General features: G+C 43.9%; 2 protein-coding genes and 1 long non-coding RNA gene across 8 annotated transcripts; 2 read left to right on the top strand and 1 right to left on the bottom strand.

The window, feature by feature from the left end:
- Positions 1–110824: 110824 nt before the first annotated feature.
- SORBS1 (sorbin and SH3 domain containing 1) lies at positions 110825–439148 on the top strand. 2 transcript variants are annotated; one of them, XM_084845127.1, is made up of 34 exons: positions 110825–110919; positions 214999–215054; positions 221566–221637; positions 239343–239465; positions 255992–256018; positions 256143–256255; positions 272035–272418; positions 281078–281225; positions 290892–290921; positions 306370–306521; positions 313442–313505; positions 315754–315828; positions 316238–316300; positions 326473–326520; positions 326728–326857; positions 343633–343747; positions 363886–363969; positions 371525–371590; positions 372003–372104; positions 377084–377133; positions 392524–392699; positions 395645–397132; positions 397776–397864; positions 400762–400929; positions 403341–403387; positions 405713–405827; positions 405915–406040; positions 407581–407775; positions 414390–415164; positions 427228–427273; positions 432187–432277; positions 433261–433319; positions 433933–434045; positions 434839–439148. In XM_084845127.1, the coding sequence occupies exons 2-34, from the start codon at positions 215045–215047 to the stop codon at positions 434904–434906; spliced, it is 5412 nt and encodes a 1803-aa protein (XP_084701253.1). In that variant the 5' UTR covers positions 110825–110919; positions 214999–215044; the 3' UTR covers positions 434907–439148. The 2 variants fall into 2 exon arrangements, with proteins under 2 accessions (XP_084701253.1, XP_084701252.1); XM_084845126.1 differs by lacking the exons at positions 316238–316300; positions 371525–371590; positions 395645–397132; positions 414390–415164; positions 427228–427273 and having other exon boundaries at positions 397779–397864; positions 432218–432277.
- Positions 439149–445651: 6503 nt separating this feature from the next.
- On the bottom strand, positions 445652–546201 carry COG3 (component of oligomeric golgi complex 3). 5 transcript variants are annotated; one of them, XM_084845129.1, is made up of 23 exons: positions 545934–546201; positions 531524–531670; positions 526856–526917; positions 524355–524520; positions 521857–521931; positions 515550–515642; positions 513527–513652; positions 510516–510596; positions 505804–505847; positions 500378–500504; positions 499857–499948; positions 498250–498389; positions 496334–496494; positions 488412–488517; positions 473902–474026; positions 471736–471825; positions 469482–469602; positions 462832–462920; positions 462596–462730; positions 457056–457131; positions 451342–451469; positions 447270–447368; positions 445652–447173 (listed from the first exon to the last, which is right to left on the bottom strand). In XM_084845129.1, the coding sequence occupies exons 1-23, from the start codon at positions 546084–546086 to the stop codon at positions 447144–447146; spliced, it is 2466 nt and encodes an 821-aa protein (XP_084701255.1). In that variant the 5' UTR covers positions 546087–546201; the 3' UTR covers positions 445652–447143. The 5 variants fall into 5 exon arrangements, with proteins under 5 accessions (XP_084701255.1, XP_084701258.1, XP_084701256.1 ...); XM_084845132.1 differs by having other exon boundaries at positions 531559–531670; XM_084845130.1 differs by lacking the exon at positions 510516–510596.
- LOC146350499 (uncharacterized) lies at positions 545610–548912 on the top strand. Its single transcript, XR_014789302.1, has 2 exons — positions 545610–546532; positions 548022–548912. It is a non-coding gene; the product is annotated as an uncharacterized LOC146350499 (long non-coding RNA).
- The last annotated feature ends 318 nt before the right edge of the window (positions 548913–549230 follow it).

Genomic DNA, 549230 nt, shown 5'->3' with positions numbered 1-549230 from the left:
AAGAACATGAAGCTTGAGACTGCATGAGGCTACTTAGTCTGACCCCCGATATGGCTGCTACATTCCCCCCTTAAATGCATAATTTCATTACAATTATAGCATTTCTGATAACCATACAAAGCTTTTTGTGACATACATATTACATATTACTTAGCCTCTTGCTGGGCTATTAGAGCGTAGAGGGCAGCAGTTTTACTAGCTGAGACATAAACCAGATTGGTTAAACAGCGCATAAGACAAGGAACGCAGAGACATAACAGAACTTTTATGAACAACACTGGTAGAATTAGGATGAACAATGCTTCAAGCCAGCTAAGATCTGGAAGCCAAGGGGTTAACTAATTGGGCTAATTGTTTTGTCTTATTGTTTTGTTAGCTACTATATTGTGCAGCTTGTTGATCTGTTTATCTACAGCACTGCCATTATCAGTTAAGTTAAAACAACAGAGCTTTTGGTGTGTCTCACAGCTTAAATGATGAAGAAGGAAGAGGTAATCTATACCTGCTCTATTTTCTAGAACTGCACCTCTTAGATCACGCAACTCTTTATTTAACAATGACAATGCTCGTGAGGTGGCATTTATGCTTTTGGCTAAGCTGCAAGCTAACCGGTTGATCTCGAGACCATTAGCCAAGGCTAAACCTGGAACCCCAACCAGTGACAATGCTAAGGCCAATTTTTCTGAGTCAGAATATAACTGCACATGACTAATACAATTTTTAGTTAGTTGGAGTGCTCGAGGCTGCTGTCGACGGATTTTCTCGGGCTACAGGGGAAGAATTGGCACCAGTTCAATTGGCAGCTGAGGAAACATGGGTGGTTATTAGACAAGTTGGCAGGAATGAATGACCAAGTGCGGGAACTACATGTTTAAAACCATCCATGAGGCAAAAGCATGTGGACATCATTAAAAGATATGTTTTGAATTTTATTACAGTGGAAGGGGGCCAGGGATAGCTTTATATTTTCTGGAAAATTTTTGACAATTAAGCATTCGTGCACACGTAGTATTTGTTTCAGCAATGATGGGGGTACGTAAAGTAAATTCTGTAGGGGGTAGGATCTTTGCAACCACGCCCCAATTAGCATTTTGGGAATAAGTTAAACTTATACCATAAACTCTTAACATGCTATCTTTTTGAATTTTCCCAGGATGTCTACAGACAGGTATTAGGCAAGAGCTAATAAACCTGTTTGCAGGTATACCTCTTGGCAAACAAAAATGTTTTACTCTCGTGATGTTAGCCAGGTGAAGCCAGTAATTATCAGCAAATCACTGGGACAAACCTCTTCTTCCAGGGGCAGACCCCCCTTTTTGCACCTTTTTCCTTCCCGACCATCTGCTCCCATCGGTAGTACATGCCCTGGTCTCCTCTCGTTTAGACTACTGTAATGCGCTCTACATGGGGTTACCCTTGAAGACGGTTCGGAAACTGCAGCTGGTACAGAACGCGGCGGCTCTCCTGATTAAAGGCAGCCGCCGGCAAGATCACATCACTCCAGTGCTGAAGGAGTTGCACTGGTTACCAGTTGTTTTCCGGGCCAAATTCAAGGTGTTGGTTTTGACCTTTAAAACCCTATATGGTTCCAGCCCAGCCTATCTTAAGGAGCGCCTCCAGCAACACCAGACAGGCCGCTTAACAAGATCAGCCTCGGATGGCCTTCTCTCTGTCCCATCAGCCAGGACAGCTAGACTGGTGGGGACGAGGGAGAGGGCCTTCTCTGTGGTGGCCCCCACTCTGTGGAACTCCCTCCCAAGGGAACTCCGTCATGCCCCCTCTTTAATGAGCTTCCGTCGTGCATTAAAAACGTGGTTGTTCAGGCAGGCATTTGGGGTGGGTTAGGGTATTTTTTTAAAAAAAAATTATGGTAGAATTTTATTGTTTTAAATTGTTTTATGGTGGGTTGTACATCGCCCAGAGTGACTGGGTGACCAGTCAGATGGGCGATTAATAAATTTAATAAATAAATAAATAAATAAATTATTAAGGAAACACAATGCAACATTACTAACACCACAACACACATGTTTGATTGTCTTTGGGATCTGACCGTATGCTGGGCAGCTATTCACCTGGCAAGCTGCAGTAGGGTCTAGTCCCCTTCTTCAATTCTCCAGTTGCAGGTCTGACCGTACGCAGGGGGACAGTCTCCCGGTGTGTCCACAGTAAGGTCTAGCCTGAGTCTTCTTACTGCTTTTTCAGAATGATTTTTAAAGGATTTTCAGGATTTCTGTTTACAGTCTACTCTCCCCCTCTCGCTCTCTTGACTCGTGTCCAATGTATCCAGGGTTTAACTCCAGCTGCTTTCATGCGGGGGTGGAAAGTATGACCGTTCTCAGTCCTCTCCATCTGGGAGTCAAAGGGTTATTTTTTCCCTCTTTAACTCATACTTTATCACTTGGTTGGAAAGGATGAACTTCTGTGATGGGAATGGCTTATTTTCTAAGACAAAGCGACGCTGGGCTTGAAGAACTTTGCTCAGTGTTTGGACTTCTTGTTTAAGGCTAACATTTGCTTGCTCTTGATGCCGCTCCAGTGTCAATCGTGAAGTCAGTGTCACGGCCCCTCACAGTCAATGTCACGGCCCCTCTCAAGCTGTCTCCCTCTTCGCCCATTCTGGCCTCTTTGGTTTTTTCCTTTGAGTATTTGATTTATTTTATTTGGGCATTCATGCCACTAATGTCCATCTTGTCCACACTGGGCACACTGGTTCTTTTTTAAGAATCTTTTGCCTCTGCCGGGTCTTCTTCTTTTCTTCTTTCGTCCACGTCTTCTTGGGCCTCTGGGTTGAGGGAGGGGGGTATACTGGCGATAGGCATTTGAAAGACGCTCCAAGTACGCTCGGGGGCCTCGGTGGCACCTTGCAGCACTTTAGACACTTTGGTCATATTAATTGACTTCTTCATACCTGCTTTCATGGCTTCTAACAGCAGGGTTTGATACTGGGTGAGGCGCTCTAGCCCCACTTGTGTTTTGGGATTCCAGCGAGGGGGGGATTTACTTACAAGGAGACTTTATTGGGTAACTTCCAGCACACAGGCGTACTTAATGGTTGGATCAGACAGCTTCTCTGAACCACGAGCTCTTGGGCTAAATGGGTTTTATACCATACATGTTACCCATGAGGCAGCACAACACTAGCAAGCATTTTCAGCATAGGCTAGAAGTGTTTGGTTCTCAGGCACAGCTTCCTGTAAACAACTTCGCTTCCCAAAGTGCTTGATAACACTTTTATTCATTAGTATGGGAAGACAAATTTTTTCTCTTTCTTTTGCTTTCTTTTTCTTTGCTGATCTGCCTGTATTGCAGATCATGTTTCAAACTTTTTATATAAAACTTTCTGCTCCATGCACCAGCCTTGTCTCTTTATTTGTCTTTTTCAAGTTAAACTCACTTACTTAAACCTTTCTGCCTTACACTACTCCCAATGACACACATTTGGGATAGGCTCTTCTTCTCCTTCTAGTTACATTTTCTTCATCTTAAAGAACTATTACATTATTGTGGCTACTTTACCCCAGGTAATAAGCTCCAGGCACAATCAGCTGCTTTTAATTTACCCTGGGGGCAACTATGGCCACGCTTCTTTTCTACAAATGTTTTTTCTTTGCCTCTTGCCTTTTCTCCTTGTCATCCATTGTGTTAGAAAAAAAAGGAGACTCCATAACCGTTGGCGTCTCAAGTTACGTAAGAGCCCGAGTGGCGGGAAAATATAGGCGGAGCAAAAAGGGAATCATACTGACGCGCTCATGACTAACAGGTTGGTAAGCTGATAGTGACTGTTTATTGGATATTGACTTAGTGAGCCGATGTACTAACTGTTTCATTGGTTACTGGTAAGAACAATAGAAGCAATATGATATAAAGGGCTTTTGCACACGTGTCTCGGGGTCCAGACTGCTCTGCACCCGTTTTGCAAAACGTTCAATAAAATAGTGTTGGATCCACTGCTGCCTGCCTGGCATTCTTTTCTTCTAAACCGAAAGCAAGGACTTTTTATCTAACAATTTGGTGCCGTGACTCGGATCCTGCTTCGGGGCGTGTCCCCTTCGCGCTGAGCCGAGGGGCCGCGGAGGAGAAGTGGCCACAGGCGGTTGTTTTACACTGCCTTCTCCTCACGACGGTGGCGGCAGAGGCGCCTGGGGACCAACGCCAGAGGAAGAGGGAGACGTGATCACTCTTTTTAGGCACCGGCAATGGATCAATAAGCAGCTGGACGCAGCTGCAGGCGGGACAGAAGAGGCTTTTGGGGTAAGTGAAACAGCTTACATTAGGGGATAAACGTGGGACGGTGGTGTGTTTGTGATTGTGTGAGACGCCTACGGGCGAAGCGAGTGGGGAGCCCCGATCTGCATTTCCTTACCCCGGAGACGGGCTAGGTCAGAGGAGGGCGAAGCCCAAGAATTGCTGACTGAAATTCCCACTGTCATGGGCGGGTCCCAATCTAAGTCTGCGAAGAAGTCCCATACGCCCTTCAGTGTTGTTTGCGCAATTGGTCACATTTTAAGCAGGATTATGGAACTAAGATGACAAAGGATCGTCTTGTCTTTTTTTGCACCCGGGAATGGCCAATATTAGAACCCAAATGGCCACCCGAGGGGTCTTTTGACCCAACCTTAGTATCTGATGTGCAAACAATAGTAGCACAGAGGGGAAGTTGGGACCAGTTCCCTTATATTGATTCGTGGGCAACTTGTGTGCCCCTTGGCGGCAGGCCTGCTCCGTGGGTTGTTAAATGCATGTCCCTTGCCCTTCCCATGGTGGTCAAAAGGAAACCACCAAAAGAAGGACCACCCAGGGTCGTGGCCACGGCACCGGAGGACCTACTGCTTCCTCCTCCCTACGGGACAGCCGTCGCAGGGCGCTCATTGCAACCACCACCCTCTCCTGAGGGGCCCGCCCAGCGGTTAGATGCCCCCGAGAAGGACTCCTCTCATGAAATAGTACCAGAGGACCCCACCCCTCTAGTTGAACGCCAGGACACTCTCCAAGATCGTCTATATTCCCTAGAGGAAAGATTGGAGGTCCTACAGAGAGAGGCAAAAGGGGGACCTAACTACAACCTGTGAAAGGACCCCCAACCACCGGTGAAGTTCACCTTCCCCATCAGAGAAGTCCCCGACCCTACCGCCCAACATCCTCAAGGGACGATGTTTGTTTATGTCCCATTCACAACATCTGATTTGTATAATTGGAAACAATTTAACCCCTTCTTTGAAGAGGATCCCGGGCCACTCCTGTCTCTGATGGAGAATGTGAGGCTTACTCACAACCCCACATGGGACGATACACAAATGCTATTGAACACCTGTTTTCTCAGCCAAAAGCCAACCATCCATGCGGGGGCACGAGCCAAGTATAGGGAGGAAAATCCCCAGGCAACTGAGGAGGAGACGGCGGAGGTTCTGCCCACAGGGCGACCCAATTGGGGGGTGGCCACAGCGGCACATAGACGCTTGCATGCTGACTATTTTCGACTCATTTTAGCAGGCATGAAGCAAGCCGCGAGAAGGGCCCCCAATTTGCAAAAAGTCCTGACTCTAAAGCAAGACAAAAACGAACCTCCTGCCGTGTTCCTCCAAAGGCTGAGGGAAGCCTTCGCTAAATATACTGACATTGACTTGAATGATCCAAATAATTTAAGGATCCTCACGACTCAGTTCGTGGGAAATAGCTGCCAAGACATCAGAAAGAAGTTGCAAAAAGTTGAAGGAGGGTTGGCAGCTGACCTAGGAGTTTTAGCTGAAGTAGCTCAAAAGGTTTATGAGAGGCGAAAAGGAGAAGAAGGAAAAGAAAAAGACAAGAGGCAGGCCAAGCTCCTTGCTGCGGTTCTTAAACCTGACAAAGAGGGAGCTAGAAAGGGGAGGAAAGGGGGAAGGAAAGGATCTCCCCTGGGGAAAGATCAATGTGCCTTTTGTAAGAAAATGGGGCACTGGAAGCGTGACTGTGAGGCTTTGAAGCAGAAAGAGAGAGGGGAAAATACGGGAGGAGCGCAGAGAGTTCTGTATGAACAGGAAAGAGATTAGGACAGACCGGGGCCTGGCCCCCTCTTAGCCGTCTCTGAGGCAAGACGGGACCCCATGGTCAAAATAAAGGTTGGGGGCCGCTCCTACAAAGCCCTTGTGGACACAGGGGCCGCCCTGTCCGTCCTCCCCCTCAGTGAGCCCCCAACGGGAGGTGGGGGGTTCACCACCATAATGGGGGTCGAGGGAAGGGCAACCCAATTGCCCCTCTCTCGTCCCCTGTTCACCAAGGTTGGGAAAACACACCTAGAACATGCATTTGTCTGTACCCCCTCCTGTCCGGTGGCATTGCTAGGGAGGGACTTATTGACTAAACTCCAAATTGAGATTGCTTTTACTCCTGACGGAAGGATGGAGATACGGCTCCCTAAACAGCAGAGTAGTAACTACCAAATGGCCCTTTTGAAGGTTGCAGAAGAATCCACCCCAGAGGCCACCGAGGACTGGAGCTTAATAGAAAACAGAGTCAACCCTCTAGCTTGGGCCGGGATTGGAGGGGCCTCTCGTGCCAAGTCGGCAGCACCATACAAAATTCCCCTCAAGGAGGGAGCAAGGCCTGTTCATGTGAAACAGTATCCCCTTTCCCGCCAAGGAAAGGAGGGCCTACAACCAGTAATAACAAAGCTCCGAGAAGAAGGCCGGCTCATTGAGATAATGTCCCCCTATAACACGCCCATCATCGCTGTGCCAAAAAGGGGAGGGGGGGCAAGGGCTACCGCTTAGTGCAAGACTTCCGGCTCATTAATCAGCAGATCGAGGCCCCCCATCCTGTGGTCCCCAACCCACACACCCTCCTTGTAGGAATTCCGGAAGAGCACGCCTGGTTCACTGTCATAGACCTAAAAGACGCCTTTTTCAGCATCCCCCTCCACCCTGATTCAAGGCCTTTGTTCGCCTTTGAATGGGAAAGCCCAGAGGGGGGGTCAAAAGTTCAATTAGCATGGACAGTCATCCCTCAGGGGCTCAATCTCTCACCGGTCGTCTTTGGCCAGCAGCTCCAAAAGGATCTCGAACCCTGGGTCCAGCAGCACTCAGAGGTGCATCTCCTCCAGTACTGTGACGACCTCCTGATTTCAGCCAAGGCCAAGAATGCGTGCCTGAGTGGGACAGTTTCCCTCCTCAACTATCTAGTGGGGGGGGGGGGGTATAAAGTGTCAAAAGAAAAAGTACAGTTGGCCCAACCAACTGTAAAATTCCTAGGCTACCACATAACTAAAGGGACTCGGAGCCTAGGGCAAGAAAGAGTCGAAGTCATCCGTGACACTCCTGTCCCTAAGTCCCCCCGCGAATTGAGGGCCTACCTGGGGTTGACCGGATTCTGCCGACTATGGATAGCAAACTATGAGGAGACAGCGCGGCCGCTGTATGAGGCGCTGCAGAAAGATAGACTAGATAAATGGAAATGGACTAAGGAAATGAATAAGTCTTTTCTCAGTCTTAAAGCTGCTCTTGTGTCACCACCTGCTCTAGCCATACCAAATCCCAGCCAGCCATTTAGACTTTATGTGCATCAAAATAAGGGCATAGCTTCGGGAGTGCTTTGCCAGCGAAAAGGGCCCTCTTGGAGACCAGTGGGATATTATTCCAAGGTCCTAGATGTCGTAGCACAAGGATGGCCAAGTTGCCTGAGGGCAGTAGCGGCAACAGCTCTGATTTGTACCGAAGCCGAGAAAATGACAATGGGAGGACCCATTGAAGTTTGGGTGCCGCATGGAGTGCCACAAATTTTGGGATCAGGAGGAGGAAGCAAATTTCTCAACCCAGCCCGGCATTCCCGATATGAAATAGGTTTACTAACAAACGAAAACCTCACTTTTAAGGCTTGCTCTAGCTTTAATATCGCCACACTACTGCCAACATTACTGGGCACAAACGGATCAGGACTCCCAGATCATGACTGCCTTGAAGTATTAGACCTAGACACCAAAGGCCGACCGGACCTTGAGGATGAACCAATAGAGGGAGCCAGAGATCTGTTTGTAGATGGATCTAGCTATATGCTAGATGGAAGGCGCTACACAGGCGCGGCCGTCGTTACTCTAGAGGAGAGTGTGCGCGAGGAAAGGCTGCCTCCTCATTTCTCCGCCCAATCCACTGAACTGGTAGCCCTGACAAGAGCCCTGCAAGCCAGCAAGGGAAAGCGAGTAAATATTTATACCGATAGCAAAAATGCCTTCGCTGTTGTGCATGCTCATGGGCAACTGTGGAAAGAGAGGGGATTCCTTACAGCAAACGGATCTCCAGTGGCTAATGGCGGCCTAATAGTGGATCTTCTGGATGCCCTCCAGCTACCCTCACAAGTAGCAGTTGTCCACGTCCGAGCCCATGGGAAAGAAAAAGAGGAAAAATGGAGACAGGGAAACCAGAAGGCAGATGAGGCCGCAAAAAGAGCAGCCAGAGAGGGTATCCAAGGAACATTCCTCATTCTACCCAAAAGAAAAGAGTGCCCCACATACTCCCCTGCTGAGTTACGGATGGCACAAGAACACGGAATAAGTCCCTGCGATGACGAATGGATCCAGATGACAGATGGAAGACTGCTTCTTCCACAGACCCTGCAGAGGGTTGTTCTAGAGCAAGTTCACCATTCTCTTGGACACCCTGGAGCATCAGCCATGATCGACTATTGCAAGAGGCTGTTTGTCTCCCCTGGCTTAACTGTATGCGCCCACCGACTAGCCGCAACCTGTGAAGTCTGCCAGAAAACCAACCCTCCCAGGGCACCCCCTCCTCCAAAAGGAGGGCGACCATGGGCCTACTATCCTTTCCAGAGGGCGCAGATTGATTTTGCTGAGATGCCACCATGTAGGGGTTACAGGTATTTGCTTGTAATAGTATGTCAAATGACAGGGTGGGTAGAGGCGTTTCCATGTAGGAACTGCCAAGCTAAAACTGTTGTTGCTAAATTGTTACAGGAGGTGGTGCCCCGGTTCTCCCTGCCCGAAGTTATAGAGTCCGATCAGGGCTCACATTTCACCTCAGTTATTACACGGGGGCTGGCACAAGCTCTGGGAGTAGAGTGGCATTTACATTGCCCCTGGAGGCCCCAGGCAAGTGGACAGGTTGAAAGAATCAATCGGAGCCTCAAGGAGACTTTAACCAAACTCCAACGAGGGGTGAAGCTCACTTAGGTTGAGGCTCTGCCAATAGCTTTAACGAAGCTTCAAAGGATGCCAAGAAAGGACATAAAATTGTCCCCCTTCGAAGTGATGTTTGGGTTCCCGCCTCGGGTACACTGCGGAAGGAGGGAGGAAGTCAAGTGGGAGGTGGGTGATCAGATGCTAAGGGATCAGTTGACTTCTCTACAGTCTGTTCTTTCACAGCTACGAGCTTATTCCGTTCCGTTTCAGAGACTGCCATTAGATGCACCTATCCATCTCTTCCAGACGAGAGACGAGGTGTTGCTGAAAAAGTAGAAACTTTAAAGGAAGGGTGGGAGGGGCCTTATTTGGTGGGACCAACCAGCCACTCGTGTGTAAAGCTTGTGGGTTCTAGTAAATGGACACATTGCAGCCGGATAAAGCCATTTAAGCGACCCTCGCTTCCTTCTGTCACCTAGAAAGAACAGGAGGACACAGGCAACGGTCCTTTGCTCCCTGGCACCCCTCCGGAAGCTGCCAAGGACACAGGCGAAGAAGCCATCCAGGAGCCACAATCGCCTGTAATATACAAGTCACAACATCTGGGAAAAGCTCGGGTTCGAATTACAAAAAACTTGTAATATAAAGCAAGTATTGTGGGTGGTGTTGGTAATGTTAGTTAAAGAAATATTAATGTGGATGGTGATACCTCAAGGACTTGAGCTTGACAGCTTTAAGATAAAACCCCGAAATGTCACACCAACACCCCTCAGACCACTTCTGGTACAGATCCCTGAGAAAGAGAGGCATCCCTGGAGAACCAGGTTAGGGATCCCAATAACAGAGGAAACTGATAATGTGTGGTTAGAGTGGATAAAGTATACAGCCAAGTCTTTAAATAAGTCTGACTGTTTTGTTTGTGCCACAGGGAGATCTGTAGCAAAGGTGCTGCCGTTTCCACTGGGATGGGACACTCCTTCCCTCTTCACCTGCGTGATCCGTTTGTTCCAACACCCTGATGCATGGGGAGAGGAGGAATGCCAAACCCTCAATAAATTATACCCCCCACTCAAATCAAAGGATCGTGTCAGACCTTCCACAGTCTTCCTGCAAAGAAGAAACCATACCGGATGCATACACCGAAACCTTGCAGACACAGAGGGGCGTATAGGGAACCTGACGAGTAAAGTAAGATGTGTTAATTCCACCCGCTTTAGGAATAATTCCCTTTCAATCCCACGAGCTGATCTCTGGTGGTATTGTGGTGGTCTAGAGTTGTATGAGGTATTGCCCTCCAATTGGTCCGGAGCTTGTGGGTTAGTTCAGTTGGCAGTCCCCTTTTCAATTGCATACCATCCAGCAGAGAAGACTGGCCAACCCCGGCAGAAACGATCAGTAACCCCTTTTGATGATCAAATATATATTGACTCCATAGGAGTACCAAGGGGAGTGCCAGACGAGTTCAAAGGAAGAAATCAAATTTCTGCAAGATTTGAATCTACCCTGTTTTGGTGGGTGACCATTAACAAAAATGTAGATTGGATCAATTACGTTTATTATAATCAACAGAGGTTTATAAACTATACTCGAGATGCTATAAAAAGATTGGCTGAGCAGCTAGATGCCACCAGCCAAATGGCTTGGGAAAATCGGCGTGTTCTTGATATGATGTTAGCAAAAAAAGGAGGGGTTTGTGTCATGCTAGGTGGACGGTGTTGCACCTTCATCCCTAACAACACTGCCCCAGATGGCACGGTAACAAGGGCTTTGCAGGGCCCCACCGCCTTGTCTGAAGAATTAGCCGAGAATTCAGGGATTAACAACCCCGTGACTGCCTGGTTAGAGAGATGGTTTGGAAAATGGAAACACCTAGCAGCCTCAATCCTTATTTCGCTTGTAGTGATGATAGGAGTTTTAGTGTTATTTGGTTGTTGCATTATCCCCTGCCCTAGAGGCTTATCCCAGCGGTTAATTGAAACCGCTCTGTCAAAACAGATGCTCTTGCTTTATTGTGCTGATAAAGAAACTCCATTTTAAATGCTTTAAGACGTGAATAAAGACTTAAAGGAGGGAATTGTTAGAAAAAAAAGGAGACTCCATAACCGTTGGCGTCTCAAGTTATGTAAGAGCCCGAGTGGCGGGAAAATATAGGCAGAGCAAAAAGGGAATCATACTGACGCGCTCATGACTAACAGCTTGGTAAGCTGATAGTGACTGTTTATTGGATATTGACTTAGTGAGCCGATGTACTAACTGTTTCATTGGTTACTGGTAAGAACAATAGAAGCAATATGATATAAAGGGCTTTTGCACACGTGTCTCGGGGTCCAGACTGCTCTGCACCCGTTTTGCAAAACGTTCAATAAAATAGTGTTGGATCCACTGCTGCCTGCCTGGCATTCTTTTCTTCTAAACTGAAAGCAAGGACTTTTTATCTAACAATTGGGAACCACACTTAGTATCATTTGGAGTTGCAACTAACACTAATCTGCAAATATCACATATATTTTATGATATCTAAGAAATCATAAAATATACACAACAAACTTTTTCTGCAATTTAACACAATGAATGGAAAGCACTTTTAGCACGGTAAGGCATGACGGAGCAGATCCAGCAATTATACTGCTCTTCTGGCTGAAAGCTCAGGGCCCATTAAAATCAAGGGACGGCTATATCCACACACGCAAAGAGTTCTAGGTCACCATTTTTGCATCGGCAACTCTATGCTGCATGAGTTCTGGCAGAAGGAAATCTAAAAGTCATAGATCAAACTCAGCTTGTTGTACACTGAGCTGACTACAAACACAGACACACGGTCCACAGCAATGAGAGTTCAAGTTTATCAAAAGCTTCACAGCACTGTCCATGGCAAGTCTTTGACAATTTAAAATTTTAGTCCATGTGCAGAGTGTCTCTAAAAAGCCCAGATGATGATGGAGGCAAACAGAGAAGGCTCTGGGCAATGAAGATGCGATGTTTCCAGCAAAGGCTCTCCACTTTTGCATCAGTTTAAAGAGGGAAAGTGTGGCCCTACACCCCTTCTGACAGACAAGAGCCTTTAACTTTTTAGCAAGGCCTCTGTCTAAACAGAGCGGCACAGTTCAGCTCTCTAGCCGTGACGCTTCAACCTGGGCAACTCCTCTGTAAATTCTATTTTACTTCTGTCAGGTTTTTACAGACATTTTAAAAACTTACTCTTTTTTTTTCTCTTCTAACCTGGTACACGAAAGCACTGAAACACTGAGTGCCGAAACTCAGGATGCTGGGGGGTGATGGGCATCGCCTTATACTTGCATTTTTCAGGCAGCCATTAATCTTCGGTGATTTGCAGGACTTCAAAGGCAAGCTTCTCTGTTTGTTTGTATTTGTAAATCCCAAGCTCAAAACAGGACATGATGAGGTACAGGGCAGCTAAATCTTTGCTTTGGCACGGGCAACAAATAACTCGGGTCAGCTTTCTTCGCTGGGGTCTCAAACAGGAAAACAGTCTTAATTTAAAGTTGTAACATCACTGACAGCGTCAGCCAGCCAGCTACACAGATCTCCTTGTTTTTTAAGACAGTTGCTCCAATATCTTCTTTTCTTCTCAATCAGGTTGGGTCTGCCAGCTTACACAGTTTATTGCAGCTTTCAGGAGCATGGTAGTAGCGTGATTTTGGCTTGGCCAGGAACATGCTGTCTAGTTTCTCGGTCTCTTCAGCACACACACTTAGGCAGTGTAACACTGGACACTTAAATCAGTGAGATTTCTTCATTGCAGGGAATCCCACGGCAAAAGCTTAATGGTTACGCTCTTCAGAAATCATATAGCTGCTACAGGCTCTAGGCAATTCTAACACAGTTCAAAGCTAAACACGGTTACCTTGACAGAGATCTTCAACGTGGTCTCTCCGCTTCATTCTGCTTTGGGACAGTCTTATGGCACACTTTTCACTCGAAGAGGGGTCTAGCCTGTGCTCTGGGGGCTGATTCTTCACCTTTATTTTCTATTTTGCCTTCATCTTCTGGGTCTTCATTTTCAATTTCCATTTCTTAGGGATTTCATCTCAATTAGGCGAGGTGATGATGTTGCACAACTCAGAACGTTGTGGGCAATTTTCCTGCCCCCCCTCTCTCGGCGCGCTAGGCTAACAGCTACTTCTTCGGCCTTACACTGTCACGCTCCCACGCTTTGTTAAAAGCCAGACTGTCCTGCAACATTTTTCTGATTAACAGCCTCAGATCTTGTTCTTTTTTTTCCCTCTCAGCTCGACCTTGAGCTTTTTGCTGTTTTCTCTCTCTATTCTGAATCTTTTAAAAAAAAACCTTTTTCCTTCTTTGTTTGACATACATCTCAAGGGGGTGCAAGTCTTGAGCAGTAGATGAGCTCGCTTCCCTTTTTTTGTGAGAACACATCTTTTTAAGGGTCACTGCCGATTTTATTAAATCTTTTGCCCAACACTTCAATTCTTCAGTTTCTTTTATTAATGCTGATTGAGGTGTAAGAGGGGAACCTCCCAATCCCGTAGAGATGAAAGTCTCAGCAGACAATATCTGGGAGTTGAGGACCGTAGCTGAAATCGGCGAATTACTGCCGGTGGGGCTTGAAACTGATGGCGACAGTTCTAAGTCAAAGCGAGGGGCAATGCCTCTGTAGGGGGGATGGCAGGGGCTCAGGAGCCACAGGATCTGGATCTCGACGGGGCGGTCTTACAGTAACATGGGCCCGTGGTGGAAGCAGGGCATAAGCAGGTGGAAACGCCGTTAGCTCTGCCAGATCTTTACACAAGGCTTCTAACACTGGTTGTAATTTCTTGGCCAATTTTTCTTTTCTGAGCACCAAAACTTTTGCCTGGGATTCTAGGCATTTCTTTAGCCATGGAGGAGAAGCGCGGACTATGGAATCTCACGAGTTTATGTAGGGAAATTGGTCGGGGTGCCCAGGTCTCCCAACCACAATGGCATATACACGGCTGATTTTGCTGGGCTCTAAAGAGCCTTTAGTAGGCCATCCTACATCAAAAGACGGCCACTCTATTTTACACAAAGTCTGCAACTGTTGAGGATTCATGGGGGGGTCCCCATAATCTCCACTAAAACCTTTCTTAAAACTTGCTAGCATACATCCTAAGGGGGTGCAAGGTTTGCTTCCCCCACCACCCATAGCCTCCCTCCTAAATTGAAGACAGACACAATTAGGGAATGGGAATTGGTCAGTGAGTAAGGGGTCTCACTGGCCGACACAAGAGGATTTTACACACCACACACTTTGCTACTGGCCTGGGCACCCGGATGGTCAACGGTATGCGTCAGAAACCGCAGTAGCCACTCACACAATCATCAATCTCTCCACTGCATCCATATGTCCCTGCCACCCACTTTTCCCACTTTTTACCAGAGCGGAAAGCGGCTTCCCCAGCTTCCTCAGCTTCCTACTGAGTACTGGCGTGCTGGGTAATGGCGCCCACTCGGGGGTGTGATCAGGCCCCCCTTCTACCCGCAAGGAGTAGGTTCTTTTTGTATACGTATACCACCAACTCTGACCTTCTTCATAAGGCGGGGCCCTCTTTTTTTCTGCCCAGTGGCCTTTCTCCCTAAAGGCAGCGCCCTCTTTTTCCCATATACTTGCCTTTCTCCTGAAGGCTTCCAATGTGGGTTTCAACTCAATTGCAGCTGCGATACAGGCAGGGCTCAAGTTCCTTCCTCCGCTTCCCAAGGTTCTCTTGCTGCTTGCTGCCGTTTGGGCGATCCCGGTGCAGGCTTTCTCCCATTCACTCGACAAAAAGGTCGGTGGCGCCAAGAAAGGGAGGCATGCGCCGAGCTCGTCTTCCCGGTGCGGCGATCAAGAGCAGGCAACTGCCACCTGTCTGGCTCAGAGCCTGCCACATCCGAGTCACGGCACCATTTATGTTGCAGAACCCAGAGTCAGAGAGACCACGGAGTGAAGGAAAAAGAGATTCTTTATTTAACGCGCGGGCTTAAGGCTGGAATCATTTCCAAAGAGCCAGTGTAGGAGCCATATCGGGGGTCAGACTAAGTAGCCTCATTCTGTCTCATGCTTCATGTTCTTGCTGAGCTCTTTCTCCCTTGAATACATTGTTGTAAGCTGACGAGACACAGGAATTCCTTATCTTGTCAAAGGTCATACAATTGTATATCTTGTTCTCTGCTGTTCTCTTCTGCTCTCTCCTTATCATGGCTACCCTATAACCCAGTTCTTGTATTATAAACAATAGTGCTAGGCGAAGAAATGTTGAGGACTGCAACCCCACGCAGGAGGGGGAGGAGGAGCCATTTCATATGTGCACAATGTCTATAAAAACAATGTGCTAATGTAAATTGGGGCTTCTGGCTCTTTGGAAATGATTCCAGCCTTAAGCCCGCGCGTTAAATAAAGAATCTCTTTTTCCTTCACTCCGTGGTCTCTCTGACTCTGGGTTCTGCAACATAAATGGTGCCGTGACTCGGATGTGGCAGGCTCTGAGCCAGACAGGTGGCAGTTGCCGGCTCTTGATCGCCGCACCGGGAAGGTGAGCTCGGCGCATGCCTCCCTTTCTTGGCGCCACCGACCTTTTTGTCGAGTGAATGGGAGAAAGCCTGCACCGGGATCGCCCAAACGGCAGCGAGCAGCAAGAGAACCTTGGGAAGCGGAGGAAGGAACTTGAGCCCTGCCTGTATCGCAGCTGCAATTGAGTTGAAACCCACATTGGAAGCCTTCAGGAGAAAGGCAAGTATATGGGAAAAAGAGGGCGCTGCCTTTAGGGAGAAAGGCCACTGGGCAGAAAAAAAGAGGGCCCCGCCTTATGAAGAAGGTCAGTGTTGGTGGTATACGTATACAAAAAGAACCTACTCCTTGCGGGTAGAAGGAGGGCCTGATCACACCCCCGAGTGGGCGCCAGTACCCAGCACGCCAGTACTCAGTAGGAAGCTGAGGAAGCTGGGGAAGCCGCTTTCCGCTCTGGTAAAAAGTGGGAAAAGTGGGTGGCAGGGACATATGGATGTAGTGGAGAGATTGATGATTGTGTGAGTGGCTACTGCGGTTTCTGACGCATACCGTTGACCATCCGGGTGCCCAGGCCAGTAGCAAAGTGCGTGGTGTATAAAATCCTCTTGTGTCGGCCAGTGAGACCCCTTACTCGCTGACCAATCCCCTTCCCTCTTTGTGTCCGTCTTCATCTTAAGAGGGAGGCTATGGGAGGTGGGGGAAGCAAACCTTGCACCCCCTTGTGATGTATGTCAAACAAAGAAAAAAAAAGATTTTTTTTAAAAGATTCAGAATAGAGAGAGAAAACAGCAAAAAGCTCAAGGTCGAGCTGAGAGGAAAAAAACGATCGGAGGCTGTTAATTAGAAAAATGTTGCAGGACAGTCTGGCTTTTAACAAAGCGTGGGAGCGTGACAGTGTAAGGCCGAAGAAGTAGCTGTTAGCCTAGCGCGCCGAGAGAGGGGGGGCAGGAAAATTGCCCACAACGTTCTGAGTTGTGCAACATCATCACCTCGCCTAATTGAGATGAAATCCCTAAGAAATGGAAACTGAAAATGAAGACCCAGAAGATGAAGGCAAAATAGAAAATAAAGGTGAAGAATCAGCCCCCAGAGCACAAGCTAGACCCCTCTTTGAGTGAAAAGTGTGCCATAAGACTGTCCCAAAGCAGAAAGAAGCGGAGAGACCACGTTGAAGATCTCTGTCAAGGTAACCGTGTTTAGCTTTGAACTGTGTTAGAATTGCCTAGAGCCTGTAGCTACTGACCATCAGCTATATGATTTCTGAAGAGCGTAACTATTAAGCTTTTGCCGTGGGATTCCCTGCAATGAAGAAATCTCACTGATTTAAGTGTCCAGTGTTACACTGCCTAAGTGTGTGTGCTGAAGAGACCGAGAAACCAGACAGCATGTTCTTGGCCAAGCCAAAATCACGCTACTGCCATGCTCCTGAAAGCTGCAATAAACTGTGTAAGCTGGGAGACCCAACCTGATTGAGAAGAAAAGAAGATACTGGAGCAACTGTCTTAAAAAAACAATGAGATCTGTGTAGCTGGCTGGCTGACGCTGTCAGTGATGTTACAACTTTAAGACTGTTTTCCTGTTTGAGACCCCAGCGAAGAAAGCTGACCCGAGTTATTTGTTGCCCATGCCAAAGCAAGAATTTGGCTGCCCTGTACCTCATCATGTCCTGTTTTAAGCTTGGGATTTACAAATACAAACAAACTAAGAAGCTTGCCTTTGAAGTCCTGCAAGTCACCCCACCGCCTCCCCGAAGATTAATGGCTGCCTGAAAAATGCAAGTATAAGGCGATGCCCATCCCCCCCCAGCGTCCTGAGTTTCGGCACTCAGTGTTTCAGTGCTTTCGTGTACCAGGTTAGAAAAGAAAAAAGAAAAGAGCAAGTTTTTAAAATGTCTGTGAGAACCTGACAGAAGTAGAATAAAATTTACAGAAGAGTTGCCCAGGTTAAAGCATCACGGCTAAAGAGCTGAGCTCTGCCGCTCTGTTTAGACAGAGGCCTTGCTAAAAAGTTAAAGGCCCTTGTCTGTCAGAAGGGGTGTAGGGCCACACTTTCCCTTTTTAAACTGATGCAAAAGTGGAGAGCCTTTGCTGGAAACATCTCATCTTCATTGCCCAGAGCCTTCTCTGTTTGCCTCCATCATTGTCTGGGCTTTTTAGAGACACTCTGCACATGAACTAAAATTTTAAATTGTCAAAGACTTGCCATGGACAGTGCTGTGAAGCTTTTGATAAACTTGAACTCTCATCGCTGTGGACCGTGTGTCTATGTTTGTAGTCAGCTCAGTGTACAGCAGGCTGAGTTTGATCTATAACTTTTAATTTCCTTCTGCCAGAACTCATGCAGCATAGAGTTGCCGAGGCAAAAATGGTGACCTAGAACTCTTTGCGTGTGTGGGTATGCCTGTCCCTTAATTTTAATAGGCCCTGAGCTTTCAGCCAGAAGAGCAGTATGATTGCTGGATCTGCTCCATCATGCCTCACCATGCAAAAAGTGTTTTCCATTCATTGTGTTAAATTGCAGAAAAAGTTTGTTGTATATATTTTATGATTTCTTAGATATCATAAAGTATATGTGATATTTGCAGATTAGTGTTAGTTGCAACTCCAAATAATACTAAGTGTGGTTCCCGATGGATGACAAAGAAAAAAGACAAAAGCAAGTAAAAAAAAAGGAATAGAGAAAGTAGAAGACAGATAGAGAAGGGAGAAAAAAGAAAAGGCAAGAGGCAAAGAGAAAAAACATTTGTAAAAAAGAAGCGTGGCCATAGTTGCCCCCAGGGTAAATTAAAAGCAGCTGATTGTGCCTGGAGCTTATTACCTGGGGTAAAGTAGCCACAATAACGTAATAGTTCTTTAAGATGAAGAAAATGTAACTAGAAGGAGAAGAAGAGCCTATCCCAAATGTGTGTCATTGGGACTAGTGTAAGGCAGAAAAGTTTAAGTAAGTGAGTTTAACTTGAAAAAGACAAATAAAGAGACAAGGCTGGTGCATGGAGCAGAAAGTTTTATATAAAAAGTTTGAAACATGATCTGCAATACAGGCAGATCAGCAAAGAAAAAGAAAGCAAAAGAAAGAGAAAAAATTTGTCTTCCCATACTAATAAATAAAAGTGTTATCAAGCACTTTGAGAAGCGAAGTTGTTTACAGGAAGCTGTGCCTGAGAACCAAACACTTCTAGCCTATGCTGAAAATGCTTGCTAGTGTTGTGTTGCCTCATGGGTAACATGTATGGTATAAAACCCATTTAGCCCAATAGCTTGTGGTTCAGAGAAGCTGTCTGATCCAACCATTAAGTACGCCTGTGTGCTGTAAGTTACCCAATAAAGCCTCCTTGTAAGTAAACCCCCCGCTGGAATCCCAAAACACAAGTGGGGCTAGAGCGCCTCACCCAGTATCAAACCCTGCTGTTAGAAGCCATGAAAGCAGGTATGAAGAAGTCAATTAATATGACCAAAGTGTTTAAAGTGCTGCAAGGTGCCACCGAGGCCCCAGAGCGTGCTTGGAGCGTCTTTCAGATGCCTATAGCCAGTATACCCCCCTCCCTCAACCCAGAGGCCCAAGAAGACGTGGACGAAAGAAGAAAAAAAAATACCCGGCAGAGGCAGAAGATTCTTAAAAAAGAACCAGTGTGCCCAGTGTGGACAAGATAGACATTAGTGGCATGAATGCCCAAATAAAATAAATCAAATACACAAAGGAGAAAACCAAAGGGGCCAGAATGGGCGAAGAGGGAGACAGCTTGAGAGGGGCCGTGACACTGACTGTGAGGGGCCGTGACATTGACTTCATAATTGACACTGGAGCAACATCAAAAGCAAGCAAACCTTAGCCTTAAACAAGAAGTCCAAACACTGAACGAAGTTCTTCAAGCCCAGCATCGCTTTGTCTTAAAAAAATAAGCCATTCCCATCACAGAAGCTCATCCTTTCCAACCAAGAGTTAAAGTATGAGTTAAAGAGAGAAAAATAACCCTCTGACTCCCAGATGGAGAGGACTGAAAACTGTCATACTTTCCACCCCCGCAGCTATGAAAGCAGCTAGAATTAAACCCTGGATACATTAGACACGAGTCAAGAGAGCGAGAGGGGGAGAGTAGACTGTAAACAGAAATCCTAAAAATCCTTTAAAAATCATTCTGAAAAAGCAGTAAGAAGACTCAGGCTAGACCTTACTGTGGACACACCGGGAGACTGTCCCCCTGCGTACGGTCAGACCTGCAACTGGAAAATTGAAGAAGGGAACTAGACCCTGCTGCAGCTTGCCAGGTGAATAGCTGCCCAGCATACGGTCAGATCCCAAAGAAGATCAAACATGCGTGTTGTAGTGTTAGTAGTGTTGCATTGTGTTTCCTTAATAAAGTGCAAAAAGGGGGGGTCTGCCCCTGGAAGGAGAAGTTTGTCCCAGTGATTTGCTGATAATTACTGGCTTCACCTGGCTAACATCACGAGAGTAAAACATTTTTGTTTGCCAAGAGGTATACCTGCAAACAGGCTTATTAGCTCTTGCCTAATACCTGTCTGTAGACATCCTGGGAAAATTCAAAAAGATACCATGTTAAGAGTTTATGGTGTAAGTTTAACTTATTCCCAAAATGCTAATTGGGGCGTGGTTGCAAAGATCCTACCCCCTACAGAGTTCACTCTATGCACCCCCATCGTTGCTGAAACAAATGCTACGTGTGCACGAATGCTTAATTGTCAAAATTTTTTCCAGAAAATATAAAGCTATCCCTGGCCCCCTTCCACTGTAATAAAATTCAAAACATATATTTTAATGATGCCCACATACTTTTGCCTCATGAATAGTTTTAGACATATAGTTCCCACACTTGGTCATTCATTCCTGCCAACTTGTCTAATAACCACCCATGTTGCCTCAGCCGCCAATTGAACTGGTGCCAATTCTTCCCCTGTGGCCCGAGAAAATCCGTCGACGGCAGCCTCGAGCACTCCAACTAACTAAAAATTGTAATAGTCATGTGCAGTTATATTCTGACTCAGAAAAATTGGCCTTAGCAATGTCACTGGTTAGGGTTCCAGGTTTAGCCTTGGCTAATGGTCTAAAGATCAACCTCACGAGCATTGTCATTGTTAAATAAAGAGTTGCGTGATCTAAGAGGTGCAGTTCTAGAAAATAGAGCTGGTATAGATTACCTCTTCCTTCTTCATCATTTAAGTTGTGAGACACACCAAAAGCTCTGTTGTTTTAACTTAACTGATAATGGCAATACTGTAGATGAACAAATCAACAAGCTGCACAATATAGTAGCTAACAAAACAATAAGACAAAACAATTAGCTCAATTAGTTAACCCCTTGGCTTCCAGATCTTAGCTGGCTTGAAGCATTGTTCATCCTAATTCTACCAGTGTTGTTCATAAAAGTTCTGTTATGTCTCTGCGTTCCTTGTCTTATGCGCTGTTTAACCAATCTGGTTTATGTCTCAGCTAGTAAAACTGCTGCCCTCTACGCTCTAATAGCCCAACAAGAGGCTAAGTAATATGTATGTCACAAAAAGCTTTGTATAGTTATCAGAAATGCTATAATTGTAATGAAATTATGCATTTAAGGGGAGAATGTAGCAGCCATATCGGGGGTCAGACTAAGTAGCCTCATGCAGTCTCATGCTTCATGTTCTTGCTGAGCTCTTTCTCCCTTGAATACATTGTTGTAAGCTGACGAGACACAGGAATTCCTTATCTTGTCAAAGGTCATACAATTGTATATCTTGTTCTCTGCTGTTCTCTTCTGTTCTCTCCTTATCATGGCTACCCTATAACCCAGTTCTTGTATTATAAACAATGGTGCTAGGAGAAGAAATGTTGAGGACTGCAACCCCACGCAGGAGGGGGAGGAGGAGCCGTTTCATATGTGTCACAATGTCTATAAAAACAATGTGCTAATGTAAATCGGGGCTTCTGGCTCTTTGGAAATGATTCCAGCCTTAAGCCCGCGCGTTAAATAAAGAATCTCTTTTTCCTTCACTCCGTGGTCTCTCTGACTCTGTGTTCTGCAACACCAGAAGCCCCGAAATACATCAGAACATTGTTTTTATAGACACTGTGACACATATGAAACGGCTCCTCCTCCCCCTCCCGTGTAGGGTTGCAGTCCTCAACATTTCTTCTCCTAGCACCATTGTTTATAATACAAGAACTGGGTTATAGGGTAGCCATGATAAGCAGAGAACAGAAGAGAACAGCAGAGAACAAGATATACAATTGTATGACCTTTGACAAGATAAGGAATTCCTGTGTCTCGTCAGCTTACAACAATATATTCAAGGGAGAAAGAGCTCAGCAAGAACATGAAGCATGAGACTGCATGAGGCTACTTAGTCTGACCCCCGATATGGCTGCTACAAGATCTAACACGATTTTATTCTGCAGAATAAGGCAACCTTTAGGGCTAATGCACCAACAAAGATGGCAACCAAATAATGTGATCCACAGGCTTATATACACAAAATATTTGGGCGTTGTCTCACGCCTGCTGTCTACTAACTTCTTTGTCTAGCTGGCACAAACAACGCCCCTCAACACTCAAGCATGTGTAGAGAGACAGCAGAGAGATAGTCACGTACTCTTCTATACTACATTCTTGACATTCCTGAGTCTCTGATAAGACACTGTGTCTTTGCCAACATTGCAGTTTTATACAGAGGTAAAACACACACAAAAATCTAGCTACATAGAACAGCTTAAGCTAAGCTAAACATTAAAGCTGAAATTTCTATAACATTATGAGGTTAATAATTATATAATATTGCAAGGGTTCAGTCCTAAAATGTTGTTATCAATTGTCTCTAACACATGCCATTATTTTTAGCATTTTTTTTTTTTTTTTAATAAAGGGGCCGTTCCGGCTCACTCTGTTCTATTCCAGCTTTTACACCATCCCAAATTTTAGTGTAGTTGTGACTGGGCAGTAGCATATCCAGCCCCCAACTATGAGTTTCAGGAAGGACAGGAGTTCATGTTCTTTCTAGCTTATTTCATGCAAAACCCTTCACCTTTTCTTAAGGGGGTTGTAACCATTAAAAATACACACCTGCCAATGTAAATAAATTCTGCCAATATACCCTGACTGCATGTGTGTGTGTGGGGGGGGGGGGTGCACTATGGCTGACTTCGGGTTATGTCAGCACTGCAAAGTTATATTGCTGTAATGTATGACATCACTACAGTGCAGTCTGGAGTTATCTATTCTGCTGGTGGGTTGAGGTTTTTAATAGGGAAATATGGGGAGCTGTGAAGTATTGAATGAAAAGAAGGATACTTGCCTTAATTTCCTTCATTAAATATTTTCTGCATTTAATTTTCTTCTGACCTCACTGTTTATAACTCCCCCGCTCCCACCCACCACCCACATGTACTGAAAATCCCCATAGTACTCCATGCATCTGGTGAAGTGGACGATAGTCTGCATAAACTTATGTCAGAATAAATTTGTTAGTCTTTAAGGGTGCAATCCAATGGGGATAGGGGGCCGCCTCCGAACTGCCTATCCAGTGCAGGGCAGGAGAAGCACAGAAGGGATCATTCCCTCCCCGCTTCTCTTGCCCTGCATTTCCGGCTAGACAGCTGATTTTGGCTGTCTAGCCGCAGGAAGGTGGAGTGGGAGAGGAGGCTGCCAGACAACACATAGAATGTGTCGTACTGGCATTTCCGCCTTCCCCACCCCAGAACGCCCTGTTTTTGGCCACTCCGCGCTCCTCTTCCGAGCGCGGAGCATGGGGCTGTTCTGCATTGTACAGAAGGGGGAAGAAGGTCAGTTCTCTGTGAACTGACCTTGGAGCGTGGGCTCCGAGGTCGGTTCCCGGAAAACCATATATCCTATGGCTATCTAGCCGCTGACTAGCAGCCATAGGATTGCTCCCTAAGATGCTACAAGACTCTTTGCTGTTTTAACTGTTAATAAAATTTCTTTGAGTTGGTGTCCATGTAGAAGGTGGAGGCATATGGTTGGAGCATATGAGAAGCAAGATTATGTTTTTCGAATTTAAATGTTCAATATGAGTTATAAGCGTTGGTGTCAGTCTTCAGGCTCCCTCCCCAGATAAATTTCCAAGTGGGGTTCTTGATGTATCTTCTCTATTGCACATGCATTTAAATATGTGTACACAGCAATACAATGCACAGATGGCCATTTTACATTCCAGGGAGGCTTATTATGAACTTATTCATTGGTGGCGCAAGTAAAAGTGTGTTCTGGGCAGTGCCCTGCCACCCCCACAAACCACCACGGTTCCCCCATACTGTTTCCATCCATTCAATGTGCCTCTGTGCCTTTCTAGCATGGCACAATTATGCTGACTGCTGCCACGTGCTTCAAGAATGCCAGTCTTCTGAGCTCTCTGGCGTGGGGCCAGGAGGTACTTTATTTTGAAAACTGGACATGTGTGCCGAGCATGCGCACAGATCACTGCAGCCTAATATGGCTGCTTTCCTGGAGGGCAAAAGGCATCAGCAACACACTCTTCTTTTTTGGATATAAGAGGACCTTGGTAATGGGTGTCGCTGAGAGCACCCAGGATGCGTCACTAGTTCCCACATGACCGAACGCAGCCAATGTGATTGTAGCATTCCCATCTGAGGTTCTACCTTTCCCCAGCCACCTCCTCAGAAACTGAGAACCAAACCCCTCAGGAACACCTGCTTTCACTTTGGGACAGCTGTACCCACTATCCCACAAGCTTCAGCCTTTTTACCCTCTCTGGGTTCCAGAGAAACTCAGTATGCTCAATTGGTTCTCTCAACCCACTACAAGAGAAGTAACAAGGATATAGATATAATAAGAGCAGCGTAAAATCAAACAACACATGGGAATTTGGATTTTTAAAACAAACAAATTAAAATTTATTTAACACAAGAAGAGTTATATGCTATTATTATTATTATTATTATTAATAATAATAATAATAGATACTTGGTCCTAACTTCCCTACCTACTCTACCCCTTCTAAAAGAGCTTCGGCTATTGGGCGGTATAGAAATGAGATAAATAAATAAAATCCTATACACAAACCCCACTAACTAGATGTTGCTTGCAGGATCCCTAAGGCCCTATCTGACTAATTGTCAACTCATCCATTATATAACCTTAGAATCCTCACACATGCTCAGGCCAAAGGTTGTTGGGAAAAAATGTGGGAACTGGCCCAGATCACTGAGTAGCAGTAGCAGCAGCTTCCAGGAGTGGAGGAGAGACTGAGAGAAGAGTGACTAGCAAGTGAAGTGTCCATCCTAGACTCACCTTGCTTGAGGACAACAAGCTTTTTCTACATGAGGCATTTATTGTGCACTCTTCATTCCCTTCTCACAGCTGTTTACCAGTTTTTTAGACAATGTTGTGACCCTCCAGTCTCACTTCTGTTTTTAATCAGCACTTTCTTCGAGTTTTTTTAGAGCAGGGAAAATGTAGTATTATTTGTGAAATAACACGTATTTTCCACTTGTGTAATTGAGCTACTCTACTGTACTACCGCATCACCTAGAGATTATGTAGCATAAAAACAGGAAAGGAAATGCTCTTTGTGTAGTGCTCAGATCTCAATTCTGTAATGAAACCAAAAGTAGATACAGTGGATTAACAGCCTGTAAAAAAGCTAATAATGAGGAGCCGAGAAACTCAAATGCACGCTTGTTTTTCTCCCTGCCCTGAGCAGCCTGATTTTAGTTTTGAAAGGAGAGAGGGGGAGGGGACGGAGAGGGAGAGTGTAACATGCAGGCATGTCTAGTATGTCATGGGGTTTTTTTATTGTGGAGGGAGAGGGGAGATTCGGGAGAAAGGGGGTGTGAAGGTGGTTGCTTTGCTATACGCTATGCGGCTGTACAGCAAGTTTTTTGTTTGTCGTTTTAGAAACAATTCCATGTCACTGTGTGGGTGCCCTCTGTACCTAGATCACGGCTGGCTGGGGTATCATCTTGATGAGGATGCTTGGCTGATTACTTTAAAAATTAAATTGGTTTTGTGATTGGTGTGGGAGAGAAAAAATGAATTATATGGAAAGGGGGGTTGCATAGTATGCTGTTTGTTGTTTTGCTTTTTTAAAGAATTCTAACTGTGTGCAGCGGTGTAGTGGTGGCGGGTCATGCCGGGGCGTTGCTCCAGTGCTTTTTTTGAAGCCAGACTCCAGCCAGGTCGCAGTCTGCTAGGGAAGGAGGAGGGAGCAGAGGGAGTGCGAGCGGCTGCCTCTCATCAGCAGGCCAGACAAAGGGAGCGAGCAAGAGAGGGAGCCTGAGGGAGCTCTGCAGCCTCCTCTCACCCCCCCCCCCTTCTCCTCCTCAGCTCTTGGCTTCTCCACCCGTCCCTGCTCCATGCCTGTACACCCAGCGCTACCCTTGTCTCCTGCAACACTGGCCACCCGTTCAGGGCTGCTGCTGCTGGCCACAACAGTGGCAGGAAAACGGGGGGGGGGGGGTTTGCTGCCACCATTATTTATTTATGGGGCAGGGCAGGTGGCTGGTTTGTGCCAGTTTTTAGGATTTATCACACAATCCTATGCATGTTTACTCAGAAGTCAGTCCCACTATGTTCAATTGCCAGTTGGGCTTTCTCCCAGGTAAGTGTGTGTACGACTGCAGCCTTAGCTGCCTTCCTAAGATCTCTGTAAATTTAATTTGAAATAAACACCCATTGGATTGCACTGTTAGTTCTTGAACATTAATTTCTACAGTAAGCAGAACTGCCAAATGCAACCTGCTCTGTCAGCTACACTTTTTGGTACAAGGTTGGCACGTATCTGGGCAAACAAATCCTGGTGGAGGGAAAGGAAACAGAAAAAAAAATCAGGAGAGGAGAAAGAAGGTAGATGTGCGTGGTTCAATCCACTGGGTACGTGGACGTTTTGTTGCAGGATGGGAGAGATCATAGAATTGTAAGGCCTACAAGACCATCAAGTCCAACCACCTGCTCAGTGCAGGAAGCCTGATTCCCAGGCAGTGTCCCATTCAACTACTACCCAGGGCTGACCCTGCTTAGCTTCCAAGATCAGATGAGATCAGGCACATCCAGCCCTTCGCTGCCTTATCCAGCCCTAATATGAAGGAGCTTAGGAAAGGTTAATGCGTAAGGTTGGGGCACTAAGGGAATGTGCAAGGGGGCTGTTTAAATGAGAAGGGATCTGTCCATAAGGGAGGACAGATTGAGAGGGTGACGCTTCCATAGAGCATCATGTTTTGAAAACCTAAAATGTTTGTGTGTGAGTGAGTGAGTGAAAAAGGTTAACACCCCTGCATTTTTTCTCAGACATCCAATTGAAATTGCCCTGCCTTACTCTCAGCTGCACTGATTTTGGATCCCGGTTGAAGGCTGTATATCTTACAAGGTTGTACTACCTTACAAGGGGTGTGGCTGTGAGGGGGCGTGGCTGTGACTGTCACGAAGGGACCCTGCACTTCTGGATTTGCCACTACACTACTGTGTATGTGTGTGTGTGTTGGGGGAGTTGTACCTAGTTTATGGCTATGGTTAATCATCTTGAGAGCATTTGATTACTTTAAAAATTAAATTGGTTTGGTGGTTTGTGGGAGAGGAAAATGTATTGCAGTACTTTAGATGGATGGGAATTAATTTATTCCTGCAGCTGTTTTGCAGAGTGGGTAATCATTATGAACTCTATTTTTTAAATAAATGCTTTTGGTCTGCATAAGTGATCCATCCCATTTTTTAAACATGTCAGTCCTATATGACTATTCAAAAGTAAGCCCTACTGAGTTTAATAGGACTTACTTCAAGTTCTAGGGCATAAGACTTCAGCCTAAGAAACCTTTACAGCCTCTTTGCTTTTATAGTAATTCCCTGTGCAGTGGTAGTTAAACAAAGGATTTCTGGTTGCTTGCTGTATTCTGTGGTTTGGTTTGTGGGGTATAAACTTGGCTTGTCCAAAGAGACCCTGTTCAAAAACACCCCTTTATGGCCTGTTGGATTCACCTCCTTTGCATTACGTTTCTGTTTGTGTATGACCATGGAATGTAATGAGAAACTACTATTAAAGCTTTGTCAACTTTGCTCCGTGTTTTCCTCTAAAAAGGCTTGTATGCAAGTTGTTTCTAAAACTGGCTGGCTCTAAAGTGGATGAGATGCTCTGTTTTTAGCGGTGCCTTAACTGGTGCCTTTTAAAAATTCATGGGTGGATCTCAGGTCAAGGAAAAATACTCTGCTTTTAAAATTCATTGGTAGTTCTGTGTTCAAGGTAAAAAAGAGGGAGGGATTCAGTTAATATAACTCAATGCGTTTATTCTTCGCTGGCTGAAGAGTGCTGGGAGTTGTAGGCCTTTTCTCTGTGTAAACATGCCTAGAATTGCACCCTCAGATAGATTTAAATTGATTCCCCACCCACAAGCAGATAAGGCCTTTGTTTGATGCTCCACTGCCATTGTTGTTTCTGGGCTGCCTCTCAGCAAAGTCTTAAAAAAAAACCCTCTTATATGCCATGTGGTTGGGTAGCTGTTCTGCCTTTCTAAGGGCCTGTTCCTGTTTTTCTTGGTTTATTATTTTTTAATTTATTGTCTCATTTATATTCTTGGGAGGTAGCTAAACCCTGAAGATTGACACTATTTCCTATAGCCCCTATTAAAGGGGCACAGGACTGCTCCTTTTGTTAAAATAAGACCCCCCAAAAAACCTTTCTGCCATTAGAACCCTCAAAACTCTATTGCTAACAAAAATGACACTAATTGAGCTAGTGACTTGAAATTTAATATACCTAATGAGGTCTACAATTGTGCAACTTTTCAAACTAATCCGATAAAAAGTGCAACAGGTACAGAAGGTTAACAAGTGCTGAAAATTGACACATTTACCCTTTTTACTCCAATTTGCAGCATGGCACATCATCTATTTGTTTCAAATGTTGGTGAAAACTACTGATATACTTTATTCAGGCTTGTTGAGGAGGCATGCCTTTCATTGGTTTGGTGAAGTCCTAAGCAGGAGTTCAAAAGTGTTTTAAAAATAATAATTTTATTAATTTTCCAAATATAATAAAAACACGCACAAGTGAACAAACAAAACAAGCAAACAAAAAATTAAAATAAAATACATAAAGTTGAATTCTGTTGGCAGAGGGTAATATATTAACACATTTTCCTCTTTTACATTACAATCACCGATGTGAACTAAATCTGTAAATGGCTTGGAGATCATTTATATAATTCTTCGTATTACAGTGTATTTATTCTCTTTTCCATAATCTGAGGAAGGACCTTGACGGATGTTGAATACCTTGCTGGTCTGTATATGAAATAAAATCATGCCATACTTTATAAAAATCAGATACTTTAGCTTCAGCTTTAACTAATCTAAGTTGGTGTGTCAATTTTTCTGCTATGGCGTTTTGACTTCTGGCTGGGACCGATGTCACTCTGGTAGCTTCCCACGGGTCTCTGTGGGAGCGTTCTCAAACAGCTTTTTAAAAGGTTGAAAAACCTTTTCATCTCACCCTTGGAATGGAAACGGGGGGCAAGGCAACAGCTCTGGACAACATCTTGGAGAAAGGTAACTCCCACACGATAGTGGGGGGCTGGATTCCAGGATTATCTCCCCAGATCTTTGCGAACGCAAAAAGTTGTACTGAGACTCCTATTTTATAGGAGAAAACACGGCTGACGTGTTCCATAATAATATATGCTTTAAGAAATAACAACAACCTCTGAGGGATGATTTAAGAAACATTAACAATATTTGAGAACATCAGAGGACGTGTAAGATTTGTTTGCGAGAAACATGTCTGTGTCGAGGAGAAGAAAGGAGCTGGCATCTACTCCCCCGGCATCCTCTGTGTCAAAAGTGTCGAAGACAGAAGATATAGGGGAATTATTTCCGCTGATAAAGACTTTATCTTCTCAATTTATGGAGCAAGCCAAAAGGCTGCAAGGAGCTGTAGATTTAATTAACGCGTCACGGCAAAAAATGGAGACGAAAATTAATGAGCTTGAAAACCGAGTGGCAGGAAATGAAACTACGTCACATATCTGTGTTAAAAAATATATTTGATAGAATCTCTCAGCTGGAGGCCTTCACGAAAAGATCCAATGTACAGATTATTGGGATTAAAAATCTGCCTAATGATGTAAAATTGCCTATTTTTGTAGATAAACTCTTGCATGAGATACTCCCTATCCCATCTGATTATTTACTTGATATTGAGCAGGCATTTCATGTGCCAAATGCTAAAGGGACTGATTATACCATCATAGTTCAATTTGCAAAAGTCTCCACAAAGAATTATATCCTGCGCTTGGCAAGGGAGGCTGGAAGCCTTTCCTGGAAACAAGATCAAGTTATGTTATTCCCAGACTACATCAAAGAGGTGGCGAATAAGAGAAAGCAATTTATCAATGCAAAGAATATGGCAAAACAAATTAACTTACAATATTACTTAAAATATCCTGCTACACTTTGTATCGTGTCTGAAGGTCAGATGAAGAAGTTTCTAAATCATGAAATGGTGAAGGTTTGGCTTAACATAAAAATGCGTGAGAATTCTGTTACATCCCCATGAACTGGAATGTTTAAACAAGCTTTGTTAACTGTTTGTGTTTAGTCTATATGACTCAGGCTAATTCAGAAGATAAATGATTATATTTATATTGGTTTATTCTCTTTTCTCTTTTTTTTCTTGCTTTTCTTTATATTTTTATTTAAAATAGATAATATATCTAGTATAAAATTTATTGCTGATGGTTGAAGGTTTATATTAAGTTTTATTATTATATAATACTATATATATATTTCATTATTATTATTATTATTATTAATAATAATAATAATATAGGCTTTTAGGAATGAATTGTAGACCTGTTTCCTTGATATAACATTGATGATATGATATAGAAATGTAAGGTTGTTTATTAAACTGTAAGATTGTTAAGGTTATAGGTATAGTTTTTAAAATAGAATGGCATTGGAGGCCTGGGGGTGTTGGGAGTTTAAACTTAATTTTTTAAGGGGGATGGAGAGGGGGAGGGAATTTTTTTCTTTTTTTCCCTTCACTGCCTTTCCTCCTCCCTTTCCCCCTTTTTCTCGTTTTTTTCTCTCTTTTTTCTTCTCTCTTTGTTATTGTGATGTCCTCATCAGAATATTGTACTGTTAGGAAATTAAAGTATTGATTAGGTTGTTGGTAATTTTGGTATTGTTTATTTCATTTATAAAAATAAAATAAATAAAAATATATTCAAAAATAAATAAATTTTGCTATGGCCATTTGCCACAGCTCTGTATACCAAGAGTTTAATGTTAAGAATTCTGCATTGTTCCAACCTTTTGCTATTACCCTGCGAGGGTAATGCCATCAGCATAAAGACTATCAGGCCCTTAGATGTCACTTTTCCATTTTGTTCCTCTCAAATTGTTAATAAAGCTAATGCTGGTGTGGCATGGAGAACTTGATGCATAATGTTTGCCATTTCTGTAAATATCCTTTTCCAGAACTGTAACACAACATGACATGACCACCACATATGAATATATAAACCTTGCTGACTGCAGTCTCTCCAACATTTTGTAATATTTGTATTATTTATCCTTGCTAGATGCACCGGTATAATATACCATCGGTGTAATATTTTTAAAGAATTTTCCCTAAGGATTATTGATACAGTTTTCCTTGGCTGAGTTGTCCATAATTTGTTCCATATATCTTGGTCTATTTTTATCCCAACATCATCTTCCCATATAATTTTCAATCCTGCTGATGTACTTGTATCTATTTCAATTAAGTGTGAATATATTTTAGAGATTAGTCCTTTGGTATTATTCATATGTTCCAATATAATGTGTTCAAATTTATTCATATTTCTAATAATCTTTTGCCTTACTGTAGAATTCATAGTAATGTAATTGATGAAAAAGAATCCAACTTATTTGTAGTCCCTGACGTTTTTCTTTTAATTTTGCTGGGATTAATTTATTTTTCCATTTTTCCCAAATTTTTAAAGTAACATGTAAAAAGGGATTATCTATCCATTCTAAATCTATTTGTTTCCTTCTGAATATAATTTTTTTTCAATTAATTGTACATGTTTCCTTGTTGCTTCCATTCCTACCCATAATGTCTGGATACTATGATTCTTAATTGATTTGCTTCGTAATATTTGTGTATACTTGGCTCTCCCCATCCCCCTTGATCTAATCTTTTTTGCCTCAGGCTTTTGGCTAGCCTTGGTCTTTTCCCTTGATGGATAAAATTTGTAAATATTTTTTGCCATTGTGCCAAATCTTTTGAGTCAATTGTTACAGGAAGTGTTTGAAACAAATAATTTAATTTTGGCAGCGCTACCATTTTTATAGCGCTAGTTCTGCCCATAATTGTTAAATGTATCTGAGACCACCTTTTGATATCTTTTTTTATTTGTCTGATCACTGGATGGAAATTCAACTACTTTGTTTAAATTTTTTGAAACAGTTACCCCCAGATATTTAAATGATTTCTGGAATGCTGGAATACCTATATAATTTTAAATTTCATATTGTACTTTAGGTTTAATATTTATATACAGTGCCCCAGATTTTTTATAATTGATGCCACTGCTCCATACTCATAAATTTCTCTCATTAATTCTGGCAAAGCTTCTTTTGGATTTGTAGCTAATATTGCCACATCATCAGCAAACATATTGATCTTATGTATTTGACCATTTATTTGTATTTGGCCTCGGCTATTATTATTATTCTTTACGGCAGTTGCCAGAGGTTCTAAAGAAAGGATAAAAAGCAAGGGTGACAAAGGGCAACCCTGCTTAGTTCCTCTGCCCAGAAAGAAACTCCTTGAATCAAATCCATTTACTCTCACTATAGCATTTGATTTTTGATAAACTGACTGTATCACTTTCATAAAGTGTTGTCCAATATTTAATTTCCCCAGGAGTCCAAATATAAACCGCCATTCCAGATGGTCAAATGCTTCCTGTGCATCGAGGGATAAAATTGCTAATGGTGTCATCTTTCTTTTTACTAATATGTATGGCATTCAGGAAAGATCTTAATGTCCCTGATAGCCATGATAGTGTGGTCACTGAACTTGAGCCGGACATCCTAGAGAGTGAAGTCAAGTGGGGCTTAGGAAGCATTACTAACAACAAAGCTAGCGGAGAAGACAGTATTCCAGCTGAGCTATTTAAGATCCTAAAAGATGATGCTGTTAAAGTGCTGCACTCAATACGCCAACAAATTTGGAACACTCAACAATGGCCACAAGACTGGAAAAGGTCAGTTTACATTCTGGATGAATCACAGGTCGGAATTAAGATTGCCGGGAGAATTATCAACAACCTCAGATACGCAGACGATATACCACCCTAATGGCTGAAAGGGAAGAGGCTCTCAAGAGCCTCTTGTTGAGGGTGAAAGTGGAGAGTGCAAAAGCTGGTTTGAAACTCAACATTAAAAAAACTAAAATCATGGCATCTGGCCCCATCACTTCCTGGCATATAGAAGGGGAAGAAATGGAAGCAGTGACAGATTTTACTTTCTTGGGCTCCAAGATCACCGCAGACGGTGACTGTAGCCATGAAATTAAAAGACGCTTGCTCCTTAGGAGGAAAGCTATGGCAAACCTAGACAGCATAGTAAGAAGCAGAGACATCACCTTGCCAACAAAGGTTCGCATAATCAAAGCTATGGTTTTCCAGGTAGCAACATATGGCTGTGAGAGCTGGACTATAAGGAAGGCTGAGCGCCGAAGAATCGATGCTTTCGAACTGTGGTGCTGGAGAAGACTCTTACGAGTCCCCTGGACTGCAAGGAGGTCAAATCAGTCAATCCTAAAGGAAATCAACCCTGACTGCTCATTGGAAGGACAGATACTGAAGCTGAAGCTCAAATATTTTGGCCACCTAATGCGAAGAGAAAAGTAACTGGAAAAGACCCTGAGGCTGGGAAAGATTGAAGGCAAAAGGAGAAGGGGATGGCAGAGGATGAGACGGCTAGATAGCATCACTGATGCAATGAATATGGACTTGAGCACACTCCGGGAGAGAGCGCAGGACAGGAAGGCCTGGCGTGCTATGGTCCATGGGGTCACGAAGAGTCGGACACGACTGAACGACTGAACAACAACAATGGCATTCAGTATTCTGTGCATTAGGTCTGCTAATTGCCTTTGGGGTATGAATCCCAATTGATCAGGGGAGACATATTCTTTTATTATAGCGCTCAGTCAGGATGCAAGGACCGCAGTGAATAACTTTGCATCTTGATTTAATAATGCTATTGATTTGATATGAATCAAATTGATCTGCTTGCTTACCTGGCTTTAAAATCACTGCGATCTTTGCATCTTCCCATGAGAATGGTGATTGCTCCCCTTTCATTATCTGGTTGAATAATATTGTCATGTATGGTAGTAGTAAATCTTTAAATTGTTTATAAAATTCTGGACCATATCCGTCAATACCCAGAGATTTCCCATTCTTTAATTTTGTTATCTCATCTTCTATTTCTTTACTTTCAATTGATTTATTTAGAATATTTTTATGTTCGTTCTTCAGTTCTGGAATATTTAATTTTAGTAACTATCCACCAATTTTTTTATCAGATGGTTTATCTGAAAAATATAATTTTTCATAATATTTAGCAAATTGTTCTATGTTTTCTGTACGATGTATTTGGGTATTATTGCATTCTATTGTTGCAATTTTATTTCTATTTTTACATCTTCTCAGTGTATTCGCTAGTAATGTTGAACTCTTATTGCCATATTCATAGTGGTTCTGTTTTATATATAATAATTTTGTTGTAATAAAATCTAATTCACTGATGTCTAAATCTTTTCTTTCCTTTTCCAGATCATTATATATCTTTTTTGATCCTGTTTTTTATGGTTTGTTTCAAGTTCTTTTATTTCTGCCTGTAATTTTAATTTTTCATGGTTAATGTTCTTCTTTAATCTAGCCATCTCCTGAATACACTGACCCCTCAGTACAGATTTTAATGCATCCCATATTATATGCGTTGGCATTCCTACAGTTATGTTTTTTTTAAAAATAATTCTGTATACCTACCGGTAATTTAATTATTTTAAATAATTAAAATATTAATTAGATTTTCCTAGATTCTTATTTAGTTAATAAGATGGTATTAAATCTCCATGTATAAGTGGTTGGTTGCTGTCCAAGAATATTTTAATCTACCCAAACCGGTGAATGATCAGATATTTTTTAATGCCAATTTCTGCTTTTACAATATTTTGCGTTAAATTAGCTGATGTTAAAATAAAATCTATTGTAGAATAAGTGTTATGTCTATGTGAATAATAAGTGAGGTCAATCTTCTGTGGATTATCTACTCTCCAGGCATCAATAAGATTGAATTCCTGCAGCAATTTCACCAATTTATTTCCCCCTATTTTGTCCTTTATATTTTATTGCTTCTTTTATCTAGAGAATCTGTATGAATCCAATTTAGATCGCCCCTTTTATAATTTCTCCTTGCTTAAATTTATCTATTTTTAAGAGTATCTCTTAAAAATTTAATTTGTTCCTTGTTCAGTGCATAAATAGAGGCAAATGTAAATATTTTGTTCCCATAGTGCCCTTTCACAAAAATGTAACGTCTTTGTGGATCTCTAACTATTTCCTTTTTTTGAAATGAAAATGCAGTTGAAAAAGTTATTGCTACCCCTCTTGACTTAGAATTACCTGGTGCTGAATAATGCTGCCCATAATATCCATGTTTCAATAATCTGTCTTCTTTTTTACTATGATGCATCTCTTGGAGCATAATGACTTCAGGGTCAAGGTCATACTCCCCATGTCTCTCCTGGCACAGGTCATCATACAAGGCAACCATGGTTGTTTCCATGCCAAAACCAGGCCTGAATCCCGACTGAAATGGATCTAGATAATCAGTCTCATCCAAGACTGTCTGGAGCTGGTTGGCAACCACCCGCTCAAGAACCTTGCCCAGGAAAGGAACATCTGCCACTGGCCTAAAATTATTAAGGTTTTCATAGAATCATAGAATAGTAGGGTTGGAAGGGGCCTACAAGGCCATCAAGTCCAACCCCCTGCTCAATGCAGGAATCAAAGTCAGAGCATCCCCGGCAGATGGCTGTCCAGCCTTGTCTTGAATGCCTCCAGTGTGGGAGAGCCCACCACCTCCCTAGGTAATTGGTTCCATTGTCGTATTGCTCTAACAATCAGGAAGTTTTTCCTGATGTTCAGCCAGAATCTGGCTTCCTGTAACTTGAGCCCATTATTCCGTGTCCTGCACTCTGGGATGATCAAGAAGAGATCCTGGCCTTCTTCTCTGTGACAAACTTTCAAGTACTTGAAGAGTGCTATCATATGCCCTCAGTCTTCTCTTCTCAAGGCTAAACATGCCCAGTTCTTTCAGTCTCTCTTCATGGGGCTTTGTTTCCAGTCCTCTGATCATCTTTGTTGCCCTCCTCTGAACCCTCTCCAGTTTGTCTGCATCCTTCTTAAAGTGTGGTGCCCAGAACTGGACACAGTACTCCAGATGAGGCCTAACCAGTGCTGAGTAGAGGGGAACTAGTACTTCCCGGGATTTGGAAGCTATGCTTCTATTAATGTGGCCCAAAAGAGCATTTGCCTTTTTTGCAGCCACATCACATTGTTGGCTCATATTCAGCTTGTGATCGACAACAATTCCAAGATCTTTCTCGCTTGTAGTGTTGTTGAGCCACGTATCCCCCATCTTGTAACTGTGCATTTGGTTTCTTTTTCCTAGGTGCAGAACTTGGCATTTATCCCTGTTAAATGTCATTCTGTTGTTTTCTGCCCAGCGCTCCAGTCTATCCAGATCACTTTGAATTTTGTTTCTGTCTTCCAAAGTATTAGCTATCCCGCCCAATTTGGTGTCATCTGCAAATTTGATCAGCATTCCCTGCACCTCCTCCTCCAAGTCATTAATAAAAATGTTGAAGAGCACTGGGCCCAGGACTGAGTGCTGCTGTACCCCACTCGTTACCTCTCCCCAGTTTGAGAAGGTCCCATTGATAAGCACTCTTTGAGTCCGATTCTGTAGCCAACTCCACCGGATCATTGTTTCATCTAGCCCACTTTGAGCTAGTTTGCTCATCAGGATATCATGGGGCACTTTGTCGAAAGCTTTGCTGAAGTTGAGGTATATGATGTCTACAGCATTCCCACGGTCCACAAGGGAGGTTACTTGATCAAAAAATGAGATCAGATTTGTCTGGCAGGACTTGTTTTTGACAAATCCATGTTGGCTTCGAGTAATCACGGCATCGTTTTCAAGGTGCTTCCAGATGGATTGCTTTATCATCTGCTCCAGAATTTTCCCTGGGATTGATGTCAGACTGACTGGTCTGTAGTTCCCAGGTTCCTCCTTTTTACCCTTTTTGAAGATAGGGACAACATTAGCCCTCCTCCAGTCATCTGGCACTTCCCCCGTCCTCCATGATTTCTCAAAGAGTGTGATTCTCTTATATAATTCACAACTTGCCTTCGTTTGATAGGATAGGATCCCCTGTTCCTCTAACAGTAAATGTATAAATTTTAACATCCCCTTTTGTAGCCATATTCAATCACTGTCCTAATACTTCTATACCTACCCTGTATTTTCCTCTCCATATATTGTTTTAAGCCTTCCGTCCAAACATTTAAATAAAACTGAAACTGTGTGGGTGTCATATGTAAAGTCCCACTCATATCCATACGTGATTTCTTCGTAGCTCCGCTTGGTGGTATCATTTGTTCCCACATGGATGAGAAGAAAGGGATACCTGTCAGTGGGCTTTATGAGTGCAGGCAACCCTTCAGTCACATCTCTAATCCGTCCTCCCGGGAGACAGCATACCTGGCGAGTCCATGGGTCTTCCCGACATACTTGGGTCTTGATCCAATGCAGCAAGGAGTCTCCCACGACTACTACTCTTCTCTTCTTCTTGTTGTAGGCCTTGGTTTCATCGCCTCTTCTTGACTGACCTTCAGCCTCTTGCTCACTCTCATGAAGGTTCCCCTGTAATTCTTCCTCTGCAGGCTGTCCTCCAGTCTCATCTGCAAGTACCTGGAATCGGTTCCACAGCTCCACTGCTTCCACTGGTGCAGAGTGGCGTCTAGTTCTTCTTCTCCTATCACCCTTTTCCAAGGAGTATCCTCCACTCCATTTTTCCTCACCTCAGCATTTCCCACTTCTACCTCAGCTGGCTGTTGCTCTTCAAGCTTCTGTTCTTCATTTTGCTGCTGTAGTTCCACCATTCTGTCCAAGAACTCTTCGTGTTCTCTTATTCCCTGGAGGGTTGACAGTCGCCCCTCCAGTCCTCTTACTTTTTTAAAAACACATAGATCTTATTGAGAAGTTTCGTTTTGTTTTAAAACTACATGGAAAGGACCTGATCTGATCCCACAAAGATTCCGGAAACAGAAGCCCTGGTAAATTGCAGGAATTTTTTCTTGTGTGATGAAGCCCAGAGAATTGGAGTTGGGGTGGGATGAACAGGTGGGGAAAGCAGAAGGATCAGGGCTTTACACTGTCTTTCTGCCTTCAGAAAATCATCACAAGAGTCCTAAGTCCTCTTCATGGGGATTGGAGCCCCTGTGCTGACTTTCTGAAGGTAGAAAGTCAGTGTGAGAGGACCCCAATCTTTTCTGTGTGGTAGGAAAAGGATTTGCAAGGATCATGTCTCACACTAGGAGTATTCACATGTTACACTGGGCATGTAATGTCACACTCTAGGTGTGACTCATCAAGATGGTTGTGAGAATCTAGCTTTATTCACTTATTTTTCCTCACATGTAAGTTCTACAAGCAAGGAGGGGGAGCAAGAATGAGTCCACTAGCTCTGCTCCCCTCCCTCACTGTTCTTGTTGCTTTCTGCACATGGAGGGCAACTGACTGCAAAGGAGGAATTCTTCTATCCATGGAAACTCTCCCTGAGATTTTAGAATCCTGATGCTTGTCATAAGTCAAGCTTGCCCAGTGCACTTCTCCTGCCAGCATTCTGACAGTGGAGGAGGAGGAGGCAGCGAACTGTCAACTGAGACAAGAGGGAGGTAATGTGGGGGGTGAAGGAGTCATTGTTCCTGACAGACAGGTCACTAATGAAAAGGAGGAAAAAGAAAGGGTATGCCGGAATCCTGAGTAAGATTCCTACTCTATGTTCCTTTCTGAACATAGTGGGACACATCTGTTCATTTTGTACATATCTACCCGGTTAATGACTTGTTTGTGCTTTGTTTTTTAGTTTGTCCCCCGCGGGGGTTGGGGGATGGATATTGTAATGATACATTTCCTTTTTAAAACCAGAGAAACTGAATCATCAAAAAACCTTCTGGTTTAAGACCAGAGTTAAACGTATCTCATATTTTATTTATTTATTTATTTATTGCATTTATACCCCGCCTTTCTCCCTCTCGCAAGGAACTCAAGGCGGCTTACATTATCCTCCTCCTCACCGTTGTATCCTCACAACAACAACCCTGTGAGGTAGGTTGGGCTGAGAGTCTGTGACTGGCCCAAAGTCACCCAGTGAGCTTCCGTGGCCAAGTGGGGACTAGAACCCGGATCTCCCGGCTCCCAGTCCGTCACTCTCACCACTACACTACACTGGCTCTCTATTGGCTCAAGCTCCACTAAACTGGAATTTGGGAGCTTTCCAGTGCCTTAACAGATGTGCCCTGTGATCAGTAATGATGTTGTGGAATGTCACAAATTCTGCTTGCTTACAGCTTACCCTTCACCAACAAAGATAACAAACATGTTGCCCTGGTCCTGTATTGCATTATGAAACATATGAGCCCAGACAATGGTGGTGGTGAGAAGGAGGAGCAGGAGATGCCACTGCCTACTGGCTCTCAGCTTGTCAAACAAGCAAGCTGTAGCAACTATGCAAAAGAGGATGCAGAGCAATAGCAGCTGGTGGCAATGGCACTGAGGGAGCAGCCCATTGAGGGCCCTCAAAACCTGGAGTCAACACTGCTCAGATGCTTCATAAGGCAATACAGGACCAGTGGGGCATCTTTGCTGGTCCCAGAAACTCCATCCTCCCCATTTGGATATAAGCCTGAAAGACCAAGGAAGTGTGTGGAGGGTAAGTTGTAGGCAAGCGCAATTTATGACATTGCACAACATCATAACTGATCATGGGGCAGTGTAGTGTAGTGGTGAGAGTGACGGACTGGGAGCCGGGAGATCCGGGTTCTAGTCCCCACTTGGCCATGGAAGCTTACTGGGTGACTTTGGGCCAGTCACAGACTCTCAGCCCAACCTACCTCACAGGGTTATTGTTGTGAGGATACAACGGTGAGGAGGAGGATAATGTAAGCCGCCTTGAGTTCCTTGCAAGAGGGAGAAAGGCGGGGTATAAATGCAATAAATAAATAAATGGGGCACACCTGTTAAGGCATCAGCCTTAGCTTCCAATTCTCTGGCTTTATGGAGCTTGAGCAAACATTGAATTAAAAACTAAATTTGAAAAAGACATCCTCTTGCTTCTCATTTGCCCCGCCCATATGCATCCATTTTCTCCATGATCATCAATAAACATTAACAGTGCAACCCTATACATGTCTATTCAGCAGTAAGTACCATTGAGTACAATGGGGTTTATTCCCAGGTAAGTGTGTATAGGATTGCAGCCTTACAGCACAATACTGCATGTATGCTTAGAAAAAGAAAGTCTCATTGTATTCAGTAAGGCTTTCAGGTAAGTATCATAGAATTGTAGCCAAAAATTTTCTTCTTCCTCCCTCTCTCCACCCCAGATTGCTGAATAGGTTTTAGCTTCACAACACTAGACTTAACTGCAGGGGTGTCATACACTATTCTCTTTCCCTCCCAAAATAGAGACCTAACAACAATGTGCTACTCATGCTCATCCACAGTATCACCTACCCAATATGGGTATAATGGTAGACTTTATTTGCATAGGAAGGGTGATTTTAAAAATGTTTATGAAGTTGACAGCAATACTTTCCCGTCAAATGATTCAACATGTATTTAAAAGAGCAGGGGATTGCCCATTATCAACCCAAAGGACCCCCCCCCCGCAGACATTGCAACACATTAAACACACACAGATTATAAAGCAATCAATCTGTAAGCACCTCAAAAACAATGCAGTGATTACTCCAAGCCAGCATGGATTTGTCAAGAACAAATCCTGCCAGACAAATCTGATCTCATTTTTTGATCTGGTAACTGCCCTTGTGGACTGTGGGAATGCTGTGGACATAATATACCTTGACTTCAGCAAAACTTTCGACAAAGTGCCCCATGATATCCTGATGAGCAAACTAACTAAAAGTGGGGTAGATGACACAACTACCAGGTGGATCCACAGCTGGTTACAGAATTGGACTCAAAGAGTGCTTATCAATGGAATCTTCTCAAATTGGGGAGAGGTAACGAGCAGGGTACTGCAGGGCTCAGTCTTGGGCCCCGTGCTCTTCAACATTTTTATTAATGACTTGGAGGAGGAGGTGTAGCAAATGCTAATCAAATTTGCAGATGACACAAAATTGGGCGGGATAGCAAATACCTTGGAAGACAGAAACAGAATTCAAAGTGATCTTGATAGACTGGAATGCTCGGCAAAAAACAACAGAATGACATTTAATAGGGATAAATGCCAAGTTCTGCACCTCGGAAAAAGAAACCAAATGCACAGTTACAAGATGGAGGATACTTGGTTCAGCAACACTATAGGTGAGAAGGATCTTGGAATTGTTGTCCATCACAAGCTGAATAGGAGCCAACAATGTGATGTGGCTGCAAAAAAAGGCAAATGCTATTTGGGGCTGCATTAATAGAAGTATAGCTTCCAAATCCCAGGAAGTCCTAGTTCCCCCCTACTCAGCACTGGTTAGGCCTCATCTGGAGTACTGTGTCCAGTTCTGGGCACCACATTTTAAGAAAGATGGAGACAAACTGGAGAGGGTTCAGAGGAGGGTAACTGTCCTGTTCCAGCCTGAGCAGAAGCCCACGGGGTTCAATACCAGGCAGCAAGATACAAGGCAGGAGTCAAGGCACCCAGGAGAGCTTCTAGGAGCAACTTGCTCCAACAAAGTCTGAGGCCAGACTGAAGCCTTTTATGCTACAGTCCCAGGCTCCACCCTTTCCTTCAGAATGGAAGCCTTAATGGGACAGGCCCCTGGCTTATAGTCGAGCACTCCTCCATCTCTCCAAGAGTTTGTGCTGTCACACTGCTAGGACTGGTGCTTTGGCTCCCTGGAATGTGGGGCTGTTGTAGATGAGGGGTCTGGTCTGGTGCTGGGGGGTAAGTTCAGGGGTCTCTGGAGGCTCAGGCTCAGGGGGATCTGGCAGTTCTGCAGCGGTGCTCAAACCCAGAACCTCCCCGGTTGGCACCACTGGATCCTCGGCTTCAGAGTCCATGCCACTGCTGGACTCCTGGGTCATGACAGCAACAAAGATGACTGGGGGACTGGAAACAAAGCCCTATGAGGAGAGACTGAAAGAACTGGGCATGTTTAGCCTTGAGAAGAGAAGACTGATGGGAGATAGGATAGCGCTCCTCAAGTACGTGAAAGGTTGTCACAGAGAGGAGGCCAGGATCGCTTCTCGATCATCCCAGAGGGCAGGACATGGAAGAATGGGCCCAAGTTACAGGAAGCCAGATTCCGGCTGAACATCAGGAAAAACTTCCTGACTGTAAGAGCAATACGACAATGGAACCAATTACCCAGGGAGGTGGTGGGCTCTCCCACACTGGAGGCATTCAAGATGAGGTTGGACAGCCATCTGTCAGGGATGCTCTGACTTGGATTCCTGCATTGAGCAGGGGGTTGGACTCGATGGTCTTACAGGCCCCTTCCAACCCTACTATTCTATGATTCTAACGATCTCACCTGATGTGCTGTGTGTCCCATGAGCCCCAACCCATTATCAAAATTTTTAAAATCCTCATTGTCAATCTTCCCCCATTTCCCCCATCAGTTTGCCTTTTCTATGCAGTGTGTTCCTGCTGTGGATCAGACAAATGTGGGTTCCAAGGAGTGCTTTTGTTTTGCTGTATAGGTCAGAGACACACTCCAACCCTCTGCTTTGCACTCACAATCTTAACCTTAAATTGCATGACTTGGTTTGCCTTTTCTGCACAATGGGTTGCTTATGGATCAAATATGGGCTGAAAGGGCTGCTTTTGTATGTTGTGGGGATCTGACCCAAACTCTCTTAGTAACGCCCCTTTTTGCCTTTGTGTGAAATGGATTTCTGCTTGAGCCAATATTTTTAATCTTGGCTCCACCTACTGTGAACCCCTGGCTTTGCCTGCCATTAGCTGCCTTGTCCTCTGCCCCACCAGCTTCTATAGGCACCAGCTGCCAGTTTTTACAGTGGTGACCATATGTTTGCTCTGCCTGTCAATAAGAGTTATGCCAGTGTAAGGGAAAAACAATGGGCAGTGCTGGGGTTATGGTGGGATGGTCAGCTTAATCTGGATTCTATCTTCCTGAAGGCAAAAGTCCTGACTTCCCTGGCAGTATATAGCTAAGACACCAAAACAATTATTGTAACTAAATATATAGCCAAGAAGGAGATGAGAGAAGGAGATGAAAGAGGAAACAGGGCCATTTCACCAATCCTGCTGAAAAACTACTTTTTTTCCTTCCCTTTCCATCCTTTTTTCCTTGTGTGTTGTGTATTTTTAGATTGTTAGCCTGCAGACAGGGACTGTCATGTTTTACTAATTGGAGATAAGCCACTCTAAGAGACTTATTGGCTGAGGAATAGGGCAGAAATACTTTGACAAAGTAGTATACAGAAGTAGGAGCATTGGTGAAAAGGCACTTTGCACACAGGATATACTTCAAAGAAACAGCCAATGAGAGCCACAGATATAGGAAGGGTGAATCATACAATCAAAGACCCAACAGGAGCCCCAACACCATTCTTCCAACTGGGGATATAAGGCCAAAGCACCCCCATGCAGGATAAGCTGATACTAAAGATGTCTAAGCTCCTCAGTTTGCAGGTGTAATGAGGAGGAAAATCCATTAGATGGCAGGCTATGGCCAGAAATCAGAGAGTTACTGGTCTCTAAGGGTAAGGTAATACTGGGCATAAGAAGGACAAATATTCTATTGGCAGGGCAATAGAATGGGAGTCTGAGACTTCAGGGAATGGCAGTAGGATTGTTGGGCAGGTATCAACATTAAAGGCTCTAAGATGAGGTGAAGGAGAACAGAACTCAGCTCCACAGCCATAGAAGTTAGAGCGTCGTCCACAGAAGTGTTGAACCCTATCATGCCTCCCATCTGGCCTCCTACATGGTGCAGCCCCCCTCCAAATATGGGAAAGACTCTCAGATATTGGGATCAGTTTAGTGGTCTGCTGCCTGCAGTCACATACAAGGAAGGGGCAAACCTTTGCATACATAGGAACAGAAGGCTACACCCTTACTTGTCATTAGGAGGTAGGGAAAATAAGGTCTTAGTTGGTATCTCCCCCAACAAGGCCACAGCTGAGTAATATTTTATCTTTGTCCCAGTTAGTTCAACAGACTTTGATTAGGAAGAGGTAGCATAAACACACCCCCAAACCAACTTCAGGCTGGAGGTGAGGTGAGTCCAACTCATGCTTTGAGTTGGTATAGGATGGGATCCTGCTATTCAGCTATGGGGGCGCTACCTCTGAGTCACTACTTGCAGCTTAACAAGAGGTCTAGGCAGAGTCTGAAAACAGTTTTTGTTTTAAAGGTAGCCAGAAGAAAACCATCTGATAAGCCGAATTACAAAACTGACTAGGGGAGCAATCCTATGGCTGCTAGACAGCGGCTAGACGGCCATAGGATATCCTGTTTTCCGGGAACCAGCCTCGGAGCCTGCGCTCCAAGGTCGGTTCCCGGAGAACTGACCTCCCCGCACTTCTGCCCTGCTTCCGAGGCAGTGTGGAACAGCCCCGTCCTCTGCGCTCGCAAGAGGAGTGCGGAGCAGCCGAAAAGGGACGTGTCTGGGGGCGGGGAGGGCAGAAATGCCTGCATAACACATCCAATGTGTCGTACAGCAGCTGCCTCCCCCGCTCTGCCCTCCCGCAGCTAGACAGCTGCAATCGGCTGTCTAGCCAAAAATGCAGTGCAGGAGAAGCGTGGAGGGAATGATCCCCTCCGTGCTTCTCCTGCCCTGCATTGGATAGGTGGTCGCCTCCGAGTTCGGAGGCGGCCGCTTATCTGGATAGGATTGCGCCCTAGGTCAGCCAGGTATACTGGACTTCTCCAAGTAGCTTAGCCACATCCTGAGGTGTAATCAATTGAAACTAATTTAAGCAACTGCAATAGACAGGCAATAAGGCACTCCACAGACTGTCATCAAACGGGCATCCAAGTCAGAGCGGGTATGAGTGACTTTAGCCTCAAAATGCCAGTAGGCAATAAATAGTTCCAAAGCCAACCAGCTTCCTCACTATCCTAAATATCTCTGTTGGCTTCTATGCTGGCAGAAAAGCAAGATTTCTTTGCCACCAATATCACCAAGGAATAGGCCTTCAAATGGGCTGTAAGCCATATGCAGTTGGATTTCTCCTGAGTTTTCCACTCTCTGTATGCTAGTTGTCATTCTAGCAGTTCCCCAGTAAATCAAGGAGCAGATCTGTTTATTGGGCTAAGGTAGAGAGCATTTTGAAATAGGACAGGGACTGTTCTTGGGATCGTGGAGGTGACCTAAGAGGTTCCTGACAATTATGCTTATACCTGGGTTTGTGAATCTTGCTGTAGCTGTATATTGCTGTAAACCTAGCTTACATCAGTGGAGAGTTTTGGACCAAAGGGCTCAAATAATAAAATGGAAAATCCCAAATGTTTAGGATTGATTAAGCTGGCGGGGGGCAGGGGGGATGCTGAATAGATAGCTAACAAATTAGTTGAGGAATGTAAGAAAAGATGAAGGGGACTATTTAAAGGTCGGAAATATTATGTCATGAAATAGAAATATCATATCACAGAGTGCATGATCAAGGGACCCCTCTTACAACAGTGGTGCAAAAAGTGCAGTCTGCGGGCTGCAGGTGGGTCCCCAAGACCCGCATCCACTGGGGGGGAAAAACCAGGGTGGCAGGTGGTTGGTACAGCACAGTGGTGGGATCGCCGCTTTACTGTAGTAAAGCAGCAATCAGGTCACGGTCTCTGAGGCCGGCAGGAGGCTGCAGCCTCCTCCATCCCCCAGCAACCCTGTCCCTGAAGCAGCCAGCATCACTGCTTCACCACGACCAATAGCAAAAGCGAAAGAGCAATCAGGATGGGGTGGCTCCTCCAGTGAACCCCACACAGCTCCCTCAGTGATTCTGACCCTATATATGCATGTGAATGTGTATGTGTGCGAATGACTTGTACGCGCGCAAGTGTCTGTGTCTGTGTGAGTGAGAGAGAGAGACAGAAAGAGAGAGAGAGAGAACGAGTACATGTACATGTATGTGCATGCATATGCTTATCACAAAGACACTATCTCAAGAGGCAGATGGTCCACACGGTACTTCCGATGGCTAAAAACCCCTGCTTTGGGGTCCTTGAGAAGAGGAATGTGTCCACAGAGAGGTTTGCATGTTACCAGTAACCATCATCGACCTCATCATTCCTTCACTAGTCCAGAGGCTTGAATAGAATCCAAAATCCACACAGTCACAACTCGCCATTACACCTTTGCCATAGCTTCGAAAGCCAAGTCATCAGATACAGATATAGGCAGTTCAAAAGCAATCTTGGGTCATCTAAGGCAGCGATCTTCTTTTACCCCACTCAGATGCCTGGGTCCCATCCCTATCCTGGTTTGGATGCCTTCCACCCCAACAAGTCAGGGAACAGCTTGGGAGGCTGCAAGATCATGGTTCCACCTTCACTCCACTCATGACCTGGCTCCGGTGGTGTGGCTGGAGTTGCCTCTCACCCCTGCGCTACAGGCTTGCATTTGCCTAAGCCATGCTCCTTCCAAAGTTCAAACAATACAGCACTGGGTTTCCCAGCAATCTATTCCAGTGACAGTCTATCATCAATCAATGCTAAAAACATGTATTTTCATGCCGCATTTAACTTGCTGTTGTCCTCTTTCCCTTGTTTGGCAGCTCTAGCCTGAGCTTGCCGTTCTTCAATGTTACACAGCTGTCCAAGCAACAAAATCACCTGCCTCACAGGCTGTCTCTGGGTTGGTCCCAGCAGAGCAAGCAAAGCTCTCTTCAAAGGTACTGGGCCACTACACATGAGCCTAGTTCTCATGCCAGCTGTAAATTCCTCTTGATCTGGCCCCTGAAAGTTGCCAGAACAAACTGAAGTCTTGATTGCCATGTGTCTCAGCCATTGCCCAGCCTCTGCTGCCCCATGCCATAGCTGCACTGCTTATTCATCCCAGTCCCTAGTATCAGGGTACTGAGCCTGCACGGTGGTTAAAATCCAATCTATCAATGTCAGCATTCCCAACTGAGTCCTCCATAAAAGCTGATTAATCATGGGGTTGTCTGACAAAGCTCCCATCCTTTGCAGCTCGCCTGAGCTGAAGAGAACACTGTTTGCTCCTGGGGGCCTCTTTGATTTCTGACTCGGCAGACACGTTTGGGTAGTTAACTCTTCAGGCATGCCCTTGTCCTCCCTCTCGGTACACTCTCCTTCTCCCGAGGAAGACTCCCAGTCATTCTCGCCCCACTTCCCACGATTCCAGTTAGGCTGGATGATAAGTTCCCAGACTTCAGCATGATATAGATGCTGTGTCAGGTCACCATGGTTTTTCATCTTGGCAACACAGATCGCCAGGCTCTCGGCTTCTGTTTTAACTTCCTGACCAATCCTTGCAGCAATCAGAAAAATCCACTCTACCCCTGCCGCTTCAGATTTCTTCTCTTTGTCTGTGCCCAGCTCATGCATGCACTGCACCAGGGCATCAGGGCAAGTCCCTTGTCCTTCAGATCTGCATCCTGGGATGTGGGGGAAACAACCCCACTCAGCATTTGGGCCACAGACTTCCACACACCATGCACTGACCATCCAGGGATCTTGTGAGCCACTGACCCTTCAGCTTTCTTTGACCACATAGTGGCTGTTCACATTGATAATCCCATCTTCGTTCCCAAATGTATTAATCTGGAGGTCTGATCTACTCAGGGCCCAGTCAAAATAGATTCTTGGGATGACCAAGATGGAACTAGACCATTTGTTAAAGAAATGACAGTTTATTGATAGAAAATGGATGCAGAATAAAAGTACAAGAAAGCTCATACACCTCTTCAGCCGATGAAGCTGGTGCCTTCATCACAGTTGAATGTACACTGGGGTCCATATCAACAGCATACGAGACATCGTTCCCAGGACCAAAGTTCTCCAGGCTGGTTGTGCATGTTTTCCTCCATGGAGTGAGACAAAATTGGCTAGGCCTCAGCCCAATCTTTTATACCCTCTTCCAATATTTTAGAACATGCTCAAAGCATCGCAGGAAGGCAGTGACTTCCCTTCTAGAGGGAATGATGGTGTTTTATCTCACTGGGATGAAGAGAGTCTCCCCCTCCCCCCCCCATGTTGGAATGTTGAGACCTCTCTCTAGGACTCAGAAGTCCCAACATTCCAACACCATCATGCCCTGTAGGCAGCTCCATAACTGTTGACTTGAGGGTTACACCCTTATCAGTGTCAGACAGCTAGCAATTGTTAGCACAGATTGGTGCCTCCTCGATACCAACCTCCTCATGTGAGAAGACAACAGAAGTTGCCCAGTATTGGTGGGGCCTACTCTAAGAAACAATAAAACAACCCTTTATTTTATACTTGACAGGCCTTTATACATTTAATAAACAGCATATAGGACACTGTGTCAGTTCAGCACCTGACCTGACTCCACACTAGTTCTTCTGGTGTCAAACCCACTACAGCCTATAACTCCTATCTTCCTTCGCCATTGGCTATGCTGGCTAGGACTGATGGTAACTGTAGGCCAAAAAAATCAGAAGAGTCACAAGTTGTTCACCTCTGCAGTGGTCTTCAATCTGTCCAGATCTGAGACCCACCTCTGATTCCCTAGCTGAGCAGAGCAGAGCAGAGCAGAGCAGAGCAGAGCAGAGCAGAGCAGAGGAAGCTGCTCCAGCTGGTCTAAGGTTATACAAGCAAGCAAACTCCCAGAGAGCGAGCAATCAGAAAGAGTGAACAGGGAGAGCAAACAGGAGTTTGGCAGGGGAATTGCAGTGGAAGAGGAGACAAAGGCAAAGTGGGGAGTGGGTTGGAGTAAGCCCAGGTACTTTCCATTTTGACTTGCTCACCATGTGATCCTGAGAGCTCCAATTGAATTGAAGGGATGTGGCCTGAGTACTCCCAGCAGCTGTGTGAGCGAGGAGTTTCAATCTGTTTCTGTCTCCTAGCTGAGCAGAGGAAGCTGCTCCAACTGGTCTAGGGGCTATACAAGCAACCAAGCTCCCAGAGAGCAAGCAAACAGGAGTTCGACAGGGGAGGTCAAGGGGGAGGTCCTTAACAATTTTTAAAAATTCCTTTTTCTTGTAACACACACTTCCATACCAGTGGGACTCTGTTGTTAACCTCCAGTGAATAGAGGACAAAGCACAGGCTATTCCAGTACAATCAGAAAGCTAGAAACAAAAAGGGAATAGAGACTATGAAAGGAAAAGGCTCTCCAGCCATGGGGACCTGCAAGGTGTGTGCAATGTTTGTTTTCTTGCCTGAGATCAACATGGCCTACATGTGTAACAAGTGCAAGTTGATTGCACTGTTGGAAAAAAAAGTAAGAGGACTGGAACGGTGAGTGTCGACCCTCCAGGGAATAAGAGAACATGAAGAGTTCTTAGGCAGAACAGTGAAACTACAGCAGCAAAGTGAAGTACAGGAGCTAGAACAGCAACAGCAAGCTGAGGCAGAAGAGGAAAATGCTGAGGCAAGGAAAAATGAAGTAGAGGATACTCCTTGGAAAAGGGTGACAGGAGCAGAAGAACTAGAAGCCACTCCAGACCAGTGGAAGCAGTGGAACTATGGAACCATTTCCAGGTAGTTGAGGATGAGACTGGTGGACAGCCTGCAGAGGAAGAATTATAGGGGACCCCACATGGGAGACAGCAAGAGGCTGACGGTCAGTCAAGCAGAGGCAATGAAACCAAGGCCTACAACAACAAGAAGAGAAGAGTAGTAGTCGTGGGAGACTCCTTGCTGCGTGAGATCGAAACCCAAGTATGTCACGAAGACCCATGGACTCGCCAGGTATGCTGTCTCCCAGGAGAATGTATTAGAGATGTGACTGAAGGGCTGTCTGCACTCATAAAGCCCACTGACGTGTATCCCTTTCTTCTCATCCATGTGGGAACAAATGATAATGCCAAGCGGAGCTACGAAGAAATCATGTCACACTTTGCAGCTTTGGGCATTAATCTCAAGAACTTTGGGGCCCAGATAGTTTTCTAATCTATCCTTCCAGTAGTTAGAACAGGGATAGCAAGGGAAAGAAAAATACTCCGGGTGAATGACTGGCTATGAAGGTGGTGCCGACAAGAGAGATTTGGATTCTGGGTCCATGGACTATACTTCCTGGAAGATGGGCTGTTGGCAAGGGACGGGTTGCACCTCACAAAGGCTGGGAAGAATGTGTTTGGCCACAGTATGAAGAACTTCATCAGGAGGGCTTTCAACTGAATCCTATGGGGGAGGGAGACGTACAGTTGAGGGTAGCAATGGACGAAAGCTCATGCACCCAAAGTAGTCTTCAGACACATGTAGGAAGAAAGCCAGACTATGAAGCACATGGTCTTCGATGTCAATATACTAATGCCCAGAGTATGGGAAACAAACAGAACGGACTTGAACTCTTAATACAGAAGGGAAATTATGACTTGATAGGTGTAACAGAAACTTGGTGGGATGACTCCCGTCCCTGGAATACAGCAATTGAAGGACAGAACTTGTTAAAAAAAAAGGGGGGGGGGAAACAGAAAGGGAGGTGGAGTTGCACTGTATGTGAAAAATACATATCTATGCACAGAAATACAGGAGGAGGAGCTTGGTAGCCCCATTGAGAGTATCTGGGTTAAAAGAAATGGAACAAAGAATAAAAGGAACCTGGTGGTCGGAGTCTACTACCAGCCACCCAATCAAGGAGAAGACAAGGATGAAACTTTTGAAAAGCAAACTGCCAGTATTTCAAGGAAGCATGATGTAGTAGTAATGGGGGACTTCAATTTCCCCGATATCTGTTGGGAGACAATATTCTGCAAAACATGGCCCCTCCAAGAAATTCCTGACTTGTGTTGCTGATAATTTCCTCCTACAGAAAGTGGAGGAAGGAACCAGAGGATCAGCTATCCTTGACTTTATCCTATCCAACAGAGATGACTTAGTGGATAAAGTAGCAGTTACGGGAACTCTGGGGGAAAGTGACCATGTTATACTTGAGTTCTTGGTTCTAAAGTAAGCAAAAGCCGAGTGTAGCCAAACACATACCCTGAATTTTCAGAGGGCCAATTTTAATAAACTCAGAACAACGATAAGTACGGTCCCATGGCAAGTGATTCTAATAAAGAAAGGAGTCCAAGATGGGTGGGAGTTTTAAAAAAGGAAATTGTAAAGGCACAATTACAAACAATTCCAACAAGAAAAAAAGGTGATGACAACAGAAGAAGCCAATGTGGCTTCACAAAAAGCTTAGAGATGACTGAAAACAAACAAAAAAAGGACACATATAGGAAGTGGCCAAGCTACAAGGGAAGAGTACAGGCAGGTAGCACAGAATTGCAGGGATGGCATCAGGTCAGCTAAAGCTGAGAACGAGCTGAGGTTAGCAAGAGATGCTAAAAGCAACAAAAAGGCTTTCATCAGATACGTGCATAGTAAAAGACAGAGGAAAGAAATGGTGCTTCAACTATTTAATAAGGATGGCGAAATGATAACAGATGACAAAGAAAAGGCAGAAGTGCTCAATTCCTACTTTGGCTCAGTCTTCTCCCCAAAGAGGATCGATGACCCCCTGGCAAAGGCGAAGTACAGGCTGAAGGGGCAGGATTGCAGCTTGAGATCGATAGGCATATGGTCAAGGAACACCTAATTATTTTGAATGAGTTCAAATCTCCAGGGCCAGATGAACTGCATCCTAGAGTAATAAAGGACTCTCAGAACCACTGAAGAAGGACTCTCAAAAGCACTGTCTATTATCTTTGAGAAATCATGAAGGATGGTGAAGTGCCAAATGACAGGAGGAGGGCTAATGTTGTCCCTATCTTCAAAAGGGGTAAAAAGGAGGAACCTGGGAACTACAGGCCAGTCAGTCTGACATCAATTTTCCCTAGGAAAATTCTGGAGCAGATTATGAAGCAATCATTCTGTAAGCACCTTGAAAACAATGCAGTAATTACTCAAAGCCAACATGGATTTGTCAAGAACAAATCCTGCCAGACTAATCTGATATCATTTTTGATCAGGTCACCTCCCTTGTGGACTGTGGGAATGCTGTGGACATAATATATCTCGACATCAGCAAAGCTTTCAACAAAGTACCCCATGATATCCTGATAAACTAGCTAAAAGTGGCTAGATGGAACAATTATCAGGTGGATCCACAGTTGGATCCAGAATCGGACTCAAAGAGTGCTCATCAATGGAATCTTCTCAAAGTGGGAAGAGGTAATGAGTGGGATCTTCTCAAAGTGGGAAGAGGTAATGAGCAGGGTACCTCAGGGCTCAGTCCTGGGCCCAGTGCTCTTCAACCTTTTAATTAATGACTTGCATGAGGAGGTGCAGAGAATGCTTCTGAAATTTGCAGATGATACAAAATTGGGCAGGATAGGTAATACACTGGAAGACAGAAATAAAATTCAAAGTTATCTTGAGAGGCTGGAGCGGTGGGCGGAAAACATCGGAATGTAGGGATGTACGAAAGTTCCGCCACGGATCTCGGGGAGGCCGAATGCCAGTGCATTCAGCCCCCCGAAATCAGTGGTGGAACGGCCCGCCACCCCCCCGGGACGGGACTTACCTGGGGTGGATCTTCCTGGCAGCGGCGGCTCCAGTGGGGGCTCCGGCAGCGGTTCGGCGGCAGTGGCTGCGGCAGCTGGTCGGCCGCCACCATTTCCAGGTTAAAAAAACAAAACAAAACAAAAAAGTGATAGGCTACGTAAAGATTTACATAGCCTATCACGGCTGACTTAAAAAAAACACACGCGCATACGCAAATGGCCCATGGCCGCCGCCATTTGCGTTCTTTATTTTGGCACGTCTTAGTCTACGTAAACATTTACATAGACTAAGATGGCGAAAATAAGGGGAACGCAAATAGCGTAGACGCTACGCTATTTGCGTTCCCCTTATTTTCGCTGTTTTAGTCTACGTAAATGTTTACATAGACTAAGACGTGCCAAAATAAGGAACACAAATGGCGGCGGCCATGGCCGCCGCCATTTGCGTCCATGCATTTTTTTTGTTTTTTTTTACTCAGCCGTGATAGGCTATGTAAAGATTTACGTAGCCTATCATGGCTGACTGCAGGGACACAAACGGCAGCGGCTATGGCCGCCGCCATTTGCATCCCTGCTAGCCAGCGGCTGGATGTCTGGCTGCTGGCGGAGCTGGCCGGCGGCTCCGCAGAATCGCTGCGGAGCACAGCCGGCCTGCCAGGATTCCGGGGGGGGGAGGAACAGAGCGCCTCCCCCCCTGGCAAGGATTCCGGGGGGAGGGACGGAACGCCTCCCCCCGCACCATCAGCATAATCCCCGAAAGGTAAGTGATTTTCGTACATCCCTATCGGAATGACATTTAATAGGGATAAATGCCAAGTTCTGCACCTAGATAAAAGAAACCAAATGCACAGTTACAAGATGGGTAAGATGGCTCAACAACACTCCAGGCAAGAAGGATCTTGGAATTGTTGTAGATCACAAGCTGAATATGAGCTAGCAATGTGATGCAGCTGCAAAAAAGACAAATGCTATTTTGGGCTGCATTAATAGGAGTATAGCTTCCAAATCACATGAAGTACTAGTTCCCCTCTACTCAGCACTGGTTAGGCCTCATCTGGAGTACTGTGTCCAGTTCTAGGCACCACACTTTAAGAAGGATGCAGACAAACCGGGGAGGGTTCAGAGGAGGGCAATGAAGATGATAAGGGTACTGGAAACAAAGCCCTGTGAGGACAGACTGAAAGAACTGGGCATGTTTAGCCTTGAGAAGAGAAGACTGAGGGGAGATATGATAGCACTCTTCAAGAACTTGAAAGGTTGTCACAGAGAGGAAGGCCAGGATCTCTTCTTGATCATCCCAGAGTGCAGGACATGGAAGAATGGGCTCAAGTTACAGGAAGCCAGATTCCAGCTGAACATCAGGAAAAACGTCCAGACTATTAGAGCAAGATGACAATGGAACCAATTACCTAGGGAGGTGGTGGGCTCTCCCACACTTGAGGCATTGAAGATTAAGCTGGACAGCCATCTGTCAGGGATGCTTTGACTTGGATTCCAGCATTGAGCAGGGGGTTGGCCTTGATGGTCTTATAGGCGTCTTCCAACCCTACTGTTCTATGATTCTATGATTCCCTGCAACATGGTACCCACTTCCACATTTTCCTTTTTTGTCTGTCTGATGGTGGTAAAAGTCTGTTGATCTTACATGTGTCTTTTTGTTTACATATGGATAATGGACTTTTTTATGTGCCCCTTCCTATGAAGGCAGAGGCTCCTGCAACAGCTGCCATGAATGTCTAGTGCAAAAGTGCAGAGTGCAAAAGGAGGGTCATATTTTTGGTGTAGGTGTTAATGGGTGACAGAGTTCTTCCGATGTGTACCAGTGGCTTTTCCAGTGCTTCTTGCATGGTGATTTCTTCCTCAGAACTTTAGACTGCCAGTTAACAGGGGTGTGCCTGGATGACGTGATTGTATTAGAAACCTGGCAGACAGTAAGACATATGCATATTCTGGAGGTCCCAGCCCCACTAGCCAGGGGGCAGGAATCACTCCCATGCACTATGCTAATAAAAGATAGCCAGCCCAGCGTACATTGCAACTTTGCCTTATAGCTCTCTAAGCCTCTGCTTAGTAACCTTCCCAGGCTCAATGGAATTTCTATTAGTTGTTCTTGTTGTTGTTGTTAATTACATTTATATCCCGCCCCATTGCTTAAGCTCTCTGGGTGGTTTACAAAAGTTAAAACATTAAAATACAGTAAACAAAGTTTAAAAACTATTTACATAAAAGCATATGGTTCAAATATACAGACAACATATATCTAAAAACAACTTTGAATTAAAACTTTTTTTTTTAATCCAACAGCTTAAAAAAAAACACAGTTAGGGTGTTCGGTTGATACTTAAAATGTGTTGAGGTTGAACCTCTAGGTAACATGTTTCATTCTGGAAAAAAAAGTAATTTTGAAATCTGCCACTTACTATGTGGAAGGCACAGAATGAAGACAAAGCAATTGCCATGTGTAACAATTCCAGTCAGTTTTCACCAGTATTTGGTATGTATTGCCATAGAAGCAAAATAATTTGTACAAATGAAAATAAAATTAATGGATTATTTGATCCCATGGTTTACCATCATTTGTGATCATTTATTGATGTCTGAATAGATTTTTTACAGGAGTATCGCTAACTGTTACGTCTTTGGAGGTATGGAAACTTTGAAGCGAAATATCTCAGATTGTCCAAACGTTCAGAAAAAGGGGGGGGGGAGCACAGAAGGGGCAAAGTGTATTTCCTAGTCACTGAGCTGAAACTTCCATGTTAAGATTTCTGAAAGGGAAATATATTTCACATTAACACTCCAATCCTAAACATACTATTTCTGAAATAAGTTCTATTGATTTTGATTAAGTTAATGGAGGGAGCAATCCTATAGGCGGCTGCCTCTGAACTCAGAGGTGACTTCCTATCCAATGCAGGACAGAAGAAGCATGGAAGGGATCATTCCCTCCGCACTTCTCCTGCCCTGCATTTGCGGCTAGACAGCCGAGTTCTATATGGCAGGAGTGGGGAGCCATTTTTGGCCTGAGGGCTACATTGCCTCTATGGAAACCTGTCTGGCAACCGTGGCTCCAGGCACCTTGCTGCAGCAGCTCCTGCCCAAGTCAGCTTCCCTCCTCCTTTTTTGAGGCTTTGGATAGGGCAAGGCCTCTGCGGGCTAGATGGGGAGGTGCACCAGTGATTCCCCACCACAGCTATATGGGGTTTACCAAGAACTCCTGCAGGTCTTTAGTGTTAAACAATTTACTACCCAGGAGTGATGCATTATGCTTTTCTATTATGCTGCAGTCTCTTAGGCCGCCTCTCCATTTAACACAATGGGATGTACTTCTGAGCTAGGAGCGGGCAGCCCATAGCCCCCAAACACATGCAGCCCGCTGCCACTCCCCATGCAGCCAGCTGAGTCCTGGAGAGCCCAACCCACTGAGGAGAAAAGACCACTGGGGGATAGGCCTTAGCTTCCCATCCAGAGATCCCAGTGAAGCCACATCACTGTTTCCCCACTGCTAATGGTGGTGGTGGAAAACAGCAATCCTAACTGGGATCACTGGGAGGGTGGGAGAGGCTTTCACCTCCTCCCCAGCGATCCCTGCACTGCCAAGACCACTGTTTCCCCACTGCTAATGTCAGAGGGAAAACACCAGTGTCATATGGGATTGCTAGGGTGGGTGGGAGAAGCTTTAACCTCCCTACCTGCAACTGATCCTGGTGCTGAAACAGAGATCTTGGAGGGGATCACTGGAGGGATGGGAGGCTAAATAAGGATAAGCTCAGAGGCCATCACTCACAGGTGGAAGAGCCTGTAACCTCCCCACTCCCAGCAATCCCATCTCAGCAGACAGGGCGGGGAGGTTTAAGCCTCCCCATTCCTGCCTGTTAGGATGTAGGTGGGTAGGGGGAAATGTGTGTGTGCATTTGTGCAAGCCCTGAACCACCACCAGGCACCAGATGTGGCCCTTGGGGCAAAAAGGTTGCCCAACCCTGTTCTAAGGAAATATTCGTAGGCTTGCACTGTAAATATTAACATTGCAAGCCTACGCACACTTTCCTGAGAGCACAAAGTGGGGCTGCACAAAGTGGGGCTTACTTCCAAGTAAACATGCACAGAATTGCACTGCCAGGCTACAATTCTATTTATGCTTTCTTGGGAGTAAGTAGCCCCATTAAACTGGAGGAAAGTTAAATGTCAGTGGCTTGGAAGAGAGCCTACCATACAGCTCCGTAGTTCTGTCCTCCATCCCAGTTCTGTCACCAAGGGAGGGATGTGTGCCCTCTCTTTATATATGATAATATTGAAAAGTGCCTTTCCTTCCTGTAACCACAGGGGTCCAGCAACTGGGGGATGGGACTGTCCTTTTAATTAAAAGTTGTGAAAACTATTACTCTACAGTGCTCAATCTCCTTTGTAAAAAGAATGCACAGCTATTGTCTCAAAACAGAACTTTTTCCTCCCTGTTGACTCCTTACTAGGAAGGTTTGTTTTCTCTTTTTCTCTCTCCTGCCACACAAGAACAATGTTACATTTTTGGAGGTATCATCAAGAACAAAAGGCTAGCAGAACATCATTAGAAATATGAGAAGAGTAAAAGTGCCATTTTGCATGTGAGCTTTGTGAGAATGGAACCTTTCTGGGGATTACTTCTCCCTGCTTAGTAAATTTGGATGCAAAACTCTTCACAGCTGGTTGACACTCAGCCTTGTTGAGTGGTAGCAGCCACATGACCAGAGAAGGAAAATGTTTTTGCCTTTGTACTCACAACTCTAAATGCCTTTAAAGGGAAAGCATCAGTTCTATGACCTTTAATGGTGCTCTCTTGTTCTCGATGGCCAAGTACTCTGGATTTCTATGCAAAGTAGCACACTCCTAATCACAATATTCTCAGAGTTCCCAAATTTTGCAGTGACAGAAACTGCTGGGAATGTTTTTGACTTGCGTTACGTGTAGATTGGCACAAATGATACATTCCTAAAGCCCTGAAGACCTCAGTCAGGTAATTCCATAGTTTACAGAGTAAAAACAGGGTCACATTCATACTTGACATAAACTCCATTCTACTTCCTCCCAGCCCACCCCAGAACTACTCCGGTTCTGCTAAATGTAATCAAATACCAATTACACAAATCTGGATATTCTGCTGCAAGCCTTAAGGTTCTGGTGGGAGAGGCTTGTGCTGCTTGCGGTGAGTCGCTGAGGTAATTGTGGGCTGGGCAGCAGCTCTACTGCTGCTAGTCCCAGGAAGCCTGTGATCCACAGAGGGTGGACAGGAGCAGCAAACCGAGAGGTTTATGGGGGAACTTAGTTGGCAGGTTTTGAGTGGGGAGCCCAGGAGGTAGGACAGGCTTGTGAGGGAGCCCAGCTCCATGAGCATGAGGAAGAATGCAGCGAATGAAGCATCTCAGCCCCAGTAACAAAAGCTTCAAGGTAATCAGAAGTTAAGCAGACAGGGGAGTTTAGCAACAGGGTAAAGATGCCAGGATAATTGACCTGTCCCCACTAAGTAAATAACCTATCTTTCCAGGTCAACAAATGCAATAAAAAAACAAATATAAAGGTAGAAAGCCAGTAGCGGGTGTGGGGGCTCACCCATGCATTGCACAGAGTGTCACATATACAACTACCTAGCTGCTGGAGAGAAGTCATGGCCACACATTCAGTGCAATGAACTCCTGGCTCTCAGGGAAGAAGTTTGGTCCCCTAAGACCAAGGTAGCTGACCCGAGAACCTGAGAGAGGCAGACAGCAAGACCTTTGGGGACATGGTAGTGGTATCCTACTCCTAGGGTGATGGCTGTTCTGCTATTAGGAGGGTCTCACTATGAGGAAAAAAGGGCATCACTATGAGGAGGGAAATGATCCCTTAGAAGGGACCCATTGCTTGGGGGATGAACAGGTATCAAGCTTCTCTACCCTGGGCTTTTTATGCTGCAAATTTACTGGGGCTTCTGCTTCTGGATTATTTGCAGAATTAAGACTGGCTCCTTCACACGCACTTCCTCTTTTTTTCTGAGGTTGCCTTTAACTGCAAGTTCTGTATGTTTCATTATACAGCCACTAGATGTGCTGCTGTTATAGTGCAACTCCCTCTTTACATGGACAAATTCAATTCATTTTTTTAATTGCCTCATTATCTCCATTTCAAATAAAGCCGTGGAAATGGTCAGAAAGCACAGGAGAGGCACTAGTGGTTGATGATGTCATGTAAGGGACCTGCAAACTTCCATGAGTAACCAATCTCAAAAGCAGGATAAAACCCCTGGTGGAGAAGGCCATCCTCTCATGCTGAGGAAATGCCTTCGGGGTGTGGGGGACTCATGACTTTGATCAATTCAGTAATTAGAAATGTAAGCCCCATCCAGACGTTTGCCTGAATGCACGAGGGCTTAAAGTGGAACAGAGCCATGCATGCTGGCTTTCCAGGCACGTTGACCTTGCATCTCTGGGTACATTGGCCCTGCCCGCTCAGTCAGACCTTGCTGTACTGAATTGGCAAGATCTGAAAGGGAGTTCTACTCGTGAACACTCTCCATGCGATTGTGGACTTTGCCTTATCAGGGTTTCGGATCATGGAAGCTCTGTAAGCGTGTTCAGCTGAACATACTTACAGAGCCCTATATAGAGCTGAATGCGTGAAGCCCTACACAGAAGCCTGTTTACAGGAATGTTCGGGGCAGGGCTTACGTGCTCACCCACATCCCCCTACACATTTTAGGCCTACACACAAGCAGGCGGACATCTGCATAGCGCTATAAACAGCTGGGTTTCTGATAGATGTGTATACTGCTTGGTGAACTGCCTGCCTGGTGTGAAGGTTGTGGATGTCACACATCAACTGGATAGCCTGGTAGATAATGCTCAGGTGGGATCAGTGGTCAAGGTTCAAGTTGGCACCAGTGTCATTTGGAAATGTAGTCGTGAAGTCCTGGATGCCAAATTTAAGTTGCTAGGTAGGAAGTTGAAAACCAGGACTGCCAAGGCAGTCTTGTCTGCAATGCTTCATGTTCCATGTGCAGAGCCAGCTAGGTAGGTAAAGCTGAGAGGTCTCAATGGGTGGATGAGACAGTGGTATAGGAAGGAGAGATTTAGATTTGTTAGGCACTGGGGAATGTTTTGGGACAAGCTGGTGGTGGTAAGACTACTCCTAAAGACCCAGGAGTCCTTCTTGGTGGGATGACTCTCATAACTGGAATACAGCAATTGAAGGATATAACTTGTTCAAAAAGAACAGGAGGAACAGAAAGGGAGGTGGGGTTGCACTGTGTGTGAAAAATACATATCTCTGCACAGTAATACAGGAGGATGAGCTTGGTAGCCCCATTGAGAGCATCTGGATCAAAATAAATGGAGCAAAGAATAAAAGGAACCAAAAGCACAGTTACAAGATGGGAGATACTTGGCTCAACAATACTACAAGTGAGAAGGATCTTGGAATTGTTGTAGATCATAGGCTGAATATGAGCCAGCAATGTGATATGGCTGCAAAAAAGGCAAATGCTATTTTGGGCTGCATTAATAGAAGCATTGCTTCCAATCCCGGGAAGTACTATTTCCCCTCTACTCAGCACTGGTTAGGCCTCATCTGGAGTACTGTGTCCAGTTCTGGGCACCACACTTTAAGAAGGATGCAGACAAACTGGAGAGGGTTCAGAGGCGGGCAACGAAGATGATCACGGGACTGGAAACAAAGCCCTATGAAGAGAGACTGAAAGAACTGGGCATGTTTAGCCTTGAGAAGAGAAGACTAAGGGGGGATATGATAGTGCTCTTCACGTACTTGAAAGGTTGTCACAGAGAGGAAGGCCAGGATCTCTTCTTGTTCATCCCAGAGTGCAGGACACAGAATAATGGGCTCAAGTTACAGGAAGCCAGATTCCAGCTGAACATCAGGAAAAACGTCCTGACTGTTAGAGCAATACAACAATGGAACCAATTACATAGGGAGGTGGTGGGCTCTCCCACACTGGTGGCACTGAAGACAAGGCTGGACATCCATCTGTCAGGGATGCTTTGACTGGGATTCCTGCATTGAGCAGGGGGCTGGACTCGATGGTCTCATAGGCCTCTTCCAACCCTACTATTCTATGATTCTATGTTAGCTAGTCCTATTAAAGCTAGCATTATTATTTATTAGATTTATGGAACACTTCCCACCGCAAAAAGCAGAGTCCACGGTGACTTACACACACAACACAGAAATCCATAATTAATATAACAGAAAAAACCCAAAATAATAATCAGCACAATAATAAAAATAAACACCATACAAACATAATCTAAAACCAACGCAATGTGAAAACTGTTCATCCACAATACACAAAACCTCCCCTGCCCCCACCTCACAGCCTGGCATGAACACCCCCCCCCAAAAAAATCCCACACCAACTGGGCCATAATTAATGTCCAAATGCGTGGGAAAAGGTATGTCTTTTCCTGGCACTGAAAAGATGAGTGTCAGCACCAGACAAGTTTCCTTGGGAGAGCATTTCATAAACATGGGGCTATCACACAAAAGTCCCATTCCCAAACTGCCACCTCCCAAGCTTCTCTTGGAGGGGTCACAGAGGGAAGGGCCTCTAAAGTTGACCTCAGGGACAGGTGGATTTAGTTCACTTTCCATAGGCAGGGCGAACTCAAAACTCACCCTTGCATTTGTGACTGTAATCTATTCAGGGGAGACAGGCACATCAAACTCTGTGGTCCATCATCTCCATCTTAACCGAAAACCTCTAAGAAACTTAAAGGTGGTTTGAAAATAATAGAAATATTTATTACTCACTAATAAATCCAGATAGGGACATAGCTGGGCCACCAGCAAAAGTTGATAGAAGGCACTCCATGCTATTGAAGACACCTGAGCCTAGAGATGTGAAGGCCTGGACAAAAAGTGGAGAACTGGGGGGGGGGGGCTTTTTTCCAAGGACCATTTTTGTTTTTTTTCCATTGGAAAAATTCCAGCTGGAAAAATTTAACAGCTTTGGATTATGCAATATTTTCTTTTAGAATTTAAGACAACATGTTTATATATTGTCACCCAGACTTTACTCCCCCCAAATGATTTCTAAACACTATGTAATAAGAAGACTTTTATAGAAAGACTAGAGATGTAAAATGTGTTGGGACTATTGCAAGCTCATCTGGAAGGGGGCAGTGTTGCAGTTAGTAAATTCATGGGAATTTTGTAGGGATGTCAGAGAATTTCTCCACGAATCTCGGGGAGGCCAAATGCCAGCGCATTCGGCCCCCCGAAATTGGTGGAGAAATGGTCTGCCCCCCGCCCGCCTGGGACGGGACTTACCTTATGCGAATGTCCCTTGTGGCGGCGGTGGCGGCGGTGGCGGCGGCAGCAGCTCCGGCTTCGGTTCAACGGTGGTGTGGCGGCGGCTTTTCCGACTGGCTGCCGCCGCCGCCATTTCCAAGTTAAAAAAAAAAAATGTGATAGGCTACGTAAAGATTTACGTAGCCTATCACGGCTAGATTTTTAAAAAACACCGTGATAGGCTATGTAAATGTTTACGTAGCCTATCACGGCTGAGTGAAAAAAACAAACAAACCGCACATACGCAACTGGCGGTGCCCATGGGCGCCGCCATTTGCGTTCCTTATTTTGGCAGGTGTAGTCTACATAAACATTTATGTAGACTACGGCGAAAATAAGGGGAATGTAAATAGCATTCCCCTTATTTTCGTCGTAGTCTACATAAATGTTTACGTAGACTACACGTGCCAAAATAAGGAATGCAAATGGCGGCGCCCATGGGCGCCGCCATTTGCATATGCGCAGTTTCCCCCCCCCAGCCGTGATAGGCTACGTAAACATTTACGTAGCCTATCATGGCTGACTGCAGGGACGCAAACGGCGGCGGCTATGGCCGCCGCCATTTGCGTCCCGGCAGGACAGGATTCGCAGCCGGAGGGACGGGGCACCTCCCCCCTGGCCAGAATTTTGGAGGGGAGGGACGGGGCGCCTCCCCCCTGCCAGAATTTGGGGGGGGGAGGGATGGGGCACCTCCCCCCCAGCCAGAATTTCAGGGGGAGGGACGGAGCGCCTCCCCCCCACCGCGAATCAACTTTTGAGTTCAGGTAAGTGACTTTTGTACATCCCTAGAATTTTGACCACAGCCAGCCTTAGGATCTCTATAGCCTACAATGTGGTCTCCTTTCATTGTTATAAGATAGCCTGTGTGCTTGTGGGACTGGTAAATGCTCACTCTACTTTGCTTTTTGTTTTTTCTCTGCTAATTGTCTTTCTAACAGGAGGCATCATTACTAATAATCCCATCAGGTTATGTGCCCAGGCATGCAGAGCAGGTTTTACCAGGTTGTTTTGTGATCCCCCCCTTCACACAAATTTTGTTTTGTTTTGTTTTTGCTTCTAAACATTTAGCAGAATGGTCTCAAACACTAATGGAGGTTTTTTTGGAAGATTACCAAAACTGAATAGCCACAACTTTGAGCAATGGAAAATAAGGTTAATTGTACTAGAAGCAAATAAGGTCTCAGAGAGCATTACAAAAGATAAACCAGGTAGATGAAGCTCAGAAATGGCTGGAGAAATATGCAATTGTGAGGGCTTTTATTTATGATGCGTTAGATGATGATCAGGAAATTCATGTAAAAGACTCTCGAACATGCACACTGATATTAGACTGTTTCCAGGCTACATTTGGATTTACAAGTTCTAAAAGTCAGTCCATCTGGATCAGAGAGATGTGTAAACTGAGGCCTAAATCAAGAAGAAACTGTAAGAGGTATATAACAGATTTGATCACAATTGTTGATAAACTAAAACTAACTGGATTAGCATTTACTGATGATCAAAACTGGGATTTTTATTGGATCTCTAGAAGAGAATGTGGAAGTTTTATCTCTGTCCTGAATGGGAGAACTGGACTAACTTTTAAAGATGCCATTTCCTGCTTGAGGGAAGAATGCATAGAACAGAAGCTCTATATTAATCCCCAGGCATCTGGATCAAATAACCTAGTGAATGGAAAGAAGAGGGAGAAAGCCCCACGCAGGGAAAGATTCAAGAACAGATTCAAGAAAGAAAGATTCCTATCACAGCATTGTTTTAACTGGGATGGCAAAGGACATTTTGCAAAGGACTGCCCTTTGCCTAGCAACAAGAATTCCCAGCCCTCGACCAATAGCAGCTCCCAAAAGTTTAAAGAAAGGGAACAAAAGAAGCACGAGAAGCAAGTTTGTCGAAGTGCTGGAATAAGAGGGAGTAATTTCTTTTAAAGCACAGCAGCCTCATGGCCAGCAGCAATCAGCCAAAATAAAAGAACTGGATCATAGAGAGTGGATGCACTAGCCGCATCCAGTACATTTTCCAGTGAATCTTTTTGATAAAACTAGCGAAAGTGCATATGGAAAAGTCCAAACAGCAAATGGGGAAACTATGAACATTCAAGGCATAGGGAGTGGAGTATTACAATGCCAATTGCCTGATAAAAGTGTTGTAAATATAGCAAATGATGTGTTGTTCATTCCTGAGTTGAACTGCAACATGCTGAATGTGTCTGCATTAGACAAAAGAGGTTTTGCAATACAATTGAAGACAAAAAGTGTACAATAACCAAAAACAATACTTAACATGCACAAGCATTTGAAAATGGAGGTGTCTATGAGTTAAGCCTTTCAGGTCAGCTGTTTCTTAGCCTTATCTAGCTTTGGAGACACAATATATTTTGTTGTAAGTGGTAATGCAGTACATTCATAGAATATTCCCTATCATTATCATTGCTCCCACAGCAAGAGTCGTCTTTTAAGGTGGTGAGTTTGCAAAGCTATTTCTTTAGATTTTTCAGTCTTTGTTTAAAGTAATGTTTTGGAAATGTGTAACCGTAACATGGGGAACATGAATTTTGATATGTATCCAGTAATGAAATCCGTATACCAATGTTTTAAGATACGTTTGTATTGTAAATGTGTAACTTTATATGGACTATATGGTACTTTTCAGTCTTTGAGTATAAATTCTGAAGAAGCGGTCACTGCGAAACAGGATTATACTGGAATCCTGCAAAGACATCTGCATGTATATCAAGATTCTCAGAGTATTGTCTATATTTTTATACACCATATTCATATTTTTGTATGTAATATTTTCATCTATGGTTGGTATGTACTAGTCAGGTCATGTTATATGTTTTTGTTTTGAGTGTCCCCACAATTATATACTCATGTTCTTGTGATTTTGATCATTCTCCAGTTGTGTGCTTAATTAGAATAGCCTATTTGGGGTTCCATACAGCTGGTGCCCTATATTGTTGGATAATATATCTAGGTGCATATGCTGTGTAAAGGCAAAGGGGACCAGGCCCTCCTTTCTAATTCAAATGGAAAAGGGAAGCACCAAAGTGCTAGATCTTGTACACAGTGATCTCTGTGGTCCAATTAATGTGCCTTCATTAGGGAAGATATATTTTAATATTTGTGGATGATTTTTCAAGATACTGTGTAACACATCTACTGAAGGAAAAGAGTGAAACACCTATGCTTATATACCAGAGCAAAAGAGGCAGAAGTTGGATGCCAAAGCAGAAGAGACTGTGTTAATTGGTTATGCTCCAGGAACCAAAGGATATAGAGTGATGAATTTAAAAACAGGTGAAGTAAGCACAAGGCGTGTGATCTGTTTTGACAAACAAAGTAGAGCTGACAAGGGAGGAACTGTATTAGACAGCTCAGAGAAGCCTGATGACGGATGTAAGTCCCTCACTAGTGCACTGAAATACAGAAATGGGACAACAGAACCCTCACTACCAGAAACACATGCTGAACCAGATACGGAGCAGGAAGATGAGGTAGATGATGCAAGAGGCAAACCAGAGACCAAGGGCAGTACAGCTGAAGATGGGGAAGGAGATGGAGATGTCGAGACAGATGTGCAGGAAGATACTGCGACGGTGGATCAGATTCCAGAACCAGCTTGTGTGCAAACTCAAAAAAGGACTTTATTGACTTAAACAGCAATGAGAAATTAAATAAAATGCTTACAGAGCAAGGCATCAAACAAGGTAAATATGTCTGTATACCAGAAACAAAAATGGACATTTAATTTTGATTGTCATATATGTGGATGATCTCATTGTGAATACACAAACAGATGAGGATCTTGCAGGAATTGTACGCCACCGAAATAAGGAAGTGGAAATAAAAGAATTAGGAAATGCAATTTATTATTTAGACATTCAGACTGAAAGAGAAGAGGGTGGTTCCTGTCTTCTAAGTCAACGGCAAGAGATTATTGAACTTTTGGAGACATTAGGACACAAAGATGCCAACACCATGGCAACACCTATGGAGACAGACTTCCTCAAGAAGGAAGATGAAAGTGAACTTTTGGCAAACAATAGCAAGTACAGAACAGCAACAGGTCCTATACCACTGCTATCAGAGGTAAACTAACCACTACTACTATAGGTAAACTAACCACTGCTACCAGACCAGACATAGCAACTCCTGTAGGAATCCTAAGCAGAAAAACCAGCTCACCCACTGAAAGAGACTGGGTTGCTGTTAAAAGAGTGGTTGGATACTTAAAAGGGACTGTGGACATTAAACTAAAATTGCCAGCTAGTAGCAATCCAGAACTGGTAGGCTACACTGATGCAGACTAGGCTGGGGACACCTCTGACCAGAAATCCACCAATGGATACTTGTTCATGTATGGGAATGGGCCAGTCTCCTGGACCATCCAAAAACAAACAGCAGTAGCCTTTTCATCCACAGAATTTGTTTTCCGGGCCAGTTGTTTTCCGGGCCAAATTCAAGGTGTTGGTTTTAAAACCCTATATGGTTCCGGCCCAGCCTATCTTAAGGAGCGCCTCCAGAAACACCAGACAGGCCGCTTAACAAGATCAGCCTTGGATGGCCTTCTCTCTGTCCCATCAGCCAGGACAGCTAGACTGGTGGGGACGAGGGAGAGGGCCTTCTCTGTGGTGGCCCCCACTCTGTGGAACTCCCTCCCTAGGGAACTCCGCCATGCCCCCTCTTTAATGAGCTTCCGTCGTGCATTAAAAATGTGGTTGTTCAGGCATGCATTTGGGGTGGGTTAGGGTATTTTAGAAAACATTTTTATTGTAGAATTTTATTGTTTTAAACTGTTTTATTATATGCTGTACATCGCCCAGAGTAGCTGGGTGACCAGCCAGATGGGCAATTAATAAATTTAATAATAAATAAATAAAATAAAAAATCTGAGTACATAAAGCAGCAGAAGCATGCAGAGAATTAATGTAGCTGAAACAGCTGTTGATGGAATAGAAGAACAGAAACTGATTCAGATTATGGAAGACAAATACAGCTGTGTCAAACTTTCTCAAACTGAGAAAATTTAAACATGCATCAAGCATATTGAGGTAAAGTATCACTTAGTGCATGACTTAACAGAACAAGGGCTTATTGAGATGCACGACTGTCCAACTGCAGAGATGACAGCGGACATCTTAACCAAGCCATTACCAAGAGAACGCTTTGACTATTTGCGACTCAAGATGAAGCGTTAAGACTCTTGCATTCGACGTTGAGAAGGGGTGTCTTTATTCAGACAATAATTATATTATAAAGTGTATTCAGACAATAATTATAAATTTACTGAGTTTACTTATAAAAGTTTTTAAATATATTGAAAATGTTATAGGCAAACCATATTATACATATATAACTTTAGGAATATAAAGGCTGTTTTATGTTCCTAAAGCAGCCTTCCCCAACCTGGAGCCCTCCAGAAGTTTTGGACTACAATGCCCAGCATTCTTGATCATTGGCCATGTTGTGTGATGTTGATGGGAGCTGAAGTCCAAAATATCTGGAGGCCACCAGGTTGGGAAAGGCTGCTTTAGGAACATAAAACAGCCTTTATATTCCTAAAGTTATATTATTTATAACAAATAATATATAATATAGTTCTGGAAATTTTACATCTCTATCTGAGCCTCAAGTGATAATGACTACACTGGGGGCGGGGGTGGGGATCTTCATGACAGCAGAACGGGAAGCGCATTGGAGAATTACCTGGATTTTCATGGAATCGGCTTTGGTCCATCAGGAACACACAAAGCCAGATAAGCCTAGTGTACCGTACAGAGCATCCCTGACAGATGGCTTTCCAGCCTCATCTTGAATGCCTCCAGTGTGGGAGAGCCCACTACCTCCCTGGGTAATTGGGTCGATTGTCATATTGCTCTAACAGTCAGGATGTTTTTCCTGATGTTCAGCTGGAATCTGGCTTCCTGGAACTTGAGCCCATTATCCCGTGTCCTGCACTCTAAGATGATGGAGAAGAGATCCTGGCCTCCTCTCTGTGACAACCTTTCAAGTTCTTGAACAGCGCTATCATATCTCCCCTCAGTCTTCTCTTCTCAAGGCCAAGTTCATCTGGCCTGGAGATTTGAACTCATTCAAAGTAATTTGGTGTTCCTTGACCATATGCCTATCGATCTCAAGCTGCAATGCTGCCCCTTCAGCCTGTACTTTGCCTTTGCCAGGGGGCTCATAGACCCTCTTTCAGGAGAAGACTGCGCCAAAGAAGGAATTGAGCACTTCTGCCTTTTCCTTGTCATCTGTTATCATTTTGCCATCCTCATTGAATAGTTGAAGCACCATTTCTTTCCTCTGTCTTTTACTATGAATGTATCTGAATTTTTTCATGAGTGGAGCCTTTTTGGACAAAGGGATCCCCTGACCTGGAGAAGCGTGTCTTCTCTTCCCCAGCAGCAAGGCAAGCAGATGAGCAAGAAAAGGCCTGAAGGGCTGAAAGCCGCTCATTCCAGAAAACAAACCCAGCTACTGGCCAGTGGCTGCTGCATAGCTGGCACTGCAGCACACCATGGTTTCTTTCTTGGATGGGCAGCCTCCCCCAACGGCAGCGAGAGACAGACCGGTAGTTGGCAGCAGGGCATGTGAGAGCCTGGCTGGGTTCCTTTCTCTGTGCAGAGGGAGGCACAGAGTGAATGTTCCACGTCTCTCTCTCTGAAAGGAAAAAGGCCTCAGATGATGCTAGGAGGAGGGGCTTTGCGGGGAAGGGGAGCAACTTCAAGGGGAGTAGATGGGGCTTCAGGAGAGAGGAGCCTTTTCCCTGACGTCATCCACCCCTGGGAGGCTTGTCTAAGTAAACCTGCTGAAATTCCCTCTTCCGTACAGCTATTAAAGGTACAGCCCTGACCTCTTTTTCATCTGGTCACCCTAACTTTTTCCAAGGAGGGCTGCATGTCCTCTCTGCATGCCTCCTACCAAAGGATTTATGTCGGTGCACCTTCCTTCCCTTTTTGCGTTGTCATCAAAGGTGCTTGTGAACAGTGAACAGTGGTATAAGGGGAATCAAACAAGGATTTCTGTGGGTTCTCAGCAGTTGGGTTGTTGCTGCTTGTGCCACAGAAGCTCGGGGCCAGGGGAGAGGGGTGCTGCGGCATCATCTTGGTTGTGGCGGGGGATGAGGCTGTCCTGGGGGCATATTGCTGTTGATATTGCTGCACTGGATTCCTTCGTGGCTGAGTGGCATAGCCACAATGTCCCGTGACTGATGGGCAGTGGTGTTGTTGTCATGGATGCTGGGGGTATGGCTGCTGCTGTGGATCTGTTGCGTGCTTTTTCAGAGTGGTGCATTTCCCTGCTCCTATTCTTGGGTAAGTGAGTATAGGAATTGGCAGACATTGAGCATTTCTACATGAGGCTTTTATTGTGCACTTGTGATTGGTCACTCACAGTCAACTTCCAGGGCGTCTCCCATGCTTTCTGACCTTTATCCTGGGTTTTTAAAGATTGGGGATAATGCAGTAATAAATGCCATTCTGCTTTAACGGCTGTGTGAAATTGTGCAGTTCTGCTATATCGCAGTGCCATCTAGTGGCTGTATAATGAAACATGTAGAATTTGTAGACAAAGGAAGTCCCGGAAAAAAGCCCATGTCAGCCCGTCTAAGGAGCCGATCTTAAGTCAGTAATTTAGTAAGTTGTTAGTAATCTAGTAAGTTGCGAGATAAAAAGCCTGGTGTGGAGAATCCCATTGAGTGGCATCTCTCTCTCCCTGGTGTGATTTGTGCCCTGTCACTTATGCATCAAAAACACAGAATGTGTAAATTAAGGTATGAAATTTCTAATTTAAGTTGCATGACATGGAAGCAGTGAACACATTCTACAGCATCACATACTGTATTTGTTTACAACTTGGCCTCCATGCACTCACTCTTTCCTTCTGTCTTTAAGGCCAAATCCTCTTCCTCTGCAGTTTGAGAGCAACAGTGAATATGTTGTTGTTCAGTCGTGTCCGACTCTTTGTGACCCCATGGCACACCAGGCCTTCCTGTCCTGCGCTCTCTCCTGGAGTCTGCTCAAGTTCATATTCATTGCATCAGTGATGCTATCTAGCCATCTCATCCTCTGCCGTCCCCTTCTCCTTTTGCCTTCAGTCTTTCCCAGCATCAGGGTCTTTTCCAGAGAGTTTTCTCTTTGCATTAGGTGGCCAAAATATTTGAGCTTCAGCTTCAGTATCTGTCCTTCCAATGAGCAGTCAGGGTTGATTTCCTTTAGGATGGACTGATTTGACCTCCTTGCAGTCCAGGGGACTCGTAAGAGTCTTCTCCAGCACCACAGTTCAAAAGCATCAATTCTTCAGCGCTCAGCCTTCCTTATAGTCCAGCTCTCACAGCCATACATCACTACTGGGAAAACCATAGCTTTGATTAGACGGACCTTTGTCGGCAAGGTGATGTCTCTGCTTCTTACTATGCTGTCTAGGTTTGCCATAGCTTTCCTCCCAAGGAGCAAGCGTCTTTTAATTTCATGGCTACAATCACCGTCTGCGGTGATCTTGAGGTCAGTGTTATTTCATTCTTTAATCGTATTGTTGTTGTTCAGTCGCTAAGTCGTGTCCGACTCTTTGTGACCCCACGGACCATAGCACGCCAGGCCTTCCTGTCCTCCGCTCTCTCCCGGAGTGTGCTCAAGTTCATCTTTATTGTTTATATGCTTGTAAATTCTAAGCCTTTAATGCTGACAACCGACCTCTTGTAAAGCTTATTGTAAGTTGCCAAGCTCAATCTTGTGCATGTTTACACAAAAGCGAAACAACAAAGTACATCAGAACATCCGATGCTGAATTGTTCTGTTTTGCCTATAAATTGTAAACATTCAGCGAAGTCATTTTAAACCAAGCAAACCCATTGCAAAAGATGATCCCATCCAGGTTTGTTCATAACTATGGGTCTTACACCATAGATCTGTAGTTCTATTATGCTTGCTGGAGACTGTTAGAATAAGTTGCCTGCATCAGCTTTTTGGGACTCCGCGCTGGCCTGTTGCCAGGGACACACCAGCCTAACATTATGCCATTATAACCCCATTTCTAACACAACTCCAGCCTAGGACTCCCAGCCTCAATGATGGCACAATATTATGCTGGTAAAAGAGGTTATAAAGGTCACAACACTCACACTGAACCCAATGGAGAGCCAAAATACAGTGCTCCCCCCCCCCCGCTGTCCCATGCAGCATCACAAAACATAGTGTCAAAAACGATGGCCTGCTTTTCCACCATGAGGCTAGGCCCGGGTGCCACATCTGAGGCAACCAGGTGGAACGGTGTGTTACCTAGAAGCTCCTTGGCCCTGCTGCTCCAGGCCAGGCTCAGTCCTTACTAACTGGGAAAGATATAACAGCTGAGTTTGGTGGGAAGATCCTGCCTCTTTTGAGGGTGAAGGTGGTCCACCCTGGGGCTGACCTAATGATTGGCTAAGGGAAATCTGCCCAGGGGTGCCAGGGCTGGGCCTTAAAAGGGGGATGAGGCAGAGGTGTGGCATCTCCCTTCATTCTGGTTGTTTTTGGACCTGCTGACAGCTGGATGCTATCCTGAGAGCCCATGCTTAGGTATGTACAAGGATAGGCTAGCTAGTTTTGTTATTTTGCATGGGGGTGCGGTACAGAGGCTCTCTGTGTATTTTGGTTTCCTTTTTTAAGTGTTTCAGCTTTGTAACCCTCTGTACAACCTACCACCTCCAATTCTCTCTTTCCCTCCATCCCTTTCCCTAAAATCAACATTCATCCAACTCTGAGTTGGTGTGATTCCTTCTGAGCACCCTCAGTGCAAATTTCAGTGCCTCTTGGCCAGAGAGGGTGGCTACCAGGTATTTCTTGGGGACTTGTGGCCAGGTTTGGCCTGTCCTACCTCTCAGGGACAGTGGGAGTAGTTCCAGCATTCCTTCACAAATAGGATTCAAACTAATTCTGCAACCAATCACAGTGCCCTGCTAGCAGTATAAAACCCCCAGACAAGAACCCCGTATATGAGATGATAGGGTGTGTGGCTTGGGATTATACCTCTCTGGCCCCATGGCATGCACAGCTGGAGCACAGAAACAGAGACTTTGGTAAGGGGGACCATGGTGAAAGGGCATTTGGCAAAGAAGCAGCTGGTCTGTGTGAACACCTGTTCTGGCTGGTCATTGTGAGGTCTGGCTGTTTGTGTGAACAGCCAGACCCCCTTGGGATCATCAACTCTACTGCACCAACTGGGGATTCAAGGACAAAGAAACTCATACAGGTAAGCAATGCAGGGATATATGCTGTCTCATGATGTGACTATTGCAAATATCTCCCACCCCACCCCCCTGCCCTGCAATATGGGTCAACTGTGTACTGGCTAAATTACATGGGTTTACTGATCCTCCCTCCCTCAACAGCTAGTAGTTGTGTCTTCCACACAAGAGATACGGGGTAAGTATGCAGTATGGAGAAAGAGGGCTGTGGCCAATGGGGAGCACAGCTGCCTTTCTGCATGGGTGCAATGGTCACTCTACTCACTGCTACTGCAGGCCAAATACAAATGACCTCTTTTGCCTTGCACGACTGTAGCTGGGCACATGGAGTAGAACAGAAAGGCAAAGCACACAAGATGTTATGGCAACTCCCTACAGGGGAAGAGTACATATTGTTTCAGTGACTACAGTTTCTCTCTCCCCAACAAGTAGATACCTAAATGAGGACAACAGGCATAACACCAGTGAGGAACAGAGGCTGAGAGAAGGGCACTGAAAGGGTAGCTAGATGGCTTCTCACTCTCTTTCACCCTCCCACTGAACACCTGGCCAAAGGGGCCACCCCACTGCAGCTCCTGGCAAGGGCTAATTATTTTCCCTGCCTCTGTCCTGGCTCTGCGCAACCCTCCAACTGCTGCAGAGGCAATGATGTTCCTACAAGCCCAGACGGAGACTTACCATTTCAATGAGAGCTACGCCCCTGATCTTATAGGGCTTCATCACACTGAGCTTTTATCCTGCGATTGAGATTGCGCCTTCATGGAAGTTTGTGGGCTTTACAGGATGCCATGACCCTCCTGCACTAAATGCCCTCTGTTCCATTTTTAAATAGATCGCAGATAATGAGGTATCAAATTACCCCACTGTGCTCCACTTCAGTTTCCTTCGTGAAAAGAGTAAAAGTGGCAAGAAGAGGGGCAAGATCGATGAAAGATAATGGAAGACTCAGATACGGGGAGAAGGAGGGGGGAAGCGCATGTAAAGGGAGTCAGTGGTGATCCTGCATTTAAAACGAAAGCAGAAAGCCCCATTTTAAATACAGGATTTTAGGCAGGTGTAGAAATGCCCACAGTGTCAATGCAGGTATTTATTGCCAAGAAGTTTCACTAGAAAGCCGTCCTCACAACTTCTTTTCTTTTTTTTTAATACTTTTTATTCTATTATTTATCTTTATAAATGAAATAAACAGTACCAACAACCTAGTCATTATCTACAGTTTCCAACAATACAGTATTCTTAGGAGGACACAGCAATAATGAAAAAGAAAAAAAAAACAGAAGAAAGAAAAGGAAGAAGAAAGCAAGAAAGAAAAAGAAAAAATATAAAAAGTTACTTAAAAGGATTAAATTTAAACTCCATTACACACAAATTTCAAATATCATTCTACTTAACAGTTATACCTATAACATTGCCAATATTACAATTCAGTACAGCACAGATAATCAACCTTACATTTCATTATCATATCATCAGTCTTATAGCAAGGGAGCAAGCCTACAATTTTCCAATAACCATATATTGCCCTTCAGTTAACATATAATAGTAAAGCTTAACAATTTAACCAGCCAAAAATATTACTAATCAGAGTCTCATAATAATGATAGTATTAATAATAAAAAGGAAGGAAATTAAAAAGGATAAGAAATAATAACAAACCACTAATATATTTTATATGATCTATATTTTAGATAGTGTCATTTCTAAATCTATATATGAATGTATACATATCTATACACACAAAAACAGGAATTTTATTATATAGTGTATCATGTCTAATATAAAAAAGAGGAAGTAAGAAAAAGAGAGAGAGAGAAAACGGGAATATATGTAAACAGTCCTCTGGACTGGCATACTGCCCAGACCTTATAACCCAAACAAATCCAAAAAACAATAGTAGTTGAAAAGTTCCCAGCTCATGAGGGCTGGGGAAGATGTCTCCCATGCTTTACTTTGAACACCAGCTAGCCAAGCCTCTGCCATTTAATGATTTAAAAACTTTTTCATCTGACCTTCAAAAAGAATGCAAAATATAGCAGGGTATTTGATATGATATTGCAGATTCATTTGTCTTGCCTGATTTCTCACTTTGGTAAATTGCCTTCTTTTGTCAGCGATTTCGTTAGTGTAATCCAGAAATAACATAACTTGGTCTCATGTTGGCCCCCCCAAAAGTTCTCCCACTTCTCTTGCCAAGCACAAAATATGATTTTTTTGTAGAAACTCTTGCAAATTGAACTATAACAGTATAGGCAGTCCAGCCCGCTATAGTCTGCCATGAAAACGCCAGCGAAAGCAGCATCCCTCTAGGGGTCAGTAATGACCTGGTGCTTGCACAGGAGGAAACTCTCCTTTCCTTTGATGCCACAAACTGGACCTGGAACACGGTATGCATGCTCAATATCGAGTAAATCAGATGGCAGAGTGAGTAGCTCATGCAGAAATTTATCGAAGAATTTAGACAGACTTATAGCAGCAGGCAGATCTTTGATACCAAGGATATGCAGGTTCGCTCTATGACTATATGCCTCCAGTTGGGAAATTCTCGCAGACAGGATATTATGAGAGGCATGCATAGCCGTCTCTTGCGCAGACACCTGGTCTTGGAGAGCATTAACCTTCAATTCCACCTTTTGCAAAGAGCTATTAATTAGATCCACAGCCCCTTGAAGGTTAGTAATAGAATCTTGGATTGTATCTAGCCTCTTAGCCTGTTCTGCTAATTGAGAAGACAAAGTTTTTATCAGAGCTAGCAACTCCTCTACATCTCCAGCATCTCTAGAAACCTTTGCCAAGGAAGGGGTTGGGGGAGTTGGTGGTGGTCCTGCAGCTTTTTTCCTTCCCCTTCATGCTGCCGTCCTCCTCTTCTGTAAAGAAAGCAAGTAGGTATAATTACGAACAAAGAGTCACTTCAACAGATTTTGCAGGTCCTCAGATACTGTTGGCATTTTTAATTCATAAATACCTTTGGAGCTCATCAGCCCTAAAGTCTCCTACTTACATAGGAGTTTCAAAACAGCTTTGAGTAGATGACGCTACGGAAAACTGACCTTAGAGTCCAGCTCTTCTGCTGCTCTGCAAAAGGAGTTCATAGAATCATAGAATAGTAGGGTTGGAAGGGGCCTACAAGGCCATCGAGTCCAACCCCCTGCTCAATGCAGGAATCCAAGTCAGAGCATCCCTGACAAATGGCTGTCCAGCCTCGTCCTGAAGGCCTCCAGTGTGGGAGAGCCCACCACCTCCCCAGGTAATTGGTTCCATTGTCGTATTGCTCTTACAGTCAGGAAGTTTTTCCTGATGTTCAGACGGAATCTGGCTTCCTGTCACTTGAGCCCATTATTCCGTGTCCTGCACTCTGGGATGATCAAGAAGAGATCCTGGCCTTCTTCTCTGTGCAACCTTTCCAGTACTTGAAGAGTGCTATCCTATCTCCCCTCAGTCTTCTCTTCTCAAGGCTAAACATGCCCAGTTCTTTCAGTCTCTCTTCATAGGGCTTTGTTTCCAGTCCCCTGATCATCTTTGTTGCCCTCCTCTGAACCCTCTCCAGTTTGTCTGCATCCTTCTTAAAGTGTGGTGCCCAGAACTGGACACAGTACTCCAGATGAGGCCTAACCAGTGCTGAGTAGAGGGGAACTAGTACTTCCTGGGATTTGGAAGCTATGCTTCTATGAATACAGCCCCAAATAGCATTTGCCTTTTTTGCAGCCACATCACATTGTTGGCTCATATTCAGCTTGTGATTGACAACAATTCCAAGATCCTTCTCGCTTGTAGTGTGGTGAGCCACGTATCCCCCATCTTGTATCCCTATTAAATGTCATTCTGTTGTTTTCTGCCCAGCGCTCCAGTCTATCCAGATCACTTTGAATTTTGTTTCTGTCTTCCAAAGTATTAGCTATCCCGCCCAATTTGGTGTCATCTGCAAATTTGATCAGCATTCCCTGCACCTCCTCCTCCAAGTCATTAATAAAAATGTTGAAGAGTACTGGGCCCAGGACTGAGTGCTGCTGTACCCCACTCGTTACCTCTCCCCAGTTTGAGAAGGTCCCATTGATAAGCACTCTTTGAGTCCGATTCTGTAGCCAGCTGTGGATCCACCGGATCGTTGTTTCATCTAGCCCACTTTGAGCTACTTTGCTCATCAGGATATCATGGGGCACTTTGTCGAAAGCTTTGCCGAAATTGAGGTATATGAAGTCTACAGCATTCCCACGGTCTACAAGGGAGGTTACTTGATCAAAAAATGAGATCGGATTTGTCTGGCAGGACTTGTTTTTGACAAATCCATGTTGGCTTCGAGTAATCGCGGCATTGTTGTCAAGGTGCTTCCAGATGGATTGCTTTATGATCTTCTCCAGAATTTTCCCAGGGATTGATGTCAGACTGACTGGTCTGTAGTTCCCAGGTTCCTCCTTTTTACCCTTTTTGAAGATAGGGACAACGTTAGCCCTCCTCCAGTCATCTGGCACTTCCCTCGTCCTCCATGATTTCTCAAAGAGAATAGATAGCGGTTCTGAGAGTTCTTCTGCCAGTTCCTTTATGACTCTAGGATGCAGTTCATCTGGCCCTGGAGATTTGAACTCATTCAAAGTAATTAGGTGTTCCTTGACCATATGCCTGTCGATCTCAAGCTGCAATCCTGTCCCTTCAGCCTGTACTTTGCCATTGCCAGGGGAGTCATAGACCCTCTTTTGGGAGAAGACTGAGCCAAAGTAGGAATTGAGCACCTCTGCCTTTTCTTTGTCATCTGTTATTGTTTTGCCATCCTTATTTAATAGCTGAACCACCATTTCTTTCCTCTGCCTTTTACTATGCACGTAGCTGAAGAAAGCCTTTATGTTGTTTTTCGCATCCCTTGCTAACCTCAGCTCATTCTCAGCTTTAGCCTTCCTGACGCCATCCTTGCAATTCTGTGCTATCTACCTGTACTCTTCCTTTGTTACTTGGCCTTCTTTCCACTTCCCATATGTGTCCTTTTTTGTTTTCAGGTCATCCCTAAGCATTTTGTGAAGCCACATTGGCTTCTTCTGTTGTCTTCCACCTTTTCTTCTTGTTGGAATTGCTTGTGATTGTGCCTTGAGAATTTCCTTTTTTAAAAGCTCCCACCCATCTTGGACTCCTTTTCTCGCTAGCATCGCTTGCCATGGGACCTTACTGATCATTGTTCTGAGTTTATGAAAATCAGCTTTCCTAAAATCCAGGGTATGCTTTTGACTACACTCGGCTTTTGCTTCCCATAGAACCAAGAACTCAAGTACAACATGGTCGCTTTCCCCCAGAGTTCCTGTAACTGCTAATTTCCTGGAGGGGCCATGTTTTGCAGAATTTGTCTCCCAACAAATATCGGGGAAATTGAAGTCCCCCATTACTACTACATCATGCTTCCTTAAAACATTGGCTATTTGCTTTTCAAAAGTTTCATCCTTGTCTTCTCCTTGATTGGGTGGCCGGTAGTAGACTCCGACCACCAGGTTCCTTTTATTCTTTGCTCCATTTATTTCAACCCAGATGCTCTTGATGGGGCTACCAAGCTCCTCCTCCTGTATTTCTGTGCAGACATATGTATTTTTCACATACAGTGCAACCCCACCTCCCTTTCTGTTCCTCCTGTTCTTTTTGAACAAGTTATATCCTTCAATTGCTGTATTCCAGTCATGAGAGTCATCCCACCAAGTCTCAGTTATACCTATCAGGTCATAATTTCCCTCTTGTATTAAGAGTTCAAGTTCGTTCTGTTTGTTTCCCATACTCTGGGCATTAGTATATAGACATCGAAGACCATGTGCTTCATAGTCTGGCTTTCTTCCTACATGTGTCTGAAGACTATTATTGGGTGCTATCAGAGCTGTTCTCTCCATTGCAGTGCATGCGCCTATGTCCATTGTTACCCCCAACATTACATCTCCCTTCCCCGTAGGATTCAGTTTAAAGCCCTCCTGATGAAGTTCTTCATGCTGTGGCCAAACACATTCTTCCCATCCTTTGTGAGGTGCAACCCATCCCTAGCCAACAGCCCATCTTCCAGGAAGTATAGCCCATGGTCCCAGAATCCAAATCTCTCTCGTCGGCACCACCTTCGTAGCCAGTCATTCACCCGGAGTATTTTTCGTTCCCTTTCTATCCCTCTTCTAACTACTGGAAGGATGGATGAGAAAACTATCTGGGCCCCAAAATTCTTGAGTTTCCTTCCCAAAGCTTCAAAGTCTGACATGATCTCTTCGTAGCTCTGCTTGGTGGTATCATTTGTTCCCACATGGATGAGAAGAAAGGGATACCTGTCAGTGGGCTTTATGAGTGCAGGCAACCTTTCAGTCACGTCTCTAATCTGTCCTCCCGGGAGACAACATATCTGGCGAGTCCACGGGTCTTCGCGACATACTTGGGTCTCGATCCCACACAGCAAGGAGTCTCCCACTACTACCACTCTTCTCTTCTTCTTCTTGTAGGCCTGGGTTTCATCGCCTCTGTTTGACTGACCTTTAGCCTCTTGCTCACTCTCATGCAGGTTCCCCTGTGATTCTTCCTCTGCAGTTGTTCTTCCAAGGTCTTATCCCGATGGTACTCTAGCTTTCCCTTTTAATTCCAGGGGAAGATGAAAAGGTTTTTCAGCCTTTTAAAAGCTGTTCGAGGAGGCGACCTGTGGAGCCTCCACCGGACGCATGCCAGGGTGACATGGCTCCGCCTATGTTCGCTTTCCTCACAACTTCTAATGACATCCATTGCCTCTTAAACTGTGTTCTTATCAGCAGGCAGATACTGTGCTAGTTCAAGGAGAAAACGATAAACATCTAGTAGAGTGCACTCTGCATTCTCCTGTTTTCCAAGCAGTACAAATGTCCAGCTTTAGTATATTTATAAAAGTTGTTCTTCTTTAAACAGAGAAAGCAAACTGAAGGAACAGACTGGCTGGAATAGGATTAGGAAGCACTGCTTTGTGGAGACACTGATCTTTTGGGGAGGGGTGATTCCAGAAGTGAGTGCCGAAGGTCTGTTCCTTGATCCCACGGCCTGTGCTATTTAATCTTTACATGGAACTGCTGGTAGCAGTTGTTTGGGGATTTGGGACTGGGAACCTCTGGTTTGCTGATGACACCCGACTCTAGCTCTCCTAGGATACTGGGAGGCTGTGGAAGTTTTGAAATGGTGCTGGACTGCCGTGACAGATTGGATGAAGGTTACCAAGCTAAGATCGAATCCAGATAACGCAGAACTGCTGCTGTTCAGTGGGAAAGCTAATCCAGGACTACATGAATAACCCGTTCTGTGCTCCAGCTGAAGGACCAGGTCTGCAGTCTGGGAGCGCTCCTGGGCTGGGCTTGGCTTGGCTTGGCTTCAGGGTCGCCAGGTGGCTGTTGTGTCTGACAGCACCTTTGCCCAGCTTTGGTCGGTGCACCAGCTGTGCCCATTCCTGGATAAAGCAGATTTGGCCACTGCCAAAGATCCCTTGATCATATCTAGGTTGGCTTACTGTAAGGCCAGTTATATGGGGCTGCCTTTCAAAAGTGTCTGGAAGCTTAGCTGATGCAAAATGCAGTCACTAGAATTCTCTTGTGAATTTGTTTTTCAGAGCATATTACTCCTGTATTTATCTTGCACTTGCTGCCAATTTGTTTCTGGGCCCAATTCAAAGTGCTAGTTATTATCCATAAAGCCCTTACTGATTTTTTGGTACTAAGGTATTTGAAGGAATACCTTCTCCCACAGGAGCTTCTCTGTGCACACGCTTCTCTGCATGCAGCTGTTAATCAGCGGCTCATCTGCTGCATCTGCTTTTGTCACAGAATTGAGATCTGAGCGCTGCATGAGGAGCATTTCCTTTCCTGCTTTCCTGCTACATAGCGTCTAGGTGGCACTGTGGTATAGCAGAATAGTGCAAATACACACAAGAGGAAATTGCAATTTCTTTTGCTTTCCCAATTAACTGCCACATTTGCCCTGCTCTAAAAAATCTCACTGAAAATGCTGGGTCGACACAAAAGCAAAACTGGAGGGCCATGATGTCGTCTAAAGAACCCATAAACAACTGTGAGTAGGGAATTATACAATAAATGCCTCGTGTAGAAAAGACCTACATTGGACACAGGAAACCTTGCTCCACATCCCATTACCGTCAGAGGTTTGCTTGGCTGGGCTGGTTGCAGCACCCAGATTGTAAAATTCGCACTCAGGGAAGTCTGATTAGCCCCTTATTTGTTGGCCTTTCAGCAAATGGTGAAAATACCTTTATTTTACTAGATCTTTGGCTTGAGCTGAGCCTTTTCCCCCCTACAATGAGTTAGACAGCTCCAGTGCTCTAGTTTTTGTTTGCTTGACTTTGTTGTCCTTTTGCTTGTTCAACTGTGTTTAGCATTTTGTATTTATTTAATTGATATATTTAAATTATTCTAAGCCACGGGTTAAAAGTTCTCAGATAAATTAAAAAGTACATAATTCATTTCTCATGATGCTTATTTTTGGCATTCCGTGTATACACTAAGGATAAAAGATTATTGGGATTGTTTTATTATACACAAAACCCTTCAGAATGTGATTTCACTGTTGGATGCACCCCCTTCCTCAGGGGAAATGACAAGATGGCAGGAAAGACTGGTCCAAGAGGGTTTTTTAGCTGCCAAAAGCAAATTAAAATTGTACACCTAGTTAATCACAGCCTTTATGGTTTGATCAGCTCTGGAATCAGGAGTGGGAAATATGTCTGAAGACTAGCACTACAGCAGGTGAAAAGTGCACTGTGTTTTGCTTCTCAGATTTTTCATTGTTATTGTTCAGGGTGGGTGTATTTCAAGATGGAATGTATTTTCCTTCTGCCTTGGTATGCGTGAACAATTAACAGGCCTCCAAGGATTTTATTTTTGACAATTGTTGCTCTTGGCCAGCCATTTTCTCATAACCCCTCTTGCCTGCACTCAGAAGGACAGGGCTCAAACAGATGGTTTTAGCATCATATCCAGGTAGGATTTGTTCTGTTGGATGGAATGTTTTATTTTGCAGTGGGTTAGGAATAAAAGTGCCATTGCAAGATTTTTTTTATCCTATTCATAACATGTACTATGCCCCACCCTCGTTTTGAACTGACTTTTCTGTCTGTCTACTCCAGAATTGAACTGTTCGTGATGGAGCATAACATTGTATGCCCCTATTAGTTTTCTGTCCTGAAAGGAAGACATATTACTTGAGAGTAGGGTGGCCAGGTATAAAAGACGGCAGGGCTCTTGCACCTGTAACAGTTCTACAGAAGAGGAAATTTCAGCAGGTGTAGCTTGCATGACAAGCTTCATTGCTGAAATTCCCTCTTCCACATAACAACTAAAGGTGCAGGAGCACTGTCCTCTTTTCACCTGGTTACCTACTTGAGAGTGAATACTGGGTTACATTAACCATGAGCATAGATAATAATTGGGCTGAGGACATGTGTGTGCATGTGTGTGTGTATCTGCAACTGGTAATTTACTGCATATTTTTAAAACATGGGAATTACCACAGGATGGGCCCTTACCACGGAAGACTTCTTGTATTCCAGAGGTTGTTCTGTGTATATAGAATGGAATATCAGGTGAGAATTTGCTAATATCAGTGGTTTTGGTATAGGGAGTCGCTTTTGAATATATTTTTCTTAAAGTAATATACTCCCCTCACCAAACAAAAGTGACATGAGATTGGCAGGACCCCTTTGGCAGGGGAAATTAGCAGGGAAATTTGGCAGGAAAAATTAAGGAGCAGCAAATTGTCAATTATTTAGATTATTATATTTTTACCACCACAGGGAGAATACTGTCTTGGGTACCAAAATGTCTAGGAACATCTCTGGAGATCATTCAGTGCTACACTCTCAATCCACATTCAAACTCTGAAACTGCACAAACTATCTTAACAGCTAAATGTGCTGAACACACAGCCCACACACTTAAGAATCTACATATACCAAGCTTTTATTTTTAGTCTGCATACATAGTTAATTTTGGGTGGACAAGGATGAAGGAGTAGCTGTAGGTATTGCTATATTGGTACAAACTGCAAAAAAATACAATATGAATTTTATAGATGTGAAGCCCAATCTTATGCATTCATACTCAGAAACTTACTCACTGATTCTGTTCAGTGGGGCTTGCTCCCAGGGAAGCACAAATTGTAGAAAAACTCTAGACCTACTCAGGCATTCTTATACCTGTGTACAAAAACGCATGAGAAGGTGTGCTCTAGCCCCGCCCCCTATTCTGAAGAGGAGAGTCTCCCAGTGGTGGCTGGTGCTTCTTGTGGCTTGTAGGGTGGGCAGTGGGCCACTGGCAGAGGTGGAACCAAGGGGTCACTATGGGCGGAGCCAGCCACACCTAGTTACTACATAGCATCCTCCCTTGCAAGGTCTAAGTGTCTTCGTGTTGAGAAGGCCTGAGTGATGTCTCTGTGCTGTGCTGGCTCTGTGCTGAGAGAATAGGAGTGCAGTCACTCCTATCTTGCATTCACCACTCCCAGAAAAAGAATGGTGACCACAGAGCCTTCTAAAGTGTAACTGCCAGTCTTTCAGATGAAGGTTCTCAGCAAGACTCAGCCTAGAAAAAATTAAGAGAACACAGTTAGGAGAAGTTGTGTGGACTGTGGGGTATGTCAGCAAAGCTCAGGAAAGCCTCTTACCTTTGTGGAGAAGGGCTGGTGGACATCACATTTAGCTTTTAACTGGGAAAGAAGGCATGGAGCTTGAGCACAGAGCTTTCTAAAGCCTGGCTGGCTTCTGCAGCTTCTTTAGAGGACTGTGCCTGGAAAATTAGGATCTGAGAGGAAACAGGTTAGGAGAAAGGGTAAAAAGGTGTGGAGCATCTCTGTTAATTGCAGGGAAGCATCTTGCCTTTGCACTGGGTTTGTGGGGAGAAAAGTTGTGTGGCCTCCACTTCCCTTTACAGCCTCCCTTATCCTCCACTTAGGCACTTATGATTTGTACAGAAAATTAGCCCAATGATCTTTCTGTCCTGGAAAGAGCTCAATTGTCCAGTAGTTGAAGTCACGGATTCCATTAAACCCCCTTTTCCCAATGGACAGCATTGCCAAAGCATTGAGTCTGTCCTCTGTCATTGTGTTCCACAGGAAAGTCTTCATTCACATCAGAGCTAAGACTGATCGCTCTGCTTCTGCTGTTGTCACAGGAGAGGTGATGAGGATTCTGAGCAACATCATGGTCTGCTCCAAAGTCATCCCCAGATTGTCCGCCAAAGGCAGGCGTAGGAGTGCTGAGGCATCCCTACAGCTGTCAAAGTCTTCTCTGTTGTACAGAATGGAAAGCTCTGTCTTGAGTCCATCCTTCTCCAGTATTGGATAAGCCTACACAACTTTATTCAGTTCCTGCTGCGGGAATCTCTGGTTGAAAAAACTCCCCTCTACTAGTGTTGTACCCAATGGGTGACCAGTGAATGCAAAATGTTCCTTGGCATTCATGGTGATCATGTCACAGACTTCTGCTGTGATTTGGTCCATGGTGTCCTTTGTCTTGCCCTGGGTGTGTACAATAAGCTTCTGGTTCTCAGGAAACAAGGTCCCCCCCCCCCTTGAGACCAAGATAGCTAATCTGGAGAAGCTGAGAGATGCAGAGAGGTTTGTGGATGAGGCTCTTTGGGACATGGTAGAGTGGTTTCTGACAGGTATGTAGACCACATAGTGACTTGCCTGCCTGGTGCATACATTGTGAATGTCATGCTTCATCTAGATAGGCTAGTAGATTGGATAGGAGTCAGTGGTCACGGTGCACCAGTAATGTGGGGAAATGTAGTTGTGTGGGCCTAGAAGCAAAACTTAGGTTGCTAGGTAGGAGATTGAAATCCAGGACTTCCAAGGGAGCTTTCTCTGAAATGCTACCCATTCCACTTGCAGAACCAGCTAGACAGATGAAGATGAAGTGTCTCAGTGTGTGGATGAGATGGTGGAGTTAAGAGGAGTGGTTTGGATTTGTTGGACATTGGGGGACATTTTGGAATAATCCAGACCTGTACAAAAAGGGCAGGCTCTGCTTGAACCAAAATGGAACCCTTCCATTCCTTCCCTCTCCTGACCCCTCTGCTCCTGTACTCAGCAAAGTGCAATTTGAAGTTACTTCCAGGTAGACATGACTCTGCTGTCCCCGCACCCACCCCCCACCACTTTCCCTTCCACCAATCAGCACTACTCTAGCAGCCCACAATGAGAGCAGTTCAGCTCACATAGACCCCGAAAGCGCTGTGAAAGCATCACAGCGGGATAATCTTTCAGAAAAGCAGTTTCAGAAACATCAGATTATAGAGCTGGAAACAGCACGCTGGCTACAGGGATGGGCGTGTGCCATCTGACTCTGTCAATCTGGGAGCACAGTAGGACCGGCGTCAAAGCCCATGTAGATCCGGCCAAGCAGAAGTGCTTGTTTCTGGAAGGGGCACAACTTGCCCCTTCCAGAAACGTGCATTTCCACTCATTTTGGGGCTTGCCCCTGGAAGTGCTACATTGCTGCCTCCAGCAGTAGGAGCCACGCGCACACTAGGACTGGTGGAGCTGGCTGTGCACAGGAGGCCCCCGTTGCATCCTGCCCGTAATGTATACTGTGGAACAGGAAAGGTACTACCAAGTCCAAGAGGACAGCAGTGTAATTGATACCAGATTCAAGGAACTATTCGAAGCAAGAAGGGTTCCTTCAGAAATTCTTGCCAAATGAGAAGAAAAAGAAATACAAATTCTAGCAAAAGAAATGCAAGCAGACAATAAAGAATGCAAGAAGAAGTAGAACACTGGATAGGGAGGTGGCTGGACCATTAGATTACCAGTGAGTTAAAAGTACGATACAGGAGGGTAAGGTGTTGCAGAGAAGATGAATTAATTCTTTGTACTTGCCTTCACTGTGGAAGATATAAGGATGATACTTATGCCTGAAATGACTTTTATAGAAAGGGAGCCTGAAGAACTGAAGCAAATAGTGGTGCCAAGATGACATTCTAGGCTTTATTGCTCAATTAACAAATAACAAATAACCTGGTTCAGATGGTATCCACCCTAGAGTTCTTAAAGAACTCAAATGTGAAATTGCTGATCTGCTACCAGAAGTATATAATGTTCTTAAGATCAGCCTCTGTACAAGAGTGTTGTACTCTGTACAAGTACAACACTGATTTTTAGGAAGGGATCCAGGAAATTATCGGCCAGTTAGCTTAACATGTGTTCCAGGTAAACTGGTGCAAAGCCAGTTGCACTCCGCACTTCTCCTGCCCTGCATTTTTGGATAGATAGCCGATTGTGACTGTCTAGCCATGGGAGGGCTGCGTGGGGGAGGAGGCTGCTGTACGACACACAGGATGTGTCATACAGGCATTTCTGCCCACCCTGGAACGCCCCCACACACCCCCCTTTTCGGCCACTCTGTGTTCCTCTTGCAAGCGCAGAGGATGGGGCTGTTCCACACTGCCTCCAAGGCAGCGCGGAAGTGGAGGGAAGTCAGTTCTCCAGGAACCAACCTCAGAGCCAATGCTCCAAGGTTGGTTCCAGGAAAACAACATATCTTATGGCCATCTAGCCACTGTCTAGCGGCCATAGAATCGCTCCCTCCATTAGTTACATGAGGAGCCATGTCTGCAAGTAATTTACATGTTTGCTCAAGCAGGATTCTATCAGACATTCTTTTCAACAGAAGTACAAGAAAACCTTTCCTGGGATCAACATACAAATCACAAAAAAACCCAAAATAAATAATAATATCTATTTGCGGAGCCCCACATATACAAAGGCATTGAAATATTGAAAACATTGGCAAACCTCCCATCCAGATAAGACACAGTCTAGAAATGTTACTCCATGAATGCTTTCCTTAATTCAAAATAAGTCAAGGAATTAATGAGAGAGAGAGACAATGAGAGAGAGAAAGAAAGAGAGATCTCACACTCCTATAAAGTGGTACCACCTACTAAATGCTGTTTGTTGAATACTTTCCAAAACTTTATTAGCATCCTATAAATATAACCTATCTCTAATTTTAACATTTGATTCACTTAAATAAAAGGAAGCCAGTGAAAGACAAAATTGGGCCACTACTTCAGAACAAGAATGAGCCCGACTACTGTTCTGTTCTAGAAAGCAGAGTTTGGCCAAATAATGAACAGGCATATCAATATTTTCAAATAAAAGAAAGTTGCCTTGTTCATTCTAATAGAAATTAATGGTAACCCCACCTCAACATGAAGAGCAGCTGGCATAATAGAAGAGCTAAAATAAATCTTCTAAAAAATGGATAACCTCGTCTTCTCGATTGTCCTCTATTTTACCCAATCCCCAAATCTCTGCACCATAATTAATTTGCACTTAGATCTTCCCCTCAAATATTTTCAGTGCTGAAGGCACCAACTGACCTCTCCTGTTTTTTTTTAAATATGTAACAAATTTCACTGATCTAGAAGCAGCCCCCCTTCATGGATCACTGCCTTGTTGTGGCGAAGGGGCTTGCGTAACTCAGTGAAGCCATAAGCTATGCCGTGCAGGGCCACCCAAGACGGACAGGTCATGGCAGAGAGTTCTGACAAAATGTGGTCCACTGGAGAAGGAAATGGCAACCCACTCCAGTATTCTTGCCAAGAAAACTCCATGGAATGTATCACAAGGCTAATAGATATGACACCGGAAGATGAGCCCCTCAGGTCGGAAGGTGTCCAATATACTACTGGGGCAGAGCAGAGGGAATTTCCAAGTAGCTCCAGAAAGAGTGAAGCGGCGGGGCCAAAGCCGAAAGGACACTCAGCTGTGGATGTGTCTGGTGGTGAAAAGAAAGTCCGATGCTGTAAAGAACAATATTGTTTAGGAACCTTGAATGTCAGATCAATGAATCAAGGTAAGCTGGAGGTGGTCAAACATGAGATGGCAAGATTGAACATTGACATCTTGGGAATCAGTGAACTAAAATGGACAAGCATGGGCGAATTTAATTTAGGTGACCATCATATCTACTACTGTGGGCAAGAATCCCTTAGAAGAAATGGAGTAGCACTCATAGTCAACAAAAGGGTGGGAAAAGCAGTACTGGGGTACAATCTTAAAAACGATAGAATGATCTCAGTACGAATCCAAGGCAAACCATTCAACATCACAGTAATTCAAGTCTATGCCCCAAACACTGATGCCGAAGAAGCTGAGATTGATCGGTTCTATGAAGACCTACAACACCTTCTAGAACTAACACCAAAAAAAGATGTCCTCTTCATCATAGGGGATTGGAATGCTAAAGTAGGAAGTCAAGAAATCACTGGGATAACAGGCAAGCATGGCCTTGGTGTACAAAATGAGGCAGGACAAAGGCTAATAGAGTTTTGCCAAGAGAACACGCTGATCATAGCAAACACTCTTTTCCAACAGCACAAGAGACGACTCTACACATGGACATCACCAGATGGTCAATATCGAAATCAGATTGATTATGTCCTTTGTAGCCAAAGATGGAGAAGCTCTATACAGTCAGTAAAAACAGGACCTGGAGCTGACTGTGGCTCAGATCATGAGCTTCTTATTGCAAAATTTTGGCTTAAATTGAAGAACGTAGGGAAAACCACGAAACCATTCAGGTATGACCTAAATCATATCCCTTATGAATATACAGTGGAGGTGAGGAATAGATTTCAGGGATTAGACCTGATAGACAGAGTGCCTGAGGAACTATGGATGGAGGTCTGTAACATTGTTCAGGAGGCAGCAACTCAATCCATCCCAAAGAAAAAGAAATGCAAGAAAGCAAAGTGGCTGTCTGATGAGGCTTTACAAGTAGCTGAGGAAAGAAGTGAAGCGAAAAGCAGGGGAGAAAGGGGAAGATATATCCAACTGAATGCAGAGTTCCAGAGAATAGCAAGGAGTGACAAGAAGGCCTTCTTAAATGAACAATGCAAAGAAATCGAGGAAAACAATAGACTGGGAAAGACTAGAGATCTCTTCAAGAAAATTGGAGATCTCAAGGGAACGTTTTGTGCAAAGACGGGCATGATAAAGGACAAAGAAGGCAGGGACCTAACAGAAGCAGATGAGATTAAGAAGAGGTGGAAAGAATACACAGAAGAACTATACAGGAAAGATCTGAATGTCCCTGATAGCCATGATAATACGGTCACTGAACTTGAGCCGGACATCCTAGAGAGTGAAGTTACATGGGCCTTAGGAAGCATTACTAACAACAAAGCTAGCGGAGATGACAGTCTTCCAGCTGAGCTATTTAAGATCCTAAAAGATTATGCTGTTGAAGTGCTGCAGTCAATATGCCAACAAATTTGGAACACTCAACAGTGGCCACAAGACTGGAAAAGGTCAGTTTACATTCCAGTTCCAAAGAAGGGCAACGCCAAAGACGGTTCAAACTACCGTACAATTGCACTCATTTCACATGCCAGCAAGGTTATGCTCAAAATCCTACAAGCTAGGCTTCAGCAGTATGCGAACCAAGAACTACCAGAAGTACAAGCTGGGTTTCGAAGAGGCAGAGGAACTAGAGATCAAATCGCCAAGATTCGCTGCATCATGGAGAAAGCAAGAGAATTCCAGAAAAACATCTATTTCTGCTTCATTGACTACACTAAAGCCTTTGATTGTGTGGATCACAACAAACTCTGGCAAATTCTTAAAGAGATGGGGGTACCAGACCATCTTACCTGTCTCCTGAGAAACCTGTACGAGGGTCAAGAAGCAACAGTAAGAACCAGACATGGAACAACCGATTGGTTCAAAATTGGGAAAGGAGTACGACAAGGCTGCATATTGTCGCCCTGCTTATTTAACTTATATGCAGAGTACATCATGAGAAACGCCGGGTTGGATGAATCACAGGTCGGAATTAAGATTGCCAGGAGAATTATCAACAACCTCAGATACGCAGACGATACCACCCTAATGGCAGAAAGCGAAGAGGATCTAAAGAGCCTCTTGTTGCGGGTGAAAGCGGAGAGTGCAAAAAGCTGGTTTGAAACTCAACATTAAAAAAACGAAGATCATGGCATCTGGCCCCATCACTTCCTGGCATATGGAAGGGGAAGAAATGGAAGCAGTGACAGATTTTACTTTCTTGGGCTCCAAGATCACCGCAGATGGTGACTGTAGCCATAAAATTAAAAGACGCTGGCTCCTTGGGAGGAAAGCTATGGCAAACCTTGACAGCATAGTAAGAAGCAGAGACATCACCTTGCCAACAAAGGTCCGTCTAATCAAAGCTATGATTTTCCCAGTAGTAACGTATGGCTGTGAGAGCTGGACTATAAGGAAGGCTGAGCGCCGAAGAATTGATGCTTTTGAACTGTGGTGCTGGAGAAGACTCTTACGAGTCCCCTGGACTGCAAGGAGGTCAAATCAGTCCATCCTAAAGGAAATCAACCCTGAGTGCTCATTGGAAGGACAGATACTGAAGCTGAAGCTCAAATATTTTGGCCACCTAATGCGAAGAGAAAACTCTCTGGAAAAGACCCTGATGCTGGGAAAGACTGAAGGCAAAAGGAGAAGGGGACAGCAGAGGATGAGATGGCTAGATAGCATCACTGATGCAATGAATATGGACTTGAGCATGCTCCGGGAGAGAGCGCAGGACAGGAAGGCCTGGCGTGCTATGGTCCATGGGGTCACAAAGAGTCGGATACGACTGAACAACAAAGAAGCAGCCAGTTTAATGGCCTGTTTGTGAGCTTTCCAGGACAAATCCTTTGGGAAATACACACAGTTATAAAATGAGCATTGTGCAATAGTATGATGATCCTGGATCCATTATGTCTTTTGACAGTTATATGTTTGTGTTTGTACTTATCAATTATATCTTTGTGTTTGTATTTTCAAGGGTGTATTAAAAAAAACTTTAAAAAAAAGTCTACCAGGTCACTCCAATTCTGTTGACTCTCTCAAAAAACTCCAAAAGGTTCATGAATAAGGGCTTCCCTTTGCAGAAGCCATGCTGATTCTTTTTCAGCAAGCCTTGTTCTTCTATGTGCTCAATAATGCTAAGCTAGATCTCAAGGAAGTTAGCCATGCTTTAGTCCCATTGTACTAAATTTGCATTGGGACAAGTTAGTAATGACTAATGTAAGCTGAATTGTTTCAATGGAACTAAAGCATACGTAACTTCCTCTGGACCCAACCCTCTACATTTAATACTGCTTTCCACCAATGTACCAAGGATAGACATTAAACTAACTGGTCTGTAATTTCCTGCATCTCCTGTGGATCCCATTCAAAAACTTGGTGCTGGATTGGCAGCTTTTCAAACCTCTGGTACAAAGACTGATTTAGTGACAAAGTACATATTTTGTTAGAAGATCAGCAATGTCACGTTTTTCTTGAAAACTCTTGGGTGGATGCCATTCATATCTAGTGACTTGTTGATTTTTTTATGGCTGTTATTGTTATTGGTTTAAGTATGGAACAAAGATCTGGCAGTTATTCCAGATTAATGTGGAGTACAAAGTAATACTTTTGTGTGATGTTTAAATTAGCACCCCCCTCCACCACTCAGAATAATTTAATATTGACTCAACTCATCAGTCTGGTTTTCTATGGTTCAAGAAATGTGGTGCAACCCATGTAGTACAAAAGGGAGGTGTGAGTGTGTAGCATGATCACCCCAAAACGAAAGTCCTCAAATGTTATTTATTTATCATTCTGGATTCCACACGGCTGCATTATGGTAATCATGATTGTTGGATTGGATGAGGATTGAATGGATTGAATGTCACAATTCTCGTTCCTGACTTCTACTATTCTTTGGATAGGTTTGCTGTAGCTGTTTGTCAACTGCTTTACAACTGGAACTATTGCTAGATCTGTCCCTACCAATATACAACTACCTCTTGTCAATGTTCTGATCTGATAATTGTTGGTAGATGGTAGTTTGAAGCATCCCAGGTGAAACAACAGCTGTGGAGAAAGTTCTGGAATGCAGCATACCTGCTTATACATAGAAATAGTTGGGTAGCTCTTTGCCTCTTTCATAAGATAGCATTTCCCATAGTCCCTTTCTTCATGCAAGGATACATAAGACAACTCGTGCATTATGGAAGTTGTAGAAAAGGCAGTCACTGAATATTCACTGAAATGAACTCGGACAATATAGACATGAAATGCTCTTCTGTTAAAGTCAGTGAGGGAGTAGACTATTGTTTTGCAATGACAGGCACAAATGCACCTGCGCTTTAGTTTAAACGTAAAACAATTCACGTACATTTAAGGACACCAAAACTGTCAACAGTGAATAGCTGATGAATAGTTTTTGCAACAGATACAGTTTTACTAATTTAGCACAACTTGTTTGCCAGAGGTGCGAAGACACATTCTGCTACCTAAGGCTGAAGGGCAAATGGTGCCCCCTCCATTTGTATAGCATCTATAGTTTGCCAAGTGATAAAATACAAATTAAATAACAATTTGCTCTCCAAAATCAGCAGCTGGCAGCCACCGCACTCTACCTAACAGTAGGGCTGGCCCTGAGAGCATGTGGGAGAAGGTGCAGAATAAAATTAGCCATACCTACTCATGTGCTATCAATATTTTGACAAATTGATTCCCTCATATGCCTTCCTTTAGCAATCTGGCTTAGAAAATCTGTTCCTTAGGTTTGCTTTCTCTGTTTAAAGAAGAACAACTTTTATAAATATACTAAAGCTGGACATTTGTACTGCTTGGAAAACAGGAGTATGTGGAGTGTACTGTCTGTATATGTATATTTGCCTCAGTCATCATCAGTACTAGAACCGTTTAGAATACATAAATAATTGTTTATAACAAACTGAAGCAAACGTATCCCCGCAGGATTAACAAAGGTATATCTGGAGTGATATAAATAGGCTTTAAGTTGTTCCTTGCCCACTATTTTGTGATCACAGTGGGTAGAAGGATCCACCAGATAAGTTTCTGTCCTTGATTAAAGTCACCTGCAATAATAGGATAGGCATGGGGATACTTGGCCATCAGCTCCAGATAGTGGCATTCAGCTTTAAGCCAGTTTGACATAGCATCCTCCCTAAGGGCTGAAGAGGCAAAATAGACATTAAACAAGAATAGAGTTAGGTTAGAGGCCCTCAGCTTCAGGGCTAAGGCTGACACAAAGAGTCACATTTAGGCAACTCTATTATCTTGGCATTGAGTGAAGAAAAAACCAAAAAGCTGAACTCCTGACTAGCTCTGCCCTTCCCTTTGTTGAGAAGTAAAAGGATGCAAACCCATTAACTTAAATATGATCACTGCACCAAGTCTCTTGAAACAGGACAATATCAAACCCAGTCAAAAAAGCAAGAAAATCTTGGTTCCAGCATTTAGAGTTCCAGCCAGTAATATTCTAAGAAAGAAGGTTTAGGGAGATATTGCCTTTCCCTTGTCTTAGAATCATAGAATAGTAGGATTGGAAGGGGCCTATAAGACAACTGAGTCCAGCCCCCTACTCAGTACAAGAATCCAAGTCAAAGCATCCCTGACAGATGGCTGTCCAGCCTTGTCTTGAATGCCTCCAGTGTGGGCGAGCCCACCACCTCCCTAGGTAATTGGTTCCATTGTCGTATTGCTCTAACAGTCAGGACATTTTTCCTGATGTTCAGACGGAATCTGGCTTCCTGCAACTTGAGCCCATTATTCCGTGTCCTGCACTCTGGGATGATGGAGAAGAGATCCTGGCCTTCCTCTCTGTGACAGCCTTTCAAGTATTTGAAAAGCACTATCATATCTCCCCTCAGTCTTCTAAAAGCTAAACATGCCCCGTTCTTTCAGTCTCTCCTCATAGGGCTTTGTTTCCAGTCCCCTGCCCATCTTTGTTGCCCTCCTCTGAACCCTCTCCACTTTGTCTGCATCCTTCTTAAAGTGTGGTGCCCAGAACCGGACGCAGTACTCAAGATGAGGCCTAAGCAGTCCTGAGTAGAGTATTATAATTTACAGAAGAAAATTTTATTGGTTCAGAATCATATTTAATGGGGCCGATTAGATCGGAAATATGCCCCCACTCTCCAGTAATTGAAGAAACAGTATTTTGGAATAATTTAGGTGGTTGTAATACCACAATCTCAGGGCTTAAAGCCTGGCCTCCCTTTAAAGGATGCAAATTGTGTGCTGGAGGCATTCACCTATAAATATCACTTCCAACCTCAGCTGAAGTGGCTTCCTCTTCATATTGGGGATCATAGTCAGCTGGGCAGTTAGTTGGTAAAAATCCTGATGCCCTGTTGGCACTTATTCATTAAAAGCCCTTTTAGAGTAGAGAGTCTCAATGGAATCTCGTGCTGTGAGAAGGTGCCATAACTTTCAATTAAATGTTGTTCTGGTGAGAACTCCCCAGGAATAGTGTTAACACCATCTCAAGAAAATTAATATTTCTAGGCATTCTTGAGGTTGAAATAACTTTGAATGATTGAGGATTAGAAATAGAAAAAAGTCATTAATTGTACTTAGTTCAATCAGTTTCCCTACCACTGGATCCCTTCCCTCTCTTCAGGATTCCCAGAGAAAGGACTGGAGACATATCCTTGAAATACCTACTTACTGTCATACCATTCTTGTAAAATGCTTCTTTAGCACTATATATTGTAGCAGCTATGTCAGATGACACAAAATCGCTTAAGCAGAATTATAGTTATTAAAGAGTTATTCCAGCTTTCGAACAGAATCTAGGTCTAACTGTATCCCAGAAGAAGCTATTGTGAGCTGCAAAAAGTGTGCTGTATGCTCTGATTGTGTCAGCACACCTTTTGGCTTTGGATAGTTAGTGAAAAACAAATTCTGTTTCATTAACTGTAAACACAAGGGTTTGTTTACTGAGGTGTAATTCAAAATGAGTTCTTGCTCCAGTGGCAACGGGGTGGAGGGTGGGGGATGTTACCTTGTTTGAGAGCTGTAAGATTGAGCGAAGGTCCTGTATTGCACCTAAAACTTCAGTGGTACTCTGTGGTACTCTGCTGGCAGGGAGTACTTGGCTTCAGTGCTGAACATGTTCTGTTGGGTATCTTTTTTCACTTTATTACTAGCACTCGTAGGACATATCTTCTGGTTCTTATTCTTTTCTTCCAATAACTTGAATAGTTTATTAAAATTCATTTTGGGTGAGCTTTTTGAACTAATTGTGACTTTTATGTTTTTAGATGTCTTTTTAGGGCAAGTTAGGCCCTTGATCTTTTTATATTTAGACTTCTTGCTGACCATATCCATTGTGTTTTATCTCTCTTTCTACTAGCATTTTTTCCATCCTTCCCAATTGGGCTAACTTGGGCAGAGAGCTAATTTACAGGGCTTCTTCACACAGAGCTTTTATCCTGCTATTGAGATGGCTCTCTCACAGAAGTTTGCAGGCATTCATACTCTTTGGAATGGCTCTTTGGAATCATAGAATAATAGGGTTGGAAGGGGCCTACAAGGCCATCAAGTCCAACCCCCTGCTCAATGCAGGAATCCAAGTCAGAGCATCCCTGACAGATGGCTGTCCAACCTCGTCTTGAATGCCTCCAGTGTGGGAGAGCCCACTATCTCCATAGAGGTTTAGATGACTCCATGAACCTCCAGGGTGTCTCCTGCCATTTTCCCCAGCCTATCCTGTGTTTTCCCCAAACTCAAAAAATGTGGTATTTTTTCCAGCCCATGGAACAAGAGCGCCATCATCTGCGGAATCCACTGTGGAGTGACCCCCTCAGGCCGTGCAGAGCCTATGGACTTCCGGATGATTTTTTTACTTTCCTGAAATTTATGCATATAAATTCGTAGGAAAATATGTTTCTGTTGAGGAAACGTTGAATGGAATGTGGGACAATACACTAAATATTACATGCTAAGGTAAATTATGTAAATACTTATGTAAGTATTTGCATACTTTTCCACATGACGGAAAAAAAATATTCGCCTCCATCTGTGGGCGGACGACGGAACAAAAGACACCTGACAATCCATGAAACACAGACGAAGTGGAGTTTACACAGTCCATGCATCCCTACTCAGAAGTAAGTCATAGCTTTCCTGAGGGCTGCGAGGAAACAGTACAGCATAAGTTAAGAGATGAAAACAAGACTCCCCGACCACCCTGCTCCTTTGCACACATGCCAGGGAGGGAGGCACTCCTTTGATTCCCTCTGCCTTTAAAGTCACTAGAAGGGCTTCCGACTTCCCTCCTGCTGTGGAGGAGTGGAGGGAAGGGCAGAGCCATCGGTCATGTTACAGGAACCAGCGATCAGCCTCCTGTCTTGATTTTTTCATGCTGCCATTGAAAGGTCTAGAGTGGAGGGAAGCGCTATGAGAGATGCCTGTATACAAGGCCAGTTTAAATCCCAGAAAGGATCTGGAATCAAAGGGACTGGTTGGTAGTGGGATAAAATGTAAATACTTACGTAGCCTATCACGGCTAAAGTGGAATGGAAATGGCGGCCGCAGACCGGGGCAGCCATTTGCAGGGCAGCAGACAGCTGACAAAGGTAGGATCCGTCCCGGAGGGATTCCGCGGGGTGGCGGGGGGGATTGCTCCATTCCGCCACGGACTCCAGGGGGAATCCAGCCTCACTGGAGTCCGCGGTGGAATTCTCTAATACCTCTACAATAAACAAGTTCCTGATCAGCTCATGTTGGTTACTGAGCAGATTAGCTACTGAATATAAATCAGGGTCCTTATCAGCAGAAGTTGGATAAATAGTTGGTTGCAAGAGAAATGGGTCATGATTCTCACCCATAAAGCCACTTCAGGGAATCGATATAATGGGGCTTTTAGAGCTTCCCTGAGGGGTTTCCACAGCTAGATTACACCTGACATTTTCTGGGTTTTCCTACTCCATAGTCTTCATTATACATTCAGGACCTAGAGACCAGTCTAGGATCTCCTCATCAATTGGCTTTATCTCAGAAACTGAGATTGCTCATTTCTCAGACCTAGAACCAAAAAAATCAGTAATTTTTCATGGGTTGTGGGTCTTGACAAAAGCTATGATATATTCAGTCACAACGGACCAGACTCAATTGTTTGCATCCCCTTCTAGTGAGGATCATTGTGCCCCTATATAAAGGAAGAAGAAAAAGAGGGGGGAAATTGGAGCAGACCCTCACCATAAGACCTAGATGGGCGGGAACTGTACCGGGAACCCAGCAACTACAATGCTGTTAGCAAATACATATAAAACGATGAAAATAATAAGCACCCTGCATACATTAAGGAGAACATGTGTTAAGAGCAGCGTAGTGTATCATTATAACATTATTAAAACAATAATGAATAATAATTAATTCAGAGTTAAGGCAGTTAAAAAAGAGACCAATAAACAAAGGGGGAAAAGAGAGGGAAGCAAAACATACAGGGGTTACAAAATTATACAACCAGTTAAAATTAGCACCACTTAACACTTAAAATATTTTTAAAATATTTTTTAAAATATTTTAAAAACTTACTAAAAAGAGAAAACACGATTTCTGCTTTAAAATTATTTTCTGTAAGCCAAGAAAAGCTTTTAACAGCCAACAAAAAGCTATTTTAGCCTGATCTGTTGTAAAACTATAAAAACACAACACTATAATTCTAACCCCAAAAGTAAAATATGTTAAGTACATGCATTAAATAGGTTCAAGATAATAATCCCAGTGTAGTAGCTCCAAAAAACTACAACACCCATTTTACAAGAACAAAACATTGGTAAGGCTAAATCCTGTAAAGGAATCTTCAGACGTTTCAAGATGAATCCTGATGCCCTGATGTATTCCAATGTGATGTAGGGACCACTTGGTTTGCAGAAGCCATTGGACATACGTAGCCTCCTGTATGACCCCAAGTGTGGCGCTAAGTACTAGGTGCAGTGCCAAGGCACTATGTCTGGCAGCCCCGCCTTAAATACCTGGTTGGGCAGGGACAGAAACAAACAGCCTCCGAGTCCAACAGGTGCAGCTAGATGAGGTAATATATAGCCATGCAAAGCAGACTGTGGCAAATATCATCATCATAATCACCACCATCACCATCTCAGAGCAACACAGAAAGCAGTCTGTGTTAATTTATGGGATCCTGATTTATTAGGTCCTAAGTAATCCAGATTCATATATCTGCCAAAGTGAAAGAAATCACAAATGGATCAGTTTAACAGTTTATTAATTACAAAAAGATGATAGAAAGAATATACAAAGAAAGCTCACAAACCCTCCAGCTGACAAAGCAGGCACGTTTGCTACAACAGGGCCTCAACACTCCAACATGCTCCTTTGTGAGAATCAAGGCACGGCATCCTTATCTTAAGGGTGAGGTAGCTTGGCACAGGCCTTGCAGCTGTAAGGTTTGTTGACATATGGAGCTGTACTTGCTTGATTGTGGGTGGCCTGGTTGGGCCACCCATAGTTATGGTTGGGAACACCATTTTGTGCATTTTTCCCATAGGGGCAAAAAGTCAGTAAGCTTCCCCCTTGTCCGATTTGCCCCACATTTTGCACATAGATAGCTATGGTAATTTTCTAGAGGATTAGCTGGGTTTGGTGCATAACAAAGCTTATTATGGGATGTTATCAGGAAAAAGGATTCACCCCTCATGTAGGGCCTCATGGATGGAAGTTAGCGTTGCTCTTTGAGATATACAGTACTGTGCAAAAGTCTTAGGCCACCATTAGACTTGTTGTTTTAGCAATGGTATAATAATCATATATAATTATTTCTCAGTCTCTTCATTAGAATACAACCAGAAAATACAGGAAATTTGTATGCAGTATTCAACAATAGAAAAAAAATCAGAAAAAACAGCTTCCATAGGCTAAAGTGGCAAGTATTTAGTGTGACCTCCCCTTACACTAGAGTAACAGCAGGCGCCTGGCCAGGAATGGTCTTCGCAGAACGGTAGCAGCCAAGAAACTACTTTTGCAGAAGGGGAACAAGGTGAAAAGGCTAAGATATGCTAAAGCTCACCAAGACTGGAATGAGGATCAGTGGAAAAGAGTATTATAGAGTGATGAATCCAAGTTTGACATTTTGGGGCCCAATCGTCGACAATATGTGAGAAGAAGAGTTGGAGAGAGATGGACAAATGAGTGCTTGCGGCCTTCAGTGAAACATGGTGGAGGGTGTGTCCTGGTTTGGGGCTGCATTTTTGCCAGTGGGGTTGGCGATCTTGTCCGTATTGATGGGATCATGAATGCTGAAAAGTACAGACAGGTTTTAATTCATCATGCCATTCCTTCTGGAAAGCGCCTGATTGGGAATGGTTTCATTTTTCAGCATGATAACGATCCCAAGCATACTGCTAATGCAGTGAAATCATATTTAGCGAGGAAAACAGCTGATAAAACACTGACAGTCATGGACTGACCTCCAGAGTCCAGACCTGAATATTATAGAGGCACTATAGGATCACTTGGACAGAGAAATAAATAAAAGACAACCTACATCTAAAGAAGAACTCTGGGAAGTGCTGAAAGAAGCCTGGTATAATATACCAGAAGATTAGTTCAGAGAACTTCAGGATAGTCTCCCCAAAAGAGCTCAAGATGTGCTTAGATCCAAGGGAGGTCGCACTAAATACTGACTTTTGCCTGTACATATTTCCTGTATTTTCTGTTTGTATCTTAATAGAGACCGAAAAATAATTATGGATGGTCATTAAAACTTTGCTAAAACAACAAAGCTGGTGGTGGCCTAAGACTTTTGCACAGTACTGTAGGTCCTTGGGGAGTTCTTCTAGCGCATTGGCTATGGTGGAATTTTTTTAGTATGAAAATTCAAGAAAAAAGAGAAGGCATGACTAACTGCCTGTCTTGCGAAATATGTGAGTTTTTACAAAAAATGGCAGCTTGGCAGACCAGCAGGGACTCAGTGCACACAGAGTTGGACAAGCACAGCAGTCCACAGATTAGAGTCCAGAAGGCAGAGCGGGGGGGGGGGGGAGTCCACTGGAATCCACCCCTCTCTCAGACTCCCACAACTTCCCTAAGTGTGATTGCCTGAAAGGAGGGACTGAGTGCTGGTGTTCTGTGCACAGCAGATGGAACATTTTTAAAGTACACACACACACGCGCACACACACACACACACACAGATTATTGGCTATGGGCACCCTAATGGATGCCCAGATTCCCAATATAAGTGCTGGGTCTTGTGCAGGAGATCCAGCCATGCCCATATCCGGGGGGCAGGAATAGTGGTCTTCATGGACACCCTGCCCTGCCTCCTCTGCTGAACTACACTGCTTGCTACTTGTAGTAGTAGTAGTAATAGTAATAATAATAATAATGATAATGATACTGATGCTGGGAGAATGTTCTGAATATGTGCACCACACTGCACATGCTCAACAGTAGCCCAGCCAGCCATGGAGGATACAGGAGAGGAGGACTGAGGACCAGGAAGCAAGTACAGCCGTGGATGCACCACACTTTTGCGTAAGTTGATGGGGATGGGACCTGGGGATGGGACCTGGGGATCTTCTTTTTATGATCTGGAAGAGGTGGGGGAGCAAAGGAGAAGTGGAGAAGCACCTCACACATAGTATAGCACCACCTCTGTAGAGAACATAGCAACTCCTTCTGAGTCCATAGCAACACCACTGACTCCCAGAAATCATGGAGTGGCATGCCAACAACAACACCCAATAACATTTTGAGGATGCTCTCTGGACATGCAAAGGGGTGGATTTTGGATGCCCTCAGAATTTGCTGCCCATGTTTACTCCTAAATAATCCATCTTTCTTACTTCTTAGTAGACATGGATAAGCTGTATTTTTGTACTGTGCTGCTTTTCACTGTTACTTGTGAGTAAGCATGCAAAGGGGTTGTTGTGGGGATGCTCTGCAGACATGCAAAGGGGCGGATTTTGGATGCCCTCAGATGCTCTTTTCCCCCTTTCTGTGGTATGGGTGGCTAACTGCTGGGGATTCAAGAGATGGCTTTTCCGTGATGCTGTGTGGATTTATCCCCCCACCCCCCTGCACACATACACTCTGCTTTGCAAGCACGGTGCTGAATTTAATGTGCCTCTGTTTCCTCTTTTGCAATGGCTGCTGCTGTGTTCAAAAGATTGCTTTCCGATGTTACTGGCACTGGACTTCCAAAGCACAAAAGGTCTTCCAACTCCTAAAGGAGAATTTTTCCACAGAGCCACTTTTGCAACATTCTTATCCTTGCCTACCTTTTGTGATGCCTGCAACTGATATCTTCTTCAACAAGAATCAGTCTCACAGCTGTTAAGAGCATGCATGTATTGCTTCTGAAAATGTCAGAGCATAAAGCATGGCTCTGTGCCCAGTTTGAGTTGTTCCTTGCTCCTCTCCAACCACCATTACATTTTAAGTACCAGGAGAAACCCTGATGTAAGTTACCAGCTTACTCAGTACAGATCTTGATCAGGGGTGTGGGCAGCTTGTGGCCCTCCAGATGTTTTGGCCTACAAGTCCCATCAGCCCTTGCTAGCATAGCTATGGTGAAGGATCATGGGATTTGTAGGCCAAAACATCTGGAGGGCCACAAGTTGCCTACTCCTGATATAGATGGCCCAAGAATTCTGGTGTAGGGTTTATTTTCCTATGTATTGTGCACTCTTACTACTTCCTTCCTCCTACCCTACTCTTGCCCTTTACTCTAATTCAATAAACCAAAAATCTACGGTATACAGCCTTCATCCAAGAACCAAGAAGCAGGAAAATTGTGAGCTAAGGCTCACAACCTTTAACACGACATCCTCCCTAAGGAGCCAGAAAATGCAAGTGAAATTCTCACTCTCTCAAAGCAGAGAAGCCATGCGGATAGGAGGGAGAATATGAGATGCACTGTGGGGCCGTGGAAAACTGATCATGAACCTCTTAGGGCCACCTCCTTCTCTCTCTCTCTCTTACAGCAGCCTTCCTCAACCTGGGAACCTCCAGATGTGTTGGGCTGCAGCTCCCATCGCTGCCAGCCAGCATAGCCAGTGGCATCTTCTTTTCCAGAATTAGGAGGATAAAACATATGCGAACCACCCCAAGGAACTCCAAAACAGGTGCAGCACCGGGCTGTTTATATTACTTTTTCAGACACTCATCAACACACAGGATTTAGCTTGGACGTGTATACGTCCTCAAGAATAAGATGGTGATGTTGGGAGGAAGCACTGAGATTTATTGGCCAGAGGGTAACTTTTTAAGGAAATATGGGTTTCTCTTGAGTTTTAATGGAACCAGACATCTGGCACTTAACACCGTAAAAGTCTGTAGAGCAGCTTTTAAACTAACTTTGGGGGTTGAGCTGACAGTTGCTGAAGAGTATCAGGTCCAAGAGCGCTCATGTTCTAGATCCTCAAAATGGGGATAGAATAGAATTTGCCTTCCATCTACAGCTGAAGACAAAGTGTTGCTGTCTTCAAAGTGTCGTCTTATGCAGCCATTCATATTGTATGAGTGCTGGTTTGTTTTCTCTGGGCACTCTCTCTGAATAGTGAGGATATAATAACTGAAGACAGCACAGGGCCAGTAATGATTATTTATCCCAATGGCCTGCAACAAGAACCAAACTCAGCAGTTCCATCATGTACCCAAGCATAAATGGAGATCATAATTTATCCAAATGAGCCATTGTTGACAGAGCAGTTCATGTCAGAAATCTGGAGGGATTAGGGACCCCTGGCAACATACACAGACACAATAGCTAGAGTTGCATCGCCCCTGCTTTCAATGGCCTGTGGATTAGAGGAATGTTTTATATGCTTCAGGAGGTTCCAACTTCCAGCCCCACAAATATCAGTTCTGCTTAAACAAAGGTGGTATGCACTGAAATTCCCTGTTGGGAAGTATAATGGATCAATACTCTGGTTTCCATTTAAAGTAATTTGCTGTTTATTTGTCTTTGAAAAGTCTCATGGACATTTTCTTGTGCATTTTATAGAGTCAGAATATAGCCTGTGTAATGCAGCTACTATTATTTACTAGCAAAGTACTGGTTATTATGATGGGTGGAATATATGGTCAGTGAGAAGCAAGGGTGGCTCTAGATTTCAGTCCATTCTTTGTGTCACAGAATGCAATGGGAACTGAGAACCAAGCCAGCCCTTACTGCATAGCCCTGCCCTGGGCTCTGCTTGTCATACTAGAGCAGGTGTGGGGAACCTGTGACCCTCCTGACTTTAGTGGATTACAACTCCCATCACCCCCAACTAGCATGACCAATAGTTAGGGATGATGGGAATGGTAACAGACTGCACTTGAGCATGATGGAATGTTAGGAACTGGTTGGTAGGCAGGTAGATTTATCCAGCATAATCAGCTTACAAGAGCTTATAAGTAAAAATACAGGTCTCTGCTCCAAGGTAGTTACAGCATTGTGAGAGTGGGGAGACAACTGAAAGAGGGAGGAATGTGAGCAGGTACATGTGCTTAGGCTTCATTTCATTTGAAAGGTGGGAAACTGTTCAACTATGAAACTTGCTGTATGGCCTTGGCCATTTATTTATTTATTTAATTAATTTCATTTCATTTCTATACCGCCCAATAGCCGAAGCTCTCTGGGCGGTTCACAAAAATTAAAACCAAACAACACACAATAAAACAATTTAAAATATATAGAACATTAAAACCACAATATAACAATACAACCACAATAAAACCTAGCAGCAGTGCAGGAGTTTAAAATACAGATTTAAAACAGCAAAGCTAAAAATTTAGAAAGCTAAAATGCTAAAATACCTGGGAAAATAAAAAGGTCTTCACCTGGCGCCGAAAGGAATACAATGTAGGTGCCAGGCGAACCTCACTAGGGAGCTCATTCCAGAGCCGGGGTGCCACAGCAGAAAAAGCCCTCCTCCTAGTAGCCACCCGCCTCACTTCCTTTGGCAGGGGCTCACGGAGAAGGGCCGCTGACGATGATCTTAAGGTCCAGGCAGGCACATATGGGAGGAGGCGATCCTTCAGGTAACCTGGCCCCAAGCCGTTAAGGGCTTTGAATGTTAACACCAGCACTTTGAATCGGGCCTGGAAATGGACTGGCAGCCAGTGCAGCTGGAAAAGTACTGGCGTAATATGAGCTCACAGGCCAGTCCCTGTTAACAATCTTGCTGCTCTATTTTGGACCAGCTGAAGTTTCTGGACCGTTTTCAAAGGCAGCCCCACGTATAACGCATTGCAGTAATCCAGATGAGAAGTTATCAGAGCATGGATAACTGTAGCTAGGCTATCTCTGTCAGATAAGGGCGTAGTTGGTATACCAGCCTAAGCTGATAAAAAGTGCTCTGTGCCACTGAGTTCACCTGTGCCTCAAGTGACAGTTCTGGATCCAACAGCACCCCCAAACTACGAACCTCATCCTTTAGGGGGAGTGCAACCCCCTTCAGAACAGGTTGAATATTACCTAGCCGGGCAGACGAACCACCCACTAACAGTACCTCCGTCTTGTCTGGATTGAGTTTCAGTTTATTGGCCCTCATCCAGTCCATTACCGTGCCCAGGCCCTGATTCAGAACAGCCACTGCCTCACCTGGTTTTGATGAGAAAGAGAGGTAGAGCTGGGTGTCATCTGCCTATTGATGGCACCTCAGCCCACACCTCCGGATAACCTCCCCCAGCGGTTTCATGTAGATGTTAAACAGCATGGGGGATAAAATAGAGCCCTGTGGAACCCCATGGCACAATTGCCATGGCACAGAGCAATAATCCCCCAGCACTACCTTCTGGAATCAGCCATCCAAGTAGGAGCGGAACCACTGTAGTGCAGTGCCTCCAACTCCTAACCCAGACAATTAAATCTCCCAGACTACCCTATGGTGAAGTTAAAAACTAATGCTCTAAGTTTCTTAGAAGAGTGGGATATAATACATCTATGCAGTGCTGCAGGACTATTTTCATTTCAAATACTTTAACCCTCAATTTCACTTTCTCCCACATTTTAGTTGCTTAAACTCAAGTTCTTTACATCCTGAATATGAAGAAATATGTGAATTTTGATAAATTCTTATAAAAATGAACTGAACTGAAATTCTCACAGAACTTCACTGGTCAAATTCAATAGGTACAGCTATTCCCAGCATTCAGAGGACCATGCTGTGCCTTCAATCTATGTAGCTATTAAAGATGATGAGCCTGTCAAAAAAAAGAAACAGCAACTCTAATTCCTCATCACAAATATGAGTGAATACACAGGGATTCAAATGCAGACTTTTAAGAACTAAGTATTAAAAGCCCTAGGCCTGGATGGACAAATCCATCAGTTTAGCTTTCCTTTTACATTCAATGTTTTAAAATCTCAAGTTCTTTCTGTGCTGAATATTAAAAATGTGCACATTTTGGTAAATACTTATTTCAAGAGAAATTGTTTCAACAATTATTTCAATTGTTGAAATTGTTCAATTCAATTCAATTGTTCAATTCAAATTGTTCAATGGTTAAATATTGAATTATTTAATTCAATTATTTCAGCAAAATTCTCACCCATCCCTACCTTTCAATTAAATGTCCTCACAAGGTGGCTTACAATCATAATAAAAAAACAGTGCAATAAAATAAACACAATTAAAACTAAAGGTAAAAATATCAGGAAGTCTGATAAAATCATTCACAGGAAAGCTATATGAAACAAATACATCTTCAGGGCCTGTTTAAAGGGGGAAAAGAGAGGATTTGGTAAAGATCTCAGTGAAAAGAGTTCCAAAGATGTGAAGACACCACTGAAAAGGCCCTGTCCCTAGTAGCCACCAACCTAATCCCTCCCAATGGCAGATCAGAGAGCAGGGCCTCTGAGACTGATCTCAAGGCCTGGGTAGGTTCATATGGATACAGGTGATATCTCTAGTAATCTGTTCTCAAACTACTTAGGGCTTTGAAGGTAAAAACCAGCTGTTTGCATTGAGACCAGAAACGGGGCCCGTGTAAGACCTCCTCCCAAATGAGGTGGGAGGAGGTATCACTGCCCTCTCTCCACCACCACCACTCCTCTCCCCCACCGATATCCTCCTCTCTTCCTCCCCCAGCTGCCTCCTCCCTTTACCTCCCTCCACCAACCCATACACCTCAGCCTTGGAGCATGGCATTTTGGCTGGGCAGGAGAACTGTGGCAGCTGCTTTTCAAGCATTCAGTGAGCTTCCCAGAGAGCCTGCTGCCGGCTGCCCAGCTCTCTGAGGAGTTCTCATGCCACAGAAGGACCAGGTAGGTCGATGCCTCACTCGAGGGATTGGCCCACTACTCCAGAGAGCCAATGCCAACGTTATCTCTTCCTGTGGCATTTGCCAGAGCAGGAGATAGGGCTGGCATGGCCCTCCTGAGAAGTTGCCCACCCTTTGCCTTACTCTGAGAAATGCTCAGATTAAGACATAGGGTGGGTGGCAGCAGATGCTCCAGAGAGCTGTGGCAGTAGGGGAGTGGCCAGCGTGGCTCTACACAGTGGCCACCTGTGACTTACTGTGAAAGGTCACCAGAGTGAGACATAGGGCAGTGGGGCATGCAGCTCTCCCAGCAGTGGCCCTCCCTGCGACAGATGGGTGAACACAATCTGTCACCAATCTGGTTCCACTACCTGAAGGAGGAGCTGCACCCCTCCTTATGGGTGGGCCAGCCCTGCCCAGAAATGCATTGGCAACCGACGTAGATGATACAAGATGTCTAGCTTCTACATTTTGTGCAAAATGAAGTGTCAAAGCTGCCTTCAAAGGCAGCTCCACATAGAGATCGTTACAGTAGTGAGAGCTGCCCCAGAGCTGAGGCTAAGTCTGCTTTCTCCAGATAGGGGCACAGCTAGTAAAAGGAACAGTTGGCTATTGATGCCACCGGTCCCTCCATAGAGAGCAGCAGGTCTAGGACAACTTCCCAGCTGCATACTTGATTCTTTAAGGGGAGTGCAACCCCATCTAGAACAGACCTTTACTGGGAGACAGGGGGAATGCTACCCTGATTTCTCCTGGATCTCTTGGTGGTAAGCAGGACCATTCATCATGGTGTCCTACTGGAGTGACTCTGTGGACTTAGAGTTGGAGGCACTGTGTTATAGCGGTTCCACATCTACCTGCAGGGTTGCTATCAGAAAGTAGTACTGGGGGATTTCTGCTCACCTCCATGACATTTGTACTGTGAGGTCTGCAGGATCCTATTCTGTTGTTGTTCAGTCATTAAGTTGTGTCCGACTCTTCGTGACCCCATGGACCATAGCACACCAGGCCTTCCTGTCCTCCACTCTCTCCCGGAGTGTGCTCAAGTTCATATTCATTGCATTGGTGATGCTATCTAGCCATCTCATCCTCTGCCGTCCCCTTCTCCTTTTGCCTTCAGTCTTTCCCAGCATCAGGGTCTTTTCCAGTGAGTTTTCTCTTCGCATTAGGTGGCCAAAATATTTGAGCTTCAGCTTCAGTATCTGTCCTTCCAATGAGGAGTCAGGGTTGATTTCCTTTAGGATTGACTGATTTGACCTCCTTGCAGTCCAGCGGACTCGTAAGAGTCTTCTCCAGCACCACAGTTCGAACGCATCAATTCTTCGGCGCTCAGCCTTCCTTATAGTCCAGCTCTCACAGCCATACGTTGCTACTGGGAAAACCATAGCTTTGATTATACAAACCTTTGTCGGCAAGGTGATGTCTCTGCTTCTTACTATGCTGTCTAGGTTTGCCATAGCTTTCCTCCCAAGGAGCCAGCGTCTTTTAATTTCATGGCTGCAGTCACTGTCTGCAGTGATCTTGGAGCCCAAGAAAATAAAATCTGTCACTGCTTCCATTTCTTCCCCTTCCATATGCCAGGAAGTGATGGGGCCAGATGCCATAATCTTCGTTTTTTTAATGTTGAGTTTCAAACCAGCTTTTGCACTCTCCACTTTCACCCTCAACAAGAGGCTCTTTAGATCCACTTCGCTTTCTGCCATTAGGGTGGTATCGTCTGCGTACCTGAGGTTGTTGATAATTCTCCCGGCAATCTTAATTCCAACCTGTGATTCATCCAACGTGGCGTTTCTCATGATGTACTCTGCATATAAGTTAAATAAGCAGGATGACAATATACAGCCTTGTCGTACTCCTTTCCCAATTTTGAACCAATCAGTTGTTCCATGTCCGGTTCTTACTGTTGCTTCTTGACCCTCGTACAGGTTTCTCAGGAGACAGGTAAGGTGGTCTGGTACTCCCATCTCTTTAAGAATTTGCCACAGTTTGTTGTGATCCACACAATCAAAGGCTTTAGCGTAGTCAATGAAGCAGAAATAGATGTTTTTCTGGAATTCTCTTGCTTTCTCCTTGATCCAGCGAATGTTGGCGATTTGATCTCTAGTTCCTCTGCCTCTTTGAAACCCAGCTTGTACTTCCGGTAGTTCTTGGTTCACATACTGCTGAAGCCTAGCTTGTAGGATTTTGAGCATCACCTTGCTGGCATGTGAAATGAGCGCAATTGTACAGTAGTTTGAACACTCTTTGGCATTGCCCTTGTTTGGAATTGGAATGTAAACTGACCTTTTCCAGTCTTGTGGCCACTGCTGAGTGTTCCAAATTTGTTGGCATACTGAGTGCAGCACTTTAACAGCATCATCTTTTAGGATCTTAAATAGCTCAGCTGGAATACTGTCATCTCCGCTAGCTTTGTTGTTAGTAATGCTTCCTAAGGCCCACTTGACTTCACTCTCGAGGATGTCCGGCTCAAGTTCAGTGACCGTATTATCATGGCTATCAGGGACATTCAGATCTTTCCTGTATAGTTCTTCTGTGTAGTCTTTCCACCTCTTCTTAATCTCATCTGCTTCTGTTAGGTCCCTGCCTTCTTTGTCCTTTATCATGCCCGTCTTTGCACAAAACGTTCCCTTGAGCTCTCCAATTTTCTTGAAAAGATCTCTAGTCTTTCCCAGTCTATTGTTTTCCTCGATTTCTTTGCATTGTTCATTTAAGAAGGCCCTCTTGTCTCTCCTTGCTATTCTCTGGAACTCTGCATTCAGTTGGATATATCTTCCCCTTTCTCCCCTGCTTTTCGCTTCACTTCTTTCCTCAGCTACTTGTAAAGCCTCCTCAGACAGCCACTTGGCTTTCTTGCATTTCTTTTTCTTTGGGATGGATTGAGTTGCTGCCTCCTGAACAATGTCACGGACCTCCGTCCATAGTTCCTCAGGAACTCTGTCTATCAGGTCTAATCCTGAAATCTATTCCTCACCTCCACTGTATATTCATAAGGGATATGATTTAGGTCATACCTGAATGGTTTAGTGGTTTTCCCTATGTTCTTCAATTTAAGCTGAAATTTTGCAAGGAGCAGCTCATGATCTGAGCCACAGTCAGCCCCAGGCCCTGTTTTTACTGACTATATAGAGCTTCTCCATCTTTGGCTGCAAAGGACATAATCAATCTGATTTCGATATTGACCATCTGGTGATGTCCATGTGTAGAGTTGTCTCTTGTGCTGTTGGAAAAGAGTGTTTGCTATGATCAGCGTATTCTATTGGCAAAACTCTATTAGCCTTTGTCCTGCTTCATTTTGTACACCAAGGCCATGCTTGCCTGTTATCCCAGTGATTTCTTGACTTCCTACTTTAGCATTCCAATCCCCTATGATGAAGAGGACATCTTTTTTTGGTGTTAGTTCTACAAGGTGTTGTAGGTCTTCATAGAACCAATCAGCCTCAGCTTCTTCGGCCTCAGTGGTTGGGGCATAGACTTGAATTACTGTGATGTTGAATGGTTTGCCTTGGATTCGTACTGAGATCATTCTATCTGTTTCTCATCTATATAAAAGCCCAGGGAGCTGTCATCCAGGGATTTCTGGCAGTATCGTCATTATGCTGATGTTTGTCATAAGTTAGCCAATGACACTCAGCTCTATCGCTCCATTCCATCTGAATCAGAAGAGGCTGTGCAGGTTCTGGACAGGTGCCTGGAGGCAGTGATGGGCTTGATGAGGGCCAAAACATTGAAGCTGAATCCTGACAAGACAGAGGTGCTGGTTCTTGGTCATAGAGACAGCGTCTTCTGGATAGGGTTGTACTCCCCCTGAAGGAACAAGTTTGTAGTCTGGGTGGTCCTCCTCAATTCAACGTTGTCACTAGGGACACAGGTGACTGCAGTGGTGAGGAATGCTTATGCCCAACTCCAGTTGGTATGCCAGCTATGGCCATTCCTGGATCTGACTTCAGCGATCCAGCATGGCTCTTCTTATGGTCTTATGCTCTTAAAATGTCACAATTGGTTTACTGCAATGCATTCTATGTGGGGCTACCCTTGAAGATCATCCGGAAGCTGCAGATGGTGCAGAATGTGGCTGCCAGCGTGTTAAGTGGGGTAGCTAAGGGGGATTGCATGACAAGCAATCCTTAAGGCGCTACACCGGCTGCCTGTGAGCTACCAGGCACAATTCAAGGTACTATGAACAAAGCTCTAAATGACTTAGGACATAAATACTTAAAAGAGTACCTCCCCCAATACTGATCAAATCATGCTTTAAGATTGGCCAGAACCCATATAGCTAACCAGCGGAAAAGGAAAATCTGGAACATAATTATGAATGAAATCACCAGGTACAAACTGCTATGTGAAGGAAAGATACAATCAAGACTTAAAAACAACAATACTGGACACCATTTATTCAGTACTGGAATCAGTGGTGCCACTAAGTAATTTTAGACTCTGGACTTCATGGTCTTACTGGGGTCCCCTTTAGACGGCCATGTGTATTATGTCAGTTGTGAAGCACATAGGTAACATTTCTCTTCCCCCACCCAACATCTCATGCTTTACAACTGCTTCAACATTCCTGACATGTTGGAATGTATGCCAGTAATAATGATAACAACAACAACTCTGGGCATGCGCAGTTTTGCACTCTAAGCTAATTTAAATCATGCCACCATCATGGGGGGCAGGGGGCTGCAATCCCAAGGCCCAGCTCTAGCTGCACCACTGACTGGAACAGATACAGGTCAAATGAATTAGCAACTCTAGACATTCTTAATATTTTGTTTATATTTAGAGTAAAAATACAGAATATGTAGAATTTGAAATATATAATAAAAAAGAAGTGGTATGATTTATCAGAATAATGCTGTACCAAACTAAAACGAACCTAGAATGAAATAAAGGTATGTTTAGTACGTTGATGGAATATGATGTATACTGAAGGTGCTTACATATTTTGTAGCTTTGTATATTTATAATAGAAAAATATTAAAAGGTAACTGGACATTTGCACTATTCTTTCATGCCTCTTCAATTATGGCTGGTTCTCCATTCCTGTGAGGGCGAGTTTTTCCCCTTCTTTCCATGCAGCCATAAATGGGATAGAGAAATTTTGACATAGTTCTCCCTTCTGTGGAACCCATTACGGAAAGCATTTCATGAATCTTCCAGTCTAAGGACCAATCCTGGAAATTACATGCAAGGCCTCCAACTGTATGTATGGGGTGGGGGGATTGTGGAGCCTGTGTAGAAGTGAATACCCCTGCAGCCTAGTCAACTTAAGCCTATGCACACTTCCGTGAGAGCCCCATTAAACCCATTGTCCGTTGGGGATAGAAACAGATACTGATGAAATTCCTGCCTGTGGGACAGTATAGGGCATCCTTCCCCAACCTGGTGCCCTCCAGATGTGTTGGACTACAACCACGCCGGATGGGGATTGTGGGAGTTGTGGTCCAACACATCTGGAGGGCACCAGGTTGGGGAAGGCTGGTATAGAACTAATTTGTAGGGTGGGGTTCAGGCTGCACAAACCCAGATGCGGGGGCCAAGCAACGGCACGCGCAGCAGTGCAGCGCGCTCCCCCCCTCCTGTTTTATCCCATCCGCGCACGCCCGTTTCCTGCTTCTGCTCAGCACGGAAAAGCGAACGGGCCCGGCGGACCGTGGTCGGCCTCCTCGCCAGCTAGCTGAGCTCCCCCCTTCTCCGGCCGGTAACGCAGCGGCCGAGGCTTCCAGAGGCATGCTAATGAGGTGGGAGGCGGCGACGCCCATTGGCCGCCTGCTCGCGTCTCGGCGGAGTGGCGAAGGGAGGCTTTTCTCGTCGCCAGAAGCAAAACAGAGCGAGCGGCGTTGCGGCGTGGTGGAGCAACCGGGGGTGGTTTTGTCCAGCAAGTAAGCGAGCGAGGAACGAGAACACCGCCGCCCGCACAAGGTAAAAGAAAGGAACCTTTCCTTTGGGGTCTAGGGCAAGTTGTCACGGTCGATGTTTGCGTAGCCCCTGCAAGAAAAGAACCCGCTCCTCATGAGAGGCGAGCCGACGTCTTCCGGGGGCCTGTGTGCGCGCGCGCTTGTTGCGAGGGCCGGGCTCTGTAGCCTTCGCCTCTGTAGTCCAGAAGAGAGGCGAACCGTTGGATAAGGGTTGTTGAATAGATCGCAAATAATAGGAAGCCCAGCGCCTTAAGAACTCTCACGCACAGAAGTATTGCTAATCGCAAAGCATAAGCGAAGGTTTTAATAACGTAATTACGCACCGTTCGTAATCTGCACAGCCAGGATATTTGTGTGTGACGAGGCTGTTCTTAGTAAGCGTAGCCTTCACATCATTGATCTTGGCCACCCCGTCGCACATTCTCTTGCTTGGTGGTGGTGGTGGGGATCTCGATTCCAAAGAAATCTGCGGATGGAGTCCATTTTAAGTGTCCCTCGCACGGATTGCGACCTTGAAATAGGATGCAGAGCGCTGGGGTGGGAAGATTCAAAGATAATCGTGCAGTTGATGGAGGAAAGACTGTGCATTGTTTCAAGGGGTACAGACGGAATACATTGCATCTGTTGCTAGGAGTAGTAAAGTATCGTTTTCTGTGCTCCGAGAGATCCAGGAAACAGGGTTTATTGCGATCTGCTGTAGTAGCTGTTCATCCTTGCGTGCAGAGAATGAAATTTCTAAGGGCTCTGGGAAAGATCACTTGCACAAGCCCCATTAAAATGAATGGGAGCTGTGCAAAATGCTGTAAGTCTATAACGTATTGGTGCCTGCACACATACTTGCAGCTAAGTGTGCAAGAAGAATGCGCTTTGGGAAACCATAGAATGGCATATTTTGTTGAACCAACTTTGGAGAAAATAGAATCATCAGTGGCTGATAAAATGCATTTTTAAAACAGGATGTGTTTTTTCCCCCTGGGTGTTGACTAATCAAAGGTCACTTGAGGAATTGCTTCCCAGGAATTGCTGTGGTTTGGGCTTGATTTACATGCAGAAATAAAAATACCTGTTTGTTTTTAAATTAGCAGTCCACATTAGATATTTCTTTTTGCTGAAGAACAATGTTGTTGAATTCACACAAGCTTATTTACATCTCAGAGTACAGAATAAAACCTGTATTTATGGTCTGCTATTAGCATTTACATTCTGGGTCCCACTGCAGTCTTGAGGATGGGCAAAAACCTGCCAATCTGAAGCTGCTGTTAGCAAGAAGACCCCCACTTATTTATTAGTTTACTAGGATAAAAAAGAAAAGGCTCTCCAGGCTTGTTGTACATATTCCATTTCAGCCAAAGACTGTACATATATCAGTAAACCTTATGTTTGATTTTAGAAACAGTAAGGGCTTCCACAGATAATATATTTGCAGAGTCCTCTTTTTGTTGTGGGCAATATATACTCTAGGTTGCATTCCTATCACTGGCAAATTGGCTTTTCGTGGAGATTCTTAATTAAATCTGAAATTCCTCTCCCCCCCCCCCCCCCCCGTGATGTGACCTTTTGGATCACTGGCATCTATTGGAGAACTCTCCATTAGAGAACTATGTGCCATTATAGGATTCTACTGTTCATCCTTGTACCATGCCTGCACACTTTTTGACTTGTTTTAAAACGGTTTATATTAAAATATGCATACTGTGATCTGGCCAACTCTTTGGACTTTTCTGTTTCTTCCTTGTTTCTTGGCTGGCTGGAGCATGCTGGGCCTTTTCTCAGTCTAAAGATGCATAGGATTACACCCTTAGCCTGATAAAGAGTTCTGGAGAACTCAAAAGCTTGCACAGTTTTGTGGAACACTGGTTGGATCTAAAAAAAAGTTATTGCCTAACTGTAGGTTGAAAAAAACATATCTGAGCAGAAAGCTGGAATTCTAGGGGTCTTCTCAGGTGTCTAAAGCCAGCTAGCTGGCCATCCTAGCACAGAGGTGGGAACAGCAGCCCCTGCTGTGTCCCAGGGGGAACTAGGCCCTAGGGCCTAGCAGGTGGGAAAATGTGCTGTGCAAGATGCTGTGCAAGATGCACAAGTGCCAGGGCAGGAGGCACCATTCCTCTCTGGAACTCCTGTCTCATTCAGGCCATTGCTGGGTTCTTTTCTCATGCAGCACAGATGTGGTAGAGGATGTGTGTATGTCTGTGGCAGCTGCGCTCTCTCCCTCAAGCAAGTGGCTTGCATGGACAGAATGCAAGAGTGGCTAGTATGGCAACAGGAGCAAGTCAGAACATTACCTTTGAATTCAGTGATGAACCCAGATGGCTTTCTGAGGTCTCAGGGGAATTTCCTGTAACTTTAGCTGGGAGTTCTGGCAGGGCCCTGGTCTCCAACCAGAATGAGGAGGTGGCCTGGGCTATCAGTATAATTACTTTCAAACATTATTGACCAAATCACAATGGTGATGGAGGTTTCTGGAAAAATTACTTGAAAATTTAGGGTAACTCGCATCATAAAATTTTCAGTTTGCCTCATGCCCTAGAGCAGGGGTGTTGAATCTCATTCAGCCCGAGGGTCAAATTCCATTTTAGAGACGCTCTTGGGGGCCGCATTCCAGGGGCAGGTGGGGTCAAAGGCAAAAGGAGTGGTCCCAAGCCCACCCAAAATACCAGCATATTTTAATTTTAATTTAGCTAAAATCTCTTACTGTCAGTAACTAAGCCCTAGGAGAGGCATTTCAACCTTTTAGAATGAGGAAAACACTGCACAAGAGCTGGGAAACCCCCAAATAATCAGTAGTCAGGAGGACAGGGGTGGGGCGAGGGGGCTTGGCCATTTGGGGACCCTAGAGGGCTGGATTTAGTTCTTCACCCCTGCTGTTTGAATTTAACATGTTTATTTTACTTGTATTTCATGAAGAAGAAAGCTATAAAAAAAGTATCCCATGTTATTTTTTTGTCCCAATACACTACATGTATTTGACACAAAGTATTTGAGGGGGGAAATTAAGGTACACTTAATGTGATTTCAGTGTTATATTATGTAGAAATTGTACTGGAATACTTGTAAAACTTTAAAGACAATAGCATGTACATCCCTTATATTATCCATGTTTAAAGAGAAAACCCCCCCAAAGGTACTGAAAACTGTTGACACACAAATAAGTTTTAGGAACCCAAAGAACTGTGTGATATGCTGACAACCACTTATCTATTTCAGCTTGTAGAATCATTAAAAACCAGTGCAATACCTAATAATTCCTGATCAGTTCATCGTCTTTATTCCCCATCCCCACCCCCTGCTTACAAATCAATTACATATATCTATTCTCTCACATATTTGCTAGGGATAATCACCTGAAGAACATTAATTACAATTTTGAAATTGCCAAGCTTGCCTAATATTGTATTTGCGATTGGCTTCCATTCTTTGTTACTAATGAACTTAGGAAATGGAAAATTTTCCACAGAAAAATAAAGCACTGGAAAATTTTCCACAGAAAAATTTCCATCCCACATCACTGATTATCGTAGAGTTATCTCAGCTTCTTGGTATTCTGAGGAACTAAGGGTAATGAAATGATTGGGTCGACGATAGAACACAGATGGTGGAAAACTCGCGAGCACTATCAAACACAGGTAAGAATCTATTTTCAGACTTATCCTATGGTGCTGATGGTTATGAAGAAATGTTTCTTCTTTGCCACCATTGCCTCCACACATTGTCAGCCAGTTGAGCTATTTAAGGTGGTTAATGGTCTCCTTTGTAGAAGAGATCAGGGGGTGGTGTTTTCAAAGGCTCACAGTGACCAGTTTGCATCACATATTGTGGATAAAATTGCTGCTGTCTGCATCAACTTGGACGCCATTGTTTTACCAGTATCACAGATGGATGGAGTAAGATACCATCTGGTTAACAGATCTTTTTAGCTTGTGCAACCCAAGGATGTTGACAAACTGCTTTGAGTTTTCAGGCCCTGTTGCCATACATCCTTGTTCAGACAGACATGCATGTACTGTGTATAATGACCAACCCAGGTCTACGGAGCCCTTTAACCAGAAATGTGGTGTGCACACAGCAGATATATGCACCATGCTTTTACTAAAATGGGAATAGCTGCCTCTAAATTGGGGAAAGTAGCTCAAACAGTCATTTGAAGTCCAAAAGCATAGACTTTAGTTTTACATATGCTGGATTAGTAAACCCACCTCCTAGCACGTGGGCCAATATATTAGTTCTAATAGTCCTAACTAGAAAAGATAGATAGAGATTGAGGAAATAAGCATTTGCCAAATAAGGAGGGGAAGGTGATGTTAGGGAAATGGCAGAGCAGGGAATTAGAACACTGTATGACCATGGAAGCTTGGGTGGCAGTGGTTGAAACGGATGCAGAGGCAGAAATTGATAGAATTAGGAGAAAGGGGAAAGTAATAGTGTAGGAGTGGCTATGATTACTTGACTTTGGAAGAAGGGGAACTCACAGGAATTCATTTCCCAGTTGTTTGGAAAAAGTAAAAAAAATGCTCTGGGCACAGACTACTGTCAGGTTTCTTAGTGTTAGTTGGAAATTCAAAAAAGGGGTGTTGGGCTCAAGCTATGTAAGTGTCAGGTTTCCCAATCCCCCCAGTGCACACACTCAGGCAATCTGACACTGGACATCCAAATCAGTGAGATTTCTTTATTGCAGGGAATCCCACAGCAAAAGCTTGTTACACTCTTCAGAGATCATATAGCTGATAGTTAGTAGCTATAGGCTTTATGTAATTCCAGAACAGTCCAAAGCTAAATACCACTACCGTGACTGAGATCTTCATCAACGTGGTTTCTCCGTTGCCATCTCCATGGTTCTGAACACAAGAGAAGGGACTCTGAATTCCTGGGTACCTAACCCAGACAATCCTTTCATGGGGTTCCAACCCCGAACATGGAAAGGGAATGATTCCTGGAATGAACTCGTCAGGCAGTCAAGGGATAACTTCTTGAAAGGCCTTAACAACTCACACCAATAGAGAGTCCAACTTTGAATCTTTTGTTGATAACTCCAGGCTACATGGTCAAGGCTCATCAAGATCAAGGGAAGGGCATACCCACACATGCAAGGAGTTCCAGGCCACTGCTTTCACATTGGCACTCCACACAGCATAAGTTCTGGCAGAGGGAAGTCCAAAAGTCGTAGATCAAATCCAGCCTGCTGTACACTGAGCTGACTACAAACACAGACACACAATCCACAGCAACAAGAGTTCAAGTCTATGACAAGCCTCACAGTACTTTTCATGGCAAGTCCTTAACAATCCAGAGTTGCAGTCCATGTGCAGAGTGCCTCCAAAAGCCCAGACGATGATGGATCCAAACAGAAGGCTTTGGGCAATGAAGATGAGATGTTCCTAGCAAGGGCTCTTTGCCTTTTCATCAGCTTAAAGGGGAAGGTGTGACTGTAAGACACCCCCTCCAGATCCCTTTAGCCTTTCAACAAGGCCCCTGTCTGAGCAGGCTGTCACTGCTCAGCCCTCCAGCAGTGACGCTTCAACCTGGGCAACCCTTCTGCAAACCCCACCCCACCTCTGTCAGGTTCTCACGGACAGCTTCCAGCCTCCCTGACCGCCAAGGCCAGAACAGCAAGTGGACAGGGAGTTGGGTGACTCCCCCTGGCTCTGCTCTGAGAACACTGACAGAGATAAGCTCACACAGACTCTTACATTCCAGAAACTGAATAGGCCCAAGCCCTTCCAGACTACTTCTAATCAAATCCTGGCTATAACCTACAAAGCCCACTGCAGTAGTGAAGCTGAGCCATGACAGTAAGGCACACTTGAAGACTAAATTATCAAGAAACAGCTGGATGGCTTTGATATATCCGAATGTTGGACTTCTGATAATTTGGCCACTACCATCATGATGGAGAGACTGAAAGGAGGCTAAGTCATTAGGGACCTTGGAAAAATTGTTTCTGGTTAAAAATAGTTTTAGATGGAAAGCCTTTCCAGGGGGCTTCTCCTTAGAGTTCCAAATACAATTCAGAGATTGAGCATTCAGCTTGAGACATTTTGGTCACTGCTTTCCCAATACTTTAGGCTCCCTTGGACTCAAAGCTGACAACTCACATGGAGAGTGCCTGTGTGGCCTCACAGGTCAAACTGCTCCTGCCCATATGGAACCCAATCCTAAAAGGTGGCATTCAAATAATTAAATAAGTACAATTCCAGGACAGATTTGGCTTTTGTCAAAGACATAAACTGCTACTATACAGTACTCTGTGAGTCTGCTGGGGTTAATTAGAAGGCCCAGGACAGAATGGCTGGCAATGCTTTTGCGTTTCAGTATGGCCATCGAGGAAGTGCTGGTCCTAGAATTTGGGTGCTTTGCATAGGGGCCTATGTACACTCACCAGCATCCAATTCTTATATCTTCTGGACACTTCCCTCTCTCTGTCCTCTGGTACAGGCCAGCCATTGTTTTGATAAGTTTTGGAGAAATGTGTTGTGGAAGCCACTGATAAACTATACAGGACTACATAGAACAGACACTGGGGTGACTAGGGACAGGGCTCAGATTTAGGCCAAACCACACATGATAGCAGGAGATCTATGATACGTTTTCCTGTGATTTTTTTTAAGAGCTAAATGCAGGCATGGCGGAACCTGATTCAGATGGTGGCTGAAGCACTGGTCCAGCAAAGGTTTAATGCTCTGGTCTCCAACATGGTGCCCGTGGGCCCTGGTGAACCCACAGGCCCCTGTCTTGGCACCCACCAGGCTTCCTGCCCCTCCTCACTTTTATTTTATTTCTTAGGATTATTAAAAATTATTTTTGTTTTAACTGGGAGGGTGGCATGGATGCTACAAAGCAAAGTGTTGCTCTCCAGTACAATCTTTATTTGGGTTCAAAAGAGGGCTTTTGTGTTTTGAGCTCAGACCCCAGCTCTGCCTTGTGCTTATGTTCTTGGACAAGTTATTTTTCTTTTAGTCTCACCAGTTTGCTTTCTGGGAAATTAGTGTTTTGTGACCAGCTATGCCCACTGTGGCAGCCATTTTCTGAGAGTGCCCATTATACTGTTTCAAAACTCCAAATGTGCCCACCCTGGGGACCCCCGGTTTAATGGCTACACCATTTTCCCAGTCCAAATGGTCTCCTTCCCTGGAGTTGCTATTTGCCATGTGGGACAGAACATGCAGGTACAATGGTACCTGTATGTTAGCTATTGTTCATTCCTTTGGGAACAAGTAGACCAGAGATTAATTTGCTCCTAGAACTTCAGTTTATTTAGCATCAAATCTTTCTTTGGGTATATTTAATTTTCTGCTGAATACCATAGAATATTTTATATTTTCTAGTGTATGATACTTGATATTTGACAGTATTTGATAACAGACAAACCATGGCATTTAGCCTTTGGCAGTATCCAATAGAGTGATTTCATATTGGATGCCTACCAATACAATTGAGGGGGGCTAATAAACAAAATACTCAACTTTTCGACATAACATTTCATACTCAAATAGGAATTCAAACTTCCGGATTTGAAATTCCATGTTCATAATGTGAGTGGAGAAATTGGAGGTTTTCATTGAGGTCCTTGACCTGTAATGTATCCTCAAAAGAATTCATAAGCCTGTTTTGGTAGAATATTAATTCCAAAGGGAGAACTTGAGAAAAATTATAGCATTCATTGAAATACATTTTGTGATGAATAAAACGGCTACAAACTGCACTCCAGAAGTGTGTTTTTGATAAGACAGTTTTGAACTGCACTGTCTCCTGACAGAACTACAAAATCTTGGTAAGTTAAAAGTGTCACACTGATATGGCAGCCTATTTTGTCAACTGGAAGTTGTTTTGTTTGGCATTTTTTTGCTTCTAAAAGATCTGCACTCTTCCATCCTCAAAGAGAGTATCCCAGGGAAAATTAATTATTAAAAAGGTCTGTTTAATATTTAATAATTGTTTTTCAATACTGCTTTAAAAGTACTTATATGGGGATTCTCCTTTTCGAATATCGATACGACAGCTGGGGGAAGTGACATGTCTTAATGAACAACCTGACTCTCATACAGCTCTATCCCTAACCACCTAAAGCCAAGTGAATCATTTTTAAAATCCTTGCTGCATTTCTGGAAGGCACCTGAACAAGCTTGGCCAAAGGCCAAACTATCTATGATGCTAAACATATCACTTGAAATTCTGGTGGTGATGTGTTTGCTGTTAACAGCAGGTGTGTATGTGGTGGGCTGATAGTGTTAGGACTGCAGTGAAGAGAGAGGTTTTTGCAAACCTTTCCTTCCCCACTGAGGTTCCAAAAAAAATTGCTCCCCACCCCCAAAGCTGCTATTAATCCATGAAGTAGTTACTAGCCTATTGGCAACAATTGGAGCTTCCTTTCTGGCTAATAGGAGCTTAAAGGAGGGTGGGGGCATTGCATCAGGACTGTGTCAGGAGAGGAAAGAGTTAACCGTCTTACCCATCTGCTATAGTCCCAGTCCTGATCTGGCCCCTGCACATCTACTACCATAAATGGCCCCCCATTTATGGAATGATTTCCCTGACAAGGCCTGCCTGGCGTCAACATTGTCATCTTTTTGGTGCCGGGATAAAACTGCCCTCTTCTCTCAGGCATTTGGCAGCATATAATGAATGAGTCTTTTGATCAGGTCCTGGAAGGTCTCTGACTGATGGTTTTAAACTGTTTTAGATATATATTGCTGTCGTGTTTGCTATCTGTTTTATGTCTTTACACGAATGGTTTTATACTTTATATAATGTATTTTACTGGTTTTTAATTTTTGTGAACCGCTGAGAGAACTGTGGCTATGGGGCCATATAGAAATATCATCAATGAAATGAAACAGTAAAAAAATGAAACCAAACCAAACCACCACAACAGCTTCAAGTTTATTTATTTATTGTATTTCTATACCACCTCATAGCCGAAGCTCTCTGGGCAGTTCAAACAAAAGTTCAGACATTAAAAAGTTTAGCATCATGTCTAGTTTCACCCCAGGCAGCTATGAAAATTCTGTTCGACAGCTGAGGGGATGCCTCTCTTGTGTCATTGTAGTTTAAAATGGTGCATGAATAATAAACCTAAGAGGATGCTCTCTGTCAGTCTTTGAAATAGTGATAGAACACCATTCACCATATTGTGAATCAGTCTCAGAAGGCAATGGGAAGCAAGTGCAAATATTCAATAACACTTGAATATGCTTCCATGCTGCTCCAGCTGTAGCTTAATTTGTTCACTGCCTGAGCAGCCCAGGTTTGTTTTTTGTTTTTTTAAATAAGAGCTTCTTAATTCATCAAGGTAGAGTGCAGTACAGTAGTATGTCGTTACAAAAGACTTCTGTATACCCGGGGAGTATGCAGAAAGTGTTTATTTTTCTGTGGCACCCTTTCATTGCCAAACTAATAGGCACTGGGACACCGAAGTTCAGTATTAGCATCATCATAATTTCTTTTGTGTCATGCTTAAATGAAACTATATCTTTCAGGCTGCAATCCTACATACTTAACTGGGATAAGCCCCACTGAACTCAGTGGAACCAACTTTTGAGTAGACATGTATAGGATTGCACCGTCAGTATCTTTAAAGGGGTACCTATACTGATGTTTTGGTAACTAGTTAAAAGCTAGATGGCTAATGTTTTATTTGATTAGCCTACATTAGGAATTCAGGCTGTATGACTCCAAGTACTAGATTACTCAATATAGGGCTAGTTCATATTGTACAAAGTATATATGTATGTCATGTATGTATGTGGGGCTGCCCTTGAAGTTGGTTCAGAAGCTGCAGCTAATGGAAAATGCAGCGGGTAGGATGCTTAGTGGAACATTCTGCTGTGCACATACTACATCTGTGCTGAAAGAATTGCATTGGATACCTATTCACTACTGAACCATGTTCAGGGGTTTGTTGCTGACTTGTAAGACCCTGAACAGCTTGGGGTTAGGCTTCTGAGAAAATTCCTCCTTCCTTATAGACCGTTCTGAGGTTGTCAGAGGGGGCCTTTCTACTTGTGCTGCATTTAGCAGAGATACATCTTATGGTGACTCAAAGGAGGGACTTCTCCATCATGGCCCGCATATTGTGCAATGACCTCTCCTTAGAGATTCGATGGGCATCTCTATTGCAGGTATTCTACCAGTTAGTAAAAACATACCTCATACATTTCTAGACACTGATTTTTACTACTGGCTTGATGGAATCTTGGATATTTGTTGTATATTTTCCTTTGGTTTTTTGTATTGGTTTTATCTTGTAAACCACCTTATTTTTTATGATGAAAGGCAGTCTATAAATAATATTAATAAATAATGTATAATGTCATACATGCCATGGTGGGCATATACTACATTGCATGTTTAGTATTACTACATTAGGGATTGTTTGTTTATTTTTTTAATTTGATTTGTACCCCACCTTTCTACCAAGAAAAGTGACACTCATGGCGGCTCATTGTTTGAAACACTTATCACAGATGTGGCCCTTGTGTTGGGAACAAAGCAGTTGATTTGGCTATGAATAAACAATTGTTTATCATATACTTAAAGGTGGTATGTATGATATGGAATTGATCAGTTGCAGAATGTGGCATTCTTTAATATTTAAAGGACTCTTTTAATCTCCCGTCCTTAAAATATTAAGGCAAACATTTTTATAGTGGTTAAACATTTAAGGGCCTTGTTTGCATAAAAGCCTGTCAAATATATCTTTGGCTGGATTATCTGTATGAATTGCTTCTTTGCTGTGGGTTATAATTCTAACTGCTCAACCATGGAGTCACAGTAGCCTGTTCAGTCACTGACTAATGATGGCCATGTGGCAGGATTTGAAGAAGGACACAAAACAGTGAAAGATTAAGCATCAGTTACCTTTGAGCAGGCACAGCCCTAGTCTGATATTTGGACATCTTTCAAAGGGGCAAGGTCTGTACCTATTTGTAGTGCTTATGATAGGTCCATTCCTTAAACCAAGCCAGGATTTCTGAACGTCCTGGATTAAGCACAGGCAATCCACTTGAGGACTTATCCTAGGCTGGCAAGGCTAGCCTGCCAGTCTGCCTGTAGCTCTATGTAAGGAAGGAACACTCAAATAAACTACTGATCTCTTAAGTGTTCTGTGAAACCAGATTCTTACATCCAAGGGTCTCAAGCCTCTGGACACAACAGTGGCGACGAAAGTGGAAAAGAACCCCCAAATAGAGGAAGAAAAGAAAAAGACAGAAACTAAGAGCTTTTCATACAATCAGGTATTTTGTTTCCTATGCTTTAAAAAAATCAAATAGAATACAGACATATCTAAGACAATTGAGCAGGTTCCCCCAAATGATCGTAGTCTGTTTTAAAAAAGGAGGGGTGAAAAAAAGAGAAAGTCAGCTTATTCACCCCAACTGGTGACAGAACCACCACAAGAGCTGCTTAGAAAAGGGGTTGGGGGCCATTTTGCTAGCACACAACAAGCTGGATTTCCTCTCAGCTGAAATATTTGCTTTTCTCCCCATGAAACTTCCATACTAAGCTACCCAGTCTTTTCAAGAACAGAAGCCATCTTATAAATTGGATAAGCACAGTCCTGCATGAAGAAGGGTGGCAGTAGCCATTTTGTTTCTTGTCCAGAAACAGAAAAACAAAAGCTTCAGTCAGAAATAAGCCTTTAGTCTTCCTGATTCTTCACAATTTTGCCAACTTGTGACCCTGCTTTCAACATGTTCCCAGCCTTTACTGAATTTCCTATACATAAATCTCACTGTGCATTGGAGCCTAGATGGGAACTTAGCCTTGAACATATAGAAAATGTGTTTCTTGCAATGAAAAAATATGACTCTATCTCCAAACAGGTAATGTTACTACATTGGCAGGCAGTGAAATACCCTAAAACATTACCTGACACTGGAGATAGTGATGATTATGGAAAAGCAAAGGGAGCACTTTATCAAGTACTTTAAACCATACAAAAACATGGACTTCAAACAGTGTATGTTTTGGCAAGGACGCCAAAAGGAAGACGAGAATACTGATAAAAGTCATACCTGTTTACATAATCTTGCATGTTCATGTGAATTTGCCAACACAGATCACGAGATAAGGGCACAAATAACACAAGGATGTTCTTCAGCCAAACATCTGAGGCAAATTTTATGCGAACCCCAGATGACCCTCACCAAAATATTGCACATTGCTTGAGCAAATGAAATGTCAAGCACATGCTCAGCTAATAGAGCAAGGAAGGCATTCTGTACAAATAGAAACTGCACATGCACTCCAGAAGCATTTTAACAGGAATCAGTGAACACAGCTTCAAAGTGGCACTGGCAATCAGTTTCCCAAAGCCCAGCAAATATCCAGGAAGACAGCACAGGTAACCTGCTACAACTGTGGAGGATCCTATCCTCACAGAGGCAGTTGCCCTGACGGAGGTACAATTTGCCACAATTGTGAAAAAGAAACCACTATGCAAGTGTTTGCAGTTCAGCGCAGCTTACGCCAAGCATTCACAACCAAGGCCAAAACCAAAAAAATGCTCCTCAGGCTGACCCTTCAGAAGGAGACAACACATATGTTTACACAGTGTACTGTGCCCAAACAAGTGTTTCCAAACAGAATTGTCTGCCATGTTGCCACAGTTTCATACCAGGAGACACAAGGCTCAAGTTTTAATTGACACTGGTGCATCTGTGAATGTGATGGCTCAGTGTGTATATGATGCATTCCCTCAGAAACCATCACTTCAGAACACAGCAGTAAAGATGTATGCCTATGGCACTCCAGAACCATTATCATTGTGTGGCAAGTTCCGAGCCAGCTTTGCCTCCAGGGGCATATTTGTTATAAGGCCACTGTATGTGGTGGCCTATGGAAGTGATACTGAGTTACAAGACAGCTAGTGCTTTAGGACTGATTCAAGTAATTCAAGAAATACATCTTGACAGACTGACTCAAAGCTTCCAAACTCATGAAGAAATGTTTCAATGAACTGAAAAGATAAAAAGAAAGCAAGTAAAACCACATTGATGGAAGTGTTTAGCCAGTGGCATTACCACATAGACATATTCCTTTCCACATCAGAAAACTAGTTGAAGAAGAACTAACACATCTGTAACAGCTTGACATTATTGAGCGAGTAGAAGGCCCTACTCCATGGAGTGGACCATTCCAATAGTAGTGGTCCAAAAGCCTATGCAACCAGGCAAAATCTGGATTTGTATGGACATCTGCCTACCCAATCAAGCCATCAAGTGAGAAATAGAGACATTACTCCCGCTGTGGGTGATATCATTGCAGATTTGAATGGGGCAAACATTTTTTCCAGACTTGACCTTACAGCTGGTTACCACCAGTTGGAGCTTCATTCAGAATCCAGGTACATAACCTTTTCAGCTCATGTTGGCCTTTGCTGCTACAAGTGCCTCAGTTTTGACATTTCTTCAGCTGCAGAGAATATGTCAGAATACCATCCGCAAAGATCTAGCTCAACTCCCAGGAGTTCTTTTAATAAGTGATGATATCCTGGTCTTTGGTACCACATCAGAAGAGCATGATATTCAACTTGAAGCAGTCCTAAAATGACTGCATGAGGAGAACCATACATTAAACCAAAGCAAATGTGAGTTCAAAAAACCTACTTTAGAATTCTTTGGATATGTCTTCTCCAAAGATGGTATTTCAGTGGATCCAAAAAAAGTAATGGCTATACATAATGCTGCTGTACCTACTAATTTCTACTGAAGTTTGCAGCCAGCTAGGCCTTGCAAACAATTGTGGCTGATTTGTACCAAGATTAGCCACAATCTCACATAAAAAGATCAAAGATGCGAATGGTCAGAAAAACACCAAACTGCTTTTGCTGAGTTAAAGAAGACACTTGCAAGTGATGTAGTCATGTCATACTTCGATCCAGGCAAGAAGATGGAACTTGTGGTCGATGCCACCCCTGTTGGCCTGGGAGCTGTTCTCACATAAGTTAAGATGGCCACATTTCTATCATTGTGTATGCCAGAGAAGCTCTTTCACCTACATTCTCAGACAGAGAGGAAAGCTCTTGCAGTAGTCTGGGCATGCTCTTGTTTTCATTTATACTTACTTGGGTGCCTGTTCACAGTTATAACTGATCACAAGCTTCTTGAGCCCATGTTTAACAATCCATTCTTTCAGTCACCCGTTCATATTGAGCAATGGATGCTCAAACTGCACGGCTACAACTACAGAGTTATCTATTGACCAGGTAAAGACAAAAGAACTGACTATTTTTCCAGGCATTCCATATTTAAAACAGCTGCCAGTCATGCAGCTTCAGATGAAGCAGAGACACATGTCAACTTTCTTGTCTCCCAAGGTGTTCCTAAAGCTCTTTCTCTACAGGAAATGGAGACTGCTACACAAGCGGACATGTGTATACAGACAATCATCCAGACTGTTTGCAATGGCCAGTGGAAAGATCTCCTGAATAATCTAGCACATCTGATTTAGGAAGCACAAGCAGCCATCCAATCATTTGCTAACATAAAAGGTGAAGTTACCATCGCAGGGTATGACAACATCCTTCAAGATACTTTCTTGCTTATTCCACATTCTCTGTGGAACCGTGCAATTGATTTAGCTCATGAAGTTTATCAGGGAGTAGTTAAAACCAAAGCGCTGCTCAGAGAGAAAGTCTGGTTCCCTGGGATTTACAGTTTTATTGAACAACATGTAAAGTCCTGTACACTGTGCCAGGCAGCAGTCCCACGGAACCACTCTGTATCTCTACATGTGGGTGGAAGTCAGTGTTGATATCTGTGGTCTCCCCACTGGAGGGCATCTTGTGATTGTTATTGATGGTTACAGCCATTATCTAGAGGTAGAAACAGTCACTACCACTTGAGCAAATGCTGTCATCCTCTGTTTAGACAAGATTTTCTCATCTCATCGCATACCTGCTATTGTAAAAAGTAACAATGGATCACCCTTTCAAAGCCTGCAGTTTGCTCAATTTTTAGACTATGTTGGGTTCAAACATCGAAAAATTACACCTCATTGGCCACAATCAAATGGCACAGTTGAGAGTTTTATGAGGACCCTGAAGAAAACCTTACAGATTGCTACAGCAGAGAGAGCTAATCTGAAACAAGAATTTTTTTAAAATTTCCCCATAGCTATTGAACCACTTCTCATTGTTCCACTGGTGTGGCACCAGCTACCATAATGTTTGGCAGACAGGTATGGACAAAGTTCCCTCAAATTGATGTCCTGCTCAATACACCCTTGCGCCAGTATGGTAAAGCAAAGCATGCAGTGAAAACAGTATACTGACCAGTGTAGGTGAGCCAGAGTTGTAACATTCAATGTGGGGGACATGGTCCTTGTTAGGAACTTCCAGCCTTGAAACAAACTTTCAGTGCCCTTCTATCCTGTGCTATATCAGGTCACAATGATAAATGGTATGATGGTCACTGCACAGAGTAGTACCCATAAAATCACAAGGAATGTTTCACACATCAAACCACAATGCCCATTAAGACTCAAAGGCCTGATGATGATGACAACAACGACTTCATACAGAGTGATAATGTCATCCCATCCACCACTCCTGCTGCACCAAATCTAGCAACTCTGGGTGCCTCAGAGATGACTCTGAACCAGCTGTCCTGCTCCAATTTGCATGACTATATTACATAAAATAAGCTGTTCTTGTGAACTATGAATCAATTGACCTGTTTGCTCTATTGCTTTATTTGTGTATTTTTGATACATGCATTAGTCATAGCTTTCCTTATACATTTGCGGTTTTTGTTGTTCATATGTTCTGAGTTTATAATTATATTGGTGGTTTTCATATCTGGGAGAGAAGGAGGGATGTAGTGTTTGTGACAGATCCATTCCTTAAGCCAGGCCAGGATTTCTGAATGTCCTGGATTAAGCACAGATACTCCATCCCAGGATTTATACTGGACTGACCAGGCAAGGGCCAATCTGCCTGTAGCTTTATGTAAGGAAGGAACACTAAAATAAATTATTCCTCTCCTAAATGATGGTTTATCATTTTCACACAACATCCTTGTGTGAAACCATATTCTTTCCTCCAAAGGTCTCCGGGCCCTGGACATACTATTCTTCTCCAGGGCCTGTACTGCCTCCCTGCCATTTGAAGCAAATGTCCTTTATGCTCAGGGAATGTCTGTCCCTGCTCCTGAGAAATGGTAATCACACTTTAGCTAAGTGAGTGCTGAACATGGTCTCAAATATGAACCAGGCCTCCATATATTGAGTTCTGGTAGGAGAGAGGACATTTGGCAATAATATAGGCTTCTTTCCTGCATAGAAAATCTACTGCAGCAGTGTTCCGGCTGGGATTATTGGTACTTTCTGCAGTATTTCCCTTCCTAAACTTCCTGCTCATTGCCAAGTTCGTTGATTGTGCTCCCTAAAAAAATCCTGATTGCTACCAATATTCTGCTTTCAAAACAAAGTATGCAAATCAACATCATTTTAGGGTGCAATGCTATGGGATGCGGCCTTGATGCTTGTAAGGCCCTGAACGTGGAGGCTTATGAGCATCCTATGCAGGGTGGGAAGAGCAGCGCAGGCAATCTTCCCTTCCCCACCCTCCTGCCCTGCATTTTTGCTAGGTGGGCTTTTTTGCCCATCTACTGAAAGTGTCTTGGAGGGGGAGGGAAGGAGGCTGGAGAGGCCTCAGGAAAGCTCCCCTACCCGCCCACCAGAATGCCCCCTTTACCCCTCTCTGAGCTCACATTCCTGACCTTGGAGAGGCAGCAGGTGCAGTTCTTTCCATGGCAGCTGCGAGGGTGGGAAGGGGGTAGGAGCTCTGCTTCCCAGCTCTGAAGTTGGAGCACTGTCTCCAGTCTCGGAGCTGGGAACCAGGAATATCCTGTGGCCCCTCAGATGCTGTCTAGGGGCCATAGGATTGCTCCCTCCCATACTTAGCATAATTCTGCTTCCAGATGTTGATATTTTCTGACAAAACCTAAAGTGGCAGAGGGAGTGAGATCCTACAGGTGGATGGATAGTCAAACAGCCACAGGGGATAATAGTAACTATGAAGAGGGTTGAAACCTTAATCCCAATGGAAGCAGTGCTGATTCTTCAACTCCTGAACATTCATCAAACACTAGCCCTTCTTTGGAAGCTGTTTTTGACATTAATGAAGACTGGAAGTCTGATTCCAAGATAACAGGTATCTAACTCTGTGCTTGTGCAATTTGGTGTATATCATAGTTCCTGAAAATTAGTGATAACAAGCAAGCTTATCCAAACAGCCCAGTATGAGAACTGATTGAGAACTGGAACAGCTTCTTTGGCTTTAGATGTCACCAGCATACTGATGGTGGCATTCAATCTTAAAACTCTAGCTCTCCAGATATTGTTAGACTCCAGCTTCCATCATCTCTGACTATTGGCCATGCTGGCTAGGGCTGATGGCCAACAACACCTGGAGGGCCACAGGTTGCCCACCTCTGGTCTAGGTAGATAGCATGATGTTTCCAGGAGGCTTTGCAACCTTGTCTACATATAGCTGAGTATTTATTACATTTATACCCTACCTTTCTTCTGTGGAACTCAAGGAGGCATATATGAGGTTCCTAGGTGGTCTCCCATCCAGGCACTGATGAGATCAGACCTGCTTGGCTTCAGCATGGTTATTGCATCATGTGCTTTCAGAACATTCTTTGGGACCAACTTAATCCAATTAAAGGGATTCCCCCCTCCACTTCAGAAGCCAAGTCATGCATTTCTCCTACAAAGCAGCTTTATTTTCTTTAGTAATCTGAGTGGCCAATATCTTCAGTCCTACAGCCTAGATTGTGAGGTGCTCACACATTTAGGGTGCAACCCTAAGCAAATTTAGACAGAAAAAAATCCTGGCTGGGGTATCTGCAGGTTGTAGGATGTTTTTCTGTCTAACCTTGCATAGGATTGCACCCTTAGGCTTGCTTTTCAGTATCAGCCAAGCAAGTTCTACTTGGGTCAAACATCCTTAATTTTATTCGTCTAAATAATTGTTATACGTTTTTCTCCCTCAATATTCATGTTATTTATACCCCATAGTTTGAAATTCAATTTCTGTAGATTTTAAAATATAATTTGTTATGGAAATCTAATGATAATATAGCAGCCTCTAATGATTAGAGTCTAATCCAGCCTCCTGCAATCTGGTAACCTCCAGATGTTTTGGACTACAACTGCCGTCATCCCTGACCATTGGCCATGGTTGGGAATTGTAGGCAAAAACATGTGGAGGGCCCCAGTTTGAGGAAGGCGGCCCTAATTCTAGAGTAGAGTGTTTTAATTACCAAACTGTTTTAAAACATTTAATATTCCATGGCAGAGCTACCACTGCCTCACTAGGACTGAAACTTGTTGCTGCCAAGTACACTTCATGTTAATTTCCCCCCTTTTAAATTAGCCATAATTATCTAGTGAAGGATATGTAGGAATATTTTTTGTACGTTTTGGTTTTTTCCTTTGTTCTTTTAACCCCAATAGCTCTCCTTCCAGAGAGAGCTTTATATACATGTTGGGAGATGGGAACCCCATGTTCTTAGTAATCAGTTCTGAGGCTGCCTAGACCTGCAGTAGAATTCATTCAAAGGAGTTTGCCAAAACCAAGAGCCAAATGAAATTCAAAGAAGGTTTGCTAAACTGGATAAATAAACTAGAATAAAAGGAAAGTGGTGTATATAAATGTAAGATCAAACCGCAGCAACAGAAACCAAGATGTTGCATTGTATTCAATGGCGAAATCCAATTCCCCCTTCTGGTATATTCTCCAGTTTGCCAGCTTGAATTTGGTAACAGTATCCAGTGCAATGAATACACTCCTTCAGGTGTTTAACTCCTTGTGAAGTTCTAAATGTACTTACATGGGAATGTGTCCCATTGGTTTCAGTGGGACTCATTTCTGAGTAAATATGGTTAAGATAAAATTGTAGATAATTCAGTACCCAATTTAAGATTATGTATCTGCACAGTGAAACGTTTTATTGTGAACAAAAAGACAAATGAATTCAAGCATACTGCAATACAAAAGATGTTGGCAGTAGCAAAATCAGATTTTATATTGTTGTTTTTTTCCCCTCCCCACTGTGAATATTCTAGGGCTGTTATAAAGTTGGTAAAGCCAAGGCTCATGTGAATGTTACAGTCACACATTGAAGTTGCTTGAAAACTCTTACCTGTATTAACACAACTTTTAAAAGGCTCTTATCCTGTATACCAGCCCACCTGAGTGCAGTATATCAGAGTTGTATATCCACTGAAGTTACTGCTGTTGTAGAGGTATGAGTAAGCACAAGGATAAGAGGACTTTAAACATTGTACCCACTACCTACAGCAGCAGCACTACCTCAGGCAAGTGGTTTTCAGCAGGGCCATAATGTTTAAAGCTGCTCATATGCAGCGAGACCTTTGGAAATACAAACACCTGGATGAAATTGTTGCAAAAAGTTGTTACTTAATGTGTCCTTTCATTTTAAAATGATCTGTGTGCAGTGTTTAATTTGGAACAGAGTTTATTTTGCTTTCAGGCCACAAACCTAGACTCAAGACCTTTGAACATGAATCCCTGGGCTTTGGGTTTCCCCTCCCCCCAGCAGAATGAATGAAATGATACCTGCATTCTGGCTGCAGTGTACAAGAAAACTCTTTAAATAACTATGAAGTCTCCAAGGACAGAGTCTAAGCTTTTGGAACTTAAGGAGATGGGGATTTTAGGACCTACATGGCGGGGCCATACCAGTGCAGACTGCATGAGTGAATGCTCCCCTATACAGTAAACCCCCCCCACTATTCATGTCAAAAGCTAGTATGTCAGGGAGAAAGGCTTTAGCCCAGTCTTCTTCATGGGACGCTAACTTTCTACATGTCTGTCTCTCTCTCTTTTTTTCCCCCCATGGGGATATTCAGTCATGTAAGTCCCACCTGCAGTTCCAAGTGGTACAGCCCAGACACAGATTTACTACGTCAGCATGAACTAGGGGCATCTCTACACCAGCCTAAAATCTTGCATTTAAAACAGGGCTTTCTGCTTCCTTTTTAAATGCAGGAATCTCGATGACTCCCTTTTTCACATGCTTCCTTTTCCCCCACCCCCTTCCCCCTCCTTCTCCCCTTATCTGAATCTTCCGTTATCTTTCATTGATCTTGCGCCTCTTCTTTCCGCTTTTACTCTTTTCACAGAGGAAACTGAAGCAGAACACAAACTGAAGCGGAACACAATGGGGTAATTTGATAGCTCATTATCTGCTATCTATTTAAAAACAGAACAAAGGGCATTTAAGTGCAGGGAACTCCCTGGAGGGTTATGGCATCATGTAAAGAGCCTGCAAACTTCTATGAAGGAGCAATCTCAATTGCAGGATAAAAGCTCACTGTGAAGAAGGTCTAGGTCTGGGTCAGCACGGCTTCCAGGCAAGCATGTGCCCCAACAGTGTTTCCCACTCCCCCCCCCACACACACACTTAAAAAAACTTGATTAGCACTCGCTCTGTGTTCTTATTAACCTCAATCTGAGATGTCTTAGTAAAATAATAATTTTCCTAAGACAGGGGTAGGCAATTTGGAGCCTTCCAGATGTTTTGGACTACAACTCCCATACATGCCTTGGACATGCTGTTGTAGTCCAAAACATCTGGAGGGCACCAAGCTGCTTACCCCTGATCTAAGAGCTGGCTGATGGCTACTAAACTTGACCGTTGTTAAAGCCAAGTTAACACACAGTATAGCAAAGTGATACAGACTTATTATTTATGTATTACATTTTTAATCTGCCCGATAACTAATGTTCTCTGGGCAGAAAGAGCTGCATGTTACTGAACATGGTGTCATACTCCATACTATGGAATAGTCCAGCCTTTCCCCAACTTGGTACCCTCCAGGTGTGTTGGACTACAGCTTCCATCATCCCCCAGCCCATGTCTCTGACAAAGAGTATATCAGAGTGCAACCCCTTCCTTTCTGCCATCATGCTGCTCTTCCTAAAGCGCAGTCTTCCATTTGAAAGTGGATTGGTTTAGCAGTCTATTTATATTTTTCAAAGTACACAAAATTATGCTGTAGGAAATGGTTTTGTTTTCTCTTTCAGTTGAGTGATAATCTTACCAGGCTGATTGATAGGGGCTCTGCATGTATCTCAAGGGGAAGGAATGGGAAGGAGTGGTAGAAAGGGCTGCTTGGCATTACATAACATACTTGTTTTTCCTCATTGACATGCTCCCTTTGCTTCAGCCCAGAAAGAAAACAATCTCTAAATAGCCACCTTTCAAAATCCTGAAGCTTTTCATCTTCTTTAAGAACACTTCTTTCAGAACAGGCACACCTTCAAGTCAAAATATTACAAGCTGGGAGCCTAAATTTAAATAAGTAATGGGCCAGGCAGTCCTATGGCCTCACCAAGCAGCTTTTACCAGCATAATGTCAGTGTAACATAAATAGTTTCCCCAGTAGACTTTTTCTGTGGAGTTGCCGTCATTTGTTTACTCACTTTATGGAGCATCCAGATGACATTGCCAATTCACTGCTTTCTAATATTTTCTGACACATCTTCTCATGTTTTCTTGAACTGGTTTATGGTGACTTTTCTGTCTCTTAATGCAATTTGAGCACCAGCCTGTTTAGTGTGGACAGGCAAAGTGCTAGTAACACCTGGCAAAGGAAGGGCCTGTGAGGCGATTGGTGACATAGCTGGGGCCAATCTAAACGGAAACGCTTTGTGAAGCAATTTCGGCAAAATCAGCATTTTCACAGAATTGAATTGGCTCTTTCCATGGTACACACAGTGCTGTATTCCTCCACTTTTGCAGTGTATATGGGAACTGAAGCTGCATTAGTTGGGGAGGGGTGGGCGAATCCTTCCACAAATAGAAATAAACGTCAGCAGTTACATAGGTGTGGGGCATCCAATGTGCGGAGGCTTGCTTCCCCTCCCTTGCACGTTCAATGAAGTGCAATGGAGGATATGCTTATCAGTAGACATTCATGACAAACCCCACATACACACGCACATTTATGAGACGGGCAGGTAAGCAGGGACTGAACAGAATAAGCAGGAGTGCAACAGGCACTGAGAGCAGAGAGTGCAGAGCCAGTGAGGAGGGAGAGTGACTAGCATGTTGTCTTTGATGTATATTAACTGTCCAATCGACAGACTCCCCCCCCCGCACAAACACGGGCTCAATGAAGTGCTTCTGAGTACATGTTCTTGAAAATCATCCGCCCTGGCAATCACCCTTTCTTATTTGTGCAGCTTCGAATCAGCAGGTATCCACCATTTCTCAGTTGTGCTCCTTCATAGCTGCACAGTTTCAGAACAGCAGGACTGGCTCCCCCCTGCCCTCCCGATGACTACGTAAAGTGAGAGGCAGTGACTGATCACCCCAAAGTGCAGGACACGGAATAATCGGCTCAAGTTACAGGAGGCCAGATTCCGGCTGAACATCAGGAAAAACGTCTTGACTGTTAGAGCAATACGACAATGGAACCAATTGCCTAGGGAGGTGGTGGGCTCTCCCACATTGGAGGCATTCAAGATGAGGCTGGACAGCCGTCTGTCAGGGATGCTCTGACTTGGATTCCTGCATTGAGCAGGGGGTTGGACTTGTTGGTCTTGTAGGCCCCTTCAAACCCTACTATTCTATGACTCTATGAGCCAGAGTTTTTCAGCTGTGTGCCTTCGTATCTGCACAGTTTTAAAACAGCAGGGCTGGCAAAGTGAACTGAAGGCAATGAGTTACTTCCAGGTAGACATGTTTACCCCTCTGCTCTCCCCACACCCACACTACTTTCCCTTCCACCAGTCAGTGCCACTTCCACCAGCCTGCGCCGAAGCCAACCGAGGTCACATGGACTAACAAACAGCACTGAGGCTGTTGTGACAGGAATATCTGACACAAAATGAGTTTGGAAAAAAAAACGGATTTAGGGCAAGGAATGCTGGGCTAGCTATGGACAGCAGTGTGCATCATAGAATAGTAGGGTTGGAAGGGGCCTACAAGGCTATCTCTGCTCAATGCAGGAATCCAAGTCAGAGCATCCCTGACAGATGGCTGTCCAGCCTCCTCTTGAATGCCTCCAGTGTGGGAGAGCCCACCACCTCCCTAGGTAATTGGGTCCATTGTCGTATTCCTCTAATAGTCAGGAAGATTTTCCTGATGTTCAGCCGGAATCTGGCTTCCTGTAACTTGAGCCTATTGTTCTGTGTCCTGCACTCTGGGATGATGGAGAAGAGATCCTGGCCTTCCCCTCTGTGACAACCTTTCAAGTACCTGAAGAGTGCTATCATATCTCCCCTCAGTCTTCTCTTCTCAAGGCTAAACATGCCCAGTTCTTTTAGTCTCTCTTCATAGGGCTTTGTGTCCAGTCCCCTGATCATCTTTCTTGCCCTCCTCTGAACCCTCTCCAGTGTGTCTGCATCCTTCTTAAAATGTGGTGCCCAGACCTGGACACAGTACTCCAGATGAGGCCTAACCAGTGCTGAGTAGAGGGGAACTAGTACTTCCCGGGATTTGGAAGCTATGCTTCTATTAATGCAGCCCAAAAGAGCATTTGCCTTTTTTGCAGCCACATCACATTGTTGGCTCCTATTCAGCTTGTGATCTACAACAATTCCAAGATATTTCTCCCTTGTAGTGTTGTTGAGCCACGTATTGGTTTCTTTTTCCTAGGTGCAGAACTTGGCATTTATCCCTATTAAATTTCATTCTGTGGTTTTCTGCCCAGCGCTCCAGTCTGTCAAGATCACTTTGAATTTTGTTTCTGTCTTCCAGGGTATTAGCTATCCCACTCAATGTTGTGACATCTGCAAATTTGATCAGCATTCCCTGCACCTCCTCCTCCAAGTCATTAATAAAAATGTTGAAGAACACTGGGCCCAGGACTGAGCCCTGTGGTACCCCGCTCGATACCTCTCCCCAATTTGAGAAGATCCCATTAATAAGCACTCTTTGAGTCCGATTCTGTAGCCAGCTGTGGATCCACTGGATCACTGTTTCATCTAGGCCGCTTTGAGCTATTTTGCTCATCAGCATATCATGGGGCACTTTGCGAAAGCTTTGCTGAAGTCGAGGTATATGATGTCTACAGCATTCCCACAGTCCACAAGGAGGTTACTTGATCAAAAAATGAGATCAGATTCATCTGGCAGGATTTGTTCTTGACGAATCCATGTTGGCCTCGGGTAATCACTGCATTGTTTTCAAGGTGCTTCCAGATGGATTGCTTTATCATCTGCTCCAGAATTTTCCCAGGGATTGATGTCAGACTGAGTGGTCTGTAGTTCCCAGGTTCCTCCTTTTTACCCTTTTGGAAGATAGGGACCACATTAGCCCTCCTCCAGTCATCTGGTACTTCCCCTGTCCTCCATGATTTCTCAAAGAGAATAGACAGTGGTTCTGAGAGTTTTCTGCCAGTTCCTTTATTACTCAAGGGTGCAGTTCATCTGGCCCTGGAGATTTGAACTCATTCAAAGTAATTAGATGTTCCTTGACCATATGTCTATGGATCTCATCTGACACTATTGATTTGGGGGTGGAGTAGAATCAGTAAAAACCCTATGAAAACCCTGGAGACTCTCAACTGCCTATGAGTTTGTTGCTTGTGGTATCAATTCTGTACAAATTGCATAAATTGTATACATCTGTGTCACTCACTGCACATTTTTCTTAGGCATGCATAAGCAACCTATCTCATAGCATTTCAATAATTCCTTTTTCAGTCATAATCAGGAAAAGAGAAGTGTGTACAGCCAAAGTGTTGTGTTTAATGACTTCTCCTTTTCTCCCTCCTTTATTCAAAGGATCTTCATGTTGTTATTAAGGAGCTGGTAAATGATAATGATCCATTCAGTCTCTGCACTGATAGAAAACCTCAGGTCAGTTTAACATTGCATGACTACACAATCAGTTTATTTGCTGTTCATTAAAGCTGGCTAACAATGCATAACCAAGCCATGGGATTCAGCATAGATACCACCATGATCGCCAGTGGGATTGATGTGTAGTGTCAGCAGCAGTTTTTTTCTGCCATACGTCTTGGTGTTTGAGATATGAGGTACATGTGAACAACACTGGCCAGTTTGTGGGAAGATAGTCACTTTCCCCTTCAGACATTCATAATATTAAGGACCTTGAGTCCTTCAGTAATGGAAGAACAATTAAGGAACATTTCCCATCTTTGCCACAGATCTGATGTGTCAAGTCTCTTTATTTCCAGTGCTTTAAGTCTCATTGGTTGTGTAGTGCAGAGAGAGCTAAGTACAAAAGAAATTTGTTTAGAAGTGCTGAGGTACACATGCGTGCTCATCTTCATCTGTCTCTCATGAGGTCTGAGTGCTCTGATAATTATACCAGCTCAGTGCAAAGTCCCTGGGATGAAAGTCAGAAGTTCCACAATTGTGGAAGCCTTTTTGTATACAAGTCTTGCATTTTCCTATTTGGGTGGGTTTCAGTGATCAGAGTTAATCGTGATTGGTTGGTTGTTTTATTTAATTATAAGTTGTTGTTGTTGTTGTTGTTCAGTCGTTCAGTCGTCTCCGATTCTTCGTCACCCCACGGACCATAGCACGCCAGGCCTTCCTGTCCTGCGCTCTCTCCCGGAGCGTGCTCAAGTTCATATTCATTGCATCGGTGATGCTATCTAGCCATCTCATCCTCTGCCGTCCCCTTCTCCTTTTGCCTTCAGTCTTTCCCAGCATCGGGGTCTTTTCCAGAGAGTTTTCTCTTTGCATTAGGTGGCCAAAATATTTGAGCTTCAGCTTCAGTATCTGTCCCTTCAATGAGCAGTCAGGGTTGATTTCCTTTAGGATTGACTGATTTGACCTCCTTGCAGTCCAGGGGACTCGTAAGAGTCTTCTCCAGCACCACAGTTCGAAAGCATCAATTCTTCGGCGCTCAGCCTTCCTTATAGTCCAGCTCTCACAGCCATACATTACTATTGGGAAAACCATAGCTTTGATTAGACGGACCTTTGTCGGCAAGGTGATGTCTCTGCTTCTTACTATGCTGTCTAGGTTTGCCATAGCTTTCCTCCCAAGGAGCAAGGGTCTTTTAATTTCATGGCTACAGTCACCGTCTGCAGTGATCTTGGAGCCCAAGAAAGTAAAATCTGTCACTGCTTCCATTTCTTCCCCTACTATATGCCAGGAAGTGATGGGGCCAGATGCCATGATCTTCGTTTTTTTAATGTTGAGTTTCAAATCAGCTTTTGCACTCTCCTCTTTCACCCTCAACAAGAGACTCTTGAGATCCTCTTCACTTTCTGCCATTAGGGTGGTATCGTCTGCATATTGGAGGTTGTTGATAATTCTCCCGGCAATCTTAATTCCGACCTGTGATTCATCCAACCCGGCGTTTCTCATGATGTACTCTGCATATAAGTTAAATAAGCAGGGTGACAATATGCAGCCTTGTCGTACTCCTTTCCCTATTTTGAACCACTCGGTTGTTCCATGTCTGGTTCTTACTGTTGCTTCTTGACCCTCATACAGGTTTCTCAGGAGACAGGTAAGGTGGTCTGGTACTCCCATCACTTTAAGAATTTTCCACAGTTTGTTGTGATCCACACAATCAAAGGCTTTAGGGTAGTCAGTGAAGCAGAAATAGATGTTTTTCTGGAATTCTCTTGCTTTCTCCATGATGCAGCGAATGTTGGCGATTTGATCTCTAGTTCCTCTGCCTCTTCGAACCCCAGCTTGTACTTCCGGTAGTTCTCGGTTCGCATACTGCTGAAGCCTAGCTTGTAGGATTTTGAGCATCACCTTGCTGGCATGTGAAATGAGCGCAATTGTGCGGTAGTTTGAACACTCTTTGGCATTGCCCTTGTTTGGAATTGGAATGTAAACTGACCTTTTCCAGTCTTGCGGACATTGTTGAGTGTTCCAAATTTGTTGGCATATTGAATGCAGCACTTTAACAGCATCATCTTTTAGGATTTTAAATAGCTCAGCTGGAATACTGTCATCTCCGCTAGCTTTGTTGTTACTAATGCTTCCTAAGGCCCACTTGACTTCACTCTCGAGGATGTCCGGCTCAAGTTCAGTGACCGTACTCTCCTGGCTATTAGGGACATTCAGATCTTTCCTGTATAGTTCTTCTGTGTATTCTTTCCACCTCTTCTTAATCTCATCTGCTTCTGTTAGGTCCCTGCCTTCTTTGTCCTTTATCATGCCCATCTTTGCACAAAACGTTCCCTTGAGATCTCCAATTTTCTTGAAGAGATCTCTAGTCTTTCCCATTCTGTTGTTTTCCTCAATTTCTTTGCATTGTTCATTTAAGAAGGCCTTCTTGTCTCTCCTTGCTATTCTCTGGAACTCTGCATTCAGTTGGATATATGTTCCCCTTTCTCCCTTGCTTTTCGCTTCCCTTCTTTCCTCAGCTACTTGTAAAGCCTCATCAGACAGCCACTTGGCTTTCTTGCATTTCTTTTTCTTTGGGATGGATTTAGTTGCTGCCTCCTGAACAATGTTACGGACCTCCGTCCATAGTTCCCCAGGCACTCTGTCTATCAGGTCTAATCCCTGAAATCTATTCCTCACCTCCACTGTATATTCATCAGGGATATGATTTAGGTCATACCTGAATGGTTTAGTGGTTTTCCCTACTTTCTTCCATTTAAGCCGAAATTTTGCAACAAGAAGCTCATGATCTGAGCCACAGTCAGCTCCAGGTCTTGTTTTGACTGACTGTATAGAGCTTCTCCATCTTTGGCTACAAAGGACATAATCAATCTGATTTCGATATTGACCATCTGGTGATGTCCATGTGTAGAGTCGCCTCTTGTGTTGTTGGAAAAGAGTGTTTGCTATGATCAGCGTGTTCTCTTGGCAAAATTCTATTAGCTTTTGTCCTGCTTCATTTTGTACACCAAGGCCATGCCTGCCTGTTATCCTGGTGATTTCTTGACTTCCTACTTTAGCACTCCAATCCCCTATGATGAAGAGGCCATCTTTTTTTGGTATTAGTTCTAGAAGGTGTTGTAGGTCTTCATAGAGCCGATCAACCTCAGCTTCTTCGGCCTCAGTGGTTGGGGCATAGACTTGAATTACTGTGATGTTGAATGGTTTGCCTTGGATTCGTACTGAGATCATTCTATCGTTTTTAAGATTGTACCCCAGTACTGCTTTTCCCACCCTTTTGTTGACTATGAGTGCTACTCCATTTCTTCTAAGGGATTCTTGCCCACAATAGTAGATATGATGATCACCTGAATTAAATTCGCCCATGCCTGTCCATTTTAGTTCGCTGATTCCCAAGATGTCGATGTTCAATCTTGCCATCTCATGTTTGACCACCTCCAGCTTACCTTGATTCATTGATCTGACATTCCAGGTTCCTCAACAATATTGTTCTTTACAGCATCGGATTTTCTTTTCACCACCAGACACATCCAGAGCTGAGTGTCCTTTCGGCTTTGGCCCAGCCGCTTCACTCTTTCTGGCGCTACTTGGAAATACCCTCTGCTCTTCCCCAGTAGTATATTGGTCACCTTCCGACCTGAGGGGCTCATCTGATCAAACCTCCATCTTTGGAAGTGGGGAAGCCATACTGCTCAAAGTTGGAGCGCATAGTTTGCATATAGAAGGCTCTAGGTTCAACCCCGTCTCTTGTTAAAGGATCTTGGATTGCAGAGCTGGGCAACACCTCCATTTGAAACCATGAAGAACTACTGTCAGTCAGACAGTACTGGACTCGTTGAATGACTGGTCTGACCCAGGGGGTTTCTCCATGAGCGGTTTGCTCTGAGCTGGTTGCATTTGGAGGTCGTTAGGGATACGTGACGTCGTGGCCACCCAGCAGCCATCCCGGAGCTTATCACGGAAAAATCAGATTTCGTGAGACTGCTTAAAGTCCTGTTATTTTTCTTAAGTTGGGTTCTCCGCAGTATAGAGTTGTTGTGTGCAACAACTATACTGGGGAGAACCCGACTTAACCCAGCCCCCGCATTTACCTTTGGTATGCTAGCCTTGCCCAGGAGTGTACCTTTCACTGTGACCCCAGTCAGGGGGTGTTTCCTGTCCCTATGTTTCCCAGCACAAACCAGTTAGTGTTTACTCAGAATTAACTCCCATTGTAGTCAGTGAGGCTTGTCCCCTGAATGTGCACACCACAGATCCCCCTCAACTGAAATAGCTCATTTTAAAGCACTAATTCCCTAAAGGCTGTAAAGCGCTTTCCCCAAGCTGCAATTCTCCCTTGTTTGGTTTATTGCCTTTGGAAGTAACTAATTCAGACCTTCATTCCTGTGCAGCATTGGGTTAGAAAGGGAGCTGGTTTCCCAGCACAAACTAATTAGTGTCTACTCAGAAGTAACTGACATTGTGGTCAATGAGGCTTGTCCCCTGAATGCGCACACCAGAGAGCCTCCTCAATTGAAGTAACACATTTTAAAGCACTAAGTTCCTAAAAGGTATAAAGTGCTTTTCCCAAACTGCGATTCTCCCTTGTTTGGTTTATTGCCTTCAGAAGTAACTAATTCAGACCTTCGTTCCTGCGCAGCATCGGATTAGAAAAGGGGCTGGTTTCCCCTCCCTTTGTTTCCCCTCCCTGTCTTTCCCAGAACAAACATATGTGTGTCTACTCAGAAGTAACTCCCATTGTGGGACAGTGAGGCTTGTTCCCAAAATGAGCACCAAGATTCCTATGAAATCAAATAATGCATTTACAGAGCCTTAATGTCGAAGCTTCGATTGATCACAGCAGGGCAGCTAGAACACTGTGTTCCAGAAAGGATTGTTTATTTAAGGAAGTAAGGGTGGCGGGGGGGGGGGGAGGGAGGGAAGAAGAAGAAGATTGTTCCTGTCCCCCTTGTGTTTCCCAACACAAACCAATTAGTGTCTACTCAGAAGTAACTCCCATTGTGATCAGTGAGGCTTGTCTCCTGAATGCGGGGGAGCCTCTCTAATTCTCAAAGGAGAAAGCGGGGGAAAGCCTGGAGGGGAGGAGCCTCTCTTATTGGTTGAGCAGCCCCTGCCATTCAGATGACGTTCGCTCCATCCCCCCACCCCGGAAGTATGTTCTGTGAAGCAACATTTACTGGTGGGATAGACTCAGTCGTGGAGCCCTGCCCAGAGCAAAGCCAGCTCCTTGAAAAATCTGGGTAAGCCATGATTGGCTTCTCCTTCTGCTTTCCTGGAGAAACCCATTCAGTAAACAGGGGTTTTATTTTGAAAAAACTTATGTTTTAAGTTAGAGTAGCAATGGCTACCCCAACTCTAAAGACAGGGTGAGTGCAATTGTTTATTTACATTTTTACCCACCCTATCAAGCAACCATTTACTCATGTGCATGTGCACACATTCCCCATCGCCTAATCACAGGCTTTGCAGTCCTTTCTCTCTTGTACTTATGTATGTAGGCAGCATGTCCTACTGCTTGAGAACCTATTACATATAAAGAAATGGGATGTCTCAGTTCTTTTAGTGGGTGTGATAATAGTAGCAATGGTGGAAATGCACTTTGGTTTATGAGAGAGAAATGTGCAGGAACTCTCATCTTCAGTGTGCTTTGTCTTTAACATAAAGAGTTGAGTTTGTCATTGGATAAATCTCACTTTTTCTGCACTGTATACAACCCTGTCTATTTTGCTCTCTGTTTTGCTTCTAATTGTTTATCTTCCCTCAAATATCATTCCACATCTGAACTTGGCTTAGGGATAGAGTGAAAGGTATTTTATTCCATGTATGGGCTTAGTCTCCCAGTGCTATTTTAGTTAGAAATAGTTCTTCATGGATTGTGACTTCAGTTTGTCTTCATGCACAAGAGGCAGTGTGAGTGACTTCATTGTTCAGAACTTCTGCCACGGGTACTTTCTGTGAAGAGAGGCATTTGTTGTGTTGTGGGTTTGTAAACCTCCTATCCTGGGCTCTTCAGACCCCAAATCAAAATTTCCTGCACTGAGGAGACCTAAATTCTGTGCTTAGAATCACATATTCTGAACAATAAAATTACATTCTGTTCAGCCCACAGTTGGAATTCAGAGCACATGTGCAGTTTACCTAGGTGATTTTCAGCTACAGCATGTGTTATTTTTACATATGTGTTTGTTTATATTGTTTTGTCATTTTCTCATAGTAATAATATTCACTTTAATCTCTTGCTACAGGTTCTATTGATTTTGTCTGTTGTTTTCCAGGAATAATGTTCCATACAGTCTCTGCTTCAGTCACTGCTGCTGATCATGCTGTGGGTCTCCTTTGTGGTCTGTGCAGAACTGGACGTGTATAAGATCCTGCCTTCTGCGCCTGCCGGAGAACTACCTGTGGAGAGCAAAAGGAGGCAGAGAGAGAGATAGTGTGTGTAACGAGCAGTGATGTGGCGTGGACATTTTTGCGGTGCTTTCTCTTCCTGCAGAACATTTTTCATTTCAGAAGTTCATTAGTAACAACGAATGGATGCCAATTGCAAATACAATATTGGGCAACCTTGGCAATTTCAAAGTTGAAATTAATGTTTTTCAGATTATTATCCCTAGCAAACATGTGAGAGAATACCTACATCATTAATTTGTAAGCAGGTGGGGGGTGATAAAAATAACAAATAGTTCATTAGGAATGATTATGTATTGTACTGGTTTTTACTGGTGTATAAGTTGAAATAGATGAATGGTTGTCAGCAAATCATGCATAGATCTTTGGGTTGTTAAATTTGTGTGTCAACGGTTTTCAGTACCTTTGTTTTTTTTTCCTTTAATGTAGAGAATGAATGGGAGATACATGCTATTGTCTTTAATTTTTTACAAGTTTTCCAATGCAATTTCTGTGTAATATAACATTTAAATCACATTAAACGGGTTTTCCTCAAATGTTTCAGGTCAAATATGTGTGGTGTATTGGGACAAAAAAATAACATTTTTTTTTTAGCTTTGTTTAAATTCAAGTAAAATAAACATCCTAAATCAGATCACTCTTTAGGACATCAGAAAATTTTCTCATGCAAATGGAAAAAAATCCAATACAAATTACCCTATCCAAACTACCCTGAATATTCTGGAAACTTTTCCAATTCAAAGTTTTCCAGAAAATCCACATTACTAGTGCAGAGTAACAGATTGGAATACAAGGTCTCTGTACCTGGACACAGAGTTAAGAGTTTGTGAGGAAGTGGGAAAGAGGGAGGTGCCATTGAGTGCTCCCACAGTGCTCTTGCTTGGCAGACAGTTACGTATTCAGACTCCCATTCTGAGGCCAGTTGCAGCAAGTGGAGGGATCTTTAGCTGCTAAATAGCTGTAACAAACTGAACATTTATTGACTATCAGAAGCAGAATTCTGGAAGCAGTACAGATGAATAGAGTTCTCAATTGTCTTGTTCCAGCAGGAATCCTGTGTCTTTCGTGCATGACAGACACCAGAGTAGCAAGTGAAGCATTCTCCAGTGCTGCATCCTCATGATGTTTATAGCTTCATCAATATGTAACTGGTATACTGATGTTAATACTGCTGTAAGTGGTTACCAGTATAGCAGACATAATCGGATTGGTGTGTGTGTGTGTGTGTGATATGTGCACATACACTCATACACACTTGCACACAGGTTGTAAGTTTTAAACTATGAATAATTAATGTCTGACTAGATCAGACGTTTAACTCAATTTTTTCTCTAAACTACAAATTATAACCAAGCATAAGGGAATAGGAATGGTACAATTCTTGCTGCCAGGTTTTGGGGAGAAAGTTACAGATGTCTCCCTTTCAGGGTTTTTTAAATTTTTTTTTATTTTTTAGCAATCAGCATGACTTCGGCTACATTTACATCAAATTTTACCTTGCTGAATGGCCTGGAAGTACCTTAACTATTTAGGAGTAGACCAAAATCGCTTGTTTTGAACCATAGCTGTGCAAACATCCCATTTGCAGATTATTCTAGTTATCAGTATGTGTTGGATAACATGTGTATAAATCTCGGGGCTTTAACACTTGGGAAGCACCCTAATAATTTCAATAACTCCAGGCAGGCAGGCAGGGAGGCCTTAGCCTCTCCATATAGTTTCTGTCTTGCTTATATTACAACATGTTCTCTGTCTGATGTGACATGATTTCTTTGTTCCACGGGAGAGGTGAATTTGCGGAGTCTTTATTTGTTTCATCATATGGTGATTTCTAGTAGTCATGGGTTAGGCATCTCATGCCTTTGCAACAGCAAAGCAGAAACAGAGAAAACAGGATTGGACTATGATAAGAGGATACACTTAAAAGTGTGTGCTAACTAGCAGTTTATGGCAGACTTATCATTTGGACTGCACCTCAAATTAGACCTCCTAGGGGAGCTGGGTTGCTAAGGACTGGATATCTTGAAATAGCCCAAACATTCAGACGAAGGTGTGATACAGTGTTCCTTTAGGCTTATTTTAGTACAATGGCTTTCAAACTGTGCTCAGAGGAACTATACAGTTCTCTGAAAGCTAATCAGGGATCCTTGACGAGAACATGGTAATGATAGGCAGGTTACTGAAAGAACAGGTTACCTTAAGGTCAGCAATTAAAAAATGATACAGTAAGCAACTGTATAAAGTTAAACACTGAATAGCAGGTAAAACGAAATCTGCCAGCATAAAAAATATATGGGGGAAAACTAAACAAAACAAATGAATCCTCAGACAGTAGAGACGTTTGTTCCCTCTCTGCTGTCCTTATGCCAGCAGGCAAAGTTTTTATTCAAGCAGGCCTTTGGGTACTGTTTTTTTGGGTTCTGTTTTTATTCTGTTATTGTTGTGACTGTTATTCTGTTTGCCCATGGGGTGTAAGCCTAACTATAAACTCTTTTAAGCATGTATACTACTCTTAAGATCTGCTTGGTGCATTTTTAATATCTGCGGTTTTGGATAGTTTTAACATCTAGTGTTTGTTCTGTTGAAAGAGTCTTAATTGTTTGTACTGTTGGTCTGATCTGGTGTGATAATGTGCTGGGAAATGTTGTCACTGTTGGCCTGGGCAGGGGTGAGGGGGAGAAAGGTGACTATGGGCAAGGGAGACAGGGTATGGGGGGGGGTCAGATGGGCTGGGTGAGAGAAAGGGCGGTCAGACACCTTGTGTCTCAAACTGGCAGAGGCGGCCTCAAATGCAATGTTGAGAACCACCAGAATGTTGCTACTGGGGGACCTCAACATCCATGCTAAGTCTTCTTTATGTGGAGTGGCTCAGGACTGCATGGTCAGCATGACAAGCATGGGGATGTCCTAACATACCACTGGTCTGACACATGTGGAAGGACACATTCTTGGCATGGTTTCTTGATTGGGCAGGAGAACGGTGGCTTCAGGGTGGGAGAGTTGTACCTAACTTCCTTTTCATGGTCAGATCATGTTGAGGTTTCGACTTGCAGTGGCCTCTCTCCTCTAGGGGAGGATGAATAGAATGGGCAGGCTGAAGTTCTTACTGCTCTTGCTTCATTTGAATGTATATCCTACAGTCAGTTTCATCTGGATGCTTATTTAGATATACAGACTGCTTATATGAATGTATACATTTGAAACAGAAGTACTGACACTTTTTATTTATTTTGTTTTTATTAATGGTGATGTGAACAGTTATTGTGAATAGATATGCTTTTTTTTTTGATACGTCGTTCTTTGTGTTGTTGTTTATTTTTTCCTTTCTCTCTTTTTTGTTTTTGTTTCTGTCAAATCAAAAAGAATGGGCTTGCCCTGGAGATTTGTGGAATGCATTGGGTTTCTGAGGGCCCCCGGGGAGTATCCAGTTGGCATGGCTGTTGCTCCTGCCCTAATCCCACTACAAAATGTAGAGGAGACTCCTGTACTTGATATGATTCTCCCAACTGTCATCTTCCACTGAGCATAGCCTGGTCCTTAGTATACTGGAGAAGTGAAACAGGTAGGGAGGTGGTGTAAAACTCGCTCCAAATCTGATTAAACACTAGTAAGAGCTCATTATTGAGTCTACTCAGTGGGGGCAGCAAGAAACAATTTTAATATGCCCCCATGGCATCCTCACTGTATTGTTTAGTCAGAGTTTTCTGGGTTATTTTGCAATCTGGCCTGTCTCTGGATGTTAAGAAAATCTCAAAAGCATGCTGTGACCTGTTTATGAAACACTTTGAGAGTAAAATTCCTCACATCTGTCACAATTTTGATGCCACTGTTAGTTCAGGCCAGTGTGTGGAGGTGTCTAGAGTGCCATCTGATGCAGTATTAATGGATGAATTCCAGTTATTGAGGTTTGATAATGTGGACACGGTGCTCAGCTGAAATTTTCCTACCATGTGTGCACTTGTCTGTTGCTCTTTGTTGTTCATTACACCCAGCAGGGAGGGATTGTCCATCTGGATCCAGAAGGTAGTAAGTAGATAACTCCTCGAGAGAGGGAGTGGTCCCAACTACCTTAAAAGGGATAGCAGTGTGACTACTGCTGAAGAAAAATGTATTGGACCTGAACAATTTCAATCATTATCTGGTTGCTAACATCTCTTTCCTGGGCAAAGTGATTGAGTGAGTAGATGTACAGCTCCAGGCACTCTTGGATGAGACTGAGTTTCTAGATCTGTTCCATTCAGACTTCAGGCCTGAGTTTGGCACTGAAACTGCCTTGGGCACATTGAAGGATGCCTTATGCTGCAAGAGAGATTGAACAAGTGAGATACTGCTATTACTTAGGACCTCTCAGCAGCTTTCGACACCATCAACCATGTGGACAGGCTGTCTAGGTTGGCAACTGGATTTATTGTGCTAAAATGGTTCTGTTCCTAGTTAGACAGCTGATTTCAGAAGGTGGTGCTGGGGGACTACTGGTCAACTCCCTGGCATCTACACTATGAGTTCTACAAGATTTGATTTGGGCCTCCATGCTTTTTAACATCTACATGAAATTGCTGAGTGGGGTCATCTAGAGATTTGGGATGTCATCGATATGTGGCTGACACCCAACTTTATTTCTCCTTTGCATCAAATTCAGGTGAGACTCTGGACTGGATGAGGGCCAGTAGACTGAACCTCAAACCAGGCACAACAGAGGTCCTGTTGGTGCTTGTTTCATCTCCCCAGGTTAGTGGTGTTCAGCCTGTGCTGGACAGGGTTGCGCTTACCCTGAAGGAACAAGTTCACTGTCTGGGGGTGCTTCTTGATCCATCTATGTCACTAGAATCAGGTTGAATCCTGATGTGCACAGAGCGCCTTCTAGCAGCATAGGTTGGTCTATCAGCTGCAACCCTACCTGACAGAGACAGGCCTTCACGAACTGTGTCTTGGTATCCTCCAAATTAAACTATTGCAATGCATTATAAATGAGGCTGCCTCCAAAGATGGTTTGGAAAGTGCAATTAGTTCAAAACGTAGCTGTGTCACCTTATGCCTGTGCTTCACTTAGGGAGCAATCCTATGTCCCCTAGACAGAGTCTGGGGGCAATAGGATAATTTGGATTACTGGATCTGAGGTTGGAGACAGTGCTCTGATTGTGGATCCAGGAATCTGCGCTCTCCTCCTCCTTCCCTCATAGCTGGTGGAGGGAGAGCTGCGCTGGCTACCTCTCCAAAGTCACAAAGGTGACCTCATAGAGGGGATAAATAGGGCATGCCAATGGGTGGGGAGGGGAGGGGACTGGCAAAGCCAGGATATGACGTATCCCAAGGCCTCCCCAGCCTCATTCCCTCCTGCTCTGGCTTGTTCGAGCTAGATGGGCGAAAAAGCCTGTCTAGCCAAAATGCAGAGCAGGAGGAGCAGGGAGGTAAAGATCACCTCCACTGCTCCTCTGCTCTGCATAGGCTGCCCGTAACCCTCCAAGTTTGGGGGCTTATAGGCATCACCATAGGACTGCATCCTAAGTGTACTAGCTCCTAGTTCATTTCGAGGCACAAGTCAAAGTGCTGCATTTGATCTTTAAAGCCCTTCATGGCTTGGGGCCTCTTGTCTCCATATATGCCTGCCCATGCACTAAGATATTTTCCTCTTCTTACCTTCCCTATCCTGGTCTTTCTTTTTCTTCTTTATTCCATCCAGAGCTTGTGTTGGGGAATTCTCAAGAGGCGAAGGTGGTGGGTAAGATATATTCTGAAATGTATTTGAATTTGTATAGACAGATAAGAGGATTTGTTTTTCTCCCCCTCTTCACCCAACTCTTTGAGAAAAGTGGGTTCACGTGACTGTAGGGGGATAATGGCACATCCATTATGTGCAATGGGGTTTCTCCCAGGAAAGTGTACCTAGGATTCCAGCCCAAGTTCCTTTTCTGGGGAGGTTTCTAGCCTGATTCTCTGCATGTTTATTCAGAAATAAGTCCTGAATTGTGAACATGTACTGCAGGCTCAATAAACTGCCTACCCCATTTCACTTATGGGGAGAAGCAGACAACAAGAATTTGTACATAATAATGAAGAGGTAGAGGAGAGTTGCAAAAAACTAAAACAAAGTATCTATTTTTATGAAGAGTTACTAGAGGATGGAAAAACGAGGAGGGATTGTTGTGTGGAGGGGAACAGAATGTTTGTGTAATTTTCACTGTGGCCCGTGCTTAATAAAAGGGAATGCTGAGGCTATAATCTCTGTGGGATATATCCATCACTATTAAGTGTGTGGAAAGAAGACTAATTCCTCAGTGGCAAGAAAAAAGCATTCTGCATATGCTCAGAGGCACTCTTTATTTTGCTGTTATTTTTGCTAACATTGGTGAAATGTAAACACATTGTAGTAATTCTGTGTGTGTGTGTATGTGTGTGTGTGTGTGAACACATGCAAATTTGTGTCATGGGCCTATGCCAATTATTTTATAGGAATTTTTGGGACAATTCTGAGCGCCCTGAATTGAAGGATCATAAATAAAAAAGAATCTGTTTAATTGTGAATACATCTAAAGCTCAGAGACTAACTTTTCCAGACACAGTAGGCAAAGAGTTTCAGTGATATAGGTTAAAAAAATCTGCATCTGAGAAGTAGATTCTAGCCTCTTGACAGTTTTTGCCACAAAAACGTTATTAATCTTTAGGATTCCACAGGACTCCTACTTCTTGAAAAACTTGTCATTCTTCCTTTTGTAGTAACATTTCTTGGACAGGTAATTAAAACAGACACAGTTGGCCAAAGGCCATTCTTTCCTTATATTTGGGATTTTATACCAGAGAATGTAAATGTTTTATAATATTTGAGACTTTTATAAAATACTATAATATATTGAGGAGGGGGGTGGAGGTTTGGGACTAGCCTTAAAAAGTAGAAAAGAAAAAAGATCAAAGTCACAAAATGAATCAACCTAGATAAAGGCTGAGTTCTTATTACTTTAGTTCAGTCTGATTAAACTGGTATCTATTTTGAAAAATGCATATAATATTGTTGCAATATCTTGGTGGAATTAAACTTCACAGTTGACTTGTAGCAAATAATGGCTGGCTACCCAAGGCCAGCCGCAATTTGTGGGATCCTAGACCCGTCCCCAGTGCAATTAGAATCGAGTAGAGCAGGATGCACTCACTGGCTCTGCCTCCTCCCGTCGCGTCCCCTCCCCATTGCTTGGTTCTGCCGGCCTCCACATGTTGGAGTTGTGCGGTTTGCAGTGGGGAGCCTGCTCTACATGGATAAGCTCGCCATGTGATTTAAAGCCTGATCATGCAGGGTTCTCAGACATGGGGGGAGGCTACCCATGTGGAGCAGGCTTCCTGCTGAAGACTTTCACCCTCCAATGAAAGGGCATTGGAGGTCATTGGAGCTGAGCAAAAGGGATGTGGCAGAAGTGGTAGGGCCCGTGAGTGTGGTCCCACTCTCCTCTTTGAGTGATTCTAATCACGTGGGAAGAATTCCTGCATAGGGCTATTGTTGGGATACCAATGCCTCTGCAGAACCAGCCTGAGCAGACTTTGAAATGGCATATGTTCTAGATTTTCATCAGCAGATTTTTTTTTCTCAGTTGACACATTCAGAGAGTCTGTTGCTATGGCAACAGGAAGTTTCCAGCTTGACTCTCCAATCACAGGTTGGTTTTACAAGGCTTGCAATTTGGCACCAGCATTGTGTCCATTGAGCTTTTAGGCAGAACACATTTCATGCTGTGTTAGAGGGAAAAATGGACAACCTAGGCTGGCAATTTGCAGAGGTGCTTTGGAGTATAGAGCTGTGCTTTACACAAGTACTGAGATAACTGGGCATATGTTTTCCATATTCACCTTTGGGACTGAGATACACAGTTTCTCATATGGTTAATGGTTGCCCTGCACCTTTTGAAATTAAAAAAAACACCCCTTCCTCTGTAAGGGCTAATCAATTGAAAATGTGAGAAAGCAAATGAGGATCAGTAAAGCACAATAATGCAACAATATCAGATGATATGAAAATTAGCTCAGATCAGCTGGAAAATATAATAGCAACACACATACATATTATTCAATGATCAAAAACCTGCTGGTTTAAGACCAGAGTGAATGCTATCTCACTTTGGGTCAAGCTCCACAAAGCCAGGGACTTGGATGCTAAGGCTGATGCCTTAACTGATGTGTCCCTTAATGATGATGTTGTGCAGTGTCACAAATTGTGCTTGCTTACAACTTACTTTCCGTGTTCCCATACTTGGTCTTTCAGGCCCAAATCCAGATGGGGAGGAAGGACTGCCTGAGAGCAGCAAAGATGCCCGACATTGTCCTGGTCCTGTATTGCTTATGAAGCATCTGAGCCTTACTGTTTTGCTAGAGGAACCCTACTAACCCATGCCTGTTTGTTGGTGACATCAGTAGCTGGCAGGATGGGTTAAACAGTGAGAGGGCCTTACTTCCAGAAGTCATAAGGCAATTCAGGACCAGGACAATGTGGGGCATCTTTGCTGACCAAGGAAAAGTGTGGGTGCATGGAGGGTAAGTTGTAATGAAGTACAATTTGTGGCATTATACAACATCATCACTGATTACGAGGCATGACAGTTAAGGCATCAGCTTCCAGTTTCCAATTTCCTGGCTTTGTGGAGTTTGATCCAACATGAGAGCACCTTTGTGATAATTGAATTTCCCTGGTTTTTGAAAAGAAAATGTATAATTACAGTGTTGGCAATAAGTCTGTGCACCGCTTCAGATTCGTAAATCTGAAGCATGGTGGTCATTTTGTGCACCATCCGCTATTTTGTGTCACAGGCCTAAACAACAGGGCTCCCCCTAGTCGTGATGAATGGAACTTGCCTACAGTGACCCTAGTGGTCATGGCAGACATTGCAGGCTGAGCTCTGCATTCCTTTGCATGGGACTAAGCGTTGGCATGTCATTATTTATTGATAAAAAAAACCCCTCTGGCATTGCTATAAATGTCCTTATTTCACAGGAAGGAAATGGCAGGCTCCCACACTCGTACTTTGATCCGCCAAACATCAACACCTCCCCTTGTGGGTGTGGGGTTGGCACTAGGGGAGAGCAGGCCTAGGGTAAGAGAACTGAGCCCAATTCTCCCCTTGATGTCTTCTTGGCAATGAAAATTGGAGGCAGGGGGCAGGGCTGATCCAGATTGAGATGGGAGGTCAAGAGATTAAAGATGGAGGGCAAAAGATTAAAGTCTCTCTACCCCTTATGCTAGAGTTCCAATCCATGTAGCAACATGCAGTCTCACCTTGTGAGGTCACATTCCTTAACTAAAGGAATAGGCCATGCATATAGAAGCCCTCTGTAATAGAATTCCTCTGAAAACACTGGAGTACTGACAGCATTCTAGCTTCAGAGTGAAACTGAGCCTCCTTATTTACCTACCTACCTACCTACCTACCTATCTATTGCGTTTATATCCCGGCTTTTTTCCTCCTTAAGGAACCCAAGGCGGAGTACATAATTATCCTCCTCTCCATTTTATCCTCACAACAACAACCCTGTGGGGTAGGCTGGGCTGAGAGTCTGTGACTGGCCCAAAGTCACCCAGTGCGCTTCCATGGCTGAGGGGGGACTAGAACCCAGATCTCCTGACTCCCTGTCCAGCACTCTAGCCACTACACCACACTGGCTCTCCTTGGCATAACTTTGCCAGCAGTTGCTGCCACAGGCTTTCATGAGGCAGAAAAACCTTAATAACTTTTGAACCGCTGCTCAGAACTTCACCAAACAAATTAAACACACATCTGTTCAACAAGCTTAAATAATGTACATCAGTAGTTTCCACCAAAATTTGAAAGAAATATATATGACGAGCCACAACTTGGGATAAAAAGGATGAATGTGTCAATTTTCAGCACTTTCTAGCTTGCTTTACCTGTGGCAATTTGTATTTAGTTTGAAATTTTGCAGAATTGTACACATCAGGTAGATCATGGATGCTAGGTTTCAAGGTATTAGCTCAACAGGTGTCATTTTTATAAGTAGCAGAATTTTGAGGCTTATAATGGCAAAAGCTGGGGGAGGCGGGGAGTGTTTGCAACTGACCTTAACTAAAATGGCACTTTAATATCATCAATTATCTAAAATACGGTTTTATATATATCTCACATTTTACATTATCTTTTGATAGAAGCAAAATTTGTGATGCTTTCAAAGATATGCTTTGTTTCTTTAAGATCTTAGCATGCATTTCTTGAGTATACTTTATGATATCCATGAACATGCCATACGTTTTGTCTAAAAAGCAATGTAATACGTGGGTCCAGTATTGGACATGGGTCTCTGAGGCCTTGATTGAAATTCCCAATTAACTATCAACTATATTGGGGAACCTTGGATCAGGGGACTAGAAACTAAGTCCTGCAAGGAAAGATTGAAGGAACTGTGCTTTGAGAAGACCGAGGGGGGATATGATAGCACTTTTCAAGTACCTAAAGGGTTTTCACACTTGTCATGTGAACCTATTCTCTATCACCAAAGGCTGTAGGACATGAAATAACAGGCTTAAGTTACAGGAAAGCAGTTTTCAACTGAACATCAGGAACAACTACCTTATGGTCAGAGCAGTCCAACAATGGAATTAACTGTCATGGGAGGAGTTGCCTGTCCTTTGCTGCAGGTATTCAAGCAGAGAATGGACAGCCATCTGTCAAGGATGCTGTACCGATCTGGGGTTCTGATTCTGTCATGTCCCAGTCAAAGCAGATTCTTTTGACTACCAAGATGAAACAAAGCCACTTGTGCAAAGAGATGACAGTTTATTGATAGAAAATAGAAGCAGAATATACATGCAAAGAAAGCTCACACTTCTTTCCAGCTAATCAAATTGTCATAGCTGGGAGTCCCCATGATAGACAGAGGCTGCCCCTTGAGCCACACGTTTCCCCAGGCTGGCAGTGCACATTGCCCCTTCAAGTTAGACCAAAACGCCGGGCCTGCGGAGTTGTTTTTATAGGTGTCTCTTTCTAGCCGAGACCTGACAGGATTACACACAGAAACACACTCTCTTCCCAGAAGTGTGTGTGTGTGGGGGGGGCAGGGGGCGGGAGGCCTGCTTCTCACAGGAAACGAAGGCCATCTCTGTTCAAGCAGAGCAAGGTCAAAACAGCTTCGTGGTGAAAGCTGTAGATTGCAGGCCTGGGTGAAAGAGCTTCTCAATTAACTATTAAGCTGTCAGGTAAGTCATATTACACAGGTCTGCTACTAGCATGTAGGAACTCTGTGACATCCATTTTTTTGCTCACTAACCAACTCATTACAGATGCTTTAAACTGGATTCATGCACTGAGCAGGGGGTTTGACCTGATAACCTAAATGGCCCCTTCCAACTCCATGATTCTGTGAAGTTAATGACTGTTAGCCTCCATATATAAAATGGGAATGTAATGATCTCCTCAAAGTTGGTGTGAATCATTGTTTTAAATTTTAAAATACTGCATGTTATTCATTTTATTTTAAAATTCATAAAATGAATGACGAAAAACATAACAAATAAAAAGGAGCAATTAAACAACTATCAATTTAAAAACAGCAGCAGGAGAATAAAAACCTAAATCGATATTAATTAAATAGTAATGCCTTGTTTAAAGAACCAAAGATGTTTTCACTTGTCATGTGAAGTTGTAAAGACAAGGCCCCAGTGGGCTTCCTTGGAAAGGCCAACCCATAATTCAGCAGGCCCTGCCATCAGCACAGCAAGGCCTAAACATAGGAAAGGCTGGCACTCAGAGCAAAGATTTCCCAGCTGATTTTAAAGCTGATACGATGGAAGACATTCATGAAGCAGTGAGCTATAGGAACATTCAGTAATTGAGCAAGCAAGCTATGGAACTCAAGCCAATGCTGATGTGGCAGAAGCAACTTAATCTTATCTTTTTTCTGCTTTATGTTCGAAATGTCCATCAAAGTAACAGATACAGGTGAAAGAGGAAGGTCTTCCCATGCTCTCTTCAGTCCACTATCCAAAACTGCTGCTGGGCAGGAGAGTGGTGGAGCTCCTTGTGACTGTTCCTCACTTGCCCCATGGAATGGTCCTAGTCAGGGAGGGAATTAGTGGGGCACACGGTCAAGGAGAGGGAACCTAGCCTCACTTACATGTTTGGCAGTAGGCTTCCTTCTAGGAACTGGTGCAGATGTTACACTTGCTCCTTGCAAACCATGGTTCACAGGTTGGGATCCAATCTTTAAAGAACACTCCCGCCCTTCTCCTATGTGCAGATTCCCTCCTCACGTCCCCTGTTGCCTTGAACACTGTTTAGCTTTATATCTGCACTAATACTAACCACTGCAGTTGCAATATCTGTTAAACATTGGCACAGGTATTAGTAGCGTAACAGTTTATTTACAAGGTTATATACAATTTCCTGGCTTCCTGACAGTCTTCTAATAGTGTCGATATTTTGTATTTACATGTCCCAACACTTACTATAGACACCCAGGTCTTTTTAAATGTGTCTGTATTTTGGCAGTTATTGGCATGAAGGCAGCATGCTTGACAGTGTTTTGCACAAATGCACAATGTTGGGTTAGTTATGATAGTAGGCTACCGCATAGGAGGCAATCTTCTGGAAGAACATTTAGGTGTCATTTAGGGTAGCCCAACACCTATTTTGGGTGTACAGCCCCCGTTTCTTATTTTTTATATGTGTACTGGCAATAATTGGCATGGGGGCAGCATGCTTGAGAGAGACTTGTGTTAAAACAAAATATGACATAATGCTAGGGCAGCTGTTAGGAGACAGTCTCCTCATGATATGGATGTGTCATTTGGGAAATCCCAAAGTAGGGATGGACGGACTCACCTGCGCCCAGTTTTGTCGGGCACTTGCCAAGCTGCCTGCCCCCGCATGCTGTACCGTGCAAGCCCCTGGACAGGTTGGCGAGCGCCCAGTGAGTGCTGCAGGGCTGCCTGTCCTCAGCAAGCCACCAATTTGTGCAAAATGGTGGCTCAGGGCGTTACAGAAAAGTAATGTTGCATAAGTGGAGCCTTTACAGCCGCCATTTACGTAATATTACTTTTCTGTAAAACCTCAAGTCACCATTTTGCGCAAAATGGTAGCTTCCGGAGTCCCCGTCACCACCTGCCAGCCCCTCATTCTCTACTTCTTGCAAAGAGAGAATGAGTAGTTTACAGGCAGCGATGGGGCTCCTGCTCCTGCCACCTGTCAACCCCTCGTAGTTTCCTTCCTTGCAAGGAGACTGTAAGGGGTTGACAGGCGGCAGAGGCAGGAGTCACCTGACAACTGCTTGTTCTCTTCTTGCAAGGAGAGAACGAGGGGTTGGTGGGCGGTGACGGGGACTTAGGCGGCCACCATTTTGAGCAAAATGGTGGCTTGCTAAGGGGATGGGTTGCCGCTGGGCCCTTGTGGACCACGTGTTTGCCTGGTGAACAGGTCTGATAAGTGGTGGCAGCTTGGCAAGCGAGGTCTGGGGGGCCGAGTGTGTGGGGGGGTACGCTGCAGTGTCCCCAACCCAAAGTTTACTTTGGGATGGAATCCCCCCCCCATTTCCTTATTCATTAGTGTAGCATGGGGGAATTATGAGTTAATGCATATTGCACAAAACAGTGTTTTTAAAGGAGAAATGTCACATATAAAAGGGAACCATCTCCCAGGCATGGAGATCATAGAGTTGTAGGGGTTTTCTCGGTGAAGTCCAACCCCTGCTCGATGCAGGAAATCCAGAACTAGAACAGATCGTTGTCCAGCCTCTGCATGAAGACCTCCAGCAAAGGGTAATCCCCTCCCCCATGGGTAAATGGTTCCATTGTCAAACTATGTTACACTTAAAATGTCTCTCCTAAGATTGAACTGAAATCTACCTTCCTGTAACTTAAGCCCATTATATCTAGTTCTGCCTACGGAGGCAACAGAGAACAAGTTTTGTCTACACCAGGGTGTTGAACTTTTTTTGGCCCAAGGCCAAATTCCAATTTGGGAAGGGTCTGGGTGGGAGGGGGATTCTAGCAATGGGTAGGACTAAGGTCACCGGGTGGGGCTAAGCCAGAGAAAACAAAGTAGGGAGAGCCAGATGCAGTTCTTCCCAATTTGGACATTTTTCCACCAAGCATACAAAACACAGCTCAGTGCTAAGCAAGTCTACTTAGGAGTAAGCCCCAATGCAACAGCTCTCATGCCTGCAAAATGCACAACTCAATTATTTGCAGGGTATTTAAAGGTTAATTGTCTTTAAATATCCTCTTATTCAATCACTTAAAGATGCTTGTGGGCGGGATGGGGAACCCCAGGAGTTGTATCCAGGCTCTGGTCTACACCCAGTTTCCCAAGCCAGGTCTACACCCTTCATAAAGTGCAGTGTCTGGAACTGGACAGAATGTTCCAGATGTGGTCTGGTAAGTACGGAATAAAGTGGAACTATTACTTCTTATGACTTAGAAACTATGGTTCTATTAATGTATCCTAATACTGCTTTAGCCTTTTTTACAGCTACATCACACTGCTGACTCCTTTTCAGCTTACGTTCAACAGCCATCCCAAGATCCTTTCACATGCAGAACTTTGCATTTGTCTCTGCTGAATTTAATATTGGGGTCAGGGCTTATGTGTGTGCCCATGTCTCCCTCCACACTTTTGCCCTACATGCAGGCAGGCAAATGCCTGCATAGGGTTTGTATGGATATCATGGGTACATGTTTGATTATATTCACCTTTCGCTTTCCATAAGAATTCCAGCATTTACATGGTCACTTTCCTCCAAAGTTACTGCAACGTAACCTCACTGACCAATTCTTTCCTATTAGATAGTATCAAGTCACTCCACCTTCTGAAATGGGATGTCAGCAACACAACCGTTATTGCTAGCTGTGCTCCATGAAAAAGCTGAGATGTCATCTTCTGGCTCCTGGAGCATAAAAAGGAACCCACCACAACCCCCCTCCCTGGAATGAAAATCTGGCAAAGTATGTGGGCAGAGGAAGACAGATCACGCTAGGGTGTGGGAAAGGGATTCTTGTCTGCCACTCCCTAACAACAAAGATAGAACATGTGGCAAAGTCCAAGCCTTATTGAACTTCATCAGGGATGTTGTGCGGTTGTCAGCTGGTCACCGAAGCATAGCTCCTGTGCCTCTGTCGGTAGGGTAGCAGATGCAGTGTCCCTGATGGCTCTATGTTGAGGACACCTCTTGTTGCGTAAATTTCTGAAATGAGTTTCTAAGGGTGCAGTAGCCTACCTAGTACAAGTAGATCAGCAACCCCATGAAGTAACAGCCAGAAGTATTCTGGCCACTGCTGCTGGTCATAGGTTGGGCCTTCCTCATGATCTACATAGAACAGGGCATGGGTGGATTCTGTACCTGTGTGGCAGTGGCATGGGGAAAGCAAAGGGGGAGACAGAGAGAGCAACTATCAATAAGCAGTAGTTAGGGTACATATTCCCTGAACCTGCACGCACAGTAAGTGTTTATGAAAGACTGAGAAGGGAGAGGGAGTGCTGCCACTTGAGTGCTCAGCCTCAGTTTCCCTACTCATCACCAATGTTGGGGAAGAGGAACTTCAGTGCTGGTCTTTCTACCAGATGCCAGATTTTTTCCCCTGAGAGTTTCCTCTGACTTCACAAGGCCCTCCCTCATGAATCTCTGGCTTTGGGACAGTAGAGACTTGGCAACCCTAGCTTGGGACTAGGAATAGTACGTATCATGGTTTTTAATGCAGGATTATTTTTTTTCATTGCCTCAACACACTGAATAAGAACCAATCTATGGAGAAAAAAGTACTATATTAAATATGTTCCAAGCCTTATTCAAATTCTGAATGTAAGGAATTCAAGTTGCAGCAAGAAAGAAGTTCAAGCAAATATTGTCAGGTTGTTAATTAGAAGTCTACTGTGTCAGGAGTGTTCAGCTTGTTTACCATAATAGGGAACATTTTCTCTGTGTGTGTCAGCCATAGTGGGGAGATTTATTTTTGGTACTGAGAAATTTATCTCTTTCACAGCTATTAAAAGCTGGGTCTGGCATCAAAACAATGCTTTGAAATATGTGGCAAAAGTTTAAGTGGCGCAACCAGTTTTCTTCATGATGTTGACTGCATCTGGGAAAACTAACTTTGAGACAAGTAGATGGGGTATTTTGCCTTACCCCAGTAAAATAAATAAGTAAAATAATATTTTCCTAGTACCCTGTAAAATGCATCTGGGGGCATGGGGGCAGACTGCGTATGAAGTCTGTTTGGGGGATTTTTCTGTAAGTACATGATGAACGCTTGTTTGGTGATGAACTTATTCTCATATATACATACTCATTTGTATACTGTACTTTGTATAGTTTGTATGCACGTCCATTTTTATAGAATATTTTCGCATATCTTGTGTTATGTTCGTACTTTTATAAATTCACTTTGGTGTGCTATTGTGCCTTGCTCTGATTGTTTGAGTTGGGGAGTGGGTGTTTGCTCAGCATTTTCTTACGCACTTGCCCTTTCCACATTTTGTTTGTTCTGTTGGTGTAGAGGTAGAGCCAACCAGCCTAAAGGCAGCCAAACACTCATTATAGCTCATTCTTGATCTGCTCCTTGTTGGACCAGCATACAGACAACCCTGTCTAGCCTCACCACTTGGAGCTTTCTGTGATGCTGATCTCTTCCCCTCTTGCTTCCCTGAAAAACCTGACCTGTGCTAAAGGTTTGACCCATAATGTAACCCGGCAACCCAGGCTACATCACAGAGCATCAACAGAACCCACAACCTGAAATGGTACACACAGCCATAAGCATGGTGGGGTGGCAGTATATCCACTTCCACTGGGCTAAACACATTCTTGAAGTAGGTATATTTGTAGGGCAATAGCGGATCTGATTTCTCCCTAGGCACTTGCCTCAAGGGAGTACAGGTCCTGTCACAGGTGCTGCAGCTTAGGCTGCTTGTAGTCCACCCCACAGGGCTGTGTTCTCTGCTGTAATCCCACACAGTGGGTTCCAGCAAACTGTACCATTTCAGGATGAGGGCCTTGTTGAGGCTCTGTACTGGATCAGTGGTGGTGAGGGCTTCATGTTGCTGGGTGTTGTTGTAGCTCGGGTTTCAAGGTTCTGAGAAGGGATCTGGATGGGTCAGGTTCACAGGAAAGCTAGATGGGAATAGATCAGCATCACAAAGTTCTGAGTGATGCTGGGGCTGGACAGCAGGCAGGTTTTTCTTTATGTTGCTCCAGTTGCAGACGAAAGCTGAGTCTTAACTAAGAGTCTGGCGGTCTTTAGGCTGGTTGGCCTTGCCTCTATATTAACTGAGGCTTTGATTCTTAAAGTCCTGGCCTGTTTTTTATGTTGTTTGGAATAAATTTAATGAATACATAAACAAAGGAACCATCTACCATACTCCCATCATCTGCTTTGGAGAGGGGTGATTAAATGACATATTAATATGTTATAGCTCTGTTTTATCTTGTGATGTTGTAATCTGTAATACTATAAAACACTGCAACTTCTGTTTGTGACACTTCCAGTACATGCTGCTTTGTGGTTTATGATCCTAAGTTGTGCTGATCTTTGTTGTTGTTTTGTTTTTATTGCTCAGTAATAATACAAAATATTAAAGAAAAAAAGCCACACACCAACTGGAGTTGCTTCCTTATGATGTAGTGTCCTGTAGGTTTGTTACCACAGACAGGGATGTGTCCCAGACCCACAAGAGACCTGGGTGCCTCCCACAGATTGTATTGCTTACTGCAGCCTATACTGCAGATGAGGGTGGGAGGCTAGGGAAGACAGCAGGTCTGACCTCCACCTCATGGTAGGGAGCTATGGCTGAGCAGGAGGAATCAGGTGTACTTTAATTCCCTACATGAGGGGTGGGCAACTTTGGCAGTTTCAGAGGCTGATTTACTTCCCAGAACCCACTGTTGCTGCTGCAATTACTGCTGCTACACTGCCGCTTTTGCCACCAAAAACAGGCAGTACAGACGTGGCAAATTCAGCAGCATGACAGCAGCAGCAAAAAAGGGGGCTATTTTCTTTTAACACTTGAAACATGGCTATTTCCTTATAAAACTTAAAGTAGAATAGACCATTTGCTGGTGCCACACCGCCACATTTCAGCAGCAAACTGAAATTTTAGGTGATTGGTGGAGAGGCAGTGGGGACTGCAAAAAAGGCTGGGGGTGGACGTGAGCTGTGGGTTGCCCAGTCCTGCCCTATATATGTCAGGCACCATGGGTGGAAAGAGGAACACTAGGACAGGCTCATACCTGAGCCCTTCATACCCACTTACGCTGGAGGTGTTCCATAGTGTATATTCTAGATGCATATTTTTCTCATTTTAAAAGTGTCTTACAGTCCTGACAAAACAGCCATCTACATACAAAAAGGCTGGTTTTGCTAGTTTCTCATTCCATGTATTTGGATTCCATCTGCTGTTCATGTTGTCTTATGCAATTGTGCCATCAGTTCTCTGGGATACTGACCAACATAAGGAACATCCACCTACCTACCCACCCCCACATACTACTGGTAAGAGCTTAAGCCTGCAAATGTTTGTTGTCATCACAAATAGTTATCTTGAACTGGATTATATTGCTTAGGTTGAGTACTGCCTGTGTATGAATAGCAGCTTGCTGCATAAGGCCCATAGCTATAATACAAAGTAACTTTTAATAGCATAGTGTATTTTCTGCCTGACCTAGGTACCTAAGGGAATTCATAACTATGTTGAGATTTCAACTTTGTTTCTATGCAGGCATTTTAAAAGGTTACAAATATAAACTATAATATTGGTTAAAATATTTTTCCCAGTTAATAATACTTCAGGTTTGCATTGACCAGTGTGTAATGACTACATCCTGGAACAGCCTCTCCCATCTTCTAGTCCTTTTAAACATAGAACTTGGGTTTAGCAAGTATCCATACAGGACAGAGAAGGGATGCTTTCTTCATATTGGCAATATTCTTTTGTCATTTAACAGCAACATCATTATTTACTTAAAAACAGGTATATCATTTTGTAGTTGGTATGTACCATTGCTGGAGATAATAGAATCATAGAGTTGGAAAGGGCCATTGAGTCCAACCCCCTGCTCAGTGCAGAAATCCAGTTTAAAGCATCCCATCCTTGACTTGATCCTAACCAACAGAGTAAAGTAGCAGTTACAGGAACTCTGGGGGAAAGCGACCATGTTATACTTGAGTTCTTGGTTCTAAAGGAAGCAAAAGCCGAGTGTAGCCAAACGCGTAGACTGGAATTTAGGAAAGCTGATTTTAATAAACTCAGAACAATGATAAGTAAGGTTCCAAGGCAAGTGACTCTACCGAGAAAAGGAGTCCAAGATGGGTGGGAGTTTTTAAAAAGGAAATTCTCAAGGCACAATTACAAACAATTCCAACAAGAAATAAAGGTGGAAGACAACAGAAGAAGCCAATGTGGCTTCACAAAAAGCTTAGAGATGACCTGAAAACAAAAAAGGACACATATATGAAGTGGAAGGAAGACCAAGCCACAAAGGAAGAGTACAGGCAGGTAGCACAGAATGGCAGGGATGGCGTCAGGAAGACTAAAGCTGAGAACGAGCTGAGGTTAGCGAGGGATGCTAAAAACAACAAAAAGGCTTTCTTCAGCTATTTGCATAGTAAAAGGCAGAGGAAAGAAATGGTGGTTCAGCTATTAAATAAGGATGGCAAAACGATAACAGATGACAAAGAAAAGGCAGAAGTGCTCAATTCCTACTTTGGCTCAGTCTTCTCCCCAAAGAGGGTCTATGACCCCCCGGCAACGGTGAAGTAGAGGCTGAAGGGGCAGGACTGCAGCTTGAGATCGATAGGCATATGGTCAAGGAACACCTAATTACTTTGAATGAGTTCAAATCTCCAGGGCCAGATGAGCTGCACCCTTGAGTAATAAAGGAACTGGCAGAAGAACTCTCAGAACTTCTGCCTATTCTCTTTGAGAAATCATGGAGGACAGGGGAAGTGCCAGATGACTGGAGGAGGGCTAATGTTGTCCCTATCTTCCAAAAGGGTAAAAAGGAGGTACCTGGGAACTACAGACCACTCAGTCTGACATCAATCCCTGGGAAAATTCTGGAGCAGATCATAAAGCAATCCATCTGGAAGCACCTTGAAAACAATGCAGTGATTACTCGAAGCCAACATGGATTTGTCAAGAACAAATCCTGCCAGACAAATCTGATCTCATTTTTTGATCAGGTCACCTCCCTTGTGAACTGTGGGAATGCTGTGGACATAATATACCTCGACTTCAGCAAAGCTTTCGACAAAGTGCCCCATGATCTCTTGATGAGCAAACTAGCTCAAAGTTAGCTAGATGAAACAATGATCAGGTGGATCCACAGTTGGCTTCAGAATCAGACTCAAAGAGTGCTTATCAATGGGACCTTCTCAAACTGGGGAGAGGTAATGAGTGGGGTACCACAGGGCTCAGTCCTGGGCCCAGTGTTCTTCAACATTTGGATTAATGACTTGGAGGAGGAGGTGCAGGGAATGCTGATCAAATTTGCAGATGACACCAAATTGGGTGGGATAGCTAATACCCTGGAAGACAGAAACAAAATTCAAAGTGATCTGGATAGACTGGAGCGCTGGGCAGAAAACCACAGAATGACATTTAATAGGGATAAATGCCAAGTTCTGCACCTAGGAAAAAGAAACCAAAAGCACAGTTACAAGATGGTGGTTACGTGGCTCAACAACACTACAAGCGAAAAGGATCTTAGAATTGTTGTAGACCACAAGCTGAATATGAGCCAACAATGTGATGTGACTTCAAAAAAGGCAAATGCTGTTTTGGGCTGCATTCATAGAAGTATAGCTTCCAAATCATGTGAAGTACTAGTTCCCCTCTACTCAGCACTGGTTAGTCCTCATCTGGAGTACTGTGTCCATTTCTGGGCACCACACTTTAAGAAGGATGCAGACAAGCTGGAGAGGGTTCAGAGGAGGGCAATGACAATGATCAGGGGACTGGAAACAAAGCCCTATGAAGAGAGACTGAAAGAAGTGGGCCTGTTTAGCCTTGAGAAGAGAAGACTGAGGGGAGATATGACAGTGCTCTTCAAGTACTTGAAAGGTTATCACAGAGAGGAAGGGCAGGATCTCTTCTTGATCATCCCAGAATGCAGGACATGGAAGAATGGGCTCAAGTTACAGGAAGCCAGATTTCGGCTGAACATCCGGAGAAAATTCCTGACTGTTAGAGCAATACGACAATGGAACCAATTCCCTAGGGAGGTAGTGGGCTCTCCCACATTGGAAGCATTCAAGATGAAGCTGGACAGCCACCTGGCAGGGATGCTTTGACTTGGATTCCGGCAATGAGCAAGGGGTTGGACTCGATGGTCTTGTGGGCTCCTTCCAACCCTACTATTGTACGATTCTATGGCAGAGGGCTGTCCAGTGTCTGCTTGAATACCTCCAGTGATGGAAAGCTCAAGTCCTTCCTATGCAGTTGGTTCCATTGTTTCACTGCTCTGACTCTTAGGAAGTTTTTCCTGATGTTCAACTGAAATCTGCCTTCCTGTACCGTAAGCCGGTTATTTTATGTCCTACATACACTCTTGGATGATAGAGAATAGGTAGATGTCCTCTTCTGTGAGACAACCCTTTAGGTACTTGAAACATACTACCATATCCTCCCTCAGTCTTCTTTTCTGAATACTAAAAATACCCAGTTCCTTCAATCTTTCCTCATAGGACTTGGTTTCTAGAACCCTGATAATCTTTGTTGCCCTTCTCTGAACTCTTCCATTTTATCTGAACCCTTCTTACAATGTGGTGTCCAGAACTGGACATGGTATTCAAGATGAGGTCTGACCAGCACAGAGTAGAGTGGAACTATCACTTCCCATGATCTAGAAACTAAACTTCTATTGATGCAACCTAAAATTGCATTCACCTTTTCTGCAGCCACATCACACTGCTGACTCCTATTCAGCCTGTGACTGACTACAATTCCAAGGTCCTTTTCACAGGTACTGTTGTCAAGCCAGGTATCCACCATCTTATACCTGTGCATTTGATTTCTTTTTCCCAAATGAAGAACTTTGCACTTGTCCCAATTTTGTTATGTTATTTTTTGCCTCATTTTCTAGCCTGTCAAGATTGTTCTGAATTTTGCTTCTTCCTTCTGAGGTATTAACTGTCCCACCCAATTTTGTGTAATGTGCAAATTTGATAAGCTTTTCCTCACCTCTTCCCCCAAATCATTAATAAAAATGTTGGAAGAGTACAGGCTCAGGGCTGAACCCTGCAGCACCCTACTCAGTACGCTCCCGCCAGTTTGATGAGGAACCATTGATGAGCACTCTTTGAGTATGGTTCGCCAGCCATCTGTGGATCCACCTAGCAGTAGTGCCATCCAGCCCACACTTAACTAGCTTGCTAACCTGAATATCATGGGGCACTTCATCAGATGTCTTGTTGAACTCAAGATATATTAGGTCCACAGCATTTCCATGATTTACTAAGAAAGTTACCCAATCAAAACATGAAATAAGATTAGACAGGCAGAACTTGTTCTTGACAAATCCATGCTGGCTTCTAGTGATCACTACATTAGTATCAAGGTGCCAATAGATCAAGCGCTTCATAATCTTACTAGAATCTTCCCAGGTACTGATGTCAGACTGAATGCTGTATAATTCCCTGGCTCTTCCTTGTTGCCCTTTTTGAAGACAGGGACAACATTTGTCCTCCTCTATTCCCCTGGTACATCACCCATTCCACAGGATTTCACAAAGATAATAGACAGAGTCCATCTGCTAGCTCCTTCAACACAATTCATCTGGACCTGGGTCTTGAACTCATGTAAGGTGCTTCAATATTACCGGACTATTTCTCTGACAATCTCAAGCTGCACTCCTATCCCTTCAGCCTGTTTGTCATGTATGCCGGATGGAACACAGATCTTTTGAGAAAAGATTGAGCCAAAATAGGAGTTGAGCAGTTCTGCCTTTTTTTTTTTCAACTGTCAGCATTTTGCCATCTTTGCTGAGCAGCTGGTCTACCATTATTTTTGTCCCCCCTTTAGTCTGAACATATCTGAAGAAGCCCTTTCTGTTATTCTTGGCATCCCTCACCAACCTCAATTCATTCTTTAGCCTTCCTGACACCATCTCTGCTATTCTGGGCTACCTGCCTCTACACCTCCTTAGTGACCTGTCTCTCCATTATGTGTCCTTTTGATTTTCAGATCATTGCTAAGCTTTTTGTGTAGCCACACTGACTTCTTCTGTTGTCTTCCATTTTTTCTTCATTGGCATTGTTTCTGATTGAGCCTTTAGCATCTCCTCTTTAAGGAACACCCATCACTCTTAAACTGCTTTTCCTGTTAGGTTTTCCTGCCATGGAATCCTACTTACCATTGCTCTGAGTTTATTAAAATCAGCTTTCCTGAAATCTAAGGTACATGTTTGACTACACTCTACTTTAGTTTCCCTTAAAATCAAGAACTCAAGCATTACATGGGCACTTTCCCGCAAAGTTTCTGCTATTTTCACCTCATTAACTAATTCTTTCCTGTTGGTCAGAATCTAGTCAAGGATGGCTGATCCCCTTGCTACATCTTCCATCTTCTGAAGGAGAAAGTTGTCAGCAAGGCAAGTCAGGAATTTCCTGGACAGACCATGTTTGCCAGAGTTTGTCTCCCAACAGATATTAGGGTAATTAAAGTCCCCCATTACTGCTACTTCATGTTTCCTTGAAATATCTGCAATTTGGTTTTGAAAAGCATCATCCACTTCTTCTTCTTGGTTGGGAGGTCAGTAGTAGCCTCCAACCACAGTTTTGTTTTTATTTTTTCCTCTATTTATTTTAACCCATATGCTTTCAACAGAGCTACCATAGTCGTTCTCTTAAATTTCTGTGCAGGCCTGTGTACATTTTTTAACATATAGTGCTACTCCTACCCCTTCCTGTAAGTTATGTTCTTCAGTTGCTGTATTCCACTCATGGGAGCCCACCAAGTCTCAGTTATACTTATTAAGTCATATTAATTGCTGATTCAAGCCCCTGGAGCAGCTTCTCATGTCATCCGAACCCAGAAGGGTGGCCATAACCCTACAACAGGCCATGGGTTTGGGTGGTTTGTTAAGTACTCCAACAAGCCAGCCTCTCTGAGTTCAGATGACATGAGAAGCTGCAACTGGTGAGGGTAATTATGCAAATCAGTCAGTATGCGCCCAGCATGCACAGGGTGGTTAACAAGCCACTTTATCTTGTGTTTTTTAACTTCTAATTATTTATTTTTAAATTTCTACAATGCTGACAAAGGTGTAGAAAAGTATATAACCAAATAATTGGACCAAGTATTATCAACAATTTAACAATAGAGGATATAAACAAATGTACCAACAAAACCAACGAATATCACAAGCTTCCCAATAACACAAAAGGTTCGACATTTTCTTGATTCTTGTTACATTACAAATAAGGACCACTTTTCTATAAATCTAGTATTTTTGTCCCTCCCTAGTCCTTACTATGTTAGTTAACATAACCATATATATTATTTCCCATAATTTAATAATCCAATCATTAATTGTGGGGGCTTTGGGTTTTTTTTCCAGTTTGCAGATCATCATTCTGGTGGCTGTTAGTAAATGCACTGTCATCTCAGATAGATGATGGAACAACTTCCCTTACATAAGCAAAGAGAATAACTATTGGATCCATTGGTAGTCTATACCCTGATATGATTTTAGTTTCATCTATTATCTTTAGTGAATAGTCCTTAGTTATTGGGCAAAACCAGAAAATATGAGCCGTATCTGCATTATGCATTTTACATCTCCAGCACCTCTTATTAACCGTATGATAAATATGGTTAAGCCTTGCAGGTGTTAAATACCAGCAGAAGATTTCAGATTTATACTAATAGTCTGCTGTGATATACGGTCAGGGCCAGAAATATTGGAACAAGGATAACTGTTTTGGCAGTTGGCCTCTGTACACCACCACATTTAAGTTGAAAGGAAACACACCCAGATGGGAGCGAAGTCAGGACTTTCAGCTGTAATTCAAGGGGTTCAACAAAAGTGGGGCACTAACCATTCAGGAAGTACAGCCAGTGGCATGGTCTGTCATCAGATGGTTCATGCCACCTCAGAGGTCCGTCGTCGTATGTCTCCATGCCTGAGCAAAGTGAAACAGGCGTCCCCCGATCTGGAAACCAGTCAGGGCTCCTCTGGCATCAGGCTGACTGGTGTTTCTTTGGGTCTTTGCCTGATGAATGGGCCAAGGATCCAGTAGTATTCCTTTTAGTGGATGTTCCAGTGGAGTACCTCCATCTGGATTTGGATTCCCCCCACTGGGCAGTCTCTGGGGGAGAACTTGTTGTTCAAAAAGGAAAAAGAGTGTTTGTTCCATCTGTCTTCCTTCTTTGCGGTAGGGAGGGCTTTCCTTTTGTCTTTGGTCTCAACCGCCACCTTATCCAAGGGACTGCTAAATAGGTTGGTGCTTTCAAAGATGAAATTCACCAAGTGGGACTGAAAGCCTGGATCAACATCCCAGGTGCACAGCCAGAATTCTTTTTCCTGGCAAGGGTGTTGGTAGCCATAGCTCTGGCATTGAGTTGCAGTTCATCAAGGGCTGAGTCTGCCAATGGTGATGCTGTATGAGCAATTTTCCTAAAGCCATCTTTTATTGGTTTTGGAGTAGAATAATCATCTGCTAGGTCTTCTGCCCACTTGAAGATGATTCTTGAAAAGAATGAGTTGGTGGCGAAAGTTCTGAAGGTTGCCATTGATGGTTCATAGTTCTTATGTAAAGCTGCATCCACCGTCTTATTGCACTGATCCCTAGGGCCAGTTTCCCCATCCGTCAGGATAACCGCAGAGGAAGAGAAGGCAGAGACCATCAGCTGCTGGAACTTTTAGAAGTTTATTTATTTTTTTATTTATTGCATTTATACCCCGGCTTTTTTCCTCTTGCAAGGAACCCAAGGCGGCTTACATTATCCTCCTCCTTTCCATTTTATCCTCACAACAACAACCCTGTGAGGTGGGTTGGGCTGAGAGTCTGTGACTGGCCCAAAGTCACCCAGTGAGCTTCCATGGCCGAGTGGTTGCTGACTAGCCTGGAGATGGGTTTTGTCATGACTGGATTGGCTCACTCTGATTCTAGCTGCCTCATCAGCTTTGTGGGCTTCTCCTGTTAGCTGAAGTTTGCGGAAAGCATAAGCTAGTAAAATAGGGGAAAGATCAGGCTGAAGGAGTCGGCCTTGGCAGCCCTTGGACTCCACCTCATCCTCCTCTGAGAGTTCACCAGTTTCCTTCTCATTAGCCTCAGAGGGCAAGTCAATCTGCAATAAGGATCTCTTTGGCATTGGGCAAGACGGCCTGACTGCATGCTGTCTCTTTTTTCCTTTACCCCTCTCTCTCCCTGAAATGTAGGAGGTGGGTGAAGGGAGGGGACTTGCAGGGTGCCTGGAAGGAGAGGCTGAGGAAAGAGACCCTTCCAAGGATCAAGAGGATCAAGATGAGGAACTGTCTCTACTTCTATGGTCCTTACTGTGCTTGGACTGGCCCCTGGGTTTGCCCTCCTTTTTGCTCTTCTTACCCTTTTTCTTTTTGTGGGTAGAGCAAGAAGACGAACGCCCTTGAAGTGTTGCTCCCCCCCACACCCTGGTTTGGCAAGGCCTGGCTAATCTGCTGCATTACAAGGCCCTGGATCCAGGAGGTGGACTGTGCTAAGGCACCTCCCCCAGAAAAGTCAGGCATATGGCAGACAGGAACAGCACTCACCGCTCCTTACATTTGGCGTGCATCCCTGTTTGTTGCCAAGTTGCTGGAGTCTTTGGTAATCCTCGTCACATCCTCTAGACCAGTGGTCCCCAACCCCCAGGCCATGGACCAGTACCGGTCCGTGGCCTGTCAGCAACCGGGCCACAGGGGTGTGCTATACCCCCTTACCTTGGGTCCACGGGGGGGGGAGGCAATCCATCCCCCTCCCCGGGAATCCTTGCTGGCCCCGGCCGGCTCCGCTCTGAGTCCGCGGAGCTGCTGGCCGGCTCCGGCTGCTGGCGGACTTCCAGCTGCTGGGACACAAATGGTGTCCGCTATGCGGACGCCATTTGCGTCCCTGTTCTACAAGTAATAGGCTACGTAAATCTTTATGTAGCCGATTACTGCAAAGAATAAGGATGCAAATCCCAGTGGCTGGAAGTCCACCAGCGGAACCCCCCCCCCCCCAGTCTGTGGGAAAATTGGACCGGTCCCTGGCTCCAAAAAGGTTGGGGACCGCTTCTCTAGACCATCTGAGCTGCTGAGGGCCTTTTCTCTCCTTCCCATTTTCAGTGGAGGAGAGAGATCTGTACACCTTCCACCCACCTTGTGTGAGGAAAGAAGAGATGTGAGGCATGGCCGGCTGGTGGCTGCCAGAAGAAGTGCTGCCTTAGGCCTCAGCAGCCTTAGGCCTCCTCCCCTACACTGGGCCTGGCAGGGGAAGAGAGAGGACCACAGTGGTGGTGTGGACTAATTTGCTGGCTGCCAATGCCACCTGTCCCTCCCGGTCTTCACTGGTACATCAAAGCTGGAGAGATAGTCGGAGAGCGCACCATGCGGTGTGAGAAAACGGTCCCCTCTTAATAGAAGCTCCCCTGTCTGTGACACCTCTCCCCCCCCCCCCGCCCCATGGTCCCTGCTAGGATGTGTTGGGTGGGGGTAGGGAGGGGAGAAAGAAGAGAGCAAAAGAAACAAACACATGAGAAAAGACAAAACTAGAGCTGGGCTTTTAAGAGCTCCACCTCAGCTGGACCATTTAGCTCAGCAGGCAGAGCCAGTCTGGGAGGGTAGGGTGGCTCCTCCCCCTGAAGAAGCAGCTTTTGCTGTGCCTACAAATTCCAGAGGGAGGTGCCAACCCAAGGTTAAGGAATGCCCTCTGAGAGGCTCTGGAAAAAGGGAGCATGTGACTCTCTTGTTACAACAGCTTCACTGGCTATTGTGCTGTTTCTGGGCTGAATTCAAAGTGCTGGTTATGACCTATACAGCTCTATACAGCTTGGGACCAGGCTACCTGAAAGTCTGCCTTCTCCCATACAAGCCTGCCCGGTTCTTAGGAACTTTGCGAGAGGCCCTTCTTTCAAGACCACTGCCTTCAGGGGCACAATTTGCTGGCTGCCAATGCCACCTGTCCCTCCCGGTCTCCACTGGTACAGCAGTGGAACGTACCAGTGTACCATGCAAAAGAGGGCCTTTTGGCGGCCACTCCCTGGCTGTGGAATTCCCTGCCGAGGGAGGCTAAGTTCGCTCCCTCTCTGCTGTCCTTTCACTGGTAGGCAAAGACCTTTTATTCAATCGGGCCTTTGGTGTATAAGTGCATCTGTTGAGCTGAATGCTATTTTTGCTCTGGTATTTTTGTGTTTTTAATTGCATTTCAGTGTATTTGCTTATTATTGTTTTTTTCAAGCTTTATTAATTATTGTAAGCTGCCTCGAGTTCCATTTTTGGTAGAAAGATGGGGCAGAAAGCAAACAAACAAAACACAGCCAGTGCTAGCCCAAGACATTTTGCTCCGTGATGAGGACAAACAAATGCCTCCCTCTCAGCCTAACCTACCTCACAGGATTATTGTGAAGGTAAAAATGGGGAGAGCTTTAGTTCCTGGAGGAAAGGCAAAACAGAAATAAAATAAAGTAAATAATTTTATACTAGAAAAACACAACTGTCTTACAATACGTTCATAAGAAGCTTCTCTATCATGTAAAATGGCTATCTGTGCATTGCATTGCTGAGTGCACATATTTATATGCGCGTGCAGTAGAGAAGACACATCAAGAATCCCACTTGGAAATTTATCTGGGGAGGGAGCCTGAAGACTTACACCAATGCTCATAACTCATATTGAGCATTAAAAATTTGAAAAACATCATCTTGCTTCTCATATGCCCCACCCATATGCCTCCATCTTCTACATGAACATCAACTCAAAGACACTTTTATTAACAGCTAAAACAGCAAAGAATCTCACAGCACCCTAAAAACTAACACATTTATTCTGGCATAAGTTAATGTGGACTATAACCCACTATTCCATGAGAGTAGACCAAAGGGGGGGGGGAATCAAAATGAACCAGGAAGTATCTTTTGCAGACAAGTCTTTCCTCTGATCTCCATGGCCAAATTTTGATCATAGCTGCATGTTTACTTATTGGCTAAACACACTGGAAGGTGGTAGCAGGCTCATTTATCACAAACTGGTTGGACAAAATGATTGTCCATTTCTCACAAAATCATTGAGTATGCCTAAATGTATTGCCTCATATCCTGAGGTCTACAAGGGTTAGAGACTTGGTCTTTTCATTTGAAAGCTGGGCATCTGGGGTAGCTAGTTGGGCCCCTGAGATGTTAGGCTGGCGGCTACAGGACCCTTAGCCCTGATGTCAATCCAGCTATGACTAGAATATAGTTTGATCATCTCAAAAAGTCTCCAGGCTATGGGTCTGTATGATATGTCAGTGGGTGGGGTGGATGGCGGGGAGTTACTGGCTCCAGATTCTAAAGCCCATTGCTATGAAACAAAACTTTAAAAAAATGGTGAACTTTCTGACTACTAAGAATCGAGCACTAAACATGCCAAGACTTTCAGGAGACGTTGCTTGGATAATTCTCTTCCTTTCTACAACAGCTGTTTCCACTCTGTATTTTAATGAGCAGGCTGAACTTCAGCCATGTGGGAAGGATTTCCCCTAATGGCACTCCCTCCCCACTGCATGAAAAGGGCTTTGCTGGTATTTCATGCTCTTGGCTTGCATTATGCAAATATCCTTGGCTGTGTACTTCCAAAAAAAGGAAGACATGTTCTTCATCAGTTGAATGACTGATTACAAGCACTGCCTCTCCCTTTCCTTGGATTTCTCATTTTGATTATCTTTGGTCATACCAAGTTAGTATTTAAACCTTCCCAAGGTTTAAAATACTATTTTTTCACAATTTTTCATTGTTGATTGGTTACTTTGGCACTTGAAGGCATATCCAATTGGAACTATTTCATATATTCTTCACTGGAGACATCTTTCCTGCATGATTAATGCAGTTAATCTGTTACATTCTGGGCCAGGGAGAGAGACGGTGGAACCCTCGGTAGCACGCTGTGACGAGTTTGCATGGCACTTTGGGGATAAAGTCGCTCAGATTCGTCATGAATTGGACACCACCATTAATGCAGTTCCATTGGTAGAGGTGTTCCGAGCACCGTCTGGTCCAGTTTTATTGGATGAGTTTCAGTTACTGAGGCCTGAGGATGCGGACAAGGTGCTTGGCCAAGTCCGATCGACCACTTGTGTGCTTGACCCTTGCCCTTCATGGCTTATTAAATCAAACAAGGAGGGGATGTCTGGCTGGGTCCAGGAGGTTGTAAATTCCTTCTTGAGAGAGGGAGTGGTGCCTGCCGCTTTAAAAGAGGCAGTAATTAGGCCACTCCTGAAAAAGCCTACCCTGGACCCAGAGGATGTTAACAATTATAGGCCAGTGGCCAACATCCCCTTCCTGGGCAAGGTGCTTGAGCGGGTGGTTGTAGGACAGCTCCAGGCACTGTTGAATGAAACGGATTATCTAGATCCATTTCAAGTTGGGCTTCAGGCCTGGTTTTGGAACAGAAACTGCCTTGGTTGCCCTGTGGGATGACCTCTGCCAGGAGAGGGACAGGGGGAGTGCGACCCTGTTGATTCTCCTGGACCTCTCAGTGGCTTTCGATACCATCGACCATGGTATCCTTCTGGATAGGTTGTCTGGGTTGGGAGTAGGAGGCACTGAACTACAGTGGTTCCGCACCTACTTGGATGGCCGATTCCAGAAGGTGGTGCTGGGGGATTACTGCTCTGTGCCATGGCAATTGTGCCATGGGGTTCCACAGGGCTCTATTTTATCCCCCATGCTGTTTAACATCTACATGAAACCGCTGGGGGAGGTTATCCGGAGGTGTGGGCTGAGGTGCCATCAATAGGCAGATGACACCCAGCTCTACCTCTCTTTTACATCAAAACCAGGTGAGGCAGTGACTGTTCTGAATCAGGGCCTGGGCACGGTAATGGACTGGATGAGGGCCAATAAACTGAAACTCAATCCAGACAAGACAGAGGTACTGTTAGTGGGTGGTTCGTCTGCCCGGCTAGGTGATATTAAACCTGTTCTGGAGGGGGTTGCACTCCCCCTAAAGGATCAGGTTCGTAGTTTGGGGGTGCTGTTGGATCCAGAACTGTCACTTGAGGCACAGGTGAACTCAGTGGCACGGAGCACTTTTTATCAGCTTAGGCTGGTATACCAACTACGCCCTTATCTGGACAGAGATAGCCTAGCTACAGTTATCCATGCTCTGATAGCTTCTCGTCTGGATTACTGCAATGCGTTATACGTGAGGCTGCCTTTGAAAACGGTCCGGAAACTTCAGCTGGTCCAAAATAGGGCAGCAAGATTGTTAACAGGGACTGGCCTGCGAGCTCATATTACGCCAGTACTTTTCCAGCTGCACTGGCTGCCAGTCCATTTCCGGGCCTGATTCAAAGTGCTGGTGTTAACATTCAAAGCCCTTAATGGCTTAGGGCCTGGTTACCTGAAGGATCGCCTCCTCCCATATGTGCCTGCCCGGACCTTAAGATCATCATCAGCGGCCCTTCTCCGTGAGCCCCTGCCAAAGGAAGTGAGGCGGGTGGCTACTAGGAGGAGGGCTTTTTCTGCTGTGGCACCCCGGCTGTGGAATGAGCTCCCTAGTGAGGTTCGCCTGGCGCCTACATTGTATTCCTTTCGGCGCCAGGTGAAGACCTTTTATTTTCCCAGGTATTTTAGCATTTTAGCTTTCTAAATTTTTATCTTTGCTGTTTTAAATCTGTATTTTAAACTTCTGCACTGCTGCTAGGTTTTATTGTGGTTGTATTGTTATATTGTGGTTTTAATGTTCTGTATATTTTAAATTGTTTTATTGTGTGTTGTTTGGATTTAATTTTTGTGAACCGCCCAGAAAGCTTCAGCTATTGGGCGGTATAGAAATTAAATAAATAAATAAATAAATGATTAACTGTTAAATTCCTCCTTCCTGTTGTGTATTTTACAAGCTTTAAGGGCAGAAGGTAAATAGTACTGAGGGGAAGATCTTCAGCAATGTTATGCATTTGTATTGCAATACAAATATATGAATGTGAGACCATTTAAAACCATGATTAGTCAATATTGTAGATGTTTGGCTCACGTTTCCCAGCACATCTAATGGTTTTACTTACATAATTTGCTTTCTGCCTAATCAGGTTTGGTTGCTTGTAGTGGAAGTGACTGATGGTGCAATTCAATGTAAACCTGTTAAGAACAGTTGAACATAGTGGGACTTATTTCTGAGTAAACATGCAGAGGTTCAGTCTGCCTATAACTTATGTAGTTTTATCAAATTCCACAAGTCAGTAGCTTTTTAAAAATTTCTTTGTCTGTTTACCATGTCTGAACAAAACTGAGAAAATTGTGAAAGCAGTTATTTCCTTTTATGATACTTCTAGAGTGCATTAGCTAACTCAGCAAATAGAAGAATTCCTTGGAGAATACTGGGAAACAGCCCAGACACTCAAAAGTTAAATTTTGTTTAAATTTGTGTGTATATTGTTGAAAGAGGGATTTTTTTTAAAAAACTCGCATTCTTGGTGTTTTATATCTTAATAGTTTGAACAACATTCCTAATGAATACTTTTCTGTTTGTTCAAATTTCTAAACCTTTTTGTAGGATTACAAAAAGCTCTGCCTAACTGCAGTGTTTACATCATTTGCAGCAGAGAAAATTGTGTGGGCTTCTGGTTTGAAACCCTGTTGTTTGTTCATTTGTGGATAAAAGCCAATGCCTTTGAGAATTATGCAGGAAAGCATCATATATTTAGTTTATAGCTATCTGAAAATTAGCACAAAATTCAGAGCAAGATTACAAATTTCAGGGCATAGCTCCACTCAGTTAATGGTTTATGTAAATTAAGGGCAAATTAGATATGACATTAAATGTACCTTTGCATTTAATGTTAATGTTTTTAAAAATGCAAATAGCTACTGCGGGGCACTGATAATTATTGAGATAGTAGTAATTAGGGAGGGTGAGTTTAACTCTTTCCTATCCTATTTGTGGTCCTGACAAAAATAGCTGCTCTGAAGCCAATGTAGTGATTTTCTTCCAATGCAAATAGCAGCTTCAGAGGAGTGATTTTCTTCAGCAGAAGAGGAAAGAATAAAACTCACCCTCCCCACTTGCTGCAATCCCAATATCTGCCTACCCGTGGCTGCTATTTGTACAACATGCATGTTTATTTAAATGCCAAAAAGTGCATTTAATTCCATATCTAGTTTAGCCCTAGGAGTAGGTTGTTGAAAGGGATTTTAGTTCAAGTATTAACAAATACTTGGTGGGTATGCTTCTATGAAATCCTGAAAATATAGCCCTGCTTACTGAAGTCCATGAAAAGTAGCAACTGAACATAGGCATGGATATTTGTGTGATACCTGTCTTGCAGTAAATAAGGCAATGAGCTAAATGCTGCATTTGAGAGACATTAGCTATTTCTGTATAAGAGGACCACAGCAGTGGCTGCTCTTTGAACATATGACGCCTCCTTGTCCTGAGAGAAATCATTTGTATATCTAGCTCAGTATTATTTGATCTGATTCATAGCAGTTCTCCAAGGTCTGACACAGAGCAGAGGACTTTCTTATCCTCTAACTGAAAATGCTATGGGCCTGAACCTAGGGCCTGCTGCATATCCAAAGCAGTGAGTCATGGCCGCTCACTTTGTCCCACCGTATATTTGGAGTTCTTTTTAAAATTATTATTATGATGATTATTAGGATATTTGGAGATGATGATGATTACATTTATATCCCACCTTTTTCTGATCTTGCAAGGAACCCAAGATGGCTTGCGTGATCCTCACAACAACCCTATGAGGTAGGCTAGGCTGAGAGTCAGTGACTGGTCCAAAGTCACCCAGTGAACTTCATGGCCAAGTGGGGACTAGAGCCCAGATCTCATGAGTCCCAGTCCAATACTTTAACCACTGCATCATGTTGGACTTTGTATTTGGGGGTCAGTGGGTGCAGGGAGACATCTGAGGGGGGAATATGATAGAAATTTATAAAATTATGAATGGGGTGGAGTTAGTAAATAGAAATTATTCTCGCTCTGGTGGTCATTCAGTTAAATTAATTAGCAGTAGGTTTTTTTAAAAGATTAGACAAATTCAAGGAGGGTAGGTCTAACTAAAAATAAGAGCTCAAACTCTCTAACATACATACTTTCTCTCCACCCTGAAACCTGGTTCAGCCCCCTACTGTTCATCTTTGTAGACTGTACTTTTGGGTTATAGGTCAGGATCAGAGTGTAGGGCAAGGTGAATCTGAGATTAGAAGTGAGGAGGAGGGAGTTAGGTGTGAGACTGGTGTGTTAGGTCAGGTGTTAGTGGGAGGAGGAAAGCCTGGGGTTGCTATCCACAGGCTTAACTCAGACTTGGAATCTCACAAAAGATCATACTGTGAGGAGTTTGTGCTCTAACTCAGGTCTTCTTTTGTGTGAAAATGTTATTAATAAGTTTTTAAACTTATAAAAATGTGATGTGCTTGCATGCAAGTTGATGGAGTGCAAGGCTCCTGCATACAATCACAGCTGGAGTTAGGTCAACTGAACTACACTTAGCTTTGTTTCAAACTGAGGGGTGTTCTTTATAGGGGATATTTGGCTGGAAATCCAAACTGGCTTCAGCCTCACCTCTAACCTGCAATATTAACAGTGGAGTGTATTACAGGATTGCCATAAGCCTCTCTCTCAACCACAGCATGCAATATGGGAATAATGCACTGTATTGGCATTGGCAGGACAGTTTTAAAATATTTCTAACTAAGACAAAATCCACATAAAATAAGACCTGGAGCCAATCTACATGGCCGATTTAATGTGAAGGGAAAGCACATCAGGGTTGTTTGTGACAGATGACGTTGTCACCAACCAGCAGCTTCCCTCTTGAAAAGCCGCATTTTCAGAAAGTCCTTTTAGTCTGTATTTTTTACTTAAAGTGGCTCCCAGGCAGTTCTGCTGCAGTGTGCCCTATCCCTTCGCATTAAATCCTGGGTGTGCCTCTGTGACATGCCTGTGACCTGGCAGTGATGTGGTCAAGGGGTGGGGCCGCCCCTTCCCTCCCCCGTTCACTCTTTTTCCCCAATGGCACTAGGGTGCACAGTCTGCAGACTGTTTCCCATTCAGAACACTGCAATTGCACATTTTTGAGGAGTCAGGATAGCAAAGTAGTTGCTTTCGGTAGAGTAACAAGCCTGCATTTCCAATTTATAAAAGTGCTACAGCGCTGTTCCTAGCTTTCAAAATTGCACAGTAGTAGCTTTCACCATTCATAGTAACTAGCCCCTATTTCCCATTCATAAAAGCGCACTTCCTGTCTTTCCCCAATCAGCCTCCATTCAGTTAAGTTTGAATATGATACTGGTATGAGATTGAGCAACATCATACATGCTAGATAGTCACAGGCTATACAGAAAATGGGGAGGGGGGAAGGTTTGTGGTATGTAAAGTTCAGCCATGGAAAGGGAATGCAGTAGACAGACCAAGGCTGAGATCCTTTGCACTCTTCTCAGGGAGTAAGTCCCACTGAATACAATGGAACTTACTCCCAAGTAAAAAGGCACAGGATGACACTTCAGGGCTGCAAAACTCAGGCACACTGCTTTCCTTAAACAGTGTGAGGTTTACTTCTGAGTAGACACATGCATAGGACTGAGCCATACAGAACTAAAGTGGGGGGCAGGGGCTTCCAGTGTTGGCCACCCCTTCTCCTCCTGATCCCTGTATTGTTTCCTTTTCAGCAGTAACACAGCTGTGAAATGCTGCTACTGAAGGCTCCCTATTTTAGCCGCCCCTATGTATAAACACATACGTAAGCCAGGGGTAGGCAACATGGTACCTTCTAGATTTGGGTTACAACATCCATAATCCCTGATTTTGGTCATATTGGCTGGGGCCGATAGGAGTTGCAGACCCATCAGTTATTTGTCTAAACCTGGTTGGCTACCCCTGGGGAAAGCAAACCCACAGTATCAGGGCCACCCTAAGACATTCTGCTGGGTGAGGTGGACCAGCTGCCTCCGGCCCCACCACCATGGTGCACCAACCTGCTGATTCTCCTGCTCCTGCATACATCTGTCTGAGTATTAAGATCTGCCAAGGGAGCTCTCCTCTACATCTCACCATTGGATGCTGTTGATTTTGTGGATATGTGAGAGAGGGCCTTCCTGACTGTGGTGTCCTAGTTATGGAATACCCTCCTCCGGGAGGCCTGGGTGGTGCTGATGTTGGTTTCATTTTGGCACCAAGTTAAGACCTGGCCATTGGCCATAGCTTAGTTCTGAGTTACTGTTGCTGATTTTATATACTAGATTGTGAATTATTATTTTATGGGTTTTTGTTGAATTGTTTTTATGGATTGTATGCCACCCTGAGATATGTTGATATGCAGCAGGTTAATTTTTAAAAAATTAATTTATAATAATAAAAGAGGATGTGTGTCTATCTGTGCATCAGTGCCATAGTGCCAACACCATGAAACCTAGACACCTGAAACTTGGCATGCATATTAAGGGGGATCTAGGAATATGCAGGTTATTTTGCTTTTAAAATGCATTAATTAATTTTAATTAATGTAAACGTGTCTTCAGGTTTGAAGTCTGCAGTACCATAGAATCATAGAATAGTAGGGTTGGAAGGGGCCTACAAGGCCATCGAGTCCAACCCCCTGCTCAATGCAGGAATCCAAGTCAGAGCATCCCTGACAAATGGCTGTCCAGCCTCATCTTGAAGGCCTCCAGTGTGGGAGAGCCCACCACCTCCCCAGGTAATTGGTTCCATTGTCGTATTGCTCTTACAATCAGGAAGTTTTTCCTGATGTTCAGCCGGAATCTGGCTTCCTGTAACTTGAGCCCATTATTCCGTGTCCTGCACTCTGGGATGAACAAGAAGAGATCCTGGCCTTCCTCTCTGTGACAACCTTTCAAGTACTTGAAGAGTGCTATCATATCTCCCCTCAGTCTTCTCTTCTCAAGGCTAAACATGCCCAGTTCTTTCAGTCTCTCTTCATAGGGCTTTGTTTCCAGTACCCTGATCATCTCTGTTGCCCTCCTCTGAACCCTCTCCACTTTGTCTGCATCCTTCTTAAAGTGTGGTGCCCAGACCTGGACTTAACCAGTGCTGAGTAGAGGAGAACTAGTACTTCCCGGGATTTGGAAGCTATGCTTCTATTTAATGCAGCCCAAAATAGCATTTGCCTTTTTTGCAGCCACATCACATTGTTGGTTCATATTCAGCTTGTGATCGACAACAATTCCAAGATCCTTCTGGCCTGTAGTGTGGTTGAGCCACGTATCCCCCATCTTGTAAGTGTGCATTTGGTTTCTTTTTCCGAGGTGCAGAACTTGGCATTTATCCCTATTAAATGTCATTCTGTTGTTTTCTGCCCAGCGCTCCAGTCTATCCAGATCACTTTGAATTTTGTTTCTGTCTTCCAAAGTATTAGCTATCCCTCCCAATTTGGTGTCATCTGCAAATTTGGTCTTTTTTGCTTTGATAACTTCTCATCTGGATTACTGCAATGCGTTATACGTGGGGCTGCCTTTGAAAACGGTCCAGAAACTTCAACTGGTCCAAAACAGGGCAGCAAGATTGTTAACAGGGACTGGCCAGCGAGCTCATATTATGCCAGTACTTTTTCAGCTGCACTGGCTGCCAGTCCATTTCCAGGCCCGATTCAAAGTGCTGGTATTAACATTTAAAGCCCTTAACGGCTTGGGGCCAGGTTATCTGAAGGATCGTCTCCTCCCATATGTGCTGCCCGGACCTTAAAATCATCCTCAGGAGCTCTTCTCCGTGAGCCCCTGCCAAAGGAAGTGAGGCGGGTGGCTACTAGGAGGAGGGCTTTTTCTGCTGTGGCACCCCGGCTGTGGAATGAGCTCCTTATTGAGATTCGCCTGGCACCTACATTGTATTCCTTTCGGCGCCAGGTGAAGACCTTTTTATTTTCCCAGGCATTTTAGCATTTTAGCTTTCTAAACTTTTATCTTTGCTGTTTTAAATCTGTATTTTAAATTCCTGCACTGCTGCTAGGTTTTATTGTGGTTGTATTGTTATATTGTGGTTTTAATGTTCTGTATATTTTATATTGTTTTATTGTGTGCCGTTTGGTTTTAATTTTTGTGAACTGCCCAGAGAGCTTCAGCTATTGGGCGGTATAGAAATTAATTAAATAAATTAAATTAAAATAAAGATGGTGCACTTGGTGCTTTCACCATTTCATTGCTAGTACAGTTGGATTCTGGGCCAAAGAGCATCGCTTGCTCTAATTTCTTGTTCTGAGGATGTAAACAGCTGACTAATTACTGCTTGGTAGCCACTGATTAAAAATACCCCTACATAGAGTTGGACATGTCTGGGCTCTGGTCGCATTATGAGCTAAACATTACCACACTGACCTTCTTCGTCACAATTGCAGGGGTGTGGTAATGCTGCATGGCCATAGCTCACAGATAATAGCTCTCTATGTAATTTGAACCTTCATATGGGATATCTTTATATGGTCTCTACATACTACCCTGTGATTTCATAATGAAGAAATAAACAAATAAAATAAGTAGGCATATGTTTCCTCCTATAGTCCAGTATCTGTCTTTGTTAGTTACTATCTTCTCTTTGCCAAACAAAAAAACTCTGAATACCTATGCCCATTTTATGCCATGGTTGTGCACTACTTTGACATGGCATAAAATGGGCATAGGTATTCAGAGTTTTTTTGCTCGGCAAAGAGAGGCAGGCACAGGTTTGTTGTTGGATGTGCAGTGGTTCCATAACTAATGCTTCAGTAAGTTGTCTGCAAAGGTCAAGATACACATCTGGAGTACCAAGTATTCTTTTTCCTGATCTAGCCCAATCCAGAAAAAAAAGTGATTTGCCTAAGTTATTCACTAAGCAATCTGATACTTCATGCTGGTCCAGAGGTATGATGCTGCTATGCTGACAGAACAGCCTTCTCAGCCTGGGAGGGGGAAAATACCCCCCGCCCCCAAAACTGGCAGCAAAACCAATGGGAAACCAATAGTCACACTCACAGGCCTGGTTCACATGATTGTGGAGGGGAAATAAGCCACAATGGTATATTCCACCGCCCCCCATGCCTGCCAGGCAGGTGCTGGGGGGATCTGCATAAGTACCCTCAGCAGCATTGCTGGCCGTGTCATGTGAACCTGGCCAGGGTGGCTTGTTGCCATGGCTAACAAGCCACCCAGAACCCGACAGCAGCCCACTCTGTCAGCTCCAGGGGCTCACTCCATAGGGCATAGGGTTCGGAAGCAGGAAATGAGAGGAGAGGGAGAAAGATGCCCCCCTCACCTTTTGCATGCCCCCAAGGAACAGTCATGTCAGGGGCAAAAGAGGGTGCTCCCAGGGCTCACACCCACGCTGCAAAGTCCATAGGACAGCTCCCTAATCACTCAGCCACAGCAACAAACAATAATCATATCCATCACGGGGAATTTGTTGTCCCCTCCCAAGCCTCAACACTCAGTCACAGAGGTCAGGAGCTATAGAAGGAGCCCTGATCTGGTGGGACAACTTATGTTTTACATGCTAGAAGCCCCTGGTTAAAATCCAGGGTACAGCCCTACACTAGGAAATGGGGGGGGTCCCCCACACTCAGGCACACCAGAGCAGGACTGGTAACTTGGTCCCAGCATGGACTGGCCAACCCTTTTTGCTCACCTTTGGCCCCTGCAACACACATGGCAGTCCCACTCCCACTTTGCCTGGCAGGTAGCATCCCAGCAGGATTTATTGGCCCTCCCTATCTGCCTTCCAACCTTCTCCCCCCTCAGTAGCACTTATATCACTGAGGCACCCTAAGAAGCCTGCCCCTCCGAGTCCAGAGAACCTGGGTGAGCAGAGGAGCCACTGCCCCCCTCCCAAGCTCCCTATCCACCCCTCTCACAGTCCCATCCTGAGGCCAGCTGAAGCCAGGGTGCAGGAAAGGGATCCCTATCTCCCACTCTCTGTTGATAAAGAAACCACACATATGGCAAAATCAAAGCCTTCACTGAAGAGCATTTAGGATGGGGTGGGTCCAGAAAGGGAAAGACATACGTGTGGGTTTGCCATGCAGTCACTCCAGCAGGGTGCCTTTCCTCCTGTACCTTGGACAGTGGCTTGAAAGCAGGGGTAGGGTTTCTAATGGCACCAGCCCCATATTGGGAACACCTTCACCTGCTGCATAATTGTCTGTCATGAGGTATGCATGGGTACAGGAGTCTGCCTATAGCAAGTAATTCAATAACTCTAAGGCTGAACAGCCAGGAGTATCCTGGTTACTGCTGTTGGTCATGGCGTGGCGTCCCTCATGGTCTGCATGGAACAGGGTGTGGAACGGAGTCCAACCCTGTAAGAACAGCAGTCTGTGGAGAGAATGGAGAGATGCTCGGAAAATAGTCAACTGCTTGACCCTGAATCTGAATGGGCAATAGGAAATGTGTGTATGAGGGAGTGAGAGAGAAGACGGAGTAGTGTTGGGACCTGCCCCTTTTCAGCATGCAACTCCTTTGCTGAGGGAACTGCACTGCTGCCTATTCGCTACTGGGCCAGGTTTAAGGTATTAGTACTAGTGTACAAAGCCCTAAACAACTTGGGGCCAGGATACCTGAGAGAGCACTTCCTTCTTTACCAACCTGCCCAGTCACTGAGGTCATCAGAGGGCATGTTCCTGGTGGCTCCACCCATAGTATGGTTGGAGTCCACCAGGAAAAGAGCCTTCAGTGTGGTGGCCCCCTTCCTGTGGAACTCCCAGCCTTTGGAGGTCAGGCAGGTGGCAATGTTGTGTTCCTTTTGGTGCCTCCTGGAGACATTGTTATTTCAAGAGGCCTTCCTTGCGTGACCAGCTGTGGTTTATTAAATTTGACTTTATTGGAATTTGTCTTTTAAAAAAACGCTTCAACTGTTTAATCTGGTGTTTTATTCTTTTATCTTTGTTGTTCACCGCTCTGAAATCTTCTGATGTGGAATGGTATATAAATATTGTAAATAAGTAAGTAAGTAAATAAATAAATAACTCTTATCAGCGCTAATGCCTCAACCTCCCCCCTGCCACTATCGGGGAATGGGTAGACTGCAGTGACTGTGGGCGTAGTCACACGGAGCTTTTATGTTGCTATTGAGATTGGTTACTCACGGAAGTTTGCGGGTCCTGCAGATGACACCATCAACCTCCAGGGTGTCTCCCTCACTAAATGACCTTTATTCTATTTGTTACAAAGATTGGAGATAATGAGCTATCAAATTACAGTGTTTGAGTTCCACTTGAGTTCCCTCATGAAAAAGGAAAAGCTGCAATAAGAGGCGCTACACCACAGTGCCATCTAGCACCTGCATAATGAAACATATGGAAGACTCAGATAAGGGGGGAAAGTGTAGGGAGAGGAAGTGCGGGTAAAGGCAGTCTGTCGAGATCCTGCATTTAAAACGGAAGCAGAAAGCCCCATTTTAAATGTGGGATCTTAGGCTGGTGTAGAGATGCTCTGCAATTATACTTCATTCTTTGGTGTTGCAGTGACACTGTGTGTGTGAGTGTGTGTGTGAGTGTGTGTGTGAGTGTGTGTGTGAGTGTGTGTGTGAGAGAGAGAGAGAGAGAGAGAGAAATGCTAGCTTGTTCTGCTCCCTGTATCCAGGCTGTGATCTTGCACGGCAAAAGTGCTTATGAGTATTTGATCAACAGTGAGAAGTGGAATGTTCTCCCTATGCCAGCAGAGAGCTTATCTGCTGCATCTGGGATGAGTGCCTCCGCTGTGTATGGAATACTCTGCTCCCCGTGGTTGGGGGCAAGAGTGTTAGATCAAGATAGTTCAGACAAGGCACAGCATTTAGATATGGCAACTGGGACAGGAAGACAGTCACAGCAGTAATCCCCAACAGCCTTCCCTAACTTGGTGCCCTCTGGCTTCTACATGTGTTGGACTACAACTCCCATCAGCCCCATCCAGCATGGCAAATGGACAAGGATGATGGGAGTTGCCCTCTGGATGCCCTCTGGTTGGGGAAGACTGTATTACAGCATGTGTTGCCCTTCCCTTGCTTACTATGTCTGTCCTGGCAGCACCTCTAGTTGATAGAGTGGAGGCTGCTTTTGGGAGTTTGTGTCTTGAGCCATGGGGCAGTTTTCACAGAGGTGATAACATTTCAAGATATTTTTCCCCAAGGCATTGCATAGTAGCCTAGACTTCTTGTTTCCAAATTCATAATATCATCTGTGACAATATGTGAGAGAAATTTGGATTTTTCTGATTTTAAGAACTTTCAATTTATCTCTTTTTCCTTCTAGTGCCTTGTAGACCTTTTTATTACCAGATACCTTACATTCATTTTCTAGGAGCTGTATGTCTTTTAGCAGGATTTTCTTGGCAGCATCCCTCTGCTTTTTTTAATGTACTAGCTTTTTTTCTAACTACCACTTCCATTGTATTCCAAAGGGTAGCTTATACAATGTCTGGGTGTGTGTAAGTGTCAAAATATTGTTTAATCTCCTGCTTAAGCAGGCCTGTTTCTTGTAGCCATATTTGTAGATTTAGGCACCGTGTACAGGTAAGTATACATTTGCAGTTCAGCTAGACCCATAATCGTTGATACTGGAACTAGATCTGAGATTGTGAGGGTTCCTGACTGAGTTTCTTTTACTTTAGGTAGTAGATCTCATAATGTAAACAAATTATCCTAGAATAGGATTTATATCGAGAGGAGTAAAAAGAATAGTCCCAGACCTCTGGGTTACACTCCCTCCAGACATCAGAGCAAAAGAGGCAAATACTGCGGATAGCAGTTGTCACTTTTTGGAATGGTAACTGTACGGGAGTTCCTTTCAAGGGCAGAGTTGAAATCGCATTCATAACTCTAGTATCCCAATATTGCTGATCCATGCTTAAATGTTAGTAAGTTGCTCTGAAACCTCATGCAAGCTAGTTGCACATTAGGGCTCTAAAAAGAGCCTAGAGTCAATGGGGTTTGCCCTAGCATACCTTTTAACAAAAATATTTTGAGCTGTCTGATATGAACAAAAGGACATTACTTGGGCCCTATCTACACAGAGATGCTTTCTGACGCGATTCTGTTTAAAACCAGATTTTCATGAATTCAGATTTGCTTCTCCCATGGCACATGTAGCCAGTAATGCAGTGGATACATTAAAAAGAAAACACGCTTTTGTGGGGCAAACTGCACCTGAAACCGCATTAGTTTGGGGTTGTGTGGGCAGAGTCCTGCAAGTAGAATGGAACATCATCAACTATTTCTGTGTAGGTGCGGTGAGTGGAGAATAAAAAAAAGTAATCCCAAAAGCAAATGTAAAGGTCCACTCCTCCAGATAAGCAGGGATTTAAACCAAAAAGCAAGGCAATTCCTAACTCCCCAGCCCTCTCTCCGCTCCTGTGCTGAGTAAGTGCAATTGAAGACAGTGTGAATTACTTCAGAGTATTATTATTTTATTTATTTATTTTAAACATTTCTATCCCGCCCTATATCATTTAGGTCTCAGGGCGACATACAGATAAAATAAATGTAAACAGTATAAAACAATACATAATTTAAATAGCTAAAAACATATTAAACTATTAAACAAGCTAAAACTAGTTAAAATCTAAAACAGTTAAAACAATGTTCTAGGGAATGTATTTAGCCCTCAAAGGCTTTGGTAAAAAGCCACGTTTTTACTTGGTGCCGAAGCAAGACCAATGTCTGTGCCAATCGGGCCTCCAAGGGGAGGGCATTCCACAACTGGGGTGCCACAGCAGAGAAGGCCCTCTCCCATGTCTCACCATAGTGTATGTCTTGTACTGGTGGGACGCAGAGGAGGGCCCCTCCAACAGATCTCAGTTCTTGGGCAGGCATATAAAGGGAGAGGCGCTACCTCAAATATCGAGGTCCCAAGCTGCTTAGGGCTTTAAATGTCATCACCAAAATCTTGAATTCTGACCGGAAGCATATTGGCAGCCAGTGCAATTCCTTTAAAACCAGTGTTATATGGTTTTTATGATGTGTTCCTATCAGCAGTCTAGCTGCTGCATTTTGCACCAGCTGCAACTTCCTAGTCATCTTCAAGGGCAGCCCCATGTAAAGTGCATTGCAATAGTCTAATCGGGAAGTTACCAGCACATGGACTACTGTGGCTAGGTTATCCCTGTCCAGGAAAGGCCGTAGCTGGTGGATCAGCGGAAGCTGGCCCCAAGTACTCTGGGCCATGGAGTCTACCTGGGGCTCCAGAGACAGAGATGGATCTAGGAGTACTCCCAAGCTACGCACCTGCTCCTTTAGGGGGAGTGCAACCCCATCCAGGACAGGTCACTTACCCGATTCCCGGCCTCGGGAACCACCAATCCACAGAGCTTCCGTCTTGTCAGGATTTAGCTTCAGTTTATTGGCCCTCATTCAGCCCATTATAGCCTCCAGGCACTGGTCCAGCACTTTCACCACCTCAGCCGACTCTGACGACAAGGAGAAACAGAGCTGAGTATCATCAGCGTACTGGTGACACCCCACCCCAAAACTCCTAATGACCTCTCCCAACAGCTTCATATAGATGTTGGAACAGCATGCGGGATAGAATAGAACCCTGTGGCACGCCACAGCTTAAAAGCCATGGGGTAGAACAGGAATCCCTCAATACCACTCTGTGGAATAGGCCCTGCAGGTAGGAACAGAACCACTGTAGCACAGTGCCCCCAATTCCCATCCTGCAGAGCCGATCCAGTAAGACACCTTGATCAATGGTGTCAAAAGCCACTGAGAGATCCAGGAAGATCAACAGGGTAGCACACTGGAGTAGGTCGTCAGTCAGAGCAACCAAGGCCATTTCAGTTCTGTACCCTGGCCTGAAACCAGACCAGACTGAAATGGGTCCAGATAATCAGTTTCCTCCAAGAACATCTGAAGCTGCCCAGCCACCACATGCTCAAGCACAGTAGAGATGTTTAGCCAACTCCTCTCCTCGTGTCCACACTTTGATGATACAACTTTCCCTTTTGCCTATGAGTGCTGCGCTCTGCAGCCAGTGCCAAAGCCAGTATCACTAGTTGAGGTCACACAGACTCCCAAACCACACTGAAGCTAGCGTGACAGGAAAATCTGTCACAAAATGACTTTGTGAAAGTGCGGGTTTTATGGCATGAAATAAAATCCCCCCTGACCAGTTGCTGCGGAGAGGAGAGAACGTCATGTGCCATGGTCGTGTGTGAACCACAGTAGCACTGGAGTAAATCCCTTGTGTAGATCCCTCCTGGTTATTATTATAACAGCATTAGGGATGTACGAAAGTCACTTACCTTTTCGCAGCTTGCCTTCGCAGTGGGGGGGAGGCGCTTCGCTTCCCCCCCCAAAGTTCAGGCGAAGGGGGGGAGGCTTCCCGCCTCGCCCGGCCGAAATTCAGGCCAGGGGGGAGGCTTCCCGCCTCGCCCGGCCGAAATTCAGGTCGGGGAGAAGCACCCCATCTCCCCGGCCGCGAAACAAAAAGTAAAAAAAAAAGAGACCCCATGATAGGCTACGAGACGATTTACGTAGCCTATCACGGCTAGATTTCCAAAGTCAGCCGTGATAGGCTACGTATATCGTCACATAGCCTATCACGGGTGACTTTAGCGTTCCCTTATTTTTGCCATAGTCTACGTAAATCTTTACGTAGACTAGACGTGCCAAAATAAGGAACGCAAATGGCGGCGCCCATGGGCCGCCGCCATTTGCGTACGCGCTTTTTTTTCCCCCCCCCCAAAGTCACCCGTGATAGGCTACGTGACGATTTATGTAGCCTATCATGGCTGACTTTGGAAATCTAGCCGTGATAGGCTACGTAAATCGTTACGTAGCCTATGCACGGGTGTGTGTTTTTTTTTTTTACTTTAGTTATTTTTTTTTGCAATGGCGGCGGCGGCAGCCGGTCGGGAGACCGGCCGCCGCCCCCGCCCGTGACGAACCGCCGCCGGGACCCGCCGCCGGGAGGGACATTCGCCAAAGGTAAGTCCTGTCCCGGGGGGGTGTGTGGAGAATTTCACCGCCGATTTCGGGGGGCCGAATGCGTTGGCGCTCGGCCCCCCGAAGATTCGGGGAGAAATTCTCTGCCATCCCTAAACACCATGGGATTTTGTGCCAGGAGCACTATTCTGATCTTTGAAAAATGAATGTTTTAATTTTCTATTTAGATTTCATAACATATGTTTCCTGGAGAAACAGAGTTTTCAGTTGCATTCGTTCCGAGTTACATCACTTGTGCTCAACCAGTCCTACTTGCTTCATCCACTGTGTAGGTTCCCCAAACATTAGAGGGGAAACAGGGCTCTGCCTCTCAGGAGAGGGCGCTTGGGAATTATTATGTTGATAACGTGCTTGATGTCACCATTCCACAGTGAGACCAGGGCCTTCACAGGGGCGCCAGTCATGTCAGCTGGAAACTCCCCCAGAGTATTCAGGAATCCCTCAGATTCCATTAGAAGGAGATATTGCAGGAGGGGGGGGGGGTTGGGACATCAAAGTAGAATGGGCCACAGATGTTTATACACTGTTCCCATTCTACCCCCTTCCTCTAGCTGTCGTGTGCCTGGTAGCTCATCCAGTGAGCCCTCCTGTCCTTCAGTGCTGCTATTTAATGCCAGGTCAGTCTGCAATAAGACTGCACTGAGTCATGATTTAATCTTGGATGAGAACGCCGATCTGGTGTGTATTACTGAGGCTTGGGTGGGTGAGCTGGGTGGGGCTGACCTGACTCAGCTCTGCCCACCTGGGTACTTGGTGCAGCACCAACATAGGTTGGAGGGCTGAGGGCGGGGAGTCGCTGTGGTTCATAGAAGCTCCATCTCCATCACCAGGAAACAACCCCACCTTGGAGCAGGCCTTGAGGGGTTGCACCTGCTGTTGGGCCATAGAGACAGACTGGGATGCTGCTGATGTACCACCCACCCTGCTGCCCAGCATTCTCCCTGACTGAGCTGGCAGAGGCAGTCTCAAGTGTGGTGTTGGAGGAACCCAGGACGGTGGTTCTGGGTGACTTCAACTTCCATGCTGAGGCTGTCTCTGGAGTTCCAGCCTGGGACTTCATGACCTCCATGACAACCATGTAGCTGTCTCAGTTTGTCATTGGCCTGACGCATGAAGCAGGGCATACCTTTGATTTGGTTTTTCCTCCAAGTCTTTTAAAATGTTTTGTTTTAATTATGGGGTTTTATTATTTTATCTTGTTCACTGCTCCGAAATCTTTCATGTGGAGCGGTATATATTGTTAATAATAATAAGTCTCTGAGGGTGGAGCATCTTAATTGGTTCCCCATCCCTCCTGAGGGGAGCAGTCACAGTAAGTCCAAACCTTAGCAGGAAATAGTCTGACCATGACAATGGCCTTGAATCCACCTCTCTTCCCCAACCGGTCGCAAAGACCAGATCCAAGGCATGACCTGCAGAATGCATCCGGCTAATGATGCGCTGAGACAGACCATGGTTGTCATGGCAGCCATGAACTACCAGGTTGCCCCCCCCCCCCCGGCCACCCTGGTGTGAATGTTGAAGTCCCCAGCACCAATCTCTACTCAGTGTCATTCTTTGCTTCATCATTTAGATTTTACTGTACCTTATGCGGGAGAGGTGTTGATGTACTTACTATTTTCACTGAAAAGTGCCCGTTGGATCAGTGCAGGAATAGATCATATGGCCATCTTGCTTGAGAGCAAGCCATGCTCTCATGCCCCATTTCCCACTGACCCATTTCCCACTGGCAGGTAATTGTCAAGTTGTCTCTGCTCAACTGTCAGCAGAGTAGTCCAAGATGTGTCAGCATAGCAGGGTTTTATCACTTCCAAAGACCCTTAGCTGGAAGATCCTGAGTGTAGGACTGTGTCCTTAATGACAGATACTTTGTAATGTCCTGGTTCAAGACCAAGGATGAGGACAATCACACTAGGGAGAAATGAAGGCGTATCATAAGCTTTTTATGTAGGTTAATAAGAAAGAATAAATAGTGAGCAATGCAAACATTTAGATCCCAAGCCACCATTAATTGTGGGTCCAGTTCACTAGACTGTGTAAGTGGCCACTTTATGTGTGGGACTATCAACTGGAGGAGGTTTCCATCTATTGTTCTTGCTATTATCTCTCTGTCCCTCTTCCTCTGCTATGTGCTGGACAGTCAGCTGTAGCAGATCTTTATCAACGATCCTTCTTCAATCCCTCTTCCTCTTCCTCTTCCTCCTTTTGTCGCTTCTTCCTCTCACCCCGCTCCAACCGCCTCTGCTTTACTGACATCTCACTCTCCTCACTCTTGCATTCCATGCCCCTCCCCTTTGCATAACTCGCATTCCATGACGTTTTGGATCAGACATTACAACTAGTAATACCTTAGCTGGCAGATCCTGACTATAGGATTGCGCCCTTAGTGATATATGTTTTATCCCATACTTTCAGAATACTTATTCTGCGTGTTTGTATTTGGGTAAAGCAGCAGCAATAGCTGTATGGTTCAAATAACTGGTGGGAAAATGCTTAATGGAAAATCCTTTCCAGACTCAGTGCTTTGTCACTTCTTCATCTGCTTTTGTACTCAGCTGAAAAAGGCTCTTTTCCTCCATGATTTATAAATGTGGGTGTCATTAGTGCCCTCCATTATGTGTGATCTTGCACTATTTAGTTCTGCGAAATTATGAAAGATATAAAAGATGTAAAAGACATTCTGGTAGATCAGGGACACAGAATAGGTAAAGACAAGTGGGACCCTCAACAACGTGAAGCGCTGCAGCGTTGCATTGTGGAGCGCTGCTGTTCAGGGTTCCAGCCATTCTATTCCCACCCCTCAGCTTCATTTTTTGGGTTTATTTCCCAAAAGAGGCTGGGTTTATCAGCAGGGGAAGCAATGCAGCATCGGTTGTTTCCCCTGCTCCCACGCATGCTGGTCGTGCGACTGGGATTACCCTAATTACCTGCACCGCACTGCGGGTTGCCATGTCATCCAAACCTGGTATGCGGCACAGGTTTAGTGACTTCTGACCCACCCTACAACCCCTACTGCAAGCCATGAGTTGTAGGGTGGGTGAGAAGTCACTATGCCCATGCCACGTGCCGGGTTTGGACAACATGGCAACCCGTGGCTCAGGTCATTAGGGTAATTCAGCATTACATGGCCACGGAGCATCTTCAGTCGTCACTGAGCTGATTTTTTTTAAAGATTGGCTAAGAGCCTGATTGAGCTTTTGTATTCCTTTAGGCTATTCCTCAAAACACTCTATTATCCAGCTGAGACAGTTGGCATGAAAATATAGAAGTAAATCTGGGACTGCTAATTCTCCCTCTTGTTCTGTTCTCTGCATTATATCAAAGTTTACTCTTACTTTCTCCCCCTCCCCCCTCCCCCAGATCAACTGTTGCCAATCCTTAATTTTATTTTCTGTTATTACTGTTGCAAGTCACAAAGAGGAAATTTATTTAAAAACAGTGTTAATTTTTCCATCTAATTCCCACTTTACTTTATTCTTTAATTTGTCAAAGTTAAGTTTATATAAATCTTCATTTTTCTGAAAATTTATTCTGGAATACCGTACAGATTCATTTCTAATCTTCAAGTGTCGTTTTAGTATTGTTTCCTGCGGCGTACTGTGAACAGCCAGCGGGGATGATCTAACCTTTTATGGAACGCTAAAACAAATAATTCCAGAAAGGGCATGCAGCAAGGATCACTCCAATACCATGAAAGGAATCTGAAATGGCAGTGTACTCCAGCTGCTGTCAGATGAGGACAACTTAAACATGGCAGCTAAAGCAGTGAAACTGACATGGGGGGCTGGAGGGTGGGGGAATACTGAAATTGACATATACTGGGTGAGATGGCAGACCAGCTACAGCGATTTCAGAATAATGTAGTAGCTGAATGGCTGTCAGCTTTTCACCTTTAGGAACAAAAATGTTGGAAGTGGCAAGCAAATTATTGAAAATAGAAGCCACTGCTAATGAAACCTCTGATCTTAGAGTAAAGTGCAAGGAGAGCATGTAAAAATGTAAAAATCTCTCTAGAGCTAACAGGGACTTGAAAATAAAGCTGGAAGACCTTGAAAATCACAGCCAACATTAAAATTCACATGTACATGGGATTCTGAATTTGAGGAGGTAGGTGATATGTTTGGTTTCCCAGATAAATGATACTCTGAGCTTTTTTTAGATCCCCATATTTCTAATTCAGACTTTGAGAGGGCACACCGCACCCTACTACCCAAGCCCCATGAAGTGACAAGACCCAGAGACATAATGACATGCTTCACATGCTTAGAAGAAGCCATTTTGAGTGTGCTGAGGAACCTGCAAAGTCCAACCTATGGTGGAAAGGCAGTAATGGGCCTGCAAGACTTTAGTGCAGAGATTTTAAACAGAAGACTGGCATTCCACCCCTACACTGAAAAACTGCAGGAAGCTAGAATCTGATATAGATGGGTGTGAGGAGCCATCAGGGTTCGCCATGCAACCCCAGGTTTCCTGGATTGCCCAGTAACAGTAGCCAGTCACAGCTAGGGCTGGTTAAACAGAAGGAAAGAGAATCAGGACAAGAGCTTTTTAAATGGCTCAGGGACTCTGAAGGAGAAAGTGAGGCAGAACCACAGGATAAAAGCCTGAATGCCAGAATCACAAGGGAAGAAGAAAGTTGAAGCAACAGTAAAGAGGCTCAGAAGAAGTGGCTGGAAGCAACAGGAACCCCCCCACACAAAGAACAGAAAAGGGGGGGGGATGGGAAAAGAGCAGCTGACTAATTAGAAGGCTGAGGAGCTGAAGCAGAGGAGTGGCTGCTAAGAAAGGAAGGCGGGACCTTCCAGTGTGTACTGCAGCAGTGTGGGAAAATACAAGAACAAGTGGGCAAGAAAAGACTTACTTACTTCCACAGCAAACTTAGTATCGGAGCACCCTGACTCTGCAAGTACTTGTCTTTGGCTGCCGTCACTACATGGGCATTCTCTGATTCTGCAGCTACTTAACTTTAGTGCGCCATGTGCATTCACCCCGTGGACATTCATCCTGATCCTGTTGATACTTAACTGTGTATCCCTATAGACATTCATCCTGGTCCTGCAGCATTGCTTCAGGGGTTTTCAGCTTATCTTGCAAGTGCTTTCTATGAGCCCTAAGAAGTGAGTCTGATCCTGCAACTACTGACCTGAATGATCCTGTGTGTAACAAGGGTTAATAAAGTCTGTAGTTGCTTAAATCCCATGGCCACATTGTTCATTTAGAATGCGAACAGGAGAAATGGACATCTCCCCCCATTAAGGGGGCACTCCTTGTGACAATGGGGCATTCCGTTCCCCCTTCTACTCAACTTTGGTGGCATCGTATATGTTGCAAGCCACCAAGAAGCAAGACAACTACTCATCCTGTTTAATCTAGAGCTCCTGCCAGAAGCAAAGTACCTAAATGATGATAATGAGGAAGAAACACCCCCAGGAATTTGCTGGAAAATAGAGAAGAACAAAAAAGAAAGAAAACAGGCAACAATTTGGCATCCTCCTGGAATGCCCTACCCTGTACATGTGGCTGGCTCTCTCCCTTACTACTTTCAAATGGGCCTTAAAGACCTGGGTGTGTGCTTTAAATGAATGGGTGTGTGCTTTAAATGAATGGATGCCTAATTTTATTTTAAAAACTGGAGTATACGGTTGTTATTTTAAATGTTTTGTGCTGTTGTTGTAGTTAATTGTATTTAAAATGTTAAAACAATAACATTTACCTTGTAAACGCCTCGAAGAGGCTTTGTCCCAAAATATGGTATAAAAATACTTTAAATAATAAATAAAGGAACTGCTCCTCAAGCCCTGAATGAAGTGTTAAGATCCCTGTTTCTTTCTACACAGAGCACCTTATAAGTTACTTGGCACTATTAAACTAGGTTTGATACAGCAAGATTATGGCAATTGAATATGCCCCTTTGAGATTAACAAGTATAAAAAGCAAAAGTGGAAAGTTGGGGGAAGAGTAAAACTATGGGAAAAGAGCAAGAGGAGACCAGAGTAAGAAAGAAAAGATGGGGGAAGTGCTTGAGAAAGATTGTCACCTAAGACATGCAAATTAGTGTATTGTGCACAGGGAACAGTCTGGGAGGGGGTAATTGGCTATTAATTTACTCCTGATGTGGCTGACTACTGGGAAGTTCTGAGCCAAACTACAATTATGCTAATTCGATAGCCTGTAGCCAAGGCTTGTCTGTTTTTACTTTTGTGTGTGTGAAGCCCTGATTCAGACCAGTCAAGGAGGGGAGGATTAAACCTCACACACACACCATTTCCCCTAGATTTCTCCCTCTGGGAGAGGGAGAAAAGAAAAAAGTCTCTCATTTATGCCAATGGAGACTTTTTTCCTATTTTAACTCTGGTTAACCATCCCGTCACAGAGCGCAGTGGTCCTGATCTGAATTAAGGACACACTTTCTAAGATAAGAATAATTTAAAAAAAAAAACAGCCTTAGTTACATGCTACACAGTTAGTGTAACGTGTAGCTTGGCACTCAAAGAGCTCTCATTAAGGAATTAATTAAAGGAATAGGCCACCAAGTTGAAAGTCAATTTGAGAGTTATAGGGTTAGTTTTGTTTGGGTTATGGGTTCAAACAGCTGCATGCTACACAGTTAATGTAATGTGTAGTTTGACCTTCAGAGACATAACTGAGAGAAAAACTTCAAACATGAGCAATACAACAATGGAACCAATTACCTAGGGAGTTGGTGGGCTCTCCCACACTGGAGGCATTCAGGATGAGGCTGGACAGCCATCTGTCAGGGATGCTTTGACTTAGATTCCTGCATTGAGCAGGGGGTTGGACTCGACGGCCTTGTAGGCCCCTTCCAGCCCTACTATTCTATGATTCTATGTATAACTGTTCCAGATTAGGTGTTGGCATTGAAGTGAACATAAGAAAAGCCATGCTGGATCAGACAAAGGGTCCATCTAGTCCAGCATTCAGTTCACACAGTGGCCAACCAGCTGTCAATGGGAAACCCACAAGCAGGACATGAGTGTGACAGAACCCTCCCACCCATGTTCACCAGCAACTGGTGTACATAGGCATACTTCCTCTGATACTGGAGATAGCACAGAGCCATCAGGACTAGTAGCCATTGATAGCCTTCTCCTCCAGGAATTTGTCTAACCTCCTTTCAACGACATTAAGTGATTAGAGACCTAGTAACATTTGAAAACCTACTTTTGAGCACTGTAAGTGAGCTTAAAGGGCTTAATTTAAATTATTTATTTAATCTACACATTACAAGATTTTGATTGAGGAAACCACAGGCTCATTAAAGAGGCTCAAAATGACATGGGAGAAAGATTTAGGCTATGATGTACTGCAGGAACAATAGCAAGTAATATGGCAGAGGAAGTTACTTAAATCAGTATTGGTGTGGGAAAATGCACAAAAAACAATACATAAATGGTACGTAACCTCATGAAAGCTATTCTGTATAACTAGGGATTGCTCTACCAAATGAGGGAGGGAGTGTGCAGACAAGGGTTCACATTTTCATGTTTGGTGGACATGTTCTCAAGTAGCAGAATTTTGGAAATGGTGTTTGGGGAAATTTCAAGTTTAACTGGGCAAACAAACCATCTGGGCCCTGGGTTAGCACTGCTTAACATTTTTATAGAGAATGGGCATTACTGTTTGGGGCACACCAGGGCACGTGTCCCAGATCTTTTTTGAGCTGTGCCCCAAATATTTTGAGCTGCCCCAGTGCCATCATCTGCCTTGATAGAAGCACACCTCTTCCCTCTTAGCTCAGGAGCCTTGTGGTAACTAGGGGACCTTAAGACTCACCCACTCCCTTAGCAGACAGTAGGGGAGGTGTAGCATGAGAGCAGCAGCCTTCTAAACTACAGGAAACTATAAACTTCACTGCCACCTTTCCTTCCACAGTGTGCTCATTGTTTTTTCCACTCCCTACCTTTTCTTCTCTTACATGTCCTCTCCTGGGTGCTTGCTTGCAATGTAGTCTTGAAGAGGGAGGGGGATGGGCAAGAAGAGGTCGGGGCATCCTATTTTACTGCCCCAAACTGGAACTTTTGGCTTTTGCAGCAGCTCAGTAGCTTCAGCACAGAAAAAGATTCAATTCACCTCCACAAACTTCTCCCCCCACCCTGCAACTTTAACTTCTCCTACATAGCTGTAGGCAGCAGATTATCCCAAAAGGAGGGTTAGGACATCATGTTCCAGAAAGTTCTGGGGAGGCTGCATGCAGAGTGTCTCATAGCTCTGCAATTAGGTTTGAGGTTTTTCAATAAGTTTTAGGGTTTAAAACAAGAAAAAAGAAGAAAAAAGCCCTCAGCCACCTTTTCATTCATTCATTTTATTTCTATACTGCCCAATAGCCAAAGCTCTCTGGGTGGTTCACACAAATAGAAACCCAAAATCAAAATAATAAAACATAATAAAGTCATCTCACTTCATAAAGTTAAGGTATGTACAATCCTCCCACCCCTCCCAAATTCCTTTGAACTGCTACCCCTCTGAAAGAAGCCACTTGGCTTGGGGAATTTTCTTCCCTGCCTCCCTGCCACCATTCTTCTTTTTCTCTTCTTCCCTCCCCTATCCTGGGCTTTCTTTCTCTTCCTTATTCCAGCTAGAGCAGGGGTCCCCAACCTTTGTGGGCCTGTGGGTACATTTGGCATTTTGAAAAAGTACCCTGAGCACCACCACAATTTGGTGCTGTAGGGGGTGGGAGGTGCAATCACAAAAATGTTGGGAGCTCCCCCTCTTATTTGTTTGTGTGTGTACATGAATGTGCACCCTCTCTGTGTACTTCTCATTCTGGTTTCTCCCCCCACCCCAGTCTGGTTCCTCTCTCACTGGCTCCCTCCCCCCTCCCTCCTATCCCCATGCAAGTGAATGACACAATTTCTCCATTCATTTGCATAGTGCGAGAAAATTGGCTGAAAATTGGCTGGAGGGGGTGAACCCCCCACACACCAAGGGCCCTGTTGCTCCAAGAGTTCTTGGTGGAAGTGAGCTTTGCCACCCCTCCAACAATTTTTAGGCAAGGAGGACTCCCCTCCTGCCCCCGTTAGCTCCATTCACTTGCAGAGGGGGGAAATAGTTTGGTGGGTGCCTCAGCCTGGCCTTGTGGGTGCAGTAGTACCCACAGGTACTGCACTGGAGACCCCAGGTCTAGAGCAAGTCTTGGGCAATTCTCAAAAGGGGAGCACATGCATATAGGAAGCTGACACTGACAGGCATCAGTGGCTCTCCAGGGTTTCAGGTAGGAGTGCTCACTTCTACAATCCTATGTCTACTCAGAAATAAATCCATTTATGTTCAGTGGGGCTTACTCCAAAGAAAGTGTACATGGAATTTCATCCCAAGCTATTTGGGGGTGGATGGGTTGCAGCCTGATCTGGCATGTTTTTTCGGAAATAAGTCCTGCGTTGTGAGTGTGGTACTGTAAGCTTAATAAACTGCCTACCCCATCCCACTCCACTGACTTGGATACTCCTTCAGCCCAATCCTATGCATATTTTGTCATTCCTGTGTTTTTCTTTTTTCATAGACTCTTAACTCCAATGGTGAGGGAAAGACACTTGGTACATGGTCAGAGGTACTTTCTCCATAACCTAGCCTTAGAATTGAAAAAGGACTCCTTGGCTGAATCCTGGTGAAGCCTTGGCACCAACTAAGTTTTGGGGAGGAGGAGACAAGAATTTGCCATATGAGGAGGAGGTGGAGGAGACTTGCAAAAAATGAAAACAAAACATTGTTTTTATGTAGAGTTGCTAGAGGATAGAAAAATGAGGGATTGCTGTGGGGAGGGGAACAGAATTTATGCGCGCTGGTGGTTGTTTTCTTGTAACAGGTTTGGCCAGTGCTTAATATTTTAAAAGGAAGTGCACAGACCTCGACCTCAGATTGCATCTGAGTCTGTGTTCGGTTTAGAAGGTGCGAGCTGGTTAATTTTAATCTCTGTAGGATATAGGCATCACTATGCAGTGTGTGGAGAGGAGGAGACTGTAATTCCTCAGTGGTGGGAAAAGCATTCTGCATATGCTCAGAGGCACTTTTCATTTCAGTTATTTTTGCTGAGATTAGTGAAATGCAAATTAATTCTAGTCATCATAAATATGAATGCATTAGAACATGCAGATTTTTTACCTGGATCTTTTGTGCCCTGGATCTCACCTAGCAATACCCCCCTTATAGAGGCAAATCCGAACTTGGCTTTCAGGGACTGCAGTTATGCTTGTAGGAGAGTGCTTATTTATTATTCAGAATTGGAAACTACCCAAGGAACTGGAAATATTATATAGAAAGCAGTGGTTGAGATCAGCAATGGAAAAGTTAACCTATCAAATTCATGTATCAAAAGGACACACCAAGCCAGACACTAGCCCTGTTCAGGTGTACCGTATCTGTGTAAAGTAAATGTGTGATGAGGGCAAGTGTTCTAGCCATTCCCCCTCCTCACAGGTTTTCTTTGCCCTGTACTCATGGAGGGCAACTTTCTGAAGGGAAGAGCCTCCTGTATTAATGGAGGCTCTCCATGTGCTTGGGGACCCTGCTTTGCCAGCACTTTCAATTGTGTGGGCAGCCTCCATGAATACAGAAGGCTCCCCTCTTCAGAAAGTCTCCCTCCACAAGTACAGGGCAGAAGAAATGCGTGAGGAGGGAACGAGGCTAGAATGCTTCCCCTCTTCATGCATTTCAGAACATCTGAATAGGGCTACTTTTAGGCAGTATTGTACTGTGTATAGAGAGAATTCAGGCAGGACACCACTGCCACCTTGTGACTATTTCTGGAAGGACCTCTGATCACATCATGAAACTGTGTTATCATCAAATGATGTAACTTGGAAGAGAGACAACCTCTTCTCTGTGAATCAAAGTAATCATCAGTAAGTTTACATGTTATACTTTAAATATAAAACAATACAAATATTTTTATTTCCTCGAATGAAAGGGAAAAATATAGAACTTCAGTGAGGCTTCCTGTCTCACCCCCTTCCACACACGCACAGGCACTCCCCCCACACACACCTGCTGTCTCTCACCATCTCCCCACATATACATTTGCACTGTCCCCCCAGGCACTCGGCCCCACCGACAGTGATGGCTAGTGCCCATTGGAGCAAAGGGCAGGGTGGCCAACTGCAATTGGAGCTAGGAGTCACAGCTGACAGAGCCAAGTGAATTGAATAGACAAGGCAAACTGAGGCCAGTATTTATTTATTTATTTATTTATTTATTTCATTTCTATACCGCCCAATAGCCGAAGCTCTCTGGGCGGTTCACAAAAACTAAAACCAAACAACACACAGTTACAAAAACAACAGTAGACAGACCAAGATCCTGTGTGCAGTGGGAAGAGACACATAACGCCACAGAAAAGCAGTCCTTTGAACCTACATTTTTCTACTCCAGAAGCAACCTATTACATAGAAAAAGCACATTGAGGGCAGCAAATAGACCAAGACCTTACATGCCAAAACAGAGTGAGGACAGTCAGTCCTTTCAACCCACATTTTCTGCTCCATCAGCAACTCAAAGCACAGAAAACACAAACTGAGGCTGGGTTGTAAGAGATTTTTAAAAATCATTTCTAACATTTTTTTTTAAGTTAGTAAAGGATAGTGAGCACATACACACCAAGATTGTTCTCACGCCCCTTGTGAGCACACTCCCTTGCCCCTCACAATCCTTCTCCCAGGACCACAGAATACCAGATTAAACATGGGGGAAATATAGAGGCGGGAAGGGTTTTTTAAAAATTAAATTGAGAAAACATAGCAAGGGTTTGGGGGCTCCCCCCACACCTCACAATCACACTTCCAATCTCCCAGGATGCCAGGTTAAGAAACAGAAGGGTGAAAACAGGGAAAAGAGGAGAATATAAGGAAAAATAGCAAGGATTGGGGGCTCCAAGGAAACTCCAACCTCACTTCCCAATGGTCATACTGCACGTGGCCACCCCAGTTCCTGCACACACACAATTAAAACTGACAAAGAAACAAAGCCTGGGACCTTTCTAATGACTTCTGCTTTGCTCTGTTTTTCTTGGTGGAGCCTTGTTCTGTCCCTGCAGTCCTCTCCAATTCAATCAGAGTATTCATGTTCTGTCAGACTCACAAGAAAAGTAAGAAAGAAATTGATTGGCTATTGACCAAATTTGGAGATCAACAGAATGATGTTCCCAGCCATTCCCTCTGCATTGGGACTGCTTCAGAGTGCTTGCCAGGGCAGCACTTTGAACTCTGTCTAAGTGCAGGTTAGAAGCAGTGAGGTCATATCATCAAGAAAGGTAAATGATTAAGGTTTGCTTAAAGGGATAAAGTGGATTTTGCTGGTCTGTTCTTATTGAATGTACAAATGAATTAAACATCTTCCTCATATAATTCCTCATATAATTTCTGCAAGTATGAAAGGTATTGTTTGCATCTTATATGTTTGGATTTTGCTTGATGATGGAAATAGAGAGGAATTAATTTGAAAAGTTTGAAGCCAAGTAAAACCATGTTGTTTTGCAGAGACTTCCATGATGAGGCATGGTGACCTAAACAGCAAAACAGACCCCCCCACTTCTTGTAACAGCAAAACAGATTCCCCCTCCCCCTTGTAAGTAAAATGCCCATAATCAGAGTTTTAAGTGTTCTTAGAAGGGACTTGATAAAGGAAGGATCCATGAAATCAAAAACAGATCCCCATGATTTCATATGATTTTTAAAGGGGACACCCACAAAACCACCATCCAGTCACAGAGCACATCTGCTTCCATGGACTGAACCAGAAAAATGACAGATTCAGCACATGTGGGTGTTGCCATGGCACAGAAACGTGGATCCCAGGCAGGGATCCTCGGATCCTCATGATTTTTACATGGAAAATCCCCCAAACCACAATTCCGTCTCAGATCACATTTGCCTCCATGGACTGAACCATGAAAATCATTGGTCCGCCACTCATTGGTGCCACCACAGTGCAAAAACGCGAATTTGAGGCAGCGATCCGCAGGGATCCTCATGATTTTTACAGGGAAAATCCCCCCAAACACCATAATATCACATAACACATCCATGCCCAGGGAATGAACTACAAATGACATAGATCTGGGCCTTCATGGCACTGTCATGATATAAAAACATGGATATGAGGCACAATTCAATATGGATCCTCTTACATTTTACATCCATCCCCCCAAAACCCCCCCATCAAAGCACATAACTCAACTTTGTCCAAGTATGCACACTAACAAACCCAGATCTGCTGCTTCACTTCAAATGGTGTGAACTATATATGCAAGGCATGAGTCCTAATGGATCAATCTAGATTTTATATGTAGTGCATCCAGAATCATAGCTGAATCACAAAGCACATCCATGTCAGTGACAGGATCCTATACTTCTCAGAAGCAGGGTGGCAAAAAAGGGGATTCAAAATTCCTTATGGGTCCTCTGAATTTTAATATAGTGTCCCCACAAATGCACCATTACATCACAGATTGCATCTATGGCCACAGAGCAAAGCATTAAAATTATTGATCCTGTATTTCATGGAGCTAGGGTGATGTAAAAACATGAATCCATAACAATCACATTCCGATGCTTCACGGAACCACTATGGCATAAAAATATGAATTTGGGGCATGGATCCTATAGATTTTAATTTTTTTTTTTAAGAAGATGCCACCAAAATAATCACCAAAACACAGCATTTCTGTGTCCATAGACTGCATTATGAAAATCATGGATCCACTGATTTGTGGTGCTGCCGTGTCACAAAACATGGATCTGAGGCATGGATACTCATAATTCCCCTGGATTTTTATGGGGATGCCTCCGAAATCATCATCAGATCACAGATCCTGTCTGTGTCCAGGGACTGAACCACAGAAATCACTGATCCAGAACTTCATGGTGCAACTATGGTGAAAAGTTCAGGTCCGAGTTCCAGATCCCCATGGATGTTCAGGATTCTTATGTGGGAATCTTGAATTGGGTGTGGAACTGGGAGACAATGAATATGGTACAATACTGGCATAATATGGTCATAACGCCCAGTTCCAGTAGCTCCCATATTTTGTACTAGCTGAAGTTTCCAGATTGCATTCAAGGGAGGCCCTACATTCAATGCATTGCAGTAATCTAACAGGATTACCAGCACATGGATCGTTGAAGTAAGGATGTCACTATACAGATAGAGTTGTAGCTTTCATATCAGCCCAAGCTGGTAGAAGCTGCTTCAGCCTCAGAAGCCACTTGTACCTCTAGTGACAAAGTTGGGTCTATAAGCGCCCCCAAGCTATGGACTTGATCCTAGTACTTGCACATCCCTCCAAAAAAGTAAGGATACCACTCACCTGGAGTGTCAAACCACCCGCCAGCAGTGCCTCTGTCTTGTCCTGATTGAGCTTCAGTTTATTGGCCCTCATCATGTCCATCACCATGGGCAGGCATTGATTAAGCACATCCACTTCCTCACCTGGATCAGCTGAGAGAGACAGAACTATGTTCCATCAGCATGTTGGTAACACTGCACTCTAAATTTCTTAATGACCTCGCTCAGCGGCTTCAATGTAGACATTAAGTAGCATGTGGGACAAGATGGAACTTTGTTGGACCCCAAAGCATGCCATGGAGTTTACCAGACATCCCCCAGCACCACCTTCTATAAATAGCCCTCCAAGTATGAATGGAACTATTGCAAATCTGTACCACCCACACGCAACTCAGACAGCCTAACCTGAAGGATGCCATGGTTGATGGTATCGTAAGCCACTGCAAGGCCCATGAGAATCAACAGGGTTGCACTCCCCTTACCTTTCTCCCAGCAAAGCTCATCCTACAGAGTGAACACTGCATTTTCTGTGCCAAACCCAGGCCTAAACCCTGATTGAAGGTGGATCTAGAAAATCAATTTCATCCAAGAGTGATGGGATTTGATCTGCCACCACCCTCTTAAGCACCTTGCCCAGAAAGGGGATGTTAGCTACTGACCTATAATTATTCAGATCTGCTGGATCCAAGGATGTTTATTTCAGAAGTCATCTCACTTCTCCGACCAGTAGGGAAGAATTGATAACATCTTGAAACAAGCCAGTTATCCCCTCTCTTTTGGATGTAATAAGCCGCGAAAGGCAAGGGTAGAGCAAACAGGTGCTTGGGCTAACTTAAACAAGCACCTTGCCCACATCCTTGGGTGATAAAAACTGAAAGTCCTCTGACAATATCTGACCAGACAGTGTGTCAGGGTGGACACTGAGCCCATAGAATCCCAGAGTAGTTCTGATTCTGAGGAAGAGGAAGAGGAGTCACTCCTGGGAGAGGAGCGCGCTCCTCTTTCCCAGGGCCAGCAGCTGACGGAGATTCCTCCCACCAGCATTCCTAGCTTAGATAGCAGTCCTGGGAGTGACAGAGTGCGGGAAGCAGACTTGATGGACGCGCAATGCCGACGCAGAGAGCGGCGCCAAATGGAGGGCGCAGAAAGGAGGCGTAGTGCCTGGTTGGCGCGCAAACAACAGCTGCACCCAGAGGATCCAAGGGAAAAGGGGAGGGACTCTCCCTAGTCCTTAAGTTCAGGGGTTTGCCAGTGATTCCCTTTCAAACGGGGACCAACTGTTCCAACGTAGGGCATAGGCACTCTGCTGCTCATATCTAGTTGCTAACAGTAGAGTTGTTAAGTTGTAAAAGAGGAATAAAGCTTTGAAAAGAATCCCTTTGTCTGTGTCTGGACTTGGCTACTGGATTAGACTGAGAGAGGCCTCCAAGGAACCCTTGACACAGTGCACTGGATACCTTCAGGGATTGGACTTCCTGAACTCTGGCGTCTAAGGGAAGAATCCATCTGCTAGTGGAGCTGGCTGCCAATTCTGGTTCTCACACGGCCAGTCCCTCCAATTCTGTTGCACAAGTGGCCCCTACCATTTGCGGATCAGTGATTTAGCGCTTCTAGAGATAAGTCCCAAAACAAGCAGAAATGCTCATTTCTGGAAGGGGCAGGTTGGTGTATCTGATCAGCTGATCAGCCCTCTTCCACAAATGAGCATTTCTGCTCATTTTTGGTTGACCCTGGAAGCGCTAAATCACTGGTAGTGGCCACTTGTGGAACAGAATTGGCAGGACTGGCCACGCACACAAGGGCAGCATTGGATTCTGCCCCCGGTCATGTGGAAATTAGAAAATTCAGTATACCGACCGTCAATTGACTTTTTTCTTCTTCCTCTCATATTGTGGTTGAACTAGTAGCCATCCAGTTATATTGGTGGACAGCTCCCAGGCTACGGTCAGGAGCTAGTTTTCTGGAGCAGATTGCTCCTGTACGTTTTAAGCTGCATTGGCTCCTGGTATGTTTCCATGCCCAAGTCAAAATGCTGGTCTTGCTCTTTGAAGCATTACCAGCCTCAACCCATATTATGTGAAGGACCCTGTGTCTCCACGTGATCAAGCCCACCTGTTTAAGATCAGTAGGGAGGGTTCCACTTCACATTCTGCCACTGTCTGAGGTTAGTTTCATTGGTACAATGGACAGGACCTTCTCTGTTTGAAACTGCCTTCTGTGGGAGATGTGCCTGGCTTCCTCTCATTTCACCTTCTGAGAAATGGTGAAGAGCATCCTTCTTCACCATGCTTTTAATGATAATTGAAACTGCGGTTTTATCCCCCTGAATCTGTATATTTGCTCTCTTTACACACATTGGTGCTGTTTTGTATATTATTTTATTTTCTAATTTTTAATGTTGTATTGCTAATTTATGGTGCATTGCTAAATGACTTGCCATTTCTTAGCAGAAAAAGAGCAGAGAAATAAAATAACGTACTTCTAAGTTAAGGATGTTGGCAAAATCTGCAACAGATTCAAATGAGTTCATATTTCTATTAATTTGACCTTTGGATTCTGCCATGAACTGGCTTCTTCTGAGTCGCACAGATTCTGCGGACTTCCAGACCATTCTTTTAGCAGTTACAGTACCCCTGGGGGAAAATGACCATGTTATACTTGAGTTCTTGGTTCTAAAGGAAGCAAAAGCCAAGCGTAGCCAAACGCATACCCTGGATTGTTGGAAAGGTGATTTTAATAAACTCAGAACAGTGATAAATCGGGTCCCATGGTAAGTGACTCTAATGAGAAAAGAAGTCCAAGATGAGTGGGAATTTTTAAAAAAGGAAATTGTAAAGGCACAATTACAAACAATTCCAACGAGAAAAAAAAGGCGGAAGACAACAGAAGAAGCCAATGTGGCTTCATAAAAAGCTTAGAGATGACCTGAAAACAAAAAAGGACACATATAGGAAGTGGAAGGAAGGCAAAGCTACAAAGGAAGAGTACAGAGAGGTAGCACAGAATTTCAGGGATGGCGTCTGGAAGGCTGGAGGCATTCAAGATGAAGCTGGACAGCCATCTGTCAGGGAAGCTTTGACTTAGATTTCTGCATTGAGCAGGGGGTTGGACTCGATGGTCTTCTAGGCCCCTTCCAACTCTACTATTCTATGATTCTACTTTTTGGGTAGATTTGCATCAATGCTCATTAGCACTAATGCATACTTGCAATAATGTGTTAATGCACATTGGTGCAAATGCGCATTAGTGCAAATGTGCATTTGCTCAAGCGGAAGATGATTCTCGTGGTAAGTAATCCATTTCCATCAATGAGTGGTCGACAGAATGAAAGACACCTGACAAAACACAGGCGGAAAGGATCTAACAAAATCTGTACATCCCTACTTGTTTTGGATTACCTGGGTTACCTGTAGGTGAATGTGAGCTGTAATTAGATGGTGGGCATGCCTCCAAAAACCATGAAGATCCATTAGGTCTCATGCCTCAGGGACAGGTTTGTATATCATTATGATTCCATGCTGGGGCTTGTGTGCAAGAGTCATGAGGACCCTGCTTCTGACCAAAGCTTGCCCAGCATGGTGTGGTGGCACAGCATGCTGGATCCATGCTGATTTTTACGGTGCACTCCATAGACAAGGGTGTAAAGTGTGACTTCACATTTGTTTTTAGATTTTCTATGTAAAAACTATTAAGATGATTCAGGAGGATTCATTCCTCATATACTGTACCTGTTGCTGTTCCATGGGGACTTGCTCCAGTGGATACATACTTTTTAGAGGCCAGTGCGTATAGAAGGATGAGAGCTGATTTGATTATGGATTTGGAGAAAGGGATCTGGTTAACATATCACAACAATCCTGGGTTGTGAGTGTGGCAGCGTGCTGGTGGACACTGCCCAGTCGCTTCTGCTGTGAGTGGGAACACCAAAACAACCAGGGATATTCTGGCCCCTTGCTAGTTTGTCGTGACATGCAATCCATGAACTCTGGTTTGTCTATTTATGATCACCCAGAGAAATAAGCCATGGTTTGGTTTGGGGTTATTTCTCTGGCTTGTTAAGGAAGAGACAAGCCAGACCACCTTGTTTGCACATCATGACAAACAACCCAAGGACAAATATTCCTGGATTATTTAGCAGCTCTCACTCATAGCAGGAGAGATCAGGCATGCTCACTCATTCCTATAAACCCATGATTTAAAAAAAGTAGTTACTACAGGATACATAATTTTTAAGGTTCAGTTCTGAGGACGCATGCCTCGAATCCATGCCTTTATACTGTAATTCAACGGTCAAGTACAGGGTATGGGCATCTGTGTGATATATTGGCATCTGTGTGATCTATGATTTGACCATTGTTTCATGTGGTTCCCATATAAAACTTGGATCTGTGTTTTTGTGCCATGGCTGTGCCCACAAGTGGGAGAATCCATAATTTTTCTGGTTCAGTCTATGTTCTGCACTGTGTCCAGGCAGATATGTTCTCTGACTGGATTGTGTTTGGGGGGATTTTCCCTGTAAAAATCATGAGGATCCCTGAGGATCCCTACTTAGGATCCATCTTTTCGTGCTGTCGTGGTGCCCACGACTGGCAGATCCTTGTTTTTTCTTGTTCAGTCCATGGAGATCAGAGGTGCTCTGTGATTGGATTGTGGTTTGGGGGATTTTTCTTGTAAAAATCATGAGGATCCCTGCTTTGGATCCATGTTTTTGCACCATGGCTGCACCCATGACTGGCAGACCCGTGATTTTCATGCCTCAGTCCATGGAAGCAGATGTGCTCTGTGATTGGATTGTAGTTTGGGGGATTTGCTCTGTAAAAATCATGAGAATCCCTGCCTCTCAGATCCATGTTTTTGCACTGTGGAGGTGCCCATGAGTGGCAGATCCATGATTTGTCTGGTTCAGTCCATGGAGGCAGATGTGCTTTCTGATATGATTATGGCTTGGGGGATTTGCTCTGTAAAAATCATATGAAATCAAGGGGATCCCTGCGCCAGCTCCATGTTTTTGCACCATGGCTGCGCCCAGGAGTGCTGGATCCATGATTTTTCTGGTTCTGTCCATGGAGACAGATGTGCTCTATGATATGATGGTGTTTGGGGGTATTTTTCTTGTAAAAATCATGAGGATTCTTGCCTTGGATCCATGTTTTTGCACCATGGCCCTGCCCATGAGTGGCATATCTGTGATTTTTCTGGTTCAGTCCATGGAGGCAGATATGCTCTGTGACTGGATTGTGTTTGAGGGATTTTCCTTGTAAAACTTATGAGGATCCCTACTTTGGATCCATGTTTTTGCACTGTGGAGGCACCCATGAGTGGCAGAACCATGATTTTGCTGGTTCAGTCCATGGAGGCAGATGTGCTCTGTGATTTGATTGCGGTTTGGGGGATTTGCTCTGTAAAAATCATATGAAATCAAGAGGATTCCTGCCTCAGATCCATGTTTTGCACCGTGGCTGCTCCCATGAGTGCTGGGCCCATGATTTCTCTGGTTCAGTCCGTGAAGACAGATGTGCTGTCTAATTGTATGGTAGTTTTGTGGGTGTTGCCTTTAAAAATCATATGAAATCATGAGGATCCCTTCTTGATTTCATGGATCCTTGTTTTGCTTTTTTCCTCTTAGAAGTCATGTTGTCGAACCTCCTGTTCAATGCAGGGTCTGCACAGGATGAAACTACCTGTGCTTAAATACCTCCAGCAAATGAGAGCCCATCACCTCCTGAGGCACTCTGTTCCACTGCCAAACAGTTCTTGCCCTTAGGCAGTTGCTTAGCCAAAATCTGCTGCCTTGTAATTTGCACTCATTGGCTCTAGTCCTTCTCTCTGGAGCAACAGAGAACAAGTCTGTTCTGGGGCCAGATCAAGGCCATGACCCTATCCCCAAGTTCTTCTTCATGGTCTCTGTGCATTCACACATATGAGCTCTGCATCTGTGCTGAGTCTCATTCGGGAAGCTTCTATAGCTGAGGAACGCTTTTGGTGGGAACCCTCACCCACCATCCACTGCACATGTCTAGGGGGTTCCCGTCCATTCCCTCAGTTCCTTGAGACCACCTAATGTAGCCTCGGACCCAAGGGAAACCAATCATGCCTTGGTACCAACAACAAATTCAACATTGACACCGAAGCGGGGGTGGTGGGAGGGTTGTGTGAATGCACAGATGACCACTTGAAGAACCACAGTTACAGGTAAGCAACCTGCATTTCTTCTTTGTGGTCTCTGTGCATCACACATATGGGCGATTAACAAGCTCACTTACTGGTGGTGGGTAGGTGTCTCATGCCAAGACTGATGACAGAACAGCTTGTCCAAATGCACAGTTGGAATGTGCCCTGACATCGAGTTTGTAGTGCTTCACAAACGTCGATGGTTTCGACCAAGTTGCTGCCCTGCGTAAGTCCGACAGCGGTACACCTTTTGCGAAAGCTGTAGATGTGGCTACTCTTCGAATAGAATGCGCTCCAATGTGAGGTAGACGGTCCAGCCCAGACAAGTCATCAGCCAGACCAATGGTTTGCACAATCCATGAAGCTAGTCCTTGGGAGAGGACAGGAGAACCCTTCTTGGAACCTCCATAACAAATTAAAAGGCACTGCATGGTACAGAACGGTGCTGTCCTAGATCTGTAAAACTCCAATGCTTTCTTGACATCGAGAGCATGCAACTTTCTCATCATATCAGAAGAAGGGTCTGGGAAGAAAGCTGGTAATGATATGTTTTGGTTGATGTGGAAATCAGAGACCACTTTCAGTAGAAAGTCAACGTCCGGTCTCAGGTCAACGTTGTCCTGTGGAAGATCATGTAGGGATGATCCACTCGTAAGACTCAGATCTCACTTACAAGTTGAGAGGATGTGATAGTGACCAGGAAGGCAACTTTCCACAATAGCAGGTGACGGTCTGTTGCTGCCAGAGGTCCGAAGGGATTCAAGAGAAGGGCATACAAGACAACAGAGAGACTTCATTGAGGAACCAGCGTTCAAACCGGAGGAGTCAGGTTCTTTAGACCTCACAGAAACTGACAAGCAGTAGGGTGAGTAAAAAGGGGAAAACCTTGAACTGGCCCTCTGTAACAAGAAAGAGCCACCAAATAAACTCTTATTGATGAAAGTTTTAAATCTTTTTGAAACAAACTATGCAGAAAGAAAAGAACTTTCCCAGCTGATGCCTGAAGAGGACTGAATGCATGAAGACCAGCAAACATCAAAAAAGATGACTACTTTGCTGCATAGGACTGACAGGTAGAAGGTTTCTTAGCCGCATCCAGGATTGCCTGAACTCCAAGTTGAACTCGAGGAAAAACAGTCATTGTCGAATCCTCCAAGCTGTTAGCTTCAAAGTGTCAAGATCGGGGTGATGAATCCTGCCCCATTCCCGAAAAATCAGTTCTGGAACTTGTGGAAAGTGCAAGAACCGTCTTCCTGACAGACACAGTAGGATTGGAAACCATGGCTGTCTCAGCCACCAAGAAGCAATTAGAATGCAGTCCGTCTTGTCTTGTGTTATCTTTTGAAGCATCTTGGAGAGAAGAGGAAATGGGAACAGATAAAAAAGTTCCCCCCGCCACTGTATCTGGAATGCATCGCCCAAAGACAATCGACCAGTCCCCGCTCTCGTGCAGAAGTGAGGGCACACGGCATTTGCTGGGGTTGCAAAAAGATCCGTTGAGGGGCAGCCCCAGTCCAGAAAGAGATGATCCAGAGTGGAAGCTGACATCTGCCATTTGTGAGGCAACTGGTACTCCCGACTTAGGGCATCTGCCAAAACATTGTCTTGACCAGTGATATGAAGAGCACTCAAAAACTTGCCCCATTGAATTGTCCATTGGAAAATGTCTAGGGTGAGGTTCACCAGTATGGAAGAGTGCGTTCTGCCTTGCTTTCAGATGTGCCACAAAACCGTCATATTGTCGGTCAGGATTTGTACATGTCAGCCTTGACGGTAAGGTTTGAAAACTTGCGTTGCTTTCCAGGCCACCAGAAACTCTAAGAAGTTTATGTGACACTTCCTTTTGCTTGCTGACCAAAGGCCTTGCGTCTGCAATGGACCACAGTGGGCTCCCCATCCGGAGAGAGACACATCTGTCATCAGGATCTGTGTAGGAGACGGTTGGATGAAGGGCATGCCTCAGTCAAAGTTGCATGGATGCATCCACCAATGAAGGGATGTCAATATTTCGTCTGGGATCGTGAGTCGACAACGCTGAGCATCCCAGGTGGAATCGAAGTTCCAGAGCAACCAGTTCTGCAGTGGCCACATCCGAAGTCTGTCCCGTCGAACGACTGCGACTGTAGCCACCACGTGACCGAGCAAAACTTGAACGGTTTGGGCAGTGACCTGTTGATGAAGATAGACAGTCTCCGCAAGAGTAACCAGTTGATCCTGCCAGTTTCAAGGAAGGTAAGCAAGCGCAACTGTCGAATCTAGTAGTGCTCCTATAAACTGGAAACCTTGAGTAGGTTCCAAAGATTACTTTTCTCTGTTGACATAAAGGCCCAGCGCACCCAGAAGGTTCAGAACAATCTCAATGGCATGGTAAAGATCTTTTTTGGATACAAAGAGCCAGTCGTCCAGATAAGGATAAATCTCAGTCCCCTGTAGTCTCAAATACGTGCATACGACCACATACACTTTGTAAAAACTCTCGGGGTGGTTGCCAGACTGAAGGGCAGGACCTGAAGCTGGAACATATTGGTGCTGATGCTGAAACACAGGTGAGCGTCCGCAACCACTATATGAAAATACGCATCCTCCAGGTCTGTGGCGGCAAACCAAACATTGTTTTGAAGAGAATCGTAGCCAACGTGATCATTCTGAACCTTCTGGGGGTGATGAACTTGTTTAGGTCCCTTAAGTCTAAGATGGGATGGAGGCCTCTGTCCCGCTTCGGTACGGTGAAATACCGAGAAAAAAATCCATCTGCTGGCTGGAATGGAAGGACTGTCTGGATAGCTCCTTTCTGAAGCAGAGTGGATGTCTCCAGAAGGAGGGCTTGTGATGACGGAGTGACGTGTACAGTCCCTGGGGGGGGGGGGTAGAGTATGAAATTCTATCATGTAACCCCGAGCAATTATATCTAACACCCAGGTGTCCGATGTTATTGCAGGAAACGTGCCAGAACAGATCTGAACATAGGTCGAATGGGAAGAGGGGGGGGGGGATAAATGTCTGGAAGTCAAAGGCAATGCTTTGAAGATGACTCAGGCCTGCTGCGACTCTGACGAAACTGTGAAGATGGAACGGTCTGCTTTTTCTGCTCTTGGGTGGGCTGGTAGTGTTGGTTTTGGTCAGATTGTTGTTTGGTCGCATACGGTTACAGTTGAGGCCAAAACCATTTGTGGCTTCTGTACTGGTGCTGCACGGGTTGAGGTTCCAAGCCCATGGTACGGGCGGTTGTCTTTTTGTCTTTGCTTTCTGGACAGAGTCCATTTGTTCATCCGTTTTTGAGTTAAAGAGCCCTTCGCCATCAAAGGGCAAGTTTTCTATTCAGGACCTGGCTTCAAGAGTCAAGCCCGCAGACTTTAGCCAAGCATGCTTTCTGAGGGCGATGGCACCAACCATCAACTTGGTGCTACAGTCTACCTCATGCCAAGAACTATTAATTTGCTGTCTTGACAGCTTGACAGCCTCAGCATGGAAGACCCTGGCAAGATCCTTTTGGTCCTCTGGGAGGTAGGCACAAAGGGAGTCCATTTTTTCCCATAGGAACAGCTGGTATTTGGCCATCATGGCCTGATAATTTGCCACACGGAGTCCCAGAGCAGCAGAGGAATACATTCTCCAACCCCAAAGATCCAGCCTTCTCCCTTTCTGAGAAACAGGTGATGCATGAGGTTTCTGTGACCATCCCTGCGCCGATTCCATGATGATGGAGTTGGGTCATGGGTGTAAATACAAGAATGCTATGTCCTTCTCTTGCACCCTGTACAGGGATTCAGGGCGCTTAGATGCCGGAGCCATGGAAGATGGAGCCTTCCGGGACTGGTGGACAGTCTGAAGAAGGGTCGGGAGAAAAGGCACCACAGCCACTTTCAACGATTCGATATGGACTGCGTCAAAGACGGGGTCCTGAATATGCTCCTCTGGCTGCTGTACTTCAGTGCCCAACGGATGGGCAATCAGCAAATCAGCACATGACTGATTTGCTCAGTAAAGTTGAACATGTCCTCCAAGGGAGAGGCTCCCTCCTGAGATGCCACTGCCTCATCTGGAGACAGGATGGAAGGCAGGACAGAGGAATATGAGGATGGATCGGACTGGCAATCATCGGCTGATTCATGATGTGAAGCTGGCTGTGGCAACAGTTCTGCAGGCAGAATCGGCTGTGGTTCTGATTGGGTTGGTTTGGATGGCTCCGAATGACTCCGCAGCAATAAAGAGGAATGAGGTGGCATGGGTGGAGGCACGAGGGACTAATCTCCCGTGGAGGGACGAGAAACAGTGTCCGATGCCTGCAGTAAATACCGAGGTGAAACTGCTGCTATATATCTGGAGCGGCCAATGAAGTACTCTCAGTCCTGAATAGTACAGCAGTCCTCAAAGTGGCAAGGGTGTTTTGGAGGGCAAGACCACTCTGAACCCCTGTCCCAGTCACCATGTGGGGACCTTGACCTCTCTCTATAATGGTAGTCGAAGCGGTGATCCCCATAGGGGGAACAACACAGCTCAGGATGAAAACAGTGCTCTCAGTCCTGAAGAGGAGATGAGATGCAGCGATGTGAGGCTTCCTGCCTCATTGGTGACTGACGATCTCTGGATGAAGAAATCTCTCAATCCTGAGAGACTGGTAGTGGAGGGGAGAAATTGAAAATTTCACCCGCAGACACCGTTGACACCGGCTCGATGACTGGAGCAGTTGGTACTGATGACAATACACGAATTGGTGAGTCCAGCAAAGGAGGAGGTGCCAGAATCTTTGGTTTGAGAGATTTTTCAGCAGCCTTCTTTTTCTTCTGGTTTTTAAGGCCATTTGATCCCGACTTCGGAATCTTTGCCTTCTTAGTGATCTTTCTCATGACCAAGAGTGCTAAGGAACACCCCAGAGTTGGAGGATCAGCCCATTCCACGGAAGTCGATGGGCGAGGGGACATCGACTTATAGAATCATAGAATCATAGAATAGTAGGGTTGGAAGGGGCCTTCAAGGCCATCGAGTCCAACCCCCTGCTCAATGCAGGAATCCAAGTCAGAGCATCCCTGACAAATGGCTGTCCAGCCTCGTCTTAAAGGCCTCCAGTGTGGGAGAGCCCACCACCTCCCCAGGTAATTGGTTCCATTGCCGTATTGCTCTGACACTCAGGAAGTTTTTCCTGATGTTCAGCCGGAATCTGGCTTCCTGTAACTTGAGCCCATTATTCCGTGTCCTGCACTCTGGGATGATCAAGAAGAGATCCTGGCCTTCTTCTCTGTGACAACCTTTCAAGTACTTGAAGAGTGCTATCATATCTCCCCTCAGTCTTCTCTTCTCAAGGCTAAACATGCCCAGTTCTTTCAGTCTCTCTTCATAGGGCTTTGTTTCCAGTCCCCTGATCATCTTTGTTGCCCTTAGATGAAGACATAGTTGCCCCTGCTTTGTCTTTTGCAGAAGACCCTGGAGCGTTCTTTAGATCCATAGCCGGTAATGCTCTTCCCCACAGCTCTGCCTTAAGCCTGTCCAATCTGTTCTTTTGTACCTGTTTAGTAAACAATTGGCAAAGGGAGCAGGAATCGGGTAAATGGCTTTCACCCAGACAAAAAAGGCAGAGGGAGTGAGGGTCACTGGGGGGAAACTTACTCCCACACTTGACACACTTACGAAAAGGTGCCTTTGTGGCCATAAGCGACACTGCAGCTGCAGTTGACAGACAGACAAACAATGAAGGACGAATTTTTTTGGGGGGGTGACAACAACGAAGACAAGGGAGAACAACAAGAAAAAAATACAACAACAACAAATCCTCAGCGGCAGCAGAAAAGAAAACTGCAATTCTCTTTCTAGTAGAGAGGAAGCTCCGAAGACTATCCACTATGGCGGTCAAAAGAGAACTGAGGGAACGGGTGGGAACCCCCTAGACATGCGCAGTGGATGGAGGCGGGAGGAGGGTTCCTGCCAAAAGCATTCCTCAGCTATAGAAACTTCCTGAATGAGACTCCGCACAGGCACAGTGCCCATATGTGTGATGCACAGACACCATGAAGAAGAACTTGAGGATAGGGTCACTCCCAAGCCAGGCAATCCTATAGTCCATATACCAGGGTTGGGCAACTTGTGGCCCTCCGGATGTTCTGGTCTACAACTTCCATGAGCCCAAGCCAGCATAGCTGACAGTGAGGGATGGTGGGAGTTGTAGGCCCAAACATCCGGAAGGCCACAAGTTGGCCAACCCTGCCATACACACTGGCAGCTACTCACGTCACTGCAACATTGGTGAAACTTACTTTGTATCTGTAACTTAGGGTAGATCAATAGCCTGGAATGTACTGCATGTTCCTGCTCTTTTTTAATCATTTTAGAATATACCTTTTCTAAAAATGTGACATTTTCAATCTTTTATTTCACAGAGAGGATCAGAATTTGTATGTGCAAAAAACAAGTCTCCCTGGTGCAATGACATCTGGTAAGCATGGCTTTTTGTTTGTACCTCTATTTTTTAAAATTCTAGATCAGCTGTGTTCCAGTAAGAATCTGTCAGTTAGTACAATCAGTCCAAGAGCATCTCTCAATCAGTACATTTACCTGAAAAATTAATTGGTGGCCTTGCTTGTTTCCAGTCTTAGGGTCAAACTACACATTGCATTATCCACACTTTTTTAAAAGCATGCTTAAACTGGCCACTTTGTTTTTAAAGGAAAGTAGCCATGGGGAATGTGCTCCTGATACACATCAGTTTCTGCTGAAACTCCTCTCCACACTGCTATTTGCTCCTGAAGGTGATATTTACTGCAAACAGAAGGAAAAAAGCGGGCAGGGAGGGCCAATTTTCAGCAGGAAACTGGTGGGCCCACAATCCAGATCAGATGCATGTTCTAGATCAGACCCGCATGGCACCTCCCTCCATCCCAATTAGATTGGCCAGTTTATTCACACTTTTAAAAATGCTTTCTTAATGTAACATGCAGTTTGTCCTTTATTGTGGTGTATTTTATTATTCCGAGTTAACTTATTGCCCTAAAACTGAACATGAAGGGTGGTATATAAATATTTTAAATAAATGTGCAGGTATGTGCAACACAGAGATTTTTCGATTGTCAGATTAGAAAAAGGCTGTTGTTTTTCTGCTAATACAATCGCCCTAAACATTTTCTGCACTATACAATATACTACATATTACAATACATATGACTGATAATACATATTATCAATCAATAAGGCATCTCTTCTCTGAATCACCTAAATAAGGTATATATTTGTGAACCGCCCAGAGAGCTTCGTCTATTGGGCAGCATAGAAATAAATAAATAAATAAATAAATATTTCTTGTGCATAATCCAAAATTACCAATTACCAATTTTATCTTCTTTATATATCCTTAATTTTATCAATAATGGAGGGAGCAATCCTGTGGCCACTAGACAATGTCTGGAGGGCCATGGGATTGTTCAGCTTCTGGGAACTGAGGCCGGAACCAGGGCTTCGACCTTGGTTTCCAGACACTGTGCTCCCTGGCCTCTTGTAGCTGGCACAGTTCTCTCTGCGCCAGCTATGTCTCTGTGTGTGGAATCAGAGCACAGAGATGGGGGAAAGGGGGAGGTCCCAGGGGCAGGGCGGGGAAGAGATTGTGGAAACTGCTTTACAGAGCTTCCTATCGGGTCTCCAGGCCCCTTCCCTCCCCGAAGCTGCGCCTACTGGTATACCTACTTTGTTTAAACACTTTGCTAATATACTTTGAAACTTTGTTTCATCGTTTTCAAATATCTATCCCATATTATCTTACTCAGTCTTTCCTCGCCTTGTTTCCCTTTTTCCTCTAACATTTTTTTCCAATTTCTCCTCCCCTTTCTTCTCTTTTTCCTGTCTCCTTTCTTCATAACTTTAATTATTTTGCAAACATTACTTTCATCAGCTGTTAACTGTGCAAATCGTCCTCTTCTTTATCCAATTTCTTATATTTCCTAGTTGCCATCTTGTAATAATTATCAATATTTCCTTTTCTTTCTATTAATCTGTCACCATCACTTTACACATCAAATGCAAACCAATGACATATATTATGTTATTCAATCATCAAAAAACCTGCCAATAGGGCTATCTCACGTTGGTCCAAATGCCACAAAGCCAGGAAATTCGAAGTTAAGGCTGATGCCTTATCTGACCCCATGATCATTCATGATGTTGTGCAATGTAACAAATTGTGCTTGCTTACAACTTTCCCTCCATGCACCCACACTTTTCCTGGGTCTTTCAGTCCCAAATCCAGATTGGGAGGATGGAGTGCCTGGGACCAGCAAAGATGCTCCACGTTGTCCTGCTCCTGTATTGCCTTATGAAGCATCTGAGCCTTACTGTATTGCTAAAGGAATCCTACAGTGAGGTGACCCATGTGTGTTTGTTGCTTACATCAGTGGCTTGCAGGATGGGTTGAACAATGAGAGGGAGCCCACTTCTTGCACCCCTCACCATCCTTATATTATTTTGGTGTGTCACTACAAGTAAGCCTGTATTACATTGTAATTCAAGTTTTTTTATTCTGTTTTTTCTGTTGCACCAACAGGAATGAGACAAAAAAATCATTCAACACCACCCCGAGATTTCCAGCAGCAGGCATGCTGCAAGATTTTGGTGGTTACTTTCTAATACAACATGTTTGGTTGCAACAGAATAGGTTTAGAGTCTGAAAGGAACAATATTAATTGTCTACCATATTAAGATTTCCACTAGCATGCATACTGCAGGACCTACCCATGGTTGGTTTGGATCTTGAGATGCTTGGTGAAGATAAAACAACGTGGTGGTATGGTGTTATAGATTAAAAGAAGTGATTTGCGGAAGGCTTAAACACCCTCTCCCAGCAGATTACTTATTTGTTTCAGACAGCATCTTCCCAACATCACTTCACCCCAGAAAAGATGTATGGGTTCAGGTTTGTCAGTTCAATTTCCTAACTTCATGTTCTATGTAAGTCTCTGTGAGTACCTATTAGTAGGGAGAAGGCACTGCTCTACAAACATACTTCGATTTAATAAATGTAGCAACTGATTTCTGCTCAAAATCATTATGTTCCTCACCCCTGCACTACCAAGTTCTACTTTTTCTTGGCGCCTTCTAATAGTCTTTGAAACAATTTCCCCTGCCCTCCACTCCAGCTTGCTTTGACATTTCTCACCATCACTGACAATGTCATCAGTCATACCGTTGCTAGGAAATACAGCTACATGTACCACACCTCATTATTAGCAGTAGTACTTCTCTCAGACTAGCTACATTATAGGAGACACCCATCTCTCACTATAAACTCATCCAGTAAAGACTCACAGTGAGTCAACCAGACTAACAGAATAAAGGTGTGAATCACCTCATGGTTGGATTCCTCTAGCAATATAGCAAGGCTCAGATGCTTCATAAGGCAATATAGGACCAGGACAACATGGAGCATCTGTGCTGGTCCCAGGCACTCCATCCTCCCAATCTGGATTTGGGACTGAAAGATGAAGGAAAAGTGTGGGTGCATGGAGGGTAAGTTGTAAGCAATTTGTGACATTGCGCAACATCATGACTGATCATGGGGCACTTCACATAAGGCATCAGCCTTAGCTTCAAATTTCCTGGCTTTGTGGTGTTTGGACCAATGTGAGATAGCCTTATCATCTGTTTTTTTAAACCAGCAGGTTTTTTGATGATTGAATTTCCTTGGTTTTTAAAAAGAAAATGTCTCCCCAAGGTATACACGTACACACACACACACACACACACACACCACTCTGTCTGTCTGTCTCTGTCTTTCTCTCTCTCTCTGTCTTTGCAATCAGAGGTACAGTGCTTCTGATCATTGAGGTCCTGTCTGAATATAAGAAGAGCCATGCTGGATAAGACCAAGGATTTAGCATTCTGTTCACACAGTGGCCAACCAGCTGCCCGTGAGGAACTCACAAGCAGGACATGAGTGCAACAGCACCCTCCTGCCCAGGTTACCCACCAACTGCTGTAAATAGGCATACTGACTCTGATACTGGAGGTTGCTATAGCCATCATGACTAGTAGCCCATGATACCCTTGTCCTCCATGAACTTGTCCAATCCCTTTTAAAGCCATCCAAATTAGTGGCAGCAAATTCCATAGTTTAACTACGTGCTGTGTGAAGAAGTACTTCCGTTTACCTGTCCTAAATCTCCTCCCAATCAACTTCATGGGATGACCCTGGGTTCCAGTATTATGAGAAAGGGAGAAAAATGTCTCCCTATCCACTTTCTCTAACCATGCATAATTTTAAATACCTCTATCATACAGTGGAGGCCGGTGGCCAGTCTGAATGGTGGGACGGAGGGCAAGTCAGCAGAGGCATAGCCAAGGGGTCACGAGAGGTAGAACCAAGACAGATCAGTGGATGAGTAGCAGTCTTTGAATCCCCAACCCATACCACAGAAGAAGAAAACTGAAGCACAAAACATGTGGGGGGGGGGGGAATCACATAACCACACAAAAGTACTCCTTTGCATCCGCATTCTCCTGTTCTAGCAATAACTCCCATTTCACAGAGAGCCAGGGACTTTAAGATGATGAATGGGACCAGAGAGTCCATACAGCCATAATAACAATGATAATTAAAATAAGATCTGACAGTCTCAGAGCCACATAGAAAAGCAGCCTTTGGAACAAAGGAGCAAGTTCTGAAAGCCTCCCAACATCCATGCTTTTGTTCTGAAAGCATCCAAAAATCCATCACAAAGCATCCACCAGAGCAGGTCTACTCAGCAGCAGCACAGCACACATTTATTTATTTATTTATTATTTCTGTACCGCCCAGTAGCCGAAGCTCTCCAGATTATGCATATCTTGTAAGAAGTAAGGACTGGACTGCTCAGGCGAAAGTATAGGCATCCCTTTGTATGTAATGATGATTATATCCCTTGGAAGCCAGCAGGAACCCTTTGCAACCTCCCCCCCCCCCTTTCACACATACACAAAAACACTCCAAACCTAAAAGGCAGAATAAAATGCAATAAACAAACAAACAAATAGGCTTGCATACAATTTCAATCTCTATCTCTCACTCAGAAGTGGTTTTAAAAAAGTGACAGGCAGTGTGGAATCTTCTATGATAAAAATTAATGAAAATTTCTGAGTGCATGATATGGCATACTTCTGATTCTGTTGTACAAAGAATCCTGTGTAACTGGGAAGTTTGCACTTTTCTTTTTGTTTGAATCCTCAGAAATTGCCCTGAGAAGATGTGAAATTACTGCCTTATACAGTATTTGCCTGATTTGAACCAGAAAGTCATGGGGGGGGGAGGCTTTAAGAGTATGTTGAAACCTCAGTGCCTTGCAGCATTTTTCCATCCCCTCAGCCAAGTTGATTCCTTTCCTAATTATGCCTTGGAATACACGGAATGTGCCTTTTTCATAGCAGCTGCACCCATGGTTGACATTGTCATCAAACTGTCGACCATAAGCCCAAGATCTCTGGTTTGGTCAGTCACACACAAGCATACAAGTAAAGTTGGGATCCTCCCCTTTGTTTGTTTGTTTGTTTGCATTTATATCCCTTCTTTTTTCCTCTTGCAAGGAACCCAAGGAGGCTTACATTATCCTCCTCCTCGCCATTTTATCCTCACAACAACCCTGTGAGGTAGGTTGGGCTGAGAGTCTGTGACTGGCCCAAAGTCACCCAGTGAGCTTCCATGGCTGAGTGGGGACTAGAACCCAGATCTCCCAGCTCCCAGTCCAGCACTCTCACCACTACACCACACTGGCTCTCAAATGTGCATCACTTTACACATTCTTACATAGAACTGCATTTGTCATTTTGATGTCCATTTTTCCACTACGGAGTAATCCTTTTGGAGTTCTTCGCGATCCCTCTTTGTTTTAACTGTCCTAAATAATTTGGTGTAATCAGCAAACTTGGCCACCTTGCTCCATAGTCCTAGTTCTAGATCATTTATTATTATTACTACAGGACACAGAATAAGGGGCTCAAGTTACAGGAAGCCAGATTCTGGCTGAACATCAGGAAAAACTTCCTGACTGTTAGAGCAATATGACCATGGAACCAATTACCTAGGGAGGTAGTGGGCTCATTATTTCTGACCCACGTGAGAAATTGGTCAGTTGTTATTTCTTTTACGAGGCTTTAATTTCTTTGTGTCCCAGAGGGTTGCCTTTTTTGCAATCTAGGTGGCCAGTATAAGGAAAAAGGAATTGGAAAAATGGTCTGGCTGATAGACTCAAATGAATGTGTGGGTTTTAATTCTTGCTCTTTTTATCCCCCTCTAGTTTTCCCCCAGTGCTCTGTATTGTAATGTTTTAATGCTAACGTAATGTATTAATTTTAATGCAATGTTTAATTTTAATGTAATGTTTAATTCTAATCTAATGTAAAGTCTTTTCCTTCAACGAATTTCTTTATGCTTGAAATGATCAGAAGACTTATTCAATAAAGTTATTCATTTATTCATATGTTGACCATCTGGGTTTTCTTCAGATTTTCAGCTATTGGTAGTAAAGTGCTAAATCGAGAGGAGTTTTTGCAGTGGGTGGGTTTGCATGATCACAGAGGGAAAATAATCCACAGTGGCTTATTTTCCCTCCCCACATGTGCCAGTCATGAGCACCCTAATGAGCACAATTACCCTCACTGGGTGTGGGTTGTTGTGACAATCATGGCTTATTTTCCCTCCATGATTGTGTAAACCCACCCACTGGAAAAGCTCCTTTGGATATTAAATCCAGAATTGGTTCATAAAGATTCAATTTTTGGCATTGTCGGAAAAGTTAATGCCTCAAAGCAACAGGTGCAGCTAAATAAGACTTCTTTGAAATGTAGTTTCTCTTCATTTCCTACATCAAAGGGTGTCTGGGATTTATCTTTCATCATCTCATTAATCCTTTTGAAAAGATACATTCATTTACCTAACTTACAATAATAATTATGATAGTAACTTACCATATACAGTTCTGCTAATCTTTCAGAACACAAAGAAGTTGATGTTGGGAGCACTGTTGTGAATGGACAAGTACTGAGCACCAATGGACAAGAGAGAGGTACGTTGAATAAAGTAAAGTTATCTTTGTGACTTTCCCTATGAGACAGTTGCTACTTTTGCTTTGCAAAATTATGTGCAAAACATTCATATATAAGTAAATAAATTCAAGGAAAGAGCTTAGTAATACATTCTTAAAAGTTAATTGTAAAAGTAAGTACATTAAAGTAAAAGTGCAGTGTTATATCTGCCTGATGGAAAAATTCTCCTGCTTCTCTATAATGGAAACTATCCAAATACATCTAAAAGGAACAAAAATAGCCACCAGTTAAGAAGATCATACGAGTTAAGAGTTGTAGAATGGTCTCTTCCATTGTCAGCCCTGCTATGGTGGTTGGAATGGAATAGTCTCAGGGGGTTGATTAGGGGAAAAGGGTTGACAATTGAAAAAACAGTTGGGAGCTGGAATTGTCATAGTTAACATTTATTGTGAGGTCACTATGTATCAATTAAAAAAACCCTGTTTGGCTTGAAAGAAGTGATTGTGTGTTAAATTTTTTGGTACCAAAGGATGTTTTAGTGCTGCTGTTTACCATCAGAGTGAGCAGCCTTTTCTAGAACCCATACCACACTGATCAGTTACAGAGCCCCTGCAGCTCCCAGCTGTGTTTGTATTCTCCAGGCTACGATCAGTGAAAGGAAGATGGACTCTGATAGGACAGAAATGCTTCTTATGGAAATAGAGTGACAGCTGTGTCAACTCCAAAGCATGGCCCTTATGAGTTTTTGTGAGAACTTGGGAATCCCTGGCCAGGTGGCAGGGAAAAGTTAACCAGTGTTGTTGACACACATTACACAGTTCCTCCACAGCAAAAACATTGTTGGCCAAGAAGAGTGTTATAGTAACTCCATGGGAAGATGTGGCATCAGTAGCAGCAGCTAAGCAAACATTTCCTGGTGAATCTCTTGTTTAGCAGATAATTTAAGGTTGGTGCACAGTTTGGGACCCTGAATAAAAAAGGAAGAACTGGATTTTTCTAGGCTGGTGAGTAGATAGAAGGAGGACTTCGACAGGATTATTCAGAGATAGAAGCAATGGAAGCAATAGTTAAAGCAATTGTTGCTCAAACTAGGGTTTATTTTTAAAGGAAGTGTCGTACACAGCTGCATGTCATCTGGTCTTCTCAGGGTGTTAGAGAAAATGCTCAACTTGTTGCAGGCCATGAATGAGCCAAAGGGCAATATCCAACTGTGTCATTCCATTAGTGCAAATGACATTGCACTAGCGGAAACTGGGTTCTGAACTATGCGCAAGAGAAGAATCCAGCTGAAGTTACAATTGTGCAAACAGTTTTTCATTATGCTTGTGCAACCCATTTTACAACCAGTTGTGCTTTTTGTTTGGGTTACACAACTGCTTGCACCTGTTGTGCGACCGGTTGTGCACCTGCTTTGCACCTGTTGTGTGACCAGTAGCACAATGGCTTGCACAACTGGTTGTGCAAGAGTAATGGGCAATCACTTGCACAATGGAAAGATTCAGCAGATCTCCGCTAGCACTATTTGAGTTTGCAGAATGTCACTGTTTGCTTCATAGGAAGAAGGCTCCACTGTTACAGAGTGCATTTATTAATTCAGTATTCACAGGGCTGCACGGTGACTTTCTTCATACAGTGATGTTGTCCTATGTGCAGGACTTATTGGACTGTGGGTGGGTTACTAAATCCCATTCTGCTGATTCATCATGAGTGGTCTGTGTAAGGAAAAAGCATGGTTGCTTACAGCGTTGAATTGACTACCATGAACTGAACTGAAAGACTATGCCAGATTGTCAACCTCTCTCTCATATCCAACATATGTGAGATGGGGGGTGTGTGTGTGTGTGGAGTCATGGCTGTCTGTTTTAGATCAGGGTAAGGCATATCACCAGAGGCTCATACGGGCTGAAAGTAGGTTTCTCATAGTTTTTTTTACACCTTGCGGACTGTATGAATGGATTATGAATGGATTAGGATCTAATATGAATGAGTTAGGATCCCATTTAGACTCATGAATATTTCTGCTGTGTTTTAAAGATGCATGGAAGGTTTGATATAACATATCTGTGTTCTCTACTTAGTTAACACTCTGGTCTATAGCAGGACTTTTGAAGATCATGTTGAGCATGTTAGTGAGAATTTCCAGTGAATTCCGAAATATCAAATTAAACTGAAAGCTGAGAAATGTGCGTGTGCGCGCGCGCAAGTGCGTGCATGCATAAACAGATTTTTTATTTTAAAGGAAAGATAGAAAACGTTCTTCAGGCAAGATCAAAACTAAATAAGTAATCCAAACTAACTAACACAGAAAGAAAAAAACCTATGGGAAATACAATCAAAGGGAAAAAACAAAAAACCTTATAACATTTTAAAATCATCTTGTAAACTGTGATAAATTGCATTTGATCAGAAGGTGATGAATGGCAACCAATTAATAATGAAAGTACTAAATTTTTGTCTTTTGTCTCACACTCTTATATAATTACATAACATAACCATTGCAGCAGAGTCCCATCTGTTCTTTAACATTAGATATGTTTCAAGTCTTCCTGTCAGGGTGGACACTGAGCCCATAGAATCCCAGAGTAGTTCTGATTCTGAGGAAGAGGAGTTGCTCCTGGGAGAGGAACGCGCTCCTCTTTCCCAGGGCCAACAGCTGATGGAGATTCCTCCCACCGGCATTCCTAGCTTAGATAGCAGTCCTGGGAGTGACAGAGCGCGGGAAGCAGAGTTGATGGACGTGCGACGCCGATGCAGAGAGCGGCGCCAAATGGAGGGCGCGGAAAGGAGGCATAGTGCCCGGTTGGCGCGCAAACAACGGCTGCGCCCAGAGGATCCAAGGGAAAAGGGGAGGGACTCTCCCTAGCCCTTAGGTTCAGGGGTCTGCCCGTGATTCCCTTTCAAACGGGGACCAACTGTTCCAACTTAGGGCATAGGTACTCTGCTGCTCATATCTAGTTGCTAACAGTAGAGTTGTTAAGTTGTAAAAGAGGAATAAAGCTTTGAAAAGAATCCCTTTGTCTGTGTCTGGACTTGGCTACTGGATTAGACGGAGAGAGGCCTCCAAGGAGCCCTTGACACTTCTAATATCTTGTATAAAGGACCCTCTCAGCCAGCATTATATAATTAGCAAGCTCTTAATGCTGTTTCTGTATTAAATCAAGGGTGGGGGGCCTCTTTCAGCCCAAGGGTCGAATTCGATTTTGGAGAAGCTCATGCGGGCCACATTCCCGTAGTGGGTGGAGCTGATGGCAAAGGGGGCAGGGCCAAGGGCTTGGCCACGTGGCAGCTGCCATTTGGCAGCTGGGCCAAAAATACAAACAGTACCAGCCTATTGCATCTTGAAGCTCTGACTGCCAGTGACGGAGGGCACCTCAACTTTTTAGAACAGGGAAACATTTGTACAAAAGCTGGGAAACCACCCAATGTTTGATGGCTGGGGAAAAGGGATTGGGGCCGGGGAAGGAGGCGTGGCAAACCCTGGAGAGCCTCATTTGGGCCTGAGATTCCCCACCCCTATATTAAACCAGGGTGATATGGCAATTTTAAAAAAGCAAACACCCTAATTTGATTTTGTAGCAGCCATATCGGGGGTCAGACTAAGTAGCCTCATGCTTCATGTTCTTGCTGAGCTCTTGCTCTCTGAAATATATGTTTGTAAGATGACGAGACACAGGAATTTCTTATCTTGTCAACAAAGGCTAAGGTCATAGAATTGTATATCATGTTCTCTGCTTATCATGGCTACCCTATAACCCATTTCTTGTATTATAAACAATGGTGCTAGGAGAAGAAATGTTAAGGACTGCAACCCCACATGGGAGGGAGAGGAGGAGCCATTTCCTATGTGTCACAATATCTATAAAAACAATGTGCTAATGTAAATCGGGGCTTTTGGCTCTTTGGAAGTGATTCCAGCCTTAAGCCCGCGCGTTAAATAAAGAAACTCTTTTTCCTTCACTCCGTGGTCTCTCTGACTCTCTGAGTTCTGCAACATAAATGGTGCCGTGACTCGGATGTGGCAGGCTCTGAGACAGAGAGGTGGCAGTTGCCTGCTCTTAATCGCCGCACCGGGAGGGAGGGCTCAGCACATGCCTCCCTTTCTTGGCGCCACCAACCTTTTCGTCGGGTGAACGGGAGAAAGCCTGCGCCAGGACCGCCCAAACGGCAGCGAGCAGCAAGAGAACCTTGGGAAGCGGAGGAAGGAACTCCTCCAGACAGGCCGCTTAACAAGATCAGCCTTGGATGGCCTTCTCTCTGTCCCATCAGCCAGGACAGCTAGACTGGTGGGGATGAGGGAGAGGGCCTTTTCTGTGGTGGCCCCCACTCTGTGGAACTCCCTCCCTAGGGAACTCCGTCATGCCCCCTCTTTAATGAGCTTCCGTTGTGCATTAAAAACGTGGTTGTTCAGGCATGCATTTGGGGTGGGTTAGGGTATTTAAGAAAATGTTTTTATTGTAGAATTTTATTATTTTAAACTGTTTTATTGTATGTTGTACATCGCCCAGAGTGGCTGGGTGACCAGCCAGATGGGCGATTAATAAATTTAATAATAAATAATAAATAAAATAAAAAGGAACTTGAGCCCTGCCCATACTGCAGCTGCAATTGAGTTGAAACCCACATTGGAAGCCTTCAGGAGAAAGGCAAGTATATGGAGTAAAAAGAGGGCCCCGCCTTCAGGAGAAAGGCCACTGGGCAGAAAAAAAGAGGGCCCCGCCTTATGAAGAAGGTCAGTGTTAGTATACGCATACAAAAGGTGACCCACCCGATTGGGGGTGGAGGGGGGACTTGATCACTCCCCTGAGCAGGCACTAATACTCAGCAAGGCGCTGAGGAAACTGCTTCGCTCTAGTGGAAAAGTGGGAAAGTGGGTGGCAGGGACATATAAATGAAGTATGAAAATTGATGATTGTGTGAGTGGCTACTGCGGTTTCCGTCGCATACCGTCGACCGTCCGGGTGCCCAGGCCAGTAGCAAAGTGCGTGGTGTGAAATTCCTCTCGTGTCGGTCAGTGAGACCCCTTACTCGCTGACCAATCCCCTTCCCTCTTTGTGTCCGTCTTCATCTTAGGAGGGAGGCTATGGGAGGTGGGGGAAGCAAGACTTGCACCCCCTTGAGATGTATGTTAAAAAAAAAGGAAAAAGATTTTTTTTAAAAAAGGATTCAGAATAGAGAGAGGAAACAGCAAAAAGCTCAAGGTCGAGCTGAGAGAAAAAAAAAGAACAAGATCTGAGGCTGTTAATTAGAGAAATGTTGCAGGACAGCTTGGCTTTTAACGAAGCGTGGGAGTGTGAGGCCGAAAAAGTGGCTGTTAGCCTAGCGCGCCGAGAGAGGGGGCAGGAAAATTGACCACAACGTTCTGAGTTGTGCAACATCATCACCTCGCCTAATTGAGATGAAATCCCTAAGAAATGGAAACTGAAAATGAAGACCCAGAAGATGAAGGCGCAAAATGGAAAATAAAAGTGAAGAATCAGCCCCCAGGGCACAGGCTAGACCCCTCTTCGAGTGGAAAGTGTGCCATAAGACTGTCACAAGGCAGAATAAAGCGGAAAGACCACGATGAAGATCTCTGTCAAGGTAGCCGTGTTTAGCTTTGAACTGTCCTAGAATTTCATAGAGCCTGTAGACCATCAGCTATATGATTTCTGAAGAGCGTAACCGTTAAGCTTTTGCCCTGCAATGAAGAAATCTCACTAATTCGAGTGTCCAGTGTTAGACTGCCTGAGTGTGTGTGCTGAAGAGACCAAGAAACCAGACAGCATGTTCCTGGCCAAGCCAAAATCACGCTACTACCATGCTTCTGAAAGCTGCAATAAACTGTGTAAGCTGGAAGACCCAACCTGATTGAAAAGAAAAGAAGATATTGGAGTAACTGTCTTTAAAAAAACAGTGAAATCTGTGTAGCTGGCTAGCTGACGCTGTCAGTAATGTTACAACTTTAAATTAAGACTGTTTTCCTGTTTGGGACCCCAGCAAAGAAAGCTTACCCGAGTTATTTGTTGCCCATGCCAAAGCAAAGATTTAGCTGCCCTGCACCTCATCGTGTCCTGTTTTGAGCTTGGGATTTACAAATACAAACAAACTGGGAAGCTTGCCTTTGAAGTCCTGCAAATCACCCCACCGCCTCCCCGAAGAAGATTAATGGCTGCCTGAAAAATGCAAGTATAAGGCGATGCCCATCACCCCCCAGCGTCCTGAGTTTCGGCACTTTGCTTTCGTGTACCAAGTTGAAGGGGAAGAGAAGAAAAGAGGTGTGTGTGTGTGTGTGTGTGTGTGTGTGTAATATTGTAAATCCCTGGCTAGCTTGTCTAGTGATAGATAGCCCTGAGAGCTTTCCCCCCAATTGCTGGATCTGCTCCATCATGCCTTGCCATGCAAAAAGTGTTTTCCATTCATTGTGTTAAATTGCAGAAAAAGTTTGTTGTATATATTTTATGATTTCTTAAATATCAAAGAATATATGTGATATTTGCAGATTAGTGTTAGTTGCAACTCCAAATGATACTGAGTGTGGTTCCCAATGGATGACAAGAGAAAAGACAAAGACAAGTAGAGAACAACAGAGACAAGTAGAAAAGACAGAGAAATAGAGAAAGTGGCAGACAGAGAAGGGAGAAGAAAAAAAAGAAAGAGAAGGCAAGAGGCAAAGAGAAAGAACATTTGTAAAGAAGAAGCGTGGCCATAGTTGCCCCCAGGGTGAATTAGAAGCAGCTGATTATGCCTGGAGCTTATTACCTGGGGTAAAGTAGCCACAATAATGTAATAGTTCTTTAAGATGAAAAAAATGTAACTAGAAGGAGAAGAAGAGCCTATCCCAAATGTGCGTCATTGGGACTAGTGTAGGGCAGAAAGGTTTAAGTAAGTGAGTTTAACTTGAAAAAAGACAAATGAAGAGACAAGGCTGGTGCATAGAGAGGAAAGTTTTATGTAAAAAGTTTGAAACATGATCTGCAATACAGGCAGATCAGCAAGAAAAAGAAAGCAAAAGAAAGAGAGAGAGATTTCTCTTCCCATACTAATGAATGAAAGTGTTATCAAGCACTTTGCCTGGGAAGCGAAGTTTGTTTACAGGAAGCTGTGCCTGAGAACCAAACACTTCTAGCCTATGCTAAAAATGCTTGCTAGTGTTGTGCTGCCTCATGGGTAACATGTATGGTATAAAACCCATTTAGCCCAATAGCTCGTGGTTCAGAGAAGCTGTCTGATCCAACCATTAGGTACGCCTGTGTGCTGTAAGTTACCCAATAAAATCTCCTTGTAAGTAACCCCCCCCCCCCACTGGAATCCCAAAACACAAGCGGGGCTAGAGTGCCTCACCCAGTATCAAACCCTGCTGTTAGAAGCCATGAAGGCAGGTATGAAGAAGTCAGTTAATATGACCAAAGTGTCTAAAGTGCTGCAAGGTGCCACCGAGGCCCCAGAGCGTACTTGGAGCGTCTTTTAGATGCCTATCGCCAGTATACCCCCCTCGACCCAGAGGCCCAAGAAGATGTGGACGAAAAAATAGAAGAACACCCAGCAGAGGCAGAGGCACAGTGTGCCCAGTGTGAACAAGATGGACATTGGTGGCATGAATGCCCAAATAAAATAAATTAAATTCACAAAGGAGAAAACCAAAGGAGCCAGAACGGGCGAGAGAGAAGACAGCTTGAGAGGGGCCGTGACATTGACTTCATGATTGACACTGGAGTGGCATCAAGAGCAAGCAAACGTTAGCCTTAAACAAGAAGTCCAAACACTGGGCAAAGTTCTTCAAGCCCAGCGTCGCTTTGTCTTAGAAAATAAGCCCCAATTCCCATCACAGAAGTTCATCCTTTCCAACCAGGAGATGAAGTATGAGTTAAAGAGGGAAAAAATAACCCTTTAACTCCCAAGTGGAGAAGACCGAAAACTGTCATACTTTCCATCCCCACAGCTGTAAAAGTAGCTGGAGTTAAACCCTGGATACATTGGACACGAGTCAAGAGAGCGAGAGGGGGAGAGTAGACTGTGAACAGAAATCCTAAAAATCCTTTAAAAATTATTCTGAAAAAGCAGTAAGAAGACTCAGGCTAGACCTTACTGTGGGCACACCTGGAGACTGTCCACCCTGCGTACGGTCAGACCTGCAACTGGAGAATTGAAGAAGGGGACTAGACCCTACTGCAGCTAGCCAGGTGAATAGCTGCCCAGCGTACGGTCAGATCCCAAAGAAGATCAAATATGCGTGTTGTAGTGTTAGTAGGGTTGCATTGTGTTTCCTTAATAAGGTGCGAAAAAGGGGGGTCTGCCCCTAGAGAGGGAAATCTGTCCCAGCGATTCGCTGATAATTACTGGCTTCACCTGGCTAACATCACTGGAGTAAAACATTTTAGTTTGCCAAGAGATATACCTGCAAACAGGCTTTTTAAATCTTTTTCTCCTCCATCATTTAATTTGACTAATAATAGTAATGCTGTAGATGTTCAAATCAATAATCTGCATGCATAATATAGTAGCTAACATAACAATGGGACAAAGCAATTAGCTAAATTGGTTAACCCCTTGGCTCCCAAATTTTAGCTGGCTTAAAGCATTGTTCATCCTAATTCTACCAGTGTTGTTCATAGGGATACTGTTATGCCTTTGCATTCCTTGTCTTGTGCGCTGTTTAACCAATCTGTTTTATGTCTCGGCTAGTAAAACTGCTGCTCTCTACGCTCTAATAGCTCAACAAGATATTAAGTAAGAGGGTTGCTATAAGAGTCCTGTGTTATGCTTCGCAAACCAGAATGTCTATTTGCATAATGAAATGCTATAATTGTAATGAAATTATGCATTTAAGGGGGGAATGTAGCAGCCATATCGGGGGTCAGACTAAGTAGCCTCATGCTTCATGTTCTTGCTGAGCTCTTGCTCTCTGAAATATATGTTTGTAAGATGATGAGACACAGGAATTTCTTAACTTGTCAACAAAGGCTAAGGTCATAGAATTGTATATCATGTTCTCTGCTGTTCTCTGCTTATTATGGCTACCCTATAACCCATTTCTTGTATTATAAACAATGGTGCTAGGAGAAGAAATGTTAAGGACTGCAACCCCACATGGGAGGGAGAGGAGGAGCCATTTCCTATGTGTCACAATATCTATAAAAACAATGTGCTGATGTAAATCGGGGCTTTTGGCTCTTTGGAAGTGATTCCAGCCTTAAGCCTGCGCGTTAAATAAAGAAACTCTTTTTCCTTCACTCCGTGGTCTCTCGGACTCTGAGTTCTGCAACAATTTAATATACTAGATTTTCTTCCATCAATATTTTTTTTTAATCTTCTTCCAGTGTGTTTTTGCTTATGGACAAACTCACCACAAGTGATAAAAGTCTCCTTGTTTTTTGGTGTGTTTTACCTTTCCAACACATTGGGCTATAAACATTATTTATTATATGCATTTTACAGGTATAATATACCTCCTTGTCATCATTTTAAAATAATTGTCCCAAATATTTATATATATAAATATATATATTTATATATACCCTCTGATTGGTAGTGCTAGGAGCCCTCTATCTTGAAGAACCCAATGCCACTTGCTAGAGATTACTAATACAAATGACGAACGTTCAAGTGGTAATGTGGGAAAGCTTTACCACTTAATAATAAAAAATCCTCCCCAGCCTTTACTGCACAATAGAATCTGTGGCAGGAAAAAATATCTGACCAAACTTTCTTTAATACAAATAACACAGCGAATCAATGGTAGAAAACCTTACCGCTTGGTGAGCTGGCCATCTATTAGGGTTTAAGTTAACATCTGTTACTGTTGTTGTGCCTGTAAAACGAGCTAAAGTAACCTTCATTTTAGATTACAGGAAACATAGACTGGGTTCGCATGACATGTGCACCCACAATGGGTTGTTTGCTTGAACAACCCATGGTGGGTTAGTGTATCATCCGAACCCGGACCGGTTTTATCAGGGTGGGTTGTTTTTCCCAAACAACCCACCCTGATACCCCATGGTCTGTTGTAGGGGTTGTTTTACCCATGATGGGTTGGAATGACATCCGAATCCGGACATGCCAACCCATTGTGAGTAAAGGGCGTCAGGCAATGAGCTGCTTGGCAAGAGTAGCAGAAACCCCGGCTGCTTTTCCTGGTCAGAGCCAAGACACTGCCAGTGCCCCTTTTCCCTTACTAGCGGCAGCCCCTCTAAAGTGCCAAAACAGTACTTTGGAGGGGCTGCTGCTGCCCCTCTGGCTCCCGTCAAGCCCCCTGTCCCCACTGTGACCATGATCCTGATCGCGATTGCAGCCCTCTGTTTTTATTATTATATCGTTATAATACCAGTTGTTTTCCAGGCCAAATTCAAGGTGCTGGTTTTGACCTTTAAAACCCTATACAGTTCCAGCCCAGCCTACCTCAAGGAGCACCTCCAGCAACACCAGACAGGCCGCTCAACAAGATCAGCCTTAGATGGCCTTCTCTCTGTCCCCTCAGCCAGGACAGCTAGACGGGTGAGGACGAGGGAGAGGGCCTTCTCTGTGGTGGCCCCCACTCTGTGGAACTCCCTCCTTAGGGAACTCCTCCATGCCCCCTCTTTAATGAGCTTCCTCCACGCATTAAAAACGTGGTTGTTCAGGCAGGCATTTGGGGTGGGTTATGGTATTTTTAGAAATATGATGTTTTTAATGTAGAATTTTATTGTTTTAAACTGTTTCTATTATTGTACATCGCCCAGAGTGGCTGGGTGACCAGCCAGATGAGTGATTAATAAATTTAATAAATAAATAAATTGAATAAATAAATTGTATGTTTTGCCCCAAAATGGAGCTGGGAATTTTTTTGCACTTTCCCAGGCCCATTTTGTGTGTGCAACTGGCCCTTTTCCTTTAAAAAACAACAACACAGTTTTTGGTTATTCACAGTTGTGCATCTCTGCAACTGCAGGTATCCAAAAATATTGGGGCTTGCCTTGGCTGCTCCATTGTATGTCAAACATACAAGGGAATACTCAAGGCTACACTGTAGGAAGGCTGTTTTGACAGCCTGGCACAGTAGACAGTTGGGTAAACGGGGAGAGAACTGTGCAAAAGTGACCTTGGAGAGGAGGAAAAGGGGTTGTTCTCATGGGTGGGGAGAGGAGGGGACTGGAGAGGCTGGCATACACCATATTCTGAGGCCTCTCCAGCCTCCTTCCCTCCCCCTCTGCGACGCTTCAGCTAAACAGCTAGCTGAAATGCAGAACGGGAGGTGTGGTGGAGGCAAGGGTTGCCTCCACCATGCTTCCCACTCTTCACTGGATACTCATAAGCCCCCAAGGTCAGAGGCTTACAAGTATCAAGGGCGGATCCCATAGGACTGTGCCCATAATTTTAACTTTTAGACTTTGGGGTTTTTGCTCTAGCTTCTCCATTTATCTACAAAGCTATTAAGTTTGATTCTTCACATGTGTAGAGAAACTTGGTAATGCTTTAGCATAGTTTTTTACATTTATGTAGTGTGCAGAAGGAAGTCAAAGGGAAATTAGACATTTTAGCATGATTTAGTTTAGCTTTACAACACAAGCAGAGTGCAGGAGGGTTCTGATGGGGAGTCATATTATCTAAATAACAATACTAAGCTCAATTTGCTATCTTGCTTGCTACATTTGTAGTGCCAGCTTTATCAAATGCAAACCTTATATTTGCATATGTTACATTCTCTTTCACTGCCAATAATGTAATCACAGAAAAAGCTTCTAACGCTCATATAACCACCATGCTACTTTTCTTAATTTTGTAATTTTCTTAAAGCATTTAATGGATTTCAATTTACTTTTTAGTCTGTGGTGATGTTTGTCTGTTTGGACTTAGCTTGGTTACCCACTGGAGTGGGTAAAGCTAAACAAGTCCAAATTAACACCACCTGCTTAGATTCCTTTGGTGGGGGCACCAGGAGGAGGGCCTCCAAAGATGACTTAGGGGTTTGAGCAGATACATATGGGAGGAGATGTTCCATTAGATACTCTGGTTCCAGCTTTAAAGATCAAATGAAACACTTTGAATTGGGCTCGGAAACAGACTGGAAGCCAGGGCAGCTGATGAAGCACTGTTATCACTTGATCATATTGGCCAGTCCCAGTTAGTAACGTATCAGCTCTGTGTTGAACTAACTGAAGTTTCCAAACCACCTTCAAAGGTAGCCCCATGTACAATACACTGCAGTAATCCAACTGGAATGTTACCAGAGCATTGATAACTGTTGCTAGGCTGATAGGGTCACAGGTGGTATATCAACCTAAGCTGATAACTGGCTCTTCTGGCCACCATGGCCACCTGGGCCTCAAGTGACAATGATGGATCCAGGAGCACCCCCAAGCTGTTCACTTGATCTTTCAGTGGGAGTGCAGCCCCCTCCAGGACAGGTTGTACACCACTTAACTGGGCAGATTAATCACCTGCTAACAGTACCTCTGTCTTGTCTCAATTGAGCATTAATTTTGTGGCCCTCATCCAGTCCCCCTTCATGGATCACTACCTTGTTGTGGCGAAGGGGCTTGCATAACTCAGTGAAGCCATAAGCTATGCCGTGCAGGGCCACCCAAGACGGACAGGTCATGGCGGAGAGTTCTGACAAAATGTGGTCCACTGGAGAAGGAAATGGCAACCCACTCCAGTATTCTTGCCAAGAAAACCCCATGGAATGTATCACAAGGCTAAAAGATATGACGCCAGAAGATGAGCCCCTCAGGTCGGAAGGTGTTCAATATACTACTGGGGCAGAGCAGAGGGAATTTCCAAGTAGCACCAGAAAGAGTGAAGCGGCTGGGCCAAAGCCAAAAGGACACTCAGCTTGGATGTGTCTGGTGGTGAAAAGAAAGTCCAATGCTTTAAAGAACAATATTGTTTAGGAATTTGGAATGTAAGGTCAATGAATCACGGTAAGCTGGAGGTGGTCAAACATGAGATGGCAAGATTGAACATCGACAACTTGGGAATCAGCGAACTAAAATGGACAAGCATGGGCGAATTTAATTCAGGTGACCATTATATCTACTACTGTGGGCAAGAATCCCTTAGAAGAAATGGAGTAGCACTCATAGTCAATAAAAGGGTGGGAAAAGCAGTACTGGGGTACAATCTCAAAAATGACAGAATGATCTCAGTACGAATCCAAGGCAAACCATTCAACATCACAGTAATTCAAGTCTATGCCCCAACCACTGAGGCCGAAGAAGCTGAGGTTGATCGGTTCGCTACAACACCTTCTAGAACTAACACCAAAAAAAGATATCCTTTTCATCATAGGGGATTGGAATGCTAAAGTAGGAAATAAATCAAGAAATAACCGGGATAACAGGCAAGCATGGCCTTGGTGTACAAAATGAAGCAGGACAAAGGCTAATAGAGTTTTGTCAAGAGAACACGCTGATCATAGCAAACACTCTTTTCCATCAGCACAAGAGGCGACTCTACGCTTAGACATCACCAGATGGTCAATATCGAAATCAGATAGATTATGTCCTTTGCAGCCAAAGATGGAGAAGCTCTATACAGTCAGTAAAAACAAGACCTGGAGCTGACTGTGGCTCAGATCATGAGCTTCGTGTTGCAAAGTTTTGGCTTCAATTGAAGAACATAGGGAAAACCACTAAACCATTCAGGTATGACCTAAATCATATCCCTGATGAATATACAGTGGAGGTGAGGAATAGATTTAAGGTTTTAGACAGAGTTCCTGAGGAACTATGGACAGAGGTCCATGACATTGTTCAGGAGGCAGCAACTCAACCCATCCCAAAGAAAAAGAAATGCAAGAAAGCCAAATGGCTGTCTGAGGAGGCTTTACAAGTAGCTGAGGAAAGAAGGGAAGCGAAAAGCAAGGGAGAAAGGGGAAGATCTATCCAACTGAATGCAGAGTTCCAGAGAATAGCAAGGAGAGACAAGAAGGCCTTCTTAAATGAACAATGCAAAGAAATCGAGGAAAACAACAGAATGGGAAAGACTAGAGATCTTTTCAAGAAAATTGGAGATATCAAGGGAACATTTTGTGCCAAGACGGGCATGATAAAGGACAAAGAAGGCAGGGACCTAACAGAAGCAGATGAGATTAAGAAGAGGTGGAAAGAATACACAGAAGAACTATACAGGAAAGATCTGAATGTCCCTGATAGCCATGATACTAATGGCTACTGAACTTGAGCTGGACATCCTCGAGAGTGAAGTCGAGTGGGCTTTAGGAAGCATTAGTAACAACAAAGCTAGCGGAGATGACAGTATTCCAGCTGAGCTATTTAAAATCCTAAAAGATGATGCTGTTAAAGTGCTGCACTCAATATGCCAACAAATTTGGAACACTCAACAGTGGCCACAAGACAGGAAAAGGTCAGTTTACATTCCAATTCCAAAGAAGGGCAACGCCAAAGAGTGTTCAAACTACTGCACAATTGCGCTCATTTCACATGCCAGCAAGGTGATGCTCAAAATCCTACAAGCTAGGCTTCAGCAGTATGTGAACCAAGAACTACCGGAAGTACAAGCTGGGTTTCAAAGAGGCAGATGAACTAGAGATCAAATTGCCAACATTCGCTGGATCATGGAGAAAGCAAGAGAATTCCAGAAAAATGTCCATTTCTGTTTCATTGACTATGCCAAAGCCTTTGATTGTGTGGATCACAACAAACTGTGGCAAATTCTGAAAGAGATGGGAGTACCAGACCACCTTACCTGTCTCCTGAGAAACCTGTACGAGGGTCAAGAAACAACAGTAAGAACCAGACATGGAACAACCGATTGGTTCAAAATTGGGAAAGGAGTACGACAAGGCTGCATATTGTCGCACTGCTTATTTAACTTATATGCAGAGTACATCATGGGAAACGCCAGGTTGGATGAATCACAGGTCAGAATTAAGATTGCCAGGAGAATTATCAACAAACTCAGAGACGCAGACGATACCACCCTAATGGCAGAAAGCGAAGAGGATCTCAAGAGCCTCTTGTTGAGGGTGAAAGTGGCGAGTGCAAAAGCTGGTTTGAAACTCAACATTAAAAAAAGATCATGGCATCTGGCCCCATCACTTCCTGGCATATAGAAGGGGAAGAAATGGAAGAAGTGACAGATTTGATTTTCTTGGGCTCCAAGATCACTGCAGATGGTGGCTGTAGCCATGAAATTAAAAGACGCTTGCTCCTTGGGAGGAAAGCTGTGGCAAACCTAGACAGCATAGTAAGAAACAGAGACATCACCTTGCCGACAAAGGTCTGTATAATCAAAGCTATGGTTTTCCCAATAGTAACGTATGGCTATGAGAGCTGGACTATAAGGAAGGCTGAGCACTGAAGAATTGATGCTTTTGAACTGTGGTGCTGGAGAAGACTCTTACGAGTCCCCTGGACTGCAAGGAGGTCAAATCAGTCCATCCTAAAGGAAATCAACCCTGAGTGCTTCTTGGAAGGACAGATACTGAAGCTCCAATATTTTGGCCACCGAATGCGAAGAGAAAACTCTCTGGAAAAGACCCTGATGCTGGGAAAGATTGAAGGCAAAAGGAGAAGGGGATGGCAGAGGATGAGATGGCTAGATAGCATCACCGATGAATATGAATATTGCATATTCATGCAATGAATATGAACTTGAGCACACTCCGGGAGAGAGTGGAGGACAGGAAGGCGTGGCGTGCTATGGTCCATGGGGTCACGAAGAGTCGGACATGACTTAATGACTGAACAACATCCAGTCCATTATCTTGCTCTGGCACTGATTTAGAACATCTACTGCCTCAATGGGTTAGGTAAAAAGGAGCTGGGTGTCATTGGCGTATTGACTGTCGGGAGCGCCCTAGCTGCCTCTTGCAGTCCCCACCAATAGCCAACTCAGGACACAGACGACGAGGAATTCTTTCTGAGACTTTATTCCTTTATGACTCTTTCAGAATACTAGTCGCTAGCACCAAAGCAAGGAACAGCACTGGGGAAAGATAGCTGAGTAGCCTAAGCTCCAGTTAAGGCAGTTGGTCCCCGTTTGAAGGAGAATCACGGGAAGACCCTGAACTTATGTGCTATGGAGAGATCCTCCCTCTTTCCCTTGGGTCCTCGGGACACGACCGTTGTTTGTGTGCCAAACGCGCGCTACGCCTCCTTTCCGCACCCTCTGTCGTCGCTCCCTGCGTCTGTGCCAAGCGTCCGGCAAGCCCCCCTCCAGCGCTCTCTCACTGCCAGGGTCACTATCTATCCTAGGAATGCTGGCAGGAGGAATGTCTGCCAGCTGCTGTGCTTGTGAGAGATGAGCGAGCTCCTCTCCCATGGATTGCTGTTCGTCCTCAGAATCAGAACTGCTCTGGGGCTCTATTGGCTCAGTTTCCACCCTGACATTGATGGCACCTCAGTGCACATCCTGGATAACCTCCCCCAGTGGTTTCATGTAGAAGTTAAGTACCATGGGTGATAAAGTTGAGTTCTGTGGAACCCTGTGACATGATTGCCACAGAACAGAGCAATAATACCCCAGCACCACTTTCTGGAAATGACCATCCAAGTAGGAATGGAAACAGTATAAAACAGTGCTCCCAATTCCCAACCCAGACAGCTGATCCAGAAGAATACCATGATCAATGGTGTCAACAGCTGCTGAGAAGTTCAAGAGAACCAACAAGATCATACTCCCCCATCTCTCAGCAAAGGCCATAGGGTGAGCAAGGCAGTTTCTGTTCCAAAACCAGGCCTAAAGCTCCAAGAATACTTGGAGTTGATCAGCAACTTGGATCTATCATCTTGCCCAAGTAGGGGATGTTAGTGACCTATAGTTGTCCTCCACTTCTGGATCCAGGGTAGGTTTCTTCAAGTGTGGCTTGAATTGCCTCTTTTAAGAAGCCTGGTACCTCCACCTCTCTCAAAGAGGAATTTACAACCTCCCAGACCCAAACAACCATCACTCCCTTATTAGATGTAACAAGCCAAGATGGGCAAGGGTTGGGGGTAAAAACGGTCGGTCAGACTTGTCCAACCACCTTGTTTCCTCATGCCTCAACAACTGAAACTCATCTAATACAGCTGGACAAGACAGTGCTCTGGATACCTCCATTAATAGAACCGCACTAACGGAGGAGTCCAAGTCATGCCAAATACAAATGATTTTGAGTTACTATACTCACCCAAGTATGGAGCTCAATTCTGAAACGTCAGAGAGACTTCAGAGAAAATGCTACTTACACTACTGTCAATTCTCTTACACCCCACCAGTTCCATTGTGCAAGTGGTCCCCACCACCTGCACAATGGCAATTTAGCACTTCCGGGGCAACCCCAAACAAGCTCCGCTGATCTGATTTCTTCCAGAAACAAGTGTTTCCATGCATTTTGGGGCTTCTTCTAGGAAGTGTTAAATCTCCCTTGTGTAAGTGGTGGATCCCACTTGCGCAACCGAGTCGGGTTGTGGAAGGGAATCCGCAGGGTGGAAAGGAATCGGTGGGGGTGTAAGCACTCTGTTGGATTCTGCCCATGGTATCTGATTTCCATACATTCTTGCTTTTCTTCTGTTTTGTAGTTCTGTTGCCTTGTTTTGGACATTTGACTCATCTGTCTACAAATAAAATTATTTCGTATGTATGTATGTATATGAAAAGCTTGGAATCAGAAACTAATTTCCATCAGCAGAAACATGACTAGATCAATTTGCTCAAAGACAATTCACGTTAAATTTAAGAGAACATCAAGCTTTGCGTGTAAATACCATGATTTACATTTCTTTCAAGTTCTAACACATCTTCTGTAAATTGTATGTTTCTTCTGCAGGCCTGGACCCTTCTAAAGTCTGTACTGGAAAGGGGGCTGTGACCCTTTGGGCATTTCCAGCTTATGAGGAGAATCTGAGTACCAGCCATACAAGTTGTCCACAGGAAACCCGGCACTCTGAAAGTAAGTCCAGAGTGTGATTTATCTGCCATAAAATGGAAAGTGTTGATCCTGTGCCACTTACTTACTTACTTATTTACAATATATATATATCGATCCACATCAAAGATTTCAGAGCGGTGAACAACAAGATAAAAAAGCCCATAATTAAAACAATTAAAACTTTTTAAAAGAATAGATTCTGAACTTAATAAACTGCAACTGGTTACTCGGGGAAGACCTCTCAAAACAACAGTGTCTTCAGGAGGCACTGAAAGCAACACAACGTTGGTGCCTACCTGACCTCCAAAGGCAGGGAATTCCACAGTAAGGGGGCAGCTACGCTGAAGGTTCTCTTCCTGGTGGACTCCAACCGGGTCATAGGTCCATGTGGAACCACCAGGAGCAAGCCCACCAATGACCTCAGTGACCAGGCAGGTTGGTAAAGAAGAAGGCGCTGTCTCAGGTGTCCTGGTCCCAAGTTGTGTAGGGCTTTGTACACTAGTACTAATACCTTAAACCTGGCCTGGTAGTGAATAGGCAGCCAGTCAATTCCTTCAGCAAAGGAGTTACATGCTGAAAAGGGGCAGCTCCTGACAACAGCCGAGCTACTGCATTCTGCACTAGCTCCAGCTTCCGGACCAGCCTCAAGGGCAGCCCCACACAGAGTGCATTGCAGTAATCCAGTCTTGAGGTTACTAATGCCTGTACCACTGTGGTCAAGCTATCCCTGTCCAGGAGAGGCTGCAGCTGGAGAACCAGCCAAAGCTGGTAAAAGGTGCCCCAAGCTGCAGCGGCTGCTTGGGCCTCCAGTGACAATGATGGATCTAGGAGTACCCCTAGACTATGAACCTGATCTTTCCGAGGGAGTGCAACCCCATCCAGAACAGGCAGTGTGCCTATCTCCTGGACTCAGGAACAACTCACTCACAGGGCTTCGATCTTGCCAGGATTCAGCTTCAGTTTATTGGCCCTAATCCAGCCCATTACTGGAGAGACAGAGTGGTGTAGTGGCTAGAGTGCTGGACTGGGAGTCCCCACTCGGCCATGGAAGCTCACTGGGTGACTTTGGGCCAGTCACAGACTCTCAGCCCAACCTACCTCACAGGGTTGTTGTTGTGAGGATAAAATGGAGGAAGGAGGAGGATCATGTACACTGCCTTGAGTTCCTTGGAGGAAAAAAGGCGGGATATAAATGCAATTAATTAATTAATTAATTAATTAATTACTGAGTTTAGACACTGATCCAGGACTTGCATAGCCTCTCCTGATTCAGATGCCACAGGAAGATAGACCTGCATGTTATCAGCATACTGATGGCATTTAGTTCCAAAACCCCTAATGACCACTCCCAGTGGCGTCATATAGATGTTAAACAACATTGGGGACAAGATGGTGCCCTGTGGCACCCCATAGCTTAATTGCCAAGGGGCCGAGGAATAGTCACCCAATGTTACTCTCTGAAATTAGTCTCGTAGGTAGGACCGGAACTACTGTAACACAGTGCCTCCGATACCCATCCCACGGAATCGATTCAGGAGGATACCATGGTTGATGGTATCAAAAGCTGATGAGAGATCAAGCAGAATTAACAGGATTGTACTCCCCCTGTCCCTCTCTTGCTAAAGGTCATCCATCAAGGTGACCAAGGCTGATTTAGTCCCATCCATAACCAGATCGAAAGCCGGACTGGAATGGGTCTAGATAATCAGTATCACTTAAGTTAAAGCATTCATCCTTTAATTTTAAAAATGTATTCCCAAACCAAACTAAGTTTTTAAACTCAAATTTGCATTTGCATGCTAGGCATGGATTTTGAAATTCAGGTTTTTGAAATACAGATTGCAGTGAGCAACTTGATATCTAGCTGAATCTTGACTGAGGGATGTGATCGCAAGGAGCAAATATTTTAGTGACATAATGCAAAGGTATGCATCAGAACTTGAGCAGTAGTAAAAACTCCCAATTTTCAAAATTCAAAATGTGCTCTTTCAAGCTTGAGTTGTGTAAATATTTGATTTCAGTAATTTTTAATCTGCAAAACATAGCTAATTTTAAATTTTTGATTAAGCTCTAGCTAGAAGCAGAAATGGGTCTGCTTTCATTGTGCTGCTCATCTGTGGGGACAAAACATATTCTGCCTGAAGGTGATCGTGCTCTGTCACTGCAATGGCATTTTGTTGTGGTCAGCTGGACTGTATTCCCAAGTAGACATTGTTGTTATAAAACTTTGCCTCTCTTTAAATAGTAGCTAAGTAATTATAGTAAACAAGTAATGGACAATAACGGTACTGAGTGGACCAAAGAGGACATGCCATCCTGCAGCCTAGTCTTCTCCTTGTGATGACATTTATGATTTGCAGAGGGTATAGAACAGTGAAAAAAAGTATTTTTTAACTGAATGCATAAACAACTTCTGGAATTTATGTTACAAGATGTTAGGATGGCCACTGACTAGATGGCTTTAAAATGGGATCAGATATCATAGAATCATAGAATAGTAGGGTTGGAAGGGCCTAACCCCTGCTCGATGCAGGAATCCAATTCAAAGCATCCCTGACAGATGGCTGTCCAGCCTCGTCTTGAATGCCTCCAGTGTGGGAGAGCCTACCACCTCCCCAGGTCATTGGTTCTCGTATTGCTCTAACAGTCAGGAAGTTTTTCCTGATGTTCAGCCGGAATCTGGCTTCCTGTAACTTGAGCCCATTATTCCATGGCCTGCATTCTGGGATGATTGAGAAGAGATCCTGGCCTTCCTCTCTGTGACAACCTTTCAAGTACTTGAAGAGCACTATCATATCTCCCCTCAGTCTTCTCTTCTCAAGGCTAAACATGCCCAGTTCTTTAAGTTTCTCTTCATAGGGCTTTGTTTCTAGTCCCCTGATCATCTTTGTTGCCTTCCTCCGAACCCTCTCCAGCAGCTTGTCTGCTTCCTTCTTAAAATGTGGTGCCCAGAACTGGACACAGTACTCCAGATGAGGCTGAACCAGTGCTGAGTAGAGGGGAACTAGTACTTCCTGGGATTTGGAAGCTATGCTTCTATTAATGCAGCCTAAAATAGCATTTGCCTTTTTTGCAGCCACGTCACATTTTTGGCTCATGTTCAGCTTGTGATCTACAACAGTTCCAAGATCCTTCTCGCTTGTAGTGTTCTTGAGCCACGTATCCCCCATCTTGTAACTGTGCATTTGGTTTCTTGTTCCTAGATGCAGAACTTGGCATTTATCCCTATTAAATTTCATTCTGTTGTTTTCAGCCCAGCACTCCAGTCTGTCAAGATCACTTTGAATTCTGTTTCTGTCTTCCAAAGTATTAGCTATCCCGCCCAATTTGGTGTCATCTGCAAATTTGATCAGCATTCCCTGTACCTCCTCCTCCAAATCATTAATACAAATGTTGGTGAGCACTGGGCCCAGGACTGAGCCTTGCTGTACCCCGCTCGTTACCTCTCCCCAGTTTGAGAAGATCTCATTGATAAGCACTCTTTGAGTCCGATTCTGTAGCCAACTGTGGATCCACCGGATCGTTGTTTCATCTAGCCCACTTTGAGCTAGTTTGCTCATCAGGAGATCATGGGGCACTTTGTGGAAAGCTTTGCTGAAGTCGAGGTATAATGTCCACAGCATTCCCACAGCCCACAAGGGAGGTGACCTGATCAAAAAATGAGATCAGATTAGTCTGGCAGGACTTGTTCTTGACAAATCCATGTTGGCTTCGAGTAATCACTGCATTGTTTTCAAGGTGCATACAGATGGATTGCTTTATTATCTGCTCCAGAATTTTCCCAGGGATTGATATATTCATGGAGGATAGGATCTATCAATAGCCATTAGCTAGGACAGATGACAATCCTCTGTTATGGATTGTGGGTCTTGCTTATGTCTACCTTGACAACAAAGAAAAAAGTGCAATGAAAGAGTCTTGTGTTAACAGTCACTGCACTAATCAATAGTTGTGTTTTTCTTGTTGCTTGGATGAGGAGGGGTTTATACTAATTCCATTAACTGACTATTTTTAGTTCTCTGTGTTGCATTTCTCTCAGTCTTGAGCAAGAAAGAGAGGAGATTAGGGGAATTTATAGAGAGAATCATGTGACAAGACTTCCTGCCTCCTAGAAGTAGCTTAAGTCTTCCTAGGGTGGTTCCAACCATTGTTCTGCTATAAACTACATGCAGAATTGCAGTTCGCTTTCCACACTTTTTATATGTGTACATTCTGCTATGTTCCATCCACAGTAGTGGGCAGTGCATAACTGTGTGGATGGGCAAGGGACAATTCCCCCTCCTCCCGTCCTTCCTGGAGAGATTGATAAGTTCATGTTCTCTCTCTCTCTCTCTCTCTCTCTCTCTCTCTCTCTCTCTCACTCACACACACACTCACACATGAGTGGTTGGGAGACTATGTGGGGAACTTCAGCTCCCCCTCCCCCAGCAGGATAAGGGTGGTTGGCTTATTGCCATTCCACCTTTTCCCCTTCCTCACTTAGGGGAGGCAGCGCTTCCCATTTCTCCTGCTCTTGCTACCTCTAGTCGGCCAGGCTCCTCCTCCCCCCGCTAGTTGGCACCTGTGAAGTGGGGGTGGGCTCTGATGGGCAGATCTCTTGGTCAGAGGGAGCAGCTGCTCACTCTCCTTCCTGCTTTCCTTCTATGGTTCAAGCTCGCCCCAATCTGCCTGCTCCCCACAGTCAGGCCTGGCTGTCCTATTAGCCATGCTGGGACCTTTGTCTTGGACAGGTGCACGGGTGGCTCAGGGCCGCCCCCTCCACCCGGTTGCTCTAGCCAGCCACCATTTTTCTCGCCGACGCACTGCCAGGGACTTTTGCCGGACACCAGTCTTAACATGGGGATGAGGAGGCACACCTCACACCTTGCACCTCTGCCTGCCCCCGCCCCCCGCTCAGTGCAATTAAATGTGGTGAAAGTTCCAAAATAAAATTTTATCTAAATTCAACTTTATTTATGTAGAATGTTCCTTGAGTTTTCCTGTATTTGGGAATGGTGTGTGTGTGGGCTGTCATTTGATGCTCTGCTTTGGCCAGATATCTGGGGCTGGCCCTGCCCACAATTGCTACATTGCTTACATTCCCCACAATTACTACACTTTTTATATCGGGGTGGTCAGAAGGAAGATCTCGGGATGTTTGGGTCTTCAACTCCCAGAAGCCCCTGCCAGTATGGACAATGGTCAAGAATGCTTGGAGTTGAAGTCCAAAACGTCTGGAAATCTGCTTTATGCTCACCCCTGGTTTATACCATCCTATTCTCACTGCCACCACTCCCCCACCCCTCCGGTATATCCTACCTTTCCCATTCACAATAATGTCGTGACAGAGATCCATTATTTCCCCCTGTACTTTAGTTGTACTTTCACTAGGATGAAATTGTCCAAATTTTTAAAATAAAAAAGGCAAGGGTGGGGAGCAGAAAGAGGGAGGGCAGTAGCAGTATATGCACAGTGATTTTGCTGGCTTCTGGCTGCTGGTGAGGGGAACCAATAGGAGGAAGTGCCTCAGAAAGTGCACTCACTGGGGAAGGAAGCAATAGCTTGTGGACGGCTTGAGGGAAAGAGCAGCTTGCCTCCCTCTCTCCGCAGGAAGCCCAATAAGAGAAGGAGCAGCACCCCGCAGTGTGAAGCTCCCACTGGTTGTTTTGACCAGGCTAAATTTGGGGAAGGGAAGAAGCTCAGGGAGCTGCAAGGAGCAGCTGCTACTAAATCCTGCAACACCAGGAGGCAGAGAGAGTGAAAATGATATTGCAGAACTTTAAAAAAAAAAACTGAAGTGGCTGGAGCATAGGGAAAGAGGATAGTTTATTTTATCCAGGCTCCTCCCTCTCCCTTCTCTGGGATGGGAAAGAGAGTGAGTGCTGGCGGATGCCTGATAAAATAATAAAGAACTGGTGAGGCATGGTGGTAGGACCTAAGCTCCCAAAGCATCACTGCCCAAGTAAAAAACCACACCTCTTGGAAAAGACTGAAGCATAGCACTAAGGGCATCTATGCCTATGGAGAAAGCACTGTTATTTTATTCTTTTCCCAAAAAAGTCAGACTTTCTCTGGTCTGAGAAAAGGCAGAAGAACAGAGAAAGCATGGGAGGCTTTTGATTCCATAGCAACGTTGTTTGGACACACACTTGAGGAAAACAACAACAGCTCAGTCTCCCAAGGCAGAGCGTCCAGGAGGACTGCTCTGCCAGATTCACCCAATTTCACTGTGATTGGCTCACCTAAGCCAATCAAGAGAGCACTGTTTGTTGTTCCCAGCCAATTACGTGGCTAGCTGCTTTAACTCCTGGCCATGCCTACACAATCTCTGATTCTGCTGATTCACCCAGTCCATCACTCTCCTTAAGGGCAGAAAGCTTCCCAAAGGATTGATCAGAGGAAGGAAAGACTGATGCAAGCAGCACCAGGCTGGAGAAATCTCAGCAGAGCAGCCGGTGTAGTGTCAGACAGGCTTTGCTTACTCTTCTGCCTGATTCACATCTAATCTGACTGAGGGTCAAATGACACCTTGCTTTAAAGCTGCTGGCTACATTGCTTTCTTTTTTACTCAGAAGTAAGTGCAGGGGACCCGATCCAGATTGGGACCCCCGTGTGTGTGTGTGGCTAGATTTAACCCTTTGCCTCTCAGTGTGGTCCCAGTCTGGATTGGGCCTCTGTACCTGCAATTTATATCGCCAAAATCCTGATCACTTTTTGACAATGTAAGTGGCAGGTGGAAGGGGCACCTTTTCTTTCCATCTTGCATTGATTCTTCTGGTCTTTCTCACCTTCCTTCATCTGAGCAATTCTAGGTAGATCTACTCAGACATAAATCCCAGTGAGTTCAATACAGCTTGCATAGATTCACAGCCTGAGGGGAGGGGCAGATGAAGGCAGGAATTGCTGGAGGATGTGAGAGATGGGTGTAGATGCAAAAGATGACGAGTAAAATGGATGTGTACAAAAAAGAATTTTAGCAGGTGTACTTTGTGTGACAAGCCACACCTGCTGAAATGCCCTTTTCTACAGAACTAACGTGCAGGATCCCTGTCCTCTTTTGCACGTGGCCACCCAAGAAAGAGAGGTGTGGATGGAATATGCAGAACAATCCGATGTAGCTCAGAAGTAAGTCCCGCTGAATTCAAAGGGACTTAGTTCAAAGTTAGCTTGCATAGGCTTGCATAGTATTGTTCTTAGTTTCTTGGGCAAGTTTTTTTGTCTTGGAGCCTCTTTACTTTGCCTTCTGTATAATGGATTTTGGGGGCGGAATGCAATTGCTGCTAGCTCCGCCTGTTGTGAACCCTGGTTCTGCTTACCCCTGGACTTTGCCTACTATTGGCTTCCCTGTCCTCTGCCCTGCCAGTGTCAATGGGCACTAGCTGTCACTAGTGGCAGCCCAAGACACTTTGGCACCTGAAGCAGAGTCCAGGTCCACCCCCCACTGGGGCCAACACTTGAAAACAAAACATTACAGCACGACTCAGACACCAGTTCCTCCCATCATCTGTCCTTCCCTCCTATGCTGCAATTTTGTATTGAATGTTCCATGACTGGAGTGTGCCATAGCGGCCCAGCTTCAAAGACTCTTGGATGAATCAGATTATCTAGACCCATCTCCGTCTGGCTTCAGGCTTGGTTTTGGGACACTCTGGGTGCCTTGATAGATGACATACACCAGAAACTGGACAGGGAAAGTGCTGATTCTGCTCGACTTTTCAGCAGCTTTCGATACCCTTGCCTTCTGACTCACTGGGCAGCAGTGGATCTTGGAGACAGCCATATCCAGGCTGGGGCCAGTGAGGCCTGCCCCCAGGAATAGAGACTCTGGTTCCATTAGGCAGCACTACCACTCTCTGGGGAAACAACCCTCAAATAATCTTACAGTGGCCTCTCGGTTATTTGAGGGTTGTTTCCCCTTCAAACAAGCCATGCCGCCAGTTTCAGATAACACAACAAGTGGTGCCCAGGTGGGAAATTAGAGAAATGGTGGCTGGCACGTGCCACCGATTAAAATAAGCCATGGTGGCTTATTTGATTCTGCGAACCAGGTCTCTGACTCCAATAATCTGTGTGTGATCCAGGTGGTTGTGTTGGAACGAGAGGCACAATGAGGACTAACAGCAGCACAGCCCCAGCCAGCTGCACTTACTACAAGTGTGGTTAGCTGCCACTGTGAGTGACCCAGTGGTCATGTTAGAGCCTGGAGGAAGATCGCAGTTGGAGGAGAGCGGCAGCACAGGCACCAACAAATCTGGCGGGGAGGATCAACTGGGGCAAACTCCTGAGTGGAGAGTGGAGTTCCATAGCCTGGGACGGGGGTGGGAGGAGGAATTCTGTCCTCCTGCAGGGATGTGTGGGAGGGAGGGAGGGAGGGTCAGTGAGCCATAAACACAAGATCCTCCTTTCAAAGAGACTTGGAGAGGGAGGGGAACAGGAGGGTTAGAACTCTGACTTATTATTGGAACTTCTGGTTTCAAGTTCGCCAGCGCAAGCCAGGCAGGGTTCAGAGAAGGCAGCGGGGTGGATGGTCTTGCCTTACGCATTAAATTGTTGTAAAAATGTGTTGATTTGCTCTATAGACTGCTTTTGGGCTCTCTCATTCACTTTGGCTTTTTGCTTCTCTCTTTGGAACACAGTGTACTCTAGTGTTGAAGACTAGACTGAGTTATATATTTGCACATTATTCAGTTTTTCCTTTGCTGCACCAGCTGCACAATACAAGGCTACTATGGCTATGGAAGAAGGTCATTTCACCATAGAGCAACTTTATAGGGGAAAACGTCCAAAGTATCCTGAGACTGGGGAGGGGCGAATGAGCAATGTTGCGATCGCCAGGATTCTCAGAACATTGCCGCTCGTCTTCTGCCCAATTCTCATTTGCATTTTCGATTGCTGCTTGCTTTGCGTGAGTGGGGAAATTGCCCAAATCGAGCCGCAATTGAACAGTAGAGTTGTGCAAGTTTATCCAAAATTGTTCAAGTTTACCGAAATTTGCGCAAATTTCCTCCGTAGACTAAAGCAGGGCTGATTCAGTGCACAGGGGAAATTTGCACAACTTAGGAAACTGGGAATCGGGAATGAGACAAACTCAAGGACATGTTTGACAATTTGTGAATATTTTTAGCACACACGTGCTCACACTTGCACTCACATTCGGATCTTCGAACAGGGCATGCTTGCATATTTTGTGAGCAGAAACAACATTCTCATATATCCCTACCAGAAATCCTACACAGCACACAGCCTTCACATCTGCATCATAAGAAGATTCTGTTGAGGGGAGAATTTTTATTAGCTTTGTATTTTGTACCGACTGATGTTTATAATTGTTCCTCACACTGTCTCTTCTAGTTTTTTTTGGTTTTAATATTGTTTTAATAATGTATTTTACTATTAAAATTTCAGCAATTGTGGGATCATTTCTGGGCCCAATTCAAGGTGGTGGCATTAACCTACAAAGTCCTTCATGGTTTGGGGCCACAGTATCTAAAGAACCACCTCTTCCTATACGTTTCTGCCCATGCCCAGACATCTTCATCTGAGGCCCTGCTCCGAATGTCCCCACACACTGAGATACAGGGGGGGCTACTCATAAGTGGGCCTTTTCTGTGGTGGCCCCCAAGTTGTGGAATGCTCTCCCTAAAGATGTCCACCTAGCACCTACTTGGTTGACTTTTCGGTGCCAGGCAGACCTTTTTGTTCTCCCAGGCCTTTAAAAAGTATTTTAACTGCTGTTTGCTTTATATGTTTATGTTTGCTTTATGAGAGCCAGTGTGGTGTAGTGGCTAGAGTGCTGGACTGGGAGTTGGGAAATCCAGGTTCTAGTCCCCACTTGGCCATGGAAGCTCACTGGGTGACTTTGGGCCAGCTACAAACTCTCAGCCCAACCTACCTCACAGGGTCGTTGTTGTGAGGATAAAATGGAGGAGGAGGAGGATTAAGTACGCCACCTTGAGTTCCTTGGAGGAAAAAAGGCGGGATTAAATAAATAAATAAATAAATGTTTATCTGTATAATGCTGCATTTTAAAATCACCTTCTCTGTTTTTAGCTGTTATTTAGCTGCTATTTCTTTTAAATGCTGGATTTTTGATGCTGCTTTTAAAACAATAATTTTAATGTGCTTTATTATTGATTTTATCACTGGTTTTATTGTTATTGCTTTTACTATATATGTGACCCTGAGAGTTTCAGCTATAGGGTGACTCATAAATTGAATGAATGAATAATAAACTGGGCTGGCCAGAGAGCCCTACTTCTGCATTTGATAATGTCTGGCAGGAGGTTCTGGATTTCTGAAGTGAGGATATTTCTGGCCGGGGATGGTGAAATGGGTTTAATATGTTCCTGGGAGATGTTGTGGATAATCTAGGGAGGTTAGAGGGTGCCCCTTCTAGTGTGTTCAAGGGAAGGGAGATATATGGTATTGGGGGGCTGATTGGGGTTGAGGAGAAGGGGGATCAGACATATTACACCTGTTCCCTCTTCTGGTCGTCGTCCCCACCCCCAGCTGGGTGGTCTCTGGTTGCTCAGCCAACTTGCCCTCACGTCTGGTGGTGCACAGTGCTTCTGCTGACCCGCCTCTTGAAGCACTGGTAACACCACCAGAAGGGATCACGGCTTGCACTTTCTGCTCTATGGCATTCATCCTTTCTACAAGCTCTTGTACAGGATTCTTGTCCTGTACAAGACAATAAAGCTCGTTGTGCCAAGATCACTAGTTTCTGGGGATCCCCCAGCCTGTGGCTCTGAGGTGAGTCACTTGGAGTTGGAGCACCTTTGCTTCCTGTGCTTACCCCTCCTGATAGCACCATTACCTTGAGCTTATACATGCATTCGGAAAGGGACTTCATCATTGTCAACATGTCATCAAACCATGTGACTTGCATCATGTGACATTCCTGAAGGCCCCTCCTTCCTAGTTCTCATCCCCATGGGAGCCACTGACCTAACCTTCTTCCCCTCTGACTTCTTGGAAGGCCCTTCCTTCCTGGTGCCTTTCCTCTCCAACTGTTCCTGTTTACTAACTTTGTGAGGTGTTGCTTCTGCTGCCAAATTCTAGCTCCCAGTGCTACAAACCTCCTGGACTTAGTTCTCCATCCATCACCAACCTTAAAGCTATGGGTAGGCAATGGTAGAGTCCTAGCTGCCGGGATCACACCAACAAGTAGGTGAGCCACTGGGAATGCCCTGTTGGTGAGCTGCTCAATGCAGAGCATTTACAGACAGCCCATCCCATGATTTGGCAGAATATGGTGCGTTCAGTTTGAGAAATTCTGCCTAACACAGTGTGAATTGAGGCGTGGAGAACTTACAGGACAATTTAGCAAGTGACTTTGCCATGAGGGCATCAGTGTTCAGTCACATATGTGGATCTAGAGTTAGCAACACCACCTAATTAAGCAGCACTAGATTAAATGCCCCATTATTAGATTGGGCACAGCAATCAGGAATATAGAAATTTCATTTCATGTATTACATTTCTATACCGCCCCATAGCTGAAGCTCTCTGGGCAGTTCACAGATATTAAAAACCATTAAAACACATTATTCGAAGTACAAAAAAGCATTTAAATAAAAACCATATAAGCAGATAGCGCACAGAGATAGGATATATTCCCTGCACCTCCTTGGATAAGGAGTTGCAGGGAATGCTGATCACATTTGCAGATGACACCAAATTGGGCAGGATAGCTAATACCATGGAAGACAGAAACAGAATTCAAAGTGATCTTGATAGGCTGGAGCGCTGGGCTGAAAACAACAGAATGACATTTAATAGGGATAAATGCCAAGTTCTGCACCTAGGAAAAAGAAACCAAATGCACAGTTACAAGATGGGGGATACTTGGCTCAACAGTTCTACAAGCAAGAAGGATCTTGGAATTGTTGTCGATCACAAGCTGAATATGAGCCAACAATGTGATGCGGCTGCAAAAAAGGCAAATGCTCTTTTGGGCTGCATTAATAGAAGTATAGCTTCCAAATCCCCGGAAGTACTAGTTCCCCTCTACTCAGCACTGGTTAGGCCTCATCTGGAGTACTGTGTCCAGTTCTGGGCACCACACCTTAAGAAGGATGCAGACAAGCTGGAGAGGGTTCAGAGGAGGGCAATGAAGGGGACTGGAAACAAAGCCCTGTGAGGAGAGACTGAAAGAACTGGGCCTGTTTAGCCTTGAGAAGAGAAGACTGAGGGGAGATATGCAGGACACAGAAGACTGGGCTCAAGTTACAGGAAGCCAGATTCTGGCTGAACATCAGGAAAAACTTCCTGTCAGAGGAATAAGACAGTGGACCCAGTTACCTAGGGAGGTAGTGGGCTCTCCCACACTGGAGGCATTCAAGATGAAGCTGGACAGCTATCTGTAAGGGACTTGGGTTCCTGCATTGAGCAGGGGGTTGGACTCGATGGTCTTATAGGCCCCTTCCAACCCTACTATTCTATGATTCTATGATCTAACAACAATTTGTTAAATGATCAGCCAAAGACAATCCAGGACCTAATTAAAACTCATTATATGCTGCCAAATGCCTGAGGGAAGAAGGAAGTTTTAACCTGGCACTGAAAAGATAACAATGTTGACACCAGGCGGGCCTCATCGGGGAGATCTTTCCATAATTGGGGGCCACCACTGAAAAGGCCCTCCCTCTTGTTGCTGCCTGCCAAGCCTCCCTTGGAGGAGCCACCTGGAGGAGGGCCTTGGATCCTGAGCGTAGTGTACAGGTCGGTTCATGCCGGGAGAGGTGCTCCATCAGGTATTGCATACACCACTGGCACAGAGCGACTTCCCTCCAGGTGTGACTAATTATTGACAAGCACATTAGCTGGGGCACAGCACTGACTTGATTAGATTTTACCCATCACAAGTTAGCCCTTTAAAAACCCCTGATGGCAAGATAACATGTCAACTTGACCATTTCTAACGTTGTCTGAAACCAATATTGACTCTGCCAAAGGGTCTTCTCCACCGCTTTTGTTTTATTGTCTTCATCGGACCTATAGCCTTTGTCCCTTTGTAGTCTTTGTTTAAACCAAGGCTGGGGAACTTCTGGCCCGGGGACCAAATCTGGCCCTCCTGGAGTCCCCAGATGGCCAAGCTCCCTTAGCAAACACGCTCCGCGATCATTGATCGTGTTGTGCAATGTGCCAAATTGTACTTACTTACAGCTTGCCCTCCCTGCACCCACACTATTCCTTGGTCTTTCAGGCCCAAATGCAAATGGGGAAAATGGAGTGCCTGGGACCAGGAAAGCTGCTCATACAGGCTTCCAGGTTTCCCCAGATACCCAGCAATAAAAGCCTGCAACAGTTAGGGCTAGACACTTCCCCATGCTGTCTTCGTCCTTTACTGCCTTCTGAAACTTACTGTATTGCAGTAGAAATCTTCCTGGGTGTTGATCTGCATCTGTTGGTTGCTTACATCAGTATCATCGAATCCTAGAATAGTAGGGTTGGAAGGGGCGTATAAGACCATCGAGTCCAATCCCCTGCTCAGTGCAGGAATCCAAGTCAGAGCATCCCTGACAGATGGCTGTCCAGCCTCATCTTCAATGCCTCCAGTGTGGGAGAGCCCACCACCTCCCTAGGTAATAGGTTCCATTGTCGTATTTCTCCAACAGTCAGGACATTTTTCCGGATGTACCGCCAGAATCTGGCTTCCTGTAACTTGAGCCCATTCTTCCATGTCCTGCACTCTGGGATGATCGAGAAGAGATCCTGGCCTTCCTGTCTGTGACAACCTTTCAAATACTTGAAGAGCGCTATCCTATCTCCCCTCAGTCTTCTCTTCTCAAGGCTAAACAGGCCCAGTTCTTTCAGTCTGTCCTCACATGGCTTTGTTTCCAGTCCCCTGATCATCTTCGTTGCCCTCCTCTGAAACTTCTCCAGTTTGCATCCTTCTTAAAGCGCGGAGCCCAGAACTGGACACAATACTCCAGATGAGGCCAGAGCTGAGTAGAGGGGAACTAGTACTTCCCGCTCCTTCATGGATCACTGCCTTGTTGTGGCAAAGGGGATTGCGTAACTCAGTGAAGCCATAAGCTATGCCGTGCAGGGCCACCCAAGACAGACAGGTCATGGCAGAGTGTTCTGACAAAATGTGGTCCACTGGAGAAGGAAATGGCAACCCACTCCAGTATTCCTGCCAAGAAAACCCCATGGAACGTATCACAAGGCTAAAAGATATGACGCTGGAAGATGAGACCCTCAGGTCGGAAGGCGTCCAATATACTACTGGGGCAGAGCAGAGGGTATTTCCAAGTAGCGCCAGAAAGAGTGAAGCGGCTGGGCCAAAGCCGAAAGGACATTCAGCTGTGGATGTGTCTGGTGGTGAAAACAAAATCCGATGCTGTAAAGAACAATATTGTTTAGGAATCTGGAATGTCAAATCAATGAATCAAGGTAAGCTGGAGGTGGTCAAACATGAGGTGGCAAGACTGAACATCGACATCTTGGGAATCAGTGAACTAAAATGGACAAGCATGGGCGAATTTACAGTCAAGGCCAGAAATATTGGAACAAGGATAACTCTTTTGGCAGTTGGCCTCTGTACACCACCACATTGAAGTTGAAAGGAAACACACCCAGGACTGAGCCCTGCGGTACTCCGCCCATTACCTCTCCCCAGTTTGAGAAGATCCCATTGATAAGCCCTCTTTGAATCTGATTCTGTAGCCAACTGTGGTTCCACCTGAGAGTTGTTTCATCTAGCCCACTTTGAGCTAGTGTGCTCATCAGGAGATCATGGGGCACTTTGTTGAAAGCTTTGCTGAAGTCAAGATATATTATGTCTACAGCATTCCCACGGTCCACAAGGGAGGTGACTTGATCAAAAAATGAGATCAGATTCGTCTGGCAAGATTGGTTCTTGACAAATCCATGTTGGCTTCGAGTACACTGCATTGTTTTCAAGGTGATTACGGATGGATTGCTTTATCAACTGCTCCAGAATTTTCCCAGGAACTGATGTCAGAATGGCTGGTCTGTAGTTCCCAGGTTCCTCCTTTTTACCCTTTTTGAAGATAGGGGCAACATTAGCCCTCCTCTAGTCATCTGGCACCTCACCTGTCCTCCATGATTTCTCAAAGAGAATAGACTCAGCGGTTCTGAGAGTTCTTCTGCCAGTTCCTTTATTACTCGAGGGCGCAGTTCATCTGGCCCTGGAGATGTGAACTCATTCCAAGTAATTAGGTGTTCCTTGACCATATGCCTATCAATCTCAAGCTGCAGTCCTGCCCCTTCAGCCTGTACTTTGCCTTTGCCAGGGGAGTCATAGACCCTCTTTCAGGAGAAGAGCCAAAGTAGGAATTGAGCACTTCTGCCTTTTCTTTGTCATCTGTTATCATTTTGCCATCCTTATTGAATAGGTGAACGACCATTTCTTTCCTCTGTCTTTTACTATGCACGTAGCTGAAGCTGGCAGAATGGGTTAAATCAGCCTTCTCAAACCTGGGGCCTTCCAGGTGTGTTGGGCTGCAACACAGTAAGGCTCAGATACTTCATAAGATGATACAGGACCAGTGTGTCATCTTAGCTGATCCCAGGTATTTCATCCATATCATCTGTATTTGGAACTGAAGGACTAAGGAAAATGTGGGTTCATCGAGGGTAAATTTAAGGAAACGCAACTGATCATAAGGCACATCTGTTAAGGCATTGGTCTTCACTTCCATTTTCCTGGCTTTGTGGCGCTTGAGCCAACATGCAATAGCCTTAATTCTGGTCTTAAACCAACAAGTTTTTTTTGATAACAGAATACGTTTTGGAGTGTTTGTAATTTATGAACTGATTGAATCCACTGAAGTGTTGCCTCTCCCAATTATGACTTCAGAAGTGCATTGCAGAGGGTGTCTTTTTCACATAGATCAACAGGAAGCTGGGGTGGGGGGGAGTGGCACCAAGATCAGATTAGAAACATTTTGGAAGAGAGCAGTAAGAGTTATGAACTTGTCTGAAATGTAATTAAGACCTCTACTACGCTGTGATAGCACAGTTTGTTCCCAGTCCTCAAAAAGAGTATCTGTTTGTAGTTTCCATTCTTAGCATCTCAGAGCAACGTGAGTAAAGCCAGCATGTAAACAGTAAATACTGTGTCTCACCTTGTGGCTGGGCTCCATGAAGATGGCACATGTTGTACCAACACTTCTAAATCCAGTTGTTTGTTTGTGGCTCTCTCTACCATCTCCTCTGGCAGGGTTAATAAAGGACAGATATATTTTCCACTCCCATTTTAAATATTGAGGTCTAGCATTTTAAGCAATGTGTGGCATTTGGGGCTCTGTACTGAGTACTTCAGCTGCCTTTTTGACTCTAGAATAAAATGTCAATGAACAATTGTTTCTTCATCACTCTGAATGAATTGCCTTGTGTTTACAAAGGTCAGGAACTGTAAGGGAATCATGTTTCTATGGAAATTAGGCAGCCTCAGTTAAAGTATTCCATGCACAAAATGTAAGTAGGCCATTTCTTAACTCTGATTCGTACATGCATTCCCCTGATGTAACAGTTGTTGGTCTTTTTTCCCCTTCCCTCTTTTCATTTTCTCTAATGCTTGCCAACAAATACTTCAGGTGCAGAGCCAGGAAAACCAGGAACAGGTATTTACTAATAGCATCATTTTTTATGGTTTCCTGTTGGTTGCTTAAGCAAACAGAAATCCTAACCATTACGACTCCTGCACCGTGGTATAACTTTAGTGATCTGAAGTTCTTCATTTTGCAGATGACTGGAGGTTATTTCCTAGTATTGACTCTAATAGGGATGCTCAGGCCTGTACTCTGGCTGCCAAAGGCTATCGGAGCGTGCGTCCAAACCTCTCTGAGATCAAGTCACATGTAAGTACCTGTCTAAAAATGTGTATATGCTCACTGAAAAGTGAAGAGACCTGTGTCGTTTTCTCAGTGATGCCTCACACTTGTGGACCTTTTTTTTAATTCCTTTTTTAATAGTCTATAACATGGGGTAATGCCCAAGGAACATCACTTAATGTCTGTTAAAGGAAAGAGGTATCTATAACTGGAAAGCACCACAGAAGAGCAAGATGGGTTTTGTTTTTGTTTTGTTTTTACTAGTTCGCATTTCTAGAGCGGTGTAGCATAGCAGTCATTCTTTTCAGTCTTGAGATACTTTTCAGTCTTGGTCTTTAGCACCAACCTGCAACATGGACCCAGATTCAATTTGCTTTCTTTTCTCTCTATCTTTAGTAAATCCACCAGATTTGTAGTCATTTCTTCTCTTTAGGGAACTTTGATAATTGTATTCTGGGCAGGGGGAAGTGTTGGCTTGGGACCTGTAACAGAGAATTCTCAGTATACTCTCTAAATTATAATTTGCAGGATTTGGGGTCCAGAGCCATGATACTAATAGCCAGGGTGGTGTAGTGGTTTGAGTGTTGGACTGGGACTCAGGAGATTCGGGTTGTAGTCACCACTAGGCCATGAAGCTCACTGAGTGACTTTGGGCCTTCACTGACTTTGGGCCTTCAACAGGGTTGTTGTGAGGATAAAATGGAGAGGAGGAGGAGGACCATGTAAGCTGCCTTGGGTTCCTTGCAAAAGGAAAAAAGGCGGGATATAAATGAAATAATAAATATACATAAATAACTGGTATAAATGCGTAGTATAGATAACTCCTCACTCCCTCTTTCTTCTTCTCTCTCCCTGTCCTCATCTTTCTACTTCTCCTTTAAAAAAAAGTAATATTATTGAACTCATTAGGCAAGTGAGTTCCTCATCTGTAATGATAGTGATCTATGTCACAGTGAAAACTGGTTCTTACTCTCAAGCTGCTCAGCTAGTCCAAGCTACACCGATTTAAATAAGATCATTTTAGTTATACAGAGTCTGCAATTAACACTATTTAACAAAGGCTGTTGCTTTTAAAACTAACCAGAAGGAGGATTTGGGACTCTTTAATATTACCTTCCCCTAGAACTGCACTTCGTCAGCACAAGGCACAGACATTCTTTTTGATCTTGTATTTTGGCTCTGCTGGTGAAATTTCCATTATTTAATAAAATGAAGTAAGGCAAACTACAGCTGCTCTCCCCCTACCACCTTCACTCTCACCTTTCCTTTGTTATAAACTGTTTCCTTGGGGAACTGAATTATTGCTGTGTCATTTTGTGTGGATTGGAGCCCAGTTAACACCAAGTCACCAGCCCAGGGTGACTGCATTAACATTAGATATGGCAAACTCCATTCAGTGTGATTAAGAACTGAGCACCACTGGATAGTGTTCTCCAATGACGCTCAGTTCTGAATCAAACTGAGTGGAGTTTGCCTATCACTAATGATAATACAGCCACTCTGAACTGGTATTGGGTTCCAATGCATGCACGCACGCACGCACGCACACCGCAAGAGAGGCAGTGGTGGCTGGTGGGCACTGGGCTGGTGAGGCATTGGGCAGGTCACCAGAGATGGAGCCAGAAGATCACTGGAGGTGGAGCCAACTACATCTAATCTGCTACACAGCCTCCTAACCCCTAAGAAAAAATCATGCAGCCTACCCACACCACAGGAACCCAGCCAAAACAATTAATACAGAACACAGGTCACACATACAAGCCATCCAGCCTAATAATAATTAATAATAATTCAGACAGACCCTATAAAACCAGCAAGACATGATGCTTCATGTATAATCCATATGCAGCACAATTATGCATGCATGTCTACTCAGAAATAAGTCCCATTGGGTTCAATGGAGATTAGTCCCAGGAAGTGCATATAGGATTGTAGCTTTAGAGTTTAATCATGAGAGTCAAGAACACAGCATGCCACAAGAAAAATAATCAGAACAAGATGCACCATGTCAAAGTTGCTGGTATAATAAACAACTGCAGCTGACTCCAGCCAGTGAGCCCGGCCATATTGTGAAGGAGGAGGAAAACCCTCAGACAATTCACTTACCTACTGATCCCAGGATCATTAGCTAATCTTACTTTGAGAGAAATTAATTCCCAAGCTTAAATATGGGTACAACCCATCTGGAAATAATGCAAAGTAGATCCTACAAACCTGAAGTCTGCCTGCTCTTGGTGTAGACAATACCAAGACAGATAGTGCAATGATCTGACTTGGTATAAGGCAACTTCGTCTGTGTGTGTGTGTGTGTGTGTGAGAGAGAGAGAGAGAGACAGAGAGACTGTGTGGCTAGAAGGGCTGTGATGCATGATGTAGTAGCATGATGTAGCAGCATGATGTAGTAGTAATGGGGGACTTCAATTTCCCCGATATTTGTTGGGAGACAAATTCTGCAAAACATGGCCCTTCCAGGAAATTCCTGACTTGTGTGGCGGATAACTTCCTCCTACAGAAAGTAGAGGAAGGAACTAGAGGATTGGCTATCCTTGACTTGATCCTAACCAACAGAGATGACTTGGTGGATAAAGTAGCAGTTATAGGAACTCTGGGGGAAAGCGACCATGTTGTACTTGAGTTCTTGGTTCTAAGGGAAGCAAAAGCCGAGTATAGTCAAACGCGTACCCTGGATTTTAGGAAAGCTGATTTTAATAAACTCAGAACAATGATCAGGAAGGTCTCACGGCAAGTGACACTAACGAGAAAATGAGTCCAAGATGGGTGGGAGCTTTTAACAAAGGAAATTCTCAAGGCACAATTACAAACAATTCCAACAAGAAGAAAAGGTGGAAGACAACAGAATAAGCCAATGTGGCTTCACAAAAAGCCTAGAGATGACCTGAAAACAAAAAAGGACACATATAGGAAGTGGAAAGAAGGCCAAGTAACAAAGGAAGACTACAGGCAGGTAGCACAGAATTGCAAGGATGGTGTCAGGAAGGCTAAAGCTGAGAACGAGCTGAGGTTAGTGATACTAAAAACAACAAAAAGGCTTTCTTCAGCTACGTGCATAGTAAAAGGCAGAGGAAAGAAATGGTGGTTCAGCTATTAAATAAGGATGGCATAATGATAGCAGATGACAAAGAAAAGGCAGAGGTGCTCAATTCCTACTTTGGCTCAGTCTTCTCCCAAAAGAGGGTTTATGACCCCCCTGGCAAAGGCGAGGTACAGGCTGAAGGGGCAGGATTGCAGCTTGAGATTGATAGGCATATGGTCAAGGAACACCTAATTACTTTGAATGAGTTCAAATCTCCAGGGCCAGATGAACTGTACCCTAGAGTAATAAAGGAACTGGCAGAAGAACTCTCAGAACCGCTGAGTCTATTCTCTTTGAGAAATCATGGAGGACAGGGGAAGTTCCAGTTGACTGGAAGACGGCTAGTGTTGTCCCTATCTTCAAAAAAGGGCAAAAAGGAGGAACCTGGGAACTACAGACCACTCAGCCTGACATCAATCCCTGGGAAAATTCTGGAGCAGATCATGAAGCAATCCATCTGGAAGCACCTTGAAAACGATGCCGTGATTACTCGAAGCCAACATGGATTTGTCAAAAGCAAGTCCTGCCAGACAAATGTGATCTCATTTTTTGATCAAGTCACCTCCCTTGTGACCGTGGGAATGTTGTGGACATCATATACCTCGACTTCAGCAAAACTTTCAACAAGTGCCCCATGATCTCCTGATGAGCACACTAGCTCAAAGTGGGCTAGATGAAACAACGATCTGGTGGATCCACAGTTGGCTACAGAATCGGACTCAAAGAGTGCTTATCAATGGGACCTTCTCAAACTGGGGAGAGGTAACGAGCGGGGTACCGCAGGGCTCAGTCCTGGGCCCAGTGCTCTTCAACATTTGGATTAATGACTTGGAGGAGGAGGTGCGGGGAATGCTGATAAAATTGGCAGATGACACAAAATTGGGCAGGATAGCTAATACTTTGGAAGACAGAAACAAAATCCAAAGTGATCTGGATAGACTGGAGTGCTGGGCTGAAAACAACAGAATGACATTTAACAGGGATAAATGCCAAGTCCTGCAACTAGGAAAAAGAAACCAAATGCACAGTTACAAGATGGGGGATACATGGCTCAACAACACTACAAGCGAGAAGGCTCTTGGAATTGTTGTCGATCACAAGCTGAATATGAGCCAACAATGTGATGTGGCTGCAAAAAAGGCAAATGCTGTTTTGGGCTGCATTCATAGAAGCCTAGCTTCCAAATCCCGGGAAGTCCTAGTTCCCCTCTACTCAGCACTGGTTAGGCCTCATCTGGAGTGCTGTGTCCAGTTCTCGGCACCGCACTTTAAGAAGGATGCAGACAAACTGAAGAGGGTTCAGAGGAGGGCAAGAAAGATGATCAGGGGACTGGACACAAAGCCCTATGAAGAGAGACTGAAAGAACTGGGCCTGTTTAGCCTTGAGAAGAGAAGACTGGGGGGGGAGATATGATAGCGCTCTTCAAGTACTTGAAAGGTTGTCACAGAGAGGAAGGCCAGGATCTCTTCTTGATCATCCCAGAGTGCAGGACACGGAATAATGGGCTCAAGTGACAGGAAGCCAGATTCCGTCTGAACATCAGGAGAAACTTCCTGGCTGTTAGAGCAATACAACAATGGAACCTATTACCTAGGGAGGTGGTGGGCTCTCTCACACTGGAGGCATTCAAGATGAGGCTGGAGAGCTATCTGTCAGGGATGCTCTGACTTGGATTCCTGCACTGAGCAGGGGGTTGGACTCGATAGCCTTGTAGGCCCCTTCCAACCCTACTGTTCTATGATTCTATGATTCTATGAAGTTTGTGCCTCAGATGGTCAGTGCATATGGATGACTGGCAGTAGATATACATTGAGTGTGTTATAGTGTGTGTAAAGAGGATAATGCAGGGGTCCCCAACACGTTACCCATGGGTGCCATAGCACCTGCAGGAACCTCCAATGGCACCCACAAAGCTCTACTCCCTTCCCACTTCAGAAGTTTATTTTTAATGCAAACCTAGAAAAACATTAGGGTGCCAATTTCTCCTTCCTGTTCCAGCACCTGCTGCAGATCAGCTGTTGGTGGGCTGACAGAAAACGAAAGAGTTGTTTTCTGGCCCTGCCCTGCCCTGCCCTGCCCTGCCCTGCCCTGCCCTGCCCAGTCTTCTTCCACCTACACAGATCTTTCCCCTTTGCTCCCTGTCTCCCCACTCCCAGTCTCTAGCTTCACTCTTTCTCCCCTTCCCCATCCTCAGCCTTCTTCTTTCTCTCCCTTTCTAACCTCTAGCCTCCCTCTTTCTTGTCTCTCCACCCCTTTGCCTTGCTATTTCTGCCTCCCCTCCAGCCTCTAGCCTCGCTATTTCTCTCTCCCCACTACACATGTTTAGCTCACCTTTAACTAGGCAGGCCCTGATAGCAGCCATTTTGTAGTGGCATCCACAGCAATTTCTCAAATTCCCAAATGTGCCCATGGTCCAAAAGGTTGGGGACCCCTGGAATAGTGTTTAATGTAAAAGCCAGAAACTGGAGGTCCCTTGGCCAAATCCAGCCCTTTGAGCGGTGTCACCTGGCCTCCCTAGTTGTCCATTCAGAAGCACGGGGAATTGACAAAAGTTCTTATTAGTTAATCACTAGAGGATGTGGGATGAGGCTCTGTCCCACTAGCCTTTTGCAAACTGTCCCTCTAGAATACTAGTCGCCGACCAGGAGCTCTAATAATGAGATGAGTGTGTGCCTTAGCAAACTAGTCTTATTTGTCTGTTACATTCGTATCTTCCTTCAAGGAGGTCAGAGCAACATAGGTCGGATCTTACCCCCTTTTATCCTCACAGCTAGCCTGCAAGGAAGTAATTTGTCCTAGGCCATGTAGCAAGATAAATGGCAGGTCTTCCCATTCAGATGCTCCATCCATTATAGCAGGGGTCTTCAAACTTTTTGGGCCCATGGGCACATTTGTCACTTTGAAAAAGTGTCCTGGGTGCCACCACAAATTGACTGCTATGGGAGTGGCAATCACAAAAATGCTAGGTTGTTGTTGTTCAGTCGTTCAGTCGTGTCCGACTCTTCGTGACCCCATGGACCATAGCACGCCAGGCCTTCCTGTCCTGCGCTCTCTCCCGGAGCGTGCTCAAGTTCATATTCATTGCATCCGTGATGCTATCTAGCCATCTCATCCTCTGCCGTCCCCTTCTCCTTTTGCCTTCAGTCTTTCCCAGCATCAGGGTCTTTTCCAGGGAGTTTTCTCTTCGCATTAGGTGGCCAAAATATTGGAGCTTCAGCTTCATTATCTGTCCTTCCAATGAGCACTCAGGGTTGATTTCCTTTAGGATGGACTGATTTGACCTCCTTGCAGTCCAGGGGACTCGTAAGAGTCTTCTCCAGCACCACAGTTCGAAAGCATCAATTCTTCGGTGCTCAGCCTTCCTTATAGTCCAGCTCTCACAGCCATACATTACTACTGGGAAAACCATAGCTTTGATTAGACGGACCTTTGTCGGCAAGGTGATGTCTCTGCTTCTTACTATGCTGTCTAGGTTGGCCATAGCTTTCCTCCCAAGGAGCAAGCGTCTTTTAATTTCATGGCTACAGTCACCGTCTGCGGTGATCTTGGAGCCCAAGAAAGTAAAATCTGTCACTGCTTCCATTTCTTCCCCTTCTATATGCCAGGAAGTGATGGGGCCAGATGCCATGATCTTCGTTTTTTTAATGTTGAGTTTCAAACCAGCTTTTGCACTCTCCTCTTTCACCCTCAACAAGAGGCTCTTTAGATCCTCTTCGCTTTCTGCTAGGAGTCCCACCTTATCTGTGTGTGCGTATGTGTGCACCCTGTGTGTGTCCTACCCACTCTGGCCTCTCTCTCTCTCTCTCTCTCTCTCTCTTTCTCTCTCCCCTGCCCCCTTGTTCCTCTTTCTTTTTTCCTTCCTTCCATCTCTTTGGCTGCTCTCCCTCTCTCTGGTCCCTCTTTCTCCCCACTTTCTCTGACCTTCCTTCGTTCCTCTCCCTCCCCATCCCCATGCAACTGAATGGAGCAATTTCTCCATTCATTTGCATGGGGTGAGAGAAATGGCTGAAAATTGGCTAGAGAGGGGATTAAGTCCATGTCCTGCCAAAGACCCTGTTACCCCAAAGGTCCTTGATGGGGGACGGACTTCACTCACTGCCAGTTGTTTTTCAGTAAGGGGGCTTTTCGCTCCCTATACAAGCCTATGGGGAATTGCTCCATAGACCTGTAGAGGGAGTGAAAAGCCCCCCTGCCGAACATAAGATGGAGGAGGGCAAAGCTCACCCCCTCTGCCAAGGACCCTGTTGCCCCAAGCGTCCTTGGTGTGGAGTGCACTTCACACTCACACCCCCTGCCATTTCTTGGCAAGGAGGACTTATCCCCTCTGTAGAAGTGAATGGAGGAATTACCCCATTCTGTTGCAGGGGCGGGGCGGGGGGGAAGCCTGGTGGGCACTTCAGCCTGGCCTTGCAGGTGCAGTGGTGCCCATGATTGCTGCATTGGGGACCCCTGATATAAGTAGTGTGTATTGTACGTACACTTGAATCTGTGTTGTAAATAATAAGTGTTTGCATGCAAGAGAAATGTGAAAGGGTGTGTGTGTGTTTGCGTGTGTGTGTGTGTGTAGCCTTGTTTGGGGACAATAAGACCTGATGCTGCATAGATATGAAGGTATGAGTGATATAAGTAAGTATGAATGGGGAATGATGAAAGGATGAAGGGATGAGAACGGGTGCATGTGTGGAGGGAGGATTCGCAGATGGATGGATGGGAATGGAGGGAAGGATGAGAGCTGGGGCAGAAAGAGGGGTAGATTTAAGATGATGGAGCATTAACTGAAGGAGGGAGGATTTTTTTTTTTATAGAGGAGGCAGATAAGCATATAATGGGAATGGGGGAAGGGGCTGTGTGGGGATGGATGGAACCAAGAAAAGGACTGGACCAAGTGATGGGTGGATGGAAAGTATTCAGAGTAAAGGAGGTGGGGGAACAGAAAGGAATATGAGGATAGATTGATATGAGTTCATATTGATAAAGCAATAGAGAAAAAGCAATGGATCGAGTTCCGCTGTTTAACCCAGGAATTGTGGGGTCAAGCGGAGTGCGTGAATGGAGTGCTCATTGTTTCCACTTTTAATTAACAGCCCAGAGTTAACCCAAGAATTGCCCATGATTTGTTGTTGGGTTGACTCTGGGTTGTTTAACCCAGGTTCGCATGTCATGAAACAACCCAGGAACAGGGCCATTCTTTGCTTGTTGATTAAAAGTGGAAATGACAAGCATGCAGCTCGTTCACTCTACTTCTCCCCACAATTCCTGGTTTAAACAACCCAGGAATTGCCACTGTGACATGTAGCCTGGGTCATTTGCTGAAGTTCCCTCTGGTCAAACCTCTGCCTGAATCCTTCTGGTGCTGTGCTCTGGTGCCTTCTTGACGCTTCTACACAAGCTCACAGCACAGCCTTCTGCTCCCTCAGCCTGCAGCTTTGGTATTCAGATCTTCCAGTCAAGTTCCCTCAGATGGGCTTACTCTTTCCCCAGCTCTGAGTACTCTTCCTTAAGTCAATAACTATTGGTGCTTTTCAGCCCATGAACTCTGTCTCTAACTGACCTTTTTGAAATATAGCCAATCATGTTCCATATGGAACCTCTGACTGCCAGTTACCTTTGTTGACCCACTTGACCAAAGGTAGTTTCTCCCCGTAAGACATTTTCAAACTTAGCCTGACGCCTCCCTTCATAAGCAACTGTAACCAAGGCAGCCACAACTCTTTTAGGTCTCATACACAGGAACAAAGTTAGGCTTCTAGCCTACACTGTAACATCCCTTAAGGCAGCCTTCCCCAGCCTGTTGTCCTCCAGATGTTTTGGATTGCAATTCTCAGCATTTCTGACCATTGGCCATGCCGGAGGGCACCAGGATGAGGAAGGCTGCCTTAAGGATTACTCAAAGAATATAAACATAACAAAACGTAAATGAACAGACTAAAATTCAGTATTCCTTCACATGCACTTTTTCAGAAAAGAACCAGATTTACACTATTTGTGGACTAAGACACAGTGGTCATTTTCAGATCTTGGGGTATATGATATTGCACATGCATGTGCAGCTGATTGAGCATGGTAGAATTCATCTAGCAAATGTGCATTTCTCAGGCCCAAGGCAGGTGGATATTTAATGAGCAACCAGGTAATGAGAACTTTCCCCTTTTGCATTCATTCATTTTTTCATTTAATTTCTATACTGCCCAATAGCCAAAGCTCTCTGGGTGGTTCACAAAAATTAAAACCCCAAATACAACATGATAAAAAGAGTAACATACAAAAATTAAAACAATTTAAAACCACTTTAAAACAATTAACAATAAAATACCAGAGCCTGATCAAACCACTGACATTAAGAGCCCCATCATATGCCTTCAAATGCATGGGAGTAGAGGAAAGTCTTTACCTAGCATCAAAAAGATGACAATGTTGGTGCCAAGCAGACCTCAGTGGGGAGAGCATTCTCCCTTGTTCCCATCCTCTGAACCTCCCTCAGATGTTGATTGTAGTGTACAGGTAGGCTTATATTGGGAGAGGCACTCCATCAGGCATTGCGGTCCTGAGCCATATAAGACCTTATAAGTCAAAATCAGCCCCTTGAATTGGGCTCAGAAGCATACAGGCAGCCAGTGCAAGCAGGCCAGAATTGGTGTTATATGCTCAGTCCTTTTGTCCCTGCTGTCAATCTGGCACACTTTGCACAAGCTGCAGCTTTTGAACCGTCTTCAAAGGCAGCCCCACACTGAGTACATTCCAGTAATCTTACTTGGAGTTTACCAGAGCATAGACTACTGAAGCCAGGTTATCCCTGTCCAGAGAGGGGTGTAGCTGGGTTACCAGTCGAAGTTAGTAGAAGGCACTGTGGGTCACTGAGGCCACCTGAGCCTCGAGTGACAATGACAACTCCAGGAGAACTATGGACCTGCGCCTTCAGAGGGAGTGCAACTCCATCCAGAACAGGCCAAACACCCTACATCTGGTCAGAAGAATCACCCACTAACACAAGGGTGTTGAACCTCTTTTAGCCCGAGTGCCAAATTCCATTTCGGAGTTAGGGGCCACATTCCAGTTGTTGGAGGAGCTGAAGGTAGAAGAGGGGCAGGGCCAAAGTACTAACAGCACCATCCTGTTTTCGCTTAAAGCGATTGCTGCCAGTAACTAACCTCAGGAGAGGCATTTCAGCTTTTTAGAATGGGGAAAAAACTGCACAGAAGCCAGGAAACTGCCAAATGATCTGTGGTCGGGGGGGAAAGGGGATGAGGCCAGGGGGAGGGGGCATGGCCACCTGGGGAACCCTGGAGAGCCAGTTTGAAACCCCAAGTGTGCTGGATTTGGTGCGTGGGCCTGAGGTTCTGCACCCCTGTACTAACAGCGTCTCAGTCTTGTCAGGATGGAGTTTCAGTTTATTAGCCCTCATTCAGTCCATTGTTGCCATCAGGCAACAGTTATTCTAGCACATCTATGGCCTCATCTGATGAAGATGAAAAGGAGAAATAGAGCTGCATGTCATCAGCATACTGATGTCAACACACTCCAAAACTCCGGATGACCCTCCTCAGTGGTTTCATGTAGATGTTAAATAGCATGGGGGGACAAAACCGACCCCTGTAGAGCCCCGTCCTGGAGAATCCACAGGGCCAAACAATAGCCCCCAAACACCACCTTCTGGAGTTGGACATCCAGGTAGAAGCAGAACCACTGCAATGCAGTATCCCCACTCCCAGCTGAGTAGAGCCTCGTGTGGCGCAGAGTGGTAGGCGGCAGTATTGCAACCGAAACTCTCCCCATGACCTGAGTTCGATCCCAGCGGAAGCTGGGTCCCAGGTAGACGACTCAGCCTTCCATCCTTCCGAGGTCAGTAAAATGAGTACCCAGCTTGCTGGGGGAAAGGTAGTCACGACTGGGGAAGGCAATGGCAAACCACCCCACTACAGTCTGCCATGAAAATGCCAGCGAAAGCGGTGTCCCTCTAGGAGTCAGCAATGACTTGGTGCTTGCACAAGGAGGAACCTTTCCTTCCTTTTTCCCACTCCCAGCTGAGAGTCACCCAGGAGGATACCATGGTCAATGGTATCGAAAGCTGTCAAGGGGTCAAGGAGAATCAATAGGGTCACACTCCCCTGTTTCTCTTCCAACATCAAGACTATTTTGATGCCAAAAGCCAGCCTGCACCCTGGCTGAAATGGATCCAGATAATTAATCTCATTGAAGAGTTTATGGAGCTGGTTGGCAACCATCCACTCAAGGACCTTGTCCAGGAAAGGAATATTCGCCACTGGCCTAAAGTTGTTAAGCTCTTCTGAGTCCGGGGGGGGCGGGGGGTTCTTAAGGAGTGATCTGCCTTTTTCAGGTGGCCCAGGACCACTCTCTCTTGCAAGGAGGCATTAATCACTTCTTTGTCCTACCCAGCTGTTCCCTCCCTGCCTGGTTTAATAAGCTACAAGGGCAAGGATCCAACATAGAAGTGGTCTCATGAACCTGTCCAAGCACCTTGTCAATCTAAAAGCTGATCATTACCTTCTGCAAGTGTCCGTGTCACTATTTGTCCAGAAATGGTGTAAATTTGGTGCTTTTATAAGACAGTGTATGAAAATTGTCAGTCTAAAACAATTGTTCAAAGCCAGCTCCCAGAATGCATTCCTGACCCAAATGCAGTCCCTCCATGGCTGCCATTAATTTTCTTTTAAAGTGCAGGAAATCTTATTCATGGATCTAGTTTGGCTGTTAGTGCAGGGAGCTGGATTAGGTGGCCCATGGAATCTCTTCCAACTATGTGAATAATTTTATTCTCAGTGGTGAAGGAGTTAGCTTATGTCACTGCATTTTTTTAATTGAAGGTGACATTATACAAAACATATATGTGTACACACTGAAATTACAAAGAAATTCTAAGGTCTGCACAGAAATTCAAGAAAGGTACAGACAAGTATATAACTGTTTTTAAAAATGTAGTCATGCATTTTCAAACTGTATCTAATATTTTTTTTGCCAAAAAACACTTGAATGTTTTAAACCTGTACCACACTGGTCTGGATGAGGGCTACAAAATTATCATCTTTTTGGCACCAGGTTAAGACTTTCCTTTACCCCTAGACATTTGATGGAATATGATGCGCTTCTTAATTAGTTGTTTTATCATGTTGTAGCATTTTGTCATTGTTTTTAGCTGGGTTTTGTAATAGTTGTTGTTGTGCCTTGATTTTTTTTCTGAGAAAGGCATCTAAGAATGTTTAATAATGGTGGTGGTGGTGGGGAATGCGTGGCCCTTCAAGTGCTGATGGACTGCAACTCTAGTCAGCCCTACACAGCATTGCAAATGGTGAGTGATGATGGGAGTTGCATTCCAACAACATATGGAGGGCCACACATTTCCCATCTCTGCAAAATAACAACAATGGTTCCCAATGTTCTAAAAAAAAAAAATTGATGATTGATTGTCCTATAACTTTTTAATATGAGTTGATTTGACCCTAAAAGTGTTTGCTAAGCTTTCATCAACCATTCATGTTATCATGGTAAACTTGGTTTTCCAACATAAAGCCACTATAATTTGCACAGCAGTCAGTACATGTGTTTATTAGGCTATAATGGGTTTTATGTACATTTTGGCTAAAATATTCAAACAACATAAGCTTGGAGTCAAGTGGTACTTCCTTAATCACTGAAACAATACTACTTCAGATAGGCTTTATATTAGGACAGGTTCACCAGGTGTGCTTGAAATTAGCATTCAAATTGACACATCACCAACATCTTGAATTAATCAGAGCCATTATTAATGCCTCAGAATTTTCAAGAAAAGTTCTGGCAGGACATGTTGCAGTATAACCCATATTTTGAACAAGGTTGGTTGTGGTATACTGGATATCTCAAAATGGCAGCTATTGGTAAATGTTTGCTAATGAGATGAGCAAAAATATCACAACATAAAAAGAAGAAACTGAGCAACTTTTTTTCTGTCAAGGGCCACATTCTCTCAGGTGTAGTCTGTCAGGGCTGCATATCTGCCATGGGTAGGGCCAGACCCAAATGTGGATGAGGCACCACTTTTCTCTGACCTGGTTCGCAGCTTGTTTAAGTGGCTTGTTTAAGCCATGGCACATGTGGGCACATGCCAGGCACCATTTACCTAATTACCTGCCTGGGCACGACTTGTCATGTCATCTGAACCCAGGTGGCATGACTTGTTGGAGGGGGAAAGGCCCCACAAATAACGCAACAACAGTCTATGGGTTATTTGAGGCAAATGGTGGCTGGCACGTGCCACCAATTGAAATAAGCCACCATGGTTTGTTTAAGCCATGGTGATAGTGCAAACCGGGCCAATGTCTCTTTCTGCTTTTTCTCTCTCTTCCTCTTCCTTCCCAGCCAGCAGGCTTCCAGGGAAGGGACAGATCGCTCTTGCCAGAGGTCTTAACTGATCGCATGCATAGGACTTTGAAATTAAGTCAAGGACTGCATGAGTCCCTAAGCTGCCCACCTGTGACTTATAGCAATAGAAACAATGTAACAACATTGTAGTTTTATGAATTGTTCCTTTTTATCATGCAGCAATTTTGAGTTCCATGCAAAAGCTCACCCAAAGGGAGTTTCTATCAGTGTACTTTGCAACAAAGGCCTAACTTGCTAATTGCTGTAAACTTGATCAATTTAGTGCTTTTATTTGGCTTCAGTTAGAGCTTCGATATCAATTTTCACTATAAGGACAAATTTCAACAGAGTCTGATTGCACAGTAGATTTCCATCAATGTGATGTAAGAAGGTGTTGGTAACCAAGTGATATCTTTTCCATTTCTGTTTTATTTATATCATTTGCCTTTATATAAAGCATGTTCTTTTAGGGGACCTCTTTACTGACCTTTTTTAAGGGACCTCTGATACCTTGATAACCCCTGGGTTCTGTACAGAATTTATAGTAATACTGCTGATTAGACAATATTGAATAAGAACCTGAGCTGAAAATTCATTCCACTATCCAAATTTCCTGAGAGGAGCCATAGTTCAAATCTGAATACACCTCTAGTTGAACACCTGTAAGTTTCTTGAGGATTCCCTGGTTTGTCCAGTAGTTACATAAAACTATGTTTACTATAAACAATATATACCATTGACTTCAGTGTGATAAGCGTCCACACTGAAGTGGAAGCTGGGTTTGCAGATATACTGGAGTGATATCAAATAACAAGCTCATCATGAAAATGTGTGAAAATCTATCACATAACAATAGGAGTTAGTGAGCTGTGTGTTGGACTTCCAAATGTTATATGAAACTTTATTTTCTTCCTGTTAACCCCAGTCTAATTATCAACTTATTTTCCTTCCCTTTTTCTCCTCCCTATGGTGCTGAATTATTTGTTTGTTTGTTTGTTTATTTTGTCCCTTAACTGGACAGACCTGTCCTCCACCCTATTCCTCTCTTCCTCTCTTTGCATGGTATCCTCACATCAATACCAAAATAACCTTCCTCCAGCCCATTCCTGTCATGGACTGTGTGTACCTTGATGCACCTAAACCCCATGCACAGTATTTGCCACCCAGCACTGGTGGCAGGCAGTGTTTTTCTTCTTCACCCACACCCTTCAGTGCAGCCCCTTACAAATCAAGTGGCTTGCTCCCTGCGGACAGGGCGCATGTTGGGCAGTCACTCTCAGGAAGTAGCTCCTTGTTATCAGACACATCATCTGAGCACCAAAACACACTGGAGCTTGCTGAGGCAGATCCTAGGAGCAAAGTTGGATTGAAATCCAACCATGAAACTAGAGCAGATAAAAAGGTCAGCAGCCTATATGTAGCTTGTTTATCTAACAGCACTTGCTCGGCTGCATTTAAAAATTCCACTGCTTGTGCAGATGTCCAAACAGAAGGCACCCGTTTTAGAGCTGAGGTCATTGTGGCACCAGCCATCCGCTGTGTTTCCTCTGTAACAGATACTGCAAAGTCTCTTCTTCCTCCTCCTCCTCCTGCCCCTCCCAAGCCATTCTTTAATATTGTTCTCAGTGGAGATTCAGTTAGTTATGGTGAGAGTCATCCCTCCAGGACTCATCAGGCCGTTAACAACACGGAGACAGAGTCCTCACATACAGCCGGCAGTGAGGACAGGATGAGAAAAGAGTCATGCGTTACTCAACAGAAGCAGCAGCAACCAAGCAAGACAAAGGGACCCAGCAGGGTACATGGTTTTCTTCATAATCTTTTTTCCCTCACCTGGCTGACATTTCTATTACTTGTTCCACCACCATGAAATACTTTGGGTCCTTTCTCCTAATGTTTCTGATTTGGCTGCATTCTAGGACCTTGACTCCTTTTCTGTCAAATAATTTTTAACTTTTCCCTCAAAGTTGGCTGCATGTATGGGTAGTGTGTGTGGTTGCAAGCCAAAAACAGTTATTGGAGAGGTTGGGATGTGCAATATTATGTGAAATACTTGTGTTTTGGGGTAATGTAAACATAGCAGTTGGCACAAAGTTGCCCTCAAGTGCGGACAAATTATTGTAATTAAGTTTCGATTACTTGATCTGTGGACTGCTGGTGACAATTGACTGGGGTGGGGGGATTTACAGGTGTGAGAATGATTTTGTATGGCACAGAATCTGTTCCTGAGAAAAACTTACTTCTTCTCAAAAAAAGTCATCTCATGAGGTGCCTTGTCTTTGCATGTCACTGCACATCTCCACTGTTGTTATGTCGAGGTTTCCCCCATTGCGTAATATCACCTTATCTCCCACAGGATGCCACTTACTCTGCCACCACTATCCCAGCTGAAACGGAGGTTATAGTAGTGCCATTCCAACAGGTTCACCCAGACAGAGGGGAAGAAGCCAGCTCAAGTGCACTGCCAATGAGTCTCCTACCTTTTGGCCAAAGCTCAGAATTTTCTGACAACATTTCTACTGGCTCATTTCTGACCTTCCCAACACTTGATGATTTTATTCCCCCTCACCTTCAGAAAGGTTCCAACAGTAATCAGCCGTTCTCTTCATCTGAGACTGAGCCCCACATTCGCCCGAAACTGCCTTCACTGTCACCACCACCTCCTCCGCTGATCCCTCCAGCCACAGAGATTTCAAACAGTGTCTTGGAATCTGAAAGAACAGGAATGATCTTGCACACAGTAAGCCTTGCCACGTGTCATCCTGGCAGCTTTGCTAAATTTATATTTCTATATTAAAATTATTTTTCTCACTGGCACACTAAGCATTGAACTCCTTACCCAGCAGCATGACAACTGAAACCTTGTTTATGTTCTATTATATTGCATGTATATCTCTTGCCTCCTCAAGCTTGGTAGCTCTGCAGTTGTATAATATTCCTACCACTTCTTCCTTGCTCTTTCAGATTTGAACATTCTATGCTTTGGGCTGTAATCAGTATTCTGTACTACATAGTCCCTTATATTATGCCATACTAATATATAACATGCTGAATTTGCCTTGTTTCTTAGGGCACTTCCTTTGTTGCAGTTTCATATTTGTAATTCCACCTTGATGTATGAAAACATGTCCGCCATTGCTGATTTATAGAATATATGTCTTTTGGGGGCCCTATATAGTCATCTGATATTGGGAGCTGGAAAAGTATAACGTGAGCATCCCCCCTAATACCTTGACTGAGATCACAAAATTGACACAGAGAGCATGTGGCAATTGATATTCAATATAATACTTCCAGGCTGCTTGGAAATGTGAGACCATATTTCATATGCTGTAAGTACCAATTTCTAGGGAAACAAATAAGGTGTGTACTAAAACTAAAGGTACCTACATGAAGTAGTCACTGCATTATCTGCTGCCCCTAAGTACCAGTGTGCTAATAGCTAGGGACTTATCTCAATAAAAAGTTGGTCATCCAAGCAACACATCCAAACATTTAATTTCTTTATATATCGAGCCACTGCTCTTTAAACAACAATGGGCTTTAGCCCATTGCTTTCCGGGTAGTTCCAAAATCTTGCAGTGACCCAAAGCTAGTATGAAAGACCTCTATTAGAATATTTCCTTGACTGACTTGCTCATCCTTGGAGGTTGCTCCTTGCTGAGTCATTCTTTGGTATGAAAGACCTGTCACTTGACTGGTTACTGAACCTCCTGCCTCTCCAGTTTTAGATATAGCTCCTTGGTATTTGATAATCAAGATTTGATTGGAAGCAACGTGACCTGTGCCGATGGGTTACTGGTATTGCTCTTCGAGCCTGCATCAGGGTAGTGCTGCTTCAACATTTATTTGCTTGTTTGTTTATTTTTGTTCATGTCAGATATGAATATTTGAATGGCGCCCAAAAATGCACAGAAAACCAGTGAAGCTATTTTAGGATTGGCAAAATATATTCCTTATAATTTGTGCAAGTCAGCCTAGTGGCTGCTGTTTTAACCAACTAAAGTTTCCAAGGGATATTTAAAGATAGCCTGCATATGGCATATGGCATATTGCCAAAGTCAAGTCTGGATGATAACTCTAGTGCATGGTTAACCATGTCAAGCTACCTCTTTACAGGAGGGGCCACAAAGTGGCACGATAGCCTAAGCACTTCATACCACCAAAACCACCTGAGCATCGAGACAATTTCCAACGGGGAGAGCTGTGTTTGTCTGTTGCAGCCAAAACAACAAAGAGCGTTATGGCACCATAAAGACTAGCACATTTATTATGACATAAGCTTTCATGACTTGCAGCCCACTTCATTAGATGCATGGCCTAATAATGTCCTCCATAACATCAGGGGTTCATACACTGCTCATCCTCCAGTGTGATATATGCCCTCATTTGCCAGCAGTGCCCTACTGCACTCTGCAAAGGACACACATACAAATATGATTGGATAAGAATAAATGGACACAAATCTGACATCAGAAGTGGTAATATTCAAAAACCAGTAGGGGAACATTTCAACCACCCAGGCCACTCTGCCAGTGACTTTAAGGTGGCAATTCCTGAAGAAATTAACTTCAAAGACCAATTGCAAGCTAATCTGCAATTCATCAAGAGATTCAACTTTATTTCCTATGGCTTCAATAGGGACAAAGAGTTTTTATCACACTGCATGTGGTAATCATCTCACCAATTTATCACCCAACAATTATTTTGTGAATAGCCACTGTTAATAAGGAAATTATCACTGCCTGTACTTCCTGCATTTCATTTATTTCTGTCCTTATTGTTTACAATTCCCCCACCCAACCATGTGTGTACCTGTAACTCAGACGAAAATCAGATGGGAGGCACCCAGGATGAATGAAAAGTCAAACGAGAACAAATTCTCAGAGGTGCCAAAGTGTAATTCATTTATTTTAAGCCCAGCATGTTTTGGAAACTGTGGCTCCTTTGTCAGGGGCAATCTTATAAAATGCAAATATTGCAAATAAGCTCAGCCAGCTTCACGGCGATCACTCGTGACCGAGTAAGATTCTCTTCCAAAGATAGAGTCTATATAGATAACTCTTTGAAAGGATTAGACAGATTTGTAGAAGAATCTGCCAGTGAATCTAATCATAGAAGAATCAGCCAGCTTACTAAGGTGATGGCTATCCTTCAAACACCAGTGGTGGACTGTGGCTCCTTATGAAGGACCCACAGTCTCCAAAAGATGTTGGGCTTAAAATAAACAAATTACACTGGCACCTTGGGAGATCTGTTCTCTCTTGGCTTTTCATTTGTACTTTTAACTTGGCATAACACTTCATGAAATGGACTGCAGTCTATGAAAGTTTATGCCACAATAAAAGTTATTATTTAGAGTGCCACAAGACTATTTGTTGTTTTGAGCATCCAAAGTAATCGTTGCATCTAAAAGCTTAGAGAAGAGATTGAACAAGCAATCCCAGATCTCATATCAGACACAAGTAAGGGCAGTCTGTTTAATGTTGCAAATGAGATTCAACCATTTTGCTCTACGTTAATTTATGCAAAATAACATCTCCAGTTCTGTATTCGTAGTCACAAACATGGATTAAAATACTTAATGTGCCTACAGGTGTGATCCAGAGACTGCTCTTCTTAATTGTATGGGTCACAGCCAGAAATAAGGGAGGAATAAATGTTTAGGGAACTCCCCCCCCCATCTCCCTTTCAATCTTAGATTGTGAGAAAATGTAAAGGAAATGGTACGTAAGGCCCCAAATATTATTTGGATATTTATAAACTGCCCTTCATCAAAAGATATCAGGGTGGTGAACAATAAATAAACCCTCCAAATGGTCATATAACCCCAAAATGCAATAAAAACAATAAATCATACAACAGCATTAAAAGGCATTACAAATATAATAAGACAGACTGACCATCTTAAAATTCCCAGGCAAATTGATGAAGTTTGATACGACACCAGAATGATTGCAAAGTTGGCACCAGTTGCACCTCTACGGGGAGGATCTTCCGCAGAATTTAAGCCTAATGCATGGGTGGGCAACATGTAGCCCTGCATGAGTTTATTTCCACCACCCGCACTGCTTCCCCCTGACTACCACCACCAATACCACCACTGAAATCAGTGTCTATATTGTGAGAACTCTTATGTGTCCTCCTTGATTTTCAGATCATCATGGAGCTTTTTGTATAGCCACATTGGCTTCTTCTGTTGTCTTCCATCTCCCCCCCCCCCCCCCGCCATTGGGACTGTTTCTGATTGCCCCATTAGCATCTCCATTTTTCAGGAACTCCCATCTTTCTTGAACTCCTCTTCCTATTAAGTAGGATTCCATAGCTAGAAAACCTATCATTGCTTTCAGTTTATTACAATCAGCTTTCCTGAAGTCTGAGGTACATGTTTGACTACACTCAGCTTTAGTTTTCATTAAAATCAAGAACTTGAGTATTACACGGTCATTTTCCCCCACAGTTCCTGCTGCTTTCACCTCAACTAACTTCCCTATTGGTCAGAATGAAGTAAAGGATGGGTGATTCATTTATTTATAAATAAACTATGGAAACTAGTCTTCCTAGCCACTGCTATGATCTGGAAATCCAGGCACAGGGACGGATGCAGGACTATCCGAAGGCTCCCTGACTAGGGAAGGGTGAACTGTACTTCCCTTGTAGGCATCCACACTCACCTTTCCAAACCTTGGGTTGCAAGTTATGTCAATCTGTATCATTTCCTAGTCTGGACTGAGCTTCAATTGGCTTGCTTTTCTCAGTTCTCAAAACAGCAGTAGGGCTTAGCACAAAATCTAACTTGGCAGGGAGGAACCAGTGGGGCAGATAGGTGACTTTTGATTCTGTATTTGATGGTCTAATGAAGGGCCCCCCTCTTTAGATAGTAACATGTATTACTTTACTTACTTCAAAATGTGGTAAACCAGCCCTGCTACATTTGGGGCACCTCCTGTTTATTCTGCTGAGTGTGGCCCCGGACTTATGTCCTAAAGTCCTGCTCTGACCACACCACTGGGATGGAGGAAGGGAGAGAGAAAGAGAGGGCTATATGTGCAAACTCTCTTCCAATCTCCCTGAGGTCCTTTGTATATTTGCTGAAAAAATGTGGAATAAGATAAACACTGGTGGCTGCTTGACAATTCTGTGGGCTCCCTCACAGTAAGCTTTTATCCTGCGATTGAGATTGCTCCTTCACGGAAGTTTGCGGGCTCTTTACGTGATGCTGTGATTATTCAAGGCGTCTCCTGCACTAAATGCCCTTTGTTCCATTTTTAAATAGATCGCAGATAATGAGCTATCAAATTACCCCGTTGTGTTTCACTTCAGTTTCCTCCATAAAAAGAGTAAAAGCGGCAAGAAGAGGAGTGGGATCAATGAAAGAGAATGGAAGACTCAGATTTTGGGAGATGGAGGGGGAAGAGGCTGAGGCAAAAGGAAGCACATGAAAAAGGGAGTCATTGTGATCCTGCATTTAAAACAGAAGCAGAAAGCCCCATTTTAAATGCAGGATTTTAGGCTGGCGTAGAGATGCCCTGTTACATCTTTGATCTCCTTTGGTCTCAGGTGGCACTACTCCCCCACCCACCCCCACAAAGTCCATAAGGGCACATGTGGATTGGAATTTCCTGTGCTTCTGGTTTAATTCTGCAGCATTAAACCCAGAAGTGCATGAAGTGCCCCTTTAATTTGTTTTTAAGATATAATGAATGCATGACATTTTGTTCCTCCAAGGGAGTAGGGGCAGTGTACACGATCTTCCCTGCCCCAGCCACACTTTATCCTCCCAGCAACCTGGAGTAGTTAGGTTGAGAGACAGTAACTGGTCCAAGGACATCAAATAAGTTTCATTGCTGAGGATGTGTGTGTGTGTCAACACATTTCCTCCTGGTCCAAGCCCAGCAATCTACTCACTATACAGTACTGGGCCGGTTCACACATCATGATAAGCCACGCTGAGAATAAGCCACCGTGGGCTGGTTGTTTGCTTGCCAACCCGCTCTGTGGCTTACCATAGCTTGTTTCCCCCTTAGTTCTTCCACCCACTCCTAGCTCATATTCTGTGGGTCATTGTGGCACAACCCCTGTCGTATCTGCATTCTGATGGAGGGAAACTTTTTGGCTTCCCACCCTGTTCCAGTTACGACTCCTTTTCAGTACAGTTTTTCCATTCACAACTTTCCACTTCCCCCTCCTGCCACTGCCTCAGAAGTACACAAATGGTTTCATGGCTTTTTTTTTTTTGCTCCCCCCCCCCCCCCGGTCATTTGCAAGTGCACAATTGTGCAAACTCACCTGTCTGCTATTCCCTTTCTTCAGCAATACAGATCAATATCCCCTCCATATATGTTGAAATCCCACTAGTCGATTTCATCTTTTCATTGTATTACATCTTCAACTGACAAGTTTCCTCATCAGTTTCCTCCCCTACTTCAACACTTTCTTTGACTTCGAACTCTGAAAGCAGCGGCTGAATGGGACTGAGCTATTGGGGTGGGCGGGTGTACTCACTGCAGGAGCGTGGGTGTACTTACCATGAAAATGTTATTTTTCCCAGTCCTTTGCAAGTCTGTCCTGTGCAAGGGCAGAAGGAGAAAAACCCCACATTTTCATGGGGAGTACACATTGTCCCACAGATGTCCCATAGGGGCAGACATCACTGAGGAGGGAGGCTGGAGGCGGCACTAGCTAGATCTTGAGGAGCCACTGGGATTTTTGCCTCTCTAGCAAGGCTGCTCTGTAACCACTTGGGACAAACCATTATGACAAGCCACCCTGAGAACAAGCCACCCTCAACAACCCAACAACAAGTCATGTGTTCTTAAGATGGTTAACAAACTGCACTGAATCATCTGCGCTGGGTTCAGATGTCATGATAAGCCACACTGACACCAACAAGATGCACAAACAACTGTGGCTTATTGTGTTGTGCAAATCCAGTCCCTGGGCATATTCGCATGACACGCTAACCCATGATGGGTAACAAGCTACGCACTGTGGGTTTTGCAAACAACCCACAGTGCATTTTGATGTACCCAACAGATGATCAGGCACACCATCCACAGTTTGTGGCTTGTTTCCCCCTCGGTCCTCCAGTGGGCTCCCCCTATCATCCCAGGGCATTTGGTGGCAGAATCCATCCTGTCTGCCACTAAGCCCCTGTCCCCACTCCGACCATGATCCTGATCGCCGTCAGAGCCCGTTTTTTAAATTTATTTATATTTTTTGTGCAAAAATAAGTCCAGGAATTTTTTTTAACATTTTCCCAGCCCAGTTTTATGTGCGCAAATGGCCCCTTTAGTTTAAAAAAATATATATTTTGGTTATTCACAATTGTGCACTTGTGCAACTGTGGATATCCAAAAATATAGGGGCTTGCCTTGGCTGCTCTCTTGTATGTCAAACGTACAAGGGAACACTTAAGGCTACATTGTCAAAGTGCTCAAGATCACCCAGTTAGCCAAGGACCCCAACGATTTAAAGTGCCACCATGACCCTAGGGGATCCCCTCCTTCTAGTGCACTCCTCCCCAGGTCTTCAGCACCCTCTTTTCATATAAAAGTGCACAACACCCAATTTTTCTACCCCAAGAGGAATCATAGAATCATAGAATAGTAGGGTTGGAAGGGGCCTACAAGGCCATCGAGTCCAACCCCCTGCTCAATGCAGGAATTCAAGTCAGAGCATCCCTGACAGATGGCTATCCAGCCTCGTCTTGAAATAACTGTTTCTACTTTGACAGCTGTTAAAATAGAAGTGGTTACAGCAATCTGAAGAGAAAAAGGAGTTGGTGCCTCGGGCACCCTTAAAAATAGTTGCTGTGACTAGGCAAGTGAGGATTCCTAGCAGGGCACCCCCAAGGTTCAGGGCAACACATTGAACCCTGAGGACACCCTTGCTAGGGGGTGATCTACACTCCATTCCCCACCTGTCAACTGTGCAAGACTGTCAAAACACCCTTGCTACAGTGTAGCCTTGGATGTTTCCATGTATGTTTGACAAACAAGGGAGCAACCAAGGCAAGCCCCTATATTTTTGGATATCCGAACAACCAACCAACCAACCAACCAACCAACCCCTTAACAGGGCATTGGGATTGCATTCGGAGTGGGGACAGGGGGCTTGGGCACTTCGGAGGGCCTGCTGCTTGCAATGGGAAAGGGTCACTGAAAGCAGCTTGGGCACTGGAAGTGGGTTCCAGCTGCTCTTGCCAAGTGGCTCGCTGTCCAATGCCGTTTGCCCACGATGGGTTGGTATATCTTGATTTGGACACCAACCTGTTGTGAGTAAAACAACCCCTACAACCAACCATGGGCTATCAGGGTGGCTTTTTTTGGGAAAAAAACCCACCCTGATGAAACTGGTCCAGGTTTGGATGACATGCTAACCCACCATGGATTGTTGAAGCAAACAACCCATCGTGGGTTAGCATGTCATGTGAACTCAGTCACTCACTTGCTTTAGTAGGAGAATCCAGTATAGGAAAACCATGTATTCGTATTGTAGTTGGGTCACTTGGTCTTCTGGGGACTTACAATTGCATATCTGTTGTGTAGACAAGCAGGGGACAAGTATGACCTGTGTAGAGAGGGGGGCTCAAATTAAACTGGATGTGCATCAACCCCACCCCCAAATATCTCTTGCAGATGCGTTCTAATCCTCTGGCACTGCATCATTTGAACAAATCTTCCCAATAGGCCATAAGCCTGAAGACTCAGGGCCAAGCTGATATTTTAAACCTTTGTACTCCCCCATTCTTTATCCTACTGCCACAAATGTTAAATAATAATTTTAACTGTAACAAAGAACATGGCTGTGCAAATGGCTGGGGTTAGCCAGTCTTTGCTCAGTCCCCAGGGCTATGATAGTTTACCTTCTTCTTTCATGCTTCTACTCTACCTGTTCTTCACAAAGTCCTGAGTTTACTGATGTCCAGCTGTCTAACAGCTTGCAAATCGCAGTGCTAAACTTATTTTCCCGATCTCTCTCATCAAGTAATAAGTAGTCAGGTTTCATTTAGGAATCGCATGAGTCTTGCATGCCTGAAGATTGCTGTGAAAGGGATGCCTCTTTTCAAAAAGGAAGGTGCGCACCCACACGCAGCGCACTCTCGCTCTGCCTCTTCATCTCTCTGTATCCAGCAGAACACTCCGGCCACCAAGCGCATATCGTTACTTTATTCAGTAGCAGTTCTGGCGTGAATGAAGTCCAGTGCAAAGAATTTAATGACTCACCCTTTCCTCTGTGTTTGCTAATTGCAATGAGAAACATACTGTGTCAAAGCAACTTCTTGGCTTGTGCATCATACTAAACTTTTCTCTGGTTTGTTTGTTTTCCATTGCAAAGTGGCCATCTACAGATACCTTGTGGCCCTTAAGCAATAATGGCGTACTTCTTTGTTTCAGGATCTCTGCCCTCTGCTGTATGAAGCCCCTAGGCCCAACCGTGGCACTGAGTGCTGTAGCTCCTTAACGATGGCCAGCAAACCTTCCTCTGCTTACCCCTCCACCACCACCGTCAATCCCACCATTGTTCTTTTGCAGCACAACAGAGGTAAGGACAGTAGCCTGTCAATTAATTTCCTCTTCCCACTTAATATTTGTGTGAGGACCATTCTGTATGACTAGATAATCGCCATGATGGGGATGAAGGGAACGTGGGAGGGGAAATCCATGGTTCCCCAGAGTGTCCTAAACATACATCCTGTGTGGAGCCTTTGGCTCATGGTATCAGTAGGCCTGAGACTGTGTTGTCTAGTTCCGCAAGACCAGGCTGCACCGAAAGAAGGAAGCCATCTCATTTTCTCTGCGTAACCCTACCCAGTACTTTCAGGATCCCTACGTGTCATCTAAACCATGAGCCAAGTGCCACTGCGAGAAACTGTGGGCAGTGTTGTCCCTTCATGATGTCAGATACCAATTAAGACAGGGTGGTCAACTGGGGGGTTGGGCAAGTCGGTGGCATACCACTCCACAGTGCTATAAGAGTTAAGTTTTAGCACTCTGTTGCACTAACAGTGCCATCTTTTTCTGGGGGGAAATGCGTTTTTTTGCTACTACCAAATTCAGTGACACAGCAGGCGTGCATGAGGCCTATGGGCCATGCACTGCCCACCCCTCTATTAAGGGATTGTGAGGAAGGGGCAGGAGCCCAAACGGGGGGAACACTCTGTATGAAAGGCTGGGGCTATGCAGCAGGGGGAGTGGACTTCCTCTGGTGTTGCAGTTTGGCCTGTTTCTTTCAGGTATGGCTTGTCTCCCTGGAGCCAAGCCAGCTGTACAGGGATATACAGACTGAGTTGTGGAGGGGAAACAAAGATGTCTTCTCTTACTGTCGCACTCAGCCTGGAGCAAATGGCCATTATACAAGTTGCTGCTGCTGCGTACAGGAGGAGTTTTGGAGGAGTTTTGGAGGGTCACCCCCCCCACACACCATTGGGCAACCCCCCTATTCACTTCGCTGCCACCATAAAAATGACACCTCCTTGTTTAATATACCCCTAAAGTAGCTGGCCATTAGGCATGAGACAAAAGGATCAGAGGTGAAAGGAAAGTAAACAAAGATGAATAGTATTTTGTTAAAAGAGAATGAAACAAGAAAGCTTTTTATTTAGGGTTGTTGTTACTTTAAGAACAAGGTTTCTTATTTTGTTACTGTTACCGCCAGTCAGACGGTACATTTCCTAACCATCACCAAACTTAAGCCAAGTCCCCTATCAAGCTCCATCCTGGGAAACATTCAGGCCTGGCCATGAGGATTTGATATTCCAGTAAGGGACCTTGACTTCAACCTGAGACCTTTAATGATGGTTTACCAAATCTCTCCTGAAGTCTTCAATCTGGTCCAGCAGCTGCTCTGTCTTCAGACTTCCACCAACTGTTATCCAGGCCTCAGCTGTTCCTGAAGGCTGCTTTTGGAGTCTTCCTCTCTGCATTTGCTGGCTTTCTTCTGCCTTGCCTGCTTTTAGCTTGGCTTCCCAGTCTGGCTGCTGCTGTCTTCCTCAGTCTCTCAGCCTCTCCTGAAGACACTCTTCCACTGCCAATCTTCCCTGGTGACACTTTCAGATGAACTTCTTCCAGACAAACTCCCCTGATGCCTGTCAACAGCTCCTTATATTTGCTCCTGGCAGAACCCTCCAGCCAATAAGCTTTGGTGTGGTCCACATTCCATCACACCAGCTCTGCTCAGACTCAGGACCAGTAGGCATCTTTAGAATGTTTAGCTGTCCCCCAATCAGATTGTACCAATTACAATTGAACCTTCCTATACGTAAGACAGAAAACTGGCCTCATATTCCTCTCTCAGTGCTAACAGTAACTCCATCAGCACAGTAGGTTTACATTGTATCTCCTCTGGCTCAAGCCTCAGGTAAAAGACATAATTTTTTCTCTTGTACTGTTTATCTATCTAAAATTATGTCCAGGCCTTCTTTAAGAGTGGAATCCTCTCAAGGTGGTAACCGCTTCATCATCAGTGCTTGAAACAAAATGTAGCAGTTGAACGTGTTAAACTTTTACCTCACAAGAAGTCTTCACAGGAGTATATTTATTTAGAGTATTTTTATCATGCTAATGAGCTAAAAAGGTTCCTGGAACAGCTTACAGGTGATCAGTAACACAAGACAGTATCTGCCTGCAGGCTTACAACCTAAAAAGACACATCACACAAAGAACAGGGGATGGGAAGGGAAGAGCAAAAAATTAAGGACTGGTGGAATGGACCTGCTTCCCTTCCCTCTGTATAGCCTGCTGGAATGGCTTCTGGTAGACCTGATGTGAAAATTAGAGCCAAGAGGACACTGTACTCAGATCCTGGATTCATCTTCAGTGTCCATTGAATGCCGGTTTGCCAGGGCTGATGAAAATTTGTTATTAAAGTATTACTGTGGTTGTGCAGTGATAGAGGTATCTCCTTAACAGGAATTAATGCAAACTTCGTATATCCATTTATCTATATTTAGGCAAAGCTACTGAACTGGTTGCTGGGAAAAACACTCAGAAGCCGACAAGTCAGAAACTAGTATTCTGAAACTGGAGTACAGTTAGGTTGCTGTGCATACCATTTAATTAACAGTCATACCTTATCCTGGCTAAATAATTAGTTTTGGGACTGTGTGGCAGAATTTTGTTTATTTGTTACTGAGTGGTGAAACATAGTCAAGATGGATTATTGTGGGAAATAGTCTCCAGCCCAGAAGGAAGGAGACTAGAAGCCATGGGGAAGGGTTTGCCTTCCCCTACTCCATCCACAAACTAAAAAGCTGACCCAAATCAGAAGCCAATTTCTAATTCTTCCTTAAGAAGTGGTGGTGCTGGTTTGTGTCTGTGTGTGTGTGTGGCAAGCAAGAGAGATGGGGAGAGGGAGGGAGCTGGCATAGCATATTAACAAGAGACTGATCTATACATTGGGAAGTCCCTGTTCTCGGTTTGGTGTGAAGGAGGCATCCAAGGGTGGGTTGTGTCCTCCTGCTGCCCAGGAAAAGCAGGGATCATGTGACCTAGATTTCAATAACCCAGTGTTGCAAGATTCCACCCCAGTTCTTTTCCTGTCTTCACCCAGGACAGAGCTTCTACTTTACTAGCTTTCTTATCCTGTCCATTCATTTTTCTCTTCAGCTATTACTCTTTCCTATTCTCTTTATTGTTTATAAAACAAATTTCCATGTTTGTTCTTACTCTTTGCTTCTCCTTTTTCTTTTTGCCTGGGCTATGGCTCCAGCTTCTAAGCCTGAAAAGAATGATTCAGCATATGTGTATTCTAAAAGGCAAGAACAAGACAGCCACTTTGGCCCCTACTGGACCTCCTACTGTGAGCTCCCACAGTGCCAAGGTCCGTGTGTCTGTGGAGCAGCCAGAGGGCACCCACCTTCCCTTGGGGCCCATTCGTGCTGGCTGTGGCCACCATCAAGACTCCCAAGATACTTCCCACCATCATAAAGCTCAGAACAAGTCAGGACCTGCATATCATGGAAGATCAGGGAGGAAATATAGGTCTTTATCCCACATCTGTAACACGAGACCCTCTTTTGGGAACACAACCAGGAGGGTGCTATTTCACCCATGTCCTACTTCTGGGTTTCCCACAAGCAGCTGGTTGGCCACTGTGAACAGAACGCTGGACTAGATGGACCCTTGGTCTGATCCAGCAGGGCTCTTCTTATGTTCTTATGCTTTTCATTCTGAAATGAAGCACCATTTTTGGAGAATAAATAAAGTTGCATTGCCGAACTTGGCCATCAGATGGTAATGCAAGGTTAAGCTGCATTCTAAACATTGCTTGTAACCAGAGATAATTCCATTATTTCCTCTCAGTCTACTTTAAGGCACAATTCAAACCAAAAGTTCTCTCAAGATGTTGGGTCATCTTCCTCTTAGAGATCTGAGTGAGAGACCATCTGAGTTAGTCCTTAAAAAGGCTCACAAGCTGGCAGACCTGGCTCTATTTCATCCTCTCTCTTTTTGGCCAGATCTTCCCTTTTATGGGTGGAAGACCTTGCCCAGTATAAGTACCTGAATTTGGCTACTAAAGCTAGTAAAATCAGCAACTTTCATATCGAATGCCTCTCTGGACTTTGTTCAGTACTCTGCCAGGGCTGTAGCTCTCATTATAGTGGCCAGATTTTCCATTTGGCTTGGCCACAGGAACATGGATGCTGTCTCTCCCTGCAGTCTAGCCACTGTGCCTTTCAAGGAGAGGAGAGGAAGAAATTAAAAATATGCTTGTCAAGACCAAGGACAAGCATATAGTTATGCCTCCTCCCAAAAGAAGGAAGACAAGAGACAACCCAGACATGGTTTTCTTTCATTTTGCATGAATAATTCCCCCTTTCATCCCAGAGATTACAGAGGCAATATACTCCCTTCTGGGCTCAGATCAGACCAGCTTCTAGAACCCAGGGCTCTGTCCCTGCCAGATGCAGATCCATTCAGCCCACTGAAGGGGGACATCCAGTTCTGATGCTGCCGCCCCCTGCCACTCATGGGAGGAAGGCTGCAATTGTTCAACAAGCCTGAACTGTTCAACAAGTTCTCAACAGACCTTAGGGTATTAAGAACAGCCAGGGAAGGCTCTCTCATGGAATGTCAATCAGTCCTAAGGGAAACATTCCAACCATCTCCAACCTCCAGCTCACAGACAAAGAAATCTATTAAGCCACCAAGCATCCCTTAGAGATAGGGCCATATAACCTGCCCTCCCTGGGGAAAGATTTACTCAGGGTGCATAGCTGACTAGGGCATGCTCGGAATTGTAGGACTTCTTTCTGTCTAAACATGCATAGGATTGCACCCTCAATCTTCTTTGTCATGCTAAAGAAGAGTGGAGACTGAAGGCCATCCTAGATTTAAAGTAAATCAATGAGTTTGTGACATATTGCAAATTTTTGATGGAGACCCTGAACATAATCGGAGAGGCCCTGCATCCAAGAGAATTCCTCTTATCCATAGATCTAAAGGAAGCTTATTTTGACTACCTTCTTTGGATTAGCTTCTGTTCTATACATGTTGACGAACTTGGGGCACAAACCTATGGCCCCTAATCAGGGGCTAGATGGCCATAGAATAGGTCGGTTCCCAGGAAACAACCTCGGAGCCTGCACTCCGAGGCTGGTTCCGAGAACCGACCTCCATTCCCTCCAGCACTGCCTCATAGGCAGCATGGAACAGCCTTGTGCTCGGCCCTTGGAAGAGGACCATGGCGTGCAAAAATGGGGTGTTCCTGCGGCCTGCCGGGGAGGGTGGAAGTGCCATTCTGACACTTCCTATGTGTCATCCAACGTACGCCCCCTGCTCTGACTTCCCGTAGCTAGACAGCCGAAATCGGCTGTCAAACCGCGAATGCAGGGCGGCTGAAGCGTGGAGGGGACGATCCCCTCTGCTTCTCCTGCCCTGCATTGGATAGGTGGTCGCCTTTGAGTTCAGAGGAGGCTGCCTAGCCCGCTAGGATTGTGCCTTCCATTATGTCCATAGTTGCTCACCTTTGCCTTCAATGCATTTGTATATAGTGGGCAACTTCAGGAGTTCCAGGGGCAATCCCCACATCCCCTGTAGGCGGCCAGCTGCACGGCCATATATATGAGAGAAAAAATGGCATCTGGAGCACTACAGAGTGCCAAAAAAGTAAAATCAAGCTTGTTGACCTTTTTGACTCTCCGTAGTGGTCCAGATACCAAGTTCTCTTAACAACAGAATCACTTCTATTACACAGCTTTGTCCTTCTGGTTATCTTCAGCACTGCAAAGCATTGTACAGGGATTTATAGTTGCGGATCCCTGTTCTGTCTCCAACAGTATGGCTTCCTGGTAAACAGGCAGAAAAGGCACTTCTGTCCCTTCAGAAAGATCTAATACCTAGAAGCAATATAGAGTCACAATGTCCTGCTCTGGCTGAATCAGATTCAGCACTAGGACAAATTATGGGGTAATCTAAAACAAACATCAAGAAAGCAGGCAAACGGTCAAGTACAAAGGTTTCAGTCCAGTACTGCATCAGGCTAAAGCAGGAGTGGTCAAGCAATGGTCAAAGCACAGTATTACCAGTCAAGCAGGTGGCTTCCAGAAGAGAGGTCTGAGACATAGCCAAGGTCAAACATAAATAAGCAGTCATATGCAATACAATACAGGCAGGAGTCCAAAACAAAGATCAGTAGTACAGAGGTTCAATCGCTAGGTCAGGAAAACAAGGCACTAAACTGGTAAATGATGTCATTCCAGCAATGGCTAGTCTGAAATTGAGGGCTTATATAGACAGAGCTTCCTGAGCCCCATGCAGGGCTCAGCTGCAGTACATTACAGGCCCTCTAGCAAACATCCTAATCAGAAGGAGAGCCTTACTCCTGAGAAGTCCTTTCCTGCTGAGGAGCCCTCCTTTGCAATTGAGCACTACTTCTCAAAGGAGCTCTACTGGCTGGCTTCTTGAAGCAACAACACTCTTGGGCGCTAGGTGGTTGCCCAGACTCTGCCTCAGAGGCAGAACACCCTTCTGCCTGGCAGAAATCCCCTCCTCAGGGGTGATGACCCACAGTCAACTCCCCTGAGGGCATGAGTGGCTTCTTAGCATTGCTTGTATCTGGGAGCTCTAGATCCTCCTCAGAGGAGGATTCATAAAATCATAGAATAGTAGGGTTGGAAGGGACCCACAAGGCCATCGAGTCCAACCCCCTGCTGAGTGCAGGAATGCAAGTCAGAGCATCCCTGACAGATGGCTGTCCAGCCTCATCTTGAATGCCTCCAGTGTGGGAGAGCCCGCTACCTCCCCAGGTAATTGGTTCCACTGTCGTATTGCTCTAACAGTCAGGAAGTTTTTCCTGATGTTCAGCCAGAATCTGGCTTCTGTAACTTGAGTCCATTCTTCCGTGTCCTGCATTCTGGGATGATCGAGAAGAGATTCTGGCCTTCCTCTCTGTGACACCCTTTCAAGTACTTGAAGAGCGCTATCTTCCCTCAGTCTTCTCTTCCCAAGGCTAAACATGCCCAGTTCTTTCAGTCTCTCTTCATAGGGCATTGTTTCCAGTTCCCTGATCATCTTTGTTTCCCCCCTCTGGACCCTCTCCAGCTTGTCTGCATCCTTCTTAAAGTGCAGTGCCCAGACCTGGACACAGTACTAGTACTTCCCGGGATTTGGAAGCAATGCTTCTATTAATATAGCCCAAAATAGCATTTGACTTTTTTGCAGCCCCATCACATTGTTGGCTCATCTTCAGCTTGTGATCTACAACAATTCCAAGATCCTTCTCACTTGTAGCGTTGTTGAGCCACGTATCCCCTATCTTGTAACTGTGCATTTGGTTTCTGTTTCCGAGGTGCAGAACTTGGCATTTATCCCTATTAAATTTCATTCTGTTGTTTTCAGCCCAGCACTCCAGTCTATCCAGATCACTTTGAATTTTGTTTCTGTCTTCCCACCCAATTTTTTGTCATCTGCAAATTTTATCAGCACCACCTCCTCCAAGTCATTAATAAAAATGTTGAAGAGCACTGGGCCCAGGACTGAGCCCTGCAGTACCCCACTCGTTACTTCAAGCAGGGAATCAGGCATCATCTCCCCCTCCAAAGAGAATATAGAATTTATGGCAGGACATCAGACCGCTCAGACACCGCTAGTCAGAAGATCTGATATCACTGGCTTTCATTAGATCTTTCATTAGCCTGCCTGGAGATCGTTCCATGGGCATGTCCACATTTCCATCCATCCCAGTGTCTTGTTCTGCCCCTCCAAAAGTAGCACAAGAAACTGCTGAACAGCCCCAAAGTGAGGATATCCTTTCTATGGGGGCTTAACATATGCCATCTCCACAGGGGATGCCCATCCAGGATTCCCCCCAGAGTCACAGTTACCAAGGATAAAAAAACTATCAAGATGGTAGTTCACTGTCCAAGGCAAGTGGTCCAGGGCATCTGGCCCAGCATAGAAATGTATATGCCATGTTTGTATGTATTTCTCCTCATATACTCATCTTTGTACACACTTTTGCCTAATATATTTTTTTGCAAGCACTTTCCCTTATATTTTGAGTGCATTTTTGTATGCATTTTTCATTTAGAGAACTGCAATGCAAAATCCAGAGAAGTGTGAATACCGAAGGACAGTTGCATTCTGGTTTGCATATTGATTTGGGAAATGTGAATTTGGTAAGGACATATCAAAATGTGAACTGAAAAAACTTTTTCCCGATCCCTAGAAGCATAAATTGATCAGAACTCAGGGTAGTTGCTCAAGCCCTAAGGCAGGTGTGGGAAACTGTTTATGGTCTGGGGGCCAGATTCCCCCTGGACATCCCCATGGACATACCATCCTCAAAGCACTGACAAATGGCCTTTGAACCTTTAAAGTCAATACTCCTAAAGATGCTTTCCCTAAAAGTAGCATTTCTCAAGGCCATCACAATGACCAGAAGAATTCCAGAAGTGGGCAGCGCTATCAGGGGCACAGTCATCCTGCATGGACCCTTCTTTCGTTCCTAAGATGAACTCTCTATTCCACAGGTCTCAAGAACTCATCTTACCTTCCTTTTGCCCCAAGCTGTCTCACCCCTCCAAGAGGAGCTGGCATAAGTGCACAGAGATTCATAGACACATCTCCCACTCCCTGCTCATTGCTTAGCTTTAGCACATCCCAGTCTTGGATGTCTCCTTCACACCAAATGGAGAACAGTACACTGGGCACTTACCATGAATGTTCCTTCTAGTTTGGTGTGAAAGAGGCATCCAATTCATATCATAGACATTAAGTGGCTGATATACCTTGCAGGTAAGTAAGGTCTCACTACCTGCTAGCACCCTCACACCTCATCCACTTTGTGCTAGGTTCCCCTTTATGCCTCTTCCACTTGGGCTAGCTTCAACTGCAGGGAGGCAGCTCCTCCTTCATACTTTTGTGCTGATGCTTGCAGCAGACTTCTCAGGTCATTCTTGTCTCTGAATGCATGGCCATGGGACAGAACTGAGGTGGAATCTGAAGACACTGGACCTAGTATTGAAGTCTAGGTCACATGATCCTTGCCTTTCCTGGGCAGTAGGAGGACACAACCCACTCATGGATGCCTCCATCTCACCAAACCAGAAGAAACCTTCACGGTAAGTGCCCAATGTTCCAATTTGAATCTTGCAGCTGCCCATTAACTCACTAAGTTCCCCAGGCAAGTCATTCTCTCTATCAGCCTTAACCCCCTCCCCCCATCTGCAATATGGGATATGGGGCTTATAACACTGGTGACCTTACACAGTTGGTGTAAAAGATGACAAGATAATGGGTTGTTATCCAATGGGTTGTATCCGATATTAGTCTAACTGAAATCCTATTCATTTCAATGGGTTTAGTCTAAGTAGGACTAACATTGGATACAACCCAATGTCTGTGAAAAACTTTGAATAGCCTAAAGCATATTATAACTGTTGATAATAAACTTAGTGCTTAGAAATGTTACAGGCTTTGATATTGTTACTTCCTGAACAGTGTTGTACTAACTAGAAATTCTTGTATGTATTATAACTTGTCTCACTCAAATATGCAAGCACATTACTTTAGGACCATTGTTCAGCACTGCTATTTTGAAAGGGGACAGAGTTGGACATTTGTTTGCTTTGGTGGAAAGATCATGTGTGTAGGATCAGATACTCCCCTGACATTATGTTCAGCATGTGTTTTTTGTGCCTATCAAGATCACTGCAGGTGTTGAGGGCATTCAACCATTTATTGTCTGTTATTTTCTCCTCTCTCACAGAACAGCAAAAAAGGCTTAGTAGCCTCACAGGTAGGATGCCCAAAATATCGCCACTCACTTTCTTGCTATTGTCTCTGCTGTTGATTCAGATGAAGAAGACACTGCTTTGTTATCTAGTAGAGTACCTTTAGTGAATCCACAAATGAAGAGCTACAACAGCTGAAGAGCTAGAGAAATTATAGTCAATTCAGTGACTGTGAAGGATCCTAGAGTCTCTTAAGTCTGGAAGGGGCATACATATTCCTTAAGACTGCCTTAGATGTACTGGATACAAACAGGCAGGCTATAATCATAGTAATAAATAAATAGTAATCATTATGTCTGACAGCTGCTTAGTGCCCCACCACTAAAAAAGGGCTAGAGATACCCCCATATATTCCAAGCTCACTAGCAATTAGCACATGCATAATAGCACAACCCACACCGGCCCGAGACAGTTCCTGGGAAGGGCTCTTAAACTAGAGCAAAGCAGTGGGTCCTATGTACATTGCTGCAGATACCAACCTGATATTTAAGGAGAAAAATGGAAGGTATTTCGACATGACACTCAATTGGAGGGAAAGGTATTTATCTCCGTGTATATAAATTCCCTTTTAGTGCCATTTCAGCTAGGGACCATCACCATATCCTGTGGTAGCGAATGCCATAAATCATTTAATATGTTGAAGAAGTATTTTCTCTGTTTGGTGTGGGAGGTATCCAAGATGGGTTATCTCCTCTTATTTGTTCAGAAGGCAGGAAATCATGTGACTGCTTTTTGTCCTATATCCTCTCCTAGGAAATTCCTCCCCAGTTCTTCCCTGCCTTCACTCAGGAGTAGATGTAAAAATCTCTCCTCACTCCTGTTGAGGTTTTTTTTTCTTCAAGCTCCTTCTTTTCCTCAAGGAAAATTCATTACCTGCTTTTTCTTCCTCTTATTTTTAGAACCTTCTAATATCTCTTTTTAAACTCCTGTTTCTCTTTCCCCCCTCTTCTTTCTTCCCTAGCCTCCCTTTCCTCTTAGCACCAGCAGGGAAACGTCTGCTGACCAAATCTGCAAAGAAGAAAACACACTGGATTACAGTCATGAGACAAAGAGACTATTATCATCTCTGAGCCAAGCTACCAAGGAAACTGCTGCCATGAGTTTTCCCAGTGCATGCATGCAAATACCCAAGGAGCTGTCAGAGCTTGCATCTCCAATTGCTTTGGAGCCCACTCAGCTCTGCAGAAGCCGCCCCAGGGATGCTGAGACCCCTCTACCTCCAGTGCATGCAACCAATTTCAAGCAAAAAAGGCAGCACTCATGCTCAGGCTCTTCCTTCATCCCGCCAAAATGGTTCAACTATGCTCTGCTTATCCTGTGGAAATTGAAAGCATCCCTCTTACATGCCACCAGATGGCAGCAAAGAGGAATGGAGGCAGCTCTTGTACTTCCAAATAGCTGTAAACAAAGCAACATTAATTTTTTCCCAACAGTGTTTTTCCCTCCAGTTTTCTCATCAGGTGAAAGCTTTCCCTTGGCGCCCCATCCTCCACAAATGCTGCAGCTTTTCCTGCATTCCATTTATCTTTAAAAAATAAAGGAGGCAATTATCAGTGACATTACTGATGAGCTGCAGGATAAAGGGGACAAGTGCTCCCATAAACAGGATAGGGATTTCTCCATCTTTGGTTCCTCCCCCTCTCTGCCTCCCAGATTTAAAGGGGTTCTAAGACCAGATTTAAATCTAGACATCTAATCTTGGTTTTTACATTCCTCTGAAGAATCTGGCAATGAAATGAATCCTCTAATCCACATAACTTTACCCTTGGGGAAAACATTGTTTAAATCATGGGGAAGGCTCAGATAAGGGTCACATTTTGGAGACTGAGTCCATTAGATTTACTAATGCCTCTCTTCCCAGTTAAGCCTTGAAACTTTCTTTCTCCTTCTGATAAGAGGATATGGAATGAGGTGTGGGCAGAAAGTAGATCTCCAGATGTTTGGGACTTCAACTCCCAGAAGCCCCTGCCAGCATGTCCAATGGTCAGGAATGCTGGGAGTTGAAATCTAAAACACCTGGAGATCTACTTTCTGCCCACCCCTGCCCTAGAGGAATCACTGACCTCTAGACTGTTACATAACAATGACATCTGCTTCCCAAGGCTATGTCTTCCGTAAGTTTACAGTCACCCAGCCAGGAAACTATGCCACCAGTAACCAGAGACACTTCAGTCCTCCCAGAGCATCTCATAGGGTTGTGCACTTTCCTGAATCATTCAGTGAGATAGTTAAATCAAAAAGGTCTGCACCACTAACTAGTTAGAAAGCTAACAATATAAATCAGGGACATTGCACGCTAACACAATCAGCAACGCACACCTTAGCGCCCCCCCCCCCAGTTCATGCTCCAGTTGCTGCTCTTCTTCAGGAACCATTGTTCCAAAGGTTGGAGGCACATGAAAAGTGCTTGGACCTGGAACTAGGAAGAAATCACAAAACAGTGGCCCTTGCCCTCAGGGTGGCTTCATCCCCTACCTTTTTTGCAAGAGCCTCTCCCATGGTTGTAGGACTTGACTCAAGACCTTACTCTGCTTTCTAAGGCTTCCACTTTATAGCAGATGCCAAGGCTCAACTTAATCCATTTCTCTGACAGAGCCACCAGCATAGTGGATAGCTGCTCCCTGCAGCTTAGTCAGTGGGACATAGATACTGCCTCTATATCCAGTCTGGTTTCTCTTCCATTCTTAGTAATCCTACCTGTGTTACGATCCTGTTTTAGGGTGAAGATGGCTCTCGGATCTGTTGTTTTTTTTCCCCCATAGACCTCACAGCATGCTCCCATATCCCACCAACCACCACAGATTTCTCAGGTTCTCTTAACAACAGAATCACTTCCATTACAGAGCTTTGTCCTTCAGGCTATCTTCAGCACTGAGAAGTCTCACAAAATTAATGATTTTTTCTAGCTGCACACCTTCATCTTAAAAGGGTCCATATATATACACATATCTGGATGCCCTGCTGATCTGCGCTCAGCCAAACAGTATATCCACCTTACCATGAGATTCTTACAGAGGCATGGTTTCCTGGTGAATTGGCAAAAGAGCCATCTGCACTCCTCATACAATACCTAGGGGCCACCAGTTCAGGATTCATCTTTCTCTCCAGGGAAACAACACAGAAGATCCTGACACACATCATATCCCTTTTGTCTCACAGAATAGTAGGCCTGATGACACTAGCTCACATCCTAGGTCTTAAGATTTTGCATATTTAAATATATCCTTGGACACTTTCCCACTTCCAGCCTCTTCGATGGTTCCAGAATGACATAGCCAGTTGACATTCCAGAATGACATTGCCAATGAACACTATCAGAAGCTCCCCCTAACATCTGAGATGAAGCAGTCACTTAAATGGTTGTTCAACCTTACCAAGGGAGTTTCCCTGAGGGATTCCCTCAGAGTCCTAATAGCAGCAGATGCCAGCCTCTCAGGTTGGGGAGCCCACTGTCACAGCCAAGTAGTTAAAGGAACCTGGACAAGCCAGGTAGCTAGCACAATATGAACTCTCTAGAACTTTTTTCACATGATGGCAGACTGGTTAAGCTATTAATCCTTGATTCAGGAAACTGAAGTCTCAGGCAGTCCACTTGGACTCACTTGGACAGTGATTCACTTGGACAGTGATGACAGTTTAGTCTCCCTATAGTAGACTTCTTTGCCTCCCCTATAAATCTCAAAATCCCAAGGTTCTCCCAGACAGAGAGAGCAGAAGGCACAGATGTGCTGACATCAACCTGCGTGCCTTCCCCCTGCCTCCCCCTGCAAAGGTACTACATGAATCTGGACAGAGAATTTTATTGTTTTAAACTGTTTTATTGTATGTTGTACATCGCCCAGAGTGGCTGGGTGACCAGCCAGATGGGCGATTAATAAATTTAATAATAAATACTGGCCAAGGACACCCTGGTTCCCTGAAAAGGTCCATCTGGCAATCAAGATAAAAGGAATGATCTTCCACCCAGCTCCAGCATGGCTATGCCTAGCCACATAGAAACTGAAAGGAGAGTCTTTTAAATCTTGTTTACGCAATAGAGATAATGGTCACCCTCCTTGTCTCCAGGATGCAATGCACCGTCTACATCTATTAAGTTTCTGGGAAGGCCTTCACCAGATGGTGGAAATGGAAAAAAGATTAATCACAGGAAGGCCGGCCTCAAGAGCTTCTAGACTTCCCTCAGTTAGGCCTGCACCTAGGTTTTAAGCCAAACACCTAAAAAAGACAGTTATCTGCCCTTTCATCAGCACTCTCCAAATGGGATTCTGCCACTCAGCTCTCACCGACTCATTAAGAGATTCTTCTAAGGGGCATTATTACTTAGTCCACCAACAGTATATATATTCCCCTCCTGGAAGCTGTACACCATCCTTATAAGCCTTACCAAAGCATCTCTTGTGAATCTTTAAAAACAGTGTCTGAGACTGTTGTTCAAGATACTTTCCTCTCTAGCCATAACTTCAACCAGAAGAGTATCAGAACAACAAGGTGGTCAGGAGATTGGACCCTTTCTGCACTCCAAAAATTATCTCCCTGTGCTTACTGGTCATAGGAGCTCATCCTACCATCTTCTGTCCTAAACCTTCTCCTCCGACTGGGCATACCTGGCACAGTTAGACATATGCAGAACAGTTGACATTTCATTCAGTCCATAGCTTCATTCAGACAGTCAAATAATCTCTGCTCTTTTCACTCCCAACTAGGTGGGAAAGGTGTTTAGTGCCACAGTAGTTTGACAAATTAAGGTCTGAACTGGCTCAGCTTATGAAACACCGCATATTCCACTCCCTCCTAATATCACAGCTCTCTTAACCAGGGCAGCAGCCACTTCAGCATTTCTTTGAACATATGCACCAATTGCAGAAATTAACAGAGCCACCACTTGATCCGTGGTTAGCACATTCACTAGACACTATAAGCTTGACATGCATGCTTTCCCTGAGGTGGCCACAGTGAGGAGAGTGCTACAGCATATTTTTTCTCCTTCATAGAACAGACACTTAACCCACCCAGGACCTTATGTAGCACCTTAGACACCTCCCACACCAAACAGAGAACAGAGCATTGGTGCTTACTGTGAAGGTTCTTTTTCTGGTTTGGTGTGCAGAGATATGCAAGACCACACCCTCACTAACAGTCAGTGGCTGTCTGATCCATGGATCCAGGCCTGAAGGCCGACTGGGGGTGTCATATAACATTGCATCACAAGAGGCTCTCATCAGTTCAGTCACAGCTCACTTTGTGCTTTATTCTTTTACTGTGTACTTTTTTCTACTTCAGGCTAGTCCCTGAACAGAACTGGGGAAGAGCTTCCTAGAAGAGTGTATAGTACAAACACTAAGTTATATGATTAAGAACATAAGAGCCATGCTGGATCAGACCAAGGACCCATCTAGCCTAGCACTCTGTTCACACAGCGGCCAGATGGGAAACCCACAAGCAGGACATGAGTGCAACAGCACCCTCCCACCCATGTTCCGCAGTAACTGGTGTACCTAGGCTTACTGCATCTGATACTGGAGGTAGCATATAGGCATCAGGACTAGTACCCATTGATAGCCTTCTCATCCAGGAATTTATCTAACCCCCTTTTATAGCCATCCAAAGTGGTGGCCATGGTAGTGAATTCCATAGTTTGACAATGCACTGTGTGAAGAAGAACTTCCTTTTATCAGTTCTGAATCTCCCACCAATCAGCTTCATGGGATGAACCCAGGTTCCAGTATTATGCGGGAGAAAAATGTCTCCCTGTCCACATTCTCCACACCATGCATAATTTTGTACATCTCTATCACCTCTCCCTTACTCACCGTTTTTCCAAGCTAAACAATCCCAGCTGCTTTAACCTTTCCTCATAGGAGAGATGCTCCAGCCCCTTGATCATTTTAGTTGCCTTTTTCTGCACTTTTTCCAGCTCTACAGTATCTTTTTTTAGGTGCGGTGACCAGAGCTGTACACATTATTCTAAGTGTGGTTGCACCATAAATTTATATAAGGGCAGTATCTGACCAAGGAGGAGGAGATAATCCATTTTGTATACCTCCACACTCCAAACCAGAAGAAACGGTCACAGTAAGCACCTGTGTTCTTTTCTATTGCCAATCAATTTCTCTGGATGATCCTGAAAAAACATCTCTCTATCCACTTTCTCCACACCATGCACAACCTTTATCATGTTCTCCACTTCACTTGTCTTCGTTTTCCAAACTAAAAATCCCTAAACTCTTTTTCCTCATAAGGAAAGTGGTCCAAACCCCTCATCATTTTGATTTCCCTTTGTGTACCTTTTCCAGTATCCTTTTTGAGATGTGGGCAATCATAACTGGAACAATATTCCAAATGTGGCCTCACCGTAGATTTGTATAAGAGCATTACAGTACTGGCAGTTTCATTTTCACCTTTCCCAATAATCCTTAGCATGTAATTTGCACAAAGCCAATATTTCCCAAACCCTCTGTTGTGATTAGGCACCAGCAGTTCATACCTCATCACTATTAGGATTTTTTTGGCCCAAAGCACATCATTTTAGACATTGAACCTGATATGCCATTTTGTTGCCCATTCACCCAATTTGGAAAGATCCTTTGAAGCTCTTCACAAGACATTTTGGTTTATACCATCCTGACAAATATGGCGTCATGTACAAACCTGGCCACTTTCCGGTTCATCTCAAATTCCACACCAGTTTTGAACAAGTTAAAGAGCACACTTCTTTAAGGGAATCCACTTCTTTCTTCCATGCATTGTGAGATGTGCCAATTTACTCCTACTGAGGGTGCAATCCCAGCCAAATAGGCGGCCGCCTCCGAACTCGGAGGTGACCGCCTATCCAAAGCACGGCAGGAGAAACACGGAGGGGATCGTTCCCTCCGTGCTTCTCCTGCCCTGCATTTTTGGCTAGACAGCTGATTATGGCTGTGTAGCCATGGGAGGGCGCAGCAAGGGAGGAGGCTGCTGTACGACACACTGGATGTGTCGTACAAGCATTTCCGCCCTCCCTGCCCTGGAACGCCCCCAGACATGCCCCTTTTCGGCCACTCTGCTCTCCTTTTGCCAGTGCGGAGGACGGGGCTGTTCTGTGCTGCCTCCGAGGCAGTGCGGAAGTGGGGGAGTTCGGTTCTCCGGGAACTGACCTCAGAGCACAGGCTGCAAGGTTGGTTCCTGGAAAACAAGATATCCTATGGCTGTCTAGCTGCTGTCTAACGGCCACAGGATTGCTCCCTCCGCGATGTAGGAGAATTCTGTTTTGGGGACAAAATCTTGCCAGATTTTACCAGTTCAGTCCTAGCAGATTTTGTTCCATTTCCCCCTACTGGCGTTGACTCAATCTGAGTTGGCCCAATATGAGATTTTGGTGTTAATTTTAAATGGCAGCAGCAATTTGCGCAAATGGGATTGTGCATTTCAAAAAAAGTGGTTTCCATGATTTGCACAAATGGGATCATGGGATTTTTAAATTTATTTTTCTGGTCTTTAAATTTGCACAAATGGGATTGCATATGTGTTTGTGTCTGTTTCAGGTGTTTAAATTTGCTCAAATGGGTTCATAATGTTTTTTTTTTAATTTATCAGTGGTCTCCACTGATGGCCATATGTCTCTGTATTTAATGTGTGCAGAAGAATACGAACATTTCCAGAATTAGGGGAAAAACGTCTCCACTACAGTCCACCACTGCTTATTGGAACGGAAACATTGCGAAACCCCATCAGGCTTAAACGCAATGGAATTCCCAGTGTCACAAATCCCTCCTCCTCTCTGCTTCCTGTTTTTTAACCATTCATTCAACTATAAAAGAGCCCATCCTCTTATCCCATGACTGCTAAGGGGGAAATTAGACATGACTTAGTAATCGCATTTAGCTATGGTGTGCAAGATGTATATCTGTATCTAGCACAGGGAGGTGAGCTGGGCCAAGACTGTGGTCTGCGGAGGAGGCGCTTTAAGCCTTTACCCCTGCTGCAGTCCCAATTGGAATTGCCCCCCACCCCCACATATACAGACACCTGCTCTCTGCAATAGGAGAAAAGCAATAGGATAAAACCTTGACATTTTGTCTCTTTTTCCCATGATTGAAACATGTATTTTACTCTGCCAGTGTGACAATTAAATATCACCCCTTATTATAAAGGTTTCTCTTTGGCTGCCTCTCTGATTTCATCAAGATCACCTTCTTGATGTTCTCGTTATTAAGATTACCCTCAGCATTTTGGTTAGGGGGCAATAATATGTCCCCAGTACTAAGTTACATCTTGGCCTAGGTCTCTTTAACTGGCCGCCTTGTCCTTCTGTAACGTCACTGCCAAGTTCTACCATATCCCCATTTGGATGACTGGGATGAGTCGATCCATTTGGATGCTCCCCAGCACCTGTCAGCTTTCCCTGCCCTCTCAGAGATCAGTTTAAAAGCTGCTCTGCAATCTTTTTTATGTTAAGCGCCAGCAGAGTGAATCCTTTTTGTACAGGTTTAGCTTATCCCAAAATGTTCTCCAGTGCCTAATAAAGCCAAACCTTTCCTCCTGAAACCATTGTCTCATCCTAAGGCTATCGATGGCTACTAGCCCTGATCCCCTTCATGGATCACTGCCTTGTTGTGGTGAAGGGGCTTGCGTAACTCAGTGAAGCCATAAGCTATGCCGTGCAGGGCCACCCAAGATGGACAGGTCATGGCAGAGAGTTCTGACAAAATGTGGTCCACTGGAGAAGGAAATGGCAACCCACTCCAGTATTCTTGCCAAGAAAACCCCATGGAACGTATCACAAGGCTAAAAGAGATGACGCCGGAAGATGAGCCCCTCAGGTCGGAAGGTGTCCAATATACTATTGGGGCAGAGCAGAAGGAATTTCCAAGTAGTGCCAGAAAGAGTGAAGCGGCGGGGCCAAAGCCGAAAGGACATTCAGCTGTGGATGTGTCTGGTGGTGAAAAGAAAATCCGATGCTGTAAAGAACAATATTGTTGAGGAACCTGGAATGTCACATCAATGAATCAAGGTAAGCTGGAGGTGGTCAAACATGAGATGGCAAGATTGAACATCGACATCTTGGGAATCAGCCAACTAAAATGGACAGGCATGGGCGAATTTAATTCAGGTGACCATCATATCTACTACTGTGGGCAAGAATCCCTTAGAAGAAATGGAGTAGCACTCATAGTCAACAAAAGGGTGGGAAAAGCAGTACTGGGGTACAATCTCAAAAACGATAGAATGATCTCAGTACGAATCCAAGGCAAACCACTCAACATCACAGTAATTCAAGTCTATACCCCAACCACTGATGCCGAAGAAGCTGAGGTTGATCGGTTCTATGAAGACCTACAACACCTTCTAGAACTAACACCAAAAAAAGATGTCCTCTTCATCATAGGGGATTGGAATGCTAAAGTAGGAAGTCAAGAAATCACCGGGATAACAGGCAGGCATGGCCTTGGTGTACAAAATGAAGCAGGACAAAAGCTAATAGAGTTTTGCCAAGAGAACATGCTGATCATAGCAAACACTCTTTTCCAACAGCACAAGAGACGACTCTACACATGGACATCACCAGATGGTCAATATCGAAATCAGATCGATTATGTCCTTTGTAGCCAAAGATGGAGAAGCTCTATACAGTCAGTCAAAACAAGACCTGGAGCTGACTGTGGCTCAGATCATGAGCTTCTTGTTGCAAAATTTCGGCTTAAATTGAAGAACGTAGGGAAAACCACTAAACCATTCAGGTATGACCTAAATCATATCCCTTATGAATATACAGTGGAGGTGAGGAATAGATTTCAGGGATTAGACCTGATAGACAGAGTGCCTGAGGAACTATGGACGGAGGTCCGTAACATTATTCAGGAGGCAGCAACGGAATCCATCCCAAAGAAAAAGAAATGCAAGAAAGCCAAGTGGCTGTCTGATGAGGCTTTACAAGTAGCTGAGGAAAGAAGGGAAGCGAAAAGCAAGGGAGAAAGGGGAAGATATATCCAACTGAATGCAGAGTTCCAGAGAATAGCAAGGAGAGACAAGAAGGCCTTCTTAAATGAACAATGCAAAGAAATCGAGGAAAACAACAGAATGGGAAAGACTAGAGATCTTTTCAAGAAAATTGGAGATCTCAAGGGAACGTTTTGTGCCAAGACGGGCATGATAAAGGACAAAGAAGGCAGGGACCTAACAGAAGCAGATGAGATTAAGAAGAGGTGGCAAGAATACACAGAAGAACTATACAGGAAAGATCTGAATGTCCCTGATAGCCAGGAGAGTGCAGTCACTCAACTTGAGCCAGACATCCTCGAGAGTGAAGTCAAGTGGGCCTTAGGAAGCATTAGTAACAACAAAGCTAGCGGAGATGACAGTATTCCAGCGGAGCTATTTAAAATCCTAAAAGATGATGCTGTTAAAGTGCTGCATTCAATATGCCAACAAATTTGGAACACTCAACAATGGCCGCAAGATTGGAAAAGGTCAGTTTACATTCCAATTCCAAAGAAGGGCAGTGCCAAAGAGTGTTCAAACTACCGCACAATTGCACTCATTTCACATGCCAGCAAGGTGATGCTCAAAATCCTACAAGCTAGGCTTCAGCAGTATGCGAACCGAGAACTACTGGAAGTACAAGCTGGGTTTCAAAGAGGCAGAGGAACTAGAGATCAAATCGCCACCTTTCGCTGGATCATGGAGAAAGCAAGAGAATTCCAGAAAAACGCCTATTTCTGCTTCATTGACTACGCTAAAGCCTTTGATTGTGTGGATCACAACAAACTCTGGCAAATTCTTAAAGTGATGGGAATACCAGACCACCTTACCTGTCTCCTGAGAAACCTGTACGAGGGTCAAGAAGCAACAGTAAGAACCAGACATGGAACAACCGATTGGTTCAAAATTGGGAAAGGAGTACGACAAGGCTGCATATTGTCACCCTGCTTATTTAACTTATATGCAGAGTACATCATGAGAAACGCCGGGTTGGATGAATCACAGGTGGGAATTAAGATTGCTGGGAGAATTGTCAACAACCTCCGATATGCAGACGATACCACCCTAATGGCAGAAAGCGAAGAGGATCTCAAGAGCCTCTTGTTGAGGGTGAAAGAGGAGAGTGCAAAAGCTGGTTTGAAACTCAACATTAAAAAAACGAAGATCGTGGCATCTGGCCCCATCACTTCCTGGCATATAGAAGGGGAAGAAATGGAAGCAGTGACAGATTTTACTTTCCGGGGCTCCAAGATCACCGCAGACGGTGACTGTAGCCATGAAATTAAAAGACGCTTGCTCCTTGGGAGGAAAGCTATGGCAAACCTAGACAGCATTGTAAGAAACAGAGACATCACCTTGCCGACAAAGGTCCATCTAATCAAAGCTATGTTTTTCCCAGTAGTAATGTATGGCTGTGAGAGCTGGACTATAAGGAAGGCTGAGCGCCGAAGAATTGATGCTTTCGAACTGTGGTGCTGGAGAAGACTCTTACGAGTCCCCTGGACTGCAAGGAGGTCAAATCAGTCCATCCTAAAGGAAATCAACCCTGGGTGCTCATTGGAAGGACAGATACTGAAGCTGAAGCTCAAATATTTTGGCCACCTAATGCGAAGAGAAAACTCTCTGGAAAAGACCCTGATGCTGGGAAAGACTGAAGGCAAAAGGAGAAGGGGACGGCAGACGATGAGATGGCTAGATAGTATCACCGATGCAATGAATATGAACGAGCACACTCCGGGAGAGAGCGCAGGACAGGAAGGCCTGGTGTGCTATATGGTCCATGGGGTCACGAAGAGTCGGACACGACTGAACGACTGAACAACAACAAGAACTAGCCCTTATGGCTATATGCCACCTTCAGAATCAGAGGCAGTATGATGTACACCAGTTGCTGGGGAACATGGACAGGAGGGTGCTGTGGGTTTCCCATGGGTAGCTGGTTGGTCACTGTGTGAACGGAATGCTGGACTAGATGGATCTCGGTCTGATCCAGCATGGCTCTTTTTATGTTCATATTCACACATTGAGACCCCTCAGCTTCACCTCTCTTATTGGTCCTGCATGTGGAACAGGTAATATTTCTGAGAATTCTGCCTTGGAATCAAGCACCTAGCAATCTGTTGTTTCTTCTTCCAGGACTATATGACTATATTTCTCTGTCATGGTGATGATATCCCTTAGTTGAGTAAGGATGTCTCTCTCAGCATTTTAGCAGCTATAAGGGCTCTGTTCTTTGTTTCTTTTCTAATATTCCACTTCCTCCTTGGCTTTAAGTGGCTCCTTAAGTGGGTGTGTAGTGTTTGTCAAAGCATTTTCCTGGATGTTATTCCAATCTGTCTGCTTCTTGTAGCTAGACCTCAGCCATTGTGGTGCAGCGGATTCATTTTATGAAATAGAATGTCATTCTCTTTCTCAGACACTCAGAAGCTCACTGAGCTGTCTGGGACTGCTGAGATAGTGCACAAGATCTTCATGACATGAGGGAAATGGTTTGGGTACCAAGTTTCCAAAGTCATAATGAGCATAATTCCACACAATATTATCCTAACTGAGACCTATCCAGATTAGGTTCTGAAACCTTTCTCTCTAATATGATGAGTTAGTTGCTGTTTTTGAGGGCAAGTATGGGAAATGGTGCACCATCTCCTTCCATTATCATAGTATGTAGGTGTTGGGCTAGCAAGCTTCTATGTTCATCTTTGTCCATCTGTCACTTTGTCCATCTGACACTTTGGGAGTCATGAAAACCTACAGGCTAATTCCGCCCCCCACTCCGCACTGCCTTAATTGGGTCAGCAGAAGACTCCACCATCTACATATGCCTTGCTGAGCTACTCTCAGTACATTAGTTTCATTAGTCTCGCAGTATGTAATTGTGTTTATGTGGAGTTTTTATGTGGGCGTTTCTTCCTTGAGCCCTCTTCCAATGGGGGGGCTGCTGCCTTTTAACTGCTGCAAAATAATACAAAGACAACATTGCCTGAAATTCACTTTGAAACTTATCTTACAGAATCAGAACTCACCTATCTTTTTCTGCTCACAAGTTACTTTGGCTTCTTGAGTCTAATCCACAGCTGTCCTTTATAGCTGCTCTGATTAAAGAATGTCACAGAGCTCATACAGTCACCTAGTGTCCTCTGCTACTAGGGTGTGGTGTCTAGTTGATGCCTTCAATATGGTATTAGAAATCCCAATGTAAAACATTGGAACCCAGTGAATTATTTGCTTCTGTCAAGGTGTTTTCTTTTTGAGATGAACTTCGCACCCACCCCACAAAAAACTCTTGGGGATTCTCCCAGTCCTAATGGAAGAATTCTTTGATATGGTCCCAGCTGGATTTTTGCTAAGATCTTTAATTTCAACACAGTCTCTTTGCAGCCCCTGTACATACTGTACACTGATGACTCCCAGCACTATTTCTCTGTAACATCTGAATCAGGGAAGGCTATGCAAGCCTTGGACTGGTGCCTGGATGTATTGGTGGGCTGGATGAGGGCCAATAAGCTAAGCCTGAATCCTGGCAAGATGGAGGCTCTGTGGGTGAGTGGCTCCCGTGTCTGGAAACTGGGTCAATTGCCTGCTCTGGATGGGGTTATGTTCCCACTGAAGGAGCGGCTGTGAAGTCTGAGGTTGATAATTGATCCAGTACTGTCATTGGAGGCACATGTGACTTCAATGGCTAGGAGTATTTCTTACCAGCTCTGGCAGTTATAGCCATTCCTGGACAGGGATAGCTTGACCACTATAGTCCGTGCACTGGTAACCTCAAAATTGGATTACTTCAATGCAGTTTACATGGGGCTGCCCTTAATGCTGGTCCGGAAGCTTCAGCTGGTGCAGAATGCTACAGCCAGTTGAGTAACAGGAGTGGCTTATCACCAGCATATTACACCTATGCTGGGGGAAATGACTGCCAGGTTTAAGTTTTGGGTACTCGTTTACAAAGCCCTAAAGAACTTAGGACCAGGATACTTAAGAGATCACCTGATCTCCCACCGGCCTGCTCAGTTGCTGCACTCATCGGAAGACACCCTCCTGGTAGTACCCAAGATTCAGAGGTTTGGTCCACCGTGGCTCAGAATAGGGCCTTTAGTGTTGTAGCACCCACTCTCTGGAACTCCCTCCCACTACACATTAGGCAGGTGCCAGTCCTTCTGGGTTTTCGGTGCCTACTAAAAGCATAACTATTCTAGCAGGCATTCTCAGGAAGGTAATCTTGAACTCTGTATGAAGACTTGTTTTTGTACATTGCTTAGAAATTTCTTTAAGTTTTCACAAATATTATTAAATAAATAGATGCTCATAGATTGACTGCTTTCTAGAATTTTCCCTGATATCCATGTCAGGCTGACTGAGCTATAGTTTATTGAATCCACCTTTTTCTCATTCTTGGAGATGGGAACATTTGCCTGTCTCCAGTCTTCCAGCACATCGCTGGTACTCCAGGAATTCTCAAAGATTACATACAGTGGCTCTGAAATTACACCTGCAAGCTCCTTCCTGGTCTTCTTTTTCTGGTTTGCATTTAAAAAAATAAATTCTCATTTTTGTCACACCTATCATGCTTCCTAGATTAGGCCAGCTGCTCCATTAATAAGTTTTGATGTAAATTTGGAAAAATCCCCAGGCTAAATAGCGCAGTATTAGCACAATCTTTCTATGTTAATTTCCAGCATTTTCAAGACATCCCCTTCAATTGTCAGTCATATAATGGTTTTAATAACAAGATCACATTCAAAACCTGAAAATCAGTATTTTTATTTATTTAAAACATTTATATTCCTGCCCTTCATGAAACTGGTTCCAGGGCAATTTATAGAGATATATTTAGAAGATTAAAATTAAGAGTATTAAACTAAATGGCTCTATCCTGGATTTGCTCAGGGTACTCTGTGACTGATGCTGGTTCCTTCTGCATGAGACTTGCCATGCACTGTTTTAATTTTCCATTCAAACCCATACAGTACTGGTTTGCTTTGGGTATTACAACTGTGTGCATGATTTTAGTAACTGGTCCTGTGTCTTTCTCCAGTGCATGCTATACTGTGAATGCAGAGTTACTGCTAATTGGCAGATCTTTGATGAGGCAAACTGTAATATCCTACATCCTTCTCCCTCTTGAAATTCTTCAAGATAATTTGTCAGAGATGGAGCTTAAAGGATGCCATAGTGTAGCACTACATTATGCATATAACATCAGGGTAGCTAACAAGCTGTGAATTCCTTGCTAGATTGTGTAGTGGTTTTGAGGGCCAAGGTTTAGCCTTGTTTGTGGATCAGTGAATAGGGTCAAATCTGAGACTTAAACAAAGTTATATATGCATGGGCTGTTTCCTTCTCTAAAATTCCTTGCTTATTCAGTCATATTGTAAATTACGTTGTTGTCTTGATTGAAACAATCAGACTCCTCATCTTTCGCTAAGGTTCTGGAGTGATTTGAGTTCGGAATTCCATAATCAAGATAGATGCTGACAAACATACTGCTTTTGTTTACAGAGCCAGTGTCGGATGCACCAGTAGATTACATACCTAGCCAAGAAAAAATGAACCAAAACAAGAAGAAAGTGATGGAGGAACAGAAAAGAATTGTTAAGAGTCCACAGTACATGGCTGATTCCTCACTGGATGACATAGGCATTCCATTAAGGGTAAGGAAATTATCTATATTTTCATGTTGCATCATTTCAGTTATTTCAGTTGGTTTAATTTGCGTCATCATTTTAAATCATAGTGTAGTGCCATGACTGTGTATACTACAATGAACTGTATGGTAGCCAGATTGTGTAAAATATTATGCGCTTAAATAAACTTGAAGTTCCAAACATATCCCTTGGAATCAGAATAAAAGGAGAGGGGACTCAAGAAATAATTGTACAAGAAATAATTGATACAAGAAAAAAATTGTATTATATATTTTATGAAATCTATATTATAATTTCTACCCTGGTTTCTCAGTTGTGCCCCATTATATTCAAGAAAGATTGTTCAGCCCCTCTTCACACATGCTTTTGGGGTTTCTCCCATTCCTCTCTGGCTGCCAAGGGCTGCAAGCCACCTTGAGAACTATGATCAGTAGGTGGAATGTAAATATTTAAATAAATTAGAGATGGCACCTTGTGTGGCATGGAGTTGATTTAATAATATTTGTGTGAGATTGATTGGTGCATGGGTCCAGTTGGATTGGTTTAGTCATGCTCTAAGTCTGACTGAGTCATATTCAGAGTTGGAATTTCCCCGCAGCTCATGTTGGGGGGTCATTGCTAGATTCTTAAAAGATCCAGGGCACAGGTCCATAACACAAATTTGCATGCATATATATGTATGTCTAAGCACGCCTCTTATATATATATACATATATATGGGTGCGGTGGGGATAGGGGGGTGCTTGCAGTGTGCTTGCATGTGTGTACAGATTACATACACAAGAAGTGTGCACTGACCCCCCCCCCCTTCAACTCAGACCCCGATTCAGCGTTTTGGAAAACATCCCACTTCTGCTCGGGCCAATTTGTAGTTAGACCACTTCAGCTCAGCACCAAACCTGAGTCAAGGTTTGGAAAAATTAGTCTTTATGCTTCCTGTTGACTAACATAGGAAATTAGAAAGAAACTTTAACTTTTTTCTCTTGGTCAGAACTGGATGGCAATTTCAGGCAAAGTAGCCCTATAGAAGGGGATTACACTTGCCCAATGTCAGAAAAATAGGTGCAGGGTTTATATTTTGATTTTATTTTAAAGGGAACTGCCAATAACATTTTTATTCCTTGGAAGAATTGGATAAAGATTTCAGGATTCATTGCCCCATCAGAGGAGCTCATGTCTGCCAAATTTCAGAATGCTAGCCACAAGGGTTTTTATGCAAGGGTGGCCTTGACATTTTGAGGTCTCCAAAAGAGGACACACTTATCTCCCTATTTTCCTTGTGGACCATTGTTCTGAATACAAACAGCCAAGAGTAAGAAACCAGCAAAGTTTCAGAAGGATAGGTGCAACAGTTCATGTGGAAGGGGAGTTCTCCAATTTGGGGGAGGGAGTGATTTGTTTTCCCTTCCCCAATAGTTTTTGGGTAAATTTGTATGAAAATGCACAACTCATTAGAGGTGTCCCCCAGGCAAGAAACCTGCAAAGTTTCTGAAGGATATACATGCACGCAAATTTAGAATTACCAGAATTTATTTACATTTCACCAATGTTAGCAGCAGGGGAACATGGGTAGGAAGGTGCTATTGCACTCATGTCCTGCTTGTGGGTTTCCATGGGCATCTGTTTGGCCACTGTGTGAACAGAATTCTGGACTAGATGGACCTTGGTCTGATGCAGCATGGCTCTTCTTATGTTCTTAAATATAGAGTGCCTCTGAGCATATCCAGAATGCTTTTCTTTCACCACTGAGCACTTACATTCTTCCCCTACCAATTCTATTCCACTCCATGCAACCATCCCTTCTCATCCTACCATCCTCCAGCGACGCTCCATAAAAACAGATGTGTTGTTTTGTGCAACTCCCCTCTATCTCCTTCTTGTTATACTCAAGCTCTCATTGTATCTTCCTCCCCATAACTTCATTTGTGCCAAGACTTTGCCAGGATTCAGCCAATGAGTCTGTTTTCAAAACTAGGGCTAAGTTATGGAGAAACTCTGAACATGTTGGACTCAATGGCCTTGTAGGCCCCATCCAACCCTACTATTCTATGATTCTATGTACTAAGTGCCTTTCCCTCACCAGAGTTCATACACACACAGACCCCACACACAAAACACACAAATGACAAAACACGCATAGAACAGAGCTGAAAGGATAGTCAGTTCATTAGACAGAATTGGGTAGGCACTGTGTTAAGCCTGCAGTACCGTGCGCATAACTCAGGACTTATGTCTGAGTAAACATGCAGAACTTCAGGGTGCAAACCTCCCTGCAAATGTAACCTGTGCTGGAACATAAACATAATGGGGCTTTTCAGTAGGCATACATAGGATTGCATAAATGAGCAATATTCATCTCCCCTCCACTTAAAAAACAAACCCAAAATGCCTATTTTTAATTAAAGCTTTGTGTTCAGAGGAACACAGGAAGCTGCCTTATACTGAGTCAGACCCTGGGTCCTTCTAGCTCAGTATTGCTGACACTGACTGGCAGCAGCGGCTCTCCAGGGTTTCAGGCAGGATTCTCTCCTAGCCCCACCTGGAGATGCTGGGGACTGAACATGAGACCTTCTACACACCAAGTATGTGCTCTGCCACTGAGCTGCAGCCCTTCCTATTGCTGGATAATGGCAACTGACAGACAGAACAGCCCCATATTTGTTTCTCTGCAACCACGTGAACCCACTTTTCTCCAAGACTTAAGTGAGGAGGAGGAGAAAAACCAGCCCTCTTGTCTGTTTGTATCAAGTCAAATGTAGTTCAGAACTTCTCTTGCCCACTGAAGATAATTCTCCTTAAGAATTCCCCCAGATATGCTCTGGGTGTATTAAAGGAGAGAAAGAAAGAACAGGATAGGGGAGGAAAGAAGAATGGTGATGTGAAAAGTGTGTGTGTTGGGGGGGGGGGTAGAGAGAATTCCCTAAGCCTAGTGGCTCCTTTCAGAGAGGCAGTACTTCAGAGGAATCTAGGAGGCTGTGGAGGGTTTGTAAGGATTGCACGTACTTAAATTAACTTTATGAGGTGAGGTGGCTGAGGGCTTTTTCTAGCTTTTTTCAAACTGTAGAACCTATTTCAAAGCCTCAGCAGTTCCTCGATCATGACGGCACATAGTCCTAGCCCTCCCTTTGGAATAATTTGAATCCTACAGCTATTTAGGAGACATTAAAGTGGAGGGGGAGAAAGAAGTTTGTGGAGGCTGATTGGGTCCTTTGCTGTACTGAAGCTACTAAACTTCTGGAGAAGCCAAAGTTTCCAGTTTGGGGCAGTAAAACCAGATGCTGTGTGAAATACCAGTATTTCACATGGAGCCCTTTCTTCCCTTCCTTCTTCCTCTTCAAAGTTTCAATGCAGGCAAGCTCACAATAGTGGGCATGTAAGAGCAGAGGGGAGAGAGGTTATTTGCACCACCAGAGATTAGGGATAGTGACCTCCTAATGGTCACCTTAAGCACCTTCTGATTAGGATCTCTAATCCCCTGGGGGGTTTATTTTTACTTTTGGTTTTAGACTTTGAGAAAAGGAAACTTTATGCATGGCTAGCGCAAAAGCCACTGGACCTAACTATCTGAAATTTGGTAGGTTCAGTCAGCGCCATAGGGTCTGCTAGGTCCTCAAATTCCATGAATTTATGTGGAAGCACAAAAAAATTATAGCTCTTTACTTTGACAAATTTTCTTGGAAAAAGCAAATTTTACCTGTGGCTAGCACAAAAGCCACTAGACCTAACTGTCTGAACATTGGCAGGCTCAGTCATCTCTGTAGGGGCTGCCAGGTCCCCAAATTCCATGCACCTATGTGGAAGCACCAAAAAAACACAAAAAAACCCTTTGCTTTGACAGATTGTCTTGAAAAAAGCATATTTTACCAGTGGCTAGCACAAAAGCCACTGGACCTAACTGCCTGAAATTGGGTAGGTTCAATCAGCTCTATGGGGGCTACCAGTTCTCCAAATGACATGTAGTTATCATACAAACTAAAAACATTACAGCAGTTTCTGTTTTCCAATGCAAGTCAATGGGAAAATGTTTAAAAATGGCAATTAGGGCAGCTCAAAAGATCCGGGACACAGCTCAAAAAAACGATCTGGGGCCTGTGCCCAAGTGGGCCCTTCCTAACGACGCCCCTGCTGGGGAGTATTCTGTATTTCTTGCAGCATGTGGTTTGGTTCTGTTGCTTAATTACCTAGGTTTAGCCAACATAAAATTTTACTGTGCAGGTATCTCTTCTTGTGGGACATACGATGATCTGGATGGCATATGTAGGGGCTAGTGGTGAATGGTCTTCACCTTTGGGTATTTATTGACAGCATTGTTTTCTGTATATATATAAATATGCACAGTCCCCTTTGTAGTAGTAATTTTACTCATTCTAATGGACTTCAGTAGGACTATTATTTATTTTATTTATTTATTTCATTTCTATACCGCCCAATAGCCGAAGCTCTCTGGGCGGTTCACAAAAAACCTTTACACTGGCTATAGTTTTAAACCTTTAAAGTATTTGCAGAACCAGACTACAACAGTGCTGTTTGCTATCCACTAAAAGCAAGCAAAGTGCTTATGATGAAAGAGAGATAAAACAGAGATTGTGACACACTTGATTATTGTTATCTCATGAAGATATTTGCCTTGCCCCAATCCAGCAAGGGTGATCTACAGAAACAAAGTCCCATTCATGACCCCCCCTCCCCCAGATTGAGTCTCATATATTTTGCACCTCAACCTGCGCAAGGTGTGGCTGCACTATATCTCACCCACACCTGCACTGCCAGACAAATGGTAAGAGGCTGACTCTAGTCACCCCTTTCAACTCCAGCGGGTGAGTGTCTGTTCAGTAAGGAAACTGATGCACAGTGCTACTGTATAGAGTTGTGCACCCTGCTATACAGGGATCTCTGCAGCAGGGCTGTTGTCATCACATTTGGCTCCACATTTTGGTTTAAGCGGTAGATAGTTTTAGGGAGCAAGTCTGGGGTTTTTGCATGATTTTCTGTTGGGCAGGGGCCATGGCTCAGTGGTAAAGCCCATGGTTTGCATGCGGCAGTTCCCAGATTCAATCCCTGGCATCTCCAGGTAGGGCTGAGAAGGAACCCTGTCTGAAAACCTGGACAGCCACTGCCAGTCAGTGTCAACAATACAGGGCTAGATGGACCAGTGCCCTATCTCAATGTAAGGCAACTTCCTATATCCCTATATTTTCTTTCTGTGATAAAGGTATTCAAAAGAAACTGATAATTTCTTGGGTTGGCTGGAGCATGCTGGAATTTATTTAATGGAAGAGTGGTTCCCCAGTTTTTCAAATGTTCAGCACATCTTGAACTTTATGTAGAGGTCAGATAACATGTCCTGTAAAAATAGACTTATTATTTTTTGTTTTGGAGTTGGATACTGCTGTTAAATCTAGTATCCTCCTCCTTGTGGTAGTCTTTGCACTTTCAGTTTAAATATCTCACCCCAGGTATAGGGTCCTGGGTACCTATAATAAATATGTATGCGTTCATTTATTTATTTGACTTGTACCTGGCCTTTCTATCAAAAATGGCACTCAAGGCAGCCTACAATCACTACTAAAATTTGATAAAAACAATAATAAAACAAATGCACTAAACACAATTAAAAACACAACAGCAACAGAGTAAAAACAGCCTCCAGCACAACAGATCAGCTTACACACCAAAGGCCCACTTGAATAAAGCAGTCTTTGCCTGCCAGTGGAAAGACAGCAGAGAGGGGGAGGACCTCTCTCAGCAGGGGGATGCTGGTGGTATCAAGCTGGTGGTCATAAGTAAAAATTTATTTAGTTACTTATTTGTTGACTGCTCCATAGCAAGGCTTTCAGTGATTTACAAAAAACGTACACTAAAATAGAAAAAAGAAACAAAGTGAACAATAAACCCAGTAAACACCTATAGAAAATAAAAATAGATAACAGGACAAATAATAAAAGACAGAAGGCAGTATCCAAGTGGGCTGTTCTGCAAGTGGAGGTCCCTGCTTGCACAACAGGGATTTAGGGCTTCCATTAGGAAGCCCTGAAATGAGAGGAAATGCGCATTTCTGGATCAGGACAGACTGGCGGAGCTCCATTATATGAGCTTTGCCAACCTGCCCCGCTGCAGAAATGAGTGTTTCCACTTGTTTCTGGTTCCTAGAAGAAGCGCTAAATCCTCATTGCACAAGTGGTGGGCGCTGCTTGTGGAACAGAATTGGTGGTGGCCCCACTTGCACAATAGCCTGCTTGGATACTGCCCACAGACTGCAGCTAAAAAACTAATTCAGTGAAGAACTCCATAGTTTCCACCTGCTGCTTGAAGTCAGTAGGAAGGGTGCCCACTGAACCTCCCGGAATGGGCTGGGGGTAGTGGTGGGGGGCAAAGAATTCCATAGCTGGGGAACTATGAATGTTCTCCATCTTAAGGCAACTGTCTGCTCCCGTTCAGACAGTTCAGTAGGGGCATTTGCAAGAGAGCCTCCTTGGCTCTCAGTGCTTTTTGTCTCGGGGAGCTGTAGCCCCTCCCTTGAAGAGGATTCCTGCAGCGGGGGCATGACATGCACAGATTTACATATTGTTTATCTTTGTTTCTGTGGAGCTTTAATAGGAAATCTGGTTTCTGATCCAAAACATGCTGTGGCACATCAGCCTGCAGCATCAATACTGTCTTTATGATAAAGCTGTATTTATAGCCTGCCTTTATTCCATCATGAAACTCAAGGTGGCATACGTGAATTCCCAAGTGGTCCCTTATCCAGGCACTAGCCACACCTGCTTAGCTTCAGCAAGCTTGTCCTGAAACCATAGTCGCTCATAATATATCATTGACAGAAATCATTAATGTATACATTGTATGTTCTTAAGGTAAACTGCTATGATTTTTAAATGGCAGCTTGAACTCATGCAATTATTTTATTCTGTTTCTTTTTCAATTAGAACACAGACCGATCAAAGGACTGGTACAAGACAATGTTCAAACAAATCCACAGACTGACGAAAGGTACTGTTAATTTACCTTATTTTTATTTTTCAAAAGTCCTACATACAGATAACTTGGTGTGGAAAACTAAATGGATGTTTAAAAGCATTGCTCAAGTTCTTAGAATATCAAGAGAAAATCTAGATAGACTTAGGGACAAACTACACATTAAGTTAAATTCATGTAAGCATTTAACGTGCTTGATTTTTGTTCATTAAATAGCAGTTGCCAGGGAAGGGTGATCAGGATTGGGACTGCAGCATGTGGGGAGGGGGGCTTTGTGCCTTTCCCCACCATGCCACAGTCTCAAAGGAAATCCCCTCCCCCCTGAAGCTGCTATTAACCCTGACAGGGAGACTTCCATTAGCACTGGGGCTAATAAGGAGCTTTGTCATTTTCTGTCAAGATTTTCTTAGCCCCACTTCACTTCAATGCCCAAACATACACAGACAAGAGGCTGTGTCTACAGCTTTTAATCCATTACTTCACAGGGTGATACAGATGCAAATTCTCAGAGAAACTCTCCGTCTACAAGGAATGCCTTCAGGGGATCCACATGGAATTTACAAGAGTTGCCCACCATTTGAAGAGGGAGGCGGTCTCGCTAGCCTAACTTAAGGTGGGGAGGTCCCTCTCTCCTTGTAAGGCCTCCAAGCTGAGCTTTGCACGCAAGGCCAATCGGGTAGACTGTCTAAGTTCCGCCCCGCCTTCTCTCTCTTTGCTGTGCGTCTGCGCCTGGCATCTATTAGGTCAAACTCCTGTTCTCTACCTCTCACCGGGGGGGGGGGGGGGCGGTGAGGAGGGACCTTCAAGCTCAGCCATCTGTACATTTGTAACCTGAGAAACAAGCCTACTCATATCTGGACTAGCCTGGGAAAACACCTCCCCCATATCTCTTTGTTCTCTTTCAGAATCTGAACTGCTATCCCACTCCCTGCACTCAGAAACACCCCTGACATTTTCATTGGGATTGTGGCATGGGGGGAAAAGTTTAAAGTCCTGCACCATGGTCTTAATTCTGATCACGATCCATCCCTCACCCCGTGACTGCTGTTCAAAGAATAAAAATCAGGCACGTTAAATACTTGCACACATTTTATGTCATGTATAGTTTGCTCCATAGACTAGGGCTTTCTTTACATGGAACTTTTATCCTGCGATAGAGATGGCTCCCTCATGGAAGTTTGTGGGCTCTTTACATGATGCTGCGAACCTCCAGGGCGTCTCCTGCACTAAATGCCTTTTGTTCCGTTTTTAAATAGATCGCAGATAATGAGCTATCAAATTGCCCCGTTGTGTTCCACATCAGTTCCCTCCATGAAAAGAGGAAAAGTGGCAATAAGAGGAGTGAGATCAATGAAAGATAATGGAAGACTCAGATATGGGGAGAAGGAGGGGGAAGGAGTGGGGGGGAAAGGAAGCGGGTGAAAAAGGGAGTCGTTGTGATCCTGCATTTAAAACGGAAGCAGAAAGCCCTGCTTTAAATGCAGGATTTTAGGCTGGTGTAGAGATGCCCTAGGTATATACTGACATATTTCAAGAGCATTCTTAACATATATTTTCTCTAATGGTTAGCCAACTGATGAGAATATATGCCATGGCATTTGGAAGGCCATTGCTTCCTTGATGCGTCTGTTGCAACCCTGTTCTGCTAGTAGAGCTTCGTCTCTGTGAAACAGACAAGTTTCAGCTTTGTGGGGTCAAGAGAGAGTAATGTGTCCTCCTTTCATAGTCCTCTGAAACTTTATCATTGAACAAATGGGACATTTTCAGTATATTCTGTAGCCAGAAACTGCTGGGCATTACAACTTCATCTGTTATGAGATATTGCTGAAGCGTTTAGGAGCTGCCTCTGTTTCCCTCTTCTCACATTACTGATTTCAGCTTCCACTAGTCCTTTCTGCCTTTAAGCTCCCTTCAGCATACACCACTTTGCATTCCTCTTGACCCTTTATCTTAACACCCATGCAGTATCAGCAGGAGATCTGGTGGGAGATGAAAGGAGGAGAAGTGAACTACCAGCTCAGGAGCTGGGTTAGTTGAGTTGAACCCCCCAAGAAAGGGAGGTGAAAGAAAGACACAGAGTTGGTGCTTTGTATATGGCTGGCCTAGGTGTGCATTATAAGGCTAAATGTATGTTACCTGCACTTTAGTGGGGTGTCAACTTAAAATACAATTCTCAAGATCTGTATATGAGGAGATTCTTGCTGATTTGTCCATCTCTCCCTTCCTCTCTGTTCTTTCCCCAAAATGTGCTCTTTCTGCACAGACCCACCTGAAGAAAACCCTTATTGCCCTACCTACAAATTCCCTGAACTTCCTGATATCCAGCCCCAAACCAAAGGTACCATAAGCTTAGCCAGAATATCTGTTGTTCTGTATTTGGTTTAACCGTAGTCTTATCTACTACATTAGAGTGTGCTATTAGTAGAATGCCTGCTCTTTTAGTATGGTTGGATATTGAATGATATTCAGTATACCTCCTTGTGTGATGTGTAGAGAGACATAATACTTCCTAACCCATTATTCTGGGTTGTATACAATGTTATTCTACCTTAAGCCCCATTTGTTTCAACAGATTGGCACTAAATAGGACTAACACTGGATACAACCCCTCTGTCTTGAGAGCATGATGTAATATTATTATCAAAGCAGGCTGCAAAAACCTAGTGGTGATAGGAAATTGGGAAGTGATATATTTCCTCCACTTCAGTGTGGCTGCTGTCCAACCCCACTGCTTTTTTCTGCTGCAGAAGAAAATCCTTATTCTCCTACCTACCAGTTTCCTGTGTCTACTCCTAGCCCTAAATCTGAAGGTAAATAGTCAAGGTCAATCAACTTTTCCTTTTGCACAGATGCTACTGCTTTCTCCTTAATTTTCCAGCCAGAATTTTCATAGTTTTCAGCTGCCCTTTGCTTCCTCCTAATTACCTCCTGCCAGTTAACTGTTGCCTTCTGTTGGATGCCTTTCTTGGCTTGGCTTGGCTCTTTCAGCTTTCTACTAATCTCCTGACTAACGGTGTGGGACTTGGGTCTGCTTGGTTTTGTGTGCTCCATCCAAGGTACCAAGCCATGTATCTTCAGGGGTTACTTAGCATGTGAAGCCCAATCCACCAAGTACAAGCTTCATTGAATAGAATAGTACTGGTCATAGTCCACAAGCCAGGATGTGAATTCTTACCAAATTGGATAAATAATATTGAATATGATTTTTAGCCTACACCCCAATAGAAGGAAAATAGGTGGTAGATTTGCAGCAATCTGACAGTTTTGTGTGTAATCACAATTTATATAGCTTACCCAGGACAAGCCCTAATAAGGTAAAGAGGGAAGGACAAGATTCAGACCTAGTTCTCACGACACGGCAACCCACTATGGGTTATCACCCATGGTGGTTTGTCATGATGTCTGAACGTAGTGCAGTTTCTGCAGGGTGGCTTAATTTTCATGAACAAGCTTCACTGAGAACCCATGGCTTGTTGTTGGGTTGTTCAGGCTGGCTTGTTCTTGGCTTGTTGCAATGTCCAAACCCAGCAGAGTGGTTCTGCATGGCTTGTTTAAAAGGGCTACAGAGAAGCACTCAGCAAGAGAAGCAAAAAAATGTGACTACTCCTCGTGTGTCCTCCACTCCTCCTCCTCCAGCTCAGTGCTTCCGGCTTTTTCCTCTGGTGAGCCAAGTTAGCACAGCGATGCATGTGTGCATGATTGACTTACCTCTGGGTGAGTATGACACCCCCTCCCCAATTCGAGACCATGGCGATTTAGGAGGGGGGACTTAAGCTCCCCCCACTCCTGTTTTCCAAAAATCCCCCCCCCCATGGGGAATGGTTAAAAAGGGCTTTTGTTAACCATTTCCCATGGGGAGGGGGAGTTCAGCATGAAAACAGGAGTGGGTGAAGCTTATATCCCCCCTCCTGAATCACCATGGTCCCGAATTGGGGGGAAGTGCACTTACCCAGGGGTAAGTTAATCATGTTTACAGGCACAGCTGGGCTAGGAAAAGGGACTGGCTGCAAGGAGCAGCCAAGGAGGCTTTTTTTTTAAGTGTTCAAGAGAGAAAATAAATAAAACTCTCAGCCACCTTGTCCTAAAAAGTAAGATAACCCCCCACCCCCCGCCACCACCTCCTCGAAGATATGGCATATATATTTCAATGCAGGTGCATCACAAGAAAGGTAGGGGGAATAATCTCATCACAGAAGGAGTCCATAGGATTTGTGCCACAAAGCCCCCTGAGGGAGTGGGTGGGAGGAGTAAGTTGGAGAGACTGATTGTCTCTCCAACAAGCCTTGAGCTGCCTTGGAGAGACCAATTGTCTCTTGGCACCATCATGGGTTAGCGATCGAATAACTAACCCATGGTGGCTTGTTCTCAGGATGGCTTCATTTGACATGAGAACCTGTCTTTAGCCCAGTTCAGAAAAGTCACAGCCTGGGTTTGGATGATCGGGGGGAGGGGGAGCCATTGTGGTTTCTCCCCCCACCCGTGTCTGTGCTGTGTGTGCACCCGGTATTTATATAATTATGCATGCTGCAGCATGGCTTGGCGTGTTGTGTGAACCTGGTGCAGCATGAATGGCTTCGTTCCCATTCTGTCAGACTGCTTGGATCAGTCTATCTCACCACCTGTGCTTCTTGGCTGATTACAGCCAGTAGATCTGGCCTGAGGACCTGGGTCCAGGAAGTGATCAACACTTCCTTGAGAGATGGCTGACTGCCGAGTTTGGATGTAGTACCAAACTCAGGAGTGAGTGTCAACTGTCCCAGTCATCTCCGAATCCCACCAGGAGGCCAAGGCTTCAACAGGAGTGCCAGCCAAATCAGCAGGAAAATTGCCCAGGTCCTCCTCCCAAGCACATCTCCAAGGGCTAATAAGCTACTCCACTGGGGAGATGTCAAGAGGAGGAGCAAGGGACAGCCTGTGTCTCTTCACTTCTGCTTCCTGTGGGCCAGACAGAGCAGGAAGCACGGCTTCTAGGCTTCTTTCATGGGGGTCTGTCTCTGGAGGGCTTGCCTGCTGCTGACTAACAAGGTTGAATGCTGCTGGGGAGTTGTTGCTGGCTTCCGCCGCCTGTGCTGTCGCTGCCATCTCCTTTCCCGTGGGCAGACAGGGCTGGCGGCAGCTTGGAGCCTCTTTCAGATGCTGTGGCCCCAACCTGTGAAGTGCTTTATAGGTTGAATTGGGCGTGGAAACAAACTGGGAGCCAGTGAAGATGATACAGTACTGGTATAATATGAACATAGTGTCCCTAGCTATTTTGTACTGATGTTTTTAGACCATATTCAAGGGCAGCCCCACATATGTTTTGCAGTAATCTAAATGCTTCATTTGTTACACGACATGTGCACAGCCCCATATGAATAATAGCCGTAATAAATATCAGGGGTTTCCAATGCGGCGCCCATGGGTGCCATGGCACCCGTGGGCCCTGCAATGGCGCCTGTGAATAGGCCCCCAATGTGGTGCCCACGGGCACCTGAATTTTTAATTAAAAAAATTATTTCCCTTTTTTAAGTAAAAATACATGGATTTGTATAAAATGCATACAACTTTTTAGCAATTATACATGGGTTTCAAATAAAGTGGACCGAATATCCAAATAAGTATCCTTTTGAAGGTGGCGTCTATATGCCACCTGTACAAATATTGAAAGTGTTGTAAGGTCCTCAGCCCATTGCATTATAGGAGGTAAGTGTTTATCCTTGCAATGTTGTAATATCAGGTTTTGAGCTGTCAAAAGGGTGCAGAGAATCAATCCATTTACACTGAGCATTTGTTAATTTCCCTGAAGCAGGTAAATAATTTAAAAGAGCGTGTAAAAGACTGTTCCAGTACAAAATTTATCTGTGTAATAACCTCCTCCCCAAAAGAAGCAATTACTGGACATTGCCAAAGCATATGTTCAACAGAAGCATTAGCTATATTGCACTACTAGCAATTAGCCAAATCACACAATCCCATATTAAAGAGATGTTGCGGTGTCCAAAAGATACGAAACAAAAATTTTTGCTCAGTAAGACGCAGCCTAAGATCCATAGAAATGACAGGTAGATGCCAAAGCGGCGATCCACTTATTAGGCATTTTGTGGCGGTGCCCACAACATGATCTCAAATTCCCAAATGTGCCCACAGGTCCAAAAAGGTTGGTAACCCTTTATATATATAAATGAATAAGCAACTGGGGCTGTACACCCCATAATAAATGTTGGGCTGCCACAAATCATACACCCAAACCTCCAGGGCATTGTCCTCTATCACATCTGGCTGAACACTTCATTTGAGTGGGAAAATAAAAAGCCTGGGAAAATAAAAAGTTCTTCACCTAGTGCCAAAAATCCCACAGTGCAGGTACCAGGCGAGACTCTCTGGAGATGGCATTCCACAGTAGGGTTCTCTTACTGAAAAGGCCCTCTTAGTAGTCACTCGCCTCACTTCATTTGGTGGGGGCTCCCAGAGGAGGAATTCTGCAGATGATCTTAGGGTCAGGTCAGGTATATATGGGAGGAGACAATCCTTCAGGTAACTTGGCCCCAAGCCATTTAGGACTTTAAAAGTTAATACCAGCACTTTGAATTGGGCCCAGAAATTGACTAGAAGCCAGTGCAGATCACATAGCACTGGCATAATATGATCACATTAACGAGTCCCTCTTAACAATCTTGCTGTCCTATTGTGGACCACATATAGGAAATGGAAGGAAGGCCAAGCAACAAAGGAAGAGTACAGGCAGGTAGCACAGAATTGCAGGGATGGCATCAGGAAGGCTAAAGCTCAGAACGAGCTGAGGTTAGCGAGGGATGCTAAAAGCAACAAAAAGGCTTACTTCAGCTACGTGCATAGTAAAAGGCAGAGGAAAGAAATGGTGGTTCAACTATTAAATAAGGATGGCAAAATGATAACAGATGACAAAGAAAAGGCAGAAGTGCTCAGTTCCTACTTCAGCTCAGTCTTCTCCCGAAAGAGGGTCTGTGACCCCCCTGGCAAAGGCGAAGTACAGGTTGATGGAGCAGGATTGCCGCTTGAGATAGATAGGCATATGGTCAAGAAACACCTAATTACTTTGAATGAGTTCAAATCTCCAGGGCCAGATGAACTGCATCCTCGAGTAATAAAGGAACTGGCAGAAGAACTCTCAGAACCGCTTTCTATTCTCTTTGAGAAACCACGGAGGATGGGTGAAGTGCCAGATGATTGGAGGAGGGCTAATGTTGTCCCTTTCTTCAAAAAGGGCAACAAGGAGGAACCTGGGAACTACAGACCAGTCATTCTGACATCAATCCCTGGGAAAATTCTGGAGCAGATCATAAAGCAATCCATCTGTAAACACCTTGAAAACCTTGATTACTCGAAGCCAACATGGATTTGTCAAGAACAAATCCTGCCAGACAAATCTGATTCTGTTGTTTGCTCAAGTAACCTCCCTTGTGGACTGTGGGAATGCTGTGGACATAATATACCTCAACTTCAGCAAAGCTTTTGACAAAGTGCCCCATGATATCCTGATGAGCAAACTAGCTCAAAATGGGCTAGATGAAACAATGATCCGGTGGATCCACAGTTGGCTACAGAATCGGGCTCAAAGAGTGCTTATCAATGGGACCTTCTCAAACTGGGGAGAGGTAACAAGCAGAGTACCGCAGGGCTCAGTCCTGGGCCCAGTGCTCTTCAACATTTGTATTAATGACTTGGAGGAGGAGGTGCAGGGAATGCTGATCAAATTTGCAGATGTCACAACATTGGGCAGGATAGCTAATACCCTGGAAGACAGAAACAAAATTCAGAATGATCTTGACAGACTGGAGCACTGGGCAGAAAACAACAGAATGAAATTGAATAGGGATAAATGCCAAGTTCTGCACCTAGGAAAAAGAAACCAAATGCACAGTTACAAGATGGGGGATACTTAGTCAACAACACTACAAGCGAGAATGATCTTGGAATTGTTGTAGATCACAAACTGAATATGAGCCAACAATGTGATGCAGCTGCAAAAAAAGGCGAATGCTCTTTTGGGCTGCATTAATAGAAGCATAGCTTCCAAATCCCGGGAAGTACTAGTTCCCCTCTACTCAGCACTGGTTAGGCCTCATCTGGAGTACTGTGTCCAGGTCTGGGCACCGCACTTTAAGAAGGGTGCAGACAAGCTGGAGAGGGTTCAGAGGAGGGCAACAAAGATGAACAGGGGACTGGAAACAAAGCCCTGTGAAGAGAGACTGAAAGAACTGGGCCTGTTTAGCCTTGAGAAGAGGAGACTGAGGGGAGATATGATAGTGCTGTTCAAGTACTCGAAAGGTTGTCACAGAGAGGATGGCCAGGATCTCTTCTCGATCATCGCAGAATGCAGGACACGGAAGAATGGGCTCAAGTTATAGGAAGCCAGATTCTGGCTGAACATCAGGAGAAACTTCCTGGCTGTTAGAGCAATATGACAATGGACCCAATTACCTAGGGAGGTGGTGGGCTCTCCCACACTGGAGGCATTGAAGACGAGGCCATCTGTCAGGGATGCTCTGACTTGGATTCCTGCATTGAGCAGGGGGTTGGACTCGATGGTCTTATAGGCCCCTTCCACCCCTACTATTCTATGATTCTTTGAAGTTTTCAGACAGTGTTGAAAGGCAACCCTACATATAATACATTGCAGTAATCCAAACAAGAGGTTATCAGAGCATGGATAACTGTAGCTCAGCTATCTCTATCTAGATAAGGTTGTAGTTGGTATATCAGTCTAAGCTGATAAAAGGTGCTCTGTGCCACCAGTGACAATGCTGGATCCAAGAGCACTCCCAAAATATAAACCAGATCTTTTAAGGGAGTACAACCCCCGCCAGAACAGGTTGAACACCACTTAGCTGGACAGATGATGCACCCAGTAATAGTACCTCCATCTTGTTTAGATTGGGTGTCAATTTATTGGCCCTCATCGAGTCCATTATTGTGCCCAGGTGTAATTCAGAATACTTACCCTGGATTTAATGAAGAGGAGAGACAGACCTGGGTGTCATCCTTATAGTGGTGACACCTCAGCCCACATCTCCAGATAACTTCCTCCAATTGTTTAATGTAGATATTGAACACCATGGGGAATAAAATAGAGCCCTGTGGAACTCCACAGCATAGCTGCCAAGGCACAGAGCAATAATCCCACAGCACCACCTTGTGGGATGGGCCACCCAAGTAGGAGTGGAACCACTGCAGCCCAGTGTCTATTCAGAGGGATGCCATGGTTGATGGAGTTCTTGGAGGGCTGCTGCCAGTCAGGGTCAAAAGTACAGAGCAAGATTCTGATCCAGTGCAAAACATCTTGTGTGGCAGTTTGAAGTTTTCAGATATAACATGATGTATTGCAAGGAGCTAGGCTTCTTGGAATACATCATACAAGCTAGGCTTCAGCAGTATGCGAACCGAGAACTACCGGAAGTACAAGCTGGGTTTCGAAGAGGAAGAGGAACTAGAGATCAAATCGTCAACGTTCGCTGGATCATGGAGAAAGCAAGAGAATTCCAGAAAAACGCCTATTTCTGCTTCATTGACTACGCTAAAGCCTTTGATTGTGTGGACCACAACAAACTGTGGCAAATTCTTAAAGTGATGGGAATACCAGACCACCTTACCTGTCTCCTGAGAAACCTGTACGAGGGTCAAGAAGCAACAGTAAGAACCAGACATGGAACAACCGATTGGTTCAAAATTGGGAAAGGAGTACGACAAGGCTGCATATTGTCACCCTGCTTATTTAACTTATATGCAGAGTACATCATGAGAAACGCTGGGTTGGATGAATCACAGGTGGGAATTAAGATTGCTGGGAGAATTATCAACAACCTCCGATATGCAGACGATACCACCCTAATGGCAGAAAGCGAAGAGGATCTCAAGAGCCTCTTGTTGAGGGTGAAAGAGGAGAGTGCAAAAGCTGGTTTGAAACTCAACATTAAAAAAACGAAGATCGTGGCATCTGGCTCCATCACTTCCTGGCATATAGAAGGGGAAGAAATGGAAGCAGTGACAGATTTTACTTTCTTGGGCTCCAAGATCACCGCAGACGGTGACTGTAGCCATGAAATTCAAAGACGCTTGCTCCTTGGGAGGAAAGCTATGGCAAACCTAGACAGCATAGTAAGAAGCAGAGACATCACCTTGCCGACAAAGGTCCGTCTAATCAAAGCTATGGTTTTCCCAGTAGTAATGTATGGCTGTGAGAGCTGGACTATAAGGAAGGCTGAGCGCCGAAGAATTGATGCTTTCGAACTGTGGTGCTGGAGAAGACTCTTACGAGTCCCCTGGACTGCAAGGAGGTCCAATCAGTCAATGCTAAAGGAAATCAACCCTGAGTGCTCATTGGAAGGACAGATACTGAAGCTGAAGCTCAAATATTTTGGCCACCTAATGCGAAGAGAAAACTCTCTGGAAAAGACCCTGATGCTGGGAAAGACTGAAGGCAAAAGGAGAAGGGACGACAGAGGATGAGATGGCTAGATAGCATCACCGATGCAATGAATATGAACTTGAGCACACTCCGGGAGAGAGCGCAGGACAGGAAGGCCTGGCGTGCTATGGTCCATGGGGTCACGAAGAGTCGGACACAACTGAACGACTGAACAACAACAACAACAATTGCAAGGAGTGTGTGAGTGATAAAGTTACTGACAGCATGGGCTTAGGAGCCACTGCCAGCAAATGAATTTTTAGAATATCTGACAATAGTTGCTGCACCAGCAGTGTCACATTTTAGGGTGTTGTGCTGATGTTACAAACTGACCTCAGACACTAAGCATGGGTTAGAAGTGCTGTGCCGTCAGCTGTTGCCATTACCATTGCAGAGGGAGGGGATGACTTGCCCAGCCTAAAGGCATTTTGACCACCATGGTACGCCTTTGGGTAACACTAGCAGCCCTTTATGATGAGATTTTAGTCATTGAGGTGCACAGCAGGATCAACTTGCCCAGTCTGTCAAACTTAAGATTGCAGTCTGTGTACTGTTGCAGTTCTGTTTGTAGCTTTGGGGTAAAGCTAGTGAAGAAGCATATTTTAGTTGGTTTTGAAGCTTGTGCTTCCATTTTATTCTTAAAACAGAAGCACACACAATGAGGGTATCCCCACAGTAATCAACACCACAGGTACAAAGAGTCAATGATGTATAAATATTACCTATATTGTACTAATGTATACAATAAAAACATACAGATGTTTAAACACATAGAAATCTTACATTACATACAATAGGTACCATCAGCCTCCAATTACAGATCACTGGTAGAAGTACATTCCAACATAAAATATTTTTCAAATTCCTATAGAAGATGGCTTCTAATTCCTCCTGGCGGGGTAGGGGAGGGGATCTTTTGTCAGTTTCCAGCTTGAGTCCTTAAATAGCACTAGTCCTCCCAAAATAGTTTTGCGATAGCTGCAGTTCTCCCATCTTTCAGTAGCAGTCTTAATAAAAAATACTTACTAAAAGACAATATGTAATTCATTGCCTGATATCGTAATTGAGCCTTCGCGCTGGTGTTGTTAATCCATTTTATTCTTGCCAGGACATGCTTTCTGCAGCATGATACTCCCATTGCTCGGAGAGCGTCAGAACTGGAGGCTTTGGCAGTAGACTGAAGGGCCTTACCATCATAGCACCTTGCAAGCAGTATGGTGCTTGGGTGCAGGCTGGGCTGCTCAGAGACTTACTTCCTCCTTGGTTCCCTGCTGAATCATCCACCTGTCTCTAGGCCAGCCTTCCCCAGCCTGGCGCTCTCTAGATGTGTTGGGCCACAAGTCCCACCATTGTAGTCCACCCACAACCGTTGTCGGAGTTCTAGCCCAACACAGCTGGAGGGCACCAGGCTGGGGAAGGGTGCTTTAGGGCACCGGCACTGGCACACAGGGCTTGTGTTTTCAAGGGTAAAGCGGTGCTGTTCTGCCATCTTCAGACTAGCCTTCTAAACTATTTACATGCCACAATCATTCTGCGGTGGCTAATATGCTGCTGAGGGATCATGAAGAGCCCTTGAGGCACGGAAAAAGGTCATCACTTGAGGATTCTTTGGTACATCTTCAGAGTGGAAACTGGTCAGTCACACCCAAAGTCCTCAGAGCTATTAATGGTCAGCCCCACTCACTGAAACAGCCAGTAGAGGGGAGAGGTCTTGCATACTTGCAAGGTGGGAGGGAGGGAAGGAAGGAGGATGTATTTCTTGCTGCAATTCAAGGGCATGTGGCCAGTGCATAAAGACAGGAGGCAGGATAGTATTTCTGGTATTCACCATTTAAAAAAAAATACATGGTGAAATCACTCCTAGGCTGGAGTTGTACATTTGAAAAACTAGGGCCAGTTAAGAAAGGTGTGATTATAATGCCAGCACTCATTGTCAAACCCTTCGTATCTTTTTATCTGAATTGTTTTAGTAGCATTGCTATTGGGCTTGGAATGTGGGTGTGTTAGGGATATACATGATCCCTATCAAAGTAGGAATCAAATAAAGCTTCAATCTTGTGTACATATACTGTGTAAGCATAGTGAGACTTACTTCTGTGTAAACATGCAGTGGATTAGATTATATTGCTGCTAACAGTATGTCATCAGTACTTACTGTAGGAAGATTCTGACTCCTTCCCTTCCCTCCCTCTCACCTATCCTGTAGGGTTTCAAACACGTTTGCTAGAACCAAGTCCAGTGAGATTCAGAGCTGGTGGTCAGCGGAGACATGAGTCCTATTCAGGCATTCATGTATTCATGGATACTGAACACATGATACTGAGCCCCTGTACACAATACTTGCAGTGTATCAGGTATCTCCATAATTAGAGGATGGATCTTGCAGCCCTCCCTCTATTCCCATACCATCTGCTTGTGCTGCCATGTTCTATGTGGAAGAAATCACTGAAAATGATGTCAGAATTTGTGCTAAGAATCATGCAGAAACAGAAGGGAAAGCCCTCAGTCATATGTGCATAATGGAACATCTAAGGTAATTGTAAATGTTTTTTTTTCCAGATGAAGATTCTGATTCCTATCTTCCTCAATACTCCTTTTACAAAGACAGTAAGTACTTTATGTTTGAACATTCAGAATACACTTACAGTATATAAATGTTAAAGATTATAAGGGATGTGAATGAGAGAGAACTGCTAATTTACATCCCCTTACTGCTGGAAAAACATTGTGCATCTAGAAGTTAGCTTTTTAGAACATTGGCCCTATTGTTCTCCTTCCAACTTAACATGATTTTAAACAATGTCCCATTTGCAGTAGGAGCACAGACTTCGGTGCCCCGTTCCAAGAGCGAGAATGACACCATCGACACAGAGAAGGTGGTCAAGAGATCTGCCACTTTACCCCTGCCAACTCGTTCCTCTTCTCTTAAATCAAGCTCTGCGAGGTAACCCATGCTGAGAGTCATTGGGGTCCATCTGGAATGAAGGATCTATAGCTCAGTGGGACTACCCATTTAACAGCAATTGTAGTAGCAGTTTTCCTTTATTTGTCATTATCAATAGAATGTTTGATTTATTAATTACTGAATCTTAACCTATTTGCTTACTGTGTCCCATTGATTTCAAATGGAATTTACATCCAAGTAAGCCTGTTTAGGATTGTAGCCTTCATGTGCAAATTGCATCACAGTCTGTCTTTTTCTCTTTCTTACAACTATGTGAGGTACACCAGGTGCAGATCACGTAGCTTTTAAAAGCCACAACAAGCATCTTGAATCGACAGCTATCCAATGCAGTTGATCTTAAGATAGTCCATACTTGTACCTTCTGCCTCACTCCCAACTGAAGGCTTGCAGCTGTATAATTCTGTGATAGCTGAAGCTTTGTACACCTTTCAAAGGCAGCTCCACTTGGAACATGTTGAATTTCAATAGTCCTTGAATTTATGGGAATATGAATGATGATGGTTAGGTTTCTTGCTATGAAGAAGGAAGCCATAGGTAGACCAAGTCTAATGCAGCAAGCCGATCTCATCTGATCTCGGAAGCTAAGCAGGGTCAGCCCTGGTTAGTACTTGGATGGGAGACCAGGAATCAGGCTTCCTGCACTGAGCAGGGGGTTGGACTTGATGGTCTTGTAGGCCCCTTCCAACCCTGTGATTCTATGAAATCTGTAGATGATAAAGGACACTTGTATCTACTAGGGCTGTGCACTGCTTTGGATCCAAATTCCGAGCCAAGGTGGGGTGATTCGGCCCAACTCGGTCCAGATCCGAAGAGGGTTAGTGTTGGGCTGAAGGGGTCCTAAGTGGGTTGGATCAATTTGAATTGCTTCACACCAATCCAAGCACCCCCACGGACACGCCCAACAAGCGTGTGAGCTGCCCACCGAGCTGTGCGCCCCCCCTGCTCCTTACCTGGACCCACTACAACCTGTAATGTTGTGTAAATGACTGCTTTACAACTGCCATTTGCACAACATTTGATATACGGAAATAGATGAGTCACCATTTAAAAAGAAAATGGCGACTCCCTTGAAGAGGCCGATGGCTATGGGCGCTCACGACGGGTCTGAGTAAGGAGCAGGGGGCTCGCACGGCTCGGCCAGTGGCAATTCAGATGTCTAGATCTCGCTTCGGATCCGAAGTCTGAAGCAGGTCGGCATCAGGCCGAAGCAGGTCAGGGCTGATTCGGAAGCTCTGAATCGGCCTCTGAAGCAGGTTGGGGGGCGTCTGTGCACAACCCTTGTATCTACTGACACTATCTGAATATACAGGAGGAAAGCAGAGCCAAGGAATACTCTGAACTTGGTTAACCACTGAATGAGTGATATGGTCCAGCCCATTCATTAGTATGAATCCATTACTTTCAATCCCTTTCAACTTTGTTGTATAATAATACAACACAACATTCTGAAAGTTAGTTCCCTTTGTTAATATGGTTTTTGTAATGTCAGTCTTGATTTTTTGGCATCCATAGAAAACCTGTCATTATGTTTTACCATTTTTTACCATTTTACCATTCGTATCATATCTAGGGAGGTGGTGGGCTCTCCCACACTGGAGGCATTCAAGACGAGGCTGGACAGCCATCTGTCAGGGATGCTCTGTCTTGGATTCCTGCATTGAGGATGGGGTTGGACTCAGTGGTCTTATAGGCCCCTTCCACCCCTACTATTCTAGGATTCTATCTTTCTCAAACAGAAATGGCCTGTGTAGGGTTATATGCATGTATAGACAGCACAGTGATGATTACCTTAGAAGTTGCCATTCACAACACAGACATCACTGCAATGGTGAGCAGATTAAGATATGTCATGTGATAAAAGCACTCTGTCCTTGTTCAAACTGCAGGAATTAGAACTCTCTTGATGAATTGTACTTCAGCAATTTTGAGTTGATAAGTCTTTGAAATTCCTTTATTCAAGAATGGCCACCTTAAGGTCATTGACAGAGTGTCCTGGGAAGTTGAAATATTCCCCCACAGGTTTCTGAACATTGCCATTCCTGATGTCAGATTTGTGTCCATTTGTTCTATTGCATAGACACTGGTCTTCTTGTCCTATGCAGAATGCAGGAGGGCATTGCTGGCAAATGAGGACATTGGATGATGAGCAGACGTTATGAATGGCGTTATTAGGTCCTGTAATAGGCAACTGTTTATCCTTTTGCATTTCAGTTTCCGTTGGCCACACAGTTTACATTCCTCCACCACCACGTGTACATTAATCTGCCAGTGTGAGGTTACCACTTCATGCATATGATGAAATGGACAGTGTCCAAGAAAGCTTATGCCAGAATAAATTTGTTAGTATTTAAGATGCCTTTTTCTTGTTTTTGCTGCGACAGACTAACAAGGAAATTGATAGACATTTTCATTTCTTCCACTGTATTACTTCCTCCAAACTGGTCTTTTTAGAATTAATCTTATACCCAGATACTTTTCTATATAACTTGATATTCATACATACTTCTAGAAGTGAAACCTACAAGTCTGCCAAAGTTAACATTATATCATCCCTTTCTAGCAGGGGTGGGAAACTTCCGATCCATGGGCTGAATTCAGCCTGCCAGGCCTCCCCATCTGGCCTTCTCAGATCTCCAAGCAAGCCACACATCTCTCCTTGCCCATGCCCCCAGATACCCTTATTTAGGGCCCCACTATGCCCCTCTTTGCCTTGCTTTGCTTATTGTGCTGAACCAAGGCCTTAAAAATGCCCTCCTGAGATCCAGAATGGAAGGGAAACTATTCTAACAGGTCCCTGAGGTCTTCTCCTCTCTTTGGAGCTCTTTGGGATGCTTCAGATGTCTCTGAAGTTCTTCAAAGCTCAGTGCTCTCCTCCAGCTTCACTCCCTCTTCAAGACTTCTTGTGGGTGTCACTTTTTCTGTCACTCTCTCCTTCTCTTCTCTGGTTCCTGCTTAGTCATGGCTACACTTTGGTGAGTTGCCAGATCATTGTATGTGTGCAGAGAACTTTTTCTGTTCAGTTTTATTTGCTATTTGCCTTCAAAATACATCTGCACTAATAAGCTCATAATATGAGTTTTGCTGGTACAGTTCTCAGAATATATTATTATTAATTATTATTATTAAATTTATTAATCGCCCATCTGGCTGGTCACCCAGCCACTCTGGGCGATGTACAACATACAATAAAAACAGTTTAAAACAATAAAATTCTACAATAAAAACATTTTCTAAAATACCCTAACCCACCCCAAATGCCTGCCTGAACAACAGCGTTTTTAATGCACGACGGAAGCTCATTAAAGAGGGGGCATGACAGAGTTCCCTAGGGAGGGAGTTCCACAGAGTGGGGGCCACCACAGAAAAGGCCCTCTCCCTCGTCCCCACCAGTCTAGCTGTCCTGGCTGATGGGACAGACAGAAGGCCATCCGAGGCTGATCTTGTTAAGCGGCCTGTCTGATGCTGCTGTAGGCGCTCCTTAAGATAGGCTGGGCCGGAACCATATAGGGTTTTAAAGGTCAAAACCAACACCTTGAATTTGGCCCGGAAAACAACTGGTAACCAGTGCAACTCCTTCAGCACTGGAGTGATGTGATCTCGCCGGCGGCTGCCTTTAATCAGGCGAGCCGCCGCGTTCTGTACCAGCTGCAGTTTCCGAACCGTCTTCAAGGGTAACCCCACGTAGAGCGCATTACAGTAGTCTAAACGAGAGGAGACCAGGGCATGTACTACCGATGGGAGCAGATGGTCGGGAAGGAAGGGGCGCAGCCGCCGTATCAGATGAAGTTGATACAGCGCTGTCCGGCTCACAGCTGACACCTGAGCCTCCATGGACAGCTGGGAGTCCAAAATGACCCCCAGGCTGCGGACCTGGTCTTTCAAGGGTAGCCGTACCCCATTCAACACCAGGTCAACATCCCCCAGCCTCCTCTTGTCTCCCACCAAAAGTACCTCAGTCTTGTCAGGGTTCAGCTTCAGCCTATTCCTCCCCATCCAGCCACTCACCATCTCCAGACATTTGGACAGGGATTCTACGGCCAACCTTGGTGAAGATTTAAACGAGAGGTAGAGCTGCGTGTCGTCCGCATATTGATGACACTGCACCCCAAACCTCCTGATGATAGCCCCCAGCGGCTTCACATAGATGTTAAATAGCATCGGGGAGAGGATGGAACCCTGTGGCACCCCACAAGTAAGTGGCCACGGGTCTGAAACCTCCTCTCCCAGTGCTACCCTCTGGTACCTGCCGGAGAGGAAGGACCGGAACCACCGCAATACGGTGTCCCCAATGCCCAAGCCCTCCAGGCGGTCCAGGAAGATACCGTGGTCAACGGTATTGAAAGCCGCTGAGAGGTCGAGGAGAACAAGGAAGGCGCATTCACCCCTATCCAGAGCCCTCCTCATATCATCTACCAAGGCCGTTTCTGTCCCATGCCCAGGCCTGAAGCCCGACTGAAATGGGTATAGATAATCAGTTTCTTCCAAGTGTGCCTTCAACTGCACCGCCACCACCCGCTCAATCAACCTTGCCCAAAAATGGCAGATTTGAGACTGGGCGAAAGTTGTTCAAAACTTGAGGATCCAAGGAGGGCTTCTTTAAGAGCGGTCTTATCACTGCCTCCTTGAGGGCTGATGGCATCACTCCCTCCTCAAGGGAGGAGTTCACCACCACCTTGATCCCCTCACCCAGTCTCTCTCTGCAGCTCATAATGAGCCAAGATGGGCAAGGATCAAGTAAGCAGGTGGTCGGCCGTACCGATGAAAGCACCTTGTCCACGTCATCAGGAGGAAGAAGCTGGAACCGATCCCACAAAACCGGTTTGCCACAGGCCGCCTCTTGCTCACTAACTGTATCCACAGCGTGCAGAGTAACACACCTAATCTGATCAATTTTATCTGCAAAGTGCCTTGCCAAGGCCTCACAGGAGGCCTTAGAATGTTCCAGTGGTTCCGGAGCCACAGGACCGACCAGGCTCCGGACCACTTGGAACAGCCTCCTGGGACAGCACTCTGCAGACGCGATGGAGGCAGCATAATATTCCTTTTTTGCTGCCTTCACTGCCACGTGATAGGCTGAAGATACAGCTCTAGCCCGTGTCTGATTGTCTTTGGAGCGAGACTTCCGCCACTGGCGCTCTAGCCGTCTCACCACCTGTTTCAGAGCTTGTAACCGCGGATTGAACCATGGTGCAGTCCGAGCCCTGTTCTGTGTTTCTGCTGAATTGTTCTGTGATGTACTTTTTCTTTCTAAACTTTGCTGGATCTAGGAGGTGCAGATAGAGCTGGAAGATGGGGGGGTAGAGTCTGTCTTCACCCCCAATTGTGGGGGGGCAGAAATACCATATAATCTAGAGCAGTATGCCCTATTTTATTTGTGTGCAAACGCTACTATCTATTTAAAATCGGTAAGAATCACATTAGCTGGCTATATTTGAATTAATTCAGTAATTCTTCTTCTAATTGAGGTAAACAGTTCCTCTGTGTAGAATAAAAACTTCTTTTCTGTTCCTTCAGCCCTTTTATTTTGGTATTATACAATTATATCTTCTAGGATTTTAATTTTAGACATACAGTCGTTATAGGATGTATGTGTATGTCCAACATCAGATTCAGTTTTCCTTACCCTTTCTGAGGTCTCTCTTTGTCACTGAGTGTAGGGATGGGCAAACAAGCAACATTTGAGATAGCTAGGATTCTCTGAACATCATCTTGCCACCCGTCTCATGCTCAGTTCCCATTCATGTTTGCGATTGCTGCTCGCTTTGCACAAATGGGAGAGTCGCACAAATTAAGCAGTGACCGAATGGGAGATTTGCACAAATCTCCTGAAATTTGTGCAGATTTCCTCCATAGACTAAAGCGGGGCTGATTTAGTCTATTCAGGAAATTTGTGCAAATTAGGAATTTGCACAAATCGAACTTGAAATCGGGAGCAAGATGATGTGAACATGTGTTCGACAATTCACGAACATTTTCAGCAGACATGTGCTCACACTTGCAGTTGCATTTGGGGCCTTGAATGGGGCATGCTAACATGTTTTGTGAGCCAAAACTAAATTCTTACACATCCCTAACTGAGCAACATGCTGATGACGTCCCAATATTAGCCATGCAAGGATTACACACAGCCTTCATTACATCACCCTGCTTCACAACACACAACCCATCTGACACAAGGATACCACAGTGCCCTCTACTGCATTAGATACTGTGAAGCAGCAAGAGCCTGGCACCGGGAATCCTCCAGCAATCCTATACAGCAGGGGTCCAGGACCATTCAACAGTGGGAGGCCAAATTGCCTCCCATTGGGTCCTCTGGGATGCAGGATGCCAGTGGGCATAGCCACACCCATTGAAGCCATCACACCACCCAGTTCCATTTCTCTGCTTTGGGAGATGCACGTGGCTCTCAGCATGGAGAAAAGGACTTGGCTAGCCAGTGCTAAGGAGAAGCTGCTCCTCCCAGCACCAGCTGGGCCCCTGGCTTCACGTGGTGTCCCCATGGGGGTGACATGGACTCAGCTGGCTGGGAATGCTCCTCCCAGCATTGGCCAAGTTCCCCACTACCTGCATCCCCAGTATTATCTCTAGTTCAAGGTAATAGCAGGATTTCTCCAGGGAGGGCCACCCCCTGAAGGAGCCCAAGGACATATTGCATCCCTGCTGGGAGGGGTTCAAATGCCGTATACCATTCTCTCTCACAGATACTACTACTATTACTACTATTATTAAAGAATAACTCTTTTGACTATACATAACAAAGGGGAGGAAGGATGGGTGTTACAGCAGATCACCCCAGTAGCTCCTTGGAAGGAGGCTTGCTTAGGGAACACACAGGTCTTCCTGGGACAAGTTTTCAAGGCCCACTGGGCAGCAAAGGAGCCTTTTGTCAGGCACAGAAGACATCTAGGGAAAGGAACAAGGGGAGTCATTATTGTATTCTTACAGGAGCTACCTCCTTAGCTGCACTGCATAGAGCAGCCAGAGCAAACATTGGGCTGGCATTGTCGGCAGCTATCAACAACCCATATTGCCCGGAAGACCCACCACCTGCCATACCCTGCTCCAGACTGGGTCTGTCTTCCCAGCCACAAGAACAATCGGCTCACTTGTGTGTACACACATATAGCATGCGAGGGCACAACTCTCAGGGGGGCTCACTGATGACTCTGCCCTGGACTGATCTGTGACTTCCTTCCCATACCCACTGCCAGAAATCAGCGTGCCACACTTAGCATTGTTTGGGGCTGGGTGAGGAGGCAGAGGCAGCCAGAAGCAGCTGTAGCTGTACAAATGCATACTCACTGTGACTTTGGCACAACAGAGCAGCCTCTGCTAATCACGCTTGCAGCTTTGTTCTTTGCTTTGGCCATGACAGCCTCTTCCTGTCCATTGTGCTGCTTTCAGCCTCCTATTGATCTTGGCTAGATACAGGAGAAAAACGGCCCCTGCTGAGGTCTGGAGCTTATCAAGCTCATTTGCTTGTTTTGTTTTTTACAACTAATTTTCTGAAGGGAGAGAAGATGAAGGAAGTCATTTGTTTGATTTCCCATAAAACTGAAGAGGTGGAGAAGGAATTGGCTCAACAGAGATAGAAAAGGGAAGAGTGACTCTTCTCATTGCCTGAATAGATCATTTGCTTTACATAGGGAGCGTTCTAAAATCTCCCTGTGGGTGGAAGTGAGAGCTGGCCATTTTAGCAGAGCAGAGATTGGGCACCAGCATGACTCCTCCCAAACAAAAGATAGAAAGGACTCCCCTCTTTTCTGCTAACTCCGGGCTTATTTTGTAGTTTTAAAAAAAGACTTTTAAAAAACATTTAAAAATAGACCTGCCAATGCAAATGTCCTCCCTTTCAGTTGCAGAAGAGGCTTGGCTGAAAGGGAAGGGGCTTATGATAGCCCTACATTGTAGGGCCATCAACACTGTAGGTTAGAGATGGGGCTGAAACTGGTTTGGATTTCCAGTATAAAATACACACACACACACACACACACACACACACACCACCCTTCAGATTGTAGCAAACGTCAGTCTCCTAAATGACCCCTTCAGAATGCCTTCCTGCCAAAATCCAGTGCTCAGTTGCATGCAGATACATTGCATCTTTAAAAAAAAAAAATCCCCACACAAAATAAGATTTAACTTAGAAAGAGCTTCTGTCTTTGCTGCTATGCTTTGCCTTTGATGAAGGAATCATTCATGCTGAATCACAGCTGTTGTAAAATTCTGGATTTTTTCATTGATTTCTATGGGACAATCTCTCTTCTTTTTAGGGAGGGGGTCTACAGAAACCAGCCCTGTGTGTTAGAGGAAGATCTCTAGCTGAACACTGAAATACTTAGTTTGAGTTAAAAAGTCTGTTAACTTAGGGTGCTTCCAGATGGACAACTCCTAGAGCTACTAATCAAAAGACATTGTGCAGCTATTCCATCTTTTCTTCCTTAACAGATTTTTTTTTTTTAAAGAAAAAGGATGGAAGAAATGGTGGGAAAACACAGTAGGGTTACAAGTAGAAGATGATGTTGTCTGGAACCCCTGTAAGATTCCATGAACAAGGCAGGGTGATTGCACAACAAAAGCCTTGTCTAGAAGCACTGTTACATTAGATTGTTTGAATGTGCTTTTATTAAGGGAGATAAACACCTTTTAAAAAAATGATGTTTAGGATCATGCCCATATTGACCCAGTTCACACATAATGGCAAAACCTGGATTTTTTAACCCAGGAATTACTGTGGCTGAGCAGGAGTGAGCACACTACCTCTCACACATTCGTTGCTTCCATTTTTAATGAACAACCAAGGGATGCCCCAGAGTTGTTATCGTGCCATCCAAACCCAGAAACTCTGGGTTGTTTAGGAGCTAAACAACCCAAGGTTCCTGGTTTGGATGTCATGATAACAACCCAGGAATGTTCCCCACATGAAACGTCTTAGATAAAATGACCTTGTACCCCATCAAAAGTAAACATTCCTGGGTTGTTATCATGACATCCAAACCAGGAACCTTGGGTTGTTTAGCTCCTAAACAACCCAGAGTTTCTGGGTTTGGACGGTACGATAACTCCAGGGCATTCCTGGGTTGTTGATTGAAAACAGAAGCAATGAGCGAATGGGAAGCAATATGCTCACTCGCTCCTGCTTGGCCATGGCAATTCCTGGGTTAAACAACCTAGGAATCTTTGCTACATGTGAACAGGATCAGACTCTACTCATGTTTGCAACTGCACTGGGTAGGTAGGATATGTAATGTATGTAAACTTTGACTCAGTTCTCATGTTTACTTTTGATGGGGTACAAGGTCATTTTATCTAAGACGTTTCATGTGCGGAACATTTGATAGAGTGCACTCCATCCTGGGGACACCTAGTATTTACCACACCTGCGTAAAAGCTCAAGAAGAAGTGGTTCCCTTTCAGCAGGGATAGGGAACCTCTGCCCCATGGGCTAAATCTGGCCTGTGGAGCCTTCCAATCCGACCCCCAGTGCCTCCTGTGAGTGCCCCACCCCCTTAGGTGCTTGATAAGGCAATACAGGACAGGAACAACATGGAGCATCTTTGCTGGTCCTAGCCACTCTGTCCTCCCCATCAGGATTTGCTGGTCCTAGCCACTCCGTCCTCCCTATCTGCATTTGGGCCTGAAAGACCAGAGGAAAAGTGTAGTTGCATGGAGGCTAACTTTTAAGCAAGCACAATCTTTGACATTGCACAACTTCATTACTGATCATGAGGCATGTCAGTTAAGGATCAGCTTAATCCTTAACTGGATTTAGCTTCCAGTGTCTTGGGTTTGTGGAGCTTGACCCAGCATGAGATAGCTTTAATTCTGGTCTTAAGCCAGCAGGTTTTCTGTTAGTGTTGAATAATTGGTTCCACATGTTGTTCCTAATAAAAGCAAAGTTGTTTATCAAACTGTTTATGTCTGCCAAGTGCTGACCTTGGGGCATAGAAGCCAGAGTAAGTACTCCATCCCTGGAACCCACATCAAAGAGGAAATATTATACAGTTCATAGTATCACAGCTGACCTTGTACGCCATCTAGTCCAATCACCAGTACAATGCAAGAAAGTGAGAGCTCTACAATTCCAACAGGTTCGGCCTCTACTTGAAGGCCTCCAGTGAGGGAGAGCCCCCACCCCCAGGTGATTAGTTCCAATGTCAAACTGTTCTTACTGTTAAGAAATTTATTCTCAGTGGGAGGGTTTTAGATTACACCAACTGTTTTGTCAGAGAAAGATTACACTGACGGGTGTGTGACCAAGGCCTGAAAGCGCTCAGGATGCGAACTAAATCCTATTTCTCCTCTCACTGGCCAAGTGCACCTGTGCTGGAGATAACACTATTATAAAGTTACACTGTTCTAATATTGGAGATACGCTAGTGTTACTTCCACTGCATGAATGTATCTTCAAGATACATTTGCTTGAGAGACTTAGTTGATATCTACTATAGGATTGCACTTTGAGATATTTGACATTATCTCCTGTTCATTAAGTAATGATAATTTTCTTCTTATTTGATTAGCATGAACAGTTATTTCACACATTGCACATTATCCATCAATTAGTAGCTACAGAAGATTTTGCACTATTAGTAAATAATACAGTGTACCAATAGCTACAAAAATAAGTTATAAGTAAATATTAACAATATCCATCCATTAGCAACCACCACAAGAGCATAAGAAGAGAACTGCTGGGTCAGAGGAAAGGCTTCTTTAGATCAGCATCCTGTTTCTCACATTGGCCGAGCTATGAGGAGCCCATCAGCAGGATATGAGGGCAATACCCCCCCTCCCGCTCTTGTTTCCCAGCAACTGGTATTCAAAGACATGCTTCTACTGATGTTGGGGGTAGTACATAGCCATCAGGGCTAGTAGTCATCGATAGCCTTATCCTCCATACCTGTGTCTAATCCACTTTAAAAGCTGTCTAAGTTGGTGGTAATTTCTACATCTTGTACCAAATTCCATAGTTTAACTATGTACTATGTCAAGAAGTACTTCCTCTTGTCCATCCTGAGTCTCCCACCATTCAGCTTCATTGAATGTTCCTGGGTTCTAGGATTATGAGAGAGGAAGAAAACCTCTTTATCCACTTTATATACCTCTATCGTGTTCCCCCACTTACTCACGTTTTTTCTAAACTTAAATAGCCCCAAACGTTGTAACCTTAGCTCACAGAGGAATTGCTGTTTTCTTTACCTTTTCTAGCTCCACTATTCTTTTTGAGGTGCAGTGACAAGAACTGTACATGGTGTTCCAAGTGTGGTGGCATGGTAGATTTGTATAAATGCATTACAATTTTGGCAGTTTTATTTTCAATCCCTTTCCTAATTTGCTTTTTACACTGAGTCAGCATTTTAACTGAGCCATCTACCATGGCTTAAAGATCCTTTCCCTAGTCAGTCACCACCAGCCCAGACCCTATCAGTGTATATATCAAGTTGGGGTGGGGGTTGTCCCAGTGTGCATCACTTTATACTGAACAGCATTTGGCATGTTAATGTCTATTCACCCAGTTTGGAGAAATAATTTCAGAACTACTTACAATCCCTTTTTCATTTAACCACCCTGAATAATTTGGTGCCATCAGCAAACTTGACCACCTCACTGTTCACTTCTAACTTTAGATCACACATGAACAAGTTAAAAAGCGTAGGTCCCAAAACATCCCTTGGGGGACCCCACTTCTTACATCCCTTCATTGTGAGAACTGTCTATTCATTCTTACTCTCTACTTTCCCTTCTTTAATCAGTGATTAGCAGCTACAAAAATGTCACTTTTATTTATTAATATTGTATTTTGCCCGTCATTTACCCGCTACAAAATAGTCTTGTTAGCTGAAAAGATTACAGTCTTACCATTCCATTGTTGTTGTTGTTCAGTCGTTCAGTCGTGTCCGACTCTTCGTGACCCCATGGACCATAGCACGCCAGGCCTTCCTGTCCTGCACTCTCTCCCAGAGCGTGCTCGTTCATATTCATTGCATCGGTGATGCTATCTAGCCATCTCATCCTCTGCCATCCCCTTCTCCTTTTGCCTTCAGTCTTTCCCAGCATCAGGGTCTTTTCCAGAGAGTTTTCTCTTCGCATTAGGTGGCCAAAATATTTGAGCTTCAGCTTCAGTATCTGTCCTTCCAATGAGCACTCAGGGTTGATTTCCTTTAGGATTGACTGATTGGACCTCCTTGTAGTCCAGGGGACTCGTAAGAGTCTTCTCCAGCACCACAGTTCGAAAGCATCAATTCTTCGGCGCTCAGCCTTCCTTATAGTCCAGCTCTCACAGCCATACATTACTACTGGGAAAACCATAGCTTTGATTAGACGGACCTTTGTCGGCAAGGTGATGTCTCTGCTTCTTACTATGCTGTCTAGGTTTGCCAATAGCTTTCCTCCCAAGGAGCAAGCGTCTTTGAATTTCATGGCTACAGTCACCGTCTGCGGTGATCTTGGAGCCCAAGAAAGTAAAATCTGTCACTGCTTCCATTTCTTCCCCTTCTATATGCCAGGAAGTGATGGGGCCAGATGCCATGATCTTTTTTTAATGTTGAGTTTCAAACCAGCTTTTGCACTCTCCTCTTTCACCCTCAACAAGAGGCTCTTTAGATCCTCTTCGCTTTCTGCCATTAGGGTGGTATCGTCTGCATATCGGAGGTTGTTGATAATTCTCCCAGCAATCTTAATTCCCACCTGTAATTCATCCAACCCGGCGTTTCTCATGATGTACTCTGCATATAAGTTAAACAAGCAGGGTGACAATATGCAGCCTTGTCGTACTCCTTTCCCAATTTTGAACCAATCGGTTGTTCCATGTCTGGTTCTTACTGTTGCTTCTTGACCCTCGTACAGGTTTCTCAGGAGACAGGTAAGGTGGTCTGGTATTCCCATCACTTTAAGAATTTGCCAGAGTTTGTTGTGATCCACACAATCAAAGGCTTTAGCGTAGTCAATGAAGCAGAAATAGGTGTTTTTCTGGAATTCTCTTGCTTTCTCCATGATCCAGCGAAAGTTGGCGATTTGATCTCTAGTTCCTCTGCCTCTTTGAAACCCAGCTTGTACTTCCGGTAGTTCTCGGTTCGCATACTGAAGCCTAGCTTGTAGGATTTTGAGCATCACCTTGCTGGCATGTGAAATGAGCGCAATTGTGCGGTAGTTTGAACACTCTGTGGCATTGCCCTTCTTTGGAATTGGAATGTAAACTGACCTTTTCCAATCTTGTGGCCATTGTTGAGTGTTCCAAATTTGTTGGCATATTGAATGCAGCACTTTAACAGCATCATCTTTTAGGATTTTAAATAGCTCCGCTGGAATACTGTCATCTCCGCTAGCTTTGTTGTTAGTAATGCTTCCTAAGGCCCACTTGACTTCACTCTCTAGGATGTCCGGCTCAAGTTCAGTGACTGCACTATCATGGCTATCAGGGACATTCAGATCTTTCCTGTATAGTTCTTCTGTGTATTCTTTCCACCTATTCTTAATCTCATCTGCATCTGTTAGGTCCCTGCCTTCTTTGTCCTTTATCATGGCCGTCTTTGCACAAAACGTTCCCTTGAGATCTCCAATTTTCTTGAAGAGATCTCTAGTCTTTCCCATTCTGTTGTTTTCCTCGATTTCTTTGCATTGTTCATTTAAGAAGGCCTTCTTGTCTCTCCTTGCTATTCTCTGGAACTCTGCATTCAGTTGGATATATCTTCCCCTTTCTCCCTTGCATTTCGCTTCCCTTCTTTCCTCAGCTACTTGTAAAGCCTCATCAGACAGCCACTTTGCTTTCTTGCATTTCTTTTTCTTTGGGATGGATTGAGTTGCTGCCTCCTGAACAATGTTACGGACCTCCGTCCATAGTTCCTCAGGCACTCTGTCTATCAGGTCTAATCCCTGAAATCTATTCCTCACCTCCACTGTATATTCATAAGGGATATGATTTAGGTCATACCCGAATGGTTTAGTGGTTTTCCCTACGTTCTTCAATTTAAGCCGAAATTTTGCAAGAAGCAGCTCATGATCTGAGCCACAGTCAGCTCCAGGTCTTGTTTTGACTGAATGACTTCTCCATCTTTGGCTGCAAAGGACATAATCGATCTGATTTCGATATTGACCATCTGGTGATGTCCATGTGTAGAGTCGTCTCTTGTGCTGTTGGAAAAGAGTGTTTGCTATGATCAGCGTGTTCTCTTGGCAAAACTCTATTAGCTTTTGTCCTGCTTCATTTTGTACACCAAGGCCATGCCTGCCTGTTATCCCAGTTCTTTCTTGACTTCCTACTTTAGCATTCCAATCCCCTATGATGAAAAGGACATCTTTTTTTGGTGTTAGTTCTAGAAGGTGTTGTAGGTCTTCATAGAACCGATCAACCTCAGCTTCTTTGGCCTCAGTGGTTGGGGCGTAGACTTGAATTACTGTGATGTTGAGTGGTTTGCCTTGGATTCGTACTGAGATCATTCTATTGTTTTTGAGATTGTACCCCAGTACTGCTTTTCCCACCCTTTTGTTGACTATGAGTGCTACTCCATTTCTTCTAAGGGATTCTTGCCCACAATTGTAGATATGATGGTCACCTGAATTAAATTCGCCCATGCCTGTCCATTTGAGTTCGCTGATTCCCAAGACGTCGATGTTCAATCTTGCCATCTCATGTTTGACCACCTCCAGCTTACCTTGATTCATTGATGTGACATTCCAGGTTCCTAAACAATATTGTTCTTTACAGCATCGGATTTTCTTTTCACCACCAGACACATCCACAGCTGAGTGTCCTTTCGGCTTTGGCCCAGCCGCTTCACTCTTTCTGGCGCTACTTGGAAATACCCTCTGCTCTTCCCCAGTAGTATATTGGACACCTTCCGACCTGAGGGGCTCATCTTCCGGTGTCATCTCTTTTAGCCTTGTGATACGTTCCATGGGGTTTTCTTGGCAAGAATACTGGAGTGGGTTGCCATTTCCTTCTCCAGTGGACCACATTTTGTCAGAACTCTCTGCCATGACCTGTCCGTCTTGGGTGGCCCTGCACGGCATAGCTTATGGCTTCACTGAGTTACGCAAGCCCCTTCGCCACAACAAGGCAGTGATCCATGAAGGGGTTACCATTCCATAGGTCATGTTTAATAATCCAGGTGGGTCATCAATAATTGGAAAAATATGTGATAAAGATGTTAGACAGGAAGTGGTTGGTTCCTTGTTAGTGGCACAGCATAGCACTGTCACGAACCAAATTAGCTTCCTTCCTTTCTCTACCGTTAGCGCAATGCTCAATTACTCAGGATTTGCAGGATTAATCAAGCTCCACTAAAGTTGATGAAAACAGTACAGTTAAATTAATGAGTAATTGCTATATTTCAAAGCATTGTGTTAAAGTTCACTAACTCATCCATGAAATTGGTCATTAGTAAAGAGTATCAAATAGTCTAATGTTAGTCACACTGCAGATATCTTTCTCAGACCCTCAGTCTGAGACCGACAGGAAGAGAAATCTAGTAAATAGAAAGAATCAGTGGCTTCATTTAGAGCATTCTGGCATGCCAACCCATGTCTACCCTAAGGGCACGCACTTAGTGGCCATACTTGGCGCAATCACCAATGTGACTAGTTACCATTCCACTTTAGACTTGTCTCTATTCCTGCCTGCAGTCACATGTGCTTGTTATAGAGAGTATATAAAGGACCTCTGCCTAAGCTTGAATACATTCAGGCCAAATTCCCTGAGCTTGGTGAGAAGACTTCAGATTACATGAATTGAGATTGCAAACTACATTGGGCAGAAGCCTGTTTATTTTTAATATTTGGGTTGGATCCAGAATTAGTCATACTATAAGTAGATCTATTGAAGTCAATGAGACTTAAGTTAGTGGGTCTATTCTAAGTATGACTAAGTCTGTCTGGAGCTAACTCTATGTATGCTTTTAGATGGTGCTATATAAATAACCATGTTAAGACACCAAGCATACAGAAACCAAGTGATTTCTAAAGAATAAAGACACAATTGAACACAAATAAAATTAAAATCCTATAATACAGAAGAGCTTATAAAAAGAAGACCACTGCCAAGCCCTGCAATTTTTCCTCAACATAAGCCATGTGTGTTAAGCAAAGAATGGCACAGGGAACTCAGTGACTCGGTTTGCGCAATTGCGGTGTGGTTTTGTTAACTCTTGATGGCTTGTTAACTCTGTTGCGTGTGATGGTCCGATTTCCCTAATTACCTTCGTTAGCACAGTTTGCTATGTCATCTGAACCTGGGCAGCATGGCTTGTTTGAGGGGGTAGCAACCTTCAAATAACTCCTGGCCTGTTGCTGGGTTATTTGAGGGTTGCCGCCCCCCAACCCCAAGCCATGGTTCAGAGAATATAGCAAACTGCACTAGTGAGGGTAATTAGGGAAATCCAGCCAGCATGCTCACCGGGGTTAACAAGCCACCATGGCTCATTTCCTTTACTGTGATCATGCAAACCAGCCCAGTGCGAAAGAAGGAGTGACTACATACTTTGCACATAGATTTGGTTCCAAACATAAGGCCATATTACAGTTTGGGTTAAGGGGTCTGCAGCATTTTTGACACACAGTCATGTTTTGGCAAATCAGTGAAAAGGAATTCAGTGAAACCCTCCACACTCCTTCAGAACAATGTGAACTGTACAGCACACAAAGCATGAGATGAACCATACTTCTCTATTGCTTATTAAAACATTCCTTGATTAAAATGATGATTAAGTTTCCAAAGAAAATGTTTATTTCTGTGACAAACTTTTTTTTTTCAGGAATGACTGGGAACCTCCAGATAAAAAAGTGGACACAAGAAAATACCGTGCTGAGCCAAAAAGCATTTATGAATATCAGCCAGGGAGGTCCTCAGTTCTGAACAATGAAAAATGGGTAATGTTAATTTTATCCTACTTACGTGTGTTTTTCATTGTGCACTGCTGGGCATGCTTTCATGAGGCTAGATTTTACATTGACTTGTTTTAAAGTTTGTGTCTAAAATACATTTAGAGCGCAATCCTAACTAAATAGGCAACTGTCTCCAAACTTGGAGGCGACCGCCTATCCTAAGCAAGGCAGGAGAGGCACGGGGGCGGGGGCGGGGGCAGATCGTTCCCTCTGCGCCTCTCCTGCCTTGCTATTTTTCACTAGACAGCCGTTTTCGGCTGTCTAGCGGCAGGGGGGCTGACCGGGAGAGGAAGCTGCCATACGACACATTGGATGTGTCGTATGCGCAGCTCCGCTCTCCCCGCCCTGGAACGCCCCCCAAGAATGCCTGTGCTCATCTTCTAGGTGCGGAGGACAGGGCTTCTCCACGCTGCCTCTGAGGCAGCGCGGACAAGGGGGGAGGTTGGATTTCTGGGAACCATCCTCGGAGCGCGGGCTCCAAGGTCGGTTCCTGGAAAAGAGCATATCCTATGGCCCTCTAGTGTCTAGTGGCTATAGGATTGCTCCCTTAATATCCTCAGTCTTATAAAAATAGCTGGTGAATAAGCTATTATAAGCTGAATAATAAGGTCTTATTCTCTTTGGAGGTTCTTTGTATTGAGTGTGGTTTGCTTGCTAAATGTAGAATCCATATTTGACACCACAAAGATGGTAGGAGTAGTGTTTAATGGCCTGTATTATTAGTGCATTCGGTGATTTTTAAGCAACTGTGAAATTTAAATAGGCTGGTTAGGATACAGTTTACATAAGCTTTTAAAGTAAAGTCAGAACAGTCTTCATAGTTTGTCAGCTCATCTTGTTTACTCTTGGGCATTGTGGCCAGGGTTCCATAAATTCATTCATCTGCTGGCTAGTCAGAAGTGGTCCTCCCCCATAGAGCAAGTGCCCTGTGCATTGGGCAAAGTTCTGCTTGTGGGATGGAACCTAGCACCCTTTCCTCTCCCATTCTTCAAGGAAGAAAAGTGGGTTTTCACTTGCAAGTTGGCTTTTTGGAAGAAGCATCAGCAGTGCCTCCTGCAAAACCTTCTCTTCCTTCCCCTTCCAATTTCTCCATGGAGGAAACAATCCTATTAAGGTTTTGTTGAAGGCATGGCACTCCTCTTGCTTTCTGCAAAAGTCCAATTTGTGGGAATGGAGGAACAGGAAGAAAGTCACAAGTCTCCTGTGACTTGGCTTTTGCAGAAAGCAGCAGCAGCAGTTTCTTGCTGCCCCAACCCCTCATGAAAAATCCCAATGGAAAAAGAAAGGAACTATCTGTTATTTCCTCTGTGGAATGCTTGAGGAATATGACAATGATGGAACCAGAAGCACCCACAAACTGTGCACTTGTTCCTTCAGGGGAGAGTGCAACCCCGTCCAGAACAGGTTGAACACCACTCAGTTGGGCTGATGAACCACTCATGAACAGTACCTCCATCTTGTCTGGATTGAGCTTCAGTTCATTTGGCCCTCATCCAGTCCATTACCCTCCTCAGGCACCCATTCAGAATGTCCACTGCCTTACCTGGGTTAGCTGAAAAGGAGAGGTAAAGCTGTGTGTCTGCATATTGATGGCACCTCATCCTACATCTTCAGATAACTTCCCAGAGCAGTATTATGTAGATGTCAAATTGGGGCGGGGGGTGGGGGGGGATAAAATCAAGCTTTGCAGAAACCTGTGATGTAATTGCTATGGAACAGAGCAGTAATCCCTTTGCATGGCCTTTAGGAAATGACCATCCAGGTAGGAACAGAAGCACTGTAAAACAGTGCCCCCAGCTCCCAGCTCAGATAGCCAATCCAGAAGGATACCATGGTTGATGGTATAAAAAGCCATTGTGAGATCCAAGAGAACCAACAAGATTGGTTCTCCTGTCTCTTCACCTGTCTCTCCCTTGGTAAATGTCATCCCACAGGGTGACCAAGGCAGTTTCAATCCCAAACATGGGCCTAAAGTCAGAGCGAAATGGATTTAGAAAATCAACTTCATCGAAGAGGCCCTGGAGTTGATTGCAACCGTTGCTCAAGCACCTTGCCCAAGAAGAGGATGTTAGCAACTAGCCTATAGTTTCCCTTCACTTTTGGGTACACGTTAGATTTCTTCTGGGGCGTCCTGATTACTGGCTCTTTCAAAGGGCTGGTACAGTTCCCTCTCGCAAGGAGGAATGTATAATCTCCTGGAACAAATTGGTCATCCCCTCTTTATTAGTTGTGATAAGCCAAGACAGGCAGTGGTTGAACATATAAGTGTTTGGTTGAACTTGTCTGCATCCTTGTGTCACAGCAGCTAACATGCATCCAATACAACTGGACCACACAGTGCTCTGGATACCTCTCTTAATGGAAGTGCGCTAATAGGTTCGGCTAGTTAAGCCAACCAAAAATTTCTGGAGCCTGTTCTGTGCCAATAGTCTGATGCAATTTACCTTTCCCTAACACAGCTATGCATCAGGTAGGGGGGCTTGGTGCCCCATAACTTGCAACACAATAATCTCTATTGTGTTGGAGGAGCCATACTTCATATTTTTATGTATGTATTTAAAATATTCCTAGGCCACCTTTAAGGGAAAAAGCCTTCTCAAAGCAGCTAACACAATAAAATTCCATACATCCCATAAAAATGATAAAACAGCCAAAATTAATAAAATCAACAAACACCAGCAGTAAAAGTTCTAACTCAGGTACCAATAGAACCTCAAATATAATTGCAACTAAAAACCCAGAACTGTACAACGAATCATACTCAGGAGAAGGCAAGAGAAAACAAGTAAGTCTTCAGGGACTTCCTAAAAGTGTGCAACAATGGCGCCTGATGGAATCCTGATGGCAACCTGTTCCAGAGTTATGAGGCCACTGAGGAAGGCCTCTCTTGGGTACTTGCCCAGTTAACTGCCCTCAAAGGTGGACAAGTGAGAAGGGCCTCTGTTGCTGATCTTAAAGTGTGGGCAGGTTGATAAGGGTGAAGGCAATCTTTCAAGTAACTTGGTTCCAAATCATTTACGGCTTTAATGGTCAAAACCAGAACTTTAAATTGGGCTCAGAAACACACCTGTAGCTGGTGCAGCTGGTGCAATATGAGTGCCATATGATCTGACTACCTTACCCTCACCAATAAGACACCATAAAACCACTTCCAGACAACCAGTTCAAAAGTTCCACAGCCTGCCTTGGATGTGTAGATGGAAATGAGAGGTACAGCTCAATATGATCTGCCTACTGATGACACTTGAGTCCAAACCTCCTGATGACTTCCTCCAGCAGTTTCATGTAGATGTTAAAAAGCATGGGGGACAGGGTGGACCTTGTGGTACCCCACAGACTAATGGTCATTGGGTGGGGGAACAGAAGTCCCATAACACCACCTTCTGAGACTGTTCCTCCAAGGAAGACCAAAACTGCCTTAATACTATGCCTCCTGAGCCCAACCCAGATAAGCAATCCAGAAGGATACCATGGTTGGTGGGATTGAAAGCCACTGAGAGGTCCAAAAGAACCAACAGACTTGCACTCCATTCCCTGGAATAAGTCATCAAACAGGAGGGCTAGCAAGGCTGTTTCCATAGCTAGTCAGTATCATCCAACACTGCCTGGAGTTGAGAGGCCACCATGCTCTCCAGCACCTTGCTTACGAATGGCAAATTTAACACTGGGTGGTAGTTACCAGAAAACATAGGATCTAAATTTTATTTCTTCAGTAGGGGCCTCACCACTGCTTCCTTTAAAACTGCAGGGGCCTCACCACTGCTTCCTTTAAAACTGCAGGGGCCTCACCATCCCTCAGAGAGGCATTAACCACCTCTGAGGACCAAATAAAAAGCCCAGCTCTGGCTTATTTTACAAACCAGGATAGGAAAGGATCTAGAGAACATATAGTATGCCTCAGTCCTCTAAGCAGTTTGTCCACATCCTCAGGTTGCACAAGCTGAAAGGCATCCATAGCAACATGACTAGATGGTGTACTAATCCCATCCGTCAAAACAATGGCATCCAAGTCAGCACGGATACGAGTGACTGTATTCGCAACACATCCAGCAAATTGGTTACCAACAGGCTTGCACTCCGCCCACCCATTCCTCTGAGGATTCAAGCTGTTGTATTCCACAGCCTACACCCAGGGGACTTTTAACTACCTGCAAAAGCACCCTTGGATGACACTAAGCAGATGCAATGGCGGCAGAAAGTAAGATTTCTTCGCCACTCTCACTGCCACAGAATAAGATAGGAAATGAATTCTTACCTGTGTTTGATCATATTTGTTACAAGTCTTTTGTCATTGTGCTCTAATAGTCAAAACTTTCATTGACCTCAGCTCCCTGGTCAGGTATCCAGTCCAACAGTCAGCCAGTTTTGAGTGTCTGATCTGAGTCACTATTGGTTCTCCCACCCCCAGATCATTTTTACCAATCTAGTACAGAAAATCAGATGCAAAGTGTGCCCTGCCACATGTGTTGGGTCAGATGTTATCTGAGGCAGGCCCATGGTTGACATGGCAGCCATGAAATCCTGAGCCGCTCCTGACAAGGTGTCCCAGCATAAATATTAATATCTGCCCAAGACCACAAGCCTTGGGGTCTGCAATACTACACTCAAAACTACCTCTGTCAGCTCAGGCAGAAAGGTAGTCCTTTCTTGGGTGCCCAGCAACAACTTAAGACAAGGGGTACCTGACGAGGGAGATGGAATCCATATAGACCAAGGCTACCCAGCCTCCCCACCCCTTTAGTTGAGCTTGGTGCTGCAAATGTGGACACATTTGGGAGAGGCTAACCCCTCTCCCTTCACCCAGCCAGGTTTCCATGACACAAGCCAGGTCAGCATGCTTATCAGCTATTAGGTCAGAGATGACACAGCCTTTCCCATTAGCCAACCTGGCATTCATCAACAGTACCTGAGGGGACTGCAGACAAGTCCCCAAGGTTACTGAGGCTGGGAGGTGGACCAGAAGGAGATACACACACAGATGTCTCAATCGTCTTCTCCTAACTGATGAGACCTCCCATCTCCTTTGTAAAAGCAGTTAACAAAAAAACGTTTTTGTTTACTAATTTATAATTTTCCCCGCTATTTGGGATTTTAAAAATAATTATATATTGTAATTTATAGTCAACACATCACAAATACATAACAGGAAGGGTTCTACTCTTAAAGGTAGACTGAAAATATTTTTAATAAATAGATTAATAAATAAAGCAAATAATAAACAAGATAAAAATAATGGTTGAACTTGTCTGCATCCTTATGTCACAGCAACTAAAACACATCCAATACAACTAGACCACACAGTGCTCTGGATACCTCTGATAATGAAAGTGCGCTAATAGGTTTGGCTAGGTAAGCCAAACAAAAATTTCTGGAGCCCGTTCTGTGCCAATAGTGTGATGCAATTTACCTTTCCCTGATAAAGCCATGCATCAAGTAGGGGGGCTTGGTGCCCCATAACTTGCAACAGATGACAAAGAAAAGGCAGAGGTGCTCAATTCCTACTTTGGCTCAGTCTTCTCCCAAAAGAGGGTCTATGACGCCCCTGGTAAAGGCGAAGTACAGGCTGAAGGGGCAGGATTATAGCTTGAGATCGATGGGCATATGGTCAAGGAACACCTAATTACTTTGTTGTTGTTGTTGTTGTTCAGTCGTGTCTGACTCTTTGTGACCCCATGGACCATAGCACACCAGGCCTTCCTGTCCTGCGCTCTCTCTCGGAGTGTGCTCAAGTTCATATTCATTGCATCGGTGATGCTATCTAGCCACCTCATCCTCTGCCGTCCCCTTCTCCTTTTGCCTTCAGTCTTTCCCAGCATCAGGGTCTTTTCAAGAGAGTTTTCTCTTCGCATTAGGTGGCCAAAATATTTGAGCTTCAGCTTCAGTATCTGTCCTTCCAATGAGCACTCAGGGTTGATTTCCTTTAGCATTGACTGATTTGACCTCCTTGCTGTCCAGGGGACTTGTAAGAGTCTTCTCCAGCACCACAGGTTGAAAGCTTCAATTCTTCGGCGCTCAGCCTTCCTTATAGTCCAGCTCTCACAGCCATACATTACTACTGGGAAAACCATAGCTTTGATTAGATGGACCTTTGTCGGCAAGGTGATGTCTCTGCTTCTTACTATGCTGTCTAGGTTTGCCATAGCTTTCCTCCCAAGGAGCAAGCGTCTTTGAATTTCATGGCTACAGTCACCGTCTGCGGTGATCTTGGAGCCCAAGAAAATAAAATCTGTCACTGCTTCCATTTCTTCCCCTTCTATATGCCAGGAAGTGATAGGGCCAGATGCCATGATCTTCTTTTTTTAATGTTGAGTTTCAAACCAGCTTTTGCACTCTCCTCTTTCACCCTCAACAAGAGGCTCTTTAGATCCCCTTCGCTTTCTGCCATTAGGGTGGTATCATCTGCATATCGGAGGTTGTTGATAATTCTCCCGGCAGTCTTAATTCCGACCTGTGATTCATCCAACCCAGTGTTTCTCATGATGTACTCTGCATATAAGTTAAATAAGCAGGGTGACAATATGCAGCCTTGTCGTACTCCTTTTCCAATTTTGAACCACTCGGTTGTTCCATGTCTGGTTCTTACTGTTGCTTCTTGACCCTCGTACAGGTTTCTCAAGAGACAGGTAAGGTGGTCTGGTACTCCCATCACTTTAAGAATTTGCCAGAGTTTGTTGTGATCCACACAATCAAAGGCTTTAGCGTAGTCAATGAAGCAGAAATAGGTGTTTTTCTGGAATTCTCTTGCTTTCTCCATGATCCAGCGAATGTTGGTGATGTGATCTCTAGTTCCTCTGCCTCTTTGAAACCCAGCTTGTACTTCCGGTAGTTCTTGGTTCGCATACTGCTGAAGCCTAGCTTGTAGGATTTTGAGCATCACCCTGCTTGGCATGTGAAATGAGCGCAATTGTACGGTAGTTTGAACACTCTTTGGCGTTGCCCTTCTTTGGAATTGGAATGTAAACTGACCTTTTCCAGTCTTGCAGCCATTGTTGAGTGTTCCAAATTTGTTGGCATATTGAATGCAGCACTTTAACAGCATAATCTTTTAGGATTTTAAATAGCTCAGCTGGAATACTGTCATTTCTGCTAGCTTTGTTGTTAGTAATGCTTCCTAAGGCCCATGTGACTTCATTCTCGAGGATGTCCGGCTCAAGTTCAGTGACCACACTATCATGGCTATCAGGGACATTAAGATCTTTCCTGTATAGTTCTTCCGTGTATTCTTTCCACCTCTTCTTAATCTCATCTGCTTCTGTTAGGTCCCTGCCTTCTTTGTCCTTTATCATGGCCGTCTTTGCACAAAATGTTCCCTTGAGATCTCCACTTTTCTTGACGAGATCTCTAGTCTTTCCCATTCTGTTGTTTTCCTCGATTTCTTTGCATTGTTCATTTAAGAAGGCCTTCTTGTCTCTCCTTGCTATTCTCTGGAACTCTGCATTCAGTTGGGTATATCTTCCCCTTTCTCCCTTGCTTTTCACTTCCCTTCTTTCCTCAGCTACTTGTAAAGCCTCCTCAGACAGCCACTTTGCTTTCTTGCATTTCTTTTTCTTTGGGATGGATTGAGTTGTTGCCTCCTGAACAATGTTACGGACCTCCGTCCATAGTTCCTTAGACACTCTGTCTATCAGGTCTAATCCCTGAAATCTATTCCTCACCTCCACTGTATATTCATAAGGGATATGATTTAGGTCATACCCGAATGGTTTAGTGGTTTTCCCTACGTTCTTCAATTTAAGCCGAAATTTTGCAAGAAGCAGCTCATGATCTGAGCCACAGTCAGCTCCAGGTCTTGTTTTGACCTTCTCCATCTTTGGCTGCAAAGGACATAATCGATCTGATTTCGATATTGACCATCTGGTGATGTCCATGTGTAGAGTCATCTCTTGTGCTGTTGGAAAAGAGTGTTTGCTATGATCAGCATGTTCTCTTGGCAAAACTCTATTAGCTTTTGTCCTGCTTCATTTTGTACACCAAGGCCATGCCTGCCTGTTATCCCAGTTCTTTCTTGACTTCCTACTTTAGCATTCCAATCCCCTATGATGAAGAGGACATCTTTTTTTGGTGTTAGTTCTAGAAGGTGTTGTAGGTCTTCATAGAACCGATCAACCTCAGCTTCTTTGGCCTCAGTGGTTGGGGCATAGACTTGAATTACTGTGATGTTGAATGGTTTGCCTTGGATTCGTACTGAGATCATTCTATCGTTTTTGAGATTGTACCCCAGTACTGCTTTTCCCACCCTTTTGTTGACTATGAGTGCTACTCCATTTCTTCTAAGGGATTCTTGCCCACAGTAGTAGATATGATGGTCACCTGAATTAAATTCGCCCATGCCTGTCCATTTGAGTTCGCTGATTCCCAAGATGTCGATGTTCAATCTTGCCATCTCATGTTTGACCACCTCCAGCTTACCTTGATTCATTGATCTGACATTCCAGGTTCCTAAACAATATTGTTCTTTACAGCATCGGATTTTCTTTTCACCACCAGACACATCCACAGCTGAGTGTCCTTTCGGCTTTGGCCCAGCCGCTTCACTCTTTCTGGCGCTACTTGGAAATACCTTCTGCTCTTCCCCAGTAGTATATTGGACACCTTCCGACCTGAGGGGCTCATCTTCCGGTGTCATCTCTTTTAGCCTTGTGATACGTTCCATGGGGTTTTCTTGGCAAGAATACTGGAGTGGGTTGCCATTTCCTTCTCCAGTGGACCACATTTTGTCAGAACTCTCTGCCATGACCTGTCCATCTTGGGTGGCCCTGCACGGCATAGCTTATGGCTTCACTGAGTTACGCAAGCCCCTTCGCCACAACAAGGCAATGATCCATGAAGGGGCTAATTACTTTAAATGAGTTCAAATCTCCAGGGCCAGATGAACTGCACCCTAGAGTAATAAAGGAACTGGCAGAAGAACTCTCAGAGCCACTGTTATGTTATCTCTGAGAAATCATGGAGGATGGGGGAAGTGCCAGATGACTGGAGGAGGGCTAATGTGGTCCCTATCTTCCAAAAGTGTACAAAGGAGGAACCTGGGAACTACAGACCAGTCAGTATGACATCAATCCCTGGGAAAATTCTGGAGCAGATGATAAAGCAATCCATCTGGAAGCACCTTGAAAACAATGCAGTGATTACTCAAAGCCAACATGGATTTGTCAAGAACAAATCCTGCCAGATGAATCTGATCTCATTTTTTGATCAAGTAACCTCCCTTGTGGACTGTGGGAATGCTGTAGACATCATATACCTCGACTTCAGCAAAGCTTTGGACAAAGTGCCCCATGATATCCTGATGAGCAAACTAGCTCAAAGTGGGCTAGATGAAACAACGATCCAGTGGATCCACAGTTGGCTACAGAATTGGACTCAAAGAGTGCTTATCAATGGGACCTTCTCCAACTGGGGAGAGGTAACGAGTGGGGTACCGCAGGGCTCAGTCCTGGGCCCAGTGCTCTTCAACATTTTTATTAATGACTTGGAGGAGGAGGTGCAGGGAATGCTGATCAAATTTGCAGATGACACAGAATTGGGCGGGATAGCTAATACTTTGGAAGACAGAAACAAAATTCAAAGTGAACTGGATAGACTGCTGCGCTGGACAGAAAACAGAATGAAATTTAACAGGGATAAATGCCAAGTTCTGCACCTAGGAAAAAGAAACCAAATGCACAGTTACAAGACGGGCGATACTTGGCTCAACAACACTACAAGCAAGAAGGATCTTGGAATTGTTGTAGATCACAAGCTGAATATGAGCCAACAATGTGGCTGCAAAAAAGATGTGGCTGCAAAAAAGGCAAATGCTATTTGGGGCTGCTTTAATAGAAGCATAGCTTCCAAATCCCGGGAAGTACTAGTTCCCCTCTACTCAGCACTGGTTAGGCCTCATCTGGAGTACTGTGTCCAGTTCTGGGCACCACATTTTAAGAAGGATGCAGACAAGCTGGAGAGGGTTCAGAGGAGGGCAACGAAGATGATCAGGGGACTGGAAACAAAGCCCTGTGAGGAGAGACTGAAAGAACTGGGCCTGTTTAGCCTTGAGAAGAGAAGACTGAGGGGGAGATATGATAGCGTTCTTCAAGTGCTTGAAAGGTTGTCACAGAGAGGAAGGCCAGGATCTCTTCTCAGTCATCCCAGAGTGCAGGTCACGGAATCATGGGCTCAAGTTACAGGAAGCCAGATTCCAGCTGGACATCAGGAGAAACTTCCTGGCTGTTAGAGCAATATGACAATGGAACCAATTACCTAGGGAGGTGGTGGGCTCTCCCACACCAGAGGCATTCAAGATGAGGCTGGACAGCCATCTGTCAGGGATGCTCTGACTTGGATTCCTGCATTGAGCAGGGGATCGGACTCGATGGCCTTGTAGGCCCCTTCCAACCCTACTAGTCTATGATTCTATGATTCCCCACTTGACCATGGAAGCTCACTGGGTGACTTTGGGCCAGTCACAGACTGTCAGCTCAATCTACCACACAGGGCTGTTGTTGTGAGGATAAAATGGAGAGGAGGAGGATAATGTAAGCTGCCATGGGTTCCTTGCAAGAGCTGAAGGGGTAGTCAATTCATTAAACTGGTTTTGGGTAGGCACTGTCTGATGTAGCATGGCTCTTCTTATGTTTTTAAATATAGAGTGCCTCTGAGCATATGCAGAATGCTTTTCTTTCACCACTGAGCACTTACATTCTTTCCCTACCAATTCTGTTCCACTCCATGCAACTATCCCTCCTCATCCTACCATCCTCCAGCAACGCTCCATAAAAACAGATGTGTTGTTTTGTGCAACTCCCCTCTATCTCCTTCTTGTTATGCACAAGCTCTCATTGTATCTTCCTCCCCATAACTTCATTTGTGCCAAGACTTTGCCAGGATTCAGCCAATGAGTCTGTTTTCAAAACTAGGGCTAAGTTATGGAGAAACTCTGAACATGTTGGACTCAATGGCCTTGTAGGCCCCATCCAACCCTACTATTCTATGATTCTATGTACTAAGTGCCTTTCCCTCACCAGAGTTCATACACACACAGACCCCACACACAAAACACACAAATGACAAAACACGCATAGAACAGAGCTGAAAGGATAGTCAGTTCATTAGACAGAATTGGGTAGGCACTGTGTTAAGCCTGCAGTACCGTGCGCATAACTCAGGACTTATGTCTGAGTAAACATGCAGAACTTCAGGGTGCAAACCTCCCTGCAACTGTAACCTGTGCTGGAACATAAACATAATGGGGCTTTTCAGTAGGCATACATAGGATTGCATAAATGAGCAATATTCATCTCCCCTCCACTTAAAAAACAAACCCAAAATGCCTATTTTTAATTAAAGCTTTGTGTTCAGAGGAACACAGGAAGCTGCCTTATACTGAGTCAGACCCTGGGTCCTTCTAGCTCAGTATTGCTGACACTGACTGGCAGCAGCGGCTCTCCAGGGTTTCAGGCAGGATTCTCTCCTAGCCCCACCTGGAGATGCTGGGGACTGAACATGAGACCTTCTACACACCAAGTATGTGCTCTGCCACTGAGCTGCAGCCCTTCCTATTGCTGGATAATGGCAACTGACAGACAAAACAGCCCCATATTTGTTTCTCTGCAACCACGTGAACCCACTTTTCTCCAAGACTTAAGTGAGGAGGAGGAGAAAAACCAGCCCACTTGTCTGTTTGTATCAAGTCAAAAGCAGTTCAGAACTTCTCTTGCCCACTAAAGATAATTCTCTTTATGAATTCCCCCAGATATGCTCTGGGTGTATTAAAGGAGAGAAAGAAAGAACAGGATAGGGGAGGGAAGAAGAAAAGAAGAATGGTGATGTGAAAAGTGTGTGTGTTGGGGGGGGTAGAGAGAATTCCCTAAGCCTAGTGGCTCTTTTCAGAGAGGCAGTACTTCAGAGGAATTTAGGAGGCTGTGGAGGGTTTGTAAGGGTTGCACGTACTTAAATTAACTTTATGAGGTGAGGTGGCTGAGGGCTTTTTCTAGCTTTTTTCAAACTGTAGAACCTATTTCAAAGCCTCAGCAGTTCCTCGATCATGACGGCACATAATCCTAGCCCTCCCTTTGGAATAATTTGAATCCTACAGCTATTTAGGAGACATTAAAGTGGAGGGGGAGAAAGAAGTTTGTGGAGGCTGATTGGATCCCTTGCTGTACTGAAAGTACTAAACTTCTGGAGAAGCCAAAGTTTCCAGTTTGGGGCAGTAAAACCAGATGCTGTGTGAAATACCAGTATTTCACATGGAGCTCCTTCTTCCCTTCCTTCTCCCACTTCAAAATTTCATTCCAAGCAAGCTCCCAACAGTGGGCATGTAAGAGCAGAAAAGTAGGGGGAGAGGAGAAAACAATGAGCAGACTGTGGAAAGAAAGGTAGCAGTCTCCCCTCTAGTTTAAAAGGCTGGTGTATTCACACTAGTATTCACACGTATGTATGTAGTATGGTGTATTCACACGGGGCCGCGGTGGCTTAGTGGTTAAGATGCTGAACTGCAGACTGGAAGGTCAGCAGGTCAGCAGTTCGAGACCCTAGTGCTGCATGACGGAGTGAGCTCCCGTCTTCAGCCCCAGCTTCTGCCAACCTAGCAGTTCGAAAGCAAGAAATTGCAAGTAGATAAATAGGTACCGCCTCGGCGGGAAAGGTAACAGCGTTCCATGCACCTCGGTGTTCAGTCATGCCGGCTACATGACCACGGAAGCGTCTTCGGACAGCGCTGGCTCTTCAGTTTAGAAACTGGGATGAGCACCGCACCCTAGAGTCGGACACGACTGGTTGGGGACACCCTTACCTTTTTATTCAAACTAGAGTCCCTATTGGTCCTCCAAGGGAGCAAGTCCTAAGTCCTCCTAGTAACGGCAAGGCTACCAAACTTGGAGGGAAGAAGCAGGCTTGTGCACTGCTTCGGATCCGGATCTGAATTCCAAAGTGAAGCAGGGTGATTCGGACCAAATCAGTCCGGATCTGAAGCAGGTCGAGATCCAAAACAGGGCGGATCGGTCTGAATCGCTTCAGATCGCTTTAGACAATTCAGAAGCCCAGACAGCCTGTCTGGGCAATGTAACAATTTCATTAAGATTAGGGAGGGGGAGAGGAGGAGTTGGAAGGGGGGAACTGAGCCTTGGCAAGTGGCATTTAGCTTCCAGTAGGGCTGAACTTCTAACCCAGCAGTCTCCAATCACAGTGGGGTGATTGATTGTGGGGTGCAATCACTCCTCTATCAGGAAAGGCTGCAATGTTTGAGCTATTTAATTTAGAAGAAAGGCAATTAAGGGTTTTTTAAAAAATTATATGGAGTAGTGAAAGTGGAGCAGTGCAATAAATAAGTTCAGTGTGACTTTTTCCCCGGTAATGTGTATTGCAGCCAAAGAGATTTTTAACTTTTTTCTTCCCTTAATGAAGAGCCTCAGGTCATCCAGTGAAGCTGACTAGTGGCAGATTCAGGACAGACAAAAGGAAGGTGTTATCTGCACCTCAAAAAAAAAACTTACACCAGAGATTAGAGATAGTGACCTCTTAATGGTCACCCTAAACACCTTTTGACTAGGATCTCCTTGAGTAGGATCCCCCTAAAAGCTTGACAGTTTTTTTCTTTTTGTTTTAGTCTTTGAGAAAAGGAAACTTTATGCAAGACTAGCACAAATGCCACTTGACCTATCTGAAATTTGGCAGGTTCAGTCAGCTCCATAGAGGCTGCCAGGTCCCCAAATTCCATCTACTTATGTGGAAGCACACAAAAATTATAGCTCTTTGCTTTGACAGATTTTCTTGAAAAAAGTATTTTTTTTCCCTATGGCTAGCATAAAAGCCACTGGACTAAACTGTCTGAAATTTCGCAGATTCAGTCAGCTCTATAGAGGCTGCCAGGTTTTCAAAGATTATGTATTTATCATACAAACTAAAAAACAAGTATGGCCATTTCTGTTTTCCAGTGCGATGGGAAAATGTTAAAAAAATGGCAATAAGGACAGCTCAAAAGATCAAGGGTACATCTCAAAAAAAGATCTGGGGCCCATGCCCAGGTGGCCTCCGTATAACAATGGATGTTATACCGGGATGGAGCTAATCACGAAATGCTAATGGCAATCACTTACCGTTTTTCATTGATACTTATTTCCTCTTTGGAGATTGCTAAATTCTGTGACACAGTGATTTTCTTGCTGCAGAAGGTTTCATGGTTTAGCTTCTCCTAGTTAAGTACAATACATTGGCTCTGGAGGCATCATGACTCAGCCTCACTATTTCAGTCAGAGTTTGCTGATACAGTAAGTGCAGAAGAATTTTAATTTTATATTGACACCTTTCAAAGTATTATTACTCATCTGATATTTCTTCTCCTTTTACATCTGACTTGTACCGTATCTTCCCCAAACTGCCTGTTTCTTTCATCTCTCCTAGAACAGCTTCACTCTCTTATCCCCGTCTCCTATGTTGTCTGATGAGGAGGATGAGGACAATGAGGATGATGAAATAATTAACGATTTATTGCTCTTTCTAATTTCCTTCAAAAAAAACCCTCCAGCTATTTTCCGTCAAAGGAGAAAGACCCTCCCTTCTCCCCTCTAAGAACATCTCTTTCTTATGGCATATGGGGAGTTGCTACTGGCATTGGTCCAGGAGGGTGGGACAGTCAAGTGTGGAGGTACTGGGCAGGCTCCAACACTGATGCCCACCTGAAGATGTGCTGAGGCCCACTGATAGTTCCCAGCTCACAGTGAGAAACTCTGCCTTAGAAAATACAAATTTAAAAATCCACGTGTGATGCATATGTTCAGGTAATTGTTGGAAAAATTACCTGAAAAGCCATGCATAGACAGAGTCAGGTGTCCATGAACAAGGACCTGGAGCAAGGAGCTCTTAATCCCAAAAAGTCTGGGAGGAGACTGAGGGCTTATATACATGCTGTCAGCAACCTCACTTCCTGGTTCAGCAGTTGCAGCTGGGTCTGCTTCCCCATTGTCTGCAGCTGGGAATTTCCCCTCCTCTTGAGTAGAGCCTTCCTCCTGAGTGCACCCTGAGTAAAAAGGTCTTCTGGCAGCCAGGTGGGCACTCCAGCAATGACTCTGAATCTCCCACCTGGTCTGGCACCTGTGCTCTGGAGAGCTGTGGGATGGGGAGGAGAGTCAGGAACCAAGGCAGAGCTCGGGATGAGGTAAAAGGGGTTCTTTAGGACCCCAGATGAGGCATGCCTGGTATGGGACACCTCAGGCTGCCCTATGCCATTGGAGTGGGGGTTGCCATGGAATCAAAAACTCTTCCTCTGAAGAGATCTTCCCTGGATTTGGCAAAATATAAGGGAAACTGAGGCAAATAATGTCAAGATTATGAATGCAAAGCAGAGGGCTGGAAGTGTCTGAGGCATACAATAACACAAGAAAGCCATTCACCTGCTGGGTTTTTCCGCTAACTATTTCCCTCCCAATGCAAGCAATAGGAGGGAAATAATACACACCACACCCAAGACTAGCATAATTTTTTTCCTGTGTTGGGGGTGTGTTCAAGGACTGGGAAGACTTTGGACCCTATAGATCCAAAGCCTCCCTGGATCCGAGCATGCCCTTGGTCCCACCTCCATTTCACCTGTCCGGACATTGGAGCTCCATATTCAAGGAGCTGAATGATGTGGAACTTTCTACATGGAATGGGAAGGGCGGGGGGATCTCCTCCTCTGAGATTGGATATCCATAGGATTACACTATTAAAATGTTGTTACGCATGTTTTTAGCAAGGGATATGGGGCTCCTGGCTCCTGCACACCCTGCATGGGCACTCCCAGGCCACCGATGATCACTCCTGCAATGCCAGAATAGCAGGTTAAAAATGGAAATAAAATATTTTAAAAGGGGGGGAATCGAATAAAAATTAGCAAGGAGTTGAAGGCTCCTGCCCCCCCCCCATTCACTCCCACACCCCAAGGACACCAGGTTAAATTTTTGTTTTAATGAAATGGAGAAATCTCTCTCCCTCATACTCTCTCTCTCTCTCTCTCTCTCTCTCTCTCAACACACACACACACACACTAAGTCACAAAGAATGGAGAAGAAAAGGAAGGTACCTGCTGTGCTGGTGGCAGTTGCTTCCCTTCAGTTTCTAGCTCTTTCTAGATGACTCTCAGCTTGATGACAAAACTTAGTCATGTGTTTTGCCCGTCATAGCAAAACAGGGGAGAATCAAGCAAAGTGGTAATCCTGGATGCTCTGCCTAAGCCTGCCTGGAATAGGATTTTAAAAACTTTTTACCCCTGGAAACCAGGATGGGCATGCAGAGATGACAAGAGGCAAGCCAGGCTGCTGGAGGAGGAGGAGCAGGCTGCACGTACATGGACAGCCAAGGCAGAGAGAAGAGCTGAAGCTGACTGCAGGCACACATATTATTACAAGGGGTCAGGGGTGGTCCAGGAGACAGTGGAGGGCATGGGTTCTGGCTGGGGGCTCTAGCAGAGGGGGGGGCAGGCAAGTGAGGAGGGAGGTCACTGCCCTGACTCACAAACCATCTCTAGAAAAGAGTGGCTTCCCTAAGGCCACCCAGTGAGTTCAAGGGAGTTCAGATCTCCCCGAGTGAGGTGAGATCTGACATGAGGAAGGCCTGATTTGTAGCTCCATCTCTTAGCCATTACACTGTACCATCTCTTCCATTCAGTTCCAATACTTAAAAATATATTTAAAAACGAAACAAAATTTTTTTTATAAACAACTGAAATGTTCTCTCAGTTTCATATTCACTTAAGAGGCAAAGCTTCTGTTAGAAGTCTGATATAAATCCATAGAACAACATTCCATCCCTTCATCACTAAACTTCGGCTGTTTTAAAATTTCCACCATTACTACTGCAGGATGAACTAAAATATTTTTCATCATCTAGTTTGTCTGGAAGATTGTTAGAATTTAGTGTTCCTCTTCTATAAAAGAAGCAGTGCACCATTAGTGTTGCGGATTTGGCTCTGGGCATAATATCCTGATCTTAAAACTATTGCTATACAGTATGTATTCCATTTACTTAGTGGAACTTTATTCCAAATAAGGGTCAAACTAGACATTAGAGCAGTAGCTGCATTGGTTTATTAACATCTCTACTCCATTAGTGTATAAGTGGAAGTCGATAAAGTCTTCACTGAATATGATAAGGTGCATGTGGATAAGGGAAGCTGAACATTTCCTTGCCTTACCTCCATGTCCTCAAGCACTTTTCTCCCAGCCTTCCTCAGTTCTGTTATCAGAAAAGCAAAAGGCCTCAGGATGGTGATGTCCTTTATTAGACCCAGTTCTTTTCCTTTGGAGCTGCACATAACACTTTTTGGCAGACTGGAAAAGCAGCAAATTCATAGTTTCACAGAAAGCAAAGGCAGTTACTAGAGATGTTTGAGGAATTCAGTCTTTGCAAATTCCTCTGCATAATTACATGATCCGCACCTCTCGGACTAATGTTTGAATCAGAGTATAGCTAACCACTGGATTTTGAACTTCTCTGAATGTTGTGCCACAGTTCTCAGCAGTTTAAACATATCAAAATATGCATTTTGATAAAAAAATTAAATATATAATATGTATAAATATGTATTTAAATACATACTGTCAGGGAATTTCCCCCTATAATTTCAGTGGAATGGAATGGAATGGAATGGAATGGAATAATGGCTAAAACCTTGTGGAAGTGACACAGACTGCAAATACACAGATTCACCCATCTTTATTAGTTACAACTATTGTTAGTGTTGTAGCTTTGCTTATCCCACAGAAAGAGGAATAGAGCGGGTAAATTCAGAACAATCCCTACCTTTTTAAAAGTTTGCCCAGGTTCCCAGCCCTACAAGGTAGGGATCTGTTGGTCTTTAAGAGAGCAATCCTGTGGCTCCTAGAGAGCATCCCAGACGCCATAGGATGCAGTTGATCTGCCCCTCTAAGGGTGGAGACAGAGCTCCATTCTTAGAGGAGGAAATCCTACTGCAGTTACCCCACCCCCAAACACCACAGAAACCTCTGTGGTGGCTCCAGTCCCTGGGAGGGGAAAAACAGGTGTGGTGGGGCTGTGGATCTGATGGATTTTGCTGGAGGGGGGTGGATTTTCAGTAGGAAAGTGGTATTGTAGGGAGGGTTAACCTAACTTTCACAGTCTTGATCTGGATCAGGGTTCCCCGTAGCTGCTGTTAGTTTTTCTTTAAAGGAGGTAAATCCTCCTAAAACACGTTTAATGTCACCACCATCACATCTAATTTGACCTTCTGAGATGTGCTGAAAGTGAGAATGAGGTATGTGATGTTTGGTGCTGCCTGCTAGTTGGAGGCCTTGTTTAAGTACCTAATTGAAATACTAACATGACAAAACTGCTGGGAAATGTCAGTTTAGGAATACTTGGAAACTATGAAAAAGGCCAAGGAAATCTTTAAGATATCTGATAGAACCTGCAATAATTCATTTTATTGATAAATCTTTGTTATGTGTTTTATACTGTAATTGTATTTTACTATTTATATTTTATTTTAGCATTTAGAATTTCAGTTATGCAGCAGCATAGAAATATTATAAATGAATAAATTAAATTCTTAGACAGTGTCTGCATGCCTGCCTTGTCCCTCCCCATGCCTCTCCAACTGGGCAGCAAGAAGAAGACGCTTTCCATTCTTCCAGTCCCCTTGTGATGTACAGCACAGTTGCATCTGCATTTCCTTATTGTGTGAAAACACTTAAGAGCTCATGAGGTCTGTTTATTATGGCAAGATTGGACGAAGTGATTGATTTACCATGACCTAGAAAGCAGACCTCCAAAACCTGTAAAATGTATACTTTTCTTTCTGTGTTCATGGTAAGGCACTCAGATAAACCATTCCCTACAGTAAAATTACCCCCAGAAATGTGGTGGTGTGTATTCTTGAGGCCACAGAGAAAGTAAGTTGTTTTGTACAACTAAAATGCTGTCATGAATCATCTGGAGTTTAGAGTCATTCTGTGCTTGCCTAGCAAAACATTCGCTGCTGCTTTCAGTCTCATGTGCTATCATCCAAGGAAGTTAGAATCAAGAGCAATGCAAAGTTCAAATAGTCATTTAGCCAGGTGGATGGAGTTCTGCCAGATTTTAAAAAATCTGTTATTGGTTATACTTCCACTTTCTTTCCTTCACACACTGATAATATTTGATGTAAAGTCCTAAAGCAGTTCATTCCTATAAGATTAAATATTTAAATACATTTGAATCAGTTTATTCAGTGTACAGTAGTTCTAATCAACTGCATCATTAAGCTTTTTAACATTTTGCCTTAAAATAGAATGTAGGCACAAAAAGAAGAGCCTTTCTTGATAGTCATTCTGTTCCTGTCCTGTCTAGTTTCTCCTCCCTGTCAGTTTTGTCTAAATTCCTAACATTTATCCATGTTTTATATGTTGGTAATTCAACTGAACAGAGTCTACATATCCATTCCCCTTAGAGGCTTATCAGTTAACATACTCTTTCCAACGGTGTCCTCTTTAGTTTAGAATTCCACCTTTTACTCTGTCATTTATGAAAAAGGCTTTCTCACATATCCATGTGCTGTTAAAGATGCCATGCTCTGTACAGATATGTAAATGTGGGTAGGGTTGAAAAGGGAGGGGAGAGTCACAATGAAAATTGTAACCTTTAACCTTATATTTGGAGAAGAGTATTCAGCAGTTGAAGAAAATTTCAAGGAAATTGCACTTTAGTGAAAGCAAATTGCACTTTACTATGCCATCAACCCTGCTATGGGTTAACTATGTATTCCATTCTTCACTGCAGACCAGGGGGTTTCCCCTGCCCTGCCCCACAACTCTACTGTCAGGGATGTTTTTGGCTAAGTTCAGACAAAACTGTTTTCCAGCCGCTCCTCCATGCATGGTGGAGAACAAGATTGCACTTTCCCTCCTTGCCCACCTAATGCACCTGTCCCATCTCAGACACCATCAGACATTCACTTGTAGGCATAACATTTCAGTAGGGTGTACATGTGTAAAATACAACATGCAGAGACTGTATGGGTTTTAGGCAAGATACTGATCACGCTGTTCAGGGTGTCCAATAATCCATTGAAAAAATGCAGAATGTGGCATCTTTAACAGTCCTTTCCTATGTATTCTCTGCATAATGTTTTCCTTCTCTTTCTTCCATTCCCGCATCACCAACTCTTTTAGACTCGGGATATAAGCCCAGAAGAGATAGATTTAAAGAATGAGCCTTGGTATAAATTCTTTTCGGAATTGGAGTTTGGGAAACCGGTAAGTTTGATAGCCCCAACCATCAGTAAATAATCCTTCCATACAGAACACACATACCTTACACACACCACACACTACTCCATTCTTTTATATAAGTATGATAGTAAGACAAGAAAAGGCAAACCTGTCAGTATTGAACTTTTTTTTTTAAGAGCAGAAGAAGTTCTTATTTGGTCATGAATCCATCGAACTATGGCTGTTCCATGGCCGCTTCATGGTGACATCTTAAATTCAACAGAAAATACGTTAACTGTCATTGTAATTCAAGAGAAACATTGTTTACATGATATTATACGTTTTTCCATTAGCTTCTTCCCATTCCTCTAGCAAAACCAAAGAAGGATACTTCCTGTTTTGCTAAATAACTTCACATCAGGAGAATTTCATCCACTCTTTCCAGCTTACTCTATCTTTGACCAACTACTCCCGATTGCCTGTTGTTGAATCCTGCACAATACCCATAATTTGTTCTGTTTTCCTGGCCTCTTCATATATGTACTACTGCTTTTCTCTGAGGTACAATCCTCTGATTAAGTTGCAGCGATGGCAAAGTTCCAGAAATGTCCTGATAGACAGACACATGTCCTAATCTTTCCCACATTGTTTTAAGTGGATTTCAGACACAAGAGTGACTTGAAGGAAGAACTCCCAGATCAAAAGGCTGCAGTGTAAGACCTGACTCTGTGTATTTTACACAAACAATGGAATCGAAAGGTTGATTCCATTGTAATGTTATGTTTTATTTTTGCACAGTGCGTACTATATTGTAGATGTTTCATTAATATTAAATTATTGTGACAGTTTCACGCTCCAATGAATATTTTTGAAAGTCAAACAAAGACCACATACAGATGGAAGAATTCTGCTGGAATGGAGTATTCACATAATTTACAGTGATAATCCTATGTGCAGAATCCAACAGAAACTGAATACTTGTGTACTTAACCTATTCTGATATAACTCTGAACATTCTGATTGAGCACATATTTTTATTTTATTAACTATTTATATACCACCTGATATCCTAAGATTATGGGATGACTTCCATAAACCATTGCAAGGACAGCATTATTCCAGTTTTATAAGATATAGAACAAATATTTTCCTTGTGCACTTTATTTGTGTTACATGTTATTAACTGCCCTTTTGGGGACTGAAGAGGGCCAGATTATCAATCAAATTACCAAAAAAAATCAGCAAATTTTAAGAGCTGTGAAACGTGTGGTGTGGCTATTAGGGCACTCCGCAGTGCCCCAATTGCAATACAAGCTAATGGTTATATTCCAAGACATCCAGGTTCAGCTCTTTTGTTTCTCACACCCATGTGTCTCTGAAAGACTTGCCTTCAACAGCAGTGGAGAAAGGAGAATATCAGCAAATGTGCCTTTGCTTACCACTGCAGAAATCTTCATTTGAAGATCACTTTAGAGGCATGAAAATCCTGTTAAATTAGGAATCTGGTTATCCTACTATTAGATGGGGAGGGCAGATTATCCCGTATGGGAGGGCTGTTTAATAGGGCTCTGCTGAATTTATGTGGGGTCCATTTTTCAAAGTGAAAGGTACCAATTTGAGGGGAGGGGTATAAAGTTTCCTCTGAAAGAACAGTACTTGCCTAGAAAACAATGTCTTTTGCTGTAAAATACAATCCTTCCTTCTCTCTTGGCAAAGTGCTTGCCAAGATGAAGCTGCAGTTGGTTCCTAGTTCCCAGTTCTTTATTCAGCACAGACCTGCATGAGCACCATAGATAAGGAACGCAAGTTTACATATAAACACTGAAATATACAGACTGAAATATGTTTTGGACCATCCAAAGTCATACAGGCGAGGAAGCCAGGGCAGCCAACCCTCTCTCCTCTGTCATAACTTAAGTTGCCAAGTAAACAAGCCCAATAAACAAAGCTGTTGTGAAGGCAGAAAGCTAGTAGGGGTGTGGGGGCTCTCCAATACTGCACGGAGTGTCACATATATGACTGCCTGGTATACAGAAGTCTTGAGTTTGTGCTTGGTGCAAATAGCTTCTGGCTCTTGGGAAACATGTTTGTTTCCTTGAGGCCAAGGTAGGCTTGAAAAAGGTGAATTCCAATCATTAAGAAAAGGATCAAGAATACAATTGCTAATATAATGCCGTTATACAAATCTGTGATGCAACCACTGTTGGATTACTGTTTATAGTCCTGGTGCAGCATCTCAAATAGGTTACTATAGAGCAGGAAAAAATGCAGAAAAGGGCAACCAAAATGATAAGGGAGCTGGAACAACTCTTCTGTAAGGGAAGGTTACAACGTTTGGGGCTTTTTACTGTAGAAAAATGGTGAGGGGAGGAGGGACATGACAGAGGTGTATAAAATGACATGCGGTGTGGAGAAAATAGATACATTTTTCTCCCACTCTCCAGGGTCATGCAGTGAAGCTGAATCATAGGAGATTCAGGTCAGACAAAAGGAAGTATTAATTCATGCCGCACATAGTTAAATTATGGAATTTGCTATCACAGGATGTGATGATGATGGCCACCAGCTTACATGGTTTAGAAGTGGCTTAGACAAACTTCTGGGAGATAAGACCTGCTGTTCTTTCCCAGCACTGTTATTCAGGCAGTGTGCTTCTGAATAAGAGTGCTGGGAAAGAATAGCAGGAGAGGAGTATTGCCCTCATGTCTTGCTTGTGGGCTTCCCAGAGACATCTGGTTGGCCACCATAGAAAACAGGATGGTGGATTAGACAGCCCTTTGGTCTGATCCAGCAAGCCTCTTCATATAGTTTGATGTTCTTCTACATACCAATGATCAGGAGATTATGCCCATCATGATGCCCCAGGAATGACTCCAGCCCCAAACAGTGTTTTTGTACTATAACATGTGGTGCCCCCAAGCCACTCTTGAGATGAGTAAAGTGATTTTTTTCACTCTGAAATAAGCACTGGGCTTCCCCAAATCATATATCACCATTATCGTGAGGCTGTGATGCTCCCATAGGCCACACTTGGGAAGAAGGAACTCATTGATTTGCACCTCTAAATGTTTTTGGCCACCTGAATAGATATACCCTTAATATTGGGAGACTGCCCACTTCAGGATGTCCAAGTATTGTCTCTGGTTCAAAGCTTCTTTCTTGAATAAGTTGCTCTCAAATGTGAAATGCAAGCTACTCAGTTGTCCTCCCTTTGTTTGCTTTGTGGGCCCAGCTGGTGTTGCAATGAAAACATAGTTCTGCATCCTGCATTGAGCAGGGGGTTGGACTCGATGGCCTTGTAGGCCCCTTCCAACCCTATTATTCTATGATTCTATGCTTGCTAACCCCTCCTTGCTTTGCAACTGACCTCTTAAACCAGGGTTTACTTGTGAGGCAGGCCTGCTCCCATGTGGCAAGCCATCCTGTTGCCACCATAAGCAGCAGCTGCATGCATTTCATTTCTGGTTGCTATATTTCACCATAATTCCATCTTATGCATGTATGTGTAGATGTGGTGACCAGGACATATTTATTATTTATGTATTATTACATTTCTATACCGCCCCATAGCTGAAGCTCTCTGGGCGGTGTATAGAAGTTAAAACATTAAATATAATATAAAAAGTTTAAACGCCATTTACATAAAAGCACACAGACAATATACACAAACAACATATAACTAAAAATAACTTTGAACAGTCAGTCATAACTAAAGGCACATCCAGGACCAATTAAAACTCACCATGTGCTGCCAAATGCCTGGGAAAAGAGATAGGTCTTAACCTGGCACTGAAAAGATAATAAAGTTGGCGCCAAGCAGACCTCAGTGGTGAGCTCATTCCACAGATGGGGGGCCACCACCGAGAAGGCCCTCTCCCTTGTTGCCACCTTCCAAGCTTCCCTCGGAGGAGGCAGCTGGAGGAGGACCATAGATGCAGAGCATAGTGTATGGATCGATTCATTTCAGGAGAGGTGTGCCATCAGGTTTTGCTGTCCCAAGCCATGTAGGGCTTTATAGGTTAAAATCAGCACCTTGAATTGAGCTCAGAAGCATATAGGCAGCCAGTGCAAGTGGGCCAGAGTCGGTCTTATATGTTCGGACCTTCTGGTCGCTGCATTTTGCACAATCTGCAGCTTCCGAATTGTCTTCAAAGGCTGCCCCACATAGAGTGCATTGCAGTAATCTATCTTGGAGGTTACCAGAGCATAGACAACTGAAGCCAGGTTATCCCTGTCCAGAGAGGGGTGTAGCTGGGTCACCAACCAAAGTTGGTAAAAAGCTCTCCATGCCACTGACACCACCTGAGTCTCAAGTGACAAAGGTGGTTCCAGGAGGACCCCCAAGCTACGGACCTGCTCCTTCAGGGGGAGTGCAACCCCATCCAGAACATGTTGAACATGCTCCATCCAGTCAGTAGAACCACCCACCAACAGCATCTCAGTCTTGTCTGGATTGAGCTTTACCTTATTTGCCCTCATCCAGTCCATTGTTGCAGCCAGGCACTGATTCAGCACATCCACAGGCTCACATGAAGAGGATGAAAAGGAGAAATAGAGCTGCGTGTCATCAGCATGCTGATGACAACACACTCCAAAACTCCGGATGACCGCACTCAACGGTTTCATGTAGATGTTGAACAGCATGGGGGACAAAACTGACCCCTGTGGACTCTATATTGGAGAATGCACAGGGCCAAACAGTGTTTCCCAAGCACCACCTTCTGGAGCTGACCCTCCAAGTAGGAGTGAAACTACTGCAATGCAGTGCCTCCCACTCCTAACTCAGCTGTCCCAGAAGGATACCATGGTCGATGGTATCAAAAGCCTCCAAGAGATCAAGGAGAATCAACAGGGTCACACTCCCCCTGTCTTTCTCCCAACATAGGTCATCATAAAGAGCGACCAAGGCTATTTCTGTGCCAAAACCTGGCCTGAAATAGATCCAGATAATTGGTCCCATCCAAGGGTGTCTGGAGCTGATTGGCAACCACTTGCTCAAGGACCTGCCGTGGAAGGTCTTTGCATTTTCTACAAACAAATGCTTATTCACAAGTACAAAGAAAAAAGAAAGTTTCTATCAGCTCTTGATGATTTATAATATTCTCTTCCATAATAATGTCTCTAGGGCCTGTTATGATTTAGCCAAAACTAAAAATTGCCTAATCTCCTGGCTTCCCTAAAAATTCCATCATTGGTGGCTCATAAGTAATGGAACAAATGGCTGACAAGCAGCTGTATGGCCAGGTGTGGCCTTTTCCTGGGTACCCCATGACCAATCAAGCAGATAAAAGGCCTGGAGGTGGTTCTGAGTGTTACATTTGCATTTGGTAGCTGTTCACTGGAACCCCCAACATGAGGTCCACAGAGGTGTCCATGTGAGTGAAGGAGGCCATCATTAGGCTGAGGAAACAAAATAAACCCATCAGAGAGATAGCAAAAACAGCGGGAGTGGCCAATGCAACAGTTTGGAACATCGTGAAAAAGAAGGAATTAACTGGCAAGCTCAGCAACAGCAAAAAGCCTGGAAGACCACAGAAGGCAACTAAAGTGAATGACCGCAGAATTCTGCTCATGGTGAAGAGGAACCCTTTCACAACATCTAGGCAGGTCAAGAACGCTCTTGCGGAGGTAGGCATGTCATTGCCAACATCTACAGTCAAGAGACGGCTTTGTGAATGTAAATACAGAGGCTTCACAACAAGGTGCAAACCACTGGTAACGCTCAAGAACCGAAAGGCCAGATTAGCCTTTGCCAGCAAACACCGAAAAAGCCTGCCCTGTAGATTTTAGGTACATTATTGATTGAAAGATGGAACTGAGTGAGCAACTCAGTTATATAGTGGGGATTGGTAGCTTCAGGCTTCAAATGCTTGCTTAGATGGAGATGGGATTGTAAGGAAAATATCCAAGCAATAGGTGAATCCATTGAAACTTGAGGGGCCTCCCATAGAACAAACACTATTGGGGTAGGGAGCAACTTATTCCAAATTGTGAGATTGTCATGCACAAACTTTTAAAACATAGTTTTGAGTGTCTCCTTCTAGCACTCAACAAAACCATTGATCTGGGGATGGTAGGAAGAGCTTTGAAATATAAAGTAATCATAGGTTTTATTTATTTGGCTATTTGTGGTGTTTATATCTTCCATTGTAGTTCCATGAAATTCACAGGGTCGCTTCCAATCATAAGCCAACAAAACATCATGAAACCATTATGAAGAAACAAAAAACATAAACAATGAAACAGCACAAAAAGTGATAAAAGAGAATAGTAGCAGAGCAATAATAATTGGCAGTGATTGATTTGTGAGCATTATGCTTGAGAGCAACTTGCACTAAAACAAAGCTTTGGACCAGAGATTATATTGCGGCATTTCTTAAGGGGCAGTCTCCTGGTGATGGGAAATGTGTGATTTGGGATGGTTCACATCTTATTTCTGGGTACAAACTCCAGTTCCTTATTGGCAGTGATTGGAATGGGGATGACATGTGGGCTGCGGTATGTAAACTTCAGGTCCTTACTCAGGTTGCTCATCCAGGTTTGTGTTGACTAAGGAGCTAGGAACCAACTTCAGATTCATCTCACATTCATTTTGGGTAGCAGTTTAGATTGTGGCTGACGGTGCTGATTAACATAGCCAGCGCAAAAGAGTTTCTCATTATTTACATCAGTTGCACAGCCTCTGCATTGTATTTGAGGTAAAGGGATCTGGGGACACAAGAGTCTCTTATGGCAACTCTCTAGGTGATTCTGTATGGTGCAGAGATCCTAACATGACTGTAAGCATATGAAAGGAATACAAATATGACAAAACGTGTGGCTACAGCAGACTTGAAACAATTTGTGCTGCCCACCAATCCTTTCCATTCTGCTGCAACTCTACCACCAGCACCACTCCCGCTGCTAGTGGATTTGATCCTGTGCTCTATGTACCACTGTTGCTGGGTCTCTGTGGAGCACCTTCCAAATCCAGATTTGTTGAGGACTGGAATCTCGTCTGTGTTGATTTTTTCCTATGTTCCAAGTTAGTTTCCAGAACTTAATTCCACTTACAAAAGATCCATAACTAGCTAAAAAAGGGTGAAATGAAAACTTCTACATTTTCATTGCCCCACACTGCCAGTTCTGGAAACACAGCCATTTGTTAACATGATTTGAGGTCCAAAAAAGGGTTGTGGATTTAAATTAAAAATGAAATTGCCATTTGCTTTGTTTAAATGCCCTTTCCTGATGGGGAAGAGAAGGGGGGATTAACCTGGTTTGGCTACTTCAGTAAATTGTGTTTTGAATACTTTTACCACCACGATGTGTTTCTGTGGGAGCAGCAGGATCCTGAAAGCAAATAAATTTCAAGCAAAATATAAAGGATGCCCTGTTAAACAGTGCATGCTCCCTGTGTCCTCCCCCATAATCTTCAGTGTTTGTGCTATAGCAGGTTTATCTCCTCTCTTTTTTTTTTTACATTCCCTCTTCAATTTTATTTCCAGCGTTGAAACAATTTCCCTCCAATGTACTCCCTCTATTCTAATCCAGTTTCCATATTCTCTGTGATGTCTTTCCTTATCTTCATTTCCTCATTTCCTCCTCTGCTTCTCATCAGCCTCCAAAAAAGATATGGGATTATACTCCTGGAGATTGCTCTATCCTTACTAGAGAGGATAGAAAGGTAATTCAAACATACATTGCTATGGTATGGTTTTTGTGTATATATGTGGCTTTAGCTTTCAGTCTCTAGCAATGTTTAGATTTTATGAGTGCATCTTGTGGTTTGAATTTAATTGAGCTTGAACTCATTTTACAGTGTTCTTCATTAGATCACAGCAGCTCCTTTGTTCTTGTGATCTGTAGTAATAATTGTACTAACAAGTATGTTCCAATGATGATACAGTGTGGATGCATTTTTCCAACAAATACAAGCCAGTCATAAATATGAGTATTGAAAAGGTATTGAATTTTTGGCTTGTCTATACCATTGTTGCCCTTTTAAAATAAAAGGCTTTATTTTTCAGAATTAACTTTTTTTTTTTGCCTAACCCAAAGTATTGTTTTCCCTTTCCTCTTCTTCCATCTTTAACCAGACTGATCCTGAAAAAGACCTCTATCTCTACCAGACTGAGTTAGAGGCAGATATAGAAAAAATGGAGAAGCTTTATAAAACAACAGAGCAAAAACAAACGAAGGTATTTTCCATTCATTCCATGCTGCTAATTCTTGCTCTTAAACTTTCTGCTCTAATCTATTTGCACAAAACTGGACCAAAGCCGGGAAACCACCAAATGACCAGTGATCAGGAGAAAGTGGTAGGCCAGGGGAAGGGGGCAGGGCCATCTGGGGAGGACCGGATTTGGCCCCTGGGCCTGAGCTTCAGCATCCCTGCTCTAAATTAGGGCTCATGAGACAGCCTCATTCTCAGAGTTGCAAAAATGGGGGAAATTTCTTCACATTCTCAGGTGATTTGGAGAAATTCTGAAGAAAGTGTTTCAGGGGGCTTACATTTTTAGCAAAGAGGCTTCTCTTTTTTCTTTTTTCTTCTTAACTTTTTGCTTTCTTATTCTTATTTAAACAGTTTAGAGATCCTGGCTGCTCCTCCCATCTTTTTAATTTTATTTTAAAGCAACAAAGCACATAAAGCTGAAGGAAATGCCAGCCAAAGATAGTCTTGTGGCTTCAAAGCCTTGATCTTTTATCTCAGATATTTGAGGACTGGGCTGGCTAAGCCTGGGAAGGAAATGTACTCTAGATATGCTCAGAAGCAGCTTCCTCTATTTTCACAAGGTCATCTGTTCTGTTCACACAGAGAGAGAGAGTGAGCTGCCACACTCTTTCACACTACCTGGTAATCCTGAGGATTCCTCCTCCCACCTTCCCCTGTCCACTCTTCGCATGATTCTTCTCTAATACACATCAACTGAGTCTTTTCTTTGAAAATTGCCAGGAGAAGAGAGTGCTCCTGACCATGAGCAGAGTGCCCTTCTATTGCATCCAGACAGAGGGTCCTGCAGAGTTTTGAGCCGAAGCACCTCTTACATTATAGTAGATTCCTCGGCATCCAGGTATCTACTATAATGTAACAGAATAACAGAATCTACTATAATGTAATGTAACATCCACTCAGAGCAGTAACAGAAGAAATTCCCCCTCCCCTCTGAAAATAAGGCCTCCACCACAACCATGCAAGCTGCACTCATGTACACACACAGATCGGTAGAGGACATCTCCTCCTCCTCCCCTGCAAACACCCCCTCTCCCCTCTGGGCTCATATTGGATTTTGGATGCAGTTGCTGATTGAAATATGCGATCTGTACTGGAGGAGAGAGGAGTGAGGATTTCCAGTCTACCCCCAGGAAAGCAAGGAGAGAAGGAATTTGGTGTCTCACCCTATGGCACACAATGGCCCTGTTCACACAACATGCCAACCCACAATGGGTGACTAGCCACGTACTGGGGGTTATTTCACCAACAACCCCCGGTGCATGGTTGGTGTGCCTGACAGACGATCAGGCGCACCACACCCAGTGCGTTGGTTGTTCCCCACCACTTCTCCCCCAGTCCTCGAGCTGGCTCTGCCTGGCATCCCAGCTGACTTGGTGGCAGTACCCGTTTTGTCTGCCACCAAGCCCTTGTTCTTGCTCTGATCACAATCATAATCACAGTTGGAGCCCTCTTTTTTTCAGTGTCCCTTTCGCCTTGCCTGTGCCAACCCTTCCAAAGTGCCCAAATGGCACTTCAAAGGGGCTGCTGCTGCCCCCCAGCTCTCAACAAGCCCCCTCCCGTCCCCACTTTGACCGTTATCCCAATCACAGTCAGAGCCCCTTAAAAAAAAATAAATTTCTCTTTATTTGCGCAAAAAGGGCCGGGAAATTTTTTTTTTTTTTGCATTTTCCCAGCTCCGTTTATGTGCACAAATTGCCCATTTATGTATCTATTTTGGTTATTTGCAGTTGCTCCCTTGTTTGTCAAGCATACAAGTAAGCACTCAAGGCAACACTAGGGCAAGGCTGTTTTGACAGCCTTGAACAGTTGTCAGGTGGGGAAATGGGCTGTAGCTCACTCCACTAGCAAGGTTGCCCTCAGGGTTCAGTGTGTTGCCCTGAACCCTGGCGGCAGGAGTGGGGGGGTCCCCCTGCTAGGAATTGCACCTCTTTGCACTTGTCCTATTAGCTGTGCGGGATTTTAACAGCTGTCAGTGAGCTGTCAAAATCTAGCTCGGCTAGTGGGAAGTGGGGAATGGCTTGAACAAGACTCTCTTCGTCGCCCATCTTGTCAGGGAGGTGATCTACACCCCGTTTCCCCACCTGTCAACTGCGCAAGGCTGTCAAAACAGCCTCGCTACAGTGTTGCCTTGAGTGTTCCCTTGTATGTTTGACATGCAATGGAGCAGCCAAGGCAAGCCCCGATATTTTAGGATGCACGCAGTTGCAGAAGCGCAAAACTGTGGATAACAAAATAAAATAAATAAAAATAAAGGAAAATTAAAGTATTATTATTATTAATTACATTTCTATACCGCCCCACAGCCAAAGCTCTCTGGGCAGTTTACAGAGTTTAAAACATTACAATATACAAAGTTTAAACGCCATTAACATAAAAGCACACAGACAATATACACAAGCATTGTATAACTAAAACAGCTTTGAACTATCAGTCATAGCTAAAGACACATCCAGGACTGATTAAAACTCACTATGTGCTGCCAAATATCTAGGAAAAGAGATAGGTCTTAACCTGGCACTGAAAAGATTTCCTGTGCCAGGAAAATGGAGGGGCTTTCGATCCTGTGGATCCAAAGGCTTCCCTCGATCTACCCCTGACATGCCCCTTTTTTCTCTCTGACACTGACAGTGGAGGAACAATAGCAGTGAAAGTTTCTGCTGCCACAACAAGGGGGGCTTCCTCTCACTGCATGCCTCCCTTTCTGCCCATGGAGAGGGAGGGCCACAATATCCTATGGCCCCTGGAACGCCCTTAAAGAAATAAAAAAGTGGACATTGATTACTTATTATCCTGCTAATTATTCTAATTAATCACACTTTTTAAACAGAATTGTCTGTTCTAGTTCCTTCTTTCATCTTTTAAGCATATGTTAATTTCTACACGCAGGCAATTTCCCATATTTTAGTAATCCATTCAAATATAGAAGAGATGTGTGTGTGTTGATTTTTTCCATTGGGCAGTAATACACACCTTAGCAGCTCTTAGAAGACAAATAACCATCTCGGCATCCTTGAGTATAATAATCTTTTATATATCTTAACAGAACAGTGTTTCGTCTGTAAGATAATTTATATCCCGTATTATCCTTTATTCTAATCAAAATACCTTTCCAAAATTGAGTTCTACAAAATATGGGAATATTAGCTGCTTCTGCATGACACCTCCAGCATTTATTTATTTATTTAGTAGATTTATTAGCCGCTCATCTGGCCAGCTACCCAGCCACTCTAGGCGGCATACAGTACAAATAACAACACAAAATGTAACAAATTTACATAATCAACTGATCAAAACAACATGAATCATCCTGAAGGTTGTAGATTCTTTTTAACCATTAAGGAATCAAATACCATTGAAACTGAAGTTTGTATAAACTCTACAAGAGAAACGTTCATACTAATGTGAGCTGAAGCTCAACCCTGACAAGACCGAGGTACTTTTGGTGGGAGACAAGAGGAGGCTGGGGGATGTTGACCTGGTGTTGAATGGGGTACAGCTACCCTTGAAAGACCAGGTCCGCAGCCTGGGGGTCATTTTGGACTCCCAGCTGTCCATGGAGGCTCAGGTGTCAGCTGTGAGCCGGACAGCGCTGTATCAACTCCATCTGATATGGCGGCTGCGCCCCTTCCTTCCCGACCATCTGCTCCCATCGGTAGTACATGCCCTGGTCTCCTCTCGTTTGGACTACTGTAATGCGCTCTACGTGGGGTTACCCTTGAAGACAGTTCGGAAACTGCAGCTGGTACAGAACACGGCGGCTCGCCTGATTAAAGGCAGCCGCCGGCGAGATCACATCACTCCAGTGCTGAAGGAGTTGCACTGGTTACCAGTTGTTTTCCGGGCCAAATTCAAGGTGTTGGTTTTGACCTTTAAAACCCTATATGGTTCCGGCCCAGCCTATCTTAAGGAGTGCCTCCAGCAACACCAGACAGGCCGCTTAACAAGATCAGCCTCGGATGGCCTTCTCTCTGTCCCATCAGCCAGGACAGCTAGACTGGTGGGGATGAGGGAGAGGGCCTTCTCTGTGGTGGCCCCCACTTTGTGGAACTCCCTCCCTAGGGGACTCCGTCATGCCCCCTCTTTAATGAGCTTCCGTCGTGCATTAAAAACGTGGTTCAGGCAGGCATTTGGGGTGGGCTAGGGTATTTAAAAAAAAAAAAATTATGGTAAAATTTTATTGTTTTAAATTGTTTTATGGTGGGTTGTACATCGCCCAGAGTGGCTGGGTGACCAGTCAGATGGGCGATTAATAAATTTAATAAATAAATAAATAAATAAATAATGAGCTTCAGGTTGCCACAGCCTTCCTAAAGTTGCTGCTGATTTACACGATTAAGTATAATGTACATTAAAAGCAGAAAAATAAGGTTAAATAAAGGGGGAGGAGCAAGCAAGTAAGTTCAGGACTGAGGTGGGTGGGGAGGGGGAATTTAATCCTCAATCCCCACCCTGATCCTGAAAAAAGAAAGAAAAAATACCCTCTCACACTGCTATTTGCATCAGAAGCAAAGCATTCCACAGCACATCTGGTTGGTCCTAAGTTACTGCAAACTGTGAAATGCTGCAATTACATAGTGTTTGCAGCATCCACAGCAAGATGATGAGGCCTGCCTTTTCTGCTCTCAAACATCTACGTCACTTTTCCTCTTGAGAAGAAACCAGCTTCAAACAGTTTCCCTTCTTATGAACTTTATGGTGGATGTATATTTAATCTTGAGGTATGTGCTATGGATATTCAGGTTATTTCCCCCATCTCTCTCTCTTTTTTTTTTTGGCTTAAGGCCTTCTTTAAAATAAGACATTAGACAAAAGAGTAGTTGTCATTTCCACAGCATGGACTGTGCTAAATAGCTATAGATGAAAAATTATTTAAATGAGCTTTTGTCTTTAAGCTTGCATGAAAGTATATGTACATCAGTGATGTCTTTGTCTGGATTTTTGCAGAGTACAGCATGCTCCTCTCCACCGGAAACATTCTCAGACCATTTGCCTCAGTAAGTTTTGAAAGCTGCTCTTTGATACTTACATTAGTATTTTGAAGTGTTTATCATGTTGGAAATTTTATCTTCAGATCTTTAATGGTTGCTAACTGTAATAGGAATTTTGTGTGTGACTAAATTGGATTCATGGGTTATGGAGGATGTTATTTGCCTAGTTCTGAGTGTGACCTGAATTAACACAGGCAATGAATAGAAATAGGTAAATGTCAGCCCCCCTCCCCCATCAGGATGGCTCAGAAATAAGCAAAGTTGTTGTTTTTTAAATATCAGAATTTAGGGCGCAATCCTATCAGGATAGATGGCTACCTCCGAACTCTGAGGCGACTGCCTATCCAATGCACAGCGGGAGGAGCGTGGAGGGGATCCTCTGCTCTGCTCTCCAGCCACATTTGCGGCTAGACGGCTGATTTCGGGCATGTCTAATGTTTCCCAGGGATGGGGGTGGGGACAGTAGGTAAGAGGTAACTGGATCCAGTGGCCTCTCCCTCTCCACCCAATGGCACACCCCTGCCATATCCCCCTCCCCTTTCCCTGAGGTCAGTGTTCTGATCTTGGGAGAGGGAGCCACCGCAGAGGTTTCCATGGTGGCTTGGAGGGGGTGGAAGTCTGCAGTCACATCTCTTCTTTCAAGGTTAGAGCTCCATCTCCAGCCTCAGAGGGATAGTTTCACTGCATCCTATGGCCCACGGGACACTGTCTAGGGGCCACAGGATTGCAGCCTAAAGGTACTTATGGTAGTCCATGTACAACATTGCTTGTTAACCTTCAAAACTCTTATTTTCCCCTCTGCTTAGAGGTATGAGACAGGAATGCTCTCTTCATTTTTTTTTTACAATTAATATCAAACCATTTGCCATTAAGACCTCTGCTAGTGATAAAATTGAGGGAGTGTCAGTTGGACCTCATGTAACAAATATTAGTTAGTATGCCAACGATGTGGCTTTATCTTTATCAAATTTGCAGGTTTCAGTGGTTGAAATATATCAAATTATTAATCAATCCTGATTAGTGTCAGGGTATTAATATATCAGAGGATATAAGTAATTAAGTCACTGCAGTGGTATACCTCACTGTCTTGGACAAAGAGGCCTGCTAGATATTTTGGTATTCTATGTTCCTCATAAATAGTATCAAAAGGGGTTTTTAAATGTTACAAATGTTAGGTAGAATATGAGCACTGAAAATGACTATGTCCTCTCAGACCCTATTCTGTTTAGAGAATATCTTAATACCAATTCCAGTAGTGAGGAGGGGGAATGGTGCCCCCCCCCAGTGGAAGAGCCCCTTGCATCACCTTTTAATACAATTTGTAAATACTATTACCCTTCACCTGAAATTCTTGAAAATCCCCCCACCCCCGAACATCCCCAGCTTCTTCTTCATGGTGTCTGTGCATCACACATATGGGCTCTGTGCCTGAGCAGAGCCTTGACTGGGAAAACTTCAATAGCTGAGGAGTTTTGGCAGGAACCCTTCCCCCACCATCCCCGTGCACATGTCCGTAGCAGGTTTTCACCTATTCCCTCAGTTCTTTTTCAACTGCCATTGTGGTGACCTCGTTTGGGACCTTCTGTGATCAGACTGTTCTGATAGTGTTTTTTGTCAAAAAGCTGAAGTTTTATTCTCTCCTTTTTCTCTCTCTATCATTATTCTGTCTTTATATCTGTGTTTATATTATTTTTATTTTATTTTTCACGATCCTGCGATCACCCTCACGGGCATATGGCCCTTCAGTTCAGAAAGTGCTCCCACTGTGGGGCAAAGTTGCTACCCTCGGATGGGCATTCTCTCTGCCTGTTTTGCCTGGGGAAGGCCACATAGTTGAGGCCTTCCCCAAGGCAAAACAGGTCAAATTGTTAGGCTTTCCAATAGCCCTGACAACTAATGTAACTAGTAATGCCATTCTTCGTTTTGCTGCTGGACCAGGTGGTAAGATGGTGGCCCCTTTAATAGAGCTATACAAGGGCAAATTACTTCCCCAAATATTATATGGGGCACCTGCCTGGACCCATGCTAACATTGCTTCATTGGAGTCAGTGCAGCATAAATTTCTCTCCAGAGTACTCGAGGTTCCCAGATCCACTTCTAAGGCCATTGTCCGACTAGAAACAGCTTGTCACTCAGTGGGAATGCTTATCCAAAAAGCTGCCACTTTCTTCTGGTTAAAGATAGTGTTCTGACTGGCCTCCCCCTTGGTCTTATTAGCATATGAAGCTATGGGAAGGGGCTCATGGGCAGACAAGATAACCACATCTATCTCTGAGTTGGGCTTTTCACAATCATATTTGCTTGCGAGGGGCTATGATAGAGCTAGGGATGAGATTTCAAAGAGGTTACAGGATGTTGATATTCAAACAACAATGGCTGTCGCTGCTGAAAGTTGCTCTAACAAGATCTATAAAAGCATCATGACTTCTCTGGGGAAGGCTCCCCCGTATCTGATTTCCATCACCTCACGTGAATTGAGATGGCTCATGACTAGGTGTAGACTGAACTCACTCCAATTGATGGAGGTGAAGGCACGTTATAGGACCCATCATGGCATGAGTGCAGATTGCCCAGCTGGTTGCCCCAAGGTAGAGGACATGGTACACTTTCTAGCAGAATGCCCATTGTATATCGATTTGAGGAAGCAATACCTTGAGCCCCTATTAGTTGTGCTTGAGGATACTTCTGGTGCAAGCATAACTCGATTATTATTAGCTGGAATAGATCATTATACATCATATAGGACTGCTAAGTTTGTCAGTCGAGCCCTGGAGAGGCGAAAGTCATTGACTGTTATAAAAAAACTAAATCCGTAAACATGGTAATAACATTCTGGCAGATATTGTTTTAGGATTTTAAAATGTTTTTAACTTGCTCTTGTTAGTTATTTTATTAATAATTTGTACTTTGGTCTCCCTTTTGGGTTGATGTGAGAATTCTATTTGTTTTGTGTGCGGATGGCCTGATTGGCTAAAAAGCAATAAACTGTATATGTATGTTAGGCTTTCTCCAAAAAAGCTCATAGAAACTGGGCAGACTGCCTCAAAGCCACATTTTGGAAATGTGCACTGGAAGTGGTTGATGAGCCAAAGGAAATGGCTTCAAAAACTGTGTCTGCCATGCCTTCAGTGGAGTCGCAGTCCCCTCAACGTCATACTCCATCGAGTACACAAGATCCCCACGCACCAGGCTGAACTTTGGCATTTGTGCTGGCTATGAAGCTTTAAAAAAAGCCAAGCCTTCGAAGAAGGGCGATCTTCCTTCCATTGAACCAAAGAAGAAGAATAAGACTGGCAATAAGTCTGCCGCTTTATCTTGGGATTGAGCATGCTCATCCCTCTCAGGCTCTCCAACTCTCCCAAAAACAATCCAGGCTTCTCAGGATCGACAACAGCCATCACCTTTGGCAGAGTCTCCCACAATTCCAACTTGAGATGAGCCACATCCCTTGAGTCCGACAACTCAACTTGCATTGGAGTCTTGGGATCGACAGCATCCATCGATACTGACTCCACCCACTGCTCCACCAATATCTCCTGGTCATCAGTTAACATCGGTACCAATGACTATTCCATCTATTCCACCAATTATATTTTCACCAACACATATGGTGAATCCACCTCAAACAATAGAGACACTACCAAATGCCTCTGTGTCAGAAGGCGAGATTAGAGACCCGTCACCATCCGTTCGGTCACTGTACCCTTATCACAGGGATGATTACAGTCTGAGATACGGTTGAAGTCAACGATGACCAGAGTCGGTTTATTCTGTCACTTCATCTTATAGGGGTCATGCCCCTAGTTTTTATGAGCACAGTCGCTACCGTGTCAGGTCCAGATCCCACATTATAGGTTGGATGAGCATCCATCAAGAGAGTCACGATATAGGAGATCATGAGACTGGATGGAAGAACATGATGAATGCTACGAGTCGTACTACTTGCTGTGCCATCCTGACCCAGCTTACATTGGAGTCAGATGATATGGATCGTGACCATCGGCTATAGCGTCAAGCCCCCCCTCCCATCTGACACCGCAAAAACAATTGGTAGCACCACAGCTACAGCCATTACTGGTGCAACTGACACAAGTTTTTCCCTCTCTGCCTGCCATGCAACCGCAGCCCATACACCAACTCTTTTCTGACACAACATCGCAGTCCTCTTGCCCCCTCTCAGTTTCATCCCCAGATGCATTGGTTGGGTCAAATGAGTGCAACAGCAAAGAATTTATTGCATCTGAGCAATTTGCCATTATACACAGTTACAGGAGAAAAAAGATCATTATACAATTTAAAACCCTACTAATAGACCCTCAAAAATTGAATGATCTTCCTTGTAGTCTTTAGACTTTGTAATGCGCATCTGTAAAACATTGACAAGAAATTCAGATGTTCTGAAAGAAACGTATTTGTCAGTATTAGAGAATAGAAAGCAAACCTTTACAAGAGTTTTTTTTCCCTTCAATTATTTTAACAACGGATGAATATATTTGGATCATTATAGACAGAGAATCCTAGAAGTACATGAATAACATCTTCGACTAATACAGAATTGCAACTACATACTCTGTCCTTCTTAGGAACCCCTTTCTGCCAACCCAGGTGACAGGAGGGGAAGTTGTCCTGACATCGATACAGAGAATCCTTGATTCTGCTTATAAGCCATCAGTTCAGTGTTCGTATGTGAGGAAATGGACAGCTTCCACCACCTTTGCTTGTACCCAGGAGTTCCATCCTTGCTGATGCTCTTTGCCACAGATACTACAGTTTCTTCTGTCACTGTTCGACAAAGGGTTGAAGTTGTTGTTATGAGTTTATTTGTCTGCTATTTCTGCCTACACCCTCCTGTTGAGGGCTTTTCTGTTTTCTCGCACCTGATGGCAAAGATGTTCCCTAAAGAGATCAGGAATCTGGCACCACCTGTTTGCCCTATGGTACTGAGCTGGAGTCTCTCGTTCATGCTTAAAGCACTTTCGTCTAAGCCCTTTGAGCCACTGGCGACCACAGACTTAAACCTTCTCTTGTGGAAGGTGGCATTCTTGGTTGCAATTACATCTGCACAACAGGCTAGTGTGCTCTGTGCACTCAGAGTGGACCAGCCTTATTTAATTTTCCACAAAGAGAAAATAGTGCTTAGACCTGATCCTTCCTTTCTACCAAAAGTTGTGTCAGATTTCCATTTGAATTAGGATATTATATTGCCTTTTTTTTTTTTTTTACATCCCCATCTTCACCTTTGGAATTGACTCTCCACATGTTGGATATCCGTTGGGCACTTGGACTTCTACAAGTCCAGGATTGAGCAATTTAGACTCTCTCACTGTTTGTTTCAGTGGTGAGTGCAAGGGCCAGCCTCTCTCGACTCAGCATTCGACAGGGGGGTTGCCATCCTTGAACTATGCCATGCTGTGACCTGGTCAACACCATCTACCTTTGTGAAGCACCATAGACTGGATGTCACGGCTAGAGCTGACCTCTCGTCTGTTTTGTAGCTGGATGCCGACCCAAAAGCAAGCAGGTTAGCTTGCTACACACCCATATGTGTGATGCATAGAGACTACAAAGAAGGAAGACGAATTGCTACCTGTAATTGTAGTTCTTCAAGTGGACATCCATGCATTCACACAACCCACCCACAGTCCCCTCCTCGGTGTCATACTCAAGTTCAATTTCGGGTACCAAAGGTATTGGTTTCTCTCTTGTTTCTGAGGCCACAACGTCGGTCTCAAGGAACTGAGAGAGTACGCAGGAACCCACTGGAGACACGTGCATGGGATGATAGGGTAAGGGTTCCCACCAAAACTCCTCAGCTATAGAAGTTTCCTGAATAGCAGTGGCTAGGAGTGGGATTGGAGGGGTAGATTACTCAGAAGGGGTGTTAAAAAAAACTTGTTATCCTCTTGTAAAGCATCTACCAATAGGATCTATTCTAACACCTGGAAAGCATTCATATCTTGGTGTAGTAGGACAGGCAAGAACCCTGGTTGGGGACGGGGGGATGTATCTGGGACATTCTGCAAGTTACCAAAGGGCCAAGCACCAGCATACTAAGGCGACAGGTGGCAACTCTTAATAGTGTGCCCCAGGGTTGCCAAGACGGGGACAGGTTTCCTAGTCACCCACATATCTGAAGGTTTCTGAAGGGAATGGCACTCCTAAACTTTCCTTCATAGAATCTAAAATGGGTTCTCCTGGGTGTACCCTTTGAGCTGATGGACCAGTTCCTCTTAACAGACTGAGGACAGTATTCCTGGTGGCTCTCACTTCAGCTCACCATGTTTCAGAGCTGATCCCCAGCTGAGTGTTTTTCATGAAGACAACGTGGTGTGGTGCCCAGAGCCATCATTCATTCCTCAGGTAAACTTGGTTTTTCATATGTCTCAAGAGCTGGTTCTCTCTTCACTCATCATTCATTTATTACATTTCTATACCGCCCAGTAGCCAAAGCTCTCTGGGCAGTTGACAAAGGTTAAAACCTTAAAAATACATTATAAAAACCATTTACATACAAACATATAAACAAAGAGCACACTGTAACACACATATATCCAAAACAATTTTAAACAATCAACAATAAGCTGTCCCATCAGGAAAAGGAAAGGTGGCACAGGCTGGACGTGAGATGGGCACTCCATCTTCACCTTGACCGATCCAAGCTTTTTCGAAAATCAGACACTCTGTTTGTGTCTTTTCAGGATGTTTCCTTAGGGAAGAAGGTGTTGGGTATGATGATATCCAGATAGCCGTGAGACTGTACTGTTTTACTGTATAAGGGTTTGAGAGACAACCTTCAAATGATGTCACCACTCATTCAGTAAGAGGAGCTGCCACCTCAGCAGCTCTGTGGCGCTGTCCTGGAGGAGATCTGCTGAGCATCCACTTGGGCATTGGCCCATATGTTTACTAGGCATTACAAGATTGACGAGTATTCCTGCAGTGATGCTGCTTTTGAGCAGAGGGTATTGCAAGGGGTAGTTCCTCCCTGAAGGTCAATCCACATGTCATCCACATGGACTCTCACCTGGGAGTGATAATACTGCTCTTAGACATCCCAGAAAGTAAAGAATCAGAATGCTCTCTGGGAGCCCTGGGAAAAGGGAAATTCTTACCGTGAATGGGAATCCAGTACTCGGCCAAAATTAGGTTTCTCAGATCTGTTTCTGCTGTTCCAGAAAGTATCTTTTTGTGATGGATATTAGGCAAAATTAGGAATGTTGTCTAGGCCCAACCATTCTACTTCCATTAGGTCTTATTAATTTTACACCAAATCCTGTCAAACCTATTTCCTCAAGAACAACTTCTGGGTTTGAGAAAATACAATTCTCCAGTTCTCTGAGGAGAAATTAACATAAGGATGCTGCTTTGCTTTGGAAATTTATAGGGCAATTTTCCTTTCTCATCAGACCTACATTTGGTCTAAGCAGCAGGAGATCTCTGTTTCTCAATAGATTAATAAACAATTCAGGGAAGGAGTGGGATACTGCACAGTCCTGTCTGGGGTTTGTATACACAACCCCCTAAACAGTCCTTTCAAAAACTTGGAAAGAGGAACAACCTTTTCACATGGACAGAAACCCCTTGTAGGTCTGTTTCCAACATGTGCTTCAGCTCTTGGGAAGCAAAGCTACTTCTTGTCTCTCAGTGGGGGTGGGCAGCTTGGGTAAGAGGGAGTGTGAGAGCCACCATCCCTCTCCATTTTGTTCTTACCTTAAATGCTAGGCCTCAGTGCTGCCATTTGACCACTGCTACGCTCCAACCCTGTACCTTATAAGGAAAAAGAGGACATTGCTTGCTATGAAAGGAGGGACACAGAGCAACCCTTCTTCCAATTTTGTTCCAGGGTGCCTCAGTGTAGTCATTTGTCTTTTGGCATATTCCAACCCTTTGCCTCATGAGGGGAAGAGAAGAGCAAAACTGTTGCACTTCTCCATATAATGCTGCTATGGAGTTTCAGATATATTCTCTAGCTTCCACCAAAGTTTTTTATTCTGGATGTAAAACTACTGGCCTCTGACTACAGTTAACCAACAGATATCATAAACACCATCACAAGGGGCTGCTGCTTCCACTCTCAGGCAGATTACCCCTCCTCCAAATATTAACCCTTATGGTTCCACATTAGGGATCTTGCACCTGATGAGGGGAAGGGAGAGCTGCTTCTCAGGAGAAGGAAGGCTATGAGCAGCCATCTTTCCTCGATATACCTGCTCCGCTCTGCTTCAGTCCAGCAACAGTTGGACTGAAGAGGGGGAGAATGCCTGCCGAGAGTCCTGGAAAAACAGGAATTTTACTTCCCAGTGGGAAGTCTAGCCTGACACTGCATCCCTGCAGAAAGCTAATGTGATTTGGTGGATAGTGTGTTGCAATTCTCCTGGAGAGAACTGGGTGCAGATTCCTGTTTGCCCATATGGCTGGTTTTGAGAAAACAATTTTCTCTCAGCCTAAGTAACCCCTGAGATGCAAGAACACAAGTAAGTTGAATAACTTATTCCTCACAATAATAGTATTTTTGTCTTAAAAGTGGACATTACAGATGTATTTGGTAGACACATCTTTTCCCCATGGAGGAAGACCTCTCAGAAATACTGTTAATGCTGGATAATGTAACACTTTTAAGGGCTGGAGGGAGCTACACAGCAGCTAGATGGCCATAGGATATTTTGTTTTCCAAGAAACGACCTCGGGGCCCGTGCTCCGAGGTCAGTTCCCAGAGAACTGACCTCCCCCCACTTCCACACTGCCTCGGAGGCAGCGCAGAACAGCCCCATCCTCCACGCTTGCAAGAGTGCGGAGCTGCCAAAAAGGGGCATGTCTGAGGGGCGTTCTGGGGCAGGGAGGGCAGAAATGCCTGTACAACACATCTAATGTGTCATACAGCAGCCTCCGCCCCCGCTCCACCCTCCTGCGGCTAGACAGCTGCAGTCGGCTGTCTAGCCGAAAATGCAGGGCAGGAGAAGCGCAAAGGGAATGATCCCCTCTGTGCTTCTCCTGCCCTGCATGAGAAAGGCGGTCGCCTCTGAGTTCAGAGGTGCCTGCCTCCCAAGTTCAGAGGCAGCTGCCTATCTGGATAGGATTGCGCCCTTAGATGCTTTAGCTGCACCACTAAAGTTTTCTTGGATGTCTCTTTTTTGTAATTCCCTTTTTTTTACCACAGCTACACTGTACCAAGATCAAATCATTGTAGGAAAGTATTTCTCATTGCAAGAAAGCTGACCATACATCTATAATATACCAGCACATTAGTGTATTTCTTCTCATCCTTTGTGAAGAAAAGATTATGAAACCACTCAAATATTTAGTCTGTTTCATCACTTCAAAATGAAAACTTTCAGCACCATGCACTGAAGTAACCTCAGAAAAGACCTGGTCAGTGGGTACGGAAAGCAGCCTCCAAGGACTTTGTTTTGCAGTTGCTGAAGGGCAGTGTTGCTGCATTTCCAAGAATTAGGTTTTTATTCCTAACACCAGGAGATCATGTTAGTGTTCTGATATCTAAAGGCAAGGTGTCCCAGAGGCATTCAGTGGTCAATTAATGGGACCACTAAGAATGGTAACATTCAACCCATTTAAGCCAGAGGTGTCCCAATCACTGCATGATAAGCTAATTATAATTGCAGAGGTTTTCATGTGGGCGTAACAGCAGTGGTACCAGGATTTGGATCTATGTAGCATCTGTTGATCCTTCAAAAGCAGCCTCTTCAAATGTTTCCAATACAGAAGGTTTCCAGCTATCTCTTTACAACCCTGGGGATGATTTTGAAAGTTACTGTAGAATTTATGGAACTCCTTGGACTGCAACAAGTGCATCTTCCCTTATCCAGATGATATCCTCCTATTCAATCCTGCCTTGCCTGTCTCAGATATCATTACTTCTTTATTATTTATTTATTGCATTTATACCCCGCCTTTCTCCCTCTCGCAAGGAACTCAAGGCGGCTTACATTATCCTCCTCCTCACCGTTGTATCCTCACAACAACAACCCTGTGAGGTAGGTTGGGCTGAGAGTCTGTGACTGGCCCAAAGTCACCCAGTGAGCTTCCATGGCCAAGTGGGGACTAGAACCCGGATCTCCCGGCTCCCAGTCCGTCACTCTCACCACTACACTACACTGGCTCTTCTCTTCCAATCTAGCTGAAAACTACCTTTCTTTGATGCAGAGATAAGACATTCATAGCAAAACTATGTTCTTGATGACATCTACAATTAGGACACTGACCAGGACTTTGTGGACATGTGGAACTTATAGTACTAGGTCAGCCACTAGATGTAATGGTCTTCTGACAAGAGAGATTGGTCTGGATTCCACATGGCCGTTTCCAAGGTTTTTTCTGACCTCCAGCTTGAAATTGCAGAGCAAACATGCTGTTTTGTACCCCACTCCCATGCGTTGAGAAATTTCAGTGTTTATGCAGAGTTCAGTTTCCTTAGAAGTAGGTCACTAGAGGCTTATGGTATTTCTGTGATATGAAGTTTATTTGCACATATATACAGACTGAGCATAAGATGGGGGCTCACAGGATTAACATATTCCTGCTTCCCTGTTTGTCTGCTATGGCGGGAAGTGCAAAGGTCAGCCTCTCTTGACTCAGTGCTTCACGTCTTGGGTCATAAGACGTGACCCAAGCTATATTGAGCTATCGTATAAGCTGGCTGGATTTGGAACTGTCTGCCCTAGTCCGAGCTCACTCTGCTCATAGTGACATTGATCTCATTTGACAGAGGATTTGCCATCCCTGAGCTGTGCCTTGTTACAACTTGGTCGACACTGTCTACCTTTGTTAGACATTTCAGACTGGGCGTTCGGGCTAGAGCTGACTCGACTCTAGTCATGTCATCCATTCATCTGTTTTTGTAGTAGGACACCGACCCAGCACCTTGTAAGTTAACTTGCTACTTGCCCATATGTGTGATGCACAGAGACCTCAAAGAAGAAAGACAGGTTGCTACTGAGGCTACAATGTTGGTCTCGAGGAACTGAGGGAATAAGTGGAACCCACTAGGGACATGCACATTGGGACAGTGGGGTAGAGGCCAAAACTCCTCAGCTGTAGAAGTTTCTCAAATTGAGGCTCCGCACAGATGGAGCGCCCATATGTGTGAATGCACAGCTGACCACTCATGGAACTACAGTTACAGTTAGCAACTTGTCTATATTACTTCATTGTTGCCTGTTCCCAACTCTGCATAGGGATACCTATAAGAAGCCACAGAGTGTCCTGCTTAGGGGACCTTTTGTGCGGGAAGCATCCTGGCTTCAAGAGACAGGATGTTCTGGTATAGCCAAGAACCCATAAACTAGGTGGCATTGCAAACAGCCAGGTTAGTGTTCTGGGCCTTCCAAGGGACCAACAGTTCCCATCCATTTGAGCAGCGTGGCTGTAAAGGCCTATGTTGTTCACCAGAGAGGCATAAGATCTTTAATTTTCCTACAGGAAGTTGGCAAGATCACAATCAAAAGTGGTAGTGGTACCACCTTAAAATAATATGCCTAGAAACTTTCAGTGAGGGCATCTCTACACCAGCCTAAAATCCTGCATTTAAAACGGGGCTTTCTGCTTCCGTTTTAAATGCAGGATCACAATGACTCCCTTTTTCACCTGCTTCCTTTCCCCCTTCCCCCCTCCTTCTCCCCATAGCTGATTCTTCCATTACATTTCATTGATCTCGCTCCTCTTCTTTCCACTTTTCCTCTTTTCATGAAGGGAAATGAAGTGGAACACCATGGGGTAATTCGATAGCCCATTATCTGCAATCTACTTAAAAACGGAACAAAGGGCATTTATTGCAGGAGATGCCTTGGATGATTATGGTGTCATATAAAGAGCCCGCAAACGTCCGTGAAGGAGCAATCTCAATTGCAGGATAAAAGTTCCATGTGAAGAAAGCCTGAGTCAGTGTATTCCCACAGAGTATTCTCTATTCCCACATATTCAAACAGGTAGCATTAAGCTTCAGCATTATATAGCCTTTTTACTAAAGCCACCTGGTTCGGCTATTTTCACAAATTATCTACACAGTGAATACAGTGGAGATTGGTATGCAGGGTGAAGTGTGAATCCACGTACTGAATTTGTTCATTCAGTGCTGGGTTTAAAAATAAATAAGTTCTCAGCACAAATACTCAAGGTGTGAAATGCCTTAGCTGTCATCCTGGTATCCAACAACAGGAGAACTATTTTTATTCATCGCCCGTGCATATTGTATTTATTCCAAATATTAACTTGTTCTATTGAACTGTGGTGCTGGAGAAGACTCTTACGAGTCCCCTGGACTGCAAGGAGGTCAAATCAGTCAATCCTAAAGGAAATCAACCCTGAGTGCTCATTGGAAGGACAGATACTGAAGCTGAAGCTCAAATATTTTGGCCACCTAATGCGAAGAGAAAACTCTCTGGAAAAGACCCTGATGCTGGGAAAGACTGAAGGCAAAAGGAGAAGGGGACGGCAGAGGATGAGATGGCTAGATAGCATCACCGATGCCATGAATATGAACTTGAGCACACTCCGGGAGAGTGCTCAGGACAGGAAGGCCTGGCGTGCTATGGTCCATGGGGTCACGAAGAGTCGGACACGACTGAACAACAACAAATAGGTCTGAGGAGATGGTTTTGCATTCTTTCTGCCTAAATGCCACTCATCCAAAGGACAAAGAATATCATTGTGGATGTTAGAAAAGCCTTCAGTTTCTATTTTTCAGGGATGCAGGGGTTCTAGAAAGTCTGAATCTTGTTCATTCCTATTAGATAATCTTCTTTAGGTTCCAGGCTATTTCCATGGTGGCTAATTGTGTAAGAGATTTATTAATCTGGTTTATCAGTCCCAGGGTCATTCCCCACCAAAAGGCATTACAGTTCATTCCTTGAGAAGTTCTGCTACTTTTGCAGTTTATAGGATTAAATCAGTGTGTACGGCAGCAATCCGAATATCTATCCATAAATTCAGTAGGTGCTATTGCACTAGTAATTTGCCACCTCTAATGCAGCCTTTGGTCAATGTGTCCTACAAAAGGCTGCATTTAGCATGCAAGAGAATATTCAATTTTATTATTTATTTATTACTTCTTATTAACATTTATATACCACCTTATCTGCTAAAACCCATCAAGGTGGTGTACAACAATTAAAAACAATAAAACCTTGCAACAATAAAAACAAGAACATTAAAAAAGTAAAAAAAAAACACCATAAAATATTTTTTAAAACTACACATTTTAAAAGGCTGAACCCAAAATATGCATCTTTAAACCTTTTCTAAAAGCCAAGAGATTGGGGGCCAATCATACTTCTTGAGATAACATATTCCATAGTCCTGGGGCAACACAGGAGAAAGTCCTTTCATGCATGCCCTCTGGGCCTCTGCAGATAATGGTGCTCCCAAAAGGACTTGTCCTGGAGATCTTAGTACTTGGGCAGGTTCATGGTGAGACAGGCAGTCCTTTAGACAGCCAGGTCCTAACCCATTTAGGGCTTTAAAAGTTAAGACCAACATCTTGAATTGAGCCCAGAAAGCAATGGGTGATCAGTGCCGGTCTTTCAGGGCAAGTGTAATATAGTCCTGATACCATGTACCAGTTAGTAGCCTAGATGGTGCATTTGGGGGATGAACTCCTTTTCTACATCCCACAAGTAAAGATGGTGCCACCCTGGAACAACTGGAGAAAGGAGAACTTGAACTTACCATAAATCTCCATTCTCAGGGGATGTGGGGTGGGGCAGGCTTCCCATTCATATTAAAGAGGGGGAGAGAACCTGACAGTCATAGGCAGAAGCATGGGAACTCTGGTTTGGTAAATACTCCAATGCCAGTGGGACTTTCTTATGCTTAATTTTATTTAATGTGCGCCTTTTAGTGCATCTGTATTTTTATATATGTAGTTTTCTCTTGTAAACACTAAGGGACATTCTTCCAGACTTGGTCTGGGAGCTGAAAGAAAGCTCCTTCCCTTGGTGTCATCCTTGCTGCAAACCCTGACTTTCAACCAAGGATGTACTTGCCCAAAGTAAAGACTGTTCCTCTGCAGAACCCTTGAGAATGGTATTTTCTGGCAATTTAAAAATTTCCTTTTCTAGTCCTTATCATTTTGTATATGAATTTTCTGTGAATAATATTGAAAACAGGAAGCCTGGTCGCAAATTTGAGTAATCTATGAGATGAGACCTCTTCACTGAACACAGCTACCAATTTGTTTTCTTTTTCACTGATTTACACTGACTTTTCCATTAACCTCAACCTTTCCTTGATGATTTATACCATCCAGCATTTCTAGCTAATGTCTGTGAGAACACCAAATGTGTAAAGGATTAACCACAAATGGGTGAGGTTAGGAGCTAAGGTAGCTGAAGGTCCTAAGCCAGGGGTAGGCAAGCTTTTTGGCCCTGCGGGCACAGTTGTCATTTTTTGAGGGGCCTGAGGGCACATTCATCTCTCATTCATTTGGTCCTGTGGGCATTTAATTTTGGGATTCTTTCTTTTCTTGCCTCCCCTCCCTCGGATTCTTTTATTGCGTGCGTGCGCGCGCGTGCGCACACACACACACTTACATTCTTTATTTTCTTGTTCCCCTTCCTCCTATTCCTCCTTCTCCTTCCCTTCCTGAAATGTCCTCCACACACACCTCCACTTCCTCCTCCCTGCCCTGTCCAAACTGACCTTGCTGCTGCTGGCATGACCTTTTACCCCTACTGCTGCACTCATCTCCTCCTCCTCCCTCCCTTCCCCAGCATGAACTGACTGCCCATTGCTGGCGTGATTCTTTCCCCCTGCTGTTGCTGCCACCATCTCACTAATCTCCTCTTTCTCCTCCTTTCTTTCGCCACACAAACAGACCTTCCCACTGTTGGCACGACCATTTTCCCCTGCTGCAACTGCCATGCAACTGCCACTGCATTGCTTATCTCCTCCTTCTCTACCACCCTCTACAGTGCAATCCCTTCACCTTCCCCCTGCTGCCACTGCACTCATCTCCTCCTATCCTAAATTTCCTTCCCCATCCCTGCTGTTGCAACCCTTTTCCACTGCTATTGCCACCACCATAAGTGCACCCATGGGTGCCACATTGCCAACCCCTGGTCTAGGCAATGGACAGAATTGGACAGTAGTCTTGGGCAAGCAGTAGTTAAAGCTGTGACTTAGGCAGGCTTAATTGACAAGAGGCCAACCGTCTTCACCATCACAGTGAGGCTTCCATTTGAGTTGTTTCCACACCACATGTGATGGAGGAGAGGTTTGATGCAGGTGATGCTTTTCATGTGGGCTTTGGATTGGACTGAGAAGGCTCTCTTCCTCAAAAGATGGGTCGGGATCCTTTTCTTTGGTATCAGAAGGTCCTGGTACTTTGTTTTATAACTCCAATTGCTGAGAAAATAAATTCTCCCTCCTCATACATATTTTTAGCTCACCGTATTCCCCCAGCTACCATTCAGTAAAGACAGAGTTGGAAGCAGCTCTTGGAGATTCCACTGGACTGGAAAATGAAAGACAAATCTACAAAAGTGTTTTGGAAGGAGGTGATATCCCACTGCAGGGGCTGAGCGGTCTTAAGCGTCCTTCCAGTTCAGCTTCCACTAAAGGTAGGTTGCTAAAGCAACAACCTGTATGCTTCCTCATGCATTAGTTATTGGAACTTTTACAAGGGATTGTATTAGATTAGATTAGATTGTATTTATATTTTAAAATGATCGTAATGTATTTGTGCCAGGATCTTAGATGTGATAAATAATTCCTGCACTGGTAGTTCATACTGCAGGTGGAAGATGCCATTTTTAATGCTTTTGTTATATAAAATATTCCTTGCAGATTTAAAAAAAAAAACACCAGTACATTGGGGAGAAGTTTTCTATTTGCAGGGTGGTGTGTTGTTGTTTTGAAAAAAGAGCATTCAAAGCGTAATCTCTCACATGTAGTCTGAACTGCTGCAGTCCATTTTACCATGTCATGAGTCTTTCACATTTTGCTGGACATGTAGATGAGGCCAGAATTGGCCTACATTTGGAAGACTAAGAAAAGTGGATCCTAACATATTTGGTTTCAGCGTCAGGATAAAGCTGAATACACAAGACAATATATTAATTCACAGTTATCTACTCTTCTTTTCAACATTTAAGATTTTCACATGAATATTTGGGGTGAGGATGGAAGGGGAGGTTACAGATTCATCCCTAGCATAGTATTTGTGCAAGCCTTGGAAGGTGTCACCTATCACTCTTCTATCCTTTGAGTTGTCTTATTTTCCCCCTCTTCCAGACACAGCCTAGTTATGCTCCTTCTGACTCTTGCTTATGGTTTGACACTGCTTTCCCATCAAATTGTGCTCATTTTCCTGTGTCTTCCTAACATCTCTGAATCCACAGCAGCACCCTGGCCAGTTTTTCTCTGACCAATGGTCAGCTGCCTCTTCTATCCATCATCCTGATGATCTACTGATAGCCTCCTAAACTGGAAACGTATTTAGGTTTGTCCTGTCTGCTGACCTTATTTATAATTTAAGTGCTATGTTCTACAGCCCTGAGAGCCACATCTAGTGCTGACTGGGGGGCAGGGGGATGAATATGTGTGTGCACACACATACATGTGCACACAGACATGCACACACAGAGAGACGCAGAGGCTCAGGATTTCTGGAGTGGGGTAGAGACTTTAATCTCGCCCCCATCCTGGTGATCCTGCTCAAGATCGCTTGGGGCAGGGGGCGTCTGCTTTAAGGATGCTGGGGGAAGGGGACCGCCCCCCCATTGGGAGCACTTTTCCCCCAGCATCATTAGCAGTGCAGAAGCAGAATCTGAGCTGCTTCAGTCAGTGGGGATAGGGGAGGCTGAAACCTCCCCAGCGACCCCAAACTGGGATTGGTGCTTCCTTGCCACCATTAGTAGCAGCACCCTTGCTGTGGAGGTTTCCTAGGCTGGGGTAATTAAGGATTATTAATGCTAACCAATGTATAAGGGCTTGTAGAATAAGAAAACATTGACGTATATCATGAGCTGCAGCACTGTGGCTAATCTGCTTGTTTTGATTGTGTGTAATTGATATAGGGCTTCAGCAAAACTCTAGGACTTGCTGATTTCAATGAAGAATTAAGCACATGCTACTGGAGTGTGGCCAGTAATTGCCTATTGTGATGGGAGGCATCCCACACTCCTTCTGCAGTTCCCTTATGAAACTGTTGCTCTCAGAACTGAACAATTTGAATTTTCCCTTTGAAATATTAACTTAGAAATCACTAGAGCTGAAAACTATGAAGTTGACAGTTCTTTTTACTTTTTTGCTATTACATTTCCAAATGTATCTCTGCAACCTACCAACATGTTTATTCTTATTACAACAACAACAGTGGAGTCCTGTATGTCTACTCAGAAGTAAGCCCCATTGAGTTCAATAGGACTTACTCTTAGGTAAGTGTGATTAGGATTGCAGCCTAAATCAGGACTTCATATGATTCCAGCAGGGGCCCACAGGTTAGATGTTTGTGTCTGATTTTGACTCATGGATTGTATGTTGGTGACTTCTGATCCTAGAATGTTCATGTTGGTCCCACATATAGAGAAATACAAAATAATTAATGAGATCTTTTATGAAGCCAGCTTCTTTTGATGGAACAGTATGAAGCTTTTGTGTTATACTTTCATTGGACAGAAAAGAAAGGCAGCTGATTCTCAGTTATTTGTAGAGCAACAGTGCAGTTCTTTTTAGAAAGTTCTTTCTGGGAAGTCATTTAATCACAAAGCCTGTTAACTTTAAACATACATAATTGACTATGGGTTGCTGAGTCAAGACACACAGATTATTCATATGTGACATGGTTGTGAATTTTAGTTGCCAACCAAGTCTTCCAAGTGAATATAAGACTTTTGAAGATTAAGAGTACTTGCCACAGATGGCAAGCTGTTCTTTTCCATTGGCACTTTTTGTGTGTAGAGATTTTAGACCTATTAGTCTTAAGCCTGTAAGATTTCCAAAGAATCTGTCTTGCAAATCCCTGGATTATGTGGATTTGAAGTAATGTCACTGGTTTGTTTGAAATTATTAGCAACTGATCTCTCTTGTGCTGAGAATTTGCTACTTTCCTTTCATAAGTGCAGACCTTACTCTAACTAGAAAGCTTGCATCTAAATTGTTCAATAATGTTATTCATGTACAGGGATTTTACATGAAGGGCACAGCTGGTCACATTGCAACCTTTGCTTATTTTCGTATGAACACTTAATATCCTGAACCTTCCAATTCCTAAAGTACTATACCATCTGCACTGGCCTGTAGAGGATTGACTCCATCTGGCCATTTTTCCTTAGTTTAGAAACACTTCTGATGTCACAGGATTTGCCTCCCTGAACACAACTGTTCCGTGCAATTTAGCAGCACGGCTTGGCTGTTTCATTGCTTTCCTGCATTCCTTTTAAACATTGCCACTCTCGAGATTGCGTTGTGTGAAGCCCAAAGCATGTCATCCCCTCCCTTTATTAACCGCTTTGCCACACTTATGCTAACAGGTTGTGTTTATTTTATTCTGCATGCTTTCCAGTGGATCGTAAAGGTGGGAATGTTCATACGATTGCACCCTCTTCAGTTAATAGCCGAACCCTTAACTCTAGTAATGCTGGTCCACTAGGTCAGCTGTGTAAACGTAAGAAACCCTTATCTGCTGCAAAAGTCTGCATTGCTGAAATTCTTCCATCCAAATTCAAACCCAAGCTGACTACTTCACCTGTTTCTGGGCAGGATGAAAAAGATCTCTTGCCTCATGAGAAAACACAAAGCTGTGAAAACCTCTATAGCTCATTTGCTTTCTTTGACAGCAAGAAAGACTTCATGGTTAATGTAGGCATAAGTTATGAGAATGTCCTAATGAAGTCTAAGCAAGAATTTCCTGCCAAATCCAGCAGCACTCAGAGCCTGCAAGAGTATGGCATTTCCAGCTTCCAGAAGGATTACATGCTTGGCTCCCAGAAGAATGGAATGGACTTTGCCATGCTGTATAAAAACATGCACCGTATCAACCGCTCTCAAATGCAACTGGGCACTGTTTCATCCTGCAGTGTGAAGGAAATCACATCTCTGTTTGAGAATGAACTAAAAGATCAGAGAGAGCCCAGCCCCAGACGGGAGAACTTGGAGCAGATCCCCAAGCACACTGTCTCTTCTCGCATTACTGCCTTTGAGCTGCTGATCCAGAGATCCCTGTCAGTGCCTGCTCTCAACTTTTCCAGTGCCCACATCAAATCTTCAGCTCCTAGTCTCTCTAACAGCTGCCTAAGTTCAGTGTATTCAGCTGAGTACCTGTTGGATTTCCCAAAGCCAGATCTGGAAGAAAAGAACCAAGTGGATACTTCATCCCACTCCTGTAGCAATACAGAGGATGTGACATCAGAGTTTAGTGATGTGCCCCCAGTAGACACACTCTCGGCTTGTACCAATGAGTTAGATCTCTTATCGGATGTATCCAATGATAGTGGTGGTGACAGCAACGTTAATGGCTCTCAAAAATACAAACTAAACAAGTGCAAAGGATCCTGCCCAGCTTCCTACACGAGGTTCACAACAATTCGGAGACATGAACTGCAGCAGTCTGCCAGAGGGGACTCTCAAGGAGATAAGCTCTTGCTCCCCAGAAATGTCTATCTTATGAGCCCACTTCCCTTCAGGTTGAAAAAGCCCTTGTGCCACAATTCCAGAAATACTTCTCCTCTACAGTGCCGAGGAGGTCTGCTGGCATCCAGCTGTGAAAACCAGAATAATCTTATCCAACCAAAGGAAAAGTTGGTGGACAGGGATATCCCACTATTCCATGAGTCATGTATCAGACAGAAACCTCCAGCTCCCAAACGCCTCTCTTCCTATGACATTGTCAAAAGGTTTAGCCACTTCCTGAGTCTGGAGACTTGGCAAAATACTTCTTTTTCCCTATTGGACATTCTAGATTCCTTTAATAATGGAAAGGCTCCTTATGCTTTGTATCACAACTTGGACACAAACAACAACCCACAAAGGGAACTCAGGACATACCTTGGAGGTGGCATTTTTGTGTACTTTACTAGTGTTACTTCATCTGTATCTCACTTTACTTTTCCTCTGTGTTTTTTTATGTCTTCCCTCATATTTCATCTTTTCCTTGTCAAGTCCTGAAATGCAAACAGGATGCACACCATCTGAGAAATTATTTCCACTATCTTTCTAATTACCAATCAGAGCAGTTGTCTCAAAAGCCAACATTTAGGATGTGAATTATTTATGGAAACCACCTTAAATCCCATATAATTTGCATCCCCAGGGAACTAAATGAGTAAACCCCATTTATTTTTAGGGGCAGTTTTTTCAGGTTCTTGGTGAGTGTGTTTGCATGTATGTGTGCATCTGTATCTTTGCATGCAATTATGCAACTTTCCTCAATAGTACTAAATTAAATCATATTGGGTGAATAGGAAATTTGTTCATTAAGTCCTATTATGGCCTTGGGTTTTGTTTTTTGTTGCTTCTTACTTCAGCATTATTATTTGCTTCAACCTTTAGAGCTCCCAACAATTCAAAATTTTACCATATGATTGTAAATTGATCAACAGAACAGAAGCGTTCTCTCTCTCTCTTTTTTCTTTCCCTTTTTCCTGGTTCTCCTAGTTGAATCAGTTTGTTTTTAATGACCTTGTATTGTTTTAAAGTAGATTCAGAATCACCAAGGCATTTTGCACCACTTGATTACATGGAGAGTCCTGAAGACATTTTCCACAGGCACCACAGTGATAAAGAGGTAATATTTCCTGTACCAGCCAGTATTTTTTTCTCCCACAGAATTAATGCAACAGTGGGAGGGTGGGGCAATGTTTGAATATAAGCAAGATACTCTTAAGTAGAGGCTTTCTGGGTAGGTTTTTTTATAGCCACTCTGGGAATTTTATTGAAGAGTGGGATATAAATCCCTAAAATAAAATAAATTAGTACTGGGAACTTAAGGACTTGCTTTCATTTTCAGATGATCAATTTGAGATTAAATTAGAACATTGGTGATAGTGGGTATGAGTGGATAAGTACAGAGTACCAGACAGACAGCTTTGATCACTGAGGGCCTACACATTTTGGCTGGCCTTGGTAGCCAAACCAGAATTTATGGTTGCCAGGGTCTTGCACTTCCCCTTCAGTGCAACCCGATATGTGTCTACTTGGAACTAATTCCCATTATGATCAGTGGGGTTAATTCCATGGGTAAATACACTTACCTAGGCTAGAAGTAAACCCCACTGAATACAATGGGACTTAATTCCGACTAGTCATGCATAGGATTGGGCTGTTGATCCCTGGTCCCCAGCTTAGCGTTTGGAGCTGGAGAGGGGTGGGCAGGGTTCTTTCATTTGTGCTGGGCATCAGATGGCCTCAGAAGCCCAGCATAACTGCAGGGATCCTTTTCAGTTCCAAAGCTGGAGCTGGGAGAGAGGAACATGGGCTTGCTTTAATGCTAGGCAGCCAAAGCAGTATGCCTGCCACCCAAACAAGCTATGACCTTTCTCTCTGGCTCTGGAGGGGAAAGCTGGAGCTGCTTTGCATGGTGGGTGGCTGAGGCACACCTTGAAACACCACTGCTGTCCCTAGCCCATAGTGGCAGTGCACCTGGGGGCCTGCCAGTCACTTCCCAAACAGCCAGCTCTGGCTTCCTTTCCAGCTTGGAGCTAGAGTGGCGGGCAGGGATTTTCACATAGTTGCTTTGAAACTCTCTGCAGCTCAGATCAACCAAAGGGGATGTCTCCACCCCGCCCAGACTCCAAGCAGTGGAGGAGGGTGGGGCTCTGTTCATCAACCTTGCCAGAGGGCACTTGCCATGGCAGTGGGGTGAAAGCAGAATAGTTGAAGTCTTGTTAATCACTGAACTTGAAGTAGTACGTACAGACTTTACTGCAAGAGAGAAAGTTAAGAAAAATTAGGAACATTTGGAGTTCCCTAAAGGTGAAGCCTGGCTTAGTCATAACTGTGCCTTCAGAAAAGGTATATTAAGGTAGAAACACATACTTATTTTCTTAATTTACCCATGTTCCTTGTGGCCCTCTCTTGCTGGTTTGTTAAAAAAATAGCAAGCAGGTAATTTAATCATTATATACCTTAGTTTAACTGTTCTGGAAATGGGCACAAGAAAGGATAAATGTAAAAGCCTCTTCAGTATTCCCTGCGCATTTTGGAACATTTAGGGAATTACATTTCTGCTTGCACTTTTCAGTGTTAGGATCACCTTGTATTTTATTATCTTCTTTACTTACTGTGGCTTGTTTAAAATACTAGGGTATGTGAATGCATATTCAAGATCACAGTCCTGTAATGTGCTTCAAGCTCTGATTTTGTTGCATAGTCAAGACAAATCAGAGCTGAAGTGTGTTATTAATCAGATTGGCACACTGTTTGCTTTTGGGACTGTCTGGATAACAGAACTACCTTTCTGGATGAGACCAAAGGTCCATTTAACCCAGCATTCGATTTTCAACAGCAGCCAGCCAGATGCCTCTAGAAAGATGACAAGTAGGGCTTGATGGAAACAGTTTTCTTCTGTTATCAGTCCCTAGCATTAACAGCTGTTAACAAGTGGGATCAGCAACAACATGTTGCAGTGTAGAGTCTGTTCGGGATCCCAACCAGCTATGACCTCTTCCAAAATACTCCATTCCAGGGTCTATAATTTTTTTTACTGTCATTGCTGGCCAAGCCAAAAAGTATAGTCACCCGCCTCCCACCCCCACCCACCCTGTCCTGGCAATCCCTCCTCCCATAAAGGGAGCATGCCATCTTCAGTGCCACTGCTTGAAGATGTACTGAGAAACCTCTTGCAGCAGTGACCAAGATCCTCCCCCATGCCTTTCCCAAAGGAAGGGCTGGCAAGGAATGTGCTGGATTGGCTGCTGTTGCAGAAAAGTGCTCTTCCAGGAGTGCTGCCCAACACCTCCCCCCACCCCGCTTTTCCTGAGGGTGAGGTTTTTTGCTTTTCTGGCTTGGCCCTATGTGGCTAAGGGTCTCCTGGCACCTTGGCCATGTAGATGCCAAACAATCCCCCGCCTTCCTCACAACTTTGGAGCTGGGAAGGGGATAGGGACACTATACAACTGCTGGAGCAGTCTCCACCACCTCTGCAGCCGCAGAGCTGGGGGGCGGGCAGGGAGGCTAGCCACCCATCACACTCACCATGGCGAGCAGCCTGCTGTATTCCATCCTCTACCAGTTCTCTGTTCCCTCCCCACGACTGTCAAATTCTGTGCCCACTGAGCAACATCAGTCTTCATTAGGCTGTTCCATACAAACCCCTTTAGGGTTTTTTTCCTAAAAATTTTTGTGTACTTCTGCAAACTTTGAGGTTCCCCCAAATCTGCTGATGCATCCCTCTTGTGTCAGGGGATGGAGCCGTTTAGAGAGAAAGACTTATCCTCCATGAATTGCCCATCCTTTTTAGAAGTCATCTAAGCTTGTTGCCATCACTGCAAGTGTCTCAAATTTGTTGTGGTCCTATTCTGCAGAGTTCTTAGAATAATGGTCAATATTTAATAATGTGTTATTTCTCCATTGGTGGGTTTGCGGTTTTGTTTTGTTGTTGTTGTTTTGCTAATAATCTGCTGGCAATTTTTGAATGCCATAAACTAGATGATTTATTGCCCATTTTATGCAATTTTATGGCAGAAACTTTTAGAGGACCAGAGACGGCTTAAACGTGAGCAAGAAGAGGCTGATATTGCAGCTAGAAGGCACACAGGGGTCATTCCTACGCACCATCAATTTATCACTAATGAGCGGTTTGGGGACCTCCTAATTGTAGACGATACAGCAAAAAGGAAATCTGGGTCAGAGGTCTGTTGTGGTTGCCTCAATCTGCTGCTTGACCCAATTCATATTTGCCTCTCATAGCATTGTGCTTTTAGGCCAACATTAGCTATCCAAGGTGTTGATTTTTATTTTTCCCATTCACGCTTGACATAGACACTGCTTTTGACCTTTGACCTTGTTAAAATGAGTTAATAGCTCTATAGAAAGCTGTATATGTTAAAGCATGCCTGCTGAGGATTGCTAGTGCGCAACTGTGATGCATGCCTTTAAAATACCAGTTACTTTAATAACAAATCAGAAGGCATTTGCTTCATCTTTTGCAACACAGAATGCTACATTCTCTCTTTGTCTGTGCCTTCTGCTTATGAACTTCATTGTCTTGTTTGATCCTGACCATGTGACTCTTTTGTAATGGATTAAACACTAGATGGCACTGCTCTTTCTCTTCTTTGTTATGATTCTTCATGTCGGACCAAAAACAACAGCAATGATATCTCAGGCGCTCAGCACATTTTATTTGTTTCTTGAAAAGGCAAAAGAGACAAAAGGAGGGGGGAGTTATTTTTTCAAAGATTTATATTTCTCGAACCTGATGGGCCCTGGCTGCAACCTTATGACTTGGCCCCACCGTAGCACTGTTGTGTTGCATTCAGTGATCAATAATTCTAAAATCCTTATGGTGTAATACTTTTATTAGGCCAACTCAAAGATCACAAAAAATGTACAAACTTCTGTGTTCTCCAGAAAAAAAATGGTGACTGGATGTCGTAGTCAGGATGTCTGCATGGTCAGAGTCTTAAGACTATATGAAGTTGCAGCCATTCAAATTGGGTTCTGCCAGGTGATGTGATGGTTTCAGGGAAGATGAAAGTCTCAGGCAATTGTAGATCCTCCTTTTTAGAAAATATAAAATCCAGTTGTTAACTCAAAACTGTCTCCATCTTGGGCAAACCAGACCAATACAGCTACCTTGGTTTTTCCCTATGATTCTGGGGGACTTCCTAACCTCCCTTCTTTACTCGTATGTGATAGAAATTTGGCTTTAAAAAATGTTTGGTGATCCTTTAAGATAAGATGCCATGCCTGGGAATAAGTTACTGGGAATAAGTTACTGACTGTGATTTTGTTTATTGCTATTTTTAATTTCTAGCAGAATTTCACAAGAAATATAAAAAAATATTGGAACATTCTGATAAGCCAGTTAAGAGTCCTGAAAGTTGTTACACGCTCATCACACACTTTGCTTTAGAACAGGTATTAGGGACATGGGGGTACCAGTGTTAATCTGGAGGATGTGTGTGCATGTTTCCTTGGGTGCAGTCCATGAGGTAATGTAAAATTGCCAACATCCACCCTGCCCTTCTCCAGACTAAAAATATTCTTTATTCTTCCCTCAGAGCAAAGAAGGCATTTTAACTAGTTTCTCCCTCCTCCCTTTTGTCTCTTTTCTGCCTATCAGTAACAGAAAACTGATCATTCCTGCCCAGCTGGCTGCCAGGGGGTGCCTCCATACTCCTTGTTGTCTAGCTCTTCCAGGCTTGCTGATCAAAAGGGAGTTTCAGTCTAAATTTTGTAGATCACATCTGTCACTGGAGTCATTGTCATATGTGGTAGGGTTTTCAGAGGTAATCTTTTGCTACACAGAGTGGATTGCAGCCTCTGTATCAAATCCCTATAATCTGCTTAAAATAATCTTCTTAGGTATAGACTAAAAATAGTTTTTCGGAGACTTGGAAGCAGTATTGAAAAGCTGTCATTGCCCATGGAACATTTGTGTGTCCCACCATGGCTTTTGATCAAACTGATTTTGCAGGTTTTTGTAGTTCTCGAAAAGCTAAAAAGGGCACTTGAAAGGCCTATTTCTCATCTTTTGGTTTTCATTTATCACAGAAAGAAGGATTTTGCCACTGGTTGTTCAGGGATTGTGATAGGATAGTTCATATTCCCAGATCCGAGGTTGGACACAGTGCTCCAAACTCGGAGCTGGGAATTGGAGCTCTCACACACACACACACACACACACACACACCCCGCAGCCAGCATTGAAGGAAACATGCCAGCTGCCTCTCTGAGGTTGGGAATGCAACCTTGGAGAGGGGGAAAAGGGGGCATTTTGGTGGACAGGGAGGGGAGGAGACTGGAGAGGCCAGGATACAAGCTATCCTGGAGCTTCTCCAGCCTCCTCCCCTCCCCCTCCAAGACACTTTTGCTAGACTGTCCTCTGCTGCTCCTCCTGCTCTGCATAGGATGACTGTAAGCCTTTGAGTTCGGAGGCTTACAATCATCACAATAGGATTACACCCTAAGAGTCCAAAATACCTGAATCAATGTTTGCCCTCCACCCTACATTTTGTATGGCTGGGATTTCTATACCATTTCAGACTATGTGCTGAGGACTTCCTAATTATTTTCAATGTGCTATTTTCAACCCTTAGATGAAGGCTGCCAGAGTGAAGTTTGACTTTAAAGCCCAGACACTAAAGTGAGTATAAATGGTCAGTTGTTTCCCTCTCCTGTGACAGGCTTTGGTTCTTAAACCATCTCTGTCCAACAGGGTTTTCAAAGCAATATACAATTTAAAACGATACAACAAAATCACAACAACAAATAAAAGCAGAAACTGAACCTTCTTTAAAACAAACCAGAGAACAACATGTCTGCAACCTGACATCCCTTGGGAGGAAGTTCCATAGTTGGAGAGCTGCTACAGAAAAGCCCCTGTCTCATGTACTCACCAGCTGGCCTCTTGGGAGACACAGTTTTAATATTGGATTAAGACTGCAGATTACAGGTATATGGGAGGAGGCAGTCTTTCAGATATCCTGGCCCCAAACCGTTTACAGCTTTATAGGTCAAAACCACCACCCTGAATTCAACTCAGAAATGAATTGGAAGTAGGTATGCTGGAGAAATCCGCTGTGGACTCCAGTTAGGCCAGATTCCCAAGAACATGACCTGTGGAGTCCACAGCAGAATGGCCCCCCTTATCTGCACGCAGGATACAGTGCTTGCTTCTACATAAATTGTGGTCGTAAAGCACTTCTATGTAAATTATGGCCACAATTTACTTAGAGGTAAGCGCTTTATGGCCGCAAATGGTGTAAATATGCAAATTACGGCCGTAATTTTCCCACGATAGGCTAATGGCAGTCGTCATTCGCATATCTTGCCTTTTTTAAAGCCAGAAAGTTGCCCTGGAAAATCCGTAGTTGATTGATTGATTGATTATTTATTTATTTATTTCATTTTTATACTGCCCAATAGCTGAGGCTGTCTGGACAGTTCACAAAATTAAAACCATAAAAATACAACAGAAAATACAATATAAAAAATAATAGATTAAAACTACAGAATAAAAAGACAACCAGAGTAAAACTATCAGCAGTGCAGATATTTAAAACACAATAGCAGATTTAAGACAGCAGAGCTAAAAAACTGGAATGTTAAAATGCTAAAATTGCCTGGGAAAATAAAAAGGTCTTCACCTGGCACTGGAAAGAGTATAACGTAGGCACCAGGTGAACCTCTCTAGGGAGTTTTTTCCACAACTGGGGTGCCACAGCAGAAAATGCCCTTTTCTTGGTAGCCACTTGCCTTACCTCGTTTGGCAGGGGCTCCTGGAGAAGGACCCAATGATGTGCTCCCATTAGTTATTGCACAGTATCCAGAGCAGCATTCACGTACTCTCCAGGTGCTTTGGACTACAACTCCCATCATCCCTGACTTGGCCCTGCTGACTGGGGCTGATTCAGAGGAAGCAAATCTGCTGTAGAGAAATTAAATTTTCCAGTGCACATATTACAGTATTTGTTACTGGAGAAACGTGTGCTTTTGCCCCAAGTTAGTACAAAGAAGAATATGGCTCTCTCACCTTATAGGGACATTATGATCACCTGCATGCCTGCCCTTTCTTTAATGTCTCCCTCAAAATATAAAATGAGAAGGGTGAATAAACATACTCTACAGAGAACCTTGGGGACACTAGGAGGTTTACTTTGGCTTGACATTATTTGCCTTCCACTTTCGGCTCATTTTATAACGTGTTCATCCTTGATTTGGGGAAGAAAGGCATAGTGTAATGTAGGAATCAGTCCTGATGTCCACCTCCCTTTTGGAAGGCCCAATACTGTTCACTTTCTGCTGTGCAACAACATGCAAGTATCATCCCTTTGTGTTTCCCGCTTCCTGGGTCCTTCATCAGATACAAATGAAAGGGGTCCTTAGAAAAGAGTCGTTTTGATAACTGGAAGATGCTCTAAGTAGGATATAGGTGTTGTTTATCATGAATTGAGAACACATCTCTTATGCTATAGCAATGCTTAGAATCTATACTAAATCGCCATGCCTTCCAGGCACAGCTCAAGGTGCTAGTTTAATCTGTAAAGCTCTACATAACTTGAGATTTATGTCACTCCAGTTGCTTCCACACTAGTCCTTTACTCTGGAATTGCCATCCTTTTTTTCACTCGCTTTTTACGAAATATTCAGATTGCAATATTTTCAGCCTATTGCATTTAATTGTTTCCATGTTTCCTCCTGTATTTTTTCAGACCTAATTTGTGGTGATTTTTTTGTTCATAATTTTTGGCTCTCTAGGTCTGGAACTGACTCTTTTAGGATGTTTGCCAGAACTTAAATATAGGAAAAATCTGATAAAATGTATTTAATTCAATCAGACATTTAGCACTTAGGGATAGGTATGTTAGTTGTATGTTGTTTAATCTATATTTTAATATTTATATTTAAAATGGGTGTTAATACACCTTTCTCCAAAGCAATTAGCACAAAATCTGTATGTTGTTAACAGGGAACTCCCACTGCAAAAAGGCGATATCGTTTACATTTATAAGCAGATTGATCAGAATTGGTATGAAGGAGAACACCATGGCAGAGTGGGCATCTTCCCACGATCATACATAGAGGTACTTGTCTTATTGTTAAGATACATTGGGTCAAAGCTGTGAGTCTTTCTTGGGGTCCTTACATCTGCCTTTTATTTGTTTTTATAGCTACTTCCCCCCACAGAAAAAGCACAGCCTAAGAAAACCTCACAGCTGCAAGTTCTGGAATATGGAGATGCAGTTGCCAAATTCAATTTCATTGGGGACACTCAAGTGGAACTGTCCTTCAGAAAGGTACAGATCATGGATTCTGTAAACCAGTGTTTCAAAGGTTCTTTCAGACAAGGATTTCTGGATGTGGTTTAATGAAATTTTATCCGAGTCAGTTTTATTATTCTCAAAGAATTAGACACATTCTTGAAGAATAGTTCTATCAACAGCTGTTAGCCTAATAATTAATTGAAAACCGGATTGGATCCAGATTTAGTCGTGCGTAGATTACACTAAATTATGATTAACTTAAGTCCCATTGATTTCAGTGGGTCTACTTTATGTATGACTAAATTTGGATCCAATTTGGTTCAGAGGCAGCATTGACATACCTACGTAACAGAACTAGTGATGCTGCTGAAACATGTCTGTCTTAGCCTGAAAATACAAACCTTAGTGGATCATAATGCTCCTATCACATAACAAGGCAAGGACTATACATACCTCCAAACATTATTTGGCTCAGATTTTAATGAGAGACAAATTGTAGTAGAGGTTGTGGCATTGGCAAGAAGCCACCCCTGCTGCGCACCATTCCAGGTTCGGCAACCTGTGCTGCATCACAAAAAATTATACAAATCGTGGCCGTGCACATAGCACGCACAGGGGCAGGAGAAGAAGCCATGATGGCTTCTTTTTCCCCTGCAATCGATCCAAATGCAGCCAATCTCTTTTCCCAGAGGACCCTGGGAACTGTAGTTCTCTGATGCAAGCTAGGTGTCACTAACAGAGAACTTTCCACACCCATCCCAAACTGTAGTTCCCAGGATTCCAACTAAGGGGAAGTCATGACAGTTACATGACAGCTATAGTGCAGATATGCCCTCTGAGTACCAGATGCTGTGATAAATTAAAAGAGAGTGGTCAACTCCTTTGTGCCCACATTGTGAGCTTCCCACAGTTGGCTGCTATTGGAAACAAACATTGGACTATGTGGACATTGGTCTCATCCAGTTCTTACTGTGTCTCAGAAGAAACGTATTTTCTGTTGGAGGGCTACAGCAACTTTGTATTTTCTAGTTTGTACATAATCTTGTTTGAAATGTTTAGCTGTATAACTGTAGCAAAAGGCTGGATCTTTGCCCCACCTTTCATCTGAAGTTTATGCATGTAGCGTATACTGAAATATAAGGACTGCAAAACTATCAGGAGTGGTAGTTTGTCTGGATTACTTTATCAACACTAAATGTATGATCTTGTGCATATGATGCACTTTCACCCCATGTTCTACTTCCTCATTGGATCCATTGGCCTGGGATGTATTAAGTACCAAAGCTTTATTCCAGTATTGGAGCCCTGTATGTTTCATCACATTTTAGCCACTAGTCCAGAACCTGAGCAGCTTTATTCTGCAGTCTCTGAAAGCAAACCAGGTAGCTTGTAACTCTGATTAAAATGGGAGATAATGTATCAAACACATTTTAGCAGATTCATGTAGTACAGGTAGAATAAACTGAACACACACAAGCAGCCTCTGTATATGAGCAGCAGAGGAGAAAAGTCTTTCTGAAAATCTTGAGCCTAAACTAGTGAATCTGATCTGTCCAATGATATTTTCCTGCAGGGTGAGAGGATCACACTGATTCGGCAAGTGGATGAGAACTGGTATGAAGGAAAAATCCTAGGCACCAATTGCCAAGGCATCTTCCCCATCACGTATGTTGACATACTTAAGCAGCCTGTGCTGAAGAACACCCTAGACTGTGCAAGCCTACCACTCTCTCACTCGCTGAACCGCAGCCTGACAACTTCCCCACAGGTATCTACAAGAGATGGACTTGCACAACTGCTTCTAGGGGATGGTGCACATAATTCAGAGAAAAACCATTTTTAGAAAATAAGTTTTAAAAAAAATAATGGGCCTCTGCTGCAGAAGAAGGGGTAGCCTTGTGCTGTTCTGTTGTTTAATGAATTGGTCATGTAGTAAAGCAGGTCAGCTCTTTATTGAACCATACTCGTACCTTTAGAAGTAGTTCCCAAACTGCATGAGCATGGATGGAAAGAGCTCAGTGTCTAGCTCAGCACACAATTTCTATTCGAGCAACACTGGTTTTGCTCATACAAGGCAGTAGGTTTTGGATTTTAAGAGGTGCTTCCTGAGGTGCTACAAAGACCCTGGAAAACAGTGATTGAAAATACAGCAAAATAAACAAGCATGGACATGTATCTCTTTTGACAGGAGAAGGACTTCCATGCCTCGGAAAATATATTATATGTCCATACCCCTAGACTACAGCTGTGCGTGGAGTTAGGCTGCTTAAACTCGTTGAAGGCAATGAGATTAATGAAGCCTAACTTTGGTAGCATTGTGGCCTTGGTCCTAACAATATAACGCAATACTGCATTGTGAAATTAGAACTCACGATCGCTAGACCTCTGGGAGCAGGTGGGTGTTCCCATTGATTTTTTATGGGCTTCAGATCTAATTATTATTTATCAAAAAGACCTTTCTTCAGCATCAAGACCCAGAGATCCAGAATCTGCCTTGTACAAAATATATCCCACTTGGCATGGTTCAGAGATCTGGCTTGAGGCAACATTTGGCAGGCTGAACCACCCTTCAGCATGTGGCATGTTTTTAATGGCGACTTTGGAGACGATACATACATACATACATACATACATACAAATGCAAAGCCAGAAGAGGGGGGAATGAAAAACAAAATTAAGAAACAGGTTCTGAAAAGAGACTTCTTATGCTAACAGACATATCTGCTGAAGAATTCTCTGTCTGTTAAAAAAGAGAGAGAGAGAAAAAGCAGTGTCTGTGACTCTAGTGGGGCAACTTGCTGGGGATGTATGTTAGAAAAATACTGGCTAATTCTGTGTGAAACAAGATCAGAATTTCTAGAATTCAGGTGAGGCTGGAAAATGCGAGTAGCCTCATCTGTGCCCTTAAGAGATGGGCTGGATCAGATGCAGAGTCTATCTTGTTCAGCATCCTGCTTTCCATACTGGCCAGGCATGAAGGCCTTCTCCCATTTTCTCCCCCAGTAACTTGTATTCAGTGGCATACTCTGAACATGGAGGTTCCATATGACTAATAACCAGTGATAGACCTATCCTCCATCTAAGCTGGGGCTGCACAACTGTTTTTTTGCGTCAGGGGCCACGTTAGGTGCTGTGAATCCTATCGGGGGCTGAATGAGAAAAGCTGCCATGTCCAGAACAAAAAGGAGGCCTTTCAAGAGCAAAAAGGGGTTCCCCCTACCCCACCTGTATTTAAATCCAACTTATATTTTATCCCCCTTCATTCCTACTCAATTTATCCTACTTTATAAAGTTCATCCCATCCCATCCAGTTTATAGGGTGCCCCCCCATCCCACCCTGTATTTAAAATCCTGCTTAAATTTTAGTAAACATTTATTTACCTTCAGTGTTAATATAGCCCTCTTGGCAGGAGCAGCAGTGACTTTTGGCAGGTTGATAGGCTGCTCAGCAACACTATGTCATACACTATGGTTTCTGCCATAGGGTCCCTGCTTTCCAAGGCATCGCAGGAAGTAAACAAAGAACTAATAAGGAAGCGTTCTCAGAGTGCTGGAGAACATTAATAACACAGAGAATGAACAGGGAAATATTTATATTGGTGGTGGTGGCAGCAGGGGATTTAAAAGGAAGGTCCCTTTTTATCACTTGGAGGGGCAAAATCCCGTCTTCCTTTATTACTCTAGGGTGCAGTTCATCTGTCCGTGGAGATGTGAACTCATTCAAAGTAATTAGGTGGTCATTGACCATATGCCTATCAATCTCAAGCTGCAATCCTGCCCCTTCAGCGTGTACTTTGCCTTTGCCAGGGGGCTCATAGACCCTCTTTCGGGAGAAGACTGAGCCAAAGTAGAAACTGAGCACTTCTGCATTTCCCTTGTCATCTGTTATAATTTTGCCATCATTTAATAGTTGAACCACCATTTCTTTCTTTTGTCTTTTACTATGCATGTATCTGAAGAAAGCCTTTTTGTTGCTTTTAGCCTCCCTCACTAACCTCAGCTCGTTCTCAGCTTTAGCCTTCCTGACGCCATCCCTGCAGTTCTTTGCTACCTGCCTGTACTCTTCCTTTGTAGCTTGGCCTTCCTTCCACTTCCTATATATGTCCTGTTTTGTCAGGAATCTCTTGGAGGGGCCATGTTTTGCAGAATTTGTCTCCCAACAAATATCGGGGAAATGGAAGGAAATTACTACTAGATCATGCTTCCTTGAAACATTGGATATTTGCTTTTCAAAAGTTTCATCGTCGTCTTCTCCTTGATTGGGTGGCTGGTAGTAGACTCCAACAACCAGGTTCTTTTTATTCTTTTCTCCATTTATTTTAACCCAGATGCTCTTGCTGGGTTCTACCAAGCTCATCCTCCTGTATTTCTGTGCAGAGATATGTATTTTTAATATATAGTGCAACTCCACCTCCCTTTCTGTTCCTCCTGTTCTTTTTGAACAAGTTATATCCTTCACCTGCTGTATTCCAGTCATGGGAGTCATCCCACCAAGTTTCAGTTACACCTGTCAAGTCATAATTTCCCTCCCGTATTAAGGGTTCAAGTTCGTTCTGTTTGTTTCCCATACTCTGGGCATTAGTATATTGAAATCGAAGACCATGTGCTTTATAGCTGGCTTTCTTCCTATGTGTTTCTCAAGACTATTATTGGGCGCCATTAGAGCTGTTCTTTCTGTTGTGTTGCATGAGCCTTCATCCACTGTTACCCCCAACTTTACATCTCCCTCCCCTGTAGGATTCAGGTTAAAGCCCTCCTGATGAAGTTCTTCATGCTGTGGCTAAACACATTCTTCCCAGCCTTTGTGAGGTGCAACCCTCCCTTGCCAGCAGTCCATCTTCCAGGAAGTATAGCCAGAACAGTCCATCTTCCAGGAAGTATAGACCAGTATAGAAGTGGTCCCAGAATCCAAATCTCTCATCAGCACCACCTTCGTAGTCAGTCATTCATCTGGAGTATTTTTCTTTCCCTTTCTGTCCTTCTTCTAATTACTGGAAGGATTGATGAGAAAACTATCTGGGCCCCAAAGTTCTTGAGTTTCCTTCCCAAAGCTTCAAAGTCTGATGTGATTTCTTCGTAGCTCTGCTTGGCGGTATCATTTCTTCCCACATGGATGAGAAGAAAGGGATACCTGTCAGTGGGCTTTATGAGTGTAGGCAACCCTTCAGTCACATCTCTAATCCGTCCTCCTGGGAGACCGCATACTTGGCAAGTCCATGAGTCTTCACGACATACTTGGGTTTCAATCCCACGCAGCAAGGAGTCTCCCACGACTACTACTCTTCTCTTCCTGTTGTTGTAGGCCTTGGTTTCATCACCTCTGCTTGACTGACCTTCAGCCTCTTGCTCTCTCTCATGCAGGGTCCCCTGTAATTCTTCCTCTGCAGGCTGTCCTCCAATCTCATCCTCAAGTACCTGGAAACAGTTCCATAGCTCCACTGGTCTGGAATGGCTTCTAGTTCTTCTGCTCCTGTCACCCTTTTCCAAGGAGTATCCTCTACTTCATTTTTCCTCACCTCACCATTTTCCTCTTCTGCCTCAGCTTGCTGTTTCTGTTCTAGTTTCTGTTCTTCACTTTGCTGCTGTAGTTCTACCATTCTGTCCAAGAACTTTTCGTCTTCTCTTATTCCCTGGGGGGTCGCCACTCGCCACTCCAGTCCTCTTACTTTTTCTTCCAACAGTGTGATCAACTTGCACTTGTTACATGTGTAGGCCATATTGTTCTCAGGAGAGAAAACAAACATTGCACAGACCTTGCAGGTCAGCAAAAATGGAGAGCCTTTTCCTTCCATTGTCTCTATTCCCTTTTTGTTTCTAGCTTTCTGATTGTACTGGGATAGCCTATGCTTCTGGTGGTCCTGAGTCCAAGCAGATGTTGAACATTACACCAAAGATCTGCAATACCTACCATTGATACCTACCAAGACCTGCCTCGCAAACTGGTGGGCTTACTACTTCTACAGATCCCACCCCTTTCTGGACCATGGGAAGCCATTTCCTTAGACTTCATCACTGACCTGCCTCCATCAGAAAGAAATGATGGAGGCAGATCAGTTGTGGTAGATTTGTTCTAAAAAAATGGCCCATTTTGTTCTGTGCACAGGGACCCCTCAACCAAAGGGAACGCTCATTTGTTTATATATAACATTTTCCATCTACATGACTGACCAGAAAGTATTGGATTGAGGTCCTCAGATCAAGCACAGTTCTGGCAGACCTTGTTCAAACTCCTAGAGATAAAACTCCACCTCTCCACAGCATATGACTCTCAGTTGTATGGGCAGATGGAATGGAGTGATGCTACTCGAGAGCAATACCTTTGATGTTATGTAAATCACCAATTGGACAGTTAGGTGGAGCTGCAATCCCTGGCTGAATTCTCATAAGTATTCCCAGCACTCCTCCACCCACCAGATGCCTTTCTTTGATAATTATGGATATCGTCCTCAGTTCTTTCCCACAATCTCCTTGCCTTCCTCCATCCTGGCCACCAACCAAGTTCTCCAATTGCTTCAGGCCGTATACCTGCACTCACATGAGCATCTCAATCATGCCAAACAATCCTATAAACATTCCATGGATACAAAGTGGCAACCAGGACCTGCTTTGTAGGTTGGAGATCAGGTATGGCCAGCCAAGCCAGAAACTGGATTCCTGCTTCACAGGACCCTTTCCCATAGTAGCACTGTCCCCTATCATCTGCAGTTTCCAAATATGTTTGGAAATTCATCCAGTTTTCCATCATTGACTCCTCTGTACTGGACCATCCTTTCCATGACCGAGACCCCTCCACCTCCAGTGATATTGGAAAGCAAAGAAAAATATGAAGTGGCCTGCATTTTGGACTCCTGCGCTCACCATGGCCTCCAGTACCTTATAGATGAGAAGGGATAAGGCTCTGGAGAACAGTCGTGGGAAAATGTACTGAACATCCATGCCACTATCCTGGTCCACCAATTCCATCGCCACTACCCAAAGAAACTGGGGTCTCCAAATTGTTAGGGGGAACATGGGGGAATAATGTCCTGCCTACTCTGAAGGACTCCTCTGGAGGAGAATGACTGGGAGCCTTCATCACAGAGGAGCTTCCTTTGTCTGGGGAACTTAAGGAAGATCAAGGGTATCCTAGGCCATCAGGAGAGACAGACATTGACCCTAACCCTCACAACATAGCCCCACTCTTTGAGGCAGACACAGAGCAGCCACCTAGCCCCAGAGAGTGCAAGGATCAAAAGGTCAAGGCTCAGTCAGCTGCCAGATGCAAAAGGCCTGCCTGAGGAATAAAGCCTCCTTTGAAGTAAAAGTATACACATGAGAAAGCTCTGCTCATGAGTAGACCTTTCCTGGGGTGGCACTAATGACCTGCAGCTCTGGGCTGGGCTTTGAAGGTTCAGGCTTAAAAGCCTTCAGTTCCAGATACTAGGTACATTTTACTTCAAAAGGTCACATTTTACTTCAAAAGAGGAAACTTCTCTGAAATGGTAAAAGTTATTGCATGCAGAAATAGGAAGTTCCATGCATTCAAGGCCAATATTTTAAAATATAAACTAACTACAAACTTGTTACTTAATAGGAATTATTTATTTAAAAAGCTCCAGAAGGGCAGTGAGCTCTGTGCGGGAAGTGTGGACTCTCTCTCTTGTGCTTTCTGTGCACCATGAGCAGTAAATGTGAAGAAGGGTAAATATGTGATAAGGCAGAAACAGAATACTGCGCTGTGCTAATCAACACATATGTGACAGTTTGGAGGTGGGTCTAGAACACTGGTGGGGCCCTGGAACACTGGATCTTGGGCTGCAGCCGAATTAATATTGCCTTGGGCGTAGAAAATCAGGTCTGCCACTGATTCCTCATAAAGCCAGGAAGTGGGGGTTTAACGTGCTGGAGTTTCCCCCACCTCCTCTCCTTAGCTGTTATTTTGGCTGTTTTTCTCTTAGAAGGGCTCCAAGACTAGAAGTAATATTCACCAAAAGAAACATAACTAAACAAAAGCTGTTTCAGGTAGAAAAGCACAGGCAGGGGGAGGATGCAGCCTCCCTCCTGCCCATCCATACAGCACTGTAAGTCTCCCCACTTCCCTGTTTCTAGGGAATGAGCAGGAGTGAGGTTGTGTCCTACTATGTCATGTTTAGTTGCACCCTTACTGAACTGGTTAGAGCTTGCATAGATCTTAATCAATGCACAGAACACGAGAACACTTGTTTCAGTTACTGTATTTCTGAACTTTTGAAACAGCAACCTGGTTACTTTTCTGTGTTGAGCCATGCCCTAGCCTTTTCACTTTTCTTCACATTCTCATGCTGTATACCCTTTAAGTTTTTTATATAACCTTTTCTTTCTGTCTGTCTGTCTGTCTGTCTGTCTTATTTTGTTTTCTTCAAGTCTCACAGTTCTGAGCTACTTTTCACACCAACTCCTCCACCATTACCCTTCATGCAACCAACCATGTCTCCTGAGTTGCAGGCTCTCACCTCAGAATGGATTTCCCTGACTTTGGGAGCATCCTGTAGCCACACTCCAGCCATAACCCCTCCTTTGCCACCTCTTCCTGTCCTTGATGCTTCTCTCTGTAATATTGATTATCGCATTCCCTCAGTGGTGACCAGCCCCTCACCTTCCATTAGCCTTCACCATTCTAACATCTCAACTCCCACATCTACAATTTCCCCACTGCCTTCTTCCCCTTCTGAGCCTCAGTCATCTGCTCAAAATGTGAATCTGACCACTGTGCAATGTGAAGAAAAGATTGTTAGCTCCCCTTCCAACATAAGCTCTTGTAATTCGCCTTACTCTGTAGTTGACAGTCCCAGCAGTTTCCTCTCAGAGCTCAGCGATGTCACTAAGCACCAACAGAAGTTCCAGAATTGCAGAGGAGTCAGTCGAAGCATTGACAGGGAGGACTGCATTACAGCCAACAAAGATTGCAGTGGCATTCCTGAGATCTGTAGAGTGAAGTGCCTGTCAGTGCTGGACAAATATGCTAGACCACAAAAGAAATCTCTTCACACCTTTGAGGAGAGCAAGCTGTATCAGGAGCAGGGAGATGGCCTCAAGAAAAGGGACATGTGCAATTATAAGGAAGTTGAACAGAGGGAGAATCAAAGCAGGGTTATTAAGGTACTTTTTCTGCATGTTTTGTACTCCTCCAGTTTACAGTGTGTGTGTGGCGGGTGGGAGGTATGTCAAATACTACTGGCCTTGGCTATATCTGGGTGTAGCTGATAACTAACTTTTTTTTCGAGCTTGATAGTGGAATTTATTGGTTTGAAAGATCAAGGTGGCTGTAGTAAACTTTTAAGCAAGGTGTTAGATTCCTACTCAGGTCACCCAGCCTGGAAACCAGAGAAAGTGTGATTTGGCTCTGTTAACAATAGAACCCCCAAAATAGTATCTCCTCCAAACATATGCCAATATTCTGTGCTGTTTTGTGTCACAAATCATGAATTTTGTTGAGCCACCCACAAGTGTGTACCGATACATAAAATGCGAGTTTGTAGTACACACACACAAAAAACAACATTGTCATATCACCTCCAAACCCGTGCCAACATTCTGTGCTAGTTTTGTGCTGTTTTGTGCCACAAACCTTGAGTTTTTGTGCTTCCACCAAAAGCATGAAAATGACATACCCTTTAGATGGGGCCTGGCAAATGCTAAAAAAATACACATTCTCATGTTACCTCCAAACCTATGCCAAAGTTTTGTTCTGTTTTGTGCCGCCTCACACAAGTGTTTACTGATACATCAAATTTCTGAACTAAGTAGTCCCAAATGCTGTAACCTTTCCTCATAGGGGAGTTGCTCCAGCCTCTTGATCATTTTAGTTACCCTTTTCTGCACCTTTTCCATACTAGCAGTTTGACTAGCAGGCCTCCCTTGGCCTAATGGACCCACCACAACTGTTTTGCCTTAACAATCATTCTAAGTGAACACTTAAACTGAACAGTGTCTAGATTTATCCAAAACTCAGTTTTATTTATGTCAGAGAGTTAGTTATGAAAAATGTAAAACCAAAGCTATCTCATCTCTCTCCCCTTCACTCCAGACAGAAATCTCAACCCGCAACTTCATTTGGGTCTAATATGAGCCCTAGAAGGCCCAGGGGATGCTTACAGGGTGAGAGGAGCATGTGTCCTTTCTACAGTATGTGTGTGTGTCCATGGGGGAAGGCTTTTTATTTTTTTTAGAGTAGAGCAGAGCTTTCTTCCTTTATCTTTCTAGGTGAGTCACTGGATGGAAAGAAATCTGCTGTCACACAAGAGGTGTTAGGGCTCAAAGCTTTGCAAGGCACTTTGTCTGGATACAGTAGCGCTCTGCTCATGATCAGGAACACTCTCTTCTCCAGGCAATTTTCAAAGAGAAGACTCAACTGATGTGCATTTGAGAGAGAGAGAGAGAAAGAGAGAGAGAGAGTCCATAATTTGAAGCAGTGGACAGGGGAGAGAGAGAAAAGGAATCCCCAGGGCTTACAGAGATGCATACAGACACACATTTTTGCAACCCCGAGAATGTGATCAGCTCTTTATGAATGCTTTACAAAGATTGCAGATTTGTATATATGTACATTTTTTTTACATGTATTAGATTTTATGTGTGTTCATAGAATGATTTTCTGGATGACAGCTCACTGTCAATCAGTCCCTCTTTATTTCAATCGAATGACCAGAATAACACAATAATCAACATAAAACATGTTGGCCAATAACAAGAAATAAGACTATATATGTATAAAACCAAAAAAATTATAAAATGTTTAGACATTTCAGAAAAGTTTTAAACATTTCAAAGAATATAGATTTAGATAAGATATAGATATAGATATATATTTACTGAGTGAGTTGAGTGAATTCTTACAGGATTTTGCTTGCTCCTTCAAAAAATTTGGCAGCAATAAGAGTAATGGATGCTTTTTTTTATCAGAGAGAAATAAAAGGACAGAAATAGAAGGACATAAAATGCATCCGAGCATCCTGGCAATTTAGATAAAATGGGATTGATAAAAGTTTTACGAATGTCACGATAAAAGAGACAGTACAGAAGAACACGGGTCACTGTTTCAATCTCTCCTGAATTACAGGGACACTTCCGTTCGTAGTAGGGAGTTTTGCGGAATCTGCCTTCCAAGACAGCTGAGGGGAGGGAATTGAGACAGGCCAATGTAAAAGCTCTGCGGTACTTCTGGACTGAGAGTGAATAGAAGTAATATGCTGGTTTGTGAAGTCGAAGTGCAGTATCAATTACAGTGGAATTTGAGGTTAGACTTAAGTCAACTGGATATTCAATATCTGCAAGCTTTGCTCTGGCGTTCTTATACCCCAGAGAGATCAAATAACTAGGGGAGAGTCCATGACACAGAAGCTTTTGACATAAAACTTTAGTCCAGAAAGATTGAGATATATCCTGAAAGATTAATGGAGCTAGGCCTGCTAGGGAAAAAAATTAACTTTAGCCAACTTCTAGTCTCAAAGCAGCAATGGAAACACAGCAGGGCACCTGGGGAATAGCCCTCAGAAATTTTGATTGTACTGCTTCCACAGGGGCAAAACTGGGATAGGGGCCAAGTTGTGCACCATACAAGTGTTGGGCTAATGATTTGGCCACAAACAGCTTTACTGCTGCTGGTACGGAAGAAATTTAAAATAGCAGTGGCACTTCTTTGGGCTGTCTGGGTGGCATATTCTGCATGCGCCTTCTGGCTGCCATTGGCTTGGAAAACAACACCCAGGTATTTAAAGGTTTTTGCCTGCTCAATCTTATGGCCATTAACACTCCAACCGTATGTCCTCGATCTTTTGGCAAAGACAATGACCTTTGTCTTCTGATAATTTATTTGCAGATGTTCATCATGACAATATTTGGCTAGGGCCCACAAGGCTCTCTTCAAGCCGATAGGTGACTGAGACAGGATTACGGCATCAACAGCATAAAGTAGCACTGATAGGTGTCTATCAGCTAGCTTGGGAGGGTGGATATCAAGACGGTCAAGAGCTTTAGCTAATGAATTTATGTAAAAGTTAAACAACAGAGTAGCAACTATGCAACCTTGCTTTACACCTTTGAATGTTGAAACAGGGCTAGACAACAGATCTGCCGGGTTGCATCTGATTTTTAAAGTGGTGCTTTCATGTAACTTGTACATAAGAAGTAGTAAGCGGCAATCCACCGAAGTAGCCTCAAGTTTATGCCAAAGTTTATCTCTGGAGATGGAATCAAAGGCAGATTTAAGATCTACAAAAGCTGCGAACAGGGAAATTTTAAGTTTATTAATGTGTTTCTCCACAAGATGTTGAAGGATTAAAGCTTGGCCATAGTGGATCAGCCTGATCTGAAGCCAGCCTGTTCATGAGCCAGAATGTTTTCATGTTCCATCCAAGTTCGAAATTTCCAATAGAAGTGCCTGGCATATAGCTTGCTAAAAATGGTAAGTAAACTGACTGGGCGGTAATTGGGTCATCTTTCCTTCCCTTTTTAAAGATGGGGATGAAGATAGCCAAGCCCCAGTCTGGAGGAATATGGGCAGTTCAATCTATGTATGTGAAGAGAGTAGCTAGAATAGGAGCCCACCAATCAATATTTCTTTTGATTAGCTCTGGAGGTATATAGTCGCAGCCAGGAGCCTTGCCAGGTTTTAGTTGGTTTACCAGATCAGTGATCTCAGAGATTGAGACAGGAGGCCATTCAATAAGGGGTCCTGAGATACATTCCATCTGGAAAGTAGGTGCCTCCTCTTCTGTATATAATGCACGAAAATGTGTCTCCCATATCTCAGAAGAGATATGACAGTCCAAACGTGTTGGACCACAGGTAGGAAGCAGTGTAGCCAAGTGCCAGAAGGAGGCCGTATCTTTGGACCTCACAGCATGAGTGAGTTGTTCCCACCCTGCTTTTTGAGCACACTCCTTTTTGGCCTTAAGCAGGGTTTTATAGCGTTTTTTGTGTGATATTAAATCAGCCAATGAGACTGCTAAGGGGTTCTCTTTGTAGGCCCTGAATTTAGCAATCAGGCCTTTCTTAGCACAAATGCAGTCCTGGTCAAACCAGCTCTTAGATCTGAACTGGGTAGTCTGGTGCTTCCCCAGGGATTTAACTGTTAAATGAGCCTTTAATTCATTGATCAAAATCTCATAAACATCTAAAATTCTAGAGTTTGCGCCTGTTGTGAGAATGGAAGAACGAATCTTGTGGAAATAATCAGCGTTTCAGAACTTTGTAATGGACTTATCCACCTTCTCAGTCCATATGATCTTAGTGGTTCTGATATCAGCCTCAATGTTAGGCTGAAAACCAGCAATGACACGCATATGGCACTCAAGGGGCTTTAGGACTAAGGTCAAGGGAAGATGACTGCTGTCAAGTCGATTGTCTATCACCAAATGATCCACAAGTTTTAACAGGTTACGTGAGGAAATCAGGTAATCGATAGCACTCATCCTAGTATCTGACCAAAATGTGCATTCTCCCAGGATGTCGCCAGTAAGACTTCCCTTTAGAATACATAAATCCAAACGGAATGACATTTGGGCCAGGCATAGTCCAGCATAACTGCAGATAGTATCTTTTGAAAGGCAGGAGTTTGTAGGAAAGGAAGTCGGCCTTTCAGGAGGACAGAGATGATGGTGAGCGTAAAGGACAATGTCGTCTGGTCCCAGTCTGGCATTAAAATCACCCCCAATAAGTACTTGTGTAATCTGGGTGGTTAATATCAGATTTCCAGTATACAATTCTAGATCTTGCCATAGTGTGTTAATCTGTGAACGGAGTCATTGAGGAAGATTTGTTCAAGAGTAACATATTAGACTGATTGAATTTAATTATTATTGCAATTGCAAACTGATTAAGAGAGGGAAGATTAGTCAATGACGTGCGAAGCCATGTAGAGACAAAAATGCCTAGGCCACCCCTAGGCTGTCCCTTCTTATCACTAGGGGAGGTGTGAAGTTGGTAGCCAATGAAACCATTTAGTTCTATATCATCCAGAGGCCAGGTCTCTTGTAACATCAAAATGTCAAATTTAGAGATGTAATTTATAAAGGAATCATCACTGCTCTTGTTTTTCCACCCTGCAATATTCCATGAAAGCACAGAAAAAAATTTGTTGAGAGGTCGGCAGTCAATCTGAGCGTTCAGGAGAAGACTTCATAGTGGGGATTAGCCTCCCTGAAAATTCTGTAATGATTTCTGTAATGACATGTTCAGCCAAGAGATGATCTTTTGAACCAATGCTCTGCAGGACATACAAGGGAGTTGTAGTCTGAGACTGCATCATAGGGGACAGCACCTCCACGTGATTTAGCTGTATGTTGTCTTCGATCGTCATCGGTTGGAGAATAGAAAGGGAAGGACCAGGACTATCCTTAGATCCTTGTAAATCACTTCTGGAAGGAAGCCTACTATGCAGGCATGGTTTAACTGGTTGAAGTGAGGTGGCATCCAAGCAAGTAGATAACAGAGAGGCAGCCGAAAAGTTGTGTGGAGTTAGGTTTTCATCACTTGCAGGGGACGATAGTGACGGTCGTTCCATTTGATGTATCATCATTTGCAGGGGACAATAGTGACGGTCACATTTGATGTATCAATGAGTCTGAGGCCCTTGCTGCTTTCTGTGCTACAGGACACTTGTAATCCAAGGGAATCATGTTGTTGAAAGAGGCCAGATCTGTTGGCTGAAAATCTGCCTGAGGCTGTGAGGTTGCTGCCCCACTTGAAGTCCTGGTTTGAAAAACAGTTTGTTCATCAACAGAAGTGCTTAGATTTACTAAGTCCTGTTGTAGAAAGTGCTCTCATAGTGGTTCCGCAATAGTACATAGAGAGGCTGAACTGGCTTTTAATTCCTTCCATTTAGCGTTAAAGTCAGTGAAACATAATAAATCCTTCTAGGGCTGTTCTGAACCCCAGATGGATCAGAGCAAGGCAAATTATTCTGGCAGTTTGACAAAACTGCCAAAGGTTGGTCAGCAGAGAGCCCAAGATTAGCTGTTGAATAGCCCAAGGTCATTTCCATAGGTTCCTTATCAGCAGAGTGCTTTAGATGTGGAGCATGACATAGTAGAAGAGGCTGGATGGCTGTATTGTGAAAAACTCTCACAGGAGTAATGTGGAATCCTGCCAAAAAAGTTGTCATTTTAAAAAGCATAAGAGGAATAACAGCTTGTCTAAAAGTAAGTAGCAGTCTTTTCTGACTTGGTTTTGCTGGGAGCCAGTCTATAGAAAGAACAGCTCACTATCCTTTTGCCCATCAAAGGACATTCCTTCATCTTGAAGAAAAGAATGCTGTATCACTTGAGTAGCAGCTGCACATTACAAAGGATTCTGAGCATTTTTCAGTAGTTTGAGGGATACTTTATAACCATAACAAAGGATCTCCCCTTTCCAGGTTATGGTATGAGGAGAAGGCTAACATAAGAGCCATGCTGGATCACACAAAGGTCCATCTAGTCCAGCATTCTGTTCACACACTGGCCAACCAGCTGCCTGTGGGAAACCCACAAGCAGGACATATGTGCAACAGCACCCTCCTGGTCATGTTCCCCAGCAACTGGTGTACGTAGGCATACTGCCTCTGACACTGGACGTAGCATATAGCGATCAGGACTAGTAACCACTGATAACCTTATCTTCTGTGTATCTGTCTAATCCCCTTTTAAAGCCATCCAAATTGGCTTTAAACTTATTTATTTATTACCTTTAAATAATGCCCAACAGCCAAGGCTCTCTGGGCAGTTCACAACAATTAAAACCATAAAACACAACATGATAAAACCTAATACAAGACTTTAAAAGTTTAAAAGCAGCATGTAAAACCAGAGTAAAACCCAACAGTAGTTACAACCCAGGAAAAGCCTGCGCTCTGTGAAGTACTTCCTTTTATCTGTTCTGAATCTCCCACCAATCAGCTCCATGGGATGACGCTGGGTTCTAGTATTATGAGAGAGGGAGAAAAATGTCTTCCTATCTACTTTCTCCACACCATGCATAATTTCGTACACCTCTATCATGTCTCCCCTTGCTCACCCCTTTTCTAGGTTAAACAGTCCCAGACACTGTAAGCTTTCCTCTTAGGGGAATTGCTCCAGAGCTTTGATTGTTTTAGTTGCCTTTTTCTTCACTTTTTCCACCTCTACAATATCCCTTTTTTAGGTGCAGTGACCAGAACGGTACAAAGTATTCCAAGTGTTGTCGCACCATAGATATGTATAAGGACGGTGTGATATTGGCAGTTTTATTTTTGATTCCTTTTCTAATTATGCCTAACATGGAATTTGCCTTTTCCACAGCAGCTGCACATTGGGTCGACATTTTCATCGAGCTGTCCACTACAATCCCAAGATCTCTTCTTGGTCAATCACCACTAGCCCAGATCCCATCAGCATATATGTGAAGCTGGATTGGGGAGGGGGGGGGGGAACGTGCATCCCTTTACACTTGCTTACATTGAACTGCATTTGCCATTTTGATGCTTATCCCCTCAGTTTGGAGAGATTCGCTTGGAGCACTTTGCAATTCCTTTTTGTTTTAACCACCTTAAATAATTTGGGGTCATTAGCAAACTTGGCCACCTCGTTGCTCACTCCTAATTCCAGATCATTTATGAACAAGTTGAAAAGTATTGGTTGCAATACTTTTAATCCCTGTGGGACCTGACTGTTTACATCCCTCCAGTGGGAGAAGTTACCATGTATTCCTACTCTCTGCTTTCTGTTCTTTAACCAGCTACTGATCTATAAGAAGACCTCTCCTCATGACTGCTAAGTTTGATCAGGCGTCTTTGGTGAGGGAGTTTGTCAAAAGCCTTTTGGAAGTCGCAGTACCAGACCACCCCTCTCCACATGTTTATTGACATTCTCAAAGAACTCTGAAGAACTTTGCTGAAGCCATGCTGATACTTTTTCAGCAGGGGTTGTCTTTCTATATGCTTATTAATTTTATCTTTAATAATGCTTTCAACCAATTTACCTGGAACAGGCATTAAGGCCTGTAATTTCCTGGATCCCTTTTAAAAAATTGGTATTACATTGGCCATTCTACAGGTACAGAGGCTTATCTTAGAGGAATTACTACATATTTTGTTAAAAGATCAGCAATTTCACATTGGAGTTCTTTAAGAACTAGGATGGATACCATCTGCTTTTATTATCTTTCAATTTGTCAATAAGATTAAGAACTTCGCCATGTCACTACTATTTGTTTCAGTTCCTCAGACTCCCTGTCTGAAAATATCACTTCACACATAGGCATCTGTCCAGCATCTTCTGCAGTGAAGACAGATGGGGGGGGGGAAATCATTTAGTTTCATCACAATGTCCTTATCCTCTTTTAGTACTCCTTTACTTCTGTTGTCATCCAACAGTCCAACTGCCTCTCTAGCTGTTTTCCTGCTTCTGATATATTTAAAGAATTGTTTATTGTTGGCCTTGATGTTGTTAGTGATCATAGAATAGTACAATAGCAGGATTGGAAGGCCTATAGAACCATCGAGTCCGACCTGCTGCTCAGTGCAGGAATCTTAAGTCAAAGCATCCCTGACAGAAGGCTGTCCAGGCTTGTCTTGAATGCCTCCACTGTGGGAGAGCCCACCACCTCCCTAGGTAATTGGTTCCATTGTCTTATTGCTTTAACAGGACGTTTTTCCTGATGTTCAGCTGGAGTCTGGCTTCCTGTCACTTGAGCCCATTATTCCATGTCCTGCACCCTGGGGAGATGGAGAAGAGATCCTGGCCTTCCTCTCTGTGACAACCTTTCAAGGACTTGAAAAGCGCTATCATATCTCCCCTCAGTCTTCTCAAGGCTAAACATGCCTACTTCTTTCAGTCTGTCTTCATAGGGCTTTGTTTCCAGCCCTCTGATCTTCTTCGTTGCCCTCCTCTGAACCCTCTCCAGCTTGTTTGCATCCTTCTTAAAGTGTGGTGCCCAGAACTGGACACAGTACTCAAAATGGGGCGTAACCAGTGCTGAGTAGAGGGGAACTAGTACTTCCCGGGATTTGGAAGCTATACGTCTATTAATGCAGCCCAAAACAGCATTTGCCTTTTTTTGCAGCCACATCACATTGTCGGCTCCTATTCAGCTTGTGGTCTACAACAATTCCAAGATCCTTCTCGCTTGTAGTGTTGTTGAGCCACGTATCCCCCATCTTGTAACTGTGCATTTGGTTTCTTTTTCCTAGGTGTTAGAACTTGGCATTTATCCCCATTAAATGCAATTCTGTTGTTTTCAGCCCAGTGCTCCAGCCTCTCAAGATCACTTTGAATTTTGTTTCTGTCTTCCGGGGTATTAGCTATCCCACCCAATTTTGTGTCACCTGCACATTTCATAAGCATTCCCTGCACCTCCTCCTCCAAGTCATTAATACAAATGTTGAAGAGCACTGGGCCCAGGACTGAGCCCTGTGGTACCCTGCTCGTTACCTCTCCCCAGTTTGAGAAGATCCCATTGATAAGCACCCTTTGAGTCCAGTTCTGTAGCCAACTGTGGATCTGCCTGATAGTTGTTTCATCTAGCCCACTTTTTGCTAGTTTACTAATCTTTCCTGAAGTCAAGATATATTATGTCCGCAGTCCACAAGGGAGGTTACCTTATCAAAAAATGAGATCAGATTTGTCTGGCAGGATTTGTTCTTGACAAATCTGTGATGTCTTTGAGTAATCACTGCATTGTTTTCAAGGTGCTTCCAGATGGATTGCTTTATAGAATCATAGAATAGTAGGGTTGGAAGGGGCCTACAAGGCCATCAAGTCCAACCCCCTGCTCAATGCAGGAATCCAAGTCAGAGCATCCCTGACAAATGGCTGTCCAGCCTCGTCTTGAAGGCCTCCAGTGTGGGAAACCCACCACCTCCCCAGGTAATTAGTTCCATTGTCGTATTGCTCTTACAGTCAGGAGGTTTTTCCTGATGTTCAGCTGGAATCTGGCTTCCTGTAACTTGAGCCCATTATTCCGTGTCCTGCACTCTGGGATGATCAAGAAGAGATCCTGGCCTTCTTCTCTGTGACAGCCTTTCAAGTTTTATCATCTGCTCCAGGTTTTTCCCAGGGATTGATGTCAGACTGACTGGTCTGTAGTTCCCAGGTTCCTCCTTTTTGCCCGTTTTGAAGATAGGGACAACATTAGTCCTCCTCCAATCATCTGGCACTTCACCCGTCCTCCATGATTTCTCAAAGAGAATAGACAATGGTTCTGAGAGTTCTTCTGCCAGTTTCTTTATACTCTAGGGTGCAGTTCATCTGGCCTTGGAGATTTGAACTCATTCAAAGTAATTAGGTGTTCCTTGACCATATGCCTATCAATCTCAAGCTGCAATCCTGCCCCTTCAGCCTGTATTTCACCTTTGCCAAGGGGGTCATAGACCCTCTTTGGGGAGAAGACTGAGCCAAAGTAGGAATTGAGCACTTCTGCCTTTTCTTTGTCATATGTTATCATGTTGTCATCCTTATTTAATAGTTGAAGCACCATTTCATTCTTCTGTCTTTTTCTGTGCACATATCTGAAGCAAGCCTTTGTGTTGCTTTTAGCCTCCCTTGCTAACCCACCTCGTTCTCAGCTTTAGCCTTCCTGATGCCATCCTTGCAATTCTGTGCTACCTGCCTGTACTCATCCTTTGTAGCTTGGCCTTCCTTCCACTTCCCATATGTGTCCTTTTTTGTTTTCAGGTCATCTCTAAGTTTTTTGTAAAGCCACATTGGCGTCTTCTGTTGTCTTCCACCTTTTTTTTCTTTTTGGAATGGTTTGTAATTGTGCCTTTATAATGTCCTTTTTTAAAAACTCCCACCCATCTTGGACTCCTTTTCTCATTAGAGTCGCTTGCCATGGGACCTGACTTATCATTGTTCTGAGTTTATTACAATTGGCTTCCCTAAAATCTAGGGTACACATTTGGCTACACTCAGCTTTTGCTTCCTTTAGAACCAAGAACTCAAGTATAACATGGTCACTTTCCCCCAGAGTTTCTATAACTGCTACTTTATCCACTAAGTCATCTCTGTTGGTTAGGATCAAGTCAAGGATAGTTGATCCTCTGGTTCCTTCCTCCACTTACTGTAGGAGGAAATTATCAGCAACACAAGTCAGGAATCTCTTGGAGGGGCCAAGTTGTGCAGAATTTGTCTCACAACAAATATCGGGGAAATTGAAGTCCCCCATTACTACTACATCATGCTTCCTTGAAACATCGGCAATTTGCTTTTCAAAGGTTTCATCCTCATCTTCTCCTTAATTGGGTGGCTGGTAATAGACTCCAACTACCGTGTTCCTTTTATTCTTTATATTCTCCTCAAAATGCTTTTTGCATCTCTTGTTCTCTGCTTGCACTTCCTTTGTGCAAGTTTGTATTCCTTTTTGTTCTCATTTGGGCAAGGCTTCCATTTTTTTAAGAAAGAGCTTTTCTCTAATAGTTTCCAGTAAAATAACTAATAGTAAAATAACTATTATTTTTCTCTAATAGTTTTCTCTAATAGTTTCCATGGTTAACGAACTGACACAGTTCGTTAACCATGCTGGTGACTTCTTGGACTTGGTGCCACATTTCCTAACCTATAAAACCTCCTTCTATGTAAGCTTATCCTCCCCACCCCCCACAGGCATACTTTACATTATGTAATAGTGAACATGAACTTACTTTCCAAAAAATCCTTATAACTTTTATTGAGACCTATGATTATTAACTGATGGAGAGATGTGCACCCAAATTGTGATCCAGAAGGTGAATAGAAAGATGATGGTGGAAAAACTTTTCCAGCAAAATTTCCTCCAATGTGGGCAATTCCTGTTATGGAAGTCTGTTGTAATGGGAGTTTGCTTGCTATGAACTATAGCTTCCCAGATCAATAGTGGATTGGGGTTTACAAAGAAGGCAGACAACAGTTTGAGGACTAGTAATATGTTTTTGAATGGTCCAATTTGAAAGACAAAGGCCAAAGTTAACAGTAAAGACTACAGTTTTTGAGCCTATTGATAGAAATAACCCCTACACACACACACACACACACACACGTACGTACTTAGTTGACAGCATCAAGTGAGAGACAGTGTTGTTTTGGGGATATTTATTATGCTACTTTGACTTAAATTGCCAGACTAGAAAGACAGAACAGGTGATCACAATTTACATTAAAGCAGATTACTATTTCTGAACATTGAAGGGATGTTTAGTTTACAGATTATATTTAATTCATAGCTAGCAGGGATTGGCAACATGGCACCCATGGATGCACCTGAGCCTGTCAAGACCCACTCAGTGTGCCTGCCAGACCCCTTATGACTTCCTCACCTCCTCCTCCTCTCTCTCCTCCTCTGTCTCTCCCTGAGTTGCAAGCTGCCCCAGTACGAGAACGAGAACGGGACCTTACGAAAGTGGATGCTGAGGAGAAAGAGGAGCTGGGAGAGCTGCAGCTGGTGGCTCCTGAGAGCAGGGCAGCTGCGGGGGGGGGGGTGAGCAACGGAAATGCTTGTTGCGATGGGGAGACAAGAAGTAGGGATGGGAATGAGAGGCCAAGCTGCGCAAGCTGTGGACAGAATCTACTGAAAAGCAGCTGCACTGTGTGGGTGAATGCAGTGGGAAGAGCAACGAGTGGTGCAGGCTGGTGCTGGTCCTTCTGCTGTGCTGGGTGTTACCGAGGGGGGCAGTGTTTGGGGTATTTCTGGGTGAGCATGATGGGAGTTACTTCAGCAAGCAGCGTTTGTGAGCGGCTCCGCCACAGAAAAAATGTGTGTCCATCTGTCTGTGTGAATAAGTGGAGGGAGTACTGGAGCTCCCCCACTCCACCCCAAGGAGAGTGTGTGTGTGTGTATGTTCACTCATAAAACAACTGAGCATATGCTTTGCATGCAGAAGGTCCCAAGTTTCAGCGACCCCCAGTTTTTGTAAAGCACACTTCGTGTCTGTGTCTTCGTGTCTGCACGACCGCCCTTATACACTTTTACTGGAGTTTATTTTAATATTCTTAAAGTTATTAAAGATATTTTCAATAAGATCTTCTGAACTTTAATGACGTTGGTGTCCTTTGTTATTTCTGCACTGTGTTGTCGAACACACTAATGGCTGCACCATAACAGTAGCCAATTTTGTGGTGGTGTCTGGAACACTTCCTCAAAAATCCAAATACACCCATGAGCCCACAGAGGTTGCCTACTCCTGTTGTACAGTATATACATGTGTACATAGAAGAGACACAGTTGCAGGTATTCACACATAATGTTCAATCTATGTACCGTCCATGTTGCAATGTACACTGGTTGCTTATCTCCACAGACATACAGTTACTCACATGTAATGGAGCATACATATGTAAATATGCATAGGATTGGAATATAAATAGGGTTAGGCTGTAGAGTTCATACGTGAGGTTGACTTGTGGACCCAAAGAGCCTTCGGTGTTGTTATCAGTGTCTTTAAAATACTCTTTTACACTGAAAGGAATGGGAAGGTGGGGGATTTGATGTGGCACATATAGGGTGGCCGCTTTTTCTTGACTGGGTCTTCGTGCCTTTAACAGCTGACTGGGGGGCAAAGATTTTAAAAGGTGAAACTCTCCCCATATTCATGAGGGAGAAAGCTCCATTGAACTCAGCAAGACTTAAGTAAATAGTGGCAGCACAAAAGTTGGAATTTGCAGCACAAAACTGTGGCACGGGTTTGGAGGTGATATGATAATAGGGATTTTTAGCATTCGCAAGGTCCCACCTAAGGGTATGTCATTTCACACTTTTGGCAGCAGCCCCAAGCTCAGGATTAGTAGCACAAAACTAGCACAAAACTTTGGCATAAGTTTGGAGGTGATATGAGAACGTTGGGGGGTTTGTGTGTTAACTACGAACCCACATTTCATGTATCAGTACTTGTAGGTAGCAGCACAAAACTCAGGATTTGTGGCACAAAACAGAAGAAAACTTTGGCATATATTTGGAGGAGATACTAGTTGGGGGGTGGGTTCATACTTCGCAGAGCTGTGTAATTTAACAAAGCCAATGTCTTCATCTATACAACTGGACATGGGAATCAGGATAAATCTAGTGAAGCAGTTTTTTACCATAGTCTAACAGGTCTTAGGGTATGACCTGAAGTTTTAACTTCCTTTTTATCAATAACTGCAGGGGAAGAGCTTTTTGATATTTATTTGATCTTTATCGTGGGCCACGTTGAGCATGATCCACTATGAAAAATTGGCATATAAAAAAACCTATAAATTAACTAGAATCCCAGAGCAACTACTCAGAGTATGTACTATCTTGAGAACTTTTGCCATTTACTCTCCCTCCCCCATCCTTCAGGCTCTATGCCTCCTCTGCTCCCAACAGGCACCATTAGGCTCCACTTCCTGATCTGCCAGGCACTCCTGATTTGTTTGAGGGTCTGAAACTCAGGCGAACTGGCAGAAGCAGTGAAAGGAAGTGGTTGGTTACAGCAGATTGGGCACAGGAGTGAGAGGCCTGCTCAGAAGAGAAAATTGACTGCTATAGAGGCAGTTTTAAAGTAATATTATATAATATTATTATAATAATATTATTCCTTACTACGGAACTGGAAAGGAGTTTATTAGATTCTGTCCATCTAGAGAGGGAAGATGATACTTCTTTGAGGCACAAAAGATGCTTATTTAAGACCTACCAGCATCACTAGGCCGAATACTGGTTCTACTGGTGAGGAAGAATCCTAAAATTAATGAATAGGAAAAGAACTAAATTATAATTAAACATATCCATTTTATTCATTCAAAATTCATTTAAGCCTGCAATACTAAATGGGCTGCTTTTGAATGGGTTTGTTTGCACCAAGTTTAAAGCAGATGTTCTTTTTTGTAATATTATAATTACTGTAATTATGTTAATAATAAACACAAGCAATTCACCAGCAGACAAATTTCAGTGGGAGACTCTAGCTTGAAATAGCTAAATTAGAACTAATAAAAACGCTTGGGCCTCAGTAGAGTTAATACTTTCATATGCACCCTCAGAGCAATTTATTAATTCATGCATTTAAGAAAAGTATAACCTATCCTCCCCTTCAAGGTTTTATATTTGTAGGAAGTCCAGCTTCCTGGTACATTGATGGGTCTCTGATTTGAGAGAAGAGGGTATTTTATTTTAATTATTCATGCATCAATTGTTTATGCATCTAGACAGTCTGGTTCAACCATGAGGAAAGGTGAAGATCTGAGCTGAGGTTTTCTGTGGATCTGGGATGGAGGTTTATGCAGGAATGATATCCAGAGCTGCAGTTTGAGCTGCTAGTTCTGTATCCCATTGAGTCTGACCTTTACACTTCTCAGTTGCACTATATGTGGTATATTTAATTTAATTCCTAAGTGATAATTTTAAGGGCTAAGAATGGCCTTGCCCTTTCAAAAGCCCTTGTAAGAGCCCACAATACATTCCATGAACTTTGATTCTGTTGTATACCCATCAGTTAAGGACAGCAAATCTGTCTATTTCCATTCCATGTCACTTTCACATATTCTTACTGATAATCTCATTTCTGCATTAATCGGCAATTTATGTTTCATTTCTGCATTAATTACAAAGTACAATGTAACTATGTATTCAACTATAGGTTGCAGTATTATTTTCTCTCAAAATATTGATTTAAATGCATATTTTGATACTTTAAACTGCTGAGAACTATGTTGCAACATTCAGAGAAGTGCAAAATCTGGTTGATGACTAACTTCTAATTTGCACAATGAGACGTATGGATCAACTAATTTCCTATAGGAAATGAAATTTGCAAAGATCAAATTCCTCAATCATCCTTACCTATTGGTTTTGTAATTTCATTTCTCCACAATAAAAAGTCCCCTAACTAACAGCATCAAATTGTTCTTTAGTAGTGTCTTGAAGCTTAAGAAGCTGGAAATGAGTGGGTAGGCAGGCAGATTGCTTAAAATTATTGGTGTAGTTGTATTAACTTTAGACTCACACAGCCCGCTTGACTTTCAGATCCTTTAGACCCTTTCATCCAAATAATTCACCCATGGCAAAGTAAGAGCTGCCTATAGTAGAGAATCCAGGATTTTAGCATAGCTGTATGCTATGGCATACGTAGCATGGCATCCCTACCTATCTGCTACCCCTGGCTAACAGAAGGTAGCAGCAAAATCGGGATTTCCTGTCTTTGGCATTCAGTGTAAGCCCAGAAGTTCTTCTATAGACCATGAGATGAGTTACTCTAGAAATTTCTTACCTACATGCCCTCAAGATTCTGTAGGTCTTATATCTTATACTTAAAGTGAGAAAATAAATAAAGAATTCATTGTTATACCTACAAACCATTTTTATTCATTAAAATGCATCCATATAAAAATATCAGTTGATTGCAAACAATAAGAACCATAGGCAACTGAAGCTGAAATTTCCTTTTTCAAAATTGTCTATTTCTTGAGGCTGTTATCTCAGATATGATGAGTTTATCTTATTTATTTCTTAAATTTTAATGTGTGGAAGTCATTGTGTCAATATTTTACGGCAGTAGAAAATATTCTATATTCCATATTCCCATTTTGAAGGGGGAAAATATAGATATAGAATAATTTCAGGGAGGAGGTGCTCAGATTTATTTTTCATTTAATGCATAGACTTATATTTCTATTCTATTTGTATCCTACAAACTTGAGTATGTGGAAACCAGTGCTTTATTTTCATGTGACCCCATTTTTCTTCCAAGTTTGATAGTAGAGGGAGTGAAGACAGTCACCATAATACTCCCTAATAGCAAAATGGGGCCATCCAAACCCTGGATTTGTAAATATAAGTTTGTAAATTAAAAGAAATAAAAATTTAACACACACACACACATGCATGTACAAGTATACATGGAAACCCTATGATCTTTCAATAACTACAGAATGGTGAAGGCATAGAGATAAGAAAATTCTCGGTCTGGTGATCTAGGGTCACTTTTTTTCCTGGTAATAAGAGTCAAGAGGTTGTGCTCTCTGTGTCATACCACAGGAATTGCCTCATAATATTGTTGATAATCTGTCTTTGAGTTGCTAACCCATCATTTCATCAACTAGCTCCCTGTTTGTAATCCTCCTTGCCAAGTCAGAGGGCAACAAACAACTCCATTGCATAAAAATCAGTTGTCTGAATGCAATGGTGAATGTCATTTTTCCCCTTTTCCCTTTCCATTTTTTCTTTTGCTTTGTTTGTAAGATCTGAATTTGACTTGGTAGTATGCATGCTAAAATGTTTCCTTATCATGTACTTTGGTGATCTCACAGCCTTCTCATCATTCACTGAGGCCAGGACCAGATCTCACAGAATCTGAAAAGAACTATGTGGTAAGATCGCCTAAGATTCATATCTGCAGCCTCTCTTTAGCACAGTCCATACAGCATAAAGCATCTATCACCTGCTTTCTGACACACACTAGTCCACAACAGTCAACATTACTAGTCCATGAAAGATGTCCCAGTGCCAGAGCTGGGCAATGCAGGATTTTTTGTGCCAACAGTGCGCAGTGGTAACTTTGTCTAATCCTTTGTGCTAAATGTTTCGCCACAGGGCACAGTGTAAATAAGAGGAAGGATCTGCAGGGTAAGTTGAGCCAGGCTTCTAAACACCTGGTTTCTAATAAGCAAGCTCCTGGATGGTCCCCAAGCGTTCCTGCCATTTGGTGATTCAGTCACTTGGTGTACAGAGCACAGTATTTCACAGTAGATCTGCCCTGCTTGGAAGAGAAGTACCATTGTCACCCTTGCAACTGAAAGAAAGTGCCTTGAATAAAGAAAATAGAGTAGTTAAACATATATAACATTGTGGGAGAACTTCAGTTGCATGTCTGAGCTATAGAATCATAGAATATGATTTTTGGTATTGGTGAATGTGAGCCCCTTATTGACTAATTACAATCTCTTTTGCTTCTGCTGCCTTGATATTAAATCTAAAATGAAATAGCAATTTTTTCTGTGTCTTGCCTCTGTTTTTCCATGCTTACAACTTGGATTTCTTCTACACTCCACTGCCTGGAATACGTGCCTGGATTTACCTCTCTGTTGTCTTAACTGGACCTATGTGCTGCATCTGAACTGTCCCATCTCTAACTGACTATTCCCCCCTCTCCCTGTTTGCTGTCTTCTGTGGGGGGTTTCCTCCTCTTGGATGTCAATACTGCCCCGTCTCTACCACCCAGGAGACTGTTTGCAATGAGATCTTAAACATTGCTGAAAAGTCAGTTCATTACTGCAGCACAATTTCTCAGCCTCTTGCCTCTTGTGAGAAGGGGCCCTTTAGTGACAATAAATCATCTCTCATCATTTCTCAGCAACCACAAGTCCTGCCACTGGAAACCAGCCTTGACAGGAATAATGCCGCACAAGATATGTAAGTTGATGTGGATTGGCTTCTTTAACAACTGTTGTTCATTTTGAGGGATTATTATATTTTTGTTTAAAAGGATTACATGAATCATGGGATTACATGAATTTTAGATTTCAATTTGATTAATTTTCTTATTTATCGCAAGGGACTGGTCATCATTTGGCCCTGGATATAACACTGATATTGCATCTGCGGTCATGGTTGAAGTCAGTAGAGCAGAAGCCCTCTTTGGTGATTTCCAATCTCAGAAGGGTCATTATTTTTCTCTGTAGAGACTCTTGCCCACAAGGTGTGCAAGGGTTATGTATGTAATGTATAAACTTACATACAGCAATCACCTGATCTGGGCCTGCAGTTTCAAGATTTACCCAGTGTTTGGTCATGATGCAGAACTGGGTACAAGTGAGCTGATGGTAGACAAAACAAATAATAATGGTGGATAAGGCCTAGGGAGGGTAGAGGCAATTGAGACTCTTGTCATTAATGGTGTTCAGTCTCCTTTGAATTGCTAATCTTTGGATCTTCGGCTCTGTATTTGGAGAAGGCTGATTAGAAGAGGCTTTTAAAGATGGCTGAGTCTCTTGCCCCATCTTTTTTCTGTTTTGTACATTTTCAGACTTAGCTACCAAGCACTCTACAGCTATATCCCACAGAATGATGATGAGCTGGAGTTAAGAGATGGAGATATCATAGATGTCATGGAGAAGTGTGATGATGGCTGGTTTGTTGGTGAGCAGATAATCTGTCTTTCAGTTGACATGCATTTAAAGTGTCGTCGTTGTTTTTGGGTGGAAATATTATTGAATTATGTACATAGCACCATCAGTGTACATGGCACTTCAGAGTGACATAAAAGAGATAGGTCCCTGCCACACCCTCAATTTCAACACAAAGGAAGACAAGAGGTGAAAAGGAAAGATAGCAAAGACTCGGTATGAGCAAGTGCAATCACACGCACAAGTACGTAGGCTTCATTTCAGCCAAAGTACACCAGGCTTCACAGAAGAAAGGAGGATCTGAAGGAAGAGAGAAGACCCCACAGTGACCCTATGTTGCTGTTATGGGATGGAGTTCCAGGAGAAATGGGCATCAAACGCCCATCAGGCCTAGCACACCTTTGTCGTTTGGGCCCATGTGTGTTCAAAACTTGTGGAAGGCAGCCCTTCCTTCCTACACAGGAAGTCAGAGCACTGGTCCATGTAGCTCGGTGTTGTCTCTGCTGACTGGCAGGGGCTCTCCAGGCCTTCAGGCAGGAGTCCTTCCCAGCCATATCGGGTGATGCTGGGGACTGAGCCAAGGGCCTTTTGTGGGTAAAGCTTGTGCTTTACCATGGAGCTACAGCAGATACGTGGTGTGCGTTTTTCCTAGGACCAAGTGCGCGTGATCCTCCATACGGTGGTTGCAAAGAAAGAAGAATCATCACCAGTTGGGGCATGGAGGGAAAAAGGGAATCCCCCCTCCCCCCTGGCTTTCTGCTGTGAGCCGTCTTCCATACGTTTGTTCTTGTTTTATTTCTCAATAGGCACATCCAGGAGAACACACCAGTTTGGCACTTTCCCAGGCAACTATGTGAAACTTGTATCCCTTTAAAAGCCATTGCAAGCCTTCTGATTGCATCAGGAGAAGGAATGACCCGTGCTTGGATTTTTAAACAAGATCTTCAGAGAAGATAATTTTATGAATGTAGCGAACGAGAGATGAGAAGTGGGCATGGAATGTGGTAAAAGTATTGGACTGACGCAAAGCCCCTGCCTCCTTTGAAGGTTTACCAGAACAAAGATGACAAAAGTGTCATGCCTTTTACAATGCTGCATTTGCATCTATTTTTATCCTCCAGGGAGTGACATGATAAGGCATAGCTTTCATACAGTATTGAGTATTACTCCCCACATTGAAACCGGGGAGAAAGCAACAGAATGGAATGGAATAATGTTTGTGGTGGAAGGGAGAAAAATTGAGAATAGGTAGTACATTTTTTGGTTATAGAATCTTTGACTGCAGTCTGGCTGGGAGAGGATGAAGCTAGGATTTCAATCCTGCTAAAATATCATGCAGCTGTTTTTTCCTTCCTTTGGAATGTACACCTTAACAGACATAAAAGGCAAAGAGTTTCTGGAGAAAAGTTCTATGTGGAAGGGCACATTGCCAAGATTAATAATTTTAAGCTTCATAATGTTATTCTTCATTACTGCATAGCTTATAAACAGCCTTTCTGTATTCCCCCACAACAGAAGAAGTATTACATAAGAACAGAACTATCTATTTAAAAGTATGGCACCCTAGAAACCGTAAAAAAGAGGAAGAAGAAGCTGGTTCCTTATGAAAATGTGTAGATTATGTAAACTGGTGCTTGTAGGCACCAGTGTATCACCAGACACCTTCCCTGGTGCCTGCTAAGGCATGCAACCCCTCCCACTTTTTACTTTAAAAAATAACAGTTTTTCTTACTGGCAGCTGAGATCATTTATTTTTATTTTTATTATTTATTATTACATTTATATCCTGCCTTTTTTCTTCCAAAGTGGCCTACATAATCCTCATTTGTATCCTCACAACAACCCTGTGAGGTAGGTTAGAGTGAGAGTCACCCAGTGAATTTCATTGCCGGGTGGGGACTTGATCCTGGACCTCCCGAGTCCCAGTCCAACACTACACCACACTGTCTCTCCACTTCAAAGCAAAGGTAGGGCTTCCAGCTGCTGCCATCTTCATTCTCATGGCAGCATCTGGGCTGCAAGTGGAGCTCAGAGACATTATTAGGAAATGAAGATGGTTAGTTGATGCTTTCCTTTGCAGCAGACCCAGCCACCAAGGAAAAGACAAGAAAAAAGAAAAAGGGTCCCTTGCTGCTGTTATCTGGGAAGCTGAGAATACTGAAGTGAGCATCAGGGGGCTAGAGAGGGTGTGTGTGTGGAAAGGGCAGTGGTAAGCCAGCAGCTTGTCAAGAAAACCAGGCGCAGGGAGGGAGAAACCAGCGGGGCTGGGGGAGCCAGCAGGGAGCTGCCTGGGGAGTGTGCTTGTATGTCTGAATGGACGGGAGCTGCATGCATGTGAGAAAGAGGGTTTAATAACAATGATCCAGAGAGAGGGGATGCTGGAGGATTCCCGAGGGTTTTTCGTGTGTTTTGCTGAGAGAGTGTGTGTATATGTATGTTGACATGTATGATGGATACATGGGGTGCTTGCATGTGTATGTGTATGAATAAATGGAGGGGTGTGTGCATGGGTCACAGACAGTGTATGGGTGGCGAGCTGGAATATGAGAAAGATGGAGGGATGGGTTGGCTGGCAGAGAGTGGGTAGAGAAGAATATACTTTCTGTGTCGGCTGGCACAGAAGACTGTGGGTTCAAAGGTGTTGTTTTGTGTGCTGAGACTCAGACCCCACCTCTGCCTTGTACTCAGTCTTTTGGGCAGCTTACTTCACAAACTGAAACAAGCTAAGGATAGTGATATTTTAAATAATAGTGATATTAATTTAGTTTAACTATAGCAGAAAATTAAGACAGTGAGCACGGGATTAAGCTCAGCTCCTTTACACAGGCAGACACATGCTTTGAATTGGGGAATTCCTTTCTCAGCAAGTTCTATACGTTTCACTTTAGAGCCACTAGATGGCGGTGTGGTTATGGCAGAACTGCACAATTGCACACAGCAGATATATCAGATTAATATTTCTTTTCGGGTTATCTTTGATCTTTTAAAAAGTGGGATAAAGGTCAGAAAGCATGCGAGATGCCCTGGAGGTTGACAATGTCATGTAAAGGACCCACAAACCTCCGTGAGTGACCAATCACAAGCGTGCAATAAAAGCCTGGTGTAGAAAAGCTCTTAGATTCATGCAACTAGGCTGGCTGAAGCAGCCTGGCAAGGGACCCTGCTCCATAGAGAGGGCTGTGGCAAGGGGGATCCCCAAACTCTGCCAATAGAAGGGCCCTCTGCCCCTGCACCACAGACCTACCCCATTCAGCAGGTCCCTCAAACTTCTATGCAGTGGGGGGGGGGGCTGGAGTATGAGGGGGGGGACTCTGCATCAGTCCAGCTGCATGTGCCTAAATCTGAAGAGACAGCAGAGCATTGAATGGAAAGAATCTAAAAGCTGGAGCTTTAGATCTGGAGTTGCCAGAAAACAAAACCTTGTATCATTTATACAGCCATGTCACAGTCATTTTAACCCAGCTTTTCTACACTGAGAGTGACGCACATGCTCCCGAAAACATATAGGCCTACATGTGGGCCAGTGGAGCAGGAGCGGTTCCCAGTGGTTTGTCCCTTTGTGAAAATTCAATTCCAAATTCAGGGTGTTGGGCCATTGGGGCCCCCAGCATAACCTAGACAGAGGAAGGAGCTAGGTCTTTCCCATGCTTCTTTTAAAACAACAAGCAGCTCTTGCCCTCCCATTACAAGCAACAGGAGGGAGACTACTTATGCCAGTTCTAGAGGCTGGCGTAAATCCCCTGCCTCCCATGCTGGGGAGTGTCCGGGAGGTGCTTCTGGCACACCCCGAGACTGCCCACCAGTCTGCTCCTTTCCCCCCTCCCCAGTGCTGGAGCGCTTGTCCTCTGAGAGGGAAGTGCTACGGACCCCTAGGGAGTGGGGGAGCGGGGTTTCGAGGTTGTATCTCCCCCTCCAAGCTGCATTTTGAAGTGGCATTTATTCTGGATGTCAGGTACACTTCTTCCAGGCACAGAACACCCATAGGATAATTTGCTGCATTGACTCCTATTTGCCCAAATAATATAAGCTAAAAAACTACACAAAAACCTGCTCCCCTCATTTTTATTTATTTTTTAGAATTGGTGGCAAATGTGATTTCTGCCTTGTTAAAAAAGAAAAGTAGAAAGTAGAACTGAATTTCTGTGTCTCGAGTTTCTAAAGCCACACTTACCTGGGAGTAAACCTCATTGTGTTTAATGCCAGTTTCCCAAATTGGACTTGCTTGCAAAACAAAACTTTTGTTTCATCATAGTCATTTTGTTTAAAACGTTACCAGCGTCCACATCAGACTAGTAAATATAAAATGCCTATTTATCAGCTGTTTATACACAGTAACCATAACTAACTCATTATCAGCATGATTTGCAGCACCTTTTGATAGCTATGCTACAAAACAACAGAATCTCTTTTGCTGACTCCCTCCGCCCCCCGATCAGCCAAAAAAGATAGCTGAAGTGACTGTATGACTGTAAATATGTATATTTGCCTTTGTATAGACTTACAAATCTTATATTGAAAACAAAAGAAATGATTGAAAGCTTTTTTAAAAGGGGCAATAGTAAGGGCTTTTATTTATATGAAGTAATTATTCCATATACGGACACATTAAATAAAAGGGGTTAGCAAAATATACATCAGTTACAACTAAGCTACAAAATGGCATTTTCATCAGAATGGAGAGTTAACATTTTCATAATTAAGGATTGTTATTGCTTGTGTTCTACTGAAATTATTTAACTTCAATTCTTGTGGGAATGTGCAGGAGCAGAATGGCATCCCAGTGTGTTTTTAAGGAGCCCCCCCCCCCCCGAAATGGTTTTAATTTGCATTCTAGTTATCTGCAGCAATGTTTAGACCTGGCTTTACGATGATAAGATTGGATAATACTAAATTAACCCAGTCTGCCAAAGAGCTTAACAATATTGGCACTATGTAACCAGCTTAATGCCATTTTTAGTTAATACACATTTGTGTTATACTCACACACTTCGCAACAAGAAATCACTCTTGTGTTTGTTCACTGCAGTGTATTATTTGGCAATTAATAAATTGAAATATTATATTAAAAGCATGTTCCTTTATATATAAGTGATTTAATAAAGATTGGCCCAATCTGATGTGGTACTTCTTTGTTGAATACTACTTGTGGGGGACAACTCTGGGATGTGAAAAAGCACCAGGGAAGTATGAATGAGAGAGCATGTAAAGGATGCAGCCCCCTGCCCCAGTTCTGGACATATGGGCTGCAAGAAAAGGCTACAACGTGGCAGGTATCCAACCCTGGTGCAATAATTTCATGCCAATGGCTGGCAGTGGGTATACAGTGCATACCTTTCACTCCACAGAGCACCCTTCTAACTAGACAGCTACAGGCATAAACAAATTATCATGACAGAGCTTATCCATGGTGATGTCCCTTGACCATGACACTTCGCTCGACGATGGGATTATCCCAGCCAGAAGATTCCTATGTGGTGTCCAGGGTCAAACTACAGAAGCAGCTCAGGGTCAAGCCTTGGAATAGATAAAGGGCTGGAAAGAAGCAGACCTAAGTCTGTGTGCGGAAACAGTGACAAAACCTCACCATGTCGTCCCATTTCACACCAACCTCTCATTTTTGGCCAGCCTTCTCCAGTAGATCTTGCTACCACTTTCCTACCCTTATAATTTACAATTTCAGTGTACGATACAAGGAAAAATGTTACTACTCTAAGAACAAATGGATGTTAAATTCCAAAGGGATCTTGGTATAAAAATTGCTTTTCAACACCTGTAATTCAGTTTACATATCTATTCAGAAGTAACTCTCATTCAACTTCCAGAAATGGAAGTCTAGCACTGGAGTGCAAGAGGGAAAAGCCAAAGCGGAGGAACCATCTTATGCTCTGCTGTGCTTGTGGCAGTTGGGCAGATGGTTGTGGGTCTTTCATTTTGTGGGGGTAGGGCTCCCCTTTCTTTGGGAATGGGGAGAACCAGTGGGATACAGTTATACACAGGAAGGACAGGCTGTAAACATTAAGGACAGGGCAGGGTGTACTGGAGGAGGTGTTGCTCTGTGTCGGGAGTGCCCTAGCGGCCTCTTTCAGTGGACTCCAATAGCCAACGCAAGACACAGACGAAAGGATTCGTTTTAAGGCTTTAATCCTTTTACAACTTAATGACTCTTTCAGATGCTAATCACCAGCGACTAAGCAAGGATCAGCAGAGTGGCCTATGCTCCGAGTAGGCAGTTGATCCCTGTTTGAAGGAGAGTCACTTGAAGACCCTGAACTTATGGGCTAGGGAGAGAACCTCCCTCTTTCCCTTGGGTCCATGGGAGGTGGCCATTGCTTGCATGCCAAATGGGCGCTACGCCTCCTTTCCGCGCCCTCCATCGCTTGTCGCTCTTTACGTCTGCGTCGAGCGTCAAGCAAGCCCCCCCCTCCCGCACTTTCTCACTGGCTGGGTCACTATCTATCTCAGGAATGCCGGCAGGAGGAATCTCTGCCAGCTGCTGTGCCTGTGAGGGATGAGCTGGCTCCTCTCCCACGGATTGCTGATCCTCCTCAGAATCAGAACTGCTCTGGGGTTCTATCGGCTCAGTTTCCACCCTGACACTCTATGTCAAAGAGGAATAGTGTCAAGCAGACTAGAAAACCTAAAAGGGGCAGGCTCCTCCACAGAAGTGCTATGGATGACAACACTAGACTCCAAAGGCTTTGGATGGCTTTAAAAGAGAGTTAGACAAATTCCTGGAGGAGAAGGCTATCAATGGCTACTAGTCCTGATGGCTCTGTGCTACCTCCAGTATCAGAGGCAGTATGCCTATGTACACCAGTTGCTTGGGAACATGGGCAGGAGGGTGCTATTGCACTCATGTCCTGCTTGCGAGTTTCTGGTCAGCAGCTGGTTGGCCACTATGTGAACAGAATGCTGGACTAGATGGTCTGATCCAGCACGGCGCTTCTTATGTTCTTAAAAGTTATTTAGATATAGGGACATGCTATTGTTTCCCAGACCAGAATGCTCAGGGTAATCTTGAGCTGGAAAATGAAATCAAGGAGGCTTCCAAACGAGGAAGTGCTGTAATAATGGGCAACTTCAATTAGTCCCACATTGACTAAATAAATACACATTCCTGTCACAGCAAAGAGGTTAAATTTCTTAATGCCCAAAATGACTGGGCCTTAGAACTGACCAGAGGGGAGGCAACCCTGGCTTTAATCCTAAGTGGTGATGCCTAGGACTAGTGCGAGATGTGTGTTGTCAAACTAATTGGAAACAGTGACTACAGTGCTTTCAGATTTAATATATATTTAAGTGGGAAATTGCCAGGGAAGTCCAAGACAGTCACATTTGACTTCAAAATAGTAAACTCCTCTAAAGTGAGGGAACTGGTAAAAAGGAAGTTGAAAGGGGGGATCAAGAGGGTTAAATCTCTCCAAAATGCTTGCCGGTTACTCAAAACCACAATAGAAGCTCAGCTAGAATGTATGCCACAGGTTAAGGAAGGTAGCACTAAGTCAAAGAGGTTGTCAGCATGGTTAACCTGCAGTGTCAAGGAAGCTATTAAAGAAAAAAGGCTTCCTTCAGACAATGGAAGTATTTCCTAAATGAGAACAAAATGGAACACAAAACTTGCACAAAGGAAATGCAAGCAGACAAGAAGAGATGCAAAGAAGCATTTGGAGGAGCATATAGCTAACAATATCAAGGCTAACAATAAAGAATTCTTTATATCTGGAACAGAAAACTAGTTAGGGGGTCATTGGGTGACAATCATTAAAGGAGTACTAAAGGAGGATAAGGAGATTCCAGAGAAGCTGAATGAATTATTTTAATCGGCCTTCACTACAGATGATGTAGGACAGATACCTATGTCTGAAGTGATGTTTTCAGGGAGGGAGTCTGAGAAACTGAAGCAAATAGTGGTGACCAAAGATGAAGTTCTTGACAAATTGAAAGCTAATAAAGCACTGAGCCCAGATGGTATCCATCCTAGAGTTCTTAAAGAACTCAAATGTGGAATTGCTGATCTTCTAACAAAAAATATATAGAACGTCCCTAGGCTCAGCCTCTGTAGCAGAGGACTAGAAAATGGCCAAACATAACACCAGTTTTTAAAAAGGGATCTAGGGGGTGGGATCGGGGAAAATACAAGCCAGTTAGCTTAATGTCTATTCTGGGTAAATTGGTATAACACACTTCTCCTGGACCACTACTTTCATTGCCTCCCAGAGTACATGTATATGTCAGGTGTGCTGTTACTGCTAAAATAGTTTTCTATTTCTAGCCCAACTGCCTCTCTTGCTTCCTCATGTGGTAGGATAGGGTTTAGTCTCCAGCAAGTTTTGTATTGCTTTAGTCCCAAAGGAATTGTTGCCAGCACATGAGGCTATGATATCCATATTTGCCTCTTTCAAAACCAAATTAGAGTTGCGTGAAAATAAAATGTAGTCAATTCTGGAATAGCTGTTATGTCTTGCAGAATAGAATGAGAAGCCCTTCTGATTTTCATATTTGCACCCCATGCCTCTACCAAGTTGTATTTCTTTAAGATATTTAATAGGTGTGATGATTTCATCCATGTCTTATTCCACATCCTGCACCTATCCACTTTTCTAGATCTGTCCAAAGTTGACTCAACTATTTGATTCAAATTTCCGCATATTATTGTCACCCTTAATCAAACTTACATCTGTCAAAAACATCAATGAAGTGCTTAGAAAATTGACTTGGTCTGCATTGGCACAATAGATTTCTCCTATTAATTTTTCCTTTCCCATTAGTCCCCAGATAAATACATCTTCATTTCCGGTCTTTTTGTATATCTTGCTTGCAATCCATGTCTTTGTGCAGGATTATTGCTACCTCTCTCAAATTGAAAGACCCTGTAGAAGCAAAATAAAAACAAAACAAAACAGAGTTTCTGACTCTAGGCCTAGACTGCATAATAAAACTGTGTACATGATATAAGAAAGAGTTCAGTTAGGTGTCAAAGAAATGTATGCGAAAGAAACATTTAATGGATTGTTTCAGTGCATTCCAGGAAAGAAAATGGTTGATTGTGCACATCTGATATCACGAGTCAATACGTAACCTCCTCTTCAGCAAATGTTTGAGGCTTAAAGAGCATTCATTGTCTTTCTTAATGTAACTCTGTGTTGCTTGAAAGGCTTTTATAAACAAGTAGAATTGTGACTGCAGTTTGTACTATAAATACATCTGCTTGGGGTTAGTTCAGAGAGGACTTCAGAACAGATGGGAAATCTCTGTCGGTCTCTGCTCCCACAGCATGCTGAATAAAAGGCTTTCCTACTTACTAACCAAAACTGAAAGTGAAGACTGGTTTTCTTCCACAACCCCTCCATTGTATATACTTCACCCGTACCCAGAAAATACATCAAGTCTATTTCTCTCTCCATATTTTACTTTGAACCCTCCCTCAAGATGTTTAAATTAAACATAAACCATGTAGGTGACATGTGCAAACTCCCACTTGCTTTTGAAATGGGATGGCTTGAATTAATTTCATACCATGCTGTGGCACCTTACGGGGGGGGCACCTTCTCCCTCCAGTTTCTCCTACCCCACATCCATGCCTATGTACCAATCTTTGTGTAAACATACAGAATTATATTTAATTCCCTCCTTACATTATCTATTTGACTACTGATATCTTCATAAATTAATTTTCTTAAATCTGAATCTCTCTTGTTCCCCACCCCCACGCTCATTTTAATCTCACACATCATTTTACAGTTGTTATTCATCATTGTGTCTCCCATGTGTCAGGTCCAAGGCAGTTATTTACTCTTATTCACTCTTACACCTCTCACTTATATTTTGTTTGTCTTGGAAATTTAGAGCAACTTCAGATTTCAGTTGTTTGTCCCACCTTTTGTTTTCTCTGCCTGTTTGCTAGCTTTTTCCTTTGTGCTTGCCATTCTCCTTGATCCTTCTTTTCTTCTTCCGATTATCTGAATTGTCTGCATTGATGGGGATTCTTCATTTAAATCTTCCATTTGCAATACCTCTTTCAATGAAGTAGCAATGTAGGTTATACCTTCTTCTTCGTACAATCATTGTAAAGGTAATCCCCAGCTATATTTCACTTTAGCTTCCTGCAGTGTTTGTGTGACTGGCCACAGAGTGCACGTTCCCCTGAGTGTTTTAGAGCTTATAGCTTGCATAAACTTTACTTTCTATTGCTTATACATCGGGGATGGAAGTTTCCAAACTTATTTTCGATAATTGTTTTTCACTGCATATTGTGTAAAGCACAACACAGTATCTCTCAGTTCTGCAGCGCCTGCTATTCTTGGAGCTAAGGCTCTATGGGCCCTTTCAATATCTGCTCTATTAAGGGTTTAATAGACTAGGGAATTAAACCAATCAAAAAGGAATCTTATATCAGACTCCACCACCCCACAGACACAAATGTTTGCTTGTTTTCAAAATCTGCTATTTTAGGTTTTGTAATTCTATTTGGCTTTTCCAGTCTTTATATGCATTTGGTGCACTTTGCTCCTATACTGTGGCTCATTCGCTATCTCATTTACACCTTTGTATCATCTGCCACTTGCTTTAGTTGATTATTGGCTGCAGTAACTCTCATTAATTCCTGCCTCAAGTCTTGTTTTAACTGTGCTAACTGGTTCGCCATATGTTGTAGAAGGTTTGCAATCTCACTCATTATTTTATTTCTGTACAGATTTGGCAGCCATGTCCCATTCTGCTGTGTCTGATTTGCTTGCTCCATTATTGCTTTGTTTTAAAGGCAGTAATAGCCCGTGAATTTTTTTTTACTCTGGTTGTCTGTGCCCCTTGTGATATCTCCCTTCTTTTCCAATTAGTTTTCATCATCTATTCTTATCAGGTCTGTATTTTTAGAGGCTTTTCAGGCATCTAGGTGTGCAGCATTTGGATTAAAGTCTGCCATTATCCAGTGCAGCTCCACCCCAGGCCCCGGATGTTGTTGGCATTTTTTAGCTGATTTTAGCCCCCAGATATGATGTGAGCTGCCCAACTTTATACGACTGGATGCTCTGCTGCCTCATGGTTCCAGTCTTAACTATAAAGTTTGAAGTTGTGAGTCTATTCTTGCTGTTAGCTGTCAAAAATTAGTGTTGATAGAACAGGGCATCAATTCCAGGTGCCATCTTGACCGCCATCTTCACGCTTGCACTAGAAACCTCCAAGAAAAAAAAAAAATCTCAGGAAGCTAGTTTATTTGCCATATTCCTATGCAATGCACACACAAAAAACTGCAGTGCTGGCATAGGCAATAGAACATCATGTCTAAGTAAGTAAGGGATGTTTACTTTTGCCATAAGTTCTGCCATTTAATCTGGGTCATTCCTTTATTAAAATTGTATTATAGAACTTGATTCTTTTTCATAATATCTAAGGAATGCACAATATATATTGCAGCATGGCATTTAAATATGCTGCTCCCAATGCAGCTAAGAGAAGGAGCTCCACCTGACACAGCAATGATGAGAAAAGTATTTCTGTACCTGAAATATTTCTCCTAACTAACAAAAGGTCAGAGCTTATCTTCATGAAACATTAGGTAGGCTTTCCTGAAGAATCAAATCACTTCCAACTAGCCTCAAAGAGGACAAAATGAAACTATCCCAAGGAAAGCAACATTTTTATTTAAAAGAAGAAATCAAGCAGGAACATTAGTCAGATTATATTAAGAATTTTAAATTAATAACTTTTAAATTATGTACACGATACGTAAATATTCTGAAACTATACAGTTTTATACATCTGCAATTAGCCAGGAAACTACATAACACATCAATGATAAACAGAAAAAGATGACCCAGTTCATTAAGTAATAAAAGCAAAAAAAAAGCACTTCTAGTACTTCTAACATATTTAAGCTTGGCAACTTTTAAGTTTTTATTAATTCTACCCCCCACACACACACACCATCATGAAGATGGCTTTTCACTCCAAGTGTTATTCAGATTTAGCTTTATGCAAAATATAAAGCTACCATAACCAAGAAGGCACTCCTCTCCACTCTACTCCACTCCAGAATCTACAAAACCAATCTACAATTTCTAGACAATAATTGCTTGTGTGTAGATTACAACTTATGGATGATCCTTAGAATGTATGGATGGCCTGCATAAACTGCTGTGTGTACGAAAGTCACAGCCAATTATGGTTTCCCATTACATGTGGTGCCATACACATTCCCCATCTTACGTTATCACTTACCTATGGAACAGATAAAGCAAGCTCTCCATAATAAGCTTTCTCTGTTGCATCAGATATTTGTGGTCTGGCAGTTTGAATGTATTCCTTGACTATACCTAACCACCTCATTTATATTATAATTTCCGAGTATCCCAAAATCTTTAGTTCAGTCTTGTCTTTGTAAGCAGTGAAATGGGCCTTTTTCCATTACACAGCAATAAATTAAAGTTTCTTTGCAGAGTATAAGAACAGGGGACTGTCAGCATTCATCAGTCTTCAAAGAAGCTGTGGAAGACTTGTATATACTAGGAAAATCAGAGAACAGCCTGTGCTGATTTACACATGCATCTAAATGACTTGTTTTACAGCAGAATGGCCTCAATTGCAAAGGTGTCAGAGGTGATGCGACCAGAAACACACCTTTTCCACACTAACACACCAACTGCATCACAGTGATGATTTGCTTGCATATGGGAATCCACACTTTGGGAGATGCTATTGAAATATTGTGGGAAGGTTTGTACGCATACTGTGGAGTGCCCCTGACATGGATGCCCTCTATTCAAGATATTCTAAGACCCCTGCTTTTTAAATTTGGGGTTTCTACTTTTTTTCCAGCACAACCCCAGAAAAATCAGATATTCACTATACACAATATCGAGTGAGGGACGGGGAAGCAATTAAAATTGAACATTTCTGCTCAAGATAGGTGCTGGCAATGAGCTGAAGCTCTTATCAGGAGTGCTTCTGACTCTGCCAAAAAGTAACTGTTCATCCTCTTCTTGTTCCGCTGATGCCAGAATGAAGGTAAAAGCACTTAGGATGGCACATCAAGTCTTCATTGGCTTCAGACAAATGGTCTTGTGTCCTCACTTGCTAGACACAGAATTTGAAGAGGCTTCTCAAAGTCAGACCACTATTTTGTTATTGACAAAAGGAGGTTCACCTGAAAGACAAAGTGCTTGTTTTAGAGCTGGGGTCCCCAAACCAAGCAAAGTTTAAAAGTGTAGAAGGGCTTTATTGTAAGAGCTTTGTTATATACCTGTTCCATTGAAGGGCAAGCAATAATCTGGAGATCTTCATTACTATATTCTTCTTTTAATAAAGCATGCAGCTTCTGAAACACTTGCTGAATATTGTTCTTGCCAAAAAAAGGAGAGAGAGAGAGAACAACACTTTCACCATCTTAAAATCAGCTTTCAAACACGAACACATACAGCAAGGGTAGGCAACACTGCTGCCTGCAGGCACCAATGCACCCCCAGACACCTTTGTTGGCACCCACCAAGGTGCTCTACCACTTTTTAAAAAACACACACACACATTTTCTTACTGGCAGCTGGGACTGCTTCAACATGAAGTGAGGCCTTCCAGCTGCTGCTATCTTCATTTCCCATGAATGCCTCTGGGGTACATGGAAATGAAGATGGTGGGCAGCTGCAGGCCAATACTTTCTTCTGCAGCATGCCCAGCCACCAAGAAAAAGGGAAAAAGGAAAAAAAAAGGCTCCTGTCACTTCTGTATGGTAAGTTGGGTGGCGGCGGGGGTGGGAGCTAGAAAGGATAGCTAGGGGGTCAGGGAAATCAGAAAGTAATCAGCAGGAGAGGATAGGGAGAGCAGCAGGGAGCTACTGGGGCCTGGGGAAGCCAGCTGCGAGCAACCTGGGTTGTTGGTGAGAGTTGTGTGATTGCATGTCTGAATGGATGGTGGGAGGGAGATAGAAAAGGTTGGGGGGGGGAGAAAAAGAATAAAAGAATAGTAGGGTTGGAAGGGGCCTACAAGACCATCGGGTCCAGCCCCCTGCTCAATGCAGGAATCTACATCAAGGCGTCCCTGACAGATGGCTGTCCAGCCTCGTCTTGAATGCCTCCAGTGTGGGAGAGCCCACCACCTCCTTAGGTCATTGGTTCTACTGTCGTATTTGCTCTAACAGTTAGGAAGTTTTTCCTGATGTTCAGACGGATTCTGGCTTCCTGTAACTTGAGCCCATTCTCCCGTGTCCTGCACTCTGGGATGAAGGAGAAGAGATCCTGGCCTTCCTCTCTGTGACAACCTTTCAAGTACTTGAAGAGTGCTATCATATCTCCCCTCAGTCTTCTCTTCTCAAAGCTAAACATGCCCAGTTCTTTCAGTCTCTCTTCATAGGGCTTTGTTTCCAGTCCCCTGATCATCTTCGTTGCCCTCCTCTGAACCATCTCTAGCTTGTCTGCATCCTTCTTAAAGTGCAGTGCCCAGAACTGGACACAATACTCCAGATGAGGCCTAACCAGTGCTGAGTAGAGGGAAACTAGTACTTCCCAGGATTTGGAAGCTATGCTTCTATTAATGTAGCCCAAAATAGCATCTGCCTTTTTTGCAGCCACATCACATTGTTGGCTCCTATTCAGCTTGTGATCTACAACAATTCCAAGATCCTTCTCACCTGTAGTGTTGCTGAAACAAGTTATCGCCCATCTTGTAACTGTTCATTTGGTTTCTTTATCCTAGGTGCAGAACTTGGCATTTACCCTATTAAATGTCATTCTGTTGTTTTCAGCCCAGCATTGCAGTCTATCAAGATCACTTTGAATTTTGTTTCTGTCTTCCAAGGTATTCGCTATCCCACCCAATTTTGTGTCATCTGCAAATTTGATCAGCATTCCCTGCACCTCCTCCTCCAAGTCATTAATACAAATGTTGAAGAGCACTGGGCCCAGGACTCAGCCCTGTGGTACCCCACTCGTAACCTCTCCCCAGTTTGAGAAGATCCCATTGATAAGCATTCTTTGAGTCCAATTTTGTAGCGAACTATGGATCCACTGGATCGTTGTTTCATCTAGCCCACTTTGAGCTAGTTTGCTCATCAGGATATCATGGGGCACTTTGTCCAAAGCTTTGCTGAAGTCAAGGTATATTATGTCCACAGCATTCCCAGAGTCCACAAGGGAGGTAACCTGATCAAAAAATGAGATCTGATCCGTCCGGCTGGATTTGTTCTTGACAAATCCGTGTTGGCTTTGAGTAATCACTGCATTGTTTTCAAGGTGCTTCCAGATGGATTGCTTTTTCATCTGCTCCAGAATTTTCCCAGGGATTGATGTCAGAGTGGCTGGTCTGTAGTTCCCAGGTTCCTCCTTTTTACCCTTTTTTGAAGATAGGGACAACACTAGCCATCCTCCAGTCAACTGGCACTTCACCTGTCCTCCATGATTTCTCAAAGAGAATAGACAGTGGTTCTGAGAGTTCGTCTGTCAGTTCCTTTTAGGATGCAGTTCATTTGGCCCTGGAGATTTGAACTCATTTAAAGTAATTAGGTGTTCCTTGACTATATGCCTATCGATCTCAAGCTGCAATCCCGCTCCTTCAGCCTGTACTTCGCCTTTGCCAGGGGCGGTCATAGACCCTCTTTTGGGAGGAGACTGAGCCAAAGAAGGAATTGCCTTTTCTTTGTCATCTGTTATCATTTTGCTATCCTGATTTAATAGTTGAACCACCAAGAGAGGGAGATGGGGGGGGGGGAATCCTGAAGAGGGAGTGTGGTTTTGTATGCGCTTGCAGTGAGGAGAAGAGGGTCTCAGACCCCATCTCTGCTTTGCATTTAGTCTTTTGGGCAGGTTACTTGTCTTTTGTGATTAGCCATGCCTCCCATGGACAGTTTCTCAAATTGTGAAACGTGCCCACAGGGCAGAATGTATGTCACCTACACCTGACATACGGAGTACTGGAATGTGTCCAGACTATGGTAGTCATGCTTTACTCCAATTGAAGTCAGTGGGACAAATTAGCCATGACTAACTTTAAGTTCCATTAATTTCATGACTAACCTAACCCAACCAACTGTTATTCTATTTGAGGAGCCACTAATAACCTAAGGTGTAGTTAAGCTGAGCTCCAGTTTTGATCATTATCCCTACAGGCACTAAAAACTCCAAGTTCCAGAGATGCCACTATATAGTAGAACTTATTCGCATTAGGAGTCGGTGTTCTGCACAAACTCCTAATATGAGTAAGGCCCCTTATACAGTGGCTCTCTGGCACCTGTAGAGGCAGTGCCTAAGGGGATGATGCAGAGGTGGCTGCATAGCTTAAGGACTTGGTAGCTTAACGAGGTGAACAGAAACTAATTTAAGAGAATAAATCCTCTTGCCCTGAACTGTATGCTCAGGGTTACAGGCACTTATTCGTCACCCGCCAAATCACCTTTCCTAGCCATATGCAGGAGCCATAAGGGCAGCACAGCACAATCTCCTGGGTCCTATAATATGGAATAGGGAGGATAGAGAAGGACAAAGAGGAAGATAAGTAGCCAGGAGAAGAGAGAAGATGGCAGTGGCGGTGGAAGAAATGGTGGCAACAAAAGACCTGGCTTTTGGCTACTGGGACATTTTGTATGATGCTTTGAGGCTGAAGAACTTCAGGCCGCTCCAGAATGTAGCACCATATGTTTATCCCAGAGAATGTATATACTTTCACGGAAATTATGAAGGGGATGAGTTACAAAGCTCACATTGCTTCTGCAGCAGGACTGGACAGGAAGTATTTAGTCTGAGGCAAAATGGGAATCTCTCAACCAGCTTGCTAAGATGAATACATTAAAATTAAGGGCACAATCCTATACGGATTGCCAGCACTCTCTGGACTTGGGGGCTGCCAAGTATCCAATGCAGGGCGTGAGGACAACAGAGGCGATCTTCGCCTCTGCTCTCCAGCAGCCCTGCATTTCTGCTAGATGGGCGATTTTGCAGGTCTAGCAGCAGCGCCTTGGAGGGGGAGGGAAGGAGGTTGGGGTGGCCATAGGATACGTCGTATCACAGCTGCCCTGGTCTCCTCCCCATCCCCAGGAACATCCCCTTTCCCCTGTCTCCATGTTCCTTTTTCCCGAGCGCAGAGAGGTAGCCAGCACAGTTCTCTCTGTGCCGGCTTGGAGGGGGAGGGGGTGGGGAATGCAGTTTTCTGACTCGGAGGTCAGAGCCCTGTCTCCAGCCTCGGAGCCAGGAAACTGAACTATCCTATTCCCCCACCCTTAACACTATCTGGGGGGATAGGATTGCTCCCTAAAATATATAATATTTTAAAAAACATATACAACTTTTATTCTTATACAGACAAATATGTAATGCTACTAAAATACATACCCTAACTGGCTTGAACAAAATGAATTCCGTGTCCTTATTGGACAAGTACAGTGACATACTCTGTAATGTTGATGGCAGTTTTGTTTTTATTATCTTGTATGTTGAAGACACCAAGTCCATGACCTTTGCTAGAAATAAAATTCAAACAAATATTAATGCCAAAGAATTTGTCCTTCTGAAGGACTTTCACAGTCAATGTTTCTCTCTCTCTCTCTCTCTCTCTCTCTGTTGCTAAGTGGGACAATCACCGATGAACGTGAGCATTGTCTTTGCTCTAACATACTTTTCTTTTCATACACTGCCATTACCTAAATTGGTTGGGGTTATGCTTTTTCTTTAAAAAAAACTTGCACAAAATTGTGCAAGCCACACTAAAACCTTCTGGAAAAGGTAAGACAAACGTTTAAACAAACAATACATACATATATTTATTACATTTATATCCCACTCTTCTTCTCAGGAACTCACAATGGTGTACACGGAGTAGTCACTGAATAGAACTTAGCCTATCTAACTTCACAAAGCGGATTCAACCCTTCAGTCCATTTCTAGGGGTAAAAGTTACTCACTGGATGAAATTGCTGCTGGACTAAAATAATCAGCATGTTAAAATGAAAATTAAAATCAGCTAAGCAGCTTGGAAAGAGAATATAATCTGCCCATCAATAGCAGCAAAAAGTGCAACACAACTTGTTGAGAGAAGAGCTCCTGGGCCAGCAAACTTAGAAGTAGTGAGCAGATAAGGCATTAACCAAACCAGGGGGAAAGAATTCACTCTGCTCAAGTTAAAACTGCCTCACAAAAATATGATAGGTAACCAGCTTGGTTGGAAAAAAATCACACATATATACCAAGTCCAAGGTGTTTATTTAAATACCAGCCAAGTACCCATCAGGAAATCGTACTGTGCGGAGGGCGAATATATGAACACAGAGAGATCCACTACCTGGATGTAGTGTATAGTAATGGTGTCCCCTTATAGTATTGTAGTTGCATCCTGCATTACAGGGAGTTGAATTACATGACTCCAATGTCCCTTCCAACTTAAATGCCCTACCTAGCTCTCCGAAGAGCCATAGTAAGAAGGGAGGCCACATTTAGAAGGACACCAGAAGAAAAGTGATCCAAGAGTGATCATTGCTTGTAGAAGGAGATCAGCCTTCCACAACCTGATGCCCTCCAGATGTTTTGGACTAGAACTCCAAGCATTCATCAACACCGGCCATCAGCTGAGGCTGATGGGAGTCAGTCCAAAACATGTGGAAGGCACCAGATTGGGGAAGACTGTCTTAGACACAGATCTTCCCTCTGCAAACACTTCCCTTCCTGGGCAACAAGTATAGCAACCCAAAAATCTAACTCATATGTCTTCTATTGTTGTGTTTTTTTTCTAGTAATAGATAGATTGCATTCTACTCCTTTTCTATGAACTGTAGAATAGAAGATTGTTGTTCAGTCGTTAAGTCGTGTCCGACTCTTCGTGACCCCTTGGACCATAGCACGCCAGGCCTTCCTGTCCCCCGCTCTCCCCCCGAGTGTGCTCAAGTTCATGTTCATTGCATTGGTGATGCTATCTAGCCATCTCATCCTCTGCCGTCCCCTTCTCTTTTTGCCGTCAGTCTTCCCAGCATCAGGGTCTTTTCCAGTGAGTTTTTTTCTTCGCATTAGGTGGCCAAAATATTTCAGCTTCAGTTTCAGTATCTGTCCTTCCAATGAACAGTCAGGGTTGATTTCCCTTAGGATGGACTGATTTGACCTCCTTGCAGTCCAGGGGACTCGTAAGAGTCTTCTCCAGCACCACAGTTCGAACGCATCAATTCTTCAGCGCTCAGCCTTCCTTATAGTCCAGCTCTCACAGTCATACGTTACTACTGGGAAAAACATAGCTTTGATTATACGGACCTTTGTCGGCAAGGTGATGTCTCTGCTTTTTACTATGCTGTCTAGGTTTGCCATAGCTTTCCTCCCAAGGAGCAAGTGTCTTTTAATTTCATGGCTGTAGTCACCGTCTGCGGTGACCTTGGAGCCCAAGAAAATCAAATCTGTGACTGCTTCCATTTCTTCCCCTTCTATATGCCAGGAAGTGATGGGGACAGATGCCATGATCTTCGTTTTTTTAATGTTGAGTTTCAAACCAGCTTTTGCACTCTCCACTTTCACCCTCAACAAGAGGCTCTTGAGATCCTCTTTGCTTTCTGCCATTAGGGTGGTATCGTCTGCGTATCTCAGGTTCTTGATAATTCTCCCGGCAATCTTAATTCCGACCTGTGATTCATCCAACCCGGCGTTTCTCATGATGTACTCTGCATATAAGTTAAATAAGCAGGGCAACAATATGCAACCTTGTCGTACTCCTTTCCTAATTGTGAACCAATCGGTTGTTCCATGTCTGGTTCTTACTGTTGCTTCTTGACCCTCATACAGGTTTCTCAGGAGACGGGTAAGGTGGTCTGGTACTCCCATCTCATTCAGAATTTGCCAGTTTGTTGTGATCCACACAATCAAAGGCTTTAGCATAGTCAGTGAAGCAGAAATAGATCTTTTTCTGGAATTCTCTTGTTTTCCCCATGATCCAGTGAATGTTGGTGATTTGATCTCTAGTTCATCTGCCTCTTCGAAAGCCAGCTTGTACTTCCGGTAGTTCTTGGTTTACATGCTGCTGAGGCCTAGCTTGTAGGATTTTGAGCATCACCTTGCTGGCATGTGAAATGAGTGCAATTGTATGGTAGTTTGAACACTCTTTGGCATTGCCCTTCTTTGGACTTGGAATGTAAACTGACCTTTTCCAGTCTTGTGGCCACTGTTGAGTGTTCCACATTTGTTGGCATATTGAGTGCAGCACTTCAACAGCATCATCTTTTAGGATTTTAAACAGCTCCGCTGGAATACTGTCATCTCCGCTAGCTTTGTTGTTACTAATGCTTCCTAAGGCCCACTTGACTTCGCTCTCGAGGATGTCCAGCTCAAGTTCAGTGACCGCACTATCATGGCTAAAAGGGACATTAAGATCTTTCCTGTATAGTTCTTCTGTGTATTCTTTCCACCTCTTCTTAATCTCATCTGCTTCTGTTAGGTCCCTAGCTTCTTTGTCCTTTATCATGCCCGTCTTTGCACAAAACGTTCCCTTGAGATCTCCGATTTTCTTGAAGAGATCTCTAGTCTTTCCCATTCTGTTGTTTTCCTCGATTTCTTTGCATTGTTCATTTAAGAAGGCCTTCTTGTCTCTCCTTGCTATTCTCTGGAACTCTGCATTCAGTTGGATATATCTTCCCCTTTCTCCCTTGCTTTTCGCTTCCCTTCTTTCCTCAGCTACTTGTAAAGCCTCCTCAGACAGCCACTTGGCTTTCTTGCATTTCTTTTTCTTTGGGATGGGTTGAGTTGCTGCCTCCTGAACAATGTTACGGACCTCCGTCCATAGTTCCTCAGGCACTCTGTCTATCAGGTCTAATCCCTGAAATCTATTCCTCACCTCCACTGTATATTCATAAGGGATATGATTTAGGTCATACCTGAATGGTTTAGTGGTTTTTCCTACGTTCTTCAATTTAAGCCAGAATTTTGCAAGAAGCAGCTCATGATCTGAGCCACAGTCAGCTCCAAGTCTTGTTTTTACTGACTGTATAGAGCTTCTCCATCTTTGGCTGCAAAGTACGAATCAATCTGATTTCGATATTGATCATCTGGTGATGTCCATGTGTAGAGTTGCCTCTTGTGCTGTTGGAAAAGAGTGTTTGCTATGATCAGCGTGTTCTCTTGGCAAAACTCTATTAGCCTTTGTCCTGCTTCATTTTGTACACCAAGGCCATGCTCGCCTGTTATCCCGATTATTTCTTGACTTCCTACTTTGGCATTCCAGTCCCCGATGATGAAAAGGACATCTTTTTTTGGTGTTAGTTCTAGAAGTTGTTGTAGGTCTTCATAGAACCTATCAGCCTCAGCTTCTCTGGCCTCAGTGGTTGGGGCATAGACTTGTATTACTGTGATGTTGGTTTGCCTTGGATTCGTACTGAGATCATTCTATCGTTTTTGAGATTGTACCCCAGTACTACTTTTCCCTCCCTTTTGTTGACTATGAGTGCTACTCCATTTCTTCTAAGGGATTCTTGCCCACAGTAGTAGATATGATGGTCACCTGAATTAAATTCGCCCATGCCTGTCCATTTTAGTTCACTGATTCCCAAGATGTCGATGTTCAATCTTGCCATCTCATGTTTGACCACCTCCAGCTTACCTTGATTCATTGATCTTACATTCCAAGTTCCTCAACAATATTGTTCTTTACAGCATCGGATTTTCTTTTCACCACCAGACACATCCACAGCTGAGTGTCCTTTCGGCTTTGGCCCAGCCGCTTCACTCTTTCTGGCGCTACTTGGAAATACCCCCTGCTCTTCCCCAGTAGTATACTGGACACCTTCCGACCTGAGGGGCTCATCTTCCGGCGTCATCTCTTTTAGCCTTGTGGTACGTTCCACGGGGTTTTCTTGGCAAGAATACTGGAGTGGGTTGCCATTTCCTTCTCCAGTGGACCACATTTTGTCAGAACTCTCCGCCATGACCTGTCCGTCTTGGGTGGCCCTGCACGGCATAGCTTATGGCTTCACTGAGTTACGCAAGCCCCTTCGCCACAACAAGGCAGCGATCCATGAAGGGGGGAATAGAAGATACAGGTGGACAAATCATAAGAGTTGGAAGCAACACTGGGATTCATCTGTCTTACTCCCTGTAATGCTGGATACCTGTCAGATGGTATCCAGCCTGTGCTTAAATACATCCAGCCAAGGAGAGCTCATTATCCCCTGAGGCAGTCTGTTCCACTCTCCAACAGTTCTTACAGTTAAGAAGTTTCTCTTAATGTTTAGCTGTATCCTGCTTCTGTGCAATTTCAACCCACTGGTTCTAGTCCTGCCCTCTGGAGCAGCAGAGAACAAGTTTGCTCCATCTTCTGCATGACACCCCTTCAGATATTCTAAAACTGCTATCATGTTTCCCTTAAATATTTTCTTCTCCAGATCTTTCAACCATTCCTCATAGGATTTGGTTTACCAACATGTCCAGTTTGTCAATGTCCTTCTTACAATGTCCCTAAAATGTGTCACTCAAAACTGGACACAGTACTCCAGATGTGGCCTGACCAGTGTAGAATACAGTGGAACATCTTGTGATCTGGACACTATGCTGCTACCACCTAACAGTAGTATCTTCCAGCCAAAATGTTATAGAATCACAGAATCATAGAATAGTCAACAAGGTAATCATGGGATACTCTGTCAAATGTTTTGCTAAAATCAAGATATACTATGGCATTCCCATGATCGATCTATCTATCTATCTATCTATCTATCTATCTATCTATCTATCGAGATAATGAATATGGTAGCTTGGCATGTCTTATTTTTGATAAACCCGTGCTGGCTCCTAGTATTCAACGCGTTCTTTTTCTAGACGATCACAGGCTGATTACTTAATCATCTGTTCCCTCTTTTTAAAGACTGGAACATTTGCTCATCTCCAGTCTTCCTCCAAGAATCGTCAAAGTTTACAGGCTGTTGCTCAATTCAGCAAGCTCTTCCCTTGAATGTTTATTCTATTGAATCAAACTTTTACAAATGAATGTTTGTTTAAAATGTCCAGAATTACAAAGCCTGCAATTCAGGACCCAGTTATATGTGCTTTGGTTCATAGAAAGAGACGTTACGCAACTGTAAAATTACCTGGTTGTGCCCAGGGCTGCTGCAAGAGGCTGTATTTGGGACCACTTTGCGTAGCCATTGTTTTCAAAGCAGAAACCTAAAATAATGAGAAGAGAATAAGGAATATATTGAATAAACATTAAAAGTTATACAATGCTCAGCTATTACATAGTGCTTTAAAGGAGGGATGGTTGGACTTTAGGCTTGCAGAATGTACTTCGTTTTTCACTAGGTTCCCATGTTCCACCAACCGGAGCAAGGTGCAAAATAGTGGCTCAGGAAAGCAGACAAAAACTTGTGGAAGAAGATGCACCCCAGGAATTTGATTTCAGCACCAGAACTGGACCTTTCACACAAATGCTTTCACATATCAGTCTGCTCCTGTTTTCCCTGCTTTCTTGATTTCTCCAGCCTAATTTAGAAGGGGGAAATTTTTAAGCCTCCAGTTTTTCTCTTACAGATCCTACTGTTAAATCGCTGGGAGTAGGGAATGTTTGCTGATCTACTGCAAATCTCCTGGAGATCTACCAGGCAATTCTGATCTACCTTCTGCCTTAAAGTTCAAAATGCTCCACACACAACACCCTGTATGACAACCCTGCAAGAAAGACCAGTATTATTATCCCCATATGGCAGATGGGGAGACTGAAAGCAAGAAAATGGCAGCTTCCCTAAAGGCTATTTCTGGGCAGAGGTGAGATTTAAACTTCCAGCTATGCTGGCTGGGGAATGCTGGGAGTTGCAGGCCTTTTCTCTGTCTAAACATACATAGGATTGTGCCCTTAATCAGTTTTCAGTGGACTCTTGTCACAGAAATCTAGTGATCAGACTGCAATTATTAAAAGTGGCAACTCTAGAACCAACGGTGATTGCCAGCACCCTTACTAAGGTAGAAGTGCTTATTTCTTTTGAGGAGTGCTTGTTTATGAGGATAATTCAACAACATTACTCAGATTGCTCTGAAACCCCTGATATTCAGTTCCTGATACAGATTTGTATTAATTTTGAAAGAGATTTGATAATACATTCAGATACACTCAATAACGCAGGTATTGCCAAAACAATATTGGGTCATTTCAGATGTTTTAGATGTTCATGCTGTCAACAACCTTTGGCATTAAAGACTTTTGTGAATCCATACAATTAAAAGTGTTAGATCTTAAATGAGTTTTCAGATTGTAACAGCAGTCATAGTTTACATTATTGTGTATTGGTGTAGCTTACTTTATTTGGGAAAAACAAGCAGATTCCTTTTGACTAGGATTAGAGAATATAAGAACAGAATCCCATGAAGAGCGCAGAAAACACCACTGGCACACCATTCTGGGGCAAAAAATGCAAGATTTTGTTCTTCCCAAAAGAAAAGGTAAAATCACATAGATACAACGTCACAAAAATGTTACAACAGGAGACCTACTGAGTCTCATATTCTCAATGACAAATTAAAATGAGCTGTAATTTATAATGGGAAAGGGCACTAGTGTTAAAAGTTGCTGTTTAGGAAGTATTAAAAGACTGATTAACTTTCATATCTTTCACCATTGCTAGTGAATGCCTCAGTTGAAGGTTCTCCTGATATTGGTAGTTTAAACTTTGTGGAGTTTGGCAGGTAATTTTCCCCAATACACTGGGATAATGGGTTTTGTTTTGTTTTTTTAATTTCGACAGCAAGCATTGTTTTTTCTTTTTTCTCACACATCCCTTCTTAGATAGTTCTTAGTCTCTCTCTCTCTCTCTCACACACACACACACACACACACTTTTTCTGTGGGGACAACTGAGGTGCCTATTACCTTATGCTAAAGCTTTTCAACATTTTAAACTTTTATTTTACACCCCCTCCCCCATGAAGTTTCAAGATCACAGAAGTTACCACACCTGATAATAATATGGAATCATATTTTGTCCATTTTTATCATGGCTAAAATAAATGCTGAAATAGGCTATCAGACTGGTTACCTGTCAAGGACTTTTATGAGTTTTCTTTTATTTATGGATTTCAATTAGGACATTATCCTTTTGTGTGTTCATAATTTTGATACATATTATAATCATACTGAATGCACTTTACATACTAGATACGGCATATCGTGATTACTTTGCTTTCTTCATTTGAGGGATTCTTTAGTATCATGGTCAATTTTTTCTTCAAGACAAAGAAAAGTCTATAAACTCTGGTTGCCCATTCCAACACAACAGAACCAGTGAAAACATTGCAGAAAGGTATCTCAACACAAACATTCAGGATTCAGAAACATGTAGGAAGAAAGCCAGACTATAAAGCTAATGGTCTTCGATGTCTATACACTAATGCCCAGAGTATGGGAAACAAACAGAACAAATTTGAACTCTTAATACAGGAGGGAAATTATGACTTGATAAGTGTAACTGAAACTTGGTGGGATGACTCCCATCCCTGGAATACAGCAACTGAAGGAACAGAAAGGGAGGTGGGGTTGCACTGTATGTGAAAAATACATATCTCTGCACAGAAATACAGGAGGATGAGCTTGGTAGCCCCATCAAGAGCATCTGGGTTAAAAGAAATGGAGCAAAGAAGAAAAGGAACATGGTGGTTGGAGTCTACTACCAGCCACCCAATTAAGGAGAAGATGAGGATGAAACTTTTGAAAAGCAAATTCCTAATGTTTCAAGGAAGCATGATGTAGTAGTAATGGGGGACTTCAATTTCCCCGATATTTGTTGGGAGACAAATTCTGCAAAACATGGCCCCTCCAAAGGATTTCTGACTTGTGTTGCTGATAATTTCCTCCTACAGAAAGTGGAGGAAGGAACTAGAGGATCAGCTATCCTTGACTTGATCCTAACCAACAGAGATGACTTAGTGGATAAAGTAGCAGTTATGGAAACTCTGGGGGAAAGTGACCATGTTATACTTGAGTTCTTGGTTCTAAAGGAAGCAAAAGCCAAGCGTAGCCAAACGTGTACCCTGGATTTTAGGAAAGCCAATTTTAATAAACTCATAACAGTGATAAGTCAGGTCCCATGGCAAGCGACTCTAATGAGAAAAGGAGTCCTAGATGGGTTGGAGTTTTTTAAAAGGGAAATTCTAAAGGCACAATTACAAACCACTCCAAAAAGAAAAAAAGGTGGAAGACAACAGAAGAAGCCAATGTGGCTTCACAAAAAGATAAACTAGCTAAAAGTGGGCTAGGTGAAATGACTATCACGTGGATCCACAGTTGGCTACAGAATCGGACTCAAAGAGTGCTTATCAATGGGATCTTCTCAAATTGGGGAGAGGTAACGGGGTACTGCAAGGCTCAGTCCTGGGCCCAGTGCTTTTCAACATTCGTATTAATGACTTGGAGGAGGAGGTGCAGGGAACGCTTATGAAATTTGCAGATGACACAAAGTTGGGTGGGGTAGCTAATACCCTGGAAGACAGAAACAGAATTCAAAGTGATCTTAATAGACTGGAGGGCTGGGCAAGAAACAAAAGAATGAAATTGAATAGGGATAAATGCCAAGTTCTGCACCTCGGAAAAAGAAACCAAATGCACAGTTACAAGATGGGGGATACGTGGCTCAACAGTACTACAAGTGAGAAGGATCTTGGAATTGCTGTAGATCACAAGCTAAATAGGAGCCAACAATGTGATGTGGCTGCAAAAAAGGCAAATGCTGTTTTGGGCTGCATTAATAGAAGTATAGCTTCCAAATCATGTGAAGCACTAGTTCCCCTCTACTCAGCACTGGTTAGGCCTCATCTGGAGTACTGTGTCCAGTTGTGGGCACCATACTTTAAGAAGGATCCAGACAAACTGGAGAAGGTTCAGAGGAGGGCAACAAAGATGATGAGGGGACTGGAAACAAAGCCCTATGAGGAGAGACTGAAAGAACTGGGCATTTTAGCCTTGAGAAGATAAGACTGAGGGGAGATAGGATAGCACTCTTAATGTACTTGGAAGTTTGTCACAGAGAGAAAGGCCAGGATCTCTCTTCCATCATCCCAGAGTTTAGGACACGGACTAATGGGCTCCAGTTACAGGAAGCCAGATTCCGGCTGAACATCAGGAAAAGCTTCCTGACTGTTAGAGCAATATGACAATGGAACCAATTACCTAGGGAGGTGGTGGGCTCTCCCACACTGGAAGCATTCAAGATGAAGCTGGACAGCCATCTGTCAGGGATGCTCTGAGTTGGATTCCTGCATTGAGCAGGGGGTTGTACTTGATGGTCTTATAGGCCCTCCAGACCTACTACTCTATGATTCTATTATTGGTTGTGCTGAAAGTATCCAACCTGGCATATGGTATTTGTGTTTTCTAATCATTTTGGTTCAGATGTTCGCTTTACAATGTCTCCGCTGTTCTCCTTTTGTCACCCCCACCCCCCTTCCTTCCTTCCTTCCTTCCTTCCTTCCTTCCTTCCATTTTTATGCTGCCCAATAGCCAAAGGTCTCTGGGCAGTTCACATGATAATACATAATTTAAAACTTTAACATACAAACATTTTAAACAGTTTGAAACACTTGAAAACAATTAACACCAAAACTTCCAGTGTCTAATAAAAAAACTAACATTATCATATGATGCCAAATGCTTGGGAGTAGAGAAAAGTCTTAACCTGGTACTGAAAAGATGACAATGTTGGCTCCAGGCAGACCTCACCAGGGATATCAATCCACAGTGAGAGGTGACCAAGAAGGCCCTCTCCCTCGTTACCATCCTTTAAACCTCCCTTGGAGGAGGCTCTCAGAGAACAGCCTCAGATGTTGATCGTAGTGTATGGGTTGGTTCATACTGTGAGAGGTGCTCCATCACGTATTGTGGTCTTGAGCTGTGTAAGTCTTTATATGTCAAAATCAGCACCTTGATTTCGGCTCAGAAATGTACAGGCAGCCAGTGCAAGTGGACCAGAATTGATGTTATATGCTCAGACCTTCTGGTCCCCACATCTGGCTGCCACATTTTGCACAACCTGCAGCTTCTGAACCACCTTCAAAGGCAGTCTCACATGCAGTGCATTGCAGTTGTCAAATTTGGAGGTTACCAGAGCAGACTACTGAAGCCAAGTTATAACTGTGCAGATAGGGGTGTAGCTGGGCCACCAGTCGAAGCAGATAGAAGGCACTCCATGCCACTGAGGCCACCTAAGCCTCAAGTGATGATGATGACTCCAAAGAAACCCCCCGAGTTACGAACATACTTCTTCAGGGGAAGTGCAACCCACCCAGAACAGGCTGAACACCCTCCATCCAGTCAGAACCACCCACCAACAGCATCTCAGTCTTGTCTGGATTGAGCTTCAGTTTATTAGCCCTCATCCAGTCCACTGCTGCAGCCAGGCACCAGTCTAGCACATCCGCAGCCTCACCTGATGAAGATGAAAAGAAGTAGAGATGCGTGTCATCTGCACACTAACGGCAACACACTTCAAAACTCTGGATGACCCCACTTAATAGTTTCATTTAGATGTTATATAGCATGGGGACAAAACTGACCCCTGCAGAACGCCATACTGGAGAATCCATCCAACTTAAATACACAAACCTGGCAGTTTAAGGTATCAATGGTGAATCTAAAGTATCTTAGTACCTTTGCAAGGAATTCCTCCAGAGGCTCTACAAGCTGCTTGGTTTGCTGCTGAATGAATTGCTCACAGGCAAACTTCAACTGCCGATCAACATCCTTCTTGGAATCAATATAATGTTCTCTGATCTCCGGAGTCCCCTGGAACAGAGAGACAATAGTTATCCCCTTTTGCATCTCTTCAGAAATTGCCACATTCAAAAACACATTTTTCCAATCCATTGTAAACAAATGGTCTTTACCTCCAGTAAAAACTGTATCAGTGCATTGTTGCTACTTAGTCTAAAAAAATGTGGAACAGTCAAAGGATTCAGGATTTTAAATGCAGCATCTGTGAAAACAAAACCATTTTAATAAGTATTCCTTTTCTCACTTATACTTTGATGTCTTATTTATTTACTGTACTTTTAAACTGCCTAGTAAACTAAGTTCTCTGGGCAGTATACAATACATTAAAAACATACAGTAGAAACATTAAAACAAAAAGTAAAAACAGCACAGAATAAAACTATTGCAACATTATAAAACCAGATTAAAACCAGCAGCAGAATAGAGTACTAAAAGCAGTTCTTTATTTTCCCAGGCATTTTAAAACGTTTTCATCTTGCACCGAAGAGACATAGGAGTCAGGTGAGCCTCTCTGGAGAGAGCATTCCACAAATGGGGTGCCACCTCTGAAAAGGCCCTTATTCTTGCCTCCCTGAAGTTCTCTCCCCACCACCACAGCCTCAGGTCAGACCTACCCTTTCCTCATCTCCCTCGGGAAGTGATCCTATCTTCCTACGGAGGCCCCTCAAGATTCCCTCTCTGCTTTGCTTGAACCAAAAGGAGGAGGCAGCTCAGCAGCCAACAAGTCTCTGTGTTTCCATTGGTGGATTTCCTAGCAACATCCTACCTCTTCATTCTGGTTGGTCAGAGCTGTGCAGGAGTGGCTTATTGGATAGCAGAGCCCAATAGGAAGACTGATCCTGAACACCTTAGACCAACTAGAATGGGAGATGGGGCACAACCAGTATATCCACCAATGGAAACACCTGGTCTGACTTGCTGATCTGCCTCCTCCACCTGCTGCTGGTTGGCTATGCCCCACCTTCTCTTTGTTCAGGCTGGTCAGCGTGGTGTGGGAACGGGCTTCCCACTAGAATGGGGTAGTAGTGGGGTGGGAAAATGTGGAAGTTAGATAGGTGTATTGACCTTGGAGTGATTCAACAAGGGGGGGGGGAGCTGTGTGGGCACCAGGGAAGGCCTTTGTGGGGATATTGTCACTTGCAGGCACCATGTTGGAGACCCCAGCAGTAGAACAATTATGTCTCATCTTTATTACTCATAATAAATCTGATTTAATGTATTTGGGGTGGGAGCTCTCAATTCCTAACTGGGAATCGGGATTGAGTGATTTCCTATAGATGCCTTTAATAAACTTACCCAGAAGGACAGGTTGCTTACCTGCTTACTAAAGTTCTTTGAGTGACCATCTGTGCAGTCACACATCTAGGAAATTCTATGCAAGTGCAAGATATCTTTGAAACATTCTAGAAGTAGAACCTAGACTTTTGGGTGGCAAGGTATGGTATAACTTCTGTAGGGAATCAGGTCCAATGTGTATGCTCCGCTCAGTTCAAAGACCATCACAGCAATAGTAATACTGACCTACAACAGGGAGGTGGGAGGGTTGCATGATTACACAAGTGACCAGTCAAATAACTTCAGTTACAGGCAAGTAATCCATCTTTCTCCTTGGTTCCACATGGGAGCAAACAATCTCGCCTGGAAGGTGGGGCAGATTGTCTAGGGGTACACAGTAGGCCTGTGCTTCCAAACTAGGCAACAGAACAGGCCAGCATGTTCAAGGCATAGTGTCAAATGAAGGTTAAAAGGCTGTGTCCATACTGAAACTCAACACAGGTCCAAGACTGATACTCCCATGGCAAATGCTGCAGAGTCAGCTAAAGAATGGAGGAAATGAGCCCTGAGACAACAATGTAGTAATGATAGGTGGGCAAGCCAGTAGCAGAGACCAAAGGCTGGGATCTTTGGTCTGTTCAATGTAAAAGGCCTGTATATCAAGGTGATGAAGGGAGTGCTCAGTGTCATCTGTAGATGTGGGGAAGAACAAAGTTAGGATGATGTCCTTGTTGAGATGGAACTCTGAAAGGACTTTAGGGAAGAATAAAATATCCTGCCTGAGAACCATCTTAGCCCAGGGAAATGACAGGAAGGGTGAGCTGGAGTGTGCTAGCTCCCCAACATGTTGTATGGATGTGACCACCTCTGGGAAACTATTTTCCAGGAAACCAGATGAAGACTGCAGTTAGCAAAAGGTTCAAAAGGTCAGCACATGTTGGTGAAAGTTGGACATGACTTTAAGGAACTGTTTAACAAACATCAAAACCAAAACAAGGATGGAGGGTGGAGAAAACTACCAGGTGAGCTCAGAGCAATGAAATAGAAAGTCTGTCAGAACAGTGAGAGAGGAGAGAGCGAAGTACATCAATGATGGTAATGGAAAATGGATGAAGGTTATGGTGAGTACAATGGGATCCCTGGGCTAACGTTTATTAATACTAGGTGGATAGCCAGACCTGGGCTCAGGAGAGGAAAAGGTACTCATACATGGATCTTGGCCTCCTCAACTGCAGAACCAAGAGCACTTTGCATCCTCCAATGTTGTGAAGACATCTATAAATGAACACTCCAGAGGGGAAAAATCAGTGCCGTTCTTGCCCACTTTGGGGACTGAGATTGTCCATCCCGGCAACACAGAAAGATGGATCAGCAACCTTTGTGAGCTCGTGAGCACGTTTGGAAATTTGAGAAACTGTCCTGGACACCACCACAAAATGGCTGCCATGGGAGGCATGGCTAATCACGAAGTCTAGTCACCATATAGCCCAGAGGCATTCATAAGGACAAGGAGATTGAAGAGAAGCTGAATGAATTATTTTCATTGGTCTTGACTGCAGAAGATATAGGACAGATATCGGTGCCTGAACAGATGTTTTCAGGAAGGGAGTCTGAGGAACTGAGGCAAATAGTGGTGACAAAAGATGAAGTTCTCAGCCTTATTGATAAATTAAAAGGAAATAAATCACCGGGCCCAGATGGTATCCATCTTAGAGTTCTCAAAGAACTCAAATATGAAATTGCTCATCTTCTAACCAAAATATGCAACATGTCCCTAACATCAGCTTCTATACTAAAGGACTGGAAGATTTGGGGGGGGGAAGGTCCAAGTAATGCCATTGTCATGGTCAGACCATTTCCTGGTGAGATTTGAACTCACAACATTACTCCCCTCCTGCACGGGTGGGGGACCCATTCGGATGGTCCGCCCCAGGAAACTGATGGAATCCAATGGATTTCTGAATGCTCTTGGGGATTTTCCAGTGGAGAGAGCTGATGATCCTGCCGAGGCCCTAGCCTCACTGTGGAACAGTGAGATGCGGACAACCATTGACTTGATTGCACCTGAGTGCCCTCTCCAGCACTGTGGAGCCCGCTCTGCTCCCTGGTATACTGGGGAGCTGCAATCAATGAAACAGGCTGGATGTCAGCTAGATTTGAAGCGAAAATGACCGAGCATGCTCTACGGCACATAATCATGCCTATTGCGTGGCAGTGTGGGCAGCGAAGAAGGCTTATTTTGCTGCTTCCATTGCGTCCTTGAGTAGCTCTTTCAGGTGGTCTGGGGGATGTTAACACTCTCCCCAGCAAATGCGGCCCAGGCCCCCTGAAGGACCCGTTGTGACCTTTTTTGCATTGCAGTTTGAGGACAAAATTGCTTGTCTCCACAGCAAACTTGATACCACTGATAGCACAGTTCCAGTTGAGGTGTCTGATGGCACCATCTGCCCGATTTTGTGGGATCAGTTTCAATTGCTATGTCCTGATGACATGGACAAAGTGCTTGCAGCAATGTGACCAACCACATGCCCTCTTGATCTTTGCCCGTCCTGGCTAATAAAAGCTAGCCGGGGAGTATGGCTGGGTGGGTCCAGGGTGTAAATGCTTCTCTACAGGAAGGGGTGGTTCCTGCTCTCCTTAAGGAAGTAGCAGTGCGGCCACTCCTGAAGAAGCCTACTCCAAACCCAATAGTACTAGACAACTACCACCCAGTCGCAAATACCCCATTCTTAGGGAAGGTACTTGAGGAGGTTGTGGCGGAACAACTGCAGGCACTATTGGAGGTTATTGACTATCTAGACTCATTCCAGTCTGGGTTTTGATCTGAGTACAGGACCAAATCAGCCTAGGTCACTCTTCTTTATCGAGAGAGGGACGGGGGAGTGCAACCCTGCTAATTCTGTTCAATCTCTCATCAGCCTTTGAGATCATCAACCATGGTATCCTCCTGGATCGATTTGGTGGGCTGGGCATTGAAGGCACTACATTACAGTAGTTCCGGTCCTACCTGTGGGATCAATTTCAGAGAGTAACACTGGGTGACCATTCCTCGGCCCCTTGGCAATTGGGCTATGGGTTTCCACAGGGTACCATCTTGTCCCCAGTGTTGTTTAACATCTATATGAAACCACTAGAGGCGGATTTGGAGCCAAGTGCCATCAGTATGCTGATGACACACAGCTCTATATCCCTGTGACATCTGAATCAGGTGAGGCTGTGCAAGCCCTGGATCAGTGCCTAGACTCAGTAATGGGCTAGATGAGGGCCAATAAACTGAAACTACATCTTGGCGAGGTGGAAGCCCTATGGGTAAGTGGTTCCTGAGTCCAGGAGATAGGCTCATTGCCTGTTCTGGATGGCATTGCACTCTCTCTGAAAGAACAGGTGCATAGTCTAGGGTATGTCTAGATCCATCATTGTTGCTGGAGGCCCAAATGGCCATGGTGGCTTGAAGTGCCTTCTACCAGCTTCAGCTGGTTCGCCAGCTACAGTCTTTCCTGAACAGGGATAGCTTGGCCATGGCGGTACAAGCGCTAGTAACCTCAAGACTAGATTACTGCAATGTACTCTATGTGGGGCTGCCCTTAAGGCAGCTCCGGAAACTGGAGCTAGTGCAGAAAGCAGCAGCTTGGCAGTTGTCAGGAGCTGCCCCTTTTCAGCATGCAACTCCTTTGCTGAAGGACCTGAAATGGCTGCCTATCTGCTACCGGGCCATGTTTTGAGATTTTGGTAGTAGTATATAAAGCTCTAAACAACTTTGGACCAGGATACCTGACAGAGCGCCTTCTCCCCTATCAACCTGCCTGGTCACTGAGGTCAACAGCTTAATTTCAGGAAGCCTTCCTTAACTGACCAGCCATGGTTTTTACTGGCACTGTTTTAAAATAAGAACTTTTAGCATGGTGTTTTATTTCTTTTATCTTTTTATCATTTTTGTCTTTTATTGTTCACTGCTTAGGAATCTGTTTAGATGTGAAGCGATATATAAATGCTGTAAATAAATAAATAAATAATAAATAAATAAATAAGATGTCTCAGTTGGATAGGTAGCACCAATGGCAGACCCTCCTTCACTGTCATTCAAATGGAGAAAGAAGGAAGGAACAGAGCAATCTCCTTCTGCGTCATGGTCAGCACAGGGGCAACACCTTACTCTGTTGTACAGTGGGTTTGGAAAAGCCTTGGAGGCAAAGCCCCACTCTATAGCTTCCTGAGCTCTCCAGTGCTGCTTTCTCTACTGCCATCTTCTCTAGAACTTTTACCTCAGCTAGAGGAAGTATAAGGTGCACAAGGTTCCTGATTACCCAGCTCTGAAGGCTTCACCTAATTGAGAGAAGTAAAAAGAGACCAAAAGGAAAGTTGCCTTGATGCTACAGGGGCTCCTCCTTCTCACTGCCGTTGTTTGGGTGAGAATGAGATGCAGGGGAACAAGCAGGCTGCAGTGGCGAACAGGAGGAGCAACTGCAGGGTGCTCTTGTTAGTGGGCCTTTGCTAGGGTGTGGACCCTCAGCACCTGCCCAACAATGCCTAACCTTGACACTGGCCCTATGCTCTGGATACACTCGCTCTACTGATGAAGATACTTTTTTAAAAATATAGTCTGAAGTATGAAGCTTGCTATTATCATTTAATTTTCTTAAAACTTAATTATGCTTAAAAGCCTTTGGCCCTATCTGACATCACACATTATGTCCCTGTACCAACTATGCTAAAGCCACAATTGTTTGCCTAGGCCCAATCATTTGCCTTCAGAAGAGCTTTTATTGGCACAAAGTGTTGCCAGCTCTGAAGGTACCAGGGTGGTACAACAACCATCCACCATCAGCATCCCATAATTGGCTCCTGTCTGTCCAGGCTGTTTCTGGGAGACCAACGGAAAAATATTGCTAAAGCAGAAGACAAGGATAGTCAGATATCATACTTTTTACTAAAATATAAACTTTACATGGTTTTTAGTAGAAAGACTATCAGAAGTGAAAGGTGAAAAAATGCTAATGTTTTTCTGGAACTTTCTAACCCAGTCCTCAAAATAAAGGCCAAATTCAAAAGTGTGGAAACATATGGGGAAGCATACAGGTGACTGCAGGTGAATATCAACAGCAGGGCCAACCTATATGCTGCATGGAAGATCCATGATCTCTGAAAGTCTTTATCATTATGTAAACACAGCTATACCGCAAACTGGACCAGGACAATGGCACTGGGAGAGGAGAGTTTAAGCCCCTCTCCTTCGGCTAATAGCAGCTTTTGGCATGAGGCAATTTTGATCAGGGAAATGGTGCAGGGAGAAAGAGTTAAACTCCCTTCCTTCAAATGCCACTGCCCTGATCCAATTTGGGCAGCACTCTTCGTTTTTTTAAATAAAGAAAAGGATATTAAGAGAGCCGATCACAGATTCCTATGCGATCTGCAGTTTGGCCCTCACCCCCATGTCTGGCATACTGGAAGAATGGCAAGCCACTCTGACCAGTCAGCACAATTCTGTTACCTCTTGTTTTCTTAAGGTCCAAGGAAATTTCCTTAATGGTGAATTCAGTGTGGAAAGGAGCAATTTGTTCACGAAGAATCAAAAGGTGTTTTATTAAGAAAAGCTGACCATCAACTTGGGTCTAAAATTATAACAAAGAATTAATGTCAAAAGGAAAAAGATACTGGTCACCAGTTTGTCCACTTATAAAAACAACTGTATTTGCTTTGTACTCTAGTCTATTATATGTAGACTTTCCACTTCCCATTAAACAATTTGCACACCTCTTAAAAACTTGTTTATAGAGAACAAACAAGTAATATTGTCACATACAGAAACACACACACACCTGTTTACATGGCAGGCAGAAGCCCATTCAGGCATCCTCTTACTATGTAAACACATGAGAAGAGCGAGCGCTCAAGCCCCACCCCCCCCTTGGTTGTTGCATCCATCACCCTGTTCTCGTGGAGGGTGGTAGTCTGAAGAGGAGAGCCTCCTGTATAATATGTGGAGGCTCCCCGTGCAATCAAGGATCCTAGGAAAAAGTGAGAAGAGGAGTAGGCTGGAGCACTCCCTCTCCCCACACATGTATTCTACATGGTGAGATAAAGCCTGAACAGGTCTAATGATTCCTATAAAATAACATCCTCCCTAATTGTATTATACTTGTTTGAAGTCTTTTGCCATTTAATTGTTCTATTTTTGAAGCACAAATTATAGTATGCACTTATATTTTAAGAGTTTTCAACTGATTTAGACTACTTCAATAGAATTATCATCGTCCTTTGGAACGTGCTTTTTCTTCAGTTTCCCTGCGCCACCACTTGACAATGGTGACAACCCATTCTCCATTTTCTCTCTTGCCAATTTCAATTACACACACTAGTGTTCATCAGAAACTTTCCAGTGCTGCTGCCGCTGCCTCCTTCTCCTCCTCTTTCTCAGCAATCACTGTCCGTTCCCCATTTGAATGAAATAGCAGGTAGGTTCATGGACCCTCCCCTCTCTGCACCAGATCAATCCAAAAGTGTTTATTTAGCCTATAGACCTTCCCACATATTAGTACAAAGTAAGTTATCAGAGCAAAACAAGAACATTGATAAATTAAGACATATAGAACAACACAGAATATATGGTATTTCCCTTTAACTGGATTAATGATAATCCAATCTGATTGGCTATACCATAATGGCTCTAGGGCTTTACTCACACTGTTACTGCTACACAACAGTAATTAATTTCACATGTCTGTCGCCTCACATTTACCATTTACCAGAAAGAAATGGAGCCTAACGGGTTTGTCATCTGATGGCTTCTCATCAACTTTCTGAGTTTTATTTTATTTTTCCCCTAGATGGCTTTTTAGCTTTTACTTCCTTACATTTATTTTCCAATAATTTAAATAATGCCTTATGTTTATTGTTCAATAATTTAAATAATTCCTTAAAATTCATTTTCTTATATAAAGAAGTCGGGTTTTGATCTTCACTACCTTCTTTTTTATATTTTTTGTTTTTCCTCTTTCATACACTCTTTTTTTCTTTATATAAGGCTTATGATATACACCAGCCTCTCTAAGGATACAGGTATCAGTATTAGTAATAATCTGAGTAGATGTTACCTTGGTATACGATTGTTCAGAACCAAACTTCCCCTTTCTATATAGCTCTAGTATTGTTGTTAATGCCCCTTACATTCAGAAAGCAATGCTTTTATTGAGTCTAGATCCTTAATACAGCAGGAGTGGGCAAATGTGCCCCTCCAGCCTTTTTTGTGGCCCCACCCAGCAAGTCAACACCAAATTTTGACAGTGCAGCATCAATAAAAATGTGGCCTTTTCACTTTAAAGCAATGCCTGCCTTGTTTTAATGCATACTTGTGCTCCAGGAGTAAAATTATCCATTAAAACAAGGTGCACTCTCCCCACAAACCTTGTTTTAAAGTGAAAGAGCAGCTTTTTTGGTGCCTCTGAATTTCAGTGGTGGCAATTTCAGTAGTGTGGGGGCAGGGGAATACAGCTCTCAGTGGATTCCGGTTGTAGGAAATTGGCTCCCAGGCCCTCTGAAGTTGCCCAGCTCTTACACAACAGAGACTTCTTAAGGAAATAAGGAGGGGCCTGACCTTCAAATATTTCTATCATTATGTCTTGTCCCTAAATTGTACTACGCACTCCTAGAAACAGTTTAAAGAGCTTTCTTATATTACAAATATTACACCACAATTATATAAACATTGTACTACATCCCTCCTATATAAAGTAATATTAGCTGACCTTGTTTTTAGCAATAGAATCTGCAGCTACTAGCAATGACTGTATGCAGGCAGATAAGGCCTCCTGTGATAATCCTTGGAACACTGCCCTCTGGAGAAGAAAAAACTCACAAATTTTCACAATGGTTAGGCTCGTATCCTTCAAGTTCTCCTCCCTTAGCTTTACAGAAGAATCACATCTGTTACAGGTGGTATCCTCAATTTGCAAATTTAAGCACGATCTACCCATGCTTCATTTGTATTTTCCCCAATTTCTCAGATACTACATTTGGAAGAGAAAAAATATTGGACTGGATCAACACTAAATTAGCTGAACTAAAGTCCCACTGAAATCAATGGGACAAGTACGTCATGATTAAACTTAAGCCCCATTGACTTAAATGGGCAACTATGTTGAACTAACTTACTCTGGATTCAGCCCATTATGTACATCAGCCATAGCTTATGTAAAACAAGATAAACAATGAACTAAACGGTTATTCAAGAACTCCTGAATTCCTTAATTTCTACGCATCCACAGAAAAAAGGATTTAACGCTATGGGGTTGGATCTAGATTTAAGTGTGTGCAACGGGCTGGCAGAAACGAACTTTCCAATCGTTTTTCCTCACAGCAGCTCAAAATGCTATACAGAGGGTTGGGAGACCTAGCTGAATGGGGTGAGCTGTGGCATGGGTGGAAGGGAGGGATCCTGCAAAATCAAGTGGAGGCACCTTACATGAGCAGCACCCTTCTGTCCACAGAAGATAGAGCTATGCAGTCCTGCCTATTATTTATTCTCAAAGACAGTTACAGAAATTATCTTATGATTAAGAAAAAAAGGGACTTAATAGCTGTGTTTTGACCTTGTTTGTCACCAGGGATATAGCAAGTGTGGGGTTATTTGGGGTAGCATTTAAAAGTTAAATGGTATATTGTCTATTCTCTGCATCCACCCTAGAAGAACTTCCAACATCCAAGAATAGGCAGCCAATATAAGCTCCCATACTGGTATATTTCAGGTAAAATTGTATTGGAAAAGTAAAGTTCTATCTAATATATTTTAACGAACATTGCGCAGACCAGTTTCAAGCATTACGTGACATGTAGGGCCAATGCCCACATATAATGTTCATGACTATTTATGGTTAAACTAACAGGAGAGGGACTCATGCATTCCCCCAATCCCAGCCTCCTCCTTCTAGAGCACACATTTCTCCCACCCTCACTACAGTTAAATGTTACAATCGTGACCATGGATAAGGCTAACTGTAGTCCCTCTCAACCAGAATTTGAAACAATGGTGTGAAGATAGTTAGCAAACTTTGGTTAAGGAGGGATCTGGTTAGTTTTAACCAGGCTTTTATATATGCTGAAATTCTGTTGAAGAACAGAAACTCCACAGAATGTGGTAATGGCCAGATCATTCAATTCCCTGAAAATCTCAGCTTTCTGTTCTTAATTTTATAAAGTAAATTTTTTGCCCTTATGGTTATGAGGATTTGCCTGGAAGTGTATGGGCAATACTTGCTGAAATCCAAGCCAGAAGCATTGTTGAGGAAGGTTTCCAGTGGCCAGGGGATAGAGTTTAGTGCCTTTCCCTTCCCAATTACTAACAAATTGTGCAAGATGAATATATATCCAATTTTGCTTGATTGTCATCCTTCATACTGACTGCAGAATGGAGTCTTCCAACCTTAGTGCAGAATTGCACATTTGTTTAGCACAGAATACATAGAGCCTTGACTTTAACCACAGTTAGTGTAATGCAGTTAAAGCCAATGGGTGGGAGGAGTGCAGGGGGGAATTCATGCTCCAGAAGTGAGGCAACATGTGATTCTACAACTGAACCAACAGGGACATTTATGCATGCACTGGCCCATTAAAGAAATCTGATTTAAAACTGCAGATATACCTATCCAATGGTAAGCCTTTCGTATTTCTGTGGAGCTGCCTCCTTTTGAAAGGTTTTTATATATAATCAAGGAGCTGATTTTGTGCCTTATTCGAGAACATAGTTCATTGAAAATCTTATGCAACAGTCTAAATAAAAAAGGAGGGTTTGTTTTTTACACCGTTGAAAGTACCACTTCAGCTCTAACTTTTCTCTTATAGGTGTACGTTTTTGATGTATTAGAAACGTAAAATGCAGATTTAATGTTAGAGGCAAGACAACAGCTTATACATACATCAATACATCTGTAAAGCTTGGAGAGACAAACAAGAGTCCTTCTGACAGTAGGGTACCACATTCCATGGAGATCTGCAGGTGAAATTGTGCTGTGAAGTCTGGGATTATAGGATTCCAATGGATCTATAATACAGAAGGAACATGTAAGGTTTGCTATTGCCTCACATTTAAAAATATCCATAGCAATATACAGTATATTTATGATAACAAATTATATATACATTCCACCACTATGAATTATTCTGAAATCCAAAATGGTATGATGGTTAGATTGGTATGCTTGCATCTGGCAGTACAACAGCTTGATGATGTCAGACAAGTGCTAGCCTTGGTTTCTAATACAATACCAAAAGTATATGTGGTTGTAAAGTGTCTGAACTGAACGTGTGTCTGAAGAAGTCTGTGCTGATAAATACTAACGTAAATGCTGAAGCGGGGGAAAGGAAAATTTGAACATTGTAGATTTCCATTCTCAGGGGATCCAGGGTGTTACATTCTTTAGTTTGGGGAAGTACCTCCTTTTAGTTGACAGACAAGTCTTCCAGCAAGAGCACCACGAAGGGGAGGGACCTCCGCTCAGCTCCTAGATCAAGCCTGGAGCCTTGGAAGAAAGCCCCTTAGCCCTAACAAGTGAGAACTGTATATAAAACACAAGAAAAAACTTCACTAGTATAAGTGGATTAATAGGCACACATTGAAGAAGAAAACATTAGGATACTCCATTGGACTAAGAATATCTATGTTGGATGATGACGTACAAAAACAAGTTCATGCTTCTGCCTCAGACTGCCATGCTCTCTTTCTTTAAATATGGATGGAATGACTCCCTCACCCTAGAACCCCCGAGAGTAGAAATTTACAATAACTCAAAAATTTCCTTTGTCAAGTGGTTCCAGGGTAGGATAGTCTTTATTTCTGGGATGTAGAAAAACAGTTCATCCCCCAGGATGGGATTTGCTCATGTGCTAGACACAATTTGTAAGAAACATCAACCAAAGGCTGCATCAGACAAAGTAAATGTATTGATGCAATAGTGCCTAGTGAATGTATAGATAGATCTTCAGATTATTGCCCTTCGCACTAACTCAACTGAAAGGCCAGTCCTTTAGGCTGGGAAAAAGGCTAAACTTCTCAAGGAATGAATGGTAATATCTATTGGTGGGAAATGGGCCCAGAACTGATAAACCAGATTAATACAATGTTTTATTCAACTAGCCACCATGGAAGTAGAAATCCAGGAACATAAAGAGGTTGCTCAACAGCTTTGAACAAGATTCAGCCTTTCTAGAATGTTACATCCTGGAAAAAGAAACACAGGGGGCTCCTAACACCCTTATGGTGCCATTCTTTCTCCTCTGGACAAGGGGGATTTAGGCAGAAAAAGGCAAGATCGCCTCCTCAGGTCCATAGAACAAGGTAATATTGGAAAGAAATGCAATATATGTGGGGGTTGCATGAAAATAGCTCTCCCTTTTTGGATACCACAATGGCAGCTAAATATGGCATGTAGCACTTTAAGGCATTTGTGCTTAGCCCTTGTTTTTAAACCTAGCATTGACTGAACTAGTTCAGTTCTTGGATTCACACTTTACCCATCATGCTGATCTCCACTGAATGGATAATGAGTTTGTAGATCCTAAGTGGGAATCGTTGAACTAGGTGGCTTTAGCAAAAAGGAAGCGCGACAAGGGAGCAATATGGGTGCTCTACCAAGCCTGGTACTCTCCCAGGATAGGGGAAAGCGGCTGCTCTTCTCTACAGCAACGAAATCCCTTTCTTTGTGCTGAGAAAAATGGGAGAAAAACTGAAGTGGGCATGGCTGGATGACATTAGTGGTGTGGCCACACCCACTAGTCAACTGGCTCATGGAGGGAGGGGGGCAATTGGGGCCCCCACCAGAAAAAACATTCTGCACCTCTGCCCTAGAAGTCCCAACTCCTTGCTATTTTCTCCTTTTTTTGATGTTTCATTTCTCCCCTTCTATTTTTCTGTGTTTTAACCTGACATCCTGAGTGTGTGGGAATGATTAAGGGGTGTGTGTGTGTGGGGGGGGTAACCCAGGAGCCTCCAAACTTCTGCTTTTTTTAAATGTTTGCTTTTTTTCTATTTAACATCATGCTTGCAAGGCAGACTGAACAAGTTAATTTGCCTCAGCTTCCTTTTCTGTTCAAGGGGTTGCTGCTGCTGTGGATTACACAGATTACTTTTGTGTGTTTCTCTGCAAATCTTCCCCCAACCCTCTGCTTTTCACGTCTGATCTCAAAGTTAATTTGCCTCAGTTGGGTGATTTCCTGCTCAGCATGGGAGTGGGTGAATTGAAGTGCAGGAAGCTATACCAGGAGAGGAAAGCATCTCTCCTGAGGAACACTGTTATCCTTAGTGACATTCTTTTCCTCAGGCTTTGGGGTTGGCACACAAACAAGGATGGCCTGAGTCCCTGCCTGAAAGGTGCTTCTGTCTCACAAATGAAATAAGACGTTGAAGAAAAACTGAAACAGTGTTGCAATAGTTCAGCTACAAGGCCTGTCAGAAGGCTGCTACCCAATAGCCAGATGGGGCTTGTCTAGGAGCTAACTTCTCAATAGCCCCACCCCTTTGGTGGTGTTCTTGCTGGAAGAACTATCTGTCAACCAGGAGAAGTTACTTCACAAAAGCAAAGCTTGACCCATGCTAGAATCACTGAAGAAGCTATGGGCATATATCCCCCACTCCCCAGGGGGAAAATACCTCCCGACTTAGTCTTTTAAGACAAGGAAAATTAAAAAGTGAGGCCAATGTAGGCAGAAAACATGGTATACTGACCTATATCGTGCCTTGCATATGTTTCTATGTCATGCAGTGCAATCAATGAAGTAACTCCTACTAATTTCAGTGACTTACTCCAAGGAATGCATAGTATTGCAACCTTCAATGACTACAGATCTCTCTTTCTCTAGGGTATGACTAGCCATAGCCCATGGCCATAGTTCCTTAGTAGCATGTTTCAGGACAAAGGGAACAAGAAAAAGTCAAATTTGAGCTTACCATAAATTTCCATACTCAGGGGTTCTGCAGTGACAGTCTTTAGTTCTGGGAAGGACCTCATTTTGGTTGACAGGCAGGATTCTCTAGCAAGAACTAAGCAAAGGGGATTCCTCCCCAAAGCCTGAAGAAGACAACACCACCAAGGAGAATAACTAAGGGAAGAGGATTCTTCTCAGCTCCCACACTGAGTCTGGAGCATAGAACAAAGCCACGTAGCCCTCATAAGGGAAAACAGAAGAAAAAGGGTTCAATAGTCTAAGTGCACTATGAGGCACTTATACTATTATAATACAAACACTGAAGAAATAAAAGGACTAAGGAAGGATGGGAAATTTGTGGTCCTCCAAATGTTGTTGGGCTCCAACTACAATGGTCAGGGATAATGGGAGTTGTAGACCAACAACGTCTGGAAGGCCACAGGTTCCCCACCAGTAGTCTTAAATCTGATGGTGATGAGAACCATTTGAGAACAAAGCAGAATTCATGCTTCTTCCTCTGATTGTCAGGTTCTTTTTGAAAGGACTGCCCCGCCCCAGAGAATAGGAACCTAGGTTAAGTTCAAAATTTCCTTTCTCTAAAAGGTGGGACAGCCTTGAGTTCTGGAATTTACTGAAGCCCTTTATCCAGTTGATAGGATTATATTCTCTCATTTGCCAGAAACAATCTCTCAGAGGACTCTTCAATCAAAGGCGAAATCAGGGGAGCCAAATCTTGCAATGCAATAATGCCTAGTCAATGTTTGGACAGATGTTCAGGTTGCTGCCCAATATAGAGACTGAATCGAAAGTCACACAGAGCTCTCAGATAATGAGCTGTGTAATCCCTTTTGGTGAGAAATGACCTCAGGTCTGATATGCCAAATGAAAACCATCTCTTATCCATCTAACCACTGCAGAAGTAGAAACCCCGGAATCCAAAGATAGACAGACATTCTAGACCCCTGGATTTTGTAAAAATACAACTGGGGAGATACAGAACAGATCATAATAATATGAAAAATGAAGAACATGGTGGGACTAACTTCTCAGTAGAAGTAATAAAACAGATCTTTACTAAGGAATTCTCTTCATTTGAAGAAAGAAATATTTGGTCAAATATGGAAAAAGACAAAAGACTGTACGAGATCTTAAATGAAAAGGACTTTAATAATAAAATGATAGAAATGGAATCAAAGAGGAAGGAGAGGGATAAACAATTGGAGAATACAATGAATTTAATCTGATATAAAATGAATAATCTAGAAAATCAGTTGTCATTAATGCATAGCTGAGTGGAAAGTCAAGAGAATAGATTGCAGGAAGCAGAGCAAGAGCTCCAACAGCAGAAGAATACGGTGAGAGAACTGAAAGCTAAAAGCAGTAAGCTGAAGTTAGAAAAGAATAGGGACTAGGTCACTTTAGCAAAAGCAACATGTGGGCTGGCTGAGGTCAGTGCTACCTATTTGAATACATAGGCTGAAGGCCTACTTATAAGAAAGTCTGCCCAGTAATTTGATGCAAATTCCTTGAAAAGATAGTTAAATGCACTGCCATCTTGACTGTGATATTGCTGGCTTCCTACTGGAGAATGAAAGATCATGTATCCTTCTGGTGATTGACATAGGCATTTGCAGACATGCAGCCCAAGCGCATGAGAACTATTAGTCTCTTGATACGATCCTGAAAGGTCCAGAACACTAACTTCATTGCCTTCAATGCCAGTTAGTTGATGATTTCTTGGCCACATCCAAACATTGACACCTCTAGGGAAATCAATTCTTAAGGTGAATTTCTTAGCTAAAAGGACTGACACCAAGCAAAATAAGATATTCCATCACTCTCATATCGGTATCCCTCTGCTGAGTCTGGTTGGGAGCAGACAATAATGCAGTGATACCCAAATGTCCTCCATGATTTCATTCTGCAAGCATGTTTACTCTGTAATCTCCAGGTGAAAAGCAGAAGGAATCCAGATCATGTGGAATCCAGATCAAGCACTCCTTGTCAGAAGAGTATAATGACTAGTCACTGACCTAGCATCATAAGCACTTCCTGTGCTCAAAGTTCTGGTCAGTGTTCTAAAGAACATCATTTAAAAAATTGTATTCATTAACTAAAAATAGAGACTGAGGAATCACAGTATGTGTAAGTATGCAAATAGAATATAGCGAATAGCTGAGAACATATTACATCCAATAAGTGCTTAGAAAGTGTCTCTCTAGAACTTGAGTTGAGCAGATGGTGATCCCCCGCTGCCGTCACTGATGTATATGATAAAGGGAAATCAAGTAGCTGTGAAAACTTCCTTTGTTTCTATCTCTTTTAGAACTCTCATGTTATGTGTCAGTTTCTCAGAGGGTGCACAAGATTCTTTCCATCCATCACATTGTTTCCAGGGAAGTGTCTAACCCTGCAGTAGTGAGCGGACGTCTCATCAAGCCTTTTTGCAACAACTGCTCATTTTAGTTGTGAAATACTGACAATAAAATTAATGTTTCCATGTTTTATGGATTTGTCATGGCGGATAACACCTGTAGTACCAACTTCCAGAATTCTGCTACTATCACATGTGAAGGAGTGATCCCCTTGAGCCACACCCCTGCCAACAAAGGGGGAACAGAATGGGGTTGATCTTAGAAAGTTTGGTAGGGTAAAGGTGCCACCTATACATAACTTTCATGCAGGCCTCCCTAATCTGGGCTGAAATAGTTTTAAGTGGGGGTGTGGTTTGACCACAACTGATTCCACTGAAAATATGAGAACTTCTCATCTAGGTCTGTTTCCCTCTGCACCCTGAGGCCGGAAGAGATTCCATAAGTCTCACTCAATAACCAACTATATATTAAGGAAACACACTATTTTAGCTTATTCTGTATTTCACTACACAGGATTTCAAAAACAATAAGGAATCGCAAAGTTTCCCCGTTGGTGACTAATGCCTTAGTGAAAGATCTGAACTGGTGCTTTTGCAGCCAGGATACATCTCCCTCCTGAAAGGAAAATATAGGTTGCTACTTGTAACTGTGGTTCTTTCAGTGGTAATCTATGCATTCACACATATGGACTCTGCATCTGTGTGGAGCCTCAATGTGGGAAACTTCTATAGCTGAGAAATTTTGGCAGGAACCCCTCCCCCACCGTCCTAATGCACATGTCCCTAGTGGGTTCTCACTTATTCCCTCAGTTCCTTGAGACCAATATTGCAGCCTCATAACTCAGATAAATGTACACAAAAAATACCTTCGATACTCAACATCAAACTCAAGTAAGACACCGAAGAGGGGATGGCGGGCGGGTTGTGTGAATGCATCGATGACCACCTGAAGAACCACAGTTACAGGTAGCAACCTGTCTTTATTCTTCATGGTCTCTATATGGCACATATATAGGCGAGTAGCAAGCTAACTTACAACGGACGTGGGGCAGTGTCCTACTACAATACAGAGGAGAGGATGGCATGACCAAAAGTACAGTAAGCTCTAGCCCAAGCATCCAGTCTGCAATGTTTTACAAAGGTGGACTGTGCCGACCAGGTTGCAGCGCAGCACAGTTCAGGGATGGCGACCTCCCTGTCGAATTTGACCAACGTCGCTATCACATGAGCAGAGTGAGCTCGGACTGGGGCAGACAATTCGAGCTCAGCCAGCTCATACGACAGCTCAGCAGTCTTAATGACCCAAGACATGAAGTGCTTAGGCAAGGGAGACAGGCCCTTGCACTTCCACCACAGCAAACAAAGAGGCGATGGGTGATGGTCGGAACTGTTCAGTCCTCAACTTATAAAAGGCCAGGCCACAACAAATGATGAGCACATGCAGGGTCGACTCCAACAGCGTAGAAGGAGACTCAAAGAAAGCAGGTAAAAGGGTATCCTAATTTAAATGAAATTCAGACACAACTTTAGGTAAAAAGGCAGGGTCAGATCTGAGCACCACTTTATCTCGGTGAAAGGTGAGATAAGGCTAGCCGACTCTGAGCGCACAGAGCTCACTGGCATGGTGTGCAGATGTAATGGCCACCAGAAATGCCCCCTGACATGAAAGGAGGCATCAGTCTGTGGTCACCAGCAGCTCAAAAGGCTTTGATGAAAGTGCCTTAAGCACCATAGAAAGGCTCCAGTTCGGTACCATAGAGTGGACTGGTGGCACTAGATTGCTGATCCCTTTCAGAAATTTTTGCTGTAGGATGTGTGAACATGGAAAATCCCTCCACAGGAGGGTGAAACGTAGAAACAGCGGAGAGGTGAACTCTGAGAGATAACAGTTTGAGTCCTTTCTCAAAAAGGGGCAGGAGAAACCAGACAATTTGGTGCAAAGAGCACCAGTGTGTGTGAAAACCCTGCTCACAAGCAAAAGCAGAAAAAGCAGTCCATTTCCTTGAATAAGAACACTGTGTAGACAGCTTACAGGCAGAATCAAGAACCTCTGAATTGCTGCCAGAGCCAAAGTAGTATCTGTCAGCCAATCTACCACACTGTCATGCAGAGAGCTGTGAGGTCTGGGTGTGAAATTTGGCCATTCTCTCTCGTGAGGAGAGATGGGTGTGACAGTAGCCATCACTACTGATCCTTTGTCATCTTGAGTAGTGGGGCAAACCAAGGCTAGCGCAGCCACCACAGCGTCATGATGGTGCACTCTGTGCCATCTGTTGTGATCTTCGCTAGGACCCTGATCATCAGTGGAAATGGGGGGGGGGGGCAGCACCCCTGTCCACTGAAATATGAAGGCATCACCTATTGATCCCAGGCTTCGGCCCACTCTGCTGCAGAATGTTGTGCAAACTGCATTATCCCTTGTGGAAAAAGGTCAATTTCTGGCATCCCCCAAAGCTGGAAGAGGCTGTTCAGAACTGTTCTGTCCAACTCCCACTCATGGGAGGTCAGCATGGTCCTGCTGAGCGGATCGCCCAGGACACTGTCGACGCCAGCCACATGTATCAACAGGCTAAGCACCAGTTGAAGATCTGAAGTGTAAGGGTGAGCAATGGGAGAGATCTGGTACTTCCCTGCTTGTTCAAATACATGACAACAATATGGATTTATTGGAGCCCACAACCACATCTGGCGAGCAGATGGAGAGAGGGCAGGAGGATTAAGATGTAGTATCTGACTGGTAACCTTCTGTTCCTGACATTGGAGACTCCCCTGAAGGGACCTGACGTGATAGGCACTTCTCCCTTATTTCCACAGGGAGTGATTGGGTGCTGCCTGTATTAGTTAGTGCACCAAAAGGTACTGCAGACAGTGGCTGGGTAACAGACAAAGCAGCCTGTTACTGTACATCCTGCGGCTGTAATAAAACTGGCAAAACATTCTGTTGCTGAGTCATTTGTGGTTGCTGGACAAACAGTAAGGCAGGCTGAATCCCTTGATGCTGAACTGGTGGTGGCCCCTGAATAGGCGGCATGAACAGCACCAAAGACCAAGGAGCGACTGGTTGGTCTGAAGGTCTCGACACCGTAGCTGATGGCTGTAGATGTAACCGACTGCCTCCCCAACAGGGAGGATTAGGATGGCCATATGGCTCATTACAGTAGTCAACCCAATCCTGGGGTCTCGCACATCCCATGTTGAATGGCTGTCCCACTCCAAGAATGGCAACCCAGACCGTTCCTGGTATCAGCATCGCTTGTACAAACTAGGGGCATCACCTCTTGTAGCAGAGGCACATGACCTCACCGAATCCAGTGAACGTGTATGGCGATAATGGGCTGCTTTCCAACCTGTAATGACAAGATGGTCAAGGGATCAGTTCCATTGGAGACGGGTCCAGGATCTCGCCCTCTGACGCAGATGTTATCGGCATGGGTTCCATCTCCAGCCTAGGATTCACCATAAGAATGGATGAGAATAACACTGGTGGAGCAGCAGGTAAGGCTGTCAGTGCAGGCAACTGCATCTGACTAGTAGGCACTGGTGGAGCAGTGGGGAATGTGGCTGGTAGCAGCGGTTGCTGTCAACCCTGAGAGGTCTGTATGGAAATGAGCAGGACAGTGGCTCTTCATCCTGAGTCTGTGGTGGCCGACATAGCCTGTTACGGACTGATCTCAGTTATGAGACACTCGTGCAGAGTCAGAAAGACCCGAGGGTCTCGATGCCTGATCCTGAGCAAAATCATGCAACTCTTTAGTAGTCTTTTTCTTCTTTTTTGAGTGTGAAGACAGACTAAGCTGCTTAGAGACTTCCACCTTTTTTGTTAGTCTTTTCATCAGTGTAAGCACCAAAGATCGGTCCAGAGTGAGGGGATCTTGTGTACTCAGCAGGGTACAACACTGAGGGGATGATGACCCCAACACTGGAGCTGGCTCCTATACAGCAGGCAGGTTGTGTGAGGGCAAGACTGGTGGGTTTGCCATATCTTTTGGCTCCTCTACTGATTCTAGCACCCTTTTTCAAAGTGCGGCTTTCGGCCGATTTGACTTGCTTCTTCTTGCTTGCTTCGAGAAGGCTTTACAATGAGGACAAGCCTCAACAACGCGCCCTTCACCAAGGCAGAACAAGCAGAGAGTGTGCCCATCTGAGGGCAGCAGTTTTGCCCAGCAGCAGGTGCATTTTCAAAAAGGGGCCCTGAGGGTCATACGCCCATGAGGGCGATCACAAAAATCACAAAACAAAAGAAATTAAAACAAGTAGATAGAAATACTTGATAGAAGGGAAAATTTTTAGTCAAAAAGATGCTTTTTAAATCAGCAAATGACAAGAGATGTTCCCTACGAGGTGCAAACAGTGGCAGTTGAAAGAGACTGAGGTAATAAGCAGGAACCCGCTAAGGACATGCGCACTAGGATGGTGGGGGTGGGCTTCCCGCCAAAATTCCTCAGTTATCTAAGCTTCCCCAATCGAGGCTCCGCGCAGGTGTAGAGCCCATATGTGTGATGCGTAGAGACCACGAAGAAGAAGGGCTAGTGCCTCTATCAAAACTGGCTTCTATTTCACAAATAGGTCCTTAAGGTGAAGAAGCCCTTACCCTCTCCATTCATGATATTCTATGTGTTTGTCTGTGTCCCAAAATGGGGTGGTCTAAGAAGGGATAGAGCAGTGATATGGAAGGCACTAACACATCTGCCCAATGCTTACATACTCGAAGCACGGCAACATAAAATGGACTTTCCACCTTATTCAAGAGAGCAGCTGTGAGTTTCAAAAATGGGAAAGCTTCATATTTTGGTATATTCTGATGTGCCTCCATAGAAACCCACTGAGTTGTGGTATTCCCCTGCAAAATTGGAATAGGTTGAAGGATCTAGAATGCAATTAAGTACAATTTGAGACAGGACTAGATCACACACACCCTTTTACTGAGATGTCTAAACATTGCCCCTGCCCCCAGCAATTCTACTCCTTCTGCCACTGTTAATATACAGCTCAAACATTATTTGCCAATTCTTCACTTTGGTATCAGAAAGATGTAAAGGAATCATTTACAGCAAAAGTAGAAGTTTGAGCAAGATCATCATTTTGATGGAGGCTATCCTCCCAGCATCAACAATTTCATACTCTTTCAGTTCCAGAGCTCCTCTTTAACACCTTTAATCACTAAGCTATGATTCCTATTTGACAGAGGTCCTTGGGAATTAAAACACTTAAGTATCTCATGCATTAATGCTTCAACTTTACCTGAGACATTCTCTGAAGGGCACATTGGGTAGTCAGGGGAATATTCATACAGAACACCACTGACTTATCATAGTTAATTTGAAGTCCCAAGTAGCTCTGGAATTTAGATATAATACTGTAGTGCAAGCAATGCCTCTGCGGGGACAGGAATAATAGCATGTCATTAACAAACAGATTTATTAGATGTTCTTGGCCTTGGATTAGTATCCCCTTGATCCTGATGTCTGTTCTAATCATATGGGCTAGTGGTTCTACAGCTATGGCAAACAGGGTAGGGGACAAGGGGAAATCCTGTCTAGTTTCTCTATCTAAAGTTATCAGGGAAGAGTCTAAACCTTTCGTGTGGATAAGCACTTGATGTCCAGCACAATTGTCCCACTCCTAAGAAGTACTCCTGATATCCAATTCTCTTAAGAAGCTCCAGAATATAAGGCCATTCCAAACGACTGAAAGCCTTAAAGGCAACAAGTGATATAAAAGTGACACACTGTTTAGTCTTAGTGCTGTGGTGAATTCTGTTAAGTGCCCTGCAAATTGGTGTTGCCATCTGCCTCTCAGGCATGAAGCCCCTATGATCTTCATGTATGTAAGAAGTCAAAAAAGTCTTTAGCCACTTGGACATTATGGCCCTGAACAGCTTTGCATCCTGATTGAGGAGTGAAATGGGCCAGTATGCTACCAACTGAGGGTCCTTACCAGGTTTATGGATGACTATCACTCTGCCTCACTTCCACGTTTTGTCACCCATTAATACACCATTCAGAAGTGTTCAGAGATGAGGAAAAAGATCCTCACAGAACTTCTTATAAAACTTACTTGTATATCCATCTATTCTGAGTGACATACCTAATTTCAAATTTTTAATTACAGCCTGAATTTCAGCTTCTGAAAGCTGTTTAAGTCTGATGAGTAAGGTCCCATGGCAAGCAACTCTAATGAGAAAAGGAGTCCAAGATGGTTGGGAGTTTTTAAAAAAGGACATTCTAAAGGCACAATCACAAACAATTCCAACAAGAAAAAAAGGTGGAAGACAGCAGAAGAAGCCAATGTGGCTTCACAAAAAGCTTAGAGATGACCTGAAAACAAAAAAGGACACAAATAGGAAATGAAGGGAAGGCCAAGCTACAAAGGAAGAGTACAGGCACTTAGCACAGAATTGCAGGGATGGCGTCAGGAAGGCTAAAGCTGAGAACGAGCTGAGGTTAGCGAGGGATGCTAAAAGCAACAAAAAGGCATTGTTCAGATACATGCTTAGTAAAAGACAGAGGAAAGAAATGGTGATTCAACTATTCAGTGAGGATGGCAAAATGATAACAGATGACAAAGAAAAGGCAGAAGTGCTCAATTCCTACTTTGGCTCAATCTTCTCCCAAAAGAGGATCTATGACCCCCCTGGCAAAAGCAAAGTGCGGGCTGAAGGGGCAGGATTGCAGCTTGAGATCGATAGGCATATGGTCAAGGAACACCTAATTACTTTGAGTGAGTTCAAATCTCCAGGGCCAGATAACTGCATCCTAATGAAGGAAGTGGCAGAAGAACTCTCAGAACCACTGTCTATTCTCTTTGAGAAATCATGGAGGACGGGTGATGTACCAGATGACTGGAGGAGGGCTAATGTTGTTCCTATCTTCAAAAAGGGCAAAAAGGAGGAACCTGGGAACTACAGACCAGTCAGTCTGATACCAAACCGTGGGAAAATTCTAGAGCAGATTATAAATCAATCCATCTGTAAGCACCTTGAAAACAAAGTAGTGATTACTCGAAGCCAACATGGATTTGTCAAGAACAAATCGTGCCAGACAAATCTGATCTCATTTTTTGATCAGGTCACCTCCCTTGTGGACTGTGGGAATGCTGTGCACATAACAAACCTCGTCTTCAGATGGATCCACAGTTGGCTACAAAATCGGACTCAAAGAGTGCTTATCAATGGGATCTTCTCAAACTGGGGAGAGGTAATGAGCGGGGTACCGCAGGGCTCAGTCCTGGGTCCAGTGCTCTTCAACATTTGTATTAATGACTTGGAAGAGGAGGTGCGGGGAATGCTGATCAAATTTGCAGATGACACAAAATTGGGTGGGATAGCTAATACCCTGGAAGACAGAAACAAAATTCCAAGAGATCTATTTATTTATTTATTACATTTCTATCCCGCCTTTTTTCCTCCAAGGAACTCAAGGTGGTGTACATAATCTTCCTCCTCCTCCATTTTATCCTCACAACAACAACCCTGTGAGGTAGGTTGGGCTGAGAGTATGTGACTGGCCCAAAGTCACCCAGTGAGCTTCCATGGCCGATTGGGGACTAGAACCCGGATCTCCCGACTCCCAGTCCAGCACTCTAGCCACTACACCATGCTTGCTCTGTATCTAGATAGGCTGGAGTGCTGGGCTGAAAACAACAGAATGAAATTGAACAGGGATAAATGCCCAATTCTGCACCTAGGAAAAAGAAACCAAATGCACGGTTACAAGAAGGGGGAGACTTGGCTCAACAATACTACAAGCGAGAAAGATCTTGGAATTGTTGTAGATCACAAGCTGAATATGAGCCAACAATGTAATGTGGCTGCAAAAAAAGGCAAATACTATTTTGGCCTGCATTAACAGAAGTATAACTTGCAAATCATGTGAAGTACTAGTTCCTTCTACTCTGCACTAGTTAGGCTCCATCTTGAGTACTGTGTCCAGTTCTGGGCACCACTCTTTAAGAAGGATGCAGACAGAGTTCTGAGGTAAAAAGAAGAGGGAATACAGGGGAGGCTTCATGTCACCTTTTTAGGACATCACTTAAAAACACTTTCATTGCTTTCTTGGCATCTGGGGACTCTAGTTACTGCTGGATGCCATTCTGTGACTGCTGAACAGATAGAAACTGGTGAACAAAGTTAGTGCCAGTCCCCAAATTGTGATTGAGAGAAGTTACCATTGCTTGCCTCCTTGGCAACATCCAAAATGGTATCTACCTGTTGAAAGGCTCTGTGCAATGTAATGGGGTCTGGCAGACCGAGAATAATGGATTACTGTGGCCAAGCGGGTGTTTTGCCTCTCTTCTGGCCTGAAGGTGGGTAGGAGAAGGAAGATGTGGGGCAAAACAGCAGCACTCACCACCAGCCTCATTCTCTTTAGTACCATCTGCTTTCTCGCTCCAAGAAGGGAGAAAAGCTGACCATGGGAAACTGTGTCAGGAGAGGAAAGGCTGTCTTTTCCTCACTAATGCTTTGGGATCAGGCACAAGCAAATCATGACCTGAGTCCCTGCCTAAAATGGTGCATATCTCCCACAAAAGAAATAAGCTGCTGAAGTAAAGTTCAAAAGGTGTGCAACAGGCTGCATATGAGCAATGCCAGAACCTTCTGCCAGCTACCCAGCTGAGGGGAAGCCCTTTTCCTTGGTGGTGTCCTTGCTAGAGGTCTCTGTCAACCAAGAGGAGGTGTTTTCTGGAACCATGACTGCCACACCCTGGAACCACTGAGGAATATCTTTAGAATTAAAGTGTCATGCAGGAACCAAGAAATTAACTTTGTGAAGCCTCTTTGCAACACCTTCATAACAAAAGTAATGCCAAAAAACTTTCAGAATATAACAGCCACAAGTAATAACAGCTACAGGTTCTCAAGGATGTAAATTGGGTATTTAAGTATATCAACAAGCTGATGCCTATTAAAAATACTGAATACTGCATTTTATTTCATTTATTTATTAAAGTTCTATACTGCCCAATAGCTGAAGCTGTCTTAGGTTTGCTTGCTTCTGTCCCAAGCTCTCTCCAAAAATTGAAAAGCATAGGCAAATACTGTTGTTGTTATATTAGTATATTTTTACAAGTACACCTTACTTCATACAAATGAACACACACGCATGCGCACATGCACACACACACAAAACATACCAATATTTACCACGCTGCAGCTCTCTGGATCTTCTGGTTTCATAGCTGAAAATGAAGTATCTGCAGGTAACTTTTTCTCTTCATCTTTTAAGCTTTGTGCAATTTGCTGCCAGAAAAATCCCAGTTTGTAAAGAACAATCATTATGTTTCCACTGCAGCAATTCCCACTAATTTGCAATAGAACAATGCTCATCCCATTTATTTAGAATCATAGAATAGTAGGGTTGGAAGGGGCCTATAAGACCATTGAGTCCAACCCCCTGCTCAATGCAGGAATCCAAGTCAAAGCATCCCTGACAGATGGCTGTCCAGCTTCATCTTGAATGCCTCCAGTGTGGCATTTATTTGACTTGTACCTCGCCTTTCTACTAAAAATGACACTCAAGGCAGCTCAGTCCCTCAATCCCCATTTCATCCCTCAGTAGAAAAGTGATGCCTCACCTGACAAATGTGAGATAATCTAAAAAGTGATTCAAAAGTTGAGTCAGGTGTAGCACAATTCCTGTCTCAATTATTTTGAAACATTTTGAAAATGTCTGCAATCACAAGTTACCTAAATTGTTTGCTCTCTGTTCCTCTAGACACAGTCTAGGTAATCGAACTTCCAATAGCTGATTTATTCTTCCCCAATAATTTGCAATCCAGACATAAATTAAACCAGTCATCATTTCCATACCTAGCTCAGCTCTAACTAAATAAGTTGGCACAGATTTTGAAACCCCTAAGACCATCCACAGAAAACTATTTTGAATTCTTTCAATTTAGGTAAGATCTGTGTATCCCCCAATTTCTGCACTGTATGTTAACACTGGAATCACCTTTGCTTTAAAAAAATTCAGAATTGGGCATACTGACCCAGGGTATCTGAAATTCTGTAACTGGATTAAGGACTGCGCACAAACAACTGATTTCAATTCATTTTTGTTTGTTTGTAAATCCCAGGTTCCTGAAGCTGAAAAAATTACGCCAATATAACAATAAGATTTTACTTGTTCTAGCTCTTTGGAATTGATAAGCTATCTATGAATTTTTTTCTTTCTGCCAAAGACTACTATACTACTTTAGATTTAGCATTATTGATGACCAAGTCATTTTCTGAGCGATAAGAGCTGAACTGTCTTAAAAATCTTCTCAAACCAATTTGAGATGTTGAAAGTAAAATCATATCATCAGCATAGTGTTTACTGCTCTATTTAGAATTTTAGGCATATGTTGATTCTGATATGCAAAAATGAAACAATATTGTTTATGTAATTAAAAAAAAACAGCTAAAGTACAACCTTGCTGCATACCCTTATGTGTCAGGATCACGTCTGAAAGAGCTAGACTTGAACCTGTTCTAACCTTCAGACAAGTTTCTGAATACAGAACTTTTATTAAAAACAAAAGTCTCAAATCTATATTTATATTTAACATTTTAACCCAAAGGCAGCATCTACTTATAGAGTCAAAGGCTGCACCTAGATCAATAAAAGCAACAAAAAGTTGTCCAACTTTTGCTGAATATTTAATTATCAGGAGATGTAAGATACAACAATTATCCATAGTAGATCTTCCTTTCCGAAAAACAGCCTGCTCTCCATCTAGTATGGAATTTTCATCCGCCCAGTCCTCTAATTTTGACAAAATAAATGTAGCATAGTTTTGACTGGAATATCAGACTAATTGGTCTGTAGTTCTTGGGTCCTGTTGGTTTCTTAAATATCGGAACATTTATGCTGAGATTCAAGCCTTCCAATATATGTCCAGTTTTATTTATATGGGTAAATAGACCTGCTAACAGTGAAACCCACCAATCTAAATTGTTATTAAATAATTTAGGTGGCAAAAGCTCCTCTCCTAGTGACTTACTATTTTTCAATGTTTGTATTACAGATACAGGGGGCCATAAAGGGGTAGACTTATTATCCGACTCAAAGGTCAACCCACAAGTTGTTATCCTTTCCACTTCTTCTTCTTTAAATAAATTTAAATAAAAATGTTCCCATGCTGCCGCTGGTATAGGAATATCAAATGAGAATTTTACTTCTTTAACTCTTCCAGACACTGGATGACAAAAATAAGCTGCATCTGTCCTTGTTACTGCCAAGTCAAGATTATCAAATTATCACATACTGAGTAAACGTCAGAATCAGAGGTCAAAATGACCTCATGCAAAGATCTACCCATACTGGAATTCTGAAAAACTTTAAGTTTGGTCATATTTACTTTTTGCCATTTTAGTCTCTTTTCCTGATAAAAAGTCAGGTTGCTTACCTGTAACTGGAGTTCTTCAAGTGGTCATCTGTACATTCACACATATGGGCTCTGCACCTGCATGGAGACTCATTCAGGAAACTTCTATAGCTGAGGAAAAATTGTCAGGAACCCTTCCCCCACCATCCCACTGTGCATACTCCAATGGGTTCTGGCTCAATTCCTCAGTTACAAGAAGACCACCAATTGTGGCCCGTTGGCACCAATGAACTCCGGTACCAACACCAACGTGACAGTGACACTGAAGTGGGGATGGTGGGTGGGTTGTGTGAATGCACAGATGACCACTCAAGGAACTCCAGTTACAGGTGAACAACCTGACTTTCTTCTTCATGGTCTCTGTGCATCACACATATGGGCAAATAACGAGCTTATGTATCAGGAGGCAGGATCGGTGTTTGACATCTAAAAACCTCTGACAGCACCGTCCAGCCAAAGGAACAGTCAGTACAGTTGTTGTTCAGTTGTTAAGTTGTGTCCGACTCTTTGTGACCCCATGGACCATAGCACGCCAGGCCTTCCTGTCCTCTGCTCTCTCCCGGAGTGTGCTCAAGTTCATGTCAGTACAGGCTTGAACGTAAAGACGATAATGCTTGACAAAAGTGGAAGGGGTAGACCAGGTTGCAGCCCGACAGACATCCAGTATCGACACCCCTCTCTCAAACGCAACTGATGTCGCTACTGCTCTAGTCAAATGCACCGTCACCAAACCAGACAGGTCTAAGCACTCCAGTTTGTAAGACAGCTTAATAGTTTGGACCACCCAAGATGCTAGGCGCTGGGAGGAGACGGGAAATTCTTTCTTAAATCCCCCGTAACAGACGAACAAACATGGGGATCGATGAAACGGTTCTGTCCTACCTTTATAGAATGCCAAAACCCTGCGAATATCTACGGCGTGCAGCTTCTTTTCAAGTGCTGTTGAGGGCTAGGCGAGAAAGGCAGGAAAAACTATATCGTGACCCAAATGAAAACTGGAAACAACTTTAGGCAGAAAAGCAATGTCAGGATGAAGCACTACTTTGTCCCTATGAAAGTGTAAGTATGGAGAGTCCACTTGAAGGGCACATAACTCTCCAGAGCATCAGACCAAGGTAATGGCCACTAAAAACACTACTTTCAAGGAAATGCATGGAGAATGACAGATACACTCCATGCCAGCACCAGAGGTTTCATCTGAGGGGCCAGATTTTTAACTCCTCTCAAAAACTGGTGGATGTGAGAAAACTGAGGATCCTTCAGAACCAGGACAGGAAGCCAAAATGGCCACTATGTAAACTCGAAGGGAAGAACATTTGAGTCCTTGCTCATGAAGCGACAACAAAATTTTTAGAATGTCCTGTATAGAGCAGTGGACCGGGTCAAAGCTGTTGTCCCTAGCAAAAAGTGTAAAATGTGCCCACTTACTAGCATAAGATTTCCTAGTAGCAGCTTCCTCACTACCTCAAGAACAGACCCAAGTGAAGCAGGTAAGTTTGTTCGATCTACCATTGGAACCTTCACTCTGTGAGATGCAAGGTACGTAAGTCTGGATGCCTCACTTTGCCCCCGTCCTTGGACAGCAGGGCTGGTGTTGATGGGAGGTGAAGGTAGTCCCCTCTGGACTGATGGAAAAGTTTGGCAAACCAAGGCTGCCTGGGCCACCAAGGTGCAATCAGGATGCCCTCCACTTCGTCCTTCTCCACCTTCGCTATCACCCAGTTGAGGACAGGAAATGGTGGAAAGATGTAGAGAAAGCATCCATTCCACTCCCCTGCAAATGCGGCCCCGAGAGACCGACCGCACACTTCTGTCTACTTGGCTGCAGAAACTGTGGCACACCGCACTCTTGTCTGATGCGAACAAATCCAGAGCAGAACAACCCCAACAACAAAACAAGAGGCTGTGTTTTTGTACATGTACATATTATAATAACAGACAACTAATGTGAATATAAAAATAATAAATTATGTGTGCGCATGCATATGTGCATGTACACGCACACACGTGTGTGTGTGTGTCTGTGTGTGTGTATATATGACTATAGACCTTATAATCTTAATATCTTTACAGTTATTATTTATCTGAAGAAGCAACTCATATGCGAAACAGGATTACACTGAATTCCTGTAAAGACTTTTTGTATGGACTTTAAGATCCTCAGAACAAACTATAATAATAATGTGTATATACCTGTGATACAGATGCTTCTGTTATCTTCTAATATATGTACAATTGTATTCACATTGTCTTCATATGTATAATCATATTGTTCAAAGTTATGGAGGACGGTGCCTTCCAAAAATGTAATAAAGTTGGAAGAAATGGAATGGCAACTGAGTGCTTCAGTTGGTATGGAGAACATCGACTACTGGATCCTTAGGTCTTTTCACAGGTTGAGTCTCGAGGCTGAGTAACTGGGCCATCCTAGAGACCTGTTCGGCAAAATGACCCATATCCTTTGAAGGTGATGATGGGTCCTGAAAGCCCACAGCGACATCTGGTGATGACAGTGATAATGTAATGGATGAAACCAAAGCTGAGTCCAACTGGTAATCCTCGCTTGGGCATCCCAGCCATCCGGTTTAGGGGACTCAGCCTGTGGCAATGAAGAAAGATCCCTGCATCCATCTAGTCCCTGTTTACCCGAAGACTCTGTAGCTGACTGTTGAGGAGGAAGTGAAGAACTCCATGGAGCAGGCATTGGCAAGACAGGGGGAGGCACCCTCACAACTGGTGGAGGCGGTGGTGGTGGTATAAAAATCTCCGCAACCTGTGGCTGAGAGAAGGAAGCTTATGGAGAAACTTCCCAGCAGCATTAGTAAGCACCTGGATAAGCATAGTGTCCATAAGGGTACAGGTGAGGTTGATAGTAATTCCAGTCGTCCCAATCACAGTGATGACCAGGGGGACAAGACCAATCTAACCCTCTCTCCCAATCAGAGTGGGGAGATCAGGAACTCTCCCTGTACCATGGTTGTGGTAAAATCAGTGCCCCTTCATCCAATGAGAATAGGCAGAGTAGCCCAATTGCAGGGAGAATTCACCATGCATTGGATCCAATCCAACATCCCCACGATCCTGAGTCACTGTCGAGGCTCTAAATTCTCCCTCCAACATAGATGTTATTGGCAGCAGTACTGAGGTCAATACTGAAAGTGTGGAAACCATTGGAATTGGCGAATGTAACACTGAAGGTGGTGCTGGTAGCCTGGCAGGCATTCCAACTGGGGAGGCAGCCTTTTTTGACTCCTTCCCCTTCTTCTTTTTCTTCGGTGCTTCAGATGAATGAGAAGACCTCGCCTTTTTCAACAATTTTTTAGCAAGAGAAACTGCCAAGGAGCGGCCTGGGATTAGAGGGTCAGAACAGCTCGTGGCTAGAGCCAGAGCTGACCAAGAAGGCAAAATCCCTGGCTTCTCTAAACCTCTTTTCAAGGAAGCTTAGCTACAGCCTTAGGCTGACTTGCAGGCTGATCTGAGTCCGATGCCATAGACTTTTGGGAGGCGTTGGCTGCCTTCAACACCTTCTCCCAAAGAATCGCTTTAAGCCTATCAGCGCGGTTTTTTCTCGCTTGCTTACTAAATGACATGCAATGATGGCAGACTTCCACAATATGACCTTCACCCAGACACAGAAGGCACAAGGAGTGACCGTCCACGGGAGGTAATTTCCCCCCACAATGAACGCACTTCCAAAAAGGGGCCTTAATGGCCATACCCCTGAAGGCACCACGCGATCAATGGATCAAAGACTGAAATAAAACTCACCCAAAACAAAAAACTGTAAAAGACAGAAAAACTAGAGAAAGAGGAAAGAGAAATCCAGAAAAAAACAAGATAAAATTTCTCCTCAGCAAAGCCTAACAAGAATTTCCTTCAGTTGAGTGCTACCACAATGACGGTCGACGAAGAACTGAGGGATTGAGTGGGAACCTGTTGGAGTATGCACAGTGGGATGGTGGGGGGAAGGTTCCCGCCAATTTTTCCTCAACTATAGAAGTTTCCCCAATTGAGGCTCCGCACAGGCACAGAGCCCTTATGAATGATGCACAGAGACCACAAAGAAGAATTCCAGGTTCTGTGAGAATCAATGGTCTGAGTACGTTGCAGGCCTTAAGTCAGATTCAGCTGCCAGCTTTACTACTATGGGTTGATGGTCACTATCTTCCCTGGGGGAAACTATTACATCAGAGAATAGGTACACTTTTCTTCTAGAAACACAAAAGTAATCAAGGACACTGCCTGAGTAAGCTGAAAAATAAGTAAAAGGATATACAGTATTGGAATCACTGCTACCTACAATGTGCAATCCAAACATATATGTTAGCCTAAATAAATTTAGATCAGCATTATTTATTTTCACATCTCTGGATTTCCAATAATTCATTTCTACAAGGATATCCTCTGCTGTACCACACTGTTCGGCAACTAATGACAATGTATGGGAAGGGAAGGGAGGGTTGACCTAAAGGAGCATGGCCTGTTCCTGCTGGCTGCTGCTACTTGTCTCACTAGTCTGCACCTGATTAGATGGCCTGGTTGAGGGAGCAGCAGCCCCTGGACTTGCAGATTGCTGGCTGTGGGCGGCTGGCCAACCCATGAGGGAGGGGGAGATCACTGGCTCTTGACCCCTTCTTAGAGAATCTATGCGACACCCCCCTACACAGTCTGTGCCTAGTACATGCTGGGGGGGGGGAGAAATTAAGAGAAACAGAGAGGGGACCACAAAATTCAAGGGCGGAAGGCAAGAAATTATGCCTAAAAAAGGAACAGGCCTGGGCTTTTAAGAGCACCAGCTCACTCAACCCTATGGCTCGGGAGGCAGAGCCAGTTTGGGAGTTCCTCCCCCCAAACAAAGCAACACTTGATGTCAGAACTCCAATTCAACAGATAGATGGTCTGCAACACTTGCAGACCCACCCTCCCCTCTCTGTAGATAAGTTACTACCTATCTTTAGTTGATCATTTATCCACAGAATCAAAGCTCCAGCAAACACAGAGGTAGCAGCTAAAACCCATATAAATAGAGCCAAGGTTTCATGAGATTTACTCAGGTCTACCTCAAGTGTTCCTATCCCCTGCATTATTTTAAGGTAGCTGTCCCCATCTTTAGGGACCTCTGCACTTGTTAGCAAGGTTGCCACCAAATCATCAAGTAGAGACTTTTAATGCCTCTGTAGTGGACTGAAGTAACATACAGTATTTACTAGCAGAACTGTTCATGTAGCTCACAATGCGGGGGTGGGGGACACATGACTCTGTCCTCATTTCCTCTCAAAACATTATGGGAAAGGATAGGAAAGGTAAATTATGTCTTAGGAAACACTGAGGAGAAGGAGCAGTGGTAGAAGGAGCATTTGGCCTGCTGAACTGTTAATTGCTATGTTGATCTCTTTTGTTGTTATTTTGCATTTCATTGTTGTGTTACTATGTTGATTAGATTGTCTAATGGTTGATTCCCTTGAGCATTTCTTTTAATGGATAAAAACCCTTTAAATACTATTAATACCTAGGTCACCACATATGAAATACCTTACTCATGCTGATCTCATGTCATCATAGTTGTATCACTCCATCATTATGCACCCACAATTACAAATTCAGATCTGTGCAGTTATTTACCATTATATGCAGGTGGGTGACGGAGGTTTGCCCATTCTAAATCAAACAAATGCAGAAACCCTTACCTTCATCATTTCTAGCTTAGCAGGATAGGCAAGATCACCTGGGGCAGGCTTGTAGCCAACAATATCAGTCTGAATGTAGATGTGTGTCCTGTAGACGAGACGTTCTTGGACATCCTCCAACATCTGCTTAACTCCAGCAGCAAAAGCAGCCAGCTGTTCCACTAGTTAAAATAATAATTAAGTATCTCCTCAAACTCCACCGTTTATGCTAATCATAAAAGTGTAACACACATTATAATAATTCCTATCCAGATTAAAACAATTCATTGTGAATTTTCAGTTTTATAGCGAATCACATTGATGTAAAAGCTCTTGATTTTTGCTGCGGCAACTCCAATCCCACCTGCACATCCACTGAGATAACACACTCTACTTGCTAATTAATATACCAAAGACAAAGTACATCAAAATAGTACCTTATCAAGACATCATCTCTCAATCAGGCTTTGCAAACTTAAATTCCAAAACCATTAATTGGGCAAAGTCGTTTCCTCGCTATCAGACAGTGCTAAATATGGTATGAAAACCTCAGCTACACTCACAGAATAATTTCAATGTGACTGACCAATTAATTGTTACTGACTAAGTAAGACTAAGACAGCAAACCTATGGTCCCTGGGGAGCATCCCAGGGACCATCAGATGGCTTGAAAAACTGCTTCCAGGGTCAGAGACAGCGCTCCAACCTTGGAAGGGAGAGTCGGAGATCCACCCCGTGATCCTGCCCCCTCACAGCCAGCACAGAGAGAACCACACTGGCTGATTCTCCAAGGTCAGAAAATCAAACTCGGAGAGGGGGGAAAGGGGTGTTCTGGTGGGTGGGAAGAGACCAGAGATGCCAGGATACAATTTATTCTGAGCCTGCTCCAGCCTCTGTCCCTCCCGCTCTGAAGCGTCCTCACTAGACAATCTAAAAAGCCAGTCTAGTGAAAACAGCATAGAATGGAGGATATACTGTAGAATGGAGGCAAAGATCACCTCTGCTGCTCCTTTGATCCTGCTGGCTTCACCCAGGAAGGGCATAGGAATCTCGGAAGATTCCAAGCAGCAAGGCACAGCACATAGGATTGTGCCCTAATACTTTTTTTTTTTTTTTTGGGGGGGGGGGATAATACAACAAAGCCCTTTAGCTGAAATAAAGAAAAAAAGGAAATCAAACTAAATTCCTAGCCAAAAGCACTATAATCAAATGGTTTCTGGAAAATAATATCTGTATAAAAAACATAATTCAAATGAACACATATTATCTATTTAACTTCAGAAACCAATTTTGCTGGAAATACTCTGCACCGTACAGCTTAGACACACCTGAACTCTTACAGATGATAACATCTGGCAAAAAGAGACTAAGTCAATCCACATAACAAATGTAGAAGAAATACCACCCAACAAACATAGGCTGTTGAAAGGATAGTTTCTCCCTCCCCGCCTCAGCTTTGTTTCCATGTTCATTGAAGTAAGCAAAGAAGTGAGCTTATCCCCATATCTCCACCCCCTGTAGGCAAAATTAGTTTTACCCATCTGTGCCTTACATCTCCTTGTCTTCCACTGAGTTAATGACAGCTCCCATTTCAGCTGTGCTTGAGTGTGCTAGTACCCTACTTGCTTTTGGGTACTGGATTACTTACTGCTAAGGGTTGCATAGTGCATCCTCCTTTGGTCAAACACGAAATAGTGCTTGAAAGACCCAGTCATAAGACAACTTAAGAGAACTTGGAATTTGTAAAATCAGAATAGGATATAGGAAGTTCTTTAAAAATCCTTACATATTCATTGCAATTTAAGAGAGATATGTCTAAGTTGAAAAGGACGCAGATGTTACGTTCAATATATTTTTAGTACAGAACATCCCAGTGTTTAAAATATGCCTTCTAATTCTGATCATGCTTGATTTAAAAAACTTATTTTTATAGTTACCATTGTTTTGCACATGATCTTCAAGCATTTCATTTTTGAGAATCCCACAGAGTTCAGACAAGGTTTCTAAATGAATTACATGGATGATCAATGGCCTAAAGACATCATATAATGATAGGCAGAGCTTCTCCAAAAGTTCACTGTAAGACAGAAAAACAAGTCCAGTATGGGAACATAAATATTGCCAGAGTGACTCAGGTTTCCTGTACAGCAGTAGCAGCTTATACATTAAACCAGGGGCGGGTAACTTCCGGGGGCTGGGGGCCAACATGGGCCCCACCTGGAATGCTGCAGGGGCCACACCCCTACCTCATCACTACAAATTGCAGTGATTCTGTTGATGAAAAAAGGTGCACAGGGAGCATGCCTTGCTTCCCAGCAGAACTGTACTTCTGACAGGCTGCCAAACAGCTGTTCAGCAGGCTGTCGGGAGCCCCGTTCTGCAGAGAAACAGGGCACGCAAAGTCAGCCATTCTTGCGCGCCCTGTTTCTCTGCATAATCAATGATTCTCCTGGGAAACGAGGGATATGGGGAGTGCATACTCTGTTTCTGAGCAGAATCACACTCCTGGCAGCCTACCAAAAAGCTGCTTGGCAGGCTGTCAATTCTTTGCCCACCCTTGCAACATCACTTACAACCTGAACCATATAGTGAATAACACAAATGTCAGGAGTACTTAATCTTTTGCTTCTTACCACAAAATGCTGTGCTGTTTACATCGTCCAATAAAAGTAACTAGTACTATTAATTAATTAAATTTGCATTAGCCTGCATACTCCTATAAATCTGGGCTATCAGTTAATTAAAGAAATCTTAGTCTACTATACATTTTATTTGTTAATCTGCATGTTGTGAGAGAGACTTTCTTTTTGACATAGATCCCAATTTTTCAAAAAGCATCAGAGCAGTTCTGGAGAACTCACCCAGTGTGAAAAAGGCAAGTTCTATGTCAGGCATAATTAGGAAAGGCATGGAAAATAAAACTGCCAGTATCATACTGCTCTTATAGAAATCTATGGTGCGATCACACTTGGAATACTGTGTATAGTTCTGGTTGCTGTACCTAAAAAGGGATATTATCAAGGTGGGCACTGTGTTTTGGCTACAGCAAGAAACAGATCCAATTTAAAGCTGGACTTAATCAGGGTCAGCCATTACTACTTTGTTCCAAAAAACTTATGTGCAATCTGATACCAGAGTCTGCAATCACATTTTGAAACTGTTTGTATGGCAGGCCTCATAGCCACAAGATGTGGCCTAATTTTTGAACTTTTCTGTTTCTTCCCCCATCCCCTGCCTCTTATGCCACCTAGCTTGATGAAGAGTCCTGGAGAACTCAACATTTGCACAATCTTTTCTGGCATTTTGACTGGTCATAATAAAAGTATTACCTAACTATGAATTTTGCATTTTTCCCCACAGATTTCATTTAGATTTGGAAGCCCTGGTGTGCAGATCATAAAAAATGTATTAGGGAGTTAGGGAGCAGGGTAGAAGTTTAAAGTATGGTAGATAAATAATGACTTCCACACTTGATAATCTATATGTAAAAAAAGCACCATAAAGATGTAGTGCAACAAAAAACAACATCATATGTACCACCTACTCCAGTTTTGGTGTTGATCTTGTAAAAAACTCGTCATATAGCTGATGCTCATCCTGGCACACATGAACCATAAAGGCACAGCCACTTCGTACCTGAAATCAATGAAGGAACAAACTTATAGTTAGCAAAGAGCAATCCACATCGTTTTAGAAATAAAGATGCAACTGAGAAGTATTTGTTGCTCATGTTTTAAACATTGCTATTTATATCTCCAAAATACAACTGATAAAAGAAAGGATGCAATCACACAAGTTAAGCCAGTAAAATCAAAGTTCCTAAGGCAATTTGGATTTCAGTATTTTGGGATTTTTTAAAAAAAAAAATCAGGGTTGCTTTAAGGTGCAAAAACTGCTGCAATGCAAATTTGTTTCTAGTGTAAGAGAAAAAAAATAGTTACTTGCATTGAAAGCTGAACATTTTACAGCATTAATGATTCAGCAAAACTGCTGCTTTTCTAATGAATTCAAAAGGAGCCCAAGTTCTGAAAAGAAAATGTAAGATTACAACAAAGATTCTCTTACCAGAGCACAGTGATCTCTGTTGTTCCGATTAGTTAATTCTGTTACAGTACTAGTAATACTAGGCCCCAGTAAGTGTTCCCTCTGAGCAAGGTAACATTGATGGATTTCATTTAACAGTTGCCGGTACCTAGTTCAAAAAATAAAAAATGAGGAAGAATCAACTTCAAGGAGAATGAAATTTTAGTGCATGGTAATCACTGAGATGGCAAACTTGTATTTGGTCTGTATCATTTCAGATTCCAACTGTAAATTCTTAAACATTTCTTTGTATTTCCCTAAACAAAGAATTTGGTCAATTTCTATAATTTGGTCAAAATCATAATTTATGCCTATAGGAACTAATTCCTCAAATGCCTTTTATTCAAAATGGCAATTTAGATGGTTCCTGGAGGTAAGAACATACCTAAGGCTTAAAATACACAGAGACATTTCAACAATAGTGACCCTTTGTTACGATCAATAAACACAGACCTGGAAAAATGTCTCACTTGCCACTGCATGCCCCCCCCCCCCCCGGCAATTTTCAGTTTATGGGGAAAGATTAATCTTAAAAATAATGTGCTACCTCAATTTACCTATGTGGTGAGAGGCTTGCCTGTAATCATCCCAGCTTCCTACTGGATTGACATAAACTGTCCAGGAATTTCCTATGGGGCATCACTATACCTCCCTTGTCAAGGAAAGTTTAATTTTCCACATCTCTCGGTGTACTATTTGCTACACCATATCAATTTTGACAAAACCCATGCCCCCCTTCTGCTTCATCATGGGCTTGCCTGGAGTATCTGCAGGTAATTTCATCATGGAGTGCACAATTTGCACAGGCATAACTGCTGAATTAGAATTCTATCACCAGAGGTTTGAACTAGGATAAAGGATTTTTTTATCACACTACATTTGTTAAATGGCTTACCTTGCGCCAGTACGTTCATGTTATCAACAGCTACTACACTGTGAATAACCACTGCTAATAAAGTAATGTCAGTACTTTCTGCATTTAATTTCTGACTTCGCTGTTTACAATTTCCTCTCCCCACCATGGGGAGCATATATTAGGAATGCCGGAGAAATTCGAGACAGACTAAAATGAGCTCGGATTTCTAAAAATCCGACCTGTGGAATCCGCTGCAGAGCAACCCCCTCAAGCCACGTGGAGTCTGTGGGCTTTCGGATGATTTTTTTTACTTTCCTGAAATTTACACATATAAATTCGTAGAAAAATACCTAAGTTTCTGCTGAGGAAACATTAAATGGAATGGGGGACAATACGCTAAATGTTGTGTACTAGGGCAAATTATGTAAATACGTACATAAATACTTAGGCAGTTATTTGTGTATTTTTCCGCATGATGAAAAAAAAATTCAGATCCGTCTGTATGCGGACAACGGAACAAAAGGCGCCTGACAATCCGTGAAACACAGATGGAGCAGATTTTACCCAGTCCATACATCCCTACTGTATATAAACCTGATGCTCTCTAATACTCTCTACATCTGATGAAGTGGGCTATAGTCCATGAAAGCTTATGTCAGAATAAATGTGCTAGTCTTTAAGGTGACTCTTTACTGTTTTTCCTAAAATAGACTAACATGGCTATCCCCTGGAAATCATAACTCTTTGGTGTAACCCAGATGTTAAACTTGCCCATAGACAATTTTTGTGGCAAACGTGGAAAACTCCGTCATATGTAATTTGAATCAACTTATTTGGCAAGACAAAGAATGTCTTTCTTTTAACAATTTCGTGTGTGGGTGGAAACTCTGCTTGGCTTGTTAGGTCTGAAGAAAATTATGGCATTCCAGAAGAGAGTAGAGGCCAGCTGTCATGTGCAATCAGTGAGCCCAAGCTGCAGAGGATGAGATAAGCAGCGGGAGGGATAAACAGAGAATGGAGGGGGCAGGAAAAAGGGAAGAAGTGCTGTTTGTGAAAATGAACATACAGACAAGCACTGTTTCTTGCAAGACTGCAGGAGATAACAAGACTAAGTGGTGGACTGATGAGGCAGGGAGTGGATATAACAAAAACTTCAGCCTCTGTGATGACCTAGCTATCCCTTGTTCAAGGCTGAGCTAGCGTTTAACTCACTCAAAGAATGTAGAGAGGCTAAATTAGCTCTGAGAATTATTGACCAGGTTTGCAAGATCACTGAGGGAAAATAAGCCATGGTGGCTTATTTTCCCTCCCCACGTGTGCCAATTGCAAACCACTTAATTAGCACAATTACCCTCGCCAGGTGTGGGTTGTCATGACGTCCAAACCTGGCAAGGGTGGGAAGCTGGGGTGGTTTACAAATCACCCTGAAACCCTAGAACAAGCCATTGGCTTCAGCATAGTTTGTAAACCACCTCACCCTTACTGAATTTGTATGTCACAATGGTGAGGGTAATTATGCTAATTAAGCAGCTTGCGACCAGCACACATGGGAAAAGAAAATAAGCCACTGTGGCTTATTTTCCTTCCATGATTTTGCGAACCTGCCCATTGTCTTTGATCACAGATTTACAAAATAAATTCAACCTACCAAAATCAGGCAAATGGCAATATATGCAATTATAACATGTCTTCAGCACCCCAATTTGGACCAGCAGCTTTGAGTGCATTCAAGCCACCAGAAATGCTAAATGATCTTGTACATGCATCCAAGTTGTACAAGTCTACCATTCTTTTGTATAAAGGGTTCCAGGACTATGTCAGGCAGTCAGGGCAGATTGGAACAAAGAGCTAGATTGTCAGATCAAAAAACAGCAGTGGACCTGTGTTTTGGAGGATATTCATCAACTTTAGATTTGAAGTTCAGATTGATCCAACACAAAGGGGTGTTTAGGGTCTATTAGACATTCCCTCAGGCTATAATGAAAGAAATATCATTAGTAACCCACTCTCTTGGCAGTGCAAGAAGGAGGAGGGCTCCCTTTACATATGATGTGGGGTTGCCTTTATATTGCATCCTTTCGGTCCAAGGTTGTTTGCCTTAATCTTGTTTTAGAAACATCATTTACGTTTAATGTAGGGATGTACGAAAGTGACTTACCTTTCTGCGGATTATGTTGATGGTGGGGGGGAGGCGTTCCGTTCCTCCCCCCCGGAATCCTGGCCGGCCGGCTGTGCTCCGCAGCAATTCTGCGGAGCCGCTGGCCGGCTCTGCCAGCAGCCGGACATCCAGCTGCTGGCTAGCAGGGACGTAAATGGCAGCGGCCGTATCCGCCACCGTTTGTGTCCCTGCAGTCAGCCGTGATAGGCTACGTAAATGTTTACGTAGCCTATCATGGCTGACTTAAAAAAAACAAAAAAAACGCGCGTACGCAAGTGGCGGCGGCCATGGCCAGCGCCATTTGCGTTCTTTATTTTGGCACGTCTTAATCTACGTAAACATTTACGTAGACTAAGACGGCGAAAATAAGGGGAACGCAAATAGCGTAGCGTCTACGCTATTTGCCTTCCCCTTATTTTCGCCGTCTTAGTCTACGTAAATGTTTACGTAGACTAAGACATGCCAAAATAAGGAACGCAAATGGCGGCGGCCATGACCGCCGCCATTTGCGTACGCACGTTTTTTTTTTAAGTCAGCCGTGATAGGCTACGTAAACATTTACGTAGCCTATCACAGTGTTTTTTTAAAAATCTAGCCGTGATAGGCTGCGTAAACCTTTACGTAGCCTATCACGTTTTTGTTTTTAACCTGGAGATGGCATTGGCGGCAGCAGGTTGGAAGACTGGCCGCTGCAGCCGCCGCCGAACCGCTGCCGGAGCCGCCGCTAGCAGGAAGATCCGCCCAAGGTAAGTCTCGTCCCGGGGGGGCAGGCCGTTCCGCCACCGATTTCGGGGGGCCGAATGCGCTGGCATTCGGCCTCCCCGAGATCCGTGGCGGAACTTTCGTACATCCCTAGATTAATGTATATGTGTAACAATATAGTTCAATAGTACTTACTATGTGGTACCTCAGAAGGCCACCAGAAGTGGCTCCTTCAGGCACTCTTGGTGGCTAAAATACTCCTATTATAGCACTGGAAAGACCAATGTCCACCTTCTGTATGCCAATGGATGCAAGATCTGACTGCGCTTTTGGTGCGTTAGTATGCCTCATGCTGAAGGCTTCAATGTATGGACACATTTCTGAAGATTTGGTCAGCATACATAGAAACCTTTGCCCAAGACCTGAGCCTTGGATCTGAATCTTACATGTAAACTTACATGTATAACTGTTTCACCTGATGGTATGACGACCTCCTATGTAGGACCTTTTTTATTATTTCCTTTAAATGGCATCCCTCCCCAGCAACCCTTTCTTCTTTTCCCCTTCACCATCTTCTGTTCTTTGGTTATTGGTATCTTTATGTTAGTAAGTACTGTGAAAGTTATAAAATTTAAAAACATATTCAATCAAAAGTATAAATAAAAAAACCCATTTGCTTATATGTCCACTTTTCTCTCTAGGGCAGGGGTAGGCAACCTTTATGGTTCTATGGGCATATTATACATTTTGAAATGTATCTGCAGGCCCCACCAAAAATTACTGTTGGGCTGGGTGGGTGCACCTTCTTCTCCTTCTTCCCCACCTCACTATTTCCTTCTTCTTCTTCCCTCCACTCATGACCCCTTTCTTCTTCCTCCCCCTGCTCACTATTTCCTACTCCTCCTTCTCTCCTCACTATTTCCTTCCTCCTCCCCCACTATCCACTCAAGACCTCCTTCAACTTCCCCCACCCAACTACTGCCACACTCACCTTATCTCCCAATCTGTAGAAGGGAAGGAGAGGCAGCGGGGGAGGGGGGGAGTAATGGCTGCAGCAGTGCACACGTACCACCACCAACAGGGAGGGAAGGAAAGGTGAGGTGGCCAGGGCGGGAGGAAGCAAGGCAGCACATGTGTGGTGACAGAACTAGTGTGGGTGGGGGGAGAGGAAAGGCAAGGCCGTGGGGAAGGAGAGAAGGCAGCGGGTGTGCACAGCAGCAGAGGAGGAAGGAAGGAAGGAAGGAAGGAAGGAAGGAAGGAAGGAAGTCTGGCAGGCGTATTTAGGGGCCTTGGAGAGTGCCACATTGCTGACCCCTGCTCTAGGGCAACCAATGGCAAAGGAAGACAAGACTTTTTGTATCTTTATCAGTTGCACTGAAGATGAATTTTTCATAGATGCAGCTTGTAATGCAGGAACGCGAAAAGTTATATATGCTGAAACTCCCCCTTCAATTATTCAAGGCACAGGAGGCCTATCCACCTTCACCTCTGGTCACCTTCTCTCCATATTGGATCTCTCAAAATAGAAAGAAAACACCTTAAACAAAAATGAAAAGAAAATGGCAACTGCACTGCTACAACCCATCTTAAGTTGGGCCCTGAAGACCCATGGACTAATCTTTCCGCATTAGCCTCAGTATTTTTCAACAGAAAATACAATCCTTGCAATTGACTTAGTTTCTGCATACTCACTCTGGCATTTTCTCAGACCGCTGCTCTATTTGCTCAATAAGTGTCTAAGGAAACAGAGAGAAAAAGTTAGGAGCTTTCTGCTACTGCCCCACACACTGAAGTAGTCACTGTCTTGCCTCTCTTGTTTTTTCTTCCTTGCTTGTTTGTTCTGCACCTAAGAAATGGTCATTCCTAGATCCTTTCAACACCTAGATCCACTTTCCCCTGTTTGTTACCTGGTTGCCATAGCAGCTGCTTTAAAACATTAATCCTGTACCACTTGAAAAAGCTGCACAAGGTGAAGAAGTTAATTTTTCCTTTAGGCTTTATCCAAATCACAGGCACACAAGATCACCCCTAGGAGTATTAGAGAGCAATCCTATGGTCCCTAGAGAGTGCCCCAGGGACCATAGGAGATTTTGGATTCCCCCCCTGAAGCTGTAGACACTGCTACGACTTCGGGAAGAAGACTCCAAAATCAGATCCCTCCCCCTGCCTCCTCACAGTTGCTGTGGAAAAAAGCATGGAGTCTTCTTTCTGTCATGCCCTTGCTGGAGGAATCCTCTGAGGAGGAGCTAGAGCTCCCAGCCACAGACAATGCTGAGGAGCCGCCCATGTCAGGGGAGATAGCCACAGGTCTGTCCTCTCAGGAGAAGGGGAGGCCTGACTCTGTGGCAGAGGATGGGTGACCACCTAGCCCCCAAGAGCATCATCTTGTCAAGTGGTGGGCAAGTAGGGCTTCTTTGAGAAGAAGTGCTCAATTACAAAGGGGGACCCCTTGGGAGCAAGGTCCTCCTTTCAAGTAGGACTTTTGCCAGAGGGCTTGTAACACACTGCAGCTAAGCCCTGAGTGGGGCTCAGGAAGCTCTGGCTATATAAGCCTTCAGTTTCAGGCTAGGCATTGCTGGAACATCATTATACAAGCTGTATCTTGTCTTCCTAACCTTGCCTTGTGACAATCTCCATGCTGCTGACCTTTGCATTGGACTCCTCACTCTACTTCTTGGACTGCATATTGTATCTGACTGCTTACTTGTGTTTGATCTTGGCTGCACCTCAGACTGCTCTTCTGGAAACCACCTACTTGCCCGGTAATACTGTGCTTTGAATACTGCTTGTATCTTGACCACTCCTGCTTTAGCCTGATGCCATACTAGGCTGAAACCTTTGTGCTTGACCATTTGTCTGCTTTTTTGACTTGCCTTTTGAATTGCCCCATAATTGGTCCTAATGAATCTGATACAGTTGTAGCAGGACAATTTCCAAGGTCGCAAAAGTGGCCTTGGAGGACCTCACAAGGGTCTGAAAGAGGGATTTCCGGTGGGCGGGGAAGGGAAAAGAGAGGCCAGGATATGTAAAATCCTATGGCCTCTCAATCCACAGCACTGCCCCTGCCAGCCCGCCTCTTCTAGATGGGATGAGAGGCCCATCAAGAGGAAAAAGATACAGGAGGAAGACAGAGAGGCAAAAATCACCGCTCTGCTGGCAGCAGCTCAGGAGGGCATTGCATACTCAGAAGCCTCTGAGTTCAGCAGCTTCCTTCTAATGGCTCTGCAACCCATAGGACTGCATCCTTACAGTGCAATCTATGCATGTCTACTTGGAAGTAAGTCCTGTTGGGTTCAATTGTAATTACTCTCAGGTAAGTGTGTATAGGACTGCAGCCTTAAGAACTTGTATCAAAATGGATCAGGGCTTTGCAAGATGCAAGCAGGGTCAATTATAAGTATTACCCCAAACTTTCTTCCATCCCTCCATCCCTAAATTTACGATCTTCACACACATGCCCAAATCTTCTGCCCTCTACTTGAATCATTACTGCAAGCAAAGTAACTGCTTCATTCACTGCTATTACTCCCAAGTTCGCATACACAGATTTGCTGTCTTTGAAACAAGTTATCAAGTTGGGAACAGTTGGGTGCTAGGCAGTGTTTTATAATGGAAATAGAGAAGATTCCCCACCCACCGCTTTTATTTTGAACAGAGACCTTTATTCAACTTTTGGTTTTGAAATGAAACTTTTGCAGCTTATGGAAGTATTAACAAACTCTGACAATCCATGTAATTACATTTTTATCATGTCAACCTTTAGATTTTATCACTACACATTAACAGCAAAGAGGTATCTGCATGATTGGATCAGACCATGTATCACAGAGGCTGTTAAAGAAGGAAACAGATCACTATTCTGAGATGCTTAAATGTAGTAGCTTACATGCCCCAAAACTGATTTTATCATGAATTCTGATTGAAAACAAACACACCCCATTGTAGCTTTTCCAAACCCCATGGGCAGAGAATTTCAGTGATCCAGTTTAAAATATGTGCAATCAAAATGTAGACTCAAGCCTACGAAAGCTCATGTCATAAGACTTTTTAGTCTTTTAAAGTACCACAGGACTCTGCCTTGGAAAACTGGTCATTTCTCTTTCATTTTTGTAATGCAAATGGAGATGGGCAACAACAATGGCCATGCATTTTGTAAAGACCCAGGAGTGTGTGGCCAGACCAAATGGAAGGACCCTGAACTGGTAACAGCTGTCTGGTAGAGTGAAAGAGAGAAGGCAGAGGTTTTCTGGCCAGATGGTAATGTGGAACTATGCATCCTTGAGTTTGATGGATTTGAACTAATCTCCACAGTGGAGAAGCACCATTATGTTGGTGAGGGTAACTATGTGAAATTTTCTGGGCCTGATGAAGGCATTTACAGATCCAGGATCAGGTCACAGGCCCTCAACCTTTCTAGGAACAGTAAAGCATTTCAAATAAAAGCCCTGAAGTTTGAGCCGCCTGGACACTAGTTCAGAGTCCTTTTCAGAGGAATATTATGAATTCCTTCTCTAAAGAAGGAAGATGGGGTGTTAGAACAAAATACCCCATTTGGAGGGAGAAATTAACTCCACTGCATACCCCATGGTAAGCATCCAGTGGTTGGTAGTGATGGTGTGCCACAGCCACATCCCAAATGCTGGCAGGCCAGGGTCCTGAGGGATGGTGAGGTGGGAGTCGAAGCTGATGCTTGGGGGACTCTGCCCCCTTGCAACAGTTAGGTGACTGGAATATCGCAGCTGAGAAACATTTGTTGACAGAATGTGAGGATGTCTTGATGGGATGCCCACAAGCAAGCAAATGTGATGTGGACTGACAGGACAAGCTCCTTTTTCAAGAGCAAGATCTACTAAACATAGACTGTTATGCAAAGAGCTATGACTTGCAGACCTACAGTACCTCCTTTGGCCCCTCAAGGACAGAACAGGGGATCTGGATTGCCACCTGCGTAGACTGTCCTTTGAGTGTTGCACCAACAGTTAGCACTGCTCCTATTTCGGTGACAGGGGAGAGTTCCCTCAAATGCATGTTTTGGGCTCTAGAGTAGGTTTGCACTAGGGGATGCTCTAGACTGGACTTAATCCACTGAATAGCTTCTGGATGGGTGCTCTGTTTAGTCCTGGAAGCACCACTTTAATGGGCAAGCTGTGTGGAAGGTGTGCGTGGAGGGGGGAGGAGGACATAATTTTTTAGCCTTCCCAGATGGTCTACTTGTATCCCAGGCTGGGCCCCAAAAGACCAACTGTTTCTCTGATCCCCTCAAGATCACTTGCTTTTTTATTTTAGGTTTCTTCCTCTTTCTTCTTCCTTGCATCCAGCATGAGAGCTTCTCCCTCTCTGGAATCTGCCTTTCTGCTAGAAAACAGGAAGTCATCTAGGGATTGAGGGGGAGGCCACTCTCCTCTGGATACTGATTCAAGAGGAGTTTTCTGATCCCAGAAGAGGCAACCTTCCCCAAGCTAGCTAGCCTCTTTCATTTGAGGGGAGAAAAAGATGGGAAGGGACAAGTGCATAATATTCAGGGGCATCTGGAGACTGATTAGCAGGGATTAGTAGGCTCTGGAGTAGAAGGACTGGTAGTCTAAAATAACTCCTCATTATTTATTTACTTACAATGTTTATATACCACTCCACGTCAATTATTTCGGAGTGGTGAACAACAAAATAAGAATAAAAAACTGTCATTAGATAGTTGCATAGTTACTTCATCAGCACAGGACAGTTGAACCTCAGACAGGAAGGGACTGCGTGGGACGGGGAAAAACCCTTTCCTCATTTAATAGAAACTCAATCCCCAGCCAAGCTAAATGAGGAATGGGAGAGAAAAAAAGCAGAACTACGATGAGATGGCCATTACAGAATATGATAACGAGTCTAAGAGGCCAAAGGGCAACACAGAAAAATGCACAAACCAAAGACATTTGGAGAAGGAAACTGTGTACAGGTGTTTCTAGGTTAATGCTAGAAGCCTCTTAACCAAGATGGGAGAGTTGGAGTGCTTGGCTTTAAAGGAGACCATAGATATAATGGGCATAACGGAAGCCTGGAAGAATGGAGAGAACCAGTGGGACACAGTCATCTCTGTATACCTACTCTATAGGAAGAACAGGAAAGGGCATACTAGGGGTGGTGTTACTCTGCATGTCAAAGAGGGCATAATATCAGACTAGAATCCTCAAAGGGGGCAGACTGAGGGAGGCATCCAAAGAAGAAAGTATTGCAGAAGTGGGTGACTTCAGTTGCCTTACATATACTGATAAATGACAAAGGTAAAGTACAGCCAAATGACTGTACTCGAGAACAATTGGCTATTTAACTGGCCAGAGAAAACCTAAGGCAAGATTGTTGGACCAACTGGAAACATAAATTAGCATACCTTTGATCACCTCTCCCATCTTACTTACTCTGACTTTGGGTGCAGCAGCTCTGAACTTTACATAGAATAAAGTAAAGGCATTGTCTGAATTTGGCACAACAGAAGGGTCCTAAAAGAAAGACAGATATAATATTTCTCTAACTTTTGCTCATGCTATGAACTGAATATAAATTAAACCATGACAGCAGAAACGTCAACAGAGGACATATACTGCAATGTGTATGAATATATGTCAGAAGGGGACATAGCAGAGAGCCAAGAAATTAAATGAGTGTACACGGAAAACACAAATAGCATGCAGTCTCTTCAGAGTGGAAGTGAATACTGACGTACACACCTGGAGCACCCTTTAAAGCAAGAACTCCACTAATAGCTTTTTAAAAGTATGCATATAATACACTTTCATAAATGCTAAATCTGTTCAGTAACTATTCCTTTTTGAGCCATACATCTGGGGTCTCCCACTGCCTCCTCCTGATTTTAATTGCATTTAAGATTTTTTTTTAATTAAAAAACATGTTTGTAAACTGAGAGGCTGGCATGCTACAAAGTGAAGTGTTGCCCTCCAGTGCATTCTTTATTTGGGTTCAAAAGAGTGGTTCTGTGTTTGGAGCTCAGACCCCATATCTCCCTTGTACTTAGGTTCTTTGGCAAGTTAACTCTTCTTTTAGTGTAATATCCGATAGTGGCCATGCGTGCGTGGCCAGCCTAGGTCCACACATGGCTGTGATATCGCACTTCCAGGGGCAAAGCGCCGACCTGGGCAAAAACACGTGTTTCCAGAAGGGGCACAACCTGCCCCTTCTGGAAATGAGCATTTTTGGCATGTCAGGGCTGGCCCCTGGAAGCATGATATCATGGCTGCGTGCAGTAGGGGACGCATGTGCATGTGGGGTTGTGCGTGCATGGAATGGGGTGGCGGGGCTGGTCGTGCACGCACGGCCACTATTGGATACTACCCTTAGTCTCACCAGTTTGCCTTCTGGGAAATGAGTGTTTTTGTGACTGCCCATGCCCACCATAGCTCATTGGTAGAGCAGCTGCTTTGTATGCAGCAGTTCCCAGGTTCGATCCTGGCATCTCCAGCTAGGGCAGGAAAAACTCCTGCCTGAAACCCTGGAGAGCTACTGCCAGTCAATGTCAGCAATACTGGGCAAGATAAACCAATGGTCTGACTCAGCAGCTTCCTATGTTCTTAGGAGCACTGAGTGCCACCATGGCAGTCACTTTATGAATTAGAAACCCTCCATAGCAGCCATTTTGTTACAGTGCCTGTGACACTCTCTCAAAATTCCAAATTTGCCCACTGACTCAAAAAGGTTGGGGGTCCCTGCCATATATCATAAACTATGCAGCCCCTCTATTTAAATTCTGAGATTTAAAGTGTCTACTACTAACTGAGGAAGCATAAGGGAACTTTAAAGAGGCATTTAAGTGAGAACTGTTAATGGGACCTTCATGACTGCTGCACTGGTACTGCGGTGAAAATAGGAAGTCAGAGAAGTTAGACTATGAGTCACACCCAGTGCTTCACTAAACAATGAGATTTTACTTTAAAATAATCATGTCAATGCTGAAGTGTTCCTTAAAAAGCAGTGTCTGACATTAAGTTGAGACTGCAATATTAGAGAGTGAAGTGAAAAGAAATGAACTACACAGTAGACAGAAAATCGGCATCCTCAAGAATGCAGAAGGGCATGGTGAAATGAGAAGGGCTGTGCTAAAAGGCAGGTGGAGCAGAAGGGAAAGGAAAGCAGGGAGCAGGATGGCCAACATTTGGAGTCAACTGAACTTTCAGTTAAAAATAATGTTTCTAGCAGACATCTATACAACTCCCACCCCACCTCCACTGAGACATTTTGCTCATCTTACCAACATTCTTTGAACGCCCCTCAAAATTCCTACAAATGCTGTTCAGCCTTTATGGTCTGTTCATTTAAACATGATTACACTCATTTTCATCTAACTTCTCCAAAATTCAATATACAGAGTTTAAAAAAATAATAATACTTACAAAAAATTAAGTCCAAATGCCAGGTGTTGTATGCAATGTTAGTCTACTTAGGGTAAAAAGGTAAAGGTAAAGGTGTCCCCAACCAGTCGTGTCCGACTCTAGGGTGCGGTGCTCATCCCCGTTTCTAAGCTGAAGAGCCAGCGCTGTCCGAAGACGCTTCCATGGTCATGTGGCCAGCATGACTGAACACCGAGGTGCACGGAACGCTGTTACCTTTCCCGCCGAGGCGGTACCTATTTATCTACTTGCAATTTCTTGCTTTCAAACTGCTAGGTTGGCAGGAGCTGGGACTGAAGACGGGAGCTCACTCCGTCACGCGGCACTCGGGTCTCGAACTGCTGTCCTGCCGACCTTCTGGTCTGCAGTTCAGCGTCTTAACCACTAAGCCACTGAAATGAATGGGACTTAAGTTAGACTAACATTGGATACAACCCCAGGTCTGGAAGCTGACATGAAGCCTGCCCCAGAGATCTCCTCACTTGTAAGATTCACGTTCTTCCTAGGCAGTGAAGTAGCAAAGGGTCTCAAAATGGGAGCCTACTTACAGTATCAGCATCTTCCTCCTAGGCTGACTGGAACCTTCAGTGCACTAGCCAAAGTAGGACCCTTCTGTGGCCCAAGAAAATTTCATTTATGAATTCCCCCTTTTATATATCTTGTACAGCCCTGCCTTCCACCACCCCCAAACCTACCCTCGATGCTTTTTGTTAGGTTAGTTAAGTGGGACACATAAGGCTCCAGGTCAGTTGACTGCTTGCTGAGTCACACAATCCTCTTTTTAAGTCAGCTGCCCACATGACCACATCCCAATGGGATTGTGAGGCACAATACAGATTCTCCAACACCACAAGAGCCCATACATCAGAGAAGTGTACATGTTTGGCAAGACTACTACTAACTTTGTCACACACCCAATATGCTGGTTCAGAATAGCCTGGGAGCCAAATAACTGTCTAATGTAAATACAATACAAGTTTAACACTCAGTTTATGTAAACTCATTCAGTAGTAGATCCTCAAACTTACCCTTTTAATTAACTGGTTTGTGAGGTTCTGTAGCGTATTCACAGTGTATGTTTTCATGAGGTGCATAGCTTTAGAAAGACATTGTTTAAACTTTGCCAAATATACAGGATAGTCCCTAAAGTTTGGCTGAAAGAGAAAAAAAGTGTTTTAAAGAAGCTATCAAAAATGTTAAGGGCTTAGAAGGGATCTAATGGATTTCCATGCTTTGAGCTGAAGTAAAAATTCCCCAGCAAGTTCATCAAGGTTTCCCCTGCACCAAATTAAATGCACACATTTTAAGAACCTGAATATCCATAATTTATTCCAGTAAAAGGAAACACTGTTAAATTAAGAGTCCTTATCTCTCAAAAGAGGCGAGATGAAATGAGGAATGATATGGAGGATGATTCCTTGAAATATGGACTGCAATGAAGAATGAATGGAGATGGGCTTAGAAAGCTTACTAACATGGTTGGCAGAGTTCTGTGCAAATAAGTTCCTAAACTGTAATACTGGTTTATTGTCTATCATCATATGCCATTACAAGTAAACAAAATACAAACAATAAAATTTTTGAGAGTACAATAAATAAGTATAAGACTGATTTTAAAATTCCAACATGACTAGCACAAAGCATGGGCAGCAACAACATTTAAACAGCCTCAAAGACATTGGTGATCTCTCAGAAAACTCACAAATCTTCACTGCAACAGCATCAAGAGCTACATTATATGAAACTTTTTTATGAATATCTCTCAAAAGAAGTATCATAATATTTTGTACTGAACTGTATGCCAACTTCGACAGATGATGGGACAGAAATCTCTCTCTGTGAGACTTATACAATGGGCAAAATAGAAGATGAAAGAATTTGCCCTACCGCACACACGCATTTCCTCTGTGCTATAGGAATTCTTAAATTTCTACCATTCAGAGTATGATGACATGCTTTCCTTATTTGTGGGAGTGTCAGATCTCCCAAGTAGCTGGGTCTGATATTTTTTTCAAAAACTGTACCAAATAATAAACCTATATTTTATACCAAGAAAGATGCATTCAGAAGTTGACTAAGCATACAATTTTGCATAGTATCTCTTTAACATACACATTTATTTTTATGACAAAATACTGATTGCCTCACGGCCACTGAATCTTCCTGAAATATCATCCATATATTTTCAAGCTATTTTCTATCATCATGCAGGTAGAAACTTAATAGAATTCTTGTTGAAAGAGAAGACAGATCATTTAATCCAACCTACTATAACTAAGCAGGGGCCACCCAATTCACCCTACCAACTTTCACCAAATGGGATCCCATACAATTCAGGTTACAGTGTGCTGTAAGCAAGGAAGAGATTATGTGCAGTGGAGTATTCTTATTCATTTTAGAATTAAAGCTGGGTTTCACAGAAGCCAAGCATAGAATCTGGAAAATGCTAACAGATTTTTTGCAACCGGAATGTCATAGAATGGCTTTAAAATCTGTGTGCAGTGCCTAAAGGCACCATGACAAATGAGCCCTGCAGGGTTTCCAGGGAGCAAGGCATCAGCACTCCTGCACAGAACCTTTCCAACGTTGAATATTCCTAGTCCCTTCTGTCTACCATTCAAGTCTCTATGCCCTTACTCTTTTGACTCCTTGCCTCTCCCAACCCAAGACCAGCCAAAACATATTTTGAAAAGCAAAATATACTGTACATTTATTTTGTCTGAATAATTCAATATAGGATTTGGATTTCTTTGATAAGGGATATTATCCCAAGTACATGCATCTCTGGTTCCCTTTAGGCATGAACAAGCAATAAATCAGAAAAGAACACCAGACCATGAGTCAAGACACAGAAGGAAAAAAAAGATTCCCAGCTTTGCTATAGGTCTCTAGTAAGTAACAAGAGACAGTGGAGAAACAGAGAGACTGGCATGGAGGCATGAGTTCTCTATCCCACTGTCACTAGATTTCCTCAATCTAGAAATCAACGATATACGGGATTATGAACCATATAAAGTAATGTAAATGGTGATAAAACTAAGCATGACTTACATGTGATGAAATATATGTAATACAATCATCAAGTCTTGCCAGCATAGGGATGAAGCCATCACTGTTTACAGATAATGTAGGGGAATTCAGTTTCTTGGGGAAGGGGAAAAAAAGTCATATAAGTATCAATAAAACACAGCAAAACACCACTCCATTCAATACTATTCATTACATGACTTATCTTCCAGTTATTAAAAGAAGAATCAAGGAAACCAATTTTAAACAACATTGCCTGATTATTCTGTTCTGACTTCTTAAACTTTTAAAACTTCTCTGGAATTTAAAGTTAAAAATAAATAAATAACAGCAACTCCTACCCTCACCCTTTTCACTTCTTATTAACATTTTAGAACTTTTAGACAAGTAAGAAACTGACAAACCATGGGACAGGCTAAAATGGGCCTGGGAAGAATCATGCCAGAAATCTGAGGCAGGACTTCCACAAAGCTCAAGCCAAAATGTTCTGGCTATAACAAAAGAAAGAAGGTTAAACAGAGCTACTCAAGAAGGGCTTTGGGAGAAGCCATATCCAGTGCTTGATCTTCAACTAGTCCCACTCGGTTTACTGCACTTGGCCATGCACAGAGGCAAATGTGACACCCTATTGCAGCCCTTCAAAAGCCACAGAGAAGTAGCAATTTGCTCAGAGACATGGAAGTTTTTCTGCAGTCATTTAAAGCAAATACTTGAGTTACTAGGAGTATGAACCATACCAAGACACAGCAAAAAATTGGAGCCCTCCTCCTATCACCACCACCTCTGATGAGTACAGCTACCACCACTCTTTTAGTTCTTTCTCCAAAAGGACTATAAGCTGCCTTCAAGCAAAGGCCTTCTTAATACACCTTCTTAAATATGTCTTTGTTCTCAGCAATACTATTAATCATAAGCCAATAGTTCTTTTCTGTTCACAGATTGATACTTCCCTTACATAATTTATTGCCTTCAGCTCTGAGATTAATTTCTAAGGGCACATTTAATGTTTGAAGCTGTTATTGTTTGTGATTTATTCAACCCTTATATTGGGATATGTTCACATTTTTCACGTATTATGTGTTCATTTGTGAATCCTTTGAACCCTGTATGGGAAATGTTCTCAATGTCTTTACAATATATGGAGGAAGAACATTGGTAATTTAGGGCGCATTTCTGTTGAGTAGATGCCCAAACAGTGGAAGCCTCCAAGATCAGAAGATTCCAAGTATCCTATGCCCTGCTGGGCTCTTGCCAGCAGGGCAGGAGTAGCAACAGGGCAGGAATAGCAATTTTTTTTGCCTAACCATACGCCTTTGCTGTATTTGTAGCTAGATGGGCCTCTGAGCCTGTCTAGTTGACATGCACTACTGGGGGTGGGATGGTGCTTGGGAGGTCTTGGACCCGGTGGATCAATGGTCTCTCCTGTCCCCACCCCGCCTACCAGCACACCCCAATATTTCCCTCTCCTTCCTGTTCCCAAGGTTGGAACTCAGACCTTGGATGAGGTGGCTGGGAGGGGCAGGGGAAGTCCCCACTCAGATTCCCCCTTCCAAGGTCATAGCTCTGTCTAGTGCCTTGGAGGGGGAAATCTCCAGCAACCTGTGGCCCCTCCAATGTTGCGTTAGGGCCATAGTATTGTGGTCTTAATGGCAGCACCTGATGAAGTTCAGTGAAGCAGGATATTATGAGATGCCCATATTGCTTTTTGCTGTTTTTCTTGACAATGTGTTTTCTTTTAAAAAATGTACTTATCTATTTAGGAATTTAGAATTCATTGCCTTTCATTCCAACATTATATTGGATCTCTTGTTGGGGTTAATTGTTATCAACCTTTAGGCATTGTATACTGTATTTATTTCATGTAAGATTACACTTTGTAATAAAATGTATATATGATTTTTGTATACACAACAGAATCCAGTGGTTTAACTATATCAGCTGTGCGTTTTTAGTCAGCAAAGGAAACCAGCAAATTAAGGCATTACCAAAAGGCCAGACTTGTTCTCCTCATAAAAGATCAACTTTTAATTCTGACAGCCAATCCCTTGCAATGTTTATCTTAAGCCACAATGCCCAATCCTATAAAAATATATTGTGAAAGGAGCTGATCAGTGCACAGATATACATCCAGTGCCTCTGTGTTATCTTTAGCCTCAATCACCCTCTGTTAGGATGAGCCAGGATCCTGGAGTTGAGCCAAAAAATTGAGGATGAAGAACAAGTCAGAGTGCTGAAGTCAAAGAACCAAACATGCATCAGAGCTGAGGAAAAACAACTAAGAGTCGTGTGGCACTCCAAAGACTAACCAATTTATTACAGCATAACCTTTCATGGACAAGAAGTGCAGAGGGTCCACAAAAGCTTATCCCATAATAAATATGTTCATCTTTAAGGTGCCACCAGAACATTTCTTGTTTTTGCTGCAATAGACTAACATGGCTACCCCTCTGGAAAGAGTTGAGAACAACCAGAAACCAGGAACTGAGGATAAGCTATATGTCAGCACCAAAAGGAGCAAAGCCAAAGAACACACAGAAATACACTGGAACCAGGAAGTCCTTGCTGCTCAAGCAAGGGCTCAGCCTCCTGTCTAGGAGGGTCCAATGGCCAGTTTGAGTGGGTGGGGTCAGTTCCAGGGCTTGAGAGTACTTGGCTGCCTAGGGCAGGGGAGGGCAGACTTCAGGAGCATGGGATCTTCTTTGTGTTTTACAAGAACCCAAAGATCCACCAACTGGAGCTAGGTGCAGAGACATATACTTAGAATTAAAGAACATGGTGACTCCAAGCAGCTGCCAAGTGAGGACATGAATTTGTTTTCAGGGCAAGACTTTGGGTCAGAAGTCCAGCACCCCACTAAGCAGAATAAGCAGGAGGGCACCGTAACACAGCAGAATTGTCTTGCCACAATTCAAAGTGTAGTAATTTCGCTATCTAAAGGGGGCGGGGGTGATCAAGATCATTAAGTTAAGACTTTAAGGGAGCAATCCTATCTAGATAGTTGCCAGCCTCTGAAATCAGAGGCTGCTGACTATCCCATGCAGGGTAGCTGAAGCACAGAGGGGATCATCTCCTCTGTGATCCAGCCGCCCTGCATTCTTGCCTAGATGGGTGAATTAACAAAATCAGTAAGGGTCTAATCTGCATGATCCTTTACTAGAGCATCCCTAGATTGACTCCAATATTGCTTGACAAATTTACATATCCACCATATATGGTAATAATTACCCTCTTCTATTTTGTATTTCCAGCACATTATCTAAAGTTCCACCAATTGAGGTGTAATGTACCATCTGATCATAATCTTAAAACAATTTTCCTGAAAACTGACACACAAATTCATTATTAGTATTCCAAAATATAATCCCATATTCAAATGATGTGAAGTGTGCTAAACCTTGCCCCGGAACTAACACTTTTTTTTTACTTGTTTCCAACAATGTATGTTTACCTAGATTTTATACAGTCTGGATAAGAGATATTTTCAAATTAGAGATAAATACCATTTTGAAAAGAATACATTCTCTTGACTAGTTGGTTTGAAACAGATCACAGGCTATCTGAGCTAGGGTTAAACTTGAGATAATTATAAATGAACCTCAAGCTTGTACACTCTCCCACCTACTCCTTCTTTGTGTGAGAGAGCAAAGATGTGGCATATCTTGATATTCTGGTTTTATCAACTAACTGATTAGAAAGTGACACAATTCTGAGTTTGTCCATAACAGGCAACTGCAGTTTGTTCTAAAGTGAAAGCTCTCTCTCCCACTCTTGCAAGTGAAGGGGGGGGGGGATGCCCAAGATGTATGCAGGCTTGTTCATGATAATCTAAACCATGGTTTAGATGATTATCAGAACACTATCTAACCTCCCTGTAATATTCATGCATTTGAAAGGCAGCTGATTACTATTTTATGATTTCATTATATGTCCAGGACTAAATTGCAGATAAATAGATCTTTTTACATGCATATGTTATTGTACCTCCACATTTCAAAAAAGTTTAACATTTAATTCTTATTAAGTGTTTTGGTTTCTTTACTTCGTGTGTTCAGCATGCCATTTCAGAGACCATTTTTTCTCTCTAATAATTTCTTCCTTATGGAGCCTCTTTTTTTCTTTTTTTTTCTTTTTCAGTTTCAGTGCCTTTTTAGACCCATGTTCTGTCAAACTCAGGGATCTGTTCAACCTCCTCCCACCTTCAAAATTCTCCTTCCTCACAGCATTTGCTTTTAAGATCATTGGGAATACAATCTCTGTACCCTTCAGGTGTATAGTACTCATAGGCTAATCCTATGTGTGTGTTAAACAATGCCCCCCCCCGCCTACTCAACTGATTTGCCATCACAAAATTATGAGCTTTGACTGCAGTTAACGGGGTCATTCTATTTCTGCATTAAACAGCTGTCCCCTGAGGTTTATCATCATCCCCTCCTATAATTCTAATTTAGTTCTTTGGGTGCTCACTCTTACGTAGCCAAAACAGCAGCAGCCATGTACAGGAGGGAGTTATCAGCAGATTTGGGGTAACCCCAATGTCTGCAGACGTACAAAAAATCTTTAGAAAAAAACTAAGGGGGGAAATCCCCACCCCACCTCCAAGCAGCCCAAACACTGAGTGTGCTTGGCAGCAACAAAATGCTGATCAAAGCAAAACTAGGGGTTATAGAATGGGGTGGATGAAAAGAGGATGTTTAAACACTACAAAAATGCACATGAAATAAGAGACATGTTAGAGCAGGAATTCCTGCCCGTGATATAAATTGATGCTTTTTCAACCCCTCAGCCACAGACTCAGATAACACAAACACACTAGGGGTAGGCTGTAACATTTTGTTGCGGGGCTCCACTTGCATAAACTAATTCCAAACTCAGAGGGAAAATATTGTTGCTTACGTAGTCAAATGGCATCGTCCACATACAAGAGGGAGGAATTAGCAGGCTTGGGAAAACCCTGAGGTTTGCAGAAGTACAAATATATATATGGGGGCCAGGGCTGAACCTAAGGCGGGGGGAGGAGAACCAAAACAGCCCAAAGAGGACTGAGCACACTCAGTGGTGACAGAATGCTGACTGACAGTTGGGAGGAGGAATGGAAAACCTGGGGTGAGGGGAGGAGAACAGACTGTAGTGGCCGGAGTCCTGACAAGGAGCACTCCACACTGCAGCATTCAATTGTAAGTCCCAGTTGCAGCCTCTATTTAAGAGAAACACCTCCCTCCCCACTTTATTTTTTTCCATTTTGTAGCACAGGCCAATAAACTAATTGGTCATTTATCCAGGGGTATAAAATTAGCTCTAGGCTTACTTTCAAGAATTACCTTGCAGCAAAGAATATGGAACATAGAAGGCTGCTACATTCTGTCAGATACAATTTATTTAAATTTAACACCAGGAGGCTAAGCTTCTACCAATTCAGTTTGTATGAGACACATGACAAGGAATAGGGGCAAGAGGTTTCAGTTGCAGCAAGTTTGGGGATTTTTGTCATATAGCATGCTGTGGAAGGTGTGTTAAGATTTTATTCATTTATTACATTTATATCCTGCCTTTCCTCCAAAGATCTTCCACCACCATTTTATCCTCACAACCACTCTGTGAGATGGATTAGGCTGAGGTATCGTGACTAGCCCTGGTCATGAAATGAGCTTCATGGCCACATGGGTCTCCCTGGGCCTAGTCCGACACTAACCACTACTATTGATTTTGGTCAATATTTTTATTAGAGTAACAGAATTAATTTTATTCATGTTATAATAAAACTATTTTCAGTTAGTTTGCCTATCATTATTTATGTTTTTGATAATTTGAGTATTTGAAAATGGTCTCATTTAAATTATTAAAATGGATGTATATGATTTTATTGTTCATAATGCTGCACCAAAAAGTCTTCATTTGAAAAGTGTTTGGCCTAATAAACCACATATTTTCAGTGGCTCTTGGAGGTTTCCTGCTTTGATGTTTTTGAATACCAAAATAAATGCTTAACACCACGATCTTATACATGTTTAGTTGAAACAAAGTTCTACTGAGTTCTATGTACACCTAACTCAGATTTTTACTGGACTGAAACCTTAGAACAGCCTCCCCAACCTGGTGCTCTCCAGATGCTTTGGATTACAACTCTCGGGATTCCTAACCACTGGTCATGCTGGCTAGGGCTGATGAGAGTTGAAGTCCCAAAAAAATCTGGAGGGCACCAGGTTGGGGAAAGCTGCCTTAAAATATTAATTATTAATCAGGACATCCAACCCTTTTAATTGTTTCCAAAGGAGCAGGATGACTCTTAAGTGGAAGAAGACTGTTGGTCTTTCTTGTTGTCAACAATACTTACTGTATGAATATTTTCCAGTTCATTAAAATATGATAGTTTCTGATGGATATTTTCTGCCAGGTCCACAAGCTCTGACTATTCAAGAAGAAAATAAAAGATTATTAGGAGGCAGCTAGGAACAGGCTAACACACTCTATGAGGTCCTGAGTAGCCTCTTAAGAGTCATGGTTGATCTACAGAGGTAATGAATTAATTAATAAATAAATATTGCAAGTTTGTTTATATTTCAGCATATTTCCATATAATGGTATATACTGGCATACAAAGATACATGATGGAATTCTACAGACATATATACTTAGTAACATATTTGGTGAATCGATTATTTCTATTAAAGGAGGACACCTTAGTCTGAAGCCATTTGCTACAATGGCCTCACATAAATTTAGATTAAAAACCTTCTTTAGATTTCAGTGTAATTATTTTGAAAAATTTCTTTAGAAGTATTGTGCAAGCCCAGGGTTCAGGACAGAATTCAATAAATGCATGAAAGATACAGTAGTATTACTTGCTATATTTTTGTTATACAAACAGGGCACCACCAGTGAGAAGGCTATCTCTAGTAATTACATACCTGCCTTACCTCAGAGGTGGGGGGGGGCACTCAAGAGGAGAGCCTCTTAAGGTAGGCTGATACGGGATAATGCATTGCTTTACGTACCTTGGTCCCAAATTATGTAGAGCTTTAGAACACCAGCATTTTGAACTGTGCTCCGAAACAGATTGCGAGGCTGAACAACAGAGTTCTTAAAAGTACTGATGAGATGTATCCCAATGACTGGTCCAAGTTAACAGCCATCAGTTATATAACACATTTAAGAATTTCATTAATAATCTTTAAAACATTCCTGTAAGATAGGTCAGTATTTCCATGTTGCATGTGGGAGACTGGGGCTTGCCTATAAGGTGGCCAGGATGGGGGAGAACTATTCTCTGTCCAGGGGCTGGATTCCTACCCAGACCAATCCGGTGGGCCGGATGACGTCACGAGGATACAGTCCCACCCCCTCCCCTTACATCATGCCCTGCACCCCACACCCATTTTACCTTTTTCCATCCAGAGAGAGGCATGGAGCTTTGTCCCTCTGCATGGAAAAAGGGACTCGGCTGGTGCACGGAGGAGCAGTTCCTCCAAGTGTCAGCTGAGTCACACGCTGGCTTTGCCTGCTACTCGGGACGGTGAGGGAAGGGATTCAGCTGGTGGAGTCCCAGCCTCAGAATCCCTGCTGTTATTTCCAATCACTCTCCCTGCCCTAGAGAAAGGAAACAGTCTTTATCTAGCACTGGGAATCTCCACAGAGGAACCTCAAGCCAGATTCAGAACTTCAGTAGGCCAGAGGTTCCCCACCCCTGCTATAAAGCCCATCTGAGTACATGCCAGAGGTGAGATCTGCAGTGGAAATGTCCAGATTTTTAGCTATCACCTTACATTAGCTATGATCTATATTCAGATGCCTGTTTCTAGCCATTTACAGTTGGAGAGTTTCTTGCATAAGAGTAGGTGAGAACAGTGAGTGTGTGACCTAGAATGAGGAGATTTGGAGTGGTGTTCAAAGTTCCCCTGGAATGACTGTGAATGGAATTTGTGTTTCAGTTACTGGAGTTCATGTGTAATAATGCTTCCATTTGCAGTGAAGTACATCAAAAGCTTCTCAAAATAACGTATTGTGCTATCCCAATGCTTAAAGTAATGTTTCTTATGTTAAAATTACAATTTCCCAAAATAGGGAATTATTTTCAGGAGATGGCTGGGGTGTGCTAGAGAACGTTGCTTTTTAAGCAGATGATCAGGCACTCAATATGCATATAAGGAACTAGAAGGAACCAAAAAACAACCTAGTCCAGCTCCCTGCCACTTATCCTGTTTTCCAACATGGCATTTACTTGCCTAGGTTTATCAACAAGCAAGTTTACATGCAGCTTCAGAGACTTCATACCAAGATTAAGTAATATTTTCTTGTGTGTTTCATAGGGAGCTCTGTGCAATTTACAGTAATATTTGGCATTTATATGGCACTTTTGAATGTTCAAAGGGCCCCTCTTGCATGACCATGCTGTAATCCTTACAAGAAACCTAGTTATTGTCATTACTTCCATATTGCTGATTTTGGGGAGCGGAGGTTAAAGCCACCTTGTGATTAAATGGCAGAGATGAAATTTGAACCAGGGACTTCCCAATTCATTGGTCAGCCTCAGTTACTACACTGTACCATCTCTGACATTGTTATCCATGTCTACAATTCAACTGTGCATGGTTGCAGATTTCATCATCTGCGGAGATCAGTTAACAGCTCCGTAAAGAAAATCTCCCTAGTAACCAACACCAAATGGGGAAAAAAACAATTAACGTGGTTGCTCAAGGGCCTAAAAATCTGACACTGGTATTTAGGGATTTGAAATATCAATTCAGGTATATACAGGTTTGGGACTTTTAAAAAAATGGAGTTGTAGATGCTTAGGAAGTTGGAAGTATGCTTTCCAGAGAAGACTGAAGTTACCTGCTCTTTCAATAGCTGTTCGCAGGCTTCATGAAGTGTTCCTGTTTTGGTTGAGACAAAGAGATATTGCTTCTGTAATGACTCCAGGTGCTGAAGAGCACTGTTCACATCACTCAATATAGCATCACACTGCTCTTCAAATCCAGACAAATAAGCCCTTGTCTGCCTAGAGAAATAAAAGCATGCAATTAAATACGACATATATTTTTTGTACTGATGGAAGGATTCAGCAGAACAGCAGAACAAATATGTGTGGTTCCACCTATGTGTGTATATCTGATATTATAGCTGTATGGTTGTTCTATGTGTGTTATGGTTTGTGGGAAGTTCAAGTATTGGGATTGGGTGGGGAGGGTGGGAGCAGGACGGAAGGGAGGATGGGGTCTGTTAGTTTAAACAGAGAAATTCAATAAACTTTTAATAAAAAAAACAATGGAAGCTCTCATGCCAGGCAGGATCACTGTGCGGGTATCACATGCACATTTATGAAACACCACAGATGTTACATCAAATGCTTGCATTGATCCTTCAAGGCACAAATCTGCTCTGGTAGTTTCCATACTACTAGTGAAGGACTCCTAAGGAAGGAGCCAATACTCTTTCTCTAAGCAGACTTACTGCTGCCTGATGCATTCTGTGGAGGCTAACTACAGAATGCTCCTATACAGAACTAAGCAAGGTATAAGATACAATTAAGGTCTAAGAAACAATTAATGCTGCAATCCCATACACACTTCACTGGAAGTAAGCCCCATTGAACTCAATGGGATTTACTTCTGAGTAGACATGAATAGGGGTGTACTGTAAAAGACTAAAAAAGAATGAAGAAATATCTCTCCATATTATATTTGCCAAAATACTGGCTGAATCTTTAACTAGAGTAATAAATGACCATCTGGCAACAAGAATAATTCCAGAATCCTGGAAGGAAGGAAAGATTGTTGTGATCCATAAAGAATGGAAAGATCTCACTCTTATATCATACAGATCAATTTCTCTATTGATTTTAGAATATGGATTACAAAAAAAGTTTATGTCTACATTAGATAATTGCTTAAATACAACCCTCGTGAACTGTACATATCTTGATCAAACTGAAGTTGCATGAATATTTAACAGAAACAAAAGAAGCAACTGTCCTTGCCTTTCTTGATCTGGAAAACTCTTTTGATAATGTAGACTTTATTGTTTGAAAGTCTGGATTTGGATCCTCTCAGAAATTCATACAATATATACCAGTGGTTCTTAATGTTTAATCTGCTACCACCCACCAAGTACACAGCATCATCATCAAATACCCCTCAAACCATAACTACAAACTTCAGATATAAGAACACAATTCCAGACTATACAGCTTTATTCATTTATAGATAAATTACATATTACTCCCTAGATAAGTTATATATTTCTCCTTAGTTAATTTATATATTTCTCCCTTGTCTTTCTTGCTATTACAGTGCCTTCTCTTGTTTCTTTTATGGAAGTTCACCATACATTCCACTTGTAAATGGATGGAGTATCCTTTTTAGTTGTTTTCTGCCCCAAGTGGGGAACAGGCATTCCTGTTTTATTCCTCTTTACTGTGTGCCATTTTTTTAAAAAGAGCCTGCAGGACAAATCTAGGATCTGGAATTTTATCCTCAGGCAGGGTGAACAGTATACAACAACTCTTGTCTACTGGCTATCAAAAGCCATTGCAAAAGGGGAAAAGGGGCTGCCTAAAGTCCAAAATGACCCTCAAAGTTCTGAATGCCCCACAGGATTTGTAAATTGCCTCTTGGGAAACACTGTTATATACCAAATCCAAGAGCAACTGTAATGATTAACGGTAAATCTAGCACAAAGTTAACTTTATCTAAAGGTACTTGGCAGGGTGTTCCTTCTCTGCATTACTTGCGATACCCTCGGTACCTCTGGCAATTTCGATACATGAAAATAAAAAAGGGGATCAAGGGAAATACCAAATATGGAGAAATGAGGTTTCATTTAGTCACTTCGATCTTATTGATAATGACAACATTTTATCATATTCAGAAGCCAAAATTAAACCTGGAGGTTTAAATGCTCCTTGGTTTGAACATTTTCAAAATCAGAATTTTAGTATTATTTTAAGGGCAAAGGATCAACTAAGAACTCACAATGTTGAAAACCATCTCATAACTAAAGAAAATTAAGCCTGTCAACATTTTATTTTGTTAGAATAAAATTTGGATCCAGAACAGGTAAAGGAGTATATGGTAAAGTAGGGAAAAGATATCAGGGATAATATTCCAATGCACATGTGGAAGCATTTATGGATGAACAGTCACACTTTTTCATTAAATTTGGACATAAGAGAGAACTGTTTTAAAATGTTAAAACAGACAGAGGATGAAAAGAAATCATAATAGACACTGCAAGGCACATACATAGGGTTGAAAGTTCACAGAGGATGTTTAATATTTTAGCACTGCTGGATGCTGTGCCCTGATAGTCAAAATATGACGAATGGAGAGAAATACCTGTACTTCACCCCTTCATCTTGGTCCATCTGGGTATGGAGTTGATCAAAACATGAGAAGAACTACAGCAAAGAAGGGAAGAGCTCACAAGTCATTACAATGATCACACCACATGAAAAAAAAGGAAATGGCATATTTTAAATGCTTAAGAACAACTGCCTAGTAGAAAAGTACTCTACACTGCCTCGATCACCATCCACACCACACTCCTCATTTCGCCTCTCACACTGCTCCTACCCTCTGCTCTGCCCAATTATGCCTCATGGTTCAGCTTCTCCTCCTGGCCATATCCTGGAACTGCAGACATAGCTGAACATGGACAAGGACACAGGCTCCAAGGAAGAAAACATGAAGCAGACATATACATGCAATCAGAAAGGCCTAGGATTGTCAGCCAGAATTTTACTTGTGAAATCTAACTTGTACCCTCTTGCCAGCTGCTGGGGCTCTGCAGAGCAGGAGGGAAGGAGGCTGGGGAGGCCTGGAGGTTCAGCATACGTTGGTCTCCCCAATCCCCTCCCCACCCACCAACATGCCTCCTTTCCCTCTTCTCTGTCATACATTACTCAACTTGAGTAATCAGTCCAAAGTCAAGGAAAACGAAACCAGATATAGGGACTTGCTGAAGAATAGTCAGAGTCATTCTGGGTTTGAGAGTAAGCAGAGTGGGGTCCAGGAGCTGGCAGGAACATTTTCGGCTATGGATGAGCATCAACAATTGCTTCCAGCACCTGAACTGGGTTTGAGGCTTGTCTTTTATACAGAGGCTGATTGATAAATGAGGCCAGCTGGGTCGAGCTGCAGATGTCTTCTACCTGCCCATGTGCTGGGCCCCTCCCCAAACACTCTCAGGCTGAGGTGCCCTGTGTCTTCCTCTATCCCAAATGGAGGCACAACACTCTTCGAGGTCACCTTTGTAAACCTGGAGAGGCAGCCAGCACAGTTCTTTGCTCTGGTTGTGAGGGGGAGGGGGCAGGGAGCTCGGATTCTTGGCTCCAAGGTCAGAGCATTGTCTCCGAACTTTGATCCAGGAATCCAAACTATCCTATGCCCCCCTCCAGACTCTGTCTAGCGGCCCTAGGACTCCTCCCCAAACATAATGTATTAATCTCTATTTCAGTTTCAAATTTCTCCCTTCTTCTCCTGCTTCAGCTCCACTGTGCAACCTACTTCGCAAAACAGGTTTTTTGGGAAACTCACATACTCAAGAATGCTATTCTCATGTTCACTAGGTGCAACAAGGAGACAGGGAAAACCTTTTGTTTCTAGGGCAATGGTTAAGTAGGCGAGAGAAGAAACTGTCCTGTGTGAAAGGGCCCAGGGAAGAAAATAGGAGAGGGGTGGACAGCGATGGAGTAGAGGAGGAAGTACGAGGAGATGGATTGGAGTTATATCCAAGAATGCAATGAAGGGTTCTAATATCCCTCACCCAAAACAGTTGTGTCAGAACAACCTTTGGATATATCATCCTTTTTTTTCTGCTCAGTGTAGTACTCAATAGTGCCAAAGTAGCTTGAAACTTTTGCCCCATTTTTGATTTGGAATTGAATGCTGGGAAACCTGAAGATAGCCAGATAAGGAAAAAAGATGTGAAAAAGGATCATCCTGGGACTCAAATTATTTTTCACTGACACTCTGGGTGCTAGATGCTGAGTACCCTAAGAGCAGAAAGAGAAGTGCGGAAGAAATATTCAGCGACTGGGTTAGCGTGACTAGGGATGTCAGAGAATTCCGCCACGGATCTTGGTGAGGCCAAATACCAGTGCACTCGGCCCCCCGAAATCCATGGCGGAACAAAGCCCCCCGCCCCCCCACCCCACGAAAGGCGCATGAAACGGAACACTTACCTGCTGCCATCCGCGCTGACTTGCGAATGGCGGCCACGTCTGCGGCCGCCATTCGCTTCCTCGTTATAGCCGTGATAGGCTACGTAAATAATTACGTAGCCTATCCGGGCTAATGCAGGGATGCCATTTGCGTCCCTGCGGAGGCCATGATAAGCTACGTAAGTATTTACGCAGGCTATTACGGCAAAAAAAAAAGGGGGGGAACGCAAATGTCGGCCGCCATAGCCGCCACCATTTGCGTTCGCTGTTTTTGGGGGGGGGGGTTGACGTGACAGGCTACGTAAATACTTACGTAGCCTATCATGGCAAAATACAGGGACACAAATGGCAGCAGCTACGGCAGCTGCCATTTGCGTCCCTGCAGGCTGCCCAGCGGCCAGATGTCCGGCTGCGGGCAGCCCCAGCCAGCGGCTCTGCGGAATCTCCGCAGAGCGGAGCCAGCCGGAGAGAATTTCAGGGGGAGGGACAGAGCGCCTCCCCCCCCACCGCGAATGTCACCCTTCGAAAAGGTAAGTGACTTTCGTACATCCCTAAGCACGACACGCTAATCCAGTGTAAGTGATTACCCATGATGGGCTAGTGTGTCATGCGACCCTGAACAGCTTTCCACAAGGTGGGTTAATTTTTTTAAACAACCCATGATAACAACCAATGGGTTGTTCTACGGGATGTTTTACCTATGATGGGTTGGCATGTCGTCCAAACCTGGGACACCATCATGGGTAGAGGGCATTGGTCAGCGAGCCACTCCACAAAATTGGAGAAACCCCTGCTGCTCTTCACGATTGCGGCCAAGCTGCTTCCAGTGCCCCCTTCCCCTTGCCAGTGCCAGCCCCTCCAACTGTGCCAAAACAGCATTTTGGTGGGGTCGTCATTAGTCCCCTGTCCCCCCCAGTACCTGCTCCAACCGCGATCCCAGTTGCAGTCGCAGCCCTTTTCTTTTTGTTTATTGGTTAGCCACTGTTGTGCTAGAGTGCTCTTACGGCTGTCCAAAATAGGGAGGATTGACTTAGCAAGATTATCCACAGAGTTCAAGGGCTTCCCCTGAACCTTGGGGGTGCTCTGCTTCAAATCCCCACTTACCCAAGTCCCCAGCAACTGTTTTTCAGAATGCCCCACACACTTCCCCATTTTTTGATCCCTTGTGCTTTAACCACTCTTAAAGTGATAGGGAACGAAAAATGGGAAGGTGTGCAGGGCACCTTGTAAAACAGTTGCTGGGGACTTGGACAAGTGGGATTCGAAACAGGGCACCAGTTTTTCATAGGAAAGTAACTGCTCCCTTCACTAATTTATCGTTTTTCCCCCTTCTTCATGTCACTCTTTTGCAATTCTGCAGGAGTAACTGACAGCAGCCAGGGACGACATGTTCCTGTTAAATTCCTGGATAATAATAATTTGTTCCAATGTAGCACTGATAGAGGGGGCTGCAGAAAAAGCTGGTCCCCATGTGGAATAAGTAGTAATCTCTGAGGGGACAAGACAAATGTTCATAGTCTAAGGCAGGAATGGGGAACCTGTGGCCCAGACATGGCCTGTGGGCTTTCCCATATGGCCTTCCAACTTCTTCCCCAGGCCCTGTCCCCACTCCTGACGGGGAATAACTCTTATCTCCAATCAGCTGCTGATTGGAGATAAGAGCTTTTGTCTGCCAGGGAGAGGAGGCAGGGCTTAGGGAAGAAGCTGTTGAGTGATTGTCCTGCATATTACCAAGTAGGAGTAAAGTTGGTAAGAATCACATTTTGGCCCCACCCACTCTGCCTTTTCCTCCACACACAGATGGAATGCAGCCTGAAGACCTTTTCCAGATTTAACTTTGGCCCTTGGACTGTAAAAGGTCCTCCACCCCTGGTCTAAGGGGTCCAGATCCAGACCTTAATCCATACCTATATGACGGCAGTATTATTTATTCGCCCTGTGAAAGATAGAATTCACCATTGGTATGAATGATGCATCTTGACCTCTGTCGTGAAACATGCAAAGATGTATGTATTTATATTATTTGTAGTCTTCCTTCAGCCTAAGCTCTCTGAGAAACCTTCAGAATAAAACGAGAGTTTATTTAAAGACCAAAGCATTCTCTCTTATCAGATAGTGCCCCCAGTTACTCCTTGTAGATGTGATCACAACCAGGACAACAACCATGAAAGACAGGATTCTGGGAGGTACAGACCTGATGGGCTCAAATGCTTCTATTTCATAAGATTCTAAATGTTTTGTGTATGAGCGACCTCCAGAGCCTTCCAGAAGGCATAAGTTTTTAAGATTAGCAAAACTCCCTCTCTTGTTTTTTACTATTCAAAATAAAATAAACGCTTTAAAACTCTGAACAATATTTACCCAAGTATTTTTCTTAATGTCAAGTTCCAGCCATATTTAGTGAGGGTGGCAGAGTTGCGTGGCAGACAATATACCAGTTCCAAAGGTCCGCCAGCTCGCTATGGCCAGGGTGGGGGCAGCTTTTTCCTTTTGTCCTCCAATATTTTCTTCCTCCCCGTCCTTTCCCACTGAAACTAATATGATGTAAAATTACTACGCTACCCGCAGGCGGGCATATTTTCTGAGCCTGCTCTGGGGCTTTCAGAGAGGATACAGCAAATCGAAGGCTGCCCCTGGACCCCAAAATGCCCCATTTGGGAATATTGGGGGTCTCTGGATTGGTCATGCTGCCCTACCAGTGGAACTGCTGGCAAAGAGGCACTTCCACCCCATCCTAATCCTCCTCAGCCAGGATTTAGGACTCCTCTGCCCATTAACTGCTCACATTAGTATATTTTTGTACAGCCCCAAAATTAGAGGTTTGAGCTTTCTTATTTTTTACCTGTTGTGCTGTTTCAATTCTTTCATTTTCCATACCTAAAGTGGAAAACCCTTTCAAGAGGATGTTCTCCATGGATTCTGGCACTGTGGCTGTCAGTGTTACAGTTGATGATGGCTGCCCAAGACTGCTTAAATCTTCAATGGGAAGCTGTTCAAAGAAAAAAAAAATAAATGAATGACACACAGGAACCAAAAGACATCTGGCAAGAGCTAAATGCTGTACTCCAAATTTTAAAAAGCAGTATCATTTATTTGCAGAACTATTTTCTTGAACTGCTTGTTGGATAAGATTAATTTGTTCACACAAGTGACATTCAATGAGATTTAAAGAACAGGGAAGTCCAAAAATCAAAAAAAACATGGAAGCAAGCTTTAATTAAGTAATTGGTATAATTAATCATGCAATGAATATGAACCTGAGCACATTCTGGGAGAGTGCGCAGGACAGGAAGGCCTGGCGTGCTATGGTCCATGGGGTCACGAAGAGTCAGACACGACTGAACGACTGAACAACAACAACAACAACAACTAATTAATCAATATGCCGTGCAGGGCCACCCAAGACGGACAGCTCATGGCAGAGAGTTCTGACAAAATGTGGTCCACTGGAGAAGGAAATGGCAACCCACTCCAGTATTCTTGCCAAGAAAACCCCATGGAACGTATCACAAGGCTAAAAGAGATGACGCCGGAAGATGAGACCCTCAGGTCGGAAGGTGTCCAATATACCACTGGGGAAGAGCAGAGGGTATTTCCAAGTAGCACCAGAAAGAGTGAAGCGGCTGGGCCAAAGCCGAAAGGACACTCAGCTGTGGATGTGTCTGGTGGTGAAAAGAAAATCCGATGCTGTGAAGAACAATATTGTTTAGGAACCTGGAATGTCAGATCAATGAATCAAGGTAAGCTGGAGGTGGTCAAACATGAGATGGCAAGACTGAACATCGACATCTTGGGAATCAGCAAACTAAAATGGACAGGCATGGGCGAATTTAATTCAGGTGACCATCATATCTACTATTGTGGGCAAGAATCCCTTAGAAGAAATGGAGTAGCACTCATAGTCAACAAAAGGGTGGGAAAAGCAGTACTGGGGTACAATCTCAAAAACGACAGAATGATCTCAGTACGAATCCAAGGCAAACCATTCAACATCACAGTAATTCAAGTCTATGCCCCAAACACTGATGCCGAAGAAGCTGAGGTTGATCGGTTCTATGAAGACCTACAACACCTTCTAGAACTAACACCAAAAAAAGATGTCCTCTTCATCATAGGGGATTGGAATGCTAAAGTAGGAAGTCAAGAAATCACCGGGATAACAGGCAGGCATGGCCTTGGTGTACAAAATGAAGCAGGACAAAGGCTAATAGAGTTTTGCCAAGAGAACACGCTGATCATAGCAAACACTCTTTTTCAACAGCACAAGAGATGACTCTACACATGGACATCACCAAATGGTCAATATTGAAATCAGATTGATTATGTCCTTTGCAGCCAAAGATGGAGAAGCTCTATACAGTCAGTAAAAACAAGACCTGGAGCTGACTGTGGCTCAGATCATGAGCTGCTTCTTGCAAAATTTCGGCTTAAATTGACAAACGTAGGGAAAACCACGAAACCATTCAGGTATGACCTAAATCATATCCTTTATGAATATACAGTTGAGGTGAGGAATAGATTTCAGGGATTAGACCTGATAGACAGAGTGCCTGAGAACTATGGACGGAGGTCCGTAACATTGTTCAGGAGGCAGTAACTCAATCCATCCCAAAGAAAAAGAAATGCAAGAAAGCCAAGTGGCTGTCTGAGGAGGCTTTACAAGTAGCTGAGGAAAGAAGGGAAGCGAAAAGCAAGGGAGAAAGGGGAAGATATATCCAACTGAATGCAGAGTTCCAGAGAATAGCAAGGAGAGACAAGAAGGCCTTCTTAAATGAACAATGCAAAGAAATCGAGGAAAACAACAGAATGGGAAAGACTAGAGATCTCTTCAAGAAAATCGGAGATCTCAAGGGAACGTTTTGTGAAAGACGGGCATGATAAAGGACAAAGAAGGCAGGGACCTAACAGAAGCAGATGCGATTAAGAAGAGGTGGCAAGAATACACAGAAGAACTATACAGGAAAGATCTGAATGTCCCTGATAGCCATGATAGTGCGCTCACTGAACTTGACCCGGACATCCTCGAGAGTGAAGTCAAGTGGGCCTTAGGAAGCATTAGTAACAACAAAGCTAGTGGAGATGACAGTATTCCAGCGGAGCTATTTAAAGTCCTAAAAGATGATGCTGTTAAAGTGCTGCATTCAATATGCCAGCAAATTTGGAACACTCAACAATGGCCACAAGACTGGAAAAGGTCTGTTTACATTCCAATTCCAAAGAAGGGCAATGCCAAAGAGTGTTCAAACTACCGCACAATTGCGCTCATTTCACATGCCAGCAAGGTGATGCTCAAAATCCTAAAAGCTAGGCTTCAGCAGTATGCGAACCGAGAACTACCAGAAGTACAAGCTGGGTTTCGAAGAGGCAGAGGAACTAGAGATCAAATCGCCAACATTCGCTGCATCATGGAGAAAGCAAGAGAATTCCAGAAAAACGTCTATTTCTGCTTCATTGACTACGCTAAAGCCTTTGATTGTGTGGATCACAACAAACTATGGCAAATTCTTAAAGTGATGGGAGTACCAGACCACCTTACCTGTCTCCTGAGAAAACTGTACGAGGGTCAAAAAGCAACAGTAAGAACCAGACATGGAACAACTGAGTGGTTCAAAATTGGGAAAGGAGTACGACAAGGCTGCATATTGTCAACCTGCTTATTTAACTTATATGCAGAGTACATCATGAGAAACTCCGTGTTGGATGAATCACAGGTCAGAATTAAGATTGCTGGGAGAATTATCAACAATCTCCGATATGCAGACGATACCACCCTAATGGCAGAAAGCGAAGAGGATCTAAAGAGCCTCTTGTTGAGGGTCAAAGAAGAGAGTGCAAAAGCTGGTTTGAAACTCAACATTAAAAAAACTAAGATCATGGCCCTATCACTTCCTGGCATATAGAAGGGGAAGAAATGGAAGCAGTGACAGATTTTACTTTCTTGGGCTCCAAGATCACCGCAGACGGTGACTGTAGCCATGAAATTAAAAGACGCTTGCTCCTTGGGAGGAAAGCTATGGCAAACCTAGACAGCATAGTAAGAAGCAGAGACATCACCTTGCCGACAAAGGTCCGTCTAATCAAAGCTATGGTTTTCCCAGTAGTAATGTATGGCTGTGAGAGCTGGACTATAAGGAAGGCTGAGCGCCGAAGAATTGATGCTTTCGAACTGTGGTGCTGGAGAAGACTCTTACGAGTCCCCTGGACTGCAAGGAGGTCAGATCAGTCAATCCTAAAGGAAATCAACCCCGAGTGCTCATTGGAAGGACAGATACTGAAGCTGAAGCTCAAATATTTTGGCCACCTAATGCGAAGACAAAACTCTCTGGAAAAGACCCTGATGCTGGGAAAGACTGAAGGCAAAAGGAGAAGGGGACGGCAGAGGATGAGATGGCTAGATAGCATCACGGATGCAATGAATATGAACTTGAGCACGCTCCGGGAGAGAGCAGGACAGGAAGGCCTGGTGTGCTATGGTCCATGGGGTCACGAAGAGTTGGACACGACTGAACGACTGAACAACAACAATAATTAATCAACTAAGGGGGCAATCCTATAGCCACTAGACAGTGGCTAGATGGTCATAGGATTTTTCGTTCCCTGGGAACTGACCTCGGAGCCAGCACTCTGAAGTCAGTTCCCAGAAAACCACCTCCCTGGCCCTCCCCCAAAACCTCGTAGGAGTGGTTCATCCCTCACTCAGTGCTCATAAGGGGGACACTCCTGGGGGCAGGGAGGGGACATCAGAAGTGCTGGTACTGTTGCAGAACTCAGAGTCAGAGAGACCACAGAGTGAAGGAAAAACAGATTCTTTATTTAACGCGCAGGCTTAAGGCTGGAATCATTTCCAAAGAGCCAGAAGCCCCGAAATACATCAGCACATTGTTTTGCTCAGGGCCCATTAAAATCAAGGGATGGGCATACTCACACACGCAAAGAGTTCTAGGTCACCATTTTTGCATCGGCAACTCTATGCTGCATGAGTTCTAGCAGAAGGAAATCTAAAAGTCATAGATCAAACTTAGCTTGTTGTACACTGAGCTGACTACAAACACAGACACACGGTCCACAGTGATGAGAGTTCAAGTTTATCAAAAGCTTCACAGCACTGTCCATGGCAAGTCTTTGACAATTTAAAATTTTAGTCCATGTGCAGAGTGTCTCTAAAAAGCCCAGACAATGATGGAGGCAAACAGAGAAGGCTCTGGGCAATGAAGATGAGATGTTTCCAGCAAAGGCTCCCCACTTTTGCATCAGTTTAAAAAGGGGAAGTGTGGCCCTACACCCCTTCTGACAGACAAGGGCCTTTAACTTTTTAGCAAGGCCTCTGTCTAAACAGAGCGGCACAGCTCAGCTTTCTAGCCGTGACGCTTTAACCTGGGCAACTCCTTTATAAATTTTATTTTACTTCTGTCAGGTTCTCACAGACATTTTAAAAACTTCGTCTTTTTTTCCCCTCTTCTAACCTGGTACACGAAAGCACTGAAACACTGAGTGCCGAAACTCAGGACGCTGGGGGTGATGGGCATCACTTTATACTTGCATTTTTCAGGCAGCCATTAATCTTCGGGGAGGCGGTGGGTGATTTGCAGGACTTCAAAGGCAAGCTTCTCAGTTTGTTTGTATTTGTAAATCCCAAGCTCAAAACAGGACATGATGAGGTACAGGGCAGCTAAATCTTTGCTTTGGCATGGGTCAGCTTTCTTCGCTGGGGTCTCAAACAGGAAAACAGTCTTAATTTACAGTTGTAACATCACTGACAGTGTCAGCCAGCCAGCTACACAGATCTCATTGTTTTTTAAGACAGTTGCTCCAATATCTTCTTTTCTTCTCAATCAGGTTGGGTCTCCCAGCTTACACAATTTATTGCAGCTTTCAGGAGCATGGTAGTAGCGTGATTTTGGCTTGGCCAGGAACATGCTGTCTGGTTTCTTGGTCTCTTCAGCACACACACTCAGGCAGTGTAACACTGGACACCTAAATCAGTGAGATTTCTTCATTGAAGGGAATCCCACGGCAAAAGCTTAATAGTTACGCTCTTCAGAAATCATATAGCCGATGGTCAGTAGCTACAGGCTCTATGCAATTCTAACACAGTTCAAAGCTAAACACGGTTACCTTGACAGAGATCTTCAACGTGGTCTCTCCGCTTCATTCTGCTTTGGGACAGTCTTATGGCACACTTTTCACTCGAAGAGGAGTCTAGCCTGTGCTCTGGGGGCTGATTCTTCACCTTTATTTTCTATTTTGCCCTCATCTTCTGGGTCTTCATTTTCAGTTTCCATTTCTTAGGGATTTCATCTCAATTAGGCGAGGTGATGATGTTGCACAACTCAGAACGTTGTGGGCAATTTTCCTGCCCCCCCTCTCTCGGCGCGCTAGGCTAACAGCTACTTCTTCGGCCTTACACTCTCACGCTCCCACGCTTTGTTAAAAGCCAGACTGTCCTGCAACATTTTTCTAATTAACAGCCTCAGATCTTGTTCTTTTTTTCCTCTCAGCTCGACCTTGAGCTTTTTGCTGTTTTCTCTCTCTATTCTGAATCTTTTTTAAAAAAACTTTTTCCTTCTTTGTTTGACATACATCTCAAGGGGGTGCAAGTCTTGAGCAGTAGACGAGCTCACCTCCCCTTTTTTGTGAGAACACATCTTTTTAAGGGTTACCGCCGATTTTATTAAATCTTCTGCCCAACACTTCAATTCTTCAGTTTCTTTTATTAATGCTGATTGAGGTGTAAGAGGGGAACCTCCCGATCCCGTAGAGATGAAAGTCTCGGCAGACAATATCTGGGAGTTGAGGACCGTAGCTGAAATCGACGAATTACTGCCGGTGGGGCTTGAAACTGATGGCGACAGTTCTAAGTCAAAGCGAGGGGCAATGCCTCTGTAGGGGGGATGGCAGGGGCTCAGGAGCCACAGGATCTGTATCTCGATGGGGCGGTCTTACAGTAACATGGGCCCGTGGTGGAAGCAGGGCATAAGCAGGTGGAAACGCCGTTAGCTCTGCCAGATCTTTACACAGGGCTTCTAACACTGGTTGTAATTTCTTGGCCAATTTTTCTTTTCTGACCACCAAAACTTTTGCCTGGGATTCTAGGCATTTCTTTAGCCATGGAGGAGAAGCGCGGACTATGGAATCTCACGAGTTTATGTAGGGAAATTGGTCGGGGTGCCCAGGTCTCCCAACCACAATGGCATATACACGGCTGATTTTGCTGGGCTCCAAAGAGCCTTTAGTAGGCTATCCTACACCAAAAGACGGCCACTCTATTTCACACAAAGTCTGCAACCGTTGAGGATTCATGGGGGTTCCCCATAATTTCCACTAAAACCTTTCTTAAAAGTTGCTAGCGTACATCCTAAGGGGGTGCAAGGTTTGCTTCCCCCACCACCCATAGCCTCCCTCCTAAATTGAAGACAGACACAATTAGGGAAGGGGAATTGGTCAGTGAGTAAGGGGTCTCACTGGCCGACACAAGAGGATTTTACACACCACGCACTTTGCTACTGGCCTGGGCACCCGGACGGTCAACGGTATGCGTCAGAAACCGCAGTAGCCACTCACACAATCATCAATCTCTCCACTGCATCCATATGTCCCTGCCACCCACTTTTCCCACTTTTTACCAGAGCGGAAAGCGGCTTCCCCAGCTTCCTCAGCTTCCTCCTGAGTACTGGCGTGCTGGGTACTGGCGCCCACTCGGGGGTGTGATCAGGCCCCCCTTCTACCCACAAGGAGTAGGTTCTTTTTGTATATGTATACCACCAACACTGACCTTCTTCATAAGGGGGGGCCCTCTTTTTTTCTGCCCAGTGGCCTTTCTCCCTAAAGGCGGGGCCCTCTTTTACTCCATATACTTGCCTTTCTCCTGAAGGCTTCCAGTGTGGGTTTCAACTCAATTGCAGCTGCGATACAGGCAGGGCTCAAGTTCCTTCCTCCGCTTCCCAAGGTTCTCTTGCCACTCGCTGCCGTTCAGGCGGTCCCAGCGCAGGCTTTCTCCCGTTCACCCGACAAAAAGGTCGGTGGCACCAAGAAAGGGAGGCGTGCACTGAGCTCGTCTTCCCGGTGCGGCGATTAAGAGCAGGCAAATGCCACCTGTCTGGCTCACAGCCTGCCACATCCGAGTCACGGCACCATTTATGTTGCAGAACCCAGAGTCAGAGAGACCACGGAGTGAAGGAAAAACAGATTCTTTATTTAACGCGCGGGCTTAAGGCTGAAATCATTTCCAAAGAGCCAGAAGCCCCGAAATACATCAGCACATTGTTTTTATAGACATTGTGACACATATGAAACGGCTCCTCCTCCCCCTCCCGTGTGAGGTTGCAGTCCTCAACATTTCTTCTCCTAGCACCATTGTTTATAATACAAGAACTGGGTTATAGGGTAGCCATGATAAGAAGAGAACAGAAGAGAACAGCAGGGAACAAGATATACAATTGTATGACCTTTGACAAGATAAGGAATTCCTGTGTCTCGTCAGCTTACAACAATATATTCAAGGGAGAAAGAGCTCAGCAAGAACATGAAGCATGAGACTGCATGAGGCTACTTAGTCTGACCCCCAATATGGCTGCTACAGTACAACGCTTCCTATGCACTGTTTGGCCTCCCCCCCCTCACCCGTGCCCATCTGCTCCTGCTAGACAGCGAAAATCAGCCATCTAGCTGCAAATGCAGGGCAGCCAGACCACAGAGGTGAAGATCCCCTCCACGCTCTGCCCGCCCTGCATTGGATAGTCGGTCACCTCCAAGTTTTGAGATAGCCAACTATCCCCATAGGATTGCGCCCTAAAACTGTAGTCACAGATTAAAGTTTACCTCCTGACTCATCAATGGTTATTAATACAGAACTCACGGAGTTCACTGCCAATGAAGTTTATTATTTATTCCTTCATTTGATTTCTCTTACCTACCCCACAGGCTCAGACTAGCTTATAGCGGTTTTCCAAAACACAATCAAAAATCATTCTGACTTGCCAGTGCTGCTCTCCTTGTGCCAAATCTTGAGGACCAAAAGGTGGGATATAAGTAACTTAATTAAAAAATTAAAAATAAAATGTAGCTTTAAATAAATAAATGAAAAAAGAAATATGGGATAAAATCCAGTTAAAGGAAAACAAAGGTAATTTGTCTCAGTAATTTAATGCTTTCTATGAAATCAATAAAAACCAAATTGTGACACCTTAAAGACTAACAAATTTATTATGGCATAAACTTTCCTGAGTCCATCTTTAGACAATAGATGGTTATGCCATGATAAGGGTTTTTGTTGTTTTGCTGCAACATACTAACACTGCTACCACTCTAGTAAAATCAGTAACAGTTAAAACTGCTTAACTTTAACTGAATGGTACCCTTTCCTACAGTGAAGGAAGGTATCCTTGAGTGGGCTGCTCCTCCTACTTTCTGTGGAAGACATGTCCATTTTTACTGGAGTTGCAGATATATCATATGTAGGAGAGCCCCCCTACACACACACACACACACACACACACACACACAAACACTTCTTCCCATACAGGTTGCAGAGGAGCCACAAGAGGAGTCAGTCAGCACAGATAGGGAAGATGGAGGGTCAGGCTTCCCTCTCTCCTCAGAACGGGAATAAGGGGAATTATCTGGTGAAATCTCCCAGAGCAAATCCATTTCAACTAGGCTTCTTTCCAGTGATCACTTTACAGTTCTCCTGAACAAGGCCTTAAAGATCCTAGACTTATCTGCCCTGGATAAAAAGGAAGAGGAAGAACGGCTTTCCCCCACTGGAGGGGCCTCTGAGGTGTCCTCCAAAGTAGTTCCCTTTGCCAACACCTTCCAGGAGGCACTAGAGGAGTGGCATCATCCAGGGTTATCAGGCGCAATCACCTTTTCACAAAACGATCTGCCACTATCACAAGAGGCAATGGCCAAGCTAAAAGTGGAAGCCCCACTGGCTGCCCTTGTATCTGAGACCAAGTTCCCTAAGGACAGGGATAAAAACCCCAAAAACCCTGATGACAAAAGGAGCAAACTCCTCCTGAGAATCAAAGAATTATAGAATAGTAGGGTTGGAAGAGCCAAGGCCAACCCCCTGCTCAATGCAGGAATCCAAGTCATGGCCCATTAAGTCTCCCCCCGAGCCACTACAGCATCCGCCTGTGCCTCCCTCATAGCCTGAGCTTCAGTTCTCTAGGCCAGGGACCTAACTAAAGAAATTCCACAAGACAGGGTTCACCTATGACAAGGCCTTAATAAATCAGCAAAGGTGGCAGCCTTCATGGCAGATGTCAGCCTGGATGCTACACAGTTCCCAGCTAGGGTGGGGTTGAAAGTTATCATTGCACAGAGGCACATCTGGTTACAATATTGGAACACAGACTCCAAGAACAAAAAGAATTGGGAAACTACCCCTTCAAAGGGGGAAAGTTCTTTGGAGATTCCATAGAGGAGATTCTGGTAGAGATGAGAGAAAAGAAAAAGGCACTTCCCTCAATGAATAAGCAACCTCACCACCCACCTGGGGAGGGCCACACCCCCAATACAGGCAATGGCAGAGCCAAGCCCACCCCAGAACAGCTACCTCTGGCAGCCAGAGGGGATTCCTGCAAACACCAAACATGACCCGAACATCCCACCAGTGGGGTGGGATGCCTCCAGCGCTTCACCCCGGAATGGAGCCAATCCACAGACTGGTGGGTCATATACACAATACAAGAGGGGTACATCCTAGACTTCACACATCATCCAAACAATTTCTCCATCGAATCACAAAGGTCCCAACAGTATCCAGCCATTGAACACCTCCTGGATGTAGGAGCAGTCGAACCAATGCCACAGTCAGAATAACTCTGTGGATGCTACTCCATATTCTTCGTAGTCCCAAAGAAGAAGACAGTCTGAAGAGCAATCCTGGATCTCAAAAGGGGTAATCGCTTCATGAGGAAATGCAGCTTCCACATGAAAATCCTCAAGTTCACAGTGTCCAGGTTCGAATGATCAGCAGGGGAAAGCATGCATTGTTGCTCCCATGCGTGCTGCTTGTGGCGGTGACTTCTAACCACCCTACAATCCAGTACAATCCACTTGAAATACCTGCATTTTGCCTACCAAGGGAATAATTTCCAAAACAAAGTCCTGCCATTCATCCTGTCAACAGCCATCCACATTTTCATCAAGATAATGATGGCCCTAGAGGCCTGTCTACACAGAAGCAAAATCTACATCTACCTCTATCTAGATGACCTCCTGGTACACTAAGATTCCCTACAAACCCTTTTAACTGCTGCCACTAAAGTAAACCCTCTCTACCTAAAAGAAACTCATAGAGATGTGAAGGCCTCGAAAAACCCAGGAAAATTCAGAAAAAAAAGTTTTTTCCAAGGATCATTTTTATTTCCCCCCCAAAAACTGGAAAAACTGAACAGCTTTGGATTATGAAATACTGGCTTTTAGAATTTAAGACAAGATGTTTATATATTGTTGCCCAGCCTTTACTCCCCCAAAAATGATTTCTAAAAATAAGAAGAGTTTTATAGAAAGACTAGAGATGTAAAATGTCTGGAAATAATGAAGCCATGGGAGAAAATGTTTTTTACAGTCCTCTGTGTAAGATGCTTAGCGTAGTTATTTCTGCTATTCCTTATTAAAATTATTTACCGAATGTATCTTTTACTGATAGATATTTAGTGATGCTCCAAGTCATTCTCAGTTTCCCAACACGTGAGCAGGGTCACCATATCAAAATATGGAAGAAAATGTGCATTCTTGACAGTTTGTGTAAAAAAAAAAAAAAAAAAGGAAAGTCCTGTGTTTCTGGACTTCTACTGGTTAGATGCTGTAGCAATCAATTAATGTAGTTCTAATCTAAAACACACATGTGAAAAAAACCCTGTAGGTTGTCCCACCACTGTTACCAGATGTGACTGGACTGCATGTGGGTCCCATCATATCCCACCCATATTTTTTTTAATTAACTTTGAGGCTTGGGTCTATAGAACTCACTGCCACAATTTTCAATAGAGTTCTCAATTAGACCTCACCACTAGGAAATGCTGCCTCAGCCGTAAAACCTTTTAACTGCTGCCACTATAATAACCTCTCTGTACCTAAAAGAAACTCAGCAGCCTGGTTCCTATGGCATAGGCATGGAACTGACACCACCACTAGAGAAAACCTTGCAAAATGAACAAAAAATAAGATTTCATTGATTTCATTAACGGAAATTATTTACAAAAGTGAATAAAATCTCACTCTTCAAGCAATAGTTTAAAATTGCTTAAAGGTTCCCAAATTAAATATGGTTGCTTATCACTCCTAAGCTGAGTCTTTCACAGCTAAATAAAATCACAGTAGCTTTTCCTTCAGATCAGATTTCCCTTAGCTCCACTCTACAAACAGGAACAAGTTTAGGAATGTCCCTAAATTTCCTTACAAACAGAATGCCATACACCAGTGTTCCTCTGTTTCCAGTTCTGCATCTTCTGGCTTCTAGGATGATTCAGACTTTTCAGGGACTACTTGTTCAAGTTCCCTCCATCAGACATAAAATAGAAACCTAAAATATGTATAACTTAGTTTGCTCATAAAATTATCATATGTGGTATATTAAAAGTATAGTTTATTCAGAAAATAATGACAAATTTACTAACTAAATTAACTTATAAAAGTTTTAAATATAATGAACATTTTATGAGCAAACAAGTTATACATAATATAACTTTAGGAGCATAAAGGCTGTTTTATGTTCCTAAAGCAGCCTTCCCCAACCTGGTGTCCTCCAGATGTTTTGGACTACAATGCCCAGCATCCCTGATCATTGGCCATGTGGACTGAGGCTGATGGGAGCTGAAGTCCAAAGTATCTGGAGGGCACCAAGTTGAGGAAGGCTGTCCTAAAGCAATAGGGAGAGCAATCCTATGGCCCCTAGACAGCATCTGGGGGACACAGGATATTTCGGATTCTTGGATCTGAGGCCAGAGAGAGCACTCTGACCTTGAGCCAGGAAACTGAGCTCCCTGCCCTCCCACTTGCAGCCGGCCAGCCAGTCAAATGTGCAAAAACTGTACCAGCTGCTTCTACGAGCTCGCAAGCATGAGCTTGTAGAGGGATGAAGGGGAGGCATGTTGGTGAACGAGGAAGGGAGGAGACTAGGGATGCAGGGATCCAAGCTATCCCCAGACTCCTTCCCTCCCCAAGCCTCTGCTAGATGGGCGAAAATGCCCATCTAGCTAAAATGCATTGAATACTCGTAAGGCCCCCCCAAGTTGGGAGGCTTACGAGTACCCAGGGAAAATCCAATAGGATTGCAGCCAAAGTGACTTTAGATTTGTAAAGAGTGCTAAAAAATAAGTATTGTTTATTTTTTGATTTTTCCCAAAATTTCTGTTTTTTCCCCCAAAAAGGGGTTTTTCCATGGCTTCAAAATTTCTGGAAATTTCACCTCTCTACCAGGGACATCAGGAACACCTTGCAATGTCTACAGGAAAACCACTTCCTTGTGAATGTGAAGAAAAGTATCCTACCTTGAAACTTCAGCACCTAGGGGCAGTCCTGAACACAACAACCAGGTAAATCTCCCAAACCACAGACAGAAAAGATTCAAGAGACTATCAGGACCATTGTAGGTTCAAGAACTGTGAACCTAAAACCACTAGTTTGCCTACAGGGAACAATGACTGCCTGCATAGTAGTTGCTAAGTAATGGAAAGCACAACAGGGAGGATAAAAACAATTTTTTAAAAATGTTTTGCTTTCATTTAGTTTTTTTAAAAAAAACTAAATTTGTCTCTAACTTAAAAAAAACATCAATACAATAAAATGCTAAGCCTAAATCATAAATATCCTAAACCTACACTTACAGTCTCATAAAAATAAAGTTATCTACCAATCAAACATGGGCATTAATTTCAGTTTTTCATTTTGTGAAAATGGCTCTGTCCAGTCCAACTAACAGCTTTTGCTTCTTGAAAGTTCTGGGGTTTCAGTTTCTCTAACTAAAGTGAAATGTGCAAAGACACAGGGTAAATAGGATTATTGTTATTTTGTGCTTATGTGGTGGTGCAGTTGGGCCAAGCAAGGCAGAGGAGTTAGTTATGACAGAAAGATAATATCGCAAGGTGGATAAACACTGACACTCAAGCAACAACAAATAAAAATGGGATTTTTAAAAATTTAAATTGCTTCTTTTTTCAGCCCAATAACTAACAAACCTTGCTTTGACCTATCAGTCATTGGCATTTCATTTTTGTTTGCTACTTTGTTTTTTGTGAGGGCAAGGCTGGGCCAAGACAGAGTGAAGCAGAAAAGAGCAATACTGGAAGGAAAAAAGTGAAGACAAAATTGTCCAGCATGCATCTTCCTGCATTCTCATACTAAGGCCATAATCCTGTACCCACTGGGAGTAAACCCCATTGTACTCAACAGAATTTATTTCTGAGGAGACGTGTATAGGATTGTGCTATTAACCTCAGTCTGTCATGGTTGCTGGTCATAAGAAAGCCCTACGTGGGAATATTTTAAAGACGCTCTCTGTAGTGGTGAAAGGGAAAGCATGCAAAATATATACAGTGTGACAAAGAGTTACAAAGCCTGCTTGTAAGAATGAAACAGTGTAAATACTCTATTTTGTTGTAAATTAATATGGCTTAGGGCACAATCCTACGGCCGCTAGTCAGCAGCTAGACGGCCACAGAATAGGTCGCTTCCCGGGAGCCGACCTCAGAGCCCGCGCTGAGGCCGGTTCCCTGACAACCGACCTCCACCCCCTCCCGCACTGCCGAATCGGCCCTGCACTCTGTGCGCAGAAGAGGAGCGAGGGGCGGCGAAAACGGGGCATTCCTGGGGGCATGCCGGGGCGGAGAGGGCGGAAGCGCCGTTCCGACGCTTCCTATGCGTCGTCCAGCATCCCCCCGCCCACTTCCCGTGGCTAGACAGCCGAAATCAGCTGTCTAGCTGTGGATGCAGGGCGGCTGAAGCACGGAGGCGACGATCCCCAGCGCTTCTCCTGCGCTGCACTGGATAGGCGGCCACCTATCCCCATGGGACTGTGCCCTTAGTGGTCACATTTGCACCGTTCTTCAGGAAAAACACGAAGAAGCCGCAACCTGAGTTAAATCGGCCTTTTTTCTCGCTGATTTAAGTCATAACTTAAATCGCTGTTTTAAATCCCTCCGATTTAAATCAGTCCACCCTGCGAGAGAGCCGCCCTGGGGATGCGGGCGCCAGCGAGGGCGACACCTGCCACCACGCCCGACGCCTCCGCCCCGGCGCCCACCTACCTCGGGCGGGGCGGGCAGGCAGGGCGACGCCTCGCGCAGCTCCAGTACTGAGTCTTGCTGCCGCTCGCTGAGGGGCGCCAGCGGCCGCAGCGGCCGGTCCCAGAGGCCCAGCCGGTCCCAGGCCGCCCGGGCTTCGCTGGGCGCGGCCGCCATTCTTTTTGGCGGGGGCGGCCACGTTTCCCGAAGGAGGATGAAGGACCCAGCGCGACCCAGAAACGGGGAGAGCGAGAGGCGGACTTGCGCCCGGCGACGACGCCACTTCCGAGCTGGGCAGGAAGTGGCTGGCGCTGCGGCCCGCCGGGCCTGTGACGCGTAGGCTGCGGAGCCGGGTGGATTTCCGGCCCCAGCCGGGTTTTTTCTCTCCCGCCAGCGGAGCAGCGTGAAAACTGCCTATAGAAATCCACCGAAGAACGAAGATTTTAGGGTAGCAGTGGCCGGGCAGCGGCAGGTGTCCCCCGCTCCCCGATGAAACGATCCGGCAAAGAGAAGAGCCCTGCGCTCTCTAACCCAGACCGCCAGCGCGGCAGCTGATCGGCCCCAAAGCGGCTAATGCTGCAATCCTCCGCCCATTTTCCCGGAAGGAAGATGTGTTGAACTCGGTGGGACTTCCTTCTGAGTAGACGTGTATCACATTCTCCTGCGAATGGAGCAGGAGGTTTCCGCGTACAGCGGACGGTTAGATTTCGTCTTCGTGGTGGCCTGAGCGGGCGATTTAAGGGATTGCCCTTTACTACAAGTTGAGGGGTATTTTCTGTGGACGGATTTTATCTAGAAATCCGTGCCAGCCTCAGCACCCGCGATGCTCACAGTCTGCAGGGCTTCCGCGTAGCCCCGTCCCGGCAGTCGCAGCGCTCCCGGCCTGCCACGCAGGGACAGCGGCACTGGGCAACATCGCTTCGTTGTGTGCTCCGCTCTCAGCCCGACGTGCAATGACATCGCTAGACAGGATTGCTGTACGCTGTTCTCCCCCCGTGACCCCGAACCCGCAATAGGGGTGTGATACCTATTGGTGGCTGGGCGACCGGCCAGATGGGCGATTAATAAATAAATAAGATACCACTAGATCAGCCTTCCCCAGGGGGTTGGACTCGAAGGCCTTATAGGCCCCTTCCAACCCTACGATTCTATGGTGCCCTCCAGATGTTCTGCACTTAAACTCCCATCAGCCCAGCCGGTATGGAATGCTGGAAGTCGGTCCAAAATATCTGGAGGGCAACAGTTTGGGGAAAGCTGCGCTAGACTATATTAGCAGTGCTCTTGTAAAGCAGTCGCTCATCCTCAGGATGACACGCGCCCCCTTTCTGCAATTTTAGCACTGGACTACATTCGAGGGCTGTCATAAGGGCTTTCTGCCAGCAACAGCTCATTCCAACCTGCAACGTGGGGATAATAGGCTGTATTTGCATTGGCAGGGCATTTTTTAACTGTTAGAAAAACTAGCTAAGTAAATAAAATGCTTCACAAAAAATAGGGCCGGAGTTACAAAGGGTGTGAACTCTTCTCTTTGCTGCCACCATCTGTTCTAGGGTGGGTGCTCTGGTGTCCAATCACAGCTGAGCTGATATCTTGAATTGCTCTATTGATTTCTATGAGCAGCTAGAAATCTGCTACCCAGGGGGCAGTTAAAAATGGCTTCTCAGATAGAATCAGGAAATGACATACCTAGACAATGGGTCTAGAATTTTACCATGCATATGAGAAGTCAATTGATTGCTCATTGCTGTGAGTGGGCAGTAGGTGTTCTCCCATCCCGCAACTGAACACTTCATTTGAGCTGGGAGAAGATCTGAGGGGATAATTTGAGTTACATTACCTTTGCTGCAGCCTAAGGTGTATTTTGTCTGGAGGATTTTTGGCTGGAATCCCAAACCAGCCACCAAAAGGAAATTGTTCCCAGGTCTCCAGCTTTGGCCTTAAGCCCAGGGCCACATCTCAGTCAACAGCCCAAATCTCTGGGCTGAACGCCCCTGGAAGGGCTACTACCTATGCTGGTCTGTCTTGACACCACCACCACCTTCTTCTCCCCCTACCAATTTAAAATTGATCATGCCCTGTGTCACACTAATCTGCCTCCTCCTCTTCTTCCAGGTCAATTACAGAGATGGAGCAGAGCAGCAGTGGCAGCAATTTGGCTGGAACTGCAAACTATTCCAGTGAGAATGAAAAATGGGAAACATCTGAAGTCAGTGTGGTGGCACAGGGAGCTCTCTGATGAACTGGGAATTTATATAGGAAATGGAACGAGGGAACATAACCAAGAATGAATGCAATAGAGTATACCAAACCTGTTAGGAAGGCTGGAGCCCAGAAAGAGCTGAGGCTTGTGAGAGATACTAAAAGGAGAAAAGTCTTCTTTGGCTATGTTCACAGCAAAAAGAATAAGGAAGGAGTAGGTCCGCTGCTTGAAGAAGATGGTAAAGTGTTTATGGGTGACCAAGAAAAGGCAGAAATGCTCAATTATTATCCTTAGTCTTCTACCACAAGGGGAATTGCATTTGACCTAGGAAAGTAGACCAATATAAGGAGGGACTTATAGCCCAGGGTAGGTAAGGAGATGGTTATTGAATTTATGTGAACCATTTTATCCTTCTCTCCATGCAAAATATGCACCCAGGATGGCTTACAAACACCTGTAATTAGACAGTCTCTGCCCTCAGGCTTGCAATCTAAAAGATAGAAGGCATTTCTACACCAGGCTTTTATTGTGTGTTCGTGATTGGTCATTTGTTTTTTTTGCAGGTCCTTTACACGATGTTGTCAACCTCAAGGGCCTGTCCCATGCTTTCTGGCCATTATAGCAGAGTTATTTTCAATGGGGAAAACCCGATAAGAGATCTTATCCCACTCTGAAGCGCGATAAATTTCCAGTGAATTTCCAGAATCCCATTATATTGCAGCGCCATCTGGTTACTGTATAATGAAACATATAGAACTTGTCCAGAAAGCAAACCCCAGAAAAAAAAAAACACATGTAAAGGAGGCGATCTTAAGCAGAAGCCCCAGTAAGGGTGCGGGATTTTAGCCATGTGGAGAAGCTCAGAGACACAAGGAAAGAGATTAGGAGGGAGGAGGAGAAAAGCATTATGGTAGTGGTTGATTCAGTTGCCCAGATGGATGGGTATATACTTCTTCCGGATTGGATTGTACTCAGGTTGTGCTGCATCTGTTCTCCTTCTGGGCTGGCATGCTCTTTACTAGCCTGCTCCTCTTCCTTCTCTTTTGCTGTTTCTTGTCTCCTTTTGCTTTCTGACGATTAATTCAAGCTTAATCCTCTGCTTCCTTTCCCTCAGAGCCTCA

This window comes from Heloderma suspectum, chromosome 3, assembly GCF_057233095.1.
Source record: "Heloderma suspectum isolate Gila_16-S chromosome 3, 16-S_ref, whole genome shotgun sequence".
In the NCBI taxonomy this organism is placed as follows: Eukaryota; Metazoa; Chordata; class Lepidosauria; order Squamata; family Helodermatidae; genus Heloderma; species Heloderma suspectum.
This window is presented reverse-complemented; position numbering and strand designations above follow the sequence as displayed.

Excerpts from the sequence above, each read along its gene's own strand:
- COG3 (XM_084845129.1), bottom strand. The coding sequence starts at position 546,086 with ATGGCGGCCGCGCCCAGCGAAGCCCGGGCGGCCTGGGACCGGCTGGGC. Across the intron at positions 496,495-498,249 it reads AGATCATGTGCAAAACAATG|TGGAACAGCTGGCTGCTTTT; the intron begins GTAACTATAAAA and ends TATTTTAACTAG. Across the intron at positions 471,826-473,901 it reads AGCTTTACAGATGTATTGAT|AGGGCAGTGTTCCAAGGATT; the intron begins GTATGTATAAGC and ends TTTCTTCTCCAG.
- SORBS1 (XM_084845127.1), top strand. Across the intron at positions 315,829-316,237 it reads TATCCAGCCCCAAACCAAAG|AAGAAAATCCTTATTCTCCT; the intron begins GTACCATAAGCT and ends TTTCTGCTGCAG. Across the intron at positions 403,388-405,712 it reads TTTAAAGCCCAGACACTAAA|GGAACTCCCACTGCAAAAAG; the intron begins GTGAGTATAAAT and ends TGTTGTTAACAG.